The sequence below is a fragment of the Ricinus communis genome, chromosome 8 (genome assembly GCF_019578655.1).
Source record: "Ricinus communis isolate WT05 ecotype wild-type chromosome 8, ASM1957865v1, whole genome shotgun sequence".
Classification (NCBI taxonomy): Eukaryota; Viridiplantae; Streptophyta; class Magnoliopsida; order Malpighiales; family Euphorbiaceae; genus Ricinus; species Ricinus communis.
The window spans coordinates 13,744,295-14,257,287 of record NC_063263.1 but is presented as its reverse complement, the minus strand read 5'-3'; the positions used below and the strand labels follow the sequence as shown (position 1 = coordinate 14,257,287).

At 33.2% G+C, this 512,993-nt stretch overlaps 89 protein-coding genes, 3 long non-coding RNA genes, 1 other non-coding gene and 1 pseudogene across 150 annotated transcripts; 59 read left to right on the top strand and 35 right to left on the bottom strand.

The window, feature by feature from the left end:
* Positions 1-11,126: 11,126 nt before the first annotated feature.
* Positions 11,127-12,956, top strand: LOC8277592 (cytochrome P450 94C1). The gene has a single exon (XM_002529012.4). It carries the CDS (start codon positions 11,251-11,253, stop codon positions 12,748-12,750), a length of 1,500 nt encoding a protein of 499 aa, XP_002529058.1. The 5' UTR covers positions 11,127-11,250; the 3' UTR covers positions 12,751-12,956.
* A 7,844-nt stretch (positions 12,957-20,800) lies between these two features.
* Positions 20,801-25,354, top strand: LOC8277591 (proteinaceous RNase P 2). Its single transcript, XM_002529011.4, has 6 exons — positions 20,801-21,862; positions 22,403-22,504; positions 22,621-22,793; positions 22,882-23,002; positions 23,810-23,878; positions 24,593-25,354. Exons 1-6 carry the CDS (start codon positions 20,816-20,818, stop codon positions 24,887-24,889), a joined length of 1,809 nt encoding a protein of 602 aa, XP_002529057.2. The 5' UTR covers positions 20,801-20,815; the 3' UTR covers positions 24,890-25,354.
* Positions 25,355-27,586: 2,232 nt separating this feature from the next.
* LOC8277590 (fatty acyl-CoA reductase 3) lies at positions 27,587-32,159 on the bottom strand. The gene is made up of 10 exons (XM_002529010.4): positions 31,980-32,159; positions 31,785-31,888; positions 31,475-31,677; positions 31,246-31,346; positions 30,971-31,163; positions 30,556-30,717; positions 29,661-29,742; positions 28,487-28,756; positions 28,085-28,212; positions 27,587-27,963 (listed from the first exon to the last, which is right to left on the bottom strand). The coding sequence occupies exons 1-10, from the start codon at positions 32,056-32,058 to the stop codon at positions 27,804-27,806; spliced, it is 1,482 nt and encodes a 493-aa protein (XP_002529056.3). The 5' UTR covers positions 32,059-32,159; the 3' UTR covers positions 27,587-27,803.
* A 7,749-nt stretch (positions 32,160-39,908) lies between these two features.
* Positions 39,909-43,023, bottom strand: LOC8269652 (fatty acyl-CoA reductase 3-like). 2 transcript variants are annotated; one of them, XM_048378713.1, is made up of 10 exons: positions 42,870-43,023; positions 42,679-42,782; positions 42,123-42,325; positions 41,902-42,002; positions 41,628-41,820; positions 41,262-41,423; positions 41,039-41,120; positions 40,661-40,930; positions 40,295-40,422; positions 39,909-40,178 (listed from the first exon to the last, which is right to left on the bottom strand). In XM_048378713.1, the coding sequence occupies exons 1-10, from the start codon at positions 42,946-42,948 to the stop codon at positions 40,019-40,021; spliced, it is 1,482 nt and encodes a 493-aa protein (XP_048234670.1). In that variant the 5' UTR covers positions 42,949-43,023; the 3' UTR covers positions 39,909-40,018. The 2 variants fall into 2 exon arrangements, with proteins under 2 accessions (XP_048234670.1, XP_048234671.1); XM_048378714.1 differs by lacking the exons at positions 39,909-40,178; positions 40,295-40,422; positions 40,661-40,930 and having other exon boundaries at positions 41,030-41,120.
* Positions 43,024-58,870: 15,847 nt separating this feature from the next.
* Positions 58,871-61,834, top strand: LOC8263347 (fatty acyl-CoA reductase 3). Its single transcript, XM_002523731.4, has 10 exons — positions 58,871-59,070; positions 59,169-59,272; positions 59,420-59,622; positions 59,742-59,842; positions 59,924-60,116; positions 60,320-60,481; positions 60,623-60,704; positions 60,813-61,082; positions 61,321-61,448; positions 61,565-61,834. The coding sequence occupies exons 1-10, from the start codon at positions 58,992-58,994 to the stop codon at positions 61,722-61,724; spliced, it is 1,482 nt and encodes a 493-aa protein (XP_002523777.2). The 5' UTR covers positions 58,871-58,991; the 3' UTR covers positions 61,725-61,834.
* A 1,097-nt stretch (positions 61,835-62,931) lies between these two features.
* Positions 62,932-68,667, bottom strand: LOC8271890 (fatty acyl-CoA reductase 3-like). Of its 2 annotated transcripts, XM_048377611.1 has the most exons (10): positions 68,487-68,665; positions 68,261-68,364; positions 67,691-67,896; positions 67,514-67,614; positions 67,118-67,310; positions 65,035-65,196; positions 64,822-64,903; positions 64,147-64,416; positions 63,458-63,585; positions 62,932-63,364 (listed from the first exon to the last, which is right to left on the bottom strand). In XM_048377611.1, exons 1-10 carry the CDS (start codon positions 68,563-68,565, stop codon positions 63,211-63,213), a joined length of 1,479 nt encoding a protein of 492 aa, XP_048233568.1. In that variant the 5' UTR covers positions 68,566-68,665; the 3' UTR covers positions 62,932-63,210. The 2 variants fall into 2 exon arrangements, with proteins under 2 accessions (XP_048233568.1, XP_048233569.1); XM_048377612.1 differs by lacking the exon at positions 63,458-63,585 and having other exon boundaries at positions 63,222-63,364; positions 68,487-68,667.
* An 8,580-nt stretch (positions 68,668-77,247) lies between these two features.
* Positions 77,248-84,752, bottom strand: LOC8271892 (protein HIRA). Of its 2 annotated transcripts, XM_048377717.1 has the most exons (10): positions 83,859-84,752; positions 82,610-82,885; positions 81,913-82,164; positions 81,433-81,830; positions 80,281-81,298; positions 79,374-79,578; positions 78,979-79,219; positions 78,616-78,738; positions 78,352-78,466; positions 77,248-77,997 (listed from the first exon to the last, which is right to left on the bottom strand). In XM_048377717.1, exons 1-10 carry the CDS (start codon positions 83,964-83,966, stop codon positions 77,599-77,601), a joined length of 3,135 nt encoding a protein of 1,044 aa, XP_048233674.1. In that variant the 5' UTR covers positions 83,967-84,752; the 3' UTR covers positions 77,248-77,598. The 2 variants fall into 2 exon arrangements, with proteins under 2 accessions (XP_048233674.1, XP_048233675.1); XM_048377718.1 differs by lacking the exon at positions 83,859-84,752 and having other exon boundaries at positions 81,913-82,167; positions 82,610-82,734.
* Positions 84,753-85,174: 422 nt separating this feature from the next.
* Positions 85,175-89,358, top strand: LOC8271893 (pentatricopeptide repeat-containing protein At2g27610). Its single transcript, XM_015722139.3, has 2 exons — positions 85,175-88,508; positions 88,726-89,358. Exon 1 carries the CDS (start codon positions 85,562-85,564, stop codon positions 88,220-88,222), a length of 2,661 nt encoding a protein of 886 aa, XP_015577625.2. The 5' UTR covers positions 85,175-85,561; the 3' UTR covers positions 88,223-88,508; positions 88,726-89,358.
* Positions 89,359-91,555: 2,197 nt separating this feature from the next.
* LOC107261626 lies at positions 91,556-94,541 on the top strand. Its single transcript, XR_001535534.3, has 2 exons — positions 91,556-92,048; positions 94,038-94,541. It is a non-coding gene; the product is annotated as an uncharacterized LOC107261626 (long non-coding RNA).
* LOC8271894 (subtilisin-like serine-protease S) lies at positions 93,301-98,105 on the bottom strand. Its single transcript, XM_015722207.3, is given in 10 exon segments — positions 93,301-93,926; positions 94,020-94,224; positions 94,338-94,452; positions 94,543-94,782; positions 94,925-95,019; positions 95,162-95,702; positions 96,057-96,168; positions 96,253-96,411; positions 96,505-96,602; positions 96,768-98,105. Coding segments are annotated over 10 exon segments (2,214 nt in total). The 5' UTR covers positions 96,869-98,105; the 3' UTR covers positions 93,301-93,378.
* Positions 98,106-99,245: 1,140 nt separating this feature from the next.
* Positions 99,246-104,370, bottom strand: LOC8271895 (protein SUPPRESSOR OF K(+) TRANSPORT GROWTH DEFECT 1). The gene is made up of 8 exons (XM_002523737.4): positions 103,688-104,370; positions 102,554-102,659; positions 102,089-102,287; positions 100,496-100,564; positions 100,333-100,407; positions 100,138-100,236; positions 99,858-100,013; positions 99,246-99,635 (listed from the first exon to the last, which is right to left on the bottom strand). Exons 1-8 carry the CDS (start codon positions 104,151-104,153, stop codon positions 99,510-99,512), a joined length of 1,296 nt encoding a protein of 431 aa, XP_002523783.1. The 5' UTR covers positions 104,154-104,370; the 3' UTR covers positions 99,246-99,509.
* Positions 104,371-106,436: 2,066 nt separating this feature from the next.
* On the top strand, positions 106,437-111,272 carry LOC8271896 (zinc finger A20 and AN1 domain-containing stress-associated protein 3). 3 transcript variants are annotated; one of them, XM_002523738.4, is made up of 6 exons: positions 106,437-106,817; positions 107,129-107,235; positions 107,550-108,057; positions 108,844-108,962; positions 109,069-109,349; positions 110,448-111,272. In XM_002523738.4, the coding sequence occupies exons 1-5, from the start codon at positions 106,566-106,568 to the stop codon at positions 109,265-109,267; spliced, it is 1,185 nt and encodes a 394-aa protein (XP_002523784.1). In that variant the 5' UTR covers positions 106,437-106,565; the 3' UTR covers positions 109,268-109,349; positions 110,448-111,272. The 3 variants fall into 3 exon arrangements, with proteins under 3 accessions (XP_002523784.1, XP_048233830.1, XP_015577657.1); XM_048377873.1 differs by lacking the exons at positions 106,437-106,817; positions 107,129-107,235; positions 107,550-108,057; positions 108,844-108,962 and having other exon boundaries at positions 109,212-109,349; XM_015722171.3 differs by lacking the exons at positions 106,437-106,817; positions 107,129-107,235; positions 107,550-108,057; positions 108,844-108,962; positions 109,069-109,349 and adding an exon at positions 110,037-110,348.
* A 6,395-nt stretch (positions 111,273-117,667) lies between these two features.
* Positions 117,668-119,734, top strand: LOC8271898 (beta-1,6-galactosyltransferase GALT29A). Its single transcript, XM_002523740.4, has one exon. The coding sequence runs from the start codon at positions 118,213-118,215 to the stop codon at positions 119,515-119,517; it is 1,305 nt and encodes a 434-aa protein (XP_002523786.2). The 5' UTR covers positions 117,668-118,212; the 3' UTR covers positions 119,518-119,734.
* Positions 119,735-120,777: 1,043 nt separating this feature from the next.
* On the bottom strand, positions 120,778-125,170 carry LOC8271899 (protein ADP-ribosyltransferase PARP3). Its single transcript, XM_002523741.3, has 18 exons — positions 125,019-125,170; positions 124,568-124,863; positions 124,276-124,471; positions 124,072-124,185; positions 123,920-123,977; positions 123,746-123,815; positions 123,491-123,665; positions 123,263-123,396; positions 122,931-123,168; positions 122,723-122,850; positions 122,576-122,652; positions 122,344-122,504; positions 122,041-122,250; positions 121,864-121,966; positions 121,697-121,779; positions 121,471-121,614; positions 121,205-121,387; positions 120,778-121,109 (listed from the first exon to the last, which is right to left on the bottom strand). The coding sequence occupies exons 1-18, from the start codon at positions 125,022-125,024 to the stop codon at positions 121,038-121,040; spliced, it is 2,448 nt and encodes an 815-aa protein (XP_002523787.2). The 5' UTR covers positions 125,025-125,170; the 3' UTR covers positions 120,778-121,037.
* A 6,774-nt stretch (positions 125,171-131,944) lies between these two features.
* On the bottom strand, positions 131,945-135,316 carry LOC8271900 (zinc finger protein WIP3). The gene is made up of 2 exons (XM_002523742.4): positions 134,586-135,316; positions 131,945-132,893 (listed from the first exon to the last, which is right to left on the bottom strand). The coding sequence occupies exons 1-2, from the start codon at positions 135,171-135,173 to the stop codon at positions 132,450-132,452; spliced, it is 1,032 nt and encodes a 343-aa protein (XP_002523788.1). The 5' UTR covers positions 135,174-135,316; the 3' UTR covers positions 131,945-132,449.
* Positions 135,317-145,934: 10,618 nt separating this feature from the next.
* On the top strand, positions 145,935-151,960 carry LOC8271901 (probable sodium/metabolite cotransporter BASS4, chloroplastic). Of its 2 annotated transcripts, XM_015722200.2 has the most exons (14): positions 145,948-146,441; positions 146,522-146,639; positions 146,719-146,826; positions 146,904-146,971; positions 147,474-147,552; positions 147,656-147,714; positions 147,841-147,909; positions 148,140-148,253; positions 148,549-148,570; positions 148,956-149,023; positions 149,942-150,027; positions 150,768-150,897; positions 151,436-151,537; positions 151,646-151,960. In XM_015722200.2, exons 1-14 carry the CDS (start codon positions 146,256-146,258, stop codon positions 151,718-151,720), a joined length of 1,284 nt encoding a protein of 427 aa, XP_015577686.1. In that variant the 5' UTR covers positions 145,948-146,255; the 3' UTR covers positions 151,721-151,960. The 2 variants fall into 2 exon arrangements, with proteins under 2 accessions (XP_048234522.1, XP_015577686.1); XM_048378565.1 differs by lacking the exon at positions 151,436-151,537 and having other exon boundaries at positions 145,935-146,441; positions 151,601-151,960.
* Positions 151,961-158,914: 6,954 nt separating this feature from the next.
* LOC8271902 (CEN-like protein 2) lies at positions 158,915-160,541 on the bottom strand. Its single transcript, XM_048378193.1, has 4 exons — positions 160,202-160,541; positions 160,010-160,071; positions 159,659-159,699; positions 158,915-159,538 (listed from the first exon to the last, which is right to left on the bottom strand). Exons 1-4 carry the CDS (start codon positions 160,400-160,402, stop codon positions 159,321-159,323), a joined length of 522 nt encoding a protein of 173 aa, XP_048234150.1. The 5' UTR covers positions 160,403-160,541; the 3' UTR covers positions 158,915-159,320.
* A 7,865-nt stretch (positions 160,542-168,406) lies between these two features.
* Positions 168,407-171,292, top strand: LOC8271903. 2 transcript variants are annotated; one of them, XM_015722135.2, is made up of 5 exons: positions 168,407-168,649; positions 169,515-169,781; positions 170,165-170,376; positions 170,474-170,741; positions 170,881-171,292. In XM_015722135.2, the coding sequence occupies exons 2-5, from the start codon at positions 169,530-169,532 to the stop codon at positions 171,169-171,171; spliced, it is 1,023 nt and encodes a 340-aa protein (XP_015577621.2). In that variant the 5' UTR covers positions 168,407-168,649; positions 169,515-169,529; the 3' UTR covers positions 171,172-171,292. The 2 variants fall into 2 exon arrangements, with proteins under 2 accessions (XP_015577621.2, XP_015577622.2); XM_015722136.3 differs by having other exon boundaries at positions 168,408-168,653.
* Positions 171,293-171,411: 119 nt separating this feature from the next.
* Positions 171,412-173,769, top strand: LOC8271904. The gene is made up of 4 exons (XM_002523746.4): positions 171,412-172,241; positions 172,395-172,606; positions 172,848-173,115; positions 173,274-173,769. Exons 1-4 carry the CDS (start codon positions 171,987-171,989, stop codon positions 173,577-173,579), a joined length of 1,041 nt encoding a protein of 346 aa, XP_002523792.2. The 5' UTR covers positions 171,412-171,986; the 3' UTR covers positions 173,580-173,769.
* A 1,199-nt stretch (positions 173,770-174,968) lies between these two features.
* LOC8271905 lies at positions 174,969-177,247 on the top strand. 4 transcript variants are annotated; one of them, XM_002523747.4, is made up of 5 exons: positions 174,969-175,298; positions 175,404-175,657; positions 176,150-176,361; positions 176,458-176,719; positions 176,815-177,247. In XM_002523747.4, the coding sequence occupies exons 2-5, from the start codon at positions 175,406-175,408 to the stop codon at positions 177,136-177,138; spliced, it is 1,050 nt and encodes a 349-aa protein (XP_002523793.2). In that variant the 5' UTR covers positions 174,969-175,298; positions 175,404-175,405; the 3' UTR covers positions 177,139-177,247. The 4 variants fall into 4 exon arrangements, with proteins under 4 accessions (XP_002523793.2, XP_015577635.2, XP_048233476.1 ...); XM_015722149.3 differs by having other exon boundaries at positions 174,972-175,298; positions 175,449-175,657; XM_048377519.1 differs by having other exon boundaries at positions 174,974-175,298; positions 175,463-175,657.
* Positions 177,248-188,373: 11,126 nt separating this feature from the next.
* LOC8271906 (ABSCISIC ACID-INSENSITIVE 5-like protein 1) lies at positions 188,374-192,499 on the top strand. Of its 7 annotated transcripts, none has more exons than XM_048378702.1 (6): positions 188,380-188,737; positions 189,864-190,805; positions 190,899-190,970; positions 191,525-191,554; positions 191,641-191,765; positions 192,156-192,499. In XM_048378702.1, exons 2-5 carry the CDS (start codon positions 189,918-189,920, stop codon positions 191,725-191,727), a joined length of 1,077 nt encoding a protein of 358 aa, XP_048234659.1. In that variant the 5' UTR covers positions 188,380-188,737; positions 189,864-189,917; the 3' UTR covers positions 191,728-191,765; positions 192,156-192,499. The 7 variants fall into 7 exon arrangements, with proteins under 7 accessions (XP_048234661.1, XP_048234660.1, XP_048234659.1 ...); XM_048378701.1 differs by having other exon boundaries at positions 192,123-192,499; XM_048378700.1 differs by having other exon boundaries at positions 192,120-192,499.
* A 2,123-nt stretch (positions 192,500-194,622) lies between these two features.
* Positions 194,623-203,564, top strand: LOC8271907. 5 transcript variants are annotated; one of them, XM_015722192.2, is made up of 17 exons: positions 194,623-194,777; positions 195,436-195,746; positions 196,210-196,426; positions 196,889-197,166; positions 197,836-198,003; positions 198,173-198,309; positions 198,388-198,907; positions 199,028-199,122; positions 199,578-199,640; positions 199,726-199,817; positions 199,906-199,971; positions 200,197-200,826; positions 200,927-200,998; positions 201,147-201,217; positions 201,306-201,363; positions 202,247-202,514; positions 202,772-203,564. In XM_015722192.2, exons 2-17 carry the CDS (start codon positions 195,469-195,471, stop codon positions 203,368-203,370), a joined length of 3,612 nt encoding a protein of 1,203 aa, XP_015577678.1. In that variant the 5' UTR covers positions 194,623-194,777; positions 195,436-195,468; the 3' UTR covers positions 203,371-203,564. The 5 variants fall into 5 exon arrangements, with proteins under 5 accessions (XP_015577678.1, XP_015577677.1, XP_015577679.1 ...); XM_015722191.2 differs by having other exon boundaries at positions 196,210-196,447; XM_015722193.2 differs by having other exon boundaries at positions 196,210-196,453; positions 199,729-199,817.
* Positions 203,565-207,586: 4,022 nt separating this feature from the next.
* LOC8271908 (transcription factor TGA9) lies at positions 207,587-215,590 on the bottom strand. Of its 4 annotated transcripts, none has more exons than XM_048378311.1 (13): positions 215,116-215,590; positions 214,802-214,963; positions 214,495-214,586; positions 214,063-214,148; positions 213,504-213,761; positions 212,504-212,542; positions 212,308-212,367; positions 212,023-212,100; positions 211,874-211,922; positions 210,791-211,062; positions 209,983-210,204; positions 208,055-208,197; positions 207,587-207,951 (listed from the first exon to the last, which is right to left on the bottom strand). In XM_048378311.1, the coding sequence occupies exons 2-13, from the start codon at positions 214,909-214,911 to the stop codon at positions 207,864-207,866; spliced, it is 1,497 nt and encodes a 498-aa protein (XP_048234268.1). In that variant the 5' UTR covers positions 214,912-214,963; positions 215,116-215,590; the 3' UTR covers positions 207,587-207,863. The 4 variants fall into 4 exon arrangements, with proteins under 4 accessions (XP_048234268.1, XP_048234269.1, XP_048234270.1 ...); XM_048378312.1 differs by having other exon boundaries at positions 214,066-214,148; positions 215,116-215,588; XM_048378313.1 differs by lacking the exons at positions 214,495-214,586; positions 214,802-214,963; positions 215,116-215,590 and adding an exon at positions 214,330-214,420.
* Positions 215,591-220,463: 4,873 nt separating this feature from the next.
* LOC8271909 (F-box/LRR-repeat protein At1g67190) lies at positions 220,464-223,020 on the bottom strand. Of its 2 annotated transcripts, none has more exons than XM_015722137.3 (2): positions 222,686-223,020; positions 220,464-222,043 (listed from the first exon to the last, which is right to left on the bottom strand). In XM_015722137.3, exon 2 carries the CDS (start codon positions 221,895-221,897, stop codon positions 220,638-220,640), a length of 1,260 nt encoding a protein of 419 aa, XP_015577623.1. In that variant the 5' UTR covers positions 221,898-222,043; positions 222,686-223,020; the 3' UTR covers positions 220,464-220,637. The 2 variants fall into 2 exon arrangements, with proteins under 2 accessions (XP_015577623.1, XP_048234584.1); XM_048378627.1 differs by having other exon boundaries at positions 220,464-221,848; positions 222,686-223,019.
* Positions 223,021-224,815: 1,795 nt separating this feature from the next.
* On the top strand, positions 224,816-228,465 carry LOC8271910 (transmembrane 9 superfamily member 5). Of its 2 annotated transcripts, XM_048378534.1 has the most exons (7): positions 224,816-225,150; positions 225,230-225,270; positions 225,359-225,947; positions 226,070-226,201; positions 226,849-227,005; positions 227,105-227,589; positions 227,968-228,465. In XM_048378534.1, the coding sequence occupies exons 1-7, from the start codon at positions 225,008-225,010 to the stop codon at positions 228,182-228,184; spliced, it is 1,764 nt and encodes a 587-aa protein (XP_048234491.1). In that variant the 5' UTR covers positions 224,816-225,007; the 3' UTR covers positions 228,185-228,465. The 2 variants fall into 2 exon arrangements, with proteins under 2 accessions (XP_048234491.1, XP_048234492.1); XM_048378535.1 differs by lacking the exon at positions 225,230-225,270 and having other exon boundaries at positions 225,010-225,150; positions 225,271-225,947.
* Positions 228,466-228,586: 121 nt separating this feature from the next.
* On the top strand, positions 228,587-233,255 carry LOC8271911 (cell division protein FtsZ homolog 2-1, chloroplastic). 2 transcript variants are annotated; one of them, XM_002523753.3, is made up of 8 exons: positions 228,587-229,417; positions 229,876-230,632; positions 230,738-231,037; positions 231,514-231,604; positions 232,017-232,141; positions 232,395-232,487; positions 232,912-232,968; positions 233,056-233,255. In XM_002523753.3, the coding sequence occupies exons 2-8, from the start codon at positions 229,991-229,993 to the stop codon at positions 233,221-233,223; spliced, it is 1,476 nt and encodes a 491-aa protein (XP_002523799.2). In that variant the 5' UTR covers positions 228,587-229,417; positions 229,876-229,990; the 3' UTR covers positions 233,224-233,255. The 2 variants fall into 2 exon arrangements, with proteins under 2 accessions (XP_002523799.2, XP_048234494.1); XM_048378537.1 differs by having other exon boundaries at positions 228,587-230,632; positions 233,076-233,255.
* A 2,565-nt stretch (positions 233,256-235,820) lies between these two features.
* Positions 235,821-236,552, top strand: LOC8271912 (protein BIC2). Its single transcript, XM_015722144.3, has one exon. It carries the CDS (start codon positions 235,897-235,899, stop codon positions 236,395-236,397), a length of 501 nt encoding a protein of 166 aa, XP_015577630.1. The 5' UTR covers positions 235,821-235,896; the 3' UTR covers positions 236,398-236,552.
* A 3,205-nt stretch (positions 236,553-239,757) lies between these two features.
* Positions 239,758-240,523, top strand: LOC8271913 (protein BIC2). Its single transcript, XM_002523755.4, has one exon. It carries the CDS (start codon positions 239,901-239,903, stop codon positions 240,405-240,407), a length of 507 nt encoding a protein of 168 aa, XP_002523801.2. The 5' UTR covers positions 239,758-239,900; the 3' UTR covers positions 240,408-240,523.
* Positions 240,524-241,225: 702 nt separating this feature from the next.
* Positions 241,226-243,702, bottom strand: LOC8263925 (ABSCISIC ACID-INSENSITIVE 5-like protein 5). The gene is made up of 3 exons (XM_048378320.1): positions 243,357-243,702; positions 243,115-243,195; positions 241,226-241,489 (listed from the first exon to the last, which is right to left on the bottom strand). The coding sequence occupies exons 1-3, from the start codon at positions 243,552-243,554 to the stop codon at positions 241,388-241,390; spliced, it is 381 nt and encodes a 126-aa protein (XP_048234277.1). The 5' UTR covers positions 243,555-243,702; the 3' UTR covers positions 241,226-241,387.
* A 4,391-nt stretch (positions 243,703-248,093) lies between these two features.
* LOC8271914 lies at positions 248,094-249,232 on the top strand. Its single transcript, XM_002523756.4, has 2 exons — positions 248,094-248,870; positions 249,060-249,232. Exons 1-2 carry the CDS (start codon positions 248,438-248,440, stop codon positions 249,092-249,094), a joined length of 468 nt encoding a protein of 155 aa, XP_002523802.3. The 5' UTR covers positions 248,094-248,437; the 3' UTR covers positions 249,095-249,232.
* Positions 249,233-252,101: 2,869 nt separating this feature from the next.
* Positions 252,102-254,629, top strand: LOC8271917 (60S ribosomal protein L10a-2). The gene is made up of 6 exons (XM_015722175.3): positions 252,102-252,208; positions 252,322-252,368; positions 252,815-253,034; positions 253,844-254,009; positions 254,107-254,312; positions 254,421-254,629. Exons 2-6 carry the CDS (start codon positions 252,364-252,366, stop codon positions 254,472-254,474), a joined length of 651 nt encoding a protein of 216 aa, XP_015577661.1. The 5' UTR covers positions 252,102-252,208; positions 252,322-252,363; the 3' UTR covers positions 254,475-254,629.
* Positions 254,630-256,624: 1,995 nt separating this feature from the next.
* LOC8271919 (60S ribosomal protein L10a-2) lies at positions 256,625-259,134 on the top strand. 2 transcript variants are annotated; one of them, XM_015722174.3, is made up of 6 exons: positions 256,625-256,714; positions 256,831-256,877; positions 257,329-257,548; positions 258,323-258,488; positions 258,574-258,779; positions 258,896-259,134. In XM_015722174.3, the coding sequence occupies exons 2-6, from the start codon at positions 256,873-256,875 to the stop codon at positions 258,947-258,949; spliced, it is 651 nt and encodes a 216-aa protein (XP_015577660.1). In that variant the 5' UTR covers positions 256,625-256,714; positions 256,831-256,872; the 3' UTR covers positions 258,950-259,134. The 2 variants fall into 2 exon arrangements, with proteins under 2 accessions (XP_015577660.1, XP_015577659.1); XM_015722173.3 differs by having other exon boundaries at positions 256,628-256,718.
* A 9,593-nt stretch (positions 259,135-268,727) lies between these two features.
* Positions 268,728-269,303, top strand: LOC125370921 (secreted RxLR effector protein 161-like). Its single transcript, XM_048378376.1, has one exon. The coding sequence runs from the start codon at positions 268,728-268,730 to the stop codon at positions 269,301-269,303; it is 576 nt and encodes a 191-aa protein (XP_048234333.1).
* A 1,483-nt stretch (positions 269,304-270,786) lies between these two features.
* Positions 270,787-273,978, top strand: LOC8271921 (ferredoxin, root R-B2). 2 transcript variants are annotated; one of them, XM_015722187.3, is made up of 2 exons: positions 270,787-270,983; positions 273,310-273,978. In XM_015722187.3, exon 2 carries the CDS (start codon positions 273,318-273,320, stop codon positions 273,768-273,770), a length of 453 nt encoding a protein of 150 aa, XP_015577673.1. In that variant the 5' UTR covers positions 270,787-270,983; positions 273,310-273,317; the 3' UTR covers positions 273,771-273,978. The 2 variants fall into 2 exon arrangements, with proteins under 2 accessions (XP_015577673.1, XP_002523809.1); XM_002523763.4 differs by having other exon boundaries at positions 270,792-271,016.
* A 6,204-nt stretch (positions 273,979-280,182) lies between these two features.
* LOC8271922 (glucan endo-1,3-beta-glucosidase 14) lies at positions 280,183-284,355 on the top strand. Of its 2 annotated transcripts, XR_001535528.3 has the most exons (4): positions 280,187-280,420; positions 280,915-281,942; positions 282,037-282,180; positions 283,964-284,355. XR_001535528.3 is itself a non-coding variant. In XM_015722178.3 (3 exons), exons 1-3 carry the CDS (start codon positions 280,363-280,365, stop codon positions 282,091-282,093), a joined length of 1,143 nt encoding a protein of 380 aa, XP_015577664.1. In that variant the 5' UTR covers positions 280,183-280,362; the 3' UTR covers positions 282,094-282,184. The 2 variants fall into 2 exon arrangements, 1 of the variants encoding a protein (XP_015577664.1); XM_015722178.3 differs by lacking the exon at positions 283,964-284,355 and having other exon boundaries at positions 280,183-280,420; positions 282,037-282,184.
* Positions 284,356-284,915: 560 nt separating this feature from the next.
* Positions 284,916-287,854, top strand: LOC8271923. Its single transcript, XM_015722180.3, has 3 exons — positions 284,916-285,730; positions 285,801-286,033; positions 287,381-287,854. The coding sequence occupies exons 2-3, from the start codon at positions 285,866-285,868 to the stop codon at positions 287,576-287,578; spliced, it is 366 nt and encodes a 121-aa protein (XP_015577666.1). The 5' UTR covers positions 284,916-285,730; positions 285,801-285,865; the 3' UTR covers positions 287,579-287,854.
* A 203-nt stretch (positions 287,855-288,057) lies between these two features.
* Positions 288,058-290,032, bottom strand: LOC8271924 (probable calcium-binding protein CML48). Of its 2 annotated transcripts, none has more exons than XM_002523766.3 (5): positions 289,565-290,032; positions 289,423-289,469; positions 288,523-288,698; positions 288,400-288,418; positions 288,058-288,293 (listed from the first exon to the last, which is right to left on the bottom strand). In XM_002523766.3, exons 1-5 carry the CDS (start codon positions 289,911-289,913, stop codon positions 288,183-288,185), a joined length of 702 nt encoding a protein of 233 aa, XP_002523812.1. In that variant the 5' UTR covers positions 289,914-290,032; the 3' UTR covers positions 288,058-288,182. The 2 variants fall into 2 exon arrangements, with proteins under 2 accessions (XP_002523812.1, XP_015577637.1); XM_015722151.3 differs by having other exon boundaries at positions 288,120-288,293; positions 288,374-288,418.
* Positions 290,033-290,797: 765 nt separating this feature from the next.
* LOC8271925 (DNA polymerase epsilon subunit 3) lies at positions 290,798-292,767 on the top strand. Its single transcript, XM_002523767.4, has 3 exons — positions 290,798-291,137; positions 291,230-291,348; positions 292,325-292,767. The coding sequence occupies exons 1-3, from the start codon at positions 290,917-290,919 to the stop codon at positions 292,456-292,458; spliced, it is 474 nt and encodes a 157-aa protein (XP_002523813.1). The 5' UTR covers positions 290,798-290,916; the 3' UTR covers positions 292,459-292,767.
* Positions 292,768-292,915: 148 nt separating this feature from the next.
* Positions 292,916-294,676, top strand: LOC112535565 (annotated as a pseudogene).
* A 757-nt stretch (positions 294,677-295,433) lies between these two features.
* On the bottom strand, positions 295,434-301,394 carry LOC8271927 (heterogeneous nuclear ribonucleoprotein Q). 2 transcript variants are annotated; one of them, XM_015722195.3, is made up of 10 exons: positions 301,215-301,394; positions 300,158-300,173; positions 299,182-299,638; positions 298,981-299,097; positions 298,611-298,751; positions 298,251-298,421; positions 297,306-297,513; positions 297,038-297,207; positions 296,503-296,588; positions 295,434-295,808 (listed from the first exon to the last, which is right to left on the bottom strand). In XM_015722195.3, exons 3-10 carry the CDS (start codon positions 299,602-299,604, stop codon positions 295,655-295,657), a joined length of 1,470 nt encoding a protein of 489 aa, XP_015577681.1. In that variant the 5' UTR covers positions 299,605-299,638; positions 300,158-300,173; positions 301,215-301,394; the 3' UTR covers positions 295,434-295,654. The 2 variants fall into 2 exon arrangements, with proteins under 2 accessions (XP_015577681.1, XP_002523815.1); XM_002523769.4 differs by lacking the exon at positions 300,158-300,173.
* A 2,373-nt stretch (positions 301,395-303,767) lies between these two features.
* Positions 303,768-311,350, bottom strand: LOC8271929 (protein transport protein Sec24A). Of its 2 annotated transcripts, XM_015722194.3 has the most exons (14): positions 310,962-311,350; positions 310,808-310,867; positions 310,054-310,107; positions 309,772-309,944; positions 309,347-309,533; positions 309,046-309,191; positions 308,810-308,964; positions 308,476-308,557; positions 308,286-308,401; positions 306,916-307,014; positions 306,579-306,702; positions 305,516-305,793; positions 304,617-304,831; positions 303,768-304,515 (listed from the first exon to the last, which is right to left on the bottom strand). In XM_015722194.3, the coding sequence occupies exons 1-14, from the start codon at positions 311,287-311,289 to the stop codon at positions 304,304-304,306; spliced, it is 2,229 nt and encodes a 742-aa protein (XP_015577680.2). In that variant the 5' UTR covers positions 311,290-311,350; the 3' UTR covers positions 303,768-304,303. The 2 variants fall into 2 exon arrangements, with proteins under 2 accessions (XP_015577680.2, XP_048233875.1); XM_048377918.1 differs by lacking the exon at positions 306,916-307,014.
* A 2,283-nt stretch (positions 311,351-313,633) lies between these two features.
* On the bottom strand, positions 313,634-315,502 carry LOC8271931 (40S ribosomal protein S25). Its single transcript, XM_002523773.4, has 4 exons — positions 315,343-315,502; positions 315,190-315,264; positions 314,960-315,094; positions 313,634-314,021 (listed from the first exon to the last, which is right to left on the bottom strand). Exons 1-4 carry the CDS (start codon positions 315,343-315,345, stop codon positions 313,908-313,910), a joined length of 327 nt encoding a protein of 108 aa, XP_002523819.1. The 5' UTR covers positions 315,346-315,502; the 3' UTR covers positions 313,634-313,907.
* Positions 315,503-317,448: 1,946 nt separating this feature from the next.
* LOC8271932 (uncharacterized protein At2g27730, mitochondrial) lies at positions 317,449-319,801 on the top strand. The gene is made up of 4 exons (XM_002523774.3): positions 317,449-317,611; positions 317,822-317,938; positions 318,992-319,030; positions 319,341-319,801. Exons 2-4 carry the CDS (start codon positions 317,837-317,839, stop codon positions 319,536-319,538), a joined length of 339 nt encoding a protein of 112 aa, XP_002523820.1. The 5' UTR covers positions 317,449-317,611; positions 317,822-317,836; the 3' UTR covers positions 319,539-319,801.
* Positions 319,802-320,736: 935 nt separating this feature from the next.
* LOC8271933 (rho GTPase-activating protein 1) lies at positions 320,737-325,777 on the top strand. The gene is made up of 5 exons (XM_002523775.4): positions 320,737-321,745; positions 323,116-323,236; positions 323,417-323,536; positions 324,586-324,816; positions 324,982-325,777. Exons 1-5 carry the CDS (start codon positions 321,321-321,323, stop codon positions 325,564-325,566), a joined length of 1,482 nt encoding a protein of 493 aa, XP_002523821.2. The 5' UTR covers positions 320,737-321,320; the 3' UTR covers positions 325,567-325,777.
* A 1,695-nt stretch (positions 325,778-327,472) lies between these two features.
* LOC8271934 (protein FAF-like, chloroplastic) lies at positions 327,473-329,013 on the top strand. The gene has a single exon (XM_002523776.4). It carries the CDS (start codon positions 327,843-327,845, stop codon positions 328,716-328,718), a length of 876 nt encoding a protein of 291 aa, XP_002523822.2. The 5' UTR covers positions 327,473-327,842; the 3' UTR covers positions 328,719-329,013.
* A 1,519-nt stretch (positions 329,014-330,532) lies between these two features.
* LOC8271935 (N-carbamoylputrescine amidase) lies at positions 330,533-334,832 on the bottom strand. The gene is made up of 9 exons (XM_015722162.3): positions 334,504-334,832; positions 333,993-334,041; positions 333,040-333,131; positions 332,281-332,432; positions 332,162-332,208; positions 332,031-332,064; positions 331,658-331,824; positions 330,992-331,088; positions 330,533-330,881 (listed from the first exon to the last, which is right to left on the bottom strand). The coding sequence occupies exons 1-9, from the start codon at positions 334,593-334,595 to the stop codon at positions 330,706-330,708; spliced, it is 906 nt and encodes a 301-aa protein (XP_015577648.1). The 5' UTR covers positions 334,596-334,832; the 3' UTR covers positions 330,533-330,705.
* Positions 334,833-334,973: 141 nt separating this feature from the next.
* Positions 334,974-335,886, bottom strand: LOC8271936. Its single transcript, XM_002523778.4, has one exon. The coding sequence runs from the start codon at positions 335,603-335,605 to the stop codon at positions 335,051-335,053; it is 555 nt and encodes a 184-aa protein (XP_002523824.2). The 5' UTR covers positions 335,606-335,886; the 3' UTR covers positions 334,974-335,050.
* A 724-nt stretch (positions 335,887-336,610) lies between these two features.
* LOC8271937 (pentatricopeptide repeat-containing protein At1g20300, mitochondrial) lies at positions 336,611-339,020 on the top strand. The gene is made up of 2 exons (XM_025158190.2): positions 336,611-338,331; positions 338,884-339,020. The coding sequence occupies exon 1, from the start codon at positions 336,708-336,710 to the stop codon at positions 338,292-338,294; it is 1,587 nt and encodes a 528-aa protein (XP_025013958.2). The 5' UTR covers positions 336,611-336,707; the 3' UTR covers positions 338,295-338,331; positions 338,884-339,020.
* Positions 339,021-339,160: 140 nt separating this feature from the next.
* On the top strand, positions 339,161-341,618 carry LOC8271938 (probable calcium-binding protein CML48). Its single transcript, XM_002523780.4, has 5 exons — positions 339,161-339,701; positions 340,109-340,155; positions 340,711-340,886; positions 340,995-341,013; positions 341,221-341,618. The coding sequence occupies exons 1-5, from the start codon at positions 339,314-339,316 to the stop codon at positions 341,329-341,331; spliced, it is 741 nt and encodes a 246-aa protein (XP_002523826.2). The 5' UTR covers positions 339,161-339,313; the 3' UTR covers positions 341,332-341,618.
* Positions 341,619-341,759: 141 nt separating this feature from the next.
* On the bottom strand, positions 341,760-343,621 carry LOC8271939. The gene is made up of 2 exons (XM_015722153.3): positions 343,423-343,621; positions 341,760-342,297 (listed from the first exon to the last, which is right to left on the bottom strand). Exons 1-2 carry the CDS (start codon positions 343,607-343,609, stop codon positions 341,960-341,962), a joined length of 525 nt encoding a protein of 174 aa, XP_015577639.3. The 5' UTR covers positions 343,610-343,621; the 3' UTR covers positions 341,760-341,959.
* A 567-nt stretch (positions 343,622-344,188) lies between these two features.
* Positions 344,189-345,270, top strand: LOC8271940 (peroxidase 60). Its single transcript, XM_048378375.1, is given in 5 exon segments — positions 344,189-344,496; positions 344,498-344,618; positions 344,688-344,817; positions 344,859-344,869; positions 344,950-345,270. Coding segments are annotated over 5 exon segments (813 nt in total). The 5' UTR covers positions 344,189-344,266.
* Positions 345,271-346,016: 746 nt separating this feature from the next.
* LOC8271941 (germin-like protein 9-3) lies at positions 346,017-346,908 on the top strand. The gene has a single exon (XM_015722199.2). It carries the CDS (start codon positions 346,032-346,034, stop codon positions 346,659-346,661), a length of 630 nt encoding a protein of 209 aa, XP_015577685.2. The 5' UTR covers positions 346,017-346,031; the 3' UTR covers positions 346,662-346,908.
* Positions 346,909-347,424: 516 nt separating this feature from the next.
* LOC8271942 (40S ribosomal protein S14-3) lies at positions 347,425-349,501 on the bottom strand. Its single transcript, XM_002523784.4, has 6 exons — positions 349,309-349,501; positions 348,692-348,811; positions 348,550-348,595; positions 348,078-348,163; positions 347,824-347,953; positions 347,425-347,732 (listed from the first exon to the last, which is right to left on the bottom strand). Exons 1-6 carry the CDS (start codon positions 349,309-349,311, stop codon positions 347,665-347,667), a joined length of 453 nt encoding a protein of 150 aa, XP_002523830.1. The 5' UTR covers positions 349,312-349,501; the 3' UTR covers positions 347,425-347,664.
* Positions 349,502-350,050: 549 nt separating this feature from the next.
* Positions 350,051-354,210, top strand: LOC8271943. 3 transcript variants are annotated; one of them, XM_002523785.4, is made up of 2 exons: positions 350,051-350,867; positions 351,630-352,348. In XM_002523785.4, the coding sequence occupies exons 1-2, from the start codon at positions 350,235-350,237 to the stop codon at positions 351,666-351,668; spliced, it is 672 nt and encodes a 223-aa protein (XP_002523831.2). In that variant the 5' UTR covers positions 350,051-350,234; the 3' UTR covers positions 351,669-352,348. The 3 variants fall into 3 exon arrangements, with proteins under 3 accessions (XP_002523831.2, XP_048234618.1, XP_048234619.1); XM_048378661.1 differs by lacking the exon at positions 351,630-352,348 and adding an exon at positions 351,040-351,143; XM_048378662.1 differs by lacking the exon at positions 351,630-352,348 and adding an exon at positions 354,187-354,210 and having other exon boundaries at positions 350,053-350,867.
* Positions 354,211-354,753: 543 nt separating this feature from the next.
* On the bottom strand, positions 354,754-366,470 carry LOC107261624. 3 transcript variants are annotated; one of them, XR_007217160.1, is made up of 7 exons: positions 365,978-366,455; positions 363,671-363,863; positions 362,650-362,729; positions 361,615-361,852; positions 360,412-360,459; positions 355,171-355,481; positions 354,754-355,076 (listed from the first exon to the last, which is right to left on the bottom strand). It is a non-coding gene; the product is annotated as an uncharacterized LOC107261624 (long non-coding RNA). The 3 variants fall into 3 exon arrangements; XR_007217159.1 differs by having other exon boundaries at positions 354,754-355,481; positions 362,650-362,733; positions 365,978-366,470; XR_007217158.1 differs by having other exon boundaries at positions 354,754-355,481; positions 365,978-366,462.
* LOC8271945 lies at positions 355,287-357,376 on the top strand. Its single transcript, XM_002523787.4, has 2 exons — positions 355,287-355,433; positions 356,775-357,376. The coding sequence occupies exons 1-2, from the start codon at positions 355,304-355,306 to the stop codon at positions 357,152-357,154; spliced, it is 510 nt and encodes a 169-aa protein (XP_002523833.1). The 5' UTR covers positions 355,287-355,303; the 3' UTR covers positions 357,155-357,376.
* Positions 361,170-362,638, top strand: LOC8271946 (NAC domain-containing protein 90). The gene is made up of 3 exons (XM_015722201.3): positions 361,170-361,518; positions 361,646-361,938; positions 362,047-362,638. The coding sequence occupies exons 1-3, from the start codon at positions 361,362-361,364 to the stop codon at positions 362,332-362,334; spliced, it is 738 nt and encodes a 245-aa protein (XP_015577687.2). The 5' UTR covers positions 361,170-361,361; the 3' UTR covers positions 362,335-362,638.
* A 1,081-nt stretch (positions 366,471-367,551) lies between the features above and the next one.
* On the top strand, positions 367,552-368,643 carry LOC8271947 (transcription factor SRM1). The gene is made up of 2 exons (XM_002523789.4): positions 367,552-367,982; positions 368,122-368,643. The coding sequence occupies exons 1-2, from the start codon at positions 367,636-367,638 to the stop codon at positions 368,417-368,419; spliced, it is 645 nt and encodes a 214-aa protein (XP_002523835.1). The 5' UTR covers positions 367,552-367,635; the 3' UTR covers positions 368,420-368,643.
* A 758-nt stretch (positions 368,644-369,401) lies between these two features.
* On the top strand, positions 369,402-373,050 carry LOC8271948 (vesicle-associated membrane protein 714). 2 transcript variants are annotated; one of them, XM_048377915.1, is made up of 5 exons: positions 369,402-369,819; positions 370,775-370,965; positions 371,346-371,509; positions 372,517-372,641; positions 372,750-373,050. In XM_048377915.1, exons 1-4 carry the CDS (start codon positions 369,603-369,605, stop codon positions 372,605-372,607), a joined length of 663 nt encoding a protein of 220 aa, XP_048233872.1. In that variant the 5' UTR covers positions 369,402-369,602; the 3' UTR covers positions 372,608-372,641; positions 372,750-373,050. The 2 variants fall into 2 exon arrangements, with proteins under 2 accessions (XP_048233872.1, XP_002523836.1); XM_002523790.4 differs by having other exon boundaries at positions 369,403-369,819; positions 372,517-373,050.
* Positions 373,051-373,821: 771 nt separating this feature from the next.
* LOC8263068 (capsanthin/capsorubin synthase, chromoplastic) lies at positions 373,822-375,929 on the top strand. The gene is made up of 2 exons (XM_048377914.1): positions 373,822-373,996; positions 374,209-375,929. Exons 1-2 carry the CDS (start codon positions 373,985-373,987, stop codon positions 375,841-375,843), a joined length of 1,647 nt encoding a protein of 548 aa, XP_048233871.1. The 5' UTR covers positions 373,822-373,984; the 3' UTR covers positions 375,844-375,929.
* Positions 375,930-376,838: 909 nt separating this feature from the next.
* Positions 376,839-381,170, top strand: LOC8263303 (mitochondrial fission protein ELM1). The gene is made up of 10 exons (XM_002523792.4): positions 376,839-377,187; positions 377,277-377,497; positions 377,815-377,911; positions 378,948-379,097; positions 379,218-379,344; positions 379,608-379,720; positions 379,809-379,872; positions 379,954-380,047; positions 380,162-380,270; positions 380,699-381,170. Exons 1-10 carry the CDS (start codon positions 377,005-377,007, stop codon positions 380,798-380,800), a joined length of 1,260 nt encoding a protein of 419 aa, XP_002523838.1. The 5' UTR covers positions 376,839-377,004; the 3' UTR covers positions 380,801-381,170.
* Positions 381,171-381,518: 348 nt separating this feature from the next.
* LOC8263304 (casparian strip membrane protein 3) lies at positions 381,519-383,193 on the top strand. Its single transcript, XM_002523793.4, has 3 exons — positions 381,519-381,978; positions 382,119-382,242; positions 382,338-383,193. Exons 1-3 carry the CDS (start codon positions 381,671-381,673, stop codon positions 382,551-382,553), a joined length of 648 nt encoding a protein of 215 aa, XP_002523839.1. The 5' UTR covers positions 381,519-381,670; the 3' UTR covers positions 382,554-383,193.
* Positions 383,110-388,855, top strand: LOC8263305 (OVARIAN TUMOR DOMAIN-containing deubiquitinating enzyme 6). 5 transcript variants are annotated; one of them, XM_048378182.1, is made up of 11 exons: positions 383,110-383,168; positions 383,275-383,334; positions 383,996-384,035; positions 384,118-384,998; positions 385,377-385,538; positions 386,728-386,805; positions 387,431-387,509; positions 387,617-387,762; positions 387,942-388,007; positions 388,094-388,268; positions 388,442-388,855. In XM_048378182.1, the coding sequence occupies exons 4-11, from the start codon at positions 384,318-384,320 to the stop codon at positions 388,657-388,659; spliced, it is 1,605 nt and encodes a 534-aa protein (XP_048234139.1). In that variant the 5' UTR covers positions 383,110-383,168; positions 383,275-383,334; positions 383,996-384,035; positions 384,118-384,317; the 3' UTR covers positions 388,660-388,855. The 5 variants fall into 5 exon arrangements, with proteins under 5 accessions (XP_048234139.1, XP_015577651.1, XP_015577650.1 ...); XM_015722165.3 differs by having other exon boundaries at positions 383,131-383,334; positions 384,118-384,198; positions 384,285-384,998; XM_048378181.1 differs by having other exon boundaries at positions 383,150-383,168; positions 383,996-384,198; positions 384,285-384,998.
* Positions 388,856-389,004: 149 nt separating this feature from the next.
* Positions 389,005-393,874, top strand: LOC8263306 (mRNA-decapping enzyme-like protein). Its single transcript, XM_048378184.1, has 8 exons — positions 389,005-389,524; positions 389,632-389,672; positions 389,747-389,796; positions 390,568-390,712; positions 391,608-391,664; positions 392,069-392,195; positions 392,511-393,014; positions 393,556-393,874. Exons 1-8 carry the CDS (start codon positions 389,366-389,368, stop codon positions 393,610-393,612), a joined length of 1,140 nt encoding a protein of 379 aa, XP_048234141.1. The 5' UTR covers positions 389,005-389,365; the 3' UTR covers positions 393,613-393,874.
* A 272-nt stretch (positions 393,875-394,146) lies between these two features.
* LOC8263308 (LRR receptor-like serine/threonine-protein kinase FLS2) lies at positions 394,147-397,498 on the bottom strand. Its single transcript, XM_025158188.2, has 6 exons — positions 397,311-397,498; positions 396,471-397,239; positions 395,779-396,297; positions 395,266-395,458; positions 394,530-395,189; positions 394,147-394,366 (listed from the first exon to the last, which is right to left on the bottom strand). The coding sequence occupies exons 1-6, from the start codon at positions 397,496-397,498 to the stop codon at positions 394,332-394,334; spliced, it is 2,364 nt and encodes a 787-aa protein (XP_025013956.2). The 3' UTR covers positions 394,147-394,331.
* A 508-nt stretch (positions 397,499-398,006) lies between these two features.
* On the top strand, positions 398,007-400,073 carry LOC8263309 (small RNA-binding protein 11, chloroplastic). Its single transcript, XM_002523798.4, has 4 exons — positions 398,007-398,251; positions 399,422-399,490; positions 399,574-399,680; positions 399,748-400,073. Exons 1-4 carry the CDS (start codon positions 398,134-398,136, stop codon positions 399,817-399,819), a joined length of 366 nt encoding a protein of 121 aa, XP_002523844.1. The 5' UTR covers positions 398,007-398,133; the 3' UTR covers positions 399,820-400,073.
* A 1,120-nt stretch (positions 400,074-401,193) lies between these two features.
* LOC8263310 (nicalin-1) lies at positions 401,194-407,644 on the bottom strand. Its single transcript, XM_002523799.4, has 14 exons — positions 407,129-407,644; positions 406,871-407,034; positions 406,684-406,787; positions 406,002-406,068; positions 405,000-405,092; positions 404,757-404,921; positions 404,482-404,622; positions 404,323-404,400; positions 403,671-403,783; positions 403,523-403,583; positions 403,080-403,247; positions 402,317-402,418; positions 401,688-401,777; positions 401,194-401,545 (listed from the first exon to the last, which is right to left on the bottom strand). Exons 1-14 carry the CDS (start codon positions 407,397-407,399, stop codon positions 401,483-401,485), a joined length of 1,680 nt encoding a protein of 559 aa, XP_002523845.1. The 5' UTR covers positions 407,400-407,644; the 3' UTR covers positions 401,194-401,482.
* A 426-nt stretch (positions 407,645-408,070) lies between these two features.
* On the bottom strand, positions 408,071-412,034 carry LOC8263311. The gene is made up of 9 exons (XM_002523800.4): positions 411,735-412,034; positions 411,318-411,484; positions 410,622-410,726; positions 410,483-410,539; positions 410,060-410,140; positions 409,604-409,638; positions 408,940-409,029; positions 408,677-408,836; positions 408,071-408,524 (listed from the first exon to the last, which is right to left on the bottom strand). The coding sequence occupies exons 1-9, from the start codon at positions 411,862-411,864 to the stop codon at positions 408,405-408,407; spliced, it is 945 nt and encodes a 314-aa protein (XP_002523846.1). The 5' UTR covers positions 411,865-412,034; the 3' UTR covers positions 408,071-408,404.
* Positions 412,035-412,173: 139 nt separating this feature from the next.
* On the top strand, positions 412,174-416,977 carry LOC8263312 (ruvB-like protein 1). The gene is made up of 12 exons (XM_002523801.3): positions 412,174-412,399; positions 413,104-413,292; positions 413,448-413,579; positions 413,684-413,833; positions 414,052-414,207; positions 414,747-414,881; positions 415,172-415,237; positions 415,316-415,422; positions 415,907-416,006; positions 416,118-416,209; positions 416,299-416,368; positions 416,496-416,977. The coding sequence occupies exons 1-12, from the start codon at positions 412,310-412,312 to the stop codon at positions 416,583-416,585; spliced, it is 1,377 nt and encodes a 458-aa protein (XP_002523847.1). The 5' UTR covers positions 412,174-412,309; the 3' UTR covers positions 416,586-416,977.
* A 686-nt stretch (positions 416,978-417,663) lies between these two features.
* On the top strand, positions 417,664-421,188 carry LOC8263313 (dynein regulatory complex subunit 3). The gene is made up of 10 exons (XM_002523802.4): positions 417,664-417,917; positions 418,006-418,077; positions 418,184-418,276; positions 418,375-418,456; positions 418,564-418,620; positions 419,413-419,477; positions 419,563-419,658; positions 419,859-419,945; positions 420,026-420,106; positions 420,201-421,188. Exons 1-10 carry the CDS (start codon positions 417,819-417,821, stop codon positions 420,924-420,926), a joined length of 1,458 nt encoding a protein of 485 aa, XP_002523848.2. The 5' UTR covers positions 417,664-417,818; the 3' UTR covers positions 420,927-421,188.
* Positions 421,189-421,594: 406 nt separating this feature from the next.
* LOC8263314 (putative GDP-L-fucose synthase 2) lies at positions 421,595-423,091 on the bottom strand. The gene is made up of 2 exons (XM_002523803.4): positions 422,838-423,091; positions 421,595-422,735 (listed from the first exon to the last, which is right to left on the bottom strand). Exons 1-2 carry the CDS (start codon positions 422,845-422,847, stop codon positions 421,780-421,782), a joined length of 966 nt encoding a protein of 321 aa, XP_002523849.1. The 5' UTR covers positions 422,848-423,091; the 3' UTR covers positions 421,595-421,779.
* Positions 423,092-424,172: 1,081 nt separating this feature from the next.
* On the top strand, positions 424,173-426,269 carry LOC8263315 (F-box protein At2g27310). Its single transcript, XM_002523804.4, has one exon. It carries the CDS (start codon positions 424,598-424,600, stop codon positions 425,591-425,593), a length of 996 nt encoding a protein of 331 aa, XP_002523850.2. The 5' UTR covers positions 424,173-424,597; the 3' UTR covers positions 425,594-426,269.
* A 934-nt stretch (positions 426,270-427,203) lies between these two features.
* Positions 427,204-428,957, top strand: LOC8263316 (F-box protein At2g27310). Its single transcript, XM_002523805.4, has one exon. It carries the CDS (start codon positions 427,717-427,719, stop codon positions 428,731-428,733), a length of 1,017 nt encoding a protein of 338 aa, XP_002523851.1. The 5' UTR covers positions 427,204-427,716; the 3' UTR covers positions 428,734-428,957.
* Positions 428,958-430,041: 1,084 nt separating this feature from the next.
* Positions 430,042-431,219, top strand: LOC8263317 (photosystem I subunit O). The gene is made up of 4 exons (XM_002523806.4): positions 430,042-430,230; positions 430,308-430,380; positions 430,469-430,648; positions 430,962-431,219. Exons 1-4 carry the CDS (start codon positions 430,143-430,145, stop codon positions 431,050-431,052), a joined length of 432 nt encoding a protein of 143 aa, XP_002523852.2. The 5' UTR covers positions 430,042-430,142; the 3' UTR covers positions 431,053-431,219.
* On the bottom strand, positions 430,850-430,921 carry TRNAQ-CUG. Its single transcript has one exon. It is a non-coding gene; the product is annotated as a tRNA-Gln (tRNA).
* A 2,073-nt stretch (positions 431,220-433,292) lies between the features above and the next one.
* LOC8263346 (uncharacterized protein At5g41620) lies at positions 433,293-437,179 on the top strand. Its single transcript, XM_002523807.4, has 3 exons — positions 433,293-434,975; positions 435,087-435,200; positions 435,610-437,179. The coding sequence occupies exons 1-3, from the start codon at positions 434,574-434,576 to the stop codon at positions 436,903-436,905; spliced, it is 1,812 nt and encodes a 603-aa protein (XP_002523853.2). The 5' UTR covers positions 433,293-434,573; the 3' UTR covers positions 436,906-437,179.
* A 971-nt stretch (positions 437,180-438,150) lies between these two features.
* LOC8263319 (bifunctional nitrilase/nitrile hydratase NIT4B) lies at positions 438,151-441,477 on the bottom strand. Of its 2 annotated transcripts, none has more exons than XM_002523808.4 (5): positions 441,194-441,467; positions 440,483-440,662; positions 439,695-439,988; positions 438,890-439,171; positions 438,151-438,681 (listed from the first exon to the last, which is right to left on the bottom strand). In XM_002523808.4, exons 1-5 carry the CDS (start codon positions 441,276-441,278, stop codon positions 438,545-438,547), a joined length of 978 nt encoding a protein of 325 aa, XP_002523854.1. In that variant the 5' UTR covers positions 441,279-441,467; the 3' UTR covers positions 438,151-438,544. The 2 variants fall into 2 exon arrangements, with proteins under 2 accessions (XP_002523854.1, XP_048233922.1); XM_048377965.1 differs by having other exon boundaries at positions 438,612-438,737; positions 441,194-441,477.
* A 211-nt stretch (positions 441,478-441,688) lies between these two features.
* Positions 441,689-444,595, bottom strand: LOC8263320 (bifunctional nitrilase/nitrile hydratase NIT4A). Its single transcript, XM_002523809.3, has 5 exons — positions 444,390-444,595; positions 443,738-443,917; positions 443,325-443,618; positions 442,516-442,797; positions 441,689-442,155 (listed from the first exon to the last, which is right to left on the bottom strand). Exons 1-5 carry the CDS (start codon positions 444,502-444,504, stop codon positions 441,998-442,000), a joined length of 1,029 nt encoding a protein of 342 aa, XP_002523855.1. The 5' UTR covers positions 444,505-444,595; the 3' UTR covers positions 441,689-441,997.
* A 568-nt stretch (positions 444,596-445,163) lies between these two features.
* Positions 445,164-447,654, bottom strand: LOC8263321 (bifunctional nitrilase/nitrile hydratase NIT4A). 2 transcript variants are annotated; one of them, XM_015722147.3, is made up of 5 exons: positions 447,505-447,654; positions 447,061-447,240; positions 446,344-446,637; positions 445,941-446,222; positions 445,164-445,527 (listed from the first exon to the last, which is right to left on the bottom strand). In XM_015722147.3, exons 1-5 carry the CDS (start codon positions 447,575-447,577, stop codon positions 445,376-445,378), a joined length of 981 nt encoding a protein of 326 aa, XP_015577633.1. In that variant the 5' UTR covers positions 447,578-447,654; the 3' UTR covers positions 445,164-445,375. The 2 variants fall into 2 exon arrangements, with proteins under 2 accessions (XP_015577633.1, XP_048233921.1); XM_048377964.1 differs by lacking the exons at positions 447,061-447,240; positions 447,505-447,654 and adding an exon at positions 446,884-447,015.
* A 554-nt stretch (positions 447,655-448,208) lies between these two features.
* Positions 448,209-452,523, bottom strand: LOC8263322 (bifunctional nitrilase/nitrile hydratase NIT4A). The gene is made up of 5 exons (XM_002523811.4): positions 452,156-452,523; positions 451,512-451,691; positions 450,502-450,795; positions 449,344-449,625; positions 448,209-448,657 (listed from the first exon to the last, which is right to left on the bottom strand). The coding sequence occupies exons 1-5, from the start codon at positions 452,301-452,303 to the stop codon at positions 448,506-448,508; spliced, it is 1,056 nt and encodes a 351-aa protein (XP_002523857.1). The 5' UTR covers positions 452,304-452,523; the 3' UTR covers positions 448,209-448,505.
* Positions 452,524-453,174: 651 nt separating this feature from the next.
* Positions 453,175-455,757, top strand: LOC8263323 (NAC domain-containing protein 40). Its single transcript, XM_015722167.3, has 4 exons — positions 453,175-453,513; positions 453,905-454,158; positions 454,496-454,768; positions 455,043-455,757. The coding sequence occupies exons 1-4, from the start codon at positions 453,324-453,326 to the stop codon at positions 455,484-455,486; spliced, it is 1,161 nt and encodes a 386-aa protein (XP_015577653.1). The 5' UTR covers positions 453,175-453,323; the 3' UTR covers positions 455,487-455,757.
* A 1,155-nt stretch (positions 455,758-456,912) lies between these two features.
* Positions 456,913-458,425, top strand: LOC8263324 (secoisolariciresinol dehydrogenase). Its single transcript, XM_002523813.4, has 2 exons — positions 456,913-457,501; positions 457,585-458,425. Exons 1-2 carry the CDS (start codon positions 457,464-457,466, stop codon positions 458,363-458,365), a joined length of 819 nt encoding a protein of 272 aa, XP_002523859.1. The 5' UTR covers positions 456,913-457,463; the 3' UTR covers positions 458,366-458,425.
* A 2,319-nt stretch (positions 458,426-460,744) lies between these two features.
* Positions 460,745-463,527, top strand: LOC8263325. 2 transcript variants are annotated; one of them, XM_048377597.1, is made up of 3 exons: positions 460,745-460,844; positions 461,518-461,700; positions 463,155-463,527. In XM_048377597.1, exons 2-3 carry the CDS (start codon positions 461,542-461,544, stop codon positions 463,299-463,301), a joined length of 306 nt encoding a protein of 101 aa, XP_048233554.1. In that variant the 5' UTR covers positions 460,745-460,844; positions 461,518-461,541; the 3' UTR covers positions 463,302-463,527. The 2 variants fall into 2 exon arrangements, with proteins under 2 accessions (XP_048233554.1, XP_015577655.1); XM_015722169.3 differs by lacking the exon at positions 460,745-460,844 and adding an exon at positions 460,851-461,080.
* A 2,245-nt stretch (positions 463,528-465,772) lies between these two features.
* On the top strand, positions 465,773-466,102 carry LOC8263326 (protein GL2-INTERACTING REPRESSOR 1). Its single transcript, XM_002523815.1, has one exon. It carries the CDS (start codon positions 465,773-465,775, stop codon positions 466,100-466,102), a length of 330 nt encoding a protein of 109 aa, XP_002523861.1.
* Positions 466,103-468,088: 1,986 nt separating this feature from the next.
* Positions 468,089-469,177, top strand: LOC8263327 (probable CCR4-associated factor 1 homolog 9). The gene has a single exon (XM_002523816.4). The coding sequence runs from the start codon at positions 468,266-468,268 to the stop codon at positions 469,109-469,111; it is 846 nt and encodes a 281-aa protein (XP_002523862.1). The 5' UTR covers positions 468,089-468,265; the 3' UTR covers positions 469,112-469,177.
* A 5,593-nt stretch (positions 469,178-474,770) lies between these two features.
* On the bottom strand, positions 474,771-475,824 carry LOC8263328 (transcription repressor OFP2). The gene has a single exon (XM_002523817.4). The coding sequence runs from the start codon at positions 475,581-475,583 to the stop codon at positions 475,056-475,058; it is 528 nt and encodes a 175-aa protein (XP_002523863.2). The 5' UTR covers positions 475,584-475,824; the 3' UTR covers positions 474,771-475,055.
* A 2,158-nt stretch (positions 475,825-477,982) lies between these two features.
* On the top strand, positions 477,983-479,509 carry LOC8263329. The gene is made up of 3 exons (XM_002523818.4): positions 477,983-478,330; positions 478,922-479,116; positions 479,197-479,509. The coding sequence occupies exons 1-3, from the start codon at positions 478,109-478,111 to the stop codon at positions 479,362-479,364; spliced, it is 585 nt and encodes a 194-aa protein (XP_002523864.1). The 5' UTR covers positions 477,983-478,108; the 3' UTR covers positions 479,365-479,509.
* A 212-nt stretch (positions 479,510-479,721) lies between these two features.
* LOC8263330 (transcription factor E2FB) lies at positions 479,722-488,046 on the bottom strand. 7 transcript variants are annotated; one of them, XM_048377731.1, is made up of 15 exons: positions 487,318-488,046; positions 484,544-484,720; positions 483,271-483,478; positions 483,018-483,074; positions 482,800-482,885; positions 482,639-482,727; positions 482,433-482,487; positions 481,793-481,845; positions 481,653-481,703; positions 481,505-481,553; positions 481,297-481,362; positions 481,133-481,212; positions 480,779-481,004; positions 480,380-480,446; positions 479,722-480,280 (listed from the first exon to the last, which is right to left on the bottom strand). In XM_048377731.1, the coding sequence occupies exons 1-15, from the start codon at positions 487,492-487,494 to the stop codon at positions 480,147-480,149; spliced, it is 1,575 nt and encodes a 524-aa protein (XP_048233688.1). In that variant the 5' UTR covers positions 487,495-488,046; the 3' UTR covers positions 479,722-480,146. The 7 variants fall into 7 exon arrangements, with proteins under 7 accessions (XP_048233688.1, XP_048233689.1, XP_048233690.1 ...); XM_048377732.1 differs by having other exon boundaries at positions 481,133-481,209; XM_048377733.1 differs by having other exon boundaries at positions 483,283-483,478; positions 487,318-488,042.
* Positions 488,047-488,805: 759 nt separating this feature from the next.
* On the bottom strand, positions 488,806-490,925 carry LOC8263331. Of its 2 annotated transcripts, XM_015722161.3 has the most exons (3): positions 490,790-490,883; positions 489,586-489,625; positions 488,806-489,487 (listed from the first exon to the last, which is right to left on the bottom strand). In XM_015722161.3, the coding sequence occupies exon 3, from the start codon at positions 489,466-489,468 to the stop codon at positions 489,223-489,225; it is 246 nt and encodes an 81-aa protein (XP_015577647.1). In that variant the 5' UTR covers positions 489,469-489,487; positions 489,586-489,625; positions 490,790-490,883; the 3' UTR covers positions 488,806-489,222. The 2 variants fall into 2 exon arrangements, with proteins under 2 accessions (XP_015577647.1, XP_015577646.1); XM_015722160.3 differs by lacking the exon at positions 489,586-489,625 and having other exon boundaries at positions 490,790-490,925.
* LOC8263332 (sm-like protein LSM8) lies at positions 490,914-493,122 on the top strand. The gene is made up of 6 exons (XM_002523821.4): positions 490,914-491,054; positions 491,281-491,378; positions 492,049-492,089; positions 492,199-492,273; positions 492,529-492,581; positions 492,727-493,122. The coding sequence occupies exons 2-6, from the start codon at positions 491,342-491,344 to the stop codon at positions 492,815-492,817; spliced, it is 297 nt and encodes a 98-aa protein (XP_002523867.1). The 5' UTR covers positions 490,914-491,054; positions 491,281-491,341; the 3' UTR covers positions 492,818-493,122.
* A 108-nt stretch (positions 493,123-493,230) lies between these two features.
* LOC112535566 lies at positions 493,231-493,872 on the bottom strand. Its single transcript, XR_003079670.2, has 2 exons — positions 493,658-493,872; positions 493,231-493,586 (listed from the first exon to the last, which is right to left on the bottom strand). It is a non-coding gene; the product is annotated as an uncharacterized LOC112535566 (long non-coding RNA).
* A 175-nt stretch (positions 493,873-494,047) lies between these two features.
* Positions 494,048-497,808, top strand: LOC8263333 (nuclear speckle splicing regulatory protein 1). Its single transcript, XM_015722159.3, has 5 exons — positions 494,048-494,184; positions 494,288-494,456; positions 494,543-494,665; positions 495,311-495,529; positions 497,190-497,808. The coding sequence occupies exons 2-5, from the start codon at positions 494,292-494,294 to the stop codon at positions 497,634-497,636; spliced, it is 954 nt and encodes a 317-aa protein (XP_015577645.1). The 5' UTR covers positions 494,048-494,184; positions 494,288-494,291; the 3' UTR covers positions 497,637-497,808.
* An 816-nt stretch (positions 497,809-498,624) lies between these two features.
* On the top strand, positions 498,625-501,196 carry LOC8263334 (probable aspartyl protease At4g16563). Of its 3 annotated transcripts, none has more exons than XM_048377739.1 (2): positions 498,625-500,196; positions 500,608-501,196. In XM_048377739.1, the coding sequence occupies exon 1, from the start codon at positions 498,818-498,820 to the stop codon at positions 500,159-500,161; it is 1,344 nt and encodes a 447-aa protein (XP_048233696.1). In that variant the 5' UTR covers positions 498,625-498,817; the 3' UTR covers positions 500,162-500,196; positions 500,608-501,196. The 3 variants fall into 3 exon arrangements, with proteins under 3 accessions (XP_048233696.1, XP_048233695.1, XP_025013963.1); XM_048377738.1 differs by having other exon boundaries at positions 500,433-501,196; XM_025158195.2 differs by having other exon boundaries at positions 500,423-501,196.
* On the bottom strand, positions 500,331-507,008 carry LOC8263335 (5'-3' exoribonuclease 3). Of its 5 annotated transcripts, none has more exons than XM_015722155.3 (24): positions 506,859-507,008; positions 506,588-506,753; positions 506,306-506,411; positions 506,010-506,086; positions 505,736-505,927; positions 505,393-505,512; positions 505,183-505,245; positions 504,735-504,905; positions 504,485-504,655; positions 504,286-504,363; positions 504,047-504,193; positions 503,845-503,946; positions 503,669-503,764; positions 503,483-503,578; positions 503,272-503,342; positions 503,053-503,181; positions 502,886-502,962; positions 502,764-502,804; positions 502,567-502,641; positions 502,294-502,439; positions 501,684-501,782; positions 501,518-501,593; positions 501,352-501,422; positions 500,331-501,281 (listed from the first exon to the last, which is right to left on the bottom strand). In XM_015722155.3, exons 2-24 carry the CDS (start codon positions 506,729-506,731, stop codon positions 500,582-500,584), a joined length of 3,048 nt encoding a protein of 1,015 aa, XP_015577641.2. In that variant the 5' UTR covers positions 506,732-506,753; positions 506,859-507,008; the 3' UTR covers positions 500,331-500,581. The 5 variants fall into 5 exon arrangements, with proteins under 5 accessions (XP_015577641.2, XP_015577640.2, XP_048233687.1 ...); XM_015722154.3 differs by having other exon boundaries at positions 506,846-507,003; XM_048377730.1 differs by lacking the exon at positions 506,859-507,008 and having other exon boundaries at positions 506,588-506,790.
* Between the last annotated feature and the right edge of the window lie 5,985 nt (positions 507,009-512,993).

The window sequence follows — 512,993 nt, the reverse complement described above, 5'->3', positions numbered from 1 at the left end:
TGCCCTGAAGAACTAATCATGGGGCTTCCAATACTCTGATGGGAGAACCATTGGGTTCATCATGCTTCTTTGTGCTCCAGTGTCAAAGAAAGCTATTACTGGTACAGGCTTGGAGTATTTTGAAGATAGTATCTGTATGGGAATATATGGAACTGGGGGAGGTTTTGTAGTAAAGTGAAAAGTTTCAGGAGGTGGAGAAGAAACAAAGAAAGAAGATAGTAGGGTTGGAGAGAGAGGATATTGTATTACATCTTCCAAAATATTCTCTTGACTTTCTTCATGCAGACCAATCATCAAGATTGGTATTTCGCTATCGTCTAAGTCTGAAGAAGATTCTTGTGAGGACTCTGTGGAGTCTGAGAATTCTATTTCTAACCCAAATAAGCTTTCTGGGGTAAGATCTTCTTGCTCTGAAAGTAGAGATTCTATCTCCGCTTCAAAAGAGTCTGCAAGAGATAAAGACATGCTGACTTTTCTGGATTTCTAGGACAATTTTTTGCATAATGTCCCTTTCTTTTGCAGATGAAACATCTGTCAGACTTGTACCCCTGGTTCCGTTTTTTACGGAAGTATTTGAATCTCTTTGGATTCTTTTTACTGAACTTCTTGTTGCTGCGCGTGTATTCTTGGAAATGATGTCCAGATTTCTTCTTATGATTGGCGGCTTTGCACTTAATCTTGAGGTGGTTCTTGTTGCAAGCCTTTTGGACTATCAAGTCCCTTTGAGATAACCTTTTGAATAACTTTTATTGATCACACAGTCTCTTAATGGAAGAGAGTGTGAATTGCTAGATTTCGCCAAGTGTAATAGAGGTGACTGGTCTCTTTGTAGCCGCAATCATATTGTTAACCTCAGGTTGTATTTCATCTGGCAGAGAGGTGATGAAGGTATACTTTAGTGTATCGTCACCATCATGTCCTCCAATGACATAGTAGAGCTTGGACATAGCCGAATAGTGCTTTTCCAGATCCTTTATTTTTAATGAACAGCATTTTCGATCAAAGAACTCTTGTTTCTGTTGTCATATGACAAGGTCATAACTTCCAAGGAACTGGTTATGGAGGATCGTTACTGCTGCTGATGGAGTTGCAGAGTGACAAATTGAAGCCTAGTGTATTCAGTCGAAACCAATCTCTTAAGCTTCCCAGGTAAACCTTGTGACAAATTCGGCAAGGACTTTTTTGAGTGTGGCCCCTTCAAGGGTCATCTGAAGATCAATCCATGCCAAGAATTCAGAAAGCTTATCCTTCCATTTTGATGGTGGTAAGTCATCAAAAGTGAACCAAGGTCCTGTGCTAGCTGGTTTTGACCTTGGGTTTGGAGCTCCAGTGGGAGCAAAGAATGACTGAGCATCCTCATCTTCAGGTTCCGCTATTTCTGGACTGGGATCAGTAGCAGAAGTGTTCATGAGGATCTGAAAAGGATTCTGAATCATACGGACTGATGAGAGATTGCTCTGAAAGTTTGTCTTTAGAGGCTAGAGGAGGAGAGGTTTTCTTTTGCTGGGTTTCTTAATTTTTTGGGTAAAGGTGAGAGAATGTGCTAAAGGGCTGATAAAGGGTTTCTTGTGGTTGTTCTGGTTGTGAAAGAAAAGGGAAAGAAGAAAAGTACGAAGGAGCAATAGCCGATGAGGTTGAAGCTGCTGATATGAAAGTTGGAATTGCAGCAGACTGGTTTTTCCGGAGATCATTTTCAATTTGATCTATCTGCTTCTTCAGCCGGAAAATCTCCTTTTGCTTTTGTATAAAAGAGGGGGTGATCGGCTGAGGTATCCGGAGTTCTTTGTCCAAAGCTTGATACTTTGCTGTCAGGGATGAGTATAGTTGTAGGACTTCTTGTGAAAAAATATCTAGCTTGTGATCTATGTTTTGAACTAAGTGTAGTGCTTGATCCAATTTTCCATCTATCTTCTTCAAATAAGTGTTTTGGACAATAGAATTAGATGTTTGCCAGTTGAGTACTTCTTCAGGGGGTGTCAGCGATTCTAAGTTTCCAGAGGGTGAAATCCGTGTAGGAAGGATTTTAGATCTTTTGTTCTCTATTTTTCCCAAGGGAGGGAAATCCTCTGGTTGTAACATGAAATATTCTTGAACTAAGGGTTGTACCGCTGATACAGGTGACAGAGATGAAGTAGGTCCAAAAGTTCGTGGCATTGTTATACCTGGCCCAACGTTTTGTACCTCCTGTACTAAATCGACGGGTTTCCGTACCTATAAACCTTTGGATCCGACCAATCTCCGCTCAAGTCAGAAGGGGTTTGCCATATTCAATATTGAGTTGTGCCATAATTTCCTTGAACTCATCATAAGAAACGTCAATGACTGTTTTTCCTTCTTTGGCAAGAAACTCAATTGCCTCATCGAACATTGGTAGTGGCTTTTTATTTTTCCTCTGAGAACCATCTGGATCCCGATCATCTGGCTTAGGATGAATCTCTGAACAAGAAGTATCCAAAGACATCTTCTTTGGATTCTTCTGTGGATCTTGGTTCGTATAATCCATATCATCATTACATAGGCATTCTGGCTTGCACATTTCTGGGGCTACATCCCAGACAAAGTGTCCTCTGACTTGTGCAGCATAGATCTGGTTGCCAGATGCTTGAAAGGAGTGAGTAGGGATCTTCTCCCTAGACCGTGATACAGGTTGTATCATTGATGCTTGGAAAATTGATGGTGCTGAGGAAGATTCCTCAGTTCTTGTAAAGACCGTCTTAACAGTCCCATCCTTTTGCTGAATAAAGAGGGGATCTGTGGCTTGTACTGGTTTTGATTGAGATGCTTGAAGCTTCTCATAATTTGTTACCCATTCAATAGGAATTAGTTTCTGTAGATCTTCCTTTTCAAGCTGTCGAGAAGCTTGAACTATTGTAGGGGTTTGACCAGAATCATCCATGATGTACAAAGCATCAGATGAGGCTTGAAAGCCTGGGATCTGCAAGTTAAGTGCATGATCCTGTAATCGATAAACGATCTGATGGTGAAGAGTCGCTGAGAGAGCATTTTCAACTTGACTAGCTCCCGTGATTTGGACTTGTACTTTCAAGGCAGTGGATAGATAAGGATCATTCAGAGAGAGGTTAAAGTTTAGGAAGAAAGTCAAAATAACACTACCAGTGTTAAGTGTTGTGACTATTGTCCCAATCACTGCATGCTCGTACTTGAGATAACGAGTGTCCAGAAGCGACATCCGTGCTGTAACAGGCAATCCCATCCTTCCATGATAGGAAAGAACAAGTCGCACAGCTCCAAGATGGAGATGAGAGTAGCCTTGTTTCCGCCATTGTTCTATGAAAGAGGTGGGAATTTCTAAAGTAACATGCTGCTCTTGAGAAGTAGCAGTAAGTGAACACTGAGAAAGTGATGAAAATTGAACATATTCTTTTATGGTGAGGGGTTTTTTGTGGATGATTTGGTTAAAGGTTTTTCTGACAAAGTTCTGTTTCTTGAATATGTTGTAAGGGTTGATGATAGGTACCAAAGTATCTTCTATCTGTATGTTATCAGGGATATGGGAGATCTCAACTAGATGGTCTATTTTGTTAGATATGATTTTCTTACAAGAGGGAGATAATTGAAGAGTAGAAGTATGTGAGGTAATTTCTGTAGACATGATATTTAGGGTTTCTCTTCTTCAATCACCAATACTCTGATACCAAGTGGGAGATTTGGACTTGTACGTCTTTTACTTTTTTTTTTCTTTTATGTACATATTACGTCTTTTACTTTAATTAGTTTCTATAGCAACTTTACCATTAATTATTTAATTAACCATTAATAAAGCTATGTATTGTTACTCTCCAAGTACAAAATAATTTGGTATTTCTGATATGGATTTAAAACAATGAGGTTTTAATAATGAACTAATCCACCATATTATTTGCACAAATAATGAATAAAATAATTTGGTATCTCTGATAAGGTATATTGCATTAGTATTCGAAATAATGAGGTTTTTAAAAATTAACTAATCCACCACATTATTTGCACAAATAATTAATTGCTTAGTGACACATTATACTATTTATTAATTTACATATTTTTATTGGATGATTTTTTTTTATGAGAGAGGTAATAGATGATTCAACTCATAAAAATGTAAGAATTAGTAAATAAAATTACATATCATTATACAGTTATTTCTTTTTCTGTAAATGACATAATAAATTGAATCTATTAAGAATATGACTCTACAAAGGTAGTTGGTACATTTTTAAGTTATTTTTTTCAAATTTATAGTTTTTTTTTTAAATTACAAGTAAAGATAAAATGGTTCAAACTTGCAATGCTAATTATTGGTTTAGATGTAAGAACAGGAAAAGTTTAGATTTCAATATGCATGCGTTCGTCCAATATCCAATATGAACATTCAACAAACTAAAGTTGTTAAGATTCTAAAGGATTACATTCGAAGATCTTTCTTGCCTCTTAAAACATTAAAATGGTTGTAGAATCTATGAATTAAATTTGCAAAACTTGCAAGATCAAAGAATTAGAGTTGGGTTCTTAGTTAAGAGGTCTAAATCAATAAATGAATCGAAATACGGTTTAAAACAGATAGCATAGTATGACTGTTCAAGTATATCAACCTAATAAAAATCATGGTGCAGTGATGCCCTACTGCAGAGAAAATGACCCAGAAAAGTACCACCCAAATTGAGACCTACGTTGTCAGTGGACCAAACAAAGCTAGCTAGCTTGTCCATTAATTGCCAGTCTCGAACAGCTAGCTCTCAACATAAGGAATTGATGCTTTAATTCTCTATTTATGCAAAAAGTGTATAGTTCATATGTGTATACACAGAGTGAAATAGTTTTGGGTGGTCCATGTCTACATGACCTAAAATTTCAGGTATAGATCTTAAATTCTAATAATATATAGATTCTGTTTTTGGGGGCTTTTAAAAAGAGGGAGAGCAGTGGGGCAGGTGGTCTAGATATTTTGGATGTGATGGCAAATTTAGACTACTAATGCTGTAATATGCCTACGTAAATACTGCACCATATCATCAAGCAACCAAAAAAATAAGACCAGTTTCTTGTTACATTTCATTTTCAGGTCTTTAGCATGATTTTAATGGCTAATTTAATTTGCAGTACTGTACTGAATGGCATATTCGAAGAAAACGAGTAAGATATAAAGAGAAGGTAGATTTTGCATAAATGGTTTTTCTGTTTTCAACTTTTTGCTATTCTAATATTTGTATAGACTTTCTTTTTCAACTAAGTGTCTCAATTTTGAACTCTTAGGGAAGAAAAGAGGGTATTTTAGCTAAGTAAATTGCTTCAGAACCATTATTGACTTGACATATTTTTATTAAATTCAGACACCCAATTAAATGAAAAAAAACAAAAATTCAAATATCAAAATAATAAAAATTAAAAAAATAGAGTAACCTAAAAAAGAAGAAGAAGAAGGACAATATGTAGTCCCCATATAGTAATAATTATTAGTTGCTGGATTATATTTTATAGGCAGATGTGATATTAATTTTTGTTTATAGCATATGGTAAACATGATTCAGGCCTCTCAACTGTAGGGATGATGGAGGAGATGAAGATATTATATGCATGTAAGTATCTATCAAAATGACATCTACTTGTGTCGTATATACTCATTAGATCAGCAATTTGGTGATTTGGAAACCTAGGGCACATCCATGCTTGATGTGGGCAATGATTTATTTTATAAGAATGTATAGTTCTAAATATTACTCAAAAAGTTTTAATATGCTTTTCATGTGAACTAATAATGTAGGATTTAACACTCATATGAAAACTAAGGTGTGCTTCATAGAAGGTTTGGGGCCTATAGTCCCTTCTTACCTAGAGTGAGGATTCAATAATCAAGCTTATTGAATAATGGAATTAATTATTGTAAGTATGAACCGGCCTGAATTAAATTCTAAATTTAATTAAATTAACTGAATTGAATTAATAAATTTTTTTATAAATATAAGTTGAATTAGATCGAATACGAGATTTGATTAAAAAAATTTAAACTGAATAACAAATTATATAAAATTTAGTATAGAAAAAAATAGATATATCCAATATTTTTATTAGTAAATTAAAAGATTGGCGGTTGCAGTTTTATTTAATCAAAATCAAATTTTCAAATTTAGAAACTAAATCGAAATTCAGTTTCTAAAAAGAATAAACCAAACCTAAACTGAATTATTAGTTCAGTCCGGTTTGTTCAAGATTTTGTTCACCTAAAACTTCTCTAAGAACCATTCATATTAATAAAGTTATAAACATGTAGATTCAAGCAAGTCCTTTCACCATCAAATAAAAGCAGAAAACTCCCAATTCACATGAATACTCAGAATTTGAAAAGGGTTATTATTAGAGCATAAACAATCTATACGTACACACATAAAAATCCCAATTCAATAATGGAGTTTGGCACTATTATGCACCCATTGCAGCTTTAAAAGAGAATATTGGAGAAAAAAAGGAAAAGAAAAAAAAACAACGAATAAAATGAGATATAGGTAGGAATAGTAATTAGAAACAGCTATATGTGCATGTTAAGGCAGGCTTGTCGACAGAGGTCCCAAACTTCCAAATCAAAATGGTACCAAATTATCAGGACAACATTGGGACATCAAACTCTTTATTGAGTCGGCTGTGACATTCCCTGTCTTCTGCCTGCTATTTTCTGTTCAAACTCTACCATTCCCCCCTTCTCTTTTCTTTTTTAACCAAGTTCAAATTCATAAATCTCTTTCTTCTTGTGTCTTCCTGTCAAAGAACGATTCAATATGAAAATCTACTTATTCTATATGCGTATAAATACTTATCAGAGTTTGAAGTGCAAATGCATACATGTCTATCTTACCCGATGCCGATATTAATTTTTTAATTATTTTAAAAATTTATTCAATCCGAAAATGTAATTATTGAATAATGTCCTAATAACAGAAATTACTTTCAATGAAAAGTGTCGATAGACGTTCGATAATGGAACTTTAACATACGAGTTTTTCTCTTTTGGGGTTTTTTGTACTAAAATTATGATACTTCATTAGTGAAACTGCAGCCACCATATATTTCTTTCTTTCTTTTCTTTTTTTCTCCTAAATATAGTTTAAAAAAAACCATACCAACTGTTGACAAGTTAACACACAAATGTAACGTATATATGATAGTCATTTTCAACTTGGTAAAGTTGCACATGGATGACCAATTTGCAAGAAACAAGGTACAGGGGGACCATATACATATATATACACACACACATAATTTAATGGACCCACATCATGTAGAGAGAATTACAATTAGTGGATGGAGAGTCTCTTTTCCTTTATCTATTCCAAGCTTCTGTTTGTGTTACATACCAAGCAAAGAAATTTCCAGTCTTATTTAAAACGTGGATATAACACATGGAAAATATGCAAAAGAGGATAATTAATGCTTTGGTATATATAGTATCAATGTTAGATGTTAAACATCATAGACAAACAACATACGGAGATGGGAAGAAAATGGTTCCATTTTATTGTGGTCTTTTTCCAACTTTTAGATTGGGACAATTATCCTCATATTTTTACCCTTTTAATGAAAACTAAAAAAAGAAAAAAAGAAAAAGGGTAGAGGGTTGGTTAAACAAGTAACCCCAAAACTGAAAATCCCAAAAAGAAAAACTATCTTACTTTCTCAATCTATAGTAAGTTCTTAATAAGCTAGTGGCTAAGTGACTGTTATTTAAGGCAGGAATGCACCTAAAGCCCAATTTACCAATAAACAAACATATATGAATTGTATAGCACTTTCTCTCTTCTAAGAATATATATTGTTTTAATTTAGCAGTAAAGTGAAACCATCTTAGAAAGCAGGTGTTCACATTTTATCAATCTGTATATCATAATTTGTATAATTAGTATAGTTTTACTGTTTATGCTTCTAAATTCAATAGAATGCCCACAAAATCAACATTCTTCATAGGCTCGAAACTAATCTTAATCCAAAAGAATTTCAATGTTATCTTATTAGAAAAGTAGATAGAAAGAAAGTGTGGATGCTGGCTGGGGCCATGCTCGTAGCAGACAGTGGAACAGATATAAACAAATAAAAACCATGCGCCCGACATCCCAATCGTGCTTCATGCAAGTTCGCAGAATGATCTAAAGTATTTTATCTTAAATTAACTAATTTAATCTTTCTTACATGTTCAAAACACACATATATTTAAGATCAACCTCTTCCAGGCCATCCTCCATGCCAGAGTTAGAGTTCGATGTCCACCAGAGAATAAATTTTGAGAAGAATAAGAATAAGAAAAAAGAAATAAGGAATAAGATTTCATTTGGCTTTTTTATAACTTTTTTCAGCTAATTTAATTTAAAATTTTAATTTTTTGGGCTCTATATTATTCCATTTCATAGAAAAAAAGAAACATTTTTCTGAATTAATGTGTGTATATAGATGTATAGATATATCTGTGTGTTGTTATATTAATTATATTTATGATAAATTTTTGAAAATCAAAGTTTGACCAATAATGACATCTACAATCTAGAAAATAAATATAATTTTTATTATTAATTTTGTTATACACTAAAATTATAATCTTCATAAAAAAAATTAAAATTAGAATTATATCTTATATTAATTTAATTATTTAACTTATGGACTTTCAAAATACAAAAAAATTCTAGTGTAATAAATAAAATATCAGAATAATTTATATTTTAGACAAAAAAATCAATGGATTAATAATATTTAACTAAATCTAGTATAAATAGAAAATTATTTTAGTATAAAAGTATAAAATATAAAATATAAAATTATGATTTTTAAATATTAATGCGTAAATAGTGTAATATATAAAATTTAAATGGTGTATATCAATTGTCAGATTTAAAAATTATTTATATATATATTTAAAAGAAAGTAATTTCTTTATGTATTATAACTCTTTTTTAAATTAAAATCGAATTTGAAGCATATTCTCATTATTAAGTTGTATTATTTGTTGTTTGAGGGATTTAATTTATAAAAATTTTGAGTTCCTTTTTTTAAACTTTTATATGCTTCTACTTAATTTATATATAAAATAATATTAAGAAAAATAATTATAGTGTGATGGGTAGATCCATTTAACCTAATTTTAGCTATTGCTAATAATTGGATTCAAATTATTGTTGGGAAATTGAGCATGTCTTGATTAATTATTAACATTTGACAATATTTTTAAAGTGGAAAATCAGTTATTTTATAAGATTCAATAAAAAATAATTAAAATAAAATGAACACCGTTATTCTAAAAATTCTGTTCAATGCACCACTATTATCGGCGATGTATGCCCACAATACCTGGCTTCCTAATGCAGCAGTGCATCCCAGTCGTAGAAACGCGTTCTTTGCAATTCAAGAAAGTCTTCGATAAACATCTAAATTTATATCAGTATAATATATATTTTTTTAATATTTAAATATTTTTATACAATATATGTCAATACGTTATATGAAAATACATATTAAAAATATTTTAAAATAAATTTAAATATTATTAAATTAAATTAAAAATTAAAATATTTAATATAAATAATCAAAATTTAAAAATATAAATAATACCTTATCCTTAAACATTTAAGACCAAAACCTCTGAATTCATTCATCAATTATGTATCATCTTTTAATTTTTCCTTTAACAAATTAACAAAAGTCAATTATCTTTTAAATATTTATTTATAATTTATATACATATTAATTTATCATCTAAATATATCGAAAAAAACTATTATAATTAAAATTTAATAACTATTTAATTACAGATTAAATATTTAATATTTTTTTATTATAATTTACCTTAACTAACCATATTAACTTTGATAATGAATTGTTTAAAATGCTCAAATCAAATGGGTCAAAAATATTATTTATAGAAGTCATTTTCAAAGTGTACGTAGTGATATGGAAGGTGGAATGAAAGTTAATTGTAACATAAAATAGTACGGTGTGGAAAAATTGAGGTGCTTATAGCGGCGGTTTAATCCAAATTAGAATTTGCTTACTTCCTTCGCCTCATCATTTTCTAGGTTCACTGTTTTGCAAAATAATTTTCTTGGATTTAAACATAATGAATATGTATACTCACATACTTATTTATGAGGTCCTCCCAACGTTGGAAGGCTACCTCATAATGACGTGTATGTTTATGCGGCTCTGATTTATCATATATATCTATCTATAAATATTCGATAAATAATATATTTTTACTTATAGCTAAATTATATAAAAATTATAGATTATTTTTTATATTTAAAATTATTCGATTAAATTTTATTTTTAAATTTATAAAAAATTAAATTAAATTTAACAAAATAAATATTCGATGTAATGAATTTATTTATAATATTATATTAAATGCATCATATTATAGAATTTAAAAGATAAATTTTATTTTTATTTTTCATATTTTAATATGCATTAAAAAAATTATTTTAAAAAAACTTGCTTGTTTGTTTTAATTCCAATTGTAATATATTTTCATTTAGTTCTTTTAGAAATTTTACTTAAAAATAGTTTAATATTTTTTTTTTCATTTATGCAACAAAAATAAATGAAAATTCTAAAAAAATTAATGTTTTTAATATTATTCAGATTTAATTCATCCGAGCTTATTTAAACCATTTCAGGTTCAAATCGACATGTATTATTAATATATTATTGTCTCCTAATTAGACCTAAGAGTGACATATTTAAATCAGCTTAGCTTATTTTCACACTAAAATAAATAATTAATAATACGTCTCTATATATAAGTACTCGCCGTCAAAGCCGACATTAAAATATATTAAATTAAAAAATAGAAAAGAAGGAAATATTGTACTACTGTGTGTAGGGGCAGAAAAAGAGACAACTTTTGTCGGACCTAACGCAAGTCGCCGTAGTTGTAGTAAGTGATTTGGCAACGAGCACGTGCTTGAATAAAAGCTATTGGATTTTTGCGCACGTGTTCTTCATGCACTTAATTAATTTTCTCTTAACTATCAACAGCTAGCAAAATTTAAAAGAAAAAAAAAATTCAACTAAATTTTGTTTTTCATTTTGAATTTTCAATAAAAATTAATAACTTTTAAACCTTATATAAAGGTAGCCACAGCCTTCATTTTCCCTCAACTTACTACCCACTTAACCACTTCCATTTTACCTTTCTTTCTGCAGCTGATACTTTTCTTTCATTAATTCTCTCTTTCTTGAATCTTGATTGATTCTGTTTGATCACCCTTTTCTTGTTCAATGGAGCAGTTTGATGGTCTGGGATCAATTTCTGGTGTTTTTAGCTTGCTTTTCTTTGGTTTTACCTTACTGTTCTCTCTTTTTTCTTTGTTAATCTTTCTGCTGAGGCAAAAACCATGGTGTAATTGTGACATTTGCAAGAGTTATATCACTGCCAGTTGGGCTAAAGAGTTTGTTAATCTTTGTGATTGGTATACTCATCTACTCAAAAAATCACCAACTGGTACAATTCATATCCATGTTCTTGGCAATATCATTACTTCCAATCCTGAAAATGTGGAGTATATTCTCAAAACCAACTTTGAAAACTATCCAAAAGGTAAACCTTTCTCTGCTCTTTTGGGTGATCTTTTGGGTAGAGGTATTTTCAACGTGGATGGTGATTCTTGGAGATTTCAAAGAAAAATGGCCAGTTTAGAATTGGGTAGTGTTTCTATAAGAATGTATGCTTTTGAGCTCATAATGAGTGAAATCAAAAGCAGGCTTATTCCTCTCCTGTCTTCAATTTCTTGTGACAAAGATCAACAGGGTATTGATTTACAAGATGTGTTTAGAAGATTTTCTTTTGACAACATTTGCAAATTTTCTTTTGGATTAGACCCTGGTTGTCTAAAACTGTCTCTACCCATTTCTGAATTCGCACTTGCTTTCGATACTGCATCAAAGTTATCAGCAGAAAGAGCACTAGCAGCATCCTCAATGATATGGAAGATGAAAAGGTTCTTAAACATAGGATCAGAGAAGAAACTCAAAGAAGCAATACAGATGGTGAATGAACTCGCAGAAGGAGTGATTAATCACAGGAGAAAAGAAGGATGTATGGATAACAAAGATCTCTTATCAAGGTTCATGGGATCAATCAATGATGATAAGTATCTTCGTGATATTGTCATTAGTTTTCTTTTAGCAGGTCGGGACACTGTTGCTTCAGGTTTGACAAGTTTCTTTTGGCTCTTGTCAAAACACCCACAAGTTGAATCGGCAATCAGAGAGGAGTCAGACCGGGTCATGGGATCGAGCGAAGAGCTTACAAGCTATGAACAATTGAGAGAATTGCATTATCTGAATGCTGCTGTTTATGAAAGCATGAGACTGTTCCCTCCTGTTCAGTTTGATTCAAAATTCTCTCAAGAAGATGACATATTGCCTGATGGTACATTTATTAGAAAAGGCACTAGGGTTACATATCATCAATATGCGATGGGAAGGATGGAGAGAATTTGGGGTCAAGATTGTCTTGAATTCAAACCTGAAAGATGGTTAAAGAATGGTGTTTTTGTGCCTGAAAGCTCATCCAAGTATCCTGTTTTTCATGCTGGATTTAGGGTTTGTTTAGGAAAGGAAATGGCATTAGTAGAGATGAAAAGTGTAGCTCTTACTATGATCAGAGCATTTAATGTTCGGGTTGTGGATCCAAATCAAGTTCCAAGATTTTCCCCAGGTCTCACCGCCACCATGAGAGGTGGTTTACCAGTGGTGATTCAAGAAAGGGAAACATGATCCATCTTAGGGCACCATTGTTCATTAGGCCATGCATAGCCAGTAAATCATGTGGGGCCTGATAGAATAATGTACATATAGAATGTGCTGTTGATCCCCCAATGGATCAAAACAAATTTTAGCATGTGCCCTTGAATTTGGTGACCATTTTCTGTACATATATCTTAATAGTATTAATTAGTACAACTGTTGCACGGTTCCTTTTATATCTATTAATTTTTAGGCATTTTTCTTTCTTCTTCTTGGGTAGGTTTAGAATTAAGTGTAAGCTTTAAATATTTTATACAAGTACATATTGAATGGTTTAATTTCTCTTCTCTTTAATCAGTAGACAGTTGCACTTTTCATCTGCCAATGCACATTAAGTCTAATTTATGGTGCTTTCTATCCAAATCTCATTCTCCTATGCAGGCAGGTCTCTGAGAAATGGAGCTATCTAAGCTGTAACTCTTGCATATCTAGAAGATATCAGTTCATCAATTAACACGTTGGTAATTAACAAGTATAAATGCTAAAAGAGTCTGTAATTACAGTATAATATTAAATAATGGGATAATATTAAACAAGTAAAAATCCTGGCCCATAAAACTATTACACTGGATAAAAGCTTTTTAGGAATAATTATAAATACCTAACTTTATTTTAATATATGTTTTTGTTTTTATTTTTATTTTTAAATAGGCCAGTCAATCAAATTACGGTTAATATGTCTATGGATGGAATATAAAAATGACATATCAACTCTTTGACTAATTTATATACTATTAAGATAACAAATAACTAATAAAAGAGCTATTTTAATAGAATGGATATAAAGATGAGGGATGCAAAGTGTAATTTACCAAAATGCAGATATAAGCATTTAAATTTAAGAGTTTTAGTGTAAAATGATTTTGTATTGTAAGCATAATGAATGATTGATTTGTGACCCTTGATTTAAATTAAGAGAAGCTATGTCACATGGTTCCCATCAATTAATGGAGCCATGAGAGCTTTATTCCATGTCTTTGAAGCAGCTAGAATCCATAGATAATGTCTGCTACCGCCCCATGATTTTCATTTTTAATTATCAAATTTCATTGCATATATATATATATATATATATATATATATATATTCAATAGATTTAAAATAATTTTAGGATCTATTGGACATAATTTTTTTGAATAAAAAATATTATTTTAAAAATTGTCGGTCATAATATTTTTAAATAATAAAATATTATTTTAGAAATTTTTATAAAATATTTAATTAAATTTTAAAATATTATCATTTTATATATACACTTTTCATAATTATTATATTTTAATCTAATGTGTCCAAAGCTATATGTTTTCTCCACGGAATCATTAATTAAGTCTTTTAATTTTATTGTTATATTAAGGCCATGGCCTAGTTTGATCTTTCATTACCTAATTGGATCCTACGTGGGGCATCACTTTGTTTTACTACTTTCGAGTAACAAAACCTTCTTATTTTTTCTCGAAAGTTGATACTCTCAAGTTTTTTGTACTAATTATCATTTTTAGTAATATATTTAAATTAAAAATATAAATAAATTTGATTATAAAAAACTAGTAAAATTAAATTAAATTATTCTTTCATAAATATTATAAAATTTATTATATTTACTCTAAAATAAAAATATAGAATATTATAAAGATGATAAACAATTAAAATTTGTTAATTTAAGAAAATGAGTATAAAATAAAAAAAAAAAAATTTTTTGTAGTTACAGCTACTCACTAAATGAATAATATATATTATAGTATTTTATACTTAAACAATTAAAACTAAAATTATACATACTTTGCATTAGACAGTAATACGTAAATAATATACAAAAAAAATAGTTGAGAAAAATGAAAAAGAAATTAATAAGCTTTTAATTTATTAAACAATTAATTCAAACTGATTTTGGACTTCACATTCTCATAATAATTATGTTATTTTATATGGCTAACATTTTGTTTTCTTTCTCTTTTTATATACGTATATGTTTAAGGAAACAACATGAGGCAAAAGTGAAACATAAAGCATCATCTAATACACACATACAAACAATTCTTAATAAGTTAAAAAAAAAAAAAAGAGTAAATATATCTACGATGCAACTAACACTTAGTTATTAAATTAATAATTCTCTTTATTCCATTAATGGAATCCTTTCCTAAAAACAAAGTAGGTTAAGTCCAATACAGGAAGCAGTCAGATGGCACTATAGCATGTTGTTTTTCATACGTAAATACCTTAATCACTTGGCATGTGATTGTTTATGTATTAAATAATGCAGTATCTCATTGTGCTGTCTGATATCCCATCTTAAACTTTTTACTTAAAATAAAAAAAGAAAAAGATAATGTGGGGATTCAATTGATCTAAAAAAAAGTTAATCAATCCATTTCATGCCTCCTTTATCAAATTAATCCTTCATAAGGATGTTACTGATGATCATAGTGTTTTTTGTCAATTAATTATGTCTGATCTGACTATGAAAATGAAATTTAATTTTAGCAATTAGTATATTTTTATGTTAATTAGGTGCTTAATCAATTCCATTATGATGCAAAGCTTGAGATTTCTTTTTAAATTGGTCTCCTTCAATTGAGTTAAGCTACTAAATTAAAATTGAAAATGTTAGGTGGTATACAAATGTTTATGGAGTTTGAAGGGTAGATAATATGGTCTCATTTTAATTTATTTCGAATTTTTTATTTAACCAATGATTCAACTCTAATTTTTAATAATAAAACTCTTCAAATCTTATTAAAAAAAAAAAACCATTCTAATAATATTTAGTCTATCAAGTGAGATTCAAGAATTTTTTTATATTCCACCACCGGGTAAGTCCAATGCATTTCAAATTTATTAAATTGGCCAGCTATATATAATATTATTGCTTCTTATATGGGAGCTGCTGCAAAGGACTGATGCATGTTCTTTGAATGTTAAATATTAATATATGACAGATTAAATTAGAAAAATACAATGATTTAGAAACTATATTTGTATTGTTAAACGCATATAATCACGACTTAGATACCATATTTTATGGTCGCTAATAAAAATAACGATAAAGAATCTGTATAGGTTCTGACTTAACCATGATTGCTATATCTGTCATGTTAACTATAATTCAAAAGATTAATTAGGACCACTTAATCAATACAAGCTATTGCTATTCTATTGAAATTCATAAATTATAGAGGTAGGCATGCATCAATTCCTGATTCCTTATGAAGAAGCATTTATACAAGTTTACCAACTATAGTTTTGTTATTCTTAAGGTCATGACCCCCCTCATCAAATGGTCCTCACTCTAGAAAATTATATTCATATGGAAGGTCACCCCACTTCGATCTATTTTTATTTAGACAAAATATGATTTTGTCTATTTCCTCCAATTAGAAATACATTGTGCCAGTTTAAATTAATTTATGGGTATATTAAATGTGATTATCACTGACTATTATATAATTATAAAGTCTTCAAAGTTCAACTTCAAGGGCTTCACTGAATATGATTGATAATTAAGAGTTAAATAAACTGCAAATCAAACATTTAATTAGCTGCATACTGGGGAAAATAGGGGCACTTATTTTTGTCACCACAATTTCTTATGAAAATTACTTATCGTCCTGTTCATTCAAAATCTTCTCTATTTTCCTTTTCTACCATAATTTCTTTTTTAATAAAAATTACTTATTGCCCTAATTCATTTCAAACTTGTCTGTCCTTATAAATTCTTTTGAAATAGTATAGAAGAGTTTCCAAAATGGGTGATTGATGGTTCTGTTCAGAGATGGGTTAATCCTACATCTGCTGACTTTGTTGAACACGAGAGAACAAGGTTATGGGAGTTAATGGACACTGTGTCTAGTTGGCTCTTCGATAATCAAATTAGTGGATTGATAAAAATTCGATAGAATAACAGTTAATCTAAAACATCAAAATCTTATTTAAGCTTATGAGGGAAGCGTACTTATATCTATTCATCAGAGCGGCGGTTACTCAATATTTCTTTTTTCCTTTGATTCGGATAAATTCTAATGACTTTATGAAATTTTATATTATTTTAGAATTTTTTTAATCTAAATGACGGATCTCGGCTTAAAAATTGTACCTTATGTCTCAATATTCATTAGCGGACTTAATTTTTCTATGAATATCATTGTATAATACAACATAATTTACCTAATTACTTTTTTCCTTAATTCATTCATTGTATATATTTGATTTGATTCTATTCAGTTCAAACTGAATTATTTCTTTTCTCTGAGTAAAGAACCACAGACCTATATGCAAAAATCAAATTAGTACTATTGGATTGAATTAGAAGGGATCGAGTCAGCATTTCTCAATTTGGTTAACTTTGGCTCATCCCTAAATTACTTGAATTTTGACAAGTCTTGCACGTTTTAAATAAAGAAGAAGAAAATTATGAGATATAAGTGGTACAATGAGACTGACTGAACTAAAAAAAATAAATAATATAAAATAAAATAAAATGTCATTATCAATCAAAGATTCTTTCATTTCATTCTCTAGCAACAATAGGTGTAAACAAATAAATAGCCAAACATATATAAAGTGGACCATGTTGTCATATAATTATTAAAAGAAATTGGACATGACATATAAGATGACCTAATTTATTTGTTAGCCCCACATTTTGGTCCAATGAATTTTCATTTTAATTGATGAAATATATAAAAATTCAAATGCTGTCAGCTTCATCACTTGCAAAAAAGAAAAAAGAAAATAAGGGCTAAAAAGCACTTAAGAGAGAAGTCCTTGACTAGTTGCCGGAGACTTTTGCTTTTGAAATTTTAGATTTAAATTTTTTCATTTCTACTATTTTCACTTTTAGCACAAAAAATTATTTATTTTACTTCTTTCAAAAAATTCCAAACTAAAAACTATAAAAATTAAAAAAATTAAAAATCATGTGAAAATAAGCAATGCCAAATTAACTCTTAAAAATTAGAACTTAGTCTTAATCTTATAAGTATAAGAATCATTGTTTTAATGCATATTCTAATTTTATATCAGATACAGTTGAGTCGAATCGTTATTTTTCTATAGAATTTTTTTTTATATTATTATTTATTAAATAAACAAAAGTTAATATTCAAATTATTACAGACTAAATTATTCTGAAATTAACCATCGAAATAATCTATATAATTCCCTTTTTACATGTAATCTTTTTATTTATATAAGTTTAGTATGTCCTTTTTCTAAAATTTTTTTGAACTTATTATTTTTCAATTTTTTATTACACATCAAGACTCAAATTTAAAGATATTAAAAAATGGGAATGTATTTCTATCTGAGTTTAATAAACAGAAATAGAAAGATAGGGATGGGCAAGTTGCCATATCGTATATCCAATGGCTAAGAGCTATTTGTGTTGAGATGGAAACATCAATAATAATTATACTTGATTGAGGGATAGATGAAAGAGAATGTTTATGGTGCTAAATTCTTGCCGCTGGAAATACATACTTCCACTTGATAAAGAATTAGAAACTCAAGATGTTGATTGACAAGATTTCCATGTTCATTCATTTGCTATTCTTTTTAAAAACCAAATTCATTTGAGATGAAATACAGCTAGTTTCATCAATGCACGATTCATATTTTTTTATAAATTTATACGGGTGAATTCATATTAACCAATTTAGTCTATAATTGACATTATTCTAAAAGTCGTAAATATTTATTTTACCTCTTAATATAAAATTTACAATCAGAAAAGAATTAGATTCGAGAATGTGTACAATGCAACATTTGGATTGCACTGTTAAGGAATTATATCCACCGAAAGCAAACTTAATCGGTTGGTTTAGGTATCATCTAGGATTAGAACTCAAAGATGGATGATTACGAATCTAATCAATAACTTCATTTTGATCTCTCCTAATATGACTGAAAGTTACAGACAATGCTGTTGCTACAGAATTTACTTTCAATCTTCTTGTTATGCCTCCATTTCCAGGATGTGGGACTGTCCAAGGGAGAGTGTTCTCCTCTGATGACCTGGGCGAAGGCTGCTCTTTAAAATTTGAATGTAGCCAAAGCTTCATTAGCAGTTGAAATTGGGTTAATGAGTCTGCCCTGACATAAGGCTTGATTATGAGCACTCCACACGGACTAATAGATGTGGGTCGCTTGATTGATTCTGTTTGTCAAACTCAGTGCAGGAAAAGTGAGGACCACCTTCTGCCACCAAATATGAAAAGATTTTAGAATTCACAAAAGGGTACATGCTAAATTTAATTGCAAGTGGACCAAGTGGCTCGTGCATGATTATATGCATAATGTCCTCCTCTTCCTTGCCACATCAATTACAGAGAAGGATAAAGTTATTGCATCTCTTAGCAATGTTGGCTTGAGCAGCTAGAGCATTCCTGCAACATCACCATAAGGAAATCTTAATCTTGGGGAAACTCTGCAAATTCCATATTGAGTTTCTCCAATGGGCCACTTGGTCATTACTGCTAGTAGATCTTTCATTTGCTCCTTATGGACAGATCTCACTGTGTATTGGCTTAAAGAGAAATGGTGTCACAATCCCTCCTTTTCCAGATATTATGTATCCATTTATCCCTCCATACATTCACAAATTTCCCATTATTAATCTGCCACTTGATACCATCTTTCAGAAGAACTGTTCCAAGTCCATGAGGCTTTACTCCCTTTCACTGCATTGAGAAAACTAGAATATGAAAAATAAATCTTTTGTTTGCATTTCACCCGAAATAAAAGTCTACATTTGAGAGTAGCCTTGTATCAATTCATAGACTCAAGAGATTAGAAACCTAAGGAATGTGAATGAGTGATTAACAAATTAATTTTTTAATTGAACCTAATTAGTAGCATGATTTAAATCAAAATAAAAACGATTTGCCTTTTACAATATAATTCATTTACATTCTCTTATAAATCCAACGTGAGATAATCCATCCATCGTTCATTAAACGTTCAATTTTATTTTACCATTAAATTTTCCGATCTCTTTTGAATTGTTGGGGAAAGAAACATTAGATAATTGTGAAAATATTAATTAATTTACCTTTCCTACAAATTTCATTTTGTCAAAATTGTTATAATAAATATTAATTCAGGTGTTACATCCAACTGACAAACAAATTACCATGTGGATAGCAATAATAATATTTAGTCAAAAGCATCACATATCTTATAGATTTCTCAAATAAAAAAAAAGAGAAAGAAAAATCATGACCAACAGTCTTAAAAGGACCCACCAAAATCATCTACTCAACATTCAAAGTATTAAATTCTCAACTTGATCATATAATCTATTAAAATCTCATTGCCAAATTCAATTCTTAATAATGGTTATAATTTAATTAAATATAATAAGATTAGTGGCTTCCCACCTCTCTTTAGTCAATGAAATGGAACAATTTTATAGGGTTTCTTCTCTATCAAACAAATTAAGTGATGAAGAATGGATGTGTTCACATAATATTCACAGCCTCTTTGGAATGTCTCCACCTCAAGAAACACCAGCTTCTTGTGGAAATATTATATATTACGGTGGGATTATTTATAAATACAATACATATTTATACTTGTGGAAAATATATTTTTAGATATAATATATCTTAGACTAAGTCTAACCGACCTAGTTTTAAGACTTTATATTAATTCATCAAAAAGTTTTTTTCTAGTCTAGATTCTTATGATTAATATATATTCATTAATTTTAAATAATTTATGCGGCAATCATTCAATATTAAAATGCAAAACTCTCGTACATATGTATTTTTTTATTATAGTGATATATATATCCAGTATAGATAAAAAAAGACTTGTGTTTTATAGACTTAGATCATATTACTATGTTCGCAATGTGATATAATTATGCCTTTTGAAATTAGCTCAAAATATAATCTAATTTGATCTTTAAAAAATCTAAATTTCAGCCCAACCTAAATTTAAAAGGCCCTAAATACGACTGGCTGAACTAAATATATGTTCTCTAGATTTTAGACTTCAGCCCAAGCATTCCAAATAGTTAATCACCCAAACGACAATGTCGTTTTTCTCTCTCACTCCACCATCATGTACTGGACTTGTCAATTGGGATTCTGGGGTTTTATCAATTTTGAATTTAGGGTTTATCAATCTCTTTTTTCTTTTTTTCCAAGTTGCACCAATGGCCACTGGAACAACAACAACAGCTCCAATGGGAAAAAAGAAACCCAATAAGAAGAACCAAACCCCAGAATCCCAATTCAATTACAACCTCAACTTTTACTCAAAATCAAAAGATCTCAATTCTGCTATATCTCTTTACAAAACCGCAATTTCCAATAAAACCCAACTCAATCAACATCACTATAACACTCTCCTTTACCTATGCTCAATCTCTCTTAATGACCCATCAGAAAAGGAACTTGCTTTACAAAATGGGTTTGACATATTTGAACATATGGTGGCTACTGGGATCAAACGTAATGAAGCTTCAATTACTGCCATTGCTAGACTTGCTGCAGCTAAAGGGGATGGTGATTATGCTTTTAATTTGATAAAAAATATGTTGGTTGATAATCAATTACCTCGATTGAGGACTTATGATCCCGTGTTGTTTTGTTTTTGTGAGAAGTTAGAAGCTTTTAAGGCTTACGAGGTGGAGGATCATATTGTTAGTATGGGAATGAATTTGGAGGAGTTGGAGATTGCTGCATTGTTGAAAGTTAGTGTGGAGACTAAAAATAAGGAGAGGGTTTATGGGTATTTGCAGAAATTGAGGAAAACAGTGAGGTGTGTTAAGGAGGAGACTGCAAAAATAGTTGAGGATTGGTTTAAGGATTTTGAGGTGAATGGGAAGGAATTGGATGTGGGTTTGGTGAGAAAGGCTGTTGTGAAGAATGGAGGTGGGTGGCATGGGCTTGGGTGGATTGAGAAGGGGAAGTGGGGGGTGAAGAGAGGAAACATGGATATGGATGGAAGATGTTGTTGTTGTGGGGAGAGTTTGGCTTGTGTTGATATTGATGATCTGGAGACTGAGAGGTTTGCAGGATCTTTAGCAGGTTTGGCTATGGAAAGGGAGGTTAAGGCTAACTTTAGTGAGTTTCAGGTGAGTAAAGTTGAGGTTACTTGTTTATGTCCTTTTCTCCTAAGGGTAGAAGAAATAAAGACCATTGTTTTAGGATACAGGAAGAAATAAATACCAGTGTTTGGGGATTCGGTGTTGCTACATTAGTTGATTGTTTTGGCATGCTTATTATTACATAATAATGTCAGTAGTATTATTAATGACATGCACCATCTGCTTTAGTGGGTGTTATTATTTGGGATGGTGATAGAGGTTATTCCTGGTTTTATTGGTTTGCAGTATGAGTGTCCAGTGTCTATTGTTTTGTCTTGCTCCTTTGCTTCTTCAAATGCATGGATATAAGAAATATGCTGGTTTAAAAAGACCATAGACTATTATACATATTTATTATTAATTCTATTTTAATAGTTAAGGGATCCTCTTTGTCTTCTAAAAAGAAGTTGAGTCGTAACGGATCTCTTCTCGCTTGACTTGATGAAAGTAAAACGTGAATTACTTCACATACGGAAAAAAATTGCAATCTTCATGGTAATTTTCTTCTTTCTATACTTTCTACCACAGGATTGGCTGGACAAAAATGCTGATTATGATGCAATAGTGGATGGAGCAAATGTTGGACTCTACCAGCAAAATTTTGCAGAAGGCGGATTTAGCATTTCTCAGGTTGTTAATTTTCTGTTGTGGATCTTTTTCTTTTCCATTCTATTTAGCCTGTTTCTGTTGCACCTTCAGTTTAATATTTCAGTATATTTCTTGTTCTCAAAATTGCTCTATTGTAGCTTGATGCTGTTGTTAAAGAACTGTATGATCGTAGTGGAAAATGGCCACTTATTGTCTTGCATAATAAACGGGTGCGGGCAATCCTTGAAAATCCTTCCCAGAGAAACCTGATTCAGGAGTGGACGGAAAAAGACATTCTTTACACAACCCCTCATGGTTCCAATGATGACTGGTATAAACATCTGGACCAGACCTTATGTGTGTTCTTCTTTTGATATACAATTTTTTTTTTTTTTGAGTTTTTCTGAAACAAAATTCAGGTATTGGCTTTATGCTGCTGTAAAACTGAAGTGTCTGCTCGTCACTAATGATGAGATGCGAGATCATATTTTTGAACTTTTAGGAAGCAGCTTCTTTCTCAAGTGGAAAGAAAGGCATCAAGTATGTCGTTTCTAAGAATCTGGTCTCATATGTAACTGTTGTTTCTCACTCTCTCTGTTCTCTAATGCAATACTTGTTTTGTAAATTTCTTTTAATTTTTAATCTCAGTTCTTCCAATAAATCTGATTTATATTTGCAAACCAATAAGAATGTGTCTGCTTTTAAATTTTAAGCTGCACCTATCTTTTACCTCAGTCTCCGCAGTAACAGACACGTTTTTCAGGAGGCATCTTAGATTTTCAAGATGTCAATTTTGAAATTAGAAGCACCAGGTCATATTCCATCTGTGAAATGATCTTGTGGTGAATTATGGTTTGCAGGCACTATATTACAGATAGATATTTTCTAATATATTGTAGTATTATATTTATTATGAAATTATTTATGCAGCTCTGGCATTCAATAAGTGTACAGTGTCAAATATAGCTATTATTTAGTTGATAAGTTGATTTCCATATTTTAGGGATTAGAACTTTGCTTATCACGTTTTTCTACTGTAGTTGTATTGATGTGTGTGTCTGTTGCAGGATGAAGGGTAAGAATAGTTTTAACTTGTATTCCTCACAAACTATTGTGTGCATGTTGGTGTCATTGGGAAAGTATTTCTGTTTCAACATTGAGCATCCATCTTGATCACAGTGTTTAATATGCATTAGAAATCTAAAGCAAAATTCTTGTTGGGCCAGTCTGAAGATTATCCTTCTTAAATTTACTATATTTTTCTTTTAGATGCATGCTGCATCATGATAGTTCTTGTATATTCTCTCGTTACTGATATTTGACAGTCTATGATGGATTGACTTGCAGGTGCGATATACCTTTGTGAAAGGCAAGCTGAAACTTCAGATGCCACCTCCATTTTCTGTCCTGATCCAGGTACCATATGGTCAAACATTGTTTTGGCTTGTGGCATGTATTGCTCATGAGATTTCTATTTCTTTGGCTTCTCATACTTAATAATCAGGATATGAGCTTAAGGAATTCAATGGATTCACTAGTGTGTTACTGGTTATTTCACAATAAACTTGTTTCTATATGAGAACTCTTGCATGGTTAGTCCATAACTGAATGCTCGCTGCTTCTAGAACTTGTCTTTTCTCGTCACTGTATTATTGAGTTGCACTTGGAATGATACATGATCATAAGACTAAGAGGATTACATATTTCACCTTTGATAGAAAGAAATGTTGTTGAGAGTTGCCTACAACTCGGATAATTTTTTATTGCTTACGAAAATTAGCATATGCCAACATGCATTGACATATATTAAGTAGTGTCAACTGCCAAGCAGTATTTCTTTTCAGTGTTTTATATACTAAAATTGACTTGAACAGGGTTCAATCATGTTTGATGTGGGTCATTGCATTTTTTTTAGTTATTCTGTGTCTTTTACATGAATTTAATCGGTTTTAGCAATGGCATTATTCAACTGGTTGTCTTGTCCAGTTTTAATAACTATGATTTAAGTGTATGTAAGCTGCATGAGCATGGTCTGTTTGGTATATGTGGTGTGTTGTTTAATGTTGCTGGCACCAAATGATCAACGCCGACTTTATTAATTATAATCTAATAACTCTTTCTTGATTTCAGGAATCAGAAAAGGGATCATGGCATGTACCTATAGCAGGTGATGGAAATGAGGATTCTGCACAAAGCTGGCTCTGCATCACCCGGTCAAGTGCTTGTTATGCACCTGACAAAGATGAGATGAACATTGAAACTTTTGAAACTGAGTATCAGGATAGGATACTGTTGAGCCCCTCCAAAGCAAACTCTATCACAGGTTACAATGATATACTTGACAGCGAAGAATCTTTTCCGCATTCAGAGAATAAACCTGCAACACTGACCGGTAAAAGGAAAGGAAGGTCCACATCTCCTTCTTAGTTGTATCTCTCTTGCTACGTGTACACTGAGAAAGCTTGCTTGAGCATGTCTGTTGTAAGTTTATACAGTTCCCAGGCATGGGGAACTACTGAAATTCTGAACTTCATAGGTTCCAATTTTAAAAATCATTGGGTCGGAATGAGTTTTCCAGTATGTGGTCAAAGCGTTACATCCTGTATAGCACATGGGTTGATAGAGATGGCATTGGGAAAGAAGACTTGAGGAATTTTGCTGTTGCAAATTAAGCCATCAGAAATTAACTTTATTACTTTTTGTGCAACTATCCCTCAACACACATACTCTCTTGACGTGAGAGGCTGTTGTTCTGAATGAGTTTCATTCTGTTCCGCTCAGAATGACTGAGATGTATCATTTTATTATGAAAAACGGAATACAATATTTTTTGTTTCATATCAATCAAAATCTCGGCCATTTTAGATCGGAATGACCGAGATTGGACTGAAATTGTCATTCCGGCTGTGATTAACGAGATAGATCGAAATGAAGCAACTTTATAGAGAAAATATATATTATTGAGTTGAGTTAAGTAGTTCGGTAACACTTGTCTTTAATATAATAAAATCTCTTTTCTCTCTATCAATAAAAATAAAATGAAATTTAAAACTTCAAATAATCATCTATTTATTTTTATTTATTACCTTATCTTGCGGTATATGGTTTAACTATATTTTCTTTTCATTAAATTATAATTTTTTTATAATTTAATCTTATATTATTTAATAATAACAATTTAAAAGTTATGTAATTTGATTTTTATGGTTTTGTTTCATAAAATAATATTTTATAATTTAGGTGGTTATGTTATAGAAAGAGATTTTATTATTATAATTCTATAATAATAAAAAGTTGAGTATATGTACACTTGTTGCTTTCTAATATGCTATTTAATTAGATTATGGGTAATAATTTTATAGTGTTGTATTTTAATGATTTAAAATTAAATGATATAAATAATCTGGAACAGTCCGAAACCGGATACTGAAATACTTCCTTCTAATAATAAATCCGGAATATAACTTTGGTTTCACCTACTCCCTTCCAGCAAACTTCAGCAGCTTTGTATAGTCTTTCAGGAATTTGAATTTGGATAATATCTTTTTCTTGCCACCAGGAAGCATATACATCCACATATAGAAGACATCTAAAATATAAGGTGTGGATGAATTTCCTGATAGAGCCATAAAGTTTATTTTATTTTATTTCCTCAATTTAAATACTTTATATTGACAATCTTGTACGTAGGAATGCAATAGCTCAAAATAATCTAAGTCCTAACTTCTGGCATGAAAGTTGTACTTATAATGCCTTCAAAAGCAATACATATAAATGCCATCCATGTGGGAAATATAGGCTTTGTGCCCTGGAAATGTCTTTATTGAGCTATCTTGATGGAGCTTTTAGGGGCATTTGACACTGAGGTGGGAAATTTTTTAGAATTGCTTTTGGAAAAAAGCAGGGAAATTAATATATTTCTCGAAAGCAGGTTTAAGAAAATTAGTTTATAAAAAATTATAAAAATTAATATATTTTATTAAAAAAAAAATTCAAACCAGTTTTTGAACACCCATTTTCTCATGGAAAATTTATAAAACTTGAAATGTGAATACTCATCATGTAATCTTCTGAATCAATCTTTGTAGGATCAAACTTAGACCACCCATCTAACGCATCAAGACTTGTCTCTTTCCTTGTTATTTTCTGCCTCTCTTTGTTTGTATCATCAAAACTATAAACAAATGGGAGATTTATAAATATGATTAGTAACATGGTGAAAAAGAAAGTATAAGATATGGGCTATGGATGAAGTGCTCTTACATGTCTCGAAAGAATGTTATGGTTTATAAAGATCTATTAATCGCATCACCAATTTGGTTTTGTTTTGTTTTGTTTTTTTCTTTATCAAGATTCATATAAATATCTTGATATTTCTGCAACATCAAAGTATTTGCCAATTGCAAAACCTGAGAAAGGTATAACAAAACAAACAACTCATTAATATCATATCCTTATAATTACTAAAGTCTAAATTCTAATGATTGTCTTAATACTCCTCAATTAATTTTTTTTTTCATCACAAGGTTGATAGGGTACGAGCCATTATACAATAAAAGCCGCTTTGCTCTTAGAGCATCTCCAGTAAACGCTTTGCATATATTAAATAATTTTCTTAGATATATTTAAATTTAACGAAAAAATGACTGTCCACTTCTGTGCAAGTGTATAGCCGATCGAAAGACAAAAACAAATAGCCTCTCATGGGAGGCAATACTATACTTGCTGCTGGCCCTGCCAATGTAGTGTTTCGCAGACTATATTGGCAAGGTCAGCTTTCACATGGTCGCTAGGTTAACTAGCAACCTTGTGCCAGCTCCTCCCATGCCATTATATACATACACTCTTTAACATCTTTCTTATTTCTTATTGGGTTATTTTGTAAAAGGTTTTATTGTTTAGTAAAGGAAGAGAAAAAGAAAGATATAGAGAATAAAGAGAGTAACCGGGGAAAATAGAAAGAGTTGAGCCTAAAATGAGATAACCGACTTGTGGTACAAGAGGATGCGTTGGAGGACATTGGCATTCCTTTGTGATAGAAATTAAAATATTTCAGGGCATATCACAGAGATTATTAAAACGTTAATTTTTATAGAAACATCCATAAATTATTTCTAACAACACTTGACAATGATGATGATGATGATGATCATAAGAATAGAAAGAGGTCACAAGACTAAACAGTGGCACACTATGTGCCTTTCCACTCAAATGAAACAAAGAAAAGAAAAGGAAGAGGAAAATACAATTAAATGATATGAATATCCAAATAATTTACTACTGGTTTTAAAGGCTCTAACTTAATGTTGAACCTCCAAAACCTCAACTGATGCAATGATTCTTACATTGTATATTTAACTAGACCAGGAATGTGAACACCCATCATGTAATCTTCCCAGTCGATGGTAGTAGGATCAAAGTTGAATTCATCCATTTCTTCAACTTCAAGACTTCTCAGTCTTGCTTCTGTTCTTAGCTTCTCTAAGTTGGTATCATCAAATCTATAAACAAATTTAAAGGCAAAATTTTTACATGTTAACAGTGATGCTTATGTAATCAAGATAAACATAAGTGCAAGTAAAAAAAAAAATGAACAAAAAGGAATAAGAATAGTGCTCTTACATGCCCTCAAAGAACAGATAGGATTTATAAAGGTCTACCAATCTCTGCACCAATTTTACTTTTCGATCCAGAAGCCTATACTTGTCCTGATATTCCTTCAACACCAAAATAGTTGCTAATTCGAATGCCTAGGAAAGAGTATAAATTGGAAATAAACAAGTAATTATTTAACATGATAATAGTAAGAGGAAAAGAAAAGAAGAATGCATGACATCTTAATATATATATACATATTAAGGTGCATGAATAATTTAGAATATTCTGTAAATTGTGGTGCAGTATCTATATTTTGTTACTACAGTCTTTTATCATTGGTCCAAATTCAATTCATTGTCCTATTTGAATGCACATTTCTTTTACTAATTATGATTAAAGTTAATTATTTATTAGATCACAGCGAACCTTCAATGGAAGCTGAAAACAAACAGCCATATACATATGAAAACTGGTCATAGAGCTCAAAACAATGCCCTTGCCAATCTTTACTGGACTTCCTTCCTTGTCAATCCATGGATTTGCAGAGAAATAACGATAGGCGAAATCATGAATATTTGAGAATTTTAAAGGATTTCTCAATGAAGATCCTATTTGATAAATAATTTCTGAAGATTGCTTCTGGTAACGAGTCGCCATGGCCACAATGATACCATTTACCACCATGTCTGCTGGTATCTGTATAGAACATTTTTTTCCCAACAATTATTTATTAAAAATATGAAAATTTTGGCAAAATCGCCAATTCAAAATGAAAATAGCAGCAACAACAGTAATAAGACTTTCCTAGCAGTGCATCTGATTAATAAGGTTGAGTTTCATATTAATTTTTATTTTGGATGATTTTTTAAATTTTAAAAATTTATTTCGCAAAAAGCAGATAAATAAATGTTTAAGAAAACAGTTTATAAAAAAGTTAAAAAATAATCATAAATTCTTATGTTATGTCAATTCCTCGGAAACAGAATAACGGATATTAAATCAAAAAGTTTATAAATCTGTTTTTTAAACACTCAACGGCAATTCTAAATACACCCTAGATAGATATATATATTTTTGATTGTCTAATCTAAATATATGTCATCACCTATATACTAAACTAATAGATGATCGATATATATTTATTAATTTAAATAATTAAACATGTGTCAATCATTTAATGTAAAAATATAAAACACTCATATATACATATCATTTTCTTATTGGTTGAGATATATACATTTGATTTGATGTAGCTAAGAATCACCTACTTCTACTTATTATTTAGGTTACTTTAGTTGTCAGATATTTATCTATACATTAAAATCGACTAGGCTAACTTAGTAAATAGTTTGAATTTTATGAAATTAGTGTTGATCTAACTAATTAAATCATCATTTTAAACTAAACATTAAAGATAACATACTTTACAATTTTTATAGGTTAATTTATTAATTGGGCAACTAATTTAACAAGTTAACAGTTTCATCATTTAAGAATCAGAATTAAAATAAGGAACATAACAGCTAAAAAATCTATAAATTTATTCATAAACCAGGTACACTGTATAGTTTCTAATAATAAATGGCAGAGATTAGCTTACCACATCGAGAATTGATCGAGGGCTAGAGACAAAACATGTAATTTTTCGTTTGCCATAGCCCACAATTACACTATCAATAGTCCTGTCAAGAGAACACATGTTATAGAATTGCCATTGTACCCATTAAATATATGTGGCTTCTACTGTTACTTTATTTAAAATAAAATGATTTGATCACCAGGTCAAATACCTAATGGGAGAACTTTGTCGAGTTCGATAGAGATTTCAAGTTTGAATCTCCATTTCATTTTTTATAATAAAAAAATAATTTAATTAAATTATTTTTTTATTATAGGTAATTTATAAATATATTAATCTTATCAATTAAAATTTATATTTAAGAGTGACTAGTAATTGGTTGAATTCTTTTGTAACTTTATAAATTAAATAATTTTTTATAGTTTTTATGAAAGATTTATAATATTATAAAAATATAATTACTTTTACGTAAATCAATAATTTATATTATAAAAGATAATAAAATTTGTAAGTGCAAAATGAATCACAATCTTATGAAAAATGACTATCAAAATAATATTTTATAATTGTTATTACTTACAAAAAAATTTCTATTACTATGAAAATATGATTAGTTATGTATAAGTAAATAATGTATGAAAGAAATTAAGTTTCTAAAAAATAATACCATTTTTATAATTGGAAAAATAATTATTATAAAATTTATAAATTTTAGAAAAATATGAATTTTTTATACTATCTGGATTATTTCAGTATTTTAATATTCTAGTTGGTAATCTATAACTAAAATTAAAACTTTTTTATATTTAAATATATTTAATTATTTGACAATTTCTTATTGATTAAGGTATCTTAGCCTACATTAGGATAAGGCATTGAGATTCAAACAACAAAATTAGAAAGAAAAAAGAAATACCTGACACCTTCAATCCAACCAGGAAATGGTTGTTTATAAGTACTGGTTATCATCGTTGGTCTTATAATAAGCAGAGGCAAATTCTCTTTCATATGCACTAAAAGCATCTCTGCCATTGCCTTTGTAAATACGTAAGTGTTTGGCCATCCAAGCGCCCTTGCCCTATTCGCAAGTAAGATTACAAATTTATTATCTAAAAACATAAGTTTAAGGACTGAATCAAATCAAGATTATTTAACAATCATGATTACAATTACTTTTTGATATGTACTTAGGAGAGATCATTATTAGGTTAATCGAATTATACCCTTAAAAGAACCGACATCACTGATTTCATTTTTAATTTTATTTTACTTTTTACCAGGTCTGGTTAACCTTTATTGACTGAAATCGTACTAAAGTGAGTACTTAATACCTTTCGATGCCAAAATCCTTCATGATTGCTGTAATTTCTTTCTCTGAAGCATTTTCTGATTCAAGTTCATTTAGTTTTTCTTGCACTAGTTTCTTTTCTTCTTCGATATCTATTTTACTGTTACCCTTCTTGCCTTCACCCATTGGAAATGGCTTCTCTAGTATAAGTCCTGTATCTTCTCCACATACATAAGCTGACAGAAAAAACACAAGAATTAAAGAACAGCTTAAAAGTAAGTTCCCACCATGTTTATATGACAAAAACTTTGTAAGTACCGGTAGAGACATGGACGAGCATCCTGATTTTAAGACATTTCTTCGCAAAGTTCAAGACATGCAAAGCTCCCAGTGTATTGATTCCTAGTGCAACATCATATCTTCATTTACATAACCCCCAAAAAACAGATAAAAGAAAAAGAAATTTCAATTAGTTTGTATATATGTTAAGAACTTAACAGAATTTAATAAAAGTGAAAAAGAGAAAAGTAATAATCCTTATACTTACCTTTCATCAAAGTTGGTTGTGGCAGCAAAATTAATCACCACATCAATATCTTTCAACATCTCATTCCTTAAGTTAGAGTCTTTAATCCCTAAGTCTTCACGAGAGATATCACCAGGAATAGGAGTCATCTTCTCTGATACAAAGGAATTCAGACTTGCACCATATCTCTCCCTTAGAACTTTGAACAAGTCCTTCCCTATGACCTGTCGTCCAAGAAAAATTGTCAAGAGAAATTACATCCTATAATATTTGTAAATCTGCAGAACTTAGACAGATAGCATCTTTTGACATTGCGAGTCAGATATTGTACCTCCTTATTTAGGCGCTCCATGGCAGAGTTAGCATCTGCGGCTCTTAAAAGAAGGTAAAGCTTCTTCACATTTGGTTGAACTCTCAGTACCTTCTCCACAAAAACTGTACACCCATCAAAGAAAACTTGTCAGTAATTAAACCTAATAAAAGCTTTGTACTAAGCAAATGGAGGGATGAGAAAGGGCATATATACCCTTTGCTAGATATCCAGTTGCACCAGTGACCAAAATGGTCTTGTTATCAAGAAACTCAATTACACTTCCCAAGTCCATTGATTTAGAAGATAATTATCCAACTCTGTGTGTATCAGTTTTTCTTGCCGGTGGTTTTGATTTTTGGGAATGTGAATTGAGGTGCAACTTCGCAAATGTGGTATTTAAATTTATAGCTGACAGCTTACCAAACTCATGTTATGGGGCGTACATCAACGGCTAGGAATGATTAGATTAGATATCACAATGGCTAAGGCACGGGTAACTTTTATATTTTTACTTCTACCTAAGAGGATGTACTTCTTTTTTTCTTAATAAATTCCATTATAAAATTTCTAATATTCTTAGAGTGTTGTATTATTCATATTAATTGTTTACTTATATTAATTATCTAATCAATTTAGATATTATCTAATTTGACATAATAAAATTTAAATAGATATTCAAATTGCCATCGGTTTCATATATATATATATATATATTTTTTGTATTTTTACTGACACGTAAGTTTTATATTTTCTTAGATTATCTAATTTTTAGATGAAGTTTTTTTTGTCTAAATTTAATAAATATTTTTACTTATATATCAAACCTATAGATAATTGATACATATTTATTAATTTTAATAATAAATTATATATTTATCTAATATTAAAATATAAAATATTTATACATATTAATCATCTTCCTATTAATTGCAGCCTGACATTAATGTTTGCACATTAATTGGGTTGCAAACCCATGTTCATGCGCCCATCCTCTCCATTCAGATTATCCAATACCAAAAAGTACAAATATTCAAAGCCGCATTAAATCCATTTGTCTTTTTCACTGAATTAATATTCTGAACCTTCTCAAATCTATTCATAAACTAGTTTTAAAATGGACACCAAAAACACCTTACATGACACTAATTTGAGCTTTAATTTTGGGTATGTATTTATCACATCACTTAATTCTTACCGGCCATCAAAAGTTATTGTAATTGCTAAGCTTTTCTTTTTACCTAAATTTACCAAAAACAAAAGAAATTGAACAAAATTACCACATGCAAAAATTTGATTTTTTTAATCATTAGTCATGCTTTTGAACTATCTTCTTTGGCATAAATTTAATATTTCCTACATTTCATACTAACTGTTTAGTAATTCATTCGGATTAAGAAAACATTGAATAAAATTAACTATAAAAAATTATTAAATTAAAATAATTTATCCTTGTATAGATATTGTAAAATAGTAAAAGAAATTAATATTGTATTTAAAAGTGATAAATAATTAAAATATTTTAATTTTTTTTGAAAAAAAACAATTAGTATAAAATTGATGAATAAAACAAATGAATTACCTTTGACTGATCCGCATTAAGTGTTGTGCAGCTGCCTTAACTCTGAATGGGGCTTTAGCCTTCAATGGCTCCTTTTTGTGTCCACCCTTATTAATGACCATGGAAGATAACTCTGTTAGTAAAATTTATGGGGCAAAACTATAGGTTATAATTTAATGGGGCGATTGAAAACGGGATTGCAATGGTAAATACTCTTTTGTTCTTCTGAGATTTCATTCAGCTGATGATGATGGACATGCATTATTGGGAGAGGTCCAAGAAATAATTAATAATATATTTTGAAATAACATTAACTTGGAAGCATAAATGTTACACTAAACAAGTATATGGAAAATCTTGCTTAAATTAAAAAAAAAAAAAAAAGGTACCCCTTCTAATATTTTGGAATCATATTGATAAAAAGTAGATTATAATTTGAAACGGTCAAAATAAAAAAGAAATTAAAACAAAGAGAGTATTTACCTAGTGACTCAAAAAAATTTAAATTCTTGCATATTTTCATAATTTTATCCAATATTTCTAATTATGATTTCAAAACTTGATTATAAGACAATTAAAAAATATTGTGAGATAAATAACAAATACATAACTAAAACTTAAATTTTTTAAATATAAAAATGCATAAAGAAAGAGACATTTTAGATATTTAGATATTACGATATGAATGAAAAAGAATTAACTGAATTCAATATTATCGCTTTTGCTACGGTTATCCCAATTGATGCTTCTATTATTTATCATCATATGCCAATCTATTGCCACCGTTATCACCATTGTTATTATCTGTTCATCATCGCCTCAATCTTTTCTCTTATTCTGATGAAAAGAACATGAAAAATGTGAGCTTCTTTCTATAGAATAATGCAAGTTTAGGTCGCCTTGATATAATTATCCATCTTTTTATTTAAGAGTGCAAACTTTACACTCTTTTGTGTAATAGTGCAAGAAACAACCTTAGAATGGGCTCCAAAAGAGAATTCCTGTCTCGGGCCCTCTGTATATTAATTGGGCAGCAACAGTTCGTTGGGAACTTAATCAAACATATGGTTGTAATTGTATTGTGGTCCATGTGTACTTTGCTACAACCAAACTTAACTGCCACCCCATATGTACTTTTATTTTCAAATTTCAAATATTGATAATATCTCTTCTATCCGGAAAAGAAATAAGCCCCCCTTTTATTTCTAATATTTTCCTTTTCATAAATATCTAAAAAAATAGCTTTATTTAATGCAAGTCTCAAAGTGATAAAGTTGTAAACTTGATTAAAGTGCCGATTAATAAAAAATAATGATGTATTAATGTCGGGATATATATTAAATAAGAGAATTTTATAAAATTAATAAATTAATTACATTGTAAAATTGTGCTTTATAATTTAGGATAAAAAGATGAGCCTATGAAGATACTACTTTTAAATATTGAGTTTAGGAGTATCTTATACGGAGAGTCGAGTATCATTCTTTATTTTATATTTAATAAATGCATTATAAATATTTATACATTTAATTTGATTTAATTGATATTTCTTATTTTTAGTTTCTATTGGTAAAAACTAAAAAATAAAAAAAATAAATAAAACTATTAATACTTATGGAAATAAAAGTAAAATAAAGAATAAAAATATAAAAAATATATTAGACTTAAATAAAGAAACTTACTTTTTATATTTAACTATTCCTTAAAATGCTCTTTATTATAAAAATTATATAAAGAACACCATTCGAGATGCTCTTATAAGAAAGGCAAAGAATCTTTTCTTTATTATCTTCTTTCTACTTTCTCTCTAAAAATAAGAAATATATTATATTTATAATTAATTTAAAGTTATTAAATAAAGCAAATAAAAATGGTACTTTTATAATACTCTTACAGATTTAGGAAATTTTTTATTTTAAACACATTCAATCATTGTTAATTTGTTATCAGTTTTTAAGAACGTAGCGAGTATTTGGCGATTGATACGGGTATTCACAAAAACACTAAATGATCAGAGATTTCATGTCAAATTTGAAAAGATTCGGCGCTAAGAGAAAATGCGTTCATCCGCAACGAGAGTGCTTCCGCATTACTCCGAGTGGAAAAATTATATTATAGTTTAGTTGTAAAATATGATGCATTGCTTATTATAAATAGATCATAAAAGAAAGCGCTTAGCACTCCGTTTTGGCTCAGTAATTTTCTGGCACACAAAAATCAATTCCAATTAGCTATGACCGGGTTAGAGAAAAGGTTCAGACAGGCCCCTTAACTATGGCTCAGGGACCATTTGAACCCTTATTGATTTTTGTGTTCCCAATATGAACTTTTTGTTTCAAAAACAGCTCATTCAAGCCCTTCTGTTAGAGTCAGCCAGAACAGAGTTTATTCTTCTGACGGGCCCACTTGATTTGCTCATATTAAAGCTGACTTGGCCACTTTTTTGCTTAAATAAAATTTTATGTGGCACCTAGGATCTACTCCTGTTGATTTTCTTAGCAAAAAAAGGGCAGTTGCTGATGTGTCTATAAATCAATGGCTACAAAAGTAATCTCATCAATTAAGCAATGAGGTTTGTCCCACAATGTTAAAACTCCAAAACCTCCATCAGCCACTCTTTTATCAATCACCCATGCCTTTGTCAATTTTCATCTTCCTGTTCTTTTTATCCTCACCACCAATGCCGTCATCACCATGAGCCACCGTCATTGTTTTCGTCCACCATAGCCATCTCGCCATCATTATCAGCTAAAGAATCGCCCATTCTTTTCTAATCCGCATTTTCTCTTTCTTTCCATCCTCGCCATTAACACACACAACTGATCCTTGTGTTTGTTTTCTTATTCTCTTATATATATTTATCTTTTGGATCAAAGGAGATGTTGTTTTCTTACTTTTTTTAATCCAAAAGGCTCTTTCTTTAGCTGTGTTTTTCACTTCTCTTTCTTATGACAAATGCATACTTTTTTTTTTTCTTTTTGCTACATTGATTTATTCTTTGGTTAAGTTATTATTTTGATTGAAACAGATCTAAATTCTTGAAAGAGAGAGAGAAATTATACAAAAGCATTTCAAATTTGGCTTCTTCTTTTATTCATGAGAAAAGGAAGCAGCAAAAGTCTACTTTCTTTAATGGATAACTGAGTTTTTTTTTCTAAAAAAAAAGAAGTTTTTTTAATCATGGATTGAAATGGGTTTCTATAAATAGGAAATGATAATTTGTAGAAATAACAAAATATAATACTTCTCCTTTTCCTTAAGCTAAATTAGAGAAAAAAAAATCAACTATAGAACAATTAATCATTATGATGTAGCTAATTATGCGTGATGTTAAAGAGGAAGATGTCACTCACTGTACTTCTATCGGCTCATTGATGTAGTGCTCCAACCCCAGGAAGGGCATTTGATTAGGGGAGTTGAAAATAAGCGTAGATCCGGAGATTCCCAAATAAGTCAACCTTTCAAACTGCTGCTAAATTCATGGGCAAGAAAGAGATAATCTGGTGAATTGAAACATCTTGGTAACCAGAGGGAGGAGACTGTGAGACTGACTTTCGGAATTGAATGCACAGTCATTTAGTCAGTTCATAATAATCTTTGTAAAGCAAGAGGCAAAGCTTCTATGACAGTTTCCCCCTCATGTCATATGGTCGTTGGCCTTTCCTAGCCCCCCCCATTCGTCGCTTCTAGTGAAGCTGCGAGCCTACCCTTCTCGTAGTTTGTTACGTCAGCTCTAAAAGGGTAAGTTGCATTGGCATCGAGAAAGTTCCGTGGCATGGAGTTTGTAATTGCATAAAAGGAGTCAAAGTGATAACAGACAGTGGTAGTGGTATTAAAATGGTAATTGCAATAATAAGATGATGTGTCAAACTAAATTAATTTTTTTATGTACTTATATATATATATTCCATGTCCATGAAAGGAAAACGTGACGGCTGTTAAATTTCAAAGATAAGAAGGGGCTAAATGAGCTGATTTTGAAACAAAAACTTTCTATTGGGAAAAAAATAACAATAAGGGCTCAAATAGTTATTTAAACACTATGTAACTTCCTTTGTAAGAAAGTAAACTGCTAAATTATTTATAGGGTAAACTGCCATCAATCGGTTTCTGGTACACCCATACAAGAATTAGCAATACAATTTCGAATGATAAAAAACAAACACAGAAAAAAATAAAGAAAAAACAATACAATTAGTTATACAAATGGCTTTAAAAGTTCGAATTTAATGCGAAGATTTTGTGTAGCCCTTTAGGAACTCAAACAATGCAATCATCATTATATTACATATTTAATTACATTACATATTTAACTAAACCAGGGATGTGAATACTCATCATGTAATTTTCCCAGTCAATTTCTGTGGGATCAAAGTCAAACTCATTCATTTCTTTATATTCAACACTTCTCTCTCTTGCTTCTATTCTTAGCTTCTCTGAGTTGGAATCATCAAAGCTGTAAACAAATTTAAGGGCAAAATCTTTACATGTTCATATTGATGCTTATGCATTTAAAGAAACAAAAAGAAAGTACAAGGACCCAAAAGAAAAAAGAAATAGTGCTCTTACATACCTGCCCTCAAAGGAACACATAGGGTTTATAAAGTTGTACCAATCTCATCACCAATTTTACTTTTCGATCAAGAACAGTACACATGTCCTGATAGTTCTTCAATACCAAAATAGTTGCTACTTGCAATGCCTAGGAAAGAGTTTAAATTGGGAATAAACAAGCAATTATTAGTATGACGCTAGTAAGAGAAAAGGAAAAGAATGCTTGACATTTTATCATAATTTGTGGTTTATGAGCTATAATTTATTCCTTCATTAATAGTAGGTCTTGTTAAGGAAAATACAGCATTTTGCCACTATTTTCAGGGCATACATAGTGATCTTAATAGGAAGATCAACTTTGTAATGAAACTGGTGGAGCTTTACAGGCCATACTTGTTCTTCCAGGGAGTGTATGTCTCCATGCTCAAACCACACTGTATCTATCAAAATTAACTATGATTCTTTTAATAAATTTTTCATTTAAACCGAACTCCCGACATGCAGTTCGATGACATAAATACTTGAAAAACTACGAATGGCGGTAGAGAAAATGGTACAGAGATTGATATGTTCTATTTCGACCCGAAATCCATTGATTGGGAAGATTACTTCGTTAATGTTCATATTCCTGGTGTGGTAAAATATGTTTTCAAATAATGTTACATGCAAAAAGAAAAAAGGAAAAAGAAAAAAAGAAAGGAGGTTGTTTGTTCTCAAGAAAATTGTATCTACATTTTTATGTGGTATGGGAATTAGTAATATCATTTATTCATGGCGGGATTACTTAAAAATGTATCCGCCAAAATGATTAGGAACTTTCTTAAAAGTGAGTTAATTGTGATATGATTCCGATGTTTCCCCGATTAATGTAGTTTAAAATTGTTGTGAAAAGTTTGTTTAGAGTTAAATAATGATTATGTTCATTAATCTTTTCAGTTATTTTGTCCCATGTAAATGGAAGGATTGGATTGTGATTTGCTTTAAGTAGAGACAATCTCATGATGTTTAATTATTCCATGCTTAAATATTCTTTGCAATTTTCCAGCAAAAGAATAATCTAATTAAGCTAAGAATTTCTCATTCCTAAAAATAAAAACGTTCTTGTAACTTGAACTAAACGTGAAGAATAGTTATGATAAGGCTAATATAAAAGTGATAGGACCTGTAAGCATGTGGAATAAGCAATTAGCACAGGAATACTTTTACCTGTTAAATGGTTAAAATTGATATATTGTGAGAAAAACATCATAAAAAGCTTCGGAGATATGTGACTTTTAGCTCTTATAGGTATAATAGAAAAGGAGACCATTAAATCTGCTCAATAAGTCACTGGTTTGGACCGGGTTTAATCGAGCTTGAATTATTTTAATTTTAGTTTGAGCTCGGTCTAGCCCGCCTATATAGACCCAAGATTGTAACGAATTTTTTTTTTTGCTTTTATAGATATATAAATTTTTATTTATAATTTTTTAAGCAAAGTATAATTGCTAAATAGGCTTCAAAGAAACAATATTTCTAAATCTGTTTATAAGATAAACAAATTTTTTAAAATTTAAATTCACAAAGATATTAAATAAAATTATGTAAGAAATTTTAGTAAATTTGAGTGGGTCGGAAGAATATCCAAAGCCATGAATATATTTAGAAACCATATATGTCCTCGACCTAATAAGAAAATCAATTGAAATAATAGTAAAGAAATTTAGTTAATCTTGTATAATTTGGAATAAAGAGAAGAAGTGCATCTTTGCCTCTAAAATTTGTTGTGAGAAATTGAATAAACCCTTATACTTTTGTTTGGTAAATTTGTGAAAAATTAAAAGAATTTTACAGAATTATTAAAATAAACAAAAATTTGAATTTTTGTATATACTGAAACCAATTCCCATTAGGTATGACCTGGTTAATAAACATTGTCATTTTCTTTTTATGAAAGTAAACCTTCAGTTTATGCAACAGTAAATCAGTGCAAGAAAAAATAAGTTCATAAATCAATACGATAAAAACAAACAGAAAAAAAAAAGAAAAAGGAAAAAGCAATACAATGAGTTATACAATTAATAAATAATTATTGGCTTTAGAAGCTCGAATTTTTGTGTGTGGGGAAAGCCCTTTAGGAACTCAAACAATATAATGATTCTTACATTACATATTTAACTAAACCAGGAATATGAACACTCATCATGTAATTTTCCCAGTCAATTTCTGTGGGATCAAAGTTAAATTCATCCATTTCTTTTAGTTCAAGACTTCTCTCTCTTGCTTCTATTCTTAGCTTCTCTGAGTTGGAATCATCAAAGCTGTAAACAAATTTAAGGGCAAAATCTTTACATGTTCATATTGATGCTTATGTATTTAAAGAAACAAAAAAAAAATGTATGGACCAACAAAAGAAGGAAATAGTGCTCTTACGTACCTGCCCTCAAAGAACACATAGGGTTTATAAAGTTCTACCAATCTCATCACCAATTTTACTTTTCGATCAAGAACCGTACACATGTCCTGATAGTTCTTCAATACCAAAATGGTTGCTACTTGCAATGCCTAGGAAAGAGTTTAAATTGGGAATAAACAAGTAATTATTAGTATGACACTAGTAAGAGAAAAGGAAAAGAATGCTTGACATTTTAGTATAACTTGTGGTTTATGAGCTATAATTTATTCCTTCATTAATAATAGGTCTTGTTAAGATGTCTTTTCATTCTTCAATTCCAACTTTACAATATTTGTTAATAACTTTGATTTATAGATAAAATTAATTGTTAATTAAATGACTGCAAACCTTCAATGGCAGTTGAAAACGAAATGCCATATATATATAGAATTTGGTCATAGAGCTCAAGATAATGGCCTTGCTAGTCTTTACTGGAACTCCTTCCTTGTTAATCCATGGATTTGCAGAGAAATAACGATAGCTAAAATCATTCACACTTGATAACTTCAAAGGGTTTCTTAAGGAAGATCCTATTTGATAAATGATTTCTGAAGCTTGCTTCTGAGCACGAGTCGCCATGGCCACAATGATTCCATTCACCACCATGTCAGCTGGTATCTGTATAGACAATTTTGTAAGTTTTGGAAGTTTTATATTCTAGAAGCATAAAAGCTGTGGGAAAATCCGAAAGTCAAAAATAATAATAAAAGAGAAAGATTAGCTTACCACATCAAGAACTGACTCCGGCCTAGAGACAAAACATCCCACTTTCCCTTTGCCATAGCCCACGATTACACTATCAACAGTTCTGCCATGGAAACACACACGTCATAGAATAAACATGGAAATACATAACTTTGGCTGCCGCCTTAGGGTAGTAATAAGATAAAACTATTTTAATTAAGACTGAATCACTAATCTTGAAAAGAAATAAAAGGAGGATAATTACCTGGCACCTTCAATCCAACCAGGAAATGGTTCTCTATAAGTACTTGTTATCATGGTTGGCCGTATAATAAGTAGACTCAAATCTTCTTTCATATGCATTAAAATCATTTCCCCCATTGCCTTTGTAAATACATAAGTGTTTGGCCATCCAAACATCCTTGCCCTACACAGGAGTAAGGAGACAAATTTATTTTAGTCGGAAATGGTAAGGATTTTGGGGTCCTTTTACTCAAAAGGACCAGTTTAATGGCTGAATCAAATTAAAATTTTATATATGACTAAGTTGAAAAAGTAAATGTAAAGTTGATAATCGTTGGTATAATTATCTTAACATATAATGACTCACTCTAAACTAGTTACTTAATACCTTTCAATGCCAAAATCCTTCATGATTGCTGTAATTTCTTTCTCTGAAGCATTTTCTGATTCAAGTTCATTTAGTTTTTCTTGCACTAGTTTCTTTTCTTCTTCAATATCTATTTTACGGTTACCCTTCTTGGCTTCACCCATTGGAAATGGCTTCTCTAGTATAAGTCCTGTATCTTCTCCACATACATAAGCTGACAGAGAACATATGAATTAGAGAACAACTTAAAAAGTAAGTTCCAATCATGTTTATATGATGAAAACTTTGTAATTACCAGTAGAGACATGGACAAGCATCCTGATTTTAAGACATTTCTTCGCAAAGTTCAAGACATTCAAAGCTCCCAGTGTATTGACTCCTAGTGCAACATCATATCTTCATTTACAGAACCCAAAAAACAGATAAAGAGAAAGAAACTTCAATTAGTTTGTATGTTAAGGACTTTATAGAATTTAATAAAGTGAAGCAGAAAAAAGTAATAATCCTTATACTTACCTTTCATCGAAGTTGGTTGTGGCAGCAAAGTTAATCACCACATCAATATCTTTCAGAATCTCATCCCTTAAGTTAAAGTCTTCAATCCCTAAGTCTTCACGGGAGATATCACCAGGAATAGGAGTCATCTTCTCTGATACAAAGGAGTTTAGACTTGAACCATATTTCTCCCTCACACCTTTAAATAAATCTTTCCCTATGACCTGTCAGTCCAAGAAAATTTTGTCAGAAGAATTTACAAAGTTACTTAATGCATTTTATTATTTTGAAATACATCATTATTACACATATGTTGGTACATGATGAATAAGTATGTCATTTTATTATTTTGAAATACATCATTATTACACATATGTTATTTTTCATTTCATTCACATAAAAAATTAATGTCCTTATATATAACGTGTGACATGCTAAACATGTTATTTTATTATTTTTTTACAACTTACTACACTTAGTTATTAGTTTTAAAAGTTTAACTACTCGTTTGCCATTTTTTTTTTATAAACTCAGACATTAAAGGTATAATTATTCCTAGAGGAGTCGAATATAATACCTCCTGATTTAGGCGCTCCATAGCAGAGTCAGCATCTGTAGCTCTTAAAAGAAGATAAAGCTTCTTCACATTTGGTTGAACTCTGAGTACCTTCTCCACAAAAACTGCACACACCCATCAAAGAAAAAGTTGTCAGCAGAAATTTCACACTAAGAAAAAAGGAGAGAAGAGAAAGGGCATATATTATATACTCTTGGCTAGATATCCAGTTGCACCAGTAACCAAAATAGTCTTCTTCTCAAGAAACTCGAGTATGCTTCCCAGCTCCATTAATATTGAAGATATGTGTATCAGTTTTGGAAATATTTTCCGAGTTTTTTTCTTTCCTTTTTTGAGTGTATTAATTTGTGAAATGAGGTTCATTTTAACATGTGGTATTTATAAAGCTGTACTAGAACTTTCCAAAGCCGAACTTGGAAACTGCTTCAAGTTAGCGCTGACAGCTTACCTAAAATATGGGGGCCTGATCAAATAAAAGGGTTATAATAATTAACAGTCATCTCAACTCATCCATAATTTTTAAGGCAAGTTGATATTAGTGATTAAAACAAGAAATCTAACTGTTACTGTATATATGTGATATCTGTTCTTACTTTATTATATATAAGGTATCAAATACTTTATTTTATTAACCCTTAACATTTTAATGAATTAAATAAATATAGTTAAAATTCTATACCTTTTTTATAATAACAAACTGGTAATTAAGATGAAGAAAAATACTCTTTTATAAATTAAAATGATATTGTTATATTATTTTTAGTTAAAAGATTATGATTTTGAAAAAATAATTTATCCTATGAAAAATTATTAATCTTTTTATAATCTTTTATACTTTTTTTTTTCAATTGAATAATAAATGAATAATAATATTTCATTATAATATTATGTTTTCCTATTGAAAATACTTTATAATAAAAAATGAAAAATGACAATTTTATTCAAAGTAAACTTTTTCTTAAATTAATAGAGAAGTTATATTTTTTCCTAATATATGAAAAGTGTTACTCTTAAAAGAAACGGCAATCATTTTATACTTTTTATAATTATTTGAAAAGTTAATAATTTTGAACTTAGCCATTTGTGAATGACATTAATAATTATTGTTTGATAACCTAAACTTTGCCTTGGTCTGTTAGCCATTCGTCGGTCAACAACAAAAGTGTTATATGCAATTAATGTTTGAATTTTGAAACTGGCAAGTTTGTCTGAATTTTTCATTTTTCACGTTGGAAGAGATAATCCTGACCTTCACATCTCAGATTGCAAGTTTCCCATTGATTAGCACAGCTCCCACCCCCACCTACCTTCATTCCTGGAAATTTAAAGACCTTTGGATTTTTCTCTTTAATATTTCTTTTCTTGGGAATATTTTAATGAGTGGAGCTAAAATTCTCCATACTTTTAATTATAATTTATTTTCTTTTATTTTTATACTTACGAAAAATGAGCATTGAAGGTGAAAATAGAGGATAAAAGAAAAAGGGACTGTAAGACTCAGTCTCTCTTTAAAAATAAAATGGTGATTTGTATATGTGTGAGAATCCACTGGCCTTGATAGTTGGCTCAAGGATCTTGTGACTGCATTACTTTTGTTAGATGAATGAAATTCTGTGTTTTTGGGAGAAAAAGTGGTACGTAAAACAACTCATTCAAAACCCAAATGGAGAAGTCTTTATAGGGAAGATGAAAAATAAAAAAAGTAAGACGAAAGAGAGAATAACAAGAGCAAAAATGGAGTGGAGAAGAAAGGAAAAAGCAGATGGATGATGATGAAAATACGACAATGAAGAAGAGTTATTCCAAAACGTATTGGGCAAGTGATTAAAAATGGTTATACTTGTACATATATATTTACGAGATTAAATCAATAGTGGGTAATTGGACTAATCTTAAACATATATTGACTGGTTCAAGTTACATATTAATATTAATTTCAAAATGATAGAGTGTCAACCAAATAAATTCTCCTAACTTGAATTCTCACGACAACAAGAAACCTAGATCTATTCACACTCTTAATTAATTATATGTGATTGGTGCTAAAGATTATGAATTCCAAAATTATATACTTTTTCTACTACTACTTTGTTTATTTCATCATTCACTAATTTTTGTGTCCATCCATAGAACGGATTATTATATAATGACTTATATAAGGATTAATTGTTATATTTTATATTTAATTAAATTTGTTATTGTCATTAGAGATGTTTGTCAATTAAGAGAATAAAAAAATATAAAAATATAACTGAATAGAAAATTGAAAATGGTAGGATTATAAAACATACAAAATGGCATCAATTTTTATCTTGCTTCGGTGCATATAAACTATTTTAATCGTAAACATTACATATAAAAGGAAATCGGTCTTAAAATAACATAAAAAATAAGAGATCAATCTTAAAATAACTAAATATTTAATAATGAGATTGTTTAACTATATAAATAATTAATTTTTATGACACACAAAAGATATTTATATTGATATATGAATTTATAAATTAAACTATTAAATTAAACTTTTAATATAATCAAGCAAAAGAAAATAAAAAATACTAACCTAAATAGTTCGTAGTTATAAAATTTCTTAATGAATTAAAATAATTTTTTAAGCATACTTTTTGAGAGTTTTTAAAATGAGGTTACAAATTATTGTAATGCTATTCCACAAGTTATATTTCTTGCATTCTTGTTGATCTCATTTGAAGATGGAGATAAAGATAAAATTGGAAATGAATATATGAATGGCAAAATGGTGATTTATATTAGAGTAGTTTTGGTGATAAATAATGACTTTTCAATCATCAAAAGGGAGATCATGAGACACAAAATTAGCACAATATGAAAATTAAGGGTTGTTAATAACATATATAATTAATAGAGAATTTGAATATAGTTATATTAATATTAATTGGCAATTAATATAGTTTTAAAGATGAAAGAAAAAATAAAAATAGTTATTTCATAAAAGTTTAAACTAAAAAACTTACTGCAATCCAAGGAAATACCTTAAAAATCATAAAAGATCTCAAGTGAGGATAGAGAAAGTCTTGCTTTCATTTCTATATAGAAAGTCTTGCTTTCATATATATAGATATAGATTTCTTGCATTCTCCTTTATCACTTCTCTTTAATTTTATTTGAAGATGAAGATAAAAATAAATTAAAAATGAAGATGGAGATAGAGACTATAAAATTTATATTATAATGGTTGTGATAAATGATGACTTTTTGATTATCAAAAGGGAGATTATTAGACATAAATATTAGCCCAAGGAAGATTATGAGACACAAAATTTGCATAATATAAAATTAAGGATTGTTAATAACATATATAATTAAAGGAGGAGATAAGAATATTTATATTAATATTAATTTGTTTTAAAAGCAGTACTTGAGATGAGGAGTTGTTCTTTTCTTGTACCAAAAATCTTGATACTTATGGTACTAATAATTATAATTGATTGTTTATATAATGAAAGATTTTATAACTGACTCCTAAAAAAGAGCTAAGGTCTATATTAATATTTTATGTCAAGTGACATATATGTGCCAAATTAGACATCTAAAATATTCGGACGTGTAATACGATACTGTCTTAAAGATAATAATAACATTATTAAATTATTAAATAAATAATGTTTATATTAAAACATATGGTAAAAATATTAACATATATATATATATATATATGTTCTTTATTTCAAAGTGCAAGAAACAACTATGGCTGCCTTCCCCCACAACATGAAATCTTACGAAAAATAATAAACATTTTTGGAGACTTAAAGGACGATTCTGTGTATACACAAGTCAAAACTGAAAGCAACATATGCACGTATTAATCGAGACAAACCCACATTAAATATTTCAAGCATAAGTCTATACTCCAATGCAAGTAAAAAAACATGCCTTAATCATTATTTATGTCATCTTTTAATATTTTATTACAGAATTTGGGTCCATTGAACTAGCGACCTGCACTATTATTAAATGAATGAGATACTTTAAGAAAATTTGGTCCAATAAGAGCAAAGTGAAATCCATTTCTTTTAAACTTTGGGTTAATAGCTACATACATAATATGAGCTTAATTAGGTAAACAAGCCAGCCTAAACAAACCTAATTAAAACGTATAATCTTATATATATATTTTTAAATCACGTCATATATCACGATTTTTTTTTATATTTCTTTATAAATACCTACTTCATTTCTTAAAATAATAAATTTATTTCAGAAGGGAAAGCGATGGGCATAGGTGGCGGATTTAGGTGTGCATCCAAGTGTACGTAGCGATCACGATACGATATAATTTTTCAATCTAAATAGAAATATACTAATTAGTCACTAAAATTGGCATATATAATAGAATTATCATCTCGGTAATCATCCGGATACTCTTTTTAATTTTTATGGTATATTTAAATTCATTAGAAAAATATTACTACATCGAGAAATGAATTCGGTTAAATGTTTTTAGTTATGTTTTTTTTACTTTAATTTTATTATTTAATAATTCATATTCTCTAACGCTTTCTAAATTATTATAAGTTTTTTTAAACTCTTCATAATCATCATCATTCAATCATATAACCTACTAGATATTCAGCCATCATTGTTGAAAGAGACGTGTGATTATACATATTTTCAAATATTACTCACTTTTCCTTACATGTGTCAATTCTTTCCATAGCAGTCTATCCCTCAAGCATTGGACTAAAGATATTAATTTACCAAAATACATAAATTTATCGTATTTTGACAACGATAGTTAGCAATTTTTAATGGTGCTTTTTTATAATTTTTAAACAGTAATACAGAGGACACACTAAACAGCTGTTAAATAAAGATTTATAAATAACAAAATCAAAAGTTAAAAAGTTCTAATCGAACTAAAAATCAAATCTAAGATATCAATTGCCAAAATATGATAAATTCACAGTGCCATTTATATATTTAGTTTATTTAGTCATTGAAGAAAAAGTAAAACTTAAAAATCATTAAATTATTATAATTATTGTTATTATTATCTTCATGAACATTGGCTTAACCATAAGGATAAGCAATGGAGGATTGTCTGACAAAATTATGGAGGCAAAAGCGGACAACGAAGAAAAAGGTGTTGCAGCTCAATTTTATCAAATACCTGGCAAAAGCTACAATTACTTAAGATCCAAATGGATTTCATATGATCGACAGTGGATCTCTATGTCTCACAAGTCAAGTCACCGTGTTTCTTCCACAGATTAAGGGATGAACAAAGAAGACAAATTTTCATCCTTCTTTAACAGAAATAGATACGTGATGCGACATAAGGCAAAATAAATATATTAAATCTTTTCTTAAAAGATAAAAAATAAAACCCTAGAAAAATGTTTATCATTGAATTTTGAAATCAAATCCAATTTATGAAAACAGCACCTGGCTTTAGCTTTTCCATTGTTTCGAAACGAACGCACATTACCACCAAATCTAATATACTATGAAAAGAAGACCTAAAAGTATAATCCATTTAATCATGACCTAAGACCCCAAAATAATTTGGGACACCTGATCATAATTGGTGTAGATGCTTCTATATTTAAATTATATCTTAAGTTTATTATAATTATTATTATGCCACTATAAAATATTGTAGACTTTTGATTAATTATAGGGTAGCAAGATAATCATTATCATATTAATGGATGCTCGAAGTTTATTTCTTTTGAAAGTAAACAACATATCATCGAATTAACTAGCAAAGATACATCAGCAGCAATCAGAGTTCCTAACCGAACTGGAATCTCATGCCACACATGGAGACTGGCATACAAATGAGAGGCCCTAGCCAAGGCATGCGCTACTGCAAAAGAAACCTGAGAATTTCTGCCTGATGAACACAACACCTTACAATCAGAAATAACAGATAGAAAAAATCAGAAATATCAGCAGCACCAGAAAGCACAATGTCAACAACTTTCCTTGTAGTCAAGCTCAAACATGATATTCTGAAAGTGCTTTCTGCCTGTGATATTGTCTGCATGAGGCTCCGTCTGATTCGAGGAAACTAACTTGTTTATGGTAATAAAATTAATAATAATAATTATTATAGAATTATTTGAAATTATTAAAAAAAAAACGAATTTATTGCAAATTTCTTCTGAGTTTTAATACCACTGATGATTATGAACATGCATTGCCTGGGAGGTTTAACAATTATAATATATTCATAAATAGTAAATAATGCTAATTTTTTTTTTTAGAGTCGATGAAGTCTCAAATTTAAAATTTTGTTCAAGTTAAAACATATAAATCAATTGCTCCGTTGATACTAAATTTATGGATCTTAAGTATTAATTTAGGGTATTTAAAACTATTCTGATTTATTTTTGCTCATGTGACTATTAAAACTAAAATAATGTTAATTGATTTGTCACGTTAATTGTAACACCCCCATCACATGCTAACCAATAAACATTAGCCAGGAAGCATACAAGCGTCGTAGAATATATACTACAGGTAGATAGGTCAATATGTAGGTTGTTAAGAATCCAGACACAAGGTTATTAACATATAAACATATGATTATACTTAAACATCATTTAACAAGTATTACAAACATCTTCTTATGCCTTCTAAGGCATACTTCCATATATATAGCACATAACTGCACACAAAAATGCATCAGGAGGAGACTTCACAAAACTGGCCCAACTTGACAGAACTGCTAAAAGCTAGACTTCACATACAACCAACGGATGCACTACTATTTACAAACCTGAAAAGAAAAATTTTGGAGAGGGGTGAGCCTCCAAATGAAATAAATAATCAACATAATCTATATCACATACACTTAATACAATTTCCACCCAATCACATAACTTTCTATGATATTCATAGTTTAGGTATAAAGTCATACCATTCTACTCAATTCATTACAACCATCATAGAAGAAATACAATTCAACAATTATGGTTAGTTCTCACGGCTTGTGGATCCCCTTTAATGTGCTGCTCCGCCTCATCCTCACATATCACACACGTAAGCTGCTCCACCTCATCTCACATTATACACTTTTATAGCCTCTCTAGGCTTTAGCCTCCCAAGGCTTTATATATATATCTTTTTTTTTTCATAGGGGAATCCACCATTCACATGCACATATGCACTTAACATCACAATTCAATCATTTCACTTATATCATATTTCAGCAATAATAATTGTTCCACTCAACACCAATCATTTCCATCTCAGTCATTCAAACATAAACAATATTAAGCAAACGCAACCATTTGCGGAACATTTGATTAAATATATGAACATAGCAAATATTAACTATTTACTTACTCAAAATATACTTATTCCTTTAGCATATAAGAACCTCCTTTCTCCACAACTTCCTTTCCAGGCCTTTGAGTACCTGTCAACACATTCATCAATTCACATTTCATGCATATTCCAAATATTCATGTAAATGCTAGTTCTAATGCATTACAAGATCATCCCCTCTCTAATTCATATTAACTCTTCCTCTAAGACTCTCAATTATTGTTTTAATATCCTATAAACATTTTCCATCTAGTTAAATACCAATTTAACTCAAATTAACATCAATAAATTGCATAAAACTAATCTCCAACATTTCTGTTTTCTAGACAGAATTTAGTACCAAGGTATATTTATTGCTGGGCAAAATTGGCTTAATACAAAAATCTCATATTAAATAGACATATCCATTTATGAGTCTAGTTTCATCTTCAAGAAGAATTACTCAATTCCGACTTCTATAGATTTAATTATTTTCAAATTACTGAGCAAGGGTCATACAGCTAGTTGTACCCGAGCAGCAATCTGTTTTGCTCAATTTAAGCAACCAAAACGGCAAAAATAGCAAAATTACAAAACTACAAAGTTATAGAGGACTCTTTAAAATTTCCATAGATACCAATTAAGCTTAATTTGGACTTATATAACCCATGTTATGCCTAAAATACAGAACATCAAGGTTGCTGGAATTTTGACAGTTTTCTATCTTAACATACTTAAACTTAAATCAAGCTTAATCTTTATGCAATCATTCAATACTCTACTAATTCATGATAATCAGACATTTAATTAATCAATGAGAGCATCAAATGAAGTTTTTCCAATTTGTAATCAAGAATCCTAATGACAAATTAATAACACTCAAGTAACAACTTACCAATTTCAGCTTTTGGGTTGCTAATATGCTTAAATCCTTTAGCTTTAGCTTGGCTCCTTCAATAGTTGGCAAAATCCTATCTTAATCTTAAGTTTTTCTAGGTATTCCACTCCTCTCTTTTATTCCAAATTTTGTGTTTTTGGCCATGTACGAATTTTAGAGAAATGAAGAGGTAAAATGAGCTTGCTCATGGTTCAAATTTCCAATATTCCTCTCTTAATGCCACCACCTACTAAACTATTTTTATCACCCTAAATTAATTCTTACTAACCATATATAGGTACTAACTTTTAATTGTATCTTTTAAGTCCAATCTATTTACCCAACCTTCAACTATTGGTTCAATTAAGTCTTAAGGCTTAATACACATAACCTAAGTACTTAATCAACTTATCTAAATTAATAATCTAATATCATGCTTCTTATTCTCTACTTATAATTAATATATATCTGTTCTCATAAAATAAAAATATCATTGATATACCATCATATGCCCAATGATTAAATGTAAATGCACATAACATGGATGATGAGAAAATGCAGGCGTTACATTAATAATGTCAATTCACTAGTAATTTATCCTACTAAGAACATTAGGCACACCTCTAAATGAGTATATTTTGAAAAAAATATAAAGGTACGTCAGTTATACTTAATATAATAAGTTGTTAGTGAGTTAACTTTATTGATATAGCAAATCAATTAAAAATATCTATGTCAATATAAATAGATCGAAAAAGTAGTAAATACCCTAAATTGAAATAAAAAGATATTGGTACAATTAGATATTAGATCCAAAAATTTGGTACTAACGTAGCAATTCACCCTTAAATATGCAGTTACTGCCACTTTGAAGCATAAATTTTAGGGTAAAATGGTTTGTTGTTGGCATCATATTTTTGGACTTCGTATCAATACTTTTATTCTTGTTTCAATTTAGGGTACCTATAATTTGATAACCTAATATTGGCTTGCTCTGGGAGTCATTCGTTGGTCACCGACAAAAGTGTTATTTGCAATAATTGTTTGAATTTGAAACTGTCAAGTTTTCTGAGTGCTATCCTTTTCACATTTCAGACGAGTGATGCACCAGATTACTAGTCTCCCATTAATTAGCACAACTCCCACCCCACCTACCTTTCGACCCTGAAATTTAAAAACTTTTGCCCTTTGTATAGCAAATCTCCATACTTGGTACTTTGGATCTGTTTTAATTATTTGTTTTTGTTAGAGATATTTTTAAGGAGTGGACCTATAATTCTCTATATTTTTAATAATTTTTTTTTGTTTTTAAATTTATAACGGCCTGTCGGTTGTGGGGTGCACAACAATAAATATTCATAGTGATAAGTTTTCTATTAACATTTCTAATTTTCATAATATGAAATTGTCAGTTAAGATATATTTTGATTAACTTTTAATTATATATTCTTTAATTAAAAACTAAACGAATATTATAAAGTATGATATACCTCCAATTCTTTAAACTTCAAGCAACATATAATTCCAAGTTTATAAATAGAACTGAAAATTCTTAAATTTAAAAGGATAGTAAAGAGTGTGGGATTGTACTGATCTTAACTTATTTTGACTGGTTCAAGTTACATATTAGTATTAATTTCAAAGTATTTATAGATTCATAAGTTACTTCCTAAAGAATTATCTACCCTACAAGAATGAAATCTGAAATGATAGAGTGTCAATCTAATAAATCCTGCTAACTTGCCCTTTTTAGGGCTTAGGAAAAAACATTGAATTCTCACGACAACAAGAAACCTAGCTCAAATTCACACTCTTAATTATTTATATATGATTGGTACTGTGAATTCCAAAATTAGATCTTTTCTACTATAGCACTTTGTTTATTTCACCACTCATTCTTAATTTCAAAGTGCAAGAAACAACTTTGGATGCCTTCCCCCACAACATGAAATCCCACGAAAAATATAAAAGTTTTGGAGACTTAAAAGGGACCATTCTATGTATACACAAGTCAAAACTGAAAGCAGCATATGTATGTATTAATCGAGACAAACCCACATTAAATATTTCAAGCATAAGTCTAATACTCCAATGCAAGTAAAAATTTCCCTTAATCATTATCATATGTCACTGTGCATCTTTTAATGTTTTATTACAGGATTTGGGTCGATTGAACTAGCCACTAACACTACCTGAGTAATCCATATAGTCCACTTTAATTTGTATAAACTCTTATTTAGCTGATGTGCCTTATAATATTTTTACAAAATTATTCTTAATATTTTTAGATTGCTCTTTTAATTGATAATGTAATTTCATAAAAGTATTATATATCACAATCAGATAGATAAGAGTTAAAGATTATCATATTATTTCATTGCTATTTGTCCAGTTGTTTATCAGTTTCAGACTCTATTAATAGTATGAGTTATGATATTAAATCTCTTATTATTTTTTCCATTGTTATTTTTTTATTCTCTGACTAGTTTTATACTCACTCTTTTATTTTAATATTTTTCATATTTATTTATTAATCAGTAGTAGGTTCTTTTGAGCATTGTCCTCATTTCCACTTCACTGAAATCAGCTTTAGTGGAGGTTGATCCAACATGCTTAATTATTATTTTTGTTAATCTCGAATTATGTATTATTCTTTTGTTAGCCTATGAGTTAATAATATTATTTTTTCACTCTTACTTTTTAATTCGGGCTCAGATATTCCTCAGCAATTATTAAGTGTTATGAACCTAATATTAATGGTTAGATGTCTAATTCACTAGTTTGTGTTCATGATATTCATTTTAGTGATATATTAACAAGTAAATTACAATATAAATTTAGAGTGTCAGTCTCTGTAGCACCTATCTACCCGCGTAGGGTCGAGTGTTACAATCCGACCACCCGCTAGGACTGAATATCCATATGAAAAATAAAAAAGTTAAAAAACATCATACATCTAAATAGAAAACTCGATAATTAAGAAACAAAGTGAATAGGTAAAGCATAGAGCCTACCAATACCAAAATGACTAAAATTAGTCATTTAATTAGTTGAATCTTAAATCTTATATGTTCAAATTTTTACATAAAATGAGAGAAAGAATGCACGTTTTGCAACCGGTGACAAAAAATGGTTTTATTCTCAAGAAAATGAAAACCACTTCCAAACTAATATAGATTGAAGGGAAATTGCCAACCACTGAGATTATGGCAGAATGGTTGTTATTGAATGGTTGCTTTTCATTATTTAATGAAGATGGAAAACATAGTTTTCATTTAAAAAGCAATATAGGCTCCTTTTCTTTTCTAACTTCTGTTTATATGAAAAATCAGAACAAGAAATTAATAAATATTTGATATACATCTATGTCTTTTGCTTTTTCTCTCTTTCTAAAGCATTTTTCAATTAAGGTAAATGAATAATATGTTAAATGAAGCAAAGAAAAACTAATTTAAAAAATGTAAATAATTGAAAGTTATATATAGATTAACAACGATGTAAATTAATAGAATAAAATAAAAAAATCAACAAATTAACTAAATAATACTGATTGATATAATAATATTAATTCAAAGAATATAAATATTACATATTAGCATACCTATAAATAGAAAATTTATTACACATATCAAAGCTTTTATCTGATGGGTAAGAACTTACCCTATGTACTAAAATTTCCATGTATATATATATATAATGTTTTAGTTGTGAATATTTATTATGGATTGAATCCTTTCATTTTCACATGGACATGATCAACAGTACTTTTTGAAATTAATTCATTAAAATAATTTAAAATTATATAAATAGAAAAGTGATTCATATATAACTGATTTTAGAGAAAGAGAAAATACATTTTTATTTTTAAAATTTGTTTTATGATATAAATATGTTTTTCGTGTAATTTTAGGGATATATATTTAACAATATATCTCTGAATATTTATGTTACATGATTTTTATAAAATAAATTAAAAAATTAAGTGACTCTAAGTGTATATTTAAGTCACTTTTAGATCCAATCATCTCTACTTGGATTGGTGCCCATAGCTTGTACCAATGGTACTAAAAATATTGTTCCGCTCTTATCCAATGATTTAATATATTTTCTGTTATAACTGAGAAATAGACAATAATATTAAGTTAGCAGTGAATAAAATAAGAAAATCCTAACATTTTAAAAGTATTATAAAAGTGTCATTATTATTTAATATAGTTATATTAGTTATAAAGTATATCACATTATATGTTTTATTTATAAAAAGAAAGTAAAGGAAAGGTAATAAAGAGAATGTCTCAAATTATATATAGTTGATTGGGGGCAAATGCATTAATTCAGTAACTCAAACAAGCACATGTGTGTTCCGTACAGGGTTGATTGAGATTTGATATTGATCCATATAGAATATGAAGAGACAATGTGTAATAAATGAGAGAATTAACACGTGAGAAAACAACCAAGAGTTTGTTTGGTTAGACTTATGGATGCTGTTGATAGTTAGAGTCTCGATAGCTAATAGTTGGTAGCTAATAATTTAATTTTTTTTTTGATAAAATTTATAAAAATATACAAAAATATATCTTATAGTTAGACACTTTTACATTCAGCGTATTGTTAATCTGTGTCAACAATAAATATTTGTTTAGATGAATTATATAAGAAGTTTATATATTTAGATTCGATTTTTATTGTATTATCTTATGCTTGTGATTTAAGGAAGGTTTTCGAAGTATTTTGTAGTTTGTAGTGTGAATTTGAAAGTGAAGAAGAAGAGAGATTTAAAGTTAATACGTGTGAAGGGTGTAATTCTATGGAGGGCGCAACGTATCGCACATACAACAGACTGATTATAACTTATTCCGTTTTTAATGTTTGTTAGCATGTTGAATAACCATTTAGAATATAATTTATTTTTAAATATATTTTATTTAATAATATTATTTTAAATATATAAATTAATAAAAAAATTATAATAACTAAAAAGGCCATAATAAATATATTTAACTTAATTATATTTATTAATTAAAATATTCATAAAACTTATTTTAAAAAAAGATATTAGAATTTATATTCCACTAATTAAAAGAATTATGATTTCAAAAATTATAATTATGAATATCATAATTATTTAACTATTGACTATAATTTTAAAATAATAATGATAAATGGAGAGGTGATAAAGTAAGTATGAGAGAAAGAAAACTACAGACAACTTTTATGTAGAAGAGAATAATAAGATTGAATTTGTATTCTAAATTATATTTCACAATGAGAGTGTTAGTGTCTATTTATATACACATCTTTAGCTAAAATAGGAAAACTAAATTAGTGCCTAATTAGGCAATAGGAGAATAGTGTTTAATTACCCCCTAATTAGGCAATAGGAGAATATACTAGAATATACATATCATCATCCCCCTTCAAACTCGCGAAACCGAGGAGCAAAATGCACCTTAGTGAATATGTTAGCAGCATGATTTTGAGAGGATACAGGAACAAACTCAATTGTGTGATTTTGAACATGATGACGTACAAAGTGGTAATCAATCTCGATGTGCTTTGTCCGTTCGTAAATACATCATTATGGGCAATCTGCATAACACTTCGATTATCACAGTGCAAAATAGTAGCAGATGGAGAAGAAATTCCCATACTTTGAAGTAACCAACGGAGCTATAGAAGCTCGGAGTCGTATCTGTAAGGGCTCGATACTCTGCTTCGGTACTAGAGCGAGAGACAACAGTTTGCTTCTTACAACGCCAAGAAATTAGTGAATTGCCAAGGAAGAAACAATAACTAGTAGTAGATCGTCGATCAGTGGGATCACCTGCCCAATCAACATCTGAACACCCTTGCAATTGAAGAGAGAATGAGCTAGAATAATGAAGTCTATGAAATAGAGTTCCTTTAATGTAGCGGAGAATACGGAGAACTGATGCATAATGTGTGATACGAGAAGCTGCCATGAACTGACTAACAATATGGACAGCACAAGAAATATCAGATCGAGTGGCAGTAAGATAAATAAGACGGCTAACAAGTTGGCAGTACAAAGTACAATCGGGAAGAGTAGAGCCATCTGAAGTAGCCATTGTAATAAATCAAAGAAAATTTTTCAGAAATAATGAGATCTAAATCAAACCGGAGATAAAAAGTCTAATTTTGACAAAACAGACCTCAAAAAAGGATTCAGAAGGGTCAAAAACCTTAGGAACCGTTCCGAGTTGAAAAAAAAAAACTGACCAGAAAATAGATGAACCGGACTGACCAAAGTGAACTGGTTTTCTTGAACCGGACGGCTACAAACCAAGAATCAAAAACTACAGGCAGCTGAATAAACGACATAGTGAATATTGAGCATTCAAAATACTTGTCGTTTTGATTGTCTTCAACCTCCAAGCTTTGTAACGTTTTGAATTGTGACAAAAACTTCTGGCAGACCGTAACAGAGCGTTTGATGTCCGTTTGGACTGATTTTTACGGCATTGAATTCGTCATAGAGAAAAGAATCTTCCAGTGGTGATGGAAGTTAAATTCGGTGAAAGAATATTGAGAAACGGCGTAAGAAACAGAAACTATACTATTGCACAAAATCAAAAGAAAATAATATGCAGAAAATATAACCACCCTTAAAATGGAGACTCTGATACCATGTAGAAGAGAATAATAAGATTAAATTTGTATTCTAAATTGTATTTTACAATGAGAATGCTAGTGTCTATTTATATACATATTTTTTGCTAAAATAGGAAAACTAAATTAGTGCCTAACTTTGCCATATGTTTGATTTATTTTAATTTTAATTTTTTAATTTTTCTGTCATGTCTTTTCTTTAATATTTTTTTAATTATATTAATGTATTTCATACTCAATATTCATTTCATTTAGAATGAATTTTATATATTCTCTTATCATATTAAATATGAAAATTTATTTATTAATAAATTCTATTTATTTACTAAGAAAATGAATCTTTTAATAAATTTCTACCAACATTTTAGCTTACTAAAAAGTGTAAAATGATTGCATTTTTATAAGATAGTAATATTTTTCTTAACTACAAAAACATATGATGTTTCTGATAATTTGGAACTTCCTTATAAAAGTATTAATTTATGAAAACAAATCATGTTTTAGATAAATTATAATTTTCATGTTATTTTCATAATAAAAAGATATTTTACTACCACATTCTTAATAGGAAAATGTTAGTATTGTGATGAAAGATTATTTTTCATGCACAAAAATTTATTGAATTGAAGAAATGTGTGTAAATCATGCAAAATTATATTCCTTTTCATTACTTTACATTTTACCGGTTTATAAGAAAATAACAATATTTTTTTATAAATTTTGATTTTAATTTTAAATAGTATTTAAATTAATTTTTCAACTTAATTCCCGGTTTACTATATATAAAAGGTCTAAACTTTTAATAGTATTACTTAGATTCGTTAAAAGTCAAGGGTTAATAAAATAAACTATCCTATATCTTATTTAGAAGAAAGTACGAACCGAGCATTTATACATATTTTTCAAACTAGTTATGACTTTACGAATATTCTGCTTATCTCTTTTGTTTTTTTATTTTTTCCTATTTTATACTAAAAGGAATAGACTAAAAGGTTACTTGTTTTATTCACTAATATCAAATTATGTTGAGAATTATGGATGAGTTCAAATGAATTTAGTTATTGGCCAGAGCCTATCACAATCTGAAAAATTAATATTCAAACTCTACTGTAATCAGAAGTTAGATAGCCTACTTTGCCAAGAACATGAAAATACGTTCTCAAATTATAGGTAAGCTGTCAGCTAGAGCTTAAAGCAGATTACAACTTCGATTTTCCTATTAAAAAATAACACAAAAAAATATATTTAAAAATTAATCTAATTGAGCTAAGCGCATATAAATAAGATATTAAGAGTTTTTTCTAATTTAATTAAAATTTCAAATTTAAATTAAGTACGGTACGTTAAAACTCTAGCACAGCTTTATAAGTACCAAACACATTTAAAGTATCCTCGTCTCACAAATTAGTAGACCATAAAGGAGAAAGAAAAAAGATATATAAAAAGAAGAACTCCGAAACTATTTCCAAAACTGATACACAGAAAGGTTGGAAAATTATCTTCAAAATCAATGGAGGTTGGAAGTATACTAGAGTTTCTTGAGAACAAGACCATTTTGGCTACTGGTGCAACTGGATATCTAGCAAAGAGTATATAATATATGCCCTTTCTCTTCTCTCCTTTTTAGCGTAGTGTAAGATATTTAGGTGCAATTACTGCTAACGACTTTTCTTTGATGGGTGTGCAGTTTTTGTGGAGAAGGTACTGAGAGTTCAACCAAATGTGAAGAAGCTTTATCTTCTTCTAAGAGCTGCAGATGCTGACTCTGCTATGGAGCGCCTAAATCGGGAGGTATTATATTCGTCTCCCCTGTAAATTCTACAGTAAGGGATAGTTTTGAAAATTAATATGCACTGTTTTACATGTCAATCTTAAGGATGTCTATCTAAGCTCTGTAACTTTGTAAATTCTCCTGACAAATTTTTCTTGGACTGACAGGTCATAGGGAAAGATTTATTTAAAGGTGTGAGGGAGAAATATGGTTCAAGTCTAAACTCCTTTGTATCAGAGAAGATGACTCCTATTCCTGGTGATATCTCCCGTGAAGACTTAGGGATTGAAGACTTTAACTTAAGGGATGAGATTCTGAAAGATATTGATGTGGTGATTAACTTTGCTGCCACAACCAACTTCGATGAAAGGTAAGTATAAGGATTATTACTTTTTTCTGCTTCACTTTATTAAATTCTATAAAGTCCTTAACATACAAACTAATTGAAGTTTCTTTCTCTTTATCTGTTTTTGGGTTCTGTAAATGAAGATATGATGTTGCACTAGGAGTCAATACACTGGGAGCTTTGAATGTCTTGAACTTTGCGAAGAAATGTCTTAAAATCAGGATGCTTGTCCATGTCTCTACTGGTAATTACAAAGTTTTCATCATATAAACATGATTGGAACTTACTTTTTAAGTTGTTCTCTAATTCATATGTTCTCTGTCAGCTTATGTATGTGGAGAAGATACAGGACTTATACTAGAGAAGCCATTTCCAATGGGTGAAGCCAAGAAGGGTAACCGTAAAATAGATATTGAAGAAGAAAAGAAACTAGTGCAAGAAAAACTAAATGAACTTGAATCAGAAAATGCTTCAGAGAAAGAAATTACAGCAATCATGAAGGATTTTGGCATTGAAAGGTATTAAGTAACTAGTTTAGAGTGAGTCATTATATGTTAAGATAATTATACCAACGATTATCAACTTTACATTTACTTTTCAACTTAGTCATATATAAAATTTTAATTTGATTCAGCCATTAAACTGGTCCTTTTGAGTAAAAGGACCCCAAAATCCTTACCATTTCCGACTAAAATAAATTTGTCTCCTTACTCCTGTGTAGGGCAAGGATGTTTGGATGGCCAAACACTTATGTATTTACAAAGGCAATGGGGGAAATGATTTTAATGCATATGAAAGAAGATTTGAGTCTACTTATTATACGGCCAACCATGATAACAAGTACTTATAGAGAACCATTTCCTGGTTGGATTGAAGGTGCCAGGTAATTATCCTCCTTTTATTTCTTTTCAAGATTAGTGATTCAGTCTTAATTAAAATAGTTTTATCTTATTACTACCCTAAGGCGGCAGCCAAAGTTATGTATTTCCATGTTTATTCTATGACGTGTGTGTTTCCATGGCAGAACTGTTGATAGTGTAATCGTGGGCTATGGCAAAGGGAAAGTGGGATGTTTTGTCTCTAGGCCGGAGTCAGTTCTTGATGTGGTAAGCTAATCTTTCTCTTTTATTATTATTTTTGACTTTCGGATTTTCCCACAGCTTTTATGCTTCTAGAATATAAAACTTCCAAAACTTACAAAATTGTCTATACAGATACCAGCTGACATGGTGGTGAATGGAATCATTGTGGCCATGGCGACTCGTGCTCAGAAGCAAGCTTCAGAAATCATTTATCAAATAGGATCTTCCTTAAGAAACCCTTTGAAGTTATCAAGTGTGAATGATTTTAGCTATCGTTATTTCTCTGCAAATCCATGGATTAACAAGGAAGGAGTTCCAGTAAAGACTAGCAAGGCCATTATCTTGAGCTCTATGACCAAATTCTATATATATATGGCATTTCGTTTTCAACTGCCATTGAAGGTTTGCAGTCATTTAATTAACAATTAATTTTATCTATAAATCAAAGTTATTAACAAATATTGTAAAGTTGGAATTGAAGAATGAAAAGACATCTTAACAAGACCTATTATTAATGAAGGAATAAATTATAGCTCATAAACCACAAGTTATACTAAAATGTCAAGCATTCTTTTCCTTTTCTCTTACTAGTGTCATACTAATAATTACTTGTTTATTCCCAATTTAAACTCTTTCCTAGGCATTGCAAGTAGCAACCATTTTGGTATTGAAGAACTATCAGGACATGTGTACGGTTCTTGATCGAAAAGTAAAATTGGTGATGAGATTGGTAGAACTTTATAAACCCTATGTGTTCTTTGAGGGCAGGTACGTAAGAGCACTATTTCCTTCTTTTGTTGGTCCATACATTTTTTTTTTGTTTCTTTAAATACATAAGCATCAATATGAACATGTAAAGATTTTGCCCTTAAATTTGTTTACAGCTTTGATGATTCCAACTCAGAGAAGCTAAGAATAGAAGCAAGAGAGAGAAGTCTTGAACTAAAAGAAATGGATGAATTTAACTTTGATCCCACAGAAATTGACTGGGAAAATTACATGATGAGTGTTCATATTCCTGGTTTAGTTAAATATGTAATGTAAGAATCATTATATTGTTTGAGTTCCTAAAGGGCTTTCCCCACACACAAAAATTCGAGCTTCTAAAGCCAATAATTATTTATTAATTGTATAACTCATTGTATTGCTTTTTCCTTTTTCTTTTTTTTTTTCTGTTTGTTTTTATCGTATTGATTTATGAACTTATTTTTTCTTGCACTGATTTACTGTTGCATAAACTGAAGGTTTACTTTCATAAAAAGAAAATGACAATGTTTATTAACCAGGTCATACCTAATGGGAATTGGTTTCAGTATATACAAAATTCAAATTTTTGTTTATTTTAATAATTCTGTAAAATTCTTTTAATTTTCACAAATTTACCAAACAAAAGTATAAGGGTTTATTCAATTTCTCACAACAAATTTTAGAGGCAAAGATGCACTTCTTCTCTTTATTCCAAATTATACAAGATTAACTAAATTTCTTTACTATTATTTCAATTGATTTTCTTATTAGGTCGAGGACATATATGGTTTCTAAATATATTCATGGCTTTGAATATTCTTCCGACCCGCTCAAATTTACTAAAATTTCTTACATAATTTTATTTAATATCTTTGTGAATTTAAATTTTAAAAAATTTGTTTATCTTATAAACAGATTTAGAAATATTGTTTCTTTGAAGCCTATTTAGCAATTATACTTTGCTTAAAAAATTATAAATAAAAATTTATATATCTATAAAAGCAAAAAAAAAAATTCGTTACAATCTTGGGTCTATATAGGCGGGCTAGACCGAGCTCAAACTAAAATTAAAATAATTCAAGCTCGATTAAACCCGGTCCAAACCAGCAGCTTATTGAACAGATTTAATGGTCTCCTTTTCTATTATACCTATAAGAGCTAAAAGTCACATATCTCCCGAAGCTTTTTATGATGTTTTTCTCACAATATATCAATTTTAACCATTTAACAGGTAAAAGTATTCCTGTGCTAATTGCTTATTCCACATGCTTACAGGTCCTATCACTTTTATATTAGCCTTATCATAACTATTCTTCACGTTTAGTTCAAGTTACAAGAACGTTTTTATTTTTAGGAATGAGAAATTCTTAGCTTAATTAGATTATTCTTTTTGCTGGAAAAATTGCAAAGAATATTTAAGCATGGAATAATTAAACATCATGAGATTGTCTCTACTTAAAGCAAATCACAATCCAATCCTTCCATTTACATGGGACAAAATAACTGAAAAGATTAATGAACATAATCATTATTTAACTCTAAACAAACTTTTCACAACAATTTTAAACTACATTAATCAGGAAACATCAGAATCATATCACAATTAACTCACTTTTAAGAAAGTTCCTAATCATTTTGGCAGATACATTTTTAAGTAATCCTGCCATGAATAAATGATATTACTAATTCCCCATACCACATAAAAATGTAGATACAATTTTCTTGAGAACAAACAACCTCCTTTCTTTTTTTCTTTTTCCTTTTTTCTTTTTTGCATGTAACATTATTTGAAAACATATTTTACCACACCAGGAATATGAACATTAACGAAGTAATCTTCCCAATCAATGGATTTCGGGTCGAAATAGAACATATCAATCTCTGTACCATTTTCTCTAGCTGCCATTCGTAGTTTTTCAGTATTTATGTCATCGAACCTGCATGTCAGAGTTCAGTTTAAATGAAAAATTTATTAAAAGAATCATAGTTAATTTTGATAGATACAGTGTGGTTTGAGCATGGAGACATACACTCCCTGGAAGAACAAGTATGGCCTGTAAAGCTCCACCAGTTTCATTACAAAGTTGATCTTCCTATTAAGATCACTATATATGCCCTGAAAATAGTGGCAAAATGCTGTATTTGCCAGTTCTAGTCCCTGTCTTGCAGAAGAAGAAGAAAAAAAGTAGCAAGCCACAATTAATCTAACTTATTGGCCTGTAAAATCTTTGATGCTAATATATATATATATATATATATATATATATGTTTTATATTTATTTATTGTATCTTAAATTCTTAGAACTGACAGAATCCACATATGTGTCAGTTTCCATGCCTCTTAGAAGATAATTACATTATTAAACTTTACATCGAATTTTCATTTATTCAATAAATTTTTAATTTGATTAGTAAATTCAATCATTTAATTTCTATTTTTATTTCAATATAGTCATCTCTATCAATGAAAGATTAACAAATCATATTTTTATTTGTTAATCATTGGCAAAGATAGCTAAATTAAAATAAAATCTAAAATAGAATAATTAAAATGAAATAAATTACAATTCAATAATCTTATTAAAATTAAATGCAAAATTTTATAATCATTAGCGTACCATATCGGAAGTCGTTTCTAGAACTCTTAGATCTCATAAACTCGCTATCGGGGCCAATATTTAAAAAAGAAAAAGAAAAACAAGGGAAAATTTGAACAAACCTTTAGCAATAGCAAGTAACGAACTGCCATATATCTACGGAAGCTAGCCATGCTGTCGAGAACCTTCACCTTGCCAACCTTGACAGGCTTCCCATCCTTACCAATCCATGGTTTCTTTGTGAAGTAATTAAGTCCATAATCTTGAAGATTAGCATATCTCAAAGGATGTCTTACTGAGGAACCTACTTGATAAATTGCGTTTTCAGATGGTCGATTAGCATGAGCCGTCATAGCAACAATAATTGCATTCACCACCATATCAGCTGGTATCTGCATGATTCTCAATATTTCACTTTCAATTCAAGTGTTTAAATATTAATAATCTCATACTTTAACCAAAAAAATTAAATTTGAATTCTTAATTGATATATTTTTTATTCTTTTAGTTTAGAGCCTGTCGAGGTTTGAATTCTCCGTCTATTTTATTTTTTTATTGTATGGATTCAGAATTAGTCTAAATAATTTAGAACGGACTAGACAGAATTCTTGCGGATGATAAAACACTATTTTAAGAGTTTTAAATACAGCACCTGTATGTATAAAGTTCGAATTCGAGACTTTAATTAAATTAAAAGATATATATATTTATCATATTATTTATACGCTCTTAAATGTATGTTTTAATATTATATAGTAAAGAAAATATAGAAAGTCAATGTTAAAAGTTTAGCTCACCACATCAACTATTCCATTAATATCACCAAGAAAGCATGTCAATCTTCCTTTCCCATAACCAACGGCTAAACTGTCAATTGTTCTGCAAAGAACAAAGAAAAATTAATCTTGTCAAACTCGACAGCATTCCTTAATTAATTCCTTTTTTTTTTCTTTCTCTTTTTCTTTTTCATTCCATTTCTCAAGAATCAAACGCAAAATGCTATAACATACCTGACCCCTTCAACCCAACCAGGAAAAGGTTCTTTGTAAGTACTTGTTATAATGGTGGGTCGTAAAATGACTACGGACAAATTCTCCTTCAAATGTCCTACAATCATCTCTCCCATTGCCTTTGTAAAGACATATGTGTTTGGCCATCCATAGAGCTTTGCCCTAGTCAATCATTTTGATAAAATGTTAGAAATTAATCATCATTTTGATCAATGTGTTAGTAATGATAATGTCAATCAATGTTAGCAATGTCAAACAATCATAACCATTCCATTTAAATTTAGATGATATTTTAAGAATGGTATTATTTTACTTAAAATTTTAATTTATTGGATCTTTTTTAGCAAAAAAAAGAAGAAAAATTAAGCATTCAATGATGAAATTCTCTTTAGCCTCTGATCATATCGGCTCTTTTTCACCCTAAAATCTTCAAAGAGCCATCTTAAAATGAAATTCAAACCTATAATTAGCGTCAACTTTAAGACAAAAGAAATTCAACCAACGAGTGAGGTGGATGATCCTATAAAAGGCATAAATGCCTCAAAGAACCATCCCTTAAAAATTGAACTCGTACCCTTCTAAGACGGTAAAAACACATGTTACTATACATAGGTGGTAGCTATTGGATGATATTACATACAAATATCCATTAAGATTAATGTCATTGTCGGGCGGGACTTCCTGTTGGCTCGCGCTAAGACATCCTTTTATTATTTTAAAGGGACATATTCAATTGCCAGAGGTAAGTTTCTTGTTGCTTGCGCACTATTTATGATGAGTAATGGCCCAGTGCTTCAGCTTGTTTTTATTCTTTGTAGCCTATTATTAATGGCTAACCAGTTGATGAATCTAAAAGTGTATTTGGTATTGGTGTTTGGTAATCTTTTAACAAAAATATCAATTGTTGAAAGCGATTTTCAAAATTTAAAGACAATATATAAAATAAAAATTAAAGTTAAAGTAATACTTTTCCAACCTTAATATTTAACGACTCCTAAATCTAAAGGCTTATTTAAAACTTCATGTTCCTAAAATTTGAAACAATTTATTTAGAATTCCATGTTCCTAAAGATTCAGAACAATTAGCAACAAAAATTTATATTTTACAAGGAGAAATTGATTTTTAGCTTTAAAATTTTTAAAAGCAATCTCCGAACTGTACTGAAACACATATTTTCTAAAGTTATAATTTCTTTTTACCCCTAAAATAGCTCAAATTTCTTCTCTTTTTCTCCCAAAAGATATGAAAAGATATGAATAGCTATTAGTTCTTGAATTTACTGATACTATGCACTCTATAAATCTATCTTAAAATCTTATATGAATTCACATTACAAAAGGGTGATGAAATCCCATTTAGACATGATCAATGACTTACACCTACAGTTGTCGGTTCGTTTGTGTTGTATAATTACTAGGTTGGTAGAAGATTTAAATGCCTTGATATTGACCCATAAATAATGTTGGCCAAAATTTTAGCCCTTACTAGAGAAAATTTCCCAAACATTGTTCATAAGTCAATACATGATATCTAAATTATGCGGCCAACATTTCATGTTTGTACATTAGAGGAATAATTTGGCATTAAACTCTTGTCCTTAGAGATGATTTTGTATAAATTTTTCGCCCATTTCACAAAATGATCCCATCCAATTCCAGAAGCAAAAAGAGTAGACACATTTGAAAGTAACATATATTACGAGCGTTTTACACTTTAGTATTAGATGATTGACACATAATTTATTATTTAAAACTAATAATTTTGTATCAATTATCTATCGATTTTGTATATAAGTGGAGATATGCACCAAGCTTAAATATAAAATTTTTAGACAAATATATACATAACTTGAAGTTAATTGAATTTTTATCAGTAAACCATTAAAAATGACCTGACTAGTATAGTCACTATTTGCAAGTATAAAATAGATTGTATTTTAATTAATTAGATTTCTCCTGGAGTTAAAACTAAATCCGGAAAGCATTCTAGTAAAGATCTCTCTCATTCGAACTAATAAATGTTGAAAGTGTTAATGATTCCCATTATAATGCATATAAATATATAGAGATTTTAAGGAAAAACCTTTGGATGCCCATGTCCTTCATTGCCTCTTTGATAGCATCATCAGTGGCCCCTTCAGCTTGAAGTTGATTTAATTTCTCATCAACCAATCTTTTCTCTTCATCAATGTCTAGCCCAGAGACTCCATTAATTGTCTCGCCAATTTGATAAGGGGTCTCCTGTAGTAATCCTCCCTTCTCTCCAGCAACATAAGCTGAGAATGATTTTATTATTTTGCTTATAACAAATGTTCACCTAAATATGCCCTAATTCTTTATGAAAAATGATTAATGGAAGGGAGAAAAATAATACTCATGGAAGGCTATCCCGACGTACAAAACTTTAAATGTTAACACATAATATGTATATATATATATAAAAGAAAAGGAACAAGTTGGTGAAAGGGAATTTACTAACCAGTAGAAACATGAACAAGAACTTTGAGTCTAACACATTTCTTTGCAAAGCACAAGACATGCTTAGCTCCCATTGTGTTGAGATCAAGTGCCACATCATATCTGCATCAAATTATAAAAGATTAATATAAAGAAGGAGATCATGATTATATTATCATTAGTATTATTAATCATTTACCTTTCATCAAAATTAGTTGTTGCTGCTAAATTAACAATAACATCTATTGCTTTCCACATCTCATCCCTCAAGTTAGATTCTTTCACACCCAAGTCCATACCACAGCATATGTCACCAGGAACAAGAACAATCTTTTCAGAAATAAAAGAATTTAGATTTGCACCCCATTTGTCTTTTACAAGTCTAAACAAGTCCTGCCCTAATAGCTGCAAAAAGAATGAAAGAAAGTACATAGATAAATAGATTAAGAAATGAGACTGAGAATTTATAGGTTCTCCAACCTAATTGCATGGCATTTTCTTATAGTAATAACAAAACTATAGAGAAAATCACTTTTAAATTGCTTCAAAGGGGCAAGTACAGATGTTGTCATAGAATGTTGGTACCCTTCATTTCAACCATCATATCTTTGTCTTCTTAATGGGAATGGAAAATTAAAATAAAAAGGAAGAGAGAGAGATAATAATCTTGCTTCAGAACATGAGTATCTGTTTACCCTTTGAAATTAATAATTGCAATAATTTTGTGCAATGTATATGTGTTTATATATATATATATATAAATATATACCTCATTTTGCAAGCGTTGAGAAGCAGACTTAGCATCTGGAGCTCTTAAAAGAAGATACAACTTCTTCACATTTGGTTGCACTCTCAATATCTTCTCTATAAAAACTGTACCCATAAAAGAGATAATTAGTGGGTATGCATGTTTAATAGTAAATTCTTTTTTGGCTAAAGAAAACCCATTAAAGCAAAAGAGAAAGAGGTGGGGGAGAGAAGAAGTAGGTGTGTACTCTTTGCTAAAAACCCAGTGGCACCAGTGATCAAAATATTCTTCTTCTCAAGAAATTGAAGGATACTTCCAAACTCCATTTGCAAAGATCAAATGAGAGAGAGAGAGAGACAGCGAGAGAGAAAGAGAGAGAGAGAGAGAGAGAGCTTTTCGTGTTGTGTATGTGTTTAAATGAATGAACATAGAAGTCACATTTATGCGCACTAGCCAAAAATTTACTACCATTTCACATAAGCTATAGAGAGGAAGCAATTGTAAATTGAAGTACACGCTAGTTCTTAGTGGTCTATTTTTCAATATGTTAGTTGCTTAATTCATTATTGATTCAATCTATAGTATATATTTTCTCAATTTTGCTTCCTCTTCCAATTAGAAAGTAGGTCGATAAGGTATTTTTTTCACTTATGAAAAGTATTGTATTTGAGTTTTCACCACCATTCGCTAATTTTATTGAAAGTTTTGTTATATTTATAATGATTGTAAGAGAATCTCTACTCTTATTGTATAGCACATGCATAATTGTGTCGGTTTTGGGTACATGTACCCTTTTGTTAAAGGTCGTTCGAGCTTTTTCTGAGAGTATGGCTTGGGTTACTTCAGCGCCGTAGCGCCTGGTACTCGAACATTGGCTCGAGGGTAAGCCTCTAATTAAAAAAAAAAAAAACTTTACTTCTCTTCTCTATTTTCTTTATCAAAACTAAAATACCTTAGCATAGTTGATTATCACAAAAGATTTGATACAATTAGAATATATATATATATATATATATATATATATATATATATATATATATATATATATAACAGAGTTCACTGTAACTAGATGAAAGTATTCAAGTATTCCAAGTGAAACGCCCACCTTCAATAGCTCAGATACTATTATCATTTTCTACTAATATTTATATCACATGCTATTATAAAAATATGTACACGTTTTTTTCTTATTGACATATGACGTTTAATTTAAACATTAACTATATTAAATTTTAGCCTAATGATATAAAATGATACCATTTTAAGAAGGATGTTTAATATTTTATTTAAGTTTCTCGTAGTTAAAATACCTTAAATTCTAATTCTGAAAAAAATATTAATCCCTTAAGATGTTGTTAGTTGTTTTTCGATTTATACATAGAATAAGAAATATAATTTTTTTAATTTAATATCATTAATTTGTATTGTAGTTTTTCTACAATATTTTAATTAAATTTTTAATAGATGCTACTATTTTATAGTATAGAATATGAAAATTATTGCATGTGATAATATCTATATTAATTAATGAATAATATTTTTGAGATTACTTACTAAACTACCTTCTATAAAAGAAAATTAGATTAAATTTGGACTGGAAAAAAAAAGTATCTTTTGGAGATGAAGGGAATATGTGGTTTGGCAGTTTTCCTTTTCATAAAATGCACAGATTATTTGGTTATAGTATGTAAGTAGAAATTAGACCGCACAAGGGACTAATAAAATCATTTTAATTTATTATAAAAAATTTCTATAATTAATTTTATACAATCTTAAATTATAACATAGTAACTTGTTATTTTTTAGATAAAACTAAATGACTTTATATTCTATATTTCTGCTTATTAATTTCTGAGAAATTTATAATTAATAAATATATAATATTTTTAAGTTACTTTGTCACAGTAGAGTCAGCTTTTTAATCCTATTAACTTGAAAAAAAATATATTGACAATTATCTTCCAGGAAAGCGTTACTTTCTTATAATAAATTATTTCATATTCATGTAATTAATTTTTATATATATTTAATAAATAATAACTTTATATACTAAAAAATATAAAATATTTAATTTTTTTGAATAATTACATAAAATTTTAAAATTTTAAATAAATATAAGTTCAAAATTAGAATAAATAGCTTTATTCAACTAACCTTTTACATTATCAAGGAGAGTATTTTTAATGTAAAAATATGCATTGAAATTTAAATAGAAAATAAAAATATTAAAGTTTAAATTCCAAAGTTAAATTTTTAAATTCATAATATTTGTATTCGACCTTAACAGACATTTTTCAAAATTTATAAATAAATCATTTAAATTAAACGCCGTTTTTCTAGATGCAGTGTCTGTCTCTCAAAGCGAAGTTCATGACTAAGTGTAGAAGAATCAATTATGCCATCAAACTCAATAATAGAGAAAAATCAAGTAAAAATTTATAGCTTTAATCTACAATCAACTATTAATATTATTATTAATTGTGAAAAAAAATAGAAAAAAACAAGTAAGCTATTTTAAAAATTGTGAGCACTAATTCTTTTTTAAAAATATTACAAGTAATAATAGTGGATATCAAGTTAGTTTCAAATAGCTTAAATCTTTAATAGTAAATAAAATTATAACTTAAATATATTTAAAATTTTTAATAAATTTATTAATTATATAATATTCTTTTTGTATTCTATAAAATTAACATATCCCACAATTTAGATTAATGATGTTTAAATTTATATAAATTACCAAATAAAAGAAAAACATATTTAGCACATTGCTTTTATAAGATATTGGATAAGGTGTGATTGCTACACAACTCAGCCTAGAGTGAGGTGGACAAACAAGGCCTTAGGGTGAGGTGGACAAACAAGGCCTTGTGACATTATCATAAAATAAGGAAGACCAATAAATGGACAAAAACTATATTCTAACCAAACCCTACCTTCTGATAGTGATAACAACATTTACAATCAGTGACAATTACAGAAATAATTAATTTACAATCAGCAAACAATTAGTCCAAATATTGGGTGAGGTGTATCTTTATTAATTTAATTTTAGTTATAAAGCCAATATAAGTAATTTACATTAGTGAGTTATCTACATATTCTAAAATATTACGTGATAGAAAAATAATTTAAATTGGGATAAGATTCTTGAAGTGAAGTGAGTAGAAAAATAATTAAAAAATATATATATATAAAAATAAAAGCATGTCAATTATAACTTTATTTTATTCGAATAAAATTTTAAAATAGCAATAATGTTTATTTGTTAAAAATAAACACATATATCATTTCAAAAAGAAAAAAAAAAAGAATTACGTAAGGCAAAAACAATTATATTTCAATTATATGTATACAAAATAGACTGTAGTGTTTATTTTTTTCAAATAACTCTCTATTTTAAAATTTTTTAGATGATTTTATAAAGTTACTTAATGTATTATAAAAATATTTTTAATTAATTTTTTTATATACTTTTCTGGTCTTTCTTGATTGCTAGACTATAAGATATGAGTGAAAAATTATATTGTATAGGCTAATTTACATATATCTAGATTTGATTTAGAGAACGACGGATTGTTGCTAATAAGATCGATATTTCCCATGATTACTGGTGCGGCACATGTTACATTGATATACTTTAATATATATATATTAATTTAAATTTAAAAATTAAGTTTGTTTTTAGTTAACAAATAAAGAGATTTTTTAAATTTTCTATATATTTTCTTTTACATATATCTAGATTTGATTTAGAGAACGACGGATAAATTTTTTACGGATGGTAAAATATTTTTTTCAAGAGATTTAATGCAGTTACATATTCAAAGTTCAAACTCAAAAATTTAATTAAGTTGAAAGAGATTTTAGGGTATGTGGTAATTTTAATTTTTAATTCCAGTTTTGTGGACTGTCCCCTTCCTAATAGGTCCACTGCTAACAGGGTTAGGTTTGTTTCTTTTTTTCCTTTTGTGGATTTTGTCAAAATGTGTAGCCTATTACGTCTCTCCGTGCATGATTTATTGTGTTTCTCTTTGTCCTCACGTACATATCTATTGTTTTTGTTTCTCTATATTACATCTCTGTAATAATTACAATGTATTCGATCTTATCTAGGATTCTTCTTTTTTGGTCTATATAGGGTTAGTGACAGTATCTAGCATTTGGATCATTATGGCACAAGAGTTGGAAGGATTACGGAGAAATTCTCAACTAACTGATGTTGAGATCTAGTTGAAGCTACTGGCAGCAGATGTTTGAAGAATCATGAATTATGTTTGGTGGGTAGGAATTTATCAGGTAAACCGTTCAATATTAAGGCCCTGTCAAATGCTCTTGTTGGTGCCTGGCGTTTATCTAAGGGATTCGGTATGGAAGAAATTGAGAACGACATGTTTGTTTGTGAGTTTCGTACTAAGACTGACAAAACAAAATAATGCATATGATGGACCATGCCAGTATGATCGATAAATGCAACCGTCTGACACGGTGCTCAATGAATGCCCATTTTGGGTACAACTATGTAATCTTCCCATGAATAGGAGAGATGAAGGCTCTGGTCTGTGAGGGACTGTGTTGGAAGTTGATGTTTCAACAATTGGGTCCTCGGGAAAATATGTTCGGATGAAAGTGGCGATAGATGTCAATAAGCCAATTCTCAGGGGCACAATGACTCTGAATAGTGAAGGAGAAAAGGCTTGGTGTTCCTTTTGCTATGAGCGAATCCTGAACTTCTGTCACTTAAGAGTTTCTTCTGATATTCCATGGTTGTGTTTTGGGGTGGTAGGTTACAAACTCATGGCCACATGGATAAGTTTAGAAGCTGCCTAGACGCTTGTGGTATTGGGGATATGGGATTCCAGGCAATCAAAACAATTCTGCATGCTTATGAGATGGAATCAGGCCAGCCAGTTGGTGAATTTTGAGAAATCTAAGGTGTCTTTTAGCCATAATACTGATTGGCAGATCAAAAAAAGCAAATCTTTTCACCTTAGTGAAATACAAGTTGTGGAAAAGATTTAACAGCTGGAAAGACAGATGCCTGTCTAATCAAGAGATACTTAACTTTGAGTTCGAACCATTGTTCATCCATTGATCGCTAATACACTTATTTTATGTTTGGCCATTGATTGTTATAAATAATTATTTCATGCAGAGTAACTATTGAAATAAAAACGAAATTATTATTTTTTAATTTTATAGAATATCTATTTTAAATTAAATATTTCCTTAGGCGTCTATCTTAACACATCTAAGAGCATTTCTAATGCACTATTTATATATGTTAAACTCTTTATTTTAAAAAATTATATCATAAAATGATATTACAATATACTTTTTGTTCTTTAAATAAAAAATAGAGAATCAATTTGGCAAGACATGTTAATGCCACACTGTAATTTGTTAAAGCCATAAAAAATTTAAAAAAAAAATAGATTTAAAAGATAATTATATTCTATTCATACCACCTTCATTTTCAAAATTACATTTTAATATTTTAATATTTTTACATTCTACTGGTTGTATACTAAGTGGTTAAAGCAAAAGAAAAAAAAAAAAAACTTAATGCTTAGCTTCTTCTTTTTTTCTCAAATTTTTTACTATTTTTAAACTTATTATTATTCTAAACAAAATATCCAAGATGTATAGCTATAAAATTATTAGTATACGAAGACAACCTAATATCATAGTATTATCAAATTAGAATTAAATTTTTTAATATTTAAATAATATTCATCTAACATACAACATGCAATAACTAATAATTGAACATAGACAATTAATTTTTAACACTTTAAAAGTTGATAGATACAAATATATTACTAACTATTGGTATTAGGACAAGTTTTATAGGCAATAATATTAATATAATTATTAAGTATCAAAAATTATATATTTTCTTAAAATAGTAAGAGGCTACTATTTGTCTTTCTATATATATATTTTCAATAATTTTTATATCGACTAACAAGAAATAAAAGAAAATATAACTTAATTTTAAATTTAAAAGTTATAATTAAATTTTTTTTGGAATGAAACTATAATTAAAAAATAAAAATTAAGGACCAAAAAAAAAAATTATCCATGCATGTTGGAGGTAGAGAAAAGATCTAAAGATTTGAAATTAAAAGCATATATTTTGATAGAAAATTAACGTCATTTCAAAAAATGGATATAATTGTCTTTTAAACTTAAACTGAATTGATTTTTTGTCTGGCCTTAACAAATTATAGTATGCCTTAATATCTCCTCAATTTGGCTCTCTACATATAGATTTAAATCTCACTCTTTATTTTATATTTAATAAATTTACTATAAATTTTTATATATTTGATTTAATTAATATTTATAATTTTATTTTTCAATTGGTAAAAAAAATTAAAATTATTAATACTTATGGAAATAGAAGAAAAATTTATAATAAAGTATAAAGAGTTTATTAGACTCAAATAAAATATCTTACTTTTATATGTTAATATTTCTTAACATATTTTTTTATTATAGAAATTATGCTCTTTAAAAGAATATATTTATTATATTAAGGTGATGGTAGTAATTGAGAGATGACAGTGATAATAAGTGGTGGTTAAAATTATTATTATTATTACTTAATTAATTTTTTTTATAAATAAATAATTCAAGTCAATAATTTAAAAAGTAAAATAAGAATGATCTATAAATAGCTATTTTAATTTTTATTTATTTATTTAAAAATTAATATTCTACCTTATATCTATTCTATTCTTTAAATAAAATATGATTAAAATTCAATAATGCATCCAAATTAAGTTTAATAATGAACGGGGGCAGTACAGAATCACATCATCAATCACTCAAGCCATGGCTACACTAAGCACATGCTTTTGTAATTGCCTGAAAAATATGGATATTATTTTCCTTAACACAAGAATTTAGATTATATTTATATTATAATAATAATAATAATGTCTTTTTTAATATGAAGAAAGTGCATTCAGAAAGTAAAACTTTGTATAAATATAAAAAATTATTTTATTTTTTTATTCATAAGATATAAAATAAGTTGTGGTTATATAACAAGAAATAATCATCATTTTCCGTTCGCTATAAAAATAAAATTTCACCTAACGAAGAGATGGGCTTGAATTCAATGGCTCCACTTCACAAAAGTAATCATTTTTACCACTTAACCAAAGAAAATTGTCTTATTTGATTAATATATTCCAACTATAATAAGTATATCAATGGTGTAAAATCCTTAATCTTTATTAGTAATAGTTATAGGTGAACTATCCCTTTAGGTTTTTGGTAGGATATGGTTGCCAACTATACTTAACATCTATGCAAGAAATATTTGACTATTCATCCACCATCCTTCTATAAAATATAGGCTTGTTGATTATTAAAAGGTCTCACTGTAATCTATATAATAAGCATAAGTTTCTATGATAAAAGATGGGTTTCAACTTTGAAACATTTTTCAATTCTAAAAGTTATATATTCTGGTTGATCAAAGTTTGGTCATTCTTTTAGGTTGTTGGAAGAATAAAATTTAGGACAATGACCAAGCTTTTGTCTTTTCTTCTTTCTTTTTCTTTCTGGGTCTATTCTGTTGTCCCCCAATCCATACATTACTAAAAATTTCAAGCCTCTTGTGACCTCTAATATAATTAGAGTTTTTCTTTTTCACCCAATACTGACAAGATCAAATGGATTAAAAATAACAAAATTAAACATATTGTAGAGCTCTTTTTGTTTCTCTTTTTATCAGATTTAAATTATTTGAAACTTATAGATAACAATCAAAACATATACTCCTGTCATTGCAATGATCCATGGGTTGGTAAGTTTTTGGCTCGACAAGTAATAGGCATGGTGATTGATATATCTTCTACGTTAGCAATTTCAATTAGTGTTCTACAGCTTTTACTTGTTCTCTGATAAAGTGTTTTACTTTCCTAAATTTCTTTATTGGTGAGGTCAATAATTGACGTGTACAACAGAAGTATCAATAATCTTATATTTATTACAAAGATGATAACTCAAGTAATGAACTGGGAAATTAAAGATTTAAATCGGAGGCTTCTATTTTTGAAAACAGGTGCTTTCTTTTTCTTTTGGTACTTTTATTAGAAGAATGCATAAACTTGGTTCGTTAACATGTTATATTGGAAAACAATCTCGCAGGTTTGCAATAACTTTTATAATTGCACTGCTACTTATATGTTACATCACCAAGAAGGGTGCTTCTTTTCCATCAGTATTATACCTATAAATAATATGGTTCTATGGTTTGCAGCAGTAATATTCCACTGTATATTATTATTATTGCTTGTGGCCAACGTTATAACTGGAAATCTTTTGATTGATTTTGCTAACTTGAATCAAGAATGGAAGATAGCGAATGAATTTCAGAATCCTGGGACATCGAATGTGTCACTCCATATGCAAATATGATATTATAATAACGTTTATACATTTGCTTAAATAGCAAGTTTCCAACCCTAACCTATCTAATTGGAAAAGGAAAGAAGACAATTAGTACATAATATGACCTATTCCTTCCTCATTCAGCAGCTTTAGCACCTTTATTATTTAGATGCTTTTACTCGACAGTCATGACCCATTACCATAATACAAGTATGACACACAGCTGCACTGAAGAACCAAATTATTATTACACAAAAAGTTAACTATGCACTTCAAAACCCCAAGAGACAACAAGCATTATAATATTTGTCGGGAAAACATTAACAGGTGACTTGGTTTTCTTAAATAACAGACATTCAGCCGGTTCTAACAAGAAAAGTAGTTACAGAAAAGTATGTTTCTAAGCTAAAACATAAACTTGAGAAATATGTACATTCCAAGGTCAGTACAAGCGTCTGATAAGCCTTCGTTCTATCAGACTTCAGGAAAATACGAAGAGAGAAACGAAAGCGCCTCATCCAAGCTTAGGTAGGATGGTTTTTAGGCCTGTGGTAAAAGCATGCAAATAGGCATCCTTACAAACGAGGAAAACTATCTTGTTTGCAGACAGATGAAAGCATTTGAAAGATCTAATTGGATTGTGTATAATATTCTACAAGAAAATTAGATCCACAACTTGATTACAAAAGCTATAAATGACTCAAAATTCAAAATCTTCGTCTAACTCGATGAGAGCCTCAGTTACACGTCTAGGAGCAGCTTCAAAGAATAATTAAAGTGATGCACCAGATCCTCACTTGAGAAGGCTCTATAGTTGCCAATGCCTCGAGAGGAAGCTATTTATGAACTTTATGACCAAAATGTGAGCCTATATCCAAGTTCAAACAACACATATGTTAGCCAGCTAATGCTCTTCCAAGATTAGTCCTATTGGTTAGAAGTTTTAGAATTCAAGGAACAGTATCTGTAGCTGGTGAATCCGGAATAATTTGATCTGTCAATACTGGACCTGATTCTACTTGATCAGTTGCTAGGGGGTCGTTGCTGGCTTCATTTGTCGTGATGTGGGCAGTCCCCTTATGATCTGTTTCTTGTGTCGCAGAGTTTATTTGTTCTCTTGCTGGTCGGGCAGTATTCTTTTGATCTATTGCAGACTGGTCAAGGTCCATTGGATTAGATGCTGGTTGTGATGTAGTTGGTTGCATTGGAATATTCTGGTCGATATTAGTCTCAGCACTTTCATATTCAGACAGGAGATCCATAAACTCGTTGAGTAGACGCTGGACTTTCCTATTTGATGCCATTGCTGGAAGTATATCTTCTCTCAAGAGTTTATGCTTTTTCATTCCCTGAAAATCACAAATAGGAGACTCAAGCAATGCTTAACCAAATCACATTCGACTTGAAAAACTTCCCAAAGTGAATGAAAACTTAACAGAATAAATAACCCCCCAGAGGCATGATCAAAACAATGTGGCTTAAAAAATTAACATGGAAATAATCAAATCAAAACTCAAAAAATTTAGAAAATTAATTAGGATTTTGAAGCAACTTGATATACTTCATTATGATTCTTCAGATGTGAAATATTTTTGGATTACATAGTAAAAAATGCAAATAAACAAATATTAAAGAAAAACCACCATTCGAGATACATGCTGAAGAACTTAGGATCAAGCACTATAAGATGCAGGAAACCTTACAAGTACATAAGGATCCCAAGCCAAATTCTTATCCGAAGATGTGGATTCAACCATGCTAGTGGGGGGTCCAAGAAAACTCTCACAGACCTCCCGCAAACGAGACTCGTCTGCTTCTCTGCAACCAAAATGTTCAATTGTTATGTACTTTTCTCTTTATCAAACAAAGAAAGCCTGGATAAATACTTCCACAAGGAAGGTGCCAATGCAATTTGCTTCAATGCTGCACCTGTATGTGGAAAATAAGCAATGAGTTCAGAAGAAAACCTTGCTAAGAAGCGTATGTAAGATAGAAGGCACTGGCGATATTCATTTGGGGATTTCAAGGCCAATGAGGATGCCAACTGAGCCTCCAAATGCGCACGTGTCTGCACTCCATCATCTGTCACCCTGTAACCACCCATAAATCAGCAAATAGAACTAAATCATAAAATTTTCAATAATCACACAAACAGATCAGATGAAAAAAGAAAAAGAAAAGTAGCGTCAAATATTTGGTGAAATAAACACTGTAACAAGTACCAATACAGATTAAATTTAGCAAGTCCATTGTTTCTCAATGGCATGGTTGAAATCATGAGATCTAGGAAATTTTTCAGAATTCAGTTTACTCTATAAATGGATGAATACCTGCTCCAACCTGGCTTTCTGGCCAAATATTTCCTAACATCCACCTGCAAGGCAGCCAGCTCACCACTCTGATTTGAACCTAGATTCCAGGAGCTAGAAAAATTTGATGCCGGGAAGCAATCGTCTGCTACTCTCAGCCAACACATAAGACTCATGTCAAAAAGGAAAGCATGGCGTGTAGCCAGAACAACAAGAGGAGAACCAGATTTTGACAACTTTGCAGATATAACTTTGATAGTTCCTGAAAGAGCAATAAAATAATAATCCAATTCAGAGGCACAGGTAAAAATATTCACAAAATCATCAGAAGTAAAAGGACACTGGGGCTGTAAACCTACTGCACAAGCACAATGATATATTAGCTGTGAGAGAGATCAAATATTATAAGATAAAACCTTTTGCAGAAGAACTTGGATCTGAAGCAATTAGAGATGCCAATGAGTCCTGAAGAAGACAGTTTTGGTTGAGTAGATCCCACACATACAATGATCCCTTCCTTGTGACAAGTAACAACTTCCAGCATTCATCACAATCTACAAAGGTGGCTGCAGATCCCATCATCATAGTTGGCATGGCACGTCTCCCGCACTTAGTATAAACCTTCTCAAAACATGAACCAAGAAAGGGACATCCGGTCAATTTATGAACTCAGCGCTCAATATGAAAAATATCCCCATAACAAAAGACTTCAAAATCTTAAAATATGTTCAGAATGTAGTACAAACTTCATTAAATTCATAATAATCTCTATCCAAAATGAAGCAACAGCCATTCTTCTAGCAACCAATGTGTTCTTCTTTTTAAGAAAATGAAAATTTTAAAATCTCAAAAGTAAAATTCATGAAATTTCTGAAAACGAAATATAAGGAAACACGATTTGAGAGTGATTTAAAGCCAATTCCACAAATGTAGCCAGATCATCATAACATTGGGATTCTTCCCGTTTGATCGACTAATCTTACAAAGAGCATGAAATAACCAATGAACATGTCATTCTTTTCCATCATTTTTGAAATTCTGTATTGCATTCTTTTAGAGGAGTGTATTGATTTTTCCAATTAATTAAGAAGGGTTCCTGCTGCCCATAGCATTCATGATACAGCTAAATTTAAGGCAACCAATATTTTTTCCGCTTTCTGCAACACTCCTGTAATCTATTAAGAACTGCATATCTCTTCTCAGTACAGAAAATTTGTAAAATTGATTCCTCTTCTTTCTTTGGCTTTGAGAACAGTTCAAATGTAAAATTCCTCTCTAAGAAAGATACACTTGACTGAGGAAGTATGAAACTCAATTATTTACCTGTAGACATCCATCTTCACATCCAACAGCCCAGAAGTTTGCATTTCCAGCCAAAACTGTGACTTTCCCAGAGATCCTATCAGACCAAAGAGTTTGAGCCCCTTTTGTGCAAACAACTTCTGTTTCTTTCATCATACTTGCATTTCCTACCCCAATTATATCATTTACAGCATGTTCTCTAGAACGAGCTTCCAAGCAAATTGGTACAGTGTCTTCACCTACTTTTTTATCAAATACCCTGATTGAAAGAGGCATAGTATGAGAACTGGAGGAACTGGATGCCTTCACGCTCCCAGACTGTTCTACATTGATACTACCATCTCTGCTTGAAGAACCTGGAACTTTCTCAATGACCAAACTCTCTGTGATGGTAGCCCGGGCAGTGACCCCAGAACGATCTTTCAAGCCAGAGCTTCTAACAAATGTTCCCCTTAGAGAACCTTCTGGCCGGCCAGCATCTGCAGGAACCACCCCATTTACATCTTTTCCTTGAGTAGATGCTATAAGAGGTAAGTCAAGTGCTTGAGACTGGACCCCACCAGTAACTGTTTCCTGCTGACTGGGTACGCCTACAGCTTCAGGAATGATTCGCTTTCTGCCATCGGGCCGCCTATATTCTCTTTGTTTCACAGGACTAGAAATCCGAGCAGACGTAGTCACTTTATTTAACCCATCACCAGAAGTTCCAACAGCCTTCTTCCCATCATCAACTTGAGGCTCAGAAGTTTTTGTTATAGCCTCCAGGTCAACAGAAGATTTTGCAGGCATTTGGTTTTGCTGAGTGTCTAAGACCACTTTTTTAGTCACTGATTGCTTGGCTGAAGCTGCTTCAAGCAACAGTTGTGCTGGGCTCTCTGCCAAGTTTGCTTGTCGACCTCTGACATCACCATAGCGACTTCTCTTTAACTCATCAAGCTCTGCATCACTAAGCCTGTGCCCAATTTCTTTTATTTCGAAATGAAAAGTAGCAACTGTCCCATCCAAGGAACAGGCAAAAAGTGAATACCCATCAGGACTCCTGTCGAGGGAACAGAAATAAAGAAAATCACAGAAAGAAATATATAAATGGGAATAAAATTGTACAAACAATAAAAATGCACAAGTATATAAATTACTAGAAAAGTATCATATTTCGGAAATATTGAAGTTTACCAGGACAAATCTACAACACTTTGAGTAAAGAAATGCTTTGCCACAAAAAGAGGCCGAGGACTTGCAGTTGTCCATACAGTTATAGTGCGATCCTGACTCCCAATTGCAATAACATTATATGGCTGTGATTCTTTCCCTCCAATCTTAGAGGCCCCATTAGCCCACCCAACAGGCGCACTTTTCACTTCCTGTGCATTTGCAGAATTCCTTCTAAACATTGAATGATTAAACTTCACCACAATAATGGGGGCATTGTGTCCTAAGAAATCAAATGTGGCAGCCCATTCCCCTCTCTCTAGAACTGGGGCAGAATGCCTTGGCTTCTGGAAGCCATGAGTGGTTGTTATGAAATGGCCACATGGGGACCATCCAAGTCGCCTAAAAAATGTAGATCCCAGCTGAAAAATGCATGCTCCTATTAATAAACAGAAAACCCAACTGGAAAAATGGAAATTTATCAACAAAGAGACAATAACATACTGATTTTGCCCAGTGGCCATCGGTTCTGTGAGCCAGACTCCAGTCGCTCGTCCGCCATATAATCACAGTCTTATCGTCTGATTGACTTGCTATAAAAGAGCCAATGGGATCCCAAGCCACTCCCTTAACCAGGCTAGAGTGACCTCTTAGAACAGCTGTACATATTCCATTGCTCATATTCCAAATATGGATAGTATTGTCCAAACTCCCACTAGCCAATGTGGAATCATCTGGAGACCAATTAAGATCCACCTACTTTAAGCAGTGAAAACAACACCCCAGTTAGACGATACCCAGCAGGAAAACCAGAGATTAACATTATTGGAGACCAATTAAGATCCACCTACTTTAAGCAGTGAAAACAACATCCCAGTTAGATGATACCCAGCAGAAAAACCAGAAATAACATTATGAAAAAAGGAATATAAACTCAAATATAAAACTAAATTTCTTTATTCTGATTCTGGTCATTAGCTTATGACTTAGCATTTGGATGCAATCAGAAACTTCATAGGGACCTATCTGCAAGTCACAAAAGACACAACCTAACCAGTTCCTATTTACAAAAGGAAAAACAAAAAATGATGACATGCACTGTGTGTGATCCATGCAGTAAAAGTTCAACCAAGAAGCAAGACTCAAAGAATTCTCTTTTATTTCATGTTCAAGCATCACAGTATAACAGCAATTTCATTACCACATCTGCAGTGTGCCCTCTCAAAGTCATTGCAACCTTCCAGTTCTCAACATCTGGCGGCTCTCCACTACCAAACTCAGTGGTGCCTGAACCAGGCTTCCTTTCATGAACTAAAATCACCTGATCATCAGAACCTGATGCGACATATCGGCCATGCTTAGCCCACCTGACACAATTTACTGATCCAAAATGATCACGGAGAGTTGCAAGAAGCCTCTGTGTTGGTTCATTATCTGCTAAGTCCCTGCTAACAGATTTCATGTTCCATATTCGAACCTGCATATAATTCAGTACAAGAGAATAAGTATAAACAGTAAACTAATTTCATCACACAAATTGATAAATGTAACATACTATAAGTAGCATTACGGCTAAAGAGATACATAAAGAATAGCAAGTTGATTTTATCAACTTAGAGTGAAGCTAAGTTAAATGGCATTTTTAGCTTGAAGATCAATTATCCCATAAATTAATAACAAACTTACCAAAAATCATAAAATGAAATGTGAGAATAGAAACGCGACCGCCAAATATATAAAATATCACATACAATGTATAGCATACTATGTGTACTTATTTGCAGAGGGCTTACATGGATAGCCACAGGATGGTAAAAAAAATTTAAGCACCACCGACTATGGATATAAACAACTCAAAGACAGTACTATTATTAATTACCATTAACCATAAAGAGTAGTACACAATTATGCATGATCTGAAACCTATACTCAAAAAGAACAACCATTACTGCTTTCTCATATCATATCTATGCCACCATACCAACAACACTAACTGACCGCAACTCAGCAAGATGTATAATTGCATACACTCTAAAGTTTACAGTTTCTGAAATGCTGAAACTAACATAAACTGCTTTGAGAAAATAATTGACAGAATAAAGGTTCGAGAATTAACATTTACGCACAACCATTTCATCTGCAATTTCACGATTGAGTTCTACATAATAGACCGTACAAGATTTCAAAACATTGATTATCTTTTTCTGCTTACATTTTCTAAACAATTAAATAAATTATGCATGCTGACAAAGATCCCACCAACCAAGTCGTAGTTCACTCATTAAGTGGAAAGGTTTCACTACCCAAAATCTAATTTTATCAGCAACCAAAACAATCATGAAGAAACAAAAGGCAAGCTTCGCCAGCTAGTGGCATTGTGCACAATCAAAAGGGGGTTTTGCATTTTGCTTGCAACCAAAGAGAAAAAAGGAAGAGAAAGTGAATAATACCTTGTGGTCACCTCCACCAGTAGCAAACCTGAGAGCACCAGGTTGAATGTCAATGGAGAAAATCTGCATTCCTTCATGTTTAACCCAACTGGGTTTCTCTGCAATCATCTTTCTTTCCTTTTATTTTGACCCAAAAGAGCTTCTTTTGTACTTCTTTCCTCTAAAAACCCCAAACGGTATCAAAGCTCATAGCTTTCTGGAACACTACCAACACTCAATTGCACTATGACAAGAACCCAGTTTACCTATTATAAATTGTAATCTATAAATAGTTCCAAAACCCAGAAATAGAAGACCTATAAGAACCTGAGACCAGTGGAAACCCAGACCAGGAAAAGAACCAAAGCCCTACAAAAAAAAGGTCCTTTTAGCTTAGTACTTTGATAACGCTAAAAGGGTATACAAATTCAGGGTTCTTAGAACAGATACCCTAAATTTGAGAAAGTTACACAAAATAACCAAAAACACCAAATAGATTGATTGCCCCAAGAAAGCAAATTTTAATTATTTTGCGTAAGAAATTGAAAGGTTTCGGAAGTAGAAAAAGGCTAAATTGCAGTTTAAAAAAAATATAGAAAAAGCCCTAAAGCCCTAAATTAGTAGTAATAGAAGAAAGAAAGAAGGGTTTTTTATAAATTTTTATTAAGGTAATTACAGAGTATTTTAACGAAAGAAAGTAACTCTAAATAAGAAAATTAAAAGAGGAGAACTCTGCTTTTGAACGGTCCAAATCTAAGGCTACAAGATTGTGTTTGTGTTTGTGTTTGTGTTTGTGTTTGTGTATGTGTGTGTTGATGGGTTTTTTTCTTTATGGAAGAGACTGCAAGAGGAAATTACAGAGAAAAAGTAAAAGAAAAGAATCAAAGTTAGCAAAAACGTAAAGAATAAAAATGGGTTAGATTCGAAAAGGACAGACATTAATGGGTTTATGATTTTATTAGAAATGGAAATGGTTAAGTTGTAATAAAATAGGCTTTCCTTTTAATAATGGTTTCTCCAAAACCATTGGCATTATAAAAGTAATGAGATAATAAAAGAAGACTATAGGTTAAAAATTACAAACAGAGGATAACTTACAGCTGCATAACTCTTACAATGTGAAGAATTAGTTTGTTAGGTCAATCTAAGTTCCCAAACTGGTGAAGTTATGAATAAGAGTTGAAATATAATAGCATCTGGTTTTCAAGTTCCTTCCATGAAGTATAATAGCTTAACTTACTAGAACTAAAATCATACCTGATACTCTCAAATGCAGTAATAATTCAATTTATGCAAACAAGAAAGTAAGATAGTGATATAATATAAAATTACTTATAAAGTAGTTCATTAGGCATGAGATTAATGAAAAAATAAATTCATAATTATTAGGTCAGGTATTTTAAGTCTTATTAATGAAAGTAGAACATTTCTTTTCTTTTCTTTTTTTTCTTTTTTTTTTTCCTTAAAAATTCGGTGAAAATCAATTACTCCACAGTCCATTTCCAAAGTTGAAAACTTTACTGTCTTCTATGCTGGGACAGAACATGATGCTAATGCTATTGCTCTACTCTCTAGGGCTTTTGTTTCAACTTTGAACATCTGAGGTCATTTTTAAAGAAAAAGGGATCGCACATGCTCAGTACTAACAGTTAAAAGAACTCACTTTGTTCTCAATCTCTTAAACTGAAAAAAGAAAAAACAAGAAGAAGAATGAAAGCAACCAAATGCTGCTATTCATTACTCAACTTTATAAACTAAAGAAAGGTGAGATGACTCGAACAAACCTCACTTTCAAAACCTTTACAAAACCCCAACCAATACAATTCTTGAAAACTACCAGAACCCAGTTTTTACAATCCCATGCTACTGCCGTAAACCTGGGTAAACCTTTACAGGAACCTAAATGCTCAATTGCGCAGAATGTATTTGATAGAAGTCCGAAACAAGACGTTGTACAGTGTAATCACTTGCTTTTTGAGTATTCTCGCAATAATTCTCACCATGAAGTTGTTAATCTCTTCGTGGCTATTCATCGTTCTGATCTTTTAACTGATGGGTCTACCCTTTCTTGTGTTCTGAAAGCTTGTGCTTGCTTGTCATGCAAAAAGTTTGGGATTCAGGTGCATGATTATTGTGTAAAATCTGGTTTTTTGGAGGATATTAGTGTTGGCACATCTCTCGTTGACATGTATATGAAGAGTGAGTATGTTGAAGAAGGGAAGAGAGTTTTTGATGAAATGGAAGAGAGGAATGTTGTGTCATGGACCTCATTGCTTGTCGGTTATGCACATAACGGATTGAATATGGAGGCATTGGAATGCTTCTTTGAAATGCAAGCAGGAGCCATTAAGCCTAATCCATTTACATTTGCAACTGTTCTTGGAGCTTTGGCAGATAGTAAAGCTATCGCTGACAAAGGAGTTCAAATTCACACTATGGTAGTCAAAAACGGGTTTGAAGCAACTATCTTTGTTTGCAATTCTTTGATTAATATGTACTCGAAATCAGGCATGGTTAAAAATGCTAAAGCTGTTTTTGATAATATGGTGACAAGGGATGCTATCAGTTGGAACAGTATGGTTGCTGGCTATGTGGCAAATGGACTTTATTTGGAAGCTATTGAGATGTTTTACCATCTGAGACTTGCCGGTGTAAAGCTCACCAATTTCATTTTTTCCTCTGTTATCAAGTCATGTGCTAATATCAAGGAATTGGGTTTTGCTAGGCAGCTCCATGGTCAGGTCCTGAAGGGTGGATTTGAATATGATCACAATATTAGAACAGCATTGATGGTAGCCTATAATAAGGGCAGAGAAATAGATGATGCTTTTAAGATATTTTCTATGATGTATGGAATTCGAAATGTGGTGTCATGGACGGCCATTATTAGTGGGCATTTGCAGAATGGTTTGGCAGAGCAAGCTGTTAATTTATTTTGTGAGATGAGCAGGGAAGGTGTTAGACCAAATGATTATACTTTTTCTACTATCCTTGCGGCTCAACCAGTTGTTTCGCCTTTTGAAGTACATGCACAAGTCATCAAAAGTGATTATGAGAAATCACCTTCAGTTGGAACTGCACTTTTGGATGCTTATGTCAAGCTAGGAAATCTCAATGAAGCTTCAAAAGTGTTTGAAAGAATAGATGACAAGGACATTGTGGCTTGGTCAGCAATGGTTGCTGGATATGCTCAAACTGGGGATACTGAGGGAGCTGTTAAGATACTTATCCAAATGGCAAAGAAAGGGGTTGAACCTAACGAGTATACCTTCTCTAGTGTCATAAATGCTTGTACTGCCCCTACAGCGGCAGTAGAACAAGGAAAACAGTTTCATGCTTGGTCAATCAAGTCTAGATTTAATGATGCTTTATGTGTCAGCAGTGCTCTTGTCACCATGTATGCAAAGAGAGGAGAGATAGAGAGTGCAAATGAAGTTTTCAGGAGACAAGGGGTGAGAGATTTAGTTTCCTGGAATTCAATGGTCTCTGGATATGCACAGCATGGCCATGCAAGGAAGGCTCTTGAGGTATTCAAGGAGATGCAAGACCAAAACCTGGAATTGGATGGTGTAACATTCATTGGTGTCATTTCTGCTTGCACACATGCTGGGCTAGTAGATGAAGGTCAAAAATATTTCGATATCATGGTGGAAGATCACCACATTGAGCCGACAATGGAGCACTATTCTTGCATGGTTGATTTATATAGCCGAGCTGGAATTCTTGGAAAAGCCGTGGATGTCATAAATGAGATGCCATTTCCTGCAGGTGCCACTGTATGGCGAACTCTCTTGGCTGCTTCTCATGTTTACCGCAATATAGAGCTGGGAAAGCTTGCAGCAGAAAATCTCATATCACTCCAGCCACAGGACTCAGCTGCTTATGTTCTGCTATCCAATATATACGCTGCAGCTGGAAATTGGCAAGAAAGAGCTCAAGTAAGGAAATTGATGGATGAGAGAAAAGTGAAAAAAGAAGCTGGGTATAGCTGGATTGAGGTGAAAAAAAAGACCTATTCATTTTTGGCTGGCGATATATCTCATCCCATGTCAGATGAAATTTATTCAAAACTTGAAGAACTAAGCAGCCGACTGAAGGATGTTGGATATCATCCTGATACTAATTATGTACTTCAGGACGTTGATGAAGAACACAAGGAAACTATTCTTTCTCAACACAGTGAGAGGCTGGCTATTGCTTTTGGATTGATTGCTACACCTGCAGGTACTCCTCTCCAGATTATGAAGAACCTAAGAGTCTGTGGAGACTGCCACACTGTTATTAAATTAATATCAAACATTGAAGAGAGGTATATTGTAGTCAGAGATTCAAACCGCTTTCATCACTTCAAGGGAGGTTTATGCTCTTGTGGGGATTATTGGTGAGAACTCATTGATTTGCCCGTTAAATTGAAACCTCTGGCGCAATGCTTAGCACATCAAAACCGCCCTCAGGATGTGACCCACATTGTAGTTATGTGCTGTAATAAGTTTAACCGAGTAACACAATCAGTGTTATGCAGCTTATGGAAAAGACTTCTGAATCGCTCAGCAATTGAATTGTTTGGGGTAGAATTCTTGTAATGACAATGAACATGATGGCGATTCATGTCAAAAAGGGCATTAAATCAAGTATTGAACATATAGTGAGAATCATAATTTCAGCAGACAGGTAAAAGTTTTGGAAACTTAGAGACATGGTGCATAATTTTAGTGATTCAAAGAACCAGAAATAACCAAAGAAAATATTCGAGTTATTCTTTCCCTCTTTTGTTCACAGTTTTTCTTCTGTAGTCAATTTTGTGATTATTTCAATAAAGTTTTAGTACCGTTTAAACAAAAATCTTAGCACTTGATATATATAGTCAATTTGAACTCATTTTCAACAGAGCCTAATGTAAGATTGGAGGTTCCAGGAGCAACATGGTGGGAAAACCGAATTTGTGCTAAAAGCCTGAAGCAGAAACGGGTATTGCTTGTTCAATGGAAGGCTCCAATCAATATCTTAGTTTCAGAGTGATTACTACATAGTTTGAGGAGGGACGAACCAAGTAAAAGAAGGAATAAAAGACCTTCATAAATGGTAATGCCTGGCACGGTAAGAATGTCAGCATCAATGCACAGGTAAACCGACAAGACTTGGCGATGGGAAGTCGAGCACTCATAGAAAGCCTCTAGGGATGCCTTTAGATCTAATAACCTCACATTAGCTGACATGCCAATGGTCCAGCTGTGGCCTGTTATATACTATGTTTGTTCTTTGGCGGCCAATTATATCAGTCAGACTCTGAAGAAAGAATTGCCAAAAGATTAAAGTGGTTTATGCAGTGTTGAATTGTGTTGTATGTTCAATATGTGATCAAGTCTTGACCATAACATTGTAATACCATTTATGCAAATTAATTTGGTTCAGTGTCTTTCTTTTTTTATTAATTGATTCAGTTAATTTGATTGTTTGTAAAATCTATACAATTTCATTTGCTTCTGTTAAAATGAAGTAATATGTGATGAAGTTGTTTTTATTGTTGTAGAATTCTGAGATTACAATGTTTGATGATTTAGTATATATACAAGATGTACAACGATAGCCTAATCTATACTGGTTGCCTTGTAAACTGTGTCCAACGTCCCTTTCTGTTTAGGGAAGGTCGAAGTGACCACTCCCTGTCACAAGGATGGTTGCTCCCTTTTCCTATAGCCTGTGATAAGTAGCCCTGCACAATAGCCTGTGATGAGTAGCCCTGCACAGGCTTTTCTGCCTGTGCAGTGTCTAAGGCTATCTTTTCTGCTTTCTTTAGTCTACTGTCTTCAACACTCCCCCTCAAGATGGGTTCGTAAAGGTTAATTGAACCCATCTTGCTGAGAATGATTTGGTGACTATTTTTATTGAGAGCTTTTGTAAAGATATCGACCAGCTGATCTTGGTTTCTGACGAATGGTGTTTCAATTTTCCTTGAGTGTACTTTCTCTTTGATGAAGTGGCAGTCCACTTCAATGTGTTTGGTACGTTCATGAAACACTGGATTGGATGCAAGATGACGTGCTGCCTGATTGTCACAATACATCTTCATAGGTCCATTGCATCCAATTTTTAAGTCCTGGAGGACTTACTACTGTCCCATCACTCTTATATTTTATCTTGTATACCTATTTGCACCCTACGGTTTTTTTTGTTGGTGGTAGAGGCACAATGTCCCAAGTGTGGTTTTTCTCTAGGGCTTGAAGTTCTTCTTTTATGGTCTCACACCACTTTGGATTGGTGTTGGCTTCATAGAAGGATGTGGGTTTGGTGTGAGCTGTAATGTTGCTTAGGTAGGTCCGGTATGTGCTTGAGATGTTATCATATGTGATGAAGTGTTGGATTGGACACGATACCTTGTGAGACACACAGTCTCAAAGTTTTGCAGGAGGACGAGTCTATCGAGTGGATCGTCTCAAGGTAATTGCTTCTTGAGTAGCTTCAGATCCATCTTCTAAGCCGGTGTGATCACTTAGATATGTGGCAGTAAGAATGGCATCGGACAATAGATATTAGGGACATAATTGTGGAAAAGTAAAGTCCTAATGACTTTAAGAAGGTGGCGATTTTTTCTTTTAGAAACTTCATTTTGTTCGGGGGTGTTAATGCACGTAGTCTGATGCAAAATACCATTTTGTTTAAAGAAATCAGTGAAATATTTGTTGACATACTCAGTACCATTATCTGACCGGAAGATTTTAATGTTGGTATCATACTGATTTTGAATAAAAAGAAAAAATTCTTAAAAGCAAATGAAAACCTCATTTTTTCCTTTAAGTAAGAAAATCCAAGTAGTGCGGGAATAGTCATCAATGAATGTGACAAAATATCTGTAGTGATCATAAGATTCAACAGGGGCAGGTCCCCAAACATTAGAATAGATTAATTCAAACGGTTTGGTAGAGACAGTGGAAGATAAAGGAAAAGGCAAGCGAGTATGTTTTGAAAATTTGTACACATCACAGCAACTAGAATTCAATTTATAATAAAATAATTTATTCAAGACAGAATCAGATAGATGCCCAAACCGCCAATGCAACAACATGCCTTGATTGACAATGGGAGAGGCTGTGAGGCATTGGCTGGTTGGGTTGATAAGATAATACAGCCCTTTTTCTAGTTGCCCTTCACCAATCGTCTTCACTGTTACTCAATCCTGAAATTGCACTGAAGACGATGAGAAAATAACATTGCAATTTAAATCACGAGTTAATTTGGCAACAGACAATAAATTGGATTTAAAGTCAGGTAATAATAATACATTATGTAATTGTTTATTAAGTAGCATGGTAGTGCCTTGGCCATAAATAGTGGCCTTATTTCCATTAGCGACTGTCACATGTTGAGAATCAGCAATGGGTGCAAGAATTTGCAGATTCATTGGATTCCAGGACATGTGATCGGTGGCTCCGGAATCAATGATCCAGTGATTATTTTGATAAAAATTTACAGTTTTTAGAGAAGAGTGAGATACCGAACCTGACCTATTTGACTGCTGTTGGACCAGGGCTTGGATTTAGGACAGCAAATGGGTGAGATGCATGTTGGAAATTGCTGGGTCGGGTTATTGGGCCAGAGCAGATGGACCGGGTCGGGTCGGGGCAGAAAAATCGGGTCTGGTAGGGTAGTTTTCAAATCCCGCATAAAATTCTTCACATATACCCTTTCCATTAGAGTTTTTTTGCATTCTTCTTCTTCTTCTCTCCCCACCGCTCCCCCTAGCTGAACCTCTTCTCTCACTGCCGCTCCCCCTAGCCGAACGCCACTTCCGCCTCGCCTTGCTACTCCTCTCTCCCATCCCCGATTGGGTTTTAGCTCGGGGTGAAGGAACCAACAGGTGTCGCGATGATGATCCTATTTTTTACAGTGGTCACACCGTTCGACGCTGCTCGGTTCTCCCCTTGGCCGAGCCACGTCATGGGCAGGGAGGCGTCGAGTGGAGCAGGCGCGATTGTCGGCAGTTTCGAGTGAGGGAGAGGCGTTCATAAGGCTTCGGCAAGTTTTTTCTCGCGGGATGATTGCGATTGCGGCATCTATTTTTGGAAGCTCGGTCGACAGAAGGATTTGCGATCTCAAGCTTACGTAGCTTGAGTCCAATCCTCCCAGTTATGTGTAAACTAGATCTTGTTCAGTCTTTTTTTGGATTTCTTGTGAATCTGTTGTCGGGGGTAGTTTTGAAGCTCTTCCTATCTGGTAAGAATTTCTGTGGCATATTCTGAGCCACTTTTCATCTCTTGAGTGAGTTGTGCAAGTTCTTGTTTAAGGTTGAATATGTGTGCGAAGTTCTGTTAATGCCTGTATAATCCTTTTACTTTTATCCATATTGCCTCTGATGACTCTAACAGCATGCATAATCTTGATATTTGAGGCTCCATGGTGTTTGTTAACATTGATATTACCATGTGGTCATTGGTTTGCCATTCTTCTATTTTTTCTGCTTCTTCTTTGGTCGGGGCCTCTGGTCTCATTGGTTTGAGTCTGGGTTTTGTCTTGTGACAAACCATAGTTTCCTCCTGCCACTGAGGCCGATGTAGGCAGACTTCGACCATTCAAAGTAATTTTGATTTCCTTTCAAAATTACACTGGTTAGTTTGCTGTCGTTTTGAGACGTGATGAACTTTTGGTTCTGAGCAGAAATGGAGTTGGTTTTTGTTTGCTTTGATTGATTCTTTACAGGTTTGAAACCTGCTCTAATACCATGTTAAAATGAAGTAATCTGTGATGAAGTTATTTTTATTGTTGTAGAATTCTGAGATTATAATGTTTGATGATTTAGTATATATACAAGATGTACAGCGGTAGCCTAATCTATACTGGTTGCCTTGTAAACTCTATCCAACGTCCCTTTCTGTTTAGGGAAGGTCGAAGTGACCACTCCCTGTCACAGGGATGGTTGCTCCTTTTTCCTGTAGCCTGTGATGAGTAGCCTTGCACAGGCTTTTCTGCCTGTGCTGTATCTGAAGCTATCTTTTCTGCTTTCTTTAGTCTACTGTCTTCAACAGCTTCCTTACAACTTTCAATGGATTTATATATGTGATGTATCCGGAAAGAGGATTGTTTTTATTTCCTAGTAGCAGATTAGAACAAGAAGATTAGAATCAAGCGGTGAAAACTCTGATGCTTCTTGTGATTTCATAGATGCTTTTTGGAATTCATAGATACTATCTGCTTAAAGTACATAATTCATTTCTAAAGAGACTTTGTAAGATCTAGACCATGAAAGTTTAAATGAGCTCACCTAAATGGCCTTCAGAAAATATATAATGTAAGAAAGAGAATTTTCTCTGTAATTCCCTGAGCTCAACTTTTTTCTCTAATTCTCTCTCGTTTTCTTCTGTTTTATGGGCTACCAGAATGAGAGACGAACATAATTCCAACACAATCTTTTGAATTTCCATTTTGATATATTAGATGATTCAGGTTTTTTGCAAGAATATGAGCTGAAAAAAAAATTAACAAAAAGAAAAGATGTATGGAGTCATGATGAAACAACGAACAATAAAGAAAGAAATTCCTACGCTTTCTATAGAGAAAGAACATTAAGTACAATAGGACTTCTAACCTCATGGATGCCATTGCTCCATGTTAATGCCCCAAATACAAAATTTCCATTACTGGTTTTAAAAGGTACAAAATCAATCCTGAAAGATATTTTCTCTCCTGTCCTTGTAAACTTGAGTGTGGCAGGTGTAACTGTAACTTTAACACCGCTTGGATAATCTATCTTAGCAGTGTAAGCAGTTGGTCCTTTACTATAATAAGTAACTGTCCTACGAACAGACACACTTCCATGCATCTTGGACACACCGATGGAAGGATAGTTAAAATCATAAGGTTGCATGTTAGGCTTTTGACAATAGGTAGATTGTCCTGTCAGGTTTTTCAATTGTGCAGGGCTTTCACCTGTACTGCACAGAAAATTAGTAACATCATAGGAATTGAAGTCGTAAACTAGTCCAGGATTCACTGCTGCTATTGGGTTTAGGTGTCCTGATCCGTAGTCAAAAGGTGAACTCTGTGTGCCATTCGGATATCTTCCAATCACTTTTCCAGTGTTATCTATCACTGTGGCTATAGCAATGAATAGAATAAAAAGTTATAGACGTATACTTAATAAGCTTAATTGGAAAAATTCTGACGAGATTTTAAGTGATGGAAACTAACCTGTTGTCATAATTGCAGACATTATTGCTGCTGGACTCCAAGAATTTTTGTAAGATTTTAAGATTGCGGCAACTGCTGCAACATGTGGGCAAGACATTGAGGTGCCAGAGATTATGTTATAGTTGGCTGCTCTTCCACCTGTGCCACCAGTTGCTACTGGAGACCATGCTGCCAAAATATTCAGACCTGGTGCTGTAATATCGGGCTGCAAAGGAATTTACATGGTCACACAAATTTACCAGTAATTTTCCTTTCTTGTATCTACCTGAAATAGTCATCTGAAAAAGAACAAATAGAGAGAAATAGGGTAGAACTTACTTTAATAATATCTGGAGATATTATATTTGGTCCCTGAGAAGAAAACACAGCCATTTTTGGTGCAGGCTTAGTGTTCAGGATTGTTATTGTTGGAGCTATCCTCGCAATTGGATACCTGTCAAAATTTAAAAGATTTTTCTTCGTTAGTCTAATTCTTGTCTTGTATTGACGTATTATGTAAGCCGGAAAAAGCTTTAGAGCTCACTTTTCTGTCTTCATGTATGCTAGAAGCTGTTGTGCTTCTTCTTGACCAATTAGAGTGCCTGGAATTACAAACTGAAAGCCAACTTCTTTGGCCGATGGATCAATCAGTATCATTCCAACACCACCTCCTTGTTGTATGGTTAAGGCCTTTTCTCCACGGCTATCTCTTACCACCTCAATTGTGCACACCACAATCTTCCCCTTAATCTTGGCAGGGTCGAGGGTGTTGTTCTTGCAAAAGCTGATAGACAAAGAGGCAAAAATAACACTATTGGAACAAATCTTGGATCTGTAACAACACGACTTCTACTCTCAAGCACTCATCAAAGTTTCATTTCTATCTGAAACTTTGATTCCAGAATCAAAAATAATAGGAAATGTACCTTGCATTCTTTGCAGGAACTCCGGCTGCTGCTGCATCACTTCCAGCTATTAAAGCATATGAAGTTTCCATTTTCAGAGGGTTCAAAGAGAAACCCTGTAAAAAGTCGTAAATATTTTCTTGTGAGATAGTGTTAATTCAACATATATTGTAGTTCCATAAACTCTCTTTCTTCTATTTTTCTGAACTTGCCAAAATTGGAATAGAAAGTCTAAGACTGCATTAATAAAAAAATTACCTTGAGAACTTTTGAATTTCCAAGATATACTACATTGGAGTTGAATTCTCTATCCAGAGAGCTAGCAGCAACAGTGAGAATCCAAGGAGCAACATTGGTTGCAGTTCCTGGAAAAAATGAGTTTCCTGCAGAGCAAGAAACAAATACTCCTTTCCTGAAAGCATGGAAAGCACCAACAGAAATAGCATTTCCAAAGTAAACAGGCTGGGGAGGATCAGGGCCAAGGGAAAGAGAGAGAATATCTACTCCATCATTAATTGCATCATCCATGGCAGAAAGAACATCAGCATCACTACACAGGTTAAACCAACAAGCCTTTTAAATGGCAAGTCTTGCATTTGGTGCACCACCCCTTGCAGTTCCTCTTGCCATCCCATATAGACTAGCATTAGTCACCATATTTCCACCTATAGTTGAGGCAGTATGAGATCCATGACCATCGCTGTCTCGAGCTGATCGAAAGAAAGTTCCATCAACATTTTCAAGAGGCCCAATTTCTGCCTCAAATCCTTTGTAGTAGAACCGTGCTCCAATGATTTTTCTGCAAATCCCATCCATTCTCATTGTAGGACTCATGATTTTGTTATAGATATCAAAACTATTTTTCATACTTCACCCAACACCTTAAAGATTTAAGCTGAATGGTTTTTGTCATGACATCAGAGCCTTTTGCAACCAAAAGTTTCAGGGTTCTTTGGCCTTTCTGTTCCCATTCTGTTTAGTGAAAGAACTCCCAGAACAAGATATGGCCTAATGGCTTTAGTGTGCAGGGGCATGTTGGGGTTATTAAAACACCTGGCTTAAGCCTTTAGTTGGCTTGAATTGTTCTTTGAAAGAATCATATGATTATTTTCCATTTGCAAATTAGTTTGGAACAATTTAAATTGATATATACCTGTTGCAGTTAGCTGATGTAAAATTTTCACCAGCAACACATGCTCCCTTGAATTTCATGGGCACAGGGCCTAAGCCTGTATCACCAAAACTCTCCGACTCAGGCCAAACTCCTACAAGAAACTTCCTACACTGTAAGAGTGACAAAATGAAGCACATAAGAGAACCCATAAAGAGATCAAAATGTACATCATTACCAGTGTCAATGACACCAACAATAACGTCCGATGATGACGATGATGAGGCCGTAGGAAGTTTATTAGCATAAAGAGAGTTCACTCCAAGAAATTCCCATGAATGTGTAGTGTGGAGCTTATTTATTCTACTCTCAAACACAGAAACAACTGATCCACTCTCTGCCTCGAGGATACAATGAAATAAATCAGTTCCATAAAGAGCTTGCTCTTAAGATCAAATGTTGTAACATACCAGTATCATTACAATATTACCTGCAAGTCTCTGAGCTTGATCTTGTGTAAGCATAGCGGAGAAGCCTCTAAAGCTTTTAGTATAATGGTGAAATGCTACATCTCGTGCATCTTCAAGACTGAAAATTGGAAATAACATTAAAAATGTCATTAGCAGGCTCTAAGGAGAGATAACTGCATATCAGCATGCCATTAGCATAGCCAAGAGATTCCCTGGTTTTCATGCATATATATGTATATGTAGGTGTCTAACAGTAGTAAATGGAATATAAGTAGAGGCTTGCCTTCCAGTAACTGAAGAAAGTATCCTATGGTTAGCTTTGATGACAGATTCTGAAGTGGGGTGAGAGTGTTCTCCCATGTAAACAATGTAATGCTGCGACATTGACAGGAAGCATAAAAAGAAACAAATGAAACCATGGAAAAAGCTTATGGTGAACTTTGGTGTTGGTACTTAAAAAGGATTGTTATTCAGCAAAGCATATGCTCATTCTGCAGAAAGTTCACATCATTCTGATGATGGTGGCGAACGAGCTTGCTGAATCATTTCAAGTACTATGTACCATAACTCTTATTACAATGGGACCTACCTTTTTGTTGGCACTGGCGCCATGTACCATTGCAATTGTATCTAACAAGAGAAGAGCAAGTATTACAGCTGACCTCATGGTGTGTTAGAATATAAATGATTATAGGGTCTAAAATATATGGAGAAACTCATGATCACAGATGTACCCTTTTATAGCCATATCAAACCAATTACAAATCGACTATATGTATTATTAAAACCGGCTTGTTTCTGTATTGATTTAGAAAGCTGCATATGTAGGCTGTAGGCTTCAAAAGGTATATAAATGTGGTCTACAAATGTTGGTGGTGATCATATAATTCCTTTCTTTTTGGTTTTGGAATCTCACAGTATTTTACAGATCAATATTCATAAACTATTGTTAAATTCAGCTTGTTGATCCAATTGAGAAAAATAAATTTAGAGGTCCAGTCATGCTTTGACATAATTCAGAGTGCTGTTAGGTTGGTATTTTTGCTTGAGAGAATTGAGAAGATCTCGAGTTTGAATCTCTTGATAATATCTATCGAAGTTAATCATGCCTATGGTGAGGGATAAGAGATGACTACCCCATATAATATGTTAACGGAGCAAATTCACTTGACACATTCTAATTGAAGCCCTCTTGGCCGGCTTCTGTTTATAACATTTTTAGACATTAACGAAGAGTAGATTTGGCATAATCAAGGAACTATTTCTATGTATTGGATTTATATAGTTGGATGGTAATTTGAAGCACAAAAAGATGTGCACACACTTATGCCTTATTAGTTTCTAAAGGTTGATACTTTTACAGTTGAATATATATTAGAAAGAAGCTAAAATGGCACCTCAGTGTATCTTATTTTATTCGCCTCTGTATTGTTTGAACTCCATGGACATACACACACAAAGAAATTATACTTTCTGAGACCCAGTCAATATCGTTTTGCTTAGCCACTTGCAAGAAGATGAAGGAAGGCATGAAGTTCAAATTTTGTTAGAGATCATAGAGAATCTCATTACTGTAGTTAAAAATCAAACCATAAGCACTATTTATAAGAGAAGAAAATACCAAAACTAATTATTTTAAGTATTAAAATCGTACTTAACAATCTTAAAAAAAAAACTATCTATTTAAGAAAAAATAATACAGTGAAGCAGTAATTCTACGTTATGAAATAACGCTTAGTTATGAACCTTACATTATTTTTATGAACTATCATGCAGTTTTATCTTTTTAGTTGTTATTTTATATATTGCAAAATGACAATTTCACTATATAATCTCTCATTATAATAGTTGGATTAGTATGGTGTATTTGTTTCCTTTGCCTTATTGCCAAAACTTATTCTACATAAGTATATTGAAAAGACCAAGTTATCTTATATTATGGAGTTTCCTGAGTTTCAGTTTTGAAAAGACAAAAGCAATGTTGGAGGGAAAGCTTCTGAAATAGAATGAATCATGAATAAATTAATAGATACAGGAATTCTAAAGACTTCACTGCTATAATGTTGTTAAAAGGGCAAAAAACAACAGGAGAAACCCTACATACAGATTTAGATTTAAGCCATGACTTGGTCCGAGATTCAAAGCCAATCAGTACTTTTCATCATCATCATCATTCATTTTGAGATTAGAGATTATTTTGGAACGAATATAGTATACATGATCTCAATATCATTCAATGGGAAACATCACTCAGGATATTTTCATTCAAGAGTTAACCTGAAACCAAGCTAATGGGTACAGACAGGGAATCCATTACCTTCATCCTTTCGCTGAAGTTTCGAATAATTCCTTTTCACGTATCATATAAACTTTATTTAACATGCTAAGTCACCCTTGAAAGCATTAATTTTTTTGGTGGACTGAAGCATTTATTTTTCAATAGCTTTATTGGGCATTGGAATACAAGGAAGATTAGTAATAGAAAGGAGACACCATTCATTAGTTTACTTCCTATGGAAATTCCTTTTTCCTCTTTCCTTCTCCACAAGTAAATCCGCAAAGGGTTCTCTTTATTCATCAACAGTTCTTGACAACTCCAGAAAAACATCTTCAAAACACTTTGAACCCTTTAATTTTGAATAGAAACTCTTTTTTTTTTTTTCTCAACTTTAAAAGAATTGAAAAAATTAAATAAAAATAGAATATATATATATATATAGAACATGTTGACTATGAAATTATTCCAGCAACACCTGAAAACTCCAGAAAAAACATTGCAAATAAGATAATTAGTTGGCAATTCTGCAAGGATATTTCTAAGAACTCTTCTTTACACAATTTCAAGCAAGTAATTTAATGAGTATCCAACTTCAGTTTTTCCAGCTCAATACAAAGGGAAAGTCAAGTCAGCTTCCCCTTTTTGATGAAGTAAAATAACTCATTGGATCCAGCAGCAATAACTAAAATACAAATCATAGCAGGTGAACTCACGGGTGTGGATTGATCATTTCACAACATTGATTGATTAACCTTCCTCTCCAAACTCCTTTGTGAATCTCTCATGAACCTCGAGATCAGATTTGCTGACAGTTGGCCTCTGTCGTGCAAGGACCTTATCAAAATCTGTTTTTGTGATGGGGGGCGGAAGGATCTGCAGACACATTAATCAGAATCAAGAAGAGTTCTCATTGTTCTAATGAGGAACAACCATATGACAAAGATGAAAACAGTACTGTTTCTGTATCTAAAAATCTCTAGTTCATTCCCCCATCGAAATAGTTAGACAAACAGCACCGGCTTATTCTAACACAGGAGATTGGATGATCTTCTTCCTTAAATTCACATATTGTATTGAAGGCATATGCCCTTTTACCTTGGCGGCAAGCCCTTGTGCTGCTAGCTCCTGCATGGAAATTTGGACAGCGCCTGGTTGCTTTGGTCCACAAGGTACCCACATATCATTTGGAGTCTTGATAAAAAACATGGCATCCTGGGTTTTACGAACCGGCTCAAAGAGGACATCCTTCACCTGTCGAGGTCAAAGATAAGGTATTAAACATGCCTTCATAAGATAATAGATTTTCTTTTTTTCTTTTTATAAAAAAGGGGAAAACAAGAAACTGAAATATTGAACATAAAGGCCTCGTACTTACACAAACTGAAATATCTGAACCCGAAAAGCCTTCAGTCCTGCGAGCTAAGCTTTCAAAATCACTTTCAGTCAAGTTATGAGGGGTGTCTCCAAGATGCACCTACCCAAATTTCGTGAAGCTCAAATCAATATTATACAGATGGTCGCATAGCTAAAATCTTAAGAACGTGGATATTTTAAGAAATAATGTTAGTACTTTGAACATATGCTGCCGAGCCTTCAAATCTGGGAGGGGAATATATATACGCTTGTCAAAACGTCGCCTGATGGCCTGTAATCACTATTGATTAGCAATCATGCCAAAAATTTCCGGTGATTAAAAACTAAATAACAAAACAACCTTTTCATAAAGTCCTCACCTGATCTAGAGCATATGGAGTGTTTGTTGCTGCAAGAACAAGAACTTTCTGGTCATTGTTCCCTACACCCTAAATTACAAGACAATTAAGGCCCACTTCTATTTCGAATAGGATATATACAAAATATTCATCAAAGGCAGACTTTTTCTTTGACCAGGTAAAAGCAAAACTTAAGAACTATATATTACATTTATAAGAACTAAGTTGGATATAAAGAATATTGGAAATCAGAAGCCGACCACAAGAACATAACAATGCAACAGTCAGAAGCAAACTTCATTGAATTGAACTAGAGAGAAAGGTTTCTACAGTTTACTTCAAATGACAGTACCACCACTGCAATAAAGTAATTCAAAGGTTTAGAATATTCAGAATATATCTATGGCAGGCCTACACAGCATTCCAATTTGCATTAGTGATCGAAAAGTACCGGTGTTCAAACATTGAAACACATGTATAATCACTGCCAGAAATCCCAATCTCCATTCATAGATTTAAATGTGAATGTTAATTTGTATCACCAGGATAAATTAAGCAACAATTATAATAGTTTGAAAGCTGTAAGAATGTTATCAGGCCTTTAACAATAGGAATTCCAAATTTCCAAATATCCACCAGGGTTCTCCGAGGAGCAACCACTAACACAAACAACTATATGTGTATATACCAAACTTGATCACAGTTGAACTTCTAACTCCTTACCCTTTTCCTGGTCTGATTTTAAAAACAGATGAGTTCAAAAAAATTGTTGACAGAGGCACCTCAACACCTAAAAGAGGCGCCGCTTACCGCATAAGATAATTTAGGCTAACCAGGTTCCCAAATAGAATTCCTTCTAAACTAAGGCCTAATTTATTTCACGAGAAATAGGCTTAAGAAATCAAACTTCCTAGGAAGTATGCAAATGTTGTATAATATTGTTTGCAAGAAAGAAGAAATCAAGGGAAGCCAAAACTTCTTTTTGGTTTTTTCAGTACCATGATACTTACCAGCGGAAAGTATCATTTTTAAAAAAAGTGCAATTTCATGTTTGGGAAACAGGGATTCGGCAAATCAAACTTCCTGAGTGGAAAGAAGATAAGTTACCTAAAATAACATTCAAATTTTTACCTGAAATTAATGTACATTTGAAATAGTAGAGATAGAATACATATTCCAATCTACTTTTTAAGAATGTGGTAATCAACCAAACAAAAAAATCAGTGCACTTCCTTGAAGAAAATTTATCACCAAACACTAATAGTTACAACTTTATAGTAAATAATTCACTACCAAAAATCTGCTAAGAGATTTCCTAGGCAATAAGCATGCTTGAATTGGACAAGGCTTGTCCGCATGTCATATACCTTTTAAATTCAGCATCAATAATATCACTACCTGAACGAAACTAGATCTTTCCACAACTTTTTTTAATTCCTCCCAAAGGCATGGTGACAACAAAGTTGATTTTATAAGATACTAAGCAGAAGTCATTCAGAAAAAGCTAAAATGGACTGCAGGTGAACTACAACCATTTTTATTAGCATGAGAAAACAAAAATAATACATGATATTTTTCTTTACCACTAACCACAAAAGGGAAGACAAATTATACCTGCATCTGAACAAGAAGTTCTGTCTTGATACGTCTTGAAGCTTCACTCTCATTACCTTCTCCGCGTTGGCCACACAAGGAATCTATTTCATCGATAAAAATAATTGAAGGCTGACTTTCACGTGCCATTTGGAAAAGATTTGAAACAAGCTTTTCACTCTCCCCCATCCACTTTGAAACCAGATCTGATGAAGAAATACTATTGAAAAGAAAAATAAAAAGAATTAAGATCCAGCAACTTGCGGACAAGTCAAAATGAAAAGGACATCATTAAAGATAAATGCAAATCAAAATAATGTTTCTACCAAGGAAATAGAAACATGGAAGCAGTGAAGACCATCCCCCTCACCCCCAACCCAGAAAAATGTACAAAAAGTGCAAGATGGCATGAGTAAAATTTGATGAAATGTGAAAGCTGATACCAGCAAAATTAGAAGCATTTTCCGTGTGGTGTAAAAAACTCACCTGAAAAATGTAGAGTCTGCTTCAGTTGCAACTGCCTTGGCTAAGTAAGATTTCCCAGTTCCAGGTGGCCCATACAAAAGAAAAGCCCTCCATGGTCGTCTCTTCCCTAAAAAAGAGGAAAGGAGGGTACATCAGTTTTAACAGAAAAACACCAGGCATGATTTTGTGTAATAACATTGATTACGAAGTAAAAATCCTATCAGGAATCAGAATAGCTACATGCATGACATGCTGATAGATTTCTTGTTAAGGAAAACAGGTTTACTTAGGTTACTTAAGGTAAACTGCCACATTCAGCATTTTTCATGAGCAGGATGAAAAGCACCTGTATAGGCAATGGTCAATCACCTATAGGTACATATGCTTTACACTTGCTCATGGTTGAATACATTATTGCTAACCAACTTGAATTCAATTCCTGAGCACCCAGCCAGAAATTCAAAAACAACAAAACCAACAAAATGGAAGTCAATAAATTCCAACTTTGGAACATGATCTATACAATCCTTACGGAGTATGAAAGGAAATACCAAAGTCCAGCCACATAAATTCAAGATAGAGAAAACAAAATAAAATAAGAATAATCCAGCATCAATGAACCTGCCATGGAGGTGTCCAAAGAGACTGCAGCGGTAGATAAGAGAAAACTTATTAGTGACAAATGATTGTAAAGGACACAAGATTTTGATGACTTCCTAATAACCCAAAGGCAAAGCCTTCCATAAAACTTAAATCCTACTGCTCTCCTGGCATGTTTGTAAGTCATATACAACAGGCGAAATAACACATGAACTACAAAAGCTTTACCAACAGAAAATTGAAGTCAATTACTTGATTTCCAATCCAGAATTGCCAAAAGTTCACTGATTTCTACTCCCACAAGGCCACAACAAGTAAAACATAAAATAGCTCAATTTCTTTTTTCCTCCTCGTTTGCAATTTTACCATATGAGCTCAATGAACTCAAGAAACAAGCCAACTCCAAGAACAAAATTGCTGCAACTTAACCCATTCTAAAACCAACAATTGCACAGCTTTCAAACTCATTAATCTATTCACTTCAGCAAACGAAATTGGAAGCTAAATACTTGCAAAAAATTAAAAATAATTAATAAAGAAAACAAACCATTTCACCTGTAAAAAACTGAGGAAACTTAACAGGCAAAATCACAGCTTCCTGCAAAGCCTGTTTAGCACTTTCAAGCCCCGCCACATCATTCCAATTAACATTAGGCTTCTCTCTAATAATCGCAGAATTTAATCCAGCTCTCAATTTCGTTTGCTCGGGATCCTCCCCATCTTCTCCATCTTTAGGTTTAGTCTTAGGCCGTGTAGCAACAGCCGCATCTCCATTCGAAGCAGGCCCAGGCCCACCTTCATCCAGAACTGCACGGATCTCCTCCGCTCGCCGAAGATACTCAGTAAATTTTTGGGTTATAGCTTCGCGAATCTTAGGGTTCTTTTCATATTTCAAATGAGTTTTGAAGTATTCAAGTGCGTTCATATATAAAGGAAATGCTTTTGCATAATTACCAGCGTTGTCCTCTTGTACTGCTTGCCGAACATACTCGATGGCTTGCTCTTTGAAATTGCTATACATTATTTCTTTCGATCAATTGACAGAAGAGCGCATGTGAAGTCTTGAGGATAGATTGGAGAAGATTGAGATGAAATCAGAAACCCTAAAATTTGAATTTCTTCTTTTACTGATTGGGCTATTGATTTTGATACGATGATGATGGATATTTGTAGATCTTGAATTGGAAAATAAAATTGATTTTGATTGACTCCAATGGAGAGAACCAAAAATAAAATTAGCAAAAAAAAAAAACGAAAAGGAAATAATTGGAAAACTTAGGGTTAAAAGAGGTATTTGAAAGTAAGCAAGCGTGTGTAAGAAGAGGAAGAGGAAGTTTCTTTTTATTTTTTCCCTTAATTATTTTTATTGTTTTTCTTATGCGATTGATAAAAGAAATTATTTATTTATATCAATTCTTTTGTTAAAAAATTTGTATCTGAAACTCAGACATAGTTTTTATAATTATATAATAGTAGTCCTATAAGTAATTATTTGATTATATAATGGAATTTGTAAATAAAATTTAATATATTATTTTAATTTTATAATTGAATTCTAAGTCAATTTCATTTATATAATTTTTTACTTACTACTATTAATTTTTAATATTTTAATTATAAATTTTATTTAATAAAATTAAAATACTTATAAAAATATCTTAGCATTATGGTAAGTGAAATCTTAAAGTGAAAAATGGATCACATCGGTAGATGTGGATTAAATATTAAGAGAATTTTCTAAATAATTTATTTATTTATATATGATTTATTTAAAGTTTATACAGCTATTCAAATTTATATAATCATATAAAATTCTACTCTCCTATTTAGTAAGTTAGTGTTAATTTAATTATTTTTAATAAAAGAATTATTTTAGTAAGAATAAAAGTAAATAAATAGAGAAAGATAATAAGTGAATAACACTAAAAAGTTTTATTCTATTAATAATAAAATTAATTTTAAAATTTTAGAATTTCAAATTTAATTAAGATTTTATAAAAAATCATTTAATTGCTAAAAAATATATACTTTTTATAAAACGAGCTTTAGAATAAAGGATCAGTATCACTTATTAATCAATCAAACTCTTCATAAATTCATTAATCAATAAAAAAATATTTTTATCAAAAAGAAAAATAAATAATAAAAATTTGAATAATAAAACTTAGGAGTGATTAAAATGAGTAAACATCATGGTCTAAATATTCATTGATCTATTCAGTCTTTTTTTATTTAAATATTTGCTCCGATTATTTACAATTTGATTTTTAATTTAAAAATATCTATTTATATTTTTAGTCCATAAATAAGTGAGATATAAAAAATATAAAAAGTAAATAGTGATTAAGGCATGTCACTGTTTCAATAATTTAATTTTTAATTAACTAAAAATACAAACTATCTAAAAAAATGTAATTATATTAATAATATAGATTACATTTTTAAAAATTTTAAAAATGAGTAAAGAAAAAAGTATAAAAAATATTTAAAAATATATTTTTTATTTTTATTTTTAGTTTTCAGTAAATGATTGTCACATTAATGTCATTTTTTGAAAAAATGCTATTTATTTTGTAAATTCATTGGTGATATCTTTTATAAATAAAGTGTATTTTACAAACTCATTTAATTTGAAGGTAAAAATATTATTGAAACCTTAAAAAATAAATAATTTAAAAAAATTAATAAAAAAATTTATTAGTGAGTATCTATATTCAATCTAACCCAACTTATATAAATAAAAGTCATTTTTTTATTATTTTTTACTATTTATTTAATTCTTATAAATTATCTATTTAATTCATAATATAATAAATGCTGATTAGAATAAGTAAAAGAGTAAGGGTGAAATTTATCACCTCTAAATATAGAAGTATAATAATTTAAAATTTAAAATATCAGAATTTCTTCATTGTTGTATAATATATCTTTTCTAAACATAAAATAAAATATTTTATTAAATATAATATCTTATTAATTGCACATGATTTTATTGATTTTATATTTTATTAATTTATTTTTAATATAAAATATAAATAAATATTTTTATTAAATAAATTCGTCCAAAAAAAGTTTAAAATTCTTTCTATAAAAAATAACCGAGAAAGAATTAAATGAATTTAAAGTTTGAGTAATTTCTTCGTATAATGCATTTTTACTCCAAATGTGACTTATAGATAAAAAAAGTTATTTCAAAAAGAATAAAAATGAATATATACAAAAATATTCATTTATCAAAAAATTAACCATAGATTTAATTTTGTCGATAATCAAACCATATAATAGTTTTTTTCTTTATCTACATACTTTAGATTACATTTTCTTTTTCAATAGTGGGCTCGGGTTTTCTCTATCTTCTCCATAATTAGGCTTGGTGTTGGCGTATGTTCTGGGTCTGGCTTCGAAGAAAAAGAAAAGCGGCGGAGAAAAGAAAATGGGAAAGAGAGATAAGAAACAGAGGCATCATAATCAACACAGAAGCAGAGTAGCTTCTTACTACAACACAGAACAAGAAGATGATGGTTATAGCTATTCACAGTCTTCCTTACCTAATGAAGACTCAGACGCAGAACCTGATGATGTTGAAGAAGAAGAAGAAGAAGAAGAAGAGAAAGAGGACACTAGTGATGCAAAAGCATCTAATGACGTTCCTTCAAAGTTTCTTCTTTACCAACAATCTGTACAGGTATTTACCCATGTATCGAAATATTATGTGATCACGTTGCTTGGTTGCTGAGAAAGATTTTATTTTTCCTTTTTCTTGTATTCAATAGTTTGCTAGACTAGAAATTGAGGTAGAAAAAAACGAGCACCCATCTGCCAATGTTGGTTCTTGTGCTGCTTTGGATTGATAAAAAGATGTTTGGTCGTAATTTAGAAATCAAGGGCTGAGCTTTTGTTGTTAAAACTGTTTTAGTTTTCTGTATCTATAGATAAAGTTTGTATCTTTTTTTATAATAATTGTAATGGGTTTAGTGGATTCTTAATGAATTGCAGTCGCCCAAAGGAGATATAAGCTATTTGCAAAAGTTCTTTTTACTGTATGTTGGTGGGAGGTTGCCTCTTCATTTCCAGGAAGATTTCTGCGGGACTGCTCTTTTAAGGTAAATTACTATCTTTCTCTCTTTTATCTCTCTCCCTAGTAGAAGGAATTTAGTTGTTTCAGTCATGGCCACTTTATATTTGCAGCTGGTCCAAATACCTAAAACATGGGATCCCATTTTAATAGATTCTTTCAAGCTTCTACCTAGTTATTCTTAGGAAGCAAATAATTGGTGAACACAGAAGGGTAGCTGAGACCTGCTGCTTTAGTTTGAGGCTTTTAAGTATTGATGTAAGAGCTGTCTTTAAGGAGCCATGGCTTGCTTAGCTAAAGAACGATTATATACTAATACTTATACATCTATGTTTATGACAGTACAGAATGGCTACGTAGTGACTCAAGACGGACTGCTGTAGGAGTGGATTTAGACCTTGAGGCACTAAATTGGTGCATGGCGAACAATGTAAATAAAATTGGGGCTGATGGATATTCCAGAATATCCCTCTTTCATGGTAATGTCTTGCAACCTTCTGATGCTGAATTAGTCAGGTTTGAGCCCCAAGATCTGATAAGTAACATCAAATTGGGAGAGCAGGGAGACAATTCTGAGAATACTGCACTGGAATCTGCTCTCCAAGTGGGTTCATCAGCTTCTGTTAGTGATAAGTACTTGAAAAGAAACTTTCAGTTACCAGCAAGAGACATTGTGTGTGCCTTTAACTACAGCTGCTGTTGTCTCCATAAACGAGCAGATCTGGTTTTATATTTCAAACATGTTCTTGATGCCTTGTCCAAAAAGGGTGGTTTATTTGTGATGGATTTATATGGTGGAACATCATCAGAAGGCAAGCTAAGGCTTCAGAGAAGATTTCCAAATTTTACGGTATAGTATTTCTCTTCTCGATACCATGACAGATTACAGTCTTAGTGGGAGGTTCACATGTACATATTTGGCATGCATCACTTTCTTTGCTGGCAGTTTCGCATTTAGAGGACATAAAAACTCTCAAGCAGCAAATCTATGAAAACCTATGCTATAACTTCTCTTATTAATTGAAGCAGACAGCAGACATATGAATACAAAGGTACTTTACATACATATAACTATGATTTTATGGAAAGCATTTTGCTTGTCTTTTTCTTTGTTGTTGTTTTTGAAAATTCAATGCATGATTTCCACAGCTAATGGTTTTCTTATAATTATGCAGTATAAATTGGAAAAGTCAAATGCCTCCTGTATCTATAAATGAATCCCCGATAGTTATATCCGTAAGCACAGATTTTTCTGTCAAAGTTGATCTTATTTGCTGCATGTATCATGAAGTTAAATGGTCAATACCCTCGGCTTCGTGTCTCCTGTCGATTGATTTTTTCTTTTTTAATCTTTTATGATTTCTGTTCAATATGTGCTTTAGGATATAGTAGGTGAATTACAGAAACAAACTCACATGGCATAAGTTACTATATACGAAGAAAAGAAATTAAAAATATTGTTTGCTCTTGTTGCTGAATTGCATTAAATGTGATTCAAAGGTGCAAATATATCTCGCATCTTTCCTGACACGGTTCTAGTGCAGAACTAAATATATGCATTGCTGATGCACAGACAATTATGTCTTCAAGGTATAGAGTTATTTCTTTGCTATTTAACTTTTCATAAAATTCACAGTATATCTGGGAGCAAGCTGAATTTAACATAATTGAGCGCAAAACAAGGATCAGCCTCCACTTTCATCTTCAGAAGCAGCAGAAGAAGCTTCGCCATGCATTTTCATACAGCTGGAGGCTGTAAGTCGTGTGCTTTCCCAATAAAATTTCTGCCCAGCCAGTTTGAATATTGGCAACACCGAATTTTGGTATGACAAACTCTGATAATGAGTGTTGATCTGTGCAGGTGGTCATTGCCAGAGATCAGAGACTGCTTAGAAGAGGCTGGATTTAAATCCATTCACTTCTGGCTTCGGAGGATGCCAGACAGCAAAGACAACAGGAGCGTAGAGGGATTCGGGTTCGGGCGAGACATAAAGTACGAGGAGGTCAAAACTTTTGAACAAGAAGATTCTTGGAATGCATACATTGTAGCTGTTGCATAGTTCATCTCCTCAGAGTTGAATCTAGTTCTCGCTGCATAAATTTCTACTCTTATCAGAAAAACAGGAATTGGAGGATGACCAGGTCCTTAGCTGTTCTCTGCCCTTTATAACTTGTTCTTAGCTGAAACTGCATATGCAACTTTTCTTAGATAATCGGTTTAAGGTGTTTATTTATTCTTACAGTTATTATAAATTCTAATCAATTGAGATATCGACCCCCATAAAAATTAATACCCTAATTTTGTCCTAATCTATATATATTATATAATATTATCTTTTGTTTTTAACTATTTCACAAAATGTCTCAAAGATTAATGTTAGTAGAAAAAAATATTACCATTTCTTTAATAAAAAAATCTAAGAAAGGCGACGCTCTAATGTGGACGTAAAACATGAAAATTACATGTATGTGAAATAAATTACGTAATAAATAAACTATATTGTTTCAATCAATGGCTGAAAAGAGAGACAGGGTCAAGATCAAGTGAGTGGGGGACCACACAAAAAATACATTAATAATTGACCATCAAACAAATTCATCAATCAATCGCTTTGGTATAATCAGAACCGTATGTTCATCGGCATTCTTATTTTTTAAATAATAATATATTTTTCTTTTCTTCTTTCAAAAAAAAAAGGTCCAAAATGGCGTGTATTAGAAACGTAGCTTAAACGGCTTCCAGAAGATTTCTGATGGAAAACTCCTAAAAACTCGTTTTTATTTATTTCTTAATACGCGTTTAATTACGTATTAAAAAGAGAAAAAGAAAAGAAAAGAAGAAAAAAAGTAAAAGAAACAGCGTTTTGTTTGGTAGAGAAGGTGAGTGGAATCTTCAGGCAAAGGGAATTTAATTAAACAAAGCCAGGAATTCCTTCTCTCCTTCTTTATTTCTCCATTTCTTTCTTTTATGTGGGATTGCTTTCCCTGACTCCATTTTCCTCATACTTTTCTTCCCAAGGATTCTTTTCCCTTTCCTTTCCTTTCCTTTCCCCCTCTTTTATATTTCTCTCTCTCCTCCTCAGCAACAAGATCAAACTCTACAATCACAAAGTTGCAACTAGAAAAATAAAATCATTTCAGGTAAGCAAAGAAAGAAAGAAAAAATAAAACTATATGCTGTTTTTTTTTTTTAATTCTTTTTCTCTCATCTAATCATTTTACGAATTTGGTGTTTTGTAGGAATTGATTTTTCCGTAGATTTGAAATGGCGGAAGAGCACAGATGCCAAGCACAGCGTCTCTGCGTGAACAATTGCGGATTTTTCGGTAGTCCGGCCACGCAAAACCTTTGTTCAAAATGTCACCGTGATCTCCAACTCAAAGAACAGCAATCTTCCAACGCAAAACTCGCCTTCAGCCAAACCCTAAGCGCATCATCGTCGTCATCGTCGTCATCGTCGTCGTCGCCGTCAGCGGCTTCTGTTTCTATTTCTATTTCATCTCCTCCGATCGTTGACCTACCGGAGGTCAGCAGCAAAGCTGAGGTGGTGGTAGAGGATAAGGAGGAGACAGCGGCGGAGACGGTGGTGCGGCCGAATAGGTGCTTGACGTGCAGGAAGCGCGTGGGGCTCACGGGGTTCAAGTGCAGGTGTGAGATGGTGTTTTGTGGGACCCATAGGTACCCGGAGCAACACGGCTGTACTTTTGATTTTAAAGCTATGGGCAAAAAGCAGATTGCTAAAGCCAATCCTGTTGTGAAGGCAGAGAAATTGGAGAAGATATGAGTTCCTTTTATTTGAAAAAACTAAACAAGAAAATCAAAAAGTTGGTTTCTTCGTGTGATTTGGAATTTTAGGATTTGGCTTATGGAATGAAAAATCTGATGAATGTTCCCGGCCGCCACTGGCCGGCCTCGCCGGGGATGGTGGTGGTGGTGGTGGGTTGTTAATGGATGTTATTGTTGTTGTTGGGTTGGTGGTAGTTGGGTGGGGTGGGGAGTATTATTATGTGGTGTATGTAAATTCAATGATAATTTTAATTGGCTCTTCCTTTTTTTTCTTTTTAACGTTTTTGGATTTCTTGTGGTGGATGACGTGGCAGTGATTATTTATTTATGCATTGAACCGCCTCTTGGCCAGAAGACACCAGCAAACATAGCTTTGGGGAAATGGAAAAAATAAAAGGGTTAAAGAAAATAGAATATAAAATCGATTAATGGTAATTTTCAATCCTAAAAGATGTTTTAATTAATTAAAGTTTCAGATTGCCAATTATTTTCTATGTGTCAGTAATGTATAAATTAATATATTAATAAAAAATTATAAAATTATATATATTTAAATTTTTATTTTAAAAATAAATATATATATCAAAATAAAAATTTTATTTGTTGAAATTTAAATATAAAAATGTTTTAAATTTAAAAATGAATATATATATATATATATATTAATATTATAATAAATATATTATTGTTATACAGTAAAATCACCATAATTATATATTTATAACTAAAATAAAATTTATAACAATCATATATTTTTAGATTAAATAAAATTTATAATTATAAAGATGTAATTTAACGGAGTTTTAAGTATTAAAATTTTTATTTGAGCTAAATGATATAAATCATAAATAGAATTATATAAATATTAATGCGATGAATAACAAAGTTAGGAGTTATCAAATTTTAATTTTATATATTAAATATGGATAATAAATAAAAATAATTGAATCAAATATAAATCAAAACCTTTAAATAGTGTAATTTTTATTTTTATAACTCCATACATAGATAAACTGATCAACAAGTAAAATTATAAAGTATTTTTTTTTATATATTTACCCTTTATTCTTATAATAAAAGACTTTGAGTCAATTTTCATATTTAACACTTCAATTCATCAATTATCAAAATCTTACTAAAGTTATAAGTCATAAACATCATTATTTTTCATTTTAAAAAAGTAATTAAATTTTAATTTATTTATGCATTAAAAATATAAGTGTTTTTGGTTAGTGTTATTAATTTTTACTATTATTTCTTTAAAAAGTTCTTATTGAATCTTTTTCTTTTCACAAAAGATTCAATGTAAACATAACAATTAATTATGTGATAATAATATTTTTATATTAATAATAAAATATATTTTTAATAGTTATTTAATAAATTAGTAATTTAAAATAAATTATAATAAATCAAAAAGAATAATTTATTTTATTTATTTATTTTTTGCTTTTGGGACGAGGAAAGTGATATTAAACGGATCTAATTCATGCGTGTTGTCTTACGGACGGATAGTTGCAATAATTCTATAAATGTTGACATTAACATATAGGCTACGGCACTAAGGCAGTTCATTGATTTAAAAAATAAATAAATCTTGAATGTTTTATTTTATTAATATTAGTTTTTAAAACATGCTATAAACTGCTTTTGTTAATTTATTTATTTTAATAAAAAAAAAGCTTAATTTATATAGTTTGGGAAAAATAAAACTTAAATATTATTAAATAAAACTTAATCCAAACTACACTTAACTCTCTGCTAACTTTCAGAAATTAATTTACTTAAAATTTAATTTAACTAAAATGATAATAAAATTATAAATTACTCCAAAACAGAGACCCCAAATTCATTTTTTTTTATAAATAATAATAAAGTCTATGGTTATGCCTAGAGAGACCCTGAAGAGAGCCAACCAACAATATTATTGTTGTAAAAAAAGAAATACAAAATAGAGATTTCTGTTTAATCCAAAGGTGTGACTGGTAAATGTAAAATTGGCAAGAAAATAATTTCAGGTATCAATATTGCAAATTGTAGCCCTGTTGCTAGTGGGTATTATTGTGTGGTGCATGCAAGCTCAATTATAGTTTCAATTGGCTCTTATTTTCCATTACCTTTTATTTTATTCTTTTTGGAGTTCCTTTAATATTAGATTTTAATGCTATGTAATGGTTTGGTGTGGTGGTGCCAATTTATTATGCAGCAGATTTCAAGCATAAGATAAGCTAAAGTGGGGGTAGGAAGGAATTGCATTATTGTTTAATAATTTGAGGGATAAAATTAGGATTTGTAAGAGGTCAAGTTATTGGGTTAATTTGTATTAATTATTTGGTTCCACTTCAGCCCATGAAAATTAGTCTGAAACAACAAGAAAAAGAATATTTTTTTTTTAGAATTTGCATTTATATAATGTTTTCTCTAAAATCAAAATATAATATTGCTTAAATTTGTAGCTCAAGTTCCAAAAGGAACTAGTTCCAGTTCTAAACCTGTTCTGGGTCAATGATTAAAATTGCCAAATCCAATAAAGTGAGATTACCATGACAATTAGTAATCTTAAATAAAAGCTTTTTTAAAAAAAATAAAAATCCAATAAATCACAAATCCTGAAGAACATGGGGTAGAGATTTATATTTAAAATATTTTTAAAATTTTACTAAGAAATATTGGATTTCGCTAGAAAGAAGAAGGAAAGCTGAAATGCCAATAAACGTTTATTATTGAATTCGATTCATCGAACCCGAAAGTACTTATTTTATTTCAAAATTATGGAATGGGTAAATTGTAAATTAATAACCCAAGATTCTAAATTTTTATTAAATAAAATAGAGATCCATCAGGAGAAAAAAAAACTATAGCTGTAGTATTTTAATTGAGTTAACATACCTTTATAAACAATATTTTTGCTAATGTTGTCTTGAAGCAATTGCATGACATTTTATATATTCTATTGGGTAGAAGAGTATCTTTCAAATATTATATAGTCTTTCATTCTAATATATATATATATATATATATATATATATATATATATATATATATATATATATATATATATATATTATTTTTATTATTATTATTATAACCTTTTAAAGAATCATATCTTTTCTAGGAACTAAATATATATTAATTGATCGGAATTTGAGATGACAGAATTTGCTATCTTCAATTGGAGACTTTTAGTTTTCTTTTTTTTAGAGTGGTAGGCTATTTATTTATGTGTTTAAGAAGAAAATCCAGATCATCAACAATTTTTAATGTTTCCAATAAAGATTATAATTTGATTAATTATGGGTGATGCATTTTTAAAAAGTTACAATTTCAGAAATAATAAAAATAATGAGAAAAACTGTTTTCTTTGATACTTGTACAAAGTTAGATAAAAAGAAATGGAGGGAATATTTATTTATTCCCTCATCTAACTATTTTGGAAATGTTTGGTTTAAGGCTGAGAATAGAAATGGGAATGGAGAGGAATGAAAATAATTATATTTTATATATTGTTTGATTGAGTAAGAAATAAAAATAAGATTTATTTATGGTTAGTACTAATAATAATATTTAATTATAATTAAAAATGATAATATTTAATTTTTAATTATTGTAAATAATAAATATAAAAATAAAATTTAAATAAATGACAAGTTATTATTTCACTCGTTTGGTTATTTATGATTGATTTGATTTGATTTTTATGGAAATAGACTTTTTAAAAGGGAATAATCACATTTCAATTCCGAAATGATTTTGATAAACCAAACATTAACAATGCGAATCACTTATTCTCATTCTCATCCTGTTTTTTTTTTTAACCAAACGACCTCTTAATATAAAAATTTATGAAATTAATAGGCTATTGCATAACACTATTCTAACAACAACAAAGACAATAACAATAAAGAAAGTAATATATTGTCAAAAGAAAGAAAGAAATAGATAAAAGAAAACAAACAATTTCAATTTGAAAGAAGCTCCAATGAATTTGTAGAAGAAGCAAATCTTTATTAACTTGTTAACAAAGTTATTAACTTTATTCATTAGTGATGACAACATTTTATTGTGGAAAGGCAGGCCTTAACTACAAGTCAAGAAGTTCAATTTCATGTTTTAATTTTTGTTTATGCTGTCTTTTTATAAAGGAAGTGTTTAACAAAGTTATTAAGCTTTATATTAATTAGTGATAGTAACATTTCTGTAGAAAGGCAGGCTTTAACTAGAAGTCAAGAAGTTTAATTAATATTTTTTATTTTATTCTATGCTGCCATTTTTATAAAGTATATGATTTAATTTCTTTTGGTTGTAATTCCATTATTGCTTTTTCAAAAGTTTATTTGTATTTCTTAAAAATAATAAAATTCTGAGAATTTGCAAGAAATCAAATCACAATCATTTCTTAAACATTTATACCTTGTTCTAAGTAATCAAATCACAATCATTTCTGAGAATTTGCAAGAAATTCACTAGTTTTGGTAATTTTTAAATATTTTTAAAGCGATAAATATTTAAAGAAATAAATATTTTTTTTATTATATAGTCCATAAATTATTAAAATTTCAATAAATAAAAAATATATGGGATACTAATGTGTTGTTCCACCTTTTGTTTATACAAACAATACTTATGGAAAAAGGATTATTTAATTTCATGATCATGAAAGATTTTAGTGATCTACAAGGGTTTATTTTATTAGCCTTGAATTAATGCATAAGGAACTTGTGTTTCTTAATCATGAAAAAGGTTGTATTAAAGTTGAATTAACCTATCCCATAAGAGAGGCTTTTCTTGATTGGTTTCACTAGAGAAAAGAAAAGAAAAAATAAAATGAAAGAATATGCTGAAGAAATGAATTAAACAATGGATATGGGAAATTAAATGATTGTGGATTCCAAAGTTGACTCTTCCATGAAATTGAATTTTAGGTCTATGGAAATTGTGGTCTTGTACCCTACCACATATATGGTTATTATAAATAAGTATTAAATTGAAATTCATTTGTTTTATCACTAATACTTTACCAAAAGGTCTTCTCTTGTAATAGTCACCAATTACCATTACCAAACAAATCCTCCTGTTAATTTATTGTCTAGTCAAGTGGCCCATTTATAGAATACAAAATTTAATTCAAATGAACCAATTACTGTCATCAAAACAGATTTTTGATTCAGGGTACCATCTCTGCTACTAGTCCCTATCTTAGCATAATTTTACTGTTACTAACCCCTTCTGGCACAGCTTTTGCAAGTGATTTTTTTTTTTTTGTTGAAGGTTTTTACTTTTTTTAGCAATTTTAAAAGTGATATAAAGGTACTTAAATCAGTAATTTGTCCTAATTAGCTATAATTTACAAATTTTTTAAAATAAATTATTTATTGCATCCAAATCTAAAGGGTAAATTGATATTTTTGCCCTTTTTCTTTTCCCTCTAATATCAAATTAAACTTTATGATAGGATATGATTAATTGATTATTATAATTTAAAAGTTCACAAATTATAGTTTTCTTTTTTGAAATTAGGGTTTTGCTAGAATATCATTACCATTATAAGATTTTTTTTTAATTATATACAATTAATCATGTATTATTTTAAATAATTTATTTATTTTATATGTCATTATTCTATTGATATAGATAAATTTATATATAACTATTAATTATTTATACAAGTCAATATTATATACGTGAATCTCATAATTATTAAGTACTACTGGTTAAATTTTAAAAATATATATAATATTTTAATAAATAAAAATAATATATTTAATTGATTAATAACTAATACTATATATAATTAATTATATTAATAAATTTATTAGAATTAAAATAAATATCAATTCTTATAGATTTATACAATACCATACACACACATATTTAATTGATGATTTCGATTAAATTTTTTTCTTATAACACAAAAAAAATGTTAAGAAAATATTATGTAATATCGTTTCATATTACATCAACAAAAATTATTGAACAGAATGGTCTTTCCAATTAGTTCTTTTAGTTATAAAAATTAAAGAGATTTTAAGTTATAAATATTGATGTAACTTGATCAATTTATAGTAATAATACAAGACACTTCACAGCCCATTGGATTTTTAATAAATAAAAAGTAAATATTAAAAATATAAAATTAGAACAAATAAAATAAATAATTTTATTTATGTGAATTGGATAAATTTTAAAATTGGGATCTCTTTATCCATAATTCATACATATGATTAAAAGCTTATCACCTTGATAATGTATATCATATATAAAGAGATAAGTAATCATATAACGTAGAGATTAAGACCCTCTAATATGATAAATTATAATAGTAATTTTCATCTTTAATTCTAAATTAAATGGTTAAAATTTTATTAAAAATTTAAATTTAAAATTTAACAAACAGATAATTATATGTTGTAACATATATCAACCATTGATTTTTGAATTCCATACTCAAAATTACACAAACATGACATCTATCAGGATGAAGTTGATAAGAGAGGGTGTTAATCCATAACTCAGAGTGGATTCAGCTGAAAAATAAATCCCAAATTCCAGGGCAAGTAGCTAGAAATCTGGAAAATAGACCCACAAAGGCCAAAACAAGAAATAGAACAACAGTAAAAAAAATGAACAATAGCAGGAAGCAGCATCTCCTGTATCACCAGACTTTCAAACATATGCAATAAATTTTTTATAAAACACACACTTTAAATGTTTCCTATTGTCTTTTCTTTTTAAGCCATTGCCAATCTTTTTCCAGTACTGCTCATCACTCACTTAGTCCCTCTCTTAAATCACCCATCTAACCTTCTTTCTCATTTCTCTCCCCCACCATCTCCATCACCACCACTGCCACACACACAAAAAAACCCTTCCTTTCTTCTGAGATCACCTTCACCTTTTATCTTTCCACTTCTTTTTATTCTTAGTCATGAAATCTTCATTTCTCAACTATACCTCTCATCATCGAAATTTCGTTCCCATTTGCAATTCCTATTTCACTTTCTTGTAGCATATAACCCACTTCTCCATTTTCTTTTTTCTTGCATTGCTTTTACCACTACAAGATTTGGGTATTGCCAAAGACTATACCAGTCATTCAGTGTTTTCTTGTAATTGTTGAACATGTATATCCTCCACAGACTGACCCATCATTGCATTTAAATTAATTATGTCTGCTAGTACACACTCTTGAAGAAAGAAGTTTCTATTCTTAACTCTCTTGATGCCAAAAGTCATTGAATTTGAAGATGGATCTGATACAGATATCTCCAAGATCCGTACAGTCCATGTTCAATGGTTGTGGTGGTGGGCAGATTTAGTAATACCCATCAACCGGGCTACTGATTTCATTTCACCAATGAAAAGGTCAGTCCGTCCATTTTTTAGCATTCTGTTATTGATTGTGTTTGCTATTACTCTTACTTGCCGGATCTTAATCCGGAAAGGTGCTTTCTTTAGCTCAATTGAACTTGAAGCCAACGTAATAGTCCACCCACCACTCCCAGTTTTCAACTCTACATTGCTTAAATATGCAGCTATTGATATTGGTGAAGCTAAATCTAAGCAAGAAATAGAACAATTATTAGAAGGTAATTTTTCTAGTCAAGGGAGATATAGGACTTTTGCTACTCGGAGAAGGTTCAATAATCATGATATCAGAGCTAGTTCATCCAGAGGTATACCTGTAATATTTAGGTCCCCTCAGTTTTATAGGTACTGGTTAGAGTTTAGGAGGGTCTTACAGGATTGGTCAAGAACCAAGAGGTATCAACCTGATATAATGAATGAATTGATACAGCTTGTAAAGATTCCCATTGAGAGACGAAAGGGATTGATGGGTTCAAACAAGAAGTACGGTTCTTGTGCTATAGTGGGAAATAGTGGGATTTTGTTGCAAAAAGATTATGGAGAGCTGATTGATAGTCATGAGATGGTATTTCGACTGAACAATGCAAGGACTGAGAGGTTTGAGCAACATGTTGGGTCTAAAACTAATGTTTCCTTTGTAAATAGCAACATATTGCATCTTTGTGCCAGGAGGGTAGGATGTTTTTGTCATCCATATGGAGCTGATGTTCCCATGGTTATGTATATCTGTCAGCCTGTGCATATGCTGGACTATACTATTTGCAATACTTCGCACAAGGCGCCTCTCATTGTCACTGATCCGCGGTTCGATGTGTTGTGCACAAGAATTGTGAAGTATTACTCCTTGAAGCGGTTTGCTGACGAGACAGAGAAGTCACTGGATGAATGGAGCTCTACGCATGATGGTTCCATGTTTCATTACTCTTCTGGTTTCCAAGCTGTGATGCTAGCGGTGGGGACTTGTGACAAAGTTAGCATCTTCGGCTTTGGGAAATCAGCACAGGCTAAGCATCATTACCATACTAATCAAAAGAGTGAGCTTCGGTTGCATGATTATGAAGCGGAATATGACTTCTATCATGATTTGGTGAGCAATCCACAGTTAATACCATTCATTTCGGACAGGTTCAAGTTTCCTCCTGTGGTAATTTACCAATGAACTCTGTCTGGTTGTCTCTTTTTACTGTTCAAATTGGTGGCAGACATGAATCTTTGTGTTGTAATTGTAATCACTTCCACAAGAGAGTAAAAAAAGAAAAAGAAAGATTTCTGTTTCATATTCCTATCCTGTACCATCCAAGGTAGTTTAGGATGATTCTAAATGTAAAATTGGCAACAATATGATTTCAGGATTTGTCTCCTGGCTTGCTTTTGTAGTTTTGGATGCTTTAAGTTCCAGTGCATACACTTGTGTATATGGCAAATCATCCTGCAGCATTCCCAAATCACTTGTATGTCGCTCTGAATTATTCATCTGCTTGTTAGTAATCAAAAGAAACAAAAGAAAGTAGAATGTAACCATGAATCGCAACGCTTTGCAAAATACAAAAATGGCTTATCAAATTCAGTTTTGCTGGTCTTAATTGAACATAATTCCTTCTATGGAATAGCTGAGAATTTGGATTTCACTGTTTCCGTGTATGGACCACAGTTTAGTGTATGCTGCTATCGTTTTGAACAGGAAGTCGGAGTGGATATGAACTCAACATCATTAGTCTTTCTCATTTATAGTTTGGCAGGGATACCTGAATTAAGTTTTGTCAATTTGTAGAATATCATTTTATCCAGCATTTTGTTTGCTTCTCGTGCCTCCTGAGGTTGATTTTCCATCAGTTTGTAAAGGGTAGTCCCCGCTCCCAATCTAGCAATTTCCAAGTGTGTAAAGTGTTGTAAATCTACAAAAGAGAGGTATACCAAGAATTCCTGGGGATTCTGTTTAAGATTGGTTTTCCGCACTAGTTTTTACCCAAGTTTAAACCCTCTCTGGTGTGGTCCGGTGATGTATGAATCCCTCAATGCAATGCCATACATTTCATGTAAAGAGTATAAAACAGGCAGCATCAGCCTAATGCTAGGCCATATTAGGCCGAATTGCACACTTTCGATTTGTTACATGCCGGCTTCTATTACTACGCAGGCCACGCCAGGATTGACTTCCTCTTTAACATGATTTGTCTTGGTTGTTGGACATTCTGCCAAGTACCACCCCTCTTTCACAATGAAGCATTTCTCCCCAAATGATACTTCCATCATCTTCAGTGATGACATTCAAAGAGAATAAACGCAACACACTGCTGTAAGTACTTGCCGACTGTACTTTTATGGGTAACGATCACATGCCCAGATACCAGACACCAACACTGACATCAGCCCAAACATGGCAGGCAGATTTTGCAACATAAACATAAAGTCAAATGCAGGACAAAAACTATATACCTATAATATTATCAGTTAAAGCATAGATTAGTGACGATCATATACAACAAAATCCATCATCATTATCCTCACAAAGATTCTAACTAAACAACTTGCGACAAACCTATTCCCTGTACTCCTATTCCTGGAGAATGGCAAAAGCCAAAATACAAAAGATCCGTTGTCATACAGAAGGCGTTGAGACCGCCCTTTTGCTTTTTCTCCAAACTCACAGCTCTGCGCCCTTTTTCTTTTTCTCCAAGCTCACGGCTCTGCAGTGTCCATCACCGCATCCTTCTCCTCATACTTGATTCCCACTAGGAACCTTATGCTTGTCTGCAATTTCAACAGATCATATAAGAAGTTGGATTCTGAAAATGCACTGCTACTTTAAACAAAACCATCCAAGCCAAAAGAAGTTGCATCAATACCTGTTTTGGATCATAGACGGCGTACTCATTGTATTCCAGGGGGCCATCTTTATTCTCTGATGGCATCAAGCGGCCGCAAGGGACCTTGATATCATCTCTCCACATGAAGTGTTCTGATTCATCTGTTTTCTTTCTCCCCAATCCCTTGACTCCAATCTTCTTCTCCTCGAAGGATTTCGTGTCCTGAGGAGAAAGTAGCTGAATTATTTTTAGGGTTCTTAGGTTGTTAAAAAATAAAATGCAGTTCAGACTTGAAACTAACAAACCTCTGGGGTGCTCGAGACCTCAGTGACTTCATCTCCAAGAGAAGCAACAGCCAGAATCAAGAATCCTTCTGGCCTATCTACAGCAGTAAAACCATACCTAGCAGCTTCCGCAGCAGCATCAGAACAAACAATTGCCTTGCCAAACTGCCAAACAAGTTCATCAGGAACTGTGACATTAGAAAACTCAAAAAAGTAAAAACGGAAAATATAGTAGTATTTCTTTTACCATATAACCAGGCACAGGAAGAGAACAAGCAGCTGGCAAGAACCCTTTTTGCAAATGCCTTAACAAGTTCGAGCTTCGCGTACCTGGACATTGAAGGAATTTAGTTCTACAGCCAGAGCAAATAAAGTTATTATGAAGGATAAGATGGACAAAGCCTCAAATCTCACCACACCACAAAAGGACTTTGTTTGGTAACTTCTTTATCTCATCCAAAGAAGGATGAGCACTTGATTCGACAGCAAAGATGTTTTCAACTGATACTCCATAATCCTAAATCACCACAAGCGCAAATAACGTCACAAAATGTAAAACAACACAGACGAACAAAGATTAAGTGGTCTTACAATGTCTCCAACTCTGATTGGTTCATAGGTTCTTTCCAGGTAATTCACAATCATTTTGTAGTCGTCAGTTTCTTTGCCCACTGGAGAAATTGAGCATCCTAATTTCTTGTACCGGTCTGATAATGGGTCATCAAGAGTTGAGCCTGACATGTCTCCTATAAGACGTGAGGCTACATTTATGTCGCGAACAGTCTCAAATGCTGCAGCAACCTACAAATTAAACCCATGAACATAAGTGTCAATTTAAAGGATGGTGGCATTGTCTATATAATTCTGATAAAAGGCAGCTTCTGTTGAGTTTACATTATCTGCAAGTTCATCATAGTCTCTTAGGATCAAAGGCCGAGTAGAATGCATAAGCGTAAACCATCTTTGGCTGTAATCTGACCAAACAGCCTCTGCCTTTTGCCCTGTCCCTTTCATGGATTTCACTGCTTCTACAAACTGAAGTAGGACCTCCTCACCTGAAAGTGCTCGCTTAGTTATTTGCAAGGCTGAAGGCAAGAGAGTGACAGAGAAAGTGAGCAATTCTTACATCTTTTTAAGTGAAGATCCGAGAGCATCCCCATTGGCAGTTCAGGAGGGTCCAAACCCATCTCCATCAAGGCATACCTGTATTGAACCAGGCCTCAGGGTGCAATTTGAAGGAAGCTTGCAGAACAGAATATGGTTAGTGCCATACCTATAAATCTCCTGACTGCACAGAATCTTCATAAAATATGCAAGCTGCGGCTCAAGTTTAGAATGAGCTGCCGCAGCTCCTAGCTGCCTTAAACCAAGCCCTCCTTGTCTCACCTCAACTCCGTCATCCTATCAGAAAGCTCTTATCCATAAGGCCATAGCACTCGAAACTTTAAAGGCAAGTGAAATATAGTCTGATGAAATTGTACCATGTCGATAGGATAGAATTTTAATCTCTTCTTTTCAAACTTCTTCTCTCTTTCCCATGGCTCAAACTCATTTCCAGTAATTTCCTCAAAGATCTTAACAAACTCCTTCACAGCATTATCAACATCTTCCCACTCTTCAAGTCTTTCATCGGCGCCAGGATCATCGCCGACTCTCCCTTTCTTGTAGTACAGGTGCAGGTTACTCTCTGGCACATTGATCAGTTGCAGGATACAATAGCTGCACCAAGTAGACATAATCTGTAACTTGACCAATTCAGGAGAAATTCTATTGATCAAAATAAGCACAATGCTAAAGGGTTTTCGCATGTTACTCATTTATTTCTCGTCCCATGTCGCAAAGGGAGAAGGCACAGTTGTACAATATCCCATCTTTCTCAAATATCTCTCCATCTCGTTCCTGCAGTTTACTATCCTTATGGACACCCCTTTTTCCATATAGTTTGAGCTGCATTCACAGATTCAATTATTGTGATTAAAGTTTTGGCAGGTGATGTTTCTTGGAATGCCTTAAGGACTTGATAAAGTTGATAATTAAATACTTCAGCTGAAATTGACTCAAGAGCTTCTTCACTAGTTTCTTGTTTATCCCATGGAATTCCTTTACCCTCCACAGCAAGATCAGAGACTACATCATAAGCTTCTAGAGGCAGAGGTTCTTGCTTCTCAATGCTGTCAAGCATCCATTCTTCTCTAGCCACAGGTATGTTCCTTTCCCTTCAAGGAATGTAGAGGTTGATTTTGATCAAACAATGTACATATTGAATAATAAAACTTTAAGAGATTCCTATGCTCACATTGCTTCAGAGAGCTTGGAAGAACCGCCTCTTTCGCGCTCAGCCGGTGAAACAACAAGGCAAGTCACACCTATATATGTGTTATTGCAACAGTAATAGCTAGTGTAAGACATAAAGCAGAAGAATCTGAAGCAGTTCAGAAGCTAGAGAACAGGACATGGATTTAAGTTTTACCAATAACCGAATTGGAGACCTTTCCCCCATATTTTTCAATAGTCTTTTTCCAATATTGCTGCATTCATCAACGAAAATTGCTTTATGTAATGGCAATGTGATGCAAAATACACAAAAAGATGGTTCCTGCTACGGGCTATAATAGTACATACATGAGTTCGCGAAAGACGGCCTGACAAAGAAATAATCATCCCTGCAAAGGGCTTGCCTGGTGCACCTAACTCTTGACGAGGCCGGTTTTTAGGGTCTTGATGCTTCTTCAGCAACTAAAGATACCAAAAAACAAAATAACTCAATAAAATGACTTAAGAGATTATGAGACATGTAAACATCACAGCAAGAAAGAGTTCAGTTACATCTGCAATGGGGGACTTGAGAACAGAATCAGGGAATTTGAGTGGCTCCTCTTTTCTTGGTGGACTTCTTGTCTTGAAAGTGCAACTAGACCACTCACTGTAAAACCCGTTGCAAGAATACCTTTTGCCATCAAATTCCAAAGTGCAGTCACACAATGGACATTTCCCAAGTGGCCCAAGCAACAATAAATCTTGGCTGTTCAAGAAAAGACATCCAAAAACTATCACTTAAAACTATAACTAGTCAAGACACATGAGATATATTTGAATTAACTTGGGATTTATGATTAACCATTTGGTGATAACAGCCCCATCAGAGCCGGAAGAATCTTGATCATTCATCTCTAGTATTTCTCGCATTTGAGAAACAGAGAGATGCTCTCTTATTGCTCTAGAGAACTCCTCAAACTCTTTAGAAATGTCAGTCTTAGTTTTCTCATTAGCATGACTGGAATCATTTTCGTTCTTGGCCTTCTTTGGAGACTGTTCTCCTTCGTGTCCCTTGTTCTCTGCCTTCTGCTTTCTTGTCATTACTTTGCCTTCATCAGCCGCTGGTCCATGTGTTTGAGACCTTGTTTCATGGACCTTCTAATTTTCCATGTAAAAACTAATGATCAGAGAACATGCCCAAACCCAATAAACTAGTAACAGGGAAGAGCTTAAAACGTGCAAACGAATTGACAGAACATTGAAAATAACAAGAAATTAATCAAATAATTAAAAGGAAATGAACAAGAACTAACCTTCATCTTTCTATTAGTTTCTTCTCTTCAAAAAGCAAACAACTGACAAGCTTATTCTCAAACCGACCAAATGACCGCTTCTTGTTTCACTTTTAACATTACCAATCTTCTTCTGGCAAGAACAACCTAATAAAGAGACACGTAAAATGCTTCTCTTGCAAAGTCCAAAGCTGCCGTGTCGTCTCAGTACTATAACATGTGTACTGAGGTCTGTACCTAGCTGCCATGTGTCCGAGTGGGTACTTTTCAAAAGCTTGAGTTCCTGACAAGTGGTAGTAAGCTAATTACTAACCAGTGTTGTGTGTGGTTTTACTCTCTGCATGCACCAATATTATTTTCTTCTTCTTTAGTGTCATTCTTTTGTATTTGCAACTTGGCGTCATATCAGCTTCATGGGCAACACCTGGTTACGTAAACAGCTGCAGAGATATGGACTGTATATTAGTATCTGGTTTGAGCTAACTTTCCTTCAAAAGAATTAAGAAATGGTGCGAATCCCGTCAATTAATTGGATTATCTGAAGACAGCCGCTTCCTCGTATTTTGCTTTTTCCCTATAACTTAATTGCTCCACCATAATAATTATGGATGATTCCTCCATAATCGTGTTCTCTCACACTAATTATCATATGTTCTATCAATTTATTCGTATACATATTAATCAACAGTAAACCACATGATATATAATTTTGGGAGTGAGTTCGAGTACTCTCCTCAATACTATATCAACTTATATTTTTATAGTACATCTATTACTCCTGTTGTATATTCATAATCTGTCGATCCTTTAATAAATAAAAAAATAATCTGTCGATCTTTTAATAAATAAAAAAATTATATGATATATAAAATGTGATAGCCTCGTTTGAAAAAGCGGTCCGACGAGGGCGGAAAGTGAACACCGAGATAAATACAGGATGCCTGTACAAGAAGAGGCTTCTGACAGACTTTTAGGATAACGACACTCTAAGGTACGGGAATAAATGAATGAATCGAATTGCACATCGAAATGAGGTAGAAAATGATTGATAACATATATGTAAAGAGTTGGAACTAATTACAAGAAACGTCTTTTGGTTGTTTGGCTGTGGAGTTGTAAGAACTCTAAAGTTAAACGTGTTTGGTTCAGAGAAATTCTAAAATGGGAGACCTCCTGAGAAGTTCTCGAACCCTCCAAAGGGATAAAATTGTGATGGGGCCAAAACGGACAATATCTCATATGATCTGGTTCCAGGTCGTTACAAATGGTATCAGAGCAGAACCTCTCTAGTAGATGTGTGGTTCGAAGACGAACTAGGCGGAAGTTGGTGGGCATGTGACAGCCTGGCCTAGAAAAACAGTCCGACGAACACCGGGGCAAAGATAAGATGCCTGGACAAGAAGCAACTTCTAGCATCCTTCCAGGATGGTAGCACTCTAAGATATGGGAGTACATGAATGAATCAGATTGCACATTGAAATTTGGTAGAGAATGATTGATAATATATATGTAAAGAGTTGGAACTAATCACAAGAGGTGCTTTTTAGTTGTTTCGCTGTGGAATTGTAGGAACTTCAAAGTTTAACGTGCTTGGTTCAGAGAAATTACAGGATGTGGGACCTCTTAGGAAGTTATCGAACTCCAAAACGGACAATATCTCATGTAATCTGATTCCGGATCTTTACAGAAAGAAAGTTTAATAATCTAACTTATTATTTAAAGGGAAAATTCATCTTTGGATTCTTATACTTTTTTACTTTATTTTATCCAGTCTCTTAAAATTATTATTAAGTATTTCCTTTAAAAGCATACTTATAAACGTCATTAAACATACCAAAAAAATATTTAATTTTAATTTATCCAGTCCTTAAAAATTTATTTTATTTTTAGATGGCTCTAAAATTATTTCTTTTAAATTTTTTAAAATTCTTACATAAACACGTGTTAATTTTGAAAGTTTCTTTTCAAGAAAAAAATTTAAGAATAAACAATAAAATAGAAAATAATGCGAATGAAACAAAAAAATAAACGTAATTGAAAATATTGAAGTTGAAAAACTAAAAAGCAATTACTAATTTACTAAAAATTATTTTTTAAATTAATCTGTCTATAGGTATAATGTCATTTTTATAAGATATTTGCAATTTAAAATATCACCTTCTAAATTGATATATAACTTCTTTCAAAAGATCATCATCGTATTCTTTTTGGATGATGTATATCAGTTTAATAAATTATTGAGGTTAATATTTATTAAGAAAAATTAGCTTATAAAATTAAAATATAGTAACACTATTGATTAGATGTTATTAGATTTGAAATCCCAAATTTTTCAGGATGTATTAAGATAATTTTTTTTTTTAAATCTAAATTTAACGAATCATTCTTGCTATAAATTTACAAAAATTATTTTTTATGTTAAATAAAATAAACGAATAAAATAATAAAAATGAGACAGAATAAGTTCAGAATAATCTTTTTATACAAATTCAGGATCTTTTTAGATTAAATTTAATGATATACGGCGAATCAAGATCTAAATAATGTTTGAATATAAAAAATATAACAAAACATTATATAAACTTTTAGGAACCTAACGAGCTAATATTAAAAGGTTCAAGGATTCTTTAAAATAACAAAAAATTTTAGGGACTCAAATGAACTAAATTTGAAAATTTTATTATTTTCTTGGCATAATTTACTCACTTGTATTAATGGTGTTTGCAGGCATGTTCTTAGCAGGAGGATTCAAAAGTTATAAAAATAAAAATACAAGAACCTATTAAAACGCAATCTTATTGAGGACTAAGTGAAATAAAAAAAAAAATAGAGACTCAGACATGAATTTTGCCTTTTTTTAATATAAAAACTGTTAATATCTTTTATTTTTAAAATAATCTTGTAATTTAATTTTTTTTTTAAAAATAAACTTGTTATTTAAGTTAAGACTTAGTTTAAAATCTTTTAGTTAAATTAAGAATTACTTAAATCACTTAATCAAGATATCTGATTTAAAATTTCTATTTAAAATATCAAGTTCAATTTTCTTAGTGGGGTGGTTTTATACTCTATTACATATTTCAATTATCATTAATAAATCAAAAGTATGCATCTAACATTTTACATCATTAATACATCTTTAAATTATTATCTACGTTCATGTTTTTATTTTTATGTATTTATGAAGATTTTTATTTTCAATTTTGTTGTTCTAATTTCTAATATATTTCAAATTTATTTGGCAACTAAATCTTTGAAATTAATATTATAATGTTATATTTATTTTATATAAAATTATAGGAAGTTTTAATAATTATAATTATCAAACATATTAATAAAATTCAGCATTGATCACTTAATTTTTAATTTTAACGAGGCTACCATACTAAATTTTTTAAAAATAACCATATATTTATCATGAAAAGAACTTCAATGATATTAAAAATATGGTTAATTTTCGCATAATCTCCTAATCAATTAATGTTTGATCTCATAAATTAAACATATTAAATAAATTAAAAACTGAGTTAATGCTAGTCCTACAAATCTAATTTAATTTACTCAAGTGGAATAGCATATTCAAGTGGATCAGCATATATATGTTTAGTAATTGGTAGGCCTAATTTATCACTTATTGGGACTAGCCTATGGTCATTTTCCAAAATATTTGGAGATGGATAATATGGGAGTTTACAATATTTGGTTACTAGATGTCCAAGTGATAAATTTTCTTGGGTTAATTAATTACTGAAAACACTGCCCATTTTGGCCCATGCTATTTTAAATTATTGCTTTTGACCCATTTATATGTATTTTACAAAAATCTAGAATTAAAATAGATTAAATTTAATATTCTTAAAATTAAAGCATAATCAAAGTTTAACCATCAAGAACTAAATCAGAGTAAATTTTTTATTTTATTTTTATAACCAACAATATTTTAATTATAATAAATATCTCTTTTCTCTTTGGCCAACTATTATTGCATTTTGAGTAAGATTCCAAATGTAATTTCGATCAGAATTTGACAATTGAAATACTAAATTTACATATATTTTTTAAAATTCTATCATTCTCTCCTCTTTTTTTAATCTCATTTTTTATTATATTTTATTAAGATTTTATCTTTTAAATCACCATCGATCACTTTTAAATTAGTAATGACTTTTTTAATTTTAATAAAAATATATATTAATATATTTTTTAAAAATTTTATAGTCCTTTATTATACGTATTTGAATTCTACTATATGATTTTTATGATTCTCTATTATAAAAGTTTTAAATTTTTTATCTGTGAAAATAGTAAAAAGATTTAATCCATATTCAAACAATGGAAGTCATCAAAGCTTCTATAAAGTAATATATAGTTTAGTACTACCTAATCAAGCGTTCTTTTTTTAGAATTATAACTTACTGTTCTGTCAGTATGATTGATGATTATTAAAAATAAATTTATAAAATTTAATATTCACTTTTATCTTAAAATGTACTTAATTTCTTCTTAAAAAAAACTATCATTGCATTTTTCCTCCTAGTTTTAATCTTTTCCTTTTCCTGTGTACGTGCTAGCATTACTGATTTTGACCAAACTAATTAATTAAATTATAGTCCTAAACTTTTTACAAAATTAATTAGAGAAAATAAATATTTTTTTTATAAAATGAGGAATAATTAGTCTGTTGTTAGCCTAATTTTGTGTTCATGCACGTGCGAACATTTTTATGCCCACTTCTCCTAATGTACAAGCGTGCTTTCAAGTATCATAGAAAAGAAAAAGAAAATCACTTTTATTAATATTTCTTTTAGAACTCCATTTAGTAGATAAAGTTTACAAATAAACTTCAAAAAGATTATAAAATCTATATTTTTGATAATAATAAAAGATAAATTGTAAATTACAATCACAAGAACTTTTTTAAGATTTAATTCGAACTTAAAATTAAACTGTTAAATTTCAATTCTGCTATTTTTATATGAGATATATTTTATATGTACAATAAATAATTTATATATATTTTTTAATTTTAAATTATTAATTGGTGATTATTTAATTATATCTTTCCCAGAAAAAGATGAAATGTAATTGAAATAGCTATTTATATATTCAAAAAAAATTACTATTAAAATTGTAATTCCATTTTTCCAATCAAATTGCACCAAGAGAGAACTTTCCATTGAGCTCAAAATAGGCAAAATATAGGATTGGCTTGCTAAGCCAAATAGGGAAAACGAAAAATATTTTAAAAATAAATAAAAATAAGAACCCAATCACACGAATTATGGAAACTAATTAATAAAGGCAGGAACTTTGATTTCTTACCATAAATTTATTTATTTATTTATTGTCCATCCGACAAATCATAGTGGCGGTCCCTAATCTTCAAAAAAATATCAAAACACTTCCTCTCTCATACACATATTTTTCTCCTCCTTTCCACTTTTTAGTTGGTCAAGTCCTATTGTTAATATATGATAAGTCTTTATGTGGCTTTGTTTGAAAATACAAAAAACAAAAAAAACCTTATTCACACGTATAAAACATAATTGATGTTCATTGCTTGAATAGTATTATTATAAGATGGCTAAATTTTGTTATATAAAGTTAATTATTTGTATAAGGCTTTTTGGTATAAAAGATATTAGATATTATTATTCGACATTAAAAAAAATATCATCGGAATTTAATCGATCTGATTAATTGATCAGAAATATTGAAATATTTATATTTTTATATAATATTTAAAACGCCATAAAATTTAAAGCCTTTTATACTAATACTTCTTTATATATTAATTATTATTAGTCTAAGAGAAAACCCTTTTATGGGTTTGGATTAATTTCGAGTACAAGCACTAAGAAGTCGGGTGTAGGACTACAAAATTCACTTTTTTTTTTTTTCAGATTAATTAATGCTTAATCATTCTCCAGTTGATGTTATATATAAAGATAAAGATATGGTAGAATTGTTGGTAGGGATGATTTTGGGTGAGCCCTCCATTTTGGACTCTTGCTTAACTTGTTCATCTTGCCTTTGACAATAGAGACATCACATGTGTATATATATATAGACACACAGAGAGAGAGACTGCAGTTTCTAGAGTTTTTCTTTTTCAATTACGCGTTTCACTTGAGTATTTTACATTATGGAGTTTAATTTGCCACTGTTTTGGCATCTTAAATATCTATGCCTGGTGCTGTAAATGGCACTAAGTATTAGCTATCTAGCTGGTACTTTCATAACTTCCAACCTAACACCTAAACTATCTTGCAACTGAAGCCCTGGAGACAGGGAGTTTTTGCAAGAATTACCAAGTTCAAATAGTTATGCTTACACTTAAAAGATGGTGCAAGCTTAATTAATATTCCGAATTTGATTTTTGAATATATAATTGCATAATTTTTTTGATTTTTGAATATATAATTGCATAATTTTTGAAAATTATACGTTGTCACTTGTAAATTTCATATTCGATATATCGGAGAATTCTTTAAAAAAAAAAAAATTGTCTCAAATTTTGTTTTCTTCCTCATGGCCCTCTTAACCCAACAAAGCAAATTAAGTAAGGGATAGGATGTTTTTGTGGATGCATCCTTTTAGGTAAAACTTTACTTTTATTTTACACTTTACACATAATAATACGGATATTGTAAATCTAAAAGGTTACAACATCAAATCATGCTTTCTAATTTTTCAAGAACGTAAGTATGTGATATAATTAGAGTTCATTACATTAATATCATTAATTAAATAAATAAATTTCACTTCAGTTTTTTCATTTATATATGAGTATTAAATTAGTCATTAGATTCGTATAATAAACTATCATATACCAATTATTATTTTGCAAATAATTCTTTTTTTTTTCCAAAGGCATAGAAATATAGCACTAATTTCTTAGAACTGATACATATATATATATAATTAAGAACATAAAAGAAAAACAATAACAATAAAGATCAATGTATTGATCAAGATCACCTGAAGTACTTAGCAATGAAGCGGACAAATTTTCTCCTGCATGATGCATAAAGAAAGCTTGAACATAATACATGCACTTATAGCAACGCTACTTATAATTAATCTGTGGTCGCTAAAGAAGAAGAAAGAAGAAGAAGGAGAAAATTCATCAACTTCACCACCAACTTCAGGTAATCTATCTTTATTTTTGGATGACGCATCGTCGACGGGTCGATCCTTAACTTAATTACTGCGAAAACCGGAAAAACAAAGTAATTTTCTGCTCACAACATATCCTCTAGCAAGCAATGTGCTCCGTAGCAAACCGCTCCCTCTATTGCTTCTCATGCTGTTTGAGAATTTTTTGTTACTGAGCACAAGCTTTTCAGGCAAATTATGAGCAGCAGATATATGATAGCTTTCCAACTCCATAAACAAGCGAAAGATTGCAATGCGAGGCGAAAACAAGAGGATATTCGTGTTGCTAGCTAGCTAGCGAACGAAATCATCTTCTTCAGAGCCAGTAGTAATGCATTCCTTCTGATCATCTTCAAAACCTTCAAGAGAAGGATGCGGAGAATGGCCTTTGCCAAATGACCTAATGTGATCTTTGAGTGATCTTTTGTGCTTAAAATCAGAACCACAAGTACAATACCATAACTTGCCACAGTTCTTTTCATGGGTTCGCCAATCTCCTTTAACTGCAAAGGTTTTCCCGCATTTTCTGCACATAAATGGCTTAGCACCGTGCTTTCTTTTGTAGTGTGTTTGAAGTGTTCTGAAATCTTTCAATGGCTTTGCTCTTGGATGATTGATGTTGTTCTTGCATCCTTGCGCGCAGCAGTAACATGGTAGCCTTAACATTGCTGCTGGTTGTGTTCCTCTGAGTGAGTCTGGTCCCCTTCTGAATTCTGATCCATGCCCCCACATATGCATCTGCATACACAAGCCATATATAGAAATTTTCTGTTTAGTTAATTAGTCTCCAAAAGGACTTTAAACTACCATTGGTCTAAAAACTAGCAGAGATATGCTAAAATTAAGGTGTTAATTTTGGATATATATGACACCTACATTTGATCCTCCAAGCTTATAATCATTGGGGAGTTATATAGTTCAGAAATAAGAATCCAAAGTAAAGAAAATCCACTCTCCTACTTTTTCTTTTGTTTGTTTTTAATCCATGGAGGGCCTTGTTTCTGTTTTTTGTATATCTTTTGATAGTGTTTTGCAAGTTACATGTATAGTTTATAATGCCTTCTTTAATCATTATCAGCTTCTTTATCACATATTCTTTTTACATCTTTTGACAATCTTGGGACAACTTTTATCTCTTCAATCATTTTTCAACTAATTAATTATCACCTCCTTTTACTAATATTGTGAGATTTCCACTTACTCCCACCCCCCAACTTGCTTTCTTCCCTTAGCTTCCACACTGAAGGGTGAGCAAGGATGGAATGGAAGAGACCTCATTAGCATTAGCTTAGGGAAGGAAATTTCATTACCGACAAAAAGAAAACAAGATCAATTAAAACAAACTAACCCTAAAGTTGTTAAAAAAGAATTGTATTTATTTTAAAACTTTGCTATAACAAATGATGGGTTTTAAATAAAATATAGATGAAGTATAAATTCTTTTAATTAAATTCTACAAAGTTTAATTATAAGCAATTGCACAAAAACAAAAATAAGTGGAAAGAAAAACATAAAAGAAAGAAACCATTTGTTATTCTTGTGTTAATCAATTACTTGCATATGAAACTTGACCATTACTTAGTGGATATATAACTATATATAATGCTAGCAAGATTAGAATACAAATTTGGTATGTTATTTTGCCTCACATTATTTGAGATCATATCGATAAAACAAAGAGAAAAAGCGGATTGAAAATCTTTTCGTTTGAAATTCATGTGGTTTCTTACAATCAAAAGACCATAAAATATACTGAAAGAAAAGAAGTCATGTTAAATTAGCATAATTAGTTGTTCAGGTTTATTATAATTTATACATTTTTAATTTTAATTAGTTATTATGGCTCTCTCTTTTTTTTTTTTTTGTGTGAATGGTAATTATTAACTGTGATCATTGATTATATATATAGGATCAACTTTATCATTTCCTTTTACCATGGATGCATTGTGTTATTTACTTGTCCCCACAGAAAAAGAATACAATTTTGAATGCTTTGCCTAAGTTTTTCTTCTTCTTTTTTTTTTTCTTGCAAAGATAGATATTATGTATGTATATACAGAGACAGATAACATGCCTATACGCAATAACCTTAGAATTGTCTGATCATATAAGATCAAGAACCTAAGCAATATGAACTATACACACCAACTATAATATAGATATCTTTGTCCTGTTAAAGAAACAAACACAAAGTTAAAAAGAAAGAAAAAAGATTTGGATCTCAAACTAATTGAGGCAAAGAGAAAAAAGATAAAAGTTATGCATAGCAATTATTTGTAGTCATTCTTGATGTTATTAGAATTCCATACGTACCTAAAATATCCTTTCAAATATATCCAAAAGAGAATTGATTTGTGGAGATGAAGACAAGAAAAGGAAAATACTAATAATTATATATGTAGACTGTAGAGGGGATTGAGTTGAGCTAACCTGCATGTTATTGTACCTATTGAAGGTCTTGCTGCATATGGAGCACTCAAATTGCATAGGCCCAACAAGGATCTGAGCAGGAGTTGGGATCCAAAACCTACTCTCTGCGTTAAAGGTACAGCCATGGAAGCTTTTCTTGATCATGAATGGTTGTTCTTGTTCTTGTTTTTCTTGAGAAACTTTAGTCTCAACTTGATCAAGATCAGAATCTCCACTACTGGTATTGGGTAGTCCAATGTGCAAAGCAACTGTAACCTGGTCAATCTTTTCTTCTTTAACCACACTTTCTTGCACTTCCATATTCTCCTCCTCCTTCAATTCTTCCTTCTCTGTAAAAAGAGGCAAGCATTGGATGGTTTCTTTAACAAACTGATCTTGATTTTCTAGCTGTTGAGGGTACAGAAGAGGAAGTTTTAGTATGGTCATGGATGGATTTGTGAGCTGAACCTGTTGAGTAGCAGAAGAACATGAGGATGACGATGATGAAGAAGTAACTGAAGAAGAAGATGGCTTGAGCCATTCAATGAAAGTAGGAGGTTGAAAGCATAGATTAGTATTGTCTTGAACATGGTAATTCCATAAGCCCATGTTTTTTTTTGTTAAATGAGAATGAATCTCTTGAATTGCTTCTCTCTTTCTCTCTCTCTCCTTTGAGATGGCTTATATCTAGAGTTTATGTGGGAAAGCTTTGCACTACTTAATATGGTTTGAGAGGTTGTTTTGGTTTGTCTTTAAGGAAGTCTTTTACTCCTTTCTTTTCAACACTTTAGAGAGAGAAAGAGAGATTAGTGGTGGGGTTAGAGAAAATGACATGCAAAAGAATTGAACTCAATAAATGAAGAGAATCCTAGAATAGTTTTTGGACTATTTTTTTTTAATACTATATATATATTTGTATGTAATAATGGTTGTTATTTTTTAGAAATAATTTATCTAATTTTCTGTATGCTAAGTTATACTTTTCAAAAATTATTAGATCATAGTATAAATATTATAGTGATAAAATTATGGGTTGTTTGTCAAGAATTAGAAACTAAGGTAAATTGTATAAACCTTTTAGAGACAATTAACATCACTTCTCTTACATTTTCTTGAGACAAGTAACAGTACTTTTCTTATGATAATTCGTTTACAAATATTTGATTTATAATTTGGAGCAGAGAAGATCATGGAACTCGACCCATTTTAATATTTTGGTCATAAAATCACATATTGAGAGTAAATGACCTCAGAAAGAAAGAAAATGCAGGGAGAGATGGCATTTGGTCAATACCTAAAAGTAAAAGAAAATTATATAAAAAAAGAAACAACCCTAATCATATACATACATGGGATATTAGTAAATGCTTATTTTATGCTTAGTGCAGTTTAACTTAACCTAAGCAATGTTGGTTAGTGTTAAAATTTCAATTTAACCTGCGAGAAGCTAAAGTATTTTATTAGTTTGATAAAAAAAAAAATCCTAGTATTTTATAATCTAGAATAAGTTTGACATGTAAAAACGCATATAAATTGATGGGTAATTACTACAATTTTAAAATTTATATTTTTAGTCATGTACTCTTTTAACTCTGTTAAGGTATGATTGTTGATGCAATCTTTTAATAATTAAATATATAAATATATATATAGTTCTTTTCACTTTTTCCTTGCGGTACTTGTACGCTATCGGTGAATGAGGAATACTTAGGCTTAGAGGGTGATCCCCTTTCTGGCATAAAAGCGATCAAAATTCGAATACGTCCAACCTCACTGATATGATAATCGATCATTTCTTCCTATTCAATTTATATATATATATAGCGGTGCTTCAAGTTAGTAATATGATAAGATCACTTCTAAAATGGGGTTACAAGGATTTATACTAAAAAAATACCTATAAGGATATTCAAATATTTAGAATTCATTTAGTTGGTGCCTTCTCTTAAAATATTCTAAAAATTTGACGAATTTTCAATCATGTATTAAATTTTCCAACAGAATTCATCAGGATGACAAAAATTGTTACTTCTTTCAAATCATCGATCTTTTAGTGTCAGCATATTGTACCAAAAATAAATGTAGTAAATATATCAAACATATTCCAGAGACAGAAGTATAGTCAGAGATTATTAATGGAATTTCAATATAGGCTGCAGGAGTACCATATATTTGTACTGCTAGCCACAAAATATTTATAAAATTTTGACTCAGATATAAAACTTAAGTTTAAAAATTGAAAATGGGTCTAGGCTTGGATTTTGTGTATTTTTAGGTATGACTTTTAATTAAGAAAATAAACAATTAAGCATAGCATACTATTTAATTAATTTCGATTGTTTTCTCTATTAATTGGGCCACTCTATATATTATTGAATTGTAATATTTTTTCAAAAAAAAATTTGTTATCATTTTCTAAAATTTCTATTAGTTTCAAGAATGCAAAGCAATGAATTAAATGTATAATCATAAGCTTCAATAAACGAAATAAAATTGCATGTGGTGGTGATCGAGTAGATAAATGATGGAGTCCTGTAAGAATAACACTCTACCTCATTGCCAATAAGGCGCGTTGAAAGATAAGGCATGTGAAAACTAGCTGCACCCACTATTTACACTAATTCTTTTGTGCAAAATGTGCTGCAGCTTGAATATATATTGACAGACCATATAACAGAAAATTGAGAACTGACAACATCTCCTTTAAACCCTATATTCCTCTAACGGACTAAATTGACCCGATTAATTTATTTGTATGATAATTATAGATGAGCTCATAAATTTAGAGTAGATTTTAATTAGTTTAATATCTTTTTGTATTAGAAATTGAAAAAATACATGAGTTGAATGTGCTTTCTCGGTATTTTAGTATTATGGTTAAACTGAACAAATATCATAGTGCACGGATGCCTCATGCTCAAGATTATGGATTCTAATTTAGAAGATTACCAGTGGATACCAGTTCCTGACATCGTCGATTTCTAAAGTTTTCAAGGGGCGGAGACGATTAATCTCATCCATGTGAAAAGAAAAATCTGATCGAACAAAAGTAAATAAAGACCCACAAGAGTGTGAATGAAAGTTTATGCCTCAAATCTTTGGGCAAACATGTAGAGAAGAAGACCCTACAAATGCCAAAAATCATGCAAAACTCATTGTGGATATATATAAACTGAGTTTTGGATATAAGCTTAGGTTTGAAAAATCTTGAAAGAAAAATAGCCGACAAGAGTGATATCTTGACCGGATTTTCAGGGAGATCATGAAACAAAGGCATTGCTTTTAACCTTTTCTTTATTGTATCTTATGTGCACTGTCTATGATTCTCTCTACCTCCTCCTTCTCCTTTCATTTTTTTCCCTCTGATATCCAACATGTTTCCTTTACTCTTTTCTTCCCCCCATTCATCCATTAATCATACATTGCCAAAAATCTTTCACTTGGACACTTTATTTTGTTTTTCTATATGGGTATGCAAATATCTTTAAAAGGGCAGGATGCTTGGGATCTGAATTTACAATTCCCTTCATTAGATCTTAATTACATGGTATTCTATAAGACTACTGATTAATACTTAATTTTTTGGGATTTATGTAATCAAGCATTACATGCATTACTTTTTGGTTTTAGATGAATAAAAACAAATGATCCCAAGTGAAATCTTTTAAAGTTAATTAAGAGTATTGTAAATATATGTCAATTAGACTTCAGTAGCTAATTCTTGGATCTACACAGTGCATATGTGTTAGATCACAGATATAATAGGAGAGCTTAATTAGGTAGTGTGGCAATAATTTAGACAAAAGTATAAAAATCAACTTTGTACCTTCTTGCTCCTTGCATATAATTTAGTCCATCATGTCTTTATTGGATAACAAATTCAAATTCTGTGGGTCTTTGGTTTGAGATTTTAATCTCGTTTCTTTTGTCCCTTTTGATGTTTTTTCACTCAGATTTTTTCATCCACATATTGATTTAGATGATAGTTTATACAATAGGTGTGGGTCATCCTCGATTTGTTGGTTTTTTCCTCTTATGATCCCTTTTATTATTTGATAAAATTTTAATCATGTTTTCTAATAAAAAAATGTGTGATACACCGTATACAACACGAATAAATCTATATAAATATTTATATAAATTAATCGCATGAAAGGAAAATAGATATTTAATTTATTAGGATAGAATTTAAAATTAATTAAATTATTTATTAGCATGAAATCATGTTTTTTTTTTTTTTTTATAAAAGAGAAGAACTTTTATGAAATAATCACCCTTTCAAAATATGGAAATATATTTCAATTCTATCTGACCTATAGGAGATTTCAAAAATGAAATAAAAAAATAATATAATCCAAAGTATCACCTATATATGCAATTATGCCTATCTAAATTAGGTTTTTAAACATTATAATGAAAATGTCAATCTTATATAAAAGTTATCACCTAAACCCACAAAGAAAGTTTCCCAATTAATTATAAATTCTATAATCTCATCTTTTTTGTGACCTCTTAAAGCCTTTCTTTCTTTTATGTTTTCTCAAACATTTTTCCACCAAAAGGTCATCATTTGGGCTATGGTGTGTGTATCTTTTGGCAACAGTAATTAACTAATTACCCTCATGAAATTAAGCTAATTTGTGTAAAAATATAATATAAAAAGTATATTGATCCTTCTGATTTTTGGGTTAGGTGTCCTACCATCATAATTAATTTTTGTGATTCTGACTTTATTAAAACAGAACCCTTTGTCTAGGATTTCTTTCTCTTGCTGTTAAAGAAATCTGGCATGATAATAAAAATGTAGACCTCTTCTTTTTAGGGGAAAAATAATTTTAAGTTGCTCATAAGATGATTATTTCCTATCACATTTCATAGATATTATAATAATAATAAGGCGATGGAGTTAAAAAAAAAAATTTGATTTGAAAATAAGAACATTTATTATAAAATAATCGATTTTAGACCAATCAACAGATAGTCGTTATTTTTTTTTTTTACTTAAATTCTGAAAAAGAGGTATATGTCTGTAAAAAATTGCCTAATGGTTTAAATTTAATTAAATTCTGTGCTTATATATATATATATTTATATAGCTTTAAGATATCTGTAATTAATTAAAGCTCAAGAAATTACCAGGGAAATCTTTAGCACTCCTTTAATAGTGGCAAAGCCAGGAAGCTAAACTGAGAGGGGCAAAAATATTACTATTTATATTGCTTTGAAGTAATAATTAAAAATCAAGAAGAGTAATGCATATTTGTAGAGGAATGAAATTAAAATTGAAAGTTTTTATGATATAAAATATTTAATATTTCTAAAATCCCCCTTTGTCTTCTGAGTGGCTTCGCCATTTTCTTCTAAAGTTTTTCGGTTCAATAAAAATCAAAATAAAATTTAAGAATTGAAACTTATTAAATTTTGTTTAGGATTATAATTGTTTTCATAAGTCTCTTTCAATTGTTTTTGTTGAATTTCAAAAATATTTTTAAAGAAGTAAATTATAAAATGATATCTTTTTTAAAAAATTTTGATAAAAACAGTTTATAAAAGAAATTTAAAGTAATCAAATAGATTAAATTAAAATATTCAAAATAATTCCGCATAAATATTATAATCAAAAATACATATTTCACTTTTTTTTTATGTATTATCGATTCTGTAATTCGTCCGTACATTTTAATTTATTTTTAATAAGAAATACACATTACACATTATAGTATATAAATCGATCGGGAAAAGAAAAGAATACGAATGATGTGAGATAATTAAGAAAAAGTTGAATAAACTTTATGTCCTTGGTTTCTGATATAGAGAATGAATGGAGCTTTTCCATGTTTCCTTTTGTCTTCCAAAACGTGTATTGTCACCTCCAAAGTTAATTATGTCAAGTTTGGAATTATACGAGGGACCGTGATCATAAGATGGGTACACAACCATTTTTGCATCTGGCTCAAGTTTTGGAAAATATCAAACTTGGAGGATGATGCTCTTCTATGCTATTACTTGACTTTGACTTGGTATTTCCTTTCATGTTCAACTCACATATCATTGCTTCATTCGACGGCCTTTTCCCTATTTTATTGTAATATATATACACGGCTTGCATAGGTGAGCAATGCCACATCGAGTGACATGTATTTTGACTATTCTTTTCATTTAGATTTTAGAATGATATTACTTATACCCAGAAAATGATGCTAATGATATGGGAAAGAAACGTGTGTTAACAAGAAATGAAGGGAAATAAAAAAGAAGAGTGCATAATTTGAGGTGAAAATAATGTTATGAGTTAAAGTTAGAGGATGTTTGGTGCAAAGATTTGATGCAGCTCATAGTAACAACTATATTCAAGTGTTTGGTAAAAATTAAGAAACAACAGTTGATAGTTGATTTAGTCCAGTCAGCTGTTGATTGTATCGGCTCTATTTTTAATTTTTTTTTATTAGCTGATAGCTGATTTGATATTTTTTATTTATTTATACACTATTATTCTTATTAAATAATAATAAACTCATATAACTAAATTTTTATATTTTATAATAAATAATTATTGTTTTGAAATTATTCTTAATAATTAAATAATTATAATATGTATAATTATGGTATTTGGAATTTAAAAAAAAATATTAGTAGAATTTAAATTTAAATTTCTATTTTTAAAATAAATTTTATAAATATTTTTAATAATAAATATAATTAAACTAAAAAAATTAACTATAATATTTTTAACTATCAAATATAATATTATATAATAAATTATATTTAATGATAAATTATATCATCAATAGTTATTTAACATGCTAACAGTAACCGTAAATAAAATCTTACCAAACAGTTTAATTTATCAACCACCGACTATCAACTGAACTAAACAAATCATTGTTATTTCTTAATTGTAAAGACTAAGTATATTATGGCTAGTCTATCGGCTTGGATAATTTAGTTCACAATATTATGGATTTTTTTATTTTCAATTAATAATTAATAAAGTTTCCATTATAAAAAAAAACAAACAAAAAAACTCAGCAAGTCCCTAATTGGGGTTTTTATGGCCAAAAGTATCACCAATTTCTCATTTCTGGGAAAGTCTTAGTGTCAAACAAGCAACTTAGACTCATATTAAAAAGGAAAAAGTTAATCATTGCAATTACATTTCTAATGCTCAAATTTCTGTGCAGATCAAATTCCAAAACTTGTTATGTGAGGACTTACCCATATATGCTGGACTTATGTGGGTTGGTTTCTTTGAAGTTTTTGGGTTTGTTGAAAATTGAATTTGAGCTAATTATCAAATTTCTAGACCTCATTTCTTATGACATGGGGGTGTTTAATTTGATTAGAGATTATTTTTTGACTAAAATAATTATGAAATATACACATTAGGCATTATGTTTTATAATTCTTAAATTAAATTACGATTTGAATTTATAACTATCAATGTATAATTATTTCAAAATGTGTTGATTAAGTTAAATCCAATATCTTTTATATATATATACAAGATTAGATATTACATCTAATTATATGTAAACTTCACCATTTAAAAACTTTTGTAGAACATAATTTAAAATACCTTAAACATTTATTAATTCCATGAAACCAAAATGTTAAAATTGTGGTTTTTATGCATCTTAAGAAGTTTATTTTTATTTTTTTCTTTCTAAAGAAAAAAAATAGTTTAACTTACATGAGTCTTAATTATTTGAAAAATATTTGGATATACTACTTTCACTTAAAAAATTTAAAAGAAAAAGAAAAATGAGTTGTGTGATTCACATTGATGTAATGGTGACATCAAAATCTTACACAAAAATGTTAGCTTAATTTTGTCTCAAAAGCCATGAGTATACACTAACCATATATGTCAATTTGTCATAAGACATTGTGGCACATATGCTTCAGAAAGCACATCAATTTGGTTTGGTCAAGCCAGTAGAATTTGAACCCCAAAAATCATAGATATTGAAATTTTAGCTACCCAAGTTGACTTCATTCAAGTCTCTCTCTTTTTCTTAATTTCTCCAAATCAAGTTTGCAGTTTAAAAGGGTTTTAAAAGACTTGATGATGAGTTAACAGTAGTTTCTAAAATGGAAGAATACCAACCAAACTAGCAAATGTAAATTCAACCTGGAGAATTTGACAGTTGAAAAAGTTTAAGTGTCTCTCTATTATCTTGACCTAACTATTTATTCTTTGACATCCTTCAATACCTCATTTGCTCTGCTGGCTTAATGTTAAGCTAGTTTCAGAAAAAAAAAAAAAAAATTATTTTCTTATAAATATTTGGTGCATCCAACAAAAACTGGTTAAAGGATAATATTTTTTTGGTCAAATGGAGTTAATTCCTCATTCTAAAAATGGAAAGTCATTTCCCAAATTTTTGAAAATAAGAATATTTATATAGAAATTAATCAAATATATTTTAGCTAATAAAATATTAACTGATAATACTGACACCGGTTAGAGGGTGATCGATCGCTGAAAAAGATAATTCAATTTTATTATTTTGGAGTAATTTTATTTAAAATAATTAATTATAAATTAAAAATATAAGACTTTAATGAGTTTCAAACATTTTAATAGTCTTTTTAATGGAAGAGAAAGTAAGCAAACACTAAACCATTTTTAACACTAATATATGGGATGCCATATCTTCATTTTGGGTGCACAATTTAAAATAGTCTTAATAATTTTTGTGAGAACCTAATCAAATTTCCAATGGTTTTATGTTAATAAAAATAAAATTAAATTAAAGTTTAAGAACAATGGTAGAAATTGTGTCTCAAAATCTGAGGACCCTCACTGAAAATTACAAAAGCTACAATACATATCTCATAATGTGATCTGCTTCACAAAGAAAGAAAATTGTAAATTGTTCCTTAATTATATAGCATGTTGAATAATAGAATTTTTGAGTCGGAAATTAGAAACTAAATACCATTACCGTTTCTAATTTTCAATTTGTAATATAAAACTGTTTTTAACTTTAATTACGATATCACACAAATCTTTTATATCATTTCTTAATTTAAAAAAAAAGGAATCGGAATTATAATTTTTCGAAAAGAATAAATTTATAATTTCATAAAGTTCATATCAAATTATTAAATACAAATAAAATCAAAACAATTACATTGATCGCTCTTCAGCAATTTGCCACTCTCAAATTATATTTTTTTTAATTTATATTTTTATCTATTTTATATGAAAAATATGAGAACTAAATGATTTTTAATTTTGAACGAAAACCTTCCATAAAGAATATTAGAAAGAAAACATTTATGTTGGTAAGAAAAAAAAAAAAAAACAAAAAGAAAGAAGAGAAAAGAAACCTGAGTTTGAGAAAGAACCAATGTATTTGTTAATGCCCAATTCCCCATTCATTGATGGGCTATTTCTTAGCCCGACCTAAAAAAACCCATATAGATGGAAAGATCATTTTGCTCTTTGGAAGTGTTCATAAATCCAAGTTATAAAATTAAAACTATCTTTTGGTATGTAAAAGAAACAAGTCAAGAGTCCATTCCCTGAAATTATTGCTACATGAGTGGAGAATATTGCATTTAAGAAAAAGAAAATTATTGACATATACTAAATTGCATTTAACACACAAAAATGCTATCACTTCTCTTTTTTTTTTTCTTCTTTTTTTATTAAAATTTTATCTTTTGACTCCGAGTCAAATATTTTTAAATCAATATTGGTTTTTTTATTATATTTATGATTTTTTATAAATAGATATTAGTGCGTTTTTTAAAAAGTTTTAATAGTAATCCATTATAGAGGTATTGTATTTTTTTTATAGAAATTGTGATGTGGTCGTTAAATTCTTCTTTTATGGTAATTGCGAAGATAATAAAAAGATGAGTCCACGTTCAAACAATCGACCTTGTCAAAAGACGTTTAAGAGTTAATACGTGGCCTAGTGCCACAAAGTGAAACGTATTTCCTACAGAATTATAATTTATTGTTTTATTATAAATATATATTTTTTATATATATCTTTTGTTATTTGATATTTATTTTTATTTCTTATGTCAACATCGATAAAATATCCATATGTTTTCTTAAAAAAATCACACGATGAGAAAGAATTAAAAAAATTGGAAAAGCAGTATCATCACAAGAAATAAGTAAAGAAAGAGAAAAAGGAAAATATAACATTGCTGTGGCAATGGCACTTTCAATTGCTTTCATGATAATCTTTAGATTTACCTGAGACTATTTTTGGACTCTGAAAACAAACAAAAGGCATTTCTCATCACAAGTCCCACCACCTTTTGTAGGCATTATTTTGTTGGTTTAATTGCCCTTCAATATAATTCCATTTCCCTTTCAACTAAAACTGTCTTCACCCATATCAATCAATTTTGGACAACAATGCAATTGATTATCATAACTGTAACATTAAAGATTTTAATTTGAATCATTAATAAATAATAAAAAAATAAATAATACAGCCAGCCATTAATTATACAATAAGTTGGAATAAATATAAAAAAGTTCTATGTAGTTTCACTGTTTTATAATTTTTAATATATAAATTTTTTATTTTTAGATAAAAAAAGTACATAGTTCCAAGTTGTAATAGAAAAATGTATATCACTATTAAAAGATTTCGATTTTGTAAGAATTTAGCCACTTTCACTTCGATCAGTCATCATTGTCATATTGTATATGTTTAATAACGTGAGTTTGAAGTTTAATAAGTCCTAATTCTATTATTTGACCATTATATCATGGTTTAAAAAGTCATTGGTTCAATGAGATCGTTTTAATGGTCAAATAATGATGTTTTGAATTATTAAGTTCTAAACCTATATTATCAAACATGATAAATATGATAATAATAATTGATCAGAGTAAATATGGCTAAATCCTTATCAATCGATATCTTTTAACAGTGAAATCTTTCTTTTTGTCGTAATTTTTAATCAAATATCTTTTTTTTTATTTGAAAAGATACCACTTATTGAAAGTTGGTAATTTGTACTTATCCCTTATAAGTTTCATGAACTAATAATTTTAAGACAGCATAATTATGCAAAATAACAAAACAATGAAAAATTTCAAGATCTTTTCATAAATAACGTATTTATTTTATGTATTTGAAAAATAAAAAAGTTAAAATAATTCTTATTATAACATAGGCAATATATAAAGAGCAAATTACTAAAACTCTCATAAATTTTAATAGATTTCCTCTTATTTCAAAATAAACTGAAATTTAATTCCCTTCTTATTTTCACTACATTTTAATCCATATTAGAAAATAACGTATAATTTTTATCTTTAATTTTTATGATATTCACATTCTTAAATTGGAAAATAATAAATTTTTATTACAAATGAGAGACTAAAATATTATTTTATTTGAAACTTAATCTTACATTAAAAAAGAGAGATTAAGATACATCAAATGAGAAATAAAATATAAATTCTTAAAAGTAAAAGGCGATTTCAGATAAGGATTTTGAAACAAAAGGATGTAAATATAAACTTTTCCAATGTAAGGTAGTTTTTAGTAATTTGCACCTACACTATTGGTCCAATAATTGATATAACGATAATGCATTAGTTAAAAAAAAAAAAAAAAAAAGGTGACGCGCCAAATAATTCTCTGAAACAAACAAAACTGACGATACTATTACTATAGCCATTACCGCCGGTCTGCCACTGTCGAGCAAATGGAAGCAGCAGTCATTACCAAAACTACCACCGTCTTCAGATTACCTCCATCTCCGTTATGCTTCGCCGCACTCCGCCACCGCAACTCCTCATTTTCCTCGTCCACTAAAACCTCTCTATTATTTCCCCGTTTTAAAGCATCTCATCAGTTGATTACTCGCTGTGCTGTTGAAAGACCCGATACGGTTCGATTGTTCAAAACCTACATCTAACCTTAGTTTAGATAAAAGAATGTTAAATTAATTTGTTGTGTTTAAAATTACAGGGAAGTTATGATGGAGCCGGTGAAAGCTATGATGCTGCTTCTGCTATAAATTTAACAAATGGATCCAATTTTCTTCAGTCATTGTTTGATTTTACATCATCTAACTTTCTTCCTATAGGTAATTAATTAATTAGTCATTTTTCACTTAACAATTTAAAGTTAAACTTGTGTTTAATTATAGTTTTTCTTTTTGGCAGCTTTAATAAGTGCAGTAGCTTTAGGAATGGCTAGTCCAACTCTTGGTTGTTATGCGCATAAGTATTCTTTATCAAAGTTCACTACTTTCGGTATTTTCTTTATTTCAGGTGAGATTTTTGTTTCGGATTCTTTTTTCTTTTTTTCCTGAAAGCTTTTTCTTTAATGTCTTTTAATTTTCATGCAGGATTAAAGTTGAAAGGTAAAGAAATTGGTGAAGTTGCAGAAGCATGGCCTGTAGCTATATTTGGTCTAGTATGATTGACCTCAATATCTTTTTTCCTCTTTTATGTGCCTAGTCTATTTCATTATTAGTTTGAAACTTTATCCAATTTGTGCTTGTAGTATTAAGGTTGTAGCTATTTAGGCTTTTCGTGTTCTGCATTTTCCGCTATTTGGGTGCATCCAAGAAAATGGTTGGTCTGGTATTTGACATATGCATCTAGGAGAATGAGAATAAATTGCTAATTGCCTTTTATGTTGATACTGTTGACGGTTTTCTACTGTATGCATACTTGGTTATTTTGCTGGTCTTTCTCTATGAAGTTAGGAAATATAGTGTGTTTTCCAATAATCTGGAGAGGGAGGCTCATTTCTATGTCATTTACATTAGATAGGTGGTTTTTGAATATAGCTGATAGGTTCTTTAGTTGAGCTCAAATTAGGAGCATCGCTGCTTCATTATTTATATCTTTTACTCTGTCCTTATTTTTATTTGTTCTAAATCCTAACTAGTTTTATTTGTTTATTATACCAGGCTTCTATCTTGTTGTTTACTCCTTTCTTCTCCTATCTAATATTGCAAGTTCGACTTGCACCTCAAGAGTTTGTAACAGGTATTCTAAATCCTGACCGTGAACCAGTATTTGCAGGATAAAATCATAATTTGCTTAGTACTGTTAGTACAGCAATTGTTTGGGTAATTGGGGTTTTGAACAGGATTGGCTATTTTTTGTTGTGTGCCAACAACATTAACCAGTGGAGTTGCATTGACACAAGTATGCCGTATCTTTTTTACTCCCTACTATCTTAATTCCCTTTTGTCGTTTTAAATTAATCTCCTGTGATACTTAAATTATATAACTGTATACTTTCAATGATGGCATTTGCAAATTTAATTGAAGCTTGTTGGTGGGAATACTGCCCTTGCTCTAGCAATGACGGTGATTTCTAATCTACTAGGAGTTCTAACGGTAAGTCTAAACTTGGTCTTATGATGCCAGTGATTTTTAAGTCTGCTGACTTATGTCATATTTTGTTTCTGATTGGAAATTATTTTTTACAACTTCTCACAGCTTCCTTCCTTAGCATGTGCACCTTGTAATTGTTGAATTAGATATGCACACTGTGCCATCTTATGCATTTCTCAGTTTTGTATTTTCCAAATACTCAATGGTGTGATAATGTTGGTTTGATCTTGTAGGTGCCCTTTTGGGTCTCAAAGTTTTTAGCTGATGGTTTTGGTGTATCCATCCCAACTAAAAACCTATTTTGGAGTCTCATATTCACACTTCTTGTTCCTTTAGTTCTTGGAAAGGTTCTTTCCTTGCCTTTGTTTTTATGCTCCCTCCTTTTGTTGTTCAATATGACTATTTTATGATTAGCTTCACATGCTGAATTATTTACGATCATGAGGCATTCTTGAAAGCAGAATACAGATGAAACATGCATATGACTGTTTATTTTTTGTTTCAATTTTTTTCCTTACCTTGGAATACGATGCTGTTGTAAAAGCTTTGGCAGATAATAGCTGGATGTTTCCATTTCATCATTGTTATTCTGTCTTGTCTTCTCACAGTTTGCGGGATTTTGATGTGCTTTTTCATTCACAGGTAGTCCGGAATAGCTTCAAAGGTGATGCTTTTCACTAATTCATTTTTGCTTTCTGTTCGGTAATTTCTTTTTATTACATCTGATAAATATGAAGTTCATATTTAACTCATGAACATTAACCATTTTCCCAACTTGTCATTGAGGAACATAAGGTGCATCTAGAATTAAAGGAACATAAGCTGCATCTGCTGCAGACAGCTACCTAAATAATTTTCATGTTCCTTTATATGAAAGTTTTTCAGAAGATTTGCAAGGTTGGATATTCTTCCTGATGTGGCATGAAACTAACTAATGTTAACATACATACATTCATTGGTTTAAGGAAAAAAAAAAACAGAATGGTTCTTACTTTTATGTTTTTATATGTGCTTTTCTCCCATAATATATTATCAAAATTATTCTACAGGTTTGGCAACATACATTGATGAAAATTCTAGGACTTTCTCAGTAATCAATACCTTTCTCCTTAGCCTTGTAAGCACTGATCCTCCAAGGCTTCTTGACTATTCTAAGATTTCAAAGGAAAATGAATTAGCTTTTGATTTTGTTCTTTTCTTTCCTTTGTTCTTTTTGGGCTAATTCAAATAAATAATTTATTTTTCCCTGTTCATATTTTTTGTTAAGATCAGTTAGTAATACCTCAAGCCTAGACCCTAGTAGTTTTTAGTCTGGCAATTGAAGATCCTGCTTGTAGAAAAGTATGAATTAAATATGTATAGGACAGCTTGCAGGACTGAGATTTAGATTGGAATGCCATCTACATTGTATTTGGTTGAAATCTATGAAATTAATAGAATTCATCTGTAAATCTAAAGTTTATGTGCTTTGATTGAAGTGAAAGTTAATTTAGAATTCTACATGATCAAATTTGTGTGAAATTGGTTATAGCTAAACTAAATTGTAATAAAATAGGTAGAATTTCTAAAGGAATTCCAGATTAGTAAGTCAATTATCTATTTCAACTTTATCATTTCTATTTTACTTTCTCTCTCATGTCTTTTTCTCAAATGAAATGAATTTGTTAATGAATTTCAACCAAACATAACACTAGAGAAATAGATTCTATTAGGAAAATTACCAATGTAAATTCTGGTTCAGTATGGAGTTGAAACATTCCAGGATCGACACTTAGAAATCCCTTGGTCACCACATGGTCCACATCCATGGTTTCCTTTTTCATCACACATATAGTTGATTGCATTATGTTATTCTGCAAAAATGCTGGAAATTTATTCAAGCAAATACTTATTAACCAGGCATTACAAGCATGGCATCTCTTTCTTTGTTAATTATTGAGGTTATTCATTAATTATCTGTCTTGGAATTTGTGTGGTTATGACTAATCTATCTTTTCTATTGCTATGTCATCTATACTTATTGTTTCTTTTGTAGACCCCATGGATGCAAGTTAGTAAATCTAGATCATTGCTTCTATTGGTTAAGCCGCAGGTGTTTACTGAAGCTATCGCGATGGGAATGTAAGTTCTCCATTTACCACCACCTATCATTTCTGTGTTATGTGATAGTGCAATTCTCTACGTTTATGCTTGTAGTACTTGAACATGGACTAAAACAACTTTTCACATGCAACTGATATGACTATTTTCAGAAAGATGTTTTATTTGGAATTTTAGAGATAGCCTTTTACATTGTAATCTGGAGAAGGGAAAGTAAGGCAGTTGCAATATTGAAATTGATGAGATGGATGTCTGTTATTAGTGTCCATAAAAAAAAAAAAAATCTAACTGTTTAAACAATCTTCTGGTTTCTGGAAATGGCCAAAGAATAACAAAAGATGTAAGAATTAAAAAAATGCACATACAGATAAAATCTTGAAGTTACAAAAATTGGGTGCATATATACAGGGACGAGACTTATACAAGGCCAAAATCATATATTGAGGAGACATGCTATTGTCTTTGAAAGAAGAAGACTTTTGCAACGACAATGTCGTCTCAGAGGAGATGTAAAATGGACTTCCTGTTAATTTATATTATTGCATTACCCTTCTCCTATGCATACACTCTAAGAGCACCATATCATGGCGCAGAATACTAATGCCATTTGCTGATTTACATGCTGTGCTCTTTTCTTTATTGTGCATTGTTTGCCAAATGTTGCTTATGCAGACAGAACGGAAAAATTTAGTATTGTCTTTCCATTGCCAAACGATGAATTCTCTTAATTATAAAAGATTGCTGTGTACTTCTGCTTTCAGACTTGTGCATCTCGTTTTACTGGGATTTAACATCATTTTGGTGAAAGCCTTATCAGCTGGATTTGGCGGTAGAGAGTCAGTTCTTGCAAAGAGAAAGAATGCCCGAGCTCTCTTGATTGTCTGTAGTCAGGTTAGTCTCTTTGCATAATATTTCCATGTACAATTCCCAGTCATCTTACTCATCACCTGCATCAGAACAAAAAATTGGGAATGCAACTTCTCATGTTCTATGCCTCAAGAAATGCTGCCAAAATCAATTGGATAACTTACCAATTGAAAATCTCATACAGAAATGCAAATAAAATCACCTCCTCCAATGTTTATCATTGCCTGAGCTTCCAAGCATCTAACACCAAGAATTTTTAGCAAGCACTAGATATCCTGCTTACCTCTCTACTTTCCTGGCCGGCCTCTAAATTTATACACAAATTGACTATGGTCCTTTTGCTATATATATGTTCGGGTCCCATTACTGTTTCAATTGGTTTTCGTAATATGTAATGGCATGTCTTCTATTCTATATAATTACACGATACAAGAAGAAAATCCAAAGTGGTTGAAAGAGTAAAAGAAAACGCAAAATTGAGGAATTGGACATCAGCACTCGGTTCATTTGTGTTGACTACTGCACATGAGGTCTTACTTTCTATAATTTTCCTGGTTTGCAGAAAGCATTGCTTACTGTTATAGTTGTAGTGGAACAGCTCAGTGGTGCACTTGGTCAATCTGGGCTATTAATTCTTCCTTGCGTTGCAGCGCATATTAACCAGGTTTCTCTTGTTTTCTCTTCATTCCAATTCTTAATTTCTTCTTTCTTGGTTTTTGTTTCTTAGTTTTTCACAGGAACAGCATAAGCTTACAGTATATCATTGGTGTAGATCGTGGTCGACTCATTTCTAGTAAACTTTTGGGTTCAAAAGGATAAGTCACACAACCAAATTAAGGAATTCTGAGGCTTGCTGTCATTAGTTGAGAAGCATCTCTCTACTGAAAAGGGCGCAGTTATATATTCTTCAGAGTTCCTATACATATATATATGTATGTTACTGGAATGAAGAATTGTACAAATGTAACAATTCATTAGCCTATTCCTTTGTCTCTTAATTGATCGATTTTGCTGGCTATGATGGCCATTTGATCTTTACAAGCCATGTTCTGTTAATCATTGATAATGATAAAGAGATTACTTTCAATTTTGCTATGAGAAAATTCAGAAAATTCCAGATGCAATCTTGTTTGGAAAATTGAGAAACTCTCTTAGTCTCATGCAACCCTATTACTCCTACCTTCAGTACGGAAGAGGTAGTTGTGTCAAAGCAACATGGCACAGGAGAGCTTTTGCTCAACTCAACAAAACTATAATATCATAGGTTTTAAGTCTAACTAAAGTTTCGAGTTTGAGCTTTGGATATGTAGTTGTGTTAAAACTCTTGAGGTAGGTGTTTTACCACCCGCAAGAGTCCTACCTTGCACGTTCTAGATTACTCTAGATTATTAAATAAATAAATACATGTTAAATAAATAAATAAATATTATAGATGGATTATAAATAGAGATGATGGGATGGAGAGACTGAATTAGCATAATTTTGTGGGTTGTCTTGTTACTATTGGATCCTCATATTCACAACATGAAACCAGTATCAAAAAACTATTACATAAGCCACGAAAACTGATAATGGGGTTGGTGGCTTCCTTTCTGGCAAGTTGCAAAGTTGTTATATTAGAGCTACTTATTATCACCTAACATGACTATTAAGCCAACAGATTCCAATGAAAGGATTCCTCGAATGCACATTATCAATAAAGAAATTGAAATTTCATCATCAGAAAAGTAAAGTTATGAAGAATGGAAGATTCTTATTTTCTCTTTGAGAAAGCTACCGATATAGTCGATGGTTAACTCCCAAAAACTAAGCAATAATGTGTTCCATTTGGATCATTTCGAACCACATTATTCAGTATAATTAAAATATAATTTTTCAAACTCAACCAAACCAAAACATATATACACATCCCTGGTGTATTATGATTTTCTTTTTCTTTTTGTGACTAGTAAAATACAAGGAATGTATGTGTGATCCCTTCCCTCTTCTCAAGGGTGACCAACATTGAAAATGCAAGATATGGTGCACCAAGAATACAATAATGTGAGATATGATCTATGAGTTTTTAAGGCATCTTGGGATCTTTATATGGTTGATTTGTTTTTAGATGTATGAAAAAATTCTGTGTGTTTTTCCCTTCATTGATTTTCAATCTAAGGAATCTAATTAACTACTATCTTTCAAACAATGTCCTTTAATTTCTAGATATTTAACGAGGACAAAGATTTATATAAAATGAAATAAATGGTCACTAAACTCTGCACTTAGTTTTATTTTAATCACGAAATTTTAATTTATTTTATCTCAATTAATTAGTTTCAATTTAGTCACTTTTTAAATAAGAAATTAACACGTAACAAAAACAACAAATGAGAAAAGAATAATTAAGAAAGATAAATATGACATGTGAATTCTTTATTAATAATATGACTAAATTATAACTGAAACTAAAACTGAATAATCGAAAGGAAATAAATCAAAATCTTATGACCAAAATAAAACTAAATTCAAAGTTTAATAACCATTCATAATGTTATCTCAAAAATTATTATATGATGATAGGATTCCAATTAGGGAATAAAGAGAGCTAAGTTATTTGAGTTAGACATTGGTTAAAACTTGATATGATGAATGATGGAACATGTATGCTATATTCATATTCCATATTACATAAAATCATGTCCACTTATTTTAAGGGTACGAGGTTATAAAACCATCATAGTTTCTTAAAGATGATGCATCTCTTCTCAAGTGGGGTTTCAATATAAATTAAGAATCTTTGAAATTCTCAAAGGATTTATGTTACAAGTTGTGGCAATACTTTTTTTGATATAGATTTTCAGATTTCATAATTGACTACATTTTAATTAAAATTATGTTTGAAGGTCTTACCAACCTTTCAAGTATATAGACTTCTCGTGTCACCTAAGGGCATATTTTGGAAGAAAAAAAAATTTAAGAAATATTATTCTTGAAAGAAAGAAATAATTAAAATAAATATAATTAAATCTTGAAAATATATACAATATAATATTAGATACATAAAATATTTATATAAATCTTAAGTCACAATTGACTACATCGTGAGGTTCGTGTTTTTTAGTATTTTTATTTTTTTATATTAAAAATTGGTGTGGAGGTTTGGTGTACGCAATAATTTGCATGGAAGACATCACTGCCCCATAAGATGACACCGTTTTAATGCTGAATGAGGGTGTGAAAGGAATTTTCAGTATTTTCCTATGTAATGTCAATGTTGCAATTTGTGAAAGTATTATTTAAGATTGATTTTAGGATGTAAAAGTCAGCTCCACCCTCCTTTTTGCATGTTTTGCTCAATGAATGGATATTTATTTATGGGCATAATAGGAAAAACATGACAATTAGTAGTGTGAACGCAGCAACTGCATTGCTATGCGACATCGTTTTTGGGAGCCATTTGCTGGCGAGGAAATGAGCAACTGATCTTTCAATTTGTTGAAATTGATTTCAAAACACTATTAATAGTGTTTTCTCTTTTATTATATATATATATATATATATATATATATATATATTAATTAGGTATATACTTTTTTAATATATATACTTATTTTTTATCAATAAATTTTTTATAATATATTTATTTATTTTCGATACATAAATATTATATAGATGTATTATTTATATATTTGTATAGTTAATTTATTAATTAATAATTCACTTTTCTTAAATAATGATTTTCAATTTAGAAAAAGTATTATAATAAATATAATATTTTATTAATATAATGATTTATAATCTTAAAAAGTATATTATTAATCATATAATTATTAAATTAAGAAATAAATAATCTTAATATATATGTTTATTTATGAAAAATAAATAAGTTAGTTTTGTAACTATACAATAATTTTATAAAAAGTCCGATCACTCCAATTGGCATCACCACCTTAGCGGACAATCACCTCCAAAAAGGAAAATTAATTTGTTGAAAATAAAAAATTGTAAAGGAGAATTGCATGTCAAAGAGGCCAAATTTTAGTTGGTTCGGGTGGCATGCAGAGAAGAGAAATGAGTGTACTTAGATGTTCTTAGGGTTTTCCACCTGAAAATTATTAGGGTAATGCAGTATAATTTTAATCATATATGAGGGCGGAGATTTTGATTTTGGGTAGCTACTTCTTAATTCTATGTTTTTCCTTTCATTTAAAATTAAATAAAACAAATTTTATTATCAAAAAAGAGAAAGAGAAAAGAAACGAGGAGTGGAAAAAGAGTGAAGTTTGTCTAATCAAGTTGATAGATTTATTGTTTTTGTTTGGTTGGCGAGAAAATATATGAGTGAAGAAAGGAAAAATGTAGGAGTGTGAGAAATTTGATTTTAGTGTGTCTTTCTTTAGTTGTAAAAAATTTCTTCTTGGCTGGTGAGAAAACGTTGGAAAAAGGTGAGATAGTTAAGTGAATGGATACTTCTGCTTTCTTGTAATTAGCCATTCGGATGAGAAGTTTGTGTTTACATCCATTTCTTGGTAAAAAACTGAGATAGTTAAGGGAATATCTGTGGAACTTTGTCAATTATATAATAAACATAAAAGCAATTGCTGTCTCATGTTATATAGCAGCTAAACTCAGAATGGATAAAAGAAGAAACTGCCATGTTACCATACTCGAACGTTTGTTGTTTGATCAAGTGGGAAAACAGTAAAACTACTGTTATGCATATCTTTATGTTCGGGAGAAGGGGTATCATGATCATAACATATCTAAATATTTCTTTTCCCCAAAATTTGCATGACGAAAACAAGTCAAAAGACTGTTTAAAGGAGCAGGTGAAAGGGGTATTTGTAGTACAAGTGTTGTCCAAAACTAAGGGTGTCCCACGGCTCTGCTGCCTTATTTAGCTGCCCAGTTCAAAGCTACCACTGTACTAACAATAACTAGCTAAGCACTTTGCGTTTTTATAACCTAAAAAAAGTGACTTACTTTCCACCCTTAAACAATACCCGTATATATAATACAAAGAAAGAAACTTTGATTCTTATTCCGAAGCCATCAATCAATCTTCTCAATACCCTATAATCGAATGGGACTTATAGGGCTTTCTATTGAGTATAAAATAAAATAAATAAATAAATTTATGTAATTTATATTTATATTATAAAGATGGGTTCGATAAAAGAAAAGAAATAATTAAATTAAATAGATAAAACGGTTAAAAGAATTATTGAAAATCATTCTGTCGTGCGTTAACTCGAATATTTTCATTAAAAGAGAAAAAATTTCAGTGTATATCAAAGATTGTTTAACTATAATGTGGGTTTTTCTTTTTTCTTTTTTTCTTTTTTCCTTTTTTTGTTGAGGAGAGTAAATGAGATGATGAAATTCCTTAGCTCCACTGGTGGCCTAATAGTTAGTACAAAGATAATAAATGAGTGGCTATGACAATAATGATGATTGGTCATGAAGGTACTTGAATATATATAGGGTACCATTTATATGGAGATAGATTTTGAGGTGGGATTCAAAAAAATCAATGAGATCGTGCCTAAGTTAAAAATGAATCTAGCAGCTAGCCCAAAGTAAAGGAATGTGTAGAGCTATATGACAAATGCTCATCAAGATTTTTGGTTCTACTACTAATAATCGAGTGTTCGGGGGAAAAGAGCAAAGCCGTCACTTCAACTCATTTGTTTCGTCAGTTGATCTAGAATATTTTTGATTCTACTGCCAATAAACGACTGGTCGGGAAAAGAACAAAATTATAACTTCAACTGATTTGTTTCGTCAATTAATTTGAGAATATTTTTTATTCTATTACTAATAAACGAGTAGTCGAAAAAAGAGCAAAGCCACAACTTCAACTCATTTATTTCGTCAGTTAATTTAGAATATTTTTTATTCTACTATTAATATACGAGTAGCCGGAGAAAGAGCAAAACTATAATTTCAACTCATTTGTTTTGTCAGTTAATCTAGAACATTTTTAGTTTTACTACTAATAAACGAGTGATCGGGAAAAGAGCAAAACCACAACTTCAACTCATTTGTTTCGTCAGTTAATTTAAAACGTATTGGCTAGATCCTTATAGGTGTTAAAATTCAAATTCGAGATCTTGGTTAAGCTAAAAAATGCCATTACTATCTCATCTACATATTTTTGGATCAATATATTATATTTTTAGAAACTTTAATAAAATAGTTACATGTAGTTTCTTTTTATGATATATGATTTGAATTAATTGCTATATAATTTGTGTGATTTTATTTCTTTTATCTACCATGTCACATGTAGACTAAATCAATTACTATAATTATCATTAGATAATTTGTTTCATTGTTTTTTCTAGATTAGTGAATTTCTTTCCTTATTCCTATGTCACACCAGCAGTAAATTTCTTTTGATATTCCATTTTTTTCTCAAGTTAACTAAAAGAGGTTAATTACACTGAGTATCAGAATTTTGAATGAAGCTAAAAGGGTTCCACTTAGAAAGGAGGATGGGAGGGTTGATGTGTAAATTAATTTTCTTTTTGAAGGGATTTATGCTAAAAATACCCCAATATAAATAATTTTTTGGGGAGGCAGGACCTGCCAGCCCCCTTGGCCTCCTCCTTGGTAATGCGAGGCTAATGAATTGAATTCCATGAAAAGAAAAAAAGTTGTAGAATAATGTTATCTTAATAATGATTTGCACGTTGCAAATGTCTAATTGTTGTTAGCTCCATATTCCAGTAGCCTCACGGAGGAAAGAAAAAAAGAAAAGAAAGGAAAAAATAATAAGTTGGAATAATTTTTCATTTCAAAGTAAATAAAAAAAAAATAGGAAACTAATATTTTAAACATTTTTGTCAAACTAATTCAACTAATAGTTTGACTAGTGAAGATAAGCTCTGTTAGTATAAAAAAATTAAAATTTTATTACATTTTAATTGTCATGTTAATTCTTCTAATTCTGATAAATTTATTTAAAAATATAAATATTTTAATAATTTTAATCAATTAATTGAATGGATTAAAATTACCTGATGTATGGAAACACCATCAAGGTTAGTCATATAAATTAATGATTAAAGGTATGTTTAGTTCAGCTGATCAATGCAGTTGGTAGTTGATAGCTGATAGATGGTAGCTAATAGCTGATAAATTACACCGCTTGATAAAATTTCATTAGTGGTTGCTGTTAGTATGTTAGATGACTATTAATGGTATAAATTTATCGTTAAATATATTTTATTTTATTATATTATATTTAATGATACAAATTAATTGAAATAATTTATAATAATTAAAAATATTATAGTTAATTTTTTAACTTAATTGTATTTATTATTAAAAATATTTATAATAAATATTTTAAAAATAGAAGTTTAATACTAATAAAAATTTATAATTTCAAATACCATAATTATAAGTATTATAATTATTTAACTATTAAAAGTAATTTAAAATACTAATTATTTATTATAAAATATAAAAATTTAATTATATGAGATCAATTTAAAATAAATTATTATTAATAAATTTTAATAAGAATAATAATATATAAATAAATAAATAAATCAATTGAATAAATTATCAGTTGATAAAAAAAATTAAAATAAAACTAACATAATCAGTAACTAATTGAAATTAAATTAATTATTAACTGTTATTCTTTTAATTTTTACTAATAATTTAACATAAATATGCGATAAAAAACAGTTATCACCTCTTTCAAAGTCTGAACCTCACCCTAAAATCCTTTAGCCATTTGAATGAGCGATTCAGTTTTCCGAACGCTGCATTTATCTGTTCATTATCTATATAAATAGTACTGTCAAAAGATCCACAAAATCTGCGCAGTCCGTACAAGCCATTTAATCATATATAAAATTGGACCGGCTGTAGATATTCATTTTTCAACTTTAGGTAAGATAATATGATGGAAAGTCACTAGTATACATAGTGAAATACTAATAAGTACCCATTGTTTCCCTGTCTTTTTCTTTATTATCTCTTCATATTTTCTTTTTTCTTTCCTGTAGTATATGAACAGAAAACTTACTGTTACAAGGATTGAATATAATCCATAGATTAACCTTGTGATAATTTCTCAGAAAAGAAGAAGACAAGGGTTTATGTAATAAGAGATTCTACATTACTTAGAACATAAATTTCCTGCTCGCAAAGCAGCAACATCAGTACATAGATACATATAAAGATCTCCACCCGGCTTATTCTAGCTAAAACAAGGTTCCCATTAATTTTTTTTTTTTTTTGGCTTTTTTTAAGCACTGATTAAGATTCAAACACAGTGCTACTATATCTACATTTGATCATATATATAATACTTTAAACAGCACTGATAATATACTAACACTAATACTAATGATAATAATGACAATATCAGTTGATGCCGATCCAAGAGTACGTAGTACCACTGCCACTGGTTTTTATTTATTTGTTTATGTCTTCTCTCTTCTTCATTAGCGTCTTCTTGCAGCTGTTTCTCTTTGAGCATTAAAGAAGACAGCTGCAACAGGCAGGCCAAGTTCATTTTCTTCTGCGAATTTTCTTGAATTAAACCTATCCCTTGATGTTGGTGGTTTTACTGTTTGCCTTCTTTGTTGCTTGAACAAGAGGAACACAAACCTGTGTATTCCTATGTTTGGCCTTGGCATTTCATAGCTCACCATTTCTCTTCCTGTTGAGAAAACAGAAAAAAGAAGAAGATGAAGAAACCCACAAATTACTTTATGTTTCTTAACACATTTTATGTTATATTTTGCATTTTCTAGCTCTCTTACATATTCATAAAGCTTACCAAATGTAGCATCTGTTGTTCCTGGGATGTCTGTCACTATCCTGTAAGATGGTCAAATCAAAAGTTCACAAGCCATGAGTATACATGTTTTGCTATATATGCATGTTTTACAGTGATGTACTTTCATACTATTTTTGTTTCTACACTTTGTACTGAAAATTTATGTGAAAATCTGGACATGTTTATATCATTTCTTTTTTCCATTTTTGTACTAGCTAGCTACATTCATCCTTATTTTTTCTTTCTTCTTAAAACAAAAGGACTTCTTTCCTTTCTTTCATTTATTTCTTTTCTCAATTATGAAAACAAATTCCTCCTTGATTTAAGGGTATTCTGTAGAATATCAAATACCAGTGCAAGTGCTCCCTCAGGTATGGATCACTAGGACCAGGCACATCTGGGTCTGTCATCACCTACAATTTTACATATGAAAGTGGTGAAAGAAAAAGAAAAGCATCAATCAAGGGAAAAAAGATTTGGGTCTAATGGATTAGGGATTGTGGAAATTCATTTTGATGAGAATGTATATATATATATATTTACCAGAGTGAAAAAAGACCTCATGTCACCTCCTTGGACCTCAACCTTAGGTTTACTAGTAACAGCAGAAGGGAAAAGCTCATGCCCATTATAAACCTGCTTGTTGGAGTTATAAGTAACTGTCATTTTCACAGTTGGTGTGAAATAATCAATTACATCTCCAATAACCCTTCCAACCACAAGAGGATCTGATGTCTTGGCCATGAGTTCAGGAAAAGGAAAAACAAAGGAGGGATTAAATAAAGATGAAAGAGAGAGAAAGAAACAGAGAGAGTAACAAGTTTCTTGATTGGTTTCCTTTTGCTGTCTTGAAATGTGTCTAGCTTGAAGACATATTGAAGGTGGAACCCCCCCATATTTATAGTGTTCATTAAGCTATTTTTCAAGCCACTAAAATCCATGGAATGGTGGGGTTACCTTTAAGAAAAAGAAGAAAAGTTTAGGAAAGGTTTTGTTTGAGGTCAAGAAATACATTATTAGTGTGTGTTGTAACTTCTTTTGAAACTTCTGCCTTGTTGGGAGAATGTTCTTTTGTTTTGTCTTTAAGCACTCTTAATTAGCCATTGGTCCTTCTCCTTCATGTTAATCAATCACCCTATTTATTGCTTTTTCTTTTCTTTTTTTCTTTTGTTTCTTTGGTCATGTGTTGGAGTGGGATTCAAAAATTTTACTGAATTTGAAATTGTCCATCTTAATTTTGTTGTTTGTTTTTCCTTTTTCTCGTTCCTTTTGTTTCTATAAGATCTTACATTTCATATACATAATATATATATATATATATATATATATATATATATATATATATATATAAAATAATTTCAATTTAATAGTATAATAAGACTGGGATCTTTTTTCATATTTTCTGATATCTCAAACTTAAAATACCAATTGAATTAATTGATTGAAAAAAAAAAACTCTATTCAATTTATATAAAAATAAAATTTATGACATCTATAGATTCCACAAATTTTGTAAAATATTAGTATTAATTTCAGAATAGGATCCAATGATTAATAAATTAACTATAAAAAAAGATCTAGCTTTAAATCAAACATATTATTAGTTTGTATTAAGTTATAAAAGAAATAGAGTAGAACAATATTTTTAAAAAAAGAAAAAAAAAACAATAAGCTGTATTTGATTCAGTTTTACACACTCGATTGCATTCTCAAACTATTTTTATAGTTAAAAATTACCCTCTATATTCTAATATCCAAACAATTTAAAAGTAAAATAATAATGAAAGATCATTACGATTACTAAAATAAATTATATACTATAATCATACTGAACGAAAGTAGTTTCCAATAAATTTGGTAAAGAAAACGTGTAAAATAACTGTAAATTAATTTTTTTTACAAGAATTTCAGATAAAAATAAATAAAATGATGAAAAATTATATATTATATAGTTACCTTTAAGCCTGTTATCATAAAATAAAATGATAAATTTAAACTTAAAATGAATAAGCTTATATATATATATATATATATATATATATATATATATATATATATGAACTTACATATTATTCTTTTCCTATGGGCATCATTTGGATGTAGAACAGATTTGACGGATATTGTCATAAATATATATATTCTTCTCGAGATAGCCCTTTTTTATATGCCAAATAATGATTTTTCTGACATTTCTTAAATTGAAACTGATTCATTATCCATATACTGTTGATGTAACAGCCCAAATTCAACACTTCTAAACGATCCATATAACAATTTTTCAAAGGATTTAATCATTAAAGTTTTAAATTACATGTTTTATATACATGCATAATAAATTATCCCCATTTAACCTCATTATTATTATTATAATTATTGCCCATTAACCTGCCTGCTTCTGAAATTATTGGAAAGGAGTTCTTCCCGTCTCACTTTCCTTCTGGGGTCCTTTTTTCTATTAATTTTGTTATCAAGCTATAATCTTCTTTTACTATAAATAAAAAAAAAAAGGATTTATACTTCAGAATTAACTCGAGTTAACTATATATTTACAATTAAATTAAATTTATATGTAATATAAAAAAAAAATTATTTTCGGGTTTTCGATTTATATCTCTTACAAATTTTAAAATATATTATATTTCATTAAATTTTCAAACTATATATCATTTTCATTAACATCAAAAGACATTTTGTCCAATATATAAATGATATATATATATTGCATGGTCTAGAACATGGAGAATATATAAATATATATTGCATGGTCTAGAACATGGAGAAGTAAGGAAAGAGAATTTGCATTTTGAAAAAGTACTTATAGATCAGAGTTGAAAGAAAATTCAAGAGCTATTTTGGTTTTGAAGTGGTTCAATATTGTATCCTCTGCTTCACATTTGGTAAAAAAATTAATCTTAATTTTAGTAAAATTAAAAACAAATTTAGGGATGTAAAGGTCCTAATTGAAGGAAGAAGCTTTAGTTAACTATAATTCTGAAACCAAGAACAAGAACTGGAAGACATATGGTGAAAACTGATCAATAGAAGAGTTAACTGTGAAAGTTAATTGGCTGTATGCCTTTAGAAATTAAGTCTTAGATTTTGCATGATATAATTGTGTAATGCATGCCTGAAGTTAATGTCAGTGTGGGAAATCTTTTATATTCACATATTTGTCCACATATTGAGAGAAAATTAATGGGAGAATAAAGCAAAATGAATTGATGTGGTAGATGATTTGACATGCTCTTTCCTTTTGTTTTTATGTCTAAACAATTTGGCCAATTGGAACAGATAGTTTTTTATTTATTAATACTGTATGCCCAATTCAGTAGGGTTCCATCTTGATATGATTCTGATTTAATTATTACTGAAAAGTTTATATTGTATCACAGTAACAAAATATTTTTAGCTCGATATTAAAGTTTTCTATTTTTTTTTTCTTTCACTTTTGAAATAATTTTTTAATATTTATATAATAAAATTAGTAAAAATTATTTTTAATGCATGACTATTATTATTATTATTTTAATTATAAAATTAAGTTGATAGATACAATTTAATAAATTTTTAATATTTAAATTTTAAAAAATAATAGTAAACTAATTATTATTAACTATTTTTAATTTTTTAAATTTTTAAAATTTTATTAATATAATAACATAAAAATTATTTATTAATTAATTTATATTATATAAATTAATATATCAATATAATTAATATTACTATATTTTAAAACTAACAATTTATTATATAAATAAAAAATTAAATTATTATTCAGTATAATATTAAAAATATAATTAAAGATGTTATTTTCTAGAACTAGAATTATTATCTAATTATAAAATTAATTTATTAGTTAATATAATATTAAAATATAATTGATATGTTATTTTTTAAAATAGATTTAGTATTATTGTCTAATTAGAAAACTATTTATTAGTTAATATAATATTAAGATATAATTAATATGTTATTTCTTATGATTAGACTCCGTGTTTAGTTAGAAATATAACTTATAAACCAATAGATTAATAGAAAAAATTATAAAATTACATATAAACTTGAATCTTATGCATTAAAAAGTAAATATACATATCAAAGTAAAAATTATATGTGTTAAAAATTAAGTATAGAAAATTAATTTATATATATATATATATATATATAGATTTCTTAAGATTAAAAGAACATAAAAAAGTATAGAAAAAAATTGGTTAAGGTAAGGTGGTAGAGAGAAAAAGCAGAGTGGAAAAAAGAAATATATGTAAGATTAATGGGGAGATGAATGCAATGTAAAACCTATGGTATTAATTAAAATAATTAGTTAATTATTTATAAGTTTATAACCCTATAAATGAAGGTAAATACTATTATTGTTATTATTATCCATATCCAATCAAAGAGCATTGAAACATTAGAGATGTTAAAACATCACTCTAACCCCCCTTCTTACATGTGTAAATTATTCCTATTATTTATATTTTATGTTTGTATACTTTTGACTTTGCAGAATTTAATGTGGTGTTGTGGGTATCCACTTAAGCAAAGTGTTGCATTTTTTTCTGCTCAATTTTCCAAAACATGATCATAAAGGCTGCTAAGATATTCTCAAGCTGGGGAACTATTTAATTATGGACCTTTGCATTAAAAAATAAAAAGAATTATTAAAATATTTGTTGTTAGAATCTTTCCTGAATGTGCTATTTACTAAGGAACTTACTTCATTTGGAAATTCCTATGTTTTTAAATAATTTTATGAGTATAAAGCAAACTCCACCATAATCTCAAAATAATAATGATAAGGCTGCTAGTGCTTTGAGGTCATTTCAAGTTAAAGAGATTCAGATTGGTGTCATTACTATTTTAGAACTCTGTGATTGGTAAAAGAAAATGCCTTTCTATATTTGGAAAATTCATTAATTCATTTTTCTTCTTCTTGGGCTGCATTTGATAATGTAAATTAAATAAATTACTCCATTCTTAATTGCCTCTTTTTTTTTCCCCCTCTTTTAATCAGCTTTTTTAGAATGTGCTATTATCTAGTTTTTGTGCCATTACCATTTGTGTTGCTATATAGTCAGCAAACAATAAGTGGATGCTTTGTTTGGATAACTAAAACAAGTATATATATATTTTGCAGGATTCCTCCAATTACTGTGTTTGATAAAGCTGAATATTTATTCAATTTGGAGACTCTTTAGACTAGGTATTTTTCTCTAGATGTTTTGAATATAATATCATCAATTTGAACTTTATAATGGATTGCTGATGTTAAAAGAAAACAAACCCAAAAATAAAAATAAAAGTCTATAGTTTGGCTTGAAGAATAATTTTTGCTGTAAATACTTATATATCATATTAAATTGACAACTAAAATTAGCTAGTATACAAAAAATAAATTAATAATAATCTTAAGTCGTCGATGTAAATACGAAACTGAAACGGAAATTAAATTTTTATTTTAAACTAAATTATAATTAGTCTAAGAATAAATTATAAATAAGATATATTTTATAAGAAATCATGTTTCTCTTCATTTATAGCAAATTGTATTCTTCTATCAACATATTATTAAAGGGTTTTCTGAAGTACCTTATGCCACTTTACTATTATAAAATTTTTATTTTTAATTATAGATAATCAATCAATGCTATTTTAAATAATCTATTAGTTTATATATATTTTTTACTAATTTAAATTGTCGGTTATATAACCTTAATTATTTATATAAATTAAAATTATATATGGGTGAATTTTATATAATTAACAATTTGCTATTAGTAGTTTAAAATTAATCTAAAGTGTATTGGGCAGAATTTTTACGAATGACAAAATATTTTTAAAAATATCTTAATACAGCTATATATCTAAAATTCGTACTCAATATCTTAATAAGTTTCAAGTTCAAGTCTCTCTTCTCTTATTTATAATAAACATATTTTGTCATAATTAATACAACTTTATTTAGTGATAAAATCCTGAAGTAAATACTCATCATATAGAATTATGAACTTTTTTTTATCGTAATTATTTTACATATTGGCGAGTATAATTTATTTAAAAAACTTTCCATTTAGTGACATATTAAAATCTTATTAGTTTAATATTTCACTGACTATTATATACTAATTTTACAATTTAATTAACGTAATAAACTAATAATTTTTCTTTTACTATTTGTGTTTGTATATTTATATAAAATTGGAACAACCTCCTTTGTTTTTTCATGATTCCCATCTATAAATAATAGCTAAAGGGCTTAAACCTAAGCTCTAGAACTAGACTATCAATTGACATTTTGATGGAACATATAGAGTTCAAATGAAATTAATTAAAGCTAGCTTAGTCTAATTGTTTTTAACTTTTAGTTTCTGAAAAGCAGATACATCAGTACCTATAGACTTGACCTAATAATAAATAAGTAATATTACCAAATTAAATCCCCTTTCTCTCATTTTTATTTAAAAAAGACATATAACTAAAATTAAAAGTACAAAAGAAGCATATGCTACCACAAAAGACTGCAACTTTGCCCAAACTAGTTTTTGGCAGATGATTCCTCCAGCCATATAGTGAGTGGTCTTTCTTTTTCTATTCTTTTAATTTATGGATTTGACAAGAATAAGGGCATTATGTTCTTATAAAACAGATATATTATTTTTCAATGGTACCACCAGTAATGGTGAATTCATGTGCATTTGTACATGAAAATTTATACATGAAATTGATTTGCTAGAATTAGGCAAGACATAGAGTGGGGTCATTGGGGGGATACTTTCTTTTCTGAAACAGTTTCAGTGGCTTTTTGGAAGTGGAGAAGACAGTAGATTATAGATTTATAATCTCAAAGGTAAGGCATATAAATAAATCATTCACTAATTAACAAATTTATAGATTTTGGTTTAATTAAATTACCCAAAAATAACAAAAAAAAAAATAAAAGACAACCAAGACCCTAATTTTGAAAAAGAATAAATAAATAATCGTATTTTTGATATTTTAATACAGTAACAATTAAAAAAAATATTAATAAATTTAATAACAGGAGAAAAAAAAACATGGACATTTTTTATTTTCTTCCAAGAAAAAGATTTACAGGCAAGGCAAACATTCCCCATTAGCTACTAATATGACTATTGAGATTTCCAATTGTTTGGTGGCCCAATTTTGCCAAGGCTACATTTGGTTCGGCCTATATCAGTTGGTAGCCTAATTCAGATTCTAGGGTCCAATCATTTATGCAGTCATGACCCACATTTTCACATGGGCCTTCTACTTTGATGCATCAGACCTTTGGGTCCTTATTTTCAGCCCAAAATATGTAATAATCTATAAAGGTCAAGCTTATATGTTCATATTGGTCCGACCCGATAATAGAGGAAAAAAAATATATTTTATTTAGCTCATTCTAAATGAGTAATCACACTTACGTAGACAAGCTTTACTTTTGAATCATGGATTCAGTCTCGTACCAAGACCTGTTGAAATTTATAAAAAATTTTATTTTATTTGAGAAAAAAAAAAACATGAGAAAATAAATAAAATAAAAATAATTAAATCGAAAGAGATTTTTTTGATGTTATGAAATATATTGATGTACTAATGTGAAATTTATTAGAAAATTTTACGTATAATTTAGTTTAGGTATAACCAATTCCATATAAATTTGATTGTGTGGAACTTTCACTCCATTTAGAGCACGTAAACTTTAAATTTGTAAATTAAGTCCATGAATTTTATAGATTTCAGCCAAACACGGTATTAATGCTATGTTTGGTTTAAATCCATAAAAAAAAAAAAATCATTTCATTTGATAAAAAGACACAAGAAAAAAAGTAAAACTAGAATGGTAAAATTGAAATAGATATTTTGATATTATAGAATGTATTGACTTACTAATGTGGAATTCATTTAGAAATTCGATCTGTTTTGTTAGAATTTAGTTTAGTTATAATTAATTTTACACAAATTTAATTGTGTAGAATTTTAAATTGATTCCCATTTCATTTAAAGTATATAGACTTTAGATTTACAAATAAATTTTATAAATTTTGTAAATTTCAACTAAATATAATTAGAATTATCTTTAGAGTAATTAGATATTAATGTTACTGACTCACAATTTTATTTATTTCTTTTAAACTAATGGACAGTGATGTGAACCATCTTTAATTCTTGAGATAAATAAAAAACAAGTAATACATGGTTTTACTATTTTATAATTTTTAATATGTTGTATTTTTTAAATAAATAGAGATACGTGCTCATAGATCGTGACAAAAAAAGTATTTCACAGTTAAAAGTTCAACCATCTAAATTCAGATCAACCATCGTTAATTATTGTATTGACTATAATTATTTGATTCATAATAAGTTCACATATACTATTAATGTCTCCAAATTTTTTTGAGAAAGAAAAAAATAGTTCGTTTGGTATTTTTACTTGTAAAGAGAATTCTTGAGCTACTAATATTATTGATATGATTTAAATATAAGAATATAAACATTTCCAAAATAAGCTACAATTGACTTGATAAGTAGGATATATAGTTCTGTGGCTCTTATCCTGAAATGTCAAGATTTTTTGTTTCTTTTAATTCAAAAGAGATATCTGAAAAGCAAATTGCACCAAAAGAAGTAATAGTGAATATAGAAGTAATGACCATAAAAGATGAAAGAACTATAGTAAGCATTTTTATTTGAGAATCTTTCGCTCTATTATTGGAAAGAAAAAGAAAGATTATCACTTAGTAAATTAACTTGTCACTATCTCTGATCTCCCATCATGTGGATCACATTCTCCAATGGGTCCTTTTCTTTTTATTCGTCTTGTCTTCTAGAATCAAGAACTATAAAGTGTTTTAAGAGTTTTGCTGTTATAAGCTTAGCTTAGAATGGTAGTTGGATCAACGAAGAAGATAGCAGTTGCTTCAGCTACAGCTCACACTAGAAGAAACAAAGCTACACCCACTTCTTTCCCACTTTCCCTCTGTATGTATGTATTTTCTTTTTTTTCTTTTTTTTTTTCTTGCTTGTGTCTTTACTTCTTTTGGCTATGTTTTCTTGTTTCAATCTTGATTTCTGTTTGTGGGTTCTGTTTTAGTTTCAGCTCTGTTTCGTTGGTTTCTTTCTGTTAAAGTCTGATGTGTTTATAAGTTTAGGAGTGTAAGACTATGTGTTTGTGTATGGATTGATGTGTATCTTGGAACTTCAAGGTGTTAAGTTTGAGATAGTAGTTAAGTATTACATGGATTAGATTCACATTTCATACTATTGTAAAACTAGTATTGCATACCAGATACATAATTCTTGTATTTGTGCAAGTATGATCCAAGATTATGTTTTAAATACAGAAATGAACTCAGTGTTAATTAGCTTGATTTTAGAATACAAATTCTGTCTAGAAAACCCAATTACTAAAGTGTCCAAAACCAGGTTTTTGGTGTAAACAAATTAAAGATTTTGATTGATTTGTACTAGCATAGTGCTCTGCAGCTAAAATGCAGCTACATTTCTCTTTCTTGGGCGCAGGCTTTTATTTAAGATAATTATCCACACTGAATGTCCACTTCTTAAATTCTTTCTGACTTTTGTAACTTCCGTAGGAGATGCCTTCTCTGTGCTATTTCCTTAGCTCTCAGTTGATGGATTTTCTAGTTTTGAATGCCATGTATATTACTGCAGTAACAGTGAGGTTGCTGCAAATCATTAAAAACAACATTACTTAATAAGTTCTTCAAACAAATAAGAGCATTTACCCTGGATTTAAGTTTCTTCGTCTATAACAAAGTAATCTTACCTTACATATATCGCCTGTATTTACTGCATCTGTTACCTTGCTAATAGAAATGTTCAGTCTTTCTGTCCAGCAATGTTTGTACCAATAGCAGTGACTGTAGTTGTGGGTCTTCTGGGTTTTGCCTATCAGTCGTTGAAACCTCCCCCTCCAAAGATATGCGGATCGCCAGGCGGTCCGCCCATAAGTTCACCAAGAATCAAACTCAGCGATGGGAGGTATTTGGCCTACAGGGAGAAGGGGGTTCCTAAAGAAGAGGCTAAGTACAAAATTATCGTTATTCATGGCTTTGACAGCTCAAAGGATCTGGATTTACCTGTCTCCAAGGTACAGACTGAACGCACTCCTGCAATGCTTGCATCTCCAGTAAAAAAACTTATGAATTTGTGGTTATCTTGCACTTTTATGGCATTGCCATGTGAGTGACAATGAGCTTCAACATCTTGATTACTAGCAAAGTTGGTAGTCTAGCAGATTAAATAACGAGTTGTCCGACTCTGATGCAATATCCTTGAACAAAAAGGCTGAGACAGACTGATAAAGGCTAGAAAGAAAAAGGCTTTTAGGTGTGACTAGTATCAAATTGGAGTAGTAGCAGTTTTGAATTGTATGATTAACTTTGCCAGGACAAAAGAAGGAAAATGAAAATAAAAGGTTGTGCTTTATCTGCTGTGGACTAAACTAATTCATCAGTATGCTTTGATGTTCAGGATTTCATAGAGGAGCTAAGGGTATATTTCCTTTTGTTCGATAGAGCAGGTTATGGAGAGAGTGATCCATATCCATCACGCTCAGTTAAGAGTGAAGCATATGATATCCAAGAATTGGCAGACAAGTTGCAGATCGGGCCAAAATTCTATGTAATTGGAGTATCAATGGGAGCCTACCCCATATACGGTTGCCTAAAATACATACCGCATAGGCATGATACTTTTTACTACCAGCTTTTCACTTAACTTTTGAGGTTTTTGAATGCTTGGGTTTCAGTAGTAACAAAAATTCTTCTAAATTAATTACAGGTTGGCTGGAGCTTCCCTCGTAGTTCCATTTGTACACTACTGGTGGCCTTGTCTCCCACCCAATATATCTAGAGAGGGCTTACAAAGGCTTCAGAAATCTGATCAATGGACATTTCGGATTGCACATCATGCACCCTGGTTGTTCTACTGGTGGATGACTCAAAAATGGTTCCCTTCATTAAGTATTATGTCAGGAAATGTAGCAATCTTTTGCCCACAAGATATAGAGATGATTAAGAAGTTATCTGAAACCCCAAGTGTTGTTCAGGTAGTTAAAGTTGTGATGCAGCATTAGCTTATGATATTTTGGTATTTGCATTAGATTCGAAATGCGAATTCTTGTGTTGATTTCTACTTCAAGTACATTTACTAGCAATTGTAACAATATGTTATGTTTTGGAATACAGGAAAAGGTTCGCCAACAAGGTGTTCATGAGTCTCTGTATCGAGACATGATAGCCGGTTATAGCAAATGGGAATTTGATCCCTCAGATATAATTAATCCTTTCCCCAACAATGAAGGCTCAGTCCACCTTTGGCAAGGTTATGAAGACAGAATCATTCCTTATCAAATAAACCGATACATCTCAGAGAAGCTTCCATGGATTCGCTATCATGAGGTTCCTGATGCTGGACATTTATTGATCTTCAGGAGTGACATATGTGAGACAATTCTTAGGTCACTTCTTCTTGGATGAGCTGCATATGTCGTATTTATAGGCCTGCTCTGTACTGTATCTGTTATTAAATGCTGTACTTATGAATCCTCTTTGTATTATTTTACCTTTGACTGCATAAAGTTGCTGGAGTTTTCTGCTAGATGTGTTCTTGCAGTAAGCAGCTGGTCCAAGCTGTAAGCATATGACAGATAATAAAGAAAGTGGAAGAAAGTAAAAAGAAAAATGCAATCGTGAATTAAATGACCTTGAAACTTGCCAGAATTAATTTTACTTTGTTACATTAATTAGAACAATTTCAAAGTTAAAAAATCTATAATTATATGAAACTCCAAATCAGTTCTTCGAACCTTTCTAACTTGTCATCATGCCCTTGGCACAGTATGCTTGATGTTATAACCAACAATACTTGCCGGTAGCTAATGGCTGTAAGTTCCACCTGCTCCGACATGCTTCATTCTATTCAATGCTTAGTAAAAATATCTGAATTTTCCTCGGTAGTTTTGAACTTGGAATTTTAGTTAGATGTATAAGTTATTGTTAATGTTGTTATTATTATTATAATTATATTGACCCTATCAGAAGTAATTGCTTTCTGTCTCATTGTAGAACTTTATTTTGGTCAAATTTTGAGAAAGGTTCGGTAGAAGTAGTGTCAAGAAAATCAGGTACTCAACGACCAACTAAGAGTCAGACAGAGGAAGTGCTGTTAGAGAAACACCTGACTCATCCTTAAATATGAGATGAAGCTAGTGAACCCACTAATGAAGTAGAAAAAAGTCCTCAAGAGAAACAGAAATTTTGAGTTTGATTTCTATTTACTGTGCCTTTCAAACATGTTTACTGTTGCGGCAGCAGCAGTGGTGGTGGTGAGTCTTGCAGTGTTAGGATACAAAAGGGTAAAGCCTCCACCTCCAAAGATTTGCGGGTCTCCGAATGGTCCTCCAATTACTTCACCAAGAATTAAGCTTAGTGATGGAAGGCATTTGTCTTATAGAGAAAGGGGTGTTACAAAAGAAATTGCCAAGTATAAGGTCATTCTTGTTCATGGTTTTGATAGCTCTAAGGACATCTACTTGCCACTATCTCAAGTATGATCTCTGCGTACACATTAATGCCATATATTAGAATTTGTATTTTAATTAGGAACTCTTGTATAACTTACATGTATTAGTATGAGAGCTTTGTAAGTCTCCACAATTTCAATAACCGAAGAAGATAATTTCATTGATTATAAATTGCAGGAGGTGATGGAAGAGCTAGGAATATATATCCTGACATTTGATAGAGCAGGTTATGGAGAAAGTGATCCAAACCCAGAAAGGTCAGTGAAGAGTGAAGCATTTGATATCCAAGAACTTGCTGACCAATTGCAACTGGGTCCAAAGTTTTATGTCATTGGAGTTTCCATTGGGACTTACTCCATTTGGGCTTGCCTCAAGTATATTCCACACAGGCATGTCACTCTTTCCCCTACTGCATCTCCACATTTATTTCTTCTTTACATTATTTTTTCATTTTTGTCGACAATTGTTAAATTATGCTAATGCAATTAAGGATTGCACTCGACAGTAGCCCACTGGCATGATGTAAAAATCTAACCCGAATTAACAAATTGCCAAATCTTATTGCATTTCTAAGTGTTGGATGTTTTCTGTATTAACAAAATGTTGATTTCTGACCAAGATTGACCACAGGCTAGCTGGTGTGACTCTAGTAGTTCCAGTCATAAATTTCTGGTGGCCATCTTTCCCTCCTAAATTGGCAAATGAGGCATTCAGGAAACAACTCAGGAGAGATCAAGTAAAACTGACCATTGCACATCACTTCCCTCCACTAGTGTACTGGTGGATGACTCAGAAGCTGTTTCCTTATTCCTCTATCATGCAAAGACACCCAATACTACTCAATCCAAGAGATTTAGAAACTATAAAGCAAATGTCTCAAGTGCCTAATCCTGATGAGGTATCTTCTTCTCTTCCCCATTTTTTCTTGGGTACCCATAATATAAAATGAGTTTTTCTTTTTAAGAAGAGAAAAACGAATACGCATATACTGATGTTGATTCCTGAAACATGCACTACGGTTTTATTTGAAATGATTGGTAATGTTTGTAATGACAGCATAAGATAAGGCAGCAAGGTGTCCAGGAATCACTACATAGAGACATGATAGTGCATTTTGGGACATGGGAATTTGATCCAATGGAGCTAAAGAATCCATTTCCTAACAATGAGACTTCTGTTTACCTGTGGGAAGGTCATGAAGACAAGCTTGTGCCATTTGAATTGCAGAGATATGTTGCTAAGAAGTTACCATGGATCAAATATCATGAAGTTCCTGATGGTGGACATTTGATGATTCATGAAAAGGGCTTGTGTGAGGCTATATTCAGGGAACTTTTGCTTGGAGAGGAACCCTTTTTTTGATGTTCATTGGTAACAACAGTGACTAAAGCATCTAGCAAATAGCTTTACTGGTTCAGCTTTTTTGTCTAGGCTTTTGGAATTTGTCCAACTGCAACTACACCCAAGTTTGGTTATATATATATATATATATAGCTGTTTTTTCAATAATAAAGAGCTCCAAAATCGAGATATACGCTTACTATTGGGTTAAGTTTGTGAAATTCTTTATACTTCCTTTTTCAAGCATTTATATCAAAAAGAACAAAAATACTAACAAAATATTCTGGTAAACCAGCCAAGCCAATTGAAAAAATAAATAAATAAAAACAAATTGGGGCGTAACAAATAAGACCAACCAAGCTATGAAAATTTAAAATGCTCTTTACCTCGCAAATCATCATCTGTAAGAGGTGCCACTGTAAAATGATCGGCAAAATCACCATCAGTTCGAATGAAATTTCCAAGAAATAAAAGGACAAAGTTGTAAGAAGATACATCATTTAAGATGAGTCACTTTAGTCCAATTATACCATAAAAGCAAGCCTCTACCTAAAGGAGCAGCCAAAGTTTAGTCCAAGCTCGTTATGGTTGATTATTAGCAAGGTAACGGATGCAGTAAATTTCTTTTTATTTTCACTTTAAAAGCAAAATTTTACCTCATGGCTTCAACTCAAGACGTTGATGCCTGCCAAAGGGCATTGGGATTGGGACCCAAATTCTAGTGTCTCAAGTTTTTACTATAAACCAGTTCTACATATATTATAATTCATTCTAGGTACTTTAAAATTTGTTAGTTTGGACAGACTACCAACCCATTTCATATATATTTATAATTATCCACCACATGAATTATTGATTAAATCTCAAATGAAAAAGTCATGTGGACCAACATATTTTATGCATTACAGGGTGTAAGGATACCATTCATTCTTAACAATTAATAACTTGAGATTATACACTGTCTATGGTTCCCTGACCTGATTCACCAGCAAAGCATGCTGGTCATGTTACAACAACAGTCCCTGTCGGTGAGAAACACAAACACTGTCCAATTACCACCATCCATTTATTAATGTGTCAAATATTTGTCTTTCTTGTTCTCACAAAAACTGTCTAAATCTTTAAAAGTAGAATAGATTTAGCTTGATTATTAATGGGTTCTGTACTTTAAACTGCCTGAATATTCAATGGTAACCTCCAAGGAGTTGTGTGGTACTTTTCGCGATAAAAAAGGTGCAGTTATTGAAATTCCAAGATTGATAATCTAATTCACATAATTTTGACTCACTGTTCTTCAAAAATAGTTCGGCACTTCAGAGAATATCCAAATGCATTTTGGATAAGAAAGAATATCCAAGTAAGGCATAAGGCATAATCTAATTAGAAATACCTCTCAACCAAGAGGGAGACAGCATCACAGTTATTAACAAAGGTTAGCAGCAATAAGGAGCTGACACTATTAATATAAAAAAAGAAAAGGGGAAAACATAATCACATGAGCAGTCACCACCCACCAACTCGGATTACTGAGCAAGTTAAAAGTCATAAGAAAACAGCAATGATATAGGCTCACTGTTCCAAGAGGTCAAAATTGCTGCTGCTGGCTCTCTGCAGATACCTTGGCAAGCTAGGTTGCCTCAAAGGATCAAAAGAAAAAAACATCAGAAAAAGGAAACTACAAATCATCACAACCATTGGATTCCTTGAAATTTAGCATAATATCTGTGAAAGTAGTGTCAGGTACTATTTTCAAGAATCTTTCCTTTTCTTGCTTTCTAGGATATTGTCATGCTGCTAGTGAATCTTGAATTATGCTAGCTAGATCTATCTTTTCTATTCATTCAGGAATGCTTTTAAAAATAGCAGTTCTTCTGATGAGTGGTCTTCTAGGCATGGTTTATCAGGCTACACAGCTTCCTCCACCTCAGAAGGAAGAGTCACAAGAAAATACTCCTGCTAATTCACCAAGAATCAGACTCAGTGATGGAAGATATCTGGCTTACAGAGAAAAAGGAGTCACCAAGAACAAATCCAAGTACAGGATCATTATTGTTCATGGCTTTGGAAGCTCAAAAGAAATGAACTTTCTGGCACCCCAAGTACAATTTTTGAACTCTCTTCTCTAACTTTACTTTATATTAAACTAAAAAAACTTTTCACATTTTAATTTGGGATTGCTCCATTGAAGCATAGGGACCGAGATGATGATTCAAGTGTTGTTGGGTAAACAATATTGAGTTGAATCAAAAGTTCAAGAGGAAACTGTTTGAATGGATAGAAATTGCCCAAAGACAGCACTAAATCCTATATTTACTGAACTGTCTATTTAACAAACCAGTTCTCATTTCAAGTTCATTTAGAACTTCTCATACATTTAATGTATAGAAGTGATTGTGATCATACACACCTAAAGACATATGGGGTGGTCTTATATAAATTCTGCTTCTAAAGATTCTGTTCTTATGTTCATTTAGGAGCACTACACTACAATATGAATTGGTAAACCTTTCCGCTTAACAAAGAATTACCTGCTTGCTTGAAAACCTGTAAATGTATAAATAAAGTGAGTTTCACATTGCTTTAGTTTTCAGGTACTGATAGAGGAATTAGGGATATATTTTCTGCTGTTTGACCGAGCCGGATATGGAGAAAGTGATCCGAACCCAAATCGAATTGTAAAGAGTGAAGCGCATGACATTGAAGAGCTTGCTGATCAATTGCAGATAGGATCCAATTTTTATGTGATAGGAGTCTCAATGGGCTCATACCCTATCTGGAGTTGCCTCAAATATATACCACACAGGCAGATTCAATCAGAACCTCTAGCTGCAATGCATAGCTTTCTACCTGAATTTTGTCAATAAGATTCCCATTACTCACCTCAAAACCACTTGTGCAGGCTAGCAGGTACAGCATTAATAGCCCCAGTTGTCAATTACAGATGGGCTTCACTTCCTCAGAATTTGATAAGGTATGATTATAGAAGGAAACTTATCCAGTGGGCACTCTGGTTCTCTAACCATGCCCCTGGATTATTACACTGGTGGGTTACTCAGCAATGGCTTCCTTCAACTTCTGTCCTGGAAAAGAACCCATTATTCTTTAGCGATCAAGACTTAGAAGTCTTGAAGAAGATACCAGGATTCCCTATGTTAAGTAAGGTAACTATACAATGCTCCACATGCATGTAAAGAAAGAGGACAAATAATTTACATTGTAGTATTTAAATTCTGATAGTTTGTGCTTCCAACTACAGGAAAGATTAAGAGAGCGAGATGTTTTTGATACCCTCCGCCGTGACTTTATGGTGGGTTTTGGAGATTGGGAATTTGATCCTGTTGAGCTAGAAAATCCATATCCTCAAAATGAAAGCTCTGTTCACATCTGGCAAGGCTACGAAGACAAGGTTGTACCATTTCAACTTCAGAGATTCATAACAGGAAAGCTACCCTGGATTCGATACCATGAAGTTCCTCAAGGTGGACATCTAATTGTGCACTATAAAGGTTTCTGTGGGGCTGTTTTGAGGTCGCTTTTACTTGGAGAAGACCCTCTAGAACTAGAACAAGTTCATCCATAAATTTGTTACATGATCATTTCTTGATTCAAAATGTAAGTAGATGGGGTTTAGAGAACGTAGCATGTTGTCAGATTACATTTGTTATTTGAAAGGTTGGAGCCTTTTCTTCCGTGTGTGTATGTGTGTTTGACTGAGTGGCTGCATGTGTAAATATAGAAAATGTTCGATACAATGAAAGGCTGTGCATTTTCTGGTGCATCTGAAATTGAGTCAATATAACAAAGGAAACCATGAGCAGATAGAATTATGTGCACTGGTTCCTAGAATAATGGTGAACTATAAGAGGAAGAAATTATCCAAGAGGGCACACTATGTTTAACATAGAAATATCAGTGACCAATCTGGTGTAGCTTAATTAGTACGAATTCATCACTATGGCTTTAAGGTGTCTGAGTTCGAATCTCAGGTAGAGTTGGTTAATCGAACAAGAAAAGAAAAATCAGTAACAGAAATAACTGGATTTCATTTTCAGTAGGAACTAACTCAATTACAAAAGCTTTGTAGGTGCTCATGTTGGATTTGGAATACAAGAACATCATACTCCATAGATGATGACCCTCACTATCGTGTGATACCAACAGCAAGGAGCCTTCCAAAACAATGAGAGGGCATAAAAGATTAACATTCCCTTTCATAAAATTTATGTGCATACATTTTATTTCTAGTCTCTAAATTTGACTTTGTATCAGAGAGATTTCTATATTGTACTTAGTAATACTAATATTATTTTATCTAATTTTTACATTATTTTTCGTTATCATATTATCTTAAATTTTCTTAAACTATAAAAATATCGAAGTTATGTTAAGATGTATATATGATGACACATTATATCAGCAATAAAATTTCTTTCAAATGATTGTATTACTCAAAGTTTTTGTATGAGAAAAAACACATTTAAAATAATGAATTGCAACCGTCGTTTATTCGTGCGTTTTACGATTGTTGTTATTGTTTTAATTATAAAATTATATTATAATTTAATAAAATATTTAATATTTAGTATTTATTTGTAATTTTTTTAAAAATTAGAGCTAATTAAATATTTTTATATATTATTTTTGATTTTTTAACTATTTTAAGATTTTATTAATGCAATAATATAAATATTATTTTTAAAATATATATTAATTTATTTTAGTATTATATAAATTAATAGAATTATATTACTATTATTTTAGGATTAGAGATTATTATATAATTAAAAATTAATTTATTAGGATTAGAGATTAGGAAATTAATTTATTATCTAATTAAAATATAATTAAAATACTATTTTTAGAATTAGAACAATATTTAATTAATAAATTAATAAAAAATTATTAAATTACATATAAATTTGAATTTAATATTAAAAACTAAGTACATATGTCGGAATAAAAATATCATATATCAAAATATAAGCACATATCAAAAAGAATTTTATATTTTAAAAATTAACATATATATATATATATATATATATTACAATTAGTACAAAAGCTTTTTCTGATAACTGGATTAGCCGTAATATTCTTTTATATGCCTAGGCATAATCTATGTCTCTAATAAAGTCCATTTGAAAAAGCATCTCACCTGTAATTTTCTTAATGAAGTTGTAGAATTTAATGAAATTAGATTTAAGAGCATTCTCAACACTACTTTTTATTTTGAAAAATGATGTTTATAATAAAAGTATATTTGTAAAAAAATATCTAAAATAAAGTATAATAGTGTCCAAAATGGGTTTAACTATCTAATTTTTCAATTCTCAATTTTCGGATCGTGGAGTATAGCAACACAAAGCTCTAATTGCTACAGCTTCTAATTTGATATGACTTTTAATATTCTGCATAACACTGGTGGAAAGAAATAAAGATGAGTAAAATTTATTGAGAGAATAAAAAAATAACAAAATGAAACAAACAACGATTTAACAAAATTCATACAATACTATACTATTTTTGAATACCTTATACTAGAGAAAGTATTGCTATTATTCTTAATATAAATATTGGGTCAAAACATTCTAGCTGGACAAATAAAATTTTATAGAACTAATTAAATATAGAATCACTTTCATAGGTATTAAAAACTGCAAATCATTCTCTAATTTGAAATCAATTATTTACATAGTCTCGAATCAATCCAAAAAAATGTCGATACTAGTTTAAATTCTAATATCATAATTTAAATTCTAATATCATACCAAGAGAAAATAAAATAGTTAAAAAAAATAATTTAGTAGAAACTAATATATATTCATAGATATATATATATATATATATATATATATATATATATATTGATCCCTAGTAACTTTAGACACCTCAGACGTCTCACCTATGTAGCTTTCAAAGTGCAAATAACTAATAATTTGCGCGTAAACAATAAGCCTTCAAAAGGCACCACCTAGCATACGTTCTAAAGACGATAAGTATAAGGTGTGATCTCATATGTCACATAAATAGATGTATACTTATTTATCCAGCTATATACAATTATAATCGCATATAAAATAAAATCAAAAATATCATTTTCTATTTCCAACTTCTATAGAAAATATTAAGTTCTAAATAGCAATTAAAATAATTAATTTTTAGTAGAAATATTTTATCAACTTCTAAAGAGCAATTAAAATAACTGATTTTTAGTATAATATTTTAGCAAACCATAAGGATATAGATATAAATAAAATATTATTAAAAAATATGATATTATAAGTTTATCCACTCAATTAGTATGCATAATATAATTTTCTTTCTATTATTATATCATTATTTACTAATAATATATTCAAGTTTAATTATAGATTAATCACTTAGCTAGAATCTCAATTAGATATAATCAATTAATTATTATAATTTCTAGCTATAATTTTATGTCCTAATAAATTAAAAAATCTAATTATTTCACACTAATAACAATATCCTTGATTTATTACATTTTTTACCTCCTAATTTATATAAATTCATGTTAATAAATAAAATAAATATAATAATAATAATTTTTAAGATAAACAATCACCAACCAATATTTATTTTTATATATTATAATTTTTAATTAATAAATCTTACAATTAGTTTACTAACAATTTATATTAACAAAGAAATAATCAACAGCCAGTATTTTACTTAGACAGTCTACTTATCCCCAGATACTTATCGACAATCCGAGGGTACCTACGTACTCAAAATAATACGTACAAAATAAATTCAACTTCTACTTCTCCGATCAGGTCCCAATCATCCCGAAACATCAGACAGTTTCTAATCGTTGATTTTCCAATGGAGTCCGATCGAAGCAAAATTGTGTTGACAGAAAGTTTATGGAGAGTAGAGTTCATCCATGTATTCTAATCAGCCATAACTTATCGGAAGTGGCCGAAAAATGAGAAAAAACCGAATTAGATGATGCCACTGCCAATAAAAGAAAGCCCACACGACGACCGTTCATTTAAGACTGAAATCAAGGCTCATCATCGCCGAAAGGAGGAGAATCGAAGGTTCAAATTTTCATTCTCAAAAAATTTCTCTCTTCATTTAGTCTTTCCTCGCCGCGTCTCACCACCCCAAACCACCACTAAAGGATTGGCCTCTTCATCCTCTTTCTATAGACACCAACCACGCCCTCTATTTCCTCCTAAAATGTATTCTACCATTTTTTATCATATAAAGGAATTAAAAGAAATATAGAAAAGAGCTGTATCTTCTTCCCGTGGAAGAAGAAGAAGATTCTCCTTTTCTTTCTTCTTCTTCGTCCCGTATCCTTGTTTAGTCCTTCTATTTATTTTATTATTATTTTTGGCCCTGGTTAATTTCTGTTAGGCCTCTTAAGTTTGTTAATCCTTTTTAGTTTTACCCCTGATTTGTATATTTCGACTAGATTATAAAATATTAAAAATATAAAATTATTTATTTAGCTTTGCTTTTAATAGTAATATTATTAAAATACTCATATACCGATGAATTATAAAAAGAACCAACCATGAATTTTTTTATTTAAACTCCATTTTAAATTATTTATTCATAAATAAATATCAATTTAATCATAATATTTTATTAATTTAATTAATTAATTTAGTAATTGATTTCAATTAAATTCAATATTATTTTCTAATTAAAATTTATCATTCTCTAAATAAATTCTTTTATAAAATATTTTTATAGCTTTCAAATATAATATTTAATTTATATATTTAATTTAAATATGACATTTATATAAAGTAATTTACTCTTAATTAATTTTTTAAAAAATTAAACTAACTGGATATAGTTTATTAGATTCCTTAATTTTATCCGTATTAAAATCCTCTTTTAAATCATCCAATTTAAAAAGAAAACAACAAAAATGAGTTTTTCTAATCATATACATTAAGTTTATAAGACTTATGATTTTATTATCATAATCATCACAATCCTTATCATCACTATTATTATTATTATTATTATTATTATTATTATTATTATTATTATTATTATATGGGTGTTACACAAAGAATAGAAAATTTATTTAATTCAGTAAACTCTTTATATTTTACTTTTACAAATATTTATATTTTAGTTTCTTTTTTTTCTCTTTTTAATCTTTGTTTATAAAAAATAAAATTTAAATATTATTAATAAAATACATATAATATTATTACCTTTTTATTGAACTCAAAATAGAAAAATTTGAATAGTTCAATTGATTATTTATTTAATATTTAAAAAAAATTATTTAAAATTATTTTAATTTATTTTATAATATAATTTCTAAAATAAAAAGAATCAATATATAAAAATACAAAAGCTCTAAGAAAGTATTGTCTTTGACTGACCTTTTTGAGCCGAGTCGGATGAATATCTGTACTCACGAATAAATCAACTCATAAAAGAAATAAAAATCTTTAGAAAATTATTGTACAAGTTATCTTCTTAAATTAACAGCTCCAGTTTGAAAACTTTCATGAGCAATACTCATATTCTCAAAATAAATAAGATTAAATTATCTATTTTATTATTCTTTATTTCATTTATTTATTTTTAACTTTAATTTATAATATCTTAGTTTGAAATCTATTAATAAAAAAATAAATAAACTCCTTATATTTCTTAAAAATACTAAATTAAGATTTTTGGAATAAGTTTTTTTAAAAACTGTTTTATTTATAAAAAAAAATTATTGCTGAAGCAGATTTTGCTGGAGTGGTGGGAATAATTCAAAATCAAATTAGTCTTCTTAAACTAAAAGTCAGAATTTTCTGCAAGACAAGACTCATCTTTGGTATTTTCTGCAACTAATTAAAGCTTATGGAATACACAAGTCAATGTTTTCTTTATACTCTCTTCACATGTGGCTGGTTGTATTTTTAAACTTATATAATTCTAATTATATTGTATAACCCAATCTTTTATTAAAAAAAAAATGTTCTTTATAATAAAAAATATTGTTTAAACTGTTAGGATTTAGTCAATATTAGTCAGTAAATAAAATCACATTTTATTAGGGACTCTACTTTAGAATAGGTATGTTCAATTAGAAGTCGGTTAGAAATGGACTCCTTATTCATCGTTCTTTCTATTTTCTTTGTACGGTTATCTATAGTCTGAATCTTTTCCATTCAATAATAGAATTCCTTCCATAATTTCTCTTTGCTAAATACTTCTACTGTTAATATCATCATTTGGTATCAGAGCATAGGAAACACATCCGAAAATTCTGAAATGTTGAACTGATGGCTTGATCTCGCTCCATGCTTCTTCGGGTGTTTTGTCCTTCACAACTAGCGTTGGACTACGGTTTAAAACGTATACAACCCAATTTACTGCTTCTGACGTACCAAATTCATGATAGTCCGATTCTTCCTTTCTGCAACGCCATTTTGCTGCGGCGAATATGAAGCTGTCAGCTGCCTTTGCACTCCATGTTCCTTGCAAAAACTGTTGAATTCTCCAGATGTAAATTCTCCACCACGATCTGTGCGCAGCCCTTTTAGAGACATATCTGTTGCTTTCTCAACATGCGCTTTAAAGCTCTTAAAAACAGTAAATGCCTCTGATTTTTCTGCCAAAAAATACACCCATGTTTTTCGGCTAAAATCATCAATAAAGGTGATCAAATACCTTTTCTTACTGTTCGAGGCTGGCTTAATTGGTCCGCAAATGTCGGCATGAACAAGCTGTAAAATTTGCGATGCTCTCCAGGAACTTCTTATTGGGAATGAGTCCCGATGTTGTTTTCCAATCTGGCAGTCTTTGCATAGCTTCGAGGGTGGCTTAAGAGGTGGTAAACCTTTCACCATTTCCTTTTTCTGGAGGATTTGTAAACCTTTGAAGCTAAGGTGCCCGAACCTACAATGCCATAACTGCGACACATCTTCTGTAACAGTGCTAAAACAAGTGGGTGCTATAGGCCAAGAGATAGCATGCGGAATAAACATTCGATTTGCAGACATATTAGCTTCTATAATCAAACCTTTATCTGGATGATATATTTTGCATTACCCTCGTTGAAACAAAATACTCAACCCCTTCTCTTGTAGCTGTCCCAAACTCAACAGATTATTCTTCAATTCCGGAATATAAAAAACTCCTGAGATAATGCTAACAACTCCATTAGTTTCCAACCTGATGTTGCCTTTCCCATTGACCACCATGTTTGAGTTATTTCCCAGCCTTACAGAATCAGTGAATTCTTCATCAAAATTAGAGAAATACTCTCTTTTTCCACACATGTGATTGCTGCATCCAGAATCAAGAAACCACATGTCAGTGTTGTGTTGATTCTTTTCTTCAACATAGGCCATCAGCAACATGTGTTCTTCACCCTTTACTTGACTTTCACTAAAATTCGCTACTCCTTGCTTGCATTCCCACTGGAAGTGTCTAAGCTTGTGACAAGCATAACATTCGACCGTTGCTTTGTTAAAGCCTTGTCTGCTTCTTCCACGACCTCTGCCTCCAAAGTTCCCACGCCCTCTTCCTCGTCCAACATGTTGACCTCCATGAGTCACCTTCAAAGCATGCTCTTCTTGGATGTATCTTTGTTAATGTTCGTCTCTAGAATAGAACGATCTAATGCCTGAAACAAATAGTTCTTAGCTTTGAGATCCTTCAACTTCTGTTCTTTACAGATTTTCTTTTGTGCCTCAGTTGAAGCTGCACCTTCTGCTGCTGCAGAAATACCATTTTCTACTACTCTAGAGTACTCCTTCGATCGAAGAAAATTTTCCATTAGCATCGCCCAATGACTATAGTAACCATCGAACTTCGGAACTGCTGGTTGAACAAACGAACCCTCTGTTGCCATAGCCGCTGCCTGAAAAATCTATAGAAGACTGCTGCTTCTATCAAGCCTTTAGGGAGGCTCTGAAATGTGATTATGAGCATACCCTTTTTGTCAAACGAAACATGAAGGGAAACTTTCTCATTATAAGTTTATATGTCGATGATCTTCTTTTCACAGGAAATGATGAATTGATGTTTACTGAATTTAGAAGGTCAATGAAGCTTGAGTTTGATATGACTGATCTTGGTAAAATGAAGTACTTCCTGGGTCTTGAAGTTCTACAGAAATTGGGTGGGATTTTTGTCTGTCAGAGGAAGTATGCTGAAGAAATGTTGCAACGTTTTGGAATGAATCAAAGTAATTCTGTTCAAACTTCAATTGTTCCTGGTTTCAAGATTTGCAAGGATGAAGGAGGGACAAAAGTGGATAAGATTTACTTCATGCAAATTGTGGGATGTCTCATGTATCTCACTTCAACTCGTCCAGATATGATGTTTGCCGTTAGTATTTTAAGTAGGTATATGGATAGTCCTACGCAGCTTCATTTACAACTTGCAAAGAGAGTGCTGAGATATTTAAAAGAAACGATTGAATTTGGAATTTTCTATAGCAAGGGAGGAAGTGATGAACTTATGGCCTACACTGATAGTGATTATGCTGGTGATTTGGATGACAGGAAAAGTACAACAGGAAATGTCTTTCTTTTTGGTGCTGGAGCTGTATCGTGGTGCTCTAAGAAATAACCAATTGTAAGTCTGTCTACCACAAAGGCAGAATTCATCGCAGCGGCATCATGTTCCTGTCAAGCCATTTGGTTAAAGAGGTTGCTGGTGACACTTAATCAGACTAAGCAAGAGTCCATAACTATCAAGTGTGATAGTAGTTCAGCAATCAAGTTATCAAGAAATCCAGTAATGCATGGGCGTAGCAAGCATATAGATGTTCGGTACCACTTTCTTCGAGAGCTTGTACAAGCTGGAGTAATAGAATTGATTCACTGCAACACTTCAGAACAAATTGCTGATGTGATGACAAAGCCCCTCAAGCTGGATGCCTTTCTGAAGCTGCGTGCAATGCTTGGAGTTTGTGCCGAGAACACAACATAAACTGAAATTCTCTTATCAGAAATAAGAGAATTTAGTTTAAGGGAGGAATTGTTAGGATTTAGTCAATATTAGCCAGTAAATAAAATCCCATTTTATTAGAGAATCTACTTTACAATAGGTCTGTTCAATTAGAAGTCTCTTAGAAGTGGACTCCTTATTCATCGTTCTTTATGTTTTCTTTGTACGGCTATTTATAGTCCGAATTTTTTCCATTCAATAATAGAATTCCTTCCATAATTTCTCTTTGCTAAATACTTCTACTGTTAACATCATCATAAACTACCTTAGAATAAAATGCTTTTCAAATTTAATGTCTTAATTAGATAATAAGTCAGTGTTTTAAAATATTTTATTTATTAAAAATTTATTTCTTATTAATAAATTTACTTTTACAGAGTAATTTGTTCCTAATTAAATGATGATTTCTTATTTAAAAGATATTATGTTTTATACCTAATAAACAATTATTTTAGTATTATATTTTAATATTAATGTACATTATTTTTAACATATTAGTCACTATTATTTTATTTTAAAAATAATTAGCATAAATAAGAAATATCCATTATGTATAATATTATTGGTCTTACTAACACTTAATTAAGTTAACCATAAATAACTCATGATGTATAATATCTAAGCTAACACAATTACTTTGGAGATTATAAATGAATTTTGTCTACAATAATGCTTATATTGTTCCTAAAGAAAATACCCATTTGGCAAGTGAAATATGTGGGAGTTTTGCTTGAATAAGTGCATGTTTGCAAGGTGTCAAATCCATTCCAATGGCTCTTCCTCCATAAGTGAGCAAGCAAACTCTTAATATATGGGCAAAAGAGAAAGACTATTAGATTTCTTTTCATTATTTCAATCTCATGATATCTGATTTTAACCTTTCTTAATTATATAATACTAACTTTATTTTCATACCTTTTCATCAATAACTTAATTAATTCTTTTTATTACATAGAAAGAGATTAATTAATTGGGACTTATATATAAGTTTTTCTAAATAAGAAAAGAAATAAGAAAATTTTTTAAAAAAGAAAACGACTTAATTAATAAATGACTATTTTCTATAGTTTAGTATTCAGTCGCTCAATTTTTATAGTTTAAAATAAATGATAGTTCGTTCATTTAACCTTCTATTTTAAGGTAAAAATATAAATCAAAATAATCAATATATATTATTACAAATAAAAAAAAATATTAATTAGAACAGCAACATTAATAGTAAAGTTATAAATCTTTATAGATGGGAAAATTATAATATTATTATATGAAAGTTATTCTATAATAGTAGAAAAATATTATATTGTAATTGTACTAAAATATGTCTAGTTTTTTAACCGGCATCATAATTTTAAAATAAAATTTAAGAAAATAAAATCGTTTATCCTAATTAGCTAGCCACCCTATTAATTTTCTAGTTGGAAATAAACAACAAAAACTTGAATTTAAGATATATAATTGTTAAGAACATTTCTTAATAGTTAAGATTTTAAAAGACTTTTTAATTCATACTAATTTTTAAAAATATTTAAGAGTCATATTGTTTTTACTCTAAAACGGATGAAAAAGAATTTTAAAAAGATTCTATTATTTTTTCTTCTTTTACCTTATAAGAGTCATATACTTATTTTTTTTCTAAATTTAGTATAAAGAGTCATATTAAAATACATTCAAAATAAATTAATTACACTTTAATAAAAAAAATATAAAAAATATTGTTGCTATTACCGGATTAAATTTACAAGTGCTTCGCTAGCCTATTAATTGTTAAACCATAAATAGTTACTCAAGACAATGCTCTCAGTAATCAAGTGATATTAAATTAAGGAATAAGTATGAAAAAGAACATTATGATTTTAATGTCGTACAATTTTTAGTATATGTATTCTTTCAGATAATAAAAGATTTATGGTTTTAAATTATAACAAAAAAAACTATATTTTGTTAAAAAATTTCAATTTGTAAGAATTTAATTATTTTCACTTCAACCATCATTGTTATGTTGCTTATATCTAATAACGTGAATTTAAAGCTTAACAACTCCTAATTTTATTATTTGACCGTCAAATTACAATTAAAGAAGTTACTAATAAGAGAAGATCGATATGGCAGTCAGATAACGATATTTCGAGTTGTTCAGATTTAAATTTATATTATTAAATATAGACACATAATAGAGATAAAAAAATTAAATTTCGAGTTGTTAAGATTAAATTCATATTATTAAATATATACACATAATATAATAGAGATAGAAAACGACATTTCAAATTGTTAAGATTTAAATTTATATTATTAAATATAGACATATAATAGGGACAACCGGTTGGAGTGAAGATGATTGAATCGTTTTTAACAGCGATATATTTTATTTTGCTACAATTTATTTTTTATTTTAAAAAAAATATTAAAATTACATAAAAATAAAACTAAAATATTCCTTAAATTAATATTTGATTGGCTCATTCTATTACCCAATATTAAGTCTTAATTTATAGGATCTAATTACGCCTATATAATTAAGGCTACATCTACATAGCAGATAGAATCACCACTCCCACCATGGCATTTCCCTGTGCTGTATTAGTACAGCTCCCTTATTTTTAACCTTGAAATTCTCATTATTTATTGTTTTTCTCTGTGTTTTTATTTGGCAGTCAATGAGATCATCAAAAATGAAAACCAATGAGAAGCCATGCATGCAAATAACAATACTTAGAGATGGAAAAAAAAAAAAAAACAATAGAGAGGGATCTTTTGTAAGGCAGAAAACAAGTGGCAAGTGGCATAAACGTGTCAACAAGACTGAACAGAATGTAGGGACCACATCAGTGCCATGTATTAAGGGTGTGGCCATGGCAGTTACATTACAGTCACTCACTTCTCTCTCTCTCCGTTCCTCTCTTTCTCTGCCAAAGACAAAGAACCCACTGAATTTTACCTCTTTCTCTCTCTACATCCTTTTTCTTTTCTTTTCTTCTTCTTTATTTATTGCCCTTTTTCTTTGCTTTGTTTCTATCGCTTTGCTTATTGCTCCTTGCATCATATAATTACTTCTCAAGACACAACACAAACATATGTACTAACAAAAAAGAACATAGCTTTTTCATTACACTGCTGTATATAAACTTGATTCTTTCCTCTTCTTTCTGCTATTTGTTTTTTCATGCTTAAAGTCCTCTTACCTCTCTCTATCTCGAGTTGATCATCATCATCATCATCAGTTTCAGGTATATATCCCCCATTTTCCCAATGCTGTCAATTCTTTTTCTTCTCTCATGTGTTTCTTTAATGGGTTCTTTCTTTTCTTTTCTTTCCACTTTGATCATTGAACATGTGTTTCTAACATTGTTTTCTTCTGCTATATATAAACATGTCATGATTGTTTGATTTGAAAGGGAATTGAAAATTTTGGTTTTGGTTTTGTTTCAATTAATTCTTCTCTTTTTCTTTTCTTTATGGAATTTTCTTGTATGTTGATGCATGCAAGGTTCTTGAGCTAAACAGCTTTTTTTTTTTTTTTTCTTTTCCTTGTTTTTCTCTTGGGTTAATGTTTTGGTTCTTTAATTAATTTAGTCATCTCTTTCAGTTTTATGGACAGTCCCATGTTTCAAGTGTTCTCATTGAAGTTAATTTTCTTCTCTTTTTTTTTAATAAATATTTAATAGGTGGGGTGGGCCTCATTAGGAATGGATACTATTGTAGGCTCCCAATAAACATTTAGTTGTTTATTTTATTTTATATTAAAGCAAGCTATTGGTTTTACGAAATCATGGACTGATGTGGGAACAAATTTCCAGAATTCTTATAAATATCAGTAGTTTTATATGAATTACCCACAATTATTTCAAAAATTAGGGACAGTGGCATCAGGTTAGCAGAAATATCCTATGAATATTCTCCCAGAAAGAACTTACATTAATTTAGACATTATAATTCACTACATGACTGCAGATTATAAAAACTCAAAAGCTTTTGATGATAACCTCTTATATTTTCTGACTAGAAAAATATTCTTTCCAAATAATATTTTGAGTTTTTTTTTGGATATGGGTTTACAGTCAAAATTGCAGCTATGGATTCTTGTTTGGTTAAAAAAATTGGTGCAGTAGAGTACAGTCTAGGGCATAAATAATTGAACTTTACAGCCCCAAGAAATAAAGGCCAACATTTAACTACTGCCAAAGTCTTAAAAAAGTTGATATGGAAATAAACTTTTGCCTTTTACTTAGGGAGCTTTGTTTTATTTCTAGCTTTGAATTTATGAGTTCAAGAAGAAATGATGATAATTTTGTCTTTTAGGTGGAAATACTATTCAATTTTGTGATGGGTCTTGCTCTAATTTTTCTTGCTTAGGGATGAACTGAAGCTTAAATTCCAATACAATTATCTTTATCATACAAGAAGAATATGGTACTTTCTGAATCAGACACTATTGTCTATGGCAGCATTACCAAATCAAACTCACCACCATTATCACATCCACAGTCACATTTACAAGACGAGTCAATGAAGGATGCTTCATTTTCTCCATTGAGTGGACAAAATTCACTTTTGTCCCTTACTCTCAATGAAATCCAGCACAAGAGTGGCAAGAGCTTTGGTTCCATGAACATGGATGAGTTTCTTGCTAACTTGTGGAGTAGTGTAGAAGAAAATCAAGTTACTCCACAGCCAAATCAACTCCAGCATGCCAAAGACAATGGTAGTGTAATTAACCTGCCTCCATTGGCGCGACAAGGCTCTTTCTCCATCCCTGCTCCGCTATGCAAGAAAACCGTGGATGAGGTATGGTTTGAGATACAAAAAGAGCAACCGGAACGTCAAAAACCAAGCAATATTGATGCTCGTGGGCCCCCTCAACGCCAACAGACGCTTGGAGAGATGACGCTCGAAGATTTCTTAGTGAAAGCCGGTGTAGTCCAGGAAGCTACACAGTCAGCAGGTTCATCGCTGCAGAAAATGGTTACACCTATTCAAAATATTAATGCATGTTTGGATGCAAGTTTTGGAATGGGGCAAGTGATGGGAATGGGATTTCCTACTGCCCATCAAACTATTGGAAACAGTTTCTCTACCGGCAACGGCTTCGCGCCATACCAGATGTTCCCTCAAAGCAAAGGGTTTATAGGAGAAGCACCAAACAATGCGAAAACCGAACAGGGTCAAACGGAATTGGGCATGCAACAAAACAAGAAAAGGATAATTGATGGTCCACCGGAAGTGGTAGTAGAGCGGAGGCAACGCAGGATGATAAAGAATAGAGAATCAGCAGCACGATCTCGAGCTAGGAAGCAGGTCTTGTCTTGTGCTCATTCATAAACATCAATCTCTAGATATATTTTACATACATATTGTCTCAAATTATCTCTGAATTGCTTGGTGATGCAGGCGTATACGGTCGAGTTGGAATTAGAGCTAAATCAACTTAAAGAAGAGAATGCGAAGTTAAAACTCCTTGTGGTAAGTATATTGCATATCTTCCACTTGGGTAAATTATATTGGCGAAATTACATTAGCGATTATCAAATTATCCCACTTTATAATGAAAAAATATCAAATTTTTGATTTATAACTAAATAATTACTGAATTTTAATTTTAATAACATTGATGAGTTTTTCCAACATGAATGAGAATAGATTGCATGAGCAGTTACTATAATTTACACTTTGTAATAAAAAAAATAGCAAAATTTTAATTTTAAAAAATACATAAGTGGTTTTTTTTGTAATAAATTAAAAGTTTAATAATATTTTTATTATAGTAAAATTTAGTGACTATTCATGTAATTTATTTTCTAAAAATGTTGGAATAATTTATTAGTGATATTAAAATTAAAGTCGACTACTATTTAGTTATAGATCAAAAATTTGATATTTAAGTGTAAAATTTGGCAACTGACAATGTAATTTAGTTTTTTCCGCTAAATAAGAAAACAGATTATCAATTTTTTGTTTATCATGTGCTCTCTAGAACTAATATGAGATTATGTTTTCAAACTTAATATATGAAACAGGAGGAAATCGAGCAAAATAGAAAGGAAGAGGTAAACTTTACAGCCACGTAAAATTCGGATTAATTGCTAATTATGTAGGTACATTTATAACTTGGTTGTGATTATAAATTTTTCAGGTTTTGAGGAGGAAGCCATTGATAATGCCAAAAAAGAAGGTAGATAAATTGAGGAGCATAAGGAGGACAGTGAGCTTGACATGGTGAATGAGAAAAAGAGAAGGAAATGATAAAAATGCAGCTTGGTATGTCAATATTCATATATATATATATATATATATATATATATATATATATATGTCATATATAAGTGTCACAATATAGTTAGCTTAATCAAATAAGTGGGGATACAATAAATGAATTGAGTACTATAATTTGTAAACTTTACTGTGGTTTTAGAAAATAATGTATTATCATTAATATGATGAGTGTGTTATTCTATTTCAATGTTTTGCTTCTCTCGTTGTACGTATCCAGCATTTTATTTCCTTAAAACAGCAAAGTTAACGCTCACTCCCAAGAGAATAAGCAACCCAAAAGGAGCGAGTAAGAATATGTAAATAGAGTCTTTTGTCTGTGTGTGTATGTTTACTACTCAGTAGGTACAAATGGAGGCTGTTTACTGATCATTGAAGGTGGTCGAGCTTTTTGAGGGAAATTTACGCAGCCATGCATGTGGTAAAGGTTGAAGCAATCTGCCATTGTCGATCAGAGAGTAAAGAGAAGCTGTAGTTTTTAAACTCTGGCTGCTGATTGATAGATGGACAAGAATGATGACACTGCGTGGTCATGATTAATATATATTTACAGTCATTTCTACAAAACTTGAGGTATTATGATTCTTGAATGCCTGTACGGAGAATGCACTGTTTCGATGGGGTTTTCTAAAGTTTAGAAGGGAGTAGTGATTATATTTTTTTTTTAGCACTAAAACATTTTGAGATAAAAGGAATAAACACAATATCACATGCGCCATTCATCTGCTGAACAATAAGTCTTACTCTAAGAACCCACTAGGACATACTCTTTCATTACCCATAAAGAACTCTCCCCATATGGTGAAATAAAGTAACTGTTAAACCCTTGTACAATAAAGGGTATGCTATAAAGTAAGCATACTGAATCATAACATCCAGCGAATATAATCTTATGAAACGTCTCGTCACTCACATGACACCCCAATAGCACATATCTTAGATCTTTTAAACGAGCAATCAAGTGAAGAACATCATTAACACCAACTTGCCAATGAATTACTTCTCGGTCAGGTTTAGTCTTCCAAGAACCTTTATTCAGGGAGTATGCTCAGCTTGCGTTCTAAACCAGTCGGTTTTTCAAGATCACGGTTGATAATTCTCAATAACTTAGCCAAATGCAAGAAATCCTATCATGTTAACTGGAGTGAGATTGGATTTGGGAAGAGCAATACATTTACTATATCTATTTGTTGGATTTACAGATGATCTAATCATAATAATAAAGCTGGACTGCTTTTTTTACAAGGCAGAGTACTAGACCATTTATAGAATGAACAATAGATGTATGATCGTTCTTGAAAGTTAAATTAGAGTTCCGTACAACCTCAAAATCTGGGTTGTCCAAATATACAGATGTATCTTTGGTGAAGTGATTATGGGTGAAGCATCATGGTGAGTGACGGAGAAAGATGACAAGGGGAGCTCATGATAGGTGTAAATAAAAGTAGGGCTTCTAATAGAATTCCAAGATCTCCATATAGATGTGCATCATACTAGAGTTTTAATTGGTAGCTTTTCAAATATTTGTACTATGTTTTCAACATATTGAGATGAATATTTATTAAATTTTTTTTAAAAGTTATAAAATTAAAAAATTATTAATATTTAAATATATAAAAGCGATCTTTATATAAAAAAAGTTAAATTTTATCTTATTGCATAAGAGATAACTTCTAATGTTATTTCTATTAGGACTAATTAACACTACCCTGTATAAATGAGAACCAAATTTGTAGTCTAGCAATAGTTAGTACCTACTTGTACCTCAACTCTCCAAGAGAGCAGTAACTGCCAACAAGTATCTTGAAGAGAGGGAAGGGGGAATTGCAAGGAAAGATTTGAATTAAGTCTCTTTTTCAAATGAGAAAAGAAATGCTTAGATTTGAAACCTGCTTAAATTAAGATATGTATTTATTTTTAAATTAATTTTTAGATGATATATATATATATATATATATATATATATATATATATATATTAATTTTTTTTATATGTATTCCTTTATTTAGATGTATAAATTTTTTATTTTGATTGTATTTATTTGACACACGAGATTTAAGTTTATAAATAATTTTATAATTTTTTATTAATTTATTAATTAATAAATTATATTTTTAATTAAATACTGAATTTAATTCAAAGAAACAGTATATTAATAATAAATTAATTTTTTAATTAAATATTAATTATTCTAAAACGTAATATATTAATTATATCTTAATATTATAATAATTAATAAATTAATTTTTTAATCAGACAATGATTCTAATTTTAATAAATAATATTTTAAATATTATATTTACTAATAAATTAATATTTTAATTATTATATAATTTCTAATTCTAATATCAATTACGTTAATAGTATTAGTTTATATAATATCAAAATTAATTAATAAATATTATTATGGTAATTTTTATATTAGTATACTAATAAAATTTTAAAATATTAAAAAGTTAAAAGAAATTTAAAATATTCAATTTGCTGTTTTTTAAAAATAAGATGAATAAATATTAATAATTAAAAATTTAATTTTATAATTATATAATAATAACCGTTATAGAATGCATAGATAAATTGCTGATTTAAATTAAATTTTAGTGAGAGAAAAAAATTTAAATATCCACTATGTATTTATAGAGATTAGACGCACGTAACGACCTTTCCCCCCAAAATATAAGATGAAACACGATGTCAGGCTTACAAATAAACGACGCCGTGTCTTTCACAAGCAAGTAAAACGCAAGACATGATGACGTTTGAAGAATACACGAAGAGAATCAATAATCCATACAGATACATAGATACACACATACAAACGCTTACACTACAGCAAATCCCTCTCTCCCGCTTTTTCACATCGCGCACCAGAATAATAATATTAGTAATAGTAGTAATAATAATAAATAATCGTAATTTACATTTCTCGCTCCAAAAATTTCAAAAGGAAAAAAAAATTGAAAGCAGGTTTGATCTGCGCTTGACCTCGTTGAATCTAAGGTAATTGTTATCGCTTTCTTACCTATCGCTTCAATTTCACTTCAATTTCATGTATTTGTTGCTATTTTTGCTGATCTTCACGACTCCCTTTTCTAGGGTTTTCTAGAGCTTGTTTAGTTCGTCTTTTTTTTTTTTCCTTGAAAAAATAAATTTTTTGTTAATGTATCTTAACCTCCATGATTCAAGTCAAAATTGAAGTTCGATGTTCTTTTTTTCTACTTTGTGCTATGGAGTATATTGATGTATTATGGATAATTTTTGGAATTTTTGGAATTTTCATTGGTCAATTTTCCGGTTACTTTGAAAGCAATGGAACATAACATACAAAAGTGAAGTTGTAAATATGTTCCAGAGTGATTTAAATATGTTGTCTAACTCAAATTTATATTTTCTTTTATTCTGCCACATAGTAGTTTAGAGTAATTCTTCCATATCTTTGCATAACCTGTTCTTATATTTGTGGAATCATTTGTAATATAAATAATAGTAGGTTCTGAAAATAACCAGATTCTTTGACAGACCTGATTTTTTTTTTTTTAATATTTTTGTTTAAGCCTATTTTTGATAGGTAATCAGGTATTAACATTTAACAAAAAGTTTAACTTTTCCAGAGGGCATTTCTAATTTTTGTTTTATGGACTTGGGTTTCTTTGAGCAGGTTGGCTGCTTGAAATAAGAGACTGAGAGCATAATGTTAAGTTCGGGGAATAATAATTTAAGCCGTGGAAGTGCCGCAATATCATCAGATCTTCCACCATTGACACAATGCTTGCCTTTGGAGCAAATTACGTTAGGCAATCAGAAATATACTCGCTGTGGAGAGTTAAGGAGGGCTTTGGGTGTTCCTCTAGGAAGTGCATCAGAGGATTATTCTTTTGGAGTTTCCCATCCTAAGCCTCAATCCCTAGCGGGTACGGAGGAGCTAAAACATTTTAAAGAAAGTGTTCAAGATACTTCTAGAAAGGCCAGGTATGTTAGCATTTCTTTGCAGCAGACTACATGAATTTATGGTTGGCCGTGCCATTAGTTATTTCTTGCATTCTTCTTTTACACTTGAAGTTTAGTGTGGAAAAGACTTGGAATTTTGTTGTAAGGGAAGTTTGATTCCAACTATGTGGCACAACTAGAGGTTTATGGAAGAGAGAGCTACTTCATTTTTTATTTCATCTTCTGGGTCAGAGAAAATTTAGTGGCTGCGCATCCTAAAAAATAGAATAACAAAGGATAATGATTATTACTTTTTAATTCATGCCTTTAATTCACATGCTTAGTCCTGAAATTTCTGCATTTTGTAGTACTTATAGTCCATCGAAATTCTTTTTGTTGCTTCATATGTTGACTGTCCATGTTTCGCTTCAGATTTTGTAACTAAAGATATTTTCACAAAACACTTTCCTAGCTGGATGCTGATGATATGATGTTTTTCTATCAGGGATCGAGCAAAAATGTGGCGTGATTCCTTATTCAAATTGGACAAGTATAGGGAAGCGTTGAGTTCAAAGAAGCGACAGAGGAGCGAACTTCCGTTGAATGAGAGGTCAAATGGAGCAACTTTAGCAAAGATGGGGAGTCAGGTTCATAGAAACAGTCATGATATTATGGCTCAAAGGTTGGAGGACAGGGCTAAAAATATTGGGCTGAATAAGCGGGTTCGTACATCAGTGGCTGATGTGCGGGTTTGTACATTACATATTAATATTGTAGTCTGATATGCGTGTATAAGTTTTCTGTTCTGATTTTTTATTGCATATATATTAGCCAGGGTAACATGCAGAGGGTAATTGATTTCTTACTTCCTGGTTTTCTAATCTGCTTACACAGCTGTAGATTTCTTTTGAATAAAATTTTTAAAATTCCCTTTTCCCCCGCTTTCATGTTGAGTATCTTTAAATAGTGATCTCAAGTAGTTAGTTTCTTTTTCTTATAAAAAATAATTGCTTATGCAATCCCTCCTTCCATTTTTGAGAGGCAGAAAGGGTTTTGAACTGTGACTGCCTATTTGCAGAACAGCTGGGCCACTGGTTCTTGTGGCTGGTTCTTACATATATTTAACATGCATGCATTTCTTTCCATTTTTTTTTAATTTTATTTCTTTTCTTTGATGCAACCAGGCAGATGGTAGGTCAAACCTTGCCTCAAGACAGCAGATGGTCATGGAGAAGGGTACAGATATGCTCCAAGATTCTGGTGGAGGTACTGTTCGGTTTGAAGAAAAGATCCGTAGATTGCCTGCTGGGGGTGAAGGATGGGATACAAAAAATAAGAAAAAGCGCTCTATTGGAGTTGTGGGTAGTAGAATTTTAAATGGTGATCGAGAAATAAAACGAGCTATGCATCCTAAAATCAGTGCTGAGTCTAAGCTGCGATCTTGCGATACTCAGGGTTTCAGGTAAAGTAGTACATCCATGTACTTGATTAGTGATTTTATGTTTTTGGTTTGGTATTGTTTCTCTTACAGTCCAAATAAAGCTCAGAACCTGTTTATAACTGCCAGTATAGGAAGTGTTTAGTTTCGATAGAATTGTTACTTGTTTCCAAGACTGTTATCTGTAAATGATATGCTAGTGTGTTGGTGTTCATATTTTGTCATTGTAAGTTTATTGCTGTGATAATTGTCAAATCATTCTACTCTGCAATTTTTGTTGAAAGAACAATGCTGACAAGTACGGTGAAGGTTGTTTATTTAAGCAACTTTCTCTTGAGACCTGCCACTAGCGGTGATGACATCTTCCTTGAGGTTGATGTTTGGGGGAAGGGGGACTAAGTCATTGGCCTTTCAGTTACTCCGGATGAAACTTTGGTTCCACGGTTATGATTTATATAGTACGTCTTAGTTGATTAGAAATTAATTAGGAGGAAAATACTTTTTCCTTTGTTCTTGGCCGTGTATCTCTAGTTTGTCATTGCCATTGCTGATCTTCATAATTACGATGGATCCTCTGTCCTGTTGACTCGGCCATTGTTATGGTACTGCTTGAAATTGTTCTATTTTTTATGTTATGATGGGAAAAAAAAAGGAACAAGTTTGTTGTGTTAATGAGTTTCTTATGTGTCGCAGGTCAAAATCTTCCCCTGGTGTTAGTGGAATCAGTAAGTTGGATGGTCCTTTAGAACCTACTGGTTCAGATACCAGTACAGTGCTCAGGAATGAAATGGATACTGTAACTCTTCCAAGAGACCGATTAGCACTCCTAGAGCAGAAGGCTGTGACAAAAGGAAGCAATAAGTATGTATTGTCCTTTTGAAACTATTGTTTATCCTATTAAGTGGAGATGAAGAGTCAGGAAATGATGGAAAAGCTGTAAAGTTTGAAATCTTGTTGTATTTGGTGCACTATCTTCTTTTCTGGACGAATATAGTCAGGTTATTAATCTGTTTGTGGTGCTATGTATCAGGCCAAATGTTAACGAAGACAATTTAGCAAGCAGTCCTAATACAATGATGAAAGCAAAAGCTCGGGCACCACGAACTAGCTCCATCATGATGCTAGACTCATCGCTCAAAGTTCAGTCCTCATCTACATCTCTTCAAGGTGCGGAACTACCTGCAAGTTCAAATAAAGTAACAATGCCTTGTATGCTAAATAATCATAAGCGTCAAACATCTGCAGGTTCATCTTCCGTGGCTCAATGGGTAGGTCAAAGGCCTAAAAACTCACGCACTAGGAGAACAAATATAGTTGCTCCTGTTTCAAACCATGTTGATGCTCAGATTTCATCTCAAGGTTTTGCAACCAATGATTTTAGCACTAGAACTTCCACTGGGACAAATGGATCTCTAATTGCCAACAGTATAGATAATCACACTCCTAAGTTCAAGAGAGAAATTGACATTGGGTTATCTGAAAGTGAGGAATCAGGTGCTGGGGACAATAAAACTAAAGAAAAAGGAATAAACAGTGGCGAGGTTGCTCTAACTTCATCTCAGAGAGCTGGTCATTTTCTTTTGCCTTCTAAAAAAAATAAGTTACTCACAAATGAAATTGGAGATGGAGTTCGGAGACAAGGAAGAAGTGGAAGGGGTTCATCTTTAACAAGGCCAGGCATTCACGTAGTGAGAGAGAAACTAGAGAATCTACCAACAATAAAGCCACTTCAGAGTGTGAATGCTGTTTCTGATAAAAATAAAAGGTGTTTATCCTCAACACTCTCCTCTCCCGAGTCCCAACCAAAATGTTGATCAAATCTTAGTTTATATGTCATTTGGCAGTATTCTGAATATTTGAAATATGTTTGGTTTCTTTGAATCAGCAAAACTGGTCGGCCCCCTTCCAAAAAGTTGAAAGATCGGAAGTCTTCAGCTCGCGTTGGGCCGATAATTAATAGTGGATCTTTAGATTATACAGGTAAGTGTTATTTATTCAATGAATTTGTCGTATCAATTTGGGTTTTGCATTATTAACTTTTTGATAATATATGACACTGCTAGGCATTGTTGTCTAAGAAGGGTATTTGAAATCTCTTTGCTATATTTCAATTATTAGGCTGTATAACAGTTTTTCTCTTTTGGAAAAACTCTATCTTGTGGTCATGATACAGCTCTTGTTGTCACATTTCGTAGGTGTTTAGAGGTGTGTCAGATGTTAGAATGGGCTTTGATTGATATGTGTCTATTGCATAGCTGCCAATGCCCTCGCGGACTATTTTGTTTCCTTTCTCCTTTCTTTTTTGGGTTCTGATATTTTGAGTTCCACATATATGCAGTGACTTTAACTTGGCTAAAACCTAGTAGCGTTTGTGCAAACTCTCCTTGATGTTAATCTTGCCAACATGTTTTCTCATATATGCTTTTCTTTTACAGGCGAATCTGATGATGATCGCGAGGAACTATTTTCAGCTGCTAATTCTGCTCGGAATGCGAGCAGTATGAATATTGATCTCTTTCTTAATTTCATCTCCAGATAAGCCATCTTTGTGTTATTTCATAAACTAATACTTGTTTGCTTTAGTAGATCGTGCAAGTTGTGGCCCGTTTTGGAAGAAAATGGAATCTATTTTTGCTTCTGTAAGCTCAGAGGACTTGTCCTTTCTAAAGGAACAGGTACGAGGTTATATGGATAGATTTTAAAATTTTATCTTTTCTCATGGGCCAGGGACTTACTATTTCTTTTTCATTGCTGTTAAATCAGCTTAGTTTTGCTGACGAGCTTGATGAGGGTTTGTCTCAGATGCTTGGTAGTGAATGTAACCTCTTGGTAATGCATTATTATTGTTTTCTCCCCTTTTTGCAAGCCTTCTACATTTCTATATTATGAGGATAAATGTTTCGAGTTCCAGTTTATGTAATTCAAGCAGACTTTCAATTACTAAAATCAGTCTATCTGGATCTCAAGTTGACTCGGACAAATTTATCATTATTTACTAATGAAAGTTTAATGTTTCTAAAGAGACATAGGTTAACTCTGAAATTCCTTCTTTAGGGTGTTCTTGTGCAAAAGGAACTACCTGATTATTGTGGTGAAAGACAAGGTGATCACTCTAATCAAGATTCAGTTAAGAAATCTGCTCTATATGGAAAAGTTGACATGGGAAGATTGGAAAAGGGTGCTCCATTGTACCAGAGAGTTCTTTCTGCTTTAATTGAAGAAGATGAAAGTGAAGAATTTTATATCCACAGTGAAGGGAAGAATATCCCACTTCACTATGCTAGTGATGATTCTCATTGTGGTTCATGTAATCTGATTGATATTGAATCCAAGGATAGGGATAGGATGGAATCTGAAGTTGAGTCAACAGTGGATTTTCAGACTCACAGGAATTCTTTCTTGGACAGAATTTCATGTGATAAGAGTGTTGCATCTAACACATTTAGAAATTCAAGCATGTCAAACTCTTTACATAGCAATGGTCAGTGGCCAGGAGATGATGATTTTTCCCATTCAGATATTGTGCATGCCAGTGAAATATGTTCAAATGATCTCAGTCAGCTGCAGACAAGGGACTTGACCATATCTGCCTTCCCCTCCTCTGATCACAAGTATCAGCTGATGTATCTTGATGATAGGGTTCTGCTGGAGTTGCAAAGTATTGGTCTATGTCCAGAGACATTGGTATGCTTCGTCTTGCATATGGAGTGTTTTATCAAGTCATATTTGGCTGCATTTACTGATGTCATTTCTGTTTTCGTATGTTTCTGTTACCTTATTGCAGCCTGATCTGGCAGAGGGGGAGGAAATGATTGGTCAAGATATAATGGAACTCAAGGAAGGCCTATACCAGCAGGTTGCTTGCCACAAATACATTTTTTGCTCAATTTGTGTATCTGGAGTTATTATTTTCTTAAAAAGAGTTTCTTTGTTAATAAACTTGATTTCCTTTTTCCCTTTCAAGTTGCTTTGGATCTTTTTTGACACCTTTGATTAACCAACAGATTGGAAGGAAGAAAAGGAAGTTAGGGAGAATTGATAAGGCTGTTCAGAAAGGGAAAGAAGTGGAAAGAAGGTTAGTTTTCTATGATCAGGATCATGGGATGAGTTATGGATGTTAAACTGAAGAAATATGGACTGGAGTAACACGTTTTGATTTGCAGGACGATTGAGCAAATTGCAATGGACCAACTTGTCGAGCTGGCTCATAGAAAACGACTGGTATTAGTAACTTTCTTGTTCAGCTGTTTAAGTCAAATCCTAAGGGATTTATAGAATGTAGAAATTTAATTTTGTTCCTGAAAATATTAGGGAGCATTCAATTGGGACATATTTACATTCTTGGCATACAAAAGAGATATAACTATGAACTAACCTGTATGGTCTCCATCAACATGCTAGTATAGTATTATGCATACAGAAACTTTCAAATGGAGTTATGAGTTGGGACTTAGTTGTTGACATGTTGCGTAAGTTTAAATGACCATCCCTTTTGCAGTCCCCCCTCTCCTTTTGCACTTGGGTGAATAAATTTCAAAGCAACCCTTTTTTCTTTTTCAACTCCACGTCTTGATAAAAAAAAAAAAAAAAACTTTCATGGCCATAAGATCTAATCTTTCATTTATGGTAAGAATTTTTTGAGTAAACATGAAAATCATTTAAATCATTCTTGGGGTCCTGCATTAAGGCAAACTGTCGGTCCTGGATCGAAAGAAATGTGTAATACATTTGGATATGTTTTATCATTCATGTTGGACCTTATTTTCTTGTGCTCAGTAGTTTGCATGCCATTAAATCTTATGTGGATTGGTCCAAAATATGTGCTTAGAAGCAATAGAGATATCAGTGTAAAACATACCTCAATGATCATAGAGAAGATAGTCTGAAATTAGAGAATGTAGGAAGGATGAGAACAAGGAAAGATTTTATTACTTCTCTACCATTACTTTCATGAAAATCAATGGTTCAATAATGTTTAAAAACTAGGGAATTTGTGAATTTAGTGGATCCTCTAGAAAAATATGGATGGTATAATCCATATGGTGAACTGGCCTTTTTGTTAATAATGGTTCATTGAATTTTCCACTTCATTCATTTTATGCAGGCTTGCCGTCGGAACAATTCCTCAAAAAGTGCAGTCCGCAAGGTTTCAAGACAAGTTGCCCTAGCTTTTATCAAGCGCACTCTTGCCAGATGTAGAAAATTTGAAGATACAGGGAGCAGTTGCTTTAGTGAGCCTGCACTACAGGAGGTCATCTTCTCTACACCTACATGCAATAATGATGCCAAATCTGTTGATTGTGTCGGCTCAGGTACTGCAAGTAACACATGCAATGAAGTTTCTAACCATCATGGCGAAGCCAGAGGATCAGGTATAATATTTGCATTCTCTATCATGATACTTTATTTGTTTAGGAGATTTATCTGTAATGTGGTGTGCATGGTTGAATGTCTGAGTTCAGGAAACGTAATACTTTAAAAGGACTAATTAATTTATGATAGTAATATAACTTGTTGCCCTTTTTTGTCTGTAACTTTAGAAAGAAATACCTTTTCTTTTCCCCATTTATTTCCTAAATATCCAAAGTAGATGTGCTAAGCAACAAAATATGATTCTTTGCTGTTACAGTTGCCATTTCCAGCACTTTTGAGATAGATGATTCACATGGTGATTACTTCGATAGAGGGAGGAAAAGGGAAGTGCTTATTGATGACGTGATTGGCAGTGCTTCATCAAGGGTTACATCGAGTCTTGACAGTGCTGTGCTTGGTGGAGTGAAGGGCAAGAGAAGTGACAGAGAAAGGGATATAAACAAGGATATTATAAGATGTAATTCTGTTTCTGGAACTAGTCACTCATCATTGGATGGCTTGAAAAATGACCGCAAAACAAAATCAAAACCCAAGCAAAAGAATAATCATTTATCGACATCAGGAAATGGACCTCGTGGATCTAGTCATTCAGTGGCTGGTCCCAGCAATAAATTAGACAGTGCGGGCTCAATGTCGCTTGGGGATGCTTCTAAGGAAGCAGAAGAACCCATTGATTATGCAAACTTGCAGCTGCATGAATTAGACACAATTGGATTAGAAGTATCCAATGAGCTTGGCGGGCCACAGGATCTTGGTTCATGGTTGAATTTTGATGATGATGCGTTGCAAGACCATGATTCTATGGGTCTTGCAATACCGATGGATGACCTCACAGATTTGCAGATGCTTATGTAGAGGACTATTTTTTACCCTTTTCGTCACGGCGGGAACTCAGGAACCACCTTTGACACCTGAATCAACACCAACTAGTCTAGCTGTGGCATGTAAATCAAAAGATTTGCAAGTGTAGTTGATTTTTTTGTATATAATTTGAATGTAACTGGATATTCGTATGAAATGAAAAACTGCGCTTCCAATTTGTGTTTTCATTTTCTCTCGGAATTTTAGGAATCTCTTTGTTTCTCTCATTATAGCCACTTGCCTACTAGTAGTAGCAGGATGTGCGTCGGTCCATGGTGTTTATGGTGTGAGGCCGACTCTGGTTTCCAGAGGTTATTCGTTGATCTGTGGTGTAATTTATCGTTACTTTCTCGAGTTTTGATGTCAGGCTCTCACCTGTGAAAACCAGGAAAGTTTCTGCTTACTACGGTAAAAAAATTTAAATCTTTGTAGTGAATGTAAAAGAATAACAATTTTTTTTCATTGCTGCAGTTCATAGTTTATAGGACCTTTAGTGAATTCAAGAAAAACAAATACAAATTACAAAGATTTTGAAGTTTCTGTTAATAATATAATTTCAAGTAAAATTTGCAAATAGTACGTCACCAGTTCATTTAGCAGGGCATGTACTTTTTGTTAATACAAGTTTTTATTGCACTCCTTGCTCATATACCTCATATTCATCATTGTAATTGGTAATCTATCGACTTCTAGAGTTAGGAATTTTTATTCTCCTTTTCTTTGTTTTTTCTCGAAAAGCTGAAAAGAACAAAAATCTTCATATGTTTATTGATGTATAGTGGTCCCAAAATCCAGATCAAAATCATTTTGTGTACTTTTCTAGTCTTTGCCAATAATGCTTATTCAGGCATTACCTTAATCCTTTCTATGGCTGGACCAGCATTTTGCAAAAGATTTCTGGCTGGGGACCTTTGCTGGAGAGTGCAATTAATGATCATGATTGTTCTGTCCTACACTTGTTTTTTCTTTTCATTATTGCCATATGTCTTCATGGAGTAGTCCTTCATGTCTTCTCATAAGGAATTATGTTTACTTTTTCTTCTTTTGTTAAACCCATTAATTGAAGAAATCTTCCTACAAAATTTCTTTATTCAGCATTGCAAAAGGGTCTCTGCAAAATTCAGTCATTTTTACCCAAGAAGGAGCAAAAAGGAGAACCTATTTATATATATATATATATCCTTAAAAGGGTCAAAGGTTAAATGATTAATATATGAGACCACTAAGTAAGGACTCTTGCTTGAAATGAAGAGACACTTGCATGAATCCATGTATATGAAGCAACCTGCCTGATAAATGTGAAAGCAAATATATTGTGCTGGCATACTCATTTTCCAATTTGCAAGCAAAAGGACCTTTTATGCCCTTTAAATTTTCTTGATGCTATGCCGCATTCAATCTTTTGAGACTGAGGTATTAAGTTACTAATACAATAGCTCTTTAATATTAAAAGAGTAAGACTTATTCCAAGTGTACAAAACAAATCGATAAGTTATATAATATATATTTTAAGTGTTTTATATTTCATCGTTTAATAATTGACATATATATATTAATTTAGTATTTATTTAAATGATAATACACATTAAACATTTATATATTTTGTAATTATTTATATACAAATGCACAATTTCTTCTTAAAATTCAGAGTTAGAGAGCTATAAGAATCATCTATATATAAGATTAGGACTTTCTAAAATTAATTAGAAAAATATTTGACAACAAACTATAATAATAATAATAATAATATTATCAAAATAACTGCACAGTAAGTACACAACTTTTCTGGTTTAAAGATAATATATATAAACCAATCACAAGAATCGGATTTGGTTAGCTATCATTGGCCTTTCAGCATTTCTTTTATGAAAAATATCAGGTGTGCTAAAGCAATCATGCTGGTCAATGACAAAATTTATCATTAAAATATATATATATATATTATAAAATTTGATTACTAAGTTCCAATTAATAATTTGATTGATTAAACCGACCATTAAATTAATCTAGCTAGTTTGAATTAACCAACTAGTTTTTATATATTGAGATTTTTTTCTTATAGAGTTTTTCTTTAAAGGGTAGAGATGAAATAGGATGACAAGGCAGATCAAATTACCGAGACATTGATTCAAAAACCGTAACTCGAAATATAATAGAAGAGGTCTATTTAAATTCTAAAACTTCAAAATAGTTCAGAATAATGATATTAATTTTGTTAAAAAATGATTGATTTATATTTAATTAAAAAAATGATAATAAATAACAGAAAAAAGTAGCATTAGTAATATAATAATAATAATTGAAAACCTAATCCTGGAAAGAGACGTATGCATTAAAGTAAAAAAAAGAAAAGAAAAGGAGATAAGGTCATCTTGTATTCCTCTCTAGCTTTATAATCTAATGGGGTTATAAAGGCACGCTGATGATGACAATATAATTTCAATTTTCTTTTTTAATTCCATAAAGTTAATTTCGTCTTAATTAATTATAATTAGATATTAATTTCTTGTAACGAACCCAACATACTGAAGACAGAATGTAAATTACATTTAGCTACAGGAGGACACCATGATTATGGCTTCTCCACGTCCGTCCTTTTTAATTCTATTTTAATGATCAAAAGATTTTCTAATTTTTTTAAAATAAATATTATATATATAAGTATGAGCTGCATATTGATGTTTAATTAAGTTTATGGTTGCATTAGTAACCATTATAATTATCCTTTTATTTTGGTGACCTACTCCAATAGTTTTTAAGTATTTTTCCTTTACTTTGATCCTATGTGTGTCCAAATCTTTAGGATAATTAAGCTCATTTTAATACTATACACTCTAATTTACAAAATTAAAAACTCATTTAGAGGGTTATTAATTTGATTCTTGATATGGTATTATAGCTTTTCATAAGAAAATAAATAAATAAATAAATATTATTTAGTAAAATCTTATTACAAGTTGAGGGGTGCATGTACCCAATATTTTTGTATATTCTCTTAAATTTTGAGATTAAATCATTCTTTTGACAAGCAACCCTTATGTCCAAATTAATTAAAAATTAAGGAATAAAACTGGATTAGTGAATTCTAATTTTGGTTGTTCTAAAATAGAGATTAAAATGGTGGATCAGTTTCTGAGAATTACAAATGATATTATTTTATTTTTACTTATAGGAGGAATTGTTGAACCGGATAGATATGAAAACACTTATCTTTATATATGCATTGATTCAACACAACTGCACACATGCACCCTTCTTTCCTAATTTTATATAAAATCAAAAATAAAAATCACCATACACAGTCCTATAATAATCACACATCTCAATCAGACTGATAATATAATTAAATTCATGTTGCAAATATAACATATAAAAACACAACCAGTTGCAGACCGAAACCTATGTCATCACGAAGCGAAGACACATAAGTGTTTAGCTAATTTATCTTCTCCACCATTGATGCATTATTGTTATTTACTATACTTCTTTTATTTCACCTCTAGCCAATAACTAAAATAACTTAAACAATTAAAACAGTAAAACTATCTTTAAATTAGATTAATATTTTAGTTTAATTTCAAAACTAAATGATTAATATTCTAACTCGTAATACCAAAAAAAAAAAAAAAAGGATATTAATAAATAAGGATTTCTCCATGAATTTGTTTGGCACCACCGGTCCAATAATAATAATAATAAGCACAACTACTCAAAATAAATGTAGAGAGAGAGAGAGAGCAGCAGCCAACTTTTGTCTCTCTTCCTCAACTAAAATTTGTACTGTATGTAATGTATTTAAAACCTTTTAAAGAAACAGACAATCAACTGAGTTTATATATATATATATATATATATCCTCATCTTGTCCTATACATTAATATTACAAATATTATAGCAATTTTCATTGTCTTTCTCACAACCACTTCTTATTAATGAAACTTTACCCCTTATCCCCACTGTAGTTGTCTACAATTTAAACATTTTAACTCCATAAAAACCCATCCTTGATATGTGTGATCTTTAATTCTTTACCACAAAAAGAATATCGTATTTATATAAAATACCCTTTTGCATCATTCAAGAGTCATCAGGAAAAGATGTGATTGTTAAATATGATTAATTTATGTATTATGATCCCACAAACTTTTCTTTTCTTTTTTTCCTCCATTATTAGCTAATCTTCATTTTAAGCAAAGTGGAAGCTTCCTCATGCACATATAAAATTGATTTACATTTACAAGATGACATAAAAATATTTAAAATGTGAAGATATTAATAAAGGCAAAAGAGATGAAGAGAAAAGAGAAAAAAGAAAAGAAAAAAATCCTATCTCCTCTAAAAGTACCTCAAATTAAGAAACCCTATAACAGCGCATGTATGTCATTTACATCAAAATATTGATTGATAAAATACAAGAATATATATATATATATATTTAAAGCACTTATGCATGCATGCAGCTGTGTGTTGGCTTTTTGTCATCTTCATCAAAAGTTTGTGAAATGATTTTGAGACTGTTGAACCATTTGTAGATCAGTTGTGATTTGGCATGAATTATCATCCCCCATCATCGACCTATACATGAAAAACCATAGTAATAATAATAATAATTACGTTCCAAAATTGTCATGTGAAAAGAATTTCAGAAGAATCTGGGTATACGTGAAAAGGATCTTACTCTCTAGGACGAGATGCCCAGAGGGAGCTAAGTGCTCGTAGCCGCCCATAGTACTCTCCGATCACCAGAAAACACCGAGCCCCCTGTCTTACTGTTAATATCCGGCGCAGTTGGTGAAGTGTTTGCTGTCTCAAATTATCAGCCTACAAAACACATATATATATGTTTCCAAATACATTAATATTAATGTATTTCTTTAAAAGAATATATATATATATATATATAATATGTAAAAGCCGACTGATGATATCATCAGCTGGTGATAAAATTATAGCATGCAGAAGCTTGTGATGGGTCCCAAGGTGCAAGAGCACATGGGCAGGCATAAACTCTTAACATTAATTCAAAGGGGTTGAATATCATGGAGTACTACTTTGTCTTTTCCATAGATATATATATATATATATATATGGACCATTTCCAATCATACATCAAATAGATATATACAAAGGTATATATATATACACTTCTTTCTTGATAGAATATTTTAATAATTAGGATGTTCCTTTTAATTTATTTTTATAGAAGTGCTGTTGATAGGTGTATGTAGCTACGGTGTTTTATTTTCAACAAACATCATTTTCTAACCACCTTTTGATAGCAACCTTTTCAGATGAAAATACAACATCAAAAACCCTAGCCCATCAACATTCAAATAGACTTCTCAGCAATCATATTAAGCAATACATATTCACCACATGATCAAATCATGATATATATATATATATATATATATATATATGACATGAAAACCCTAAATTTTCTTTTTTTCTTTAAAGTAAAAACCAAAAGTATTTAAATGGACCATCAATAGTACACTAGGCAAGCAAGGAAGGGAGATGAACAACCTTGGTGTATAAAAATCATGTCCTTTCATGCCTTCAAGTTGACCTTAAAAAACTTGATGGTGACTACTTAAAATATAGAATATTTTTCCAAGGTCGAAATTCGTGAGTATAGATAAATAGATGGTGGGATCCATGCCAAATACACTAGACATTAAATTTAACATATTCATCTTGTTGACTAAATTAATAAAAAAAAAAAAAAAAATATGTATATATGTTATATATATAGGATTGTTATTTTAGCTAGAAAGTCAATAAAAATGTTAAATCAAAATTGATGTAAAGGAAGTGTAAGTAATGGGGCTCTTACCCTTCAGGTGTAAGGTAGAATTGGCGGCGCAATATGCGAGTTTCATAGAATATGATGATATAGACTAAGACAGAAACATCTTATCTGCCATTTTAGCTGTTCAAGTTATTTCTTCCTATACTTCCAATGGTTTTTAAGTTGGATTTTTCATATTCTTGAAGGGTTTAGGAGTGAATCCGGTTTCAGGTTTTTTGACAAGATCAGAGAAGAGTTCTCATTATTGTATCTCTGACTGAAAATGCTAATAGAATAATTAATAAGTAAATAAATAGAAAAACAAGAGTCGGACCAAGAAGCTTCATGAGCTTATCATGAAACTCATTCTTCTAATGATCATTATGTTATAACTAGCTCAATGGGGCCACTTTCCATTGACAGGATATGCAAAGAACTTGTGTAATCAAATTATGATAAGTTTATAGCAAGTAAATTAATCAAAAGAGCAATCCAATATTTGATGACCTTGTAAGTTTATAATCTTGATAAGGAACATACAGCAGATGCCACCTAGCTTAAAGCATGAAATTTTGGTAATGTCGTAATTCACTTGAGGAAGACTGCTATATGTCACCTAAGGACTTGGCTCAACCTAATTAGAGAGCAGGTGACATGCTTTCAATATATCATTATCATGGAGCAATAAAAACTTTACTTGCATAAGAAGTGCACCAAAAATAATTTTCCTTTCCTGAGATTAAGGAGTCTTGATGCCTAATAAAAAGATTTTAAAGAAATGGATTGTGACTAAAATATGTAAAACATGTATTTACCTGACGAACGAAACCTTCAAGATTGGCAAGCTTGCCAAGTGCCACTGCCATTTGCTGCATGCCATCAACGACTGGCCCACTGGCAATGGTGTCAACTAGAGACTGCTGGAGCTGCTCTAGGCCTTGGGAGAGAGCCTCTTCTGCCTGTTGTGAGGATTGTTGGAGGCTGTAAATCCCCATAAATTGCTGTTCTGTTAATGGGTCCAACTGAGTCATTAACATCTGGTAAAAGAAAAAAAAAGGAACAAAGACATGAGTTAGAATATACTTAATGATTAAGCAGCTAAACAGGGATATTTTAGTCATTTGACATCAGTTGCATGTATGTTGCTCTTTTTGGGCCAAAAGATTTTCCCTTATGATATAGGAATACTTTCCATAGTTTAATCCTTTAGCAAGATAAAAAGGGGAAAGAAAAAAAAAAAAAAGAAGAAGCCTGAGATGGTTAGTGCTGCCAATTTCACTCTCTTTTTCATGCCCAAGAAAGGACACCCCTTTAGGGCTTTTTACTTGTCTCTTCACTTTTAAATGGATAATGTGCCCTTTAAAGGGAAGCTTTAATCTCCTAAGAGATACCTTGCAGCTCCTACAACCCTTTATGAGAAAATGACCAAAATGGCCCAACACAGTTTCTCCATTTTTGTTTTTTTGCACTTATCTTTTGTCAACATGAGAATTACTATGTTACCCTTGCATGCTATGTTTTTCTTGTCTTGGCCTTTTTATTGCTATTATTATTGCTATTTCCTATGGTACTGCTAAAATATTGGATGTAATGTTGCAGAAATGCATATTAGGACAGCCAAACCTTTATGAGTTCTGATGGCCTAAAACCACCCATCCAGAGGAAGCAACGCTCTGCCGGAGTCGACCACATTCCGGTGATAAGGTGAAAAACGTCAGTTTTAGCAGCCACCCCCTTCAGTCGGAAAATCTCATCATAATGTGAAATGTATCTATCTACTATAACCCTCAGGTCACCATCTGATAAATGTGCTTGCAATCCTGTCCGGAGGTCTGACATGTGCCTATGATCTTCCTCTAACCATCTTGCATACTCCATATCAAATATTGCAGCTCCTATATATGTCCAAATAATAATAATAAATAAATAAAAACAATGATCGCGATCTATAGAAAGGAATTAAGGAATGAATATTTAATTTCTAGTGAATCACATGGTGGACCAAAATGTGATACAATAAAACATTATAGTGCATTTTAAAGGGCATTTTACATTCCTAATTTGCCTTTTAAACTAAAAGAATTATATGTTTTCTAAAAGTAGAAAAGCTTCATACCAAATGGATCAATAATTGCCTGAGATTTTTTAAAAAAATAATTAAAAAAAAAAAAGGGTTAAGATCAAAGACAATAGCTCCATGCTTGGAAAAGGCCAAATTCTTTATCTTTAAAGAAATTTTTGAATTAAAAAAATCCCAGAAAGATTTTAGTCATAAAACTTGGTCAAATTAAGAAACTCCTGCCAAATGGATCATTGAGACTGTAATATATTTCCAAATTTTGACTGGAAATAAAACCCAATTATTTGAAAAACTTATATTAATTTTACATGTTGGTCAATACTCAACTACTCGGCCAATTAAAAACTAAAACCATGTTTGATCAAAATAAGAAACTATCAGAGAATATTTTGTCTTTGGTCTTATATGGCTTATTAAATAGAAGTTATAATATTAGGATATATAATTAGTGTTTGGATTAAGCTAAACGCCACTTAATTATGGCACAAGACTAATCACCAATTGCCAAGTCAGGCTTTTACAAAATGCACCTAGACAAAGATTCACACTTTTCTTAAAAAAAAAATGTTTCTCATTAATGAACTTTTAAGCTTGACTTTCAGTAAAATAATTTCCAGAGGACTCACCAGAGCTTAAATTGCCACCGGCACCACCACAGCCACCTAAGAACAGTCCCTGTAAAGCAACCCATAAAATATATTTTTTTAATTAACAAATTTGGATTTTCTCAGAAACTACTTGAAAGAAAATAAAAAGTGTACATGATTTTGAAAACCTGCTGGCGGGCTCTTTGGAGATCTTGCTCTAACTGGGTAAGCTTGATTCTACTGCTTTCTAGCTGCTGCACATAGGCCTGTTTTGAGATAAGTAAAAGACACATTAATGATGGGTTGTTGCATTCATTTCTAACACCCACAAATGTAATATAAATTACATGCAAATATAGGCATAATTTTATCTTACTGTATATGTATATAATATGTTATAAATGTGAGCGTGTGTCTGTAAGCTACATGTAGCATTAAATTAGTCTTCAAAGTTGGTAGAAAATAACCCACACCTTCTTTCTAAGGCGGCTCTTCCTTGCAGCTTCTCTGTTTTGAGCTAAACGTCTGAGTGTCTGAAAAACCAACATGAAAAAGCAAGAAACTTTGATTCCCAAAAAGTTTTTTCAAGAAAAAAACATGAAAAGCAAGAAACTTTGGTCTCACTAGGAAGAAACTTTGGTTTTTAAAAGAAGGAAAGAAAAAGGTTACCTTAGCATCAAGCTGTTTCTCTGATGTCGAACCTTTCCTCTGCAACATTGTAGAATCAAAATTTAAACTTTTGAGACAACATAGAAATGCAGAACTAATTTAAAAGGAAGAAAGGAAAATGCAATACTTCAAAAATTTGAATGGTGCAATGACAACTGGCAAGAATGGGGAAGTTGGTTAACTTGATTAAGCAATAGAAGGCTATAATCATCTGAATTTTGGTGCATTTTACTCAGTTTGGTCATAACAACTACAGCAAGGCCAAGACTAAAAAAGAAAAAAAATTGAAGAATATAACTACATTTTTTTATGTTAATAATGTAGATTTGAGAAAGCAGTGTACTTTGGGAAGATTCTGGGACTAACAACAAAAAATAATTATTAAGAAATCTCACAGCATTTTTGGGAAGCAATTCTGGTAACTGGTGCTGATGTGAGTGCTGTTCTTGGAAATGACAATCATGAACATGAAATGGGTAGACAAAATCATCATTATCTGCCATTTGTTTGTGGTCTTGGGTTTTCCTATGGCTTTCCAAAACTAATTTGTAAGGCTAAAACATCCGGCTAAACTGAGAGTTATAAGTATCGAGTAAAGTAGGTCATTATTATTGTGAAGATACAGTGTGTTTTACTACTGCGAAGATTCTCACTTTGGCCTTTGGCCTTTTTATTTGTACAACCCTCCCTCCCCGCCCTCTCTCTCTCTCTCTCTCTCTCTCTCTCTCTCTCTCTCTGATTTTATGTCAGACTTTGAACAGAAAATCCTTCAGGATTCAGAGAAACTCTGCCATCTTTGATTTTCTGTGGGTTGTTGGGATCTGTGCTTTTGTGTTTTGAAGATATGCTGAGAGAGAGAGTGAGAGAGAGAGAGAGCACAACAGTAAAAAATAACAATAAAGATACCAGCTTTTTCCTCAGTTTTGGGATTTGTAAAGAGAGAGAGTAAAAAGAAGTAGGAAGCTAATTATAAAGAGGAACTGTAGTCAAAGAAAAGAACCTTTTCTTGTGGTGTTTTGGCAGGTGATGGATTCAGTTCTGAGGGTCCTCCGCCTCCTGTTCTTGAGGTATCACTTGCCATCTCTAGTTGTTGCTGTTGCTGTTGAAGCTGCAGATGCTTCTGATCAAAACCTTGATGATCTGAAGATGCCTTTTTACTAATAGGAGATTCTGGCTCTAGCTGGGCATCAGCTTTGCTTGAAAGAGTGTTTACTGCTGATCCTGAATCAGTACTCTCCCCTCCTGACTTTGAACTTCCCTGGATTAATTATGCAAAACAAAAGGCAAACCCCACCATAATTATTCAATTTGAGTATTTCAACAAATGTTTCAAAGAATTAATCAAAGTTTGCAAACGGGCACTCAAGAACCACCAAAAGAAAAAAAAATTTAAAAAAAAAGTCACTTTCCAATCAAAGTAATAAAGAAAATTTTCATGAAAACTGAAAAGTGAAGATCATCTTAAATTTTTTTCAAGCTCGTTTCTTAATTTATCTAGTACTCAACATCAGAAGACAAAACACATAGTCAAAGCTTGAGAAAGCAAGTTAAGAAACTACTACTCTTGGTGTGTGTTGGAATCTCATTGGCCATGAAGGGAACATTTCCAGAGTAGCAGCAGGTCTGCCTGTTACCGTAAATAAAGCTGCAAGAATCAACAAAGCAAAATCTCAGAGGATCACCACAACAAAAATAAAAGAAACTGTATCAAGACATTTTCAAAATCTTGCCACCTAATCCCCCCCCTCCCTCTTTCTTTGCAGTTATATTGTGAAGGTCAGAAAATCATGCTAAAGAGTCAGATTACTATGTTTGTAGCATCACACCATTCAAGTCTCTTGTCCAAGAATGATTACTGTATTGGAAATGGTAACCCCATCTACTGTACCCCTCAATAGACATATTCAAACCTCTCTCTTTTTCTCTGCTTTTTAAAGAGTTGGTTATACTTATCAAACGTCACAAAAGAGATAGACAAGAAAAAGGCATACGTGCTTTAGCTTCATCATTCCTAATCTTAACTCCTTGCAGAACAATAGCTTCTTCTAGCTCTCCAAAATCAAAAGCAGATCCTTCTTGATTCCTGAAACATAAAAAAAAGAAAAAAAAAGAAAAGAAAAATGAACAAACCCATATTAGTAATCTACAAAACATTTAAACCAAAAGATATCCCAGAAAGATTCGAAATTTATAAACATGAATATTCATGGTTAATTACATGTAACCATATGTATATTGAATTTGCATTCTTTTCCGGAACAAAATTAAGAAGCTGGAAATTGCTAGGTATATCCATACATGAAGTTTGTAGAAGTGTTGATTCCATGAAGAGCAGCTGCATAAGAGAGATGGTGATTAGAAGGACCTGAGTCTGATAAACCCGTCCCTCCAATTCCGTGGCTAGCCATGCAAAGACTCGAATATGTTTAGACCATTCTCTTCATTTCTTCAATAAAGAAACTGAAACCGAAAAGGAATAGCAGAGTTGGTAAAAGAAATGAAGACAAAAGAAAATAGCAGAAGTACTGATATATTGCTATTACTTGAGCAAGAAACAGAGGAATTAAGCTACAGCTTGAAGAAAATACTTCCAAGAATTCATACAAGTTTACCTCAGTTTGGTTTTGAGTTGTAAATAAAGCTCTAATTGGAGCAAAACCCAACTCAAGAAATAGAGAGAAAGAGAGAGAGAGAGTGAAAAAGATCAAAGCTTTCTTGTCAAAGTATATCTAAGTTGCTACAAGAAGGGACAAGTCTTTTTCTCAGATATATCTCTCCTTTACTTTGCAACTTTTTGATTCTTTCATGTGTGTCTCTATCTATCTCTTTGCTTTGCTTTCCTTTCCTTTTGCTTATGGCTACTACTACTACTACTACTATGTGAAGAAAACAAACCTTATTTGATTTTTGGTCTGTTTTTTCCCTTTATTTGCTTTTTGGGTTATGGCTTTTTGTTAACCTTTATCTCTCCAAAGTAAATATTTATGAGTTTTTGAAACTCAACATCCTTCAATACAATAGTACACACACAAACACACACACCAAAATCTAGTCTTTGCAGGGCCTGTCTCATGCCCTCTGAAGACCAAGTTATTACAATTTTTGTTCAACAAAATAAAAAATCAAAATTATTTATAATTTCTTTTCTATTATTCATGTATAAAAGAAAAGAAAAAAGAGGTGGGGTCTTCATAAGGAACCCACTAGAATCACTGACTCCTACTCCACTCTTCTCTCTCCTCTAACCGCCTGTTCTTTCTCATTGGTCCTTTTGATGGGGCTCTTCAGGATTTCAAGTACTTGCAGAAGCAAAAGGATAAAATTTTATTAAATATCCTCAAATAAATTCAAACATTGAATATTATTGATATGAGACAAGTTTTTCTTTCAGAAAAAGATGGTAAAAAGGAAGAAAATTTAAAGAAAAGTTCCAAAGGTTGTTTTCATTTTTTGATATCTTCTTTCTTTTTTTTTTCCTTTTTTTAATGTATATGCCTCCCAATTCCAAAGGAAGAATTGAGTTTACTTTTGCCAACTCAAAGCCAAGAGAAAATAAAGAAAGATACAATCTTTTTTGTTAAAAATTATTTTGTGAAATATTCTTTTAGAGTTTTGCTATAATACCCATTTCAACCAAAAGATTAGAATAATGATCCCCCAAGCAAAACCCACTTGCACATATTAATCCAATGTAGTTCCAAAATACAAAACACAAACAAATTCATATATTAATCCAACTTCTTGAGATGGATTTGTTTGGTATTATCCCCTTTGTTGATGGGTCAACATCTATTCCCTGTCATCACCTAAAACCATGCCACATTAAGATTCCCTTTCCTTTAATAGAAATAGAAAATTGTGTTCCTCTAAGCCTTTAATTCTCTAATTAAGCTTTTAATTTAGGTAAGGCTTTCTTATTGTCAATGCCTGCCCCCCAAAAATTTTATCTTTTGGGCTATATATATACAACCATCCTTTAAAAATAAACTGCCCTTCAATTATGTAAAGTCTATTACCCAAAAGGAAAAAAAAAAAAAAAAAAAACCCATTAAAAAGTTAAGAGTCAATATACATTAAAAATAGTTAAGGGTTTAGATAGCTATGAGCAGCAACAGCATTATTAATGATTTAAAAAATATGTTTGTTTATATACCCATGACCTCTTTTCTTTCACAGAAGAGGTGGAAGAAAATATTTTATGTTGTGCTCATCTACTTCCTTTTGTAGGTAATATGCACTTCTACCAGTTATTCCTTTTAGGACACCAATGATTGGCCTAAAAGAAAAAAAAAAATGGAAAATAAATAAATATATATGTTAAGCTCAAAGAGAGAAGAAGTAGCATTCATGGATTAGGTAAAATAGGTATTTGAATTATTTTTTTAAAAATCCTTATATACCTTTTGTTCCCAATAAACCTTACAACATGTTCTTCACAAGGAAGAATATGATGAGTCTTCTCTTTTCTTTTTAGATTGTAGATTCCATAATTAAGTCTTGCAATCTCACACAACTGTTTTAGTTCTTTTTAATTCTTATTTGATTGCTTGTATGCTTGTAGAAAGGTGATTGGTCTAGATCAAATCCAAGTCTGAAATTATACCTCTACAAGTTTTTGAAAATTTTTGTATAAACCTAGAATAAGACTATTGCTTGTCACTTAAGCATAAAAATGGAAAATCAAATACATTTATATATATATATATATATATATATATATATTCTTGCTTGCTCTTATAAAGTATTGGGTTAAACTATGCCAACTTGCAACTTATTCTAGTTTATATCATTACTGCAGTTGCGTGAACTAAGTTTGCAAGATTGTCCCCTGCCTGCAACTTTCTCATTATTGACTTAATCCACAAAGTTTAACAGGAGATCAAGAAGAAAGAAGTGGGAATGTCAGGAAGAGAAGCTGCCCCTAATAGACATTGTTTTGACCTTCCACTGACAAGAGAAAAAATAAATATACCTGCCAATGATTACTAGTGGGACTCAAACCACATGCACAATCGGAAAGTCATGATTGATTTATAATTATTCTCAATCAAAATTCTTGTTTAAAACATGGGTGCTAAAACCCCACTTCTGCTTCTCTCCCCACCATTTTTATTCATTTATCAAATTATACTCCTACTCCATTTTTCACAAAGTTTCCTGCATTATTCCTTACCAGAAATATAATTGAACCCTAAATTAGCAACTTGTTTGCCCATTTTAAAACACCTTTGAAGCAACCAAAACGGCTTATGATGGTCCCCTTTTCAAATTTGCATAATGGAAATTGTAACAAAACCATAATGCATAACACGAATTCTAAAATACCCTCATTCATTAAGCATAGTCTCGACTAAGATCCAATTGAGTCGAGACATTCCATGAGTTATTTAGAACTGATTCAAAATACATTTGAGATTAACTTGATCAACATCCGATCAGACTCGAGCTCCAGGAGTAGCTTGATGAGTTAATACTCAACTTGACAAATTTATGAGTTTAGTCCTATATTACTATTTTAGCTTGATATCCTAATAAGCCAAGATTAAGCTTAAAATACGAAATTTAATATCAAGTTTCAGTTCTAATTATTTTATCATTTTTTCAGAAAGATTAAGGCGAACCAAATCAAACTCGATAAATTGAATATACCATTGAATTGCGCTTGAACTCAAAAATTGAAAGCTTGATGGAATTTTTAGATGTAGTCGAACTCCAGCCTGACAGGGTCTCACTTACAACCCTAGCCTTGGCATCTCAAGGCTTAACTTTTATAAGTCAACAACCAATAATGATCATAAACTGAATAGATCCCGGATTTTGAATCTCTTTGTGGTATATAAATGGAAACATAATTGAAATTTGGCACACATTTGGTTGTTAGAATTGGTAAAATATTTTCCAAAAGCCAGCTATACAATGGAGTAGGTGTTGGCCATTTTAATTGCCTGCACAAAATGTGCATGCATTCAGTTATATTTTTCTGTCCTATTCAGGGTTAAAAAGTTGACTTTCTTCATTCATGGAGTGCTAGAACACAGAATTTGGTCAATTCTGCAAAAGTCTAATGCAGGAATTTATGATTTTTTTCAACTTTCTTTCGGACGGCACATGTAGCCAAAAGCTTGTAACTGAAGAGATCTTGTGTTCCATTCCAGCATTAGAAACCAAAGCAGAAGAAAAATATTATAGTTGACATTTACAGAACAAGAACCTCCAGGTAAGAGAGGGGAAAAACAAAGAATTACTAAAAGAGATCAAATGGGTTAATCATGTATCCTGTTAAATATGTGTTTTGTGTATGTGTTTCCTGTCAAAGTTCCTGCTGGTCAGTGTTTTCATTCTGACATTAACCTCTTCAGAGTGGCTGGGTAACTCCTTCCATGCAATTGTCAGCCCATCAGGCAGGCCCATAATTTCTTTTGGAAGGATCTCAAAAACTGAATTGAGATTACATCCTCTAACAGAAAACTATCCTAGATAATCTCTTCTATAGATTCAGGGCCGATTTAGGGCTTGGCCAGTTCTGTCCCAGATAGACTAACAGAAAACCAAGCACTAGTCCACTAATTAGTTTAATTTGCACTAAACTTGATTAAGTTTTTTTTTAGTATAATTTTATGTTCATATCCTATATTTAAGTTTATTATGTTTTATATAGTAAGAGATAATATTATATTAGTCAAGTTTCATTTAAATTATTATAATTTTTAACATAAACTAAATAATTAATAAAAGAAAATATGTTAAATATTTTCCTATTAATATTTATTTGTATCTCAAACACAAACATTATAACTATTGAAGTATAGAAGCATATGATTAAAAAAAGAAAATTTTAATGCAGTTGAAAGAAACAATATCAGCTGAGAATGTGAGTGGCAATTCAAAAAGAAAGACTTTCTATAATTGAAAGAAAAAAAAATGAAAAATGCAATGTAGATTGTACTAAATATCCAATTAAAACAAGTGCAAGCATCCTTAAGATGCAGTTTTCCCTCTTTAAAGGACGTTAAGATAACATGGCATTATAAATCCAACCAAGTAAAAAGATTTGTACAAACAGAACAAGGTCACCGATATTTCCTTTAATAATCTTTCAAAGCTAACAAGAAGCTTATGACAATTGACAAATACATGGGAAACTTAGTTTACCAAACAGGGAAAAACTATATATATATTTGGCCTTTTTCTACTTCACAGGACACTAAGATACAGCAAATTAAGATAGGCTCATTTCTCACATAACACTCTGCTGACCAAGTGGATTGGACCCTAATTAAGAAATTCAGTTTTGAGTTCTTTTCACTTCGATGTTCCCCTTATTTGATCGCAGTGTAAACAAGGCTGCTTCCAATAGTTACAATAGGTAAACAGGGAAATGATCATCCAAGATGTTATGAAAAGACCAAATGAATTTTAAACTTGAATGATACAATACAAGTACTCCAAAGTAACAATTATTATATGCAACTAGAGAAACAAAGCTCAGGTAATGCTAGATGAGGAACTAAAAATGGTGCAACAAGACATAAAATGCATAATGAAGTACAAAACCGCTCTCGGTGCCTACACCCCTGGAGGAAACCTACATACCACATTTACACAATATAACCTCCTTTTTTCCATCAAAAGGTCACATAAACAGAGCCGTGGATTACTATTATGGCTTTAAAAAACAATAAAAGATATAGATAAAAAAACATTAGATACACCTAACACATTAACAAAGACTTGATGAAAGAGTATGTATCAAACAATTAAAAAAAGACTTTCCATGATGCAAGGTTAACAGACCTCAATTGTTATTAAGCAAACAAATCTTTGTATTCCCTCACATGAACATCTGTGTTGATCAAAGGCAAGCCAATACTTGAAAGGGACACAGGAAACCAAGTCAATGAAAACCATACTACGATTGTCTGCATATCGACAAGGAAACATTGGTAGAATGAGAATAAGATGAATTTTTTTGCTGAAGCAACAAAAACTTTTCATTAAGGAAAAAAAGAAACCAATGGTCATTTACAGGGCATGGAAAGAATACTCAGGCTCTAAAAGGTGTAAATTTTACCTGAGTATCTGCTAATACAACTACCATTTGAAGAGTCTTGAATAATGACCAAATAAGCACGAACTATTCATACTGAAACTGCACATCTACATTCGTGTATTTCCTCATGAGCTGAACTATGGATGAGGTGAAATTAGCCAACATCTGGCATTCTTCTTGGCTTTTTGCCTCTGAAACAACTCCATAGATTACCAATTTCCTGAGATTTGGACAACGTTTTAGCAGCCCTTCAACCCAATGCGAGAAGAGATCATTAATTACAGTCCATCCAAGCTCCAAAACAACCACATTCACCAAGTTTGAAGATCCTTGCAAACCATACTGAAGCACCCCATCTCTTAAGTCATAACTTAATGACAGGTGGCTAAGCTGTGGAAAATAAACAGCAATTGTTTCCAAATCCACAATACCATCATCGTCATCAAAGACCACGTCCCAAAGACGAAGTCTTCTTAACTTTGAAGATTTTGAGATCAGCTGGTAGAACTTTGGCCAGATAATTGTGAAGTTGCTAACATCTACAATCTCAAGATTATCAACTGTCTCACCAATATCAAGATGTATAACACTAACATCATCAATCTTGAAATGCTTCAAATTTCCCTTCCCAATGAGTTCAAATAGCTCAAGAGCACAATCCTTTAAGTGCAAACATTCAATACTATCTGCCTCCAAAATAAATTTGTCCAAACTAATTGCTTCAACATAAACACTCTTCAATGTAGGACTGCTGAGTTCGATGGTTACCTGTGCATCAGACATTGCAATCTCTGGATTGATAAGTTCCAACAACTCAATCTTCGGACATGCAGTGAGCAACAGACTGAGATCCAGTGCCGAAATACTGACATAACTCAGAGAAAGGGATTTCAAACAAGGGAATCTCTGGAAATTGGGTTCAACCCCTGTGATGGAGTTATGCGACAATTCCAATGTTTCCAGTTTCTGTCTCCCACAAATCTCAAGAATGTTAACATTAGGTGTAGTCCGAACATTATAGAACAACCGCCGTAGAGTTTCTCTGGTGTACATAAGCCAAGCAATAACTGTTGAAGCTGAGAACTCCTCAACGTCATCCATCAAAATAGTCAAGCCTTGCAACCCAGTTGTTTGAAATATAGTTTGAGTTATCAATATTTCCAGTCGACTAGTTGTCAGATCATGATACACAGGCCAATCATTAGAATTGAATGAAAGTGTGTGAAGGTGTCTGCGGCAGGCTTCTCGCCACTTCCGACATGTTGCAGATGCTATCACAACATCCCGGGCACCTCCTAAATGAGATAATATATTACCAATGACTTCAACTGGAAGGTGTTCCATTACTTCAAATCTGAAACTATGGTTTCTTCAAAACATATCAAGAAAACTAAGGTGCTCTGTTTAAAATGATCGAACCCTTCAAATTTTTAATATCTATATCCAGCATATGCAGCTTGTTGGCAGCTACGACATAAGTTTGCTCCAATCTGTAAATTTTAGAGCTGCTTAATACAGAGGAATAGCTAATTGGCAGTCAGGCACTGGTCAAAAATTGAAGAAATCTCAAGCATTTTGAAAGGAGGGAGGATAGGCTGAAATTTGAATACGTTCTAGATTTTAGTATGGCATACTGCCATTACAAGACAAAAGTATTTGATCACTTCAGGAGGATTGTGTCTTCAAGAGCAAGGAAAAAATTTTCTTCAGTGTGTTTTAAGAATCTATAATACATCTAAAATACAATAACTACTAGTTACCTAAAAATTGCAACTATTTAGGAACTGAAACCTTAATCTAAACAGCACATCATTATAAGCTGGACATAAATGACAAGGAGAACATCAAATAAGAAAAAATGTGCAAACCCCGTTAGAATTAGACACCGAGAAACCCACTACAAACTCAAAGATCAAGATCTATGAATTAACAAATTGCATTAATACAAATCAGGACAGCAAATGCATGACAACCCAAGCCACCAATTTACTCAACAATGTCAAAACGAATAGTGAACTAAACAATTAGATGCAATCAAATTAACAAAAGGGTCTCAAAGATCTAAACAAATATAGCAAAAAGAAAAAAGAAAAGAGAGATTTTGATAGAAGAACACTGAGTCAAGAAGAGACCTTTTTTCTGCCCAGAACATAAAATCAATAGACAGAGATCAGCCAGCCTGGCGAGAGTGGGAGAGATGGTGGTCACAACAAAGAAGAATCCATTTAGTGGGAATTAATGAAGATGGGTTTTATGGTATTGGAGAATGTTGATCGTTGTTTGTTCGTATTGTCTTCGAGTATTTAAAAAGAGGCAGCCAGCCCTTGTAATCTATCCATGAACAAGCCATCTTTCTTTGTTTGGCAAGTGGATCAGTCTATTCTTGCTTTTGCCTTGCAGAAAAGTTTTGTAATTTATATTTTTATTCTTTTCGTTCTTTTTTTTTGGATCAAATTTTCATTTTTCATTGTTGTACCAAATATTGAAAACATAAATTCCATCGTCTATTAGATAAATTCCATATCCAAATAAATATCTTAATTTAAAAAAATGCTTACAACCTTTTAGTCAATATATATCAAGTTTAATTATATTTAAATATATACTAATTGTTATCCGTACATATAGCCGTTATTGTTATTTTAATTATAAAATATAATTAATAAATATAATTTAATAAAAATTTATATTTAATATTAATTTATAATACATTAAAAAATAACAACAGACTAACTATTTTTAAATATTTTATTATTATTTTTTAAAATTAAAATTATTATTTAATTAAAAATTTAATTTATTAATTAATATAATATTAAAATATAATTAACTATTATTTCTAAAGATTACAGTCAAGATTTAATTATAAATGTAACTTATTAAATGATAAATTAATAAAAATTATAAAATTATATATAAAATTAAATTTTATATATAAAAATAAATATAAATATTAAAACAAAATTTTATATATTAAAATTTAAACAAGCACATAGAAAAATTTAGATTTCATATATATATATATATATATATATATAACATACATATCATACGCACATATATATTTACATTCTACTATACGTGAGTATTAACAAATTTTATTTCCTATGGTATAAATATATTTAAATTTATCAACCTTAATTTTATTTTATCTATATTTAAGAGGGATAATTAATTATTAGAAAACCTTTAGGCTAATAAAAAATTAATAATATTTACTAAAAAATTTGAGTGATAGCAGTGTATGCTCTCTTTCAAAGCTTGATATTTATAATTATTACTCAAAAATTTAATATTTTTAATTTTTAAAATCTTAAGATCTTATTAATGTAATAATATAAAAATTATTTATTAATTTTAATATTATATAACTTAATACTGTAATTAATATTACTATTTTTAGAATTAAAATTTTAGTATATAATTAAGAATTCATTTATTATTAAATATTATATTAAAAATATGATTTAAAATGTTATCTTTTTAGAGTTATTATCTAATTAAAAACTAATTTAACAGTTATTATACTATTTCTTAGAATAAAATTAGCTATCTAATTATAAAATTATTTATTACTTAATATAATACTAAAATATAATTAATATATTATTTTTTATGATAGAATTAATATATTATTATATGATTAGAAAATTATTTATTTTTTTGATAAATTTAAAAAATTATTTATTAGTTAATACAATATTAAAATATAACAAATATGCTATTTCTTAAAATTAAAGTTAGTTTTGATTAGGAATGTAACTTATTAATCAATAAATTAACAGAAAAAACTATAAAATTATGTATTAACTTGAATTCTACGTGGCAAAAATAGTGTCAAAAATTTTAAATCTTAAAAATTAATATATATATATATATATATGTGTTTACTAAAATCATTTTTAGAGAGGGGGAGTTTTAATTAAATCTTACTTAAAAGACGATTGCTTGAACTTTGATAAAAAGAAATGTGCATATTAACATTCAAATACTTATTAATTCTTTTAACAACTTTACCTTTAAATAAAAGGTAAATACATTAAAAATTTCTAACATAATTTACTGTGAGCAGTGATATTTTGTTATAATAGGATAAATATTAATATTAACTAAAATTACAGAAATATTTTCTTTTAACAGTTATAAGGGAGGGAAAATATATGGAGAAATTATAGATAGTTGTCTTTGATTTTACTCTTTATCTTGTAAATTCTAATAAATTGTGGTACGTAGTTGAGAATCCCACAATGAAAATTGCTTAGCTCCAGGTCAGGAATAATACGGTGACGTTTAACTGATTCAATATGCCAAACGGCTTGTCGTTGGGAAGTCTACCTGCAGCTTCCAGTTCAGAGACCAGAAAAATGGGAACAACACGTTTGACTATATTCAATCTTTCTCTACATGTAAGCTCTTCTGAGCAAGTTTTTTTTTTATGATTCGATTGACAAGAAATGGGAAGTATTTCAATCTTTCTCTTTACAACTGTATTCCTCTCTCTGCGATCAGCCACCTCATCGCCGGCCAATCACCGGTACAATGTAGGAGATCACGTCCCTCTCTTTGTTAACAAAGTGGGTCCTTTGCACAATCCTAGGTAGGCTCAGTAAAAGTTGTATCTTTATTGTTTATAAAGCGCAAAGTTTTAATCTGTTCTTTTTAATTCTGTCGTGCAGTGAGACATATCCATATTATAATTTCCCATTCTGTTGCCCAGGTTAGAGGCTATTGCTTAATCTTTTGACCCCAGAAATTGGAACTGAGGTAACTTTGTGTTTAATAGCATTTTTATATGGGTTCTGCAGATAATGTAATTTTAAAGAAAGAAACTCTTGGTGAAGTGTTGAATGGTGATCGTCTAAGTAGTACTTTGTATGAAGCAAATTTCAGGGAGGATAAAACTGGGGTGACCCTTTGTAAGAAGAAGCTTAAAAGAGATGAAGTTTTGAGGTTTAGAGATGCTATTGTGAATGACTTTTACTTCCAAATGTATTACGATGATCTCCCATTATGGGGTTTTATTGGTAAAGTTGAAGAGCAGAGTTGGGTTGTTGGTGAGAGGAAGTTTAGGTATTATCTGTTTAAACATTTGCAGTTTGATGTTCTTTATAATGGCGATAGAGTCATTGAAGTAAGTGCTTTCAGTGATCCTAATCATGCTGTCGATATTAGCGAAGATGCTGACTTAGATGTTGAGTTCACTTATTCAGTTCTCTGGAATGCAACCTCAGCTTCATATGGGACTAGGATGGTTAGATATTCAAGGGCTTCATTACTTCCAATACACCAGCAGATTCATTGGTTCTCCTTTGTTAATTCGATTGTCATCATTTTGCTCTTGATGGGATTGCTTATTGGGCTCTTTATGCGGCGTCTCCGGAATGATTTGAGAAAGTAGTGTAATGTTGAATGCTTCACTCTTAGCTGAATTTAATTTGGTCAGGCACAGAAATTTCCTTTTCTTTTTTTTTTTTGGGGGGGGGGGTTTTGCCTCATGTTCTTGAGGTATATTGCAGGTGTTCCAGTGGAGATGAAGAAGAAGATAAAGAGGTTGGATGGAAATATATTCATGGTGATGTTTTCAGATACCCTCAAGACATGTCCTTGTTTTCTGCTGTCTTGGGCGTGGGTACCCAACTGCTGACAGTGTAAGTGTTCATGGGAAATCAAATTTTCAACCTACTATAGATATTTTCTGATCCTAGCTTTTATTATTTGAAGTAGCTTTTTGGGATCCATATTTTTATTAGATAGTAGTCCATTAGCTATTCTTTAGATTGCACAAGTGTAAAGTTTGTATTCTGAAGGAACACCGTATCAGGTTTTGCCCTATTATGTGCTCACTTGCCTGGTTGCTAACAAATTTGTGAAGCAACACTATGCAAGAGACACCAAGATCAATTCTTTGTCTCTATATTCTTTTTCATTTCACAAAATCTTCAATTTTCCCATTCTTTCCTGCCTGGCAGACCTGAATTCTTGAAATTTGGCTTTATTCAAGAGTTCATCTGGTGTTTCTTTATATCATTCTCCTAGCATTTTTACCATTTTTTCATACATTGGAAAGGATTTGCCATATTGTTTAAGGTATCTGAAAATATAGTTTGAAATTGGGCAGTAAGGTGACTGACTAGAATACAAAATTGCCTAATTAGAATCCTGATGGAATCAATCTTCAGTGTGTTTTACTATGCATCTAAGAGCCAAGATAGTAGACATGGTAGAATACATCAATATGTAAAATGCTACACATCAGAGTTCTGACTGTATACTCCAAATTGCAATTTTTGTTCAGGGTTTGCTTTTTATTTGTACTCGCATTTATTGGTGTCCTCTATCCTTACAACCGTGGAGCTTTATGCAATTCTTTTGTCTTCGTTTATTCTCTTACATCTGTGGTTGGGGGGTACACCGCATCATCTTTCCACAATAAGTTTGCTGAAACTGGATGGGTGAGGATTCTTTTGTTAGTATTTATTTCATTCTTTTTTATTTTTATTTATTTATTTATTTTGCATATTTACTGGAATAAACAATGATCTCTATTTCAGAAAAGGGGTGTTCTTCTGACTGGGATTCTGTACCTGGGTCCTTTGTTTGTGATACTTTCCATTTTGAATATTATCGCCATGTCATATGGGGCCACAGCTGCAATTCCGTTTGGAACCATTGTGGTGATTCTTCTCATACACATATTTTTAACTGCTCCGTTGCTTGCCTTTGGAGGCGTGATTGGGTACCACTTCAGGTCTGAATTTCAAGCACCTTCTACAACAAAAAGATTCCCAAGGGAGATACCACCATTAGGATGGTATAGAAAAACACCTTGTCAAATATTTCTTGCGGGTCTTTTATCTTGTAGTGCGGTTGTCCTCGAGTTACACCACTTATATGCAAGCTTGTGGGGCTATAAAATATGCACGTTGCCCAGCATTTTGTTTGTCACTTTCATCATACTTATCTTACTTACTGCAATCTTGAGTGTTGGGATGACGTACATTCAGCTTTCTGCAGAAGACCATCAATGGTGGTGGAGGTATGTCCTCTTGCAAAGTTCTTGCATGTGCAATACACTTGCATGTCTTCTGGTTTTAGGACGTGTTGTGCATATTGTGTTCTAGTTGCTTATAAAATAAGGATCATTAAACTTGTTGATGGATTTTTGGATCATATTTTCACTAAGTCATCAGTTTATTATTCAAATTTTTGCATAATTGAGTTGATGTTTCTCTGTCTGAACGGGGGAACTGTGATGGGATTTATATTTGAATTTAAAAAAGAAGGAAGCATGGTGGCTTGGGCTATTCTATTTTTGTAAAAAGCTTGTCTTAAGCAATAAAAGGAGTTCATTCTTTCCTTTTCTCCCTTTCACTATATACTGTATGTTCATCACTTGTTTTTCTTTCCGATGCAGATCTGTGTTGTGTGGGGGCTCACCTGCCATTTTTATGTTTGGTTATTCTATCTTCTTCTTGGCCAGATCAAGCATGAGCGGCTTCTTGCAGCTATCATTCTTCATTGGGTATAATGCTTGCATGTGCTATGCATTCTTCTTGATGCTTGGTACAATTAGTTTCTGTGCTTCCTTCATGTTTGTTTCGCGCATTTACCATGCTGTTAAGAGTGAATGAGTGTCCGTCCTTTCTGCTCGGTCCTTGTGTGGTAAACTCTTCCTCAAAGGTTGAAGAAGGGAGAGAGAGAGAGAGAGAGAGAGAGAGAGAGAGAGAGAGGAGGAGCAAAGATTTAGTTATTCTTGTTGTAACATCCATTAATTTTTTTCTGCGTGGAAGGATACAATGACCAAGGTATAGAACAGCAAGAGAGGAAATCACGTGTCTGTAGCTTTGGAAGATCATTAATATTTAAGACAACTTGAATGATATTCAAATAGATTATCCATTCCTTGTTGACAGTCAAAATGCACAAAGACATGCAAGATTATTCATTGCTTGTTGACAGTCCTACAGGATGGCTGAGTGCACATATAAATGCATGTCTATCAACCTTTGTGAGATTAAAAAGAAATACTATTTGTAGGCAAGATAAAAGATATAAGCATCATATGTTCTTAAAATGGCGCATAAACAGAATGCCTAAATCTGTTGCCACTGTTCTTCTTAATACAGGTGGTGGTGGTGGGTTATCTTTCATAATTTTCGTATTACTTATATATTCTTTGACTTACCATGCAAGCGGTCAGAGTATTCCAACTGAGTTGAATGCGATTCTGAGATAAAATATTTATTAGTTGTCAACAGCCATGTTTGATATATTAGTGATAAAATGAAAACAAACAAAGCATCCACTTACAATAATATCCATCATTCTTATAACTGGTTGTTAGACCATTAAAGAATGAAAGGCAGCATTTCTGAAGATCTCCTCTATAATTCTTTTACTTGGAAATAATGCATGTGGGAAATGACTACTTCTGTTCGTCTCTTGGAAATTAAAGAAAATAATGCAAAACGCAGTTGAGCAATGACCAAGAAAAAGGTGTTTTTCCAGTATCAGATGTTGGGTACACAAACGTGCAAAGGCATAATCCTTTTCTTTTCTTTTTTTTTTGAAGTCTTAAAATTATGATCGCCACTTCCACTTGGGCTTTTGTCTGGCTGCAACAAACAACTCTACCGAAATATTAGCCAAGATTTTGGCAAGCACTTTTTTCGGTTGAGAAGTTGATATTTGAAAGTCCTTGGAGAATGCCAAGCTTCGTCAACTAGCCAATAACCAGCTTTCATGTTAGTTACAGCTACATTACATTGTCTGCCAATTACTACATATACTTTCTTGTATTCTTGGGACTCCAATCTCATCCCAAACCGCTTTGAGCTTTACTCGGTTACTTGAGGCACTTGCTGGTACTTTACTTTAAACATCCATTTCTTCTCAATTTGATCCTTTAATTGTTGAGTTTATAGTTCATTATTGGTTTTTGGGTTTATGCTTAAAGTTTTATGTCAACTTTCTTTCTTTTTCTTTTTCTTTTTTCCCTATTCGATGCAGTAATTAATGGTTTTTAATATCATTCTTTTTCTGGTTTTCTTGTCCTTTTTCTGGGTTCTTTTTCCTATGGTCTTTTCCCTGAAGAATAAGAATGATCGTTGTACTCATGCATTACTTTTTTAAGAATGATCGAATGTACTCGTGCATTACTTTCAAGTAGCAATACCGGAAAACGCTTGGACTTAAATCGTTTCAGGGGTTTTCATCTTTGACAATCAATTAGTTTAATTGCTATAAATGTTATTTATTAACCACGTAGAGTGGCATTTGTTCTGTGTATCTTATTGGTTTATCTTCTGCAAATGATGATCAGGTTCAGGAAGAACTAGAGATGGCAGACCTATAAAACTTATGCAGCTTTGGTTTCTAAATCACCTCCCTTCTGCTCAATTATATAGTTTGAAAGAGTTGTAATTTCGCCTTATCCAATGGCAACTTGCATTTCTCCTCATTTTTGTGTGCCAGTTGATCTTCAAATATTGTTTGGGGAAAGAATTTCAAAAGCAACTCAAACCAGTAGATTAATTTCCTCAAAGATTTCTTACAAGAAGAGTGGTGCATGCCATGCATGCCAAAAGACTGGTTTAAGTTTTCCTCAAATTAAGTGTTCAATTAACTCTCATAACGTCAGCCCAAATAACAGCAAAGACACCTTCTCGGATTTACATCCTGAGGTTTCAATGCTCAGAGGCAAGGAAGATGACTTATACTCTGGTTGGAGAAAAGAGAGATCTGAAGGAAATACCACTAGGGAATCTAGAGATTCCTCTATTTCAAGAAATTCTGACGAGGCTAAGATCAAGGTTATTGGTGTAGGAGGTGGTGGCTCTAATGCTGTAAATAGAATGATTGAGAGTTCTATGACAGGGGTGGAGTTTTGGGTTGTAAACACTGATATTCAAGCAATGAAGACATCCCTCGTGTTCCCAGAGAACCGTTTACAAATTGGCAAGGAACTCACTAGAGGTCTTGGTGCTGGTGGTAAACCAGATGTAGGGAAGAATGCTGCCAATGAAAGCAAACTTGCAATAGAGGAGGCACTTTCTGGTGCGGATATGGTCTTTGTGACGGTAGGACAAAGCTTTGTCTCGTATGAAGTCCAACATTAATGCTATGATTAAGGTTATGTGATTATTACTATTTCCTTGTCATCTTATTACATCTGACTGATGTAGGCTGGAATGGGCGGAGGAACTGGTACTGGTGGGGCTCCTGTGGTCGCTGGCATTTCAAAGTCCTTGGGACTCTTGACTGTGGGTATTGTCACCACACCATTCTCTTTTGAGGGCCGAAAGCGTACTATTCAAGCTCAAGAAGGAATTGCAGCTTTGAGAAACAATGTGGACACATTGATTGTTATCCCTAACGACAAGTTGCTCGCTGCTGTTTCACCCTCCACCCCAGTGACAGAGGCATTTAACTTGGCTGACGACATACTTAGACAAGGTGTTCGTGGTATCTCTGATATCATAACGGTACTGGTTTCAAGAAAGTTGTTGAGCCAAATATTATTGTTCTCTCTTATGTTTGTGTTTTCATTATAGGTTCTATTACCTTGCGGTTATTTCTTAGTTGCAGATATCTTTTTGTGCTACATACTTGTGTAAACTAGCTCGTAACTGGTGCAAATTCCATCAAATTCAAAGTATGTACTAATTTTATGCCTGGTCAAGTCCATAAGCTTCAATCACCATACTCCAAGTTCGGTTAAAAGCATGCCATCCACTCTAGGATTAGGGGACTAGTAAGGAAAGAGATTACCTTTGCTGTGGTCTAACCTGAAAAGTTTCACTTTCTGCCTGTCATATTTTCTACATGAGGCTCCGTCTGATTCGAGGAGACTAACTTGTTTATGGAAATGTTTTCTGGAGAAAACTTTTTTCATGAAAATGACTATCTGTTGTTTGATTACAATATGGAAAATCAGTTGGAAAATTTTCTTGAACTGCAGATCCCTGGTTTGGTCAATGTTGATTTTGCTGATGTTCAAGCTATCATGAAAGACTCGGGATCTTCCCTTATGGGAATAGGAACTGCAACTGGTAAGTTTGAAGGTCTAAATATGGAGAAAGGTCTTTCTTGTCAATCTTACAGGTGGTATTTAGTTTTGGCAATTAAGAATTCTTATTGTACTAGGCCATTGCACAACGTCAGGCATGTATTTATTTTTTTGAGGACATCTGACAACTGATCTAATAGAGGTAGTGCCAATTCTGAACTAATTCAGTTTTCTAGTCTCCATTTCTGCATACTGTATTCACATTCCATGTCACTGTAGTCATGTTTTTTTACAAGTTTAAGAGTTGCTTATGGTCCCAATTTATGCTCAAGATTTCCGTCTCACAATGCAATGCTTCAGTTTCATTCCATTCCTGTCATTTTCACTCTCTAACTTATTGTTTAGCGTCTATTCTTGATGTACATGGAATGATAGCTTTAGTTGTTGATTAGCAGGGAAGAGCAGGGCAAGAGATGCAGCATTGAATGCTATACAATCACCTTTACTAGACATTGGCATCGAAAGGGCTACTGGTGTTGTGTGGAATATAACTGGTGGAAGTGATCTTAAACTGTTTGAGGTAGGTCTGTCAGGTATAGTACCAAGTTCAAATTGAAGCCCATAGTTATGGTGTCTGCATGTATATTGCATTGTGCTTGTTTTGTAGAAGTTTAAGGGGAAAAAGAAGAACATCAACTCCACTGGAATCTAGAATAAATTTTCTGGAAGTTGAAATGATTTTACAAATTAGGAAGCAGATGGACTAAAAATTTCAGAACAATTTATTCTGATTAGTACTCTTGACTTCAGTTCTTATGAAAAGCTTTTTACAGGTAAACACTGCCGCTGAGGTTATTTACGACCTCGTGGATCCAAGTGCAAACTTGATATTTGGAGCAGTTATCGACCAATCACTAAGCGGTCAAGTAAGTTGGTGGAAGAAAGAAACATTACAAGCATATTCTTTCCCTGTAAAAAATCAGCTCAACCAATCAGTAGTTCTGCAACTTAGTCTGATGAGTGAAAAACCGGCATGCTAATGGAATACTTGATTGTTGAGTTCCTTGTTCAGTCCTTGTCAACTCTCAATAATGTGATATTCTCTGCTGGAAAAATAAGGATTGATAAAGACTAGAGAAATTGAGATTTCAGTGAGACAACTTTAAATGGCAAACCCAGCATGTGAAATTGTTAACTCGGACAGTGATCCATGTTCTTTCCGTAAATTGCGACAGCTGCTGCATTAGTAAAGAGGACTACTGATTTTGCAGTTTGACCATTTACTTTTCTTTACGTCTTTTATATGATGTTTCGTAGACAATTACATCCGGCGTGTTGTGTCTTTTTCAGGTGAGCATAACCCTGATTGCTACCGGATTCAACCGCCGGGACGAAAGTGATGGGAAGGTAAGACTTCTCCATCCATTCTTCTTTTTTCTTCTGTTAAATTTTTATTTTTGCTTGCCTGTATCCTTTTGATCTGGAAAAATGCAGGATTCTCAACATGCTTGTAGTGATGCTTCTGTTGGAATGAGGAGACATGCTTCATATGGTAATGGCAGCAGGACTCTGGAGATCCCCAAGTTCCTTAGGAAGGAAAGAAAAGGAGTTCTATCTTCTCAGGAATCTAACCATCTTCATTTTCTTGATTATTTTTGTTAGAAATGTAAATATATATTAATGCCTCTTCTTCATTCTTTTTTCCCCTCTATTATTATCACCTCTTCTGAATCAAATTATTGGAAGATGATATAAATCTTCATGTTTAGTTTCATTCCAAGGCCTAAAAAATATTTGCAAAAGAAACAATTATATCTCTTGATTTTATTTTATTTTTTCGTTTCTTTTTTATATTTTTTTCTATAAAATTATTCACTCGCTTTAATTTATTTTTAACATAATATTTATCTTATTTAAAATAACTTTTATAGTTATTATTTAATATATTAGCAAAAGGTGTGGATAAACTTTTAAAATTTTGATTAAAATGCAACTAAATCCTTAAACTTTAAAGTAGCTCAATTACAGTTTTAAAATTTAAAAAATATAATAATTATATCTCTCAAACTAACTTTTTTTTTTTTAATTAATGATGATGGTGTTGATTTTTTTATAAAAATAAAAGATAAATTATTATTTTATATTTTTTTACCTATTAAAAGGCCAAGCTACTATTTCCTCGGATGAAAAAAAATAATATGCATTGAAAAAAGCTAAAACGGCTTCTTTTAATATCTAAATTAACTAAATCATTATAGACTGAAATAGATGAAATTAGTTTTAAGAATGTAATTATTCTGTTTTTAAAATCTTAGAATTGTAATTGAGCTTTTAAAGTTTAAGAGCTTAATTAGTTTGATCGAAAAATCAAGTGTTTATTTATCATTTTTTACCTAATATATCTTTATTAGCAAATAAATTCTGAATATGATTCATTTGCAAATAGAATGAATTTTTCTAATAGGTATAAATTAAATACATAATAAGTTATTTTGAATTAATTTATGAGCGGGTCATGAGATTGCGAGCTCGAATTCTATTTTGAGCACATAAAAAATATTATTTAGGTGTAAAAAAGAAAGTTGTATAGGGATATATATTTTCATCTACTCCATAAAGTTATTAATTCAATTCAATTTATTTTGTAATTGTAGTCAAAATGAGCAAAACTACTCACGTCAATTTATAATTTAAGTTGCATTCATGAATCACAGTCATCAAAATTAGGTCTCCGTATGGTCCACAGTTCCTGCCACATGGAACTTGCCCAAAGGACAGTTAATTAACCGGTTTCAATTAATTTTATTTTAAAAAAAAAAAAATTAACGTAAGAAGAAAACCGATTTGAACCGATTCTTCTATGACTTTATGACTTTTAAATCCGATTCCAATCCGATTTTAATTTGTCCAGTTCCAGGGTCAGGCCGAGTCAAATGAACTAAGCTATTAATTGAGATTTGTAATTTAGGTTGCTGTCATAAAGACAGACATCAAATGTTCAGAAAAATGCATTAAGAAAATCAAGAAGAAGAAGAACATGGGCCATGACGAACCCGAAAACTTGGTGGCGGAAGGCAAGTTTCAAAACGCCATAGCCTACCAAGCTTTGACAATAAAAAATTAAAATCCATAATTATAAATGTTAACATGGTTAATTTTTTTAATAACAATAATCATATAATTAACTTACTGGAACAGATTACAAGGAGTTCTTTGTCATGTGCGCCTGAATAGTTGAAGGCTTAAAGTTCTACCTGCTGCAGATGCCAATTCCCAACCACTTCATATAAGAATTTAATAGAAACGTACTAATAATTAATAATAATTCCTTGGCTCTTATGCAACCAAGAAAAATATCCCATTTTGTTGCTTGCAATTGCATGTCCACATTCCCTAAGTTGCGCCCCCACCAAATCAAATCCACTAATCCTATTGGTTTTGGACCAACCTAAATCACCCTTCCCTTGAGTTTCTTTTTTACTTGCTTAAATCAATTTTACATTTACTGTCAATTGGTGTTAGTGATGGTGCGGTTTTTTGGTATCGACGGTGGGGACGGCTTTAATTCTGAGATTATTGTTTATTATTCTGTGGCGATGATGGAGATTTCTGTGAATATCTTCAGCGATTGTGCATATTTTATTTTTCAAATTGATAGATGATGGAGATAATAGAATGGGGGGGGGGGGGGGGGTCATAAAGAGCCGATGGTTGGATTAATAAATCTGCAATTGCTGTGTTTTCTGGTGACAATGTTAGTGTTAATCCTAAAACAAAACTAAATTGAATTTGTTAAAAACACTTAATTCTTTTATACATAATTATATGGGTCCTAAAGAAATTATATTTCAAATATATCTAGAGGAATTATTAAACTTCTCTTAGTGTAAAAATTTTGATGTATATATAAATTTCTTATAAAGATTAGATGGGTATTTAAAATTGTAAATAATTGTTAGATGGATAGAACGAAGAACAATCACTTTAAATGTATAAATTATAATTTTTTAAATTTTAAAAGTGACGAAAGAATTATTTTTTCAATAAAAATCACTTATATATAAAAAAGGTAGAAAAGAAAAAGAAGAAATTAAAATGAAATTAATCCATGTTATAAAATCTATATTGATGAGAAATAAACCACACAAACAAAAATGAAAATGAGAATGACTTCAATCACAAGCACACAAGACGTAGAGATGTCAGGTACCATACATTATAATCTCGCGTGACGTGTTTTATTACTTCCCTTTCCTTTCTTCTTCTTCTTCTTCTTATATTATATCCTATTCCTCACAAAACCCTTATTATTCCCTTGCCTCCACTGCAAAAGTCATGGATTCCAGCACCCTTTTCTCTCCCAAGAAACAAGAATCCACATCCTCAACCAGCAAACCTTCATCTCGCCGGATTCTTTCTCCCGCGAAAACAAACTCGGGTACTTCTAGGGTTATTGAGAAGTTGTCATCTGAACTACTGCAGACTCAAGAATCGCTTCTAGGTACCTCATTTCCATCATATTCTCCTAGACAACATGTTAATGATGGTAACAGTAATAGCAATAATAAGGAAGACAAGGAGGGTGCGTGGACGCATAATAAGGATAACGGAAGAGAAAGGCTGAAGAGGCATAGGGAAGAGGTGGCAGGAGAAGTGAGGATACCAGATAAATGGAGTCAAGAGAGTTTACTTAGAGATTGGATGGATTACTCTTCTTTTGATAAGTTGCTGGCACCTAAAGGACTTTCCTTAGCTCGTGAAGCATTGATAGCTGAAGCACATAGAGGTGGAAGCAGCTCCTCTCAGAGATTGAGGATAGGCAGCAGGTGTTTTTGATGAATTAATTTTTCTTTTCTTTTTTTTCATTTTTTATAGATCGATGTAGCTAGACTGTTCGTGTAATCATCATTAATCCCTGTATGAAATCTCGAGTTTTCAGCGGTCATGGTTGCAAATAAATAAAAATCGATGCATGCGAGCCTTCAATATCATTGTGTGTTTTGTTGGTTAAGTTCTATGCATTTTATCGTGTAATTCGTCTGTACAGTAAAATTATTATGCATTTTCCATTAGAACTACTAAGATGGAGAATTGATGTGATAATCATTTGTGGGAGTGATCAACTAGAGGCCATAGATTTAGATCCATGGATATAATTAAGGTACTCTCTTTGCCCGATCATAGCTCATGAAACAAAATAGAAAACTAAAATGGGATTTTCAAATTTATAAATGATAAAATTTAAAACATATCGATATTTTTAGCAGAATAAAATATTCATATTATTAATACGATAATTATATCATACACTAAAAGAATTTTCAAAAATAATTATCAATATATTGTATTTGTAACCCAAATTCGAATTTATAGTTTTTAGGATAAAATCCATATCTAGCTAGTAGTACTGGTGGAAGTATTAAAATAAGGAAAATGGATTTCAAGAAGAATTTAAGAAATGGTTAGTACAAATGTTAAATTCTCACTAACCTCCCAATAAAATAGAAAAGATTTATATTATTCCAGAGTATAGATAAAATGGTAAAGTTTCTTTATACTTTATACTTTACCATCCATGAAGATTTTGCCTCATATATTTTAAATTACTTTAATTTACTAAATAAAAGAAATATTGTTCTTTCTCAACAAATTTCATAATATTTCTAAATTCATAATCGTATAAATGTGAGAGGCATATAGATTCCTACGTTTTACGTGTCTAAAAGAACGAAGAGAAAAAAAATGATGATTTAAATTGTTCAATAACACCATTAATAGATGGGTTCTGATATTTAATTGTGGTAAATTATTATGATTGAAAAAAAAAATTAACAAGAAAAAAGCTTTCAAAAAATTGCATATAATTTAATGAATTTTTAATTTTAAATATGCACTTTCTACTGACAAAACTCTATATATAGGACCTGTGTCGTTTTTGTATCTTAGTATTTTGTTGCCATCAGTTTTACTAGTGTGACACTTACATAGTAGAAGAAGAAAATAAGTATATAAGTATGGAAGTAGAAAGTGTATCACTTAAGCATCACATATATAGGAAAAGATAACGATATTATATATCAATATATAGTAATAGATGGATCTTTTGTCAATTCTACCTCCTTCATTTAGAGCTGGATCCATAATAAGAGTAGCTTCATTATCATCAAACTTAATATTAGTGTTTCAACAAAATCAAACTTTAATGTTGGCCATATTGGACTAGTCATCCCTTGGACGGTGGCAGAAATCACATATATATAATGTCTTATAAAAGAACAATACGAACTATACGTAAAAATTAAAAAGGTGCTAAACCAGAAGTATGTGTTCCCTTCTAATCTGATGATGCTCAAATGGTTGTTCAAGCTGTCGACGACAAGAGTCTCTAACTTTTGGCTTAATTATTGTTGATTGTAAATCTCTGTCAAAAGAGATAAATGATGTGCAATTTGGATATGTTAAAAGGTCTGCGATTTATGCAGCATATGAATTGGTTCGTGCTGCTCATTCTATGGCAGATCTTCAAGTGGGGAGTCTGCATCCCCACCTGTGTTACTGTTGACATTTTGCTCTCTGATCTTTTTATTATTCAACAATAGTCTTTCTTTTCTTTAAAGAAAAAAAAAAGAAATAACACTTGGAGAGAAATTTTAAGGGAAAGGAAAAAATATATAAATAAAATTAAGCAATCCACATGTGGAAACTAAGTCAAAAACTATGCCACGTACATAGACCATAAACTAAGCATACTTTATCTAGTTATATAGTTTTATAATTTTGTTATGTGCCCCAACTTATGCAAGGTGATGTTCTGGTTTATTTATGTTCATGTCTGCAAATTATTAAATATGTTTATTTATATCCATCTCTTAACAACTGGGTGTAAGAATGTTGCCAGCATAACCCTTGAAATCACCCGACAGGACAAATAGTTTATAGGTCCAATGTATTAAAAATAAGAGAAATATCTTCTTCTTCTCCTTCTCCTTCTTCCTCTTTTTTCTGGAAATATAAGATCATTTTCATGGGTGGATGGATAGCTTGAGCTGCCACACAAGGGGCTTGGAGCTTTTTATGTTCTTCATTCAACATTGTTAAACAATAAGAAATGCAATTTCAAGTGATAATTGAGTCTCAAAGTCAAACTACAGTTATACTTGAAATGAGGTGTTAAACATCTTACTTCATAATTATATTTAAGAGAGAGTGTTAGATATTTCACATAATTAAATAATAAAAAATACAAGTAATCTATAAGGATTATAGTCCAACCAATCAATCAAATTGCTAATTCTAATTATTTTTATATTGATTGGATCTAAATCCAATTTTATTAGTTGGATTTTACGGTTCATCTATTCATTTAAATCAAATATTAAAAATCTTAAAAAAATTCTATAAATTTTTTTTCATGCTTTTTTAATAATAAAAATTAGTTTATTTATTATTAAAAAATAAATTTTGATACATATATATTACCTTTTTTAATAATAAATAAATTAATTTTAAAGCTTTACCGGCTGTAGCCGCCAATTCCCAACCACTTCATATTAATAAGAATTAATGAAAACGTATTAATAATCTAATAATAACATAAGGTTCCTTGGCTATGCAACCAAGAAGAAAAGAAAATATCCCATTTCTTGTTGTATTCATGTCCATATTCTACACCATCTCTTCTCTCCTCCATAACCATGAATCAATTTATTCATGTATCCCCCAAATCAAATGCATCAATCCTATTGCTTTTGGACCAACCAAATTACCTTTTTTTATTCACACACTTCTCAAAGAAATGTTAATTCAAAACTTTTGTTCAAATTAAAGAGAAATAATAACTATTAGAAATATATAAACCTATTTTTAGAGCTTCCCTCTAAAGTTTGATTAGACTTTTGGGTTCGAATCTTTTCTCTTAATATATTATTAAAATGCTTTATAATTGAAATATATAGCTCGGTTGACCACTCTATGTTAATAATTAAATATTTTGTGAGTCAAATTAGTAGAATATAAGTTAATGAAGAAAAAAACAAGTTAAGAAAGTGAGAAGAACATACCATATATATGATACAAATACTGTTCTAACATCCATTGTGATGGATGAGAACTGCACCACAAAAATGACAAGAAGCATTATTGTAAGACGTAGAGATGTCATATACCATTCAGTACATATATGAACTCATGCGACGTGTTTTGTTAACTCCCCATTCATTCTCTCTTTCAACTTTCAACAGAACCCTCTTCTTTTTTCTTTTCTTTTTACCTTTTCTTTCTTTCTTCCTTTTTTTCCTTTGGTTCCATTATTAGCTCCATTGATTGTGGTAGTTGCAAACATGGAGAGCACCCATTTCTCTCCCAAGAAACAAGAATCCGCAACCTCAACAGACAAACCCTCTCGCCAGATTCTTTCTCCAACAAAAACAAACTCGGGTACTTCTGGGGTTCTTGAGAAGTTATCATCTGAACTACTGCAAACTCAAGAATCGTTGCTAAGTACCTCATTTCCATCATATCCTCCTAGACAACATGTTAATGATGGTAACAGTAATACCAATAATAAGGAAGACAAGGAGGGTGCGTGGACGCATAATAAGGATAACGGAAGAGAAAGGCTGAAGAGGCATAGGGAAGAGGTGGCAGGAGAAGTGAGGATACCAGATAAATGGAGTCAAGAGAGTTTACTTAGAGATTGGATGGATTACTCTTCTTTTGATAAGTTGCTGGCACCTGAAGGACTTGGCTTAGCTCGTGAAGCACTGATAACTGAAGCACGTAGAGGCGGCGGCAGCTCCTCTCAGAGACTGAGGATAGGCAGCAGGTGTTTTTTGATGAATTTTTAAGTTTAAGTAGATCTAATTAGCTACATTAATTCTTCTTGTTTCATCACTAAGATCTTGACTTTCACTTTTCATGGTTTCAAATAAATAAAAGTGGAACCATGTGATATTTCAATTAATATCATTGTGTTTTATGAGTGAAGTGCTATGTTACTCTGCAATTTCTCTTAAAGGTACTAATTTACGTGGGTTGGAAAAATTATTGTGTTAATTATTTGTGAAAGTGAAGTAGATGCAATAGATTTAGATCATGGATGCCCTACACCATCTAGAGTGGAAATCTGGTGGTTGGATGGCTTTTATTAAGCAACTCAAGGATTTAGGCTCCGATTTTTGAGAGACGGTTCTTTTGAGAGTATCGCTCAAATCTATTGTTTAGTTGAATCTCTCTGTCTGCCTGGCACTAAGATTGGTGTTGCAGTGATGGATTTAGGTCCCGTCCAAACTATCTATAGCTCTATAAACATTCCGCAATAAAAATGAACCCGAATTGATTATACATCTATAGTGAGAAAAACATCATCATGTATGCAGAGAGTTGACTACCTGAGCACTATGTAAGAAAGGTTTATGGCAATATGTTATATATACTAGATTTTAGTAACAGTAGAAACCATATTCAGCTTTAAAATTCTCAAAAGAAATACATATAAAACTGAGTATTGGTTAAACCATATTGATATTTTCTTTAGTTTCTAACCTTTTAACCATACTTGGAGAGAAATGCTAAGGGAAGAGCCAAACAAATTAGTAACAATAACAATAATTTACTATATATATATAGACACACACATATACCAAAAACAATTAAGCATGCTCAATGATAAGTAATGATTTTTATCATATATTATTAGGAAAATTTTCACAGTATTAATTTTTAATAATTCGGTAAAACTTCCACGGCAGTTCCATAATATAAAAATGCCCTTTTGTAACTAAAAGAAACTGTAATAAAAATGTATCCATGAAGATGATCAATTACATCACCATGGTGCGCTCATGGTCCTCCTCAAACCATTCAGCTTTTCTGCAGTTTCCTCAGCAGCAATTGCCTCCATTTCCTTCTCCTCCTCTTCCTCCATTTGCTACTTAATATATATTCAACAGTCAATATATGAATTAATCTATCATTTCAATAACTAATTCACATTTGATATATAATTATAAATGAATTTATTTATTCACATTCAAATAAATATATGAATTTATTTGATATACAATTATAAAAATTTATATATTTTTGAAGATACTCGTACGATTTAGAAAAACGTTTTATTTGATTTAAATAAAAAATTCTATTTCAACCGATATATCCTTAGCATAGACATACATAATATAGAAATCACATTTAAAAAGAATATTAGCTAAAATTTCAGGTGTAATAATTACTTTTTGAGGAAAAACAAAATAAAGTATACTTTCTACAAAAACATTTTTGAAAAAGATAAAAAGAAATAAGAAAAATATAATTTTTAAGAGCAGGAATAATGCCAAATTGGCCTTAAGTTAGTTTACGTTGAATAATTACAAATTCTAAGTCTAATGAAATACTAAGATAAGTACAATAGGCAATAGTCATCCTAATCTTATACAAACTCAAACATTAAATGTTTCTCATCAAAGATAAATTAAAACTTCATGGAATAGCTAAAATTTGAAATAAGTATTCTATATGGATATAGCTATTCTAAAATTTATTTCAAATTTAAAATTAATAATAATAATTTCTGTAATTATTATCTTTTTGTTTGAAAAATATTTATTTTATGGTGAAATAAAATAAATAAAAATTACGTAATTTAAAAAAATTAATTTTTTAATTTATTTATCTTAGATTTTTTTGATATCACCTTCTATTATTCATCCATTCACCACTAAGAAAGAGTGAAGTTAAAATTAACTAAGAACAATTATTGAAGGTGTTTGGTTCAGTTGATAAGAGGAGTTACTAGCTAATTTTTTTAATCAATATTTAAATATTTAAATATCTGGTAAACTCTTCTTATCAGATGATGGCTGAAATAAAATATGGTAACCGATATTCAATCAGCTTTTTATTTTGTGCTTTTCTTTATCAGCTAGAATTATTTTTTTTCCATTTTAATAAAAATAATTTTTATAAAAGAGCTCAAAAAATAATAAAGACATATTTCTATATCTTTTTATAAAAAAATAAGTACTTGAACATATAGTTGATTGTATTCTAGATTATTGTTATTAATTGTTTTATATCTTTTGAAATAATTAAGTGCATTAAATGATCAAATTATATACCATCTATTTATGAGAGTAAAAAAAACTAATTTGTAACTTATTATAAAAGTACATATAATTGATTAAATAACTATCTAAAATTTAGAAAAAAATAGCTATTTGAACAATAATTTTTCGTTAACATATATGTTATTATTATCATCACTGTCCCTTTTTTATTTTTTAAATCTATAATAGTCATTTTACTAACTAATAATAACCACTCAAAAATATTTATCAAACATTTATACAAATCAGTTATCAGCTACCAATTATTAACTGCACTCATCAAATGAGCCAAATAGACTAATTATATTTTTATTTATTATACTTTAAGATTTACTATTATATTTCATATATATTCTATTTCATGAATAATTAAGCATGGTCTAATTCTTTAATATGAGCCTATATATGCCCAACTTATAGATTACACAAAGAATGGTGCATGAATTACCAGCAATTTGACTAGTCTCTCCATCTGGGCATTCTCCTCTCTCAATTCTTCCACTTTTTCTTCAAGAAATTTTGTCCTCTCCTGCAAATGAACAGAAAATAAAAGTGATTGTCAAAGATATATTGATAGTCATTCTCTTGTGTTTTTACAAAGGTACTTAAAGGTAAGAAGAAAAGAAAATTCAAGTCATTCAACCAGATAAGGAAATGACCAGTATATATATATATATATATAAAATATACCACTTTCTTTTCTCGAGATCTAGCAGCAGATGCTCTATTTTTAATTTTTTTTCTCTCCTTCCTCATTTCATCTTCTTCTGACCCTTCAATGATCCTTTTCCTCCCTCCATGATTTACAATCATATTGCTTGGAATCATGATCCCATGAGAAACTTCAACCTCTCTTCTCACTGAAGTACCTGCTCCAGAAATTGGCATCTTTTATTTTTTGCTTAAGAAAAAAGGTTGCTAAGAAGGTATTTTAGATACTTATTGGTATCTTGTTTTTGGATTTAATGAATGGTGTTCTTCTTCATATTCTATAGAACAAGTTCTTCTTGAGCTCAAGAATATATGTGGTTGGTTTGGCTGAACATCTTAAGCATATATATATTCATGAAGATATATTTGCATATGTAAATATGAAAAAAATAAAATAAAACTAATGTCTTACACCAACAAATTTTCCTTAATTAGATCACCATTCAAATCTCAAGTCAAATCTTAAGGATTTGTATTTTTGTCAGTTTTACTCTTTTTAAGAGATATTGTATTAAATTTGTATGATTCGGTTAGGTTAAACGCGCGAATGCCCACGCGCTCAGTGAAATTTTCTTTTTTAAAAAAGTAACTAAATATGTTTTAGTAATGAATAACAAATCTTAACACTAGTAATAGTTTAAATGGCCAAGTTTTCCTATGTAGCATATGCTAAATCTGCACGACTCAATTTTACAAGATAAATTATATTGACGGTTATTAAATTTTATATTTATAATAAAAATATATTTATTTTTTTATTTTTAACTAAATGCTTGCTAAAATCTAATTTTGATAATATCAGTGAATTTTTCGGCACATTTAGAGAGTAAATTGCATGAATGGATACCAAACTTTATATTTTGTAACAAAAAGATACCAATATATTAATTTGTTACAAAAAAGTACCATTCATTTATCATTTGAAATGAAATTTTAATTTTTTTGTTACAAAGTGTAACGTTTGAAAGAATTTTGTTGGTTATATAGTATTAAGTAATTTTAACTACAATTACTATAATCACAAATACATGTGATTGAGGTTAGTATTAATCCATTTGATAAAATTAAAAAAGAAAAAAAAGTTTTACTTTCTTTTCATCCTCTAAACCAAAAGTCTCAATTTTCAGTTGAGATTTCTGGTTAAATAAGTATACTTCCCTTCTCACATAAGTGTTTTGACTGTTAGCTTATTTATATAATAAAATAAAAAGTCTTCACATATTTCACCTTTAAATTTAACTAATTTAATTTTTTAATATTTTCAATTTATTTAATTTATAACATCTTTTAATTTTATTTTTTAATCTTTTACAACTCTGCTAATGTAATTTTGTATTTTTGATTGATTCAAATTGTATATAAATATTTAAAGGTATTTTAGAGTTTTAATGATATATTTTTATATATAATATGGTAAAAATATATGTCTTTACCTTATTTTAGTTTTCTTTTCTAAATTCAGAAAATAATGCCAAATAGGAGAATTTGAGCTAAAAATGTACTAATGGACTTTAATTGGAATGCGGCTATAAAAAGCTCGGGAATCAAACACATAAGCTATCAATAGCTTGGGCCTAGCTTAATTCATTAAGGTCCAAGAAGAGGAATTTGAGTAATTATAATGTAATTAATGGGTAATTATCCTTTAAGTTATTTTCTTTAAGTTTTTTTTTTTTTTTAGTTATTTGCTGAAAAAAGAACTCTAATAAGAAGATTTCTGTAAGGAGTACAGGTTAATTAAAACAAGAAGTTCTTTGGCTACTATGATTCTCTCTGGATAAGATTCTACTATTCTCTGCAGAAATTTATATAGTTCATCATCTTCTACATCTAGCTAGCTTTAGTTGCATTATATAGTTCATCATCTTCTACATCTAGCTAGCTTTAGTTGCATCATTCTTCAAAGAATCAAAGAAGCTTTTTGAAGATGTGGAGAAAGATGATCAATCTTCTTCATTCCTTGAAGGGCCTTTGAACTTTGAGAGAGTTTTAGTTTTTTGTTTTACGTATCTTAAGTCTTTCTATTTAATTATAATAATCGTTGGATTAAATATGTTAGACTAAGTTCTATAAGTGTTTAGTTTGACTTTTTACTTATGTATGAACCTTATATATATTGAGTCTAATGAATTATTTTTTACCTTCATATGTTCATTAGTTTCATCTATTATTATTGGTTGACTATTATATTAATTTAGTAATAATATTTGTTATGAAAATCTTTAGGTTAAAAGTATTAGAAACATCATCTTTACTTTAATCTATATTGGTATAAGAAACCTAAGTTGCATCATTAGCTTGAGTGACTTAAGAAAAAATGCACATCACTATCTCATTTGTTAGATTTGGACTTAAGGGAATTAAGAGGATTACTAAGTAAAAACTAGACTAAATACTATTTTATCATATAGTTCATATTAATCATTCTAGTTGCATATTTATTTTTTGGTTCTTTAATTTCTTTTATTAAACGTAAGATCATTCTCAAAACATTGGCTTAGAGTGTTTATATTTATTTTCAGTATTTTGTGAGATAGTTGGTCTTTATAATATATGCCCTACAATTTCCTATGAGATCGACTTCGTGGTGAGCTTGCCCGAACTATCATTCGGTTCGTACACTTGCGAGTATTAATTTAGACATATCAATTTTCATTTAAATTTTTATGATATAAGTAAAAATTAAATAATTAAAAATTGTCAAAAATTAAATTAATAAAATTCATTAGTAATGCATAACCTCAATTGAGATTTTTAGTTAGATTATGAGACATGTGCATCACATCAATGTTTGTTTATCAATGAAACCAAAATGGGCAATGTAGAATCTAGTTTTCTGTTCCGTGGCCTTAGACAAGAAGCCATGCTCCCAAGGTACAATTTTATACTTTTTTCAACTCAAATATTATTTTATTTTAATTTAGAATTTCATGTACAACAAAAATCACATACCTAAAATGGAACTTTGTATAATATAAGACATGACCCTTATTACCATGGATGGAAGATCAATAATTATTACTAAATGGAAAATGAGGTGGAGGACATGTCGTACTGGAACATATTCATTACAGGAATTAATAAATTTCGTGTAGGATATGCAATCTTCTATGTTTTCTTAATGAATATTTTCTTTTGCATTAGATTTAAATGAATGTTTAACAGTTTATTTCACTCTCTCTATAATAAATGTTGCACCCTTCACACCCATATGATTTTCTGTCATTTTAATGAAAAGAAAAAAGAAATTCATTTCTCTCAATTTTTTAGACCAGTGGGAAATATGTTAAACTAACCCAATTTATATATTTATACCAAAATACTCTTTCAATAATTTGAAAGGATGCGCTATTTAAGAACGTGTAGGTGAAATAGTAAGAGTTTTGCGTAATTTTATTAAAATTTTGAATTCGACTCTTGAGCACTGAATACTTATAAACACTACTTTAGACTTTAATTATATATTAAAGAATACAATTTTATGATTTTAAATAAGTAAAAGAAAAAGAGTAATTTTTCTTTTAACGGGAAAAAATAAGCGATTAATAATAGCAATTTTTGCAGAGCAGAACTATCATTATAGGCTCTCATTCTTTTTAGAGTGTTCGTAGAACTATAATTAATTTGAGACAAAGCTCAAATCAGTCGCTCCAGCATCAATTTTGAAATTAAATATGAAAAATTCAACAAAAATGTGATTTGGATATTGTTATCGAAGACGCAAAAGAATACATTAAATCGTAATTACGCCAAAAGAAATATCTAAAATCTTGATTCACACAATGTCCACATCTTTTGCCTCTGAAAATGAATTCCTGAAGAGCTCATCCTTTTCATATTCTCCCAATCAAATCCACCAACCCCACCCAAACCAAAGCTATTATTATTCTACTAAGAACTGAAAAAGAAAAGAGAAATATCTACTGTTTCAAAATTTCTGTTTAAGCCACACAAAATTGGCACCATCTTCAGCATTGAGACGTAGAGATGTCATGTACCATACAAACCAAACAGTACTGACGTGTAATAAAGCCTGCCCACTCGTTCCCTTTCCCCTTCTTTTTTCTTTCTTTTTCTCTCAGAAAATAACTCTTTCACTGCAGATGATCTGCCATCTTTGTCTGTCTGTGAGAATTGGATTAGTTTTTAGTATGAATCTCTTTATTAGGACCAAAATTAGAGCTGAATTTTAGCTGATTTTGGACTTACCGCCTCCATTACAGAGCCTGCATTACTGAATTTTTTACATTCTATAAGATCAACTGAGTCTTTTATTGAAGATATCTTTTATAAAAATTAATACAATAAAACTTATAATTTTATTCTAACAAATAAAATTAAATAGATAATAAATATTAAATTAATTTACAAGCTTAACGATCCAAATCTTTTCTACTATAATTTTAGCTCGTGTAGTAAACAAGTCTAAATAAACTTTTATTGAATATAGCTATAAATAGCTTATTAGCATCCGATCCATTTGCAATTCTATGTTTTACTATCATTTATCAATATTAGTGAGGATTTATCACTTCTACAGTGAGTGTAAAAGAATAACTGTCGTAGAATATGTAATGTATAGTCTTCAAGAAGCTTAGGAAAAAGCAGTTTTTAAATGACCATTGGAAGAAAAAAAATGATCTATTGGAAATCTTGAACTATATAAACCCTTTTTTTTTTTCTTCTCACTTCCAAGTTTTAAGTTGATTTCTCAATAGACTTTGATTAATTAGTTATACCCTTTTAGTAAAACAATCTGATCATATCACAGTCCATTGTTAGATGCATCATGTTAATGATTGGTAAAGGGATTTTGGAAAATTCGCAAAAGAAAAAAAAAAAAAAAAAGCTTTAACCAGAGATTCTTACTTATCAACTATAAACTAGTCTTATATATGAGTTAAATTCTATAATTAATTATTATATGATATATCCTTTTTTTTAATATTTGATATTGACAGTCTTTCCTTTCTTGCATCATTGAGGGCTAAAAAGAATATGGAGGGTAGCCATTATTTCTCAACCATGAAAGCAAAACACACACCAATAGTATTGCTACTATGAACCACACAAACTCTTCCATGAGATCCAGCCACCAGATTCTTGCATTTTCCTCATCAGAAACAAACAAATCATCCTCGTCATCATCAGGAATGTTGTCTGCTAGAGAAGGTCATGGTAATGAAGCCAATGAAAATAATAATAATTTTATTATTATTAATAAAAGTGAGAAAGATCATCGTGATCATGAGGTTCTGGTGGAAAAGAAGGATTGTGGACGTGAAAGACTAAAGAAGCACAGAGAAGAGGTGGCTGGTCAGGTTTTGATTCCTGATACCTGGGGACAAGAAGATTTGCTTAAGGACTGGATTGATTGTTCTTCTTTTGACAAGTCGTTGGCTCCTGATGGTATTGCATCAGCCCGTCAAGCTCTTGTTGCTGCATCAGCTTCTCATCATCATCATCATCAACAACAACGATTAAGGATAGGAAGTAGGTGTTGAATTAATTTCACCCTTTTCTTTTTCTTTTTTCTTCTTCGAATATTATATATAGCTTCCTGTTTATATACAGTTCTAGTAATTTATATATATATATATATATATATGCATATGACAGATAAAAAGTGGAGAACATATATATATATATGTGTGTATAGTTGCTAATGCTTCTCATTGGCAGGTTCAGCTGGCTGGAACCAGTCTTGTAAGAGATAGTTTGTTGCCTTTTTCATTTGATCATGAACATGATGATGAAACTGGGTATATATGATTATTTCATGATATGTGTATGAGCAAATTCAAGACTTATAACATGTTTGTTCTATTAATTTTATTTAGCCAGTGTTTTTCTCTTGTGATCTGTATATATGAAGTTTATATATCATATTTATTGTTCACACACATTCAAAAGTAAGATTTTGATGATACACTATATAGATAGACATTCACTTAAAACATATTGCACTTAGATTACAACATACAATCATATGTATATATATATATATATATATATATGATTTTGATGACTGGGGATAGTTATACATGCACCCAGAAAAAGAATTGTAGAGATTGTATAGAAGAAAGTAGATTTTTCAGTTTAGGTGTATGACAAAGTTAAGCCTTGTATGAAAAGAGATCTTTAAAATCCATGAAATTGGTGAAAACTTATAGATTGTGAAAATTTAGGTTTTTATAAGCTCTTAATTCCATGAATTTAATGCACTATGTTTTGGTACGCATATCCAACAAATAGGTTTTAAAAATATTGTAGAACCGAAAAGAAAAACAATTTCGATAGAAGATTTCATAAAATTAATTTTTTGTTTATACTCGGTGTATTTTTCTAAATGTAAATTATAGAATTGTATAAACGATATTTTAGATTGACATATATTCATTAGTTTTAAATGATAAAGTATGTATCGATAATCCAATATCAAATTCTAAAACATTCATACATAGACGTTGCTCTCTTATTAGTTGTGGCAAATATGCTAATCCTAAGTAAGAATCTCTCATCTACACAAAAAAAAAAAAAAGCCTTTCGGGTTTTAAATTGATAGGAAATTTTTACTCATCTTTTATATTAACTGAATAATAAATTTTGACAATCCTTTCGTATTTGTATCTAATGTTTTTGCAACTTTAGTGTCCGTAACCAAGTCTCCATAATCTCCAAGATTTCCCAACCTTGGAAATTGTTAGAAATATAAAGTCTTAGCTAATATTTTAAATTTCTAATATGAAATTTCTTTCATATTAGCATCAAAACTTATAAATTGAACTGTCTATATATTTTCAATTATTTATGCAAATTGATTTAATATTTTGTTATATATATATATATATATATTAAATTATCTGACTTTCTAGTTTGAGATGCACCCAAGAGCATAGATATGTCCACAACAAAAGATAATGACAAAATAAATAAGAAAATAAATAAAGACTATCACGTTCCCACCAACTTCAACACCGATAACGACATCCAACGTATGTTTTGTTGTATGGGTACTTGTATGTACTGTATCACTACTTCATCAACCAAGCTCTGCCTATATGTACACTATTTTTACATGTGTATTATACTAATGCTACTAGTAATATTTAAATAATAATTTATTGATAGAGTAATTTTCTCATAGTAGAAAAGATTAAAAAAGAATACGTTAAATTTGAATTTTAGATTACAAAAATGGATATTTAGTCGTAGAAATAAAATTATTTAAGAGTTTTATATTGAATTCAAATTTTATTTGTTGTTGTTGAGAAATACATATAAATTTTAAATATTTTTTATAGTTAAATTTATATAGAAAATTGAATAATTCATATACTTAATGAATTTGAGAAATTATTAACTATTAGAAATATTAACCTATTAAGTGTATATATCATGATCGAAAATATTACGTTTTACTAATATTGGTAAGGTGAAACTACTTAATGAAAATACCAATTTCTAGCTTTGATTTTTCCATGGGTCGAATGCCCACCAAGGCAAACACTATTTGACTGCCGAAATCGAGTCTGACTCAATGATATAGGAAGAATAATTAAGTGGCTTCTAGGATAGCAATAGCTTCAAAGGGTTGCTTGAGCAGTAGCAGGAGAGTTGGTAGAGCCTCCATATGAAGTTGCACACTTTTGGCTGTGTGTTGCAGCTTCCTGATGGACCTCCATGATGAGCTTCCTGATGAGCTTGGCCCTTCATGATCAAAGGCAGCATGTTGCTTTAGCCTCCTGTAATCCAAGATTGGCAATTGGGCGTTATTCATGTATTATGAACATTATAGAAACTACACACTTATTCATGTAGTTTCTATAACTTCAAATAAATGTTGCATAATTAAGTTTGTGAGATATTGAAGGTTTCTATAACGTACCAATTCAGGTATAGCTGGATTAGCAAGAGTTTTTGCTCTTTGAGGTTGAGATTTTAGGGTTCAAGATTTTCTTCTGCCTCTTGTGGAGCTAATTTTTTTTATTCTTTTAATACTAACAATTAACATAAACAAATCATATTTTTAATTTTTATGGGTCACATAAAATGAGACAATTAATTTTATATAATTTTCAATTCTTATATGTTTTTAACTAGTTAAGATTTACTTTGATATTTATTTTTTAAAATTTAACTTATAAATAATATAATATCATATTTCCGTTTTCATAAAAATGAGATTTCGATTTCAGTTTCAGTGTGATGAAAACAAAACAATTTCGAACGAGAATTATATTTTAATTCTATATTGAACTAAAAAGGATGAATAAAATTCCATTTAAATTTTGAATCCAATTTAATAATTTAAACTAAACCAGCTCTACACATTAACATCTAATAAAAAATTATTTAGAAAAGCAAACTTGTTAAACAATGTTAGTATAGCAAAAACAATTTCTTTTTCATCAATTCATGTTTTAACCTAATAATAAAATTGAAATTATTCTTTTACATACACCGACACTAGACTATTTTATTTACGTGCATATTATTCCATAATACATAGAATTTCAGTGTCTCGCATCGTTAAAGCAATTAAAAAATTAAAATGTTTTAGAAAATTCAACAATAAACCTCAGAATCGTTAAAGCAATTAAAAAATTAAAATAATATTAGAAAATTCAAAATAGGCTTTTATTTTACTTGATTTAAAATTTTCAATAAAAATTAAAGCCCAATGAAAAGCCCACAAAAGGTACAACTGAATCTACTCGGCCCAAAACCCAAAAATAAAGTAAAAAGAAAAAGGAGAAAGCTAGGGTTTATGACAGAACGGCTTGTATAAGTAAATCGGCCTAGCCGGACCATTTCTAGGGTTTCTTTTGGTGGGTACTCTCTCTTTCTTTCTCTCATCCTTCTCAATCGATTCTTTATTTCCCTGAAAATCTCTTGGATTCTTGTATCTCATCGCTTTATTTTTATTCTTTTGTTCTTACAGAGCAATAAACCTCTAAAGACTGTTTCTTTAAAGCTTCCAGTCATGAGGTATTCGCATTAAGATCTGACCTGTTTTTTGTTAGCTTTCTTGTTTATCATTTCATTTGCTATTGTATTTGCTGAGTTGTTAGTGATAAGTTAATTGCAATACTGTCGTGGTAATCTAGTAAATTTAGTGTATTTACATAAATTCTATAATTGCATCTCACCAAAACCTCGGTGTTGCTTTTCTGATTCGTAGAGTTTAGCTTGTGCTTAATGTATTGAGTCTTGTGATTTTGTATCCAAATGTATATGGGTCTTTTACAATTAAAGGTTACTGAAATAGTGCAATTTTCTCTCTAAAAATTCATTCCTTTAGTATGATTCAAATTTCCGTTTAAAGTAATCATGTCATTCATGGCCTATGATATGGTTAGAGGAAGGTGTGAGAGCTCTCTTTAGTGTGTATTTATTTTTTATCTGGAACTGGAATATTTTCATATCTTTTGCAGTAAGCTTCAGAGTGAGGCGTTGAGAGAGGCAATCACTACTATTATGACGGCTTCCAAGGAGAAGAAGCGTAAGTTTACTGAGACTATTGAGCTCCAGATTGGGCTCAAGAATTATGATCCGCAAAAGGACAAACGTTTCAGTGGTTCTGTGAAGTTGCCACATATCCCCCGCCCTAAGATGAAGATTTGTATGCTTGGAGATGCTCAGCACGTTGAGGAGGTATTTTAATGCTGTCCTTATTTCTAGAGCTTTTTATTGATGTCGTTTTTGTTTCTGTAACTCACATTTTGTATTTTCAATTTTGATTTTAAATTAACTCTAGTAGTATGGCCCTCAGTTTTAGGGAAATGTATTCTTACTTTGAGGGTAGCAGTTTTTGGTGTTCTTCTGGTCCCGAGCACTGAATTGGGTATTGGACATCAGTGTAAAATTTTATCTTGATCTAATATTTCTCTTGCTCCCTAGGCAACTTTTATATTATGCTAATTTCTTTTATCTAATTCTTATGTTGTGAAGGACCATGCCAAATTTGTTTCTTCTCTACTTTGGTTTTGTATATTATTGCAAGTTGTTCCATTACTTTCTTTTCATCTTTTCTTGGTGATATGCAGCACTGTGCTGTAGGTTAATGAGCTTGTATGATTTCTGCTTTCTATTACAGCATTTTGGCCGTACCTTTTGATTATTTAAGCATGTCAAATTTTTATTTTAAGATCTGTATTTATATGGGACATTCCTTTGTGTTCACTATCAATGTTTTCTTATGTATTCACTATCAATGTTTTCTTATGTATTCACTATCAATGTTATCTTATGTGAATAACCTAGTGATCATGTTCCACTCTGGATGTCTTGAGCATGCTATGTTTATTTGGTTTGGTTACTCTAGGACGATTTTGTTATTTGTCATTGAAGTGCAGGAATGATATGTGACTTTGGATATGAATGCATTATTTTTAGTTAGGAGCTGCTGGCTTTCCTTGGAGTTTGAACAATGATTTAAAGTTATTGCCTTTTTTTTGGGGCAGGCTGAGGCAATAGGTCTCCAATGGATGGATGTCGAAGCTTTGAAGAAGCTGAATAAGAATAAGAAGCTTGTTAAGAAGCTTGCGAAGCAGTACCATGCCTTCTTGGCGTCGGAATCTGTCATCAAGCAGATTCCTCGTCTTTTGGGCCCTGGGCTGAACAAGGCAGGCAAGTAACTTAGGAGCTTTGATGTTTAGAATGTTTGATGGCTCTCTCTATTTGTATTATTGGCTTACAGCGTTGACTCACTTGTTTGGAAATGCAGGGAAATTCCCTACCCTTGTGAATCACCAAGAATCGCTGGAGTCTAAAGTGAATGAAACCAAAGCAACAGTGAAGTTCCAATTGAAGAAAGTGCTTTGCATGGGAGTGGCTGTTGGCAACTGCTCTATGGAGGAGAAGCAGGTGTTCCAAAACGTTCAGATGTCTGTCAACTTTCTTGTCAGTTTGCTAAAAAAGAACTGGCAAAATGTGAGTGCTAAATGACTCGTTTTTTTTTGGGGGTCTAGATACATGTATGAGATCAGTAAAATGTGTTGAAGCATCTCTGATTTGTTCTGTTTTTGTTATGGAAATCAGGTGAAGTGTCTTAACCTGAAGACCACCATGGGAAGCCCACAGCGCGTATTTTAAGGAGATCTTCAGTTCGTCTTTTGGACTTGTTTTTCTTGAATACTTATATAACAGTTTTGTTTTTATATAACAGATCGTACAAAATTTATAGAATTTTTCCTTGGCTTTTATTTTAACTGAATAATAAATTAACAAAATCCAGAAATTCTTCTAAATCCTTTTTGTATTTATGACTGCATAATCACTACCTAATGTTTTTGCAACATTAGTGTTCGTAACCAAGTATTAATCTCCAACATTCCTTTGTTTTGATTCCAATCAGGAGATGTTTTAAATAAAAATTATTTCTTAAAAGTCTTAGTTAATAGCTTAAATTTTTAGTTTTTGAAATTTTCTTTGATATTAGCATCAGAACATTAAAAAGGTCTATATTTTCAGTCATCTGATACCCACATCTTATTAATTTAAGTATAGCATAAAATGAGATAGTTATGTATTTATGTATAATATAAATCTATTAGAAATTCATATACAAAGAAGTATGATTTTATAGATTAGAATAAGTCAAAAGCATTATAGTAATTAGATGTTATCATTTGTCTATTTAACCAATAATGGTATCTCTTTTATTCTTGAAAAATTAATTAATATGACTAGGCTTAAAGATCATTGATATATTATATTATAAGATGCATTGCATCAGCGTAGATATACGCATAAATAAGCAAATAAATTAAGACTCTGACGTTCCCATCAACTTATTGAAATGGGGTAATTTCCTTGTAGCATAGAAGATTAAAATGAATATATCTAGTTGTAGAAACAAGGCTATTTAAGAGTTTTAGATCAAATTTCAATTTTTTATATTGCTCCTCATTGTAAGATGATTTTGAATATTTCAGATATTTTTTTATAGTTGAATTTATATGACAATCGAATTTTCAATGATTCATGTGCTTAGTAAATTAATGAATTATTAAACACTAGAAACTTTAATTTGTTAAATTAGTAAAATATATAATAACACATGAAGTCCTACTATAAGCCCAAAAAATATATTCATAAAATAGTTAGATAGTTTTAGTAAATTTTATATTATATACGTTATTAATTTTTTTTAAAATTATAATTTTTATAATAATAATAATATATATGCATAACGCGTATAAAAAGAAATACTACTTATATATATACTATGATAAAATATTGGAATTTGTGCCTTGCCAATTTTTTAAAATATTTTTTTCGATCAGAATCAGAATCACCTCTTTTTTATTAGAATTTCATAATTACATTCTCAAATTCCATTTGCATATGATATAAATCCTTACCATTTAAATTTTTGATGTTTTTTGTTCCCCAAGTATTGGAGTATTATATCCTTATACATATAAGATTGACTTTTCTTAGTCTCTTCTTTTCATGCTTTTCATAACAATAAGCTCTTTTAAACATACATAAAACTCATTCAAAAATCTAATAATTTCTTTCTTTTGTTTTTGGTCAAAGTGAAAATCTTCACAAACATGTGACGACCATCTATAATTAGGCATGTGTTTCTTCTGGTATATTTTTGATATAAACCTTGGGCTTTTCCTGAGGACTCTAAAGTCGCGTTTACCTTGATGACAAACAATCTATCCCCCTGCTCTGAGAGGTCTCTTGAAACTAATTGAAAGAGACGTATAGCAGGAGAATGGTCTTTGTGGGATTTCTTTTAAGGCATTACCCGGACTGATCGCCTCCTCTGGCATAGTAACTAGAGACAGACACAATAGCCCAGTGGGTTGAATCCCCACCAAAGCAAACACTACCGACTGCAGACTCAATGATACAGGAAGAACAATTAAGAGTCAAAGCTGTATTAATAGCTTACAGGATAGTAATAGCTCAAATAATCTAATTACATCAAATCTAAAACAAGAAGGTCATGAAGATATTCATCCTCAATAAAAACTATAGGAATGAGAATGGAGAAACCAAAACCATGACAAATTTCAGTGTTTCCATGAAATATATTATATATAATTTTAAATTTTTAAAAAATAAATCTTAAAATCGTTTAAGCAATTACAAAAATTAAATAATATCAGAAATGGGCTTTCGTTTTGATCCATTTAAATGAATAAGATTCAGAGCCCACAGAAGAGCCCATAAAAGCTACAAACTCACGCTGAATCTACCCGGCCCAATATTCAATAATAAAGAAAAAGAAAAAGGAGAAAGCTAGGGTTTATTGGAGCACCACCTATATAAATAGATAGGCTTAGCCGCACCGTTTCCTTGTTGCTAGGGTTTTGGTGGGTACTGTCTCGCTTTCTTTCTCTCCTCCCTCTCACTCGATTCTGTATTTCCTGGAAAATTTCTTTGATTCTTGTAATCTTATCGCTCTATTATTGTTCTTTTGTTCTTACAGGGCTATAAACTTCTCAAGACTGTTTCTTTCAAGCTTCAAGTCATGAGGTATTCGCATAAAGATCTGACCTTTTTGTCTTGTAGATTTCTTGTTTGTGATTTCATTTGTTATTCTATTTTCGGAGTTGTTAATGACAAGTTAATTGCAATGCTGCCATTAAAATCTCGTAATTTTTGTATATTTGCATAAATTGTATATTTGCTCTCACTAAAACCTCAGTGTTTATTGGATTTGTAGAGTTTTAGATTGTGCTTAATGTTTGAGCCTTGTGTTTTTGTATCCAAATGGATTTGGGTTTCTGTTATTTAGTAAACAATTAAAGGTTACAGGAATAGTGCAATTTTCTCTCTAAGGCGTGCTTTAGTGTGATTCAAATGTCCGTTTAAGTATTTATGTGATTAATGGCCTACGTTATGGTTAGAGGAAGGTTTGAGAGTTCTCTTCAGTGTGTAATTCTTTTGATCTGGAACTGGAACATTTTCGTTTCTTGTTTTGCAGTAAGCTTCAGAGTGAGGCGTTGAGAGAGGCAATCACTACTATTATGGCTGCTTCCAAGGAGAAGAAGCGTAAGTTTACTGAGACTATTGAGCTCCAGATTGGGCTCAAGAACTATGATCCTCAAAAGGACAAACGTTTCAGTGGTTCTGTGAAGTTGCCACATATCCCCCGCCCTAAAATGAAAATTTGTATGCTTGGAGATGCTCAGCACGTTGAGGAGGTATTTTTCTGGTGTCCTTATTACTAGAGCTTTTTATCGATGTCGTTTTTGTTTCTGCAACATCCACATTTTGGATTCTCAATTTTGATTTTAAATAAACTCTAGTAGTATGGCCCCTAGTTTTAGGTAAATATATCCGTTCTTTTAGGGTAACAGTTTTTGGTTTTCTGGTCCCGAACATTGAATTGGGTTTTGGACATCAATGTTAAATTTTATCTTGAGCTAATATTTCTCTTGCTCCCTTGGCAACTCTTATGTTACTCTGATTTCTTTGATCTAATTCTTATGTTATGAAGGACCATGTCAAATTTGCCTCTGTTCTACTTTGGTTTTGCATATTATTGCAAGTTGTTCTATTTTTTTGCTTTTCATCTTTTCTTGGTGATATGCAGCACTGTGCTGTCCATTTGATAGTTTTATAGGTTAATGGGCTTATATGATCTTTTAATTTTTATTACAGTAATTTGGCCATACCATTTGATTATCTAATCATGTCAAATTTTTAATCTGCTGTATTTATATGGGTGACTCCTTTGTATTTACTATCAATGTTATCTTATGTAAATAACTGGGTGATCATGTTCCACTCTTGATGTCTTGAGCATGCTATGTTTATTTGGTCTAGTTACTCTACAATTTTGTTATTCGTCATTGTAGTGCAGGAATGTTAAAAGTGATTTTGGATATGATTGCTTTTGTTTGAGATAGGAGGTGCTGGAATTCATTGGAGTTTGAACAATGATTTTAAGCTTGTTGCTTAATTTTTTTGGGCAGGCCGAGGCAATAGGTCTCCAATGGATGGATGTCGAAGCTTTGAAGAAATTGAATAAGAATAAGAAGCTTGTTAAGAAGCTTGCAAAGCAGTACCATGCTTTCTTGGCTTCGGAATCTGTCATCAAGCAGATTCCTCGCCTTTTGGGCCCTGGTTTGAACAAGGCAGGCAAGTAGCTTAGCTTAAATATTTGATGGCTTTCTCTATTTGTATTATTTTCTTACGGTGTTGTCTCATTTGTTTGGAAATTCAGGAAAATTCCCTACCCTTGTGACTCACCAAGAATCTCTGGAGTCCAAAGTGAATGAAACCAAAGCAACAGTGAAGTTCCAATTGAAGAAAGTGCTTTGCATGGGAGTGGCTGTTGGCAACTGCTCTATGGAGGAGAAGCAGGTGTTCCAAAACGTTCAGATGTCTGTCAACTTTCTTGTCAGTTTGTTAAAAAAGAACTGGCAAAATGTGAGTGCTAAATGACTTCTCTTTTCTTTTTATTTTGTTTACATATATGTATATAATGAATAATGTGTTGAATAAACATAAAAATCTCTGATTTGTTTTTCTGTAATGGAAATCAGGTGAAATGTCTCAACCTCAAGACCACCATGGGAACTCCGCAGAGAATCTTTTAAGGAGATTCTCAGTTTGCTTTTGTACTTGTTTTTCTTGATACTTATATAACGGTTTTGTTTTTTGTATTGAATGTTCAAGCTATCAGTTCAGATCCGTTTTGTTTTATTTTTGAATTTGCTAGTAACATTAGTTGTAATGTTAAACATGAGTTTCTTTTTAATGCCACCTCATATTGCACTGGTTATTTCAACTCTCCTCCGCAACCTTAGTGTGGAAAATATGTTCTTTTCCTAAAGCAATAGTTGCATCCGGTGCATGTGTGGGCAAGTCAGATTTAGTAAGTTCTGATAATTGGTAATTTTTGCTGTTGCAGATGAGTTTTCACTTCTCATTTTCATTTTGAAGAAAGTTATGATTTTTAGGAGCCTTTGGATGTTACTCGTTTAATAAAAACTGTAGTTTCTTTGTCGGACTTCACTTTGCTTGAGAACCAGCATAAGGAAATGTGATACTCAGTGTTCTACATCTTTCACTATTCTACTTATAAGTTCGTACACTATGTTAGTCCCCGCAGTTAGCTCTTCTTCTGCCAACCTTGTAGTTGAGCTAAACTTGATGTTGCCTCTTATTTTTCCTTTGCCATCATCTTTGGACGTTTGTATGCCAACATGGATGAACTTTGTATCGTATGTTTTCTGGAGTTCTAAAGAAAAGTTAGCACGACCTCTTAGCCCCTTATGAATAAATTTTGTACCGGTCATCCCTGTCCCTTTGGAATCTGTATAGTCCAAAGAATTGTAGGTGGCAGGCAATTACATTGCACAGCAAAACCCAACTGCATTTTATTTGACTAGTTTAAGAAAGGTTCTCATTTGAGTGGTTACTTTATGCGCTACTCTGGCTTTTCAACGACAATATGAGTGTCTGAGCCAGTGGGCGATGGCAGTCTTTGTGAAAATCACCTTAAGCATCTAAAAGGTTTTTGCAGTTTCCAAGCTCTTAACACTTGTTACAATTTTTGCTAACTGGGTTGGCTTGGTTTTCCATACTCATCTTTTAAGTTGTTCATAATCTATCATATGGTTCCTTAGTTGAAAATGACTCGTGTTGAGCTTGTATAAACAACTTGGCCGTTTAGTTTACTGTTATGCCTAGCATTAGCCATTTATATTCATGTTATGCCTAATTCAGAGGAAAAAAAGGAAGTCACAAGCATAAATCTTGTTGATCAATTGAATTGAATCATAGAGTAGCCAGCACCAAATCTTGAACCCTCTTTCCTTGATCTTAAAAGTCCCGTTGAAAGAAAGCAGAAACAAGTGCTAAAAAAGAAGTCCTTAAATTATGAATTAGAATTTTAAATACTACATACCTGAAGAATGAAATCGAACCTCTGATTCATGGAGTTTTTGTATAAAGAATTGTAATGAAGGTAAGGGCAGTAAACACTTTTAGCACATATGTTTTTCTAAGTAGCACAGACATCACAAGTGATGCTGTTGGTATGTGCATGTCAGAAGAGGTCTGCACTTATGTTTAACATGATCATTCTGCTGATTCAACAGTAGATGGCTGCCACAGTCCTTCGGTCTATTGATGGAAAGATAGCAATTGCTAATGCCAAATGATTGGCGGTCGCAGTTCTGAGCTAGACATGTTTTATTTAAAGACTGTTTCCATTAGTTGATTCACTCTTTCTCTAGCTTCAAATCTTCACTCTCTGCATGTTTTATATCAGTGAGTTCATCTTCACTACCACAGGAGAGCCATGGATTTAGCCGCTAAGTTCTACTTCCTTAAGCAATGATGACAACCCTTTTGCATAAATAAGAAAAAGAAAGGGTGAAAGAGGGTCTCCTTGTTGGAGCCTTCTAGAGGGGATAAGAGTACCTTTAGCTTTATCATTTATAAGAAAAAAAATATGAAACTAAAGTAATACAAGCCATGATTTTAGAAATTCAATTTGAGGAAAAACCAAGCTTACCTATGATACGAACCACAAAAATCCATTTGACACGATCATAGGTTTTACATATCCAACATAAGTGTCATTTCGTGTTTCTTTTCTCTTTTCCATTTCTTGAGGCTGTGAATACACTCAAACCACTAAGTGCAATATCAGTAATCAGTCTGTTGACTAAGAAAGCAGTTTGATTTTCTGAAATCACATTGGGCGGGAGTTTTGCGAAGCCTATTAGAATGAACTTCGACAATGATCTTATATAGAATATTGCAAAGGCTAATAGGTCGAAAACCAGTCACCTTATTTGTATTTTTGATTTCGAAATCAATTTGATGAGAGTGGAATTTATATAAACAGAACCTTCTCCACGATTAAGAACATTCATACATGCTACCGCAATGCCATCTAAACAGATTCAAGAAAATTTGGATAAAGCAAGGAGACATCTTTTCCTGGAGCCTTTGTAGGGTGCATTTGAAATATTATTGCACCTTTTCTTTGCGAGTCGTATCAAGCATTCTGTTATGGCTCTTAGTCACACAAGGGCGAACCTTGTGCAAAACCATGTTAATATCCTCATCCAAATGGTTTGAGGAGGCAAAAATATTCTAAGAATCATCCCATCATTTCGTTCTCCCAAATCATTTAAACAACCTTTGATCTTATTGCAAGCTCTCTTGCTAGTAGCTTTGTGATAGAAGAACTTGGTGTTTTTAATTTATCACCACTCTTTATCCAATCATTTTAAATATTTGATGTCGGCATACTTCTTTTTTATATAGGAAAATCAAGTTTCCTTTTTAGTTCTCTAATTTTCCGCCACAGCTTTCAAGGAATTGATTCGAACAATGTTTTTTGACACTCCTCGTTGTCCGTAAAAGCTGCCTCATAGTGGAAACAATTATGTTTTCTTCTTTTTGAGGCGATATGGCTGTTCCAGAGGACCAAGAACCTCAGAAACCAAGATTAGATGATTGACAATCATCAAGAGCATCTCTAAAGTTATTAATTAGGTAATTAGGATTACTAATTCCTGCGCCAGGACTGGGTATCCACAGGACCCTGTGGACCTCCACTGAACACCATCAAAAGAGGTAATTTCATTATTACTGTGAAAATTTAAAAAAGACAACAAATATACATTAGTATTAGAGGTCCATAAAATGCATAAACTAGCAAACCCTATTGTTTCTACCGACAACAAAATTCCCTGAAAACCCAACTTTAAGTTTGATAGCATCAATATTTCAAAACATACTTCTCAATACCAAGCAATTCCAAACAGAGCCTTGAAAGTCTAGTGGTGAAGTATCTACCTCATATTAAAATGTAGAGAATAGAGATTAAAGCTGTTATTATTATTATTATTTTTTTTTTTTTGCAGATTTTATTTGAAAAAACACAAATTTACAAGAATTTAGTGCAACTTATTGCTTGTTTGAACTTGTCAAGTTATTTATTTTTAATAGGAGTCTGTTAGCTTATTTTGGTCATTTATTTGTTCAAATAAATCAGTTGTACGTTAGCTACTCTTGGGCAAATTAGTTGAGTCTTTATAGGAATTATTTTAGTTTAAATAGATATCTTACTGTTAGTAAATTGCAGTAGCAGTGCAATACTTCATATTTCAGTTTCTTTGTATTATCTTTTTTGAGTAATAATAATTTTCAGATTTATCTTCATTTTAAGAGATAGAATTTGTGTCATTTGGTATCGGAGCTTGCTGATAATCAAATGTTTGATATTATTACTCAACCAAGATGAATGGTGGAAGTGTTTCTTCGGGTATAGCTATAGAAAAGCTTGTTGGTAATAATTATAATTACTAGAAGTTATGTAGGGAAGCTTTTTTACAGGGGCAGGATTTGTGGGATCTTATTAAAGGTGATGAAACAATGATCCCAGCAGATACTACATAGAATGCCGATTTACGCCGAAAATGGAAGATCAAGTGTGGCAAAGCTCTATTTGCTTTACGGACTGCGATCAACAAGGAATACATTGATCATGTTCGTGATTTGAAGTAACCAAAGTAAGTGTGGGAGACACTTTAAAAATTGTTTACTAAGAAAAATACAGCTCGATTGCAATTTCTTGAGAATGAACTAGCTATGGTAACTCAAGGTAATTTATCTATTGAAGAATATTTCTTGAAAGTAAAGAATTTGTGTTTTGAAATTTCAGAATTAGATGCGGAGGAGCCGGTGAGTGATGCACGATTGCGACGCTATCTTATTCATGGACTACGAAAAGATCTGATGCCTTTTGTTTCTTCAATACAATGGTGGGCAAATTAGCCTTCAATTATTGAATTAGAAAATTTGTTTTCTAATCAGGAAGCATTGATTAAGCAAATGACCAGTAGCAACAAGCTTTCTCCAAAATCAGAAGATGTGTTGTATGTCAAAGATCAAAGGAGAAAGAATTTCTATTCAAAGCCTTCATCGAGTGATAGAAATCAATCTAGAACTGAGGAGTCGTCAAAGAAATCATTTAAAGCTTATTACAGGTGTGGAAAACCTGGACGTCTCAAACGAGATTGTCGGGTGAGAGTGGTATGCGATCGATGTGGGAAGCTAGGCCATATTAAGTCAAATTGCCGAGTCAAAATGCAAGAAACAGAAGCAAATGCTGTACATGAAAGCAGCGAGTTTCCATATCCATATTGGGAACGATGTTTATCCATTAAGGTTCTTGACCAACCAATAAATGTGACTTCCAAGGAGAGCATCAAGATGATGTGTCTCCAGATGCTCATGCTTTTATTGACTACAGCGAGGAATGGATTGTCGATTCTGGTTGTTCTCATCATGCAACTAGGAATGAAACTCTTCTATGTGTGGACGATATAAGAAGAAGGTCATTGTGACAGCTGATAATTCACTGCATCCTGTGACGAAAGAAGGAGATTTGAATGATGTGAGTGTTCTTCTCAAGGACGTTTATCATGTTCTTAGTTCAAAGAAAAATCTTGCTTCTGTAATGCAAATAACAGATTCAGGAAGATATGTTCTTTTTGGTCCTAAAGATGTTCAAATTCTTTCTAACGTAAAACACATTCTTCGATGTTCATTTTGTGGAAAGGAAAGAATCATCACGACCCCATCCGTGGGCCTTAGGAATGGGTGGCACCGAATCCCGTAGTAAGCCTGACACTCACTAACTCAAACCAACCTTAACTCAAATTTTACTATTATTAATATCACAATTTACAGTAACATTAAATTTTACACAATTAAATCGGTCTGCCAGAAGAACTAGGCGAGACCCGAAACTACAGAAAATTACCACTGATATCCTTACTATTATTACTGTGGAAAATCTAAGATTTACCAATTTACATACCAAATCAAACACCACCCGATGATGAAGGAGTCGGGTTACTGAATAAGAATTACGGGAAGACTAACAGTCACGAATCTGAAAAACAGTAAATGGAGACTATCAGTCTCGAGAGTGAACTAAAATCATATATCTAAAACAATTTTCAAACATCTCAATATCACATTATTTAATTTTTAAAATAATTAATAAATCATGCTAACCATACGTGTCATGCCATGCTTACCCAAAAATAATTCCACATGCAACGGGACGGAGTACTTCAGTAGAATCCTAATCCCAACTCTAACATCTCGATTTATTTCAACACTTATGTCTCAACTAACCTCAGCTCTAACATCTCAAACCTCTCATTCCAACAGATCGGCACCCGGAAAGCAAAGCTCAACCAGGGACCTTACCTCCAAATCGGCCACTTAACTCGATCTTAGCCTTTCGGCTCTCTTATCCAATAAGACTGGCCCAGAGCATAGCTCGACTGTGGACCTTACCTCCACCGGTCACTTAAATTTCCGGAAAGCAATGCTCAACCAGGGACCTTTATTCCGGCAACCACACTCTACTAAGCCCAGAGAGCGATGCTCGACCAGGACAGATCCTAATCTTTCTTTCTTAAAACTTTACCTATTTATCCTTTCTCTATCTCATCTCTCTCAGATTTATATTGGAACACTCATCCAACTCCTATGTTCTACTGCCGTCCCATCCCGAGTCATCATGCAATATTAAAATTAGTGATAAAGGAAAAATATATTTAAATGGTAATTAAAAGCATCATGCAAATAATAATAATAATTAAATGAAAATTGAAATTGCAAATGAATAATCACACTAACAAATCAAATTTTATGCATGACACGTGCATAAGCGATATATGATTTTAACTCACAGATTGGCGACCTCCTAACTCTGCTCCGGTGCCTCGGTTGGAGCGAGCCGAACAAACGGACTATCTAGTCACGGAAAATAATTTATCAAAACGCTGAAACAATCGATCATTAATCCTAGGTTTAGACTCCTAGGACTGACTGTCTAAGAATCTCAACTTGGGAGAATTCTACCGAAAATCCGGCAGAACCTCCCCCACAATACGGACATTAACCCCCCGTAAAAACGGGTCCAAGACCTGCCAGAAAACACTTCAAATATTCAACAATTCAAACAACGGGAGTCGAGTCCCCAAACTTCACTATTTCCCGACTCTGCCATACATCACAAAATACGAGGCAGGCAAACTGATAGACAATTATTTTTGACCCATAAATATTAAATACTCAACACAAAATAATAAGCACAATTCTAAATCAAAGGATTTCCAAGATCAATGGGCCGATCGATTCCGATCGACGATCCGAATACACCATCGGACTCACAACGATGCGCTGATGACGATCCCAGCTTCCGATTTTCCGATCTGACACCCGATCATCCAGAGAGATTTGCGGACGATCTCGACCGTCGATTTGCAAATGAAGTCCGATCGTCACGAAACCGGTGCCATTTCGAAGCTTGAGCTGAGGAAAGTCGGGATATCTCCTCTGATCATCCATTGCTCGCCAGAGCTCGCTGGAAATGCCCAAAAACCTCGGCTGCCTCCATTTTCTCTCTCCACCGTGAAACTTCCGGCCACCATGTGTAAGGCCACCAGAACCTCTCCCCAGCCGCCACCAACGCCTGAGCGCCCCCTCCTTCTTCTTCTTCCGCTTCCTCTCTCTCTCTCTCTCATTCCTTCTTCCCCGATTTTCTTTCCCTTCAATATCGACATTAGCCCCCGAACTTTTTCTTATTACAATTTGGTCCCTCAACTTTCTTAATTACTTACAATTCCATCCAGCAAAATTTTAATTTAACCTCTAAACTTTTCTTTAGCCTTTCAATTGAATCTCTAACTATTTAATTTGGGCTAAATAGAGTTATTGGAAATACACAATTACAAAAATACCCCTGACCGACATATTTATTTACAAATTTCCATTAAAGCCCCATAAAAATAAAATTATGCTTTCAATCCTTATTCCAAAATAAATTTCCAATTTAGTCCTAACACAAAATTAATTTAAATAATAAATTTCCAACTTAAAATTTAATACCACTAATCAATTAAAATACCAATTTTTCTAAAATTCTTTTATAAAAACATCTCTTACAATTTCTACCATAATTTTTCCAATATATAATTTTATTTATATATATACATATACATTGGGAGAAAATTAGAATAACCAAAAATATATTCTACCCTTCAAATAATTTACTTAATTAATTCTTAAAATTTCAACTAATTAGGTATAGAAAAAATAATTCATTCAATTAACTAATATTAAAATTTTCATTAAATCTTTTCAAATTAAACCAAATAAAAATAAAACTAAAATTAACTTAAATAGAAACTAATTATTAAATATATAAAAATTTCGGGTATTACAAAATCTTTATATGTTTTATCTGCAAATTATGAATATGTCAAAAAGGCAAGTCATAATGCAAGCTCAATGCTTTGGCATGTTCGCTTGGATCATGTGGGTTTTCAATTGCTGCAGAAAATATCCACAAACTAACTTCTTAATGGTGTTCCTGTTTTTAAAGATATTCAGCATGATGAGATTTGTCCAAGTTGCCAATATGGAAAATTTCATCGTCTTCCTTTCTCAAGTTCAAAAAGTAAAGCTTCAGCAGCATTGGAATTGGTTCATTCCGATCTTTTGGGACCAACAAGCTATACTGGCCTTCATTATGTGATGGTAATTGTGGATGATTTCTCTCGTTTCAGCTGGGTATACTTTTTAGAACACAAAAGTTCTAAGTTTATCTAGTTTAAGCATGATGCATGATGTAGAAAAAGAATTTGGGTTGCAACTCAAGTGCTTACAGACGGATAATGCAGGGGAATTTCTATCAAAGAATTTTATGGATTACTGTAGTGAGCATGGAATTCAGCGTCAAATGACTTGTCCAGAAACCTCGTAGCAAAATGGGGTGGCTGAGCGCAAGTTAGCTCATTTTACATCAATTTGTTTGTCTTGATTACCTGCGAGGAGTCTTCTAAGAGGGTTATGGGCAGCAGCTTTTCAAACTGCTTGCCATTTAGTAAATTGGCTACCTCTATGGCCAGGGACAGAATCATCACCATTTAAGCTGCTCTATCATCGTAAACCCAATGTGAGTTATTTTCGTATTTTTGGGTCTATTTGTTAAATTCATGTATTGAAACACAATCGAACTAAGCTTGACCCAAAGGCCAAGAAATGCATTTTGGTTGGCTTTGATACTTATAGGAAGGGTTGGAGATGTATGGATTTGGAAACAAAGAAGGTTATTATTTCTCGTGATGTAGTGTTCGATGAAGTTTCATGTTACAAAGATGATGCAAATGGCAGCAGAAGTACAACTACTCTTGCCCTCTTTCGTGATGACTCTACATTAGGAATAAGTAATTCTTCAATTGAGGGAGGCATTCAATCTGAGGAAAATACAGAGGCCATCACAAATATTATAAGAAAAAAATTCTCTGAGACAAAAAAAGCTACCAGGTCACTTGTCTGATTTTGTAGTTGAAATGAATCAATTTTATGTTTTCTTGTTTTTTCATGGGAGATTCTTATGAAAATGAGCCGAAGTTATACAGTGAAGCTAAAGGCATTTCAGAATGGGAAAATGCAATGGTGGACGAAATTTCAGCACTTAAAAGAATGACACATGGGAGCTTGTACTAAAGTCGTATAATGCCGATTTAATTACTTGTAAGTGGGTTTACAAGTTGAAGAAAAAGGCTGATGGTACGATTGATAGATACAAGGCTCACCTTGTTGCTCGTGGTTTTTCTTAATAATACGGTCGAGACTATGATAAGACTTTTAGTCCGGTTGCAAGGATGGTAACAGTTCAGGCAATCATTTCTTTAGCTACTAGTAAAGGCTGGAAATTATGGCAACTCGTTATGAAAAATGCTTTCCTTTACGGAGAGTTGGATCGTGATATTTTTATGGAGCAGCCATAAGAATTTATCTCTAAGGAATATCCTGATTACGTGCACAGACTTAAGAAGGCGCTATGCGGTCTCAAGCAAACTCCTAGGTGTCTTGGTTCGGTAAGATTGCTCAATATCTTGATTTTTATGGTTTTAAATCTTCAAGTGTTGATTCGAGCCTATTTATTGAGAGAACACCCACTGAATGCACCTTACTCTTGCTTTATGTTGATGATATGATTATTACTAGTGATGATATCTTCAAGATGCTTTATCAGTTCGTTTTGAAATGAAAAGTTTAGGAGAAGCTAATTGTTTTCTTGGTTTGAAAATTGAAAAATGTGATGGTTATTTTATCTCTCAAAAAGGATATGCAGCCAGTTTATTTCAAAGGTTTCTTATGGGAAATTCAAGAGTAAAAACTACTTCCATGGAACCTAATCTCAAGTTAGCTAGAAATGCAGGAAAGTCCTTGGAAGATGCAACATTTTTTTCGTCAAATTGTTGGTCGTTTATTTTATTTAACTATCACAAGACCTGATATTGCATTTTTATTTCTCAATTTATGGATCAACCATGTGAGATTCATTTGACTGCAGCAAAAAGGATTCTTTGTTACATCAAGGGCACTCTAAGTTATGGATTAATGTATGAGCAATCTAAGTCATTTTCCTTGAGCGGCTTTGTAGATGCAGATTGGGCTGGTGACGTGAATGACAGACGCTCCACATCAGGTTTCTGTTTTACAATAGGTTCTGTTGCGATTTCCTGGTGTAGTAAAAAACAATCTACAGTTGCTCTTTCTAGTTGTGAGGCAGAATATATAGCAGCTACAATGGCTACTCAAGGATGTTTGTGGCTAAGGAGACTTATTCAAGAAATGGTGACTACTCAAAGTCATCCAATTCAAATTTATTGTGATAATAAAAGTGCAATAAAACTTGCAGGTAATCTAGTATTTCATGCTCGTTCCAAGCACATCAAAACCCATTACCATTTTGTTTATGAGAAAGTGTTATCTCAAGAGATTGAGTCACATAAAATACGAACCGATAAGCAAGTTGCAGACATATTTACTAAAACACTTGCCCAAACTAAATTTGAAGCTTTTCGCAAGGCTTTTGGAGTTATTGAGAAATAAGTTTGCACTAGGGGAGGCTTTCAGAATTTAGTGCAACTTATTGCTAGTTTGAACTTGTCAACTTATTCATTTTTAATAGGAGTCTGTTAGCTTATTTTGGTCATTTATTTGTGCAAATAAATCAGCTGTACATTAGCTACTTTTGAGCAAATTAGTCGAGTCTTTATAAGAATTATTTTAATTTAAATAGATGTTTTACTGTTAGTAAATTGCATTAGTAGTGCAGCACTTCATATTTTAATTTATTTATATTATTTTTTTTATTAATAATAATTTTTAAATTTATCTTCATTTGAGAGATAAAATTTATACTAGATGAGACATCATTCGATGTAAAATAATATTAAAATTGCACTGCACAAATTTACAATTCGGATATTAAAGTTATAAAGAGTCAAACTTGAACTCATAAAAGAAAGAAAAGGAATGGCAGTAGTAAATAACAGAGAATTCAGAACTGACATGATATATTATATGTATATTAAGATACATCACACCATGGACAATAACACACTGCCCAACAATGCCTGCGAAAAGCTCATTACTGAAGATGAAAAAATGGCGGCTTTTGATGCTCTTGTGTTGTTAACTTGCCCTAAAATAGTTTGCAAATTAATATTCATGTTAACTTGCCCTAAACTCATATTAATCAGAAGGGGTACCATAATTACAAGCAAAATCATTCATTACCCATATAAAGTTGGGGTTATGCTCAACAAACCTTATTTGGAGCCTACGCAATTTGACCTCTATATTTATATTAACTGTCTAATATTATACATATATAATGGCTGTGCGACCTCACAGTCCAACTTGGGGTGCTTCATCATTTTCAATATCTAATAATATTTTGATGACACTTGTTATTAAATTAAGAGAGAGATCCCTATGGTAATGAATTTTGCTTTCTTGATTACTAAAATAATAGAAAGAGATCTATAGTATTGATTTTTGCTGAAATTTATGGTTGCCAATTAACTTTCTTTCTTTCTTGGTCAAATATCATTGTTACCTTCCATTCCATATATGAATTCTTTGGATGGGCACTAAATCTATGACTTAAATTTTGTTGTCAAAGTTTGAATATACATTTGTCTTAAATAAAATAAAATAAAAAGAGAGTATATACCTAAAATAAAAGAACTTACCAATCAAACATATCTTAAGATAATGGATTATACATTAAGGATCGTCTGAGCAATTTGAATTGAAAAAAGAAATTGGTCACAGCAAAAAAATAATAATTAAATACTCAAGTCATTGTAATATTTAATAACATCAAGAAATTTTATATTTTTCTTACAAAAATTTAGAAATATTGAATCGGAAGCCTCAAATTCTTGGACTTCCAATTAACAATTGAAGGAGGAAATATATTCTTGCTGCAAAAATGTATGAATAACATATCAAGCTGGATTCAAGAATTTCCTTTTTGAAAAAAATTAAAAAGGAAAGAAAAAGAAATAAAATAAAGTAAAAGCAGCCGGGTCGTGAGAAACATTTTTGGCACTTAGCAAAGTGGGCATCTTTCTTTGTATGGCCGCCTAAAGCCAGTCTGCCTCTCAAAAGATTCCAAAAGCCATCAAATTTTCCCTTCTGTTTTCACCTATAAAATCCGACCCACCTCGTATTTTCCGCTTGCCATCAAGCTCATAAGCTCTATTTGCTTATTGAACTCTCGTAAGCTCATTTCTCTTTGATCTCTTCTATTCTGTAAGCTCTCTCTCTCTCTCTCGATGTGTTTGTGTGTATTCATGTTATTTTAGGTGTATAGATTATTGGGTATTTGTTAGATCTATTTGTTTTGAGCTAATCTAACTAGGGTTGCTCTTAGTTTTACATAGTTTTGTTTCTTTACTTGATTTGTGAAAGCTTAGATTGTTTGTTTGTTGAGCTAGATATTATGGGGATGAGGGGTATCTTTCACAAGTGGGTTTTCATACTTAAACATATGTTGTTTTTTGTGGGCAAGAAAAACAAAAGGTTGAATCTTTTTCAGGTATATGCTCTTTCTTTTTTACACTGAAAATGAAATTTTTGTATTCTGAATCTTTGTTGTTTTAAAACCAAAAAAATAAAGGTTAAAGGATTTTTAATTACAACCTATTTTTTGAACTTGCAATTTTCATCGATTCATTGATGCTTTAAGTATTTCATTTCCCTTTCCTTTCAAAAAAGTTGTCTTTTGTAAATGTAATATTTTCAATTATATTACCAATTCTTGATCTCAGCTAGGTAAAGCTCCAAAAATTTAGTGAAACCAGTGAGAATTGTAACAGGTATGCAGGAGAAACGGAGATATTATTAGGAGAGATTAGCAAATTAAGCCTTTAGTAACTTCAGTTTTATGGCATCCATCTATGTCCTTCACTACTCCAAAAAGTGAATACATGTATGGAAAGCGTAAATCTTGATCTTTGGCAGCACACTCTTCTCAAAATTTTCACTGATCCAACATTCCTATGATATTACTGACACCTTTTACCGGCATACTTTCTGAGGGCCTTATAAGTAGTTGACTCTACCTTTGCGCTTAGCTTAGATGAAATTTGTTTCATGTGTTCTCTTATTTTTTTTAGCGTCTAAAAGATATTGAACTGTGCAGCTTCCTCATATTTTGTTGACAAAAAATTACCTGGTCTCGACCCATTTCAAACTTGCCACCTTTTATCTGTAAATGGTGATTCACAATTTTTGCTAAATGTAATTGTTAATTAGAGGAGAGTTTCTTGGTTAGTTTACATTTTGCCTTTCAATTGAAACTCAAATTGATGCTAATATTTGCAACTATTGGAGTTCCTTTTGATTTCACATACACATTCTTTATATATGTCATTGTCTAGATATGGCCCTGCAAAAGTAAGGCTCTAGGTTGGAGAATTAAGTTGTGTGGTATGTGCCTGTGCACACATTGTACACATTGGTTGTAGGATGTTATGGAGAAAAATGCATGTGGTAGTTTATTTGATTGTATTTGGCCTTGGGTGCAGTTACCTTTGTAAGATTTTTTTAAGTCTTAATCACATGATTTTTTTAGTTAAATTGTTGTAAGGGCCTCTAGGATATTAACTTCCTGTAAAAATCTAATCCTTAGAACACTAATATGAAATATTATTAGAAGAAGAGTATGGGCATCCTTAACAAAAGAAAATAAGGAACAGGATAAACATGCCGAGTTATGAAAACTCTAAAATGTAGTCCAGTTGCTGCACATGTATCAAGTTCACACATGTATGAAGTTCATACTCCCTCATAGCAGTCACATAGATCTTGCTTACCAATTTTGTTTATTATGAAGACAAATATGTTACAGCATATTTAACCAGGTCAATTCTGGCTAGCTCATGCTATGGAGACCCCTTTTATTTCTTTCTCTATAATTTTAGGATTACAGATCCCTTATGTCAATCAAATTCCTTGGATACTAGATAGCCAAGTACTACTACTATGGCAGATGATGGCTTGTGAAGTTCTTTCATTCTAGAATGTTCTGGTTGCAGCATAAGTTTGAAGCTTGAAGAACCTTTGCTTCCTTGCCATTCTTTTTATAAAATGGAGCTTCGAGTGAAGAGCAGAGAGCTCTTAGTTTTGCCACTTCTCATAATGCTCCAAACATAAATTGCCTTATTCTTGTAAAAATGGATTAATTAGTTCCATTTTTTTGTGAATATATGTGAGGCATACAATGCCACCCCTTACTTAAGGGTGCCTGTGCTTGTGTTTTTATAAGAGTATGAGAGCCAGCAGTCAGCAGCCACTTGCTCAGAGTTGTACTTGTGGAACCTTTCTTCGGCTTCTCTTCTTCCTCTTTCTCCTTTTATCGAGTCCCTTCTATTGCAACTCTGATTTCATATTCTTTTATGCCTCTGAAGGCTTTTTTATCATGTTGACTCATTATCTCATGTTAGCTCCTATAAGAGGGCTGTTAGAGACGTCTGATACGAGAAATTCTTCTCTTGCTAAGAGACTCCAAGGAACCAACTGATCTTTGCTATTTTCAATTCAGGGTTAAAGATGGCAACTGTGAGGGTTCCCTCTCAATGCATGTTGAAAACTGCACCCAAGAGTCAGCTAACTAGTACCATTATCAAGAGTCCAAGTTCACTAGGATCAGTAAGGAGCATCTCAAAGTCTTTTGGCTTGAAATGCTCCCAAAACTTCAAAGCATCAATGGCAGTGTACAAAGTGAAGCTGATTGGACCAGATGGTGAAGAGAATGAGTTTGAAGCCTCTGATGATACATACATTCTTGATGCAGCTGAGAATGCTGGAGTCGAGCTGCCTTACTCTTGCAGAGCTGGGGCTTGCTCTACTTGTGCAGGGAAGATGGTGTCAGGTGCAGTTGATCAGTCTGATGGTTCCTTCCTGGATGAGAATCAAATGGAGGAGGGTTATTTATTGACTTGTGTTTCCTATCCAACCGCCGATTGTGTGATTCACACTCACAAGGAGGAAGAACTCTGCTGAGTGATGGAATCAGGACTAAGTAGGTGAAGGTTCTCTGTAAGTTGTCAAGGATTCCCCATAATGGTTAAGGTTCTTTGGACCTTTAGTTCTTTTAGTTTGTTACTAAAATGTTATCCATCCAGATTTTACTGGTAATTCTGTTGCCCAAATCTATAAATTTTCATGCTTCAAATGTCGCAGATTTGCAACATTTTAAGCTTCTTGTCAATCTATTTAAGCATATGGACGTGAATATGTTCTCATATCAAAGTTTTGGCAGTCTCCTTCTCTCCTAATGGCTAGATTTCATTAGTTGATGCCTAGATTTTAAGTGTAGTAATGAATTTAGACAAAGAGAGTAACTCTGAATTTCAAGTTGATTTGTTTGCTTTCCACTTCCAAGTTCCAACTACAACTAATTTAATTCATGAAAATATTATGGTTCTAATTACTAGCTTAGAAAAATAAATATCTGATCGCGTCCAATATTTCTTGACATATGATTCACAATAAATTAGTTTTTAAGCTAACAGAAAGGTTAGGTGTCTACATCCTTATATTGGCTAAAACAAAATGAAAACTAGTTTGTGACATCTGATAATAATTTCATTCCCATAGATACAAATGGATGGATTTTGTTTATCCATGAAAGGCAATTCAGTCCAGCCCCAAACTCAACTTCAAACATTTATATATAAATGATAACAGATTGTAAATTTTTTTGATTTTGTAATTTAAGGTGCTAACGATTTTTACGAATGGTAAAATATTAATTTAAACATTTTCATAAGTATGATTTTATCTTAAAATTTTGAAATTCGTACTCGACACTTTAATTAAGCTAAATTCTTATTATCTCGTTTATATACTTCTTCATTAATTAACTTTGGTGGGCTTGTTAATTCTGGATCCTTAAATTTTGGTGTTACAGTTTTCCAAATTATAGTTGGATGCTGACTAAATAAAAACAAAGGGATTGGTAAAATAACTTGGAAACTGTAATTGAACTAAGTCTGAATATTACTAATGAAAATTGTAGAATTGAAGCTAAGGGGACTTGGTTAAACTCGTTTTATATGGGAACTACGACAAACTCTTAAGGTTACGAGGATTACACTTGAGAATTTGGCCTAAAATTGAGTCTTGAATTATAGTCCTCTGTGTCTACTGTTCTTCTACTGCTACTTAAGAATTAATTTGATTGATGTTGTAAGAGTTGGTGAAGTCGCGAGGTTAATCCACCAATATTCATGGAAGTCCATTAGAATTTATTAACAGAATTAATCTCAGAAGGGATTAAAGAGTAACAGGAGAGGTAGCAGTCCAACAACTCCCCAAAATACCACTAAGTGCAGTAGCCCTAGTGGCAAAAGTGCTTTTACCATGCTGTAAGGGCCTGGATTCGAGTTCTTAAAGACAGTTCTATGAGACATTTATATCTCTAATAACATCCTTCAGATCACGCGTTGATTAGGTCTCTTTCGTTTAGTCTCGTGGTTGATGCTGCCTGCAGTGAAAGAAAGCTCGTATAGTCACGTCCAACGAGAGTTGCTACTACTGATTGTCTCATCTCTTCTTATTAATCATTAGACCATTCAGATCACGCGTTAATTAGGTCTCTTCCGCTTAGTCTCGTGGTTGATGCTGCAGTGATAAGCTTGGCCTCCATCTCAAGCTAAATTATGCTCTTCAAACATTCTGCGATGAAAGAAAGCTCGTATAGTCACGTCCAACGAGAGTTGCTACTACTGATTACCTCTTTTTTTCCTATTAATTATTAGACCATCCAGATCATATTTCTTCCGCTTAGTCTCTTGGTTGACGCTGCAGTGATAAGCTTGGCCTCCATCTCAAGCTAAATTATGTTCTTCAAACATTCTGCGGTAAAAGAAATCTTGTATAGTCACGTCCAACGAGAGTTGCTACTACTGATTGTCTCATCTCTTCCTATTAATTATTAGACCATTCAGATCACGCATTGATTAGGTCTCTTCCGCTCAGTCTCATGGTTGATGCTGCAGTGATAAGCTTGGCCTCCATCTCAAGCTAAATTATGCTCTTCAAATATTATGTGGTGAAAGAAAGCTCGTATAGTCACATCCAACGAGAGTTGCTACTACTGACTGTCTCATTTCTTCCTATTAGTTATTAGACCATTCAGATCACGCGTTGCTTAGATCTCTTCCGCTTAGTCTCGCGGTTGATGCTGCAGTGATAAGCTTGGCTTCCATCTCAAGCTAAATTATGTTCTTCAAACATTCTGCGGTAAAAGAAATCTTGTATAGTCACGTCCAACGAGAGTTGCTACTACTGATTGTCTCATCTCTTCCTATTAATTATTAGACCATTCAGATCACGCATTGATTAGGTCTCTTCCGCTTAGTCTCGTGGTTGATACTGCAGTGATAAGCTTGGCTTCCATCTCAAGCTAAATTATGTTCTTCAAACATTCTATAGCGAAGGAAATCTCGTATAATCACGTCCAACGAGAGTTGCTACTACTGATTGTCTCATATCTTCCTATTATTGGTACAATGAATTGTATTTAAATATATACATGATCTTGGATCGTACAATATTAATTAATCATAAAACTTGTTTTACAAAGAAACTAAATTCTGTTCTAGGGCATGCATGATGCGATTTAGGTCTTGATGCCACTATATATGCTTGATAGTCAAGTTAACATAATTATTTGTAAAAGAGTTTCCTTTTTGCCAAAAACTTGCATCACAAACAATGTTAATTTAGTCCATAAAAATCATCATATCTTAGTTGAACTTTTTTAAATAAAAAAATCAGTGTGCCTTCATTAATTAGAATCCAATGTCAATTGACTCATATATAATATATATATCTTTCTCTCATATATTCATATTCCTTAATTACTTTTTCATCCACCTTTTTCATAGCAGCTTCTCCTTCCTCAAATGGCCAACACCCTTTTCAGTAAAGCGGGTCATTCAAAAGCTTCACCTTTTTATTTTAAAATTCTAAATATGATTGCTTGCTTACTCTATATTTTGCTGTAAATGTGCTTTGCCAAGCTTGTGCCATATATAACTTATTAATAATTGTCTGAAAAGAAACAAAGAAAAGAAAAGTTGCTCTTCTTGGGTTTTACACCTTTTTTAAGTTCTACGAGTGATTGTATTTGCTCTCTAGGGATCATGTTTGAGAGATTTAGTTGTTCTTTTCAAACATTTTCTTTTCCTTTTCGAACACTATTTATGGCTTTTCCAAGGGTTTAGTGTCTTCCTTTTGCTGAATATTAAAAGTGCATCATTTCTTTATCTAGAATCTGAGAATAATGGAACCTCTTTTCCACTTGAATTTCAATTTTTAATGAACATGACTCAGAAAAGTTGAAGTTACAATTACGACAATATTAAGTGATACAACAAAAAAATTACATTATAAAACTGTTATTTCATACCATCTACACTGTATAATCTTTGGAGGTACTAAAAACAAGAGCATTCATCTCATCAATGATGTCTGAAAATATTGAGATAGTGGAGTGTTTCATCAGTTCTTTTGGTCATTATTATTACCACTTTTTCAAGTAAGGATAGAAGGTTATGATTATTGTAAGCTTATCCATGGCTTAAGTTATTAAACTATATTCTAAGTTCGAATTAGTGTATGTATAATAAGACGAGTAAGCTAAGTAAACTTTCTGAAAATTGATAATCAAAAAAAGGATTAAAGGCAAGAAAAAGAAAAGCTTTCTATGTTAAAAAGCATAGGATACTAATTACCAGAATCTGATGATACTTCATTAAAATAATACGTATGAATTGATGATTACATTTTCTATGTATTATATAGTTATGGGTTTTAGAAACTACTTAGTTATGATTGTTAATGTTTCCTGAAAAGCATCCAAAATCTCTTAAGTTAAGAGAGAATTAAAAGGCAGTGATGTAAAATTTTGCTATATTCTTGCTATGTGCATGTGCATCCTCCTTATTTAATATTGAGAGTTTGTCCAACTAATATAAAGAAGAATTATTTATTTATTTATTTATTTTATTGCATTTAGAGTAAGAGGACTATTTCAAAAATTTGTACATTATGATCTACAAACAAAAGTGAGTACTAGTGATTAAGTGATTAAAAGCCTAACATTGGATAATGCAATACTTAATCTATATATATACTTTAATAACTTGGTTTATTTTCAAATAGAAATGTAAAAATGATATTTTATTATTAAATAATTCATCTAAAAAACTGATATGATTTGTTTAAAAAGTCGATATGGTATTATGATATTTTTTATAAATTTTGATTCAGTGTATGAATTATAATTTTTTTTTAAAGAAAGAAGATGCTAATTTTTTATTCATAAAAAAAATAATAAAATTTTATTAAATATTAAAATAATAATTAAAAAATAATTTTTAATTTTTGCAACTAAAAATATCAAAATGAAATTGAGTAGTATTCTTGTGAAAGCGAAGAAACGAGAGGGCAAACACGTGGAAATGTTAAACATGGGGAGTGATCCTCACATCAGCCGACCTTTTCCCCATGCTCAGAGGCGGTGCCGAACACGTGCACCTCCTCAGATTCGCCTTAATTATCAGCGCTCTTCCTTTCATATTATTATTTTTAATTTAATAGGAAAGTAGTAAGTGGCAGTGGCTTATTGGACCTTGACAAGATTCTGTGACCGACATTTGTCTTTGTCTCTCCTCAATTCTTTTGTTTCCATCCTTCCGTCTTTCCGTAGTTACTCCATGGGATACGATCATATATTCCAATTTACCCCACTCAAATTACACTTACTAATAATTTTTAACCTCATTTTCGAAAATTTAAATTTGAATTCTCTTCCATCTAGATTTTAAATTCTATTTTATATAATACATATATACGCAAATTCATTTAATTTGATCAAATTTTAAATTTTTTTATAGTTAATTTAATATTTTAAAATTAAATCATAACTAGTCGAACCGATTTAATTCGATTGAATCAAATTTTTTAAATATTTATAATAAAATTATATGTCGAATTAAATCCAATTCTGATTTAGAGCAGTTTTTCTACTGAGTCAAATGTTTTCTTTCCAATAACTATAGGTGCATAAATCTTAGGAAATAGCTCATTATAAAATTAATATAAATAAACTTAAATGTAAAGTGCTTTTAATGCACTATAATAATACTATTTATGTTCAACAAACTAAATAACAAATGTTATATATTAATGATATTATTCATAGCGTTTTCACTTAGCCATCACAATATTCTTAGCCATCACAATATTCATAGCATTTGATTTCATTTAGCCATGCCAAGTTTGAATCTTATTTAGCACACTTGACTTGGTTTTGGTATAAATCTTTGTGTTTGGAGATTAAATTTATTTATATCTACTCAATTAAGTAATAAATATATTAATGTAAAATAACTATAAAATGGGTTATTATACTATAAACAGTCGTCTTTTTATATTTTCTGTAAAAGTAAAAAGATCGTTTAATGCCTATATAATGATTCAAATTTGAGATTTTAATACTATTATTATATGAACTAAACTTGAAGTGTTATAATCATGACAATTAGGTGTTAGTTAATAGTACTTAAAAGAGAGGATAAATTCTTAATACTAAATTACCACCTTTAAGAAAGGATTAATCTTGAAACTAAAAACCCAGATTGAGAATTAGAAAGTGTTGTCTTTGCCCTGAAGACTAAAGGCTCGTGGTTAATTGAACCAAGCTGGTTATTGAACAATTAGGTTCAACTTTTGCTGCTGGCTATCCAAATCCTGAAAAGTCTTTGTAGTCAGTGAAGAAGTTATTAATATTATCCAAACTCTAAGGTCAAATATTTCCATTAGACTACCCTGAAAGCACTACAAAAGATGATCCAAAAATGGACCGCCTTTTCTATTTGTCATATATGTATGTATATATGATACTTACCCTTTTGTCAAGAAATGTTTAAACACTCCCAACCCTAAACAATTTTTGTTTCTCATTTAGTTATATAAGTCAGACATATTAATATTTGGCTATTTAAATTTATTTTTTAATGACTATGAAAATTTCGTTTTCAAATTTCCTCTTTCACTGTTAATTGAAGAAATATTATTAAACTAAAAGGGTAAGAATATATATTGGTCAAATTAACAAAAAGGGCAAAAATATATTGGCTTAAAAATAGGTTTTCCATAATTCCCAAAATGTAAATTATGCATTTGATGGATTAGGCAACAATTTTATTTAAGAAAAGAATTAAAATAGAACCCAAGTGAAATAATCAGATGTGAAAACATATATGATAGAAGAGACTCATAGCAGGAAAGCAATACAATACGTACAAGCAATCAAATGGACACAAAAAAACTCTTAATGAAAAATCAAGGAAATGTCCAATTGGATCCTTGTCAGCAAGAACAAAAACTGAGTTCACATGTACAACTGTAGGCTAGCAAAACACAACCCACGAACATAATAGCACAACCTTATAAATACAGAGATTATATGTAATTTGCATTGGTGATTGGTTAGTTGGCAAACGGTGCTTTTGGGTTCTGCTGCTGAGCGGTGGTGCTGCTGGTTGCTAGTGGTCTTGGTTTAACCGAGATTGGATCAGTTATGGCCACCTTCTTTGTTCTTTTAAGACTCCTTTTCTTCTTTATCTCTTCTTTTTCAGGTTTGTTTCTTGGGCTTGTAACTACTTTTGCTGATGGGTTCTGTTTGTTTACTTTGAAACTGCAAGAAAAGAAAAAGAATTGAATTTGAAGCTTAAAAAGTGTTTCTTTTCTTTTTCTTTGTTTGTCAATTGCTCAAGATTGAGACTTTCTACCTACTCTATCATAATTCTTTAGCTTAAGCATTTTAAAACTGAAAACTGTGTCATTTTCTTGAATTTCTTTGGCAAAATAACAGATTGTTATTGATGTAAGCTTAATGGGTTAATTTGATGTGAGGGAGGTCTACTTTTGTTCTCTTTGTTATTAGTTTGTCTTGATTTAACAACGAGTTACTTTTAATGAAGTCAAAGAAATTTTGCATTGAAACATCTTTCTTGGAGATGAATGTGAATTGTAATGAAAAAGAAGTAAAACTTTTTGTGTTTGGATTTTTCAAGTATTACTGACAATTGGTTGTGTATTTATGGGCTTGATGATGATGATGATGATGCAGTTGCTCGAATTCAAGGCCTTGGCGTTGGGATCAACTATGGGCAGATTGCTAATAATCTTCCTTCTCCATCTCGAGTTGCTTATCTCCTTCAATCTCTCAACATTTCAAGGGTAAAACTCTATGATGCTGATCCAAATGTTCTAGTTGCTTTTTCCAATTCAAATGTTGATTTCATTGTTGGACTTGGAAATGAGTACCTTCAGAACATGACTGATCCAATTAAAGCTCAAACTTGGATTCAACAGCACCTTCAACCTCACCTCCCTCAAACTAAAATTACTTGCATTACTGTAGGAAATGAGGTCTTTAATAGCAACGATACTCAGTTAAGGTCTTATCTCCTTCCAGCAATGCAAACAGTTTATCATGCTCTTGTTAATCTTGGTCTAGATAAGCAAGTTATTGTCACAAGTGCTCATTCCCTTACCATCTTAGCCTACTCCTATCCTCCTTCGGCTGGAACTTTTAGACAAGATCTTGCTGAATACATTCAACCCTTGTTGAACTTTCATTCTCAAATTAATTCACCTTTTCTTATCAATGCATATCCATTTTTCGCTTATAAGGATAACCCGAATCAGGTGTCTATAGAATATGCCCTTTTCCAGCCTAACCAAGGGATGACAGATCCAATTACAAATTTGAAATATGATAACATGTTGTATGCTCAAATTGATGCTGTGTATTCGGCAATTAGAGCAATGGGGCATACAGATATTGAAGTAAGGATTTCGGAGACAGGTTGGCCATCTAAGGGGGATTCTGATGAAGCAGGAGCTACATCAGAAAATGCAGGCTTATATAATGGAAATTTGTTACAAAGAATACAGGAGAAGCAAGGTACACCAGCAAAGCCATCAGTCCCCATTGATGTATATGTTTTTGCACTTTTTAACGAGGATTTAAAGCCTGGACCGACATCAGAAAGGAATTATGGGCTCTTCTATCCAGATGGTACCCCAGTTTATAACATTGGATTACAGGGTTATCTTCCAGAATTAACTTATTCTTCGGCATGCAAGATAAATGTAGGAATTCAATCTTCCCCTTTCTCAAAACTCAAGGTTTTATGAAATTGCAGATGCTTAATTTGTAATCTCCTTGCATTTACTTGTTCTGCAGGTTTTATCTCTATTCAGTCTGGTGATCTTTGTTCTGGCATGCGTAATCTGTGCTTAGGAGCACCTGAATTCATTGGTAGAGATTTTGTTATGATACAACGAAAATCTTAAGAGAGCATATAATTTCAAGAGGAGTGCTTTTAAGGTGAGATTTAATTCCTTTTATCATTGAATTATGACCATTCTGAGTTACTCATCCAATTCTTGGACTTAACTAATATGGCCTATCACTTTTATGAATATTATTTCTAATACCAAAGCATCACTATATATATTTATGACAAGTGAGCAAAATTCCCTTTGCTTCTCTCTCTCTCTTTTCCCTCTTTTTCTTGGATCTAACTTGTGGGAGCTGGCTGCTGGTCTAGAATTGGCCGATCACATGATGAGAATCAGTTGACTTTAGCTACTGTTGGACATATTTTAATAACCTCTCAAATACTCTGCAAATAATACGACTGAGATTTGTTATACTCTCCAATATCTTGAAGGTAGAATCCATGTAATGTTGCCTACTCAATGCATGCATCAAGTGTATGTTTGATGCATGCATACTGGTTTTTTATGTTGAAGTGTACTTTCATGGACACATTTTCTAATTTTATCATTCTTTATTAGAAAGGTATATAATGGATCTCCATCCTCCACTTGCAATCATGCATGTGAATCTTTTTCTTTTTTTCCTTTTTCCCCTCAAAAATTCTTGTTATCTTCAACTAGACAAAAGTCCAAACTTGCTTCTATCAGGAAAAGACATTGCAGACCATCTTTCGGCACCTATAGCACCCAAATTTCATTTCTATTTTCCTTTTTATCATCATTTTTTGTCTTTTGGTTTTGAGCCCTATCCACAAAGATGATTACTTCTTTGTCTGCACACTTTGGTCTCCATCCCAAAATAGAATATGTAGCATCAATGTCTATTTCAGGTTAATATCAGTAGGCTAGACATTGCTGTCAGATGAGCCTTCTCAGTTTACATGAATAGCAGAAGAGTATTGGATCAAATTACAAATACAGTAATATTTTCATTACATAATCTCTTAAAGTATCATTGTTATCTCTTAGCTGTGTTCTACCATCCAAGTCCAAGTCATCACCTTTTTTCTGCTATTTCTTGATTTTGAAATGCTAAAACTAACGACTCAAGTTTCTTTAGTATATATATGGTACTTTTGATTCTTTAATATAAGTTTGGTGGCTTCAAATAAAAGATTAATCAAAAGAATTACTAGTTTATATTATGTTAGATGAAAATTATATTTCATATTCAACATGTGTAACATCAATTGATACTTGAGCATAAAGTGGGCTGGTGGCTATCAACATCATGGACTCCCTCCATTCACATTTGATGCTATATTGCATCATCAATGTCCTGTAGGGGATAAGATTGACAGATAGACGAAAGATGATTCCACATAATCGACCATTCGACAAAAAGCGATTGCCTAGCTACCAAATATTTTCATCCCAAGTTGCTGCATAATGAAAAATTTTAAATTGCTGTTAATTTCATTAATCCATCAAAAGTGTCTCATGGTCCCAATTCCCACCATACTTACAAGCTGAACGTGGTTTTAGATTCTTGTTGATTAATACCTATGGGGGCTGACCTTACTGAAACTCAGGAAACATGTAATCTTTGAGCGACCAACTGCAGATCTAGCTGTTACTCAGTAGCTGGTTTGAACAGCTGACTAAGAAATAAATTAATGAAAATGATAAAGCTGTTATATTCTTACTGGGTGGCTGGTAGTGGCAGGCCATAAGTGGAAAGTTGGCTACCAATTTACTTTCTTGGAGATTGAATGCTTCAAATGGTAGCAATTAATTATGATATTTTTCAACCTTTTGATCTAATCTAGATTTATAATAATTTAATATTATATATTCATGTGATTAACATAGATTTGCAAAATCTGCAGGCAGGCTAAAATTGGCAGCAGGGGTTATTCCAGCAGTTTGCAGAGAGCATCTCTTTTACAAGTTTCTTTATATAAACCAATAAAATATTGACAGTATTGATCACTAACAAATCCTGGATTGGTTATTCATCTATAGGAGCCAAAGTAATATAGAAAGGTTTTAGGGAATATGGTGAAACTAAGTTTAGGCAGATAGATGTTATAGGAAAAAGTAAATGGAAAACAAAAACAATTCTTTTACAGATGTCTAATAAGGAAAAGTTGGTCAAATCTTTAGAAGGCTAAAGCTGATTTTTTTGTTTCTTTCTTATATTTGTATTTTATGAACTCATTAGAATTTTGCAGTTAATTGAGCATTTTTATTTAATGGAATTGAGGCTTTTTGTTAGGAAGTGTCATGTTTATACAACTTTTATATCAGAAGAATAACTTCTGATTTGTAGCTTTTGATGGCTCAGAGGGTGATTATTATTATTTTCACAATGTATAAATGATTCTTGATGCTTGATATATTATATAGTACATTTGAGATTCATTTTAAATGAAATGAATCTTGTATTTGGTTTAAAAGTGGAAGATTTTGATTCAGTATTTCATTTTTTAATAATATTCCCCTGTATTTATTTATACCAAACATAAGTCAAGAAATAAATGATGAATCTTATTGAATTACAATATGACAGTAGCCTTGATTGGTAAAGATCTAAGGATACATCAGTGTTATACATAATATAAAAGAGTAATAATACAATATGTTTAATCAAATTCAGAATCATGACAGATCCTTCCATTGCAAAGTTATTTATCAAAAGAAATATTTCTGCCAGCATTCAGAGTCTTAATTTGATGGTAAATACAAATATAATCAGTAACTGGAAAACAAATTAAGTGATACTCTTCCAAGTTATTTTTCAGTATCATTAAATTTTAACATTTTTTCTTATAATACTTTTGTTCATATTTTTAATGAACTTCTAAAGTCAAATGGGACTTCTCTAAAAAGTAAATGCTAAAAAAGCTCATGATATTTCTTTTAGTTTTGTGTATGTAAATTAGTCAAAACATGATGCTCTTAATTAAGGATGCATCAAATAATCCATTGCTGCGGTAGACACATATTTCTTCAGTAGATTGGGTACTTCTATGATAAAATTAGTAAATTCTTTTAATGCTAATTTTGATTATAGTACCACATCAGTTCCATATCAGTTAATGATTATCTTGGCTTAGGCAATATATTAGAGAATTAAGAGACTAATCTTGTGTTGGTGTAGGATTAGTGTATGTTATTGTTGGATTAGTGGGTCTTATTTGAGCTTTCAGTGTTATTTTAAATGAATTTGATAAACGGACATTCATTTAATTATTCGACTGTTCATATAAAAAATATCCGTTATCTATTTAAATATTCATGAATTATATTTAATAACTATTTAATTGAAATGGATTTTAATCTTCGAGGTGACATGTAGGTATTTTTATTCAGATTTGGGACAATTTTGGATAATAAAAAAAAATTTAAATAAATTTATAATAAATTTTAAAAATATATTATTTAATAGGTTTGAATTTAAATATTTTTAATCGAATGGATAGCTTAAGCGTTGCAAATAAGATTTTCTCTCCATCTGCCATCTCATATTTTCAGCATATCTTTTTAGCTATAGGAATTAAGACGGACAGTTTGATAATGGCTCAAATTGCAAGATTCATTTCAAAGACTAAACGACCCATCGTATAAGTCCAATAATTGGGGAGCATTAAATGGTAAAAATGCTGCGTTTTCTTTCTAATCAGTTTCATCTTTCTTCAATCTGACTTGCGGGTGAATCTATAGAACACAGCTCGGTCCACTACGGCGGGGATCTGCGGCAGCTCCGGCAACTGATTTTTCAATTAAGGATGTTTAAAGCAGCAGTGAGGTACTTTTCAACAAAACCAAAGCCAAAAATGAAACCAATAGAGCTGAAGACACCACCAGAACAGACACAGACTATAACAAGAGCAATCTCTGACATTGTCAAAGAACATGGCCCACTTACTGTTTCTCAGACTTGGGAAAAACTCCAGGTAATTTCACTCTTTTATGTTTCAATTTTATATCTTTAGTGTTATTCACTCTTCTATTTTAATTCTTGTAAAAGTCGTGTCTTTTAGCTTGCAAAGGTTTGTTTTTTATCAGATTGAATGTTATAATTTAGTATAGTTCAAAGTAGCTTTCTGGTAGAACATGCATTCAAGACAAAATGCAATGAAAAAAGAGAATTTCTTCAAGCGATAATTTAATGATTGAAATGTGTAGAAGAAGTACCTTGCGATTATCAGCTCAATTTGCTAGCTGAGTATTAAAGGTGGTAAAGATACAAAGTACTGTTGGAGCATCACTCAAAAGCCTAAAATTTTGGATATAAGAGCTTTTATGATTGAAAAGTCTAGAGTTGGAGTCTTAGAGCCCCATCTTACTAATTAAATATCTCAAGCACAAGGTAAATTAGGCTGTGTTTGCTCACGCTTCAAGTACAACGGTAATTCGCTTCTAAAATTTTCACTCAAAAGCCGTAAATTTGGCAGTGTTTTTTTCAGCACTCTGGTCATTCACTTCACCCAAAGGCTTGGGCTAAATGGTTATTGGGTAGAAGTATTGTTTTGGAGAAGTTGAGAAAGCTTTCTTTATGTGTTAGAAGCACAAACTGTTTTATTAAGCGGACAGGTAGATGGATTTAATTTTCAAGCTTTCTTGTGTTCATTGATGATGCTTGGAAGGATTTCAGATTGCATGATGGTAATTCATTTCATTTTCTGATGATGCCGTATTCTCTTTCTGGGTAGATTCTCGTGAAGCATAAACCTAGTCGCACTTATTCTACAACTAATTTTATTGGTCTATTGTACGCCGTGGTTGTTTCTGAGTACTTCTTTTGTTGCCTATGATATTGCATTAGTATTTAGATGCCATACCAGTACTTAAATGTGCTCTCAGCTACAAACTTATACAGCAGGCTCTGAGGTATAAATTTTTGTTATCAGAGTATAACAATCCTTTTTGCATTATACAAATGTCGGAACTTCCCAATCCTCACTGACTTGTATCATCCTATGTTGAAAACAACAAATTCCTTTAACTGTATTTTGATGTGAGGCTTTAATGCTAAGTAACACCAATTTAATAAGAAGATGCCCGTCAAAGTAAACTTAATCTTTGGACGAACAATAATTTTAAGATTAGCGATTTTGAATAGGAAGGTAATTACAATTCCTAAGTATGACTTAAGTATTTCTTAACAGGAAATTAATATGAGCTAATTTCAAATATTGTTTTTCTTTGTCCTTTTAAATTTCAAGTTACCTATAGTTGTTCTTCTAGTTTGATAATGGAGCGTGTATGATTTGATTGATCTATGTTTAACCAATTTTCAGGAAGTTGGCCTGAGAGGATTGACAGGCAAAAGCCATATGAAAATAGTTTTGAGGTGGATGAGAGAGAGACAAAAGCTTAGATTAATCTGCAACCATATAGGCCCTCATAAGCAATTTCTGTATACCACTTGGTTCACAAAACCCACCATCAAGAATGCAAAAGCAAAGAATAATCCTCCACCACCTAAGTTATCTTGAGGCTGCAGAACTTATTGAGGGGCTTGTACAGCATGGTAGATTATTATTTTTCCTGGGCAGTCTGTTAAGAGTCACTGAAGCTTGCTTAACTGCTGATATCTTATCCTTTTCAAATCCAGCTGATGGTTATGTTTGAGCTGCTCCTGTTTTGCTTGGTTATCTGTATGTTCAGGCTATTAAGTTATGGGATTAATTTAGTTCTTTTTAGTTGAAGCTCTGAATTTCTTTGTAGATTTGTTTATACAGCTCCATATTGCAAAGAGGCAATTATATTGACACAAGGCTTAATTATAACTTTGGCTTATTGATTCAACTTCTGCAGTCAAGAATGAGCTGCTGCAGTAAAGAATCTGCTGCATAAACCCTTGCCGGAAAAGAAAATCTCAGCCTTTAATTGATTCTTAGTTTTTTTCTCCAGATTACCAAAATATTGCTCATTCATCAACAACTCAGTTATTATTGACGTGAAAGTAAGCATGTAAGCAAATGTCACTGTTAATTCGATACAAGAAGCATTCCAAACAAAAAGGGAAAATCAAAATAAAATCAAGTCTAATAAGAGTGCTACTATAAATCAAAGATTATACAATGAAAAGTTCCACAACTAATCATTCGATACAAGAAATGGAATAACCATGGACATGAATTCGTCATACATTAATGTCGCCATGCCAGTATATCGCAAATCCTTCTCTTTAAATTTTTCAGTCAAACCCTGAAATCACAGCAAATGCCCATTGGCCACATCAAGAACAGGAGCACAAACACAATAAAGAAGATGATAAGAGCACTAACTTTATTTCCATGGATATATTTCTCACCTTCACAATCATCCCACATCTGCAAGTGAAATAGAACAATGCAATGCAAAAAAAATTAATCAGATCCAAAGTCCATTAGAAGCAAATGCATGCTCGATTATCTTTATAGAAGAGGGAACTTACTCAACAAAACTATCAAAATTGAGTTCAATCCTTCTGCCACTTCCATCATCATACTTGGAAAACAGAACTTGTAGCACTGAAGGTGGAATTGCATAGCCAAGACCATAAAGTGCATCTCTCAGCTCAAAAAAATCGATTTTCCCACTCCTGTCTCTGTCATATATCTCAAAGGTGGCCTGCAAGTATGATTCACAAACTCATATTTGAATGGCTAGAAAAAATGTGGCATCAAGAAAGAAAAGGATTTCTACTTTAGCTGCTTCTCAAACTTCTATACTACAGGATCCTAAATGCAGATTTTCCATTGAACTTAGTACCTAAAAGAAGGCCTAATAATTTGAGTCAAGGACAAAATTTCTACCTTATAACCCAAATTTTCGCCATTTGATTCACGTAAATAGATTAACACAAGGAAATCAACTAAATCTTCCCTGAACTCTTCTTAAGCCAGAGGCTACACCAAGAAAAACAAAACCATACCTGCAGAAAGGGTCTGTAGACCCCCTAACCACTAAACATCTAAATAGATCATAAGAATCCATTGTCTCATTTCTCTGGTTATCGGCATTGAAACCATTCCCTCAGTTCTTTCAATCTCAAACCTGTTTAGGCTGTAGTCATGTATTCAAGATTCAAGGATTGTTCGGTACATAAAATGACTGCATTAGGGACAGCTAACATTCTACAATTCATTTGCAAAATTTTATTCTCTAATATCGTCGACTAATTCATTAGCGAAGCAAAATGAGGCATGTTTCCCTACTGAGTTTCTGATTGATTATATATGTCAGCATCCCAATTTATTGAAATGCTATTCTCCTTCTCCTAATGCACACTAAAGTCAATGCATATCTCAATGACAATGAGAAAAGAAACAAGAAACATTATGAGACCACTCACACGCCATTGGCCAAGACAATTCCACAAAGCAGAAAATTCATTTGGCCCTGTTATAAATCAACATTACTTCTTTTCCAAAAATAAAAATCAAATCTTTAGCTTAAATAAAGAAAATGTAATAGGCCAAAGAGCAAAAAGGGACCAATTCTGAGAGCATCGAGTGAATTCTTGAAGAGGAACATGAGCAATCTAATAGTTCTCATATTAAAGCGCTGATACCCAGAAGAGAGTGCTTGTTGCAACTCATTCTCATCAATATATCCACTTCCGTCTCTATCCACCATCCGAAAGCTCCTAATGACATCTTGGCTTGTATCCGGTGGGAAACCAGAGCACCCACCATCTAAACGACTGTTTTCTGCCATATAAGAAGGCGGCTGTTGATGGTGGTGATGGTCATAGTCAGTTGGAGGAGAAATAGTGTAATTGTGACCCTGGTGGCCGTAGGACTCGGGAGCTGGTGGTGCAGAGGGTGTGTTGTTGGAAGACATTAGATCATTAACACAACAAGTAAGGCTGGAGTAGTGACGCTTATTGTAGTTATATCATGTATTAAGAAATTATATTGAAATATAATATTAAATGTAATAATAAAATACATTTTTCTTTTTCTTGAAAAGAACAAAATACATTTTTCAAAAATTATCTTTATGATTTTTCAAATTTCATTTGTAGAGATTTGAACAATCACATTAATATTTGCATAATTACAAATATTGGATATTACACTTTTGAAATTTAAATTGCTATTTTCTAACAATATAATTGTAACAATCTAGCACCAATCTAATATCTCCCCACTTTGAGACCTTACTCAAATAGCAACACTTTCTTTGTTATTAAGTTCTTTCTTTTGTATTTTACTAAAGAATCAATCCCCAAATTTCATGGTTATTCACTAATATTCTTTTAACAAAATCCATTTAGACCTACCATCATATATGTTGAGGTCCATTATACAACTACTTAACCTATGCATAAATCTTGAATATATTTATTTTTGAATTAATATAATTAAAATTTACTAATTTAACTTTTGATACTCTTCAAATATATTTTTAACTTATGATATTACTTTAACTTATATTTTTTTTTAATCTTTTTCACCACTATATATGTATTCTTATATTTTTATTCAGTTTTTATGGTACATAATTAATAAAATTATAAAAATTTCTGTGCAAAGTGAAAAAAAGTTAAAAACAGAAATTGAAAGATTAAAGAAATTAAGAAAAAAAAAAAAAGTTAAAGAGTGTGATAGAGTTAAATGTTAAATTAGTAAAATTTAGGGACCAAACTATATATTCGGCCATTCATTTTTTGCTGCTATGGATTAATAATGGGCTGGACGTAGCTTTAGGCCCAATCCACAGATCTCTTCAAAATGGCGGGAAACTTCGTCTCTCTAAACGAACCCTAAAATTTGGGATTGGAAATCGTTGCAGTAAAAACATCATTTTGCTTTTACCGTGATTTCTAGAGAGAGAGAGAGAAATGTCGGAGACAGAGAAAGATGAGAAAATAGTAATAGAGGAGAAAGAGAAAGTAGAAAAAGTGGTGCCGCAGGTGGAGGAGCTGCAGAAAGCTATTGTGCGCCGGTTGGTGAAGGATAAGCTTTCACAGTGCTCTCCCGACGTCGAATTTATCATCCCCAAAGACTCCGTCGCCGTTTTCTCTGAAACCGCTCGTATATTTATCCACTATCTTTCTGCTACGTGAGCGTTAAATCCTCAATATTTCTTTTAAAGAATTTTTGTTCTTTTTTGTTTTCAAATTAGGGTTGCTAAAATCAATTTCCTAAACTTAGGGCTAATGACATATGTAAGGAAGCAAATAGACAAACGATGAACGCAGATGATGTGTTTAAGGCTCTTGAAGAAATTGAGTTTTCCGAGTTTATTAGGCCTCTCAAAGCATCTTTAAATGGTAATCCTCTCCATCCTGAATTTTTATTCATTAGGGTTACTCATTACTGAGTGCTAAAAAAAAAATCATTCTATAGAAAGTTTTAAGCAAATGACTTTAAAATATTATTGCAAGAAAATTCAATGTTCTCCTAATCTTAGAGTTCATTTTATGTAATTTGTTCATTTTGGTATTTGTGGAATCTAATTGTATTTAATTATTTAATTCACTGTGCAATATGTATTGCTTGCATTTATAATGCTAAAAACTGAATCCCTTTTTAAATCCAATAAGCAACATTTGAACAATTTTACATAAGATAATTGGTGTATTAAATTCCTTTTCAGCTACATAATACTGCTTTATGAGCTACAAAAGAAGTATCTGGTTCTCTAGGTGGAACTCAATTTTTGAATTCGAAACTTTGCCTTTTGTTTAGCAGCAGATATCATTTTTTTAGGTTTTATTTGATGTCTTTTAATGGTATTTTTAGAGTTTGGTCTCAATTGTTGTTAATCTAACAGTTTATCTTGTTCTTGTATATTACACATATTACTCGTGCTTGATCTTTAAGAAATTCACTCTCATAATTACCCTTCAGTTTTAGTTGGAGCATTCAATAGCCATAATCATATGCCTTTCTTTTGTGAAATCGTGATTATGTCTTACTGGTTTACCAACAATTTGTCTTGCAACACAAGCCTATAATTCATATTAGGAAACATATGTGTCTTTGGGTAGAGTCCTTGTAAATAGTTCATTTGTGATTGCCTGATTGGCTCATATGGTCTTTTATCGGATCTTGTATATGTTATGGCATGAAAGGTGCACAGTGCCAATATAAACTGTTTAGTCTTTACCAAGGAATTCATTAAATTGAAGTTCCCATTCTTACTGTAATTTAGGGTACACATGTAATCTTTAGTACTGCAATCTTATAGATTTGTTTTGTATTGTAGTACTTGTTATGATTCATGGGTTTCTGGTTTCATTGCAGAGTTTAAACAGAAGACTGCTGGAAGAAAGGCAGGAGTGTCAGAGCCCAAAGAAGTGGAAAAGAAAAGGAAGGTAGAAGAAGATTCGTTATCAAAGAAAAGCAGAGGTAAAAGCAAAGGAAAGAAAGGGAAATGAGAGAAAAATTATGCCGACAACAACCAGCAAGGAAAAACTCTGTTGCTTACCCTAGCCAAGGGACAAAAGTTGGAGCATTCTAGGTCAAACTTGTATTGCTAAGTAGATGGTCCGAAAGTAAGCTGTATCATTTATGCCTTGATGTCAGCTGTAGAACTGAACCTGGCTCAATTTTAGCTCAGCGAGAAGTGCTAGTCACAATATTAGCCTTTTCCAGTGGCTTCTCTTTCACAGCTTCATTGTAGGTTTTTAAAAAAAAAACTGAGAATATGTTCTGTTGATTAATTTAATGATATATTATTGGTAGTAGCTGTCACATACTTTAGAGCTTAGAGCATCTATAATGGCTTATAATAGGTTTTGTAACTGTAAAACTTTCTTCTTCTGCTTATTCATCCACTCAGATTCTTGTAAGTTGTAAATCTTTCTGATTTTTATCAGGAGAAAAATAGAAGAGCCACATTCTCAATCTCAAACCATTCTCGTTAATATCAAAATCAAGTAAACATTTGTCTTGTTGGCACAGGTTATGCGATTACTAGAAAAATTAGACAACCATCTGACTTTTGTTATTGCTTGCTATCCTTAATAGAAGGAAATCATGGTTGACCACCAAATTCCCATTAAATGCTAAAGAAAAAGTTTAAAGTTATGCAATTAACAAGCAAACAATACACAAAAAAATCATAATGTTATAAGCCTATGATTCTTGGGTTCTATGGACAGATGCTCTTACTGCTATAAGATGAATTCCCGTTTTACTTAGAAGAAGCATACCAGTAGTAAAGCTAATGACTGAGAACAGGAAAATGAGTATTTTACAATGGCTTCTTCCGACTCTTCTTGTATTCACAACCAGCTTGGCATACACTAATGATCTTCAAGTATTGTTGAAGCTGAAATCCTCCTACACAGGTCCTAATGGCTCAGGTCTTGAGGATTGGGAACCCTCATCAGCCTCTCCATCTGCTCATTGCTCCTCCGGAGTTGCATGTGATAAAGACTCGCCAGGGTGTCTCTGAGTGTTGTTTCACAGGCTCTGCGGTTCCTTTCATCCTGAGATTGGGCCGTTGAACAAGCTCGAGCAGACTTCCTATGGAGATGGCCAACCTTACTTCTCTAAAGATTCTCAACATCTCCATAATATTATTGGAGGATATTTCCCTGGGGAAATTGATTATGGCATGACTCAGCTTGAGGTCCTTGAGATCTTTGACAACAACGTCAAAAGTCCGTTCCCAACTAAGCTAACCAACCTGAAGATTCTCAAGCACCTGCGTCTGGGTGTGAACTGCTTTTCTGGCAAGATACCAGAATTATACTCTGAGATTAAGAGGTTGGAGTATTTAGGTTGCAATGGTAGCAGCCTTTCTGGCAAGATTCTTGCAAGTCTGGCTCATTTGAAGAACCTAAAACATTTGGACCTGGGTTATTTCAACTCTTATGATGGCGGTAATCCACTTTGAGTTTGGATCCTTCATTTCCCTTTAAGTTCTTGATATGGCAGGGTGCAACCTCTCTGGTGAGGTTCCTGCAAGTTTAGGACGCTTAAAGCATCTTCATGCATTGTTCCTCTCTGATCTAATTAGCTTGAATATGCTGAATCTCTCGATCAATTATCTTTCTAGAGAGGCACCAGAGAGCTTCTTCAGGTTGAAGAATATCACGTTACTCCATTCATTTAATAACAATTTTTGTGGCCCAGTAAGGTTCGTTGGCGATTTGCCAAATCTTCAGGTTCTTCATGTGTGAGCTCCCTCAGAATCTTCGGATAGAATGAGAAAATTATACAGCTTGACGTTTCTTACAATCGCCTCACTGGACCAATCCCTCAGGATTTGTGAAAAGGAGGGAAGCTAGATTAATTGGTTCTTATGCATAATATCTTCTCTGGACCAATTCAATTCCTGAGGAACTAGTTGATTGCAAATTTCTTATAGGGAACCTTCAAGGCTTGATCTCTCCAACAATAATTTGTCAGGTCAAAATTTCCAGCTTCTTGCATTTGATGACGGTTCCTTGTGTGGAAATCCTGATCTCTGCCCTTCATACAGCATATATTGCCAGTCTTTGCGGTCAGCAGGTCAAGTTTCTTATATAACTCGGAAGCTTATAGCCGCCATAATTACAGTATTCCCTTTGATTTGATGTTACAGATTGTCGCCATGTACAATTAATAGTGGATGTTACCCTCTTAAGTAAGGCCTAGTTTAACACAGCTCTCCCTTATAACCTTTTTTCTTATAACCTCTTTTGGTGTTTTATTTATTTCATCTGATCATAATTTTGAATTAAAAATGGAATTTCAAAAAGATGGCGGATTTCTATTAATAACCTTGGATCTGGTGTACTGTAAGATATTGATCTTTTCTATTAATTCATATGGATTCTTTTCATTTGATCCAATTCCTTTTCAATTCTAAAAATAACCTGAAAAAGAAAAAGAAATCTTTATTAGTTCTACCCCTGCTAAAAAGAAGATCAATCTCTTTATTCTAGAATCAGATAAAAAATGGATTCGAATCAATTAATATTGGATTCATTAAATCCTAAATCTGATCCAAATCATGGAGTACCTACAACAAAGGAACTTATAGTCAGAAAATTCGTTGATTATAGAAATCGTCTAAATCCTTAACACAGACCCAAACGAAGCAAAAATAATAAAATATTCGTAATTAAATTAATATTAATACATTAACTGTTACCAAATTCTAAAACCGATCATTTTCTTATTTTATTACCAGATAATCTAGTATTCTTCTGTATAACCTCTTATTACTTCTTTCATGGAGCTCGGCGGTTATAGAAGAATGACAAAAAGAAACTGAGAAGACCGCATCAACAACAACATATTTTATTATGTTACAGGATAACTGGCTCTAGGCATTCACATATCATTTTTCCTGAGAAATAATAAGGCCAGATATGATTATAACAACTTGCAAACAGAAGCACAAAAGAACATAAAAGAATGGTGCAAATAATATGACTTGAACATTAGCAACTGTAAATAATCAAAAGAAGACAACTGAAAAATGGATGTGAGAGCTCGAGACCATCTACAATTATAAGTCAGCAAACATAAGAGGTTTCGTGCTATTTAATTGTATCATTTTCATCCTATATAAAACAATTGATGACGAGGGAATGCAAACATTTCCCTCTATAACCATAAGCATACAACAGAATAAAATTAATATGGGCGATATCTACGCCCATTGCTGCCATCATTGCCTTGTCTGCCTCTACCAGAACCACCACCGCTTCTGCTTGCAACCCCACTGCTATTCCTGCTATTATTTCTGTGATGTGAAGGTGGGGTGTGTGGTTGTACACCAGGCTGTTGCCTATAAAGAAAAAAATAATGGAAGAGCTCTCAAACTTCATAACTTAAAACCAAGTCTCTCATTTTAACTACTTATTAATCCCTTTCTTCCCTACCTTCACTAGCATAATTTCAGTTGTATTTACTTTTATAAACTTTAAGGGATCTAGTAACAGACTCATAAGGCAAATAGTATATGGAGTAATAGAAGTTGACAAAGCCTACAGCACCACTACAATAAGAGCATGCCTTCAGGAGTTTGACCAATGAGAATTTTGAGTGTGAGAAAGATGGTGGAACTAACCAGGAACCATGGCTCCAGGGTTTTGACACTAAGCAGATAGTTTTTTATTCCATTTTCAAGATGGTGACATAGATTACGCCACAAGGACACTGAATGCATATGTAAGCCAAACTAAATCCGTATTGCTGGTTATGCCAATCACTATTTTGTTATATTGATTGCCCATTTTATCTCTCTTTGCACGTGCATGTTTTCTTGTGTTCCACAGTTACACTGATCATCTGTCTGAGTGTGTGTGTGGGTGTGGGTGGGTGTGTGTGTGTGTGCGTGTGGTTGGGGGAGGAGGGAGTTTATTGCATGACTGAGCAGAAGTCACTCAACATGGCATCAGAAGCAAGATTAAGATGCCTCCTACCCTTCAACCCTAAAATTAGAATTGAGAATATCAAAAGTCAAAGACAGATCAACTCACAGGACATAACCAATCCGCCCATCAGGTAGAAGCATTGGCATCATTGCCATTCCAGCAGGAGTTGGTCCCCTTCCATAGATCAATGGCTGCCAAAAATTATTAAACCTCAACATCAATTGAAGCAGAAATTAAAATCCAAGTGAATAATATGATACTAAAAGACAACAAACTCTTATCCTAGCATCCTAGAGCTTTTATGAGGGCCAGCCCAATAGCACAGTGGCACTAAATCGTTCTGCATTTGTGCATTTATGCATTGATCAGAAGGTGGAGAGATAGATAACATGATTAGGCAACTTCTAAAATGGAAATCAAACAAGGACAAGAGTGAATAAATCAAGTATCCAAAGTCTGTCAATTAGAAAAGGCAGCAATGATATATCAAGGGCCATTGAACCAAAAAAATGCAATGCCTGCATAAACTAGCCCTTTAGAATGGCTTGCAAACCATTAAACAATAGACAACTAACAAGCATGTTTTTAACTTCACAAAGCAGTAGTCGGAAGAGCCAGCCACGCATGCACATCTATTCACCTGTGCAACAGCCCCATATCCTGCTCCAAGAGCACCAAAGGCACCTCCTATCAGACCATAACCACCACCAGGAGGGTAACTTGGAAGTAGACCTGGGTTTTGTAAATTTGACACTCCAACAGACTTCTGATCTGCCTGAGGTTTTGCAAGCGAACATTCGACCACTTGGCCTAAGAATCAGAAGGAGACAAACAACCATAAATGACTAGTTTACTTTCATTCAGTTAACAAATACAAGTAGGATGATAATACATAAATCAATGATCACCATCTAGTTCATATCTTTCAGTATTCTTCAATGCTTTCATAGCACTAGACCTCTCTGCAAAATGTACAAAACCAATTCTGTTCTTCTCCTGTCCAGGCTTTGCAGGTGGCAAAACTACTTTTGTAATTTTTCCATGGTGTTCGAATAGCTTCTTCAACTGATCTTGGGTTACATTCTTTGGTAAATTTTTCACATATATCGCTTTCACCTGTGCAACACAGTTAAAACAAACAGAAGTTAGATGACCAAATAGAGTTCAAACAATATGGTCTCCCAATATATCAAAACAAAACCACCACATCAACAGAAGTAGTTCTAAATCTTAGACGGATTCACCCCTTCAAATTGTTTGTATCAATAGAGCTATCACAAGTCAAAACAATCAGGGGATAACGCAATTTGATCATTGAAACTGGACTTGACCCACCAAGATCTTCATAGCCTTGTCCTCCATCATATTTATCTATTGACTCGGTACCAGCACCTCATCATAATAGCTAATTAGCTATGTGATAACACTCTGCTTTAACCACATATTATTCTCATTTCATGGCAGCATGGCTTCATATAAGACGTAGCCTTTAATCACTATGCTTTAGAAATATCAATCCTATTTACAAGATAACATGGATCCTTGCAGAGAAGGTTCCATTTAAGATAAAAAAATGTATATATCTTCTCAAGCTATTCACAAGTCATAAATAAAACATTGGATGAGTTTGACAATACTAGCGGAGAAGCTGAAGGGCCACCGCCTGATCCAGAGGTAAGAGTCTTGGGCTTGCAGCCACTAAGGTGCAGGTTAACGCTTTGAGGGCAGCCACTCCGCAAGAATGTTGAAGGAATGGACTGTCCCAAATTTCTCTCCCAAGACCCCATTTCAGTAGGCCCACTTTGAAATATAACTAGCAAAAACTTTATTTTTTTTTTTTTCCTTTTAAATACCTGTGAAGAAGCAGAAGAATCGGCATTTTTTGGTTCAGCCCAGCTTACAGTAGGGGCATTATCACCTAGCTTAAAATCTGGGTTCACCATTTTCTGCCTTGAATACTCAGCACATGCAGTATTATAGTAGTCAATGAAAGCAAAGCCCTTATTATTGCTCGTCTTCATATCCTGTGGCCAAAAGACAGATAATAAGCAGAAGACGCATCACACCAAAGTGAAAAATAATAAAACAGTAATTTTGGAAAACAAAAACATCGAGGGTGGCAGAAAATGATTATGTAACCTAACAGGATATTCTTAGTTTAAAAAAAGGATAAACAATATATACAAGAACTAACAATTATAATACACACTAACCTTCACCAATTGCACAGCAGTGACTCCAGGCCCAACTTCAGCCACAACCTTCCGCAGATCTTCCTCTTTCCAGCTTCTAGGAATATTACCAAGGAACAGCCGGTATTTTGCTTGGGCTGTTGAACATTTAATTCTTTTACCCTGAGACAGAAAGAGAAAATAAATACAATGGCGGTCATCGACAGAAGCAGCATAGCTACAAATGTGAGCATCTGGATCAAAAAACCCTAAAAGGGAAGTCTTATGCGTGTGGCATGCTTAATTAAGTTTCACCAAGATTTTTGGTCATGCGTCAAAGATCTAAGTCATACGAGTCATGCAGTGTCATCAACTAGGCAGCATAGATATGGTTCAGAAGAAAGATATGCACCTTGAATTCAGTATTATTTAACTCATCAATGGCTTTAGAAGCTAGATCAACACTTCTAAAGGTCACAAATGCAAAGCGCTTGTTCTCATTTGAATCTTTGCCTTTCATTAGTCGAACCTGCTATCACAAACAGAGATGGTCACAATATTCATCTTCACCAAATATGAAAGCATATGATTTACAAAAAGAGCGTGTGCATACCTCTGTAACTTCTCCAACAGACTCACAAAAACCCCTCAAGTCCTCCTCAGAAGCATCATGAGGAATGCCGCCAATATATACTTCAGAACCATGAGGAGGACGGGCAAGAAGCTCAGCATGATTTTTCCTTTCATTCTCATCATCAATTATTATTTCATCACCTATAATCCTCTTCTGGGCACTAGACCCATCACCATTATTAGCATTTTCCTCCTCTTCCTCCTCCTCAACCTCCTCCTCTTCTTCCACCTCCACTAGTTCCTCCTCTTCTATTTCTTCCTCTACTTCTTCATACTCAACCTCTTCATCCATCACCTCAGGATCATCATCTTCGTCTAGATCGACCTTCTCATCTGACTCAACTGAGTTTTCAGGTTCAACTGGCTCAGCAGCTGCTGACGCATTTCCCTTTTCCCTTGGCATCTTATGTATCTAAGTAAACAAGCTTGCAGGGTAACTGTGAAGAAGGTACAGAGGCCAGAAGAGTTCATGGGAAGAAGTATACACATATTGAAAGGAGGAAAAAATTATCAAAGGCCAAATGGACTTGCAGTTATGAATCTCAATTGAATTGATGTGATAAGATAAGATTCAAGTTGGTTGAAATGTGAAAGTCTTGTTAGGCATAGTGATAATATTAGTAGCATTACTAACAGAGATAGGAAAAAGAGATTTCTGAATGACAGACATGAGGCTTATAATGGTGGTGCATAAATATCAAGAAAAGAACGTGGTGAGGTCAGAAAAGACCAATCCCTAAGAAGCCCAAAAAAAAAATGAGAAAAAGAAAGGGAGCAGCATATAAGAATTTATTTTAAAGAATAAAAGAAAAAGTTAGACATAGAAGTCTCCATGATTCATTAATGAGTCATTCAGATAAAAATAGATGGAAGGATCTGGTGCAACAAAAGGGAGAAGCAAGCCATAATATGATCCAATCTCAGAAAAACAATATTGAGTTCCAAACTAAACATACCAATCTGTGCACCTTCCTGCAACAAATTGACAATAAAAATAAAGACTGAGATTGGGAAAGGATGCTGCGACTATATTTTATAAGTTCAGTATAAAGTAATAAAAATAGAAGTACAATTTACAATAGCTCTACCAAGTTTCAACCAGTCGTATGGAAAATATTCTTAATAAATTGTGAACATTTTTTGTTACTTCAAAGCAATAAAATTTTGTAAGCACTAGTTTTTTGAAAGAAATACATTTAATTGAAAATCTCAAAAAAAAAAAAAAAAAAAAAGCCCGAGCAACAGGGAGATTTACCACCAGATCGGTAAATTATTATTATTTAGAAATACTCAGTGTATAACTATAAATGTTCTACTTTATTTGTTTCTCACTCTCTCTTTCTCACTGAGAGTACCATCCAAGACATTTCTTCTCAATCTTTCCAATCAGTATCATGTGAAAGCAAAATCTATTTGAAGCACACACAGCACCCACCTATACAAAGATGCGGACTTTACATTCTCTATTTTAACCTAAAGGGCTTACATAGAACAAAGGCTTTATCTTAAATATGAAACAAAGATAACGCCTTTGATCATTTAAATTAGGAATAGATGAACACTACAAGTCCTCATAGAGGAAAATATTTCTAATAGTTACATTAATCACAAAACCAACCAGACCCCAATCCCTATCCAACGGGTTTGGATTGGTTATCTTATTTTTAACTTGTCAAAATTCAATATTATAAGTTCGAATTATAAAAATTAAAAAATTATTTGCATAACTAGAATTAAAGCTCTCAATTTAATTGCTCTCGAGCTGCTACTTCAGCAAATTTTTAAAACTTTTGATTCTCTCTCTTCAATTTAAGAAGGGGAGCGGGGGGCGGGGGAGGGGGAGGAGAGAACGTAAAAGTAAAAAATAAAACAGCCAAATCTCAGCAGCGGAGAGCTACATTCCGACACTTAAATAAGAAAAACTAAACATAAGCTGAGAAAAGGGAGATGCAAGTTAGATGAATAAAGCAGCCTCGTTCGTGGGAGAGAGAGAGAGAGAGAGAGAGAGAGTACCAGAGAAGCAACGCGCGATGAAAGGTAATTTAGCTTTGGATTGAGAGATTATTTTGTTGTAATTTTAGCTTCCAAGTATCAATTGATGAAGAAACCCTAAAGCCAACAACGCTACTGCTTTCTCGGATTCAAACCCCTTTTTGTTTCTTTTTATTACTACCTGCAACTCTGTTTCCTCTATACATGCACTTTTATTTTATTTTTTTATATTTCAAAATACGTGGCAATTTCACCCTTTGTTTGGATTGAAAAAGAAAAAAAGAAGAAAAATTGAGAAGAAAATATTAAAAAAAATATTTCTATGTTTTGTGAAGAAAAAAAAGGAGAAAAAGATAATTATTAATTTTATTTTATATTTAAAAAATAAAACTAAAAACTGAAAATAAAATATTAAATTAATTTATTTTTCATACATCTAAATAAAAATAAAGAATAATAAAAAAAAATTATTTTTTAATAAAATTTTCCAAAGGTAAGAGTGCGAAACTAACGAGTTTGGATTGGTTTGAATTGATTAGTTTTTTATTAAATAAAAATAGCTTTTAAGTTTTTTTTTTTAAATTTATATAGAGTGTTTGTATAAATCAAATTAAAAATAATTAATCGTTTATTCGTGCGTTATAAGATTATTATTATTATTTTGATTATAAAACTAAATTTATAGATATAATTTAATATTTTTTAATATTTAATATTAATTTATAAAATCTTAAAAATAATAAAAACTAATTATTATTTTAAAAAGATTCTATTAGTACAATAATATAAAAATTATTTTTAAGATATCTATTTATTAATACTACCAATATAATTGATATTATTATTTTTTTAAAATTAGAAATTAATTTATTAGTGAATATAATATTTACAATATTATTTTTTATAATTAGAATTATTATCTAATTAATTTATTAATTAATATAATATAATTTAAAATTTTAGTAGAATTAAGATTACAAAATCATTTTAAAATCGAATCCAGTTCTAAATTTTTTTTAAATAATGTATTAATACAAGTCTAATATAATAAGATTTATAAGAACTAAAAATCATTTTTGTAATGATGTCAAGTAGCATTGAAGAGAATAGTGCTCACAAGATAATTAGAAAAATTCATGGGCAAAATAGATAGAATAAAATAGTGTTAATTTTTCTTGTAAATATAACTTTAAGCTCATCTAAGATCTTATGAACTTATAATTGAAAATAAACTTAAGAATATATGTGAAGTACTTTTTATTTTAACACAAAGATATGTTGTTTCATTTAAGAAAATCAGGAAAACATTACAAAGCACACAACACAGAAGCTATCTGAGCTCATAGAGGACCAATTACAATGGAAGGCGTTTTTGGATAAACTATTTCGAATTCTAGGAACAAAAACAAAGACACAACTAACAAACAGTTTGCTAAATTCTAGATTCTAGAACATCATCAATAGCCGTTACCACCTCCTGCGCTGTCGTCTGAATAATTGTTTTTCGCATCACCTTCCATGATTACCTTCGAAATACCTTATCCTTCGCAAGCTGCAATGTACCCCAAGTCCCAATCCTTCTACCAGAGCAGCACTTGTACACTTTTGGAGAAGTTGGACTCTACAACTGCAACCTACCAGCTGAGTCCCGTAAGACACAACCATAGCCAACCGTCGCGGGGTGAACTCCAGAGCGAAGAGTCCTCCGAATTTGTTGGGCCATTCAATTCAGATTGTTGGGAGATTGAGGAAACTGGAGTACTGCATAAAGCAAACTCTCGCAGATATCCTGCTGCTCTTGCCATAATCTTTTCGACATTCCACATATCATGTTCAAACATGAAAGCATTTCTAGCCTTCCAAAGTCCCCATAACACAGCCACGGTATTATTGGATGGAGTTGGTACTAAGCGAATTGCCCTGAATGGCTATAGAGTTAAAATGTAGTGGGGACAGTCGAGCCACGTCACATTGCACAGACAGATGCTGCGCAGTTTTGTATGGAAGTTTCCATAAGAAAATCTTGAGTTTCGGTGTTATGTGTAACTTCCATACAAAACGATATTAGAGGTATGAAAGCAATGCTGCTTCAAAATTTTCTTTAAATAGGTACGAAACCTTAGTATGGATTAATGTTTGCATATTATTAAATTAAAGGTGTTATTGCATGACCAACACAAAAAACCAAAATTAGGTCCACATCGCAAATTTTGGATCAATTAGCCCATAACCAATGAGGGGAATGATAGACATAAAAAGAAACACTAACATTAAATAGCAGTTTCACAATCATCACCCACTTTTCGCCCAAAAGATAATATAACTATTTCACATTCTCCACAAAATTTATCAACTGTCCGAAAACATGCAGGCTTTCTAGGGTTTCTGCTATTAGGGACTTATAAATACCTGGGAAAGCCATCTTTTCTAGCAAAGCCAAAGTCATAATCATATGCTGCATGAGGGTCCCAACAAAAGATGTGCTGAACATTTTTACAGTGCAGGAAGTCCTTATTTGAAACAGAAACAAGTCTATCCTTGGAAGTGTAAGCATCAAGAACTGGCTCTACTCGATGAACCCAATTGCAAACACATTCCAAATATAATAAAGAGATTTTTGTTAACCTGTCAAAATAATAATACACTTGCACAAGAAGGCCATATTTGTCAAGGACAGTACATTTCGCATCACATAATTCTCAAGCAACTCAATCGCCATTTCACAGAAAAGAAAAAAAAAAAAGGAAAAAGAAGGAAACAGAAAATATTCAAGTTTTCTAACCGACTGTTGATTTCCTGAAAAGGAAAAATACTAGCACCTAAGAAAGCAGAGTTGTATCAATGTTGTAACCGAAGGCACAGGTGAGTCATCAATGGCTGGAAGCTGGTATACAAAGAGTAAACTATCTTCCTAAGTCTGATTGGTGTATTATCTGTGGAGGAAGGGAATTTCCAACTGACTAAAGTACACTGATTTGGATATCCCACTTGGTCACTGGTACAGAACTTCCAAATCTCATTTGGCAAATTTCATATCCAATTAAAGCACTTCCAATGAATGTGCAAACTAGCATTTTCCTGTACCGTGTGTGATTAGGTTTTATTCTCCTTCATTTCATATATTCCATCACACTCTGGGTGATGTCTTCAAGGAAAGAGACAAAACCCATGACACTTGTGAAGCCATTGCCATCAACATCCTGTTCCTCAATGAGGTAATTCTCGAAGGCAGAGGCATCATCCTGCCCTCCCCGGATAAAAATCAATTTTGGGGTGATACTCCTGTCTTGCTTCAACTTGTTAATTGTACTTCTCAGTAAACCTGGGGAAGAGACATCTATCTTAGCAACAAGGCAAAGCACATTCTTTTCAAGAATGCACTTCTTTGCATAAAAGCAGTAACAAATGATAAAAACAACTTACAATCCTGAGGCGGAGGAAAAGGAATTGTCGGATCCGCTATAGAAGAGTAGAATACAATAAGAGTTGTATAGGCATCAAGGAAAAATATTGGACTACCACTGGTAATTAGAGCTGCACGGCTCAAAGAGTGGCGAGGATATGCTTGTTTATCTGGCGTAGAATATGACATTAATACTGGATATACGGCACGATTAAGGGAGCTTGCCTCCAGGGCACTGCACCACAAATGTAGAATAATGATTTCCATGGTTAATTTTCATAAAAGAAAAACAGAAAGAATTCTCAAGATTATGACATTACCATGCAAGTGAAACATAAATTACCATTAAAATGGCCTAAATTTACAGCCCATCAAAGTAATGTAGAAAAAAAAAAAAAAAAAAAACTAATAGCACATAGTAACTATAAAACAACATCAGTAAGATAGGTAATCATGGAAATTAGCCAAATATAAAGGCCAAACATCTTATACGCTCCATTGTGGTGGGACAAATAACATTAGCCGAAAAATCCTTTGCATTCAGCTGATTCAGTGATTATCAGTAGGCCAATAAATATATTTATGTATTTTACTACAGCAACCTGCCAACCACCTGCCGGAATGGGGAAGGGAAGTTGACATCCCATAGCCCATCAGGAGTGCCAATATCACAATGTATCACATATGGAATTACATCTTTTGACAATGTAAGAAATCAACTCTATTTTATTTTCTTTTTTAATTAGTTGGAATGTGTATTTAAGAGGTTATCATCAATACTTGTCCTAGGTCTCAATTGTCTTAAAAACTTTTTGGTCATCATCATTTCAGATCCAACACTGCAACATTCATTCTCTCTCTAGCTCTTTCAGTTGGGACACTGATGGTCCCAACATCAATTGTGGAACTTCATAAATACCTGAAAAGACATTGCAGGTAGATCCGGTAGTCAGGGTGAACACCTTCTTCATGGAAGCGGAGAAGAGGATTTCGAAGCAACGCAAAAACTAGCCGAGGTAGGGGCTGCAGTTGTGGGCATTGTGAGAATGCAACATCGATTTGACTGGTTACTGAACTTCCATTCTTAAACTGGACAAGTTTATACGCGTCATTATACTGAGCAGTGAGGATTACAAGCCAATCATGAAGCAACATCCTGCCCTCCCGAACCCCTTGCTCTAGAGAGGCTAAAATAACCTACAAAGTGAACAGTATGTACAGTCAACATACACTTTTATTCAAAAATGTATCATAAGTAGGAATTTAAGCCATCTTTGTGTTTCCTTATCATCAACATACTCAACAAATAACCAACAATCCTTTTCTAAAGCAAGCCACAATAAGTAAACACTATATGCAAATCTTAGGACCTTGTGATAGATTTCTGTTTAAAAATCTAAAGTTCTCTTCACAAAGTTTTTTTATTTGGTTTTAGGAATTTGAAATAATTCTCTTTTGGACATGTCATCCATGTAAAGTCCAAGTTAATTTATATCATTCTAGTCAACAATTTCCTATAGCTACAAGAGTGCCAAAGGAATCATGAACATTAAGTACTCGAGCAAGAATTAGCAACTCAGCCAAGAACTGAGCAATACCTTGTGAATGTTAACTCCAAATAGGGACTGAGAGTATTTACATTCACATCAGTTGGTTCTAACATGCCAAGTAATGATAAAACAGCTGATTTCACACGTAGAATACTATTACCTGCCTCTCACTTTACAAAAAGGGATGCAGAACATTCAACCTTAGATAGAGTGGAAAAGAGGAATTGTATGTCCTAAAACATCTAAAAACTCAGAAAAAGATGTACCTTTGTAAATTCTACCAATTATTTGATTTTACATGGACCAAAGACTTTTTTATTTTATTACCAGCCAGGTTTGGGCTATAATGCTGAATATAGCCTCACTCAGTAATAGAATTGCACATTCCTGTTTTCTTTCTAACAGATTATAACTCAGATGAGAGGAGAGCACCTTGTGAACAAGTACTGATAGCACGGCTTCAGGATCAACACTGTCATAGATTTCATGAATATTTCGGGCAGCTCCAAATTGCAAAGTTCGGATCCTTAGTCGCCGTTTAAGTGAGTGTTTACCTCTGCGTGAACATGCATCAGATAAAGATTAGCCCAAAACTAATGAGGACAACTTGATAGCAGAGAGAAATTGTCAGGTTATATGAGGCTGGGGAGAATTAACACCATGGCCCCACTAAAACACCTATTTGATATATAATATATCTGATTTGCATGTCACCCATGATCGTTTATATAAAATGAGACGTTCACTTAATGTATCAACAAAGTCATACCCACTTGCAGAAACCAATCCTGAATCTGCAAGCTCTTCAGGGGGCGCGACAACTGTGTACTGAAATGCAATCTGTAGTACCGGTTGTTCTGATGCATATCTACAAAATAATACAACCTTTGACGTTATAGTTTGCGACTTATGTTCAAAATAAACTCAAACAAACTTAATATATTGCAGAAACCAATTATAAGCTGTGCCACAAGGGGTTCTGTATCATGTATAAACAAAAATGATAAGGACCCAAGGCTGGCAAGCTACAATGTTGAATTGTAATGAAAGGTTGAGAGGATCCCACATTATTGTTTGAAAACTAGCCATCCTTAAATCAATAATGCCTGTAATCTGCAATTTTACTTCCATATTCAAGTTTAAGTCAAAATAAGGGCACCTTCAAATCCAAAATACAGCATAAAATGGATAGATGACCATTAATCCCCATATTTACAGAAGAAAAATTGTGTGCACATGCATGTGATGATATGCATATGGGTGAGATATAAAAATTTTATGTGCAATTTGAGGAACTTAAGCTGTGAAAATAGACCAATTATTCCTTTTTTCCTCATAGCAAGACATTCAGAAATATTTGTTCTTTGCTAACTGCCAAGTCACTGTACTATTCACCCAAGGCCTTTTTGGTACAGATGTAAGGTTCTAAAAAGTAGGTTAGAGATTTTCTGATTTTTAATTCTTTATATACTGCTTTTGTTAAACCTGCTTTTGGGAAAAACGTCAATTTGACTGCTTCTTTCAAAACTCAATAATCATAACAATAAATAAATAATAACTTATTTTTCTGGAAAGTTGAATTGGGAAATGCAATTCCAAACACAGCCTTGTAGAATTTTGGTGGGCCATATAGCCTGAGAATGCATTCAGTGAAGCAATATGCATTTGGTAGTTATTTAATGATCCTATAAACATAAGAAACAAAATTACCCTGTCTTGTGATATTGACAATTAAAACAAAATGCATGGTTCAATATCAAATAAAAAGATGCTACAGTCATATTCTTCACCAGTAGTTTTGATCTGAAACCCAATCCATTCATGTGTTTCTAACATGGATAACGTAGACTATGATTTCAGTCTGAATATTTTGATAGTTAAAAGGAGGAGATTGTAGATTAAATAGATATTGAACAATAGAAGAAAGAGAAATACTGTGAAATTTGTAAATAGCTTTTCCACCAGATTCTTGCAATAAAAACCATGGAAAAATATATAGCGGCATAGAATTAACAGTTTCACATGCATCACCCACTTTTCACCCTAAGTAAAGAAAAATATTTCACAGCTCAATATTAATTTTATCAAATGTCCAATAAAATGTGGCTAGCATCTTTGCTATCAAGGATTTATAAATACCTGGAAAAGCCTTCTGTGCTTGCAAAATCAAAATCATACGCATATGTTGCATAAGAATCACAACAAATAATGTGCTGAACATTTTCGTACTGCGGATCTGGAAAGAAATGTCCATACTGCGATAATAATTTAAGAATGTCAAGTTTGGTACAACTTGATGCAATTTTTTAAGAAGATGGCAGTCACTTACAGAATGACCAGGCTTAAACTCAGAAGAGGTCCTCAATCGAAGTATACAACCAAAAGCATAAGGTCGACTTAACATTCGATAGCTGCAAAAGAACAATACACAAAATTACATATGAAAAATATACCCTGCAAAATGGGATTAGAATATCACTTTTGCAACACAGAGAGTTTCTTTTTTCTTAATTACCAAACACCAATAATTCTATGCTTAACAGTAATAAAACTTACGCTTTATTTAAAGAAAAAAAAAAACTGTTTTTAGCAGTTTAAGATATATTGCCACTTTCATTAAGGTGCTCATATTTACAACACTAATTATTACATTAGATACTCACATGTCCTGAGGCAGTGTCGAGTCATCAGTGTTTGAATATAGGAATAATGAGCCTCCACTTTCAATACTGAGAAACTTAAGGGATGCTAAATCTGTATACTCATTTGTAACAGCAAATATGTCCACACAAACACCTGCTTGAACAGCTACAGAAGCCTGTAAAATACATGTTAATGCACAATTGCACCCCTTTCCCCAAACTTAGAACACAGTATTAATAATAATAAAAGAGAATACCAGATCTTTGTAGAATGGTGTCTGCTCTGGAAGTAAAGCCCTGTCTGCATCCTCACCTTTACTAGCATATTGTTCACCATACCTCCTTGTGTCTAGCTGCCCAGCTCCATAGTCAGGAGGACCAGATATAAAGGCAAAGACTCTAGCTGCAATTGTTTTCAATCAGGCAGCAAGTTTCGTCACATCCTCAAATACATAAGAAGGAGAAAAGGAACGAGAATACAATTTACAGGCCTTTAGTCACTTGAAATCTGAGACTAGGCAGCAAAAATGTAATATGAGCTCAAACTGTATCACAGACCTAAAGCAAATGTGTTTCCATACTCTGATCCAAGGTACTTAAATAGGGCTTCCATTGCTACACCAAATCCTCGTCCACCCATCAAAACACCATCTAGTCCTTGACCTGCACCTGTGGTTCGTTCCCAAGAAGTTGTTGGCCTAAGAGTGTCAAGTGCAGCTGTAATACGGTCCTTACAAGTCTCCACCTGTAACAGAAGCAGTTAATTGACAATGGTGCTAATGTTAAACTATAAAAAGACATGAATTTCAATTATTGAACAAGGTCTGATAACCATGCTGTTCCAATGACAATAAAAATAAAAGAACTCATCCCATCACCTATGTGTACAATTGAACATTCATTCGGTTACTTTCACTATTCAGATTCTCAAAAGCAGTCAAATGATAAATACATAAATAGAAGAGAACAAATGACAAACATACAGGGGCCAAGAATTGTAATAAAGGCATAACATCTTCAAGCTCAATTGGCAGAGTGCCCTCTGTATCAGGAGGAATAAACACATTCTTTACAACTGGAATAGGCCCTTGAACATCATACAATCCAATTTTGTGACTGAAGGTCGCAAGCCCAAACAAAGCACCTGGAGCCAGAGCTGCAAAATACATGAAAGGGAATGTTGATAACGAAAGACAAAGTGCCAAAAAGATGACTAATAATACATTTCTGTAATAGAGATTTCAAAGAAAAGGAGAAATTTCAACCTTCCAATGCCGCTTGCAGTGCACTTTTAGTAAGCTCCAAAAATTCCTCTGAAGCTGCAGATAATTCCAGGAAATTTCATGTATTAATAGTCTTAGTAATTATAAAATCATGCAGTAAAAAAAAAAATCACAGGCTCCCGATGCTTACAACAAAAAGCAAGATACATAAACCACAATAAGAACTGCATTACTTGTAGAGAGGCAATCCTTGTCCTACATGCTTAAATGACAATACAAAAATCCTTTCTCATTTCTTAAACCAGTTACCATAAGACTTTGAGGCAAACAGTTTCCTACATGAAAATGCTTTAATAGCTAGTGATTAACAATTTCAGTTTATTGGCGCTGCACTTTTTTTCTTAGCAGGAACGGGTTATGATAGAATATGCCGTGTGTATCTTGATGAAATGGGCGGAATGGCTACACTAATGAGCCGTGCTTGCATTTTTCATTGCACACGGCCTGAATCCACAAGTGCCGGCGGAGTTCCAAATCGTCAATTAATTTGTATGTTTTTCTATCTCCACCAGTTAATTGAGAAGAATTCCATAGTTTTGATAAACAGCCAACCAACTTGGTTTATTTTTAAATAACTGTGGAATTCATAATGTAATAAAATTTAGAGTTGAATGAGCAATTACTCTGATTCAGTGGTAGTAACTCAATGATATAAATTACAAGTTAAAGTTAAACTGAGCTATAAGCTACTACACTATAATTAATACAAAAGTAAGCTAAAGAATGACAATCTTACATGACAAATCAACAGCCGCCACATAAACTGGACAAGCTTGCATCATCTCTTCATCTGTACCTTCAATTACAGACCGACACAATAACATAAACACGGGCATAGCTTAATCAAATTAAGAAAAATTGTTAAACCCTAAAACCTAAAAATGACTTACTAGGCAACTCAAGATCGATGAAAGAGGACATCATTTCAGCACATGATTGAGGATGAGAGTAACGAGCAATGGCACGAGAAGAGAGTCCGTTGAGAGTCCCACAGAGAGCGCATGACCAAGCCCACTGGTCTAGCTCGCAATACGTGTTAAAATAACCGTAACAATTTTCACATCTCGGTAATGAATCACCGTCTGATCCATAAACCGGTGACTGCCCATTCTCGTCCTTCGGAGCGAATGGAGTTACCGTTACTCCCCATGGCAGACCAGACGCTTCTTGTGCGTCTTGGTCGAGAGGGAACCGGGACACTGTGGCTCGGACAGCCATGGTGCTTCTTTTTTTTTTCGTTTTCTGTTTTGGTTTCTTGGGAAACAAACGGAAATGAAGGAGACAGTGTGCGAAATTAATTTCCTTAAGGCAGGTTGGAGAGGGTGGAGATCCACGTGGGAAGGACCAGTGGACTTATGCCACGTCGGATAAGTTTGGTTTACGTGGCATGTATTCCCGGTGGCTTTTTATAGACTGTTTTTACGCAGTGTAATCAAATAAGAAAATGAGGAGAAAAAGTTAGTGAAAAATTATAGTATGGTGACATGAAATGACAATGTCATTACAAGTTAATATATAAAAATAAAAATTAAGAAAAAAAAACCTACCCATTAACTATTTTTTATTAATAATAAAAGAAATAAAACTTTGATACATACTATTATCTTTTTAGAGGATGCATTGAATTGAGATTTTATAGATTTTTTTTAAGCTAATCATTTTTAATGATTTTTATAAAATTAATAGTTTTATGAATAATTTTTACAGATTTTATTTAAAAATATTTTTATTAATTTTCATATACTGTGATTTAGTTATTTAAAAATAAATTTAATTATTTTGTTTTTATTATTTTATTTTCTTTTTATGCTTGTCTCAAAAATTATTCTATATAATGTTATATGCAACTCTATATATAAGGAATAAAATTTATTTTATTATTGTGTTAAATTTATATCATTTTAAAATTTTTTACCTCGGATTATGAACACTATTTTTTGTCAAGACAATAATTTTTTAAAAAAAATTATAAATCACAATATATCTCCAATTAAATCATCAAATTAATGTCATACTCGTTATATTTTATTTATTACATGTTTGATAAATATTTAAACCAACAATAATTATATTTACTAATTATTTGATAAATACATATACCGACAACAACATGCTTACCAACATAAACTATTATTCAAGTAATATTCCTAATAAAATCTAGAAGTCTATATGTGTAGTGGTTGTTTATTCAAAACAATTCATTAAATACTTCATTTAATTAATTTTTTTATATTTGTATGTATAAAAAATATTATTAGTAAATAAGTTTGAAACTTAATTTTTAGTTCGTGAGTTTCATCTATTTTTTTAAAATCTTTTATGATGGAAAATATAATTAAGAATTAAAAGACGATAAAACAATAGAACTCCAGAAAAAGAAATATGAGTTTTCAAAAAAGAAGAGTCTATTGAAATCTTAAAGAAAAGTGAAAGAGAGTTATTAACAAATTTTATTCATAATAATGCATAAAAAGTCATTAAAAGTATATAAAAATTCATATTTATAAAAGTCAACAACTTTTTGAATACTGACTCACTTTTATAGAATTTATAAAAATTGTAATTAAATACTACTTAATTTTGTAAATTTATTTTAAAGCCTTTAAAAGTCAATACTGAATATCTCATGAATTAAACAGAATCTCTTAAAGTTATTATTTAATATACTTGACTGTTAAATTCTATCAAATTTTTTTAAAATTTTAATTAAATGCATCATTCTTAGTTTTGACATGCTGACTTTTGAAATAAAAGAAAAAAAATTATAATACAGTAATTTTAATGAATATAATTATAAAATCTAATCAATTAAAATTAAATCACTATTGACAAATACATCAATATATATGTGAATATATTATTTTCCTAGCTGCATGCAAAAGCTTCCCTCTTGTCGATTGCAATAAAAAAATAAATAAAATATATATATATATATATATATTATTTATTAAACTTATTCAAGAGTCAAATTAATGCAAATTTGATTCAAGTAGTTAATAAATTAAACAGTTTGATAAAATTTCAATCGGTAGCTAACAAATTAAACAATTTAATTATTATAGATTGCTGTTAATATATTAAATAACAATTGAAGATACAATTTTTTATTAAATATATTTTATTATATTATATTTAATTATATAAATTAATAAAAATTAATTTAAATAATAAAACATATTATAGTTAATTTTTTTTAACTCAATTATATTTATTATTAAAAAATTATAAAATTATTTTAAAAATAAAAAGAATTCAAATCTTACCAATAAAATTTTTTAATTTCAAATACTATAACTATAAATATCATAATTATTTACTATTAAAAATAATTCTAGAATAGCAATATTTATTATACAAAATTTTAATTATATGAAATCTAACTTAAGTAAATTATAATCAATAAATTTTAATAAAGATAATAGTATCTAACTAAATAAAATAAATAAATCAACTAAAATGAATTATAAAATTGAGGTGATAGTGAAAAAACTATCGGCTCTGTAAACCAATGAACCAAACACCTCCGCTTATCTTTTCGCTATTACAAATTTCAGACACAACATTCACAACCACTTCACTAACATTCAAAGATTTCAAATTTAGAACACAACTAAAAGGGCATAACATAGAGGGAAGGTTCCATCCAATGGGACCGATATTGCTGAAAGTAATACCGTGCTGCAAATCATAATATAACATCACATTGGATTTGGTGGAGAAAATTAAGCATTCACCAAAACAACAGAACCACAATGGCAGAATAATTAATCAACTAAGAATGCAAAGACCAACATCCTATGGACTCATAACAAAAATGCTAACTAATTAATTTCCTTCTAGGTATTGGTGGCTCTGGTGTAAATTTGCTGACTAGCATGAGCAGATATCATCCTGATAGAGCCTCTTGCCATTAGATCCTTGATTGCTCGCCGTGCGAGAGACCCATTGATCTGTCGAAAACAGAAACAACTCCAGGATTAAAATTTGGTATCAAGTTGCCAAAATAATATCGGTTTCTTACTGCGATATCAACAGATCAAAAACAGTTCCATAATAGAAACAAAACCAGGACATATCCATGTAAATATGTGCATGCAGCAGGGCTATGCTCCTATTTCGCAGATATAGCTACCAAAAAAGTAGTGTTTCTCAGTGTAACATAATAATATTAGTTTTAACTTGAGCCTTGCTAACACAATTCAATCCATCTATCAACTGTAGCTAAGGATAGCTGAAGTTTAAATAGAATTATTATTAGCCAAGAAAATTGCTTCCCTTTTTACTTTTCACAAGATAATTGAAATAAAAAACATATGAAGGCATGTAAATGACTTTTTTCACTACTAGTACACTTTCCATCCTCCTCATTCTATTTTCTCTCCAAATAAGGAGAGAAAACTTGTGATCATTCTCCTTCTCTATTTTCCCAAACATGATAAAATAACCTTTTGGCCTAATTTTTCCAAATCTATCTTCTTTCCTCTCTGATTTTCCCTCTCAAATATAAAGTACAATATGCAGCTCAACTAGATGTTTATAAAAGAAAAGAGTAAAATAAAATAAAGGAGGAAAATATTAGGGATCAAGGATCAGTTTTTCTTGTTTAAGAAGATGACAATAATGTAGAGAGAAAAAAATCAGGACAATTTTCCTCCAATTCTCACCAAATTGAAGAGGAGATAAAAAGAGCGGGAACGAGAATTGTACTAATGTAGTGTAAGAGTACTTGATGCCCTCCAACTTATTAACTAATAACTTGCCCGCAACGATCACTTGATAAATTCCATAGTTTTTTTACCTTACAAGTGATCAAATGAATGGCAACAAATAGATAAATTGGAGAGCAGAAAGAAAAGATAAAAACAGAGAGATAAGGTGAGAGTATTACCCTCAATCTATCAGACAAGATAGAAGGAGTGATAAGCTTGTATTTAGGAACCTCAGAAAGAAGCTTGTCATAAGTAGCCTGGTCAAACAAAACCATGTTGTTCACCTTCTCCTTTTGCTTACCCTTGCTCCATTTCTACACATTCCCATAATTAAAACTAGAAGATTAACTAAACTCACCTAATTAAAACGAATAAAAAAAGAATTAAAAAAATTTGGTCAAACCGTTACCTTCTTCTTCTGCTTCCCTCCACCAGATTTGGCTGGCTTAGATGACGGAGGTGGGGCCTTATCCTTCTTCGGCGCCTGCAACAAAGACACTATTTAATTTTTTTTGCTTTCGGGAAAGTAAATGAATGCGGGAAATTGAACTTTCTGGATTACCATTTGCTGCTAAAATTGAGCTGCTGCTGCTGCTGCGGCCGCCGCGTGAGGAGGAAGATGGGTTGATTAGGGTTTGGAGAGGAGACAGAAGGAAGACAATATACGGAGTAAGAAAAAGTAGGTTTTTTTATTATTTATTTATGGGATATAACAGTAAGTTGGGCTGGGGATTCATGGGCTAGCTTATCACGCCCATTAAGGTATACTCTTGGGAAAATTAGCAATTTTTGGTTTTTTTCTAATGAATATATAATATGCTAAGATTAAACTTTGTTCAACTAATTCAAATCGGTCAAAAAAGTATTTAAATAAGGTAATTTGTTTCAATTTACATGTCTTCTCTTAACTAAAACAACATAATCATTTGAGAGAAAAGAGTGGTCAAAATAAAATTTATACTATATAATATAAAATTGATTCGAGTAAAATTTATATAATCTATAAAATTTATTTGTAAATTTAATTTAATTAAAATAAAAATTATGTTATAATTTTTCATGATTAAAATTGTAAATTTTTATTTAATTAAATTTTAACAAAATAGATAAAATTTTTAAATAAGTTTTATGTTAATAGTCAATATTTTTTATAATATTAGTTTTGTTATTTTTAATTACTTTTTTAAATTTTTTTTATGTCAAATAAAATAAAGAGAAGAGTGCATAAACATACTTTTGTGGTTAGACGCTTTGCATCTAAAAGGCTGTAATTCTTTTTGTAATAAAAAAATATCCTTAATTTAGTTTTCTTACATTTTTACTATATTACATTAATATTTTTATATTTCTATGATTTTATATTAGTATAACAATTATTTTTAATAATAAAATTGTTTTATAGGTGATTTACCATTAAATCAATTAAAATTTTATAGAAATTGATTTAATATTAATATAATTATTTTTAATAATAAAATTATTTTATAGGTGATTTACCATTAAATTAAATATCATGATATTTCTAAAGATATTATAATTTTATTTTAAAATTATTTCTCTTTATTTCTAATAAATTAAAAATTATATATTAATTTTATTTAACACGAATTTAACATAGTTAGTTATATGCTAAATCACTTAATAAGTGATCTTGTTATTGAAAATAAATATTATACTAATATTAAATTATAGAAATCTAAAAATATTAGTTTTCAAGGTAGCAAAAATATAAAAAAAATTAAATTATAAAGTGCTTATTTGTCGAAAAAAACTACAATTCTTTAAATATAAAAGCGTTAAATTACATGGTACTTTTTTACTTTTTTTCTAAAATAAAATACTTAATGGATTTCAATTAATAGATTTCAATTAAACGCAACGTTAATAAATTTACAATATTTATTTAAAAATAAATAAAAAATTAAAAATCAATATATTTTATTTATCATACATCCGTTATTTTTATATTTAGATTAGACCACCACATATTTTAAAGGGTGCTCTTTTAAATACAAGAAATGTGTTGTGGCTCATTTTTATTTTATTTTTACAATATAAAATCTAGAAAACTATTTATATGATTATTTTGACTCTATTATGATATTAATTTGATATATTTTTAGTATTTTTTAATATTATTTAACTATATTATTATTTTACTTGAGATTTTTTTAGTATTGTTTTTTTTCATTATTCATCTATGTTTAATTTCTTACTGTCATAAAAATATAAAAAGCTATTTTGAACACAAAATTGCTATATCTTTCTTAACACTCTTGAATTATTTATTTTATTTTTATTTTATTGTTAGATATTTTTAATTAATATTTTAATATATTATAGTATATTTTTAAAATATATATTTTTATTATTGTCAAAATACATTAATTGTTATAATAAATATATGTAATATCATTTAATTTATAAACATCGAATATTAAAATATAAAATATAAAATAAAAATAATAAATTTATCTCTTTAATGATGTATATTTAAATGACATATTTCAAGTATATATACATATATATGTATATATATATACATATCTTTATTTTGATGAATTTAGAAAAAAAAATTAAATAAAGAAAAAATTAAAAAAAATAAAAGAAATAAGAAAGCGTAAATTTTAAAAGAAAACGGGTACCATGAAAAATCCTTTTATTTTTTTTTCTTATTTTACTTCATCTCCGCACAAGGAAATAAGGGCCCATCTCCAGAGTCCAACACCTACGCATCAAGGAACCACACTCTTCCCCTTCGCTTTTTTCAATAAAAAAAAAAAAAAAAAAACATTTCTCTCTATCTCTCATCAGTTCACTGCGACTTCTCGGTAAGCGATTTCAATCGCTGATATTGGATTTTGCATTTACTGTTTTTCCGATTCTCAAAACTTCAAATTAGTAATTAATTCATGAATCACGCTTTTATTTTTTTATTATTTTAGGTCTTTTATTTATTTATTTATTTTTTTATAAATTTTGATTTTGAATTTGTAAATAGCTCCAGCTTATATCTTTCTTGCTGTTTTTGTTGTTTTCAGGTGTTATTAATAATCATGGCGACAAGGATGGCTGTTAGATTTGTGTCTAGAAGGTTCTCAAGCGGTGGCAAAATACTTAGCGAGGAGGAAAAAGCTGCTGAAAACATCTACATCAAGGTATATAAAAGAATAAAAAGAATTATAATTCATTATTCTATCTGGTAGAGCATTGGTAATTAGATTGATGAGCTTTATCAGCTGTAGATTCTTTTTAAATTACTGAATCATTAATCTTATGCATTAACTGGCATTGTTTTGGATATCATCTTAATGACGTTGAAGACACTAATAAATTTTATATTACTGACAAAAGGATTAATCTAGGTTGCTGCTTTCGAAAAATGATAGTGCATTTAGTGTCTGGAATTAGAGATTGTTCATCAGAAGAAAGGTTGTTAATCACACACGTGATACGTGGTTCCTAGCAATTGTAGAATCTGCTGCTTTGTTGACATTAGACCCTTAAGAGGCGTCACAGTTTATGCGTGCAGTAGATTCTGACAGCAGCATTTTCATTTTCTGTGATGAAATTATTTGGCTCAACTAAGTCATAATTGCAATCTAGCTTGTTAGGCTTTACAGTTCCCTTTCCTTTATTTATCTTGGTTTTGCTCATAGAAACTACACCACCATTTTTCACTCTTTTCTGTTGCAAATTGATTTTATTGCGTGCAACGCCTATTTCTGCATAGGTCAAGTCCCGTTGTAGAACTGTGCAAACACAGACATACACTTCTATATATATATATATAGCCATTTCTTTATTTAGTTATATTTTGTTACACTAGGATTGGTTGCTGGGGAAAAAACAAAATCAAACAACTGAACTGTGGTTTTGGCATTCTAATTTATTTGTAGGCCCAGTGATTGTAATGGAGTGCCTAAGTTCCATTTACAAAAATTTCCACAGAGCTTTCTCTTGAGTATCTTGTAATTTGATATCTGCCACATATGCGCATACACCCAATTACTTGGTTTATGTACTGAAATCATGAATAACTGACATGTACAACTCTTTCTAAGCTTGCCTAGATTGATTTAATACCTAGAGTTTCAGTTTTCAAAGGTACTGCTAATTAGCAAGCAGTGCTCTACTTTGTGAGGCTACATTAGCTTCTACCTCATTATCTCATATTTTGGTAACGACTTTTAATTGTTTTGACTTTGCAGAAAATTGAGCAAGAGAAATTGGAGAAGCTTGCACGCAAGGTATGGCATACTTTCTGTTGAGTCTTAATCCTACTTCTAGAGATATTAAGTTTTGAGTGTCAAATACTTTTATGGGATATCTCTTCTGAAAGTTGAGCTCCATGAATCTTGTATACTATGGTATATGTATACAGGTATTTGCTTAAACATTTTATAGGGCCTGCCATTAGAAGGAAGGGAACTACAAAAACCACTCTCTGTTTTGCTACAGAGAGAGCAGAAAATTTTGATATGAACTCTCTGTTTAGTTTAGTTTGATTGTGTATTACTGTATCAATCACCTGAAGCTTTTATGTGTTGCCTTATTCAGGGACCTAAACCAGAGGAGAAAGCTACCTCAGGCCCAGCAACTGATGTCAAACCAAGTGCGTCAGCTTCTTCCACATCAGGAGCATCAACTGACAAGTACCGGAACTATGCGGTTGTAGCTGGTACAGTTACAGTTTTTGGTGCTTTGGGATGGTATCTAAATTCTCGTGGGAAGAAGACTGAAGAGGTCCAAGACTGAGGTCAATGTGCTCAAGTGTGAAGAAACACCTGCTAGTTTTTACTACCAAACTTGGACTTATGGTAGTGGTTAGCAATAAGCAAGACTTTTCACGCCTTAACCCAATGTTCATTTGTTTCATTACAACTCGTTATCTCTTAATATTTTTCCAGTTCTACATTTTGAAACGAGAGGTGTTATATGAGGTGAGCTCTCAAGCACAATGTTTAATCTTTTTGAGTACATGAAATGTGGCCAAGGATTGGGTGGCATGGTTACTATTATTCTGTATATACACATGATGCACTTACTGATTTTGTTCTCAAAAGATGCATTTGTTTTGGCTCGTCCTGCTTTAGGGGTCATGTCCCTTTCAATTCAAGGAGTGAAGGGGTTTTACATTTGGATTAGTCTGGCCAGCAGGACTGTAAATTGGAGTAAATTAGCTCGGGAACCAAATTTTCCAGTCTGAGACTTTTGGCGGAGCTTATATGGGCTGAATTGGTTAATAGTAAGATACTGTCACAGTTTAGTGCAGACAAAATTAAAGAACACGTGATTTTTAGAAATCTCATTAATAAGATTAAATTGATAGAATGAGAGAAATAAGTAGGATAAGGAGAGAGAGAGAGAGTCTCTTCTCACATTAAATGTGTATCCTACAGTGGATTCGCCTGCCTAACAGACCCTTTTTCGGTAACAATCAGAAGATAATAAGTTACAAGTCTAAAACTAAGAAATGGTAAGTTAGGCCTACAATTTGGTACAATCACCTTGCTCACCAACCTAACACTAAACTCCTATGCCATTCACATCTTTGCGCCTATATTCTGAATATCATATTAAAGAACTATAAATTAGTGTATATAACTAAATTAAATATCAAATCTTTTTGAATGAATGTGAAAAAGAAGAAAAGAAAAGAAAATAATATTTTTACTTATAGTCTAAGGGTAAAAGAAATAGTAATAAAGCAAAAGAAATGGGGACTATGATTAGGCTCAAATTAAAGAGCAAATATAATCATAAAGATCAAGAATCCAATCTTTTTGTCTCACGCGTCAGAGGTAAATGAAATGATGTATAACCTAAGCACGCTAGAGATTGCATAATTTTGAGGCTTAAACCTTCCACTTCAAATCATTAAAAAGTAATTCCAGATCTTGAATTTTTGTATTTTAACAACGTCGGTTTAATGGCCCATTTTATTTAGTCACCCAAATTGTTTCCACAAACACTGTAAAAAGACTAGTTACCAAGTTTGATTTTCACTTTGGAAAGTGTGCTTCCAAGTTTCAACTGCAATGGAGCTGTCTCTGGTTTGTGTATGGAGCAACAGTGACAGTGAAAGAGTCTTATAACACAATATAAGTGTAAGTGCAAGATTAACAAACACCTTTTTCCCTTATCATTAACTCTCAACTAATTTTCTATCTTTTTATCGATTTGTATTCCATTATCCCTCCATTTATTTCCCACCAAATCCTAAGAGAGAGAAAATAGAGCAATTAAAAAAATCAATAAAAAGAGGAAAGAGTTAATGATTCTCACGTCCCACTACTTTTCTTGAATCCAACTCTTCTACCTTTCTCAAAATCTCTCTGTTCCTTTCAGCAACAACAACAACAGCAATACCAAATCTTGTTTTGTTTTCTTGAAGGAAAAAGACCCTTAAAAATCATTATTTTTTAGCTTTCTTGTTTCTTGAAGCAAAAAAGATCCATAAAAAACAAATCTTTTTTTAGTTATTTTTTAATAATTCCATTAAAAAAACCAATTAAACAATCTTTTTCATTGCCAGCCATGACTGAGGTTCTTCATTCTCCTTCTCATTTCCCTTCTTCTCCAAGCACTACTCAATCTTCTTCTAATTCTTCCTTATCCTGTGCACCCCCTTCTTCTTTTAGACAAAGTAGTTACGTTGGCGCTGGTGGTCAGGAGGAGGATGGTGGTTTTATGGTGAGTGAGTGTGACCCTGACGAGGATTTTGTGAAAGAAAGTGAAAAGAATCAAAGGGAACAGCTTTCTTTATTGGCACTTCTTGTTACTATTTTTAGGAAATCTTTGGCTGCTTGTAAGAGTGATAGAAGGGAGCTTTGCGCTATGGAGATCGGTTGGCCATCCAATGTGCGCCACGTTGCTCATGTTACTTTTGATAGATTTAATGGCTTCTTGGGTTTGCCTGTGGAGTTTGAGCCTGAAGTGCCTAGGAGAGCTCCTAGTGCTAGGTACATTGTGATTTCCATTTACTTGCCTTGGCATTCATATAATTATTGGGTCATGATCACTTTGGTTCATGCAAATGCAATTCTTGAAACAATTTATTTCAGTTGAATTTTGCTACTTTTGATGGTTTCGTTTAGATTATGCAATTTGATTCTTGAAATTGTGATTTTTCTGCACTAAATTCTTCATTTTTGCGCGCTCTTTCTGATATGGTGTGGGATATGCTATCTAATTCTAGAACCGTAGGTTGTTTGTATCAGCACTGTGATTTTCCCCTTCTTTTATGATGTGTTGTGCTGTCTAGTTTGCCGTACTTGAAATGTATAATTGTTGTATCCGAGTAGTACATATGTTCTTGAGGTTCTATTGATATGTTTAGTCCTTAAGATTATGGATTTTGTAGCAATCTATAGTGTGTTTCTATGTTTTTTTCTCCTTCGGTGTTGATGCTTCTAGGAAGTTCTGCTAAAAGAATGTCAAACTGGTGGATGGAAGAGTTGAAGGATCATTAGGTGTTATAATCTCACATTTGATACTGTTACTGAAATTGTGGACGCATGTCAGGTCCCAAGAGATAAAAGCTTATAGGATTTCTAATAATAGTAATGATAATAGGGACTTAATGAGCACATAATGTGAATGGATCTAGTACCGATTTTAGCTTATCATGCCTCCATCATATACTAAAAACTGTGCTAGTTTGTTGTTAAAATGCATCATCAATAATAAATTGGTTAGGCAATTTATGAGGAAAGAGAAGGTTTTGAAAGTTCATGGGTATGTTTAATACAACCTGTAAGGAAATTCGAACCTGTTCTATATCTGTGTTTTATGAGTCTTTGGAATTAATTTCTAATTCTAATGTAAGTGGCACATAGCTCAGTTGGTACTCCCACCAATACATACATAACTTGAAATATGTTAGCTTTTTCGAACTAAAATTGAACTTTTTATACCATTAGGAGACAAAATTGCTGCTAAAAGACAAAATAATACACTTGATGTTATGTTAGCCAAATCAAAGAACATTCATGTGTCAATTTCACCTTAATACATGAAAGTTTGAGACTTCAGATTCCAATTAATTTCAAATGCTGAGATAAATCCTAGTGGAGTCTTCTATGGAAGAGTTTTGGTAGATTTGTTGTTGAGGTTCTTTGTGGATTTTGTTATGATTGATAGTGCGGGTTTATGCCTTTTCCTCCTTTCAGGTTTAGATGCTTCTAGGAAGTTCTGTTTGTACATATATATTTTTTTACAGCACCGCACATTATGACAATCACTACTTGTTAATTATTACCATACCATTTAGGTAAGTTTACCTTCCTGCTTGCCACTTTGCCACTTGACACAAACTTTTTCATAATTGTAGTGCAACTGTGTTTGGAGTTTCGACAGAATCCATGCAGTTGTCATATGATTCCAGAGGGAACAGTGTGCCAACAATACTCTTGCTAATGCAAAGACACTTGTATTCACAAGGAGGCTTGCAGGTAAATATTTTGTTATTTCTCTGTTAGCATCAATAGGCTGGCCATAAAGCATAGTAACATGAGAAAAGAAAGGAAAAGCTTTTTTAAAAGATTATGTATTTATTATTTTGTTGGATTTTGTTTCCTATCAAGTTGGGTTGGTCACTTGGCTGTAATTTGTTTGATAATTGCTGCATTCAGGCTGAAGGGATTTTCAGAATTAATGCAGAAAATAGTCAGGAGGAGTATGTGAGGGATCAATTGAATAGAGGAGTGATACCAGATGGCATTGATATACATTGTTTGGCAGGACTTATCAAGGTATGGCAGCAGTCAATAACTGTCCTTTCTTTTTTCTGTTAATGCTTTCTGCTTGTGACATGTTTAATCACTACATCTAGGTAAGTATTCATCCAAAATGAATGAAAGTGGTTTCTGCTAGGAGACTGCCCATAGCTGTTCAAAGATTAGCTATGTGGTAAGGAAATGGATGCCGTATGATCGGAATGGTTAATGAATCAATGAAGGATTATGTGCTTTTGTTTGTTGAGGAGGTGTTGGTGTTGGTGACTGGAATTGGAAAAATCAAATGCATATCTTTAACAATGATGTTAATAAATGAACCTAATTATTGTCGTGAACTTTAAAGTTCTGTTAAATCTCTAATGTTGCTGATTGCTAACGACTTCTAAGTTCCATCTCCACGGGGAAAACATGTAAACTTGGTTGACATTATTAGGAATAACTAATGATGTGGTATCAAGTAGGTTGAATGATGTCATGCATTATAGCACGTGGTACCATAAAATAAATGTTTGCTTTAGATTATGAAGAAGATTTAAGCTCGGTATATGTTAACCTTGCTTGTCTATGTTCCTGTTACACAAGAAGTTTAAGTGCTGGGTCAAACTTATATTCCAATACCCTGTATAGTTAAAAAGCAAACTTGTTTACATTTTTTTTTCCTTGCAGAAACCATTTCAATGAGATTAGTTCTGTTTTACTTTGTTATTAAGCTTTGCATTAGAGATTGATTGTCACCATCGCTACTGCAGTCAACCTCCATAACACCAACATCACCATGGCTTTTATTTTTTCCACAAGGATAGCAATAATCATGGAAGCTTGGGCTAAAGTTGTTTATTTTGGAATAAAGGATGCACTATGAATGAAGTGAAAACTGGAGATGGGTGCATAGCTCTAATACTAATATTATCCTGTATTTTTCCAAATTCATTTGTCATGTTATTTTTTGGTGTCATGGGTGCCAGCAAACAGTGGGTGCTCCTTTCATTGCCAACATGGATTCCTTTTACCATTTTTTTTGCATATAAGATTTATTTATTAACTTCAAGTGTGATTTCATCTAGGCTTGGTTTAGAGAGCTCCCAACTGGGGTCCTGGATTCTCTATCACCTGAGAAAGTAATGCAGTGCCAAACAGAGGAAGATTGTGCTCAGCTTGCAAGGCATCTACCATATACAGAAGCTGCTTTACTAGATTGGGCCATCAACCTGATGGCTGATGTTGTAAAACATGAACATGTAAACAAGATGAATGCACGCAACATAGCCATGGTTTTTGCACCAAACATGACTCAGGTAAGTATGTTTAAATTCTAAAGGCATGGAAACAGTTGAATTAAAGAAATGAAATATTGCCCAAACTATTATTGATAATCTAGTTAAGTGAGAAGAAATGGTTTTTATTGCATTGGAACTGGAGAGTTATCTTTGGCTGACAGAATAGTCCTGATATTCTTGCAGATGGCAGATCCTTTGACTGCACTGATGTATGCAGTTCAGGTGATGAACTTTCTTAAGACACTTATCTTAAGGACACTGCGAGAGAGAGAAGATTCTGTATTAGAGCCAACTCCTACTTCACATCTTGAGCCATTTGATGAGAATGACCACCAGAGTCCTTTACTGTCTTGTGTGGAAGACGCTAAATATGACAATGAAAAGACAGATGAAGTTTTCGTTGCTGAAGAACCTGTTATAGAATCTTCCTACTCTAGTCAAAGCAATGTCATAACTAATGGAGAATATCACAGTTCCTCAATCTCTGCTGAAAAGTTAATTGCCAAAGAGCTTCAATCTTGTGAGGCTGCTGCTGAGGTCGATACATCTACCAATGAAACATATGCTGTCATTGTCAATGATCTAAAGGCTAGTGTTCATACAAGTCCAGGAAAAAGCAGTGTTGGTCAATCAAGCAGTTCAAATCTCAGTAAGATAAATAGGCAGCAATCCATACTTCGTCTAGCAGCATCTGTTGAGAAGACTCGGGGACTTAGCAACTTGAGCTGTATAGGTTCAAGGACAGAACTTATTGAAGCTTGGCGATGAAAGACAGATCGACAGTTGGGCCCTAATTGCTTCCGTAAATAGGTGGCACTATTTGTTTGATTTCAACGTTGTGAGAGAATGTGTGCTTGCTATGTGCTGACTGGTTTTCTGATTTTGTGGATGACACTATGCTGTGAAACTAACATCTTATACTTAAAAAAATTACAGCTAGTTCCATTAACAATGAAATCAATTGTTCTTTAGCATTGTACCTTCTTATGTTATTTACTTATTAGCATTTACCATCTATCATTTAGAGATGGTTGGTGGGCTTCCTTTTTGGTAAATATTTTCTTTTTCCAGATGAGAAATGACCCTTAATCCTACTCTTGTTTCTGCTAATATTTTACCATAACATTTATATGCATTGATTGTTGGGAAATTTTACATTTTAATCTTTTGTTTGTTTTTGGGTAGTAGTTGTGGTGGTCAATTTTGATCTGCTGCACTGGGACCAGAATATGGAGATTTTATTTGTGGTAGTGCTAGCAAAAGCCAGTAAAATATTGTGGCAAAAGAGAGTCACACGACTATGGCTTTCTATGGTTAGAACAACAGGAGCTACTTTCATTCGTCTGGCATCTTTTCCTATCTAAGATAAGTTACTTAGAAAATGGGGGACAGCAGCCCGTCATTTTCTTAGAAAAAGAATGGACATGTACAAAGGATCAATCAGAATATTCCAAGCACTGCTCTGCCTGCAATAGAAATTACAGGAAAGTATCAGAAGGTCTTGACTGTGGCTCATTCCACAATCTGATGCAAAATTCTGACAAAATTCTACCATCTAAACATTACATGGTAAGGTTAACATCGATTGATTGATTTAGAGATGCCAGGACGCAGAGGTTAGTACCTCAATATTCCTGTGAAGGACAATGTGACATGTTCTTACGGAAAAGATTGGAGATTGATATAAACTTCGTGATATTAACAAGGCAGTTCCTGCCTTTCTTAGTCCTTAACTTGCATCACCATTTCTGATCACGTCTTGTCCAAGATTAGAATATAATCACAAGTTTTATTCCAATCAATCAGCATATTATTGCAATAAAAATCTTTTCGTTTTGGTCCACCAGATGAGCTGTGTAAGGACAATTGACTCATAAATCTGTGTCTTTACATTAATCTCTCATCCCATGCCAATAAGATTCTAAATCAAAAGTTACAAAAATTGCGAATTTCTATTGCTGGAATTCCGCGTTGCACAATGCAGAAGCTTGGTAAATATTGAAGTTAAAAAAAGAAAAAAAGAAAAGAAAAAGTTCTGACAGGATGTAAAGATGTGCAGCAGGTGTAAGCCCTATTTCACATCAGGATACAGCATACTCTGGACAGGACAGCAGAATAGCAATATCAGTACCAGATAACATGCTCTTTCACAGGATTTCCCTGAAAAAGGAAATCACTTCATCAAACAAAAGAAAGAAAAGGTTGTGGTCCCTCTCCCTCTCCAGACCTACCAAGTCATCAATTTATAATCTAAGTTGGTTATGGTAATAACAGCACTACCATTCATATGCCATAAAGTTAATCTGAGTTGAATTTTATACACCCGAAAGTTCTATTTCAGTTATTTCCTTTGCCACCGCTACAACAATGTTGGATGCAGCTTCTGGAACTAAATAATTTATTCATCAGATATTTGTATCTACTGTCAGAGTAAGCCGGTTTTATATGTTGATAAATCCAAATATCTGGGATGAAAAATATTTGTACGTCGAAATATAAATATAAAAAATTATTAAAATCGAAAGAAAGATTCATGTTACATTCTGGAGTGATGAATTTAAAACTATTTTGATTAAAATTTTTATTTTATATCCAAAATACTTTTGTCCAAGAAATACACGCAAACTCATCATAATTTCAAACAAATGGGTTGATTTTGGAGTGGGAAGAAAACCATCCATATTTTGTATTATTAAACTTGTAGGAAAATTCTCCATATTATTTTCCCATAAATTGATGACCACCAAAACTCAGACCCATCTCCAAAACCACCCATCCTTATTCCCCTCCAAGTGGAAAGGTATCCATAACCAATCATCAGGATAGGGAAAAAATATTAGGAAAAAAACTTACAGAAAAGCAGGAAAAAAAAGGGATAAATCCATCCATCTAACTAGCTTCCCTAATTAATAGCATCATCTATTGATTTTTTCAATCCATGCCAATCTCGTGCTTCTTTCTCTCAATCTATCAACAAAATCTCTCTATCTTCTTTATTTCTTTACTTCTTTCTTTTCTCTAAAAGCAACCTATACAGCTCACCTATGGCTGCCTGTGGAAGCCTTCAACATATCTTTGAAAAACCATTGCCTGAAACTCCTACACTTCTTGAATCCCTCTCTTCATGGAACCCGATCAAGACCATAAAACCCATTGAGCAATCTTCATTCACTGAAATATTTGGGGAGCTTCATTTCAAAGAAAATTCCGAGTCGTCATCATCTTCACCTTCTTTTCCTATACCATCCTTCTATTCTTCTTCCCCATCTTCATCTTTTATTGGTTTAATCCCGGAAGCAGAAACTTCAAACCTCAACAGGAATGATAGTTTTGACAGTGGATGCCACACCAAGAAGAGTACATCACTGGACTCGTTATTAAGCACACCAAAGAATTATCAATACGCAGGTTGTCACAGGAATGGTGACAGCTTTTCGCCAAGGAACTATGAGAGCTTGCAACTGTGCACTGAGGGACTCGGTTTTGAAAGCTTTGATGACGTCGAGGACTTGAAGAATGATATGAATGAAAACAGGCAACACCAAGAAGAAAAAGCAGGAATCACAAGGCATTCGGTACTGGAGAGTCAAGCCGGAGAAATCAGGCGGTCCAGGTTAAGGATAGGTGCATTCCCTCCACCGATTTCGTGTATAGGGAAGAGCGGAAAACCATGGGTTTCCTTCAAATCTTATCGGCATGATGGGAGGTTCGTCCTTAAGCAAGTAAGGATCCCCAGCCAAGAGTTCTTGCATGCACACAGAGAAGATGGGCGATTAAAGCTGCACTTCGTTCAGCCAAACGATGGTATTCATGAAGAAGAGGAGGGAGAAGAAGAGAACTTCACAGAAGATGACGAGCAGGAAGAAAATGAAGAAATAGGCAACAAAGAAGTTCAAGAGCAACACAATGCTCTCTGGTAGGATTAACTTTTAACTTTTGCTTCACTGTTTCTCCTTCAACTGTTTTTCTTCTCCATTCCTGCAACTGTTTCTCTTCTCCATTTGCAAATATGTGGAGGAAAAAGAAGAAAATAGTACAAGTGTCCAAGCGTAACTTCCTCTCCTGCATTCCCCTTCCCTTCCTCTTTTCCTTGAAGTCGCTTACAATGATTTGTTTCTATCACTGTAGTAAAATTCCTATTGCTGTTTAGCAGAGTGACATGGATCTATACCGTACCACTCAAAAAAGGAAAAAGAACAATGATTACACGATGAATTTTGCTAAAGCTAGGTTAATGGGCATCAGCATCTTCATACATCAAACACACTTTAAGAAGGGAATTAACTTCATGAACTGTCCGACCCAAAATTTAAAATTCCAATAACTCAAAGAGACCACTGGTTAAGTTTTCATTTTTAAAGAAACCTGCAGTTCACAAAGGCCAATAAGCCAGCAGCAGTAGAAGCATCCCATAGCTCCTAATTAACTATGACATCATAATGCGCTGAACACATGATGGAAGTAGAAGAAAGCATTCAATTCAGCCACCTTCTGCTGGTGGCTGAAAATAAGAAATAAATGAAGACCTGAGATAGCTAGCACCAGTTATGTTTCTTTCCTTTTTCCCTTTGTGTGCGCGTGCGCGGGCGAGCATGCAAGTGTAAATAACATGCACGATCACTTTATTCCTGAATAAACCAATACTTGAGTGATTAAATTGTAAACAGTATATAGGAAGTCGATCAAACTCCCGGATCTCCCTTTTATGAATGAAGACAAATCTTGAGTTAATGTATATATCAGGTGTATAAAGGGTTGATTAAAGTTCTGAAATGATTGCCCTAACCAAAAGAGAAAAGAAAGCACGTCAGAAAGGGCCATCTTACATCCTATTTAGTTATGCCCCAACAACAATTAATACCATTCCAAAGATAGATTCTGGGAGCAATCTCTTAAAACAAGTTTTCTAGAAATCTATTAGACTGAAGATATTTAATGGACGATAAACAGACCTCTGAACACATGGCAAGGCATAGATCCTAAATCTAAAAGCAGCTAAAATATTTGTTTCTGTCTTGTCCAATAATATATGGATGGTTCTGAGACATACATGTCATAAATAAAGCAAATCTAAATCAACGGTTCTGACACTTCAAAACAGCTCTGCCAATTACTTGAGCATTATTGCCAAGTAGGTGGGATTTACGTCCGGTGCACTATCTACAATTACAATATCGCCAAGCAGGTACATACCAGTCCCTATCTACAATTATGTATGCAATCGTTTTAGTCCTGAAATATATTTTCAAACTATTGGCTCATAGCTATTCGTGTTGTACTGTATGTACCTTGCATGACCATAGAAAACAGGAAAACTGAACAGAATCATTGCTAACACAGTTGACACAAACCCTAAGATTATGCATGCACCCCAACCCATACGACCAGAGAAAAAGAAAGATAGAAAGTTGAAGGCCACACAGCAAATCAATACAAACGCCCTGTGTCTTAAATGAACGCTTGAAAGCAGAACTCAGGATTCCAATCTAACGAAATCAACTGGATCAAGCGGACAAAGAGTAAGGAATGGGAACTTTTGGGACCACACATTATCACTTTGCATTTATGTATTGACATATACAATTGTGCAAGTGAAAATCCTCTAATGGATAGCGGTGGACCACATAGCCGCTACATGTGACAGTAATGTAGCTACTTTTTAAATCAAGAAGGCCAAAAGAAAGGAACAAACAAGAAGTAAATGGAGAAAAGGAAAGAGATAAAGGCACAGTGATTTATAGACCATAAAACAGGCCTCAGGTTAAAATTCTCATTGATCTTCCTTCAAACACTTATGATCTTTTCTTTCCATCATTCTACAGATATAATTTATTGTTTAGGAATATGTTTTAGAAAGTTCACAAGTTACCTCTACAACAAAGTACAATTGGAATAAGCAGCACAAGATCACTGAGATGGAATATGGCCATCTAATGTCAAAAGAACCCTGTAAAGATCAGGACGTCGATCACGGAATACCCCCCAGCTATGTCGCTTGGTTTTGATTTTATCTAGATCAAATTTAGCAAGAAGAACAGCTTCCTTTTTGTCATCAGCAGCTGCAACTATTTCCCCAGTTGGTCCTATACAACAAAAAATTAGTTGCGTTCAATATGTTCACTACATTTATATCTCCATTTACATAAAGAAATGCCAGAAATTTATTTTGAGAAGGAAAAAAAAGAGAGGATACCTGCTATAAATGAGTTTCCATAAAATGTGATCTTGCTATCTCCATGCTCTGTTTGGATTATTTCTGTTCCAATGCGGTTTGATGCTACTAGAGGTACCTGAATTTGTAAAAGCATACATCAATTCCCTTCCCATGGAAGTATATGAAAGATCCCACTGAGAAAATATTGCAAACAGAAGATGTTCATAATCAATCCCAGGCCTAGATTACAACCAGAAATGCACTTCATCCACATTATGGACAGTTGCCTCTTTTAAAAGCCAACTTAGATCATGATAACATCATTTATTTTTTAAGCATTTCAGGGTTTTTTTTTTTTGTCTTTTGTGCAATATATGTGCTTCATTTCAAGGGCTGGAAGCAAGGACAACTTTGAGAAATTATAAATTGTGGTAGAAACGGAAAATGGAAGGGTAAAGATGCACTAGACAACAAACTTTGCTTCGAGACACAAAAGCAACAAATAGAGGATTTTGAATACATAATTATCCTAATAATTTTAACAGGACAGGTGCTAATGGGACTAGACATTATTTAACATGAAACATGAACTTATAGAAGGCAAGCAAAAATAACAAGCAGGATAGAAACACTAAACAGGAACAAGTAGTCAGTGCTATACTAAAACAGAATCACCAGTCTACCAGTATTCTGCAGCTTGCTTACCAGATTAGCCCCAGCATGGCCCTGCATCACTCGCTTCCAGTGATCATGGGAATCAAGCCCCATATCTTGAGGTTCAGAACCAATAGCTGTTGGGTACAATAATATTTCTGCACCTTGCAGAACCATAGCTCGGGCTGCCTCCGGGAACCACTGGTCCCAACATATTGCTGACAATGAATCAGAAAAAGGAAATGAATTGCTGCCTTGGTTACTAGCACAATCAAGACTACCTTTCTTTATGTAAAAAATGAAAATAGCACCACCTTCTGTATATAGTAAATTAATACGTAGTTTTATGTAGCTGTAGCATGGTCGAGGACTAGCATATTTAAGGAAGGGGGAGGGAGGGGAAGAATGGGAGTAGGCTTCTTACCAACTCCAATTTTAGCAAATTTAGTTTGGAAAACCTATATGACATCAATAAGAAACTAATCAATATAATTAACATAAAATATCATAGTTTCAGAAAGTTTTGAATTTAGATAGAGATGTATAAGAACCAACCTTGAAGCCAGTGTCACCGGGATTAAAGTAGAACTTTTCCTGGTAACCTGATGGAAAAGGAAAATGCTGTAAAGAAACCGCAACTGTTCAAGTTGTGGAATGTTCTGCTTAACACATACCTGGACCATCCGGAATGTGAGACTTTCTATAGAGTCCAAGGTCAGTCCCATCAGTATCAATTATGGCTATTGAATTGTAATGGGCATTATTTGCCTCTTCAAAGAAGCTGACTGGTATAACCACATCCAGTTCTTTCGCCAGTTTTTGCATCCTGCATGGTGCACATTTAGGATACAAAATGAGTTAAACGTATTAGAAATGAATGATTCACTTTTAGTGTCTTCAGTTGGAGTAACAGCCATCACATTACTTAATAAAGCTTGCCGGAAACCCAGCAGCTAGAGGGGGCAATTGGATTGGACGGGTACAGGTTCAATCCATCTCCAGTTTAAGTCCAACCCTAAATGGATCGATCCAAGAACAGTAAATTCCTTTGTTGCAAATAAACTGAGAGGAAATGCAGCTACTGAAACTGTTATACAAGTTCTTGTCGAAAGAGAGACAGTAAGTTTTGGGACTGTTCAGGGTCACCTAACATGACCTTTGGTGATTCGCCGCCTAAAATTATTCAGCTTTCTCAAGTTATTTTAGCAATTATTTTGGTCATTTTACCTTCTCTTCGGTTTTGTCAGTTTAAAATTAATTTTTTAGGGTCATTTTAGTTAATGTCACAACTCACCCAAACAACTCCAAATTCTTTTAGATCATTTTGTTGATATAGTCAAGTTTGACAATAGAGTAGGTAAAGGTGGGTTTTCGATTATAGGGCCAAAGATTGCTACCTCTACCAAAGGATAATGATGCTCTGTAGCTTTTACCTCGAAATTGTAGGGTGGCCCTTATAAGGCTTAGCTCGCTGAAAAAAATCCTCTCTCTGTGCTTGACAGAAGTAATATCCTTCAAATAGTTCCTGAAAATGAAGATCAAAAGGTTGGATACCTCAAAGGACTAATGAATGCATTTTCCAGAGCTAGTTTGCCAGAAGTTTGGAATCAATCTTGCCCTTATATTTTAGTCCTGTAACAGTTTTTACTACTAAATGAGAATTTGACTAAACCTCTTCTTATCTACAGAAGCAGTCAACAGCTGTGGATAAATATAAAATAATTTACATGCCTTTCACCATCAATATCATCAGTATCACTGTAATATTTAAATTCTGATTCACATAGGTCTTTGCATTTGGTTGTTTGAAGCCCTTTATTTTTTTCAGTAAACTTATAACTGTTAGAATAAGATTTTATTAAAACCAATGTTCTCTAGAGAAATTAGTTGGTGGTATGATTTTATTTAACACATTTAATCAACTCGTAACATCTGCCTCATCATAATAATAAATTAACGTTCCCACACAAAAAGAACTTAGTTTGAGGAGGACAAAAGGGAAGGTCCACGTGAATTATGTAAAATATCTGGTAACCAATGGCAAAACTGTTGCAAATATAGCAAGACGAATACACAAATGTGATGCAATGTACTACACCTCTTTATTTTACAATGGCTGAATTGAAGTGATTCAATTTTCTTATATATTGACTCCAAACTAATGAAAACAAGTATAACTTTTTTATTTTTTCCAATGCATGAAATCTAGAATTTGCTAGAAGAATGATGTAGTCTGGAGAGAAAGATAACATGATCGTTAACCTTTTAAAATTTCGGATAAACAAAGATAATGAAATCATAGTGTAGCTTTAAGGATATACGAACATGAAAACCAAAATAAGATGTCCTATAAGAGGCTTATATTGGAACTTGCCCATGCACATACCTGAATGAGAATGATATTCGCACCTTGCGCATGAGCAGCTCTAACCAGCCTGCAGAGGAATACAGAATTCAATATTACCACCAATGAAATGCGTACTCCTAGAGAAGAGGTTATTTGCAATGAATCTAAAATGGTCTGAAACTACTAGGCCTGAGAAGTAGCGAAAATATCACTGAATCACAAAGTAGATGCAATAGCAGAGATGGTATGCAGCTAATTTTCCAACTTGAAGAGCTAAAACACAAAGTAAAGACTTGAGGCAATGAAAGAAAGCTAAGTAGATGGAGATATCAAAGCATCACAGAAAAATGACCAGAAGAAAAACAGGACTCCGAATTTGATTATGGGTTGTCCCAAATGTAATAGCAAAGGCAATTTGTTTGACGTTTTCACCATAATATATTTGTACAAGCAAATAAATTGAGAAATGATTAAAATCTTAGAACAGCACTTAGAAAAAAAAAAGGAGAAGCAACGCAGTGATGAACATGTTGTGAGAAAAAGGCTCTACCTTTCGGCGGTGGCGAGATTGGTGGAGAGATCATCGGTGCAAGCGAATTGGAGAGCTGAAACAACAACCTCTCTGGAATTTCCGTTCTCCATCGCAAAATGAGAATATTGATTGTATATGAGGAGAGGCGGTTGACGGCCGATTGAGCAGCTGCAGAAAGGGCGAGGAAAGCAATCTCTGCTTCTCTACTATTTGTAGCTACAATACAGTACAAGCAAGTTGCGATGAGCTCAGGATTGGGCGGGTGACCTGTAAACTTTGACTACTGCGACCAAACTTTTTTCTTTTTAACAAGAAAATAAAGTTTTTTTATCATGTCTTTGTATGAAATCAATAAATAAATGACTTATAGCTGAAATAATAAGTAATTTTACGATTTTACTATTTGTATCAATTAATTTTGCTTGATTTTCAGTTAATATTAGTTAGATTAATTTTTGTGTGATATAATTATTAATAAGATACAATTCTAATGGGAAATGATTAGAGAAATGGAGAAAGTGGGAAATGTCACATAACATAACAAGTGAGACTAATAAATAAAATTCTAAGCAACAAAGACATCAAGCTGCGACTTATTTTCCTGATCGATGACATCAAGAAAAACAGGATCAACGGTGATATGACTGTCCACGTGGACCTTAAACTTATGGTCCCACCACAGCACCTTAGCCGCTCCTTCAATGTCAACCTTAGCGTCCAACAGCATCTGTCTCTTCGCCACGTCACTGAAAAACTTCGAAGCATGGTGAGCCAGCTGAAGCCCGTCCAGCCGAGCCTGGAGGCGGAGCAACTTACAGGACCTAGCCGGCTGAGAGCCGGCCTCGACCTGAGCAGAGCCGAGAAGAGAACCGTCGTAGAAGATGGACATGGAGGTGGAGGAGTAGTGGATTGAGGTGATGTTAGGATTGGTGACGTGGACAGTGAGGAGAAGGTCGGCGTCGAGGACGGGGAGATTGAGCTTGAAGGAGGTAAAGCTGATTGAAATTAAATGGAAAGTCGGGTCTTTTGGCTTTGCGTTGAGAAGAGCTGTTACTGCTGTAGCTGATGCTGCTCCGATCAAAGCGGAGCTCCAGCTCCATTTTACCTTCTTGCTCGTCATCACTCTATTTCTTTAGATTTAATTTAATTTAAAATCTAATTCTATTTTATTTTATTTTTGGGGATTGTTGCAGAGGAGAAGAGATGATAGTATAGCGGCGGTGGAGGTCAAGTTAGGAGGAGAATTCGGCGTTTCTGAAGAAGACACAATTACTCCGGGAGTGTATTTTGACAGGTTTCACGTGGTGGACTGCCTGCCTCTCTGAAATTACAAGCAGGCCGACGAGGACAACCAAAAACAATAACGTGCCTATCGCTAACATATATTATTTTAAAAATAATCCTACTATTGTTTTATTTAACATGAAATATATTTATTATGTTTTAAGTTATTCACCCAATAATAAGATTATTAAGTTATAAATTTCATTCGCATCAAATTTATATTTAAAATCTATTTGAGATTTATTGAGTGATTCTAAATAATTTTGTTACATTTAATTCCTTTACAAATTTATAATAATGTTATTATTTCTTATAATTATAAGGAGTTATAATATTATAAAATATATATTTATTATGTAGAATCAATAATTAATAGAATTTTCCAATAAATTTATGAGAAAATCTATCATGATAAAAGATTATATGCTATTTTACAAAATTATCATTTTTTATCTCTCTTTTCATAAATTAAATAATTTTTTTGATATTATTTATCATCATCAAAAGCACTCATTTAAAATAATAATTTTTTATAATAATTTATAATTAAAAATAATTTCATAAATATATAGATGTTTCTATTCTTAATATTATCTAGTTATTTTAATATTTATGAACTTTAATTGGTAATCTATGACTATAAATTAATAAGGTTAAAATTTAAATATATAAATAAAAATTTGATAATGTGATAATTGTTTAAATAAAAAAATTACTGCGTTATCAGCTTTGTTTCTTCTTCTAAAAAAAAAAAAAAGAATGCTGCTTTTCTCTCAGATAAATAAAAATAAAATAACTATAGAAATTTGCTTTAAAAATATAATATATAAAATATAGCATTATCTAGTCGAATTCGGATTAGGGTCGGGGCGGGTAGGGTAAAGTTTGTAATCCCTGCTTCTTTTCCCTACCAGTGTGTAAGCGAACCATAGCCATCAATGGCAGCGATCAAAGCAAGTCTGCGTGTACCAGCCCCCCTTCCTCATCTCTCTCCTACCTTCCTCAGATCCTTCTCTTCTTCTATTACTACTTCTTCTTCTTCTTCTTCAATAATCTCACAATCACAGCATCTTGAAGAAGATTACATAAACCCCTCCCTATCATTCGAAGAAACTACACTAGCAAACAAATTTCACTCTCTAATCAAAGACCACCACCGGAGAAACCCAAACTTTTCCTTACCCAATACTCCTTCTCACTCTCTCTCCCTTGACTTCTCCCATTTCTCCACCTCCCCTGTCTCCCCCTCCCTCGTCAGTCACGTTATCGAAAAATGCGCTGCCGTTCGCCACGGCATCCCATTCTTCCAAGCCCTTTCATTCTTCAACTGGGCCACTTCTCGGCCCGGCTTCACCCACCACCCTGACCCTTACAACGAAATGATCGATCTTGCTGGTAAAGTTCGAAACTTTGATTTGGGTTGGCAAGTAATTGATTTAATGAAAGCTAGAAATGTCGAAATTAGTATTGAAACTTTTTCTATTCTTATTCGACGTTATGTCAGAGCTGGATTGGCTTCGGAAGCTGTACATGCTTTCAATCGTATGGAGGATTATAATTGTAAGCCTGATAAAATTGCCTTTTCGATTTTAATTAGTATTTTGTGTAGGAAACGAAGGGCTACTGAAGCTCAGTCTTTTTTTGATAGCTTAAAAGATAAGTTTGAGCCTGATGTTATCGTGTATACTAATCTTGTTCGTGGGTGGTGTCGAGCTGGAAATATACCGGAGGCTGAGAGGGTTTTTACGGAAATGAAAGTTGCTGGTTGTATGCCAAATGTGTATACATACACTATTGTTATTGACGCTTTATGTAGATGTGGGCAAATTACCCGTGCTCATGATGTTTTTGCTGAGATGCTTGATGTGGGTTGTGAGCCGAATTCGATTACTTTTAATAATTTGCTTAGGGTTCATGTTAAAGCTGGTAGAACTGAGAAGGTTCTGCAAGTGTATAATCAAATGAAGAGGATGGGGTGCCCTCCCGATACGGTTACTTATAATTTTCTTATAGAGAGTCACTGTAAAGATGGGAATCTTGATGAAGCTTTGAAGGTGCTTAATTCGATGGTTAAGAAAGGGTGCAGCCCTAATGCTTCTACTTTCAATGGTTTATTTGGGTCCATTGCAAAGTTGCGAGATGTGAATGGTGCTCATAGGTTGTATGCTAAGATGAAGGAGTTGAAGTGTAAGGCCAATACTGTGACATACAATATCCTGATGCGAATGTTTGTTGATACGAAATCCACTGACATGGTTCTCAAGTTGAAGAAGGAAATGGATGAGGATGATGTTGAACCTAATGTGAATACCTACTGTGTTTTGATTGCAATGTATTGTGGAATGGGGCACTGGAATAATGCATACAAGTTCTTCAGAGAGATGGTTGAAGAGAAGTGCTTGAAACCGAGTCTCCCTGTTTATGAGAAGGTTCTGCAGCAGCTCAGGAAAGCAGGGCAGTTAAAGAAGCATGAAGAATTGGTGGCAGTTATGGTTGATAGAGGATTTGCTACCCGTCCTTTATAAAAGAAGCCATGTCTTCTGCACCTATTAGCTGAATTAGGTGATTTTTATTTCCATTTGTAGCTTAGTATACAGATATGTGTTTTTGTGATTTTAAGGCCGGAGCCTTTATATAATGTCCGTTTTCATCATGCAGCAGAGAGCGTATAAAATTAAATGCCATTCAGCATTTATCAATTTGGCAACTCTTACCAAAAAAATAGAAAAATTGAATTCTCAATCCCAACCCTGATATATCTTTGAGGGCTCTGATTAAGGAATCCAAATATGGAAGTTCTATGAAATTGATGCTTGCATTGTCATCTCCAGCCAAAAGTTGCTCTTATCGCCCTTTTAAAACTCTCTCTTGATATAGGACTCTATCACAGGTTAAAATTGTGTCCGGCAAGCACTAATTATGTTAAAAAAAAAGGCTTAAAAATGCAGCATTTGGAGATACAGTAGAGTGAACATAGAGCGAGCCAACCCTCACTTCCCTCGGAAAAGCTAAGCAGCTATCCTATGATGCGAATCTTTTAAACTCGGAAGAACAACAGCTTTTAACTTATTGATCTACACGATAACAGTACTAAATAATGCTCGTGTTTTTCAGGTCTTGTCTTGGATAAGACCAAACACTGTAAGAAGGAAGTTTACAGTCAGAGGAAGCAACCTCTAACGAATGCACCAGCGAACTTGAATACTTGCTGACCGTTCTCCACGTTGTTTCGTTTCTCGATGGATTTAGAGAGTAATATATACATATCCTTACTCACGCCTAATCAACACCGTCCTAGTTATCAGATTCATCAAAATATGTGATCTCAACGGTTCAAATTATCTCATATCACTTCAATGATTTTTATGCACGTGCCTGTTACTCAGCAGGACGAAACAGGTAAACAACTTGCAGAAGGAAACCGCCTTTATAAAATCTTTGATCTTCTCTAACAATACAAAACTAAACTCAATTCTTTGATCAGTATATCCATTAATACTTATCACCTCTTTCGTTTTCTCTTCTTTTTATCTTTTCTCGAATAATGGATTCTTATGGTAGAAAACCTTCATCTAGCCACTCCTATGCCCCCTCTGCACCATCCTTGCCCGAGCAACAAGGCCACCCCTACAGCAGCTCTCCTCCTTCTTCTTCAAGTGACTTCAGGCGGCAGCAGCAGCAATACCAGCAGCCGCCTCCTTACGGAGCTGGATATGGGCAGTCTGGATATTCACATGGGTACTCTGATTTTCCAGCAGGAACACACCCAGATGTGATTAGGAGCTTCCAGATGGTGGATAGAGACAGAAGTGGGTTTATTGATGAAAATGAATTGCAACAAGCTCTCTCCTCTGGTTATCATCGGTTTCATATTAGGACTATTAGACTTCTCATGTTTCTCTTCAAGAACCCTCATGATCCTCTGCGAATTGGTGAGTTTTACAATTTTTTTTTTAATTTCAGGTCAATCTCAAGCTTACTACTTGATTGGATCGCATACTTTCTTCTTATACATCTGAAAATTTATATTCTTGACACTGGAAATTTTTCTTTGTGAAAAGGAAAAAAAATTGTTATTTCTTTGCTTGGATTTCAAAGAATTAATTCTCCAGTTCGGATTCTATATCTTGGAATATGCTTGTGTTTCTTCATGTATTTCGATGATTTTGACTTCCAAATGCATTTTGCTTTTAGCTAGGTACAAAAAGTAAAACATAAAAGCTATGAGCTTTACCTTTGAGTTACATTGATATATTCAAATTTGCTAACTTTCACTTTCATGTTTTTGGTATGAAATAATTAAATAATAATGATGTCGGCTGTACTTTTTATAATGCAGGGCCCAAAGAGTTTGCTGCTTTATGGAGTTGTTTGGGTCAATGGCGGGTCAGTAGTCTCTGATTTTTCCTATATAGTTACCCCTTCTTTTTGAATGTGAAAGATGAAACTATCATTCTGTTTCTCCAATTCTATGTAGAAATTCAGTTATCAGTATTTTCATTCTCTTCATTGCTTTAACCACCAGGAGCTTGAAGGGCACTAATGTATGTTAGGGAAATTTATTAGAAATTCATTTGCAGAATCTGCCTGCCCTGTTTAGCTTCAATAATCAATAATTTGGTATTGTCATAGAATTTGCTTAGCTCTACTGATATGGGCAGAAAAATTATGTACCTGTTAACTAGCATAATCCCTTTTTGTAATTCTGGACAATATAAGTTCTGCTTACCCCCGCCCCCCGTCTTTTGAATCTAGAACAGAAATTGTCTGTAATTGCAACATAATTATCACATAATTGTTAGTCATTATATAGCTATGAGAACTAGTGCTTATTATTGTAACTTTTCTTTGATGTACCTCAAACATGCTATTTCCTTGTGCTAATTATAAACCATGCTTCTTTTAGTTGTTAAAAGATGAGTTCTTCAATTTATCTTTCAGGGGATATTTGAGAGATATGATAAAGACAGGAGTGGGAAAATCGATTTGTTTGAACTGAGGGATGCTCTCTATGGCATTGGGTATGCAATCCCTCCTTCTGTTCTTAAAATTCTGATTTCCAAGTATGATGATGGAAGTGGCAACAAGATTGAACTCAATTTTGACAGTTTTGTTGAGTAAGTTTTCTCTTTAGTTCTAAACCTCACTTCTGCATGAAAATGTAATTTAGAGGGATCTTAAATCTGATGACATTTCTGCTGTTTTCTTTTGTTTTTGACTTGCAGATGCGGCATGATATTGAAGGTGAGATCATAACTTCAAGCTCTTGTGATATTCTCCTTTTCAACTTATTTTACCTTATTAATTTTGTCACTAGGTAGAAATGGTGCTATGTGAAACATGAACACACTATTATAGAATGCAGTCATGATCAATCCTTTTACCTCCTTCGCACTGTTTATTCTGATGATCATGCTCTTAATTTTTTCATTTTCTTCCCATGGTTATCAGGGTTTGACTGAAAAATTTAAGCAGAAGGATTCACGTTATACTGGGACTGCAACATTCAACTACGATGAATTTATGTCTATGGTCATTCCTTTTCTTGTATCATATGATTGATCGCGGAACTCCTCATGTAATTACCTTCTCTTGTGTGGTCTTTTTCTGCTTTGTCACCCTCCAGATTTGTAGTCATTAAATTATTTTGTTTGGTGCTTGAGAAGATTTTGTCCTTTTGGGTTCAGTTTATTATTTTTGTAAGAATGTGAATAGAACTTTTTTTCTTTTTTTGGTTACATATGTGAATAGAAATTTGATTGTCTGTCAACTACGACTAATTCTGAACCTTTTCAACATGTGTTTAATATTTATTTTTAAGAGAATCTTCACTACATTTCTGGTGTTTTTGTTCTGTTTGACTTATATGTTTGTGAAGGTCAGACAATAAGTTCAAACTTCTGATGTTTTCAACTTACAGGATTAAAACATAATCAGTTCTTACATATACACGCATATATAGATAAACGCATTGGCATTAGTTGTTCTGATACGTTTGAAAGTGGGTTGTAACTTGTAAACCCCATATCGAAATGAAATGTCAATTATATTCTGAAACTTGTTTTTTCTCATCAAGTTCTCAAGCTATTGAAACACTGCTAGCAGCAGGGTAAAGAAAAGAAAAAGAATACCACACATCAGAATCTAGTTGTGGTAGCATCCTGGACTTTCATAGAAAACCGCAAGCTGCCTATGCAAAATATTGAACAAAACTAACAAGCAAAACTGCAAGAACCCAAAAACTTGAACCAGCATACTTGTGGGTGCCTTCATTAGTACCATGGTGATGACCTCTAGCCCCAGTAGCAGCATATAGTGGAACTACAGTTGCACCATTCTTGTATGCCCCATCATTATTCCCTGATTGCCCTCCGCTGATAGCCCTGTCTCCTTGTCCGCCAGCATGACCTCCTCTTCCGTGACCACCACCACCTTTCCTGTTTACTGATATCAACCGCTTGAGCCCTATTATAACTGTTAAGTTTCTCTGCATCTCTTTGTCCGCAGCATTTGGTTCTTCCTGAAAGGCTGGAAAGGTGGCACCATGTTAAAATGACAAGTTAACAAATGCTTCCGAATTCATGATATCTGCAGTCACATATAGCCAGCCGCATGGGAATTAGGATCATTTGCTTATGCAAATGCAATCCTCTTTTAGTTTTCAATTTCTCTAGTAATATGATCACTAAAAGCATCATCCTTGCTCTTTTTTCTTTTCTCAAAATTTATCATGCAAGTAAAGACATGCATCAGTCATTATTATGCTTTAAGCACTCCAATATTGTCGATGGGAAAAGGTAAATATAACGTCAATATGATGAAAGAAGATTCTTTCTTAATCAGAGAATGCCAAGTATTTTGATCACCTTTATCAGGCTGATTCGTAAAGGTGGATCAGTGAGTTGGACGAAGAAAGTTTATAAAAAATGATGCGCAGGGACCGGTTTGGATTGGATTGGTCTGGTAACCTCAAGATGTGTAATTGTAAGGGAATCCTTAGGATTAAAGGTAAAGCTGGTGATTACGCATTAAAGGGATAAAGGGCAATGTCCTAATCTTGAAGATTTGGCAAAGTTTGCTTCTTGGAATCGTATTCTTTCAAATAAAGAATATTCTTTTCTAAATTGTTAAATAGAATTAGTGTGCCACGTAATTTGTAAGCAAAACTAATATTAGATGTAGCATTTGAATTGGTTGATAATTGATTTTGACTGCGAATTATGTGGTAGACTAAATCTATCTAAACGTCTCTCATTATTATGAAAAAATTACTTGTGCTTGTGCACTATTTGGGAAAATTTTGATCGAGGTTGGCTCTTGGTTTGCACTTTCTTCAGTGAAAACTATTGATAGCAACTCATGATCAGTTCAGGTAGCTTGTATAAGTATCTATTGAATCACTCTTAATGATCAGTAAAACTAGGGGCAACCTTGAACGCACATACATATATACATATACAAACACATATGATGCTTTTCAATGGAGAATAAGAGCAAAACAAAAGTGATGAAATACACTGAAACTGAATATGAATGTAGAAACATGCAGAACTTATAAAACTAAGGAGGAAGTAGAAGGTAAAACAAATAATAATATACTTGAAGAAAGAAATGAAAATAAAGAAAAACACCAAGTATGGGAAAGTTATATACCAGTTGTAGTATTGAAAGGATGTGCATGCAAAAGAGGGAGATGAGGCAGCGGCAACAAGAGTATTACTAAAAGGAAAAACCTCAACCCTAGTTTCTTGAACTCCATTTTCATCTGTCCTTGTGTAATTCCAATGGAAAGTAAACTTGCCTTTATATATATATATATATATAATGATCGACACGGCATCTGTGCTTATTTGGTTTTGAAGGAAAAAAGAAAAGATTGAAATGGAAATGGGAATTTAATTCTATTCTATTCCTTTTTCTTTTTTCTGTATCTATAAGTTGGTGAAAGTATAATACAATCAGTAAATTTCTTTTCTCACATATCACAAAATAGATATCCACAGTTAAATAATTTCTTATTTGTACTTAGTAAATTTATTTTGCTCAAACTTAAAAGTAAATTCATAATAAAGCTAAAATGTAATTTGGAAACATGTGTAATATTATTGAGATTTCCTTTTCCTGAACTTTTCACTAATTTGTATCACCAATATTTAATATATATGAATTATATAAAACGAGTCTAAGATCTTAATTAGGACAACAACTCAAGTCTCCCCTTTCCCTTTTAATTAATCCTAAAATCAAACACATGCTGACAGGATAGCACCTTTTTTGTTGGCTGAATGGTGAAATAACACTGGATATCCCACTTACACTGTTCGTGCACCCCATTTCAGTTTTCTCATGGAAGGTAAGCCTTTCGCCATTACTGATGTTTATTACGTACCTAGCTCTCTCTCTCTCTCTATATATATATATATATGGAAATGAGATAACTTCCTTCTTTCCATGTCCATCAAGTAGCTAGCTAGCTCTAATTCTAAAATGGAAGATCATGAACATGATGATAAGTAGAGCAGTGGCATTGACAGTGACACTATTCCTTGTCCTTATTTCTGTGAACTTGACAGGCCAGTGCTATGGTCAACTGCAATTTGGGTACTATAAGGATAGGTGTTTGTTCGATGTTGAGTCCATCGTGCGCGGTGTAGTTCGGGCAAAATTCAGCACTGACAAGATGACTGTCGCTGCTCTTCTTCGGTTGCAGTTCCATGATTGTTTTGTTCATGTATGTAAGAGGCTATGATGTTATTGATGCTGCAAAATCTGCTGTGGAATTCTTCTGCCCGAGGCTTGTCCCTTGTGCTGATATTATTGCAATGGCTACCAGAGATGCTGTTCTCTTCGTAAGTTGCATCATTTTGGAGGGTCATGTGACCTCGAACAGTGATTATAATGTTTTATCATACTTGCAGGCAGACGGAGGATGGTACAATGTAGAAACAGGAAGAAGAGATGGTTTGGTATCATCTGCTAAAGATGTGGACCTGCAATTTGTTAAGAAAGGACTTCTAGGTACTTCAAATTCTTCCTCTAGTAATATTGGTTTCTCTTTTATCTATTTGTTTTTTCTTTGTAACATGTAGGTGGTCACACAGTTGGTGCAGCGCATTGCTCCCTCTTCCAAAACCGTCTATACGATTTCAAAAATGGCCTACCTGATTCAACCATGGATAGAAGATTACTCGGATTCTAAGAGATAGGTGTCCTCAGAATTCAGCTGGAACCAATACAACATTTCTTGATCAGAACCCTTCTAGTTCTTTCATTGTAGATAATTCTTTCTACCAGCAAATACTACAGCTGAAAGGGATCCTCCAAGTTGATCAAGAACTGGCATTGAACCCCATTACCAAATCCGTAGTGAAAAATATAGCCACGGGTAATGATTTCTCAATCAACTTTGGTCGGGCCATGGTGAAGTTGGGAGCTGTAGAAGTCCTCACTGGCAATCAAGGGGAAATCAGGAGATCATGTGTAACAGTAAACAATCCATAGAACCTATCATTGTATCAGTTCTACTAATCAGTTTGTCATTCATCAATATATTGTATTTGTTTCTTTTCCTTTTCAGATTCATCTCTGTATATGCACTAGTCCAAGAATAGATATAACAGTGTCAAGGTTATATTAACCAATATGCGACAAGAAAATATCATTAACAATGCTTCACCAGAAGTTACACGGATCAAATGGGAACTGCTGATTCAGGAAAATACGTCTGCCAGTCGGCTGGAATAATATGAATTAACCGCGTTGTCCGCAAGTTGGTACTCTGTAATCTTTATCTTTGACTATGGCTGCAATGTCCTAAGTTTCTTCATCAACTTGTTTACTCAAGGAAATAGATAGAGCTTGCACTAGCTAATTGAGTTTAATTCCTGACAGTCGCAATGTCGTCCCTTTTATTTCTTCATGTTTGAGAAAACAAGAAACTTTCTTATTTATTGCAATCAATCCTCTAAAACAAAACCATTCCGCGTCTCAATTTTACTAATTTTTTAGTTTTCGTTCTTGTGTATGCCTGCTCTAGTTTGTCAGATAACTGCAACTACAACAAAGTTACATTGTAATCACCATCTGTAGTTATCATCGAAGAGGCCTGCAGAAAGGCTACAGCAAAACTTGCCTTCTGTACGTTGCTTTCTGCTCTAAACATATATATATAGGGATATATCTTTGAGAATTAAACGCATCTATCATTACAGCATCCATAAACTCTTATCATCATCTTCACAGCAAGCTGTTGATTCTTGACCATGGCTTTGGCAACTTCCACCGTTAAATTCTTCTCACTACTATTTTCGTCATTTGCCATTGTTCAACTGGCAATGGCAGGAGATCCTGACATTGTTTCTGACTTCGTTATTCCATCAAATGTGACTGCAGTTGATGGTTCATTCTTTACATTCACTGGCATGCGTGCCCTTGTTGGTGCTGCACCACCTACAGCTTTAAAAGTCTTGAAAGCTGGCATGGCGGAATTCCCTGCTCTGATTGGCCAGAGTGTTTCATACGCTGTTCTTCAGTATCCTGCCGGTACTCCTAACCCGCCTCACACCCACCCTCGCTCCGCTGAGCTGCTTTTCCTTATCCAAGGGTCTCTCCAAGTAGGATTCGTTGACACCACCAGCAAGCTCTTCACCCAGACACTTAAACCTGGTGACTTGTTTGTATTCCCAAAGGGACTTGTTCATTTCCAATACAATGCAGATGCAAAGAACCCCGCTCTTGCAGTTTCTGCTTTTGGAAGTGCAAATGCTGGAACCATATCTCTTCCCGGCACTCTTTTCGCCACCGGCATTGACAATAACATCTTGGCTACATCCTTCAAGACTGACGTTGCCACCATTCAGGCTCTAAAGGTTGGCCTTGCACCCAAGCCATGAACGTTAGACTGCCTTATCATTACTTAGAATATCCACTATTTTGCGCTGTCTTTTCTTCTTCCTCATTTTCTTAGTTTATGCCTTGAGTGTTGATTAACCAACTACACCAAGGGCTCACAGTCACAGTCAAAGTCACAGTCACAGTCACAGTCATGCTCATGGGTAGAAATTCTTTACTTTTTATATTTTTATTGTGTTGTTTAATTATCTCCAATCGTTGGAAATTTACGAGTGATCGCTTATTTTAGTCTGTTTCTGGAATCTTCACCTCTATACATTTTTTTTATTGCATCGCCTGAATTTAGATATAAAACAGCCAACTCGTTAATCAACAATTGACACCCAACATTTATGCAATCCAACTTGATACACCATTTTTGATTTAAAAATCTTATTTCATCACCAATAACTGACCTTTATATACTTTTTCTTTCGAGGAAAGCGTAAATGAATAATAGGTCGAGTTCACATCTCCATTCCCTTTTGAAAAGCTTTCAAGATATTATCACAAACGGTTGAATAAAACTACAGCACTATATCCGAAGCAAATCCTACACATTGAATTAATCTATAATAGCAACTCTATAGACCAAGTAAGTATTGAGAACACCAAATCCACATGCATTTCAGGGAGATCCAAATAGAACCCACGAGCCATGAGGCACAATTATTTACTACGCCAGACATATCATATACTTCCCACGACTAATTAACTTTGCAGACATGCATAGTATTAGTAAAACATATGTAAAATACTGATAAGTACCGACAACTGAAGATCATAATATTGTGATTCTGAACATCACCTGAAAGAAAATTCATACTAACGTATCATTATGTTTCTACAAAAGCTTAAATATCAATTCCAGGTAGATTAAACCAGAGAAAAAAACTACAAAAATGGCGCAAACTTCAAAAATCCAGATCCAGGCAGACCTAAAATGGTAGTGAATGCGACTATCGAAGCACCAATACCCACAAACTGGAATAGTTTGAAAACATTTTACAGCCTTCTTCCCCTTCTACCACCCTTTCTGCGAGTGCTGTCAGTAGGAATTGGTGTCACGTCCTCTGAAAACACAGGCATCAATTAAAATCAATTCAGCAGATTCACTACAATGGAACTTCAAGTTCCCAAACTGAAATAAAAATTATAACTCACCAATGCGACCAATTTTCATTCCAGAACGAGCAAGTGCCCTTAGGGCTGACTGGGCACCAGGACCAGGTGTTTTGGTTTTGTTCCCTCCTGTAGCACGGAGCTTAATATGAAGAGCAGTAATTCCAAGTTCCTGTTAATTTAAAAGCAAGATTCAGTCGAGAGTGAGATCCATGATATGATTAAAAGGAAAAACCATCATACTAAACATACTTTTCCTAAAGTTATAAGAATCAAATATAAAGTACGCCAACAACCTTGCATCTCTGAGTAACATCCTGTGCCGCAAGCATGGCAGCATATGGTGAAGATTCATCCCTGTCAGCTTTAACTTTCATTCCACCTATAACAACAAAATACAATACTCAGAACGCTACCCGTTTTCTAAATGAAGGTAGCACCAAATCCTTTTTTTTAATAGCATTCAAATGCAGCAGCAAAATGAGCTAGCATTAAATCCAAACACATATTACAAACTTAATGTCACCTTGAGGAAAAGCTCCTTGCATTAAGATGTTCTCTGGCTTGAATTTCATAAGGTTATTTCTAAATAGTTAACAGCATATAATTGTTTGATCAAGTTACATCAAAGAACATTGAGAAACTCTCAAGCTACTATCATTTATCAATAAAAGAGAGGAGGGAGCACATGCTATAACAAGTGCATGTAGATCCTCTGTATCCCTACAGAGAGGGCCAAACTAGAAAATAAGATATGACGACACATACCAGTAATGCGAACCATAGTTTCTCTACCGGACAAATCAGTGACATGCTGCAATTATAAAAAAGTAAACAAGTCATACTTAATACACGTATAAAAGGTATCTCGAAAGGCTAAGCATTGATTCAAATTAACAAAATTACTTACAATGAAAGTGTCGTTAAAAGAAGCATAAATATGGGCCACTCCAAAAACATGTTCTCCTTCTCTTATAGCAGGACCAAGGGTGACATTTTCTTCCTTTGGCTCTCTTGTCTTCTTCTTCGACTACAGTATCATTGCCAATGGAACAAATTTGTGTAAAAAATATGAACTTTTTGAGATAAAGACCGAATGCGCCAACAATAATTATCAAATGGCAAGCAATTTCAAGGAAAAGACATACATGGCGTAATTCCAGTTCTCTGATCATACACTATGAAGAACAAATAAATATTCCATAATTCTACAGCCTAATGTTAAACACACTTGAAATAATTCATTCCCACACTGTTTTCAGTCTCCACTACTTATCTATTTAATTTAACTTCAAAAGCGACAGATCCTCAAGAAAGACACTGATTTGAGCGACAATACAAAACAATAATCAGCCAATCTGATAAGTCTTAAATCCTTAAATCTGATCAACAGCATCAAAATATATACACAACTGAACTATCTTCGAAAAAGCTAATACAGTCCATATAACTGACGAAGAGCTGAATTAATTCAGAGATAAAGAAAGAATAAATGCAAATAATGAAATTAGTTAGAATTCAGCTTACCATGGCTTCGAGGGTTTTATATTATTTGATCAGAGTATACGCTGAGAGATGCTACCGGATTGTATTACCAGTGGCTGTCAAATGGCCTTGCTAACTTCTATCACTCGGCTTTATATCTCGCCGACTGCGATTAGGGTTTTAGTTTTTCTTATTTATCAACTGCCCCTTCAACTTTAGCGTTATTTCCCTAGAGCCGTTACTTTTTATGACAACTTGTGGCCCTGGCCTTCGATCCAATATATAGCAACTATGTTTTCTATTGTTATCATGGGCTTTATAGTGGGCTGCCCATAAAAATTATTATCAAATTCTATTATTCGAATTTTTCATGCTAATTCAATAAATTTTATAAAAATTAATATTCAACATAGTAATCTTAATATTATTTATGTTGCTGTCTATATGATTTTAGTTATTAATATTAAAATTCTTATAGAAGTAAAGTAAAATTATACTCAATATCAAGTCAATTAATAAATAGTTAATTGATATGGTAATCATAGATGTAATTTGTTTGTTTATGACTAATGATGTAAGAAGTAAATAAATTAAGCAATAATATTACTGAGGGTTAAATTTGGGGGTGTAATTATACAGTACAGATGATGTACTGAATTAAGCAGTGTCAATTACTATAATGTTTCTTAAATCAGTCCAAATCTTTTCTCAAAAGAAACCGACTGCCTTTTCTTACTCTCACACGTTTATATCATTTCCACCCAAATCCAACCGTTAACCTTTTCTAAATTTAACTGGAACATCATACAGCCGACGGCCACGATCTCTCTTAATCTTCTTTGCCACGTCACTCTACTTTGGTTTCTAGATTCCCTTTCCTCAAAAAGTACATTCTTTTTCCATGATAACCACAGATTCCGCGAAAATTATAACAGCTTTAATACCCGACCCGACTTTTACTTTTGATCATGGATATTAACGGACCCTCCCGTTTTCGCCACCGGAAAACGCCGTCCACTGACAGATTCTTAGCCGCATATCCACGGACATCTGAACAGGCTTCCTCGGCCGCTGTTAACACAGCAGATATTGAAGAGAATGAGCTCAACGAAGACGATATATTCTCCACTGGAGACTTCTCCGAAGCATCTAACAACCACCGCCACCATCACCAAACCAATAGTCCTCCCTCCTCCACCTCCTCACCTCGGAGTAAACCGGCGTTTGGTCACCTGGATTCTTTTGGCATCTTAGCGGCCCTCCCGGAGCATAAAAATAAGCCTCATGGCTATTTGTATCAGAAAACAGCGATTTCGGCAGCATCTACGTCGTCCTCGCGTTTTATTCCGAAACCGCCGCAAGAAAGATTGCCAATAAATTCGGGTTCACATCAACAGCCGCAGTCAGCGCCGGTGAATGTGCCGGCGATGGCGATGAGGATGAGGCCGAAGGATTTTGATGAGATAGATGAGGATGATGATGAAGGAGATGGAGAGATGCTTCCGCCGCATGAGATAGTGGCGAGGGCACAGTCTCCGATGTTGGCATGTTCGGTGTTGGAAGGTGTTGGAAGGACGCTTAAAGGAAGAGATCTTAGACAGGTAAGAAATGCCATTTGGAGGAGAACTGGCTTTCTTGATTGATTTGACTGACTGATTAATTGATAATTTTGAGGGCTTTCTCTTTTACAGTTATTGCTCTCTTTTTTTCTTTCTTAGTTTTGCTGTTATAACTATTTGTGGAAAATTCAGGTAATTGAAATTGGGTGTTCAGGTTTTTCTGGAGGGCAAATCGTGCTTCAACTCATGAATTGTTTCTTCTTTTAAAGGTCTTTTTGTTTGATTGGTAAAAAATGGTACTTTGACTAGTATTGTTAATTCTAATTTTTCTTGAAAAATTCAAAGATTGATAGAGAGGGTGTGCAGTTTAGCATATTTAGGATTAAGAATTTAGTTGCTTCTTCAGTATCACTAAAGTTATATCATTCTGCACTCACAAAATGGAATGAGATACATATTGTTTTGAAGGATTAAGTGCTGCGGCCTGCAGCAGGAGTTTAAAAAGATAAGTCGTTTAAACTGTTAGATAGGAAAGAAAAGAGTGGTTAGGAACAAGTGCTTTTTTAGCCTTCTGCGGAGACGATAAAAGAATTTGTATTTGTGTCTTGAAAAGAAAAGTATATAAGAGTTTTTAAATATATATATCTTATATACCAGCTTTGAGAAGAAAATACGAAGGGTCTAAATCTTTGACTTATATTCCTGTTTTCATGTCTATTATCATTAAAAATGTGAAGCTCAAGTAAAGTCGACGGATTCCTCAATAGTAATCTTAGGCCTAATGATCCTTCAAATTTTTGTCAGTGCTTGTACTATTCATCAAGGACTATGTCAACGTTATAAGGGCGTGCTGTTATTCTATTGGCAGACTTCAAATTGCCTAGCTTTATTCACAATATGTGGAGAAGATTAGAGTTCGTAAATGCCATTGGATAAATTTTAGTTTTCATTGTACCGACCCTTGATGAAAATTGGTTTCAATAACCTATGGTTGGAAGTCTCCAGACATGACTTTGCTGTATTTCTTTCCACCATAGGTATTGGTTTCAAGCATAAAACAGTGGGAAGCTTCCTGATAGATTTGTTGAGATGGCAAAAATTGCAATCAACTAACTTAGGCGTGCTAAGGTCCTGTTAATCATCTTAAGAAAAAATGATTCTCTGGAAATGCTGTTAAGGTTTACTTTTATCAAAGGTCTATACAATCTTTCTTAAGTTCATTCAGATAGGAAGTTCTCGCTTTTGAATATTGTCTTTGATCTCCTTGTCCAAAGTTATCCATGCCACTTAGTTGTTCTATGTCGGGCAGTCCCTAGCAAATGCAATAGTTTGCTTTGGTTGACCAAGGTTGTAAATAGCTTTTGGTTCTTTTGTTGCTATAATGAAAATGCAAGACCTTGTAGTTCAACATAATATATTTCTTTGACAATTTGTGGAAGTAAGGAAGTGATGCCTGATACTCTCAAATCCTATGGCTGTAAAAGACATCTTCTAAGCATCCTATGCACTAATAGGTTATTTGAGATACCAATTTCGGTGGCTTGTTTTTTCTTTTTGCTTGGTCATGAACTTGTATAATCACTATGACTTGAAGGGTGGAATTGTGGTGGAAGAGAATAACTACTGTAATGAGTTGCCTGAGAATTCTCAAATTAGCTGGCAACTTGTAAAAGATGCAAGTCACCATCAGCCAGCAGTAGAAGTTCTTACCACTATTTTCTGGATGTTTCCAGCCTTGTTGCGTCCCTGCTAGTTAGGTGGCGCCTTCTGTATTAATGGCAATGCTTGTCTCTTACAACTACAAGATGTGAATTACTTACGTGAGTCCAGGTTAATAGGGAGAGCACTCTACTCTAATTCACACAGGGAAAAATGAAAATGATGTGTCAATCAATCATAAGATAGAAAGACTAAATGCATGTGTTCTCTCCAGTAATAGTAATGGTAGTGCCAATTGTGTTTTATCTGTTAAACAATATCTGTGACATCAGAAGCACAACAATCTTGCAAGAGCCTGAACACATGCAGTTAAATCCGCAAAACCTTAAAAACTTAGCAGCTTGCCTATAACAAAAGATTCTTCTGTAATCCATTTACAATACCCCCACCCCTAAAAGCTAAAAAAAGCTTGATGAAAATTTGTTAAAGTTGTTCTCCAGCTTCTAGTGATGGCTTAATTGGGTAGTCCTACTACATCAACTGAAGTGGATGCTTCTTAGTGATCATCCCCACAACACAACCAGAAAATCCTGCATCTCTTAAATTGCCAAGTTTTTGGTTGTCGCTGGGGAGAAGTTGTCTGTTTAGTATATTATGTTATATTATATTATAGGCCTAATGACATTAAAAATTCAAACCTTTATGTCCAATTGCGAATTTGGTCAATCCTTTTAGTTTTTATTTAAATAGCATGATTTAGCTAATTAATTGTAATTATAGTAAAATTAAAATTTCAATCAAAATAGGACGATGTGTCATTATCAACAATTTACATATTACAGTTTTATATATTTATACATGGCACACAAGTTACCAAAGTTAGGTTATAGATGAACATGAAAATGAATGATAAGTGAAAATCATGAATCAAGAAAAAAAGAGATTAGTATCTAGAGTTAAGAAAGTATCTATAATTAATTTGACTATAATTATAATTAATTAACTAAGTAGGGATAATTTGTAAAAAGAAGACAAATGTTTAGATTTTTAATGTGATTAGACATATATTATATGGTCAGACAACACAGCAATGCTTAAAAAGATAAGCAAAGATGCACTCCCAGATTAAAAGGATCTGCGGGACAGTCCTGATAAACAATAATTCCGAAGTTGCCATTTTTTACTTACTATTGATTATTGGTCTTTCAAGTATTATTAACATTTCTTTTATCTCCTGCTTCACGAAAACTATCTTTTAGTTTTAGGGATTTCAATAAGAAGAATAAATTATCTTTATCTTTGTTACTATTTGACATTGATTTTTATGCCACATGACCTATAATAGTGTTATATGGTTGGCACTTGGGAGCCACATAAATAGCTTTGTAAATAGCCGCATAGATAACATTTATCAAATTTTTTTCTATCTTATAGCGATTTGTGCACGATAGTGTGACATATAAGATTAAGTTAAAATTGAAGTAAAGTTAGACTGAAATAGATTGGATTTAGATTTAATCTAAAACGTGTTAGGTAGAATCTTAACGGGTGATAAAGTATTTTCTTGACAGTCAGTAAGAACTCGAAATAGATTATTTTGGACATAAATAAAAAGTATGTAAATTAAAAGAAAAAAAGATTATATTTTTTAGAACATTGTCGTATAAAATATGATTTCCTTCTTTGTTTTGTTTTGCTAAAGAATAAATGAGGCGTGTCCGGTGAGATAGGGAAAGTAAGATTCTTGAAGAAGTAGTAAAAGAGAAGAAAATAGATGTGGCAGAGACAACCATAATTGGAGGTGGTGGTGGTGGTGTTGGTTTCTGTATTAAAAGCTGCCCTAAGGAAACCCATTGAAATCAATGGTTGCAACTTGCACTTGTTAATTTTGTTCTTTAATATTGGAATGCCATTTATAGTATAGAGAGGATACCATTACCTAACATTGTACAAACATCTTAAATGCTATGAACAATTAAAAACAAAAAAAAAAAAAAAAAAAACTTTTGGAGCTTTTTTCTTTCCTTAGGGCCGAATGACCTATCCTTGCGGCCGGTTTGTTTTTTGTTAAGAAAATATCCTCTCCAACGTAATGATACAAACAAATTCTTTATTACAATGGTGATCTCATTAAGTAAAGCAATAGTCCTCTTCATCCTTCACCCAACAATAGAATTAACCCTATTCACGAATTAGTATTTATATGAACATGGTGTTAGGGATATAAAACTATCATCGGACTTAGTTCATAACGGCTTAGATTTTTGAATGACGATATCAGAGTCTCTATAATATTTAAAAAATATGTACAATCTCATTTAGGATTACAATAGAGATATAAAGCTAATTTTATATTCTCATTTAACAGTTTGCGGATGGTGTTTCGGTTTCTTCAGTCATGTGTCTACTACCACTAGATATTATGATATTTACAAAGGAAAATCACAGCCAACTATTTAACAAAAGACTAAATGGATAAGCAAGCTCTGTGAACTCCATTAATGAAAAGTAGTTGTTGGCGCTAGTGTCATCGATCGGAATTATCAAATGGGCAGTGCAAATTATAAGTGAAATTCTCGTTGGATGCTTCATCTGTCAGGAGGGAGGACTGACCTTAATAAAAGAAATATGTTGACTGGCAATTCTATCTTCACGGATGTACAGAAGTAAAATTAATTGCACCTACATTTATACACACCAGCTACTGCCCTTGGCATTGGGACCGGCCATTTATTAAATATGCTGCCTTTCGATGCTCTGCTTATTTATAAGCCGCTCCATCCCCATCTGTTTTTCATACAGAGTTCTATTTGGCTTCCATGGCTTCCACTCCTGCTGTTGTTGTGTTGCTCTTTGCTTTGTCTCTTTCAGGGATTCAATTCTCCACATCCCAAGTCCTCAAAGCCAAGGTTTCATGCCTTGATTGCACTGCCCATTATGACTTCTCAGGTCGCTCCTTATAACTCTTAACATATTTTCATGTTTCTTTACTACAAACTGCAATGCCTTTCTATTAGTATTACTCCACTCATAAGTTCAGGGTTTTCTTTCTTTTTCAAGAACCCTTCTTAGATATTGCACAAAATGGTCTATGTTAGCTTGTGTAGTTTGTAAATGGACAAATTGATAATGATGTTATTTTTGTTGTCTGCGACAGTAGCTGTGGCAATTTTGTATAATGTTTTCACATTATTGAGAAATTCTTAGGCAACAATTAATAAATAAAACTTATGTCACTATACAATTAATTTAGTCTACCCTAAGAGTTTTTATACATTTTAATGCATCAAAGTTATATAATTGGTTTGATTAGTATAATCAGACTAATTTTAAATAATATATAAATAAAATATTTATCATTCTTTATAGTGAATATAACTATATTAAATAAGACAAATAATAATGACACTTTTATTGTATCTTTACGGTGTTAGGATATTTTTTATTAAAAAATATTAAACATTTTATTTTTATTTATTCCGATCTAGTAAATAATATTTTTTAATATGTTAAAATCAATAAATAATTTTATAAAAGTATCATATGCTAAAAGACAACATTACTCTTTCTCATTTTAAAGTCAAGGGATAGCATTAAAGTGAAGAGATAGCATTACTCTTTCTTATCTTATTATATCATAACTTAACATTATTGCCGTATTGATACCTTTAAATAGAAAAGTAGTTAAGAAATATTATAATTTATTGATAAATAAAACACATATTTCTATGATATGATTGTATTCATAAAATTAAGGTTCAATATTCTTAAAGATTTTATTTTTAGTTGATTAAGAAGTTATATCAAGAGAAACTTTTAAGTATTAGATTTGGACTCTTAGCATTATTCGTACTTTTAAAATATTTATAGAATCAATGAAATGCTTTTTTTTTTAAATAATCATACTAATGAAACAAACAAAAAAATTAGAAAACTGAGCAAATATAAATACAAAACAAATGAAGAGAGTTCAATATATTCAAAAAAATTCTAAGACTACAAAAATATTACATAAGTACCATTTTTATTTGCCTTACTTGATAAATTTAAATTAATTACTTCTAAGGTACTTATAATTCCACCACAAAAGTAACAAATTCTTGATGTCCCGACCCAATAAGATTTAAACCAACGACTTTCTAGTGCAAGTGCCAAATTTTCATTATGGGTGCCCCCTTTGGACCTACATGATTAATTCATTTAATTAATGTACTAGCATTAGTTTTCAATATGGAAAAAGTAATATCTCCTAACATCTCCATTGTCCCTGTTTAACTATCTGAATTTCAGGCATTAAGGTTTTAGTGAAGTGTGCTAATGTCAAGAAATTAGCTACAACGACAACAAAAAGTAAAGGGTCCTTTGAGGTTGAGCTTCCTTCAGGCAATTCAAAAGCTGAAACCCCATTGAATTGCCTAGCCAAGCTTATTGGTGGTACAAGTCAGATCTATGCTACAAGGAAAAACATGGTCTCAAGGATTGTGAAAACCAAAGATTCAAGCTCATACACTATCTCCACTCCTCTTGCATTCTCCACTGCATTCCCTGAAGGACAGCTAAAAGGTGGGATTGGTGAATCAAAGACAGTTGATCTGCCTCTTCCAAGGGAGTGGGGCTTGGCACCTTCTAGCTACTATGTCCCATTTTTCCCTATAATTGGCATCCCATGATTTGGTATATGCAGTAAACTTGAAGATCAAGCTATTAGTAGTTTTGTGTGGCTTTAAATTAATGTGAAAGGGTTTGGTGGTTAAGCTTTTCAATATGTTTATTTTTCAATTAAGTAAAGTTATATGAAGGTTTGAAGCATTGTAATACTTAAAATCACTGATGATGCATATGTAATATATATGGTTGCTTATAGTAAATATAATCTTTTAGCTGTGCTTGCATTTTGGCCCTTCTTTTCTGTTTGTGCCAACTTCAGTGGACTTAATTCTCTTAAATTTGAGAAACTAGACCACACCATCATTATAAATTCAGCTGCTCATTCCTTTACCTTCCTTCTTGACCCCTAGACTACTAGATTGATGCAAAATTGAGGCAGCAATGACTAACTAGGATGAGGAACACTAGCTAGCCCATGATATCATCCCACTTCTAAATACTTTAAGAAAACAATTAAAATGTTAAGATATGAAATTTCTTTAAGATTTCATTTAATGGTTTAAAATCTTGGTGTCTTAGCTTATGCTTATGTCTTCTAATTTATGTCATTGCTTACGCTTGTCTTAATTAGATAAGAGCTTAATTATAGTATATGTGTAGACTTAATTTGAAGCAGTCATATACTGACACCTTCTTTTTCTCTTCTAAAAGTGGCACCGAAACAGCTCCCTATGATTCATGATTGTAAATTTAGAATTAATCTGTAGTGCTGACTAAGGCAAAATGTCAACTGAATTCACAATTTATTGATTTTTTAAATTAGCTATCAGTGACTTAGTGGGAATAATTTATAACTGGGTTTGATACTAAGCATGTACACACACTTGACCTAATCTCAATGCTTATAAAAGTCAGACCGTGTGATGCAAGGAGTCCACCATCGAAATGAACCGCTCTTCAAACCATTTAAAAAGGAATTGATCTTTCTTTTAATTAAACCAAAGAAAACTTCATCAAACTCACTAAATTTTACATGCATGCACTTTTAGAGTATCCAATTTACTAGTGCAATGAATGACATTGAAAGAACAGCTTTTTGTAACAGTCAGCGGGGGAAATTAACACATCTATTACAAGTTTTAGTCAAATTCATGACCACTCGATGCCTAACCATAACTTGCCTTCAACACTGATATATATATATATATATGATTGATTTGCATTTACAAGCATGTATGTGGAAACCCTTTTCTAGAAGTAGAACATTTTCTTCAATAACTTTTGATTCTGACCGTGTCCATTTTCAGTAGCACAGATTGGTTATTTCATGAATTTCTTAGCGTTTTAGTTGACTTATACAATTTATATTTGCTCCATCTTGTTTTCTTTGTCAAATTAGTATTTTCTAGGAAGAGGGGACTCATTTTGTATGCATGACAGAAAGATGTTTTTCTGGATGAACATATCTGACTAGGGTGAAATCTTTTCATGCATGACTCTTCGTTAAATACTAAGTTTTGCATATGCTACCTGCAAATTCTTTATTAGCAGTGGGCTACTATTAAGAATCAAACTTCAAATAATATCCTTCAATATATCAATTAATTGAGGCATATACAATTAGTATGGAGTTTTAAATCTAGAAAACTGTGTAATAAGATAGTAATAAAATATGAAACTTGTGTCAAAAATAATATAAGATACTAATAATTTTGAAGAAAGAGATGAGAAGGAAGGTGATATAGAATATGATTGCACATGTAATTAAGAGAGAAATATAAAGAAGTATCATATAGTTTTTTTTTTTTTTATAATAATAATTTTTAGTATGTATTTTTATTTTTAGATAAAAGAAGTATATAGTTATATATCGTGATGAAAATAAATACTAATTAAATTCTGATTCACAAAAATTCAACTGTATTCATTTCAATCAACAACATTGTTATATTACCCGTGTACGATAACATGAATTTAGAACTTAACAACTTTTAATTTTGTTATTTAATCATAAGATCACAACAAAACAAACTAATAAATTAATAAGATCGATTTTTTAATGGTAAAATAACAAAATTAGACATTAAGTTCTAACATCATATTATCATATACGGATGATACGATAATGATGGCCGATCGGCTTAAAAATAACTGAATTTCTAAAAATCGAGACTTTTTAATAATGATAAACTTATTTTTGTTACAAATTGTAACAAGGTGCTAATTTTTATCTAAAATAAAAATAAAAATTTAAAATTGACAAAAAATCTTATAATTTTTTTTCATTAAGTTTAAAATGGTTCAAATTTGGAGATGCCAAGAAACAAAGAAATAAAAATCCTGAAAAGATTTAAACACGGCTAAGAAAGGGTAAAACTAAAACCATGAGGGAAACCTGTCGCCACAAAGAAAATGAGTAAGTAGTTATCATATATCATATATCACTTTCAAGGAAATAAAAATGTATTCTTTCTTTTATTCATCAAAAGTTTAATGAGTCTGTCTATAGAAATAATTATTTTTAATATTGTAAGTCTACCTAACATTTATTGCTATTTTGGATGTCTCATATGATATTGTCATGTCTCTTTCATTTGATCCTCTTCAGCATCCGAAAATACGTTAACCTTTTTCCCAAGAGCAGTCTTCACTAAAATCATTATCCATTAAACACTCTTAGTTTTATATGACTTCTTCAAATATTCTGTCCAGCAAGGTTTCTTTTCTTTTCTATTTTTTGTTAATAAACATAAGACTTGAGCTCTATACAACAATAATAATAAGATATGAAAATTACAGTTACTTATTAAATTAACAATTCAAAAAAATTAAGGAACGGGTCAAAAAGAGAAAAGAGATTTTCTTTTGGATGGAGAGAAAAAATAACTATTAAGAAAAATTTAAGTTTTGAATTTTAAATATTAAATTTCTGCTTTCATATTTGTCGTTATAATTTATAAAATGATTTTCAATTATTGAAAAAAATAACATTCACAAGTAAAGAAAATGGTATCTTTATATTTTTAAATGTAGATTCCTATTTAAATCTAAAGTTCTAACTTATTGCTAATTTATGATATCAATAGATATTAGAATTAATTATAATTTATATTACAGTGGTGAGTACATTTAGTTGATATATGACAGGTAAAATTAAAGAGTAAATAGATTTTTAGAGTAGCCAAATAGGGTAATATGTGCACTTTATCTGCAATTCTTTGTAAGAAAGTAGAGGATTTTATAGGCACGAAAATTGCTGAAGCATTAAAAAAGAAAAGGAATTAGAGAAAGGGTAAACAAAATTTGAAGTAAAACTTACATGTATGATTCACATATAAGCTATTCCATGGTGTCCCCAAACTGCAATCTGAGAAAAATAAAACATTAATGCATATAAATGTAAACACCTCCCAAGATTAAGACATTATTTACTTGCTTGCTAACAATAACAATAGGACAGGAAAGTGTCTACTCTAGGAAGACCCAGTTATCCGACCCCATTGCACGTGTATTGACAAGCGGGTGCTATACGGACATGAGATGTTACTAAAATTATTATTATTTTTTTTTTTATAGCCACAATTCTGAAAAACTTATTACCTTTCTCCACTTGCCTCGTCATACCTGTCTCTCTAAAAGTAGAAATTCTTTTAAAAACATTCTAAAAATTTTAATAAAAAATATTATTTTTACTATATAAGGTCTATTTTTAAGTTTATGATGTAATTTTTTAATTAATTTACTCAAACAATTAAAATTGTAATCTTAAAAATTAAAAGGCTGTAAGTTTTATACTTTAATACAATAAAAATAAAAAATACAGTTTAAATTTAATTAAAAAATATAAAAAAAGTATAAGTATTTTTAATATTTTTCTTAAAAAGTAATAGGATTTCACATTAACCAATGAATACCATAGATTAAGCAATTAAACAATAAAATGAATTGAGAAGGAGGGTGCAGCTAGCAAGTGGCGGGGAGGCAATACAAAGGAAGGAAAAAGTGACTGACTCGTTCAAGATGAGTTTTCATTGGATTAGAAATCGTAAATGGACGAGTGGGCAGATAATTTAATGAGACAATATTATCTTCTTTGTGCAACCGCGTGGAAGTTTCTATCAAACCTAAACGTTGCCATTTTTTTCTCATTTTACTCGGCTAACCTCTCCGCCACTCTCTTCCACAATAGAGCTCTCTATAAATATAGATGCACTTCCCGATAACATAGACAATAATGAAACACAACAGCAACAACAACAAAAAACAAGAATGGAGGAACTCCCGCCAGGTTTTCGCTTCTATCCTACTGAAGAAGAGCTAGTTTCCTTTTATCTGCTTAACAAGCTGGAAGGGAAGAGACAAGAACGACTAAACCAAGTTATCCCAGCAATCGACATTTGCAGCACAGAACCATGGGAACTCCCAAGTATTTCTTCCACCCCTCAACTTGTTGTTTTTATATTGATAAAGCTAATTGATTGACTGTTTAAACAAAATACTAGCCGTCTAAGTTGAATAGTACCTTAAAGTTTGTTTCTTGAAATGTGTTGCAGAGCTTGCTGGAGAACTATGTCAAGGAGACACTGAGCAATGGTTCTTCTTTACGCCAAGACAAGAAAGAGAAGCGAGAGGAGGGAGACCAAGCCGCACTACAGCATCTGGATACTGGAAGGCCACTGGCTCACCTGGTTATGTTTATTCATCGGATAACCGAGTGATCGGAGTGAAAAAAACCATGGTTTTCTATAAGGGGAAAGCTCCTACAGGAAGAAAAACCAAATGGAAGATGAATGAGTATAGAGCCATTGAAGGAGCGGCTGACTCATCTACTACTCATGTTCCTAAGGTGTTAATCTTTTGAATTTTCTACCGAAATATGACTCAATGATCAGTATGCTATTGATTTATGTTATTGACAATAATATTTTGTTCGTCCTCCATTGTTTGTGTGTAGCTAAGGTATGAATTCAGTTTGTGCCGAGTCTACGTGATATCGGGGAGCTTTCGAGCATTCGATAGACGTCCCCTAGAATCTACGGCAAGAGAGACACAATTCCTTGGTGGTGATATAGCTACAGCATCTGCTCAACACCCTAGGATAGTAGACAACACAAGCTCATCTGAGACTTCAAACTCAGGAGGAGATCATGCTGATGTTCCGCGGATGGCAGAAAGTGCCAACTGGGAGGTTGATGATTTAGCAAACTCTCTGTGGGAATGGGAACAACTGAGTTGGCCCTGATTAAAAGCACACAGAGATCTGCAGCACTGCAGCATAGCTCTATGTAGCTTTTCTAAGCTTAGGATAGGCAAGCATGAATTTGCTTAATTAATTTTACAGGCAGTGATTAGTGAATTCTTTTTCCTTCATTGTTAGGTGAGGGAGGTGAAAATAATAAGAAATTTGCAAATTTTTTTACACTACACGAAATAGATTTCTGTTGGAAAAAAAGAAAAAGAAAAAAAAGATTGAACTTAAAAATATGTAAGAATGCTCAAAAGTAAATGAAAGACTCGGTGTACCAGAAGGTAAGTCATTGACGCAATCGACTCTTACCAGTTTCAATCTAGGCTGTCGACAGCTTTTAGTTTTGGTCAGTTTCAAGATGCCGTCATTCTATATCAGTCCAATTCAACCTGTCTTGGGAAATTCAAAAGCTTAACTTTGTGAATTAGAAATAAATGAACTGCAACAACTGAAAAATAAAGATATACAACGTTTACAGTCATTTATGTCAATCTTTGAAAGAAAAATGGAAATAAAAAGGAAGCCTTACAGTTATATCATTGCGACTTTTGAAAATTAAAAGTCAGAAAACTAACCAGGAAGTCAAGTTTATGCTTCACGTGGACTATTTTAAAGACTTTCTAATGCTGAATCTAAGTTCATGATGGTTTTATGAACTTGAACAGTGTGTGTAACACGTATAGATTCAATGCCCTTCCTCTCTCAAGCATGCAGTGCAAATTGAAAACGCATTAACAGATCCACACAAAAAAAAAAAAAAAAATCAAATGAAGATGGATTTCTATTCCAACTATGTTTTCAAATCTGAAGAAACTTTCATTTTCGTTCTTTTCTTTTTTTATTATTATTCATTCACTTTCATTTTATTACTTTCATCTTTTGCCACAAGTTTTTGCACCTTAAAAGTGGATCAGCGACCAAGAGGCTGCTTTATGAAAAAGGTTACGCTATTTGTCAATAAAATGATATTAAATGAAGGATTCGGACATAATTTTACTTTTTTGATATTGGGTCCCTTTTGAATTAATATTTGAAATTGCCACTGGGATCTATTTATTAAAATAAATTGAATCGCTATTTAAGCGTAAGTTAGGCCATTCTCAATTAATTAGTGTTGCAATTAATGATTAAATTCATGAAGAACATATTTACTGGATTTTAAACTGATGCCTTTTCAAAAGTATTTCATACCCACACTCAATAAAAGCTTTTCACATTCATCAATCTAATTATTTTGAAAAAATCTATGTATTGTATTGTCAAATTCAAATCTCAAGTTTTAAATCCCTACATCCAAAAGCAAGATTTGTTAACTTTAGAAATGATCTACCTTCAAGATCCACATGGTTGAAGCTGAAGATTCTCAGAGGGCTTGCGCAGAATTAGTTAAAGCACATCAGCCAATAAAGGGAAATCATTACACTTCCCTCCAATTACTGCACAACCAAAGTACAAAAGGGCATTAACTCTTTCCTCGCCCCAAGCAGTCAAGCAAATAGCCCAATTCCGCAGCATAATTACACCTGTTCAGCATTTGAGGATTAGAGGGAAGGATAATATTTGTTGTTACAGCCAGTCTTATCCAATGTCACAAAATAAGCACGACCATTGTAAAGGAGAGATGAACAACAGATCAAACTCAAAATGGATCACTGAATCATGAAAGTCAGCTTAGGAACGACAAATATAAATGAACTGAATCTGAAGATGGAGGCCTAGAAAACGGAACACAAAGGACATGGAAAGAGATTGGAACCATTTAATTTGAGAATGCAACATAGATATGACTCGATAGTTCCAGGATGTAAGTTGTTATTGCATTCTATCATGGACAAGGTAACTTACCTACACTGAGGTATTGGCGGTGATTTTCAAATATCGCAGATCATAATGTGATATGATGAGATAGAATGCAATAAAATGAAAGACATATAGAACGGGTTATCATTGTCAAATCCCTTTCATTCCAACATTCCAAATTAAAGAGTTCGGTATGAATCCAATCTCCCCAAATAGGATTCGAACCAGTCACTTAACAGCCAACCGCTCTACCACTGGGCTATTGAAGAACAACGGAAGATTAGATCTCATTAATTCCCGTTCTCAACCCATAACCAATACGAGCTCGAAGTTTCCTTCAAACTCTCGAAACTTCTTCGTAGTTTCTTCGTTTCATGCCTTATTTCATAGGAAACCTCAAAATAGTTCTATTTCATTATATTTCATCTACATCCTAATTCCATTCATTTAATATCCCCTTTGGTGTCACTGACAGTTCAGGACCAATATTTCAAGAGGCTACAAATGAAGTATCTAATTGGCGAAAAGTACGTTACAGCTAGAATAATTCTACTTAAAACGAGTTGAATTTATCAATTTAGTAATTTTCATCAATCAAAAAGTGGAGAAAAAAATGGTATACTGCAAGTTATTCTCACATAGCATAGAAAAATCTAAGTGGTCGAGTTAAGATCTACATAACATTTTATAATGCAAGGCAGATGGTTAAGGTGATGGATGTTTGATGACAAGTTGGTCATAGCCTCATAGAACAATGAAAAGAATATGAGGGAACACCACAAAAGCTAGAAATCGCTTGCATTATACAGAAAACAACAGTATAACATTATGTTCACTGAATATGTAACAACAGACATCTTTATAACATGGAAAGAATTATACGTTCTTAAGATATTGTCTATGATGAAATGAATGCAAGCCTAGCTAGGTTGGCCGAAATAAATCTGACAAAGCATGAAACGTTTATGAGACAGTGGAGGCACGGCATACACAGATCACTCTACTTAGCATGAAAACTGCAATTTGGATTTTCCTATTGGTACCAATTTCATGTTCCCCAGAGATAAAGAAATTTGAATCCATCCACCAATGTTCCCAGAAAATCACAACTGTGAAAGAAAAATTCTTATCCAAGCCGTATGCCGGAGTGGAAATATTCACCTCTCCATATAGGAATGCCTTTTTATTGCTATAAATATGTATTCGCATAACACATCAGCATAGTTCAGTTACTCAGTGGTTTATGCTCTATATGCACCTAATTAGGAATGGACTTGATTTGTTCAATACCTATAACAGACCGCAACTCACAACCTACATTGCCTCTTATTAAATCTCTCTTCACTAATCAATAGCACTACAGCAGTTGCTCAAATTCACCAAAACCTGTGACTAATTAGTTTTGGAAGCTTCTTCATCTGACCATTTGTACTGAGTTGAAGCATCAAATTGAGATCTGTGCTACAGGTAATTTACAGCAGATCATGTCTTTTCTTCAACTGATCTCGTAATTACAAATAAGCAAGTTCTTAGACAGAGAATAGCATTACCAATATAAGCTACGGTAACAAAATATTAATTCAGTTATTATGACCTCGCCAAATTCAATTTCAGTTGCTGATAATTATTCACATTGTTTACCAGAACCCTTATCAATTATTATAAGATCTTAATTATATGAAAATCTAATTAAAAGAAAAATTCAGGGAGAAAGCAATCATGAATCATAAGAAAGTGAATGTGAAGCTAAAGCTCAGTATCAGAGCAATGAGATTAAACTTTAGCTAACACTCTTTGCCTCGCTATTAAGAGATGGGACATTTTGGGAGAAAGCTACCTTTGATTAAGAGGTATTCTGCAACTGGAGAAATGCACTCCGGGCGCCGGGACGCCATTAGCTGAAACCAGCGAGGCAACTGGAAATCTTATTTGAGGCGTCAAACCTTTCAAATTTGATTTTGGCCACCGTTTTATTATTATTATTTATTATCATTATGCATTCTTCGTCGACATCTTGATTCGATTTGATTTGAGGTGAAGTTGAAAATGCTACAGGAATGAATGTTGGCTGTAGCATATGCGGCTTCATCATTGTCATGAATTGGGACAATCTCTTTTTTTTGCGAAAGGACATTATTTCTTTTTTATTAGATTGTAACTGTCTCTATTCTCTAACTATTTATTTATTTTGGGAGGGGTCTGAAAAATAGAAAAAGAATAAAAAATTGCCAAGGGGGAGTGGGAAGATAAGGTTTTAAGGACGTTCTCATCTAAAACTACAGGGGTTTAAGTAATTGAAATGACAAGCCAATTACCCCTCAACAAACTTATTATAAAGTCCAATCTGGGATTTAATTCCCAACTTTTTTATAATAACATAAATTCATTTGCTTTTTAAATGACAAACAAACACTTCCTCTTCTTTTTACTATTCAAATACTTATGGCATATGTTTATTGAGACCCTCTTCCTTATGCAAATCTTAATTCTCAACACATTTAATTATCAATTAGTTTTACCTCAAACTTAATCTCTTTAACATAAATCTATACAAACTTTTACTATATTATTCATTATTTATATTTGTAAATATAAATCTATTTTGCGTATCAGACATGAGTGAATTAAACAATAGAAGATTGGATTGTGACTTGAAAAGAGAAAGTGATGGAAAGATTTAATTGAGTAGGAGAAAGAAGGAAGAAAAAGAGGAAAGCAGCGTGAAAGTATCTTATCCAAAAGAACAAGTTGCAAGTATTAATAAGAAAAGAGGATTTTTGGACTCAAATTCCACAACTGGATAATTTCAAACCCAAAACTATAATTTTGTTTTTTTAATAACTTTCCACGTACCATTTTGATTCTGCAGGCAGGCTTCTGTAACACAGACTCAAAGTTATCAACCATTCACATATTTTTCTGTTAATAGATATTTGCATGAATTATTTTGTTAACAAGACAACCACGTTTTTTAAGACCTAAATTGCTGATAATAACCAAGACATTGTTTAATGCTATGACATCTTAGATAATTCTAACGTAAATGATATATGGATAAATACAGATATAAAAGAAATAGGAGTCCATCCTAATCTAGTTAGGTTGGTGAGTTAACTAAACTCCAAGAAGAACACAGAGACAATATGATAATTAGTGGCAAGTGAATGAACAAATTTAAATACAAATAGGCCACAGTTAATTCATAGCCGACATTTGGGTACGAAGACACGCGTAGCGCACTCACTGAAACAAGAAGCTACGCTCCAGAAAGAATATCTTTTCAAAACGTGTTTATTATGGACGCTTTCTCCTTCTTTCTCAGCCGAAAGTTTTCTCAAAGTCCTAATCCACAGCTAAACGACAAACCATAATCCTGGTCAAAACCTTAATCCCATATAAATACTACCCCACTTTCATACCTCAAACCTTAAAACCAGAAAGAGATCTTACTTTGTAAATTCAATTTCTTTTTCTTTATTTCATGTGTTTATCCAAATGATTGGGGCATCTCCATCCTCTTCTTGGTCTCGTCTAGAAGACAAGCTCTTCGAGAGAGCACTCGTCGTCTTCCCCGAGGAAACTCCTGACAGATGGGAAAAGATTGCCAGCCATGTTCCTGGGAAGTCACGGTTTGATGTCAAGGAACATTACGAGGATTTAGTTTATGATGTTAAGGAGATCGACTCCGGTCGAGTTGAGCTGCCGAGTTATGGAGATCAATTTGGGTTGGGTTGGGGGGCTGCTGAGTCCGGCACGAGTCAGGTTTGGTTTGGGTCTAAAGGGAAGGAAAAGGAGACGAGTGAGAGAAGGAAAGGGGTTCCTTGGACTGAAGAAGAACACAGGTATTAACCATAAGCCTCTCTCTCTCTCTCTCTCTATATATATATATATCAAGTATTGCTAATGATTGTAATTAGAATCTTTTTTTTGATTTAATTATGCTTTTAAGTATAAAATAAACTTATTCGTTGGTTTTTGAAGGCTGTTTCTAATCGGACTGCAAAGATATGGAAAGGGAGATTGGAGGAGTATATCAAGAAATGCAGTAGTGTCAAGAACACCAACCCAAGTGGCAAGCCATGCTCAGAAATATTTTCTTCGTTTAAATTCAGTCAAGAAAGAAAAGAAGAGGCCCAGCATTCATGACATTACGACTTCCGCGAATTCAGTGCCTCCTCAATCCAATGATCATAACTGGGCTGATTATATGGATCCAAAACCCTACCCTGATCATGGAAGCCCATCTTCTGCTTTCCATGGTTTTGGATTCCCCGTGTAAGTTCAGCTTTAAAGAAAAAAAAGAGGTTTGTGTTTGTAAGAAGTGAAATTTGCATATGAAATAGAATGATCTCACTTTCTCAAAGGATGAAGGGAGAAATTTAGCAGAAATTTGAATCATATTTTTAAGGATGAAATAGGGGGGAAATTATGTGTGTTACTTTCAAAACTGTAAATATACAAAATTCTAAGACCATGAGGAAGTTTCTACCCTTTTGAGTTGAATTTATTCTTTTTTCTAAGAAATGTTCAATCTGTTGGTGGAGTAACTTTCAAAGGTGTTGCACTAGTTAAAAAGAAAACCACTATATATTGGAAATAAATTTTTATTTAGGTATTTTATGTTTATATACACCGTAATAAATAAAAAAATTACAAATAAATCCCTAAATTTTTTTCTAACATAGAATTGTATAGAATTGCCTCTATATTAACCAGCATAAGCAGATAATGAAGCAAAAATCTGCATAAAATCATCAAAATGATTTACTTCTCAAAAAAGATTTCAACATTGAAAAATTTTAACAACTATCGGTTTTATATCGAATAATCTGACATGATATGTAATATTAAAATTAAACTAAATTTATACGGTAATTTTATTATAAAAAATTAATTTATAATATTGGATAATATTTCTAAATGGCTAATAGCAGGATAATTGAATATTGAAATAGTAAAATTATGGTAAGAAAAGATAATAATAATGATAGTAATATTAAAAAAAAGAAAAAGAAACCATGCAAACGAAAAAAATATTTTTGAAACGTTGCTTTTAATAAATAAATAAAAATAATATATATCAAATAATTATAGCAAAGTTTTAAATTTTTAAATTTTATTTTTGTTGGAATTTTCAGTTTTTATTTAATTTCACAAAATCTTATAATATTTATTAAAACTTAAATATTGAAATGAATATATAAATTCAATAAGATAAATAAAAATCTTATAAAACATAAACAGAGTTTATCCAACTAAAAATAATAGAATAATATCTTAATAAAGCATCCAAATACAAAGAAACTAGTAAACGGCCGTGCGTGGACTCGCCGGTGGCATCGCATCGTTGTCCAAGGGCTCCACCGTCCTTCTTAAATTTATACAAAACTCTAATTCTTCGATGTCGCCACCGAAATAACCATCTTTTTATACATATAAAAACACTCCAACTTTATATCGAGATGGCGATCTTGTATGCGGTGGTGGCGCGAGGGACAGTGGTGTTGGCGGAGTTCAGCGCCGTCACGGGGAACACAGGGGCAGTAGCTCGGCGGATCCTCGAGAAGCTTCCATCCGAGGCAGATTCTCGGCTATGCTTCTCTCAAGATCGATACATATTTCACATACTTAGCTCTGATGGCCTCACTTTTCTTTGCATGGCTAATGACACCTTTGGCAGTGCGTTATTTCTCTCCTTTTCAATTGCTCTTAGGTTATTATAGACCTCAAGATAACCATTCTTTGCTTAATTCAAACGCTGATGATGATTTGATTGTTGTTTTAGGAGCCAAATTTTATACAGATTCTTAAATTTGGTATTGAATTGCTTACCTTTGGGTTTCCATTTCCTCAAATTGAATTTTTATTTCTTACCTCATTTTTTCTATACGATAACTTAGGTTCCAACTAAAAAATGTTAGCTGAATAACCTTTTTCGGTGATATGAAGATAGGTCATTAAAGCCTTATTGGTGATATGAAGATAGGTCATTAAAGCTTTGTCCATGTAAAGTGGTTCTCTTGCAGCAGGTGTATGAAAGTCTCTAACATTTTTTACTTGACCTCTCAATTCTATCCTCTTCTTTGTTCTTTAATACTTTAGCGAACTAGTTGTTGTATATTGCTAATTTTGCTAAAGAATTGTCCTGCAGTTTTCACCGGCTGTCCAAGTAAAATTGGGTGTCTTATGTGTAATGACAATTGGCTACTTTGTAAATCATGATTTGAGTTATATATGTTTGATTCCATATCCAACTTGATCTGTGGTATAGCCAGGTTAAGAAATCAAGGGGATCAGACTAGTAATAGCTGGACCTAATTAAGGAGGTCAATGCTCAAAGTGTACCAAATTTAAGGAGGCAATTGTCGTTTTTAGATGGATAAACTTAAAAGCTTACAGGACTTTAATACTAAAACTTGATAGATAAGTCATGTTATAAGATGTTTAAAATAACGTCAACTTTTTGTTTTTTTTTTTTGAACGAGGTCAACTTTTTTCTTTTTAACTGTTACAAATATATCTAATTTCGATACTCAGTGTTCTATAAATTGTGATTTTCAGCAGTCTGATTGGATAATATGTTTCATATTTATCTTTATGTGACATTTATGTGTCAATCTGTGCCTTTATCCAGGGAGAATTCCATTTTCATACTTGGAGGACATCCACATGAGGTTTATGAAAAACTATGGTAAAGTGGCCCATTATGCCCCTGCTTATGCAATGAATGATGAATTTTCACGGATCTTGCATCAGCAGATGGAATTTTTCTCCAGTAACCCTAGTGCTGATACTCTCAATCGTGTGAGGGGTGAAGTTGGTGAGGTTAGTGATTTAATGGTCTTCTGGAAATTTACATTCTACTTATATTTCTTGTTCACTATCCCTTTAATTTTCACCTTGTATTGTGTATAGTAGATCCCTAGGTTTCAGTTGGAAATTTACATTCTACTTATATTTCTTGTTTACTAGCCCTTTAATTTTCACATTGTATTGGGTATAGTAGATCCCTAGGTTTCCCTTTTTTGTTCATGGAGTATTGGCTCTTCAAACATGCTAAAAAGAGTATCAGCACAATCATGCAAAAAGTTATTTAAAATTCTTTTTCTCCTTTTTCTTTTTGGGTGGGGGGAGTGAGATGGAGTTGGTGGTTTATAGTTTGCTGAATTCTGGTTTTGTCACAAGCAATTGAATAAATTATGCAGATTCGCACAATTATGGTAGAAAACATTGAGAAAATACTTGAGAGGGGCGACCGAATTGAGCTCCTGGTTGACAAAACTGCTACAATGCAAGATAGTGCCTTTCACTTCAGGAAGCAGTCTAAGCGCCTCCGAAGAGCGCTTTGGATGAAAAATGCCAAGCTCTTGTAAGTTTCTGTGCTGCTCAATTGCCATTACTGCTAGGATTTTGTAATTTTAGTATGAATGAATAGTTACTTGACTTCTTGTCCTTCCTCTCTTTTTCCTCTTTTCCTTCTTTCCTGGCTCTGATAGGAGATTTTGTAAACTATGCTGCTTGACTCTAGCAGAGCATCAACGTCTAACAACCATATGATAGGGTAACTTAAGGCAAAGCAACAAATTTCTCAATATGTAATTCAAGGAGCAGTATATTGTTTTAGGCGGACTAAAGAGGTAGAACTCTAGAAAAGGAAAGAACTGCTTCTGGTGAAAATTTGATTCCAAATCTTCAATCAGACACCAAGAACTTATTTGGACATACAAAATTGATTTTTTTTCCTCAGTATACGCCGTAAACTTTTCTATGTATAATGGTGTAGCTAGCATAACTTTCTTAACAAATGTGTAGTCCGGAAAACTTGAATAAATGGATTCTTACAAGTGCCTTCTGCTTTCATAAGTGGGCATGAAGCCACATCGAACTTGCCTACCTGTGAAAAATGCAGAGTTTTGAGGTGTTACTTAATTAATACAGAAGACAGTTGATATCGATGTCTGAATGTTATTAGTTGCTGGAGCATTAAATGTCAAACCTTAAGATTTTTCTTAATCTTTTTTGAAGAGAAGCACCTTCAGATTTTTCTGTTCTCCTTGATTAGCTTCTAAATAAATATTGGAATATGCAAAAAGGATGGAGTTTTCAATCAAAGTTTCTGGCATAACAACTGGGGATCCTGGATTCCGAAACCACCACTCTGCCATTTGATTGAAATGAATTTGGTAACTTCCATTTTTAAATTTCCAGATTTCCAATTCGTCATGGGAATAGTTAATTTTGGTGGCGGCCTGCAGAACTGGAAGTCTTAATGCAGCAATTATAATGGCACAGTAAAAATGGTCCAAAATTTTTGACGTTATAGCTTAATAGAAATGGCATTTTAAGTAAGCACAAAATTTTTTTTTTACATGACAGGGCCTTGTTGACATGCGTCATTGTTCTGTTGCTGTACATAATAATTGCCGCCGCTTGTGGAGGGATCACTCTACCTTCATGCAGATCTTGATTGGCTTTTGTATTGGTGCTGAATTTCTTCTGAGGTATGCTATAATGAATTGGGTGATCCATGTATCTGAATTATGATAAAGGAGAGCTGCAGTCAATTATGATATTTTGCGAGTCTCATGTGCAATTTGTTCCTCTTCAAGGTGCTGAAAATAATATGATAGTCATGCTGTTGTTGCCTATGGTACTAGTGATGTATACTTTTGAGAAGCCTGCTGCATATCTCCCTTATATGTCATGGGTCGAGTGTCTATTCTGTATATTACTGGATGTTTAATGCTGTGGTGTCTAGAGTTGTTGAACAGTTAGCTTTTGGTTCCTTTTATGACCTTCTACAAACAATTATTTGGTTTATGGTCCAGTCTGTAAACTATGATTCATTTGTATCCCCTTTACCTTTATGATGTGATTTTATATTGCACAGTGAAGGTGCAAGGCTCATAATAGCTCTGTGATTTTACTTCTCTCACTCGCTATCTGTGATAACACACACACAGACACTCACACACACACAGTTGGAACATTAAAGGCCGTGGTGCTACATTTGCTATGAGATAGTGGCGAGAACAGATATGTAAATGGAATGGCACATGTGGAAATTTTCAATTATGGCCATCTGATGTTAATGGAAGACTGATTTGCTTACTTGCATAGTTAGTTTGTGAAATTTGTTTTAGTTTATTGTGACGGCATTCGTTGCTTACCCTGGAGGTAATAGGTGGTGGTAATGGTAGTGAACTGACAGGAGCGCTGGGTGGTGATGTTGCCGTTGATAATGGTGTTTAAAATATAAGCGAAAAGCTATTGACAAAGCAAGCAAATATATTTATTTTTTTCCTCGTTAAAGAAGGGACAGTTTTGTCTCTCTCTTGCCCTTTTCTCCCCTTAAAATATTACCTTTCATCTCCTCGTGGGTTGGTGTCTGTTCAGTTTGTGAACCAGACTTGCTTTTGTTTTCTTACTGGAATATCTGTTATTGTTGGAAGTGTCAGGACTTCAACTTATTAATAATAACAACAACCGATGCCTCAACATCTTGCAGAGGAAAAAGATGATTTAACAACAACAATAACTATTTCATCACTTCTTTAAAAGATGGCCTCATCCTCGAGAACTCAAAACTAAGTAAACTAGTTCAATATAAGCTTGAATCTCGGATAATAGGTTGGCAAAGTGGAGGCGACGACCCTTCCTAAATTTAGCAAAATGTGACAGGCTACTGAGGAAAATAGCTTGTGGGCTGGACCCTTTGTGCCTAACTCACGACTTGAACAAGCACAAGTTTCACGCTGCATGAAGCCACGGGCAAGTGATGAGCACTTTGGTTAGTTGAAGATGATGGTGGGGGACAGGGACAAGCATCAAGTATTTTAGGCAGATGGTTCAGTCGGTAATGTTGAATTTCGCCGTCCTAGCATTAGTGCGTTCTCTGTATAACCTGTGCATGACACGTCTCACTTGTGCTTATGGCTTCTTATTGGAGAAAGATTTATTGAACTTATTTTCCATTTTATTAGTGATGCAACCGGGTGGTGTGTATAATATATATATGCTTGTCTTTTTTTTTTTTTTTTTTTAAATTAATAAACTGCGCCAAAACAGGTTGGAAGAAGGAATCTTTTCCTTTGTGTGACCTGGGATTCCTCTCTGTCCATATTTCCCACCCCTCGTTACTTTCGTTCTTTTATTGTAAATTCAAATCCAAATTCTTCACTTGTGCCAATTCCCATCTTTCTGTCTTACTCTTTAATGGCCACTCTTCTCAGGCTATTTTCACCACCTCCTGCAACCAAAACTTCTCAGATAGCCCATTCATGCACCCCTGTTTTCTCTTCTCCAAGACCCGGTTTCACATCTTCAAGAAACCCCCACTGTAGAATCCGAAGCAGCAACCTTGAAAGTTTTCTTGATTTGCAACCTGAGTCAAAATCCGAGCTTTTAGATTTTGATCTCTCACGGTTTGATCCTTCTAGTAAATCCCGCTTTGATGTGATCATTATTGGTACTGGACCTGCTGGCCTGCGCCTCGCTGAGCAAGTTTCCCGCTATGGAATTAAGGTATGCTGTGTTGATCCTTCACCTCTTTCTATGTGGCCTAATAATTATGGTGTTTGGGTTGATGAGTTTGAGGACTTGGGGTTTGTAGATTGTTTGAACAAAACATGGCCTATGACTTGTGTCTTCATTGATGATCATAAGACCAAGTATTTAGACCGTCCATATGGTCGTGTCTGTAGGAAGAAGTTGAAGACAAAATTGATGGAGAATTGTGTCTCTAAAGGTGTTCAATTTCATAAAGCTAAGGTTTGGGAGGTGGGTCATGAAGAGTTTGAGTCTTCAGTCGTTTGTGATGATGGAAATGAGCTTAAAGCAAGTTTAATAGTTGATGCCAGTGGTTTTACTAGTACTTTCATCGAGTATGATAAACCAAGAAACCATGGCTATCAAATTGCTCATGGTATTTTAGCTGAAGTGGATTGTCACCCTTTTGATTTGGACAAGATGGTTCTAATGGATTGGAGAGATTCCCATATGGGAAATGAGCCTTATTTGCGAGCTAGCAATTCAAGATTTCCAACCTTTTTGTATGCCATGCCATTCGATTCAAATTTGATATTCTTAGAAGAAACTTCACTGGTCAGTCGGCCTGTGTTACCTTATATGGAGGTCAAGAGAAGGATGGTAGCAAGATTGAGACATTTAGGAATAAGAGTGAGAAGAGTAATAGAAGACGAAAAATGTTTGATTCCTATGGGAGGACCTCTTCCTAGGATCCCTCAAACTGTAATGGCTATTGGTGGTAATTCAGGGGTAGTCCACCCATCAACTGGGTACATGGTGGCTCGAACAATGGCCTTAGCCCCAATTCTGGCCGATGTTATAGCAGAATGCCTCGGCTCAACAAGAATGATAAGAGGAAGGCCGCTTTATGATAGAGTGTGGAAGGGGCTGTGGCCACTGGACAAGAAATGTACAAGAGAATATTACTCTTTTGGAATGGAGACACTGTTGAAACTTGATCTGAAAGGGACTAGGAATTTCTTTAATGCTTTCTTTGATTTGGATCCTTACTATTGGGAAGGGTTTCTTTCCTCAAGATTGTCTTTAGGGCAACTTGCCTTGTTGAGCTTATCTTTGTTTGGCAATGCCTCCAATTCATCCAGGTTTGATATTGTTACAAAGTGTCCCCTGCCTTTAGTAAGGATGATGAATAATTTAGCACTTGAAACCATCTAATGATGGACGATGATGTACTTATTTAGGTTACAGTATCAGTATCAGAATAATTATGAAATTATAGTGCATCGATCATTCCAATTTAATGCTTTCATTGTACATTACCCTCTCTTGCCAAGAAGCTGCTATAGAGTTGACTTAAAATTGCCAACCAATTGATCCCTTTCTAATACTCCACATACAAGTTTTTCCATAAGTACAAGGAAAATTAAGAAAAGTGGTTAAATGCATGATTGGTTCCCAATTTTTATTTTTTTTTGAAGATTTTTGTATGAATTTTATTTTGAGAGATATAAATAATTTTTAACTATTTTATTAATAAAAGTTTGGTGCATTTTTTATACTATCATTCAAAACACATCGTTTTTATATAAATTACATAGAAAACGATCTAATAAAGACGAAAATTGTATATAAACTCTGCATCTTGATAATAAGCCATTTTATTAGATGTTTAGTTGCATTTTTTAGCTTGAACTTTTAATAAAATTAGAAATCTGATAGTTTGTTCTTAAAATTAGTTTTGACTTTATTGACTAAGCTTACGAGAATGATGTTAGTCAAATGTACTCATTTTCATTTCTATGGAGTTTCAATTTTCTAGTACTATTGCAATTCTTCCTTTTTCTACTTGGTCTTTCTATGATGGATTTCTTTCTTCTGTTATTATTATTAATTGACTATTATATTATTAATCGAAATAAAAGATTAAGAGAAAAAAAATTATATACGGTGGATTGGTGATAATTATATTAATTAGAGTTAAGTTAATGAAGTGAGAAAAGAACATATAGTGATTTTTTTTAACGTCAATGGGAAAGGAATTATAGATAATAAGATTGAAAATTGAGTCCTTTCATAAAAAATAAAATTCAAAGTTGGGAGATTTAATTGAATTAAAATAAAGATTGGGGGATCAAATTGCAAGATCCCGAAAAGTTGAGGGCTCATATTTGCATTTAGCCAAAAAACAAAAGAAAAGGTGAGTGCACAATATTCAACTTGTTTCTGTTTTAGAAACCGGAAAAAGTAAAACTGAGCATGTTCCTCCTGATCACAGTCACAGCCATCCAATCTTTCTCCTCACGACGACACTTATATCTACATGTACTTTCAATTTTAGTTAATTAGGGTTTTGAATCTGCATATCAGAATCCATCTATGAGGCCGATAAGACTCCCGGAACCGCCGAGCCCAACCATGGGAGTGCCGGAGATCTTCGAAACTGGCGCTAACAGCGTGATAAGACGCGCCGTCGTTATTGGTAATGGTTTTCCCGGTTCAGAGAATCAAAGTCTCGGTCTAGTTCGCGCTTTAGGTCTCTCCGATAACCATGTCTTATATGTGAGTTTTATAATTTCCTAATTCCTTTTTTAATTAGTGAAGTTGAATTGTATTATGATTGTAATTTTGATTTTTGTTTATGTACATAGAGAGTTACTAGACCTAGAGGAGGAGTGAACGATTGGCTACACTGGCTTCCTGTTTCTTTGCACAAGAAGTTAGATTATATTGTGAGGCAATTTTATTATTACTGGACACGCAAAAAATTGGCGCCTTCACACTCAGTAAATGGTGCTGCTGTGGGTTTATCTACTGTTTTAGAAGCTGATTTAAAGCATATTGTCAACATGGCCCGTGACAGTTTTGAAAAGTAATTCAACTTTTCTTTCTCTTTTTAATTGTTTCCTTTAATAAAGATGTATATTGCAATTTTTGAATAATTATCTGAGTTGGAATATAAATGTAAAATACTATTACAGAAAATCAAGCATGCAATTTTGAGTTGTCTAATTATCCAGCTTTAGTTCCCCATTTGATCACCAAGCTATTAAACTTCGGAGTGCTATGGATTCTTTTAACCTTAACTAATTATTATCTTTGCCTATTTCAGTACAAAATAACTTTAGCTGTTTCTGTTAAGGAGGTGCTAATTTCTCTTTTGCTTTCTTTCCATATCATACTTTTTAGGGATGGTCCCTTATTGGTGGTTGCATCTGGCAGAGATACTATTTCTATTGCTAGCTCTATAAAACGTTTAGCGTCTGACAATGTTTTTGTTGTTCAGGTATACTTTTGAGGACTTAATTTTATATTGAATTCTAATTGATACAACCTGGGTTAGATAATATGTTGTTCATGTGCAATCTTTTTAAATTTGTGATCTCTTGTTTAATGTGTGATCTCTTTCCATATAATTCATCTATAGTTGACTGTTACTATTTTGTTTGTTTATTTTCTGAAGGTTTTATATGTCAAAGTTGAATGTCTCAATTCTATCTCATATGCAACATGAACACATTTGTGTTGTCCTGGTTTTAATTTGGCTCCTGTTCGGACCAATCTAGCTTACACCATTTATCAATGATATAAATTCTTTTAAGTTATACTTTTGTTAGGTTAGCTTGACATGTTGATATTTTATTGTTGCCCCTTTGCTTCTTGCGGCCAATTTGTAGTTATAGATATGGTGAATCTTTTTGCTGCTGTCTCTGACATTGTTCAAGGTAGCGTTTGGTCCATGTTGTCATCACTAGAACTTAACAAACTGAAGAGTTAAAAATGCATCTTGATTACAATTTAATGACCTTAATAATAATATTACTTGGTATATATGATCCTCCTCAGAATTGATTTATACATTGTGATTGTCTCATATGATCTTGATTTTCAAAAGAATGCTGGAAAAGTTGCATTTCAGAACTTCTATGTTTAGGTCGAGACAATGGAATAGGTGCATTTGATATTATTTTGGAAACAACCAAATTATAATATTTTGTGGGTACTAACTTGGCTCCATGCTATTTTAGCCTTATCATAAAAGGTAGCATATGTGTTCTTTAGTTCCTTGCTGATAATTAGTGGATCGAATCTGCTGCCATTGAATTGGATTACTGCTCTAGCACATATATAAGACAAGCTCATAAAGTATAAGACTGGTGACTGAACCTGTTTCATGCCATTCCAAGAAAGCCTGCAGTGTTCCACAGTAGCACTGTAGGTGCAGCTTCCTGAGGTGTATATGCACGACTACTTGTCAGTATACACCGTTTATTTCATGCTGTATTTTAATTTCTGTGCTTTATTGTGATTTTGTTTTGCAGATACAACATCCTAGGTCAAGTTTGAATAGGTTTGACCTAGTTATCACTCCACACCATGATTATTACCCTTTGACTCCTCAAGCACAGGAGCAGGTTCCTCGGTTTCTTAGGAAGTGGATAACTCCACGTGAACCTCCTGATGGGCATGTTGTATGTAGCACAATATTATATTGCTTTTATGTTTTGATTTAGTGAAACTGTTACCTTCATTATGTTTTATCTTCTGTCAAAAATTAGGATTTGTAATATACTATTCTTCCCAAAATTCAGGTTTTGACTGTGGGAGCTTTACATCAAATCGATTTTGCAGCACTTCGTGGTGCAGCTAGTGCGTGGCATGATGAGTTTGCTCCTTTGCCAAAGCCCTTATTAGTGGTTAACATTGGAGGACCTACAGGTATTTTTTCATTACACTTTTCAGTTATATTTATTTTTATGTACATTGATAGTTTCACTATTATCAAGATGTAAGTGATCAGCGTTGCTTTATCCCAAAAACTAGTAGTGAACAGGTTTCTTTTTCTTTTCATCATTTATTTGAGTTCGTCATAATATTTTTTAATCATAGATAATTGGACTGGTGTTCGCTCAATGTTCTTTCTTTTCCGGTGGACTGAAAGCATAAGATTGATGCATGATAATTTCTGTTAACTTTTATAGGTTGCTGTCGGTATGGAACCGACCTTGCAAAGCAGTTAACTGCCAGTTTGCTTAGTGTGCTTGATGGTTGTGGGAGTGTCAGAATATCTTTCTCAAATAGGACGCCAGAAAAGGTACTACATCATGTCTCATGGTTTCTCGCAGTTTTTAGACAAACACGTATCAATATGGATTATGTCTCTCTTGTGATTCTATTTACAGGTTTCCAATGTAATAATCAAAGAACTTGGAAATAATCCAAAAATTTACATCTGGGATGGTGAAGGTATCATTTCTCGAATTTGAAGGCTTATTTTGTTTATATAAACCAGGACTTGCTATAAATCTTGAATGCCATTATCTGCAGAGCCAAATCCACATATGGGACATTTAGCATGGGCTGATGCATTTGTCATTACAGCAGATTCAGTCAGCATGATAAGTGAGACATGCAGCACAGGGTATGCATGAGAAAGTTGACCGGTGTTCAATGATTTGAAGTTTTTTTGTTACGGTGTTTAAGTTTATATTTACTTAGGAATACTGAAATGAAGTTTTCCATATCATTTGTGCAGGAAACCTGTGTATGTCATGGGATCTGAGCGTTGTAAATGGAAATTGTCCGAGTTCCATAAAACTTTGAGGGAACGGGGAGTGGTTCGGCCATTTACAGGTTCTGAGGATGTAAGTACTTTTTCTGCTGTTGCTCTTTTGGAGGTTAGGAGAAACATATGAGAGGAAATTTTAGGAGAGAAAGAAATGAGAATCTCATTACCGTCCTAACCCGTTGTATTGTTTAACCAACATATTTTTCCATGTAGTTATTGCCTTCAAATTTGCTGAGCCCAGTTTTACTGATTGCATGGACCTGTGTTATTAAGTACTTTAGTTGCAATGCTATACCTTCTGTTTTTAATGTCATTGCCCCTTTGGTTAATTGTGATATGTATGTTCTACCTTGGAATGCTTGGGTGGCAGTACTTGCATCTCCTATCGGGGGAACATTTCTGACTTTATGCAATTAAAAGTTCATCTTCTCTTCATCTTTCGACTATGGATTTTCCTTATTTACTTTGATCACTTAATGAATAGATATTATGTTTGCTTTTCAGATTTCAGAGAGCTGGAGCTACCCTCCCCTTAATGATACTGCAGAAGCAGCCCGTCGTGTGCAGGAATTCCTTGCAGAACGCGGATTGAGACTACGGCCATAGAATGTGTTTGTAATTTGTTGTTGTAAAGATATTCTCTGACTTTGTATTTTGTTTCAAAAGGGAATCCACTGAAGTTAGGTTTATTCAAAAGAGCTACAGCAAGCTATATAGACTTTAAAGTTCTTTCGTCCTTTATGTTTTGGGCTACAAAACATGCAAAATAAAGGCTAGCTCTAAATACTTTACCATGTATCCGGAAAAACTAGAAGTGCGGCTTGTAATGTAGGAAGAGGCAGAATTTTCCTTCAGTTCTACTAAAAGGCCTTTCTCATTGGCAGTTTGGCACAGGAATTACATTTTTTGAACAAATTTTGTAAGTGGGAAGCTACGCTTGATAGCTTTTTGTAATTAAAACTGTTATATTTGATTATGATTGAATGATTGATTCACACACCTGGGAAGCGAGAGGGTTTAAATGAAACTCGAGCTCTATATCTTTTTCTAATTTTCTTTTCCTATTTATTATGTCTTCGTATCTGCTTTCTACTTAGAGTGATATTGTAAAATAAGCAGAACGGGTGGAAGGTCCGTATCAAATGCCTGGGGAAGTGCTTTGTTCTTGCTATGCATGGTCTCTAAGTATCATGTTGTTATTTTAAATTAAAAACACCAATAGAAATCCAGATTGTAAAATTGGCATTGATCCAATTTTCCTTAGTATTAAGTGGAGCAAGTTAGCTGCTGGCAACCACTCCTCTCTGACGTTATACGAACGCCTGAACTCATTCCTATAGCTAAACCACTAACTAGATCCCTTCTCTTAGTGCCTATATAACTCAAAAACTGTTCAGGGGAATTTCATATCAAGCTTTTAGTTTTCTTCAATAAGGTTAATTAGTGTCCTCCCCACTACTAAATCGATTAATACCTATGGATTCAGAGAAGACCGGTGAAGCAAAAATTACTATTCAAGAGCCTAAAGCTGCCGACCCTAAAGGAAAGGGTATTGCTGATGCTCCTCCTCCACCTGTTGTAGTGACTACTGCTAAAGCTATCCAAAAGCTGCCAAGAGGAGGATGGAAAAAGGGTGTAGCCATTTTTGACTTTGTTGTAAGGCTGTGTGCTATTGCAACTGGTTTAGCTGCCACTGGCATTATGGGGACTACTGAGCAGACTCTTCCCTTCTTCACTCAGTTCTTCCAGTTCCACGCCGAATATAATGATCTTCCAACTTTCATGTATGCATATTTAACTCATTCTACGTAAAGCTTCAGTCTCGTCTTCAATTTGTGGAAATGCAGCAACCTATAAATTAATGAAAATTCCTGAGATTAAAAGATATAATACTTGACACTAATTTAATCATGCATACTTGCAGGTTTTTCGTGTTTGCAAATGGCATAGCTAGTGGATACCTAATACTTTCCTTGCCTTTCTCCATAGTCTGCATTGTCCGGCCTCTCGCTATAGTACCAAGGCTTCTTCTTATCATCTTTGATACAGTATGAAGAATATGCTGAAGCTATATTTTAACAGAAAAATGATGCAGTATGCACATTAGTAACTCACTAATTAATGTAATTGTTAAAATGCACAGGTGGTGATGGCTCTGACAATCGCGGCCGCTTCTGCTGCAGCTGCCATAGTGTACTTGGCTCATAATGGGAATTCAAATGCGAATTGGAACGCAATTTGCCAGCAGTTCAATGACTTTTGTCAGCAGACGAGTACTGCTGTGGTGGCTTCTTTCATAACCGCAGCAATGTTGACGTTCCTGATTGTGCTGTCTGCTTTTGCTCTCAAAAGGAACTGATACAATTCTTGATCTTAAAGACTCTTAACATGGTGCCGCTGTTACATTACAACGTAAAATGTTCTGATATAGTTTGTTGGGATTTGCATTAGAGCAGGCTGTTGGTTGTCCCAGTGTGGTTTGTTGTTGTGTTGTATGAATTTGGTTTGGTGTTGTACATCCATATTGTATGGTATGATGAATGCATCATCTTTTAGACTGTATTCATACACCATTTTTACTAATAAATAAATACACTTAGAATCTCAGTAATGGTGATTAGAGTTATGACTTTCCAAAGTGATTTTCACAGTAAATAATTGTTTCCATATGAAAAATAGAAACCTCAAGTTTGATGAGAGTATAAGAAATGGGGTAAAAGTCTATTGAGTAGATTTATCCATACACACGTGCTAAAGACACACGTGGGAAACATAGTGAAGAAGAAGCCACGTGTAAAAACCGTCGTGTACCGGCCGTCTCCTGCTACTAGCTAATGGTAGAGTCCACCTCATCTTTCCCCCTCTTCCTTTCCTACCCACCGTTAAAAAAAAGCAGTCTTCCAATCCCTTTTCTCTCTCTAACCCAACGAAGTCTTTTATTTTCTCTCTCTGAAATACTCTCCTTCTCTACAAAGTTATCAGCTTTTTCTTTTTTTTTTCTTTTATTAATTTATCGTTTTAATAGAAAACCCTAGCAACGACCCTATTCTCTCTCTTTGATTGCCTTTCACCTTTTGCAGATCTCATCTACTCACAGTTTCTGGTTTTTCAATCTTATTTTTTTTCTCTCTCTCTTTCTGGTGAGTCTTTCTTTCAACTCGTTCTGAGTCAACTCTGCGGCTTTCTTTTTTTTCTTTTTTCTTTTTTTAGTTTTCATTATTAATCTCTGCAATTTCATATCTATTGCTCTGGTTTTTCCTTTTCTTAACCTTTCTGATCCATCTTTTTGTTATAATTCTGGTTTCTGGAGTGCGGATTGATGCTTTTATTTTATCTTTTCTTAGAGGAAGAAAGTGGGAGTGAAAGAAAGTTGTTAACTTTGTTGTTTTTTGATTTCAATGATTGAGAAGATTGCTTGATTTATATCAATTACTTAAATTACGTACATTTAAGTAAGACTTTCTTTTTTCCTTTATTGTTCTTTTAAACGGAAGATTTAATCTTTGGCTTCACTAATTTTATTCTGTCATTCTTTGAATTAAGACCAGATTATATGGAGGATTTTCTATTGTAAGAGTATGTTAGTGAGATTAGGGCATTATTAAGTGAAAGTGAAAGTTCTTAATTTTTCTTCTTTATGCAATATGAAAAAGATAGACTTGACCAAATTTACTGAATTTTCCTACCTTTTCCCTCATAACTAAAGCCTTGTTTTCATTTAAAAATGATATAAGTAGTTTCACATTGTGTTGTCAATAAATATAATGTTAATTTTCGTGGAAATGATTATGTTCATTGCAGTTGAGCTTGTGAAGGCGAATTGTGGGATTTCTTTTTTCGGGTAAAATTCGACTACTTAGAGAAGGTTATTATTGTTTAAAGTTGGAGGTCTGGGTCTCATGAGAATTGTTAGGGGAATGCAGAAATTGTTTCACGGCGAGGAGGAGCTGAATCTGGGCTGGAAGAATTCCTTCAGCAAAGGAATTGGCGTCACTGTGCCCAAGGCAAGAACACGCGATAAACCCATGATTACTATGGTCTTTCTCTGTCTCTAAATTTGGGTCATTTGGGATCAAGAATTGGTGTTCAGGTTTCAGTAATTGAGAGCAATAAAATTGAAACAATGACTCGGATTTTGGTTCAACGAGGCAGTGGTTCTTCTTCTTCAAACCAGAGCCGGGCAGGGTCCTCTTCAGCTGCTCGGTCAGAGATTCAAGGTGCAGCTACCCCTCAGGTCATTTCAGCTCTGAAAGATGATGAAATTGTTGATGAGGCACAGCAACTTCATGTTGTGGATGAGCTCTTGGAGTATTGTGGGAGTAGCGAGATCAAGGCTGCAAAAAATGATGAGCTACCGATGGAAGGCTTAAATAGTGATAAAAATGAGAGTTCGAGTAGCGAAGTTGTTGATAACGAGAAACTGGTCAATGCTGAGGGTGTCAGATCAGGGGAATTGGTAAAAGGATTGGATCGGCTGAGGGTAACGGAGAGACCTACACCTGAGAGTGATGGTTCAAGCAGTGGTTCCCCAGATGTTGGCAGTGGAAGCCCGCAACCACCACCCCCTCCCGTGCCACCTCCAAAACCTTTGGCAACAAACTCAAGCTCAAGGAGATCTGTATCAGGAATTTCTAATGCTGTGCGAACTGGATCATCTAGAAGAGCAGTTGCTTGGCCTGTTGTTTCCACAAGAACTTCACCATCTGGATCACGGCCTTCCTCCCCTAGGTCTCATGGCGACAGTGAGGGGTATAATAGTGCTGATGAGCAGAACCCTTGCTTTGGTTCCTCCTATGATGATCTGGTAAGTTCTTACCACTAGAACTGTACTGGTTGAGGCATATCTTTGTTGGGTTCTATTCTACCTTTGATTGAAGTGACAGACATGTGACAAATGACAGTGTTGTGATCTTCTAGAGGTTATTTTTGTGGTCCAGATATGACCTATCTAATTACCTCATTGGCATTATACGTTTTTCTTTTTTCTTTTCTTCCTATGTGGTGGAAAATATCTTGATATTTATTGCCGTCACTGGACTTCAGTGTTTTGGTAAAAATTCTTGAATGTCTTAGTTGTTTATCAAGCATTCTATTGATTATTAGCAAATCATTCTACATTCTGATTGAGGGTTAATGCAATCATGTTGGATTTTATTGTCTAAAGGTGGGTTATTGATGTCAGGAAAGAGAGCGCCAATTTGAGATTGACATAAGGCGGTCTAAAGGACTAGAAGTCAAAAGAATGCTAGAGGATGGGAATTGTCTCTTCCGTGCTGTTGCTGATCAAGTATATGGAGATTCTGAAGTATATGATCTGACTAGACAAATGTGCATAGACTATATGGTAATTAATCTGATTATTTATTTTAATTTCCTTCTGTGTTCATTGCTTAAATTCTATTTCATTCCTGATGTTGGTAATTAGATAATGGAATGGTTGATGCCATTTTTAAAGCACCCAAAAGAAGCACATTAGTTTTCATAAGCACATGGTGAAAAGGATTATTTTTTTGGGAGAATATTTTGAGCAAATTGAAATGGCATATTATTTTTATTAGCTTTTAATTGATTCATAATGTTTGTATATATTTGAATTTAAAGGGCCTTGGTAAATGTTATCAATGATTGCAGTTTGATAGGTTAGTTGACTCTTACGATCGCCATTGTTTATTAGGCTTCAAGTTATTCCTGCTTATCTTTTATGTCTAGACATTTGAATAGAATAATGGTCAATTTAACATAAAAGAAAGGAAACTGAGAGTGAAGCATGGTGGCATCAGAAGATCTTCTGAATAGGAGCTTTTATACACCTGCTATGTTATTCTAGGGTGGAACAGTTGTTATTAGTTGTTGTATTTGAATTTAAAGGGCCTTGGTAAATGTTATCAATGATTGCAGTTTGATAGGTTAGTTGACTCTTACGATCGCCATTGTTTATTAGGCTTCAAGTTATTCCTGCTTATCTTTTATGTCTAGACATTTGAATAGAATAATGGTCAATTTAACATAAAAGAAAGGAAACTGAGAGTGAAGCATGGTGGCATCAGAGGATCTTCTGAATAGGAGCTTTTATACACCTGCTATGTTATTCTAGGGTGGAACAGTTGTTATTAGTTGTTGAGTGGAGATAAATGTAAACTATTACATTGAGCTATGATAAGGTTCGTTATTTATACTTTTATTTTTTTATCTTTTTTTCCAGTTGTGGGAATGGGGTTTGGGGGGTTAACACTAGTTATCTGTTGGAGGCCATTTCTTGCTATCTCCTGTATACTTGTCAGTTGCCTGGATAGCTGTAGGAGATCAAGGATTTTCTTTTCTAAAATTTACATTAGTCTTTATGTTGCCAAGTATCCCATTATGTTTGAAGTGAAGCTTAATCTTTTTGTCCTATTGGTTTGAATTTTAAATCTTCTCCATGCTAATTTATTGCTTTAGTGGCATAAATGATAATTTTTTTGGACTTCTGTATTTCTCTGCATGATATTGTTAGTGAGGTGTAGGGCTATCCTGATCTCTTTTTGTTCATTCAGGAACGGGAGAGGGATCACTTTTCTCAATTTATTACAGAAGGCTTTACATCTTACTGTAAGAGAAAGAGAAGAGACAAGGTATTTTCATACTCTCCAGGTTGACTTTTCAGCTTTCGCTTAATTAGACTGTAAAACTTACTGAACCTTCAATATCATATTATCATATATTACCTTCTGAAACGTTGTATATATGTTTCAAGCTTCTTTGAAGTTATGTTTATTTGCATTAGGATAAAGATGATATACTTGCATAATTTATTGCAGAATAATTTGAGGTGATTAGCCTTGTAGAGAAAAGGAAAATTGGATAGCCTATTACTTTCCAGAATGCATTTCTCTAATAGGAAGTTTTGAAGGCATTTGCCATTCTCACTGTCAGTTACATGTTATGAGTGGAATCTTTTTTGACATCTTTTTTTCAGTGTGAACAGAATCCCTGTCTCCCTCACCTGTCAGAGGGACAAAAAGGGAAGAGATAAGAGTTTTTTTTTTTTTTTTGTTTGGTATGGGGTGTTATAGAAATGGCATTTTATATTAGAGTACTACTCTTTTCCCTGCTTCACATCTATTGTTTGCTTGAATCCTGTTATTTATGTATTTCTGATGCACCATCTTATCAGTTGACCAGTGCAGCATGTTTGAGGTTAATTGCCTTGATAATATGGGCTAGAATGAACATTGACGTTTTCTTCTTAATTGTCAGGTTTATGGGAACAATGTGGAGATTCAAGCTTTATCAGAAATGTATAACCGACCTATCCATATTTACTCATATACCACAGGTAGTACTTTCGTCATTTTTAGTATGGATATGATTACTTTAATCATTAAATCAAGTATGCATTGCAACTTGCTTAATTTTTCTTGCTGACCAAAATCATTGATGTAGAGCCTATCAACATTTTCCATGGAAGCTACAACACTGATACGCCACCCATAAGGCTAAGTTACCATCACGGAAATCACTATAATTCTCTTGTTGACCCACGTCGACTGACAGTTGGTGCAGGACTTGGTTTCAGCTGTCTTCGAGGGGTGTGTCTCTGCTCCTTTTGCTTAGGAATTATAGGTTAATATAGAAAGAAAAGGAAGGGAAAAAAAAGAAGAAGTAATTGATTTTGTAGATTGACCTTCTTTGTTGATAGGTGACTGGTGACTGGTATGGTAAAAAAAGATCGATTGACTGACGTAATACAATTATATGCTATTTGCAGACAAATGTGGACAAGGATCAGGTGAAAGCTGCAATTAAAGCTCAACAAGACCAGCAGATTGACAATGCAAGTTTCTTTTTTTTTTTAATTACTTGTGCAGTAAATTCTATGCAGTGGTCCTGTTTTTCCTTACTGATACTCCATAATGACAGGCACTTTTAGCTGAGGGGCGATTTTACTCAGATCTTGAGCTTACTGAGAAAGAGATTGAAAGAATGGTGATGGAAGCTTCTCGTGCAGAGTATCTGGCCAATGATAAGTTCAAACAGCAACTTTGTCACAAAGAATCTTCTACATCTGGTGCTGAACCATCTTCTTCTGGAGCAAGTAAGTGCACAGGTCTTTATACAGGATAGAATTTGAATCAAATCAGTTTCCAAGAAAGTGGCTTGTGAAATTGTTGGCAAACAATTTGGAATAGAACTTTCCTTTTTGTTATGTCTTTTTTTTCCCTCGACTTTTAGTGTGTCTTAGACATCTGACAGTAGTTGAAAACACAGGATCATCAGACAGCGAGACTAAGGTGGAAGGCACGAGGACAAACAGTTTGCAGGATACTGTACTTAGCAGTAGCATGCAGATGGTTCTGTCAATGGGATTCAGCTATCTGCAAGCGATTGAGGCATACAGCATATTTGGTGACGATGTGGATTCAATGGTCTGTTACCTCTTGGAAACTGCCAGTAGCAGCAGACGAAAAGGCAAAGCGACTGAATGAGCCAAAAGAAAAGAGTTATGGGATTACATTGGCTAAAAGATTACAGCTTTTCAAGTAAAGAAAGAAAGAAAGAAAAAAGAAAAGAAAGGAAATTGAAAGAAACAGTCCAATTTAAATGCAAGCAAAACTGTTGTTGGGACTTGATAATGTGTTATTGATGTTGGAATAATAAAAATGGAAAACTAGTTAATTGTTAGATGAGCTTTGGTTGCTTGAATGTTCGTATCATATCTTGGCATTTAGTTGGCAGATTCTTTATACTATCTTAAACTAAAATGTTGCAGTGGTTACTAAATGGTTGTCAATTCATATAATAAATTTCAACTTAGAAAAACTGAGATAGCTAGTGACCTTTTCATTTGAAATTTGAAATTAATTATTGTTCTTTTTTCATTGGAATTTGGTCCAAAACAATTGAAAAAGTTGAAATTTGGCCTATTTAATCCCTTTACCATAAGTTCGAGGGGCATAATTAACAACAATACGAGCAGCGACGACAATCTATCTGTTTAGTTAGTAGTAGGGTCATTTTAGTCAATAGTCAGCGTTTGTACGTACAGACCGACGCACCAAACTCTGCGTGTGCCCGCCATCATCATCATCGTCATCAAATCTAATATATGCTGTTTATTTTTTCTTCTAGAACCGGAAGATCTGTCTAGGGTTTGTATTTGTGAATTAGGGGACTGGAAATTGGTCAAGGAAAATGTCCCAAAACGGAAAGTTGATGCCCAATATAGACCAACAGAGCACAAAGCTCCTTAATTTAACAGTTCTTCAAAGAATCGACCCATTCGTAGAGGAAATTCTCATAACTGCTGCTCATGTTACCTTCTACGAATTCAATATCGACCTCAGTCAATGGGTCCGCCTCTCTCTCTCCCTCTCTCTCTCTCTCTATCTCTCTCTCTCCATCTTTAATATGTCAATTATTGCTTTCCCTCTATTTCTCATTTGATTCTTCATGAGCAGAGTCGCAAGGACGTTGAAGGATCTCTTTTCGTCGTCAAGAGGTCAGTTTAGTATGATTTAATTGTGTTTATTCTTTTCCTGAGTGGCAATTACTGATTTTCTTAGTTTATTTCAGGAATACACAGCCTCGTTTTCAGTTTATTGTGATGAACCGGCGTAATACAGGTTTGTCGAATGCATCTTGAGTTATTTTTACTCTTAATGACGTAAATGTATGGGCTTTAGAGATTAGTTTTAGCTAAATGTTATTATTTGGAATGCTATTGAATGTGGTTTCAAATCCTTGTCCTTTTCTTTACTGATTGACTGTTAATCTATAAATGCAAGACCAAAGTTGCTTTGCTCCGTTTATTTAGTTCACTTTATTCCCTTTATTTATAAAGTATCCTTGTCTTTTGATTTCTAGTAAGTCCTCATCTTTATGCATTGAAGAAAAGATTAGATGCTTCAGTCCTGATTCGACGTCTTAGTACAATATGTAACGTTGCTCACTATTTAGTAGAATCATCTGAGAAATGCTAGATAATCTATCTGTAATTATTGTGTATTTTTGACAACCAAATATGCCTTGTTGTAGTTTTTTAGTTACCTCCATTCTCTGAGAGACATGTACAACTAGTTTTCTACTCCTTTTTACTTGTGAGTAATTGAAATGTCATTATCTTGAATATGATGAGGTAATATCAGCTAGATGATGAGATCAAACAAATATCAACTCACAGAAGAATCCATTATGTTTGACAAGTTAATATGATATAAGTTAAGGTTCTATTGAATTGATTATTTGGTATTATGAGTGAACTCTTTGATGTAGTTTTTATATCTTAAACATGTAATGTCAATGTTTGTTACTAGGCTTTAGTTCCGTTCTAAATTTTTCACAAGTGATTATGAGTTTGTTTGTATGCATAAGCTCTATTATGTTGGTGCAAGCAGATAATTTGGTTGAAAATCTTTTGGGGGATTTTGAGTATGAGGTCCAAGTTCCATATCTTTTATATCGAAATGGTGCTCAAGAAGTCAATGGGATTTGGTTCTACAATGCACGTGAATGTGAAGAGGTTGCAAATCTTTTTAGCAGGTAAATTGTAATCTTTGGTGGAGGCTATTTATTGAAGCTTGTGATGCTTTTGACTGGTTTTGCTGAAATATTAGTTTGGCATGGAACTCTTGAACCTTTGCTTTGTGGGTAGCATCTTGACCTCCTTTGGTTGATCTACATATTGAAAACCTTCCTTTTGCTTTCTTGTCTTTGTAGCTTGACTATAATTTTGCAATCTTTTACACCCCAACTTCGAGATGTTTAGGATCTATATAATGCTTAGTCAAGTATTTATATCAGGAAAAAAGGCGCTATTTCTGGAAAAGTTGAAAAATCCTCTGGCAGCCAAATGCAAACACATGCTGCACATCTTGAGAGCGGTGTCTTCATACAAAATGGCTAATGTTAGGGCTGTGTCCAAGTTATCCATTCTAGTTCCCCTTTAGAGCAGGATCTAGGGCAGTGGGCAGTTGATAAATGTGAAGAATGGTGGAATGACTTACCAAGAAGGTGTAGTATACATCTAATTCTTTCTGTTTATTAGAACTATGATAATTGCAAATTGTCAGATTCTGACTTGTATTGTGATATGTTCAACAGACTTTCGAGAAACAAGTCTGTAAGGAGTTGAAAATAGATGAGCCTTGGATTGTAGGAAATCATGGTGCCTTCTGTAATTTATTGAGCACTAAATTCGACATTGCTGTGTGTTGCAATTATCCCATTCCACCAAGTAATATATTTCCATGATAAGACAGAACTATAGCGTAATATATTTTTATTCTTTTTTGGTTGCATATTGTTGTGAATATGACTGAGTTCATCTATTATTTTATGCTGCTAGATAAAGATAAGTAGACCAACCCTCTGTCATATATCATTTTTGATATCGGTGCATGCAAGTCATTCTAGCACCTGTTCTTTGCGTGTACAGGATAATTAATGCCTACTCCAAGGTGCCACAAAAGTCAAAGGTAGCACCAACTAAAAGGTAACATTTGTTCCTCTTAACTTAAAAAAGATGTTTTTGGGTTTTAAAATTAAATAAATCATAATATTTTGCTCAATTCAGTTCTCACTGAAATCAAGGATTACCTTAGAATTTTTCCTTCTAAATAGTTGTTTCTCATAAATCTTGCATTTTGTTGTAGTAGCTAAGATTTTCTAACGCACTTCACCTTTTCGAAACACCAATGCTTCTATGTAGCATCTGTTGTATAGAAAACTTTTCTTCTGGAAACTCTAATAAGTTGGCTTTGGTGTGAAGGTCAGAATTTATCTATGTATAAAACCTGGGCCATTTATCACAAAAAGATTTTGTATTTATTTATTTTATTTTCTTGGGTTGTGGAACTTAAATATCTGATCTAAAGTTAATGAAATGCTTAATTGCAGTGAGTTTGAGGAACTGGAAGCTGTACCAACTATGGCAGTTATGGATGGTCCTTTGGAGCCATCAGCATCAGCTGCCTCCAATGTCGCTGATGCACCTGATGATCCTGCATTTGTGAACTTCTTTAGTGTAAGTGTCTTCTTATGTCAAGTTAATTGGATCCAGATTTTTTTTTAACATGTTTAATATTATGTTTTATTGCGAAAAGGTAATGCCCTTGTTGGAGTAGCACTTGAAACACAAAGAGTTGTCAAACAGGATGTCTATATGCCTTGTTTCTCTGTTTTTCTGGTCGAGCAATAGCTTGCTGTACTTTAAGCTATCTGCATTTTATTGCTTTCCTCTGAATTTGCCTTTGCATTTGCTGGTTTAAAGTTCACCTCTTATGATCTCGTCTTACGTGGCTTAAAGTCCAGGACTAAATCTTTGCTTGTATGATTGCAGACGGCTATAACTATCAGCAATGCTTCAAATGCAACAGTTGTTGGACAACCTTATCAATCTTCAAATCCAGTTCCTGTACCTTCCCATGCAAGTAGTGTTGCTATTCCTTCTGTGCCAACCTTGCAAATACCATCTCCTCCTTTGTCTGCATCTACTTCATTGATGCCAATCCTTGATGCCCTGGATGCCAACTGCAACAGCAACCGGACAACAAATCTTGTAAAGCCCTCTTCATTTTTCATTCCTCTGCCGTCATCTTCTGCAGGTGCGATACCACCTGTCTCTTCTGCAGGTGCAATGCCACCTGTCTCTTCATCGATTCCGACTGCTCCTCCACTTAATCCTCCTGTAAGCCTGCAGCGTCCATATGGTGCTCCGTTGCTTCAACCTTTTCCACCACCCAATCCTCCACCTTCTCTCACTCCTGCCTCTGTTCCAGCTCCAAATTATGGACCTGTCTTGAGCAGAGACAGAATTCGTGATGCACTTCTGGTTCTTGTTCAGGTTAGTCACTTGATCTAAAACCAGAATTGAAACTGAATCATGCTTTTGTTGACTAAGATTCATAGAGAAAAAGAAAAAATACCTCTTTTCTTGGCCATCACAAGTGGCTTTACGCTTATTTGATGTAGAATATGTTTGCTTTCTGGCTAATAATGATGGGCTCATGGCATGCTTACTACTGCATTATGAATAAATGTCCCTGGATCTGAAGCTTACATGTTGAAGTTTTAGTTTGCCTAAATAATCATGCAGCAAAAATGGGTGTCAAAAAAATTGTTCATATCAATTGTGCCAATGGGCATAAGCAGATATTTCAATTTGACATTGTACTTTGGTAGTTTAAACATCAGTTCTCTTTCTTCTCTCTCATTGAGGGCATGTATTATAGCTGGAATGGACAAAAAAAATAAATCAATAGTGCTGCCATTGATATGTGGTTGGCTTATTGTCTGTGTAATGCTTGTTCTGATTGTTTATCTTAGTATTTATGTTCCGCTCTGAATTTCCATACATGCTGATGAGCTTTCCTTGCCTATGATAGGACAATCAATTTATTGACATGCTATATCGAGCGCTGCTGAATGCGCATCAGTCTTGACCAATTGGAATGGGGCAGCTCCCCTGAGTTTTTTGATCATTGTGTAGTTCTTTTTATCCAACAAGTGTGAAAGAACAAATCTGTATAGCATTTTGCCTAGCTTGACAACCATACACTTACTAAAATATATCATTGGCTTTATTTGTTTATAATGCTGTTTAATGTATTCCGAAATTTGAATATCATTCTTTATCTTCATGAGAATCAATGTAGTCACCAACCCTTAATATGTAAACCATTGATTGCCTTGTTGATTTGTCCATTTTATAGCCTGTATTTTTTGTACTATGTATTGTGCATTTCCAACCAATTATAAAGACAAGATAATTGAATTGTGGGAAGTTAATAGTTTAGTGCTATACTAGCTAAAATGTGTCCTCTTGACAGTCCACTGGTCAAGAACAAAATCAACATCTGGATAGTTGCAATTTGATCTTGATCTTGGTCAGCTTGAATTTCACATCTTTTATGTCGCTCCTCTCACGGGGCAATTCCCTGGAACAGTTTTGGCCTATTCCGCAAAGAGCCAAAAGATGATCTCCCGTTTCCATTGAAGTCCCATCTCTTTCCATGAGTAGGTTGCTATCAACTACTTGCACTATGTTGTCAGGAAAAGCTTCGTGCACCCACTGCCTAAGCTTCTGTTTGCAGAGAACATTTCATTTGTGGGTTTCTTCCTGGTGAGCACCTCCAGTAACACTATTCCGTAATTGTACACATCAGTCTGTTGAAACTCTTCCTTCAAAGCCGTACTCTGCAAATTTGGACTTATGAGTCAAGTATAACCTCACAAGTAAATGGAAAAAGAAAGTCAATTCCTTGGCATGCACTGAAACAATCACACAATATTAAAGTAGTCTTAAGGTTTCAAGTAAGAAAAAAAGAATATAGAAAAAAGAATATAGACGGAGGATTACCTGGTGCAATGTAGCCAAATGTGCTTAAAGTTCTGGTTTGCATCGTAATATTGCGTTTCTCCAAAATCTTCGCAATGCCAAAGTCGCCCACATGTGCTACCATGGCTTCATCTAGAAGGACATTGTTTGGTTTTAGATCACAGTGTACTATGAGCTCTAGTTGGCCATGGTGAAGATATTCCAATGGCAGTGCGACATCCAGCATTATGCACACTCTTTGTTGGAGATTCAGGAAATAATTATGAGAATACAACCACTTATCAAGGCTTCCGTTCGACATGTACTGGAGAACCAAGGCTCTGAAGTCAAGATTAGAGCATGGACTTATTACTTTAATGAGATTCCTAAGGCAAATCTCCCGCAGAACCTTACATTCTGCATCAAAACTTCGCATTGCACGCTCTTGCTGTAAGTTTAGTACTTTGATAGCAACAATAGTCCCATCTGAAATCAATCCCTTGTATACAGAACTGATGCTTCCTACGCCAAGTAGATTTGCTTCGCAGAAGTTATCTGTAGCCCAAACAAGTTCATGATATGACCACATTCGCCACTCCACTGCAGGCACTAAACCTACTGAATTCGAAACTTGAAGTTTCCTTGTCCGGAAAGCTCTCAACAAATAAAAGAAAGAAACAAGAGCTGCTAATGATGCAATGCCTATAAGAATATACTTGAGCAAAATCTGCTTGCTGTGTGAACTTGAGGCTTTATTTCTACAGAGGGACTTTAAGACCTAGCTTCCCACAGAGTCCTCTATTTGCTAAAATGGATTCCGCTTTGAAGTTTGCAAAAGGTCCTTTACTTGGAATCTCTCCTGACAGGTTATTGACAGACAGATTCAAGTATCTGAGATACTTCAATGCCTGGAGAGATTTTGGTATTTCCCCAGATAGGACAGATCCAAGAATTCCAATGCTGCTACCAAGCTGCTGATAGTTTGCGGAATGGGTCCTTGAAACAAGTTTTTCGACAAGTTGAGAGAGCTGAGGCGTAAGATGGTCCCATTAGTGCTTGGAACACTTCCTGATATTTTATTTGAAGATAAATCCAGGTTCGCAATGACACTCAACTTTGCACTTTGTGGTATGCTGGCTAAAGAATTAGCAGATAGATTCAAGAGAATGAGACTTTGTAAGGTCTATAGACTCGATGGTGCCACTGAGCTGAATCTGTTAGAACTCAGGTCTAGCTTTTGCAATCTACTGAGGTTCCCTATGCAAGCTGGGATCCCAGAGAGCTTATTCACCGGAAAGTATAGCTCCCCCAAGTTTGTCAACTGACAGATTTCGTTTGGAATCAACCCCTCAAGCAAGTTGCTGTCAAGATATAGTCTCTGGAAGCTATCTAGTCCTGCAATCTCCGGTGGGATGACTCCACTCAAACTGTTGTCACCCAAAATAAGATAATTTATCTTCTTAAAAGACCCAATCCTTTTAGGAATGGGTCCTTGTAAATGGCATCCTGCTGCAGATGTCGTTTGTAGGGGATTCGAATGATTTCCGTTGAAACTTGGCATAGAGCCATTCAATGGATTGTACTCTATGACCATCCACCGCAAGGAACTACAATTTGACAAAGCAGTGAAAACCCTCAGTTCAGAAATTCCATCCTCTCCCGTAAGTTGATTAAATCCTACATTGAATCGCTTGAGCAGGTGCAACTGACCAAGATTCAGAGGAACAGGTCCATCAAATAAGTTGTCAGATAGATGCAGATCTGTAAGCTTTGAAGAACTGGACAAATTTGATGGAATATTTTCACTAAGCTTATTTGATTGCAAAAACAGTTGTGAAGATTAGGAAGCCGAAGACCGGTGGTTGATGGAAGGTTTCCGGAAAGGGCATTAAATGTTAAAGCAATTGTTATGAGAGCGGAGATGTTGAAAATTGCAGGAGGTATGAACCCAGTTCAGAAATTAAACTGCAAGTCTAATTCTACCAAGTTGTTGAGTTGTCCCAAGTGACCAGGAATATTTCCGTGAATGGAGTTATTTTCAAGGCAAAGATACTGTAAACTTGAGATATTGCCTATGGAAGGGGGAATAGTACCAGATAGACGGTTATTAGCAAGATACAGGATCTGAAGCATAGATAGGCTACCTAGAGTTGATGGTATGCTGCCATGAAATCCATTACCATTAAGATGCAAGAACTCAAGCATGGATAGGTTGCCTAACTCTGGCGGTACGTTTCCATCAAATTTATTTAAAGGCAAAGATAATCGCGTTAGTTGTTTACATCTGTATATAGTTGAAGGGACATGGCCACTGAGCTGATTGTTTTGAAGAAGGATTTCTTCAAGCTTATGATTATTTTGACATATATCCTTTGGCAGAGAACCGGAGAGAAAATTGTGTCCAACATAAATGGATACAAGAGAAGTGAGGTTGAATATATTTTCAGGAATAGAACCTGTCAATTTGTTGGTCCGTAGAATCAATTCCGTTAGTGTTGAGATGTTGCCTAGAGATGATGGAATGGAGCCTATAAGGTTGTTTTGACCTAGATACAATTTCTCGAGCTTAGGTAAGGAACCCAACTCTCTGGGTATGCTGCCACTTAAGTTGTTGAATACTAGAGACATGACTTGCAGCTCCTTGCACTGGCCTATGCTTGGTGGGATACTTCCTTCCAACTGGTTCACTTCTGGAACCAGTAGTTTCAATCGGCGTAAACGGCCAAGCTCTTGCGGGATGTAGCCATGGAAACTGTTGTTAGCAAGCACCAGTAATTGAAGGAATGAAAGATTAACTATATGAGGAGAAATTGTGGTCCAGACCCCTGAAAGGGAGTCTGAGGGCAGTAACTCTGTCTTGTGAAGCTACAGGTGATTCCTGTCCAGAAATCAGTTCCAATGCTCCAGTTGGTTGCCAAGATGCTGTTAGGATCATAACTAATTCCAGACTCGAAGGCGAGAAGTGCCGATTTATCAGTGGCATTGGATGTAACTAAGGCGAAACCAGGCATGCATGAGTGCAGCAATAGCACTCCAAAGAGTAACAAACCCCGATATCTTCCCATAAGTGAATTCACGTTTGAGAAAGAAAGTGGCTAGATCTTGAAGTTTCTTAAGCTTCCAAGCAACAGACAGACAGTACATGTTGTAGTTGCAATAATAAAGCACTTGGTTTGACTGCAGCCAGAGGCAGCCACCTCCTGCAACTACTTCATGCTCAGCAAACAGACAGGCAGAGGCTCCTTCTCACCACTGATAGTGTGATGTTTGGTCATTTTCTTCTCCACCTTACATATTTATTCTCAAAACTAAAGAATTAATAATAATATTATAATATAAACTATCAAAAAATAATATAATGATATTATATAGTGTGGTGTCATCTCAATCTTGCAAATAATAGGAAAATGCTAAAAACATACAAATGACTAAAATAGAGAAAAGAATAATCATTTTATTAGTCATGCTGTAAAATAGACAAACTAATTTAGTTATAAATAATTTGGTTTTGGATTGTACCTGTATAGTTTTCAATATTTACAGAAATACTCCCCCAATTTTACCTGTTTTCTCTTTCCAATTTACTTCACAGATTGCTGTTTCTCTCTCTCTCTCTCTCTCTCTCTCTCTTTCTCTGCCCACAAAAATGGTTAGTCTAAGGGCAACTGCCAAAGGCTTTCTCCAGATAATTTCACACTCAAAACCTAACACCCCATTGTTCTTCTCCACAAATAGCGCTTCCAGTTCCAGGCTCTTCGTCAAAGGTGCTTTCTTTATCTCTCTCGCTCTCTCTCTCTCTCTCTCTCTGAGCATTATGATATGTATTAATTAACTCTAACAAAGAAAACTAATAGGAGATCAATTTATTAGTCTGACTTGAACCTAATTTCAGGTTTACGGTAGCTACTTCGAGAGTGTTAATAGTAGTGGAACGAGATTGGTTTGCTTTTATCCTTTTGATCAATGCTGCCGTTTTAATCGCACTCAAATTTTGGGGATTATATGAAGTTAAAGTCTTAAGATTTCTGCAAAAATGAAAGCGGAAGAATAGGAAAAAGAGAGACTTTATTTTTCTTTTTTAGTTTAGATTTTTATGGATAGGTGCCATATCAATGTCTGCGGACACACACACACACACACACACATATTTATAAGCAGTAATGTTTGGTTATTAGGTTTCTACACTCTTTGATTCAATGCCAAGGTATACTGTGAAAACACTAGATTCAGTGATGCATATTGGATATCATGTTTCGTGAGTCAAGTGTCTACATTCTGTACAAGAAATATTTTTGGCTTCTTCCTGTTTGAGCTATCATAGGAATGGCTTTTATGGGGTTGCGTTTACACTCTCCAACCCTTTCTACTTCATCTCTAAGTATCTTAGCAACAACCTGTTTTAAGTCCTTGTCCTGTTTCAGAAAGAGTTCAACTTACATTTTACTTTTACAACTTTAATTTCCATCTTCTCTAACCAGTACAGTATTCGCTGTATAGTTTTCTTCACCATTCTACTACAAAGCTGTTATCGTCTCTGCCTGAGGTTGAATTACTTCTCTCGAACTTCTTCCTACCATATGAATGAGTTGACTTGTAAAGCTCATGCTCCTTCAGTAAGACGTATGTTTCACTAGAATGTCCAGTGCGGTTTTTCTTCTGCTTCTGTCTCTTGCTTTCTTTTTGGATGATAGAACTAATAGGTTTAAACATAGCAAAATATTTCGCCACACAGGCAGCAATTTGTCGTAATGTTGGATTTGTTAGTCACTGATTGCATGCATGACTTTGCTAAGCTGCTATAGCAGCTATACCAAGTTTTTCATCACAGATTTTGTGTTCTAACTAATTGATACTAAAATCTAATATCTGTATCCATTGGCATATGCAATTTTTAGTCTATTGATGTTAATCAGAGTTTAATGTGTTTGATTCAGGTATATCTTTCTCCAGCACAACAGAGTCATTGACAGAAGCATTTTCAAAATTTGGTGAAATTGTAGAAGGTATGACCTTATCCTATCATTTTAACCTCACAATGAATTCTTTTTCTCAATTATTATCTTATCTGGGCAATTTACTTTTCAAGTTAACATAATAAAGGATAAAGCTATGGATAGACCAAAAGGTTATGCTTATGTGACCTTTGCTACTGAGAATGAAGCCAAAAAGGCCTTGACAGAGATGAACGGAAAGGTAACTGCTTTCCTTTGGTTCCATTTTTTGAATCATGGATACCAAGAATAATAATGGTTAGTTGCAGGTGATAGATGGACGTCCTGTTTTTGTAGACAATGTATCGTCAAGGAGCATAGGAAGACTGAGGCAGCCATAGTTGATATTAGGTTCTTTGAAACATGAAATGTTTTCTGATGCAGAGAAAGATTGGTGCCATCAATTCGGTTTAGAGGAATACTATCGTATGCACCTCTTCTATTCTGTTGTGAATGTGATGAGGGACAGACCAGCGAGGGCAGACCTTCTTCTCACACACAAACAAACAAGCACCTTTTCTCCTCTGTACTAATACTGCAAAATGGTTGAATAATTTGTTTTTCTAGCCAACATAAGCATCCAACATTTCTTTTATCTTTTCTATTTAGTTTCTTTATTGACTTTTCGCTTGATTTAATATTTACTGTGTGATCTGGTGGCTTTGCATCTTTCCAAAGATATAGCTCAATTGTTTGGAGTGGAAAAAGAAATTCATAATTACATACTCAAACTTGGGTAGTTCATAAGATAAAAGAAGAGCCTAAAAAATGGTGGGTTTCAGCTTCTCTAGTTTTCTTTCAAAACTTTATTTATCTCTTTTCAGTACCCACACTGTGGGTTTCTGTTAGGAGTAGTAAATTTACCGCAAGATGCTCTTTTTTTTTTTTTCTTTTAGCATGTGTTATGTATAATTCTGTGGGTGTGGCTTTATTTAGTTCCTTCTTTTCAACGAATTAAGGGTATATGCCTGGTATCTTGGTGCGGTCAATCTGGCATTATCTGGAGGCTGAGCTGCCATTGATGCTGTGGGATGCTGTCTCTTGACGGAAACTGGTGAGAATGATGATTATGACCATCAGCCAATATCAATTATCTCTATTCTCCATCTTTGATGGAGTTGTATTTGTTGCCAATCCTTTATCTCGGAAATTACCTCTATTTCTGTGTTATCGATTGGCTTTGTACGGAATTTGAGAGGAATGGTGGCTCAATCAGTGTAAAGATATTTCAACAAGGCGGGGCGGAGGAGAATGTGGTGCCACCGACTCGATGAGTTATCTATAATTTAACAGTGTTTCTGTTATTATCTTTCTTTTGTAGGCCGATTTATGGTGGCTAACTCGAATCCTAAGCTTATTTGTAAGGAAGATCCTTAGTTATTTGCCATTAAGGTGTTTGGGATCATTGAGCTTTACTTCATAACATAATTTATGCTAGATATGTCTTGATGGTTTTAATCTTAAACTTGTGAATGGGGGCTCATTGTTCTGTCTATAATTTTAATCTAGTGACCATTTGGCAAGAGAGCCAATATCAGGTGCAGCTAAAATAAGACTAGCAAGAAGCCATTGTTTCAATTTCGGCCACAAGTTCTTAACATTAGCCAGACAAGCTAGACTTTGTTGTCAAAAGTATGCAACTCAAAACAATGCAACCAGTCTTTGGCTGTGTCCCCGTGTCTTTAACTGGGCGACTCTGGCCAACTAAATTACCATGCGCCAAAAATGTAGCATTGCATTATCATTGTCCTCAAAATTACATCTTAATAGTATCATTTAAAAAATGTATCTTATCAAAATTTTGTCGCACCTATTTTGGCACAAAAGCTATTACATATCTTCCTAGGGCCAAAAATCTCAAATGATCCCTTGTGATTCTGAACTAATCAACAACACAATGCAAGTTATCCCCAACAAACTCCTCCGTGGCAGGCAGGGAAGTTCTAAGCTACCGAGATAGTCTTCAGTGAGAGAATTCTCTGGACCATATCTCTTTTCCAGTTGTCATGCCGTTTTCATCTTACGAGAGGGAGGTCGTCGGAATAAGCTTATAAGATCATCAAGACCCTGTTGAACAACACAATTGGCAATTAGGACTTCTAAAATTTTCTCCAGCTTCATGCGACTTGTGAAGAAAGGAAGTCATGTCAAGTAATAATAGTAATAAGATTAGCATTTTCAATTTGATGTTAAAAGGATAAGTGCATACCCTAGTTGTGATGACGAGAAAACTGAAAAGCACTATCAAATATGATCCCAGCACCAGAAGCAACAGCAAGTCAAATGTTACACTAGCAACCTGTCATAGCACATTTTAGCTGATTATCAATTAACCAATGGGAGAGATATAAGAAAGAAAAACAATGTTTTGCATAAGACAACCCACTCTTGCAGTCACATGCATTCAGCGTTAGGAGTATGCCAATGAAACGCATCTAAAAACGAATTTATTTTTTGCCCCACTTCGCCATTACAATAGTAATTCTCCTAAAGTACCAAGCAAGTATAATTTGAGTAGTTTGTACATGGGTTGGTCAGTACTAAATGAATGTTGTCCAAGACAAGGTTGTGAATCTTGCAGATTTTTAACTAAGAGTGAGGAGAAGATCGTATGCTATCCAAGAGAAATTCTTCTCCCATAACATTCTAGTCTCAACTATAGAGGTTAGATGACCATACCAAAAAGAAAAAAAAAAAGTCTGCAAATACACTCTGAATTTGTAACCAACAGATCCAAGATACGACAATGAAAGGAAAGCTGTGTCCAAAAAGAGAGATGGGAATGACAAATAAGCACACAATTGTCATCCAGAGAAATGATAGAAAAAACAGTAGAACCTGATATATGTTCAGCTTAGCTTTAGTCGAGTCGTAGAATGTGAACATTCCATCAAGCACTTCATGCTGTACATTTACTTCTTGAACATGATCTTCTAGTTCCTGATAAAGCATCAGGAAGTTGATTGGTCAAATAAAATAAGAAAATGTTAAACCGAGGAGTTAGTTATTATGGCATCCCTAAAAAATTCAGTTTTCTTTCTTTCTTCTACTTATTAAATATTCCTAGCACACTACAAACTCAAATCCCAAACACACAACAACACACTGCTCATTCAATCTAGCAAAACCACCATATGCAATTCAAGATGTGATAACATCAAAAACAAGCTGAAAAGACTCCAAACTAATATATGCCAGTACAGTCAATGCCACCATCACCTCCTTCCCCCCAAAAAGAAAATGACAAGGTAACAACTCAGCATGTAAATCAATCTGAAGAATTGAATATGACATGACAGTCCTATGGTATGACATTCTCAAATTTCCATGACATGCAAAGAAATTCACAAAATGTAATTTCATATGCTGTGCATTTGCGAGCATAGTGATTTGGAGCAAAAGTTAAATTCCAATGAGAGAGAAAAACAAGTTGGCCGTGGCCAAAGGATGTTTGACTTAGCAACCAATAAAATGGAAAATTTTGGGAAATTTATCATACCATAATCTGCACTTAAAGTATCTTTGCACAATCTTAAAGTTAGCACCACAGAATTTACCATCATAAAGAAAACCAAGAAAAGTAAGAACTAAAAATGGTCACCTTTTTCAATGCCATTACAAATGGGTCATTCTTTGAGAGAAATGGCGCCACTCGAGGTGTTTGTGACAAAAGATCCAACCATGAGCGTATGTAAGAAGGATTTACAGCCAAACTACTGTTGTCTGCAAAGATTTTTATGTTTTTCCCTTGATGATCATAAATATGCCTCTGTTGATAATAAGAATAATACATTAGGGAAAAGAACTAGGATTCATTTGATTTTGGCATTGCTCACAAGTTGCCAAGAATTTAAGCTGGCAACATGTCCATATCCCTATGCATATGCTCAGACAAAGAAATAAATACAAAATCGATGCTTGCCTGGGATGAGGCACTGCCTCACAAGGCTGGTGATTAAAGAAACATGTGCATAATAAAGTAGAACATCGGAATCATAATCTATCCTAAAGTATTAGCCTTAAGCAGAAGTACAGTAACCTTACCGCAATACTTTCGGTGACTAACTTGATACTTCTGACAATTGCAGTTTCATTTACAAAATATCTGTGTAGATAACCATGATGTCAGAAAAATGCGAAAAACTAAAACGTTAATTTTTCTAACAAAGAAAGTCAAATGAAATGGGACAACCTGCTATCAGACAGACCTCCAGTGCTTTCCAACATTTCAGGTGCACCAGAGAGTTCAGAGAGAGTGGCAGCAGTGACCCTCAGCCTTGAAAACTGTTCATGCTCCCAAGCTACCTACAGCAGGTCAACAGCTATATCACCTGGTCTAAGAGATGACAGTAGATGCACAACATGTCTATATTAATTAAATATATTATACCAGAACACAATCATTCGGGATATTGTGAAGTTTCTGAATCTAATAAGCTGAAGAAAACTCAAAGGTGTTAGTTGGTGGTTGTTCATTCCAAAAAGACAAAAGGATTTGAAATAATTATTTTGAACATAATCAGTTATAAGAAAACAAAAATGCATCCACCAAGTAGACTGACATCAGCGATCATTATAACAGGATTAAGGCATCTTCTTCCCAAAACAAAACAGCCAGTGTACTGACAAAAGATTAGCTCAATATCAGCTCAGGTAATATAGGATCGGAGATGCATGGTTGAGACAATGACAAAAGGAATATGCTATCCCCTTAGGCACTAACCATGCCCTTGTTATAATGCCTTGTAAAATTTCAAACCTGCAGAAAGAGATAATACTCTTTTCGAAAGTTCATCTCACATGGCAAGTGGTTTGGTAATTATTTTCAGGTTAGATCAACTTACTCTAGGATTTGAAATATTGATTTTCTTGTGCTTCAGTCCAACTTCAAAGCCCAGCTCTTTTGCTACACTAGAGAAACCCTACACAAAACTCCAAGTCAAACCATAAAACATGGTAACTGAAGAACAGCTCTTTTTGGTTAAAATGTTCCAACAGCTTACTTCAAAAATTTGTTTAATGTAGGCATTTTCAGGAGGCTTAGACACATGAAGCCACAACTCATTATCCCATGAGCCAATACTATTTAAGCAAATAGCATAATCAATGCTCTCACGTAAGCGTTGATCAAAGCTACGAAGCCACTGCAAAAGTGAAAACCAGCATAAATGAACTGCAATGAAAAAAATGGATAGGTATTTAAGATAATAGGAAAGACAATGAATGCAGAGATCTATAGAAGATACTGAAGATATAACCAAAAATGGATGGCAAACACCTTCTGAGTTCCATTGTAGTTATAAGGTCCGCCTGATGTTAGCCCAAAAAGTAAATTATATCTTCCCCTTGTCCTTGGATTTGAATAAAGAAGAGAAAATAACCTAGCTATTTCAAGAAGAGCCACAATGCCACTTCCATTGCTATCACTTCCAACTGATAATGCCTACACGAGTAACTATTTTACATCATCATACAGCCTGCAAAAGTAGATATAGTTTAAGAAGTAAATGAAATTACATACAGGAGCAGTCCCAAATGTATCATATGATGCTATGATAGCAATAGTTGGAAGTTGACTTGAATCTCCATCCACTTTTACACCAGGCAACCATCCCTGTGACAATTGAAAAAAAAAAATCATTGTTCAGTTCAGAAACAACCACCATAAGCATGACCAATAAGCTTACCAGCAAGAGCCGAGATTAGATGCAAAAAGGAAAATGAAACAGTAACTAACAGAAGTCTGCTTGCAAACAAGCACCATTAGCATGCTTACTCTTCAGTTCACATCCAAAGAAGGACCTATTTGCAAATCCATTCTAGCCATCAGGAATTTTATTTTGTAATTTTATACCATTGTTCAGCTATTTTCTATTTTATTACTCGATAAAAGGGTGTAGCATTTACTGGAATATCTGGGTTTTTTGGTTGAATTTAAAGTACTTTGGGAGTAGAATCTACAGGTCAACATCCATAACTTAAGAATGATGAGTTATTTTCCATGAAACAAAAAAAGTTTGATTGTGCAGGAAGCACCCATTAAAGTATATACGTGCTATTCTTTTTTCTCTGAAAAAAGTATATATGTCTTAATATCATAATGATTATATTGAATTCACCAATATTTCCATAAGGAAAAATGCATAATCCAATTTCTTTTTTCCAGTTTTATCTAGGCTCACTGTCCAACTCATGGAGACATGCACCTATAGATACATTGCTGCAAAATGTGAATATTTGGAAAATATGAGAGATGCAGGGGAGGTAGACCCAAAATGGTGTGCAATGAAGTCGTAAGAATAGTACAGTATCACAATAGATAATAAGAAGTTTTAAATAAGCTAACCAGAGAAATAGAATCCCAGTAACTGGTGGAACTATAAATCATGCAAAATAACATATGGAAGCCATAGGCAGGACAACAAGACATCTGAAGAACAAAAAACTGGACTCAAACGCATCGAGTGCATAAACTCCAGTTCATCACACTCGATCATTCCCTATGAAAGTGAAAGTTGAGAACCTGAATGTTTGTGATAGTGGGGGATGCAATTCTCTTAGGCTCTGGTGCTGCGACGACAAGCTTGAATCTGCAAGATTTCAAGCAAATATGGCATCAAAAATTTTAATAGCAATAAACAAGCACCAAAGCTTTATTAATCTCAATAGGACAAAGCAACACACATGCATAGACAGATGTATAATATACTTTGGGAAGGATCAACCATGAGTTGAAATCCATATTACTTAATGTTTGAATTAGACACGCAGGAACAACAAGTGATCAGTTTCTATACTAATACCAAATTTTCACTAACAAGCCTGCAGAGAAAAAAACATAAGCCCCAGAAAAAAGGTAAAGCAAAAAAGGAAAAAGATGTCTATCTTAATTGAAGCAAAAAGCTCTGACGAGTGATGACCTACATAAAACTTAGAAACTTCTTGTCCTATCCAAAAAATTGAAATTAGGCAATATACATTATACCTTTGCGAGAAGTGCTAGACAAGGATTACTATATGGCTTGTCAAGCTATATTTACATATATTATTTTAACTTATCCCCATTCCCCCATCCCATAGAAGTATATTGTGATGTTTATGTTGAAGAAAACATCCAATTATGAATTATATATTATCCTGTATTGAGGATACACAGCACTACGAGAACTCTCACATCCCACTAAGTGAGTAAATTATTAACTAACCCGCCAGTAGTTGCAGTAGCCGGTTGACCAGTAATATCATTCCTCTTGATATCAGTCAATACAGCATCAATGTCGTCATCCTCAAAAGCAAAATACACTGGATACTGCAACCAACGACATGGACATAATTAAATATAGGAAAAACGTGAAAGTAGCGAGACTAGTATTATTGAGTAGATTCACTGACAGGTACGCTGGCATGTATAAGTAAGCGTTCAAGCTCAGCTAATAGAGTCTTGAGAAGCTCCAGATCGTATGATTGATACTCAACACCTCGTTTCTGCAGATTATATAATGTTTGAGGGAGCAAAAACAACAGTCCTCCTAATGGCTTTCTTTCAGTGATATACTCTGAGTAATTCCAAAATCGTAATTGAAAAAGATTAAAGAGATGAGAATTAAAGCAATTTAAGTAAGAAATCAAAGAGAAGAGAAAGAAAGGTACCTTTAAGAGAAGTGAGATTGAGTTCGCGAATAGGGATGATAAGGACAGTACGGGAAAGATCAGCACCAGGAGGGAAATGCAAGGAGCTGGCGTGGTGGTTGAGAGTGGCGAGACGAGATCCAAAGGGGACGCCGGAGATGTCGTATTGAATAAGACGGTAGACGTCGACAACGGTGGCGGCGTCGCAGAGTTCAACGCAGGCGACGAGTATGAAGACAAGTGCGATGACGGATTCTAGCATTTCTCGCTCACGTGCTTTCTTCCAAGTCATTTTGTTGTGGAACGGATCTCAGGATCCAATCTAGGGTTTTCAACAAGTGTGCGAGTGTGAGTGTTGGGTTTGATTTGATTTGATTTTATTAAAATAGCTTCTTCTTTTCTTTTTTTCTATTTTTAAATTTGGGTAATATTAAAATAATAGTTGTTACTTACAGTCGCCTGTAACAGTTCATGCGATGAACTGAAGTGAATAAATGAGGTTTTGTTTACTGTAGAAAACAAATAATTGTTCCTTTATACTTTGACTTCCCCTCCTCCTCCTCCTCCTGTTGCAGCAACTGACTGCCGGTTTATTATTACTTGCAAATAATAACTGTGGTTAATCAATCTATATAACTACAAATATGTTAGGTGTGTGGGATTACTTAAAACCTTAAAAATAATATTTCTTTTATAAAAAGAAATTAAACCAGACCAATACGTATCTTCATAACAAAAGTAAAAAGTAAAAAACCTCTACAGTTTAATCCCCATGTCTTCATTTGAAGCTGCTCTAATACCAAAATGTTTTGCAAGGTCGGTACAATACAAAACAGCCGGCCTAACACCATCTTTGGGACATCAAAATTAAGAGTTGGAAGGTATATTATGTAGTGTTTTCTTTTTTCTTTTTGCTTCACGTTTGGAAATGTCAAATTAAATGTTTTCCAACCTTATTTTCCATAAAACAAAATAAGACAACTTATTAATATAACATTTTTCACCAGAAACCACCTTGTTTCAATAGGTACAAGGAGCTCAAAGACGAGCACATAACAAATTTCCACCAAGCCATACTACAAGAACCCAGATTGTGTGCAGCGTTATAACCTCAAACTCACAACTTCGCTTTATTACTTCTCTGTAAACCATGTCAGGAAAGGGGTGGGTCTCCGTGCTGGGATCTTCTTTCGTTCTACATTGGAAAACTACGACTAGCATCTAATTCTGCTATGGAATGACTGAAAAGAGTAAAGGCAGCGTTTGAACACCTCCGATGAGTACATAAATGCAAATCTCAGTCACTTGAACTTTCCCCGTCTTCTGGAAAGAGAAACTGCAGGTCTTCATTATCTCTATATACTTGAACAAGTGCTGCAGCTTTGTATACAAACATCCCAAACATAGCCGGTACAATCTATGAAAGAAAAAGATGTCGTGTGACTTAACAGATTTTACATTTCCTAAGCCTACTAAAACCTATGACTAACTACTTGCCATTATATAATTTTTCAGCATTTTCACAAAAAAGGCAACAGGAATGCACAAGAAATTGTTTCAAAAAGTTACCTGGAAATCAAAAATATCATTGGAAAAATAGTGATGAGACAGGACCCACAATCCGTAAACTGCAGCTGGTATCATAAGCCTCGGAGATGAAAGAGCCATACCACTTCCTTTTATTGATCTCTCTATCGACTCACTAAGATCCTCGCTTCTTATCCCAATTCTGAAGTACGAGATATACCACATCAGCTTCTAAAAATAAGAGTTTATTATTAGACTTGCAAAATAATAACAAAAACAAATAAAGGCTGGAGCTTTTACAGTACTTCTTCGATTTCTTTTTCATGAAAATTGGAGGAATCATTTCTCTGGATAGGTTGTCTGCATGTTTGCACAACAGTTGAAGGTACAAGCAACTGCACTGAAAGTGAAATTGGTCATGATAGAAGAAATTAACTACAAAAGTCAAAAGAATAAAGGAAAATTTCCTTAATCCTTTTCCATAGGGAAAAAAATGAACAACAAGTGCTACCATTAAGTTCAGCTTGATGGAATGCCAGTTGATCCATAAATAGCTTTTAACTGAGCAAATAATTGACTTATCCAAGTCAAGAAGGTTATATGCTCCATTTGAATGCGATTGCCAATGAAACTATAAAAAATGGCTCTCTATCTACCTCTAGAAATGAACATCCACGTTTTACTTTCTTCACAGAAAAAAGTATGGATGATCATATTTTCTGTTGAGGTAAGGAGAATTGAACTTGCCAGCTTTGCAAAGTATAGATTCACAGGGAAAAGTTCAAATTTCAAATAATGGCACCTATTGATAACTGGCACATTAAACTTCGCTTTCCTTCCTAAACTAAGCTCTAAATTTGGAGAATCATTACAAGCATAGGGGGCAAACCTAGATCAAAAATGTTTTGCTTCAGTGAAAACATATCCTAAACACAACATATTAACTAGTCTTGGGGTAAATCAACTAACCTGAAAAGTACTCCAATTGCATAGCTAATAGCAGCCTGCAAAATAAATAAGTAGGTCAGATTTCTGTAGGGAAATTACACATGCAGTTGCTTGAATATCTATTTAGCATTCAAAAGAAGATGATGTTCCAAATTTCTGAGAAGTAGAAGCAAACTACCCTGTTCAGATGCCCTAACCTCAAAAGTGAAATTCCAATATCTAAGTATATATGTAAGAACTAAAGAATCTCACAACTATATGCAGATTAATCAGCTGTTGCATTATTCAAGATATTTTTCACTCTCACCATCATTAGCAAATAGACAGACACTAACTGATTAGTTTTAGAAGCTCACGACCACCCTTCAAAGCATTTAATCTTTTGTAAGAATAATTTATGCAACCTACGCTTCAAACCAAGATCATCTATCTAATTAGTTATGATGCTAGAGGTACCTTTCCCATCAAAAAGTTTACCTGGACTGATAAAGCAATCAAACAATAGCCAGTACATGCAGTTCCAATACCAACTGATAAAAATATCAGTTCTCTTTTGAGCTGCAAGAAGAAAACCAAAGAATCAGCATATTCTAGAACGAGAATAACACAACTACTTGTAGTCTAAGTAGTGACAAAGATTGAAGTTTTAACTAATAAATAGCTTCAAAAAACAAAAGAAAAATGTGGTTGGATTGCCCATTGGCAGTGAAACATAATGACATAATTTCACATTAGAGGCAGCAGGTAACAAAAGAGCATCTGGTAGTCCATTAAGAGCTATATAACATAATTTCCAAGAACCAGTCACTATCAATTCCATGAATATAAATACATTACAATCCCATAAAGCAAAGACAACATCGATGATAAAACACACCAAGTCCATGAAAAATATCATACAGCTTCATATTTGAGAAAGTTCAGTTTCTTCCTTCTGTCACTATCATCTTGCATAGCCTGCATTATGATGTATATAGTTAAGTAAAGTCTAATAACTGAAATATTCATGCAGCATAATATAATAATGACATAAGCATACCTTTGCAATGGCTTTCTTATTCATTGGTGCAGAGTCAGCACCTGATATCCATTCCTGTGTTCTGGTCAGTTTCAAAAACCCCCCTTCATCTTGACTTTCCATAATCTACATATATATTAAAGCCGTAAACACACAAAAGAAAAAAAAAAATCAACATTGAATCAGCTTTCCCACAAAATAAAAAATAAAAAAAAATAAATGAAACAAGTTTTGCTATGATGAAACAGGACTGTCCAGGGTGGTGGGGTATTTAAAACAAGACACAGAATGAGAAAGAATCATTTGGCACATCCACTGCAACGAAGAAACTTCTATGGATGGTCAATAAGTTTGTCACAGGTCACAACATTTTGAAGTATATGATTGCTCTAATCCAAATCCTACCTTGTTATCACCAATGATAATCTGACTGCATTCTTGTCATTTCGTTTATTTATTTATTATTTTTGTTTGGCATATGAGAAAGGTTTCAAGGGGATTGGAGAATCCATGATTTGAGCATTTGAGCTCCTACATTGCAAGGCAGGCATTGAGCTACCAGTTCAATGGTACATCATTCTTCTAATAAGTAGAGTTTAAATGGCATAATAGCATAAAGAACATTTCTTATGTGAGATTTGAAAAGGAAAGATACTTGAACATTAGAAAAAAAAAAAAGTTACTTGTTTTTACTTGTTCTGCATTGTTTCATTATACCTGCTCTGCTTCTTGAGAATTGTCAGCAAGTTTAGCAGCATCAAAATCAACTAACTCCATGACCTCTCTCAACCAAAACATATCGGAAGCTTTAGAAATAAAATCTCCATTTACTTCTCTTTCCTTGAGGAACATTCTCAAAACATCCTCTTCTGCAAGTTCCCTCACTAAAAAAAAACAGAAATCAACATCAAAGCCATGACTACAAACATCAAAATCAACAATATCCCATAAAACAAAAAGTGCAAAGTATCCTATTTGAAGCAATAGCACACATTTTCCATAGCTGCAAATTGTCCCATCCCCCATGTAACTTGCACATTCTCTAATATCCCATACGATAATTAGTCATTTTAGGTGAATTGCTTGTTTAAAGCACCAAACTTTTTCATAAAAAAGAAAGCGAAGATTCCAAACCTGGATTAGGAGAAGCTCTAAAGAATGAGACTTTTGGTGGGTTTCTCCTCAAAAGTGGTTTTGGAGATGACTTATTAAATGGAGATTTGTTGGAGGTGGAGAAGCAAGAGATACTGGAGAGTGTTTCCATTGGACAACTTAAAGCTTAGTCTGCAACTTTTGTGGAGCTTTAGGTAGGTACTTGTGTTAAGAGGACTGAAGGGAGAGGAAATATCTTTGCTTTGGAGAGAGGTGTTTGAGTGGACACAGACAAGAGATTGATGATTGCTGGCTGCTTGCTCTGTTTTTGGTTTTGGTTTATCGCTTTGGGCGTTTTGGTCCAGGCTGTTAACGAGGAGGCCAGAAGCTCCTTTTAACCCTTGAACTAATATTCAAATGTCATATTAAACCTAAATATTTACTTTTTGTCAACTCGGCCCTTTTCTTTTTCTTTTTTATTTAAAGAAAGGGTTTTAAATGGAGTCACAAAAGCACTGCGTGTTCCCTCTGCAACCCCAACAGTCACTAAACCCTAAACACAAGCACCTGGAGTTTGCTCAAACTTAAACCCTCAAAGGTTGGTAGAAAAGAGAACGATGGAGAAGATGAAGATAGAAGAGGTACAATCAACTGCCAAAAAGCAGAGAGTCGCCACTCACACTCATATCAAAGGCCTTGGCCTTGAGGTATCCATCTTTTCTTTCTCTTTTTTATTAGGGTTTAGGGTTTAGGGTTCTCAACCCTTTTTTATTTCTCTCCTTTTACAAATTCAATAAGGCATTGTAGTGCCTTTGGACAAGCATAGGAAAATCTTGGCATGATACTGAAAGTTTAAATAAAATACTTAAAAAGTCGTTGTTTGTACTGTTGTAAATGTCCCTCTCTCTCATGTTTTCTAAGAGAAGAAGAAGAAGAACCGGCTTCTAATGAGTGAATATCAGTAGTTTCACTGTCTGGTGGTTAATGTGATTCTCTTTGTTGAGTTTGGCTTCTCTTTTCTTGGGTTGAAGATTGAAAGCCTCTTTCTTTCATTCCTCAAAAAGAGATGACCTTAGCCTCTGGATTTAGTTGTGTTCTCTCCTTCAGAGACTCAATGATTATCTCTTGAATAACCAGAATTTAGTGCAAACAATTAATTGAAGGAACACTTTTGGTACTTCAAACCTGTATAAAAGAAAACTGGCACGCTGTAAATGCTAGATTTTATAGATTTAAGCATAGATAGAATGAATATCGGATGGTGCTTGAGTCTGCTGAAAGTTGGAACCCAGATGGGTAATTGATGTGCTAGATCTAAGTGTATTGAGTTATGGAATTTGTTGTTTCTTGGATTCAGTTCTGTTTGATAGACAATAATTCTGTGGGTCATTCTGCTTTTGTTCCTTTCCAGCCCAATGGAAAAGCAATACCGTTATCTGCTGGCTTTGTGGGTCAGATAGAGGCAAGAGAAGCAGCTGGTCTTGTAGTTGATATGATAAGGCAAAAGAAGATGGCTGGTCGTGCTCTTTTACTGGCCGGGCCTCCTGGTACTGGGAAGACAGCTTTGGCCCTCGGAATATCCCAGGAACTTGGAAGCAAGGTACTACTCACATTCTTGTTTCTTTCACTATCTTTTGAGACTCTTTTGTTTCTGATAGTCTGCTATATGCAATTCAGATATTTTCAGTTCTTATTTTCAATATTTGGTGATCTTCCAGGTACATAATATACTTCTTTTTCCTTGTTTATTTGCAGGTTCCATTCTGTCCAATGGTTGGTTCAGAAGTATACTCATCAGAAGTGAAGAAAACTGAAGTTTTAATGGAAAACTTTCGAAGGGCAATTGGTCTTCGTATCAAGGAAAATAAAGAGGTCTATGAAGGAGAGGCAAGTTACATTTTCTATGTTCCTAGCCAAGAGTGATCATCATTATTTTTCATCTAACAAACTTCTTAGCTGGTCCAATTCATGATGTTTTGCTATTGTGTCAGGTCACTGAGCTTTCACCAGAAGAAACTGAAAGTATTACAGGTGGCTATGGTAAAAGCATTAGTCATGTAATTATTGGACTAAAAACTGTCAAAGGAACCAAGCAACTAAAGTTGGACCCAACTATTTATGATGCCTTAATCAAGGAGAAGGTAGTGTATTTTAGTGTTTTGTTTTGGAATGCTCAAATCATTATGTTTCTTAGATTATGTGTACTTGAAGCTATTAGTGAGCTTTATTTTTAGTCATGAAGTTGTGCAGGTGATCTTTTGTTTAATTTACTCTTTCTTCTCTTGGACTCTTCATTCTACAAGTTTCATTCTTTTTCCTAATTTAATCTCTTGAAATACCTTTATGACACAATTTGCAGGTAGCTGTTGGAGATGTTATATACATCGAAGCGAATAGTGGAGCTGTCAAAAGGGTGGGTAGAAGTGATGCTTTTGCTACAGAATTTGATCTTGAAGCAGAAGAATATGTCCCACTTCCTAAGGGAGAGGTTCACAAAAAGAAAGAGATAGTTCAGGTACTTTTATGAACTGTGGATCCTTTGTGCCTCTTTAATAGCATTCATTCAGGATATGGTATTACTTTGACAATTGCTTCTGATGCTATTTTGCTCTGTGTTTTGAAAAAGTGAATTTCTTTTTCCCATCATAGTCACAATCGTGGTAGTATTTCTTCTTCAAATTGACCACTAGTTGGTTTTGCTGGCACTGAGATGCTCCACTATCATTTTGTAAAGCGTGTGACTTGATAGGAAGTTAAGCTGGCATTTGCATTTTATTATTTCATGACTCATGAAAAATTATGTTCATAAATGATTCCTGTCAAACATGTCCAGAACTGCTTTTTTTATTAAAGCAGTTTGAGATTTACAATCCAACAATTAAAAGCACCTGGGCACTTGATGCCGTTTAAATTGGCTAAACTTGTGTATTTTATAACTTTTTAACTTTTTCCGGTTTGCAAGTCATTGCCCCCCATTTGTGGGTTTAGCCTCTAACCTGAGGTTTTAGAGGAATCATACAGGATTGCTCTGACCTTCTAATTTCTGATCATCAGGATGTAACACTACATGACCTAGATGCTGCAAATGCAAGACCTCAAGGTGGGCAAGATATTTTGTCATTAATGGGTCAAATGATGAAGCCCAGAAAAACAGAAATTACTGACAAGCTGCGACAGGAAATTAATAAGGTGCAACTCTTTTGCCACTGAATTAATCATTGAACTTAATTTATGAATCTCTATATAACTTAATTGGCTAAATATTTACAAGAAGTACCTGTAAAATTTTTTGATTTTGAAAGCAATTCATTTTTATCTCATTTTTCATTTTATTTGTTCAGTAATTAATAAGCCCATTATATTTGGCTTGTCATGATCTTATTCATTTGCATAGAGGCAAGCTCTACTGCTTTCCCAATATTTTGCTTCTGAACTTTTAACTATAAAAGGTGTCACTGAAAAAGTTCTCCTGATGGCAGGTTGTTAATCGATATATAGATGAAGGCGTTGCAGAACTTGTCCCTGGTGTTCTATTCATTGATGAGGTTCATTTTTCCGCTAAGCCATTTCCATGTCATTTTATTGCCATATTTGTTTTATGATTTCTAAATCACAATTTGCAGGTACATATGCTGGACATGGAGTGCTTTTCATATTTGAATCGTGCTTTGGAGAGCTCATTGTCTCCAATAGTAATATTTGCTACAAATAGGGGAATATGTAATGTAAGGTATGAAGAAAGGCCATGCATGCTATGATGATTTGGTTATGCACATGTTGGAAACTCTGGTGGTGAGACCAAACTTGTTCACATTGAATCTTAGTGACCCATGAACATTCCTGATGAATAAGATCCATTGAACTTTTTAGTTGTTCTAAATTCAGAAACCAGAAAGTGACTGCACATTAAATTGTCTGAGATGCATAATAGGTTTTATCTTGTAATTTTTATTTTTAATCACTAGAATGGTCATCTGCATTTTGTTTCACCCTCTTGGTAGTACTTTGTCTCTCTATTTCTCTTATGAGCATTGAATGTTATAGATACTATCTGGAATTTAAGGAATCAAGATTTGGAATGATCTAGTTCTGTTATGTTGAATACTATCTTTTGGTAACCTTTGTCACATTACATGTTGAATGGTCAATTTATTATGCATCTCTCTGCTATGTATATGTCTTTATTTGTAACATGGATATTTTGCTGGATGTAGAGGGACGGTTATGAACAGTCCTCATGGCATTCCAGTTGACTTGTTGGACCGGTTGGTGATCATACGAACACAAATATATGGTCCTGCTGAAATGATACAGGTTCTGTCCTACTTCTAACATGTTTGCATTGTCTACTGAACTTGTTCACAATTAATTCCTGAGCAATTGATTGAACGCCACCAAATGATGCGACTCTTGTTGTTTGTTCAGATTTTAGCAATTCGTGCACAGGTAGAGGAACTGATTGTAGATGAAGAAAGTTTGGCATTTCTTGGAGAGATGGGCCAACGCTCATCCTTGAGGTTTGGATAAAAAAAATTATGTTGTGCATACGAGTTCCATTTACTGTCTTAAGAATCTTCGGAATTTCATTCTCCCTTTTCTGCCGCAGGCATGCAGTTCAGCTGTTATCACCTGCCAGCATTGTGGCAAAAATGAATGGCCGAGACAACATTTGCAAGGTAAGTTTTGTGTCAATAAAATGAGTAGCTCTTTTTTGTCGAGTGATTACACCATTAAAAAGTGCTTGTTGTCCCACTTGTATAAACATTTTGTATGTTGTGTGTGGTGCTGGGGTAATGTGTACAGGCGGATCTTGAGGAAGTGAGTGCATTGTATTTGGATGCCAAGTCTTCAGCAAAAGTTCTTCAAGAACAGCAGGAAAAGTATATTTCATGATAGCATTATACCTGAATGTTTGAGGAGTAGCAAATCTGTGCTTTGACCGAGATGCTTTGCCGCATAGAGCATGCTGAAATTGGTAGGGTTTTGGTGTACTAATCGGGTTGATGAAGGCAGAGATGAGTTGAACTGTAAGCAGATGCAGGAAGAGATGGATGATGGGTGAATGATAAAGAATTCCATGTGCCTTTGAATCCAGCCTAGTTTTTAGGATTAGAAAGCTCGTTCCAGTGAATGTAATGGTGTGGATAAAATGTAAGTTGAAGAAACTGAAATAGATTTGTCTAAGGAATCTCTTTAATTATTCCAGGTCGAAGATTATATACAATTTTTGTATTTATGGATGGGCATATGGTCCCTTTTAGATTATGAAGTAAGCATTAATTAAAGTTGGAGAAACAAAAGAAGAATATAAGACAGCAATGGCCATGTGTCAGAAAGATGTTATAAAAAGGCATTTGGGCACAATAGTAATTTTTAATTTCATAATTTTGTTGATACTCTAATTTAGCATACAAACTATTAGATTTGTTCAATCTGAAGCATTGAATGCCAATGTTTCTTGTTACAAGTATGGAATTTATACAACAAATTAAATTAAATTTCAATAATCTTTATTTTTCAAATAAATTTTTGTCAAAATGTAAGAATAAGCTCTTGAATTTTCAGCCTCTAAATTTTAAAATAGTTTAATTACATTTTTAGATTTTAAAAGATATAACCATTATATTTTTAAAGCTAACTCCGTTTATTTGAATATTTTAAATTTTTTAACCGATAATAATAGTATTTATTTCTTTATTAAAGTAAAAAAAATTATCATTTTAAAATTTTCACTCATTAAAAGACACTACTAATACTTTTTATATGTAAAAAATTAAATTGAAAAGAATTAAAATGTCAAAATTAATTAAATTTCTTATTAATAAAATAGTCAGAGCCAATTTAAGGATGTAATATTTTATTTTCTAAAATTTAAAAATTTAATTATTATTCTCGTAATTAAGAATTTTACATTTATCTCTTTCTTTTTCTTGAGTATTAACAAATCCATGAATTTTTGCAAAAAACTCTCCCCTTAAATCCTCCAAACATTGCCTTCGTATAGACCGGTCCTCCCCAAGAAGCAAAGGAAACAAAAAGAACAAGATTAAGGCTTTAACGAAGGTGACTCTTTTAAAACACCAAAGCTCTTCAGGGAAGTTGTTGCTTTCGGCGGAGGCATAAAACATGGGTAAGTTAAGCATGGAACAGATTTTGAAGGATAAACAGAGCGGCGACCCTAACTCCATTTCTTCTTTATCCCTCACTCAGAAAGCTCTCTCTGAGGTACCACACTGTTCCTTCTCCTTTTTCCTTTTCTTTCTTTGTAAATGCAACACTGGTACTAATTCATCTAAGATGGGATGTGATGTAGGTATCATGTTTGACCCAATTCACCAACTTGGAGAGACTGGACCTCGCCTTCAACAGTCTCACTTCACTTGAGGTTTGTTCAATACTTCTTCTCTTTTTAATATTTTTATTTATACCACATCTATATTTAGTATTGATTGATTCTATTTCCAAAACAACAATTATCTTTTCTTTCTTAGGGATTATGTTCATGTATAAATTTGAAGTGGTTATCGGTTGTCCAAAACAAATTGCTAAACTTGAAAGGAATCGAAGCTCTCTATAAGCTTACTGTAAGTTCCACTCTTATCTTTTTTTTTTTTTCTTTTTCTTTTCTGTTCATCAACCTTCCAAACCAAAAACCTATGTTTTCTCTTTGCTTGTGAATTAGGTGTTAAATGCTGGAAAAAATAAGCTTAAATCAATGGATGAAGTTAGGTCTCTTGTCAGTTTACGTGCTTTGATTTTGAATGGTGAGCTTTCTATTGCTGTGCTACTTAATTTATCCTTCTCTTTCAAAGGCTCATGGTATTTTTTATCATGAACTTGTATAATAAATTACATTTTCTCTTGTACGCAGATAATGATATTGTTTCCATTTGCAAGCTGGATCAACTCAAAGAATTGAACACTCTTGGTATTACTTGGTTAACATTCTTACATACTTTTCATCTATTAATCTCATTTTGTTAATTTCTTATGAGTTCTTAGTGTATGTTTCATGTCTATCAAAATCTATATCTTTTAGTTTATGAACTGAGGAGGAGACCATCCTTCTGGATAGGAGGAAATTCTGGTTGATATTCCCCCTGAATTAAATTTTGTTCAAGTATCCACTGATTTTTTCCTTGTAATTCTCTTCTTGAAACCACATGGCACGTGAGCATTGGAGCCTCTGAATTGTTATTAAGCAGCCCCATTCTACATTCTCATCGTATTTTAGATGCATGGTGGTGGGATCCATTGTACAGTTGCTCTGATGTCAAATAGGCAGACCCCTTGGAACCCTTTAAGGATGACTACTTACAACTGAATCGTCACTTTAACTCTGCCAATAATGTCCTTTATGTAAAACATTTATCTTTATTCTCTACAGTTTACTCTTCCTACTGTTTTTCCTACTTCAACTGTCTTGATGATTCTCTAAGCAACTCTTAGGCAATTACAAGTTGATGTCTTTGATCTGTCCATTCTCTGTAAAGGACTATGCATAACTTCACTTATTGTGGCTATATATTTTATTTCTGCACTGATAGAAAGCAAGGATGTTTTTTGTAGGATCATCCAACCTAAATTTTCAGCCTTTTCATATGATGTTTTAATACATAAGCTGAATAGATATTTTGCTGATTGGAGTCTGGAACTGGATCTATTAGCATTTTATCTCCAGAAATTAACTATGCTCTTTTGTTTTGCAATTCTCTTGTAGTCCTTTCTAGAAATCCAATCCGCGAAATTGGTGAATCACTAGTCAAGGTTAAATCTCTCACAAAGGTAAGCAGTTTGCTGGATAATTTTGTCTTCTGCTGCAACATGTACTTACTGCCACCAAGGCTTTTATAACCCATATATTGTGCAGCTTTCTCTCTCATATTGCCAACTCCAGACCATTGGCTCATCTCTTAAGTCCTGCATCGAGTTGAAAGAGCTCCGACTTGCTCATAATGATATTAAGGTAGGTGTTCTACTGATCAGTGTTTTCTTCATTGGAATTCTGTTACGTAAGACTGGATGTTAGGAGTTATTTAATCATTTTCACCATTAATTATTTCATGTCTGTTTTCTTGGTTCCTTCTTTTTTTCCTTTCTATTTTTCTCTCATCCAAATTTTATTTTGCTTGTATAATTGAATTGTTCTCTCTCTGGATTGCTCAGAGTCTCCCAGTTGAGTTGTCTTATAATAAGAATCTCCAGAACTTGGACTTGGGAAATAATGTGATTACAAGATGGTCAGATGTGAAGGTAAGGAATTTGGAAATCTTTCCTTTTCTTTACTATTTTTGATCTGAAACTGCAAATATTGAGGCATAATGGAATTGCAGGTGCTGAGTTCCATAGTTGATCTGAAAAATCTCAATCTACAAGGAAACCCCATCTCTGAAATAGATAAATTATCCAAGAAGGCAATGCTGCTTTTTCCTGTTTCTTTATTTTTCATTTTTGGTTTCTGTCTAGCTTTTGGCTGTTGAGTAATTGTTTGAAATGTTGTTCTTGCAGATTCTAAAATTATTGCCAAACTTGCATATCTTCAATGCTAGACCATTAGATAAAGGCACCAAGAAGGGAGGCAGTGGCAGAATTGATGATTTTTCACTTATTCCTGTTAATGAGCTTGCAGTCCCTAGGGAAAAGCAAAAGAATTCTTTGAGAAAAATAGGTCATGATTATGCAACTGATGCTAAAACAGAGAAGGACCTGAAGAAGAAAAACAAAAAAGTGGAGGACAAACTCTCAGAAAAGGAAGACGTACCAGTCTATGAAGGGGGTGAAGTTATGGTTGAAAAAAAACTAAAGAGGAAACTATCACTGGAGCAAGATGATAGTAATGATCTTGGTATTGAGGATGGGAAGCAGAAAAGGAAGAAAGCAAACGAGGAATTCTCAAAGAAAGATGTTCAAGTCGATAAAGATGATTATGATGCAGTCAAAAGGAAATCCAAGAGTAAAAAATCAAAGGAGGAACAAGATGAGCTTGATGTAATTGATGATGGGGATACACCATTTGCTGACCTTTTTGCTGTTAATACTGCGGACAGCCTGAAAGTTAGTGGCGAAAAGAAAATGCTAGATAAAGGGGGTAAAGACATAAATTTGATGGGCGGCGTAGTCACTGTCTCGGGAAAGAAAAAGAAAACTAAAAACCGTGGAGCGGGTTCTATAGTCCAGTTGCCCGCTGTGATTGAAGTTGGAATGGGTGGACCATCAACATGGGGCGATGAGTAACGCCAGCCATAAGGCTCCTACTGCTTCACCTGTTACAATCTTATTTCAAATGCCTTAACAGATGCGCACAAAAAGTCTATCAAGATGATCTGACGTTAGAATGTTGAACCATCTGTGGTGTGCTTTATTTTCAACTCATTTTTCAAACCATTGGAATTTATTTATTTATTTTTTGAGATTGTATGACTTGCATCCTTAAAGATTTCAGATAGCTTATTTATAGTAACCATTTGATGATGGACTAAAAGTTCATTTGATATTATTTGTTGGATGGAGTAGGTTTATGATGGCTCTTCGTCTGTTGACCCTTTTATTATTCTATTGATTGTTCCTTCCGAAATTGGCTGCTGAAATTGCCAAGCCAACTTGGGTAAATTCCACTAAGTGGAACTTTCAGATTCTGAAGAACCTCAGTTATGAAATGACATCTGCATATGATTAAATTTACCTGGCATCAATATGGTTGAGTTTGTTTACATCTTGGAGCACTTACGAGTAAAGTTTTCTCACTTTGGAGGCACCAGTCTTTCTCGTCTCTTCTTCAATTTAAAGAATTATGTAATTGGCAATAGCACACTGCTGTAGCTATTTTGCTGGATCATTTTCTTGCCAACACATAGGATCAAGCATTTATGCTGTATGCACAAAAGAAAGCAAAGAATTTGCCATTTAAATAAACACAAAAGCATATAATTTCTGGTAAACTTGGATGATTCGTCTCATCTTACAATCCCATATAAGCATTACAGAATGAATGTCATAAATTATTATTGCAAGGCAATATCTGAAATAGCTGCAAAAGTAAGAAATTGCCAACATCTGGAATAAAAACACATACAATCACCTCCTAGCATCATTGCTTGATGACATTCTCCAAGTACCACTTGTAAGTATCAACAAGACCGTCCTTGAGAGAAACCTTAGGACTCCAACCTAACCCCAAAAGCTTGGAGCTATCCATGAGCTTTCTAGGAGTACCATCAGGCTTCGAACTATCCCAAACAAGCTGACCTTGAAAACCCACAACCTCCCTCATTTGTTCAGCTAATTCCTTAATCGTGACCTCCTTTCCACTCCCAACATTGACGTGCTCAATCCCACTGTACCTCTCCATCAAAAACACAACAGCATCAGCTAAATCATCAACATGTAGAAACTCCCTCAACGGACTTCCAGTTCCCCAGACGACGACCTCTTTGGCCCCATTGGCTTTGGCTTCATGAAACCTCCTCATCAAAGCAGGAAGAACATGAGAATTCTCAGGATGGAAGTTATCATTTGGACCATATAAATTGGTGGGCATTCCAGAAATGGCATCCCAATTGTACTGAATTCTATAAGCTTGACACATTTTAATACCAGCAATCTTGGCAACAGCATACCATTCGTTAGTGGGCTCTAAAGGACCAGTGAGCAAAGCATTTTCAGGAATAGGTTGAGGGGCTAGCTTAGGGTAGATACAAGAAGAACCGAGAAAGAGTAATTTTTTAACGCCATGCCGATAAGAGGAGTCGATTACATTAGTTTGGATCTGGAGATTGACGGCAATGAAATCAGCTGGATAAGTGTTGTTCGCGTGTATACCCCCAACTTTGGCAGCTGCCAAGATTACAAATTTGGGCTTTTCAACAGCAAAGAATGAGTCGACGTCGGATTGGCGAGTGAGGTCGAGCTCGGAATGGGTGCGGAGAACAAGGTTGGTGAAGCCAAGAGAGTGGAGTTTGCGGACGATGGCTGAACCGACAAGACCGCGGTGGCCCGCTACGAAGATCTTGGAAGATTTGTCCGAAAGGAAAGACGATGATGGATCTACATATACAGAGATCAGTAATTAGAAGTTACAAGCAGTGAGATGCGAAAGCAGATAGGAGCGGCAATAAAGAAAATGGAAGTGAAAGATAGAGAGAGTACCGTCGGCCATTAGAATCTCCGGGTTAAGCAGGCGCACAGCACAGCAGAGCAGGCTCTGAAACTGAAGCAGCTAACGGCAGCAGTTCATAAACGTTGGGGAAGTGGTATACAAATGACTGTAGAGGTACGCAGGCTTGGGGTTTAAAATGACCGAATGAAATGAACAGATGGGGAGCGAGGCTTTGAGGTGGGGAAGTGAGCCCATTTTTTTATTTTTGGGCTCATTTGATTATTTTGATGAGGAAACTTCTTTTATCGACACCGTATTATTTTATACATCTTCAAACATTAATAACTATTATAAGTTAACAAAAGCAGTAGGAAACTTCTTCTGTCAACTTCCACCATTAATAGACTTGCAAAGAAGAAAATCAAAAGCCATCAGTGTCGGTAACAAATACAGTTTTCCATGACAGGATAAGAAGGCACCCATATGGCGATTCCCCATTAGTAGTGAAATATTATAGTGCAGGAATGCAATGAAAAATCTAGGCATATTAAAGTTGAATGGTTGGATTATGTAAGGAACATAAATTGTCTAGTTTAACATTATACTGGCTAAAAGAGGAAGTCTTTTTAGTATTTGCTCACCTGGAAACGTAAATTATGTATTGGAGGATAGTTGCTTATGCACATATCATCAAATATCAACTAACTAATTTCCAATCATCCTTCAATGGATACATATTTTGATTAGTAAAAGAGAATTATATGCTTATGAAATGTTGTCATACACTTGAGACAATGGAAGCCCCCACCCCCGCTAATGTTGCTTTACATCACATGCAACCGCCACCCGTTTTCCTTTTTATAATAATAGAATTGGATTTGGATTTGGATTTGGGTAATTAACGTAAGAGTGTTTGATGGTTGTGAATCCTTAAAAGGTAGGAAAGAAAGATGAGCACTTTGCCACTCAAATTAACCAATAATTTGTCCTTTTGATTATGTCATCCTCGAACGTTCATCCAAGAGTTTCTTTCTTAATTCTTACTACTTCCTTATAACTTGCAAGTCTTACTCTCTAATACTCTATATTATTACTAATTTATTCATTATTCCTCCATAATCAACCACTTATGTTAATTCTATATGTTTTCTTACCACAACGGTTTTCATTTTGACTTTGCTAGACGGACAATTTGATGGTGATTTTACGCTAATAAGATTGCTTATTATATTCGTCTTTTCCATATGATGATTTTTCTTAGTGTATAAATATTTAAATTCTATTTTAATGATTTTTTTTTTTGTATTTTTGTCCACTCGAGAACGGAATTTTCCATGTTAACAGTAGAAAAGATTAGTATATTAGAAGCCAAAGCAAAAAAGGCACCGGTGAGCGGTTGCTTCATAAGTTAGTCCATTTTTCTTTCAATTGGTTGTTTCTTTCTTTCTTGGATATATTTATCCTCCACGTGGCAGGTAGTCAAGGTGGTGGCTTACAGAAGCTGCCACGTTGCCCAGCAGCACGAGAAACGGAAGGAGGTAGCTCCGGCCACCGGGATTACAGGTAACTTTATAGTTTTAAAAAGTAAAAGTGTCTTACTTTTCTTTTCTTCTGAAAATGTGTATAAGAAACCGGCTTTTGCATCTTCAGTTTCACGATAAACACACACCCATTTCTCCTTTCTTTATCCCTACACAACTCCCACCCATAGACACAAATCCATTTCTTCTTCCATTACTCTCTTAAATATAACTCTCCAGAAAAAAAAAAAAAAGAAAAAACCTTCAAATATAATCATCATCGTCATTTAATGGCTCTTGCTACACCCCCATCATCCTTAACTATCCATCAACATGAAGTTGGAACCATCTCCGCCGTCTATCATGACATCTTTCGGACTCACATCCTCACCCGCCTCGACGGCCCTGCCTTGGCTTCTCTCTCCTGCACTTCCTCCGAGTTGTACACCCTCTGCACTGAAGATAAACTCTGGCAAAATATTTGCAAGTCTATTTGGCCATCCATTAATACCCCACTTATCAGGAGTGTTATTTCTACCTTCCCTTCTGGTCACCGCTCATTTTTCTCTAATTCATATCCTCTGCTCCATCACCACCGCCACAGCTTCACCAATCTTGCGCCAGCAACCGAGGAATTGATCTCAGCTGTTGATGTTTACTACAAAAGCGTTGCTGTCTTTTCTGAGGTTGAGACCACCGAGACTGTGACCGGGTGTTTCTCGTGCTCTCCATTCAGGGTGGACATACTTCACTCAGAGGAATTTGTGCCTACATGGGTACAGCATGTGGGTGAAAAAGACTCGTGGCTTAAGCAACTTGAAGAGAATGTAACTCTAAGCTGGATCTTGATCGACCCGAAACAAAAAAGGGCCATGAACCTGTCGAGTAAGAGGGCAGTTTCAGTGCAGAGGCACTGGCTAACAGGGGAAGTGCTTGTCAAATTTGCTACCATCCTGGCAGGGATTAAGGGGTCGGAGAAGGAGTACGTGGAGTGTGAGATGGTGGTGACGTGCGGGGGGAAGGAAGGAGAGGAGGTTCGTGTGAGGGATGTGAGCATGAGGATGGATGATATGGAGGGAAGGTCATTGACAGGGAAAGATAGTCTGGTTATTTTGAACGGAGCAATGGAAAGAGGAGAGAGGAGGAAAGGGGAAGATGGGAAAGAGAGGTATAAGGATTTTTTAGGGAGGAAAAGAGAGATGATAAAGAGGAAACAGAATCAGAGAAGAGGGAGTGTTCTGGATTGGATTTGCAATGCTACTGGAGTAACTTATTTTATGGCATAGATAGGAACAAATGTTTGATCAATTTGTTTATTCATAAATTATATAAAATACTCATATTTGCATGTAGAAAGAATTTGTGGGGCTGCTGGCTGGTACGATGATGATCCGATTTTCTTTTATTAATTTGTTATAAAAGGATTTCAATAAAACAGAAAACTCCCTTATGTACTTATTGCCCCAGGCAGGCAGGTATTTCAAGGATAGACACTTTGATCTCTAGTATTTGATAATGAAATTCTGTATTTCAGTGAATGATAACTCGACAAGCAATTCTGTACTCCTTCTCCGACCCCTTAATCCCTGCCAGGATGGTAGCAAACTTGACAAGCTCTTCTCCTCTCACAACTTCTTGAAAGCTGGGTTAGAATCAGAATCTTTGCTAGAAAAGTCAGCCACCTCATAAAAGTGGGCCTTCTGTGTTTGGGCTGAAAAAGAAAAGCAGAAATCGAAATGGGTTATTGCTTTCGGAGATGAGGCTTTGACAGGTTAGTGTTATTTCAGCAACAAATATTTACTAACCAAAACTCATACATAGAGAAAGGAATTCCATTTGCTGTGTTGTAGTAGTTTTGGTTTCATGCTCATCTGTTCGTCTTCTTCTTCTTTCATGTGACCAAAGAATTTGGTTTCTTTGTGCATGTCAATTTGCTTTAGTGGTATTCGTTGGGTTCTGCCACGTTTTAAGTCCCATCAGGTTAGCAGCACTGGCCGGCTAACGTATAGCTTTAGTCACTGCTGCCTTGTTCTGATCTGTGTTGAATCCTTAGAATAAGAGAATAACAATAATAATAATAATCTTAAAAATCCTGTCTTTTTCGGAGCGATCAATATTCAAGATTTATATCAGAAAGAAACAAGAAAACTTTCTTGAATTGAACTTATCATGTTCTTGGATGGTTATAGAATGAGTCCCTGCTCAATGGATAGTCTTAATATGTGCAGTAACAGTCGGTATTAATCCTTCCTTATGCCCAAAAGCTATGTGAATAGATGTGGGAGCAGGCAGTCTTAGTTAGCAGTCGCACTACAACCTTGACTTGGCTTAAAGCTACGAACGTGCTTTCCTTTATTCAAATAAAAATGACAGTTTCTGTCCTAAAACAAATGTTAATTTTAGTCAAAGTCTGCTTTTCAAACAATCTAATCTTATCTTTCAATTTTATCATATGATCATGATGGCGAAGATGAATCTTTTCTCTTGCTTTTCCAAAGCTTGGATAATTAACTAAAAATAATATTTTATTATTCACTGAGCTGGCAGCTGATTCATTAACTAATCACAATAAGATCCATTAGTACGCACCGTTTATGAATGCAACTAATTGATATTTTAAGTTATTTTGCTTTTTCAAGTGGAGTCGCCCACAGGCATCATCAATTTCAGCTTGCCACAGTCAATTTATATTGGCAATAAAAAATGGAAGTCAATCTCGATGGAGTATTATAATTAATTATGAGATATATTGTTAATTACTACTTTAATATGGATGTCTAATTTGACCAATTACATTTATTGTGATGGCTAAGTTAGGGGAAAGAGCACCAAACTCTCGACTAGTTCTTCGATTTGATGTACAAATAAAGATATATATATTAAATATTAAATTTAAAAAAAAAATCTTTTAAATTTAGTTGAAAATTGAAGCAACGAACAATATAGAGTTAGCGGATGACATTCCGACGCAAAAGGGATGGAAGCATTGGACGCACCCTTCCATTTAAGATTTGAAGTTTCAATTGCGAAGAAGGAAGGGAGAAACACCAACACCGAACAAGCTAAACTGTTATTCATCTTCATTAACTAAATCCTTAACCTGATTTAATTAGGGTTGTGGGGAAAACAAAATTAAAAAGCGTAATAGTGGATGTAGAAGAAGTAATAAGAAAAAAGAAGATATTTCGTTTTGGTTTGAAAAGTTGATAAGAAGCCGCTCTTGACTCTTCTTCTAATAACATTCCATTTCTTTTTCTTTGTTTTTCTATTTCTCTGCCTGCCTCTACACATATATATATATATATATATATATATATCTCTATTCAAAGCATTCCCCTTCTTTTCATTCATCATCTCACCAGACCCTATATATATATATTTCCAAGAATCAAGGCAGCACTCATCATCAATGGTTCCACCATCATCAACTCTTCATCATCATGAAAATGGAACCATCTCCACCGTCCATCACGACATCCTCCAGACTCACATCCTCACCCGTCTCGACGGTCCTACCTTGGCTTCTCTCTCCTGCGCTTCCTCTGACTTCCACACCCTCTCCTCCCAAGACAAGCTCTGGCAAAATATCTGCTCATTCACCTGGCCATCCACTAACGATCCTCTCCTCTCCAGTGTCATCTCTTCGTTTCCATCCGGACACAGGTCGTTTTTCTCCGATTCTTTTCCTCTCCTTCGTCACCACCGCCCCACCTGCCGCACTCTTCCAACTCCGTTTCCATCAACGACAGAATTGATTTCAGCCGTCGATATTTACTACCGAAACGTACCTATCTTCTCTAAGGTCGAGAAGACTGAAACGGTCAGCAGATGGTTCTTGTGTTCTCCCTTCAGAATCGACTTACTCGAACCAAAAGAATTTGTTCCTACGTGGATACAAAAGGCGGGTGAAAAAGACTCCTGGCTTAAACAACTCGAAGAGGATGTCACATTAAGCTGGATTCTGATCGACCCAGAACAAAAAAGGGCCGTCAATATATCGAGCAAAAGGCCAGTTTCAGTGCAGAGGCACTGGTTGACAGGGGAAGTGCAGGCGAAGTTTGCTACAATCTTCGCCGGAGACAGAGGGAAGGGGTCGGAGACAGAGTATGTGGAGTGTGAAGTGGTGGTCACGTGCGGGGGGAAAGAAGGAGGGGAGGTTCGCGTGAGGGACGTGAGCATGGGGATGGAAGATATGGAGGGAAAGGCATTAACAGGGGAAGATAGTTTGGTTATATTGAAGGAGGCAACGGAGAGGGGAGAGAGGAGGAGAGGGGAAGATGGGAAAGAAAGATATAAGGAATTTTTGAAGAGGAAAAGGGAATGGAAAGAAAGGAAGGAAAGAAGAGAAAGTGTTCTGGATTGGGTTTGTATTGCTACTGGAGTTACTTCATTTTTGGCTTTCTGGTCCTTCATCCTGTTCAGATGAAAACAAATGATTTGGGTCCTTTCTGATCTGAGTTGTTTAATGTTTTTAAAAGTAGAATATCAATATATAGCATAGAAAGAGGGTTGGTTAATTATTACATTCGTCCTTTGATACATATTCATTGGGTTGAAACTTTGAGAGTATATATATATACGATGATGCTCTGTAAGTTTGAATAAAGGCATCCAGAGTTTCTACAATGTTATAGAAATGAAAATTTATTACTGAAGGTGTTCAAATTCGCTGCAAATATGTTGGATATTAGGTGGTAGAGATAGAATTAAGAATAAAGGAAAGGAAAGAGGATATTTTTCCTTGTTTCTTTTAAGAAGATTAAAGAGGTATAGTTGCTGAAAACGAGTTGATTAAAACATTTAAACTGAGCAAAGCAAGTTGGTACAAATTATCAAATTTTGTTCACTGCTAACTCAAATTGATAGTGATGATGAGAATGTCAACTCGGCATGTGAAGCAAAACAGAACAAAAACACAAAGGGTAATATGTTTGGGTTAGCAATAGCAACGTTTTCAATTTGGAGATGTTCAAATAATCAATCACTTTTTTCCCCATTCAATGTGCAAATAGGAGTCGGTATATAATCTTGTGGAAAAGTCAATGGCACTGGAAATAGAATAATTATAAGGTCACATATATTAATCAACTTATTAGTTTCCGGTGCCCACATGGCAATTAAGAATCAATCTAACAACTATACTTTAATTCTGTTTCCATTGTACCACTACACTAAATTAAAATACCCAATTAGCAATTATATAAATATTTAAATTCAAAAGTCTCTCTCTTTACGTATAAATAATGTTGTCAATAGTGATCCACTAAGAATAATACAAATACAGACTTGAAAGGAGTAACAAAGTTGGACCTAACATCCGTCCAAAAGAAAAAACATAATAACATGGTTTAAAACCGACACAGCTAAACTTGATCGGCCTCTTCTGTAGAAACTATCTACTTCCTACAGAAGACGACATCCTATAAGATTAAAGCTTGGGAAGGGACCGGCCACCGCCGCACAATCTCATAGCCAAAGAATCTGAATTTTAGCTCCAAGAATCAAGAGGAAATCCTTCAACTGCCCGGTTTACCAAATGCGAGGTTGAGAAATGGATTTCATGGAAGGCCCAGCATTAATTTGGGCCTAACAGGAATCAGGTCCATTTTCAACAGAACACTTATCTGTGGTCTGCTGAAGAAGCCGAGGTAGCAACCCCACTTTATCCATGCAACTCCGACGTGGCACAAAACTATTGATCGACAGCCCATCCATGCGATCTTCCTCCGCCCCAAAAATCTTACTCTCATACGAACAAAAACCTAAATCATCAGATCCACCACTGTACATATTCTTCTTTCTCAGATCATTCCACATTTTAAGTAAAAAGAAAACATGGCAGCAACATTTGCCACCTCATCGACTGTCATTGGCTTGTGCAGCAGCTCACTATCGTCACCCAAGAAAATCTGCCTTGGCTCAGGTAAGCTTGTCAAAGTTATTCTCATGAACTGAAGATATGATTTTCCACATACTAACTGATTTATTTATTTATTTCAGGGTTTGTGAAGTCACCAGTCCCAGCTAGAAATCCACTGAGGCAAACAGGTGCTAATGGAGGAAAGTTCGTGTGGTGAGTGTTTTTCAAATTAATTAATGGTGAATTGAATATTAAGATTCTTTGCTTGTCTGGATACTGTTTGCTGTTGTTTCTGTTTTAGCTTTGAGAGAAATTGGCTGCGGAAGGACTTGAACGTGATAGGGTTTGGGTTGATAGGATGGCTAGCACCATCGAGCATACCAGCCATCGATGGGAAGAGTTTGACTGGCCTCTTCTTCGAGAGTATTGGTTCGGAGCTTGCTCACTTCCCATCCCCTCCTGCTCTCACTTCTCAGTTTTGGTAAGTCCATTTTCATTACCCTTCGATGCAAAAGTATATATATTACTGAGCTGATACAGAAATCACAAATTAATCTTTATACCAATTGTCCTCCTGTGTTTTTTGGATTGTTTGTTAATACTAGAAAGCCAAGCCAACCCATCACCCAAACTGCTTAGAATGATTTTTTTTTTTTTTTTTTAAAAAAAAAAGGAAAGAAAAAGGTCCCACCGAGATTTGAACTCGGGTTACTGGATTCAGAGTCCAATGTCCTGACCACTAGACCATGGGACCATTGCGGAAACCTGGCTTATGTTTAATTATTTCTGAGCAGGTTATGGCTGATCACATGGCATTTGGGACTATTCCTATGCCTGACTTTCGGACAAATTGGCTTCAAGGGAAGGACTGAGGATTACTTTTAGATTGTAATGTAATCACTTAGTCTCCTCTGTTTGTATGATATTTTAAGTATGCCTTAAGTTTAACTTTCATCTCCTTGATTCGATTCCACTTGTTCCACACATAACAACTCTATTTCCCTTCCAATGATGTAAGATGTTCCAACTCTGTTATCTATTTATCTTCTACATCTAGGTATACACAGAAATAGGTCTATGTTTATGAGGTATAAATGAATAATCCACCATTATTTAGTTAGGAGGGAAGATGAAGATGAACAGCTGCAATAAATTAGTTTCAGGTTTGATATATGGGTAATCATTTGCATTATTAGGATTCGGATTGAAAGACAAATTTCAGCGAGATAAATATAGAATGCTTTAAACTATTTGTTTTGATTTGGTAGAGATTAGATTAATATGGGACACATATATTTTTGACAAAAAGACTCACTTTCGAGTCATTCCAAGGAACATGTGCAATGATTCCCTTGACGGCGTACTCAGATTGGAATTCTTAGCATAACTCATTCATTCCAAGTTGCGCTACTAAGTTACTTATTTAATTAAGCTAATCATCAACTAATTATACTATTCTAATTAACCTAACATGTTTGAATCATTATTAGTCTTAAAATCAAGTGCCAGTCTGGTGCGCTTAGTTTCACTTGCCATTCACACAGTCAAAAAACAACATAAATGTAGTTAAAACATTTTGATTATCTCATATATATATTTTTTTTAAACGTGTTGTGTCACCAATTTCTTTTGTTGTGATTTAAAGAAGAAAAAGGGTATTTCTTTTAAAAAGAAAAGTTATAGTAATACTTATTAGTTAAATATTCAATTTCATAAGAAATTTGATAGCACTGTCAATAGCCAATACAGGAAAAAAAAGAAAGAAAACATTCTTCCTTGTTGTTTTTTTGAGAAATGAGGAATAATAATATTAAACATTCTTCCTGTTGACTTGCGAAATTAGTGACAATTCTGCCAACTTCAATGTGGTGAGTGAACATGTTAAACGTTGCCCAGTATGCAGATTATAATACGGTAATGGTAAGGGTTAAAAAGGTCCTGCACTTGTTTATTATAATATACCATCAAAAAACAAAAGGGTCCTTCTAATTCTCCATGCAAATTGCAGTGCCTGATTAATTGATTTCATTCAAAAGAAAGAAGAAACTAAGAAGTTGCTAATTATGCTTCTCATGATTAATTCCTGAAACTAACCATTTCAGGTTGCCCCCCCGGCTGCGTCTTCTTCTTTTCTTTTTTAATTCACCAATAAAGCAAGTTTGTCTCTCTTTTTGTAAGATCAGCCCATCCTATTCTCAGACGCAGAGATGCGAAGAAAAAGAATGAGCTAATATTGTCAGGAATAGGAATTCTGTAACGAGTAACAAAAGGGTGCAATTGGGAGGAGCAAGAACGCTTCTCAAATCAATAAATATTGGTTACCCTATCCAGTCCCACAAAAAGACAGCAGCCTTGGAACCTCTCAAATCCAAAATGGCCCCTTCCCTTCGGCTCAGCACAGTTACAAAAATCAAGAAATCCAAGATCCCGAGGCCTAAACTTACTGCTAGTGTATTATAGGAGGGAGCAAATAAGAGTGTGGTCCATGATCTTGCTAAAAAGTTTAAGCAGTAATTACCCTAGCAAAGAGACAGCATGGGTGTGGGGGCCTCATTGCAACAGGATCCCTGTGTTTTCTTGTAAGATTTTCTTTACCCAGTTTGAGAGCCGTTAGTGGGTCTGCTCTCCAGTCTCCAGTCTTGGGTCTCCACCTCCAAAAAATTTCTCCTCTAATAAATAATAGCACAGAGTACTCTGTACTTACCTGTTTGAACTTTGAAGAGATACTGGTTGGTTGTCTCTTATTTTCTTTTTTCAAAAGAAAATCTTTTTGATCAGATGGATTGATTTTTGAGTGAGCCGTATGTACTGGCAACCTTACCATATAGCTATTAGATGATGACGCTCTTCTCGCAATTATTCATATCTACTTTTCTTTCTTTTCTCTTGTGTTTATGAATCAAATTCAATTTCCGCCAAACGTGACATGTTAAACCCCTGTTCTCCAATTCAATGACAGGGTTTCATGTCATGCCACTGTGCCTTCGCTTGCATGGTTTCTTTAAAATTAAAAATCTATTTACTCTCAAACTAAACCAAAATCATATTAATAGGTGTACAATCATAAATGTATTTAAAATGAGAAGTTCGTTCTTTTTTTTTTTTTTAAATCAAATTAGAGAGCCACCCATAGCAGCAATTTCCGTTAGTCATAATTATCGAAGTTAACCTCTGTCTTTGTCCCAGAATGTTGGATAAGTGAGTGTGAAAGTGAAATAAAAACCAGTATACGTTCATTTGGAATAATCTTGTTGATTTCAGAGACTGAAGAAGAGCATAAAACTGTAGAAAAAGAGAAAGAAAACTAGACCTTTGCATAAATGCTAACTTTCCAGTGCCATGAGGCTGCTGAATCTCTAATAATAATAATAATAATAATTAAAAAGAAAAATATAGAATGAAACAGGTAAGGTAGAAATAATAAAAATAAAAAAGTCAGAGAGTGTAATAATATGCAACGATATTATTTTATTATTTAAAATTAATAAATATATGTTAATTATAGACCGAAATCAATTTAAAATTTGAATAAATTTTTTTTTTAGAAAAATAAATAAAAAACTAGAAATAGAAATAACCATAGAGGGCATAGTCAAGATTCAGAGAGTCCATTAACACATGCACGTCTCTGATTGTATGCCTTGCTCTCACGTGTACGCCACGTCCTCTCCTCGTCTTTCTGATCGCCACAGACAGCCACAAGCCCACAGCTTACTCCAATTTCTCTATTATTGCTGCTAATAATAATTATAATAATAATGTGTTCTTTTTTCTTTCCCTCTTCACATCTCTGAAACAAAAGCCCACTTCCAAATCTTCTGTTTCTAGCTGTTCAAAGAAAAGAAAAGAAAAACTTCTGTTTCTTATTGACAGTTGCCCTTCACTTTCTTTCTTTCTAGGTTCTTGATTTCTTCTTTAAGACTGAATCTTTGATTGCCACTTCTTACTTTTTCTTTCTTTTCTTCTTTGAGGAATTCAAGGCAATAAGTTTGGACTTGCCAAAAAGAGTAAAGAGATAAAATGGGTCATCAATTATGGACCCTTTGAACTTTGCCACCCTTCTTACCCCCCCAAAGTCTCTCCTCCTTTGAATTCTTGCCATTCTTTGCTGTTTTTGAATTACTTGCAATTCTTGAATTTTGGGCCTCATTTTCTTTCCCTTTATTTATTTATTTTTTCACTCCATCAACTTACTTCATTTGTCTTCTAAAATCTTCCTTCCCAATGCCAAGAAAGACGAGCAAGCACTTAATCTCTCATTCAAGTTCCAAAACTCTTGCAAAATCTTTCATGTTTTGAGAATCTTGTTGGCGACTCCTAATTTGTAAGTTTTTAGGATATCGAAACAGGGTCATTGTCTCTTCTAGTAAAGAGCTCAGGTTTTGGCTAAATAGCAGGGTGCATATATGGAGTCAAAAAGCAGAGAGCATTGCAAGATCAGAAAGAGAGGGAATTCGTCTTCATCTTCATCATCAATAGTCCAAAGATACAGATTCAAGAGAGCAATTCTGGTAGGAAAGAGAGGTGGGTCTACTACTCCTGTCCCAACTTGGAAGACCAGCACAAAATCTCCAACTTTATCAATGCCAAATGCAGAATCCACCAAGTGTCCACCCTCCCAGAGTGGGGGCAAAACTAAAGAAGCTTCGGTTTCTGCAAGAAAACTGGCTGCCACTTTATGGGAAATCAACAAGATCCCTTCACCAAAGAATTTAGAACTTGCGGGAGATACTAAAGAGCTTAGAAGCGGAGAAAAAGTTGCAAGGTTTCCACATTTATCAGATCCATCTTATACTCCTATTTCAGAGGTGGATGGACCATTTGTTTTATGTTTGTATTAATATTTTTTCACTTTTTGACTTCCTACGTGTGTATACTTGTTTATCTTATTAAAGTTGTTTTTCCTGTATGTTGTGCAGAAGATGGATAGATCTAGAGGAAATGGTCACAGGAGAAGAGCATCACTTGTTACAAAGAAAGTTCACCTCAGTGATTATCACTTGGATTCTGTTGATAATGCTAGTTTCATGGAGGTATGTATATGTGACAACTATCGTTTTCTGGTCGTTTTCAAGTAATGTTATATGTTTGAAAATTTTATAGCATGATTAGGATAGCACAGGATCATGTCCCCTGGTCCATGTTTTAGTGGTGTTTTGAAATGTCTCTCAAAATGGCTCCACACCCAAATGTAGCTTTCAGCACCTTACTATTTCCATTATTTTTTGTAAATAAATGCATATTCCTGGATATTTCAATTAATTAGCTATGGTTGTCGTTAGACTAGAAAAACCTTCCAAGACAGTCAATTTCAAGAACTGGCCCAATAATATTTCGATAGCTCTCCACAATGTCCAAATATATGGTTTTTCTATGTAGTTTGTAACGTATGCTGGTCAAATTCTTTAAGTATTTGTCTGAGAGTAACTCACCAAAATGCAGATGGAAACTCATACTAAAGGCAAGAATCGTAGGGAATGCAATCTTGGAATCAGAACCCGTTTGAAGGATGTTAGCAATGGTTTAACAGCATCCAAGGAGCTTCTGAAAGTGCTGAATCGTATTTGGGGTCTTGATGAGCAGCATTCATCAACTATGGCCCTTGTCTCTGCACTTCGTGTTGAGCTTGATCGAGCCAGAGTCCAGGTTGATCGGGTGATCAAAGACCAGCAGTCAAACCGCAATGAGATTGAGTACCTTGTGAAACATTTTGAAGAAGAAAAGGCAGCTTGGAAAGGCAAAGAGCGGGATAGGATTCGCAATGCCATTGCGTGCGTTTCAGAAGAGCTTGAAGTAGAAAAGAAACTGAGAAGACAGACAGAGAGATTGAATAAGAAGCTTGGGTTGGAATTAGCTGATACAAAGGCATCTCTATCCCAAGCATTGAAAGAGCTTGAGAGTGAGAAGAGGGCAAAGGAGATATTGGAGCAAGTCTGTGATGAGTTAGCTAGAGGTATCGGACAAGATAGAGCTGAGGTTGAAGAATTGAAAAGAGAATCTGCAAAAGTTAAGGAGGAGGTGGAAAAAGAAAGGGAAATGCTTCAGCTAGCTGATGTCCTGCGTGAAGAGAGAGTTCAGATGAAGCTCTCTGAGGCTAGATATCATTTCGAAGAAAAAAATGCAGCAGTTGAGAGGCTGAGACATGAGCTTGAGGCCTACCTACAAGAAAAAGTAGTCAGTAAAGAAAATGGCGATGGCAATGGCTCTCCAAATTATGAAAGAATCAAAGAGCTCGAGGCTTATTTGAATAGAATACGAGATGATTCATGTCAAAGGATTGAGAGAGAAGAAAATGAAGAGGAAGTAGAAAATGGAGAAGTTCATGATGGAGATGATTCAGCTGATAGTGATCTTCACTCCATTGAATTAAACATGGACAATAACAGCAAGAGCTACAAATGGAGTTATGCTTGTGATGGCATTGCTTTAGATAATCCGAAGCGGATGTCAGTGGATAGAGATTTTAGGGGGAGGAAGTCTATCTCTGAGAATATTCAATGGGGAAGCATTTGTTTACAGAGGAGAAACTCTAACGGTATTGATGGTCCTGACAGTGCTTTCATCAGTAAAAAACAGGAGATTTCAAATGCTTTTGATAGGGAAAGATTATCCGAACTTGATTTGCATTCTCAGGATGAAGATGAAATCTCGTGCTACAGATCTGTCAAGAGCCTTAGAGACCATATTGTATCTGGTTCTAGAAGGCAACCAATACAGAACTTTGCCAGTCCAACGTGACAGTGGAAGCAAACCCTGCCATTTCAGGATACAGGCGCTACAGTTTCGAATAGTTCACCAGTACTGCGAGGTGATAGTTTAAAAGCCCAGAGTGACAGGAACAAAAGGAGAAAAGCGGACTGTGACGAGCTCATTTCATTTCCTGAGAAATGTTAAATTCCTCCCAGCAGGCAATTCAGTTGCATCACTCAAATATCAGAATGTAAATAGAATCATATAACACAAGCTGTATGGACATTACTTGTCAACCAGAAGTTTATCTTTTTTTGTGGTATATGTTCGAATTTTGTTAATGTGTACTTGTATTTGGTTTGATTTACAAAATTGCCGTCATGCTCACACACACATACACACACAAGACAGGAGAAAAAAGAAAAGAAAAAGCAAATAGAATATGTCAAAACAATTTCGATCAATGTTATAACATGAGAATTGGTTAAGAATGAATACAAACTGAGATGCAGAGACGCAAGAGGATGTCGAAGACTGTCTGCCTTTTGGGTTCAATAATGGCATTAGGATAAAGGGTAAGGGAGAGAGAGAGGCAGCCTAATATTTGAGGATAATTATTGAAGTGCATTATTATGTAAGAAATGATGCTTAATGACCTCTTAACCTTCACACGTTCTTTGTGTTTTTCTTGAATATCTCAAGGATCTGCTTAAAGCTGGATGTTATGAGAGCAGAAGGCCTACAAGAAACATGTTTGGTGAAAATTTTGTCTGCTTGCTTACGGCACTGATCTATATCAATAATACTCGACACTTGCAAGAAAAGGCCCACCACTACGAGCACTTGGGGTGGATTCTTTCATGCTTCATTTCTTATTTGTCCTGTTATATATACATAATCCATGCACATGGTTGGCTTGCAGTAGGTTAAAATTATTCTGCATTATACCCTAAATTATCGTCAACCGTTCATGCACGTTTCAAACCTATTTACCAAGCTTTGATTTCGGAATATAACAATATCCTTATAAATTTCACACTTGTATAGGTAGTGGGTACACAGATTGTGCAACGTCTTAATTGCTTTAGCTAATTAGATTTAAGTGTTTTCTTTTACCTAGTTCATTTTTCAATAATTTGGGTACCAGATCCCTTTCTAATAATGATGGAGAAGCTGATATATAGAATGCTCATAAATAATACTTCATTGTATGATGCTCACTTTTTCTTTTTACCACAACTCTGACGTTGTAACACGAATATCTAGTGTTTCTAAATGAGGGTAAGCAAGCAATTCCGGAAGGTACATGCCATGAAATCTAACCATCAAGCAAAGCCTTGTTACAACTTACAATACAAGATATAGGCACTTTTAAGGTTACTTAGCAAATGCTCACCATAAGGTGACGCAACGATGATTATTACTTGTACAATTGTTCATTTATTATCTCTTTATAACCCTCGAACACCAACACGGAAACAACAGATGTCCAAAGACGAGATTCTTTATTCTTCACGAGTGCAGGATTGAAAAGCAAGCAACTATTTCATTTGATACGGGAATTTCCATTGGATAATAGCCAGGCGATCACAAGGTACTTTTCATGCAAGAAGAGATTTGCCAATAAAAGAAGATACAGCAGTACCCGTATCTCCGACATCTTCGTTTTCTGGAAATTCGCTGAGCCTTAGGTTTTTGTAGATGCTGATGTGAAGCTAACTGCTTTTGTTGGATGGTCCCTCACGGTCAAGCTGAGAACTTCAGGTCTTGAATAGTGCCCGACCACATCAAAATCGAACTTCGCCTGTGCTATTTCTCTGAGATCTAAGCATATGATTTCATTGCATCAAAATCAGAGCTCCACTACCGTACTACTACAACTGCAGGCATATGATTTCTTATGCACATATCAAAATTAATTTACATGGGATCTACAGGCATAAGAAATTTAAGTACTTGTATCTCATGCATGCATAATAATCTGCAGATATTGAGCAGAAATTTTAAATGGCTGCAGATAAAAGAGACATACCTAGGTCTGCTGAGAGCAGAGCCTCTCCATCATAGTTTGGTCCTGCTAAAACAGTTCCCAAGGGTGATATAATGACACTGCCTCCGGGACAGACAACAGAATCTGGAGTCAGGTCGTCTTCTGTGCCAGAGAATGTGTACTCTGGAGGAGGTGGGTAATCTTTCCTACGGCAGAACTGATTAACAGATAGGACGAAACAGCCACCTTCAAGAGCAATGTGCTTCATTGTTGCTTGCCATGTTTCTGGGGCATCAGCAGTTGGTGCACAATATATTTCAACACCTAGAGAAACAAATAACAACAGGTTATATATGGAACGCTACAAATGATAAGTCTCTAAAAGGACAGCAGCTTACTTGCAACTAAACAATTATGTTATGCATATCATAATCATCTTCCAGCAAAACTAGCATCCTTACTAAGATTGTCAGTGCTTTATGCACGCACTTGAAAATTGTAGAGCAGTCTGCTTGAATTTCACATGACTAGTTAAAACTAAAAGATCAACCTAGTAACGGTCACAGTTCTATAACACAAAGCATAAGACAGACACATAAACTACCATTCCAAAGCACCGACTATTTTCCACATAGAGCAGACTGCTCGAATTTCTTCCCTACACACATTGGAAATGGAAAAGAGAAGAATTCATGTATGTGCAATCAAATCAGATGAATAAAAGACACTTTAAGATATGTCCTCGAAGGTGATGGAGAGAAGCAACATGAGAACCGGAAAACAAGAGAAACTGATGATATGTTGTTTCTCTAATGTTACTAAGCTTGTTCTAATTAAAATAGCTCACCTTTACTATAAATTGCTGTTCTTAGTAGTGGCATTCTATTTTCCCAGCATATGACAGCACCGAGTTTTCCAATTGGAGTCTCAAAAACTGGAACAGTTGATCCATCCCCAAATCCCCAAACTGTACGCTCACGTGCTGTTGGCATGATTTTTCTGTGCTTCCCCAGGTAATGACCTTGAGAATCAAAAAACAGTACAGTACAATAGAGAGTGTACCCATCTCTCTCTATCACACCCATTACTAGATATACCTTATACTTTCCAGCCATTGCTGCCAATCGATCAACTTCAGGTCCTGAATGTAGTAGAAATCTTTGTTATCCATTTGCAGATATCCTTTTAAGAGATGGAAGGATATCCAAGAAATGTCAAAATTCAAAACAGTTGGAAGAGCTCTTGCGGATACCTCAGGAATTAAAATCTTCTTATCCTATGAACAGGGAATACAAAATTTACAATCTTAAATTCCGAAAAATTGATTGGCACTAGGATCCTTCATCTATTAACTGCATGCTATAGTCTGTTTGAAAAGAAATCATCAAAAGTACTAAATTTCAACTTGAAAAAGACAGATAACACTAGTAGAGTGAATTTCTGGTGGTGACAACGGTAAGACTCTTGAAACGATATGGGCAACGCCAATATCCACAAGAAGAAGTCTAATTCTACTGTGACATCAGAAAGAAAAAGAAACTAGCTATGCAAGACACTCTTTGCTTATTCCTTGCATCACTGTACAACCACTAACCATCCAAGCAACGAAAAGAGCTGTGAAAAAAGAGATCTTACCAGGTACATCAACGGCTGCAGCATGATACTTGCGGAACTCCTCTCTACCCTTTTGTGTTCTGTTCCCAATGGAAGAACCAAAAGTCGAACCACGAGGATAACCACCGATGAATGCTTCTGGAAACACAACCAGCTGGGAACCCTCTCCAGTTGCTTCTGCCAATAACCTCTCAGCCTTATCTGCATGCACATTTGGGAATCAAAAAGTTACAGCACCAAAATTAATAATAACAAACAAGTCTTTGTGATACATAAGGAATGGTTGTGATCATGCCTCACTGATGCTATAATAAATTGATATCTCCACTGTAAATAATTGGAAAGACGAGAAGAAAAAGTAAGAAAAGACCAAAACAATAAAACAAAAAATTACTCAAACAATGCATCATAGATTGCTAAATACTATGACCATAATCAAGTAAGGTACTTTCTATTTCATCTAGTTGTACTTAGTCATATAAAGTGAAGTACTGTCTTTTTCACATATCTTTTTCTTTTCTGGGATCTCATCTAGTTGGGCGACCTTTCCGTAAATCCAGTCATATGTCCTACAAGTTTCCTAAACTAATACTGGAAAATTTTAGTGGTGCGTTGATTAGTTTCCGAAAAGAGTAATAATCATCAAGAACCACAGAGAGCCTCAAGCCAGTAATTAGTGATTCTTCCAAGTTAATTGAACTAAAACATCTTAAATTGAAGAAAAGGACATACCGAGAGTGGCAGGAGTGTCATAGAAGACAGAGGAGGCCTGGACAACAGTCGCTCGGACAGTTGGTGTGGAGGCGTCTGCTTCCATGTTCAGCTCTGATGGCCGTCAGATTATCTTTTGTTGGGAGGGGTGATGGTACAAATAGAGCAAGGATGAAGAGAGGCTACTTCCTACACCCCTAAATTGTCGTTTTTTAAGTACATAGCTAAGATTTCTTTGGTCCACTTGAAAGATTTGAACTTGTCTCCATTCTTCACTGATTTTTATTTTGATTGGAAGAGTCTGTATTTTTGCCTCACCAGTGATCAGTGAAGTATAAAAGTCACTAAACTATCCAAATATGGACTCGAGTTATTCGTTTTAAGACTTTACCTATTAAAGTGCTTTTGATTTGGTTTAAAATGCAGACCCTGATGAAAAGTGGTTTCAGATTTTAAGGAAAAGATTTTCAATTACTATAAGTTGGATGTGTGAGAAGCTCTGGTACTTGGACAAAATTTGAAGAAAGCCAGCAGCTGATGATATTAACGAATTGTCCAGGCACACGACACTCTGCCTTATGGCTAGTCAGGATCCATTTACAATTACAAGAACTCACTGAAAAGAATGGACCAGACCGCGCGTTATTACATCACATGTACTTTAAGCTAGTTTCTCACTGTAATTACATTCAGTAGGCAGAAGAAACAGAACACAAATTTTCATGCAAGATGGAGCTCGCCGATAAAAGAAAGATACTACATTGTCTGATCTCTGTAGCCAAGGTGGTGTTGGCCAACCAATTATTAATGCAGACTGTTGGCTGGTCAGGAGTCGACTATCTGCGAGTCTTCAGTTTTTTCTTCTGATGTGAAAGTAACTGGTTTTGTGGGACGGTCCCTCACAATCAAGCTGAGAACTTCAGGCCTTGAATAGTGGCCCACCACATCGAAGTCGAACTTTGCCCTTGCTATTTCTCTAAGATCTAGCATTCATTCCATTAATATCAAAATCAGAGCTCAAATCCCATTTATTAACCCTACTAATCAAGCCAGCATAGGAGGATAAGAGGGAAGGACAATTTTATTTGCAGCCATACATGAAACATAGAAACAATTTACGAAATTAGATCAAAATTAAGAAACAGACACATTTGGACCGAAAGCAAGATATTCCTTCATATAACGAAATGAACAGGAATAATAAATTTGACCCATCAGCATTGGATCAATCAGGAAATTTGATTCACTGCATTTTGATTTTATCCATATAAAGCCCGCATTGTTTCGCAAACACTAAGCAATCGTGTACAACAACATTTAACCTGCAGACAACAGAGGCATACCTAGGTCTGCTGAGATCAGTGCCTCCCCGTCATAATTGGGTCCTGCTAAAACCGTTCCCAAGGGTGATATAATGGCACTACCTCCAGCACAGACAACTGAATCTGGAAAAAGGTTTTCTTCTGTGCCAGAGAATATGTACTCTGGAGGAGGTGGGTAATCTTTCCGCAGGCAGAATTGATTGGCGGACAGCACAAAGCATCCGCCCTCAAGAGCAATGTGCTTTATTGTTGCTTGCCACGTATCCCTGGCATCAGCAGTAGGAGCACAGTATATTTGGACACCTGCAAAGTGAATTATGATAAAGTAAGGACTGTGATAGAAGGTTACATTTATAAAAGAAGAAAGCAGTCTAATGCAATGTCTTGCACATGGTGATCTTCTCATCAAGCACTATAGGGAGTTCTTTCAACAAAAGATACCCTGATGCAGAACCAGCCTTCGTCTTTTAAGGCGCAATTACGAGTAGATATCAGTAAAAGCACAAATCTAAGAATCATATGGATGCAAAAAAGTGTACTTGGTTTTAGTAATAGAAACTCCTTATAGTGTCATTAAGCAAAAGATAGACATACAAGTCCTTTAGGAAATAACTACGGACTACGGTTCATAGGGAGCAGAAAGCCTGTCTTCCTGTCTGCACACAAAAGGTTAAAACTGGACAAGAGATGCATACAAATAAGATAAAGAAGAAAAGAAACCATAGGAATATCTTCGAATCTGTTGAGAAGAAAGAAGCAACATGAAAATAGATATGTTACTATGCTAACAATGAGAAGGTAATTGGATTGTTTTTATTGAAATAGCTTACCTTTAGCATACATAGCAGTTCTTAGAAGTGGCATTCTATTCTCCCAACAAATGACACCACCTATTTTTCCAATTGGAGTTTCAATAACTGGAAGAGTTGATCCATCCCCAAAACCCCAAACTACACGCTCGACTGCTGTGGGCATGAGCTTTCGGTGCTTACCAATATAATGGCCTTGAGAATCGAAAAGGAGTACAGTACAGTAGAGAGAATATCCATCCTTCTCTATCACTCCTATTACCAAATATACCTTATACTTTCCAGCCATTGCTGCCAATCTATCCACTTCAGGACCTGCATTTAGTTGAAACCTTAGTGACGTTTAGAGAAATTATCAGTTAACAGAAACAAGAGAATCCTAACGGCGCAGAACATTTTGAAATGGTGAAACCAGGTGAAAAAAGAAATCTTACCAGGTACATTAATGGCTGCAGCAAGATACTTGCAGAAATCCTCCCTGCCCTTATCTGTTACACTCCCAATGGTTGAGCCGAAATCTGACCCACGAGGATAACCGCCGATAAATGCTTCTGGAAACACAATCAACTGGGATCCATAACTAGCTGCCTCTGCCAATAACTTCTCAGCCTTATCTGCATCGATGATAGGCTACCATGAAGAATCCAAGAGAGTAACTCAACCTAGCAATTAATTTTTAGAGAGAGAATAAAGGAAGAAATAGTAGGAGCCATGGAAACAAGGAACCTGAATGGATCGAACAATCCAACAACGAGAGACGAGGAACGAGTTTAGAATCAGAAACTGAATTTTTAAAAGAAATGAACCAGAAAGCTATGTTCTTCACATCCTAAAACCAAACTGAATCAGTTGTGAAAGTAATTGAACCAAATTAACCAATAATTTGTCATCCTGCTAACTCCTATTGCTCACTCTGTTGCCCACCCCAAGCCATTATGCATGCAGCATGTTTATTGCCTCTTTCACTACAGTAATCATGAAGAATTCAAAGAGTGTCCTGAGGCATCATTATATTTATGGCTCCAAGCAAAGTATAAGCTGAAAAAACTTAAACTGAAGTTAAAGAAAGAAAAAGAAAAGACATACCAAGAGTGGCGGGAGTGTCATAAAAGACAGTAGAGGCCTGGACGACGGTGGCTCGAACCTTAGGTGCAAAGGAGTCTGCTTCCATGTCCAACTTTGGTGTTGGGGCCACCGCCATGTCCTGTTAGCAGTGTAGTGGTTTTGGCTGAGAGTCTGGGAATGATGAACTGGTGTAGTGACCACCTGATCTTTTTTTTTCTTTGTAAAATATTATCCTGTTATGTATTTATCAAATTTTTATGAATTTTTATTGGGAGGATTTGACATTCGTGGGGCAGCCACTCTGTTAAGATTTGTTTTGTCCATCTAAAGATATGAGTTTGTCGCCATTCTCCCAAAACAATTATTTCATTTAGACTTATTTGATCTGAATACTTGACATTGACCCATCAAGTATACAATCTAAGCCAATTATTCATTTCATAAATGATTTGTGTCAAAGGATGCAAAGGGATATATTGCAACGATGATGATGAAACTTGGGATCTGTTGGAGATAGATGGTTATAATAAGCTCAAGCTGTATAGGGTTTGATACAAGTAGACTCAATATGAACTCTTTTTGAAACACTTACAATCAATTTTCTTTAAGAAAAGGTTGAGTTAATCTTTATAAACTATTTTCTTCTCAAAAAAAAAAAAAAAAAGAAATTTGGAATAAAAGGATGTAATTGATATAAAATTTAATTACTAAATAAATCCTCTACTATGCACTTATTTTAAAATTTAGCTCGTAATTTTCATTTTCATTGATTTCAAGCCTTCCATGAATTTAAAATGAAAAAGAAAACGGATCGAGTGCATTATTTTTTAAAACTAATATGTTATTATCGTTACATTCAATAGATAGATATGAAACCAGTGTTTTTTCATGCAAGAAAAGAAAATACAACAGCACATGCACACTTTTCTGAACTCTGTAAGAACGTTTTGACATGTTATTTTTCTCCAATTTATTAGTGCAGATCGCTGGCTCTAGTGAAGAGGCAACTATGTCTGGGAGCCTTCAGTTTTTGCATCGGCTGATGTGAAGGTAACTGCTTTTGCAGGATGGTCCCTTACAGTCAAGCTGAGAACTTCAGGCCTTGAATAATGCCCGACCACATCAAAGCTGAACTTTGCACGTACTATTTCTCCAAGATCTACACATATATGTAGCATAAGAAGATGAAAGAGAATATGGGGACACCCTCAAAGGATTGTCCTCTCTAATATTCTTTAATTGCAATACTTTTTTCATCTTAAAACACATTTAACTGCCATTATATAGTTAGAAGCAACAATTAGGTATTACTGAATCCTCCAGGCTTGTACTTCTACGTACTGTTTTAGTCTATCTTCTCTTCAACCTGTAGCATAATTAGTAGGCATGGGATCTGATAACTCTCTAGGTTTAGCTTATTTCAATGTATCCAGTCTAACTTTCTTCTTTGGATCAATTCAGCAGACGTGTTGAAACTGCATTTCCTTATACACTAGTTCAGAGCTAACCTTGTTTTACAGAATGTATGAATGATGTACTGAAACATATCAGCTGCAGACCAGAATGGCATACCTAGATCTGCTGAGATTAGAGCCTCCCCGTCATAATTAGGCCCTGCCAAAACAGTTCCAAAGGGTGATATGATGGCACTGCCTCCAGCACAGACAACGGAATCTGGTGTGAGGTCTTCTTCTGCGCCATTGAATACGTATTCTGGAGGGGGTGGATAATATTTCCTTCTGCAGAATTGATTGGCAGATAGAACGAAACATCCACCCTCAAGAGCAATGTGTCTTATTGTTGATTGCCATGTTTCCCTGGAATCAGCAGTAGGTGCACAATAAATCTGAACGCCTGCGAAAAATGGATCATAAACGAAACAACATAATAATTGGCAAAGAAGACCAAATGATAATATATTGTTATGTCAATATTAATATAGGTAAATTGGCTACTTTATATTAAAGTATCACACCTTTGCCATACATTGCTGTCCTAAGAAGCGGCATTCTATTTTCCCAACAAATGACAGCACCAATTTTTCCAATTGGAGTTTCAATAACTGGAAGGGTTGATCCATCCCCGAATCCCCAAACTACACGTTCAACTCCTGTGGGCGTGACTTTTCGGTGCTTCCCCAGGTAATGACCTTGAGAATTGAAAAACAGTACGGTACAATACAGAGTATATCCATCCTTCTCTATCACACCCATCACGAAATATACCTTGTACTTTCCTGCCATTGCTGCCAATCTATCCACTTCAGGACCTGCAATTAGATGAATCTTCGATATCACAATATTGAATTTGTATACAAGCTAGAATGACAAGAGAAATCCTTAGACTGAGCATTAAGATTTTTCAATTGTTAGCATTAGAAAGCATAACTGTTAACATCAGAACACAACAGTACTCCTTATACTGTAAGAAAAATTAGAATGAACTTCAAAAGAGAACCACGTGTCTTATCAATAATTATGACTAACTATTGGAAAAAATGATGTCTACATATCACCAAAGAAAGTATTCTTTGAAATAGTGCAGCAGCTTGTAGACTTGCAAGTAATCATCTTTCTCAAGAAGAGAATTCTGTGATTTTCTTGAGAGATATGTTCAGCATCATTGCAAGCCACTTTGAATTATTCTTTAAACTGTCCAATTAGATAAGATTATGATGAAAATGAAATATTACCAGGTACATTAATGGCTGCTGCATGATACTTGCAGAACTGCTCTCTACCCTTTTCCGTGGTACTCGCAATGGCTGAATCAAAATTTGAACCCCGAGGATAACCGCCAATAAATGCTTCTGGAAACACAACCAACTGGGCTCCATTGATAGCTGCTTCTGCCAATAATTTCTCAGCCTTATCTGCACGCACACTTAAGATTCAGAATTACTACCAAGCACAATAAAATAACTCCTGAAAAAAGCCTTCATATTTTACTGCACAGCACAAACCAAAACACACTTGGAATTGCGTATAATAATAAGAATACCAATAACTGATTGCAAATATTTACTATATATATAAATAAGACAAGCATGTATGGCGGTATCATGCAAGGCGGGGACGTATCATAATTCCAAGCAAAACAGAACAAAGAGGAATAACCATAAGCTCAAAAGACTTGCCAAGAGTAGCAGGAGTGTCATAGAAGACAGAAGAGGCCTGAACAATGGTGGCTCGGACAGTAGGAGTTGCCATTTTCTCTCTGGAGAAGTGGTTTTAGTCTCTGTTTTACTCTATAGACCCTTGTTTTTCCCATTAGTCTATTTAAGAACATAGTATTGGACTACAGCCTGGTGGTTGGTGAGGATTAGTTCAATGTAATTTTATAGGGAATATGTGTAATCCTCCTGTGGTTGACTGCTTGTGCGCCAAGCCGCCAACCATTAGGAGAATACCACTTATATAATCAACAATTATAAAGAAATGGTAAGAGTATTACTACAACAAAACTAGTGTGTTGCAGTTAGGTGCGCACCTTCGAGGAACAAAGTTATGTTTTCTATTTCACTTTTTAAACAAATGTATATTACATAATTAATCATATATCATGTTGATACAACAACAACAACGACCATAAAATCAAAGTTAATGACGATAATTTGTTCATTCAGTGTTTTCCGACTGAATACTTGTCTGTCCCATGACATCAGAAAGGCAGCCTGTGCTAATTTAATCATTTACAATAATAACAATAATAAGTTTTTGAGCCATTTGTTAATTCTTAGATATTTTTTTACTTTACGCATGCACAGAAGAACAAAAAAGAAATTCCCAATCACAAATCAAGAGCACAAGCCTCTAGTACTTGGTCTTGGAAAAACTCAAATTCCTCGTAAAAATGAAGGATGTAACTGATGTTATAATCATAGTCCAGGGCATAATACTAGCCTCTGCTAGTGAGGATTCAAGCACAAGTAATGTTTACAGATCAGGTGCATTCTTACATGAATTTTGATCTAAGCTGTTATTATGAATTACATTCAGTAGCCACGAGATATTTTTCATGTAAGAGAAGGGTTTGCCAACAGAGGAAGATACAACAACGCCCACATCTCTGTTCTCTAATGAATTCGGTGTTGCTCATCCAATTACCAGAGCAGATCGTTGCCTGGTCACCACCCAGCTATTTGTGAGAGCCTTCAGTTTTTGCATCTGCTGAGCTGAAGGTAACTGCTTTTGTTGGATGGTCCCTCACAGTCAAGCTGAGAACTTCAGACCTTGAATAATGCCCAACCACATCAAAGTCAAACTTTGCCCTTGCTATTTCTCCAAGATCTAGGCATGATTTAATATAATCAAGATTAGAGCTCAAGTACCACAATTGAAAACAAAACTATTGTAGCCTATCAAGAAAAGGGGAAGATGGACAATCACAAAGGATAACTTTCATATGCAAGCCGTACTCATTCGGTGACAGACACAGGAAAAGTTCTTGAGCCTTTAGATCATAATTTTAGCAAACACTTAAAAAGTTTCTTCTCTAACTTTCAATAAAATGATAAAGAGGACAGGATACTTATGGAGACTAGTCTATAGCTAAACAGCAATTATAACCTGCGCCTGATAGTGATTGAGACTCTAAAAACCACATGATTTTTACTTCAAGACAGAATGTGGTCTTCAATGACAGAGAGATGCCTTTGAGCTTCATACGTAAATCCTGAAGCATGAATGTTCATACAAACGCCAGTGCAAAGTGCTCCAGTACCCCCATCCACTAACACCTACACACTATATAATTCCTTCATTTATGATCTTCATTCATCCTTATTGTGTTTGGAAACCTCCTGCAACTGATGTTTTAAATTTCAAAAATTTCTAATCCTATTTTCTTCTTTGATCGGCTCGGAAACCTAATTCTCAGATGTCACAATAATATAGAGCCAGCATTGTTTTGTAAACATTAAGAAGAACCTTTAAACTCAAGAAATATAAGTTGCAGTTAAACAGAAGTGGCATACCTAGGTCTGCTGAGATCAGTGCCTCTCCATCATAATTGGGTCCTGCTAAAACATTTCCCAAGGGAGATATAATGACACTGCCTCCAGCACAGACAACAGAATCTGGCGTTAGCTCTTCTTCTATTCCAGAGAACATATATTCTGGAGGAGGTGGGTAATCTTTCCTCCGGCAAAATTGGTTGGCTGATAACACAAAACATCCACCCTCAAGAGCAATGTGTTTTATTGTTGCTTGCCATGTATCCCTGGCATCAGCAGTAGGTGCACAATATATTTCAACACCTGCAAATGTAGAATTATGGCAATTAAGATGGAGAAAATAGAGGAAGAGAGGTAGAGAGAAGAGTTGCAGAAAATAAAGAGAGATTAAAGGATAGAGAGATAAAGAAATATCAATTGTAATGTTATCCATTTCATAATGATGTTTACAACACATACAGGTATTTATATGCTATTAGTTACAATTGCTTTTCTTGGATCATGAAAAATTTGTGAAAGATAAGATCATAAATGGGCAGAGCAGTTTATTCCAAGTAAAAAATAATGATATATCAAAATCATCTGCAAGCAAAACAAGGAATGTTTTCCATCAAAAATACCTTGAGCAGCCTTCATCTATCAGAAGACAAGGATTTCATTTCACTTAACAGTACTAATCCAGAAATATTACAGCAGATTTTCATCGTTAACGATCCAACTTCAGATCAACCAAATATGCAAGAAGTATATAAACAGAAAGGAGGCATTTTTCTATGCTTGACAAAACGCAAACCAAATAGCATGGGCTTGATAAGCTATCACTGAAACTCCAAATAGGAATGCTAGACCTAGCTAAATGTGCAAGTCAGACGCAAGCAGACAGACATCTAATGTCTAGTGAAATATAACAGCTGATTACATTAAGAATAAGCTACAAATATGAGCGCCTAAAGTACCATTCTAAGGAGTAAAATGCCTGTTTTACTTCCCTCTATACATGCACAAAAGAGGCTCAAACTGGACAAAGAAGGCACGTGTATGCACTCAAATGAGAGAAAAAACAATAAGAAATATTTACAAAACCTGATCAGGAGCAGCAAAATGAAATCCATAAACCCAGTAGAAGCAGGAATACTGAATTTTAATTGCTTATAAATTTATTATTTTCAAATATCCCACCTTTAGCATACATTGCTGTCCTTAGAAGTGGCATTCTATTTTCCCAACAAACTGCACCGCCGATTTTTCCAATTGGGGTATCAATAACTGGAATTGTTGATCCATCACCAAATCCCCAAACAATGCGTTCCACTGCAGTTGGCATGACTTTTCGGTGCTTCCCGAGGTAATGACCTTGAGAATCAAAAAACAATATAGTACAATAGAGAGTATATCCTTCCCTCTCTATCACACCCATCACTAAGTAAACCTTATACTTTCCAGCCATTGCTGCCAATTGATCAACTTCAGGACCTGCATTCAGTAGAAACTTAGTTATCCATATGAAGTATCTCACAAGCTTAGAGTTAAAGTGCACAATTTACCAAGGATGGTTGGATAATTGGTTACGTTTTTTACAAGATACAATTAATACATCTGAAAAACAATCAAATTATACAAGATATCTTATGCATTAAGGAACCCAAATTGTTCCCAGCGTGACAGCATATGAACTGTGGATAGAAAAGCTATCGTGTTTTGCAATGACTAGTGACTTTAGGATATCAATTCCTCAGAATCAATTAAGAGTTTAAGTCTCCATCTGGTGTCCGCATATCTTTAGCATATTTCAAAGACATCGCAACAGATAAGCTTTACCAAAAAAAATGCAAAACAGTTGAACACAAAACTTTTTCTCACATACAGATATGGAAGAACTGTGGAGAGAATTAAGTTGGCCAATAACATGATGGTAACTTGTTCTGCCTAATCAATGAATTGATGTCAACTAATTATCACCATAAAGAGAAAAAGAAAAGGGAGAAGATTAATATACTTTATGATGCTGACTCCAAAAGGAGCAGACTCTGCAACTTGATAAAAAAACTGTGAAATCAATACTAGCAAAGCAAAAAATCCTACCTTGGCCCTTTGCATAATTGCCCAAGAAATTGTCGATCATTCCACTTTGAACCATCAATAAAATCATTTAAGTAGAAAAAAAAAAGATAGTTTATAAGAAATATTACCAGGAACATCAATGGCTGCAGCATGATACTTGCGGAATTCCTCTCTACCTTTTGCTGTTCTACTCCCAATGGCCGCACCAAAAGTGGAACCACGAGGATAACCGCCAATAAATGCTTCTGGGAACACAACCAGCTGGGATCCATATCCAGCTGCTTCTGCCAACAATCTCTCAGCCTTAGCTGTATGCATTATCAAGAATCAAAAGCAGGTCAAAATCTTTACTTTTTAACTACAAATTCTTTGTCTCATTGGGAGTAGATATAAAAGCAAAATCAAAATAAAACAAATTATTGCCTTGATATTATATCACATGAATTGCAATTGTACTTTCAAGACTCAAATATATATATATATGAAAAAGCTTGACTTTCTTTTATGGCAGTCTTCTATGTAGTTCAAGTTTTCAAATGTGTAGATAGATGAAATCCCAAATTTTCTTTTTTTGGTGAATAAGAAATCCCAAATTTCGAGTCTTCTTTCTCCTTCCTTTTCCGCCGCTAATGGACAATCCATACCAGTTTTTTCTTTGAATTAAAGAATGAAAACTGATTTCCCAAAGTACAATCTTGATTCCAAGTTTAAGTAAACGCAAGTAAGCAGAACAGCCCATGAGCTGAAAAAGCTAAAAGTGAAGAAGACCAACCAAGAGTGGCAGGAGTGTCGTAGAAGACAGTAGATGCCTGGACTACGGTGGCTCGGACAGTAGGTGCAGATGCGTCTGCTCCCATGTCAACCTCCGCAAAAAGAGGGCCGTCGGAAGTGAGAGGTGGTGGTGTAGGGACAAGCGGCATTTCTATTAGGGAGGGTGGCTTCGGTGTGTTGTTATTGGTAATGGTTCTTCGAGAATGGTGATTTGATGACAGAGATTGTTACTTTAGTTTTAGAAAAAAAGGACGAGAGATTTCTGGACTTTTGACGAGGGGTCGTGTCTTTTCTTTTACCTTTCTTACATATAATATATATTTATATGTCTCGTGACTGGATTTTGTTCTTTAATATGATCCATTAAGCATGCTGCTGGCAGGTGAAGGTGCTGGAAATAAAACATGAGTGGCTACTTTCAACTACAAACAAAAGTAGCCATTTGGATTCAATCCAAAATTACTGAGCTGAAAAGATCTTCTTTCTCTTTCGGTGGGAAGTGAATTCAAATTATAGATATCAGTAAAAATCATAAAACTGTAATCAAAGAAAGGAGACAAGACAACCCTCTAAAAAGATGACAAATCTACAAAATTTGGATGAGCTCTTGCAGATACGGCATGTGATTTTAACAACCAAATGCACAATCTAACTGTATTGTTATCTTATGTCCTGAACTCCGGTCAAAGGACACATCTTTACAAACACAATTCCTACCTGTTATCTTTAAAAGCAATCATCAAAGCTTAAAGAATGTTACCAGCAGCTGGATCAAGGCTTTGGCAGAAAGGTGATCCTCGACCTACATTCTCTGATTTTTATTTTTATAATTCTACCAACAGGGTAAAAGGGAACGTGTCGCTGCCACGGCCATGCGGCGACGACACCAGCAAATGAAAAAAGACCAGGTAACATACTACAGACGCAGACACGTAAAGCCAAACCCACGTGACCTATTTTCTTCGTGACGGTCCGTACTTAAGCTGTAGACGTGCCCTTCACTTCACTCCGTTCTTTTCTCTCCAAAACCATTTATACCAAAGCTCTCTCAAAAGTCAATCAAATCCCTTTCACTACCAAAGGAAAGAATTTTTGATTTCTAATTTACTTTTAATTGCTTTCTTTTCTAGTCTTCTTCTTTCTCAAATCAGAAAAAAAAAAAAAAAACAATGGCGGGAGTGTCGAGAGAGACGCAGATGTCGATAGAAGCATCGTCTATGTTTCCTGGGTTCCGTTTTTCCCCGACGGACGTTGAATTAATATCTTATTACCTCAAGAAGAAGATGGAGGGCGCTGAGAAGTGTGTCGAGGTTATTTCTGAGGTTGAGATTTGCAGTCACGAACCCTGGGATTTACCTGGTAATTAAACCAATTTAATTTGCGTTGTTTGCATAATTCAGCTGCTCCACGCGTCAAGTTGGTGTTGCAGCCTGACCGCGTCATTAGTATAAATAATAGCAGAATTCCAGCAAGCGCACGGGTTTACACCTTTGTCTACTATGTTTCTTTTTCTTCTTATTTCAGATTTTAACTTATTTATTTATTTATTTGGCCAGTTCAGTTTTTAATACTTCGTTGTGAGTCCGCCTTATAATCCTTAGAGACTGCTTAAAGAAGAAAGAAAGAAAATGATACATTTTGGCTGTGGTTTAATTTGGAATGATGCCGCAGAGTGCAATTTTCTCTCCATAAACTAACTCAAGTGTTTCCCCTTTTCTATTTGGTCACTGATTTTAGTATTTATGAGCAGCCAAAGCTGTAATCCAGTCCGAGAACGAATGGTTCTTCTTTTCTGCTCGTGGAAGAAAATACCCAAATGGCACCCAAAGTAGGAGGGCAACAGAACTCGGTTACTGGAAGGCAACTGGGAAAGAAAGAAATGTCAAGTCTGGCTCTGATGTCATTGGTACTAAGAGAACTCTTGTCTTCCACATTGGTCGTGCACCTAAAGGGGAGAGGACTGAATGGATTATGCATGAATATTGCATGCATGGCAAACCCCAGGTCATTCTCCTGTCCTACTTATATATCCCTTCTTTTCTTGTTTTTTTTATTCAACCACTCCTGTATTCCCTTAGAGAGCAGCAGGCATCTGGATTCTTGATACCCTCACTCTGCATTCCAAAGCAAAACTGTTTTCTTTTTTGTTTTGTTTCTTTCAATTAGAACTCGGACTATCCTCTTCTTTCCTCCCCTGTGTCTTCCCTTTGCAGCTGCAGCTTTGGAAGTCTGTCAATCTTTATTTGAGCTTTATATATGTATTATCATTTCATTTCTGACAAAAATAAAATCAACTCTAAATGATGACGCATATGTTTTAATTTGGTCCCATGATCTGCAGGATTCTCTTGTTGTTTGCCGCCTTCGAAGAAATGTTGAGTTTCGTCCGAATGATAATTCCAACCGAAATTCTCTAAATAGGAGACAGTTATCAGCTTCTGATGGTGGAATTGAGCGGACGGGCATGTCTGAAGGGGACAAGAGAGCAGAATGCTCAAGAAAGTGTAGTAGCAGTTATGATTCTCATTCTATTGAGCAAATTGATTCGGCATCTGAATCTGATCAGAAACTATCAAACGAGGCTCCTCTGGCAGAGTCATCTTGCCAACAGCAGGTCGTCTTCTTTTTGGCTTATGTTTTAATTTTTCTTTCTTTTAACCTTTTGGAAAAGCAAATCTTCTCTCTTCTTTTGCTTATTTCTCTAATTCTTTTCTTCTAATGTTTTCAAGTCGATATTCTACTCTAGAGTTAAAATTCTCAGTCCTGGCAAAACAGAAAGCAATTCGTAATGTCAGTTTTGATGTGAAGTAACAGATATAACATTGGTCAAATTAATACTCTCCGAGTTTCAAGCTATGATTCTGATTCATGTTGCTGTTAAAATGCAGGATTCTGATAAAGAAGAAGATTTTTATGCTGATATACTGAAAGATGATATAGTTAAATTGGATGAGACTCCATTTTCTGAAGCGCAAGAGCTCCTTCCGTTCATTGCCGGTAAGGCTGAGACGCAGGCACAAGCTCAAATGCAACAGCCTATGGGAATAATTGTGTCGCAAGCAATTCCACCAAATTCAATTGCTTCCCAAGGAATAGCAAACAGAAGAATCAAATTAAAGAGGCAAGCACCCCCTGCGGCTGATGCAGAGCCATCTGGAAGCGGCAAGGAGGAGGAGTCGCCAAAATGTGTGGTTAGCATGGCAAAACACAGACCCATATTTATAGTTTTTATTATCCTGACATTGCTGGCTTTGTTAGCGTCTTGGTTATGGGGTTCCTTGCATACGAAGAGAATGACATACGGAATCCTGTACAAAGCCTTCTGGGACTGATTCCCGGCAAGCCTCTGTGTAAAAAAGTCAAATCAGGGAACCTTTTTTTCTCATAATTCGCCTTTGAATATTAGAACATAAGCTTAAGCATTAATTAATAGAATGATTAGTTGTGGGAGTTATGGGATGTAGTGGCAACTTGTATTGCTGTGCTTTTCATATTCATTCTTGGAATACTGTACTCCTGAGGGAAGTGATTGATGGGTAGACTGCCTGGGAACGTGTTTTGGTCCTTGAAAGAGTGTGCACAGGCCACCTATTTGTTTGTTTACCAAGCATTTGTACCGGGTTTCCTTCACCCTTTTTAGAGGTAACAAAATGAACCAGAAGTAGGACCAAACTGAGAGTTTGGCAGCATAAACTAAGATGGACTCGTGAATGAGAGAGATTCAAGTCTCCTCTATTCATTGGAATCGGTGGGAGAATTAACAAGTGGTCCACTTTCCATTTCATCCCCGTAGTTCTGAATTCTTAAATTGAAATTCACCGATTGGATTGGTCCAACCAGGAAATGAAATGCAGCTTTGCTTTCATAACAGTGACGCGTGCGAGGCAACCTGCCTACTTTTCTCCTTTATAAAGCGTGATCCACGCACTCATATCAATCATTCAATCCTTTCACCAGAGACTTTATCTTGATATACCCTTGTGTTCATCTCTCCCACCCAACCATATGCCGCCGTTTGACGTTAAACTTAAAAAGAGTTCTCACTTCCATCTCTGGCAGAGCACTCGAGAGTTTGCGGTCCATGGACGTCGATGGTCATCTCCTTCTCGTTGAGATTGAACCAATAACAGCAAACGATCATCTGAGAGTAGCTCTCATACTAACTCAAAATATGAAATACATTTTTATGTACAAGAAAATTTCACACTTGTAATTAATAATATGTTTCTCTTTTCAGTTTTGCATTAAAAACCCTATTCTGCCACCAAAAATATATAATGGGAATACCATTCTCAATTGTCAATTCTACTTTACGTTCTTTTTATCAAATTTTTTAATTTGTTATACACAAATATTTAATAAAACTTATATCTGATAACCAATATTAATTATTAAGATTCTAATAGAGTTTTAGTGAATTTTTAGTATTATTTATTTATAAATATATTTTTTTTATAGATTTTCTATTCTTCTTTTGTATAATATTTGGTTGAAATCTATAAAATTTATAAAATTTAATATTCTACATAATTAAATTTATATAGTATTTGTTATAATTAAATTAAATTTTAAAAAAATAAATAAAATTTCTACATATTAATAAATCAATACTAATATATCTTTTTTAATCTTATCATTTTCATTTTATTTTCTATTTCATATATTTTTTTTAAATGAAATGAGTTTTTTTATGGACTTCAATCAATAATAACGATAATCTACCAGAAAAAGCCAATAGAAATGTCATCTTTCGTTGTTATTATACTTCACATATTTTTCTTATTAACTTTAATAGTTTATTATGTATGAAGTCAGTCATATAGTTAAACGAATTATTAATATCATTTACTAATAATTTTTGTAGGAAATTCTTTATTAGGGATCCTGTTCTTGTGAAGAAAACTACACGTTCTTTATAATTTATTATGCGTGGAACAATTCAGTTAATATATAAGTTGTCGTTTAGTATATTATGGCCCTGTTGCTTGCACTTGAATATGAATGGAATAGCACGTAAGTATTAATCAATGATGGACATTTCAACGCTAACTGCTCCCATTTAGACATGCCATGTGACTCTGAGTGCACTAGTTTCGGCCCGCCGGAATCATATGCGGACAAGTCGGTAGTTTTCAGGAGTGCTAAACCCCTTTTCCATGAAGAAAATGCGTTAAAATACCACATGAGCTGCCCTTTTTTTGGGACAGTTGTTGTCTTGGAGACGCCGCGAGATCTCTCTGCCTCTTTGATCTTCCTTCGGCACTCTGCTTCTAGTTCTAATTATCACAACACCCTTTCTTTGCTTTATCATGTCAACCCTCTCACTATTGTCAGGAGCTCTAAGAAGGTACATATTAGCATGCAATTTCTTACCTATTTTTCAGGAAATCAATCAGTTTGTAATATATATACATGATATGCTTTCTGCAGGCTGGAAGGCAAGGTGGCTCTGATCACAGGAGCTGCTAGCGGCATCGGCGAGTGTGCTGCCAGACTTTTCTCCAAACACGGAGCTAATCTGGTGATTGCAGATGTCCAGGACGAATTAGGCCACTCAGTCTGCAGAGAACTGGATTCTCCATCGTCTGTCTCATACATTCACTGCAATGTTACCAGAGAAGAAGATGTAGAAAATGCTGTGAATACAGCAGTTTCCAAGTATGGGAAATTAGACATCATGTTCAATAATGCTGGTGTCGTTGGGATAGCAAAACCAAACATACTTGACAATGACAAGGCCGAATTTGAGAAGATTATTAGTGTCAATTTAGTAGGTGCTTTCCTGGGTACTAAGCATGCAGCTCGTGTAATGATCCCCAATCGCAAAGGCAGCATAATAAATACAGCTAGTGTATGTTCAATAATTGGAGGGGTAGCATCACATGCTTACACAAGTTCCAAGCATGGAGTTGTAGGACTGACGAGAAATACAGCAGTGGAGTTAGGGCGACATGGAATTAGAGTAAACTGCGTGTCGCCATACCTGGTTGCAACCCCACTTGCAAAAGATTTCTTTAAGCTGGATGATGATGGAGTCTATCGTGTTTATTCAGTCCTTAAGGAAGCAGTGCTCGGTCCAGAAGATGTAGCTGAGGCAGCTCTTTACTTAGGAAGTGATGAGTCTAAATATGTTAGTGGACATAATCTGGTGGTAGATGGAGGGTTCACAAAAGTGAACCCAGGTTTCTGTATGTTCCCACAATCTATTTGATCTTCTTCCATCTTTTTCTCACAAAAGAAAATAAAATTTCTAGTACTCATATCCATAACATTTTCTTTTTTTGAGTTTCATAAAACTATTTTCTTACCATCTTTCATAGAAAGAAGACAAATATGATGCAATAGAAAAAAAGGTTCATGCATACATATGGGTTTCAATATATTTAAAAAAATCACAGTGCCAAGCAAGTCTGTCCTTCGTCTCCCACCGAAATTTCCAAAATAGCTTTCGCATGGGCAGCAAATAAAATTGTTGCTACAGTGGTCTGTTTCAGTTTCAATTTGCATTTAGAAGATCTGATACCTGACAAGAGCTAAATGAAAGCTCCTAGAGTTTGAATTCTGTAACCAATGGATCATCCCATTTGAAAGCATTGTAGCTGTCGAAAAATTGCAGGAACATAAAAGAGTACTCTCCAACATAGAAAGCCAGATCCCTTTTAAACTTGGGATCTTGCAAGAATATCTTCCATGGAGCCATAACTAGGTTTTTGCCCCCAGCAAAAGGATAAAAGCAAGCCAAACCCCATAAAATATGGTTGACCTGGTGTTGAAATAAACACTAGCTAGATTTCTCATAGTTGATGCTTTAGCCATATAACTGAAAAGTAGATAGAAGTTCATCATCTTCCTTAGAATTTGCTGTAGAAAAATGGAACCTCTTGTCCGAGGCCTCGAGTAGGCTTCAAAAAAGGAAAAGATAAATAATTGAGGATGATGATGGCTATACTATAGCCACACGCTGCATAATCAGAAAACCCCATTTGAATCAAGATTCTCTCAAGAAAGGCCCGATAATAATCATATCCAAATCAATGGCACTGGATCTGTATATTTGAACATGACTTTTCTTTTCTATTTCCACGGCTTTTTCTGTATTTTCTGAAATATATTTTTTAATTTATATAAATTATTCTTATAGATTATTTTTTTTTTCTTTTAAATTCTCTCTCTCTTCTCTTAATATAAGGTATTTAAGATATTTTATTTCACCTAAATTTTTTAATTTTTTTCATTGATGTTGCATTTAAATCTTTTTTTTTTCTATTATTATTTTTTATATATAATTACTAGCATTTTGCTTATATCAGTGCAAGATTGTTTTATTTATTTTATATATTATATAATTTAATTTATAATTATATTAATAGAAAAAATTTACTTTATTTTATAATACTTTTATTTATGTACATATTAGTATTTCATAAAAACCATAATACATTCTTATGAATTTTTTTTTATTTTTATATGCTAAGGTAAATAAATATGAGAAATATATATATTTATCAATTTTAAGTCTTTATCTATTTTACTACACTAAAAAATTCTCATATATTTATATATACTTATTTTTAATAAATAAAATTGTTAGAACTTTTGCTATTTATCTTTTTTTATTATTATTTTAATATCACATATACATAAGTTAAATATTTATTATTTATTATATTGGACTAATAAATTTCATAATATTCTTCAATTTAATTTCTTCATTATTCTTTATTTGTCATGGATTTTTTTCTATAAACAGATAAATTTATCGTTATTTTTTTTTTACTTTTTCTATGCTATGGTAGTTAAATTCAAATTAATAGTCTCTCTATATAAAAGAAGTATTTTAAAAGTCGTTAGGTAACTAAATTCAAATCAATAGTCTCTCTATATAAAAAGAGTATTTTAAGAAATATATATTTTTTAAAATATATTTTTATTTTTAAAAATTATTTTTATGCATTTTGATATATTATTTTTTTAATTTTATATCACATATTTTAATATAATTTTTTTTAACAGTAGCACTTTTTTATTCTTTGAGAATATTTATATATTTTTTCTTTAATTATTTAATTAAAATTTTTATCAGTTTATCCATATTATTATTTCTTTCATTTTTAACAATACAAATTTAAATTTTTAATTTTTTCTAATTTTTCAGATATTTTATTTAAAAAGATAATACTAAAGCAGACATTATTAAATACTGAAATTTAGTAACTAATAATTTATAATATATAATTATCTAATATTTATATAAATAAATTATTTAATAATATTTTAATCCAACAAAAACGGGGGTACTGGTCTAGTTTATTTATGATAAGAGTTAGGCAGGGAGCGCATGGAAAAGTTTCTATGTCCACCGTGTGCTCTTCTTCAACCTAAAATATTAAACCTAATATCTTACCACCCAACAATAATTACAATATAGTTGCTTACTTTTTACTAATATTAAAAATAAAATTTTACATTTCAAATAATAAATTTTTTAAAACTTTATAGTGTTTTAATTTTCTATTTATTAAAATATGAAATGGGGACTAAGATTTGGCTTAGATATTTTAAATATAATTTTATAAGATGACTGGTTAATATAAAGAATTATATATATAAAAAGTGAATAGAAATGATCTGTGCAAATGATTGGGTTGTATGCTTAAAGAGTTGACATAAATATGAATTTGGTCAGCAAGGTAATGCGTGGGCGATCATTTCAGTGTTGAATCCTTTTTCTTTTGTTCCTTTCCGCCATTAGCATTTGCTTATACTCTCTATTACAAGTAGAACCCCCAATTTCACAGAATCCATTTTAAAAGCAAAAGCTCCTATCTTTTTATTAGCTGACACTCCTCGTCTCTGCTCCTCTCCACTCTTCTTTTGGGCCAACTTTTAAGTCATGACTCTGGGGTTTGCTCTTCCAATTCCATCTGTAAGCTTTCATTTTTCTTTTGATTCCGATTCCACTTCATTTTTTTTAACACTGGAATTCCCTTACTCTTTGCTTTCTCTGAAATTGTTAGTAGGGAAATCGAAATCCTCAAGTTCCCAATTTAATTACCCAATAGCCAAAATTGAAGGATGAAATTAGGGTTCTTTTATCCGACCTCTTTATTAGCTGCTTTGCTTTCGGCAAATTCTAAGCTTTGCTCTGTTTAGGAGATGCTTAAAAACTATTATGACCATATTAAGCTCGATTCTCTCTAGCTTTTCCACTTATATTCATTTTAGAAAAGCAGTGTACTTTCTTTGGAAAATGAATTCCGTTTTGTTATAATAACAAGGTTATATTTCAGGAATGGGTATTGTATTTCTCTTACTTACTAACTAATGTATATTTGGTCTGCTTTTTCTTTACTTGTTGACCAGATATTGTGAGTGCTGCTTCTCATTATGTCTAGACCTATGCTACTCGTCTTTCTTTTACTTGTACTCATCATCACCTCTCAGTTTGAATGGAGACAACAACTTGTAAATGACATTGATACCGCTCCTGCCGTCGCTGCCAAGCACCAACTGTTATCAAAAAGGGAAGAGGTTGTCAAGGAGAAGGTAACAAACATTCTCTTTTACAAGTTTTACTTATCTTCTGAAGGTTGGCTGGTTCATTCTTACGATTGTTTCTGAATATTGATTAGAAATGGCGAGTTCAACATCTCCAGTTAGGTTTATTATTTTCATGTGATCATTGATCATCCAGGCTGTTTGATTGGAATTTTTTGTCTAATGAATTCCATCAATTTCTTTCATCTTGTTTCCTCGAATATCTCCTTGAATGATAAGATGCGCCTCTTTGAGTGCCATTACAGGGAGGGTGCCGTAACTCCAGATTATGTCTAATTGCACTATTCTATTCTCATGCCCTTGTTTCCTTTTTCAAGTATGACAAATTTTTACCAAAGGCTTCTAAATGAAGGAGTTTTCTATCATTATGAGTCTAGGAACTAAGCTTTCATTTCTTTCTACCCACCTTCGCATCTCATATCGTGCAAAAGAAAAGGAAGAGGACTTAATTTTTTTCCAATGTGTACTCAGTATTTGGTTGGGCTTGAAATGCATCATATTCTGCTAGTAGACATGCTTAATAATAGTATTTCAGTATCATAAATGTCCATGTGCTGACATGCCATGTAGTGCAACTTTATGTTTGTTAAATTGCAAAAAATTTGAAGGATGCAGGTATAGAAATTTACGGGTTCAATTTCGGTTATATTATGATTCCTACGTAGTAAAGTTATGGTAAATGCTAACACTATTCTAGCAAGTCCTAGAATATACATAGGCCTTTCCCCTCTGTCACAAACAATCAAATGTACAAGAAGATGCCCTCATCAAAACTCGAGGAAGTTATTCTATTTCAAACACAGCTTGATTCATCTAGAATGAATTGTATGTATAGAGAGGAAAATCCTAGGATTATACCCAAAAGCTGTTTTCTTGTAGAAAAAATGTATATGAGTTTTGGAGTGAATAACAAGTGCCTATATAACTAGAACACCTTCAGTATTTAGTCTAGTATGTTCTTGGTTAATGGTTATTGCTAAACTTGTTGGGAACACAGTTTTACTTTTCGCCCTTTTAGCATTCATTTGCTGACTTTTGCCTTTTTCATCTTCCCTATGCATATGTATTTGTCTGTTAACTTTAAAGAATTAGTAGGTTGTTCAGTTAATATTGGCATAGGCAACTTGTTTCTCTTAAAACTTTGGCTTGCACATATTAGCAGGAAAATTGGATTCATGAGCAGTACTTGGACTTGCTATAATGTCTGTGTTCCATGATTTGGTTATGGATGTGTCTGTTGCATCTGTGGGTAGTGATGAACTTTTTGGTGGTTTTCTCAATGATTATAGTCCAAAATTAATTTTTGGCAATTCAATATTTTTTTGGTAGATAATAGAGATTTGTTTCTTCCTATCAAGCAAGCTGTTAATTTTCTGGTGATGTTGGCAAAGCGATGTCTTCTTTACTTGGATATTGTAATGGACAGCTGTAACTTGACGCAGGTCATCTTATCCCAAGAGAAGAATATTTATAGACTAAATGAGCTTGTTCGGAGTCTTCAGCAGCAGCTGCTGCAGTGCAGGTGCAACAACGAGACAACAAATAGCACTGCTAGCACTTTGAATGAACATGTTATTGAGCTTGAATGACTGAAAGACAGATCCTGGAGGATTAGAATAGGACCTTGCAACTTTTTGTTCCGTGCTTTAAGTAATGTTGAAACTGTAAAACCTTGCATGTACTAACAGTTTGAAGTTCTTAGATGCGGGAAATTGCATCTTATTCATTGTCACAATGTCAAAGGTCTGTCATAGTGTGTTCATAATCATTGACAGCCTAATTATTTCTGATAATGGAATCATCCTTGTATACTTATACACTGTCCTATGTGTTGATGTTCCAGCATTGCACTGGAATGGGGTTACATTGGCTGAGCAAGAGTGAGAGACAAAGAAACCCTGTCACATCTACCATCCAGTAGCTTTTCTTTCCATCTTCAATTTATGCTGGTTGTTAATTAATTAGTTGCATCCTGAAAGAGCTGCAACTGCAGCTTTCAATTTGAACCAAATGCTTATTAACTGATGAGTACAATTAGGCCAACTGTGGTCTTGACATTGTAAGGAATTTTCTCCATTGCAACAACAGCTGTAAATGTAATTGTTGCTTTCAATTTGAACGAAATACTAAGTAATCATTTACGAATTAGACCAACTGTAGTTTTGACAATGTAAAGAATTTCTCTTTTCAAACACAAAATTCCATCCTTGTTATCTTAATAAACTTCATGGAGGTCAAACTAAGGAATAAGAATTGACAAAAGTTACCGAAACTTTCAAGGTAGCTCCAGGACTGTGGAATGCACTTAAAATTGAGTGGTTAAAATGCAATAAAAAACAAAAGGGAAGGGCCACTTTATAAATTTAAAGGTCCAAAATTGACCTAACACATAACCCAGGATTTATTATATAGATTCCGGAAGAAGTTAATCCTGTGTTCACATGATCATCAGAAGTTAGAAGATTGTTGAAAGTGGTTTGTTGTTTGTTAAAACTTAAAAGGAAATGAGGTAACGGAGATACATAAACATAGAGTGAGAGTAAGAAAGAGAGGAAGGAAGGAAATATGGATAATAAAGTGGTGGACGGAGCAAGCAAAATGAGGAGATTACAGGCTTCTCACTTACTAATTTCAGAGAAAGACTCCTTACAGAAAAACTTTAGGTAATTATTATTAGAAAAGGGATTGCGATTCCTCAACAAGAGAAACGTAGCAAAAGTGCCACAACTACTGGTTTTTATCTGATTACACTAATTATGATGATGGGTTGGTGCAGGAGTTTTGGTGGATTGTTATCCATCATCGTTGCTCATGAAAATATATTATCACTTGAGTCTCAGTGCAAGAAATGAAACATGAAAGAATCTTATAGAAATTCAAGGTGTCAGAATTTGAAAAAGACAAAAATAAAAATAAAATTGTAAAACAAAAAAAGGGTCAAAAGCTATAAGTTTGAATGCGCCGTATTTAAATGCATGAGTGGAAATATTCGTAAAAGCTTTAATATGAATGGTTGTTGAAGTTCAATTGTTGATTACATTTCAATCTTATATCATTTAACTATCTATTTCTCCCTGAAATATCGAATGGTATGCCAATGGAAGATGTTTACTTACAAATTGCTACGTCCAAGCTGCAAACTCTACTTTTATCCAATTAATTTAGCCTGAAAAGTCCAAGTTTTTTCTTGAGATGATGGTCCCAAGCTCATCACCATCAAAACCTGCACGTCTATGAGTTTTACAAGCCAAACTAACCCATAAATCAAAGTCAACATTCATTCCTCTTAATTAATTAATTAATCAAAGTTATGTATGTATATATATTCAGCCCAACCATCCACGTCCTCTAACTTAATAAATGAATGTTTGAAATTTTAAGTGTGACATATATGACCTATTAAAACATACAAAATCTGTTATGTCTCCTATTCTACTACAAATATTAAATAACTAGATTATGCCTCACTAAAAATCTTAGAAATATGGATTTAGGGGATAATGCTAAGCTTAATTAAAATCACTTTAGTAAAGGAAGAGGTAAATTAATCTTTAAAAATAGCAAAAATGGAATTAGATTCTAGCCGACAGAATTTATCTATTTCACAATAATATTTCTCCTTCTGGTATTCTTTTACATACAGGTAACCCTAATTTGAGAAGCATAATTAATAGATTCTAGGTGACTTTTCTTCGTCTACCCACCATTAATTTAATAGTCACAAGTTAAACAATCCAATACCAACTGCCTAAGGAGCCAAAATCAACAGCAACACAAACCCTTATTGCTGGTGGTGCCTATATATCTGCATGATTCAAGTTATCGCCATTGCTCTTCCATCTTCAAGCTCTTTCTAGCTTTAAGCATTTCTCTGTCCGGCGCTTGAACTTGTTTTGTTTCGAAAAGCTCCCTGCAACTTCAAGTTAAGGTGAAACATATTTTGATTTAGAGTTTTATCTGCCAAGTATTTTTAGTTATGAATTTGTTTTTGCATGAAAACTTGTACTGCGTATTTTTATTTACACGACCATGCATGTGTACAGGGAATTAATTGATTAAAATGAGCGGTAACAGTACTCCGAAGCTGGAATTGAAGCTGAACCTGTCACCGCCTAGAGTTAATGATCAAAGAGCGGAATCACCAGAGTCTTCTGCTGCTTCTTCTTGTTCGGAAATGTCATCCAAGAACTCATGCGTGTCATCAGAAGATGCAGCTAATAATTATAAAAATGGGCGGAGCCAAGGAAGTAGTTCGATGGTGTTGGTGGGATGTCGTCGATGCCTGATGTATCTTATGTTATCGGATGTGGATCCCAAATGCCCTAAATGCAACAGCACCGTCCTCCTTCATCTTCTCAGTGACGAATTCTCCAACAACCCTCCAAATTAACTCAATGCTTCATTTCATTTCTTTCCTCTTCTTCTTTGTTTATTTCCTTGTTACTTGAATTTTCCTACAGCTAGAAAACACGCTGTTCTTTCTTTCATGAATAATCTTATGTGTCGCATTAAATCTTTATTTTGTCTCTTCTTCTTGTCGTTGTTTGTTAATTATATAGTCTCCATTCGTATGAACTTGTTGGATAAAGTTTAAGCTGTTTTTATTCATAATTTTGATTGAATAAACAGAGAGAAATTGATGGATCATTTTAATTGTTTCCAAGGTAGTTGAACCAACTTCTAAGTTTTTCAACTTTCCAGTTAATTTCAGGCTACCATACCAAACCCAAAATTTGTGTACGTATTTCGCATTACAGTTTAAGGAAGTACTTAATACGCAGGGCATCTTCAGAGGTCAACATAAGAAAATCTCCATATATTTACAGACTCAAATTACTATTAAAAAAAAAAAAAAGAAGCTAAATCATAATTAATACAAGTTTACGAGAAAACTAAATTATATATCCTCCATAAAAATTCTAAATTATATAACTATATTAGAAAAAGGATCTACTTTTATATTTCATTTAGTTAAGGATCATACAGTTTTATTTGTACGGTATTAAAAGTCATACGTTTATCTATCTCTCTTTACACACTTCTTCTCGTTTCCTTGTAAAGTGTATCGAATGCGAGACAAGGGGATATTGCAGAATAGGGCATCGTTTTGCACCTTCCTTCTTATTAAAGGTAGTCTGATAGAATTCACACGCTTACTATTCTATCTACATACAGCCTGCACAGAGCAAAGTTTGTAAGCAAAAGAACTTCCTTCTTCAGATGCAGCAGTGAGGTTGAATATACAGTTGTTCTATGTATAACTATAGTGAGTCCATCCCACTTCTAAAAGAAGTAAACATCATCTTTTAGTTAATGGAGTCGGTTTCTTTGTTAAATGAAGGGCCATAAACACTAGGTTTCTTCGCACCGCTTCTAGCATGGCTAAATTAAGCTTCCCCAACATGCATAAAACTACATTAACTCTCCTTCTGTCAAAATCCCCCATCTGCAATAAATGAGTCCGACACCTGCCATCTTAAGATCTTCGTCGAAAGGAGCAATGAACATTAAATTTGATCCAGGGGAATTGCATAATGTTTCCTAGGTGGTGAGCATATATGGGACGGTCTTGCTCTCTGTCGCCCAGCATATATCTAACTCGTAAGACTCAAAACATGTGTATGGAAAGATATACAAAGTAGCTGATTAAGTATTCACATGAAGAGTATATACTCAGATTCAGTATTCGATCCATTATTTATACTTTCAAATAATATAAAAGACTTTTGCAGATGACTAGTATTTGTTGGCATACAATAATTGTTTTTGCTGTTGGTTTATGGGATGGGATACAAGGAGACGCGTAGAGCTTCAGCTTCCTATCTTCTTCGTCGGCATAGTAACTCATCATCCTTTATTTATATATAAATATACGTTTTGATTATCATATTCATGGACGCTAACTATTAACTATAATATTTATTAACCTTATCACATTTTTCATGTGCGTTATTCCAACTGTGCTTCCTTGGCCCTTCAATTGCCCCCAATACCAATCTCCACCTGTTTTCAAACTAGAAAAATATAAATTAGATTCACTAGCTTATTAGAATTAACTACATTTTATTGACTCTTACATATCACTATATCATCTTTTAGTGTTAAAAATTCAACAATTATAAATAAAATTATTAAATTGTTAAATTTTTCTGTTTGATTATTTTTATTTTATAAAATTGTTTCATTTTTATTATTAACCATTTTTTATAAGATTGAATGAAAGAGAGACCAAATGCAGTGAAAAAGGACCGAGTCAAGTCCTGGTGGTGGCAGTGGGGAATGGTATACAAATCCATAAAAAAAAGGTAAGTTGATGAGTCAAAATTCACAACACAACGCGTTGAACCATTGAACTTAAGCCTTATTCCCACGCCGTCACTTCCCTCTCTTTCCAAGCAACATCTCACTCCTCCCTCTTTCTTATCCATATTTATAACTCCCTCCTCCTTATTTTCCGCCACCACCACTTCCCACTTTCCGCTCCACTTTTCTTTTCCCTTTTCTTCTTTTAAAGTCTTCCATCTCTTCTTTTCTTCTCTCAGGTTCGGATAGGATGATTCTTCAACACTCGAGCCGCTCGGTCTCCTCCAACCACAATAAACCAGTCATAATCCGTGACGTCTGGTCCCATAATTTAGAATCAGAATTCCAGCTCATCCGAGACCTCATCGATGACTTCCCTATCATTTCCATGGACACTGAATTCCCTGGCCTCGTTTTCAAAAACCCCCATCACTCCCGCCGCCCCTCCGATCACTACACACTCCTCAAATCTAACGTCGACGCTTTGAATCTCATCCAGGTCGGCCTCACTCTCTCCGACTCCCGCGGCAATCTCCCCGATCTCGCCACCGCTACCCGTTTCATCTGGGAATTCAACTTCCGTGATTTTGACGTCTCTCGCGACGCTCACGCCCCTGACTCTATCGAACTGCTGAGGCGCCAAGGTATTGACTTCCGCAGAAATACACAGGAAGGCATTCCTTCTGCCAGATTCGCGGAGCTAATGATGTCCTCCGGACTCGTTTGCAATGACTCTGTGAGTTGGGTCACGTTTCACAGCGCTTATGATTTCGGATACTTGGTGAAGATACTGACGCGGCGGTCGCTGCCTGGTGGATTAGAGGAATTCATGAGGTTGGTGAAGGTGTTCTTCGGAGACAGAGTATACGACGTTAAACACATTATGAGGTTCTGTCACAGCTTGTACGGCGGTTTGGACCGGGTAGCGAGGACGCTGGAGGTGGACCGGGCGGTTGGAAAATGCCACCAGGCCGGGTCAGATAGCTTGCTGACGTGGCATGCATTTCAGAAGATGAGAGATGTATATTTCCATAAAGAGGGCCCGGAGAAGCACGCAGGGGTCTTGTATGGATTAGAAGAAGTTTATTGTTTTTGACGTAATCAATTGGATTATTAATTTGTTTAAACTAATAAATTACAATTTGTTTATTAAATGATTAAAGGAATTGTTTTCTTTTAATTGGCTAAATGCATAAGGAAACAGAAACAGAAAGAGGAATGTCCTTGGAAACTAGCAGTCGTAATTCAGCAATAAACTTCCTTGCTACTTGAATTCTTATTAAAGAGATAGGTTGGTAACAAAATGCCGACCCATAATAAATAGGGTGTAATTAAAAATGAAAACTTGATTCATAAAACAAAGAAAAATGAAACAGGCATTCCATTTGAAAAAAAAAAATACTAAATTAAACAAAACATTAGAAGATAAAAGTCACACATACACACGCCTCTTGCATCAAACCCGCAAACATTTCTTATCAACAAATGATACCGTACCTTTAATTTGTGCTAAAATTAACAAGCAACATAAATAGAAGATGGAAAAAGAGCTTCTAAAATGGATGCAATTACTACTGCACTCTCCTCAGTCTTTTTGCTATTCTATCTATCCTTCACCACCCATCAAATTAATGGTTAAAAGAACATCAACATCAAAAGTTCAAGAAGCTGTCAACATCCATCAATGTTGTTCAGACAATGCACTAAAAAAATGGAAGAAGAGCAACCTTTTTTTCCTAAGGAAGAAAGGTCACTCCAATCCTTCCCAAATAAGAATTAGTCGTTATATAGGACATAGGTTGCCGTAAGAATAGATCAATAGGGAACCATTGATCATGTAAGTATATATAGATATCTTTGCTATAATGTAATCTCAGAATTCTAATAATACAACTTCTTCATAGATTACTCAAATTCAATATGGTATCAAAGCAGGTTTCAAACCTGTGAATCTCAATCAAAACCAATCCCACAAGTTTTTCTTTTCTCAGAATCATATCATGTCTCCAAGTGACAACAAGTTAACCAGCATAATTCTGAAAGGTAATTAAAATTATTTTGAATGGTCGAAATCAGTGTATATTGGTCTTAGTGGCAGAAGGAAACTTGGGTTCATCACAGGAAACTAAAACCCAAATCAGAAAGGCCAGAGGCCCCAACCGAAGAAAAAACAGAAAAGAGAGAAGAGTGGCAAACAACAGACCACATGATCATGTCAATGCTAACCAACACAATGGAGACCCAAATATCCAGGCTCTGTATATTGCTGGAATCATCACAGGCCATTTGGAAAAAAATGAAAGGCCTATACGGGCACCAACAAAATTTTGCACATATTTTCAATCTCAAGCAAGAATTGGCACAAATCATGTAAGGCACAAAAAACAGCTCAGAATATGTAACAAAAGTTCTAACCCGATAGAAAGAACTGCAAAATTACCTTCCTCCAACAACTGACCTAGAAGAAATATAGAAGAGAGCAGAACAGGATTTGGTGTATACTTACCTGGGAGGATTCAACTCAAGCTACGAAAGCTTGAGGTCACAAATCCTCCTGTAGACAGAACTCCCAAAGATTGAGACCGTAATAGCCAATATTCAGCGAGAAGAAATTCACAGTAGCCTAATGAACGCCTCTCTCTCTCTCGATGCTACAGAAAATTAAGCGTGCTCCACTTGACGCTTCACCACCCACGAACTTGCCCGACTAAGGGGAGGACCTAGCAACGTCGAGCGATGTGACCATTGTAAAAAATAGGGTCACTATCGCGACAATTGCTGGCATCTGCACCCCCAGCTGAAGCCGACTCGGGGATGGGAGAAAGGAAACAATACTGGAGGGACGAAGAGAGGAGAAAGGAATTTTGGTTTCAGCGGGGCTGCTGGAAGAGAAGGAAAATAAGGAAACCCTAATGAAAAAGGCAAGAATGAGGCAACATATGCGGGGTTCGAAAGTTACACTTCAACCCGACCAGCCAACCCGACCCGGCTGTAGCCACCATGCACCTTACCCAATTACTATCCCAAATTCAAGCCCTGCTTCAACAATAGTCAGATGGGTCAGGTTCGGTATCAAACTCTTCTCTAAAAATTGCTAACATCTGTTAAAATAAAAATAAATGGATTATTGATTCCAAAGCCATCGATTACATGACTTGGAATCCAATGAACTTGCAAGATTTTGCCCCCATTGCCGATTCCCAACATGTGTTGGTCGCTAATGGAAACAAGGCCAACATTCATGGCCAAGGCACTGCCAAATTATTTAACAGAAAAATACAAAATGTCTTGCTTCTACCTGATTTTAAATCAAATTTACTGTCTATTGGTAAGATAACTCGTGATTTAAATTGCAATATTACATTCTCACCATCTACAGTACAATTTTAGGACCGAATTACAGGGAAGGCGATTGGTGAAGGACGATTAGAAAACGTGTTGTATTATCTTAAGGACCTAATAAGCCAATGCCTCATGTCAACCAATCCTGTCAATCAAGGCATGTTGACGCATTGGCGGTTTGGGCATCCATCCGATCCTATCTTAAATAAACTATTTTATTATAAGTTAAATTCCAGTCATTGTGATGTGTACAAATTTTCTAAACATACTCCATTACTGTTTTCTTTATCTTTTACTATTTCTAATAAACCCTTTGAACTAATCCACTCTGATATTTGAAGACCTGCCCCTGTTGAGTCTTATAATCATTACAGATACTTTGTTATATTTATTGATGACTACTTCCGCACTACCTGGGTTATTTTGCTCAAAGGAAAAAATGAGGTCATCACCTATTTTCAAGAATTTTTTAACTTTGTTAAAAATCAGTATGCTGTAAACATTAAAATTTTTCGGTTGGACAATGGCACTGAATACATCAACAAACGCTTTTCTGACTTTTTTAAACAAGAAGGTATTTTACATCAAACTACGTGCATTAACACCCCTTGAACAAAATGGAGTTTCTGAAAGAAAAAACAGGCATCTTCTTGAAGTCACAAGAACTCTGCTTTTTCCAAAATAATGTCCCTAATATTTATTGGTTAGATGCTATTCTTACCGCCACATATCTTATCAACCGGTTGCCAAGTATCACCTTACAGAATCTAAGTCCCTTAGAAATTCTCAAAGGACGGAAAATATAATTAGGACACATACGAGTCTTTGGCTGTATCTATTACGTTCACATCAAACGACACCACAAGTTTGATAAATGTTCTGATAAACCCTATTTTTAGGATACTCTTTAGAAAAAAAAGGGTATAAATGCTATGATCCTACTACTCACAAAACGTACATCTCAAGGGATGTTTCTTTTGTCGAAAATGAATCTTGTTATACACATCATTCTCAAACCCCTCAATTACACACTCATGGGCAATACACTCTACTATTTCCGCATAATTTTGCTTTCTCTAACAACAGTAATCAAGAACATGATGCTCACTTAGAAGGGGAGCTAAATACCAACTCAAGCACAATTCCTTCAGGGGGAGGAAGTGAAAGAATCAAGCTAGAAGACGAATCCAAATCCACTAAAGAAGAAGAAATTTCCTTGAGAAGATCCACTCGACAGACATACCCCCCTGCAAAACTTCAGGACTATGGTTTCCATAAGGTATCATATCCAATCCAACATTTCATTGCATATGATACGATCTCGAGTCAATATCAGACATACCTAAGTAATAGCATAAATCACACTGAACCTATATCCTTTTAAGAAGCCAACACCAACCTAAAATGGTATAAGGCCATAAAAGAAGAACTCCAAGCCCTATAATAAAACAACACATGGGATATTATGCCTCTACTACTAACCAAAAAACCTGTAGAGTGCAAATGGGTATACAAAATAAAATACAAATGTGATGGGACAGTTGAAAGATACAAGGCTAGGCTAGTTGCCAAGGGATTCACCCAAACCTATGGGCTCGATTACTAAGAAAATTTTGCCCATGTTGCAAAAATGAACACTGTTCGGATTCTACTATCTGTGGCTACCAACCTGGGATGGAATCTATTTCAAATAGATGTAAAAAACGCCTTCCTTCAAGGTAACTTAGAAGAAGTTTACATGACTCTTCCCCCAGGTCATAAATCCACATCAGACTCTTCGCTGGTATGTAAACTAAGAAAGGCAATCTGTGGATTGAAATAATCTCCAAGAGCATGGTACGCCAAACTAAGCCTTTTCCTCTTTAATATTAATTTTAATAAAAGCACTTCAGGTTCCTTTATGTTTGTCAAACATACACACATACACACACACATACTATTGTTGTTCTTATATATGTTGATGACATCATAATAACAGGAAATGACAACCAAGAAATTGAAAAGGTCAAACAAAGTCTAAAAAGGGAATTTGACATCAAAGACTTAGACCAATTATCATACTTTCTCGAAATAGAAATGGCCAAATCAGACAGAGGGTTGTTCCTATCTTAAAGAAAGTATGTCCTTGATCTACTAAAAGAGATTGGAAAAACTGGGAGCAAAACCAGCCAATACTCCAATGGAAACTAACGTTAAACTTAATCTGAAAGATGGTGAGCTTGTCTCTGACATCGGACAATATCAGCGCTTAATAGGTAAATTAATCTACTTAACCATTACCAGGCTTGATATTGCATATGCAGTAAGTATGGTAAGCCAATTTATGCACGCTCCCCGCACCAGTCACTTGGAAGCTATTGACAAGATACTTAGGTATCTCAAGGGCACTCCAGGTCAATGGATCTGGATGAAGAAGAATAACACTAACACTATAGTTGGTTTCTCTGATGCAGATTGGGCAAAAAGCTACGATCGGAAATCAACTACAGGTTTTTGCACCTTCGTAGGAGGAAACTTAGTGACATGGAAGAGTAAGAAACAAAGTGTTGTTACAAGATCAAGTGCAGAAGCTGAGTATCAAGCCATGGCATCTACAGCCAGTGAACTCACTTGGATCAAGCAAGTCCTCCAGGATATAAAAATCGAATGTAACGAACATATGAAAATATACTGTGACAACCAAGCTGCTCGACACGCATCAAATCCAGTATTTCATGAACGAACTAAACATATCAAAGTTGACTGTCATTTCATTAGAGAAAAAGTACAATCCGAGAAAATCGAAACACTGTTCGTTAGAAGTCATGAACAACTGGCTGACATCTTTACAAAAACTCTCAATAAAGCAAACTATTAAAGAATCCTTAACAAGTTGGGTTCCATCAATCTATACGAAGCCAACTTGAGAGGGAGTGTTGAAAGACAAACATAGAACACAAGACAAACATAAAATACAAGACAGAAAAGCTGTAAATATGGGCCTCAGGTCATGTCATCACAGACACCAAAAAAAGAGAAGAAGAGCTGTCTTTCTTCCCTAAGAAAAAAAGGTCACTTCAATCCTTCCTAAATAGGAATTAGTTATTATATAGGACATAGACTGTCGTTAGAATACATCAATACGAAACCGTTGATCATGTAAGTATATATAGACATCTTTGCTATAATGTAATCTCAGAATTCTAATAATACAACTTCTTTATAGATTACTCATATTCAACAATAAATAATTAACATTATTAGTATTGTCATATATAAAAAGTAATATTATATTTTTTAAAAGATAAAAACTATATAAGGTAATCCTTACCTATTCTCAGAGCATGTGACACAGTAAGTATATATGTATATATGTATATATGTATATATGTACTTTTAACATTGAATGATTAACACTTAATAAATTAAAAAAATTAAAAAAAATATGTGAATTATTTATGAATAGAATATATGGTGGGTATATAGTGTAACCATCCACCGATACATCTTATATCAGATTTTGTCTTCACCGATAGTAAGTAGTTTTGCCTGTCAAAACCACTGTTTTACATTAAAGAAGGAAAATAATTAGATTAATGGATTACATGTGTAATTCTCCACCCACGGCATGGATCGTTTCTGTGTGCTTGTTTCTCCAATCTCGACTAATTACCATTGAAATCAATGGCTACGAATACTAGGCACAGCTACGAGTCGTGTTATTCTCCTGGAACACTAGGTTTCTGTGGATCCATCAGCTTTTTAGAGATGACATCATTCCAGATCTCAGTGAAAGCTTGAACGATTAGACCATGGTGACGCGGAGAATTCAGCTTTAGAAAACAGTTCAGAAGCTCCTGAAGGTCATCTGCGGAGTATATTTCCTTCTCAAAGATCATTTGCAACATGGAATGCTTGAAATCTTGATATGGGTCATTAGAATCTTTCACCACAGCGATGCTGTTGGTGATTTTGTTCGACCTTTTTGGATTGGTATCATCAGATTCGGAGTTGAGTTGTGGAAGAATGCCGCTGTCTATTGTAGCGGTAATGGAAGTGCAACTTTCTCCATCGCCTATTGAGAAGACTCCATTTTTATCATAAGAGCTTAAAGAAGAAGAAGGGTTTGGATCCTTGAGAGAAATGGTGGTTTTGGGTTCATGAACATCTGAAGGTTTTGGCCTGGCGCAGGAGCAGCCTGCACCGAGAACTGTTTTAAAAAGCTTATTTGTCTTGCTTAAGGGCATTGCAGAAGGTAGTGGCTAGATTGAGATTTATGAATGTTATAGAGAAAGAAATGTTGTTGGTAGGAGTGGTTTTCAGGACAACAAACATGGGAAAGAAGGAAGCAGATGTATTTGGATAGGAGTCATTCTCTATATTGTTTTGCAGAGAAAGGAAGGTTTGTATTAGACATTTGACTTAACGTAGGGGATATACATATACACTCTTTACAGAGATGAGATTTGAGAGAGTTGTGATTATGCCGATAAGATCGATGTGATTTGATCAATGATCTTTATCTCTAACCTAATCTGATAGCTTGAATTAGTTAACATTTAATTAATTTAAATGAAGAATGGATGTATGCTTTAATTATCAAAGTATGCATGACAATGGATAGTAATGGTACGTAAAAAGGTGTCAATTAGAATGTCTACTGTTCGCCATTATTTGGATTATTAGTTGAAAAACTTGTTAAAACTTTACATTGAATATTTACTGACTAGAAGGATTTTGTATCTCCTCTCCTAAAGCAAAGTCATTAAATTAAATACTTGGATGGATAGTGCTAATTAACTTGTACCTGTAACCCCATTTGCTTAACCAGCTATTAACAATTTCGTTGATTCAGTACTATGAATGCTTTAACATTAAATGTGATTAACAACTCCAGCTGTTACCAGGGTTCTTTTCCAATTCCTTTGATCTGTTACAATTTAGCCATCTATGACTATGGAGAAAAAGAGAAGCCATCTTTATAATTAATTTTCTAAAGAAACACCAAACACATAGTACATAAATGTATTTAGCAACATGTAAACAGTAGAAGCTTTGTATAACTCTTTTTTGTTTATTTATTTGTTTTTGAAAGAAAAACTAAATATTTACAAGGTCAGCAGCCATGCACAAGGGTTTCCATAATCCCTAGCTAGCTAGCTTGTTAGAAGAAAAATTGAAAAAGAAAAGAAGAAACAATACTAACCTAATGCAACATCAAATCAAGTCGAATGGGTCGGTCCAATTCAGTGGCGCATCAGAAAACATATAAAAATCTTGGTGAGAAGGTGATTGTGGATAAAATTGAAGCAGGTATTAATAGGAGGCTTGAGTCCATCCCAGATGAGACGTAAAAAATACAGAGTTGAAAACCTTGCAGAATCAGGAGCCGTCATCCCAGTAAGATCACAAGGAATGAGATCCTTCAGTGAAGTATACTTCAAATCCAAGGCTGATTCACATGTCATGATAAGGTTGTCGAAATGAGGTACTTCTGTTTCTATTTCGGAAGTATACTTCAAATCAACTGTTTCTGTCTCGGTCTGCGATTCTGTCTCGAAATAACAATGAACAGATTCACTGCTTACAATTTCCTGCGGAGATAATAAATCCTTCAACGATGTATATGTGGGATTAAATGATGAGCCTGGAAAGCTTTTGCTCAGAGTGTTGCTACTAAGAAATGGAAATCTGCTCATCTCAGTAGAGTACATAACCATGTGTTTCCTTTTCTGGGTCACTTATATAATAAGATTGAATTGGCATATAAAAGAAAAACACTGCTTAAGTGGTTATACTTTTTGTTTTTGAAAAAGTTCGTAATTGATTAGAATTGTAGATTAAGTTGATCTAATTAATATAATTTTATTTTCTGGTTGTTGTTATCCTTTTATTAGTTTTATAAGTAGAGCTTTTTCAGACCCTTTAAATTGCAAGCTACTAACATTTCTTTTTTTTAGTTTAATGTTTTATTTATTTATTTTTAATTTTAAATAATTGCATTTGTTTGAAACCTTTTTATTTATTTTAAATACATATTTTTTTCTAAAACTGTACGTTTGTTGTAACCAAGAATGTAATTTCAGAAATCACAAATGCTTTTTAGTTTAAAACAGAAAAGAAATTTCAAAAAAAAGGGTCAATCAAATGGTAACCACTATATCCTTTTATTAGAGAACCCTAAGCAGATGGAAATACAATTAGATCACTGTTATCACCAAATGAAATAGTAACGATGAAAGATTTTCTGAATATAAAACTATTTTGATTTTCAGCATGCTTGAATATTGTAATTAGGAATATACCAATTATACTACTGCATATAGTGTTTGAGGATGATGATATCTCAACTCAACTCACTGGTTTAACTTTTTGACACACTTTGGTATTGTGAGAGTTAAACCTTTTTTTGGGTTTTTGGATAGAATTGGTAAGTTCGAGAGGCAAAGTTGCAAAAAGGCAGTTGCTGTAGAATTGCAGTCCCTATAGTATCTATCAATCAACGTTTGATACTTGGCGCTTTAGCTCACCATAAGTTTCCCTAATAGCTCAGCCACCAACTCATAATGACCAAAATGGCCCTAAAACCCCAAGTGAATAGTGATGCCTTAGCCCACTACAAAAATGGCAAAAAACAGAGTGACTCGCAATTCTTGAGGGTACTCAAAATAATATAAGACTAAAAGTACTCTCTGCTTACCACTAGAACATGTGTTTACTTTGGACGTAAACCAACACAACCGAAAAAAAGAGGCTTTGGATTGGGTAAAAAATGGCAACACCTCTGCAACTCTCTCCTCCATTCCCTGCTGCCTCTTTCCTATCTAACAAAAACTTTTGCAAACATTACACTGGCTCTCTTCAACCTCTCAAATCCACTTTTAAAAATTTCAGCACCAGAGCTATCAAAGAGAAAACCGATTCTTCTTCTTCTTCTTCTTCTTCTGCTGAGGATATCACCAAGAAGTATGGTCTAGAAGCCGGTCTTTGGCAGGTACCCTTTTGCTTCATCCCGTGAATTTTAACTTCCATCGAACTCCTTTCTTCTTGTTTTCTTTTTTGAAGTTTTAAACTTAATTATCTTGCAGCTGCGTTTCTAAATTCATTTATCAGTTGATTATATGAGCTTGAGATTATATTCCTACACCTGAATTTGGTTTGCCAATATGATATTTACTCAATTCGCTGCAAATTGTTCTTCAATATACTGTTGATGATCAATTAGCTTTTGCACAAAACTCAACGCAGTTTCATTTTGTTGCTCTCAAATAGTAGCATTTTAGATGCATTTCCAATCTCGTTATTACAAGTGGCAGAATAATTCAAAGACCAAGGAGTAGTTACTATTAGTGACTCATAAGATGAGAGGAGGAAGTTCGTTCATTTGCGATAATGGTTTTCTTGAATTGTATTCAGTGTCAAAGTATATGACTGCCCACAACAAATAGTTTTAGCTCAATCTCAATTATAATTTGAAAGAGAAGAAAACCCCCAACTCTAAGTGGTGCTTCCAGAACTACCAGTACCAATTTTATTGTATTACTAATTGGGATGGCCTCTTGTTTCCAAAATGCTATTTCTTAAGATATTCAGCACAAAAGAGGAGAGGAAGGAAGGTGATGGTGAAACAAAAAAATCAAAGGGAGACCAAGCCAAGGAGCTGCTAGCTAAATATGGAGGAGCATACCTGGCCACCTCCATTACATTATCCTTTATCTCTTTCTCTCTCTGTTATGCACTCATTAATGCTGGCATTGATGTCCAAGCACTGCTGCAAAAGGTAAAACCCAACTCTTATTACTTGATATCTCACAAAGCAATTGATTTGGGAACTCATATATTTGTATTGAAAATATTCAGGTGGGAATTTCAACTGATGCGACTGGGGAGAAAGTTGGGACCTTTGCTTTGGCATATGCTGCACATAAGGCTGCCTCTCCTATAAGGTTTCCCCCTACTGTAGCTCTCACTCCAATTGTTGCCACTTGGATCGGAAAGAAAGTCGATAAAGAGAAGGAAAGCCCCTGAAATCAGTGACCTATAACCCCTTTTTTTTTTCTTCTCTCTTTTTTACTGCTACATTTGTCAAAGGAGACAGAGATTTTCCTTTTCTTTCTTCAGAAAATATGTACGCTTGTTGGTCCACATAAAGTAAAATCTTAAAGTTTTGAAACTTGAAACTAGCCAATACATTTAAATGATACCACAGGACATAGATTGTTGAATGATCCTGTTATTTATGCCATGGAAGCACCAAACAAAAGTATTGTCAATTCAAAGGAAAAGGGAGATTGCAGGGCCTCTATATCACCTTTATGTACCTCCAGCCTTGAGATTTCGGATATAAAGTAGTAACTGCACAAATCAATGGTAACATTGTTGAGGTAAAAAATAATAAAACAATGCTTTAGATCATAACTCCTCCAGCTCTAAGCAAACTAGCTATTGCTTGTCATCACGTCATATCTTATACAACCTAAATGCCTAATCACATGTGCTGAATGTAACAATGCTGAAATTGGAACAATATACAAGTAATATGCAATGCTAAACTCAAAAATACACTAGTGACCTTATTTTTCCTGGGAATACATGGATTGTGTGTTTTACTGGAACTGTACAATGCACGAGCTACTTCCTTTTCTCTGGCCCTCGGGACTTCAAGGATCATTATGATAACTCCCAGAAACCATCGGTCCAACTACAGTTTACTCGCAATGCTTAAGGGAGATGCATGGAGCCATCGATATAATAGGCTCTCAACCAAAATCAAGCCCCTCTATCTTTCTCCATTTAGCAACATCTTCATTTCATCCTGCAGCAGTGTTAGCATTAGAAGGAACTTCTGTTGCATTAGATGGTGGAGTTTGAGGTCTGGGTGTGCTTGCATTTGCTATGCCATAGTCATCATGGAGTGTATCGAATTCGTTCCACTCTACTCCAGCTATATTTGTGGGTCAAGGAGTTCAGAATTTAATGCTAAATATATAAATCGTACAAGAATAACAATTAGGCAAAAATAATGCATTGTCAGCAAGGATACGTTCAGTACGCCACATGTCTGTTATACTAACACCAGCATCTGATAAAAGCCAGTAGTCTGCGCCGCTCTGCAATGAAACAAGATTTTGAGTACAAAAGTTTAAAGGCACCAAACAAATAAAAAGAGGTTCTTTTCTTTGGCAACGAATCATTAACTATTTCCGAACTGCATGGAAAAACCCATGTTCAGGACCACCAAAAAAATGGTATTTTTGGTGCAACAATATGAACTACATGCCAGATTCCAACTATTCTTTACAGTTTTCATCCTTGCAGAAGATTCAAACAACCATCCAAACACAAAGACGTGTCCATCCTTGTGAGAAATCTTGATATGTCCAGCAAACATAGAACAGCAACTTGCATTGGAGAAAGAGCTGAAACCAAATAAGAAACTTACATCTACATCTGAGGGAACAATCTTCATGATCCCACTCACAAAGTCCTGTGATGTGCTAAGTTCTGAGCACATTCTCTGAGCATCATCTCCCTGCATTTCAATCTCCTTTCCTCTACCATCCTCTGGAACCACTGTAGGTGCTGGATTTTCATTAAAACTTGAACTTGATGGATAAGTTGGAGGAGGTTCAGCACCATGAATCTCCTCGAACTTCTCCTCAAATTGACTAAGATAACAGGAGAGAAAGAGAGAGAGATGAGAAAACTTGATCAAAAACTTCGAAAAGAAAAAAACAGTAACTCATTTTTGTATACCATAGCAGCTATATAAAACTGAGATTAAAAGCAGCAGTACCTGACAAGATAAACATCTATCGGACCCATTGTACTTCTGAGAACTATCCTGTATCTCCTCTGGGGATAGTCAACAGCCTGCTGCAGAAAGGAAAGCCTGTAATGAGGAATATGCATAGACAAACACATTACCTACTTTTCTTAGTTGACAGCTGCTCGAATTACCTCATCCGGATCTGGGACTTCCAGAGTGGTTCCATGTGGAGCTTTAATTGCTATTAAGGTTTCATTCTGTTCATATCAACAAATTATATATGAGAGAGAGAGAGAGAGAGACAGACAGAGAGACAGAGAGAGATTGTATAGATAATGCAGTTACAGTCCAAGCACCAAAACAAAAGCTTATGTAAGAGTGAAGCAAAGAAGAACCAACCTGGAAGCATGGTAAGCTCTTGATGTCTTCCTCAGTGACAAAAAGCCACCTAAGATGGTAAAAACACAAAATGAACTAATTCCATGCATACAAATAATGAGTATTATATAAGTAGCTGAAATTTGGTGCAAAGAGGATAAGATTCTACTTCTGATTATTTTCATCTTCACTAAGGTCCCTCAATCTTTCTTGCATTTCTCTGCAGTAACATAAAGCATCAGTACAAACCAAAAATCCCAAATAAGCAACACATGTGGGTTGCATAAGCAAAAGGAAGAATTACATAACCTTATTTGTTCATCTAATCTGCGTTCATCAATGTTAAGGTTTTCAACTTCTGCCTGCAAGCAAAAGAATCATTAGGCATAAACTAAAAAGCTTGTATCTTAGAAAGGTTTTTAAATTTCTTATTTTAAGATCTACCAATGGGCAAAAGAAATAGTGCATGACCCATAATCTTTTAAAACTCATTGTGATAGAAAACTATTTATAACTGAAAAAAGCTTCATCCTAACTTACTATAGCAAATATCACCCTACTTATGCTGCACAGTTTGATTTTAAATGTACGCTATTACATTGAAACCATGACCGCTGATGAGAGATAGTCCCTAGCAAAGCTGAATTAGAACACCGGTTCACAGTCAACTCCAAATGGTGGGCATAAAGATGCTACACTTGTTTGATTAAATAATTAAAATTGGCTTTCCATTAAAAGAGCACTTCTCACTTCTCACTTCTCATTCAGATCAGGTCCAAGAATGCTTGCAAGTAGTTACGGAAACATTTCAACTATGGTATTAGGAGGAAAAAAATAAAACCAAAACAAAAGAAATAACAGAATAAAACATAGAATACACCATTTTGAAGAGCTCTAAGGTTTTCCATAAGAATGCATTTCAAGAAGCAAACTGTCAAATAATTGATACCTGCAAACTAGCGACACTTTCATCTGCTTCCCCTGGTCGTGAGACATCAAGTCCCCTGATATCAATAAGGTATTCAGTTTAGTATCAGGTGGAAAATTAGTTAACTAGTATCCTCCCAAAAACCACTACTTAGACATTAAATGAAATCAAATGTGGGGGAAAAGAAAAGAAAGAGGTTGAAGGAGAAAAAGAAGCTAAATTCATACTTCCACTGAATTCTGTTCTTAAGCTTCTTCTCGATGAGACCAATTCCTTCTAGAACATTTGTTATATCATATATCCGCCGCTTTTGCACCTATAGAGAGAAAATTTCAAATGCTATAACATTAAATGCAGGATAGAATGAATTTAAATAATTTATTGTCACCTCTAATGTGTCAGCAGCTTTGTTAAGATCAAGAATTCCATCTTCGGCATGTTTGATCAAATTGATGAACTTTTTTGTTAAAAGACCTAATTCAAGATCAGAGAAGATTCTTATCGATCTTAAGATATATCTCTTTTATTCCAAAATCTATTTGAACATAATGGTATCAACAACAATTTGAAAATGAACAGATAAATTCTTGAAGAATGAGGGTTTACCCAAGGAGCTGTCATAACGACAGGGACCAGTAGGAGTAAGATTATTTCCAGGAGAACCTGTTAATTGACAAAATGTTTATATTACTTGTCCTCACTTTCTTTTCAGTAGAAGTAGGGAGAAAGAGAGGGTTTCGACAATGAGAAAGAAATCTAACAATATCAACCCATTTATTGATCCAGACTAAGTTACTAACCCACCAATAACTAAGAGAATACTCTACACAATTACAGGAAATCAATGCAGAGACTTTACTATGCAACACACCGATATTTGAACCGGCATTCTGAGATCCTGATCTATTGCTCTTCGAAAGCCTTGATGTTTTGGGAACCTTTCCACTTTTTCCAGATACAGGTGTCTGGAGAGGACTGTTAACCACTTCCATGTATCCAGGACCAGTATTCCATGCACTGGACTCAGCAGGTTCATGATCTGCTGCATCACTCTTCCGCTTCAGTGGCTGATAAACACCATTGGTTGTTTTAGACCATAATTAGTAATATGTACATCCTAAATAATCACATGTTACGAATAAAGAAGTAACCACAGAAGTTAAGAGCTGGTACCCCAGCAAAGGTTAAAGAATCATAATCAACATACATGCACACTGACTATAAATTTGAGTGCATGCAAGTGCACTGGATATATGTTAGACAACCAGCCTAATACAAACAATGGAACCCATGCAACCAAACAGAAGAACTGGAATTAAATTCAACTTATTAAATGAAAACTTTAAAAAACTAAATGCATTTAATCTTCTGTTTGTCATCTGTGTTACAAAAATAAGGTATTTTAATTTCAAGGCACTAAATATTCTCTCTCTCTCTCTCTCTCTCTCTCTCACTCACTCTCTCTCTTTGTCATCTGTGTGTGGAAGCAGCTAAACTAGTAGTCATAAACTACTCTCTCTTAGCTGGTGCTAATTGGTTAATACATTTTCAGAACTAATCCATGAAAAAACAGACAAGCTAACTTCAAAGCACATTAATGTCGTCAAGGCAGTATAAAAATTTTGATGCAGTTCTTCAAACCCATAAAGGAAAATAACCAGACAGATATATCAACCTCTTCTTGATAAATAACATCTTAAATCTTTTTGTGAATATTGCCTCCAAGAGATTAATGAAATAACATGTACAACCCAAATGTCATTACATAAAAACTCTCCTTTGCAGCTGACAGCCAGCTCTAATGCACCTAAAAGAATCCTCACAAATTTAGACGAAAATAGATGCAATTGAACTCAAAGCATCACGATACCAGTATTAAACAACAGGAAAACCTGGAAATGGCATTTAAATTTACATAATAATATCTCTACTCATTGCAGTATCCCATATCTTTCTGAGCATAAATGATTGCTTTAACCTCAGAACATTCTTGCTGAAAATGAAATTCTAATCATAATAATTTCAAGAGATCTACAATCATTCCTGAGTATGGTAAATAAGAAGTCCAAGCAATCTGTCACCAGAAATCCAATGTTTTACCCCCTAAAAACTGTTTTGGTACAGTACAGCACCTGCCAGTTTGTAATAACCCCTTGAATGATATTATAAATAGAGGTCAGCCCGACCAACAACTTCTGAACAGATGAACTTCTGACAGTTTGCCTTTCTGAGGAATATGCGGAGTATCTCTTGTGTGACTTTTGAGAGCTGACCCTGCTGGCCAATATTTCCTCAATAAACAAGCAAAACTAGGGAAGAAAAAAGAAAAAAAGAAAACGAATGCCACATCATATAACCTCGTCAAAATGAAAATGGGGAAGTGAAGAGCACAAAAGGAACTTGGATTATGGAGGTCAGAAGGAAGAGGTAGGGAAATGGATGCTTGACTAAATAATGAGAACCAATTAAAAGAAATCAGAAGATTCAGGAAAAAAAGCATACACCATTATAAGCCTTTTCTCATCCAGTATCAACATATAGAAAGAAAATCTAGATAATGCAAATGATGCTACACAATCCGTCACAATAATAAATATAAAATTCCACGGCGTTATTAATGCAAGCCCGTAATTGAATGAGCAGACCAAGATGAAAGAGAATTCAGCCACGAAGGCTAAGCTAGAAACCAACCCATCACCTTAGCGTGAATATTAAGAAATAAATCATTATAGATTTAGTAGATCCTGAAAGAACAAGCAAAATGCAGCACTTTTTACTTAATCAGAGTCATCATCTCAATTTGTTGTAGACAATATGCTTGCAAGCTAAAATAAACATAATAACAAAAACCATGGCCTTAATTCAATACATGACAGCATTAGCAAACATTTAAGAAAATGATGGGTATTCAAGTGATGGCAAAAAGAAAGTAAAAGCATAGCAATGTAGTCTTTAATGGAATAAGGCGCATTCAAAATACAATGTATTGAAACTTCACCTCTTAGATTTCATCCAAATATGATAACTTGCAAAAGTGAAAAGAAAGAAAAGTAGCAGCTGTAATACAAAAGGGGAAAAAATTAATTCTTTAACTTAAAAAGGAATCAGAAATCATTAATTTACTCAAATCAAACTACACCATACTTATATGTATGTGTGTACAGCTCATTGGAAGGTTTCTTTCTTAATAAACCCAAGGTTCTCGTGGATCCTCAAAATAGAACATAACCTTAATTAATATGCACCATTTTGTATCATGTAATTGGTCACGGTTTATCCACAGAGCTAAAATAGCAATTCCATTTCTAGTTATTGAGATTCTTGAAATTTTCCTATTATATGTACTAAGAAGTAGACATGCCGTGAAATTAATACGAGTACCAGAACTAAAATTACCAGAATATTCCCCTCCATGCTACATAGCAGGTTCAATGGTATTATTACTCAAGTTGTCCAATTTAGACCTTTTAAGTCTTCCATTTAAACCAGCACCCTTCATTCATAGATTTTGCAAGACAACAGAGGGATCACATACCTTATTCCTGGTTTATGTAGTGGCAAAACTATAATAAACTCTGACAATGGCAGGACATTATAAACGACAGCTATATCTAGCCTAGTTGAGAGACAAAGAGGATGCTTAAAACATTCTACTGCATTTACCTTTGGCTAGGGATGCTATAGCAAAGATAGGAAAGGACAATGGACATATCAATGGCATGTTATGCCAGAACCAACTAAGATCAGTCTTCTGGAGATTCCATATAAAAGAAATAGAAAGGAAATACAAGAGAAGGTATCAACAAAGATCAGCATTGCTGCCTCTTTATGATCTAAGTAGAGAACACAATATTAAGTATTCTCTCTCTCTCTCTCTCTCTCTCACACACACACCCAAACCCACACCCATTAGCAATGACTATCTCATTTAAGAAATAAAAAGACTTATGGACTCATAACACAAAACAAGTTAACAGGAAATCAGATATTCCACCCACATCCAAACAAGGACATCAAAGTTCCTTCATCATTCACTCTTTGTTATTCTATCATACCCTGTGATGTCATGAACATTGAAGTAACTTCCATGGAACAAACGAGAGGAGCATTTAAGTGGGAAAAAACATTGAGCTGGATAGCGGTAGAAATGGAGCTCAAGAATTGAAGAGGATAAAAGAAAAAGAAGAAAATAGAAATAACCAAAAGAACTAATGCAAGACACCCTGGATAACTCCATCAAACAACAATATGCATTTGCTTAATAACACTGGATTGACAAGTTTTATGCTTTCCCTTAATCATGAGAGAATTTTCGGTTATAACAGAACTCAAACTCAGAATTGTTGGCAACAAATAAAAAGAATACTAGTGCTGTTGCATAATGAAGCAGTTGAATGCCGGTGTTTTAACTTTACACATCAGTAAGACTTTATTACCAATATTGAGAGGTGACAATTCAACAAGAGAAAGAAATCGGCAGCAAGTGTACATAGTTTTCTGAAAGAAAACGTTTTGTCTTGTCCAACCCTCCGTTTACCTTTTAATAAGTAGAACTGATTCGCTAATGAAGCAGACAAAACAGCTAAACTTACATGCTTAAGCAAAAAATTTCATAAAGCTGATACTCTTAATTAAGGTGAAATATAGCAATTAAGCAGTGTAAAGTAGACAACAAATTAAGAAATCTATTTTATAAGAAAAAAAAGGAAAAAAGAAAATCCCTTTCCCTCCAAGAACATAAAATCAAACTGAAAAAAGAAAAGAAATAAAATAAAAAATAAATTCTGAGGGAAAGACGAAAAGCGAACATTAAAGACAAAGGAAATAAACAAAAAGAGAAGTGATAAAAATGCAGAAAGCAAGTAGATCTCCAAAAAAAAAAAAAAAAAGAAAGAGGAAGACTCACAGGAGGAGGTTTAACAACGATGGCTTCAACTTGAGGAAGAGGGAGCCGGCGAGGGTCAGTGGTGAAGCGGTGATAGTCACCGGGAGGCAAGAAAGGCGGCTTCATAGAAGAGAAAGGGAGTTGGCGTTTTAAGGAATTCTGGACAGACTGGGGATTTGGAGGTTGCGAATTCGACATCTGACAAACCGGGAAAATAGAAAAAGAAGGAAAAATTGAAAAGTGGGATCCGGAATCGTGGAATTGGGAGAGGAAGAGAGAGATCTGCTTGTGCTAGTAATTGGTTTTAGGGAAGAGAGGGAAATATAAAAAAATAAAAGAAAATGAAAAAGGAAAAAAGCGGGAGAGAGAAAGATAGGAGAAAACGAGGGAAGGAAGGAATTGGGTTGGGATATAAGATGTGGAGGGAACCCCTTTCCTCATTTTCAGAACAAGTAACTCGGTTCAATTTCATTCTATAATCACACATATGAATGTGTTATTATAATAGAATTAAATCAAACACCCACTGGATATGATATTAATATATTATGATCAGATGATTATTTAGTAAGACACTCAGTACAACCCCCATAAATAGACATTTTTCTTTTATTTTATCATTTTATGAGAATATTACCAAAGATAAATTATTAAAAAAAGAAAAGAGATTAGGTTCGAATCGCCGAAACGCGCCTTTTGTAGCGTAACCGATTATTTGGCGCGCATTTCTTCAGTGTGCTCACCGTTACCAACCACTTACTCCACTTTTTTATCATCCATTCTTTGTCCTTGATGCCTTTGGGCTGGGCTGGGCCTTAATCGATGCTTTTTCTTTTTGGGTTTACCTATATTAATGCATTGTTTCATTTGGCGGGTAAAAGAAAAAGGAGTGGTTTGACAAATCAAGAAAATAAAACAATGAGCTTAGACTATTATTAAATGATACTATCGCATCATATTTTCTATCAACAAATTGCAGCACCGCTCATAAAATCAGATGCGCTTTCCTGATGAATGCATTCAGCTGCCTTACTAGTCTGTGTTAAAAGAAATCAGGGGAAAGAAATATATGCATATATTCCTATCAAAGATATATATCTATCTCTGTGAATGGGTTTGGACACCAGAAAATGGCAACCCATCAATCAAGCAAGCACAGTTACCATGCAAAATTACAACATCTTCCATGACTTTGCAAGACAACTCCACATTCAACCTGCGACCATCAATTTCAAACTTAATTCATCTATTCATATCACATATACCCAGCCACTTGATAACTCAATTAAAGTCGTAGTTGGCCTTTTCGGATTGGTCGCGGTTTAGTGCTTCAAATCATCGCCACATATTGACTTGAAGAAAGCTTATCAAGAGAGATGGAAAATCCACGACAAAGAAATAATGGCTCAAAGTTTCAATTCTTTTCAACATTTGCAGCAATTTTAAGGTGAATAGATGCCTCGGGATTGTGACATAAAGCAAGAAGGCAGACTCATCTCTAGCAGCCTCTAAACCAAACAAACAAAGTTTTTACTTTGGCATCATAATGCACTCTTTTTTTAGTAGCATTTAAATATCTTGTTTTTAAGGTAATATTCTTTTTCGACGAGCAACTTCTTTGAGAATAACAACAAGACATTCCTAATCGCAGAAAATCTCAAACTAAGACCTTGTAAACACACAGTGACTCAATGATCAACCACTTCTTGCATCAGGTACAGAAGGTGAAGTTGGATTACAGCACTTAAAGAGGAGTCATCTTTTGGGGAAAGAATAGCAACCTTACTGCGAGCAACAAGTCACCACTTACCTCATGTAGAAATCATTGGACAGGGCCCCATGCTCGCAATTACACCGACTATACAAACCCACAAACTGAGAAAGAGCATGTGAAGGTCCAATACCATAAATTTTCCTCATAGCACATTATTTACTTTGGAATAAATGAGCCAGATCAGGATCATCCAAGGCCACATCTATCCATCCATTCAAGCGCATGTATTCAATATAATGATCTGGTGGTTCCACTGCCCTGCAATTTCTCGGAGTCCAGCCATGAATCATCTCAACATCCCGAGCAAGCCACTGAATATAAGCACGGTCCACAGGAGGAATAATTTTCAGAAGAATCTCTTCCCTTTCTTGCTTTACAGTCACAGGCTTGTTTCCCATGGTGCGCGAATTTTGCAAGCTTAAGGAAGAGCATAAAGCAATAAAGCAAATTAGTGAATGAACCGAGCAAGATAAATAAATGTAGAAACGGCGTGGTTTATTTCATCCTATACTTGCCTGCTTGCTCTAAAATGTTAAAAGTCTCACAAAGTAGTGCCTACGCAGAAATAAAAGAAATAACATACATCATAGGGAGTTCATTAATTTCCTTCAAAATAATATATTAACAATACCACTTCTCTGAATCATTTACTATAACTATAGTTGAGAAGTCTAGCATAAGAAATGCTAATAAATCATCACAATCACATCAAACGCTAAAAACTTGAGCCACATTCAAGACAAGAACCAGTGTTATCTCACATGCTCAAACCAAAAAGACTCCTGCAGCATAAAGTATAATGACTTCAGCATTGTGGTAGGGAGGATCCACACATCCATAAGAAATTTATTTGTTTCCATCATTCCGTGCATTGGAGTATTTATAAAAGAAAAGGTCAATATATCAAAATCCCACTCCCAAAAAAGACAATATATATATATATATATATATAAGTAAGATGGATTAAAAAGAAAACAGCTTGAAGAGAGTCTTGAAGGAAGCAACTGAAATGTGATGGACAAACAAAGAACCTTGCGGGAAAAAGCTTGAACTGGCAATAAGTTGCTGAATGAAAAATGAACTTCACCTTATAGTCATAAGCACTAAAGTGAGCCATGTTGCACGAAAAGAGTGGTGGGATAGGTGTAACATAGTTTTGAAAAAGTAAGCAGGATTTGTAATTAAGCGTTAATGAAATGTATCAAGCAAGGATGGCGTTGACAGTAGCAGGATTTGCCTAGTATCAAATGCAAGAGAAATACTAGTAATAAGGCATCCCAATCAGATTCTAATATCGCAAAGAGTTCAAAGATAAATAAGTTTCCTTTAAAACCAACAAAAATTTGAATTTTACTTTGGTAGATAATTTTGAGCAAGGATACCAGGCACCCATAAAAAGAATAGGTAATGGCTTTGGAAAAACTTTTTATAGATTCAGCAAACAAAGTGAAGAAACTGAGTATATATATATATATATATATATATATACCCGAACAGTGAAAGAACAAAGCAATTAAAATGATTACAGACATCTTTACAGCGTAGGGAGATCAAAACCAAATCCCAAAGTTCCCAAGCGTAGAATTCTCAAGAGTTCGAAACATAGATAAAAAGGAAAAAAAAGAAAAGAAAAAAAAAGGTTAACCGATGATAACAAGTCAATGATAATCAATATAGATTATCACGAATTACAAATTAAAAGAATTTTGAAAAACTGACCTTGTTGAGCAGAGCAGTCGAGGATTAGAGGGTAGAGAAGAGATGAACTGAGAGAGAGACAGAGAGGCGCCTGTAAAATTTACTAAGATTCTTATTTACTAGGATACCCTTGCAGTTCTTTGGAATTACAAAGGTATCCTTGCAGAAGTAGCGCATATAAATATTCTTCAAGACCTAGGCCGGGTTTCGAGGTTTCTACACACTGCCCTTGCTGTTGCCCGGAAGCTTATTGTCGCCTTTCAAATTGAGCCTCTCTCTCCATCAGGTTCTATCTACTAATCACTTCTATTTTTTTTCATTTTTTTAACAAAATTTAGATAATGAACTGTAAGTTAGATTCTTTTATACGTTCTGAAATCAATTTGTTAGTTGCAGTTGAGGTTTTTAACTGCAATGGCGGATAGAAATTTGTTGCTATGCTGGTCTGTCCAGTTATCTCAGATTTTCAATTCCTTTGCTAATCTGAACTACTATTGTTTTTTGGGGGGCAGAGAAATCGATTGAGATTTATAAGCAGTCTTGCAAGGAAGTTTCTCACCCAACTTGTCGCTAATGTCTACCGGCCCTGGACTCGAGTCCCTTGTAGATCGTATGTTAATTCTTCAAGACCTTCCTCTTTTCCATTTCTTTCACATTATTATAGTTTTTAGGCATTAATCTTATGGAAGCATTTAGGCCTTGGGGAGTGATCCCAGCTCTGGCCTTACTCATTATCCTCTTTGAGCTGTAACCATTTCAAGCTTTCATGTGGCAAATTATACGAACAGTCATCTGATAATGTTTAATTTAAACTGCTTCGAAAGCATGTTAAGCCATTTATAAATCCTTTACAAATGTATTAATGTGGTTAATAGACTGGTGTACACACCTCTAATATGACAGAAAATTACTGGCATGATCACTTAAAACAATAACATATCATAAGGGACTTAGAGATTAATATTTCTTTACTAGCAAACGAACCAGAGTTTAGTTTGTAGCATTATCTTGTAAAAGGATGGGCTTTCATGAGTTGGGATAAAACCCGGTAGATGCCTGGCCTCTCATGAGTCCTTTGCTTTTATTGCCCTATTTTCTACCAGTATGCCTTGCCTTTTGTTTCCAATTCATTCAGGTTTATTCATTTATTCTTGCTGAGAAAGAAGCTAGGATATACTTCTCCATGATCTCTTGCTTAAGTGGCATTATTCTTTTCAGTTTTGGGCTACATATCTCTACTTCTATCATAGTCATCCAGTAATAACTTCCTTGTCGTGCAGAAAATATTTCAGTTATCACTAATGATGGCCGCAATATAGTGGTATGTTGTATTCTTTTTGCCCTGTACGTCTTCAAGACCTATATTTATTAAGCACATTATTCTTATTCTTTATCATATCATCTTAATCATAAAGAGCTTTCTAATTCAGGGAATCCTGAAAGGCTTTGACCAGGCCACAAATATTATCCTTGACGAATCGCATGAACGTGTTTACTCCACTAAGGTTCGTGTCATTGTTATATCTAAGAATCCTCCAATTTCAGTTTGTTCCTATACCCTTAATGTATGTGGGATTATAGGCACTTCTAGCACTGAATGATTCTTGGTCGTGTATAGATTAATGTTTAAGTAGTGGAATTTCTCTGATTTGAATGTATAATTCTGGTTGAAACTTCATTCACTTATGGATTGAACAACGGAAGATAATTCGTTCGTCTTTTCTCACTGTATATATTAACACTACTTGATTGATTTGCAGGAGGGTGTTCAACTACATGTTCTGGGACTGTACATAATAAGGGGTGACAACATGTAATCCCGCCTTTGCTGTTCCTTGTTCTTTGTTTGTTTGTTTATTTACTTATTAATTAAGGGGAGGAGGCTACTGTTTCTCAGTTCCCTTACTTTTGAAATATATTATTTTTTTGAAAAAAATTGTTGGATTTGATTATTGCAGAAGCATTGTTGGGGAACTTGATGAAGAACTGGATTCGAATCTTGACTTGGCAAGCCTAAGAGCTCATCCACTGAAGCCACTCATCCCTTGATCAAATATGAATTTTTTGGGTGGTTGTGGAGCAGATAATGGACCAAGTATAGTTTGTTACAAAAATATGATGGCCATTGTACTAAGTTGGAAGGAAGTAATGATATTATTATTATTATTATTTCTTTTCTTTTCTTTCCTTTTACTTATTTTCACAATGATGTAAGGCCTGATGATTGTGAGCCGAGAACTATGTTAGAAATAGCAGGTTTCCTCTTTAATTTTGTAGGGGATTTGTTCTTTCAGGAAAGTTGTGGCCAAGTTCAAATCTCCTTAACGAGGAAAACAAGTTCCATTTCAGCAGAATTATTTTTGCAACAGTGCCTGATGCATCCATATACTTAATTGTTTTGTCATTTGTGGGCTTGATGCAGCAGTAATAATAATAATAATAATAATAATAATAGAAAGAACTTGAAAAGAGCAACACCTGGAATGCTTAATTGGTATATTTATGTTTCCATTCTGATTGAATTAGCAAAATGAGAAATAGTGCACAAGTCAGTCAATCAGTGACTGGAAACAAGATAAGGAAAGCTTAAACAGTGATAAGAGAGACAAGGCTGGGGCAGGCTCAGCTCAAGTGTGGAGGAGGAGCTTGCCTTAGGTATCTATCCATAACAACCATGGAATGGGAGTTGGAAGGCAGCTTCAGATAGGGATGGGGGGCGTGGGTGTGTAGGGATCATGCTTTGGATTAGGTCCTGTTTCTCCATAATCGTTAACTCCAACTATACTTGCAGTTACAGACTCTCCCTGGTTCTCTGCAACTTCAAATAAAAGAAAAATAATGGTGAGTATTTGATAAAATCAGAATTATCAATCCATATCTGAATTATACCTGAGAGAGAAATAGAATTGTGAGCAGCAGCAGCACACACTATGATGAAGAAGGCAAACATGAGACAAAGGCAGAGGCGCCACAGTTGGGATTTCATGTCTTTCTTTCTTTCTTTTGAGTCGGTAGTCTCTATGATTGGAATTGGGATGAGATCGAGATGTAATACTGTTACTAATACCATAATATTAACAGTAATATCCATATCCATATAGCTCCTCCAAAACCCGTAAGCAGTGTAAAATAGGAAAGTAAAATTATTATTAGTAAGAATTACCAAAAGTCATCAGAGGAAAATAATTTGAACAATCTAGTTCAAAATAGAAATATTATATGCACACATTTATCACAGAGAATAGGGCTAAATGAGAGGAGGCCCAGCCCATTATCCATACGGGTTCTTCCCTATGCACCTCACTGTCTCTCAGATAATTGTTGTTCCTTTCCTCCGCACATAAAACCGACGCCGTTTGCTTTCTTCCTGGGAATTTTAATCTAGATCCCTTTTACCCCATAACAATCAAACTCAGGCATGTCTGTTTCTCTTTTATATATATCTTAATTGAATTGAATTATGTGTGTGTGATGGAATTTTTATTTAATAACCATGTTTATGCATAAATTTGAATGCAGCGAAATGCAGCAGCAGAAGTACGGTTTGCAGCTGAGGGTAAAACCACAGCAGCAGGCGAAAAAGCCACCACTTCCTACCAAACCCCTTTTGTTTGGCCAGGATGAGGATGATGATAATGTTGAAAAGGAGATTTCACGCCACGCTTCCAAGAATAAGTCTCTCAAGGATGTAAGTTAACTATCAACTTCTCTCTTTTTACTTAATTGCTCTTTCCTTTTGTGTTTTATTTGTTTTGTTTCTTTTTTCCTTATAAGATTGAGGAGATGCATAAGAAAGCATTAGAAGAGGACCCTTCGGCATTTGATTATGATGGAGTTTATGACGACATGAAGCAGAAAGTTGCTCAACCACGCCACCAAGATCGCCAAGAACGTAAGGTGCTTTCCTTCTACATTACACTCGCACGTTTCCTCTATTATATGCTTCCTTTCACTACTATACCTATGTATTTCACACAATAAAACAATCATTGGAATTGGTGCTTTCCTGCTGATTAAAATCTTTGGGAACTTTTACATCCAAATGGTTTGCCAATTATTTATCGTACGTACTACCCCGAATTTCTGCTCCAGAAATGAAATTGATCTTTTCATACAAGTAAACCTCTGGTAATAATACCACTTAATTATGTGTGAACTTTTGCTAGAAACTTTCTGTTGCCTTAAAGGCTTGTAGTTTTTTATCCTTAACTTTATGGTTTATGGAAGCTCAAATATATTGGGGTGTGTGTCTTGTATCAAATCACAAGGAAACAAGAAATTGTGATGCTGTGTTATGGCCTGGAAAAATTTATAGAATTCGTATTCATTATTCAATCCTTAGGCTTGTTTAAACAAGTTTTAGTTTTCTGTTTATGTGCTTATGCCACTTTTTTACTAGCACACGTTTACTGTTACATCTAAGATGTGTTTCTTATTCCTTTCCTTTCATTTTTATTTAATGGAAGAAGATAGATTGAAGCTCTTCCATATTGATATATGAATGATGGCAACTCAAACAGTTTTATTGGTTTCCTGTTGCAGCCTAAATATATTGAAGCATTGATGAAGAAAGCAGAAATACGGCAGCGAGAACATGAGATTATATATGAGAAAAAACTCACTAAAGAAAGAACCAAGGATGATCACCTCTATGCAGACAAGGATAAATTTGTCACGAGTGCTTATAAAAAGAAACTTGCCGAGCAGGCGAAATGGATGGAAGAAGAGCGTCTGCGACAACTTAAAGAGGAGAAGGACGATGTATGTATATCTTATCTTCGTATTTCTTCTACTCTTTCTTAACTTCTCCCGAAATTTGTCTAAGGGTTAGGATATGCAGGGTTAAAGCCCTATACCCTATATTAGAAGGCATGCACTTAACCAGGGGTCTAGTTTCCCAGTGGCTCTATTGATGCATCACTATTTGTAGGGGCATGTGTATCTATTTGTCTACATATACATTTTATTTATGCTAGTCCTTGTTATACTTTAATCTACTTTCGCATGCTACTATACTGCAAGTGCAAGCAGCCATCAGAATTTTCTTGTTGCATGATCTGACATGATCTCATATTTTTATATTTTGTATGGGTAGTCATTTCTCTTCTCATGCTGAGTTGAGTATTAAGTACTCGGACATATAACCAATACACTTTGAGATATCATCAATATTGCATTCATATGATCAGCACTTTAATGGTTTGAAATAATTTTTTTTCTCTTCCACCATAATATTAGGTAAACTCTATATAACGAAGTTATTTTTGGGATTTCCAATGCAACTTTTTTATTTCAGAATGTGTTTGTGATTATCTTCAAGCATACTTTCTTTTTTTGGTAAATATTCTACCTGGTCAATTCTTGGTTAGATGATCAAGGTGCATCAAGTGCTATTGCTGTAACATCTCTTTCAATAATTCACCGATTTTTAATTCTTGAAGTTGTTTTTTTTTTTTTCATTGTTTCTGTATGTATCTATTTTGAAAGCTGTTAGATTTCTTCTATTTTTTTGTGACATAAACACAAGATTATCACATTTCTGAACTTGTTTATCATTCAAGACTTGAACCAAATGCTCAGCTCTATCTAGTTGATCACTAGTTGTCCCAAGAAATCCATTTGTAAACTGTTTTGTTCTGATATATATTTGATATTTTTCCCAGTTAAGCTACCATCTGATTTTCTAATCGACATATTTTGTATTGGACTTGGATTTCTCCAGTGTTTGTGAGTGGATGTGCACGCATGAGCTCTCCTTAATGATTTTTTGACCCTTGATAGCAATCCAGTTAAGCCACCTCTGTCCTGCATATGGATAAAGTATGGTACCGCTTATTTGTTTCATTGTGCAAAGTGCTGTTGTTAGTTGGCTAGACAAAGTCAACCTTCTGGTTACGGCACTAGTGGTGTCTGGGAATGGTGTAGGTTTGAGAATGGATTAAATTGTCAGTTTAGAGTTCTTCCATGATCCCACCAGATTCATGAACTTGACCCAAACCTTGTTTGCAGGAGCCCCTGAAGTAGTTTTGTAATTAACATTTTTGTGTATCACAATTTAGTTATTTCAGTTGGTTAATGAAATATTGGGGTTTTGTGGTTTAACTGATTCCAATACAATTTTATTTTCTTAAGTTTCTAAAGGAGAGCAGCATTTTTTTGTCACTTTACGACAACTTTAACCAGGATAGCCTTGTTTGAATTTAGTTGGCCAGCATATCATTTCTTGGATTTTCTCTTCATTACCTCACATTGTGGCTTTTATTATGTAATTAGAATTCGGTGTGATATGAGCAAATGAAAGTTTCATAGGCATTGTTTTGAACTTGTTCGATAAAACAATATGTTTTATTTGCTGATAAAAAAAATGTTGTGCTGGTCCTGGCCTATTAAGATGATATTTGTCTCTGTTGTTTTTTCAAAGGTTACCAAGAAAAGTGATTTGAGTGACTTCTACTTCAATCTTGGGAAAAATGTTGCATTTGGTGCAAAAGAAATAGATTCAAGGAAGCAAGAGAAACAAACTGAACTAAGGAAGTCAGAGAAGTTGGATGACGAAGCTGCAGGTAGTACATCAGGCAGAGGTCGTCCATTGCCAGACTCAAAGTCAATTATGGAGTCTTCCAGGGTGAACGAAGAACATCATGATGGAACTTCTCCTGTCCCCATTCTTCCTAGGAGAAATTCTGAGTCCTCGGATGTTAATCCAGTTTCGGAGAGAAAGGTTGACACTTCAGTACAAGAAAACACTGCAACTGAAGAACCATTGGCCAATCAACCAAAGCAAGATCACCATAAAAGAAATGAAGATACAGTAGCTGCAGCTAAGGAACGCTTTTTAGCAAGGAAGAAGGCAAAGCAGCAGCTGTGACTGCTCTGGCCCTCTGGCATGTAATATCTGTAGTGTGCTCATCGCACTTCTGCTTTCTGTATTTTTGGTTCCATGCTCTGAAAGGGGGTTAAAGCTAGATGTGCACTGCAATGTGACAGTCTGTTATTTGTAATTTAATTTTATGAGAAATTTGAATTTGAAGTTGTTGGTACTTGAAAGATGTGTTTTTTTTTTTGGTAGGCTGTCCGACATGCATTTTATAAAAGAAGATTTATTCATAATAATTATTAAAAAAATGAAGGAAATGTAAACTTGAATGTTTGAAGAATTGGCGAGATGCACTTATTGGAATGCAATTTGATGGATACACATTAGCATTGGTGGATACAAGATGAAGTGCATTTAGTAGACATGCAAGTGCAGTTTGAGGTGGTATCCTCAGTTGGATTGGCAGAACATAAATGAGATTGGCTCTGAGTACCATATTGGAGTACAGAAAGACCCATTTGGAGACTTACAGCAGCAGGGATAATGAGAAAACATTGGCATTGCTAATTCGCATATGCTGCTGCAACACAGAAGGAAGAGGTCAACTATGTTGGGAGCAGCTAAGCAAAGAAGGCCGTTGTATAATTTGTTCATCATAATAGCTTAGACATTACTTACAACTGAGACTCAGACAGAAAGAAAAGCCAGCAGCAGCAGCATTCACATGCTACCCAACCCAAGAGCCATGTGCGTCTTACCTTAAAGACTTAACAACCAGACAACAAAGGGTTATGGTCTGTAGGTCCCGTATACGACAGACAATCCACAGTAAGAGGACCGCAGTTTCATGTGCAAACAATGACAAGTGCCAACCATCTGCTTTATTATTAAATGCTTGCAATTGGAAAGTGCAATCCATCAGACGCTTTTTTGTTCAGCAACACTAGCGCACCTTTAGATTGATTGAATAGATGGCTGATCTTTTTGGTGGTCAGAGCCATGCACAGTGACAACAGCTATACTATTACTGGAAAATGATTGTGTGCTAGTTTTGTAATGATAGAATATATATAATAAAATTAGAATAAGTAATCTATGTACAAACTAGTCATTATTTATGCAGTTAGCTAAATAGCAAACACATGCCTCGCCAAAAGTTATATCTCGAACCTAACCTATCATCAGAAACTAAATAAGGATTACTTTTTGCAGTGTAGGCAAAAGCAAACACCATGGTTTCTGTTCCTTGTTCTTTGCTACTTTCTATTGCTCTTCTCTCCGCTATATCTCCCTTGTCCTCTTCTTTCATTAGCATTCCATTATCACATTCCTACACAAACCAAAACCCCTCTCAAGATCACTTGCAAAAGCTAAACTACCTAGTCTCCACCTCCCTAGCGCGAGCCCACCATCTGAAAAATCCCCAAACAACTCCGGTCTTTTCACATAGCTATGGAGGCTACTCCATTTCTCTCAGCTTTGGCACTCCACCTCAAACTCTCTCTTTTGTCATGGACACTGGCAGCAGCTTTGTCTGGTTTCCATGCACCCTCCGCTACCTCTGCAACAACTGTTCCTTTACTTCAAGAATCTCACCTTTTCTTCCAAAACATTCTTCCTCGAGCAAGATTATTGGCTGCAAGAATCCCAAATGCTCTTGGATTCATCAAACTGATCTACGGTGTACAGACTGTGATAACAATTCAAGAAACTGCTCCCAGATCTGCCCACCTTATCTTATCCTCTACGGTTCAGGGACCACTGGAGGCGTTGCACTCTCAGAGACTCTCCATCTCCATGGCCTAATAGTGCCAAACTTTCTTGTTGGATGTTCTGTTTTCTCTTCCCGCCAACCTGCAGGAATAGCCGGTTTTGGCCGTGGCCCTTCTTCTTTACCTTCCCAACTCGGCCTCACTAAGTTCTCTTACTGCTTACTTTCTCATAAATTCGATGATACTCAAGAAAGCAGCTCTCTGGTTCTTGATTCTCAGTCTGATTCCGACAAGAAAACTGCTGCATTAATGTATACACCTTTGGTTAAGAACCCCAAAGTTCAAGACAAGCCGGCATTTTCAGTTTATTACTACGTAAGTCTCCGTCGAATCAGCATCGGTGGCCGCAGCGTGAAGATCCCCTACAAGTATCTCTCACCGGATAAAGATGGCAATGGTGGGACAATCATTGACTCGGGGACTACCTTCACTTACATGTCAACTGAGGCCTTTGAGATACTAAGCAACGAGTTCATTTCTCAAGTGAAGAATTATGAGAGAGCTCTGATGGTCGAGGCATTGAGTGGGTTGAAACCTTGCTTTAATGTTTCTGGGGCTAAAGAATTGGAGCTACCACAATTGAGGCTTCATTTCAAGGGTGGGGCTGATGTGGAATTGCCTTTGGAGAATTATTTTGCTTTTCTTGGTAGCAGGGAGGTGGCTTGCTTCACTGTGGTGACAGATGGGGCGGAGAAGGCAAGTGGACCAGGGATGATACTGGGGAATTTTCAGATGCAGAATTTCTATGTGGAGTATGATTTGCAGAATGAGAGGTTAGGCTTCAAGAAAGAGTCTTGCAAGTGATTGGATTTGGAATGCTCAATAAAAATTGGTAAAAGGTATCTCTTTTGCTAGTCTGTTTTGGCAGCTTTCAGTTTGCCAATATTTTCCCCCCTTAATTTGATACCTCTGATAATCATTGGTTTCGTGCAAGTACCCATAACTCGATTATGGTGTAGTGAAAATGTAAAAGTTAACTGAAAGATTCTTTCTTTTTTTTGTTGATTCCTGTGTTAATTATATATTACTACAAGAAAGTAAATAGTAAACTTGCTTAAATTTTAGAGCATGGCAGATGTGAGAAGCAAAATGGGGAGACACGAGCTCCGAGTTCAAACTTCAAAAAAGGGAACATGAAATTAACAAATAGAAGTATTATCGATATCTGATGAAGGGAGCTTTGTCTTGTTCTCTCGAGGACCATCTTGTTTCAGAATTCTTAAATTAATGGTTTTCTCTGGCAATTCCAGGCGCTGGCCTAGAGTCGCTGCTCATCATCGAGCTCAGTTTCCCTCTTCCATCTACTTCAATCCAAGAATCAGCATTGAATTGCAAACTCTGTCGGCAAGCATTGTTTGTTTGCTTTTGATACGGCATGCCATTTCTGGATCGCCAGAAACTGTTGTTTGCTGACACTGATTTTCCATGTGGGCTAATGCTCTGGCTGCCTTCTGATAATTTCAGGCCATCCTCCATGCCTTTAGCTAACTCAACAAACATTGTCCTGTTGAAGTTTTGATGACCCCTACCTGAACCACCAACAACAGATGATGAGGCAAAAGGTTCAACTCTCTGTATCTTCTCTATATGTTCTCTTAAATCAACAGTTGTAATTCCTCTTCCTCTTCCCCTTCCTCTACAAGCACCCCATCCAGTGTTTGCAGGCCCAGCACCTTTATGTATCTGCTCAGAAGATGAGCTCAACTCAGATTTCCTGCAGTAGTTACTGAGTTGGTAATAATTTAAACTACCAACCCCTCTCTCTCTTCCTCTTCCTCTTCCTCTACCACCCTTGTGTGTAGGCTCAAAATACCAGTTTGAAGCAGATTCCCCACTGTAGTTGCCATTATTCCTCTCAGCAGAAAAACTTGGAGCAAAATCCCTTCTATGGTACGACTTTATGTGGCTTTCCTGAACCCGCAATCTGTATATCCAATATTGTCATTCAGTCTAGCAACCAGTGCACCTGAACACTGAATGAAAGCAAAACTAACCTGGTAGGGCATCTGCTTCCAGGGCATTCATGCCAAAGCTGGGTCTCCATAATATCATCATCGCCAATAATCTATATTGATATTATGATATTTTAATTCTTTGTGGTAAATTAATTTCAAGAAATAATACCATCAAGGAGAGTGCTAATAGTTACATGCCAAATACCTGCTCAGGATACTTTACACCCTCCAGAGGACGGGGAATAAACTGACTTCCCTTTGGCAACTCAAATAGAAGGCATCTGCAATATTGTACGGCATAATACAAAATATAAGAATGCAGAGACAAGATAGCCTAACAAAATATGAATAATGATGTCAAGTTGGCCTACAAAACGTTTCTTTTTTGGATGTCATTCCATAGCTGCTCAATTGTTAAATCAACCTCATAAGCGTCCTTTATGCACAAGCATAAAGATCCCCCAATTCCACTGCAAAGAAGTTACAAAGAAAACATACAGATCAATCAACTAGGCAAGAGTACTTATCAATGTTTGAGAAGCTTATACCAAGATAACACCTCCAGTTGCAATGAACTTACGAATCACAAGAACCGATTTTAGTGTTTTGCTGCTATTTCCTGGACTCAATAATATCTCCATTAATAAGAATAATACAGCAGGCCAAACTTGTAGATTCAACTCCAATGGAGTTCATCAAATAAAAGGCAAAAGATTGTTGAGCGTTGGGCAAATTTGAGGGAACAAATTTCCTATAATTAACAGAAATTAATAATGCTTCCCAATTAATTTGTGAAAAGCATTTATAGTGGTCTTGGAAGGCCATAGCTCAGGCATGCTATTGGAATTACAGTTTCATATTTGAATATAATGTGTGGATCTCAAGTTTTCCTCATCAACAATACTCCAAATCTGGTCTGACATGTGACATCCACTGCAGATGAACAGGGTCTACTGTGTGCTAGACAGAAAATAGACCAACCTTAAACTATTTTTTATCTCAACCATGTCTTTTGGCCTCCCAGCTGCAAACTCTGAAACAAGTTGCAACAGTTGTGATTCCGAAAAGTTTTCTCTTCTCACAAAAAGCTTATCAACATTTTCCACATTTTTATCTGCTTCCTTCCTCTGCATGATAATAAACTCTGGTTAATTATGACCAATATACCTCCAGTGTGCTTCAAACATACTGTCAAGATTAGGGAAAGTGCATCAATTGGCTAAAAAAAGTGCAGGAAGAAAAGAAACAGCTTACCGTTAGTTCCTTCTCCATCTTTTTGGTCTCAGCTAATAGCCGTTCTTCATCTATAAAAGGAAGCTTGCATATTCCCTTTTATAAGCCAATCAACATATTGGTAAGTATTAATAAATTTTCATAATAAACTTGCCTAGTGGGAGACAAACATTCAACAAGCTATCATAAAAGTTACTGAATACAAATCAGTAGCAAACCTGCCACATAAATCGTTTTCCGTCTATATCAATTTGAAACTCTGCCCAGCAAGGGAATTAAAATAAATTAGTCTCTTTGTAAGGCGGCAAAATAAGAAATGATCCACGTGAAGCAGCCTCACCAGCAGGATAGAAGTCTATAATACTGGAACGCTCATCAATCATCAGTTGGCGGTATGATTTAGGAAGTGCATGAGCACTGCAACACAGCAAAGTTACTTGATTTAATCATGCAGAAGAAGACCAAATCAATATTCATTTAGGCAAAGAAATAGAATGGCAGGTTTACCTCCTTGGAGGTAATACACCCATCAGCTGGTCAAAGGGTTTAAATGGTGAACCCTTTGGAAACTTAAACTTAACCTGGGCCATGCCCTTCATATCAGACGCAAATGGTGCATGATGATATGGATAAAACCTGAAATAAAGTTAGTGTCAACTTTTCATCACTAACTGGCATGGCATTATTCTGTGGTATTAACAAAGGCCATCCAATAAAAATTCATACCATGTCCATGATGGGACTGCTGAAAAATAATATCCAAGCACCCATAATAGTCCCTCAGTGTACTTTTGCACCTTTTAGTTCAAGCAAGAGCCCAGTTTAGACAATATATTTTGGTCGGGTCTACCAGAGTCCAGAATAACCTTAAAGAATACAAGTATGCAGCTTATTTGAGGTAGGAGATGAACTTCAAACCAGAAGTTACCAGTCATACCATTTCTTTCCGAATTAACTCAATATCGCTGGGATTTTCTGCAGAAAATTTCTGTTCATAGTATCTTTTTTTCCAACCTGTAGTCCCCAATTTCACCTTCAAAGCAAACAAGCCATAGAGTTCTGTTGGATTTTATGGGAAATAGTAGAAAATTAACTGAAGATAATTTAAGATACATGATCATACTGTATCTGCCCTGAAACCGCCATTTTGGAAAAGATCAGATTTCTGCCTAAGGCGAGCTTTTAGTTCCTCTTTGAACCTCTTTGTATTTTGCAGTACCTGTATCGCATTATCAAGTGATAATTATGAAAGAATCAAACTGAAAACCATAGACTTATTGACACTGCTGAGACAGATACCAAGTCTTCAGAAATCTGGGCCTTTGCATCCAGAGAAGAAAATGAGATCTTCAACATATCTTGCTCCACATTCCCATCTAATTCTTTTGCATCTTCTTCCGGCTGGAGAACCATTAATTAATTCCACAAGTGTAGCGCTATGAAAGTCTTATGGAAAGGTTCATAATGGAAAATATTTAAAGTTCAAAGTGTAGGCACTTGCTGCATCTGAATGTTGGCAAAGCTTTCTAAGCATCCGCTCACGTAGTTCTGATCTTTTCTTGAAGATCATCTCTTCATAAGCACCAATCAAAAGAATAAACTTTTCAACTCTTTTTAGATCTAAATAATCATTTTTCAGGCTGTTCACCTGTTAAGGTTAGATGGCGTCATTACAAGGTGAAGATACAGATAATTCAAGTACTTGTAATGCTGGTAAGAACTTCTTATTTATTATATTACCTGATGCACATCAACTAGGTAACCGCCCAGTTTCTTGAAATTTTTCTTGTAAACTGTCATCAACAAATCAACAGCTTGCTGCACAGAAAAAACCAAATTAAAAAGATAAAACTTATGCACAAATTATAGTTTTTCAAAAGAAAAAAGTTTAAATACAAAACCTGACAGTTTGTATTTATATTAATCAACAAAACAATACCTCGTGGATTTGCAAAGTCGGCAAATTTGGTATAAAATCATTTCCAGCGAAAAAGCACATAAAAACAAAATCATCAATGATACGTTCAGAATCAAAAGTGAAATTTTCAGGAGGATCATAGATATCCATTTCAAGCTTCAAATAGTCCCTCAATATCCACACATGGAGAAACTGCAAATAGAACAAAATCTTATAGTAGATTAACTGAGAACTTGTTGAACTGATTTGAGGTTTAAGAAAATTTTAGTACCTGATAAGGCTTTTCAATGAAAGATACATCTTTAGCAAGTGTGTTATCATCATTAGAGAATCTTCTTTTTGTTTTATTTTCACTAGAGCCAAACTCACCAAACTCGATTCTTCCCTGTAGGCTAGTGTGTGCTGATAAACAGATTGATTGAGGCTGTTGTAAAAGCACGACCTGTAAAAGGAGAAGCCTAATGACCACAAGATGAATTTTAGAATCATCATGCACAGATACCCTAAAGGTTTCTGTTCTTTAAGTTGCTGATTATATCAAGAAGCAGTTGCGTACGAAAACCCATATCTATCAAATAGAAGTCATTTTGGCCAGCACTTACATGCAAGATTGATACCAGATATTGGTTATGAGCTCAGATTCACATGAAACTGCCACAAGTTATACTCAAAAATAAATAAACTTAAAAAGGCATTGTATGGAGTGGTCAAAGTATCACCTCTCTCAGAATGGAAAAGTGAACTTCGTGCGATGCCAAAGCAAGCATTATTAAATCCGCATCCTACTTGCCAAGATTGTGCAGAAAAACTAACAGTTAGCACTAGGCATAATGGTGACTTCAAAATGGGAAGAGGATGGCAGTGAAGGATCAAAATTGAAAATGCAAACATGTTTTTACTCTCAGGCAGAAGAACAGGGGTTTGCATACCAGACCATAGAGGCAATGGCGTGTGTTAGGATTATAATCAGGCAGCATGCGCTGCTGGCGTATAAAAGACATTATCTTATGTTCCCCCTCGCCAGGAACACTGGCATCTGAAAGAATTACCTGAGAAAATGAACAGTTTAAATTGGAACAATGCATTTTTGGTGTACATAAGACACAACAGTGCTCCCTCAGCTAGGGGCATTGACCTCTGAAAGAGTTAGCAAACATAAACAATTATGTGAATGGATATTTGGTATTGCATTGAAAGAAGAAGAATATGATATGTTCATGAAACTTCTCATAAGGTATGAATAAATCATATAAGCGTATTGGTCCATCGAACCTTAATAGCTTTCCAGGCAGGATCAGAGTTTATATTGGAAATCATGTACTCCTGGAGTTTTATTGACAATGTGAACATGAATTCTGTCCCAGGTGTTATTATGTTGGAATCTGAGACTTCAGAGTACTGCTTTGGGAGCACTTGTTTACCTTGAATTTCATATTCCTTTCTCAATCGTTCCTCCTCAGCCTCCTGTATCAAAATTTAATAACCAAGTAGGTTTAACCATCTTTTTACAGAAATGAATATATCCATAAACAGAAACGATACTGACAGCAATTTCAGTGTCTTTAGCATTTCGAAAACGTCTTGATCTTTGCTGATTCATTTTTGCACGTGGAGCTACTCCATCTGCATCAAAATCAAAGTTAAACAATTGTAAATGTAAAAGTAAAAGATGCACGGCTATCTCTGGCCAGGTATTAATGTTTGTGCTAAGAAATACATAGAAAAGAGAATAAAAATGCCTCATCCACTGAACACTGTGTTCAGGAAGGAGCAAAAGAATAGCGGTATGTTGAGTTGAAGAAATTGATAATTAAAAAGAATCTTTGAATGAAATGAACTCACCAATAGCTAGGTATAGTAAATTCCTTGGTCTCACAATACTGAAAATATGATCAATATATTTGTAGATGTTGTTGAAGACTTCATCGAAGGTGGTTGGTGGGGAAGGCTACGTTACAAATTTCTTTCTCAGAAAATAATAATAATTAGAAAGAAAGAAGCATACAGAGAGAGGCAAGGAAGAAGATACGGAAAACAAAAAGAAAACAACAAAATAATCGGAAAAAGAATACAAGCTTGGAAAAGAAGATAGATATAAAGAGATAATATTTAGAAAGAACAAACATGATCATCAGGATGGAAGCATGGATGAATGATGCCATTCATGTCAAGATAGAGATTATCAAACTCAAGTCCATTTGGGTTTGGAGAGGTGATGACATTTGGATATTTGTTGACGAGCCACTTATAAAACGCAGGTACACCCATCTCCTTCTCTCTCTCTCTCTTGCTACAGTGTGAATAATGCAATTGCAGAAAATGGTTAGCTAAACGGAGTGTTATTTAGATTATGTACTAGAGTAGTAGAAGGTCAGTAGAGACCAAACAACTATACTTGCGTATGGTTGAAGCGAATCTATGGGGGGTTCTTCTAAATTTGACGGCTACGCCATCATCACCATTTTCCTTTCCAACGTAACGTAAATATTCTTCTGAATGCAGAGATGCTCTCCATCTCAGTTTAACTGTTCAAGACAAGTAACTATCTTAAAACTAGTATCAAATGACACTTAATTGCTGTGGCAGTGCCTAAACTTTTATTTTATTTTATTTTATTTTGATATCTAAACTTTTTAATTAGAATATCTCCCAACATGAATTCGAGTGACTTATTATTTAATATTTAACTCATTTAAAATATGTGTTTCACTAATTTTAGTCATTCTTTTATTCAGAATTTTATTTCTAGTTTTTAACTATAGAAATTATATATCTTCAAGAAAAAAAAACTCTATTTACATAAAAAATATCATTTTTAAAACTAGAGTTAGTAAAAATTTATTAGAATTAGTAAAATTTGTAATTTAAAATGAATTGAATATTAAATAGATATTTTATAGTTTTTTCATTGTTATATAAGTAATAAATTATTTAGATTTTACATTTAATGATATTTCAGTGAAATGATATAAAAGTAAAATTCAATACTACAAATGAAATAAAAGAAAAGTTTCATCACTTCAAATAAATTGAAAATCCTGTAAAGTTGCTCGTTTATAAAGTAGAGAAAAGAAAAGGAGATGCTCCCTCCCAATTGCAATAACAAAAAGAGGATTGGCCATTCATTATAGTGGACTTGTTCTCAAGAAAAAAGGAAAAAGAAAGGGCAAAGCATTTTACAATTTGAAAGAATTATTACTTTTCATTGTTTAATTTAAGGTTACAATAATGACTTCATAATATTCAAGTTAAAATTAAATATCAACCGTCAAAATTATTCATTACACTATGATTCACCATTTATTTCTTATATCACGATCTCACAACAACAAGGGAGATATTAAAGGACGCAATTCAATCTGCTTCTCCAAAGACATGCTGAAGAAGAACCTTCCACTCCTTGTGCTTCAGAAGTATGATCTCCTGAACAATTACATTACTAGTCGAACAAACATTTTTCCGTCCCTTTGATCATTCAGAACATTATTTGATTCCTATTAAACATTTATATGACTGCCTATTTATCATGTGACCTCTGTCCTTTTGTGCTTCAGAAGTCTCATCTCTTCTTTTTTCTCTTAACCCGTCTTTCATTTGGCTGCATATAAAAATGTGTTGGAAAAGGAAGAAAGTCAAAAGCAAAAGCTCAGGTCTCAAGCTTGTGCAGACCTATCATCACAGACCTCAAAGTAAAATGAGCAACCTTTCCTGCAAAGCAGGAAAGGTCACTTCAACCCATACCCTTAGTAGAAAAAGTCGTTAGGCAATCGTTAGAATAGATTTCTCAATCAAACAAATCATATATATATACTAATCATCTTCTTGTAAAGAACTCATAATTCATATATGCAAAATATACATTCTTCACTGTTATATTTTTCATATGGTATCAGAGCAGGTTTAACCTATGCTCATTACTTACCTAAAAATCCTTTCTCACTCAGCTATGTCTCAAAATGACAAATTAATCAACATCACACTCAAGGAAAATTCAAATTACTTCGAATGGTCAAAAACAGTATTTATTGCCCCCAGTGGCAGGAAAAAACTGGGATACATCACAAGAACAAAGCAAAAGCCGAAGCCTCAAAGATCAGAAGCACTCACAGAAGAAGAAATTAAAAAATTAGAGGAGTGGCAGACGACTGACCATTTGGTCATGTCAATGCTCACAAACACTATGGAACCTCAAATTTCTCATCTCTGCATCTTAATGGAATCATCAAAATTAATTTGGAAAAAAATGCAGAGTCTTTATGGTCATCAACACAATTTTGCTCACATATTCAGACTAAAACAAGAATTATCCCAAATCAATCAGGGAACAAAAAGTTCATCTCAATACGCAACAGAGATACTTACAAGGTGGGAAGAGTTGCAAAATTATCTTCCGCCTTCAAACGACCAAAATGAAATACAAAAAAGATCAGAACAGGATCTTGTGTACACTTACCTTGGAGGTCTGGACTCAAGCTATGAAAGCTTGAGATCACAGATCCTCCTCGCAACTGACCTTCCAAAAATCGAGGAAGTAATTGCTAGTGTTCAACGCGAAGAAACATGGAGAAACACCATGAACTCTCCTTCGAATCTCAATGACAACCACGCCTACATCTCCCGAAGAAACATGTCCCGACAGCAAGGAGGACCAGGCATCATCGCTCGCTGTGACCACTGCCAAAGGCAGGGTCACTCCCGCGATGGATGCTGGTTCCTCTACCCGCACATAAGACCGTCTTGGGGGGGAGGGGAAGGCGTCGGCGCTAGCAACATGAGGCGAGAGGGAAGAGAAGAAAAGAGAGGCAGTCGAAGCTTATATGTCAAAAAATGAGGGGTTAGGGTTAAGGAAAAGAGAAATTTATAATGGGTCTGAATGGCTCTCGACCCGACCCGACATCCAACCCGAATTGATGACCTGGCGACATGTTGACCCGACCTAGATGGAGACTGGCCCAACTGGATTCCAAGCCCACTCCACTGGGTCCAGCCCAACTCGTCCTTAGCCCACTTAGTTGGGACAACAGATAGGCCAACATGCCCATCCGACTTCATCAGCCCGACAGGACCAGTAGCACAGTCAGGCCCACATAACAGAAATTCTGGCCCAGCTTCAGGCCTTAGTTCAGTAACCCCATAGGTTCGGGTCTTCCCAGCCTGATGGGATAGGTTCGGTTCAAACCACTTTAAATTCAGTTCAAAAAAATATTAATTCTTGTCATCAAGCCTGGATCATTGACTCTGGAGAAACAAATCATATGACTTGGAATCCCACAAAATTACACAAAATTAATTCTATAAGGGATCCCCAGCATGTGACAGTTGCCAATGGAAACAAAGTCAAAATTCAAGGATATGGCACCACTAATCTATTTAATTCTAATCTTACAAATATATTTTTTTGCCTGATTTTAAATCTAACCTTTTATCTATTGGCAAAATAACTCATGATTTAAATTGTAACGTTATTTTCTCACCATCTTCAGTTATATTTTAGGATCGAGTTTCCGGGAAGACGATTGGTGAAGGACACCTAGAAAATAGCCTTTATTATCTTCATAGTCCTCCCAAGAAATGTTTTGTTTCAACCAATTCCACTCAAGGCATGCTAATGCATCAAAGATTTGGGCATCCTTCCGACAATGTTTTAAATAAATTATTTTGTTACAATTTGAACTCTAGTAATTGTGATGTGTGTAAATTTTCTAAACACTCTCGATTACCTTTTTCATTATCATTTAGCATGTCTAAAAATCTTTTTCATCTAATACATTCAGATGTTTAGGGACCTGCGTCCGTTACTGCATACAATCATTTTAGATACTTTGTTACTTTTATCGATGATTACTCTCGCACCACCTGGATCTATTTATTAAAAGGAAAAAATGAAGTTTTTTCACGCTTCTAAGAATTTTTTAATTTCATCAGAACTCAGTATAATGCAACATTAAAAATCTTTCGCTCCGACAATGGTACGGAATACATAAATTAAAATTTCTCTATATTTTTTAAATAACATGGAATTTTGCATTAAACCACATGTGTTAATACTTCCAAACAAAATAATGTTTCTGAATGTAAAAATAGACATCTTCTCAATGTCGCTCGCACTCTTCTTTTCCAAAATAATGTTCCCTCTGTTTTTTGGTCGGATGCCCTCTTAACCGCTGCCTATCTCATCAATCGTTTATCCTCTATCATTTTAAAAAATATGAGCCCCCTAGAGATCCTCAAAGGTCGAAAAATAGAAATTGGCCACCTTAGAGTATTTGGTTGTACCTGCTATGTGCATGTCAAACGCCAACATAAACTCGATAAAAGTTCTATCAAAACTCTCTTCCTAGGATATTCTTCCACTCAAAAAGGGTACAAATGTTATGATCCCTTGACTCACAAAACCTATGTTTCTCGTGACGTCACTTTTGTCGAGACTCATCCCTACTTCACTAGTCCTACCAGTGTTGACTTCACTCACGAACCCTGTCAGTTGTTATTTCCACTTAACTCTGATTTACCTCTTAGCAGCTCTGATCAGGATCATCAGTTTCAGGGGGAGTCACCCCCTGTCTCAAGACTGCTTCCTTCAGGGGGAGAAACTCAACCTCAAGAAGAAGAAGAAATTGCCTTAAGAAGATCCACTCGCCAATCTAGACCACCTGCAAAATTTAGAGACTATGTGTCTCATACGGTAACATACCCAATTCAGAAGTTCATCTCTTATAATGTCTTATCTAACCAATATCACAACTATCTTTGCCAGATCTCAAATCACATTGAACCCACAAATTTCTATGAAGCCAACACCGACCCTCAATGGTGTAAGGCTATGGAAGAAGAACTTTTTTCCCTAAAAAAAATGATACATGGAGTATTGTTCCTCTTCCTCAAAATAAAAACCCGTGGGACGCAAATGGATATACAAGATCAAATACAATAGTGATGGAAACATTGAGAGATACAAGGCCAGACTTGTAGCCCGGGGCTTCACTCAAACCTATGGAGTTGACTATCAAGAGACATTTGCTCGAGTGGCCAAAATGAATACCGTCAGAATCCTTCTCTTAATAGCAATCAATCATGGCTGGAATTTATTCCAAATAGATGTCAAGAACGCCTTCCTACAAGGCAATTTAGACGAGGAAGTTTATATGAGTCTTCCTCCTGAACACAAGTCAACCTCAAACACTTCCCGGGTATGTAAGCTAAAGAAGGCTATCTATGGCTTAAAACAATCCCCGAGAGCATGGTATGCCAAACTCAGCCGTTTTTTATTAAGCATTAATTTCAGTAAGTGTGAATCTAATTCATCTATGTTCGTGAAAAACACTCACAATCACACTATTGTTATTTTAGTGTATGTTGATGATATCATAATAATAGAGAATAATAATCAAGGGATAGAGAATGTCAAACAAAGTCTAAAAAGAGAGTTCGACATCAAAAATCTTGGTTAGCTGTCATACTTCTTAGGCATAGAAATGGCAAAATCCAGCAAAGGCTTATTCATATCTCAAAGGAAATATACCCTTGATCTTTTGAAAAAAAACTAGAAAAATAGGTGCTAAACCTGCCATCACTCCCATGGAAACCAAAATTAAACTTAACTTAGAAGATGGAGAACCCTTAACAAACATAGGGCATTATCATCACTTAGAAGGAAAACTGATTTATCTTACTCGCACTAGGCCTGACATTTCATTTGCAGTTAGTATGGTGAGTCAGTTCATGCATGCTCCTCGCACCAGTCACCTAGAAGCTATAGACCGGATTCTTAGATATCTCAAAGGAACTCCCGGACAAGGAATCTAGATGAAGAAGAACAATACTTCAAATATAGTTGGTTTTTCTGATGCAGATTGGGCTGGAAGCTGTGACAGGAAGTCTACAACAGGTTACTGTGTCTTTGTAGGAGGCAACTTGGTGACTTGAAAAAGTAAAAAAAAAGTGTAGTGGCCAGATCAAGCGCTGAAGCTGAATATCGTGCAATGGCATCCACTGCAAGCGAACTTATTTAGATCAAACAAGTCCTCAGAGATATGAAAATTGAAAGTAAAGAACCAATGCAAATGCATTGCGATAACCAAGCTGCTCGACACATAGCATCGAACCCGGTATTTCACGAACATACCAAACACATTGAAGTTGATTGTCACTTTATCAGGGAAAAAGTTCAAAAGGGAGAAATTGAGACTCCTTATGTCAGAAGTCAAGATCAACTGGCAAATATATTCACAAAGGCCCTGGACAGACAGAATCACCATTCAATCCTCAGCAAGATGGGTTCAATAAACTTATTCGAACTCACCTTGAGGGGGTGTTAGAAAATGAAGAAAGTCAGAAGCAAAAGCTGAGGTCTCAGACTAGGTTGCTTGTGCAGACCTATCATTACATACCTCAGGGTAAAATGAGCGACCTTTCCTGCAAAACTTCAACCCATACCCTTAGCAGAAAGAGTCGTTAGGCAACCGTTAGAATAGATTTCTCAATCAAACAAATCATGTATATATACTAATCATCTTCTTGTAAAGAATTC

Bases quoted from the DNA above. Each gene is read 5' to 3' on its own strand.
- LOC8263346 (XM_002523807.4), top strand. From the start codon at position 434,574: ATGGAGTCAAAAAGCAGAGAGCATTGCAAGATCAGAAAGAGAGGGAAT. The intron at 434,976-435,086 runs GTGGATGGACCA...TATGTTGTGCAG, and splicing joins CTTATACTCCTATTTCAGAG to AAGATGGATAGATCTAGAGG. The intron at 435,201-435,609 runs GTATGTATATGT...ACCAAAATGCAG, and splicing joins ATAATGCTAGTTTCATGGAG to ATGGAAACTCATACTAAAGG.
- LOC8271934 (XM_002523776.4), top strand. From the start codon at position 327,843: ATGGCTGCCTGTGGAAGCCTTCAACATATCTTTGAAAAACCATTGCCT.
- LOC8271941 (XM_015722199.2), top strand. From the start codon at position 346,032: ATGGCTTTGGCAACTTCCACCGTTAAATTCTTCTCACTACTATTTTCG.
- LOC8271893 (XM_015722139.3), top strand. From the start codon at position 85,562: ATGCTGCTATTCATTACTCAACTTTATAAACTAAAGAAAGGTGAGATG.
- LOC8271913 (XM_002523755.4), top strand. From the start codon at position 239,901: ATGGAGAGCACCCATTTCTCTCCCAAGAAACAAGAATCCGCAACCTCA.
- LOC8271946 (XM_015722201.3), top strand. From the start codon at position 361,362: ATGGAGGAACTCCCGCCAGGTTTTCGCTTCTATCCTACTGAAGAAGAG. The intron at 361,519-361,645 runs GTATTTCTTCCA...AATGTGTTGCAG, and splicing joins AGAACCATGGGAACTCCCAA to AGCTTGCTGGAGAACTATGT. The intron at 361,939-362,046 runs GTGTTAATCTTT...GTTTGTGTGTAG, and splicing joins CTACTACTCATGTTCCTAAG to CTAAGGTATGAATTCAGTTT.
- LOC8263316 (XM_002523805.4), top strand. From the start codon at position 427,717: ATGGTTCCACCATCATCAACTCTTCATCATCATGAAAATGGAACCATC.
- LOC125370921 (XM_048378376.1), top strand. From the start codon at position 268,728: ATGGATCAACCATGTGAGATTCATTTGACTGCAGCAAAAAGGATTCTT.
- LOC8263322 (XM_002523811.4), bottom strand. From the start codon at position 452,303: ATGCCGCTTGTCCCTACACCACCACCTCTCACTTCCGACGGCCCTCTT. The intron at 451,692-452,155 runs GTTGGTCTTCTT...TAATGCATACAG, and splicing joins CGACACTCCTGCCACTCTTG to CTAAGGCTGAGAGATTGTTG. The intron at 448,658-449,343 runs GTATGCCACTTC...AATCATGCCTAG, and splicing joins ACTGATCTCAGCAGACCTAG to ATCTTGGAGAAATAGCAAGG.
- LOC8271931 (XM_002523773.4), bottom strand. The intron at 315,095-315,189 runs GTAACGGTTTGA...GGGAATGTGTAG, and splicing joins GAGGGAAGCAGAAGAAGAAG to AAATGGAGCAAGGGTAAGCA. The intron at 314,022-314,959 runs GTAATACTCTCA...TGTTTTCGACAG, and splicing joins TCTTGTCTGATAGATTGAGG to ATCAATGGGTCTCTCGCACG.
- LOC8271911 (XM_002523753.3), top strand. From the start codon at position 229,991: ATGGCAACTTGCATTTCTCCTCATTTTTGTGTGCCAGTTGATCTTCAA. The intron at 231,605-232,016 runs GTAAGTTTGAAG...GTTGATTAGCAG, and splicing joins GGGAATAGGAACTGCAACTG to GGAAGAGCAGGGCAAGAGAT. The intron at 232,488-232,911 runs GTAAGTTGGTGG...TGTCTTTTTCAG, and splicing joins ACCAATCACTAAGCGGTCAA to GTGAGCATAACCCTGATTGC.
- LOC8271904 (XM_002523746.4), top strand. From the start codon at position 171,987: ATGTTTACTGTTGCGGCAGCAGCAGTGGTGGTGGTGAGTCTTGCAGTG. The intron at 172,607-172,847 runs GCATGTCACTCT...GATTGACCACAG, and splicing joins CTCAAGTATATTCCACACAG to GCTAGCTGGTGTGACTCTAG. The intron at 173,116-173,273 runs GTATCTTCTTCT...TTGTAATGACAG, and splicing joins AAGTGCCTAATCCTGATGAG to CATAAGATAAGGCAGCAAGG.
- LOC8263321 (XM_015722147.3), bottom strand. From the start codon at position 447,577: ATGGCAACTCCTACTGTCCGAGCCACCATTGTTCAGGCCTCTTCTGTC. The intron at 447,241-447,504 runs GCAAGTCTTTTG...GTGTGCGTGCAG, and splicing joins TGACACTCCTGCTACTCTTG to ATAAGGCTGAGAAATTATTG. The intron at 445,528-445,940 runs GTATGCCATTCT...ATATATGTGTAG, and splicing joins TCTAATCTCAGCAGATCTAG to ATCTTGGAGAAATAGTACGT.
- LOC8263347 (XM_002523731.4), top strand. From the start codon at position 58,992: ATGGAGGTTGGAAGTATACTAGAGTTTCTTGAGAACAAGACCATTTTG. The intron at 59,623-59,741 runs GTAAGTATAAGG...CTGTAAATGAAG, and splicing joins ACAACCAACTTCGATGAAAG to ATATGATGTTGCACTAGGAG. The intron at 61,083-61,320 runs GTTTGCAGTCAT...ACTCTTTCCTAG, and splicing joins GTTTTCAACTGCCATTGAAG to GCATTGCAAGTAGCAACCAT.
- LOC8271925 (XM_002523767.4), top strand. From the start codon at position 290,917: ATGTCGGAGACAGAGAAAGATGAGAAAATAGTAATAGAGGAGAAAGAG. The intron at 291,138-291,229 runs GTGAGCGTTAAA...TCCTAAACTTAG, and splicing joins ATCCACTATCTTTCTGCTAC to GGCTAATGACATATGTAAGG. The intron at 291,349-292,324 runs GTAATCCTCTCC...GTTTCATTGCAG, and splicing joins TCTCAAAGCATCTTTAAATG to AGTTTAAACAGAAGACTGCT.
- LOC8263308 (XM_025158188.2), bottom strand. From the start codon at position 397,498: ATGCCTGGTTTCGCCTTAGTTACATCCAATGCCACTGATAAATCGGCA. The intron at 396,298-396,470 runs GTAGAATTAGAC...CAATCAAATAAG, and splicing joins TGGGACAACTCAACAACTTG to CTTAGTGAAAATATTCCATC. The intron at 395,190-395,265 runs GTCTTAAAGTCC...ATATTCTTATAG, and splicing joins AGGACTCTGTGGGAAGCTAG to GCATTGCATCATTAGCAGCT.
- LOC8263320 (XM_002523809.3), bottom strand. From the start codon at position 444,504: ATGGCGGTGGCCCCAACACCAAAGTTGGACATGGAAGCAGACTCCTTT. The intron at 443,619-443,737 runs GTAAGATTTCTT...AACTAAATGCAG, and splicing joins TGCAGCCATTAATGTACCTG to GTCCTGAAGTGGATAGATTG. The intron at 442,156-442,515 runs GTATGCCTCTGT...AATGAATGCTAG, and splicing joins ACTGATCTCAGCAGACCTAG to ATCTTAGAGAAATAGCAAGG.
- LOC8271900 (XM_002523742.4), bottom strand. From the start codon at position 135,173: ATGGGCTTATGGAATTACCATGTTCAAGACAATACTAATCTATGCTTT. The intron at 132,894-134,585 runs GTTAGCTCAACT...TTGTGTATGCAG, and splicing joins ATAGGTACAATAACATGCAG to ATGCATATGTGGGGGCATGG.
- LOC8271923 (XM_015722180.3), top strand. From the start codon at position 285,866: ATGTTTAAAGCAGCAGTGAGGTACTTTTCAACAAAACCAAAGCCAAAA. The intron at 286,034-287,380 runs GTAATTTCACTC...ACCAATTTTCAG, and splicing joins AGACTTGGGAAAAACTCCAG to GAAGTTGGCCTGAGAGGATT.
- LOC8271927 (XM_015722195.3), bottom strand. From the start codon at position 299,604: ATGCCAAGGGAAAAGGGAAATGCGTCAGCAGCTGCTGAGCCAGTTGAA. The intron at 297,514-298,250 runs GTATTTAAAAGG...TGTGTTGCACAG, and splicing joins ATTCTTCTGCTTCTTCACAG to GTGAAAGCGATATATGTGAA. The intron at 296,589-297,037 runs GTGAATAGATGT...AATTTTTGGCAG, and splicing joins GATATGGGGCTGTTGCACAG to CCATTGATCTATGGAAGGGG.
- LOC8263331 (XM_015722160.3), bottom strand. From the start codon at position 489,468: ATGGGAAACAAGCCTGTGACTGTAAAGCAAGAAAGGGAAGAGATTCTT.
- LOC8271905 (XM_002523747.4), top strand. From the start codon at position 175,406: ATGCTTTTAAAAATAGCAGTTCTTCTGATGAGTGGTCTTCTAGGCATG. The intron at 175,658-176,149 runs GTACAATTTTTG...TTTAGTTTTCAG, and splicing joins TGAACTTTCTGGCACCCCAA to GTACTGATAGAGGAATTAGG. The intron at 176,362-176,457 runs GCAGATTCAATC...CCACTTGTGCAG, and splicing joins CTCAAATATATACCACACAG to GCTAGCAGGTACAGCATTAA.
- LOC8263334 (XM_048377739.1), top strand. From the start codon at position 498,818: ATGGTTTCTGTTCCTTGTTCTTTGCTACTTTCTATTGCTCTTCTCTCC.
- LOC8271932 (XM_002523774.3), top strand. From the start codon at position 317,837: ATGGCGACAAGGATGGCTGTTAGATTTGTGTCTAGAAGGTTCTCAAGC. The intron at 317,939-318,991 runs GTATATAAAAGA...TTGACTTTGCAG, and splicing joins CTGAAAACATCTACATCAAG to AAAATTGAGCAAGAGAAATT. The intron at 319,031-319,340 runs GTATGGCATACT...TGCCTTATTCAG, and splicing joins TGGAGAAGCTTGCACGCAAG to GGACCTAAACCAGAGGAGAA.
- LOC8271942 (XM_002523784.4), bottom strand. The intron at 348,164-348,549 runs GTATGTGTCGTC...TTGTTGTTATAG, and splicing joins AACTATGGTTCGCATTACTG to GTGGAATGAAAGTTAAAGCT. The intron at 347,954-348,077 runs GTTGTTGGCGTA...TTAAATTAACAG, and splicing joins ATGTTACTCAGAGATGCAAG to GAACTTGGAATTACTGCTCT.
- LOC8263305 (XM_015722163.3), top strand. From the start codon at position 384,094: ATGAGAATTGTTAGGGGAATGCAGAAATTGTTTCACGGCGAGGAGGAG. The intron at 385,539-386,727 runs GTAATTAATCTG...TTGTTCATTCAG, and splicing joins AAATGTGCATAGACTATATG to GAACGGGAGAGGGATCACTT. The intron at 387,510-387,616 runs GTAGTACTTTCG...TCATTGATGTAG, and splicing joins TATTTACTCATATACCACAG to AGCCTATCAACATTTTCCAT.
- LOC8271910 (XM_048378534.1), top strand. From the start codon at position 225,008: ATGGGAAGTATTTCAATCTTTCTCTTTACAACTGTATTCCTCTCTCTG. The intron at 225,151-225,229 runs GTAGGCTCAGTA...TCTGTCGTGCAG, and splicing joins GGTCCTTTGCACAATCCTAG to TGAGACATATCCATATTATA. The intron at 226,202-226,848 runs GTAAGTGTTCAT...ATTTTTGTTCAG, and splicing joins GGTACCCAACTGCTGACAGT to GGTTTGCTTTTTATTTGTAC.
- LOC8271938 (XM_002523780.4), top strand. From the start codon at position 339,314: ATGGATTCTTATGGTAGAAAACCTTCATCTAGCCACTCCTATGCCCCC. The intron at 339,702-340,108 runs GTGAGTTTTACA...TTTATAATGCAG, and splicing joins TCATGATCCTCTGCGAATTG to GGCCCAAAGAGTTTGCTGCT. The intron at 340,156-340,710 runs GTCAGTAGTCTC...TTTATCTTTCAG, and splicing joins GTTGTTTGGGTCAATGGCGG to GGGATATTTGAGAGATATGA.
- LOC8271912 (XM_015722144.3), top strand. From the start codon at position 235,897: ATGGATTCCAGCACCCTTTTCTCTCCCAAGAAACAAGAATCCACATCC.
- LOC8271922 (XM_015722178.3), top strand. From the start codon at position 280,363: ATGGCCACCTTCTTTGTTCTTTTAAGACTCCTTTTCTTCTTTATCTCT. The intron at 280,421-280,914 runs GTTTGTTTCTTG...ATGATGATGCAG, and splicing joins CTTTATCTCTTCTTTTTCAG to TTGCTCGAATTCAAGGCCTT. The intron at 281,943-282,036 runs GTAGGAATTCAA...CTTGTTCTGCAG, and splicing joins CTTCGGCATGCAAGATAAAT to GTTTTATCTCTATTCAGTCT.
- LOC8271939 (XM_015722153.3), bottom strand. From the start codon at position 343,609: ATGCCGTGTCGATCATTATATATATATATATATATAAAGGCAAGTTTA. The intron at 342,298-343,422 runs GTATATAACTTT...CCACCTTTCCAG, and splicing joins TCCTTTCAATACTACAACTG to CCTTTCAGGAAGAACCAAAT.
- LOC8263327 (XM_002523816.4), top strand. From the start codon at position 468,266: ATGATTCTTCAACACTCGAGCCGCTCGGTCTCCTCCAACCACAATAAA.
- LOC8277591 (XM_002529011.4), top strand. From the start codon at position 20,816: ATGTCGTTTTTCTCTCTCACTCCACCATCATGTACTGGACTTGTCAAT. The intron at 22,794-22,881 runs GTATAAACATCT...AACAAAATTCAG, and splicing joins CATGGTTCCAATGATGACTG to GTATTGGCTTTATGCTGCTG. The intron at 23,003-23,809 runs GTATGTCGTTTC...ATTGACTTGCAG, and splicing joins AGTGGAAAGAAAGGCATCAA to GTGCGATATACCTTTGTGAA.
- LOC8263313 (XM_002523802.4), top strand. From the start codon at position 417,819: ATGGGTAAGTTAAGCATGGAACAGATTTTGAAGGATAAACAGAGCGGC. The intron at 417,918-418,005 runs GTACCACACTGT...GATGTGATGTAG, and splicing joins CTCAGAAAGCTCTCTCTGAG to GTATCATGTTTGACCCAATT. The intron at 420,107-420,200 runs GCAATGCTGCTT...TTGTTCTTGCAG, and splicing joins TAGATAAATTATCCAAGAAG to ATTCTAAAATTATTGCCAAA.
- LOC8277590 (XM_002529010.4), bottom strand. From the start codon at position 32,058: ATGGACTTGGGAAGTGTAATTGAGTTTCTTGATAACAAGACCATTTTG. The intron at 31,678-31,784 runs GTACAATATCTG...CTTGGACGACAG, and splicing joins TGGAGCGCCTAAATAAGGAG to GTCATAGGGAAGGACTTGTT. The intron at 28,757-29,660 runs GTAAGCTAATCT...TGTTCTATACAG, and splicing joins CTCGATCAATTCTCGATGTG to ATACCAGCAGACATGGTGGT.
- LOC8263330 (XM_048377731.1), bottom strand. From the start codon at position 487,494: ATGTCGAATTCGCAACCTCCAAATCCCCAGTCTGTCCAGAATTCCTTA. The intron at 482,728-482,799 runs GTGACAATAAAT...TTCTCTCTATAG, and splicing joins AAGCTGCTGACACATTAGAG to GTGCAAAAGCGGCGGATATA. The intron at 480,447-480,778 runs GTAAGTTTCTTA...GTTTCATTGCAG, and splicing joins TTGTTCCCTCAGATGTAGAT to AGCGGCGCAGACTACTGGCT.
- LOC8271890 (XM_048377611.1), bottom strand. From the start codon at position 68,565: ATGGAGTTTGGAAGTATCCTTCAATTTCTTGAGAAGAAGAATATTTTG. The intron at 67,615-67,690 runs GTAAATGATTAA...AATTTGATGCAG, and splicing joins ACAACTAATTTTGATGAAAG to ATATGATGTGGCACTTGATC. The intron at 64,904-65,034 runs GTATGTTATAGC...TGTTCTTTGCAG, and splicing joins GGTTGGGTTGAAGGGGTCAG to AACAATTGACAGTTTAGCCG.
- LOC8271896 (XM_002523738.4), top strand. From the start codon at position 106,566: ATGGGAAAGAGAGATAAGAAACAGAGGCATCATAATCAACACAGAAGC. The intron at 107,236-107,549 runs GTAAATTACTAT...TGTTTATGACAG, and splicing joins TGCGGGACTGCTCTTTTAAG to TACAGAATGGCTACGTAGTG. The intron at 108,058-108,843 runs GTATAGTATTTC...TAAAATTCACAG, and splicing joins GAAGATTTCCAAATTTTACG to TATATCTGGGAGCAAGCTGA.
- LOC8263329 (XM_002523818.4), top strand. From the start codon at position 478,109: ATGGCAACACCTCTGCAACTCTCTCCTCCATTCCCTGCTGCCTCTTTC. The intron at 478,331-478,921 runs GTACCCTTTTGC...CTATTTCTTAAG, and splicing joins TAGAAGCCGGTCTTTGGCAG to ATATTCAGCACAAAAGAGGA. The intron at 479,117-479,196 runs GTAAAACCCAAC...GAAAATATTCAG, and splicing joins TCCAAGCACTGCTGCAAAAG to GTGGGAATTTCAACTGATGC.
- LOC8271898 (XM_002523740.4), top strand. From the start codon at position 118,213: ATGCCAAAAGTCATTGAATTTGAAGATGGATCTGATACAGATATCTCC.
- LOC8271935 (XM_015722162.3), bottom strand. From the start codon at position 334,595: ATGGAGAACGGAAATTCCAGAGAGGTTGTTGTTTCAGCTCTCCAATTC. The intron at 334,042-334,503 runs GTAGAGCCTTTT...ATTCCTCTGCAG, and splicing joins AATCTCGCCACCGCCGAAAG to GCTGGTTAGAGCTGCTCATG. The intron at 332,065-332,161 runs GTTGGTTCTTAT...GATGTCATATAG, and splicing joins CCGGTGACACTGGCTTCAAG to GTTTTCCAAACTAAATTTGC.
- LOC8271936 (XM_002523778.4), bottom strand. From the start codon at position 335,605: ATGACGAGCAAGAAGGTAAAATGGAGCTGGAGCTCCGCTTTGATCGGA.
- LOC8271907 (XM_015722189.2), top strand. From the start codon at position 195,469: ATGTTAAGTTCGGGGAATAATAATTTAAGCCGTGGAAGTGCCGCAATA. The intron at 200,827-200,926 runs GTATGCTTCGTC...ACCTTATTGCAG, and splicing joins GTCTATGTCCAGAGACATTG to CCTGATCTGGCAGAGGGGGA. The intron at 201,218-201,305 runs GTTAGTTTTCTA...TTTGATTTGCAG, and splicing joins GGGAAAGAAGTGGAAAGAAG to GACGATTGAGCAAATTGCAA.
- LOC8271924 (XM_002523766.3), bottom strand. From the start codon at position 289,913: ATGTCTTCCAACAACACACCCTCTGCACCACCAGCTCCCGAGTCCTAC. The intron at 289,470-289,564 runs GTCCCTTTTTGC...GATTTATAACAG, and splicing joins ACTCGATGCTCTCAGAATTG to GGCCAAATGAATTTTCTGCT. The intron at 288,699-289,422 runs GTGAGTGGTCTC...TCATACTTGCAG, and splicing joins ATTGTCTTGGCCAATGGCGT to GCCACCTTTGAGATATATGA.
- LOC8271945 (XM_002523787.4), top strand. From the start codon at position 355,304: ATGGCTTCCACTCCTGCTGTTGTTGTGTTGCTCTTTGCTTTGTCTCTT. The intron at 355,434-356,774 runs GTCGCTCCTTAT...TCTGAATTTCAG, and splicing joins TGCCCATTATGACTTCTCAG to GCATTAAGGTTTTAGTGAAG.
- LOC8263333 (XM_015722159.3), top strand. From the start codon at position 494,292: ATGCAGCAGCAGAAGTACGGTTTGCAGCTGAGGGTAAAACCACAGCAG. The intron at 494,457-494,542 runs GTAAGTTAACTA...TTTCCTTATAAG, and splicing joins AGAATAAGTCTCTCAAGGAT to ATTGAGGAGATGCATAAGAA. The intron at 495,530-497,189 runs GTATGTATATCT...GTTTTTTCAAAG, and splicing joins TTAAAGAGGAGAAGGACGAT to GTTACCAAGAAAAGTGATTT.
- LOC8269652 (XM_048378713.1), bottom strand. From the start codon at position 42,948: ATGGAGCTGGGAAGCATACTCGAGTTTCTTGAGAAGAAGACTATTTTG. The intron at 42,783-42,869 runs GTATATAATATA...GGGTGTGTGCAG, and splicing joins AACTGGATATCTAGCCAAGA to TTTTTGTGGAGAAGGTACTC. The intron at 42,003-42,122 runs GTAAGTATAAGG...CTGTAAATGAAG, and splicing joins ACAACCAACTTCGATGAAAG to ATATGATGTTGCACTAGGAG.
- LOC8263335 (XM_015722155.3), bottom strand. From the start codon at position 506,731: ATGGGTGTACCTGCGTTTTATAAGTGGCTCGTCAACAAATATCCAAAT. The intron at 505,513-505,735 runs GTTCGATGGACC...TCATTTTCTCAG, and splicing joins CTGCCTGGAAAGCTATTAAG to GTAATTCTTTCAGATGCCAG. The intron at 502,642-502,763 runs GTTTGCTACTGA...GGCTTATAAAAG, and splicing joins GAAAACGATTTATGTGGCAG to GGAATATGCAAGCTTCCTTT.
- LOC8263319 (XM_002523808.4), bottom strand. From the start codon at position 441,278: ATGGAAGCAGACGCCTCCACACCAACTGTCCGAGCGACTGTTGTCCAG. The intron at 440,663-441,193 runs GTATGTCCTTTT...ATGTGCATGCAG, and splicing joins TGACACTCCTGCCACTCTCG to ATAAGGCTGAGAGGTTATTG. The intron at 438,682-438,889 runs GTATGTCTCTTT...TCATATGCTTAG, and splicing joins TCTGCTCTCAGCAGACCTAG to ATCTCAGAGAAATAGCACAG.
- LOC8277592 (XM_002529012.4), top strand. From the start codon at position 11,251: ATGGAGCAGTTTGATGGTCTGGGATCAATTTCTGGTGTTTTTAGCTTG.
- LOC8263309 (XM_002523798.4), top strand. From the start codon at position 398,134: ATGGTTAGTCTAAGGGCAACTGCCAAAGGCTTTCTCCAGATAATTTCA. The intron at 398,252-399,421 runs GTGCTTTCTTTA...TGTTTGATTCAG, and splicing joins TTCCAGGCTCTTCGTCAAAG to GTATATCTTTCTCCAGCACA. The intron at 399,491-399,573 runs GTATGACCTTAT...TTACTTTTCAAG, and splicing joins ATTTGGTGAAATTGTAGAAG to TTAACATAATAAAGGATAAA.
- LOC8271903 (XM_015722135.2), top strand. From the start codon at position 169,530: ATGTTTGTACCAATAGCAGTGACTGTAGTTGTGGGTCTTCTGGGTTTT. The intron at 169,782-170,164 runs GTACAGACTGAA...TTTGATGTTCAG, and splicing joins TGGATTTACCTGTCTCCAAG to GATTTCATAGAGGAGCTAAG. The intron at 170,742-170,880 runs GTAGTTAAAGTT...TTTGGAATACAG, and splicing joins AAACCCCAAGTGTTGTTCAG to GAAAAGGTTCGCCAACAAGG.
- LOC8263304 (XM_002523793.4), top strand. From the start codon at position 381,671: ATGGATTCAGAGAAGACCGGTGAAGCAAAAATTACTATTCAAGAGCCT. The intron at 381,979-382,118 runs GTATGCATATTT...GCATACTTGCAG, and splicing joins AATGATCTTCCAACTTTCAT to GTTTTTCGTGTTTGCAAATG. The intron at 382,243-382,337 runs GTATGAAGAATA...TAAAATGCACAG, and splicing joins TTCTTATCATCTTTGATACA to GTGGTGATGGCTCTGACAAT.
- LOC8263315 (XM_002523804.4), top strand. From the start codon at position 424,598: ATGGCTCTTGCTACACCCCCATCATCCTTAACTATCCATCAACATGAA.
- LOC8263311 (XM_002523800.4), bottom strand. From the start codon at position 411,864: ATGGAAACACTCTCCAGTATCTCTTGCTTCTCCACCTCCAACAAATCT. The intron at 411,485-411,734 runs GTTTGGAATCTT...GTTTTTTTTTAG, and splicing joins TAGAGCTTCTCCTAATCCAG to TGAGGGAACTTGCAGAAGAG. The intron at 410,141-410,482 runs GTATGATATTTT...TTCTTCTTGCAG, and splicing joins ACTTTCTCAAATATGAAGCT to CTCAAAAGAGAACTGATATT.
- LOC8271899 (XM_002523741.3), bottom strand. The intron at 123,397-123,490 runs GTATTTAATTAT...CTGTGAATGCAG, and splicing joins TTGAGTCAATTTCAGCTGAA to CTCAAACTATATGGAAAAAG. The intron at 121,388-121,470 runs GTTTGTTAGTTT...CTTTCTCCTCAG, and splicing joins AGGTCTCGAGCACCCCAGAG to GACACGAAATCCTTCGAGGA.
- LOC8263303 (XM_002523792.4), top strand. From the start codon at position 377,005: ATGAGGCCGATAAGACTCCCGGAACCGCCGAGCCCAACCATGGGAGTG. The intron at 377,912-378,947 runs GTATACTTTTGA...TTTGTTTTGCAG, and splicing joins ACAATGTTTTTGTTGTTCAG to ATACAACATCCTAGGTCAAG. The intron at 379,873-379,953 runs GTATCATTTCTC...CATTATCTGCAG, and splicing joins TTACATCTGGGATGGTGAAG to AGCCAAATCCACATATGGGA.
- LOC8271909 (XM_015722137.3), bottom strand. From the start codon at position 221,897: ATGGAACACCTTCCAGTTGAAGTCATTGGTAATATATTATCTCATTTA.
- LOC8271906 (XM_048378702.1), top strand. From the start codon at position 189,918: ATGGTACTTTCTGAATCAGACACTATTGTCTATGGCAGCATTACCAAA. The intron at 190,806-190,898 runs GTCTTGTCTTGT...TTGGTGATGCAG, and splicing joins GATCTCGAGCTAGGAAGCAG to GCGTATACGGTCGAGTTGGA. The intron at 190,971-191,524 runs GTAAGTATATTG...TATATGAAACAG, and splicing joins CGAAGTTAAAACTCCTTGTG to GAGGAAATCGAGCAAAATAG.
- LOC8271901 (XM_015722200.2), top strand. From the start codon at position 146,256: ATGGAAGCAGCAGTCATTACCAAAACTACCACCGTCTTCAGATTACCT. The intron at 147,553-147,655 runs GTATTCTAAATC...GGTTTTGAACAG, and splicing joins ACCTCAAGAGTTTGTAACAG to GATTGGCTATTTTTTGTTGT. The intron at 151,538-151,645 runs GTTTCTCTTGTT...TCATTGGTGTAG, and splicing joins TTGCAGCGCATATTAACCAG to ATCGTGGTCGACTCATTTCT.
- LOC8271948 (XM_048377915.1), top strand. From the start codon at position 369,603: ATGGCGATCTTGTATGCGGTGGTGGCGCGAGGGACAGTGGTGTTGGCG. The intron at 369,820-370,774 runs GTGCGTTATTTC...GCCTTTATCCAG, and splicing joins GGCTAATGACACCTTTGGCA to GGAGAATTCCATTTTCATAC. The intron at 371,510-372,516 runs GTAAGTTTCTGT...TTTACATGACAG, and splicing joins ATGAAAAATGCCAAGCTCTT to GGCCTTGTTGACATGCGTCA.
- LOC8263310 (XM_002523799.4), bottom strand. From the start codon at position 407,399: ATGACTTGGAAGAAAGCACGTGAGCGAGAAATGCTAGAATCCGTCATC. The intron at 406,788-406,870 runs GTCAGTGAATCT...CGTTGGTTGCAG, and splicing joins TTATACATGCCAGCGTACCT to TATCCAGTGTATTTTGCTTT. The intron at 404,401-404,481 runs GTAAGCTGTTGG...AGTTTTGTGTAG, and splicing joins ACATTAAACAAATTTTTGAA to GGTTTCTCTAGTGTAGCAAA.
- LOC8271947 (XM_002523789.4), top strand. From the start codon at position 367,636: ATGATTGGGGCATCTCCATCCTCTTCTTGGTCTCGTCTAGAAGACAAG. The intron at 367,983-368,121 runs GTATTAACCATA...TGGTTTTTGAAG, and splicing joins TGGACTGAAGAAGAACACAG to GCTGTTTCTAATCGGACTGC.
- LOC8271943 (XM_002523785.4), top strand. From the start codon at position 350,235: ATGGATATTAACGGACCCTCCCGTTTTCGCCACCGGAAAACGCCGTCC. The intron at 350,868-351,629 runs GTAAGAAATGCC...AATTTTTGTCAG, and splicing joins AAGGAAGAGATCTTAGACAG to TGCTTGTACTATTCATCAAG.
- LOC8263306 (XM_048378184.1), top strand. From the start codon at position 389,366: ATGTCCCAAAACGGAAAGTTGATGCCCAATATAGACCAACAGAGCACA. The intron at 389,673-389,746 runs GTCAGTTTAGTA...AGTTTATTTCAG, and splicing joins TCTCTTTTCGTCGTCAAGAG to GAATACACAGCCTCGTTTTC. The intron at 393,015-393,555 runs GTTAGTCACTTG...TGCCTATGATAG, and splicing joins CACTTCTGGTTCTTGTTCAG to GACAATCAATTTATTGACAT.
- LOC8263312 (XM_002523801.3), top strand. From the start codon at position 412,310: ATGGAGAAGATGAAGATAGAAGAGGTACAATCAACTGCCAAAAAGCAG. The intron at 416,007-416,117 runs GTTCTGTCCTAC...TTGTTTGTTCAG, and splicing joins GTCCTGCTGAAATGATACAG to ATTTTAGCAATTCGTGCACA. The intron at 416,210-416,298 runs GTTTGGATAAAA...TTTCTGCCGCAG, and splicing joins GGCCAACGCTCATCCTTGAG to GCATGCAGTTCAGCTGTTAT.
- LOC8271902 (XM_048378193.1), bottom strand. From the start codon at position 160,402: ATGGCCAAGACATCAGATCCTCTTGTGGTTGGAAGGGTTATTGGAGAT. The intron at 160,072-160,201 runs GTAAATATATAT...GTAAAATTGTAG, and splicing joins TGAGGTCTTTTTTCACTCTG to GTGATGACAGACCCAGATGT. The intron at 159,700-160,009 runs GTATTTGATATT...ACCATCTTACAG, and splicing joins CTGAGGGAGCACTTGCACTG to GATAGTGACAGACATCCCAG.
- LOC8263317 (XM_002523806.4), top strand. From the start codon at position 430,143: ATGGCAGCAACATTTGCCACCTCATCGACTGTCATTGGCTTGTGCAGC. The intron at 430,231-430,307 runs GTAAGCTTGTCA...TATTTATTTCAG, and splicing joins GAAAATCTGCCTTGGCTCAG to GGTTTGTGAAGTCACCAGTC. The intron at 430,649-430,961 runs GTAAGTCCATTT...ATTTCTGAGCAG, and splicing joins GCTCTCACTTCTCAGTTTTG to GTTATGGCTGATCACATGGC.
- LOC8271908 (XM_048378311.1), bottom strand. From the start codon at position 214,911: ATGGCTAGCCACGGAATTGGAGGGACGGGTTTATCAGACTCAGGTCCT. The intron at 213,762-214,062 runs GTAGTTTCTTAA...TAATTAATCCAG, and splicing joins TCCAACACACACCAAGAGTA to GGAAGTTCAAAGTCAGGAGG. The intron at 212,368-212,503 runs GTAACCTTTTTC...TTGGTTTTTCAG, and splicing joins AGAAACAGCTTGATGCTAAG to ACACTCAGACGTTTAGCTCA.
- LOC8263332 (XM_002523821.4), top strand. From the start codon at position 491,342: ATGTCTACCGGCCCTGGACTCGAGTCCCTTGTAGATC. The intron at 492,274-492,528 runs GTTCGTGTCATT...ATTGATTTGCAG, and splicing joins AACGTGTTTACTCCACTAAG to GAGGGTGTTCAACTACATGT. The intron at 492,582-492,726 runs GTAATCCCGCCT...TGATTATTGCAG, and splicing joins ATAATAAGGGGTGACAACAT to AAGCATTGTTGGGGAACTTG.
- LOC8271937 (XM_025158190.2), top strand. From the start codon at position 336,708: ATGGCAGCGATCAAAGCAAGTCTGCGTGTACCAGCCCCCCTTCCTCAT.
- LOC8263328 (XM_002523817.4), bottom strand. From the start codon at position 475,583: ATGCCCTTAAGCAAGACAAATAAGCTTTTTAAAACAGTTCTCGGTGCA.
- LOC8263324 (XM_002523813.4), top strand. From the start codon at position 457,464: ATGTCAACCCTCTCACTATTGTCAGGAGCTCTAAGAAG. The intron at 457,502-457,584 runs GTACATATTAGC...TGCTTTCTGCAG, and splicing joins TTGTCAGGAGCTCTAAGAAG to GCTGGAAGGCAAGGTGGCTC.
- LOC8263325 (XM_048377597.1), top strand. From the start codon at position 461,542: ATGTCTAGACCTATGCTACTCGTCTTTCTTTTACTTGTACTCATCATC. The intron at 461,701-463,154 runs GTAACAAACATT...AACTTGACGCAG, and splicing joins AAGAGGTTGTCAAGGAGAAG to GTCATCTTATCCCAAGAGAA.
- LOC8271914 (XM_002523756.4), top strand. From the start codon at position 248,438: ATGAACCACACAAACTCTTCCATGAGATCCAGCCACCAGATTCTTGCA. The intron at 248,871-249,059 runs GTAGGTGTTGAA...TCTCATTGGCAG, and splicing joins ACAACGATTAAGGATAGGAA to GTTCAGCTGGCTGGAACCAG.
- LOC8271929 (XM_015722194.3), bottom strand. From the start codon at position 311,289: ATGGCTGTCCGAGCCACAGTGTCCCGGTTCCCTCTCGACCAAGACGCA. The intron at 308,965-309,045 runs GTATTCTCTTTT...TGTATTTTACAG, and splicing joins CACCATTCTACAAAGATCTG to GCTTCTGTAGCTGTTCAAGC. The intron at 308,558-308,809 runs GTGAGTATCTAA...GTTCTTTTGCAG, and splicing joins TCGACACTGCCTCAGGACAT to CTATCGAATGTTAAGTCGAC.
- LOC8271917 (XM_015722175.3), top strand. The intron at 254,010-254,106 runs GCAAGTAACTTA...TTGGAAATGCAG, and splicing joins CCCTGGGCTGAACAAGGCAG to GGAAATTCCCTACCCTTGTG. The intron at 254,313-254,420 runs GTGAGTGCTAAA...TATGGAAATCAG, and splicing joins TAAAAAAGAACTGGCAAAAT to GTGAAGTGTCTTAACCTGAA.
- LOC8271895 (XM_002523737.4), bottom strand. From the start codon at position 104,153: ATGTATAGCAATTTCAAAGAGCAAGCCATCGAGTATGTTCGGCAAGCA. The intron at 102,660-103,687 runs GTGAAATGGTTT...CCTCTTTTTTAG, and splicing joins GTTTCCTCAGTTTTTTACAG to GGAAGAGACGACCATGGAGG. The intron at 99,636-99,857 runs GTAAAAGGGCAT...ATGTGTCTGCAG, and splicing joins CACAAGGGCTTGCCGCCAAG to ATCCTTCCGCCCCCCATCAC.
- LOC8263326 (XM_002523815.1), top strand. From the start codon at position 465,773: ATGAGCGGTAACAGTACTCCGAAGCTGGAATTGAAGCTGAACCTGTCA.
- LOC8263925 (XM_048378320.1), bottom strand. From the start codon at position 243,554: ATGCCAATTTCTGGAGCAGGTACTTCAGTGAGAAGAGAGGTTGAAGTT. The intron at 243,196-243,356 runs GTATATTTTATA...GTTCATTTGCAG, and splicing joins GATCTCGAGAAAAGAAAGTG to GAGAGGACAAAATTTCTTGA. The intron at 241,490-243,114 runs GTAATTCATGCA...TATATTAAGTAG, and splicing joins AGAGACTAGTCAAATTGCTG to CAAATGGAGGAAGAGGAGGA.
- LOC8271892 (XM_048377717.1), bottom strand. From the start codon at position 83,966: ATGATTGCAGAGAAACCCAGTTGGGTTAAACATGAAGGAATGCAGATT. The intron at 82,886-83,858 runs GTATTATTCACT...AATTATATGCAG, and splicing joins CTGGTGGAGGTGACCACAAG to GTTCGAATATGGAACATGAA. The intron at 78,739-78,978 runs GTATTCATCCAT...GGGTGGTTACAG, and splicing joins AGAAAGCCAGGTTGGAGCAG to GGTGACAGATGATGGAGTGC.
- LOC8271921 (XM_015722187.3), top strand. From the start codon at position 273,318: ATGGCAACTGTGAGGGTTCCCTCTCAATGCATGTTGAAAACTGCACCC.
- LOC8271919 (XM_015722174.3), top strand. The intron at 258,489-258,573 runs GCAAGTAGCTTA...TTGGAAATTCAG, and splicing joins CCCTGGTTTGAACAAGGCAG to GAAAATTCCCTACCCTTGTG. The intron at 258,780-258,895 runs GTGAGTGCTAAA...AATGGAAATCAG, and splicing joins TAAAAAAGAACTGGCAAAAT to GTGAAATGTCTCAACCTCAA.
- LOC8263323 (XM_015722167.3), top strand. From the start codon at position 453,324: ATGGCGGGAGTGTCGAGAGAGACGCAGATGTCGATAGAAGCATCGTCT. The intron at 453,514-453,904 runs GTAATTAAACCA...ATTTATGAGCAG, and splicing joins CGAACCCTGGGATTTACCTG to CCAAAGCTGTAATCCAGTCC. The intron at 454,769-455,042 runs GTCGTCTTCTTT...GTTAAAATGCAG, and splicing joins AGTCATCTTGCCAACAGCAG to GATTCTGATAAAGAAGAAGA.
- LOC8271933 (XM_002523775.4), top strand. From the start codon at position 321,321: ATGACTGAGGTTCTTCATTCTCCTTCTCATTTCCCTTCTTCTCCAAGC. The intron at 321,746-323,115 runs GTACATTGTGAT...TCATAATTGTAG, and splicing joins AGGAGAGCTCCTAGTGCTAG to TGCAACTGTGTTTGGAGTTT. The intron at 324,817-324,981 runs GTAAGTATGTTT...ATATTCTTGCAG, and splicing joins TTGCACCAAACATGACTCAG to ATGGCAGATCCTTTGACTGC.